General features: G+C 42.7%; 4 protein-coding genes and 1 long non-coding RNA gene across 15 annotated transcripts; 3 read left to right on the top strand and 2 right to left on the bottom strand.

The window, feature by feature from the left end:
- Nucleotides 1–62,391: 62,391 nt before the first annotated feature.
- GPC1 (glypican 1) lies at nt 62,392–270,544 on the top strand. The gene is made up of 9 exons (XM_079975886.1): nt 62,392–63,419; nt 164,815–164,973; nt 240,917–241,308; nt 256,144–256,309; nt 259,455–259,585; nt 262,044–262,163; nt 263,873–264,006; nt 264,968–265,143; nt 267,263–270,544. The coding sequence occupies exons 1-9, from the start codon at nt 63,254–63,256 to the stop codon at nt 267,481–267,483; spliced, it is 1,665 nt and encodes a 554-aa protein (XP_079832012.1). The 5' UTR covers nt 62,392–63,253; the 3' UTR covers nt 267,484–270,544.
- Nucleotides 270,545–275,187: 4,643 nt separating this feature from the next.
- On the bottom strand, nt 275,188–315,021 carry ANKMY1 (ankyrin repeat and MYND domain containing 1). Of its 7 annotated transcripts, none has more exons than XM_079975844.1 (19): nt 314,828–315,021; nt 312,837–312,963; nt 307,603–307,918; nt 305,798–305,944; nt 304,397–304,866; nt 302,925–303,141; nt 302,450–302,614; nt 299,964–300,352; nt 298,583–298,754; nt 296,138–296,290; nt 295,146–295,292; nt 291,628–291,735; nt 289,889–290,020; nt 289,077–289,190; nt 283,867–284,032; nt 282,475–282,520; nt 281,801–281,943; nt 278,429–278,482; nt 275,188–276,503 (listed from the first exon to the last, which is right to left on the bottom strand). In XM_079975844.1, the coding sequence occupies exons 2-19, from the start codon at nt 312,938–312,940 to the stop codon at nt 276,265–276,267; spliced, it is 3,282 nt and encodes a 1,093-aa protein (XP_079831970.1). In that variant the 5' UTR covers nt 312,941–312,963; nt 314,828–315,021; the 3' UTR covers nt 275,188–276,264. The 7 variants fall into 7 exon arrangements, with proteins under 7 accessions (XP_079831970.1, XP_079831972.1, XP_079831971.1 ...); XM_079975846.1 differs by having other exon boundaries at nt 312,635–312,963; nt 314,828–315,019; XM_079975845.1 differs by lacking the exon at nt 278,429–278,482 and having other exon boundaries at nt 314,828–315,013.
- LOC307216095 lies at nt 307,787–312,624 on the top strand. The gene is made up of 3 exons (XR_013838909.1): nt 307,787–307,910; nt 310,163–310,793; nt 311,734–312,624. It is a non-coding gene; the product is annotated as an uncharacterized lncRNA (long non-coding RNA).
- A 2,257-nt stretch (nt 315,022–317,278) lies between the features above and the next one.
- Nucleotides 317,279–337,423, bottom strand: MAB21L4 (mab-21 like 4). Its single transcript, XM_079978504.1, has 5 exons — nt 336,815–337,423; nt 331,093–331,315; nt 326,675–326,828; nt 321,928–322,284; nt 317,279–319,777 (listed from the first exon to the last, which is right to left on the bottom strand). The coding sequence occupies exons 1-5, from the start codon at nt 337,317–337,319 to the stop codon at nt 319,685–319,687; spliced, it is 1,332 nt and encodes a 443-aa protein (XP_079834630.1). The 5' UTR covers nt 337,320–337,423; the 3' UTR covers nt 317,279–319,684.
- A 5,834-nt stretch (nt 337,424–343,257) lies between these two features.
- On the top strand, nt 343,258–434,902 carry CROCC2 (ciliary rootlet coiled-coil, rootletin family member 2). Of its 5 annotated transcripts, none has more exons than XM_079977409.1 (35): nt 343,258–343,484; nt 351,518–351,671; nt 353,455–353,600; nt 356,803–356,955; nt 359,502–359,585; nt 360,691–360,797; nt 361,655–361,814; nt 365,153–365,259; nt 366,554–366,751; nt 368,807–368,903; nt 369,104–369,193; nt 369,790–370,005; nt 370,724–370,923; nt 372,372–372,554; nt 372,934–373,078; nt 376,049–376,195; nt 382,640–382,870; nt 384,893–385,086; nt 385,615–385,742; nt 386,628–386,797; nt 389,153–389,332; nt 389,920–390,054; nt 398,955–399,098; nt 406,534–406,772; nt 406,885–407,044; nt 408,385–408,552; nt 408,962–409,313; nt 410,702–410,886; nt 414,032–414,152; nt 415,554–415,717; nt 417,380–417,820; nt 420,293–420,442; nt 431,506–431,637; nt 432,131–432,251; nt 433,482–434,902. In XM_079977409.1, the coding sequence occupies exons 1-35, from the start codon at nt 343,431–343,433 to the stop codon at nt 433,574–433,576; spliced, it is 5,751 nt and encodes a 1,916-aa protein (XP_079833535.1). In that variant the 5' UTR covers nt 343,258–343,430; the 3' UTR covers nt 433,577–434,902. The 5 variants fall into 5 exon arrangements, with proteins under 5 accessions (XP_079833535.1, XP_079833534.1, XP_079833537.1 ...); XM_079977408.1 differs by having other exon boundaries at nt 432,131–432,310; XM_079977411.1 differs by having other exon boundaries at nt 343,259–343,488; nt 432,131–432,310.
- Nucleotides 434,903–438,678: the final 3,776 nt, after the last annotated feature.

Raw genomic sequence — 438,678 nt, 5'->3', positions numbered from 1 at the left:
ATATGACTATTTTCAACTAGAAGGTCAAAAGTGAAGACTACAGTACAGCCCTATTATGGACACACCGGCTCAGCCATTTCTTCCCCGATGGGGCTGCATACTGAGAAATTATCGGGCAGCACTGCATGGAACAATCTATTACTGTCAAAAACAGCCGTAAGTCTCATTCAAAGAAAAATCCAAAGATAAATGTTTGTAGCCTGGATGTTAGAAAAAAAAGTTCAAAATACTCTGTTAGCTATATCTTTCTGACTGACAGCACATGAATTAATGTCAAACAATCCATACCATGTCAGCATATATGACATCTCCATCCTGCATCTTAAAAAGCATTTAACAACTATAGAGTCTCTGCTGACATGACATTGAATTTCAGACAGTGTCTACAATGCAGTCTTCAAGACATTTTGATGATGATTAATCATTTAGGTCTCTTCTTCATTTGCTCTAGGAACTGGTGGTTACAAAGATATTTTTTTTTAATTCCTGGCAAGACAAACAGTCCAAACAGATGACCAGTTTGCCACAGCACTGTGTTCTCCCAACACAAGTAATTTGGTTGTCTTGCCAAGTAGCAAAGTTAATTTTAACATAGACCTCATATACATGTTTTGTTTTTGTTTTTTTGTTTTAAATGTGTTCTAAAATTGTTGGTGATAACCACTCAGGAATATAAGCAAATGTGAAAGAGTAGCCAATAAATTGATGTAAATTTAATACCCCCCTACAAAGTCTGGTTCTAGAATAATGTTTGAGGGCATCATGTACAGAATAATTGCATGTAAATGAGCTGTATCCTCAAATCAAGTCATTTTTCACAGTTCCTCCCTCTCGAATAGAGTAACTTTTTACATTTTTCATATGAGAGCTATTTCTTAGAAATATTTCACCAAACAAAACTGGCATAGTAAAACCACTATGTAACCATTGCTTAAAAAAAATAAAATAAACATGCAATCTAGGCCTTAATCTAGGTTTTGTGCTCAGAGAGTACTTTTCTCTTTAAAGTGTATCTCTCATGACTAAATTTATATTATAAATACATAGCAGAGCATTCCTAAGCAAAACCTTGGTGTGACAGGGATAAGGACTTCCAAGTGGAAGAATTATCTGTTCCAAGAAGAGGAGTAAACAGAGTAAAGAGAGGGTAGAAGGGATTAGGAGATGAGGTCAACAAAAACCATACAACTGACCTAGATGCTGGTTTGCTCAATTACTAGGGAAGACTTAGTTACAGATAGGTAGCCGTGTTGGTCTGCCATAGTCAAAACAAAAAAAATTCCTTCCAGTAGCACCTTAAAAACCAACTAAGTCAGTTCTTGGTATGAGCTTTCGTGTGCATGCACACGGGTATCTGAAGAAGTGTGCATGCACACGAAAGCTCATACCAAGAACTGACTTAGTTGGTCTTTAAGGTGCTACTGGAAGGAATTTTTTTTGTTTTGACTAGGGAAGGCTTAGTTTGTATTGCAAATGGCTCTTAACGTGTTCTGTGCTATTTGTGGACAGAGTAGCCCAGGAGGGGACAAAGTGGAGAGAACCATTTCAGTTAATTTCTCCCAAGAGGTGGGGCTCGCCAGTGGCGTAGCGTGGGGGGTGCAGGGGGGCCGGCCGCACCGGGCGCAACATCTGGGGGGGGGGCGCGCTCGCCGCCTCCGGAGTCACCGAAGAGCCTCGGGCGCAGGCTGTAGCAGAGCTCCATGTCTCGCGGAACCGACGAGCTGTGCGCGCGTCTGGGCTGAAGGCGTCCGGCAGGCAGCGGCTCTCAGCGCTCGCCGCGGAGGGCGCACCAGGCAGCCCCTCCTCACAGCCCCACCGCCGCCGCTGCAGCTGCAGCTGCTGGGCCATGTTGCATTTTCCTTGCCTCCTCCTCCGGGCAAGTGGCGTCGTTTGGGCGACAGCGCCAGCGGCAACTCGCCTCAGATCACCTGACACGGACCTGCCGCCCCCGCCGTGGCTACCTTATCGTAAATACCCCAGCCCAGGCAGCAGCAAGAAGAAGCTGGCAGCGGCGGCAGGTTAGGGGTTAGGGGCGCAAATTACTTGCCTTGCCTCGGGTTAGGGGGCGCAAATTACTTGCCTTGCCCCGGGTCCTGACAACCCACGCTACGCCGCTGGGGCTCGCCACTACCAATCAAAGTAGAACAGCTTCTTTCTTTTCCCCCAAAGCCCCCGCCACTGCCAACCTATGACAGCAGCAGCTGTGTTAAGTGCCTGTCCACCATTTCGCATCCTCCACAATTCCTGGGATCTAGCATCATCCCAAGGCAGGGTGGTAGGGAAGTAGCAACAAACACACAAAATGGTGGAGAATATTTGGTGAGTACCTCTGTGTTAATGCAATTCTGTTCTCATAAATGTTCAAAAGGTGAACTGGGTGTGGTGCCAGTGTGTCCTCAAGCTTTTATGAGGAAACAAAACTACACATGTATACTTGATACCTTTGAGGGACTGTGTTGAAAAGTGAGTAAATCTCCAGAGTTAAATTCTTTGTAAAGAAACAAAAACAACAATGCGCAAGGATGCTTCTGTTCTAGAATATGTTCTCTTAAGTGCCCGATTGTATAAATCTAAGTCAACAGTTGCTACTGGATCATTTCCTTAGCCAAAGTCTGTATAAAATGTATAGCTGCATTAAGAATTGCTTGTCGGTGTGTTTGTGGGATCAGTCTCTGAACTAAGAACCTGATTTGTGCCTCTGTACTAACTTGCAGATCTATTCAATGTTTCTCATTCCGTATGTTTACTAAGTTCCGGGCAAATCTGTTGCACTTTGCTACATGAAAGGACTTGCTGCAAATCAAAGGAACTTAAGTGGGGACAGCTCATAGCTAGTTTACCTAAGCCATATAAAATGCCATAAAACCATAACAGGATTATTATAGGCTTTATACTCCTTTCATCAAGCTAGGCTGTTGTTGTTTCAAATATTAAAAGCAGTCATATATTCATGTTACTTGAACATTCTTAGCATGGCAGCTTAATTTATTGCATTTAAACCTGCAGGGCAATTAGAGACAGATTTTTTTTAGGCACATCCAAGGACATTGGCTGCTGAAATCTCACTGATAATTTAGGGCAACTGGGCAGTTAGACCACCACATTTTCAGAATCCCCCCTATAATTTGGAGGACAGGCCTGTGTTCCAAATTGGTCACTACAACTTTGAGGGGGTACTCATTATGGATAGCTCTAGTATGCTTCTCCATGTCAGCGCTGCTGCTGCCTCCTCCTCCTCCTCTTCCTCATTTCTGCCCAAGCATGTGGGCAGGTGAGATGGCTTACTGTCAGAGGATCTGAAAAGGGAAGAATAAGGTGGCAGAGGTGGAAAGGGGGCTTCTCTTGTGATCGCCAGGTGGCTGCCCACACTGACATAGTGCCACTGTATAGGTATAGGGTATTTGGGGCATTTACTGCTGGGATGTGTCCAAGGGAACGGGGGCAATTTGAGGGCCCCCAGCTGGCTCCAGCCCACCAGCTGGCAGCCAGGCAAACTCTGGTCCTTGAAACAACATCAAAACAGTGGCAAACAGCTTCAGAAGCCTTCAGAAGCTTGAGCATGCCTCAATCAGCAGAGTGAATGGCATGCAACAGAAGTGGCAGACAGAGGCATATTTACAAGCAGTTTATTCAGCATAGTTCAGGACAAAGAAAAACATGTCTGCTTTCTTTCATGTCCAAGAGCAGGAAACACTAAGCAAAAGCTATACACAGACGGAAGTTCCCAGCAAGCTGTGCTGGAATGTAAACAGACATGTAACATACAACAATCCACATACCGTATTTTTCGCCCTATAGGACGCACTTTTTCCCCTCCAAAAATGAAGGGGAAATGTTTGTGCGTCCTATGGGGTGAATGCAAGCTTTTGCTGAAACCTGGAGAGCGAGAGGGGTCGGTGCGCACTGACCCCTCTCACTCTCCAAGCTTCAGGAAGCTCTCCACAAGCCGTGGGAGAGCTGCCTGTACCCAGAAGCCTGGGGCGCGCTGAGCTCAGCACGCCCCAGGCTTTGGGCTTCGCGCAGCTCTCCCACGGCTTGTGGATAGCAGCCTGTTCTGGGGGCTGGGGTCAGGCGAAGCTCGGGCCTGGGGGGGGGGGAATATTTTTTTTTCTTTATTTCCCCCCAAAAAAACCTAGGTGCGCCCTATGGGCCGGTGCGCCCTATGGGGCGAAAAATACAGTATCTGTTCCTCTTAGGGTGAAACGGAACATCAATATCCTAACACTTACAGCGGTTGCTCCTCAGTACTCTCCAAAGTGACAGAAAAGGGGTCTCAGGATAGTGTTGTCATGAGTGCTGGACTACAGCAGCTGCCTGAGGATAGTGCCTACTGCTGCTCTGTTTGCACTCTGGAGTGGGACCAAGGGCACCTTACTACTTCTGTCCCTATGGCATAATAGGGAACTGCTGCACAGATCTCTGCTGTGGTGCAGCACCACCTCTTTGGCTGAAACCCAGCAAGAATCAAGTGATACTAGGAGCTAAAAGGGTCCCATTTGGTCTTACAAGCTGCTCATACTGACTTGGCTTCTCAGTCTGAGCAATACCTTTTGGGTACAGGCTGAGTTGCTCATAGAATTGTTTCATTCCCTGTCAGGACCATCTGCCTTCCACCAGGCCATCAACCCTGACACCCACCACAAGATACCAACCCCATTAACTGAGAAATTAACTGCCTTAGAGAGTACTTAATGCCACCTACTAGGTGTGTCACCATCAGTGTGTGTATTCTTTTCTGAAGCAAGATAATGACATCTGGTACAGCTACACAAAATATGAGCTACCATTGTCTAGCTTCCTCTTTCCCTTTCAGCTGCTGCTTATAATAGCCCCCAAATTGCTTTTTTAAAAGTAGTTTTCATTAATGTAAAATCATGTGCAGACAAACAAAAAAGTAATCAAAGTTACAAAACATAGGAGCAGTACAGAAGCTGAATTTTCCAAATAAATAGAGAGCACACAATGCATAATGAAAGCCAAATTTCACTGTTTGGTAGAAGACAGCTTTGCTTATCTAAAATGTTCTGGGTCTTCCTCAGCTTTAGAAATATGGAGTTTGTGGATTCCTTTCTCTGGAGTTGCCAGAATCCACATATTTCAAATTTGCTTTTTAAACTCCTCTTGATTTAAAGGACTGAAATCTGGTTCATATACATGAAGCTCCCATCACTGGTCTATATAAGTCATGGTTCCATGTGCCCACCCTTCCTTCACACGTCTGACAGTGCTGCATGCTCCCAGAGATACCTGCAAGGGACTCACTGGAAATAAGAAGCAGTCCTGAGAGTATTTTGTTTTCAAAATACCTGCCTAGGGACATGAAAGATTGAAGCTCACACCAGGATTTCCCATTTCCATTAACAAGATTGAGTGCTTGTGACCCCCACCACAACGCCTGTGGAATATAAAGCTGGGATGTAGCTAATTGTGCCACTATGCATAGTTAATTATATTAGTGAATGGCAAAGATAATGGGCACCCTGCAACTTTTTATGGTGTAAACATTCTGCAAAGTCCACATTCAGTCTCCAGCAGTTTGCTTCATTGCTAATTAGAAGCTCTTCAAGCCTGTATTAAGAACCATTCCTTCGGGGGGGGGCCTGGAGAGAAATATGTGGGAAAGAGCACTATGCGTTAGTGATTTTGAAGGATTTGGTGATTAAACGAACATAAAATTTGAGGGGGCGGCAATAAGAAAATCCATGTTGATCCACGCAAGACAATTGTTGTGGCAGCTTCCTTCTGACGGATGATTTCTGCATCAACACATTGGATAGATTCTAGAACACATGGCTAGCAGCTGAACAGTTAATTGACATATGGAATATCTATCTAGGGACTATTATTGTGATCTGCTAAGCCAGCCACAGTCTTAGAGAGGCACAAGGGAGAATTCTGCAGCACAGATGCAGAAGGACGCATGGTAATTACAGTATGTTGTAGAGCAAAAGTTTAAAAGTTCAAAAAACCCAGCAGCAGACATGCTATGGAAATCCACTGGGAGCCAGTTCTTTCAAAATGTTTGGCTAGAGGTAGCCCAGAATGTGTAGTGCTACTAGAAAATTCTGTTGGCTCAAAATCTTAAGGACAGGTGCCTGGCTTGCTTGTGAAGTTGTTTGGAATGCTGTTGGTCTCAGGATGTTACAAACATTATCTCACATTACATTTATTTGAAGCAATTCTGCTCCCAGGTAAGAACTGTTTTAGGTTTCTAAACTCTTCCATCCACCAAGAACAGCCTTTCCTGACCTAGTACTTGCTGACCAAGAGTATAGAGGGGCTAACTTCTATTGTCTATGCTCTGGTAATCCTTAGATTATATTACTGCTATGTGCTATACATGGGGTTGCCTTTCAGGTCAGTTCAGAAATTGCAGTTGGTGCAGAATTTAGCAGCCAGGTTGCTCACTGAAGCAAGACAGTTTCAAGTTTCAACACATAACACCAATCCTGGCCTGATGGTGCTGGCTACCGATTAGTTTCAGAGCTCAGTGTAAGTACTGGTTTTGACCTATAAAGGATCAGGACCCCAGTATCTCATGGGCCACTTCTCACCACATAAATTGACCTGAATGTTATTTGAGGCCCTTACTCAGATACCCACTTCACAGGAAGTCCAGAAGGTGACAATATGATAACCTTTTCAGTTATCAGCCTTTTCAGTTGTGGCTCCCCCACGTGTGGAATCCTTTCCTCAGGGAGGATCAACTGTCACCATCTTTGTCTAGTTTTAGATACCAGGCAAATACTTTCCTCTTTATCTGGGCTTTTGGTCCTTAATCTGAAGGGTTTTGTGGCCTTCTTGGCCTGAGTTTTATTTGTATAGATGTGCTTGCTTGGCTTTTAGTTTTTTTATTGATTATGTTTGCTGTAATTGCTTTTAGCATTTCCATTGTGTTTGTTAAGTCACTTTGAGTCATTTCTGTGAGTAAAGCCACTAAGAAAAATAATAATAATCCACTCTAAATAATGAAAGAGCTGTGGCTTAGTCTTCCAAAGTGCTCTCCCATGAGTTGGATGGACTAATAATCTAACTCAGTTAAAATGTGCTTCCTATGTTCCAAAGTACAGTGGTACCTCGGGTTAAGTACTTAATTCGTTCCAGAGGTCCGTACTTAACCTGAAACTGTTCTTAACCTGAAGCACCACTTTAGCTAATGGGGCCTCCTGCTGCTGCCGCACCGCCAGAACCCAATTTCTGTTCTTATCCTGAAGCAAAGTTCTTAACCTGAAGCACTATCTCTAGGTTAGCTGAGTGTGTAACCTGAAGCGTATGTAACCTGAAGTGTATGTAACCTGAGGTACCACTGTATGTTTTCTCTAAATGGGACCTCTGCTGGTGAACCAACTGAAGCTGTTGAAAAGCACTCAGGCCACCAACACAATCTACACCTCCAAAGATAATCTGGACCTAATGCTATGCCCTTGGTTTCCAGAACCAGTAATCCACCTCTGTCCAGATCAGAAGATTTCACGACAGACAGGACTTAGAATCATAGAACCATAGAATTGTAGAATTGTAGATGGCCCTCAAGCTCTTGCCAACCTAGCAGTTCAAAAGCATGTCAAGTGCAAGTAGATAAATAGGTATGGCTCCGGCAGGAAGGTAAACGGCGTTTCTTTGAGCTGCTCTGGTTCGCCAGAAGTGGCGTAGTCATGCTGGCCACATGACCTGGAAAAACTGTCTGCGGACAAACGTCGGCTCCCTCGGCCAGTAAAGCAAGATGAGCATGCAACCCCAGAGTCGTCTGCAACTGTACCTAATGGTCAGGGGTACCTTTACCTTTTTTAGATGACCCTCAAGGGTCCCTTCCAAGACCCTGCAATGCAGGAATCTCACCTAAATCATCTGTGACAGATGGCCATCCAAACCCCGCCTAAAAACCTCCAAGGAAGGAGAGTCCACAACCTTCTAAGGGAGTCCATTTCACTGTTGAACAGCTCCTACCACCAGAAAGTTCTTCCTGATGTTCAGTCTGAATCTCCTTTCTGTTTATGCAGCCTAGAATAGCATTAGGTTTCTTTGTTGCAACATCACACTGTTGACTCAGGTTAAGCTTGTGGTCTACTAAGACTCCTAGATCCTTTTGTTCCTGGCAGACCAGGTGTCCTTCATCTTATATTTGTGCAGATGGTTCTTCCTGCCTAAGTACAGAACTTGACATTTGTCCCTATTGAAATTCATTTTGTTAATTTGGGCCCAGTTCTCCAATCTGTTAATCTTGAATCCTGTTTGTGCCTTCTGCAGCATTGGCTACCCTTCCCAGTTTGGTGCCATCTGCAAATTTGATGAGCATCTCCTCAATTCCTTCATCCAAGTTGTTTATAAAGGTGTTGAACAACAACAGGCCCAGGACAGAACCCTGTAGCACCCCACGTGTCACATTTTTTTCCAGAATTATGAGGAATCATTAGTAAGCACTCTTTGTGTTTGGGCAGTCAACCAGCTATTAATCCACCTAACAGTTACGTTGTCCAGCCCACATTTTACCAGTTTCTTCACAAGAATATCATGGAGGACTTTGCCAAAAGCCTTACTGAAATCCATTATGTCAGGATATTGTTTCAGCCTTTTGCCCTCATACAACCCAAGAGTGCTTCCAGACACCATCTATGGTCTTCCTGGGATCAGATGAAGGAAAAGAGAGAGTTGAGTGCAATCTGCATAGTGATGACATTGCACCCCAAATTGCCAGATGGCTTCTTCCACTAGTAGATTTCAAAGTACATGAAAGATAAGATGGAATCTTGTGGCACCCTAAAGGCCAACAGCTGAATGATGGAACAGTGGTCACAAAAGCACCACCAATCTCAGCAAGATGGTCCAGAATGATACTATGCTCAATTGTATCAAAAGGTATTGAGAGGTCCAAAATGGCTGTACTTCCCCAGTTGATTCCCTGATACAAGTCATTCACCAGAATAATGAGTTTGCTGCAAATCCAAACTGGAAGCAACACTTACACCAGCATAAAGGACTGATTGGTCAAACAGTGGATCCCATAGCTGATTTGAAGAAAACAGATAGTGAGCTGGAATGCTTTCTTTCTTTAAAGATTGTGCTGGTTTATTTGTAGCTGTTTCAGTTACTACTATAATTAGATTTCCTTCCATCTATTGCATTACATTGACTTTTCTTTTCCTCCTACCCAAAGGAGCATGTGAGTACTGAGTTACTTTGACTACACAGAGAATGCTTTCTCAAGCATCTTAAATCAAAAGGATGTTTTTCATGTTTTAGTGTTCATTTACTGGACTGCAAATGCTGCTGGTCCAAGTATGTAATGTACTGCCGCCTAAATTGGTAGTAGCAGGTAATCAAAAGAGGATGAAGAAGTACATTATTATCCTGGGTTTGTTTTCAGTCACTGATTGCTTTGAAAAGGTAGGACATAACAGAGGAGGCAATGTAGGTATTGTTTTATAGTTAAAACCCTGGGCCAAGGACTACACAACTTTAATTCAATTCTCAGCTACACCACAAATTCCTTTGTGACCCTGAGCAAACCTTGAATGTTCTCCATGCAGTGCCTCAGATGATTCCATCTTCAGCTTTTGTACTACATGATAATAAATGAATTCCACAGAAGTTGCTGCCTGCCTGGTTTTCAACTGGAACCAAAAACAAACCCCTGTGTTGCAATAAGAACCAATCACAACACGTAAGCTAATAGTTAGTAGAGAATATATAATAGAATAATGATATCATTCAAATTGTAGGAATAAGCCAATCAAAGTTCATATGTACAAAATAACAGAGTGGTAGCGAGGACCATCAAGCCGTGTGTTCAAAACAGATATCTAAGGACAGTCTCACAATAGTCTTTCAAAAGTTTCAGTGGAAGACGTCTCAAAAGCCTCAAAAGGACAGTGTCTCCGGAATGATACTACTGTTTTGTAATACAGTGGTACCTCGGGTTACAGACGCTTCAGGTTACAAACTCCGCTAACCCAGAAATAGTACCTTGGGTTAAGAACTTTGCTTCAGGATGAGAACCGAAATCACAGCGGCAGCAGCGGGAGGCCCCATTAGCTAAGGTGGTACCTCAGGTTAAGAACAGTTTCAGGTTAAGAATGGACCTCCAGAACGAATTAAGTTCTTAACCCAAAGTACCACTGTAGTCTTTCATCAGCCGATATTTTTCAACAGAATATGTAAGTAAGATTCATCAGTGCTCACTAGATAGTGGTGGAGGGGAACGGGACCCTCTGCTTGCCAGATTTCAGAAGGAAGTTGCTGCCACGGCCATTATGTAAATGTGCTTTTTGATGAACTGAATAGAAGACTGTGAGTCATGGGGGTGAGGAGAGAGCGTGTGTGAATTCAGCAGTGCTAACTTTGTTTTTGGTTGTTAGTTCATTAATGTTGTCAGTGTTGTTTTGTGGATTATGAGTGCTCTAACACTTTGTGAATTTTATAATACGACTTTTCTTGTGCTTATGCCATTTATTTTTTCAGCTGTCTTGTTAATAGGGTTTTATAGAAGGTAGTTGTTCTATTGATGATTTATTCCTTATTTTATATAATTTATGTTGCAATTGGGATGTTCTACTATGATATTATTTATTGTACGTAAACTGCTTTGTGACTCGTGTGAGCGAAATGTAGCATAGAAATACAGTATAATAAATGAAATATTGGACCGTCCACACATCACTCTGCTTTTACTAGTTGTTCTGCAACACTTCCCCAAAATTACCACAATATTGATTTCTGGAGGGGTACCACAAAAGCAGGGCAAGAAGAAAAATATCTAGATCATTTGCAGCATGAAAAGTTGCAGGATTTCAGCAAGATGTTACAGAACAAACACTGGTTGGAAATACCATATGAAAGTGAGATCACGTATAACCACCCTAAGACTATCATGAGCACAAATCATCATGAATGCATAATATTGTACAAGGAAGTCGGAGGGGTCCTTCATCTGCCATCTATTTTATATATAGACTTACCTAAGAACTAACACAGGACAACTGTCTGCTCCTGCCATGTTTGTCTATTGTGATATCATCACTGAAATGTTAACATTTGAGTGGATCATGCAAATCCTTATGAAAGATTTAGGCTTGTTGGGAGTTAGTAGCAAGAGGGTATTTTTAGAAAAGCCCAACATTTTGTGGGGAGGGAGGTGGGATCTGGGCTTAATAACCAATCGGAAATACACAGAATGATGTAAAAGGGGCCTGTTAATTATGTAGAAAAATAACATTTAAATTAGCTGCAGCCCTCCAGTTTGCTGCTTTGTAATCTAATCCTCTGTGCTAAACATATTTCCTGCTCCTGCATAGTTTAATTATCATTGCTTCTCCTTTATTTTTAGGCTGAGCATGCCGCACAGGCTGACAATGGAATTTTACCTAGGCCAAAAACACACTTCTTACCAAAAGAAAGAACACTTACTGCTTGAATACCATTTTTGCAAATCTCAATTTTAGCCCATTAAATCCATTGCTGGATTGTGTGTATGTGTGTGGAATTTAGCTCCTCATAGTCATCTTGGCTGTAAACCCTGCTTTCTGAGCTGCATCTGCTCAGAAAAAAAGAGGAAGAAGACTTCACATAAATTCATTTCCAGAGAGGAGCTGAGGAGTGTTCTCCCAAACCCATCGCTGTTGAACTGCCGGAGCAATATGGATCAATATTTGATTTTTTTTTCCTGTTTGGTTTTGCCATCAAAGTGGTGCTTTTCAATCGGCAAATAAATGTGGGAAACTGCTAGCTTGGCAGTTGAAGAAGAGACAAAAATTAAATACAGTTACAAATTTGGAAATTGAAGGAAGAAACATTCAGAACCCCACGGAGATTAGAAAGTGTTTCCAGAAATATTTTAAAAAATTATATACTCAAGGGCCGCAGGATGAGGCTGAGATTAAACAATTTTTGGAGAAAAATGGACTTAAAAAACTGTCACAAGAAAATAGATCACTCCTGAACGGTAAAATAACACGTCAAGAGATTGAAAATGCCATTCAGAACATGAAATTGGGCAAATCTCCAGGGCCAGGTGGGCTAACCTCCAAGTATTATAAGACACTAAAAGACTACTTGATACAACCACTGATGGAGGTTAGCAATGAAATTATGGAGGGGAGGAGGGCGCCGGATTCGTGGAAGGAAGCATTCATCACATTGATACCTAAATCGGATTCTGAAAAGACACAACTTAAGAACTACTGTCCCATCTCCCTGTTAAATGTGGATTACAAAATATTTGCAGATGTCCTGGCAAGTAGATTTTAAAAAGTTTTAAATGAAGTAATTCACAAAGACCAGGCAGGCTTTCTCCCAGGTAGACACATGTTTGCTAATACAAGGAACATTATTGACATCTTGGAACTTTTGCAAACAGACATAAATACAAAAGCAGTGCTAATCTTCATAGATGCGGAGAAAGCCTTTGATAATATCTCTTGGAAATTTATGAAGGGAAATTTAAAAGAAATGGGAGTGGGTCGGGGTTTTGAGAATGGGATTGATGCAATATATTCAGAACAAAAGGCTAAATTGATAGTAAACAATGTGGTTACAGAAGAGTTTAAAATTGAAAAAGGAACACGACAAGGCTGCCCGATTTCCCCTTTGTTATTTATTTCGGTTCTGGAGGTGCTCTTGAATATGATTAGAGGGGACCGGTTGGTGGAAGGGATTCAGGTCGGAGCGAAACAATACAAACTTAAAGCTTTTGCAGATGACCTGGTTCTGACCCTGCAGGAGCCAGAATCTAGTACAATAAGAGTATTACAATTGATTCAAGACTTTGGTCGGGTGGCGGGATTCAAATTAAATAAACAGAAAACTAAGGTGCTGGGAAAAAATCTGACAGATATAGAGTCGGAACAGTTTCAGAGAGAAACAGAATTAACTGTGGTTAAAAAAGTAAAGTACCTAGGGGTAAATATAACAGCAAAGAATCTGAGTCTATTTAAGGATAATTATGAAAAATGCTGGTCTGAAATTAAGAGAGACTTGGATAGTTGGACAAAATTGAAACTTTCTTTGTTAGGCCGAATTGCTGCTGTTAAGATGAATGTATTGCCAAAGATGTTGTTTTTGTTTCAAACATTGCAGATTGTGGACAAGACGGAGTGCTTCCGGAAGTGGCAGAGAGATATATCTAAATTTGTCTGGCAGGGCAAAAAGCCCAGAATTAAGTTTAAGATACTAACTGATGCAAAAGAAAGAGGGGGCTTTGCCCTGCCAGACTTAAAGCTGTATTATGAAGCCACAGCTTTCTGCTGGCTAAAAGACTGGCTACTTCTCGAAGACACTGATGTACTGGACTTGGAAGGTTTTAACAACGCTTTTGGTTGGCATGCATACTTATGGTATGATAAGGTTAAGATCAACAAGGTCTTCAAGAACCATATTGTCAGGAAAGCAGTATTTAATGTCTGGACAAAATACAAAGACTTATTGGAAAACAAAACTCCGAGGTGGCTTTCACCTCTGGAAGCTAACGCCCGAAAAAGACCCAATATGGAGGCCAAATGGCCAAAATATTGGGAAATACTAGAAAAAGATGGAGACAATTGGAAATTGCAGAGTTTGGAGAAAATGAAGGATAAAGTGCGAGACTGGTTACATTACGCTCAGATTAAAGAAGTCTTTAAAAATGATAAAAAGGTAGGGTTCCAGGTGGAGAAATCGAAGTTGGAAACAGAATTGTTAGAACCAAAGACTAAGGTATTATCAAGAATGTATAACTTGCTGTTAAAATGGAACACACAAGACGAAATGGTTAAATCGGTTATGATAAAGTGGGCTCAGGACATTGGGTATAATATTATGTTTGAAGACTGGGAAAGGTTGTGGACCACTGGGCTGAACTTCACTGCATGTAATGCTCTGAAGGAAAATGTAATGAAAATGATATATAGATGGTACATGACCGCAGTTAAACTTGCCAAAATATACCATTTGTCTGATAATAAATGTTGGAAATGTAAAGAACATGAAGGAACATTCTTTCACCTCTGGTGGACCTGCCCTAAAGTGAAGGCCTTCTGGGAAATGATATATAATGAGCTGAAAAAGGTATTTAAGTATACCTTCACTAAGAAACCAGAGGCCTTCCTTCTGGGTATTGTCGGCCAGAAGGTGTTAAAGAAGGATCTAACATTTTTTATGTATGCAACAACGGCAGCAAGGATACTCATCGCTAAGAGCTGGAAAACTCAAGATCTACCCACACTGGAAGAGTGGCAGATGCAGCTGATGGACTATATGCAACTGGCCGAGATGACTGGTAGAATCCGAGACCTGGGACAGGAGAGGGTTGAGGAAGACTGGAGGAAATTCAAGATTTATCTACAAAAGTATTGTAATTTGGTTGAATGTTAAGAAGGATGCTAGATCACAAATAACTGCCTACCACTGAATTAGATCTGAATTTGACGATAAGTGAGATTAAGGAAAATATAAATTTCTTGGAGAATTGTTAGATTTTATTTAAATGAGCGGAGATAAGATCGCAAACAAGTGGGTAATTTGCTTGGAAAATTTTTTCGTAACAATGTAAGTGGGAGTGGGAGATGTGAGGGAGTCCAAAGAAATGATGAAATTATGTTATGATATAAGTAATGTCGTTTATTTATGTATTTGTATTCAAAAAAACTTTAATAAATATGTATTAAAAAAAACAAAAAAACAAAAACAAAGTGGTGCTTTTCATGTCATTCCCTCAACACACCTCTTTTCTTTTCAGAAGTGTGTGTGTGTGTGTGACACACACACATGAAAAGGCTCCATGGTTATGAATTATTAAAGCTATCAAATGCCCTATATCCTTCTTCCTGCATTTATTAAAAGCCAAAGGTGCAGTTCACTCACAGTGAAGTCTCCCTCCACAAACCCCATTGAATTAACTGGACACAGGGGGGGACTGTTCACTTCTTTAGGGATTGTACACGAGAAATGTTTGGTGGGTTGTGCGTTGAAGAACTAAGCAACCTAGATTCCACTGTTCCCCCATTGGGTGTTTGCTCCTGAACCATTTCCTGTAATTAAAATGGAGCAGAATCTTTTTAAAAAAAGGATGCACTGTAATGTTTACAGCTAAAAGAATCATCACAGAACCATCCTTTCCAGTATGCATACCCTTCATAATGCAATGCAGGGTGTGTGTAAAGGTCACTGAAGACAAGTAAATGTTTCAGAAAAGTCTTGTTAAATACTGTTAATTTTTCAGTATTTTTATGCATTGATCAAAAGCTGTTACTAGTCATTGCATATCTACAAACAGTACAAACAGAAAGAACATACATCAGGGCTCGGGAACCTCCAGATGTTGCTGAAACCCAAGCCCCACAAGCCCCGAAAACTGGCCCTGCTGTCTGGGGCTGATGGGAGTTGTAGTTCAGCAACATGCAGAGGACTCCGGGTTTCCCTGCTTTGTTGTTGATGATTCCACAGGTAAGATAGTTTGGCAGTCTTCTTTGACATCAGGGAGGAAGCCAAACAAAATGGATCCTGCATTGCCTTTTTGGTTTTTGTTAGCTAAACATACCCTGCTTATTCTGGGGTCAGGATAAGACACCCTAAAACTGTGTGCAGACTATACATTTAAAACTGCCCCTCAAAGGACCTTGGGAGAAACAACTTACACCTCACAGAACTACCATCTTTAACAAATTACACAGGATATGGGGAGGGGGTTGTAAAATATGGTGTGCATGCAGCCTAGGTTTTGAAGGCCACAAAAAATGAAAGGATGCATATTTATGTTTACATCCATTAAAATTGCTTTGTCCGTGAATAATATAACATGCAAGAAAAGTAGTCTTTACCTGCATAGGCAATATCCTATTTCTTTTGCCTTAGCAGAGCCTGAGGCTCAACAGGAAATGGCTGTCATTATACATGAAAAGTCCAGCCATTTATGCCATTTTCTTACTCTCCCCTTGCCCCCGGATTTTTAATTTTTTTAAAAAAATATTAAGATTTTGGGGGGTTACAAAAGCATATACAGTATGAGTATATCACCTCTATTTTCAAATTATAAAGTCATTTCTACAGATCAGTCATATTCGATGTGAGACTTAAGGTTGTAGTCCCCAGATAATGCGTAGTACTGCAGGACTAAAAGAAAATTTGTGGACACTGCTGTCTGATGTGGCACTATATTATGCAGTGATGTCTAGGGGTTAGGGCTTGGATTAGGACCTGGACAGAGTTTAAAACTGGACTAAGCCATGAAGCCTATGGGATGACCTTGGGTCAGTTGCTGTCTCTCAGCCTAACCTACCTCACGGGGTCATTTTGAGAATAAAATGAGGAGGAGGAGATCCTCAAGTTCCTTGAGAAGAAAGGTGGGGTATAGATGTAATGATAAATAGTAAACCTTCCTCCCAGTTCAGAATATCCTGGTTTATATTTTATGATTTGGGAGCCAATAAAAGGACTATATTGCTTGTCCCAGTTGAACAAGCTTTTGCAGTAACTTAGTATAAATTTTAAAATAAGAACGTTTCCACACACAGTCACATCCACACCATATGCTGAAATCACATCTTAAACACATGGCTTTCCCCAAAAAATCCTGGGAGATGCAGCTTACCCCTCACAGAGCTAGAATTCCCAGCACCCTTAACAAACTACAGTTCCCAGGACCCTTTGGTGGAAGCCACGTGCTTTAAATGCATGGTGTTGGTTTAAGCAGACAATTTAAACTTAAACACACACACTTCCCTGTCAGCTTGCAGCAAAAGCATCCTTTATTTCAGAGGTGAGGAAGCTCTGCCTCTTGAGCCTAATTAGTCATCACATGAGCCCAATTTCGCCCATGAGGCCATGTCTCTCAAACTATGCCTAGCTGCCCCACACCTGACATTTCTGTGACATCAAGTGTGGGGCAGGTAGGGATGCAGCTAGAGAGGAACAAGCTCAGCAGAGCTCCCAATTACTCCTTTGCAAGTGGGGCTCCCTGTCAGCTGAATCCCACCTGGATTGGCCTCCATGCAGAATTCACCACCAGAAACTCCCTAGTGCAGCCAAGGAGGCTGAAGGAAGCAGTCTGGGTTCCAAGCAGTTTTTTAATATATATGTCGGTGGGTAAAGGAAGTAATGAGTGCAAACAAGATCAGTCTACTCCAGTGGTTTCCAACCAGTGTGCCATGGAATCCTGGGGCACCTTGAATGATGGTTGGGGGGGTGCCATGGGCAACACTGCCCTCTTTCCTTCCTTACCTCCATCCTCTTATGCCCTCCCATGTCTCTGCCTTGCAAAGACTTGCACAACTGTGTTAAGTTGTGGGTGAACATATCAGACGACACAACGATTCTTCAAACAGCTCTTGTTTATTCACAGGCCAGAACAGAACTGAACTGAAGGGTTCAGCCAGCCTGCTTATATAGAGCTCCACTAGAACGCAACAGTAATAATTTTCTGTAACTATCCAATCACTGAACGTCACTTTCAATTTCTTATTTGCATAAGTGGACCTAAGTGAAAACTATCTACAGTATCCCCCCTGCTGGCCCAGGGTGAGAACTTCAGTACATAACAAACTGTTTGTTGCAGAGGCCCTGGCTACAAGCTCTGCAGGTGAATGGTCCTCTGGGGCTGGCCAGGGCGTGCTGGTTGCCAGGAGCTGAGGCAGCCTCAGAGCAAACAAGCAAACAGGCAAGGGAGCCCAGCCAGCCATTCTGCCAGCCCTTGCTGTTGGGAATGGACAGACAAGTCCCAGGCCCCTGTGGGGCAGGGTGAGGAGGCACTCTTTGGGCTGGGGGGTGGGCAGCTCAGAGACCAGGGGCGGCGGCGGCTGCCTGGAGGGCTCCCAAGGAGAAGAGAGGAAGCTAAGGGAACACTCCACAAGGAAGGGTCTTCGAAAAAGGGCTAGAGGCTGCCAGCTCTGCAGGCAAGGGGTGACATAACTGAGCCCCACAGGGGTGCCGCAGAAAGACTGTAGTTGGTCAAGGGAACCGTGGGTGCAAAAAGCTTGCAAACCTCTGGTCTACTCCTTAAGTTTGGTGTGGATTTTAAATTCAGGAGTTAAAACATACACAAGATGGTGGGCCTGAAGCCGAAACTGAGGTAAAACCAAGATGACCCTTTCTTCGCCTATTAATCGTTCACGCAGTCAAGAAAGCAACCATGGGATATTTTGGCATATCCATTTGTTTTAAGATCCCCCTCCCTCCCTCTTACAGCAGCTTCAGTCAGCAAACTGACACGTTCCTGTGAGAGATGTCAGAGAGGGCAAGCACAGGATGCTTCATTTTAATGCAAAAGGACCCCATTGAATCAGGCTGCCCCTCCGACTGGAAGCTTGTCAAGCTGAGCAGACCCTCTGCCTATTAATCATTTATACAACCATCAGAAGGAATGCAAAGCAATGCTGTGCGTAGAAATGCACGACTTTCTATGAAACATTTAAGCTGTAGCCCAATAGCCTCTTACTTAGGAGAAAGCCCCTGTGAACTCCAGTCCCTCCAGATATAAGACTACAGAATTTCAGTCCCATTCTAAGTACACATACACAGGATTTATTTTATTCTATTCCAGTGCTTTTTTTAAAAAAAATCAAGAGCTAAGAAGAGCCCAAACCTTTGGGTACAAGATTTGGAATGGAGTGAACGGGTTCAATTTAATAATGACCATGGTTTGCCTGTCTTTTCCACTTACCCACAATAGATTCCTAATATTGGTCTTCACTAAGTATTTCTCCATTGGCCTGTTATAGCTATCCTTTGGACTTTGCCATTGCATTAACCATAACAATCCTGCTGCATCAAATCATTGGCTTGTTTCATGGGTGCCCAACGACCTTTCATTTTCCTTTACTTTCCCAACCTTTCTGGATGCTCTTGGCTTTTGGTCTTTGCATATAAATTTATCAATTATCTTTTGCCATTTTTCTACCACTGAATTCAATCTAGAGGCGAGGAGGTTATGTGATAAAAATAGGATCTTAGGAAGTATGCACATTTTTATTATGTTAATTCTTATCAATAGAGAACTACTTTCCTTTCCCCAATTCCTTGGGTGTTTAACATAGGTACCCTTTTTGTGTTAACACACTAACTAATATCTTTCCATTGTGGGCCCTGTGGTGTATACAATGATTGTCCCTTCTACCTGACATTCTCCTACAAACACATGCACCCAGCAATGTAATGCAACGCAATGCAATGTTACAGAAACATTTGGGTATATCAGATTATCCTCCACCAGGGCCAGGGCCTTCTCAGTGATGGCTCCAACCTGGTGGAATGCTCTGTCCCATGAGACCAGGGCCCTGCGGGATTTAACTTCCTTCTGCAGGGCCTGTAAGACAGAGCTATTCCGTCTGGCTTTCAGTTTGAACATAGCCTGATTATTCCCCTTCCCTTCCTTCCCTTCCCCTCCCCTTTTTATGAAGATTACCTGCTCTGGGATCCCACATCTAATTCTCCCCTGGTCTCCTCGCTGGTCCAAATAGGACTAATTTAGCCAGCTAGCCCTGGTGATCATCTAATATTTATTGGATGGATTTCCCCCCCTAAATTGATTCCGAATTCTGAATTTATTGTTATTCACGTTTTATACTGTATTTTATGCTGTTTTTTGTTGCATCGATTAAGTGTTTTAAATTTGTTGTTAGCCGCCCTGAGCCTGGTTTTTTGAACCGGGAAGGGCGGGGCATAAATAAATAAAATACTATTATTATTATTGTTGTTGTTGTCATTAGCTAAGGTACTGTTTATATCACATTTTAAACAGTGTTTCTACTTGCTTCGGATGTTTGGCATAATGGTTCCTTCTCTTCTGCTTGTGCAAAGCTATTCATAAATACAGAAGTAGTTTGCCTGCATATTAATTCTGGGATGTTTCTCTCGCCCACTCCTGGTCATTAGGTGTCTCCATTTCAATGCTCCTGGCACAGGCAATTCATAGCAGGAGCTGCTTACATTTATGGAAGGCGTTGGCTCTTCATGGAGCAAATTATGCAGCCTCACACTGGGTGGCAAAGGACTGGGCAAACCCCCCATTCAACTCCCACACCCCCCCACAGCCCACACACCCTGCTGTTAAGCACACCCATATGACCTTGCAGTTTTCCTCCTTGCTGTATCGTTAGCCGGGGCCACTAATGTTAGAGCAGTGCCATTAGAAAGCAACAAACAGTAATTGTGTTGAAGAATAATCTCTAAGTACTGTTTTCATGAGCAAACATCAAGAATCCAATGCTAAAACCTCAATTTACTTTGTTGTTGCAAGTCTTTACCTCAAGTACTTGAGTAGAGAAGAAATTAATCATTCAGGTATGTTGCAAGAGGAAATGGAATGATGAACTTTGGTTATCAGCTGCCCAAATTCAACAGAGTTGTCTTGGTCAAGCTTGGATATTCTGTGTGCATAGCTAATGTAGATAATGAAATTGACCACCATATTGTGGGGTTCATTTAAGCTTCATTAAACCAGTTCAGTGTTCATTTTGATACAAATGGAGGTGCTTACCCATCTCTATATGTATCAAACACAACATGTTACACATGACTACAAGTAGATTGGGCCCTAAAATAATCACCAGTATGTATGTTCAGATGTATACACAGTTGACACATTTGTGAACTGGAACAAAGGAAGACACCACAAGCAATACGCTGTGAAAGACAGGGAGAAAGAAACAGCTCACTTAACTCTTTAATGAGAATTTGAGATTAGGAGAAAAATTAAAAGGGAAGGGTTGTATAATCCTATTTCCTGGTTATATTTGGAAACCTGCAAGAACTTCTTGAAGGCCTGCAGCTTGTAAACACTGATTAACAAAAGTCATGCCATTCAGAAATGCTGATTTCCTTATACAGCTTTCACCTGCTAAAGAGACAGTCAATGAACATACAAAACAAAAAAGGAGAGAGATTATTTTGGAAATAGAATAACTACTTTTAAGCTCTGCTGTAATGTTCTGCTTGCTGCCATGTTGAAAAGAACAGAACAGACTTTTATAGACTCTGGCACTTATCAGGTTGCTTTCCTGGAATGCCCATGGGAGGACATCGTGAGATATTCCCAAACACTTCCCAAGAAAGACCAATTCCAAATTGCGCAAAAAGAGTTTACCCATCACTAGGATGGGTAATTAAACAACGTTCTTGGAGATGGCAGTCATCACTGAAAATATTTGTGTGCTGATGTCCCACAGTGTTCAAGGGTCATAAGAGGGAGCCTCGTGCACAAGACTGAGGAGCTGCCATGTTGTTTTTGTATCATGGGCAAAGTGTGTTTTCAATATAATACTAGGTTTTTATATGAGGCAGACAGAATAGCTGCCGTAATATCTTCCGCAGTAATATGAGAGGGTGGTGGAGGGAAAACCCTGAAAACAAATGCCACAGATCATATTTGGCATACCTGAATCATTTATCATTTTGGACACGCATGGGTTGCTTTGAAACCAGGGCAAATAACTATGCCTCAGAACATGCTTCTACAAAAGCCTCTTAAGTGTGGAATGTTTCAGTGTACTAAAGAAACATCTTTAATATGGATGCTTGCATGTTAGGTTGTTGCATTTCAGAGAAGAATGCCAATTCAGAACAGCTGTGGAGTCATTGCCAAAAGAAGACTTGACCATACTGTTCAACAACAGATAACAATTGTGTGTCACATTTTTTGCCCTGCTGGAATTCCAGTAGGATCAATCTGAACTCCAGGGCCAGCCCTGATATTAGGCGCAGTGAGGTAGTGGAGTGTCATGAAAGTGCAGCAAATTGCTGATTATTTAAGCTATCATCGTTATTATTTCAGAAATAGGAAGAAGCATTTGTGGGATTTTCTGCCTCAGGTGCCAAAATAACTTGGCCATAAGTTAGATACTATGCAGAGGGTTGGGCAAATTGGTCGGTCTTTGTTTTTCTCAATTTCTTATTTTTCCATTTTTAATTCTCCACATTTCTGCAGCAATTTGCACGTTTTAAAAAATCCTTAAGAAAAATTGCTCAGCATTTTAGTGCTGCTTTCTCATAACACATTTATTGCAAGCAATCTTTCCCAATAGAATGCTTTTTTGTATGTTGTTGTTTGTATGTTATTCTCACTAATATACGTATTTATATGCACATTTTCCCCTGTACACACTACTTGGCTGGAGAAGTGCATTGCAAAAGTATGAATTTTGAGGGATGGCTATTTCAGATTTGAATTTCTCATCGATCCCCAACCAGGCACCTTGACTTCTGTGGCGATTGAATGTGCTGCTCCACCTCAAGGAGCAAAATGTCTTGGAACAGCCCTCTTCACCATGCTCATTTTTTATCCTAAGAACATGAGCCTTTCAGCATCACACCATTTAGTTTGTTATGCTGTTTTTCACATTAGCATACCAGATGCATCTGAGAAGCCCAGGAGCAGGAAATGAAAGCAGCGTGCGTGAATGCACAAACACACAAACACCTCATCACGAGTACCTCATGACCAGTAGCATGTTAGGTTCTGTTTAATCATCATGACTTATAGCTGTCAATATGGTGTGCTCACAGAAACACCCAAAGAACTTATCGAAAGTAGCTTCAGGTATTTATGAGGCAGCAAATGTTTGTGCCATTTGAGCCTGATATGGACCTGATTTTGCTATGTCTAAAAGGGTCAGCCACCAATTCAGACTAATTGCCATGTCTCATAGTTTCTATCGTTTATCTCAAATTATGAGAGAAGGTGGCTCCATGGATCAGGAGAACGAGAGAGCGAAAGAGAAAGAGAGAGAGAGAGAGAGAGAGAGCGTTCAGCAGCACGGGCAATTTCTTTGTATTGGGTCCAGTAAAAGCCACACCCCACTGAAAACTTTTGGAAATATTTATTTCATATGTTTTCCTACTAATCCCCAATAAGCAATTACTGCGTCCCTTCATGCCTTCTTCCCGCCTAGAGTAGGCATATGTATTTCCTAGGGTGTCATCCCTCATTATGTTGAACATAAAACAGTTGGAGCAGACTGATACGGCCAAAATCCACAGTGCCATCCTTTTTCATCAATGAACCCTGCTGGCAAGACATGTTTTGATGTCTGTGTACTTTAATAAGAGCCCAGACTCTTTCTGTGTTACTGTTCACAGCATTATGCTAATACTGAGGAACTAATATTTCCATCATGAAGGTTTGCACTGCCATGAGCTAAAGTTCTGCCCGATGAGTGAACAATGGCAATTAATCAACTGAATGAAGGGCAACACAATGGAATGTTCTGACACCTGTAGGCCTGATGGGTCAGGGGCCAACGCCCTGATGCAGCAGCCATGTGCAAGGTAGGCAAGAGACTGCCTGGGAACCCTGCACACACTGCCTTGAGTTCCATCACTCATTTATTTGCCCCCAAAAAGCCCCTAGGCCACCAGCATTAAGGGAAAAAATCACGATGGCATACCTTCCAACTTTTTCCCATACAAAACCAGGACACACATCTTCTGGGTCATGCTCCCAGGCAAGTCACATGACCCGCGCCTTGCTCTGCTCTGAAAAAAATGAGCTTTTTCAGGGCAAGAGCACAGCACAAGATGGCCACCGAGATCTCTCAATAAAAAAGGGATGTCCCATCTTTTCCAGGGCACTTGGAAGACGTGCATTCAGTAGTGAACAGCATAAAATGAACAGTAAAATTAAATTAATAAAACAAGTGTAAAATGCTTCACAACTCAGTTAGGTTAGATGAATACATCAATGTAGCTGGATCACCCTCAGGGCAGGAGCCTAAATACTGATATGATTGGGTGCTGCCACACCAAAGGCCCTCTTTATAATGAATGTAAGACAAACCTTGAGAACATGTGGCACTACTAAGAACGTCTCTCCCAAGAACTGAGTGACTGGGTAAGGATATACATGGTAAGGCATTCTGAAGGTAAACTGGACCCATCAGTTTACACATCAATAGCCAAACCTTAAAATGTGCCCATCATCATATAGGCAGCCAACACAGCTCTTTCAGCCCAGGTGCTATGCACTGTCAATAATGCACACCCATCAACATCTCACAGTAGCATTCCAAACCAACCATAAGGTTGCAGTAATCCAATCTGGAGGTTACCAATGCCTGAACTACAGCGGCGAAACTATCAGAATTCAGGAATTGCTGGAGCTGTCGCTCTAGCTGATACAGAAGAAGGATGGATATAAATGAAATGGAAAGATTGACAAGATATAGAGTGATATATGACACCACCACCGTGAAACTACTTCTGACTGCTTTGACAGTGCTACCTCTATGGCAGTGGAGATGGGACAGGGTTAGGGCAGTGCAAACCCCACACATCAAGTTACACATTGCGCCCAAGAGAAACCTTTAATAGCAATATGGCTTCATTTGCACTGCACCCGATTCCCTCAGCATATTCTACATTGGAATGTCCAGGTATAAGTGTCAGCAAAACTATCAGGTTTCACAAATGTCCTAAACCCAAGCTACTAATTACATGTGCCAGGATGTTGAAGCACCCTTGAATCTCTTCATCTTCATATTCACATGGCAGCACTTCCTAACCTCAAATATGAATCCCTGGAATGAGACTTTCAAAACGATAATCATTTTGTCAGGTGGGGAGCACTGCTATTTTCATGCGAAAGTACAACCGTACTTTAAATGGCATTTGGTCTTCAATTTGCTTCCTCCATAATCTCACAGGAACTTCAACAAAGTGTCAGGTGTTTCTGTCAGAGGTGAATGCGGCCACAGGACTTCAAAGTATAGGTTTGCTTTTCACATGATTGAGAACTGGGCTTCAGTCCCCTGAAAAGAAGCCCATTAATTTGAAGAGGCTGAGTCAGGCTTCAAATGCTCATTTAAGCCTGTTATAGGAAGCATACCATAACTCTCTCTCTGACTATCATACACATATTTCCCCCCTTTTCTGTGTTACATATAGGTACATTTCAGTAGTTCCTACTTTTCCTGGCCTAGCTACATTCATACAGATAGGTCATTTGCATCCTTTGTTAAAGCTGTAAAACGTGGGAATGTTTACATGACTTTCAGCCCCCGTCAAAATCTATAACAATACTTTACTATCCACTGACCAGAGATAAAAGTTACAGAATTTTTAAAAAAGAGGGGGAAAGAAAAACAGACAGTAGTCATATTGTCTAAGTAAAACTGCAACATTTGGAAATGTTGCCACTTACTTGGTCATTTAAAAAGACCTGAAGCCTTCCAATAAATATTTGTGGCTCTATTTTTCTGTTGAACATGCTGTCACCATCCATACTACATGTACAAGTAATCCCATTGGTTTTTAGAGTGTCACTGCCCTATTGCCAGAAGTTATCCTGAGGTCCCACAGCACCAGCGACTTCATGGTCATACAAAAGTCCATCAACTGGAGTCCTGGAGCATCCTTTAGAAATTTAATGTGTGGCATCAGCTAACCAGAAATCCAGACGGCGTACCTCATTTTACTGTGTAACAGAAATGATGTAAAGAAGCCTCTCCTACAACAGTGAACTGGGCAAACTGCCTATGGAGTAGCCTTCACAGTCATCCTAGATAATTTAGTAGCGAGAGCGATTTGGCAGACTCCATTGAGATGCTCACTGACTGGGGGGGGGGGGAGAACCACAAAAGCACCCGTAGATAGATAGATCGTAGGTTTTATTGGCAAGGTAAAGCCCACAGCTTGAAATATGGGAAATAAATTGTGCCAGGGAAGTGACTGTGGAGCAAGCTTTGCATAAAGTCAACTGCGGCAGGTTGAGGAAGAACAATGAAAGAAAGGGAAATCACGGGCCCTAAATAACAGCAATTACTCTTAAGAGCACCAACTGCAGTGTTGCTGCTTTTTTATCTCTGTCACTTCCACGCAAGGAGAGGTGTCTTAAAATACAAATCCAAGATAGGAGTGGATTCTCTGACAGTGGTTTAAGTTTGATTCACTAATAGCTATTGACCTCATAAGAATTATCATAAGGAACTCCTATGGCAGTCTAGTAAATGGAATAAGCTCCACAGGGAAGTTAGGATAGCTCCTTCTTGGTAAGTTTCCAAAGAAGGATTTACAAGAAATCTATCTGGAATGCCTTTTGTACTGATACTCTCTCTTGAGGGTTAGACTAGATGAACCACTGGGTTTCCTCCATCTACGCTCTGTCTCCATGGGCAGAGGCAGTGATGCTTCTGGAAACCACTTACTGGAAACCATGGAGGGTGCTCTTGTGCTCGGTTCCTGCTTACCACAGATATCTGGACTAGAACCATTCCTTTAGACTATTCCAGCAGGCTCCTTACCACTATATGAGTCTCAACCATTTCCTTGCTATTAGATGCATAGACCACCTAAAAGAACTCTCATGAGATACTTCTGGTCCCTGGGAAACCTCCCATTTGCTCCCTACTTTAGCATAATCGCCTTGCCTTTGTGCTGAAGCAATTCATAGTCTTCTCTTCTTTCATGGTAGTAACATTTCTGATCTCTCACAGTTTGGCATTCCTGATGTCTTAATTTTCACAAATTCTCTCTCTCCACCCCCACCCCCTCCAACTGCTACGAAGAAGTACAAACGTTGCAGAGTTCTTCTGCCACTCTCTCTGTCAAATTATTCCATTTCTGATCTCTTTGTACAGGTTGCCAATTTCCTCCCCATTCTTTGGCACAGAATTGACAAGAAGCACAGCAGAGATGACAAGGAGAGGCGCAGGGATCATGCCTGAGTGGTGTGAAATTGACAAGTGGCAGGGGAACAAGTGTTAGTGACCAAGGTTTTCACCTCAAGACCCGATTTCACTTTTAATGGTCTGTCTGTGAGAAAGAATCTGAATAAGCAGGTATTTTTCATTTCTGTCTTTTGTGCCTGTATACAATAGGCATGCGAGCAAAGACACCACTGCTAAGGCTTCATTGAAATTGTTCACTGAGTTTTTCTCACTTTTGCTGTCCAAGTTCAGAACACACACACACAAAAACTGTTCTCAGGTTTTAATTGAATAGCTTCTAATGCATGAAAAGGTTCTCCAAACACTGATATTATCCCTTTAGAAAATTTGCCTCATTTCCTCATATTTTTAGGATGAATTCTTTCCTCCCAAATAATCATGTTTCCCAATTTAGCACTAAAGCCTGGAACAGACTTTCTTTTCTCCTAGCACAGAAAATGAACAAATGACCAAAATAGCTTACGCAGTCCTCCCAAGCCTGCTGGTAGCTCCTGCCAAGTCTCCCAATCTACTAACTGCCATGCTAATGAACTGAAAAAGATAGCAACAGCTTCCTACCCCGTATTAATGCCCCAGGGTTGTTTCTGTTTTTGCTTTTGCCTGTGGGACATTAATGTTTCCTGGTTCATTTCCCTGGGACTCCCAAGGTGCAGTGTTCTCAGATGATGAGGGCATCGATATACCAGCACCTCTCAAAACCGCTATTAGGAAGTGAATCTACAACTGCATCCATGGCTATGGGATTGCATCTGCTATCCACATGTCATGCTAACCTCGAAACAGTAAGTACTAGAAGCTAGTTTTGTATGCAAGTTGATGAACTAAGAGGCAGATATTGGACCACCATGTCCTATAGTCATAGGAAGCAGACAATAATGCAGTGAATGAAAGAACTTGTAAGCAATGAGTTTGCTGCCATTGCTGTATTTATATAGTGCTTTTCCTAAGAGGTTTGGCTTGGGGAGACTGGGAGAGTCAAGATTTGGAAAAGCCTGTGGGTTATTGGTTGGACATATGCATGCCAAACATCCTAGCTTCAACCCCTGGGGTCTCTAGGAACGGCTGGAATAAAAGTCCTTTTCAAAATGCTAAACAATCACAGCCAGTCTGTGTAGACGGAAAAAACTGAATGGAATTGATTTGTGGGGCGCAGGGAGGTGGGGGGAGATGCAGCGACACTTCTTTTCAGTTGATGTAAAACCATCCCGTAATGCTACATAGGGGAGTTTTAGATCAGCATTGTGAGATGTCACCTGATGCAGCCCAGAACTGGAAGAAGCAGACACTACTTACAAAGACACTTCTCAAACAGAGGCCCTGTGCCTCTGGAGCCTCAAATTTCAGCAGCACCCTGTGCAAGGCCAAAATTCTCCACCTCTCACGCGCCTCTCACGCTCCATTCTAAATAACAGTTGCAGCATCCTCCACAGCACCCCCACAGCTCCACACCCAGTGCACCTGAACCGGTTGTGCTCCCCTAAATCTGCCTCTGATGACCATTCCTGCTCATCACTTTGGAAGAAGTAAGGTAAAGGTAAAGGGACCCCTGACCATTAGGTCCAGTCTTGACCGACTCTGGGGTTGCGGCACTCATCTCGCTTTATTGGCTGAGGGAGCCAGAGTACAGCTTCTGGGTCATGCAGCCAGCATGACTAAGCCGCTTCTGGTGAACCAGAGCAGTACACGGAAATGCCATTTACCTTCCCGCCGGAGTGGTACTTATTTATCTACTTGCACTTTGACATGCTTTTGAACTGCTAGGTTGGCAGGAGCAGGGACCGAGCAACGGGAGCTCACCCCGTTGCGGGGATTCGAACCGCCAACCTTCTGATCGGCAAGTCCTAGGCTCTGTGGCTTAACCCAAAGCGCCATCCTTTTTGGAGGAAGTAGAAGCTCTCTATTCAAGCACCTGCCTTAGAAGATGTAGCTCTTCCAAATCTACCAGCAGCTCTAGCCTGGGTTAAGCAAGTTTTCGCAATGCTAATGTAAACTAAAGGTGCTCAATGGATAATTGACTTTAATCATTCACACTTTGAAATGTACGAATTCAAACTCGTTAGCAAATAGTTTTACAGAGTATGAAGTTGGTGAATGGACCCGCAGGCTAAATTGAATCTAGCCTATTCTGAAGTGAAACTATCCAAATTACTTCCTGCCTGCCTGCTACCCCACCCTTTGAGCACCAGTCCGAAATTTTTTAGTCCAGTTATGAAATCTGATGGAGACAGGATCAAGTATGTGAGAGAAATTTGTTCTGTTTGTTACAAAATCCACCCATCCCAAACCAATATGAAACCTGAAATGCAGCTATTATTTGAAGTTTGCTCCTCTGTGTTTTTTGGTGATGTTCTTCAACCAGACATGAGTACAAAAAAATGCATATAAGGAGAAAGGGCAGGGGTAAGTGCATATAAAAAGGTGAGTAGTGAAAATACCATTACAGTGGTACCTCGGGTTAAGTACTTAAATTTGTTCTGGAGGTCTGTTCTTAACCTGAAACTGTTCTTAACCTGAAGCACCACTTTAGCTAATGGGGCCTCCTGCTGCCGCTGCACTGCTGGAGCACGATTTCTGTTCTCATCCTGAAGCAAAGTTCTTAACCCGAGGTACTATTTCTGGGTTAGCAGAGTCAGTAACCTGAAGCATCTGTAACCCGAGGTACCACTGTATATATGTGGGGAAGACTAGCAAATAGGTGTATATCAGGCAAAATTACGTATCAAAATGCATATATTAGGATAAATGCACACAAAAATGCATATAAATTTTCACACTTTTTAAAAGTAGATCACAAATTGGTGCAAACTGAACAAAAGGTTGCAAAAATGAGAAACAGAAAAAAACAAAATAGATTCATCGATCTCTATCAGCACACTGCACTTGCCATTTTTATGGTACAGTAATTGTTTAATTCCTCGGTTTATTCCTATTTCTGTGTATATTGGGGAAAAGCACAACTATGTTTGTGTTTTTGTTTGTTTGTTTGTTTGTTTGTTTAAGTTTATGCTTTATTGTGCAAATTGACAAAAAAGAAAAAGAAAAACCACACATTTACAACACCTCAAATACAAAGTAAACAAAAAAGTAAATTCTTATGTTTTGTCAATAAATCTTCTCAAAGTACATCCAACTTCCCATCTTCTCCATATTTCTTTCAGTATTTACAATGTTTTTGCATAAATCTATATGTTCATTTTACAATAAAGTATTACTCTTCTGTGTCTTTATTTCTTATTTAATACCACTGCAGACGTTATTCGAAGGCAGCGACCGAGTTCATACTGCAACAGTTATTTTTAAGAGATGTTTTGAAAACTTCCCATTTTGCAATAAATATTTATTTTGACTTGTCTTTCATTTTTTCAGATAGCTGGGCCAGCTCTTCATACTCAGCTAGTTTTTGTAACCATTCTGAAGTGGAAGGAATTTTCCAGTCAGTCGTTATTAAGATTCTCACTATGACTGTGGCGTATAAAAAAACTTATTTTGCATTTTTAGGAATATCTGGTCCTGTAATTCCAAGTAGAAAGGCTTTGGGGGGGTTTTAAATGAAACCTTGAACATTTTCTTAAGTTCACCATAAATGTCATCCCAGAAGATCTTTTTTTTTTTTACATAACCACCACATATGAAACATGGTACCAATTTCTACTCCACATCTCCAGCAAGTATTAGGTATATTTTAATACATTTTTGAAAGCTTCCATGGGGTCAAATACCAGCAGTATTGCATTTTTTGAAAGTTGGGAAAGCACAGCTATGTTGAAGTGTTCCAAAATAGGGTTATTTTTGGACATCATTGAGGACAATCATACCGTCAATAGCGATCACAAGGTCCTGAACTATATTTATTGAACTTTTAAAAATCAATGATGCTTTTCCATAATTCATGTGTCATATACATTCTTATTATGACTTGAGGATTATACTGGCACAAGAGCTTGGGTGGGGAGGGGGGTCTTAATTAAACATAGCCTTGAAGAAATGAGTTATACCTTTAGGAGAGAGGAAAAGGATTCAGAAACCAGAAATTCACTGTGCTCAACTTTAATGACACCCGATTTATCACTACAAGCATAAACCTGTCTGCAGGGCACATTATCTCCACAGCATGGCTGACCAAAGCCTATTTGCAATCAGGTTATAGCCACAGCACAATGTTATTTACTATTAGGCCAACTCTCCATCACAAGTATGGCAGTGCTTGCAGAAATCAAGCTCTATTCACTACCGGTATCTGTGGATCCTCAAAATGGCTAAACATATTAAGAAACCCTTTCTAACATTTATTGCATAAACACAGCTTTCTTCATTGGGCTGCCTGTGGACTTAGAAAGAAGGTGTGTCCAGGCAATCGTGCTTCATACAAAGACAACCCTATCACAAGACAAAGGAATGCAGACACACCATGTGAAATATAACTGAAGCCAATACAGTCCTGCGGGATGGGTGAGGTTGCATTGAGAGAGGAGGCTGCCTGTTTGCCACTGCTTTTGTGACTTTATCGTGCATTTTGTTTTGTTTTATTTCATTTTGTTTTGTTTTGCATTGTTTTAGTTTATTTTTGCTGTTTGTGTATTTCCCATGGGGACCTTCAGCAGACAAGTGTGCTATAAATGCTTTTAACAAATAAAGAAAGAAAATTATGTGGCCCTGAAAGGCAGTATCGTTTTCTCTAGAGAGGTACACATTGAATCAAGGCTCTTCCTTCTCTTTACAAAACCAATCATCTCTCTGTTCAGCTTCTTTTCCCCCACTCCCTTTCTGTGGTTTTTCTTTTTTCTTTTTAAAGGAACGTGTTGGAGATGTTTTGAAATGCCTGTTATTTTGCTCCTTTTTTCTGCCTTTGTGACCACATAAGAAAGTAACATGCTGAATAAAGCATATTCTAGTTTTTTTGAGTTTTACTCCAATAAATCGACTGAATTGAGAGTTGGATTTTATTTTTCATTTATGATTGGTACTTAATTTTTCTTAACAACCAAGGGGAGATTTAAATTTTACCTCTAGGACAAAACTGTGTATATTTGTGGATTGCTAGGATTAAGTTATTCACCTTTCTTCATGAGCTTTCATCCTGTGACAGAGGGGGTACCAAACACTGTATAGCTCTGAAACATATTGAGAAATTAGCAGGATGACTGTGGTCAGGAAAAGTTTTGACTCTGGCTGCACTACAGTTAGAGAGAAGATGCATCCAATACTTTGTCCTTAATGCATGTATCTGCAGTGTGAGGGCAACTTCAAACATGAGATGTTCCTACAAAGAGATTAGGAAAAAGCAAGAGTCTCTGCTACAAAATGTTGCAGTGTGGAGTACTTCATTACATATCTGAGGGAACAAGGCAAAAACATTCCTCTCCTTCCAGGCCTTTGGCTATTTAAACAGTCGATGGCCTTTTAAACTGGGGGAGTTTAGTTTTTGGTTGTTATTATGGTATGCATTTTTGTGGTTTTAATATTGTAAACCACCCTGTGGTCTTCAGATGAAGGGCGGAAAATTTAATTAATCATAATCATAATGGTAGGTGATCCCTTAAGTGCTACTTGTGTTCAAGTAAGTGCAAGTAATAGTCCCTGCACATCTTCCCCATTCAACACAGAGGGGGTCAAGGCCAGTGGGTGGGGGCTGTATGGGCCGGGTTTGCATGTACAACCCTACCTCCCACTCAGATACAGTATTCTCAAGTTGAGACAAACACCCAAGCCTCAGAACTCCTGCATATTTTTTGCATTCTGTTACGTTACATTCTATCACATTCACACACTTCCATGTACAACACAATAAACAATTTAGCATTCGCTTTGAGCTTTAACTTCAGAAGACAGAAGTCAAACAAAAAAGACCATATAAACCACGGCAACTCATTCCAGGACAGCGTGTAATACTGTATTTTCACAGTACTCCTCTAATTAAATTAACTGATGACTGTAGCCTAAGGGCAGAATAATAGAACCTGCCATCAATTCTTGTATGAAATTGTTCATTCTGGAATTTGATGTTGTTATTCCGCTCAGTTTGGTTTCCAAAGATGTGATCATCCTCACCTGGCTATCTTTAGAATCATTTCCATTAGCTTCCCAACTCCTTTAAAATTTCATTTCAAAGAACTTGCACCCATAAATAAAGATACTATCAGTACTATAGTTGTTGGAGGGAGGGGTGGGTGGCAGTACTAAAGACCCTTAATTTAACCAGCAGTATTTTCTCACCCCAGTGTAAACTGTGCATCCCCAGTAGGCAAATATATTAGCACAAGCACAGAATTGAGTCTGATGTAAAAAGACAAAGCAAAAGGATTTTTACTTACTTTGCACAACAGAGAGAACGCACAAATCTTCTAAGGAACCACAAGGAGACATCCCTAGCACAAATTCTTCTGCACCCTTTAGTCTCTGCAAGAAAGCTTGGGAGTTCAAACCACAGGTGATAGTAATTTGTTTCTGACCAATATAGCCCACCCATTTTCCTTTCAGACTAAATCTTTCAAGTGCAGCCAATTAAACCCCTATCAAGCTACAGCTGTAACTAGCAGTACAACTCTATACCTAACAAAATGTGACTGACTCCCAAGTAAGTCTGCATAGAATTGCAGTCTTAGCCCCCCCCCCCATTTAAACTACAGTGGTACCTCGGGTTAAGAACTTAATTCATTCTGGAGGTCTGTTCTTAACCTGAAACTGTTCTTAACCTGAGGTACCACTTAAGCTAATGGGGCCTCCTGCTGTGCCGCCGCCATGCGATTTCTGTACTCATCCTGAGGTAAAGTCCTTAACCCAACGTACTATTTCTGGGTTAGCAGAGTCTGTAACATGAAGCATCTGTAACCTGAAGCGTCTGTAACCTGAGGTACCACTGTAGTCCCATTAAGTATCAACTTGTCAGTTCATTGAAATTGTTGTTTACTGGCATTTCTCCGAGTGCCCCAACCAGCCTTTTCTGTGGTGGCTCCTGACTTTTTGAATGCTCTCCCCAAGGACCTGGACACTCAGTTACTCCCTATGGTGGCCGGATGCAAAAGAAGAAAGCCCGCTTTTATTTTAACAAACAAGCAACAAACAATTAAAAGGTACAGGAGTCCCATCCTTTGCATTTGGCCACTCTAATTATTATTATTTTGGTGTCAAGCCAAAATATTTATGATTTCCCAAGCTCTTAAGAACTACTACTGTATGCATTTTAACTCTGACCAGTTTGGTTTCACTGTCTATTTAAATGGCCTGTTGTTGCTTTAGTTTGCTGTACAAGTCTGAATGATTTTATATTATTAGTGGCAATAGTAGCATAAAATTGAAACAAGTCAACAGGATTTCCTGTCATGGCTTGGCTACATTAGGACCTAAGAGGCAAGCCTTCCTATAAGGGTGGAAGCAGAGTAAAAGAATGTTTACATTACATTGTAGATGGGAAACTTTTAATCAGATGGGGCCAAAAGGAAGGAATTACTTCCCAAAGACACTCGTGTGTGTGTGTGTGTGTGTGTGTGTGATGTAGTGCATGTGGTGCTGTGGTCTAAACCACTGAGCATCTCCTGGGCTTGCTGATCAGAAGGTCGGCGGTTTGAGTCCCCATGATAGGGTGAGCTCCCATTGCTCTGTCCCAGCTCCTGCCAATCTAGCAGTTTGAAAGCATGCCAGTGCAGGTAGATAAATAGGTACCACTGCGGTGGGAAGGTAAACAGCGTTTCTGTGCGCTCTGGTTTCCATCATGGTGTCCCGTTGCACCAGAAGCGGCTTAGTCATGCTTGCCACATGACCCAGAAAGCTGTCTGCGGACAAACGCCAGCTCCCTCAGCCTGAAAGCGAGAAGAGCGCCGCAACCCCATAGTCACCTTTGACTGGACTTAACCATCCAGGAGTCCTTTACCTTTTACCTTTACCTTATTGTGTTGGACTAAGAATGGGAAAACCTGTTTCTCACCTTGCACCAGTCATTTCTCTCACCTATGCTACCTCACAGAGTTATGAGGATAACATGCAAGGCATTGGAAAACTGTATGCCCAGAGGTCCTTGGAGAAAGGGTAAGACATTTAAGACATCAATGTAATGAAGAAAATCATTGAAAGTCACCTTTTTTTTTTTTTTATTCAAACAGAAGTACTGAGTGGTAAGGCTAACCATTCCCATCTTCTTTATCACTGCTGAGAAATCTGCAGCCTTTAATCTCCTGTCATAAAGCTGGATGTAAAGACCACTGAAGACAATCAATAATAAAAGGCAGCATACAGCAAAATAGGGAGTATTGTACTTTAAGTTTTTAATACAGTGAGCAGATGAAAATCATTACTGAAAGCTTCAGCCTAAGCAGAGTCCCAGGGAGGTGATATTACAAGAACCAAATAAAATGAATGAAGAAGTAAATGTCATTGAAAAATGTTGGTAGTTCTGCTTCAGCGTTAAATGCAAGCTGGGCTGCTGAAGACCAATTTAACAAAAAGCAGCCCGTTATAGCAGGGGGGGCTGATAGCTATTTGCTTAGGGACAAATGTGGCATGATCTTGGTAAATTGCTATGGGAATTTGGTTGGAATGAGGAATGACAGCAGAGCATTGCAAATTTCACTCATAATAACCTCATGGCGTGTACTAGACTAGTTTGCAAAGAATACATAAAAATCCAAACCTTTTGTTAGTTATAAAAAGTACATATTTGAGAGCCTGCATCCGACACATTGCTTCTCACACCACTCTGATCCCAATGGAAATTCCTCCTACTTCGGCGGACTTGATGGATCATAAGAGACACACTCGTGACATTCACAGGCAGTGAAATTTATCCCTGGGGTAGAGTCACTGGAATTACAGCAGGGTAGAACTAGGTCCCAGTATATCTTCTGTGTCTAAGGAGGAAAGGGAGGGGGAGTTTCATTTGCCTTTGAGGGAGAAGCATCTCAACCGAGCAGAGTGATTTACTGACCCTGGAGCCCTAGGCTGATCTGGCTCTCACAGTAATGAAAAATGCATACCATGCCCGGGATTTTTGGCTGTCTTAAGAAACCCAAAAACTAATATAGTTTAATGCAGCCTGACTGAAAAAGTCTGTACAATGTAAGACCGTATCTTGCAAGAATGGGAGATTCTCTATATTCTGCTTACTCTTTCCCAGCCCTGCAATATTCTGAATCCTCCTTTCTAAAAGTGAAGAAAGGGTTCTAGAAGTGAAGATTTCTCCTTTTCCTTCTTTAGTGCATGCTTGTTCTGTTTCATTGTCCTTCGTCTAAGTGGTCTGTGTGCCATCTAATCTAAACTGAGTCCAAAGCTGTTTTAGTTTGAGCCTGTCTCCGATCACATCCACACCATTCATTTGAAGTACATGGCTTCTGCCAAAGAATCCCAGGAACTGTTGGGAGAGCTGGGAATTGTATCTGCATTCTCAGAGAGTGCGCTAGAGAGAGACTCCCATCCCACTCCAACTTTCATCTGCCCCTTTGGGTTATTTCCCCTTAGGTTTAATGCTTTAACCTTGTTCTTGTTGAGATTTACCCTGGTGCAATCTGTCCAGATCTTTGGTTTGTTCTGATAAACTTGAATTGAACTTATCCTCTGGGGTGTTCACAGGACAGTGTAATACTGCATCATTTGCAAATCTTTTGAGTGCCTACTGCCTCACCCATGGAGAAAACTATCAACCACAATTGGATCCAGAAAGCAGCCTGCCTTCCGTGGCTGTTATGAACTTGCTTAGAATGCAAACATTACTGAAAGTTATATTATTTCATGCATCTGAAGAAATTGACTTCAGTCCATGGAAGCTTATACCATTAAAAAAATGCTAGTCCTTAAGAGACTGCAAAGTTCTTCATTGCAACAGGCAAACAAAGTAGTTTACAGAGGTGGGGAGCAGCAGCACTTTCCCCCCCCCAAAAAAAAATTCCTTAATGGATACCCGCCTGTTGTGAAACAAAGGAATCTGACATTTCCAGAACAAATACAAGAGGAGTATCTTATAATAGTGCCAGAGTAAATAACCTTTCATTTTTCTAGATAAAAATCCTTCATCCTTCCATTATCTTCCTGACTCCTTGCTCTCTTCTCTCTCTTCTGCAAGATGTCATTAAGTTGGGAACAAGGATTCAAACCTGCCTGAGGTGCCCTTTCAATATCTACCCTGATGACAGCTCCCTGGGTACAAAGTAATGACACCGGTATTATCTGAAAACGACCCACTCCTAATAGATTATGGGCCATGTTTCAGAGCTTTGCCCTTTTATTTTTGGCTACCTCCCCAGCGATTGTTACTTACTCTTCACAGTGACAGTTGCCCTGCTGCCAGCTGTATTTTACTGTCATGTAGGAAGAATCCTTAAGGTTAAGTCCCCAAACTGATGACCACCAGCTGAATAAGGCTTGTAAGATCATATATACCCAAAACACAAGATTGCCAGTCCTCTGTTTTTGTAGTACTGGTGATATTTAGCCTGATCAATACAATTTTGTTTACCCCTACTAAATATGGTTATTCCTTTTTTAAAAAAATAATAATTAAAAAGTGTTCTCTTTTTCAACTAATCTAGCCCTCGTTGCTAATAAAACATTTATAGCAAATGGGTAACTTGGGGGTGTTTTTATCAACAATGTACCCCCCCCCCCGCCACAAGGCCTTGCATCCACACACATATAATACAGCAACTTCCTCCTGTTGCATTTGTTGAGTGCTTCTCCCTGCCAAGCGGTTGCTTGCAGCATGAAGAAGATTGAGACCACACAAACAGTCCTCCAGTGATCTTAAACCAGCACTGAATATTATTTTGCAATAGACTTACAATTACAGAAATGAGGTGGGAAAATCTCATTCCCCAGCCTTCCCCAATTCCTGTTTTCATAGAATCATAGAATCATAAAGTTGGAAGAGACCACAAGGGCCATCGAGTCCAACCCCCTGCCAAGCAGGAAACACCATCAGAGCACTCCTGACATATGGTTGTCAAGCCTCTGCTTAAAAACCTCCAAAGAAGGAGACTCCACCACACTCCTTGGCAGCAAATTCCACTGTCGAACAGCTCTTACTGTCAGGAAGTTTTTCCTAATGTTTAGGTGGAATCTTCTTTCTTGTAGTTTGGAACCATTGCTCCGTGTCCGCTTCTCTGGAGCAGCAGAAAACAACCTTTCTCCCTCCTCTATGTGACATCCTTTTATATATTTGAACATGGCTATCATATCACCCCTTAACCTCCTCTTCTCCAGGCTAAACATGCCCAGCTCCCTTAGCCGTTCCTCATAAGGCATCGTTTCCAGGCTGTTTTTCATGTTACTATTTAAAGGAAAGGCATACAAATCATAACTGAATTATAAACTGATGACTTCCGGGTTAGCACGATTGGATTAATGGCGGATTCCCTCCGAGCTCCGGAGGGAATCGGCTCTGCTGAGGACGGGTCTTACCGCGCCGGCGATGCAGGGACCCTTAGAAACCGCAGGCGCGGAAGCCTGCGGACTTGGTGACTCGGCGGGCACCTTTAAGCGCCTTCCCCGACCCACGAAGAGCCTTTTTAAAGGCTACGGAGAGGGTACGGGGAGCGGCGTGGTGCTGTGAGTAGACCGCTACTTCAGTGGAGCGTAGCCGCGAGCCATGGCCGGAGAGCGCTGACTTTTTTCCCAAAATTCGGACTGGAAAATAAACAACCCGTGAGTAGATTGGAATCTGGACTTTAAAATTTATACCTTTGAATTCGGTACAATTGGGGGATGTGCTAAAGGGAAGTCCGCACCCCCCGTACCTATAAACGATCTAAAGCAAGGATTGGAGAACTAAGGTGGAGAGTATTGTTTCTGGTGTCAGATAAAAGATACTTCAATGAATTTGACAGAAGAAGTTTTTGTGCTGGAGAGAAAGTGAGGAATTTTGGAAGCTTTTGTGTAACCCCCCCCCCCGAACCCGGGAGTGTCCTGTGCGTAAGCTGGAGGAAAAAGAATAAGGAGTTTGACAGCTGTCAAAGGAGCTGTCAAACGGGCGGTTAAAGTTAAGAACTTTGTTACTTAATAACTCTCTGAATTAAAAGTGTTGCATTTGAACTGAGGTGGTTGGAAACAACGTAGCTATAAACAATAAGTAACGGACTGTTGGAAAAGGACTATCAAGTAATTGGAATCCCCCTAGGGGGAACTAGAGACATTACAATGGCTGCAGAGGGAAAATTACTGGCAGAGATAGAAAAAATGTTTTTTCTCGTGGGAATCCTGCAAGAGCAGAGTACGGCTATGAACAAAGAACTTATGACCTTGAATTCTAAAACAAACAACTCTGCTGAATGCATAAAGGATTTGACTAATAAGAAATCTGCAGCTGAACCAGAAGAGACATTTTTGGAACAGGTGGAGAGGAAAGAAGGAGCGGAAAAGGAAAATACCAATCAGAAGTCTATATTGTCAGGAAATAAAGAAGAAGATCTTCGGATTACAAATCTGCGAAAGATGAGAAGGATGAAGGAGGAAGTCCCTGGAGTACCTGGAATACTGGAATTTAAAAGAATAAAGAAATATGATTGGGACTTCCTCTTTGAGTATGGGAGAGCAGTTGATCTTTTGCAGCAACTGCTTTTAAGTATTTTGGATGGAAGAAAACTTGGTGTGTGCGACTGAACTCCTTCGAGACCTGAGGACCAACAAAAAGAGTTACCAACAAAATCGGCGGAGAGAGACTGACAGAGACTTGAAGGCCTCGGATGTGAGGAATCCGGGCTAGGAACTGTTTCTGTGGACATAAGGGATGGAAACCGGGGTAGGGAGGGAGGGGAGAACAGAATTTTAAAATTTTATGATTTTTGTATTTGGCCATTATGACATATAATTAATTAAAATATAAAGGGAGAAATTCGTGGGAGAGAAATTAGGTCAACCTTAGAAAAAAGATTTAATGTTTATAAGAGAATTGGATAAGTTAAATGTGGATAAGTAAAAAGAGTTAAGTTTTAAAAATAATAAAAATATGTTAAAGATGAGAGATAAGAACTTGCTGAATTAATTATTGGAATTGGGATATATGAAGAGGGGGTGGGGGGAAGTCAAGGAAAGAGGGTAAAGAAAGTAAGAGTATGAAATTATATATGTTTTATTTTTGTTTTTGTTTTTGTTGTGTGTGTGTGTATAAAATGTGAAAACCTAATAAAATTTTTATAAAAAAAAAAAAGAATTATAAACTGATTACAATGGTACCTCGGGTTAAGAATTTAATTCGTTCTGGAGGTCTGTTCTTAACCTGAAACTGTTCTTAATCTGAAGCACCACTTTAGCTAATGGGGCCTCCCACTGCTGCCACACCACCACCGCGCAATTTACCTTCTCATCCTGGGGCAAAGTTCTTAACCCGAGGTAATATTTCTGGGTTAGTGGAGTCTGTAACCTGAAGCGTCTGTAACCTGAGCTACCACTGTAGTGTTAAAGAATAAGGTTGCACTCCAAAACATGCCTAGTTGAAAGTTAGCACCACTGAAATCAATGGGATGCTCTTCAAGGAAAGTATGATTAAAGGGGGAGTGTTAATGTAAAACATAACACCAATTAGTTATTTTTCAGCATCTGACTCGGGCCATTTTTCATTCTTCCTCCCACCAGCAATGTTTGTGTGTGTTCCACCGGTACAACTTTGACGAGGGGGATCAGTTGCAATCATGCCCTTGCTGGTGGATTTGAAGAAATGTCTGGTTGACCATCATATAAAACTGGATGTTGGGCCTGATGATCCTGTCTAAACCAGAAGGGCTTTTTTATGCTCCCCTTTGTTGGCAACAGCTGTCATTTTATCGCACTTGAGTTCAGTGATAGTGTATTAAGAATGGATACAGTTCTACCAATGTAAATTTCATTGCTTCCGTTTATATTGCTTCTGTACATTTGCAAGCTTTGGGATTTATAGTGAAATAGTTCCTGTAAATACATAGCAACCACCTATATTTTTAAGTAAGGTATTTATACTGGAATGTTTGCATCCACCCTCTGGCTTAAACCCAGTTACTCATATTGGTATAGATTGCTATAGAAACCAATAGATCTATCGGTGCACAGTTGTTAAGAATGAGCTTGTATAATCAGTGAAAATACACATAATGTATTACTTATGGCAATGGGAATCCATTTGTTTCTTCGGAGAGTCTGAGCTTTTTAAACAGAGCATTTTATTATTTGTCATATTTAAACATTTCCTCCTCTGCAACAAGTACTGTTTCGAGTGATTGGTTTTCAGTGAGGTGACTATAAAATACTTCACAGCCCTGGTATCTCTTAATTTTATGGATGGCAAAGATTAGCATGAGGAACGTCTAGTAAAATAACTACTGCTATTAGTGGATAAAAGTTGGCAGCGGAAGGCATTTTAAATAGCCCCATTTTTTCCTAAATAGAGACTGATTTAATTGAAATCTACTAATACCTTGAGACAGCTGCTTTTTTACAAGCTACTGTCAGCCCCATGGTCTGCAAGAAGAACAAACCTATCCATTCTTAAGGAAATCAGCCCTGAGTGCTCTCTGGAAGGGCAGATCCTGAAGCTGAGGCTCCAATACTTTGGTCACCTCATGAGAAGAGAAGATTCCCTAGAAAAGACCCTGGTGTTGGGAAAGATGGAGGGCACAAGGAGAAGGGACAACAGAGGATGAGATGGTTGGACAGTGTTCTCGAAGCCACAAACATGAGTCTGACCAAACTGCGGGAGGCAGTGAAAGACAGGAGTGCCTGGCGTGCTCTGGTCCATGGGGTCACAAAGAGTCAGACACGACTAAACGACTAAACAACAACAACTGTCAGCCGAGAGGGTGGGGGTGTTTAACAGCACGTGTTCAATTTGCTGATAGGGTGCTTTGATCAGGCCTACCCAGAGACATTTCACACCTGGGGAATACAATTTAAATTGTACCCCAACTTCTACTACTGTAAGTAGAATGGTGCATGATCCACAAGTTGCAGTGACAGCCACTAGTTTAGATGGCTTTACAATGGGATTACAGTCATGGAGAGTAAGTAGATCAATGGCTACTAGTCATTATGGATACGTGCAATCTCCAGTATCAGAAACAACATGTCTCTGAATATCAATCACCAGGGAATAACAGCAAGAGAGGGTTATTGTCTTCATGCCTTGCTTATGAGGCTTCCTAGAGACATCTGGTTGGGCATCGTGGAAAACAGAAAGGTGAGTTAGACAGGCAGGGCTCATAGGGATGGTAGCAAAAGCTGTTCACCTTCATCCAGAGTTGGAATGACTATAAAATTAACTTGTCCTACCTTTCTTTTCCCTCATGCATTAACAACCAAAGCTAGTAAACTCTTCCAGCTTCTAAAGAGAACCAGCAAAGGCTTACAGCAGAACAATTGTTAAGGCACATTGTTTGGACAGCTTCCAAAAGGAATCCTGATGTTCTCTCCATGCACTGAAGCGAATGGTCAGCTACGAAACCCCACACCCACACATCAGCACAGTGCTAATCCACAGCCCACCCTCTCCTCATCTCAGTGTTTCATTCTATTTGTGGGTGAAGCCATGTAGCTTCAAATGGGGCCAAGGATTAGAAATAGGACCTCTGCGTAAGTTCCATGTTAATTAAAAGGAGCTGTTCTCTTGCATACCTCCTGGTCATTTTCCAACAAGGCTTCTGCGTGTTGAGCCATGGTAGATTGTGCCCCATGGGTCAAATCTATCTGCCACACTTTGATTCTACAAATAGTGCCCCATCACACATCTGCTACCTGGGCAGTTCATCTCATGGTAAGGACCACCTCTGTCTCTGTCCTACTGAGACATGCTATGGGCTTCATCATAAGCTGCAATTTGTGAACTGGTTCATCCATGCTAAAATCCCCCAAGGGGCGCAATCCCATGGTTTTAGCCATTTAAAGTAACTAGGAGGTGGTAGCACACTGTCTTCCCAGCAGCAATTTGTGCAAGTGCAATGGGTAAAAAATGCTCACATGAATCTCCACCTGGAAGCTGCATGGCCCCATGGCCTTGTGTTCCTTCCTCCTCCCCATTCAGGCACATTCCCTGAGCTTTTACCACATTAGAGATCTTAGCAGAGACGAATCAAGCCAGAACTGCTGAATTCCTTTGGGATCGTAATGCTGTATCCTTCAACTATATGAACCTTCTTGTTGGTTAATATCACAGATTAATTCCCATGAGTGAACTGGTTTCCATCTGGGCCATGTATATCATTTCCCATGATGCCAGGAATGGCAATCCTTCAAACCAGTTCCAAAGCTGAAACTTTTCTACAGAGGATTAATCATCAGCTGGTTTGAACTCCTTGACTGACAACACCTATTGCACATACATTGCGGGCTTGTTTTTCTTTTCTCCCCTTTAAGTTTTAAGGCCCTATTTTCCAAAGAATAAACTTGGAATTGAGGGGGTTTCATTTCTAGTGGAAAAAAACTTGATAGGCGTAAAATATCTGGTACCATGAATTTATTCAACCTTTATTTTTGTAGCAGATCCAAATGGTCATAAAATGTCGCTAAAGCTTGGCTCCCAAGAATGCTGTTTTACTGCCCCAAACACTGAGACTTCAGGACTCCATACTCATTTTTGTGTAGGATTGCTGACCTACACTGCTCAAGGCTAAGTGACAGGATGTGACAGTAGCAAAACACATTCCTAATTCTCAGTGTTGTCCATAAGGTAGAATTGGCCATGCTGTACTTGGTTTCAAACTCCATCTCAAGTCATAGGCCAGCTAACGGACCTGAGCTAGTCACTATCTCTTGGCCTCTGTCCACTATCTGCAAAATGGGAATAATAATGGCTTGCTAACACACTTTGCATATTAAAATATACCTTGTTGATGATAAGAAGCTTCACATTGTTGTATCCCAGTTCTGCATTCCCATTTCCTAGTTTCACGTCCTTTCACTTGAATCCTGCATTTCCTTGGACTCTATGATGCTCCCCTTTTAAACCATCTTAGACTGCAGTCCTGTGCTCACATACCTGAGAATAAGCCCCATGGAATAAAATGTAATTTTGAGTAAACATGTAAAGGATTGCGTGGGTGCTATCACCTACTCCAGATGCAATCCTATGCTTGCTTAATAAGTAGGGGAGGCATTCTTCCGAGTAGAACCATATGGAATTACGGATGGCAACCTACATTTCATATTCTGGTTCCATCTATTTATCTATTTTCTTATTTAGACCTGAAACCCAGTAATTACACTTGCCTGGCTTCCAGTTTCTGTTTTTGCTGACAAAACCCATTTGGGTTTTGATATCTGCTTGGCAGCCTCATTGACCTGGTGCAAATTCAAACTTGTAGCTGCAGGATTCCTGTCTCTGGGACCTAAGCCAGAACGCACACAGAGGGATGTTGGTTTACTTCTGACTCCTTATTGAAAACAAATTTTCCTCTACACTATGACCAAATGTATTTAATTGCAAAATGAATACCAACTAAGCTAACGGAAAGGTCAGCTGTCATGCTGCTTTGCGTTGTTATTTAGCTGACCTGGGCTCACTTGCTCTAGTTGGTTTCTTGCTCCCTGAACTATGCGGGTCCACTGGGGAGGAGCGACCAGTTTGCCAGAGGAGGAAAAAGAGTGCCTTGCATCATTCAGCTGCAGTCCTCTACTTCATTAAAGAGCAGCAATGACAGACTGCCAGCACTGCTCTTTAATCAGGCAGGAGGAAGCCTAGATGAAGTATGAGAGCTAAATCAAAGCAAGGAGAGAGAAAAATCAGGCGTATCTCTGCATATGAGCAGAGAGATCAGGAGAAATCAGAATTATGTCCATCTTATCTCTTCGACAGCTTATAGCTTCAATTATAGAATAATTGTGAGTTTTGCACTTTTAGAAATTAGTTGTGTGCTTACTAACATCTCTGTACCCAGAACCTGGAACTGTGAACTCACCAAAATAGGTGCTGAATGTGTTTTGCGGCTGGGTACATTAATATAAGGGTTGTGCAAAACATTCAGGTAGCAAATATTTTCAGTGCAAAAGGGTTTCCACCCCGCCACCCCCCCCCCCGAGGTCAAAAATGTTCACCAAGCTCTTCCCACAGAGTTTAGCTTTATTACAACAAATTGAAGCTGCCAAGAAAGGCATCAGTTGGCTATTAAAAAAGAAAGAAAACAAACAGGACAAAAACAAAAGTGAGGTTTTCTGTTTTCAGCCAATTAGCGATCACATAGCTGGTGTGAGGATATCACAGCTCCTCACGGTTCCATCGTAATTCAGTGCAGGGCTTTCTGTGTGGTTGGCTTTGCTCTGTGGAACGGCATTCCTGTAAGGATATGTTTGGCACCCACTATCTACACTTTCCAGAAGCAGCTGAAGCCATTTTTGTTCTGACAAGCCTTCCCAGCTGAATGAACAGGTCTCTGCCATGAGGCAAAAGTCCTGGTATCGCTAAAGGTTAAAGCATGTACTATGTGCATAGCAAACAGGCAAAATCAGCTGTACTGGGGTGAGCAGGGGAACACCAAGGTGGATTGGACTTTCAGCTGCACAGAAAATTGACTGAGCCATCATCAGATTGCTCTCCCTAAGAATAGGGAGAAAAGGAAATGCATCCCTATTGCTAAAGCCAAAATACTCGCTACCTGTCTTATGACTCTACCATGATGGTTTCATTACCTGCCGGCAAAGCAAGGTGAGTCACAGAACATCAGCCTAATTGCCTTGTCAAGAGGAACACACTCCTTTTTCTCCCTGATGCCCCTACACAACGGGTGAACACGTTGCCTTCTGTAGTGCCCATCAAAAGACTGACAGAAGGGAAGCACTTCTCGCAAGGTCTTGTGAAAAGGTTTATGAAAGCCTGCCCCATTTTGGCTCATACTTAAGGATGAGCCCACTGCATCTCTCATTGTTTACAACTCAAGACTTACTCATCCGCACCCGATCTTTATTCCTCATATATTTAGCTGAATGTAAACCGTCCACCCACAATTATGTAGTGGTCACGATCAGAGGATACACACCTGGCTCATTCCAGAAAGTTTCACATAAACATAAGAAGAGTAATTTGTTGCCCGAGTTTGCGATGAGAGGTAATTTCACTTATGCCTACTTGAAATAGATCTTGTCTGGCCATAGGCACTGTCCACTCTGCCAAGCACATATAGAAACCCTGGCATTGTACGCAACCACTTATCCAAGAATAAGAGAATGAAGTCTTGCCCAGGATTGCTGACTCTTTTAAACACACTTCTTCCTCTAATTGCTCCCTTGATTAAGTCAGCAAGTTGGGGACTAAGGCTCCTTCCAGACTGTCACTGTCTTCTGGTGGGATTCAATCATTTACTGGCAAGTTTAGGTTGCACAGTTATAGATAATTGGAGGTCTTGTAAAAACAAACCCACTTCCCCCAAAGATCCGACTTTTGTAGTAAGTAAAATGGCAGAAAAATGTACTGAAAAGTGTGGAATAATACTTGCTTTGACAAAACATTGTCTAACCTCTTTGTAAACAAATCACAATGGCTGCTTATTAAATAGACAATGGTGTCTAATCTTCCTGCAAACAAATCAGGATGAACGCTGATTAAACCTGTTGTCTGGAAGTGCCTGAAAGTGAGTTCCGGAAATTTTATAACATACAGTGGTACCTCGGGTTAAGTACTTAATTCGTTCTGGAGGTCCGTTCTTAACCTGAAACTGTTCTTAACCTGAAGCACCACTTTAGCTAATGGGGCCTCCTGCTGCCGCTGTGCCGCCGGAGCACGATTTCTGTTCTTAACCTGAAGCACTATTTCTGGGTTAGCAGAGTCTGTAACCTGAAGCGTATGTAACCCGAGGTACCACTGTATAACTGATGGTATAAAAAGGTTCTCCTTAGCAATTCAAATGCCAGGGGTTTGTGAAAGTGGTCCACAAGTTCCATTCAGGTAATATGTAGTGGCGATTGTAATTTTTACAAAAACACTGTAGCATCTAACACAGTGCATTACAATAGCTAAACAACAGGCAGGCAAATCATTAAGTGGTCTTCTAAGACCCTCAGCACAAGATGCAATTAAAAATGAAGATTTTATTTAAGAAGTTCATTAATAGAGTTGTTCAAAATTACAAGAAAGCAAGAAGGAAAGAAGGATGTAGATGCAGCCAACTTTAATTAAGACTTAAATCTAATTAAACCTTAATGATATATTATTTTTGTTACTAGGGAGCCATTCAGCCTGACTCAACATTTGTCAAGGGTGAAAATGTTCAGACCTCAGAAAATTCAACACACACAAACATTTCAATTTCTGAGGAAGTCACCAATGAAAGCAGTGGAGCTGGGAGAGAGATTATGGAGCTAGGCCTTTTAGAGTTGAACACTGACTTGAACATTGTGGTTAACTTTTTAATGATTCGATGAGAGAAGGTTTATAATTTAAAGTGGTGGGAAGCACATGTGTGTATTTCTGACTCAAGTGAAATTTTGTCTGAAAAGAGATGAATTGTAGACAAGTTAGTCTGTTGCAAGAAAAACAACAACAGGTCTTGTAGTTCCTTAAACACTAGCAAATTTATAAATGGCATAAGAAGTTGAGGGACGCGGGTGGCGCTGTGGGATAAACCACAGTGCCTAGGACTTGCCAATCAGAAGGTCGGCGGTTCGAATCCCCGCGACGGGGTGAGCTCCCGTTGCTCAGTCCCTGCTGCTGCCAACCTAGCAGTTCGAAAGCATGTCAAAGTGCAAGTAGATAAATAGGTACCGCTCCGGCAGGAAGGTAAACAGCGTTTCTGTGTGCTGCTCTGGTTCGCAAGAAGCGGCTTAGTCATGTTGGCCACATGACCTTGAAGCTGTCTGCGGACAAACCCCGGCTCCCTCGGCCTATGGAGCGAGATGAGCACGCAACCCCAGAGTCGGTCATAACTCGGCCTAATGGTCAGGGGTCCCTTTACCTTTACCTAGGGCCTACCTCATCACATGCATGAAGCGTTATCCTCAGATAATGCTTATAATCTGAAAGACCAGAAGAGGAAGCCATGTGTACAAGTTCTCCCTGGCGCAGAGCCTCTGTATCTTCTCTCGTTTGTCTCGGAGCAACAGTTTAAAAGTAAAAGAAGGCAGCTAGAAGTTCTGTCAGGATCACGTGAACTGAATAGGTAATGGCATCTCAGCACAAGACCTGAATCAAGAAGCAGAGTACCAGTTTTTGTAGCTTATGCAACAGCTTATCCCAGGAGGAGAAAGCCATGCATTTATTATGGCATTCCTTGAAGAGATTTTTCCGTTTTTCAAATGAATGGTCTTGAACAGTTCATTTCACAAAACATTTGCAAAGAGAGATTTTGGAGAAATTCCATTGCTCTGCTTTAAAAATTGCAGCGTGGGCTCTGGGGTTCAGAAACTTATTTTTCATTTTGGAAGGAAATTAGAGAGTTGCAAGCCATGGGAACCAGCAGGTCGGTGGAGGAAACAATTTTAGCACATAAATTCTAACACAATGTTGGTAAATTATTCTTTTATTTATGTATTGACTTTTACATGTATCTCGAGGTGATTTGTATACACACCATGAAAGCAGCTAAAATAACCACTAACTGTAAATAACAATTAGCATTATCCTTATTGGCTAAAATGCATATGGTTGGCATCATTCAGGTTTTAGTTACAAAATGAATGGCATCATTAGGAGTTGGACGCAAATATATTTGCCTATTGGTTAAAATGATTCGATTTTTATAAAAGGTGGAATAGGATTGATTTCTTACCTTTTACAATAGCTTCAATTAGAACACCGGCTGCATTTGGCTGTAACACTAAGCCATGTTTTAGTGCAGCCTTCCTCAACCTGGTGCCCATCATTCCTGAACACTGGCCATTGCTAGTAATAATAATAAATAAATAAAAATAAAAATGTGCACCCCACCCTGAGACCATTCCATTGTAACTATCCAACCTCCCAAAATGTCAACACCTCTTGCGATGGTTTGACCCCTTTCCGGTTTAGCAGTACAAATTCTACAAATACTCTCCATATCTCCTCAAAATCATTTCTCCTGCATATTCCCTGTCTTACCTTAATAGCACGTTAATTTACCATTAATAGCTATATCCCACACCTCTTTATACCATTCTTCCATTTAATATTCACCTTGCCCCTTCCACTTCCTAGCTATAATAACTCGTGCAGCCATCAGTAAATTTGTGAGCATTTCCTTCATAGCCTGCGAACCTTCCATCCCATTGTAAATGGATAATAATGCTACCTCTAGACTTTTGGTCAGCTTTAACCCAATGATTTCTGTTATCACCTTAAACACCCTTTGCCAAAAAAAAAAAAAAAGTACATATTTACACCCCCACCACATGTGAACCTAAGTCCCACTTTCCTGGCATCCCCTCCAATGTAACACTTAGTGTTCCTTGTTTGTTCAAATCAAATCTTCAAATATCTTAAAGGCTGTCACATGGAAGATGGTGCAAGCTTGTTTTCTCCTGCTCTGGAGGGTAGAACCAGAACCAGTGGGTTCAAGTTACAAGAAAGGAGATTCCAACTAAACATCAGGAAGACCTTTCTGATGAAAAGAGCTGTTTGACAGTGGAACTAACTCCCTTGGGAGGTTGTGAACTCTCCTTCTTTTGAGGTTTTTAAGCAGAAGTTGGGTGGCCATCTTTCTTGGATGCTTCAGTTGAGATTCCTGCACTGCAAGGGGTTGGATTAGATGACCCTCGAGGTCCCTTCCAACTCTACAATTCCATGATTCCATGATTCACTGCTGTGCTAGAGAACGAGATGGTGACCCTCTTGTACCATGTGATATGAAACTATGGTTTTCCATTATGTCTAAAACAGGCCAGTGTTTCCTGAAGAACTACCCTTTAAAGCCCTAAACGGCCTCGATCCAGTAAACCTGAAGGAGCGTCTCCACCTCCATCATTCTGCTCGGACACTGTGGCCCAGCACTGAGGGCCTTCTGGCGGTTCCCTCACTGCTAGAAGCCAAGTTACAGGGAACCAGGCAGAGGGCCTTCTCTGAAGTGGCACCTGCCCTGTGGAACCCCCTTCCACCAGGTGTCAAAGAGAAAAATAACTACCAAACAGAAGACATCTGAAGGCAGCCCTGTTTAGGGAAGCTTTTAATGTTTGATGGGTTATTGTAGTATTTTAGTGTTTTGTTAGAAGCCGCCCAGAATGGCTGGGGAAACCCAGCCAGATGGGCGGGGTATAAATAAATAAATAAATTATTACTATTATTATTATTATTATTATTATTCCCTCTGAGCCTAATTTATACCCATGGGAAGATATCCATAGAGAAACTGTGGAAAAACCTCAGTCATTTCAACCCTGCTGTTAATTATGAAACAGTCCACATAAGTTCAATTTCTTGGATACTATAGTGCAAGTATGTGAACCAATGCAAAAAGCCACCTTTGGAACGGGCCTCATCATTAGGCAAATTGAGACTGCTTACTCCAGCAGTACATAATGGGAGCAGCCAAAGTAGCCTTGCCCCTTGCTTCCCAATCCCATGGCACTTCATTCGCTCTCACACAATAATGGCCAGATGCAGCAGCAGCAGCAGCAGGCAGCTTCTTTGTCAGTGGGATTCTGACCTCTGCACATTGGAGCATGTCAGAGACCACTGAGATTATGTTGGGCAGCCCCACTCCCACACCCCTCTCCTCAGCCTCCATAAACTGGGCCAAAGATGGGAATAGGATTTCTACGCTTGCAGATCCTTCCAGGCCTGGCATAGGCAAACTCGCCCCTCCAGATGTTTTGGGACTACAACTCCCATCATCCCTGATGACTGGTCCTGTTAGCTAGGGATGATGGGAATTGTAGTCCCAAAACATCTGGAGGGCTGAGTTTGCCTATGCCTGTTCCAGGCAATTGAGAACTCTGCAAGATGAGGGTTCCCAATTGTATGGGATGGTTTACAGGTAACTCCCAACTTGTCAGGGAATGGTCTGAAGAGGACTGGGGAATGCATTCTATGGCAGACCAGCTTCTCTCCGATGGGGAGCTGGAGGGGGAAGAGTCGCCCCCCCTTGTCCACAGAGCGTTCTGAAGCACAGAGACAGAAATTGAACAGCTTAGGGAGGAATTACCCAGTTACGAGATAATGACAAGAGAACCAGAAGGGAGGGGGCAGCTAGTTGACACGTCACTTGAGTTTGGGGGACCCCCCTCACCATGGACTTGGAGGTCTGAACATATCAGAGAGCAAAGGAGTCAGAGGGAGGGACTTCATGTTGGCACCTAAAATTCTGCGGAAGTCAGAAGGAAGGTTTAGAGTAGCCAACTGCCCTCCTTGCAGAGAGCTGTGTATCTGTGCTTGCAACATGATGCTGTAATAAAAAGACTGTAAATATATCAACTGCTTGTTAATTCTTATCCGTGAAGTTACCAAAGGGAGAGGAGGACTCTCCACGCCTGAGACACATTCAGCTTTACACATTTGGTAAAGTTTGTTGTGTTTTTAATTTAAAGGGGCCAGAAAGCAGAAAAGATACTTATGCAGTCCCACCTGTCATTGAACTCAATGTGTTTGACTATACACTATTTTGGCTTTACACGTGATCCCTGGAAAGTAACCCCAGCACAAGCTGAGAGTTGCATATACTTGCAGAGGTTGAGAGCAGGGGAGGTTCACACAGACACAGACACACACCCCACTACCTCATTTGCTCTGTATGGAGCTGAACATGAGAAGGAATTAATTACAAAACTTTAAGAGACAGGGAACAATCACTGCAATAGGCTCGTTATAATTATTGTATTCCCTGGAAGCCTGCCCTGAATGACAGAGATGGTTTATGAAATGCTACAAATCATCATTGTTCCAACTCCACATGGACTTAATGCAGGTTTAACAACAACAAAATTGGAGCAAAACAAAGTTGAGAGAAGAGGAAAAACAAAAGAATGAAGCCGAACTCAACAGCTACAAGCAGTCTATTATTTCGTAATTTAATTTCACACTCAATAGGAAGTTCAGGAATTGTAGATACGGAAGAGACTGCGCTTTGAAAAGATGGTGGCTGGCAGCATCAAGATCTGAAGTTAAAGGAGAAAAACTGCATTTTATATAGTTTTTCTCGGCTCATTCAGCCAATGACCCATGAAAGTAAACTCTAGATACATCCCTACCTGCACCCATTCGCCTTGTATCACAATGTTGGGCCTTCTGTGCCGTTTTCATTTCTGCCCAGCGGTACACAAGGGGGAGAGTTCAAATTAAATATCTCACCTTTCAGAAAGTTGGCCCTTTTTCTAAGGGTTTTCCAACCCCCCCCCCTCCCGGAGCTTGTATCTCTTTCATGGTCTCGTGATCTCATAAGTTCTGTGGCTGCCCTGTGACCTTCCGACCTTCAACTACACAATTCCTTTTTAAATTGCTCCGTGTTGAGACATCAATGGGAGAATATCAACTTTATTATAAAAGACAGCATTCTCTCCCAAAATGTCAGTCGGCGTGAGTCACTGCACCTGACTGCCAAGCTTTTATAAAACAGGAATAAGGATTTTGAAAAGTAGTGTGTCTTATTTTACCCACAGTCAAGTTTCTATGTAAAACACACACACAAACGATATTATATATATATATATATATATATATATATATATATATATATATTCTGGAATCCTCTGCAGCAGCGACTGTCATGTTAAACTCTACTTAGCCACGAGGGAGAAACTCTAGCCTTGAGCAAAAATTACAAGCAATTTAACATTAATGCCATGCTTGAAAGCTACCTTGTAAAGCTGAAGGTAACAATTTGAGATGTGCTAGTAAATTCGACCTACTCTTTTTCCTGGCTTCCCTGTGTTTCTCTCTGTTTTCATAATGCCTGTTCTTGGCAGAAGGGGAATTGGATGTCGACACTTGTTTTAATCTCAAGACTCGGAGGCACGTATCTTTCCGTCTATTGCAAAATCCACCCTTATAAAACATGTATGGTCCTGCTGGAGACATGTTTTGGGAAGGGAGAGGGGGAACAAGAATAAGGGGGAGGGATAATTATATGACACCTGTTCAGTGTCTGTTAGTTGACCATTACGAACATTTGCCTCAGAAAGCAGTTATTGGTCTGTGGGGGGAAATGGTCTATGGGCACCAGCAAAATGGAAAGTGAATTCAGGATCAGTAATAAGAGTTAGACAAGGGTTGCCCCCTCTGTCTTGCCACAGTTAAGCTTTTCATGCATCTACCTCTTCTTATGCCCAGGCCAAATCCCATCATGCCATCTTTGTAGATCCAAACCAAAAAGCAACCTAGAACACCCTAGGTCCCTCCCTTATGGCAGGACATCTCTAAAGTGCAAGTTATGGATGAAAAAGTTTCATTGATCTTCCTCTAAATATGAGACGGTAATTAGAGACAACCTGATGACCACGCATTATGGGACACTGCTTATTAGAGAAACTCCATGTGTCTTCTCGAAGAATGTCAGTGGAAATATGCTAAGCAGATGTCAGATAGCATTAGTATTGACTACTAGGCAATGTTACTAATAAGGCAGTACTGTTTGCAACAGGGGTAGCACGACTGTTCTCATTTCAGACTGCATATTTGCACCAGCTAAAGAAAAAACAAGGCGTGGAAAAGCTGTTGTGAAAATTTCTCTAACACTTTTCTCTGTATTTTGCAAGACTACAACTTTATGGACTCAGCTACATTAGTCAAAAAACAGTGCTTTGAATGTGTTCTGCACATGCAACACCAGGTGGTGCTGTAGAGCACAAAACCTTTCTATGCAATTTTACATAGTTGTTTTTTCTTTTGTTATAACGATTAAATATATGACTTATTTATAGCATTTCCCCATGTAATAATAATAATAATAATAATAATAATAATAAAATTTATACCCCGCCCATCTGGCTGGGTTTCTACAGCCACTCTGAGTAGCTCCCAACAGAATATTAAACAGAATAAAACATCAAACATTAAAAACTTCCCTAAACAGGGCTGTATGTAGATCCCCCCCCCTTTATTAAAGTTGTTCTGCCCCTTCTCTCACAAATAGAGTGGGGCAAATAAATCTAAATCCCTATTGCCTGGACATGTAGCATTATACCAACCACACCCGTACAACGTGAATTCTATATGCCACTATGACTGTATGTGGCATACCACACAGTGCAGCCTGGCTTAGTACATTATAAGCCCCCTTATTTTGATACCTCAAGTCAAACAGCACAGCCACAGATTTATTGATGACCTTGCAGGCTGCAATACAAGACCAGGTGGACTATAATACAGTGCCTTTGAAAAGAAAAGCTATTCCAGAGCTTTCCAAACTTTTCTTGTTGGTGACACACTTTTTAGACATGCATCATTTTGCGACACAGTAATTCAGTTTTACTAGCAAACCGGAGGTTAAACTAACCCCTCTCCAGCCTTGGGAGGAGCACAGGGAGTGTTGGTGCAAACACCTAGACACTGCAGCCGACACACTAATGTGTCGCGACACACAGTTTCAGAAGCTCTGGGCTATGCCCTTGTCCACCATGGCTTTCGGCCAACAATAGAACTATTCAGCATCTATTCATATGATGCTTTCCCTTTGAAAAGCCAGTTGTGCTACTGCCTGTACCATTGTGCACTGCCATAATTTGAAGCATTAATATAATTTGCATTATTATATCTAATAGTTTACATGAAATGCTGACAATCTTGTTTATGTTTCTGCCAGGCAACTGCCAAAGGGGAGCTGTATACACAATAAAGTGCTGTTTGTTCTTCCTTTGAAAAAAAATAATACCTGAGAAGGTATGTAATTGTGCAGGTTTGCTGTGTTCAGCGCGGGTTTATTGGCACTTGTTGCTGACATCTCTTGTCAGTAACAGGTAATTTTGCCAGTGTCAACAAAGTTTAATAAGTGTGAAAGTCCATTAGGATGAATCAAAGCCACTTAGAACATCTACTAACAATAATCAAAGCACTTGCTGGAAGCGTGTTTCATCATATGTAACAGTAAACATTTGACGAGGACCTAGGATAATTGCATTAGTTACTTTGTTGTGGACTGAAGTGTCATAAGCTGGGAGGAAGCCATGGAGTTTCACTTCCCTAGGCTGCTTAAATCTCATTGGCTTTAATGGAATTTAAGCAGCTAAACTACAAACAGGATTGCAACATTACTCTTCAGTGTTCGCCTTATCGAGTAATGCGGAGATTATGATGTGGCACAGCCCGATACATGTTTACTCTAAAGTAGGTTGTGCTATATTCAGTGAGGCTAGGGAGAGCGCTTAGGATTGCAAGCTAAATCACGTCAGATGCTGGGGATTATGACAATAATGAAATGGCAGAGTATAGGAATGAAGGTCCATGTCGGAGTTTGTGTCAGGTGTCAACAGGGTCTTGAGCTGCAGTTCACAGCAGTCACGATCCAGCACCAGACCCTTTGCTGAACCGTCATGTGATTTTCACTGGAAACCTGGCAGACTGAATGCTGTACTTTGAAGGCTGCAGTGCCAACCTGTCAGAGCATTCATTTAACTGACTCCAGTGTTTAGGGGCAGCCCCTCTTTACCAGGTCCTTAAAGCATCAGCCCCAGAGCTTGCTCCCAAGCGCATGCATACAAAAGAATGTTTGCAATTGTTCTCTCCCTCTAACAATTGGGATTGGGACCACGAGGAAAAGGAGGGATTCCTACCCTTTACCCTATGCCATGTTCCAACTGAAAATTGCCACATTACTTGTTTTGACCTGAAGCTGCTATTTGCATGGAACAGCAGCTTCAGGGGCAATTGTTTAACATGGGCTTAAGCGTTAACCTTCCCCTTGTCCTGCTGTTCCAGTCTATACTGAGGTGCCTGGCATCTGATTTTGCTAAAAAGAGAGAGACAGAGACAACTTCAGTTGTAAAATCACATTTTAAAAGAGCATGGGTAGCATAATGTGCAGTTTGACTCACAGACTGTGTACACACTATACATCAAAAGTGCATTTGAAGCACATTGCTTCCCTGGGAACTATACCCTCTCTCACATAGAACTACAATTCCCGGCACCCTGGAAAAACTATATTTCCCAAGATTCTTTGGGGAAGCCATGCTGTAAATGCAAGTTGTATACAGATAGCTCAACTAGCAGCTCAAGAATCTCACCCAACTCTGGTTCATCTCTGGTGCGAATATGCTGTCTATGCTACAGTCAGATCCAGTCCAAGATGTTTTGCTGTCTGAGGTGGAACAGCAAATGGTTATACACACACCCTGCCAAGATGTATCATACTCAAGTCTGGACAAAATATTTCTGACACCCGAAGCAGACAATTGCACCAGTACCGCCCCCTGGGAGTAAAAATACAACAATAATAAATTAAATAAACAATTTGCTGCCCTTGCATGACACCCAAAAACCACTGCCTCAGGCACCTGCCTTGTTCAATCTAACTAGCCAATGGGAGAGTGGCCCCAGTTCCCCTTGGTTGCTTGCTGCCTCGGAAGCTGTCCTTTGTCTGCTTTTGACTACACACCCACCTCTGGCTTCTCTGATCTTTGTCTGCTGCTCTGGAACATAACTCCAACTATTTTAGACCATGCGTCAGTTTCTGGGCACCTGAGTCAGATCTCCTTGGCCCTGGAAGCCAACTACATGGAGCCTGCTGAGGCCTGGCACTCAATTTCGGGGAGAGTATAGTCTCTGTATGAATAGGGGTTGGCCTTTGGAAGAAGGATGATAGATGCCTCATCCCTTGTCCTCATCACATTTTGAGGATTCCCGTTATAAAACCATCTCCCTTGCTATGACTTGTGCTTGAAGGTAGTGATGTGTCCTACTAAACAGAGGACTCCTCATTTGAAGGGCTATATGGCCCAATCCCAGTTTAAAGAGAAAGACCCCTAAGAAGGGAATGCAGGATCCTTGAAGTTGCCTATCAGCAGTTAAGCACATGGGCAGCAAGCTGAACATATATATTAGTCTCACCTGTGGCAATTAGTCTGCCCACCTGTGGCAAGGCTTATATTTATTTAAAACATACTAATTATTTCCAAATTTACTCTGAGTGGAACTTAGGTGGAATGTATACACCTATTTTAAAAAGCTGTGAAAATGCTTTTTTTAAAAAAACTTTTGAAAAAATTATTGAATTTGCCATAGCTCACTGTCGCCATCTAGTGTCTTATTTGTATACTGCACTTTACAACACACTTAACATGTTCTATTTGCAGCTGTATATCTCAGTCCTTAGTTTAGCACCACATTACAATTACATACGACTCAAGCCAAACTATGGTTTTACTATTCCTGTGAGTGATTCAGATTTGTGTTTGTTCAATTATTCGCTGTCTCAAATCCTTATCTGATCTAATCATTGTTATATTGTGAACTGCCCTGAGATCTTGTGATAAAGGGCTTTATATAAAGCACATAATTTTTTCATCCATATAAATGATGTTTCCTCTCTTGGTGGCATGCTTCCTCTTTTTGAAGGTGTTTAGTTAGCCATCCACCTCTAACTAGGCTATCAAAACCAACACTTTGAAAGCAAAGGTTGAAAACCAGTGGAAAGAAAATGGGATATATTGTTTGATAAGCAAAAACCCACTTAGATTTTTACAAGTGTTTGGGAATTCCAAACCACGCCCCCCAAATCACACTGAGACTGTTGAAATTCGTCTCCAATCATGAATACATGACTTGAAAGATTCATTGAAAACAGCAGGCTTTGCTTTTAACTCGGGGTTTTAGAAGTGTTGTGTAATGTACCTACATTTTTTGTAAGCATTTACCACTGTGACTGGCTCTTATACCTTGTAAATTAGGTACTGCTTTGAAAATGTAAAAACACTCCTACGCAGTTAATCATGGCTGTCTTTTCCAGATCTCTCAAGTTTGGTTTCAGAGAAATTGTTCCTTTAAAGATTTGATAGCAGCATTAAGTATATATAAATTTCCATGGTTGTCCCTTACAACAGTTTATCCAATAAACAAGAGAATCTGAAGGCCGTTTTTGTTGCTTTGATTATAATTACCATGGTACCATTTGGACAGACTGAAAGTTGCACCCAAGGCTATTGGAACAAACAAACCAAAAAAGCTATCTCCAGTCCCTTCCCACAGTTTTGTTTAACCTGTCAGATATATTGGGGCAAAATCCCATTTTATCCTGATAGCCCTGAATGTCCCTTGCAGGAAAGTGGGATAAAAATATCGCAACTAAGTCAATTAGATTCAAAATACAAATGTACCCAAATCACATAGTGATTCACATGGTATATACACCAAGTGCTGGAGCCCATATATATATATATGAAAAGTTGGAAGCATTAGAGAGTCAGTGTTATTGTAAACAATTGCACTGCCCTTTGCATCAATGTGGTGCAACATGGTGGTGTTGAACCTGGTTTGGATGCAACACCAAATGCAATACATTGACTTTACACGAATGAATCTTGGCTACAGCTTGAAGTTAGTAAAGAGAGAGCCAGGCTGGGACGACACAGAAAGCCAAACCTTGTGTTATCTCAGCATGATGCAGGAGTAGCAAAGCACAGCTGCTTTGCTGCTCCTGTATCATGCTGAGATAAGGGCCCACATACACACACCTTACTGGTAAACCATCATTTGGAATATTGTGACATGCGAACCAAGCTATAGATTGCACTAAACCACAGTGTGTCCTTTTCAGACGTAACAATAAACCATGGTTGGTGTTAAACAGGAAGCTGATATTTCCAATTTCCTTCTCACCGTCGCATCAAAAGTGGAGAGGGGCAGAGTAATGTGCACTCACAGGGCATGAGCAGGTTCACTTAGGTAATGCTAAACAGTGGTTTGTTTGGTATGACATTTGAAATGGACAACTGAGGGTTGTTGTCATCTGCATGCTGTGTGTGATAGCAGCGAGAGGGCGTTTTATGGAATAGGGAGTGGAAATGTGACACAAACACTAGTTTATTTTACATTCTTCCATATGAACCAAGGGTAAGGAGCTTCTGGCCCTCCAGATGTTGCTGAAGTGTGGCTATTATCCCTGACCATTAGCTGATAGGAGCTGGACTCCAACATCTGGAGGACCTCAGAGTCCTCACCCAATAGAAACCATACTTTTGTTTATTCCAAGCAGCTAATTATGATTTAAGAGAGGATCAGCAGAGCTTTTAGAAAGCATGTCCACCTCCTGATAATCAAGGTAGCTTCCATCATACACAACACAAACCCAGTTAGGAATGACCCTATGATTTCAGCAGTACCAATGCCTATGACTGCAGGATTGCAGCCTTATACTCAGTCCTAAATGCCTTTGCTTGGAAGTACTTGCTTCTGAGTAACCAAGCACAGAAGGCTCCGTTCAATCATTTGAACAATGCAATCACCCCGAAGTCCTCCCTGCCCCCCACCTAGACTTGGTATTAATGTTGTAGTTTCCCTTTGTGCATGTCTTTGCATACTAACTTTTTCTGCCCAGGCCTGCAGTTCCCCTTGCTTTTTAGACACCACAGATTGTTCTTTCAGTGATGCCTACTCTTACCTTGTGCCAAGTGCTATGGCCTCTGTTTATCACCCCATCACATTGTAATGCCTGAATCAGCTGTTCAGGAGACAGCGTTTTCCCTTAGTGACTGACTGAGCAGTGCTCTTTGTGGCCGGATGGATTTTCTGTCTCTCGCTCTGTGTCACTGTCTCTCTCTTTGTTGCTCTCTCTCTTTATACACCTCCTTGTTTCATGTGCTCTTTTGCCTCCTCCCTTTTTCTCCTCTAGGTCTCTTAAGGGACAATTACCGTTTCACTTAAGTGACTGTAGGTTGCTGAAATCTAGCATCTACGAGCCACTTCATTTCTATTTTTTTCACCTTGATTATCCAGTCCTGTCCTTTTATTCAAAACGCTGTATCGTCCCCCCCAGAAAAGGCTCTCTTAAAAATGAGCATCCTTCTCAGTGTGAAGGAGCAATATAATGCCTTGAAACACTTGTACCTCGGGTTACATACGCTTCAGGTTACATACACTTCAGGTTACAGACTCCGCTAACCCAGAAATAGTACCTTGGGTTATGAACTTTGCTTCAGGATGAGAACAGAAACTGTGTGGCGGATGTGCGGCGGGGGCGGGAGGCCCCATTAGCTAAAGTGGTACCTCAGGTTAAGAACAGTTTTAGGTTAAGAACAGACCTCCAGAACGAATTAAGTTCTTAACTTGAGGTACCACTGTAAACCCAAAAATAAACAAGGACAGCCACATGATTTTGTGTCCTGTATGCGTGTTTGTCAACAGAATGGACATATTTATAATTTGATTTATATAAATATTCATGTACCACCTACTGCACTAAGTCTCAAGGTGGGGTACATAGATATATAAGGAAAATTCAAACAAAATAATTGCAATACAGTTAAATAAAGTGCTGATAACCCAACAGGGCACATTGACCAAGCTCTAGCTTTCCCACTGGATGTTTAATTCCTCTAAGTATATTTTAAAGAAGAACTGAAACGTCTTCAGTTTTGCTGCTTGTCAGACCACAGAGGGGAGCTGGTTCTGTAAAAAGAGAGCCAGTGCAGAGAAGTTGCTCCCTTTCGGGATTATTCACAGCGGAATGGGTCAATAACAGTCCCAAGACACCCAAGCTGCAATGGTGACAGCCCAAAATGAAACAAAAGGCAATTGTTGGCCTTTTGTACCAGAAACAGTAAGGTGCCCACTTCCCTTCCTCCAGGAATGATGGAGAACCTGCTAGACATGCCACTTTTCTGTAAAATCCATGACTTGGCAGAGAGAGAAATGACTCTTTGGGGACCACTTCTTCTTTGGTCTCCTGTTTTGTAATTTACCTATATTTACCCTTTTCCTCTTGTAGGGCTGTGACTAGGTCTCCTCAAACTGGAGCAGCCAACAGCTTCTCTTCCCCTGAGCGTTGTCCGTTTTTGAGATGCTGCTAAGATTCTAAGGCTTGCTTTTAGAGCTTGAGCCCCTTGGCTCAGAGCTGAGATGTTTTGAGCAGCCACTGACATTTTGAATCTGTGGGGATTAGTTGCACTAATTAGCTGTGCTTCTAGGCCTCAGTGAACTCATTGCCTCTAGCTGAGCAATCCTGGGCATATTTGCTTAGAAGTGATATTCAGTGGGACTGACTCCCAGGTGAGTGTGCATAAGATTGCAGCTGTTTGTGCACAGGTGCAATGGCACAGATATAATTCTATTCTCCATCTACCATAACTAACCAACAATCCCCCTTGGTAAACTAGGAGTCCACTGCAGTTCCCCTGATATAAAGGTAAAGGTACCCCTGACCATTCGTTCCAGTCGCGGACGACTCGGGGATGTGGCGCTCATCTCGCTCTCTAGGCTGAGGGAGCCAGTGTTTGTCTGCAGACAGCTTCCGGGTCATGTGGCCAGCATGACTAAGCCGCTTCTGGTGAACCAGAACAGCGCACGGAAATGGCGTTTACCTTCCCGCCGGAGCGGTACCTATTTATCTACTTGCACTTTGACGTGCTTTTGAACTGCTAGGTTGGCAGGAGCTGGGACTGAGCAATGGGAGCTCACCCTGTCACAGGGATTCAAACCGCCGACCTTCTGATCGGCAAGTCCTATGCTCTGTGGTTTAAACCACAGTGCCACCCTCATCCCTTTCCCGATATAGTAAATGTCTTTTCTCTCTCCTTTGTTGGCAGAAACCTCACAGAAGTCGCACTGGTTCGCTGCCGCCTGCTCCCATGGCACTGTGGCAAATTGTGCACCCTGCAGGGCACAGGCTGCTCTTGTTCTGTATCTGGTGGTCTAACTTTTTAAACAATTGATACTGCAGCAAAGTACTGATATTGACACATTTGCTTACTTGGGGAACGAAGAACCTATTAGGAGACAACTCTAGATATGTCTGCCCTTGCTCACCTTCCCCTGCCTTCCTATTGTTTTGGATCTACAGAGACCTCTGACTCAGAACGAATGTCCCTGTCTGGAAACCACGACTATAAAAGTGCTGTGTCAATTCGAATACTGTATGTTTTTTTAGAGCAGCTCCTGATCGGAACCAACGCGTCGTAAGCCAGTCAATCACGATGCGGTGACGATGGAACAATAGCTGCTGCCCTCGAGCCTTTGGAGGCAGTTTATACAGCGAGAGCTTTTTGGAGTTACGTTGCACGCTCCCCAGATAGCGGAGGAGATCCAAGATCGATCTCCTCCTGCGTACGTAGCGGGGAGACTATTAGGGCCGATTACAGGCTGCATTTCATCCTGTACTGTTAAAAGCGCCCCCAGAAAACTCCGGAACTAATGCGGTTCCGTAAGGAGACCACTTACTGGAGTTGGAAGGGGGGGGGGGGACCGCGCTTCACCTACCAGCCACGCAATGCATGGGCCCGAAACCCACTGCCTTCCTCTTTCGCAGAAGCGCGCCGGCCACGTGAGCGAGTGGCTGCCGGCAAGCCTGACAATGGCTCTCTCGCCCTGTACCGCCCGATTCCCCCCTCCGCCTCCTTCCCTCCCCCTCGCGATACAGCCTTAATTCGCTTTGGCAAGACCCAACGCTTTCCGATGGGAAAGAGAAGCGGGGGGGGGGTGGAGGTGCGTTCCAGAAAGCGCTTCTTTCTTTCTTTCTTTCTTCCTCCCGTCCCGCAGTAAGAGAGAAAGTTGCAGCGGTGCTCCGGGTTTTGCTGCTGCGCATAAACGCGCCGGTTGCTTCTTTTGGGGGGGGGGGGCGCCTGCGACTCAAACAATGAGCAGCCGCGATTTCTGAAAGGAGACATCCCACGGCTGAGTATGTTGCTAAAGAGGGGGCGGAGCATAGGTTAGGGAGCGCATGAGGGGGGGGGAGCTATACCCTACTCTGATTGGCCGTCGGGAGGCGTGATGCCACGTCCGGCGGGGAAGCCCTGCCTTGCTGTGTGGAGCCTCCTCTTTCTGGGTCTGGCTTTCTTTGCAGGTGGTGCCGCTGCTACTGCTGTTACTGCTGCCGCCGCCGCCGCCGCCGCCGCCGCCGCCTCCTTGCAGCCACCGCTCGCCGGCCGAATCGGACGCGCACCGAGGCGCGTGCCTCGCGCAGTTGTTCGCCGCTGCCTGGGAACAATCGGCAGCAGCTCCTCCTCTTCTTTCCAGCCTCAAACTTTGCCCGTCGAGGCTTGCAGTCGTTTGCATTTCTCCTTGGCACCCCCAGCAACTCCCTCTCCACCTCGGGTCAAGAGATGCATCCTGTCGTTTAAGAACCATGCAGTAGTTTTGAGGATTTTTTTTAAATATATTCTACACACACACACAAAAAGGAGGGAAACCGGATCGGGTCTTCTGTGCAAACCTGCCCCTTATACACTCATCCTTCTTCTCTCCGTTTGTGTGTCTCTGTGCCGTGAGAGCAGCCGGCGCGCGGATTTAATTTCCTGGGATCTCCTTTTCGAGCGCTGCCTTCCAGCCGCCGCTCTCCTGAAGTGAAAACTCGGCCGCTTCTTCCCCCCTCGCGCCCCACCTCGGAAGCGACTTGACCCCGCGGCTTTTCTGGGCCACCTTGCGCCTCCGCCTGCGCCGTTTGCTTTGGCTGGGCATTGCATTGTTCCTTGCCCGCCCCTGGGGGTTTCCCCCTTGTGCTTGTTGGAAGCGGAGCTGGGAAGGCAGGCAGAGGGAGGAGATGGCCAAGGGAAGGTGGGACTGAGCGACCGCGTCTCCCTCACCTCTCCGCAACCCGCCGGATCCCTTGTCTGGAGAAGAGAGAGGCGGCAGCAGCAGCAGCAGCAGCCCAGCGAGGCCGCTTTGGGATCGCCCGCTGCAGGTTCTTCTCCCTTCCTTTTCGGGCTACGAGGGCAGGATGCGTTTCTTCCCGTGGGGATTTTGGCTGCTGTGGGTCGCCGCCGCGTCTTCCTCGTCGGCTCGGAGCGACGGCGGCAACAAGCCGAGGAGCTGCGCCGAGCTCCGGCAACTCTATGGGGCCAAAGGATTCAGCCCGAGTGGGGTCCCCCAAGCGGAGATCTCGGGTGAGTAGATGCGTCATTTGACTAGTTCTCTGCCATCGCCGCCGTTATCGGCTTTTCTGCCCCAGGAGCGCACGTTTTCTGCCCCAGGGCTCCTTCTTCAGTCCCTTTTGCCACATCTCCGAGCAATGTGGGTTGCCAGGATCCTCAGCGGGATGCATGACTCGGGCAGGCTTGGTAACTAATCCGATGGAGGACGGAGAGGCGCGGGAATAAACTGAGTCCTGTAATCCATATCTGAGCCTTGAGACGCGTGAGCCTATCCCTAAAGAAGACAACTGTCGAGCATGTGCAGAGTGCCACTCCTTTCCTATTGCATTTGTAGGCGAACTCAGTGTTGGGGCTCCGGAGCGAAGGTGGGACATGAAGAAGGCTTTGAGCTCCAGGATTTTCCATTCTAAAACATGTGCACCGGGTGCAGGAAAGAGGTGCTGTGTACAGATCCTGTAGGGCTTTGTGTTCTGAAAGGTAGCGGGGGTGGAGTGGGGAGATCTTACTGATGCAATTTCTGTAATTCATCCATCTAACAAACCATTTTGATGTAACTAGTTTAGGCGAAAGACCGGAGGCTCTTTGCCTTTCTTCTCAACCCCCACCTCCCTCTATTCAGCACCTTCCCATTTTTCCATTTCCTTTTGTCAGCTGCAACTTAACCACTGCAGTATTTCCTGGAACTTTGTGTTGAGTTTGTGTTGAGAGGGTTCTTGCAAAACCAGCATCTGCTGAAGATTCTGCTTTTGAAGGGAGGGTTGAGACATTTTCTCTGTGAGACATTTTCTTAAAACCAAGTAGCCACCACCAAAACACATCATTCCCGGTGTCACTGCTGCCTCAAAATGAGTTTCATTTGTGGTGTAGAGGGCTCTCTTGCCTTCTGCTTCCAACCTCTTCTGCTAAAGGCGATGTGATATTGGGGGGTGGTGTCATTTGCTGTTCTTGTAAATAAACAAATAAATCTGCCCTTAGCATAAGGCTGTAATGCAGTCTGGAGGATTTGAGCCAGACGTGTGGTGTGGATAATGAAAAACTATTGTGATTGGTTTCAAAGTTAGAGAATGCCACAAGGTAATAAGAGAAGAGATGGTGTGCTTCATCTTATTGAGAAGGAAGAGGCTTAAAGACCAGCTGGCAATTTTTAAAAAAGACACACGAATGCCCAGCTGTTCAAGGAAGTTAGCGGAAGGTGCAGATTGCGGTAACTCCTGAAAGTTCGTTCCAGAATTCAGTTTGATTATTTCCTTACTGCCTCTGTATGTATTGGAGGCTTTCCTTTTTAAAAAATGAGTACATTTAAAGGTATTTTCTTATTACCTGTATCGAAACATGCAAAATATGCAAAAATACAAAAGGTCTGGGGGACATGGTTCATTTTAGCTGACTTGTGTGAACTTTCTCATTGAAACACAGCAGTAAGGTAATCTTAGGGTAGGCATCAAAGCCAAACCACAGCGTTATTCCATTAATATTATTCTCTACAGTCAATTTCAGACAGTGGGTTGTATCCGCTACTAGGGATGCTCAGAGTAGACTCTTATAAATTGAAGCAGAACAGTAGCTTTGGCCCATTAATTTCAGTGGGTCTACTCTGAGTAGAATTTGGTTAGCTGGAACCTGTTGTTTGCTCAGATGTAAATCCCACTGGTTTAAATTGAACTTGCTTCCAGATAAGTTTAGTTAGGGTTGCTGTTCAGTAGTATGCCAGGCAGACCTAATAGTTTTACATTAATGTTGAGGAAGCAGTTATGTTAGTTGGTATTTTAAGTTTTGCTCAGAGTAAACCTATAGAAATGAGTGGACCTTAGTTAGTCATGCCCATTAATTTCAATGTATCTGAGTACGAGTACGAGGACGCAGGTGGCGCTGTGGGTTAAAGCCTCAGCGCCTAGGGCTTGCCGATCGAAAGGTCGGCGGTTCGAATCCCTGCGGCGGGGTGCGCTCCCGCTGCTCGGTCCCAGCGCCTGCCAACCTAGCAGTTCGAAAGCACCTCCGGGTGCAAGTAGATAAATAGGGACCGCTTACCAGCGGGAAGGTAAACGGCGTTTCCGTGTGCGGCTCTAGCTCTGGCTCTGGCCAGAGCAGCGATGTCACGCTGGCCACGTGACCCGGAAGTGTCTCCGGACAGCGCTGGCCCCTTGGCCTCTTAAGTGAGATGGGCGCACAACCCCAGAGTCTGTCAAGACTGGCCCGTACGGGCAGGGGTACCTTTACCTTTACCTTATCTGAGTACGAATGATGGTGGATACATACAGCTCATAGTTTCCTTCATTGAAATATGGTGAGCTTTGAAAGAATGCCCCCTACAGAATGGTTTCAGTTGTCTTGTTAGTTTGCAGTTATTCACAGTTCCTCCTGGCTCCTTTGCTTCTTCAGGGATGAAATATTTTTTTTACTTTGATAGTCAAGCATGATGTTCATAAGATTTGGACAAATACTGCTTTTTAACTTTCTGCAGGGTGAGATTAGTTGCTCCCTAAGGCTGTAATCCTGTGCATATAGTGTTTGGGAGTAAGTTCTCTGGAAGTCATTGAGACTTGCTTCCAATTAAACATGCATAGGATTGGCCTGTGTGTCTTGTATTTGCAGCTGCTCACATGGAGTAAGCAGATAGTTGAAGCGGGATTTTCCTTTTCTTGGCCATTTAAACCAGGGGTGGGGAACCTATGGTCCTCCAGATGTTGCTGGACTTCCTTCAGCCAGCAGGAATGATAGAATTGGAATCCAGCAACATCTGGCCACTGCTTCCTTATCCCCGATTTAAACAGAGGGCTTAGTTCAGACTTCAACAAAACCAGAAGGGAGTTTTATTCCTATAAATTATACCAAATGCAGACTGGAACTTTTTCTAGGTGTAGCTCAGCAGCATTAGGAGAAAACTGAAGAACTCAAGTCTATATGGGTGCAATGGAATAACAGCACCATAGCTTTTGGTGCAAGTTTACCTATTCAGGATCCCATTACTTGTACATATTTAATGCAACTGTTTAGGTACCTTGTTACTATGTTTCGTGTCCAATCGCTTGGCAGCCAAGTGGTTGGATTTAAATTGAGGTAGTTTAGACCACAGTTCTCTTAGAAATCTGTAAACATGCCTTAAACACACGTGCACTCCCAACTGCTTTAAAGCATATTGGTTTGTAATTTAATAGACTGCCTTTATACAAACTAGGAGCATAATCCAAGCCCTTTGATCATGTGTCTACATGTCCTTTGCGCTGCTGAATGTGATTTGTGAGCCCCTTCCTCCTCAGTCTGATTAAACAAAACTATTACTCCCCCGCCCCCCAAAAGGGAAATTATCCTTTGCCTATTTATGAATCTCAGCCAACCCATTTCACACACCCATTGACATCAGGAATAGCACGTGGACCAATCCCACTCCCAATCTCTTGAGGACCCCCTATCTCCAACATCTCCTCCATCTCCAACATCAGCTTATCTAATTGGGAGAGTGAAGGAACTGGGTTATTAGAATCTCAGCCAGAGAAGAAATTGGGCCATAATGCGTGCCCTCAAATGGAAAGAAGTTCATAGGTCTACCAGAGTTCATACACAATCCAAACTGGGCAACGACAAACTTCAGCAGTGTATACGTATATTACAGTGTGAGTGAGAGTTCTGTCTTTTCCATCTCTGTACAAATGAAAGGCTATGAATCAGGAGTCTTAAATTCTGTTTGGCTTTGGTAGCCATCCAGAATTTGTGTTTGACACCAACGGTGCCCCTCACCTGCGAGAGAGAGGGGTAGGATATTGATTGTGGCGCCATGCTGAATTTTGAAAGCCTTCCCAACTGGGCAGTCAAGACCCAGTGTGATTATGGGGGAAGTTCCTTATCTAGCAAATGGGAAGCTGGGGAGAATTCTAGGTGGGGAACCCATCCCTGTTGCATCGAGGCTTGACGTTACGTTGTTGGCACTTCCCAACAACAGTTTGAGAACTGAACCCTTTATAGCTTTTGGATAGTTAATAGAGCATAAATAGGAGTATGATTATCCATATGTTTTCAGCTAATGGTGTTGGTAAGACTGTATGCCTGTGATGACTTGTGGCTGCCTGGGTCCCATAGCATACCTACAATAACACAATACAATACATGGCTTTTTGTGTCATTCATAATGCTTAACCTCAGCAGTCCTCAGACATTTTTCTCCCCCTGGTTCTTTTTTACACAGAAAACAGCCTCTTAACTTGTTGCATGTGAGAGAAAAGGGACATGATTCATTTTTATGATGAAGTTATAATTTTAGTCTTTGACATGCTTGTATTATATTCAGATTTTATTTTAAATAAATATAATTTAAAAATACTTACAGAAATTCTAAAAATCAGAATGTGATTCATATACAGTGGTACCTCAGGTTAAGTACTTAATTCGTTCTGGAGGTCTGTTCTTAACCTGAAGCACCACTTTAGCTAATGGGGCCTTCTGCTGCCGCTGTGCCGCTAGAGCACAATTTCTGTTCTCATCCTGAAGCAAAGTTCTTAACCCAAGGTACTATTTCTGGGTTAGCGGAGTCTGTAACCTGAAGCGTATGTAACCTGAAGTGTATGTAACCCGAGGTACCACTGTAATCTTGCTTACTTAAAACAAACAAACAAACAAAAAACACAGCTTCTAAAGTTTGTACCTACCTTGCTTGCCACAAAAGGTTTATGCCTTCAGGATATGATCATGCAGTAACTGATTCTACACACACCGTGAATATTTTTTGCTCAGGTATGGCTTTTGTGTGTCTTAAATCCATTGTCTTATTCCAAGAATCTAGAATCAAAAACAGTTAGAAGTAATGGGTTGGGCTCATTATAAGAACCACTGTTGTGATGTCTGACGAATATATATGTAAATGACAAGGTGTTAAAATATACCTTTCGGTAGCAGGAGCAGTAATGTTACATACATACCATTATGAAAGCTGGTAGAGGAAGTGCACGGTGGAAAATGAGAGAATGAGAGTGTGCTGTCTTATGAGCCATCTGCTTCTAGCACTGCCAGCTGTGTACTTAAAAAGGAATTCTTCATGTTCCTAGTTGGTGGTTGCCATATGCACTTCAAATTGGTAAAAATTTAGAAAGTCACATCTGTGTTGTGCTAATATCCATCTAGTGACTGCTATATAAGAGTCAGTGTGTTTTGATAGAGCATGTGATTTGGACACTGGGAGCTGACATGCAGAAGATTTTATGGGGGGGGGGTGTTGGCGTTTCCAAATGCAAGAGTTGCACTCAAAGTGAAGAGCTGTAAACTACTTCACTGCCAGTCCTGTTTCCAAACATATCGCTTTACCAACTGCACGGCACTGCCTCCTATTGCTTTACTGTTTTTCGTATCCAGATCCCCTCTGCTTTCCTTCAAAACCTATTGGCAGTTTCTTCCCATCCCAATCAAGTCTCTGCAAATGCTTTATTCTGAATCCTAGACGTAGTGTTCCTCCTTCCTTTCGTCTCTGAGCTAGGCTCATGAGACTCCTCATTAGGTACCCTTTGGAGATTGCTGTTGCTAACTCCCTTTTTCCAGGCCCCCCCCAGCCCCACTATGTGGTTTGAAGAAGGAATTGGCATGGGGAGACGGCTCTCTAGAGTGCCTGAAAATATGCAAATGCATTGCTTATCAAGAGCTATTTCTGTATCTGTTCACTTTCCTGAGCTGTTCTTAGAGCTGTCTGAGAGTTCCATATGCTTCATAAACTACCCCAGTCCCTGTTTCATATGTTCTTTTTGTCTAGAAAGCTGCACACTGCTTTGCTTTTCTGCTGTGATGGCCCAGTAGGCATTGATGTAGTTGGGCTCATGAAAAACTTCTAAGGAAACCTAAGGCTGCTAAGAAAACGTAGCAGTCCTTGAACAAGCGGACAGATCATTTTATGGATTGCTTATTGGCAAGCTGAAGGTGCGGCCAGCCAGATGGAGAGCTTTCACAATGGAGAGAATTGAGCACTGATATCCCATAAGGATTTACATTGCAGGTGGTGGTAATTAATGATTTGCAGTCAGCAGTGTACAATGCGGTAATCACACTTGCTAATGATACCAAATTGCCCACCAGATGTTTTGCCTGCCAGCAGCCTGGACTTTGCACTAGTTGCAGCTTCTGAATAGTCTTCAAGGGCAGCCCCGCGCAGTGAACAGTAGTCCAACCAGCACAACAGTGGAGGGGATTCTTCAAATACCATCTCTGAGATATCCTCCATCAGCTCAGTCAGGGAGGCTGCTGGGCAGTGGGGTAGGTGGTATACCAGCAGCATCCCAGCTCAGGATTCTCACCTAATATAAGATACCAACCCTCACAATTGATCATAGAGTAGATTGGCTTCCTGGAGACTTCCTGGAATGGAGTCTCTATGGATGTTAGCAGCTCCCTTCATTGGTCTGGACTGGTGCTTCACTTAGTACCTAAGTGGACAGAGCTAAAACTCCTTGAGTCTCAGTGGTGCACACCATCATATTTAAATATATAACACATTTATTCTACTATTTACAATTGCCACATTTTGAAAAGAGATGATAGAGCTGGAAAAAGTGATTAGGGGTTTGTAACTCTTTCCATGTAAATAGACTTTTAAAAATTTCCTCTTTAAAAACTTTTCTCTGTTTTTTTTTTTTTAAAAAACTTGTTCTCAGAAGTAATGCCCTTTGATTTCTATGGGATATATTCCCTTTGTAAGCCAGCAATCCCATGCATGCCATATTGGGTCATTTTAATTTAGAAACGAAAAAAGACTCTATGATTAATACAGAACATAATGCCAACTTTGTGGATAGAGTATATAGAAAATTGCTAGAACTCAGGATCATCCCATAGAATTGACTGGATGTAGGATCAAGGCAAGCAAAAGAATATGTAAGTAACATATAGTATACATTGCCATGGAATAGTGTGCTGACGGGTGTATCCTTTATAATGATTTTTATTGCATTTTAGAGTTAACAATAATAACACAATTCTTTTGTCTCTTGTGTGCACCAAAATAAAATAACAAGTAAAGAAATTTTTTAATAATGGTTTTCATTTCATTTTAGAAGACAATTGCTTTTTAAAAAAAGTTTTAAAGGGGACAAATTCATGGTTTTATGACTTTTGCCTCTGAACAAAGATTCCATGTATATAGTCATATAGGGCCGTCAGATCACAAGCTGGGCATCCTGCATATTTTGTTCTTGAGAGAGAGCTGTAAAAGTTGTCCCTATGGCCACCTTCTTCCACAGGTCCCTTTGCTTGCTTTTCTCTATCTCCTACTTTTGTTACTCTAGGCAGAGGAAGAGGTTGGGCAAAGGAAGTGATGGACAGTGAGGAAGGGTTGGTCTGGCAGCTGCACCCTAATACAATAGAGCAGCAATCTGCTATGAGCTTCCTTCTGACAACTACCGGTAGCTGGCTGCCACTGCAGGCAAGATGGTGGAGTAGATGGATATTTGGTCTGATGTGACGCTGCTTAATTGATTTTAAAGCAGAACCTGTTCAAGATAATATATTTAAGAGGTAATATTTTTATCTCGCCCTCTTTGCTTATATATACTCTTTTGTATGAAAATGGTTACTTCCTATCTTTGTACTACATCAAACTCCGTAGGTGATTCCTAACCCCACCTGGAGACGCTAGGAAATTGAACCTAGGATCTTCTACATGCAAAGCAGAATATCTATCACAGATGTAAAGGAAAGTTTTATAAATATTTCAAGCAGTTGCTGAGATCCACATCAAGCCTGTTAGTATACAGTGGTACCTTGTAATGCGAACGGGATCCGTTCTGGAGCCCCGTTCGCATCCCGAATGGAACACAAGATGCGGAGCGCAACTCGAATGCGCTCAACCCGAAGAACATTCAATTCAAGGTGTGACTGTATAGGAGGTTTAAATTACTATTATTAATACCATTAATGGTTATATTTGCACTGGTAATGTTTAGGCAATACAGTCATAAAGGTAAAGGGACCCCTGACCATTAGGTCCAGTCGTTCCCGACTCTGGGGTTGCGGTGCTCATCTCGCTTTATTGGCCGAGGGAGCCAGCGTACAGCTTCCGGGTCATGTGGCCAGCATGACTAAGCTGCTTCTGGCGAACCAGAGCAGCACACGGAAACGCCGTTTACCTTCCCACCGGAGCAGTACCTATTTATCTACTTGCACTTTGACGTGCTTTCAAACTGCTAGGTTGGCAGGAGCAGGGACCGAGCAACAGGAGCTCACCCCATCGCGGGGATTCGAACCGCTGACCTTCTGATACCTCGGGATAAATGTGCTTCAAGTTAAGTATTTTCGGGTTGCGCTCCGCGGCGACCCGGAAGTAATGGAGCGTGTTACTTCCAGGTTTCGTCGCACGCGCATGTGCAGACAGTCAAAATGACGTCACGCGCATGCACGCGCAGACATGGGTTGCGTTCGCTTCAGGATGCGAACAGGGCTCTGGAACGGATTCCGTTCGCATCCCGAGGTACCACTGTATATTTTCTCCAGATGTTACAGTTTCTTTCGATGAGGTAGGTAGAAAACATGCTACGTACTCCTTATACCAGGACTTTGGACAATTCTTTTAAAAAAATCATTACCAGTTTTACATGGCAGGCAAAACATTCTCCAGTGCTGGTATATAATTCCTGCCTGAATTAAACCTGCCGGATTATAATCTTCTGGGCAATCCCAGTATTTTCACACAGTTGCAAAGTTCATCTCAGTGGGTTCCAATGAAGAGCTGACTTGCCCTAAAAACTGAGGGATTTTGTGATCGGGTCTGAAGAGTACTGATAGTGTTCAGAGAATGCAGACATGCTTATTCACAGGGGAGATTGTTTTTAAAAGCAAAATGTTTTACATTGATTTGCTTATAAATCATATTGTTTGAATTTTGCTAAACTCATGCACAAAACTCCCTTAGCTGTGTACCTCCCATTTGCATTTTCTATGGGCCATTGGGCATCCTCTATCTTCCATGGGCAATTGGCTTCCCTAGGGAGTTTGCAAGTCTAATTGTTCAAAACACTTTTTCTCATGACCCCTTTGAACAAAAGTGGAAGTTGCCAACCAAATTGCTTAACTTCATCTTTTAAAAAACAATTTGTCCTAGATGAATCCCTCAGAGTTTTGCCATGATAGTGTTGGAGAACCTTAGAGTTTGTGAATCCTCCCACTGAAATGAGTGGAAAGGACAAAATCACACAGATTTTAAGTCATGGGTAGGGAACCCTTTTCAGCCCGAGGGCCATATTCCTTTCTAGGGAATGTTCTGAGGGCCACACGTCAATGATAGACAGGATCAGAGTCAAAAGTGTGTGAAGGAACAATGGTAACATTTAAGGTAAAGGTAAAGGTACCCCTGCCCGTACGGGCCAGTCTTGACAGACTCTGGGGTTGTGCGCCCATCTCACTTAAGAGGCCAGGGGCCAGCGCTGTCCGGAGACACTTCCGGGTCACGTGGCCAGCGTGACATCGCTGCTCTGGCGAGCCAGAGCCGCACACGGAAACGCCGTTTACCTTCCCGCTGGTAAGCGGACCCTATTTATCTACTTGCACCCGGAGGTGCTTTCGAACTGCTAGGTTGGCAGGCGCTGGGACCGAGCAGCGGGAGCGCACCCCGCCGCAGGGATTCGAACCGCCGACCTTTCGATCGGCAAGTCCTAGGCGCTGAGGCTTTAACCCACAGCGCCACCTGCGTCCCTGACATGGTAACATTTACAGTAGCCTAATTTCTACACATGCACCTCTCTGTCTTCCCTGCAGATAAGTAAGAGCGATTATCAGAGCTCAATGACATATTTCAACTGGGCAAAATCCCTCAGGGCCAGTGATGTGTCCTGGAGACAGGACTGTGGGCTGGGGAGAGGTCTGTGGGCCAGATAGTGTGGACTGGAGGCCTAAAGTTTGCCGCTAGGCCTGAGGTTCCCCAGCCCGTTCTAGCATATGAATTCCTATCTAGTTCTATTACTCACCTTGGAGATTTCTCTTGCCTTCTTCAAACACAGCTTCTATTTTAGCATTCATTGCACCTGAATCCCTCCCCATTGCCACCTACAAAGTGCAAGTTTTTCTGTGCCTTTTGAGATTCAGAATGCAATCTCAGGCATACCTAGCTGTGAGTAAACCCTATTGAACACAGTGGGACGCAGTAAACAACCAAAGAATCTGGATGCACACCTCTTCTGTTTTAATGTGTGAGAATAAGGTAAAGGTAAAGGTACCCCTGCCCGTACGGGCCAGTCTTGACAGACTCTGGGGTTGTGCGCCCATCTCACTTAAGAGGCCAGGGGCCAGCGCTGTCCGGAGACACTTCCGGGTCACGTGGCCAGCGTGACATCGCTGCTCTGGCCAGAGCCAGAGCCAGAGCCGCACACGGAAACGCCGTTTACCTTCCCGCTGGTAAGCGGTCCCTATTTATCTACTTGCACCCGGAGGTGCTTTCGAACTGCTAGGTTGGCAGGCGCTGGGACCGAGCAGCGGGAGCGCACCCCGCCGCAGGGATTCGAACCGCCGACCTTTCGATCGGCAAGCCCTAGGCGCTGAGGCTTTAACCCACAGCGCCACCTGCGTCCCCTGTGTGAGAATATTATGCAGTATTATGATACGAGACAGCAGATAGAACTGTTTGGAAGCATCACAAGATCATTGCCAGAGGGACATTGCTGATTTGCAGGACTATGTGTAGTGATGGCTTCTGACCATTATGAAGCAGCAATATTGCTTTGTTCTACATGGTATTGACACTGAGCTCAGATATTAGATATACTTGTCCCTATCGTAGGGGAAAATGTGCTCTCTACTTTATGCAGCTGACAGTACACTTTCCCCTTTGCTCCCCATTGACTGCTGGCAGCCTTGAGTCGATTTTGTAAGAACGTTAATTGAGTTAAAACTGATAAGTCCCCTTTAAATCAGCTGTTCACACTTGTGGTTAGATTCCCGTATATTTCAACAAAGAAAACCATATTATCGAGCACTGAGAATTGTTAAAATCTCAGTTCTGCTGCAGTGAAAACTGAGAAGACAACAGTAGGAATTCTCAGATTCTGGAGAGTGTTTGGGAGCATGTAGCTGAAATAAATTTTAAAATTAAAAAAATTGTCCAGTAGCGCCTTAGAGAGCAACTACTGGACAATTTTTTATTATTATTATTATTATTATTATTATTATTATTATTATTATTATTTCAACTGAGTCAGACCAACACGACTACCTACCTGACTCTGAGAGCATGTTGGTTCTTCCAATTTAAAAAGCCTTATTAGGGCTGTCCAAGCAGTACCTGAATTTGGGGGCACCATAGAACATCTGATTGTAATTATTTTCAGAACAAACTTTTGTGAACTATATTAAGTGTGCCTTTATACACTCCTTCAGTCTTCTAAGGATTTGAAACTTAAAGTCTCCCAGGAGAAGTAAGAGTTCAGTTACACATTTTAAATTATCGTTTCAAGGTGTTGTCTCTGCCAGAGGAAAGATTATCAAAAATACGCTTGCTAGAACAAATTCAACCCAGCATGGCTAAACCAAATACCTGATACCATAGGATACTGCAGATGATTCATACATATGCCCCCCACCCCCCGAAAACTACTTTCACGGATGATGGATCTGGAAAGTGTGCTTCTAAGCAGGAATTCAGACTGATAGGTGTGGTGTACATGCAGAGTGATCTGTCTCTGGCTGCTGCTGCAGACTGTCCCTGGAATATTGTGCTTTGAAAATTATTTAATGGTTTTGAATAAATACGCTCTAGAAAGCTCTCACCCATCTCAGGTTTCAGTTAATGCCCTCCACAGTTTTAGATGGAAGATATTGCAATACTTCTTACCATCTGCAGACATGGGGAAATGGAGGATTTGTTCTGTTGCTCTTTAACAGAGAATGTGAGGATCAAATTCCTCCCTGAGCTGTTGAAGCGATGTGAGCATCGATCTTACTAAATAGGAGAGAAAGAGAGAAATGAAAAGATTATTTGCTTTCAAATAATGAGTTTAGTCAGAAAGTGCCGCCCTTTCTTTTTAGCTGTGGCCATCCTGTCTCCAATACTACACAGGCACTATGGCCGTTTCCTCCATGGAATTTGCATGTTGAGGACCCCCAAGACACCCCTGAATAAAAACACGTTCACACATCATTTTTGTTTTGGTTTTCGGCATAATTTTGGCCACAACTTTATTGAATTACAGTAAGTGAGTGGTTGCTTAGGCCTTAGTTAGTGACTATCTGTTCCCACTTGGAGGTAGGAACAGAACTGACAACCACACCCGTGTGGAAGTCCGTAAGGGTAAGCAATTTTGGGGAGAGGAAAAGCTGGGTGCCAGGCTCACACCTCTCCCCAAATGCTCCCTGGGGCTCTTGCATAACCCTAGCCCTTTGTCAGGGATACGGACAAAAGCATGGCGAGCCCCTGGATTCCTTTAACGGAATACCCTTGCAGCAGCAGCATTGAAGGGGCAGGCACAGCCAACCTCATCCCCTCCACCAACCAAAAAATTAACCAATGCCTAACCCTAGGGGACACGGGTGGCACTGTGGGTTAAACCACAGAGCCTAGGACTTGCTGGTTGGAAGGTCGCGGTTTGAATCCCCGCGGCGGGGTGAGCTCCCATTGCTCGGTCCCTGCTCCTGCCAACCTAGCAGTTTGAAAGCACCTCAAAATGCAAGTAGATAAATAGGTACTGCTCCGGCGGGAAGGTAAACGGTGTTTCCGTGCACTGCTCTGGTTCGCCAGAAGCTGCTTAGTCATGCTGGCCACATGACCCGAAAGCTGTACGCCAGCTCCCTCGGCCAATAAAGCGAGATGAGCGCCGCAACCGCAGAGTCGGTCACGACTGGGCCTAATGGTCAGGGGTCCCTTTACCTTTTAACCGCAACTTACAAGTTGTGACAATTTGCTACGCAGTAGGCAAAACCCAAATGGCACCAGCCAATCAGCCAAATGGTAAAATTCCTACCAGGCCCCTGCTCCAAAGCAAACGATCCCGTGACAAGCTTAGCAAGGTAAGCACAAACAAACCCTAAATAAAGGGAGGGAGGGTGGGCGGGTAATCCGATGTGCGCAGCGAAAAGAAGAAGCTCAACGCTGCACACAGGGATCTATATAGCCATCAATCAAATAAAATTGCAACAATCAGTTTTCCCCAACAACATTGGAGGTGCCCAGTCAAATCTGTGACCATCCAAACTAACCCGCCCAGCAACAGGGAATGGCATGGTTGCGCCCACCGCAACGCGTGCTCTCCATGAAGGAGAACCCGCTTTGTCTAACCCTAAAGCAGGCATAGGCAAACTCGGCCCTTGAGATGTTTTGGGACTACAACTCCCATCATCCCTAGCTAACAGGACCAGTGGTCAAGGATAATGGGAGTTGTAGTCCCAAAAACATCTGGAGGGCCGAGTTTGCCTATGCCTGCCCTAAAGCTATCCAAGTTTATGGCCGTTAATATGGCTTGTGCAAATTCCATAGATTATAATGATGTCTTGTGTGAAATGCCTCCTTTTGTTTTTTCCTGAACCTTTCCACATTCCAGGTTCTAGTATTATGAGAGCGGAAGGAAACTTCTGTTCAATTTCTTCACACCATTCCTAATTTTGTACACCTCTGTCATGTTCCTCATACTTCCTTTCTTCCCCCCAAAAAAACTTAAAAGCTCCAAATGCTTTAAAATTTCTTTTCATGTTCCATGATAATTTTAGTTGCCCTTTTCTGAATCTGTGCACCACACTTTTAATGTTCTAATTATACACAAATGTGTTACGAGTTGTGGCTCAAACAAATTTTGTCACTGGTTTTCTTGATGCAAAGTCGGAGGAGTTACTACTAATATATCATCGAATCTGCTCTTAAAAGTATCAGCTCGGTGTCCTGCGTTGTAAACGTTTCGAGGCATGTTGCAGTTTCTGCACATCTGTCACAACGTAGTGCAATCATTTAAATAATAATTCCATAATCTTTATTTCATTCTATTCATAAGTATACAGAAACAACTAGATTGCCCAGCTTTTCACAGTGTTAAGGTTTATTTTCTTCCTTTTCCCCATATGGGACATTCTTCTTATAATACATCTACACTGAAACAAAAATTTTAGAACGCTGTGTCAGTGATGGATGCAATAATGTCTCTAGCATTTCATTCCCATGGAGTCAGGTTACTTTGTCAGATTTAGTATTATGAGAAACAGGTGGAAGCTGCAACAAATTGGTGCAGTGTGGCGTGCTCCTGTTCAGGCAGCCAGCCAACCACTCCCCCTCCCAACAGATCCATCAGCACTCCATGCCCACTGGGTGTGCTCAGTTCTCACTGGACTGTTTTCAGTGGGTCTCCTTTGGGTTTGTTAATACTTCTGCAAACCTTGAGCTTCTCCTAAGCCTGCCAATACCTCTCTCATACCTTTATAAGGATCCATACTTGGATAATGGGTTTCGCATATAGGAATATGCCTCTTTAGAGAGCAGGCACTCAAATGCTTATCATTGCATGATGAGTGACCAAACTGCAAGCTAGGGCAGTGACTGCAGTTTTCAGTAATATGTAGTCAATAAACTTTTAAAATAAAGCAGCTGCTTACATAACAAGATACTTAAAATGCACCAGTTAAATTTTTTAAAAGACAGCGCATTAATCTCATTTGTACTACTTGCCTAAAGGCCATAGAATGCATTTCTTTGTTCCTTCTTGGTTTTTTTTTAATATGCTGAGGAGTAAAGGAGAACTTGTAAAAGTTCGGCTATGGCAGTGTATGTCAAAACCATGCTTTCAGGTGCAACACTGCTGACTTTTTAGAAGTAGATTTTACAGTAGTTACAATGGGACAATTTGATCGCAGTTATATACCCTATCAACCGTTTATTAGACTAAAACACAGATGCTTTATGGCAAGTGATGTTGGCTTGCAAAAATAGCGCTATTTTATAGAACTGTAAACTATGCTATATAATTGAGTCAGTATGCTTTAAAAAACATTATTTTATATTTTCGCCCTCATCCAGCTCCATTTCTGCCAGAATGGAAATCCCACCAACTGAAAGTAATTATCACCTCTTAGTGTACTGGCTAAAATCAAGTGTAATGTAAAAAGTATTTCAGTACTTACTGACTGCTGGGACGACTGGCTTTTGAAGGGTGGGCGTTGAGAAGTAATTTTATTCTGTTGATTCTATTCTGTTAAACATTTCAGAGGGGATCATTTTTAGGTAGGTGGCTGCTAGGAAGGCCTCTTCCTTGCAACGGAAACCCTACAACAATCTCATGAGCTTCTCTTTGTCTAGCATATTCATTGAGCGACCATTCAGAGTTTAGCATGAATTAGGGGCATGTTGGTACATGCTAGTGAATTGCTTGCACCTCTCTCATTCCTCCCTGCAGCTGGGAGCAACAAGCTGTGAGACGTGGCTTGCCATGACGTACCAGCAGTTCTTCATTGGGCTGAAATCCTATGTCCACCCTATCAGATCCTGTAGTTCTGGCTATGCAGTCTGAGGAGGGGAGTGGGAGAAGAAGTGAGGTTTCAGCTGCTGGGCTAATGAAAGCCTCTCATTGTTGGGAACAATTGGGGCATTTGGAAATCAGTTTCTGTCCTTATGCTGCCCAAGGGCAAAATGTCAGGGTTGTCATTGCCCTCCCTGTTGCCCAGACAGCAAAGAATTTAAGCAGATGGCAAAGAATTTTGTTCTGGAGGACTAATTGGAGATTTGCACCACTATCTTTATTAAAGAACTGCACAGCATGAGGGTGCCCAGTCTGGCCCCATCCTTTGGCCCACCATCACCAGAAAGAACACTACTGTAATGTTTGTTTTCTACCTATCTCCCCATTGCCTTTTTCTTTTTGTATTCTGTCTGTCAGGCTTTAAGCCTGTGGCTTACTTCTGAGTAGAAATGAGCAAGCCAGGGTGGTGGGGGAGGAAGAGATGTCTTGCATTTGGTTCCTCCTTTGAGATTTTAACTGGGGGTTTTTTCTTTGATAGCACCAGTTGTGTAAACTGTGCAGAGAAAGTTTGTCAGGGACAGTGCAGGCAGGGTGCTGAGGGAAGAGAAGGAGCAAGATCACATGGATTCTGTATGTAGCCCTGCAGGAAGTTGGAACCACGTGCTGTAAATTGAACAGATTGCTCTGAAAACTTTGGAGCCTAAGGCAGAAAACCTGAAAAGCATCACTCATCCACTGGTGCAAAATAAAAGCATTTATTTTATCATCTCTCTCTCTCTTTTTTTTAAATAGCTTATCAAAACCTGCTGAGTAGTAGGTCTGGCTTTGGAAAATTTCACATGATTGAGGCTTAAATCTTCTTTCCCTTCAAATGATGACAACTCTAGATAGCTGCCTCACCAAATAGATGTTTGTGAGTTTTCATTTATATGGATGGGAAATACAGTGAGTGGTCAAAATTGACAGCACAGTAAATGTCCAATACCATCCTCTTTGTGGTAATGGCTTGGTTATATGCAGTTACAAGAACAGTTGTATAACCCAAGTCTTTTGTTTAAAAAGCATTTGCTTCAGTAAACCACACCTTATGCCTTCCCCTCCCCACTCTAGTTTCTAGTGGGATTCCTTGCTTAGACAGCTTTTTTAATATTAAAAAAATTGGTAAGGCCAAAACACTGTTAGCAAGTGTAAGCAAGCAGTGATTTATGAGCACAGGGAAGTTTATTGTGAGATTAATTAATACTATTCATATCACTCTGCAGTGCTTGATGATTCGTGGATGTAGCTTCTTAAATATATAAAATTTATCATCCCTTTTCACTTATCCACATGCCCGGATCATATTTAACTTGAATCTTTTAATAGCTGAATGGCAGAGGCTGCAGTGCTCCCTTGCTCCCTCTGTCAGATTCATGTTCCACTCACTGTCTAGGTAACCCCAGCAAGGAAATCATCCACATTAGATTTCCTTCCAAGAAAATGTCAGCATACCATGTTTAACAGCATCCCAGCAACATGCTGTAACACTTACGTCGTTTCTGCTTCCATCCAGTAAGATAGGGGATTCTGCTACGTCCAGAAGTTAGAGTAGTGGACTGTCATATTGGTTACTTAGGAGTAAGAAGGACCTTTTTTGGCTTATGAGTAGGGATCGATGGGTGGAATAGCATTGGGCAAGATAACCTGTGTTACTTGCTGGGTGAGGTATCTGATCAGTTATGGTGACAATACAGCTATAGTTTTTGACAACCAGCACTTCCCAGCCATCGTTGACAAGCCTCCGGTTAACAATTTTGGCTGCTGCTTTGAAAAGTTGTCATTCTCAGCTTGATTCAGTTTCAGGTTAAAGTGAGCAACTTTATTTGCATAATAGGTTTACAGAGCCCCATTCAAGGAAGTGGATCGTGAGTACTTTATTTTATTCACATTTAGTGATGTTAGGTTGTAGCTTTGCTGGACATTCTTCATATTCTCAGAGGAACAAGTTAGAAATAAAAATAAATCAACTTTTGTGAGTGATCAGTAGGTGAAGGCTGCTGCTCTTAATCCCAAAGTGGAGAAATGTGCCTACTTCATTTCTGCCCAAAACAAGAGGATCCTTTGCTGTCAAACTGTATAATGTACTGTACATCTGTAAAGTAGATTTTTAATAATAAGTATATTCTCTCAGCACAGATTTTCTTTGTATTGATTGAGTTATACAGTTGTACCTTGGAAGTCGAACAGAATCCGTTCTGGAAGTCCGTTCAGCTTCCAAAACTGCAAGCCAAACGGAAGCCCCACCAGATGTTCAGCTTCCAAAAGTAGTTCACAAACCGGAAGTCACTTTCAGGTTTGCGGCGTTCAGGAGCCAAAACGTTCAACTTCCAAGGTACGACTGTATATGGGGGAACTTTTCCCCCTCAACCACTTGAGGTGACCATTTGAAAGTACAGAATGCTACTGAAATCCAGAATCCCCTCATCCCTATTGGGTGTTTTAGTGATGTAACTGCGGACTTCTTTCATGCATTTCGGAAGCTGGAGGTGTGTCTGCATTGCCTTTTCCCTCCATAGTGGTACTCATGTAAGTTAGCTGCTGGTCTCATCATGTGCTGCTGTAATTAACGATACAGCACAGTCTCAGCAGCCTTCGTGGTCAGGTATGTGAAGGTCATCATTTCATATGCTTGCTTCAGCTTGCCTGCTGTTGTTTGAAAACAATGTTCCATCTGAATTTTGAGTGGTGTTAACATAAATATCCAGAACAAAGGTTTAGGTTTGAATGATGGTGTCTTGTATTAACATTGGAAGCACGCTTACGGGAAAGTAAACAGTTCTGTATTAACCTTTTGGCTTGTACTTTTCCTTCTTTCTCATTTGGATTTTCCTGTTCAGCCATTTCATCCAAAGTTGTTGAAATTTGAATGATTAAGGCTGCATTCAGTCAGCACTTTATTCTGTCTTCTTGGTGTTTCCTTACCTGTTAATTTCCACAATGTGGAGGCTGCCTCTGGAAATCTAGCTGAATCTAGCAGAAGTTTAGAGCTCATTTCTGTGTTAATTGTTTCTATACAAAATCCTTTCCAAACTGGGAAACCCAGATTATTGTGGCAGTTTTGTGTGATATGTTTCCTGCAGTTTTCACGGATCATGCCCCCACAGGTCACACAATGAAATTTTGGGTGGCATTTTGTCACACCGCACCATATGGGAACAGACACATGCATGCGCAGAAAGGGGGGGTGACACATCCAGTGGTGTTCATTGTTGTGCCACACAACACTCACTGGTGTGAATTAAATTTAGTGCAGCATGGCAGTGGCAGTCGAAAAGACACAGTTCCATAATGCAGCAGGTACTGCAGAGTAAAAGAAACGTTAAAAATCAGGACAGAAGCATTAGTACTACAACCATTAAAACTAATTCAATAAACCCCACTTCTGAAGGCAGCCTTAGCCATGCACAAACAGCCATCACTGTTGACTATATGAGTTAGTGAGGCAACAGAAAATAGGTGTACATATTTGCATTTAAAAGTATGATAAATGCCTGATTCCCAAGTATGACATTAGAAATCTTTTTAATCTCTAACAAGGCCTATTCACCTTTCATTAAATGTCTGTTTCATTTATAGTTTATTAAATTTTCAAAAAGGATCCTTCAGGAACAGACTTTACCTCAGAAAAGTGAGATTGGTATGCTTTCTTAGAGGTGTGTGTGTGTAGCTTATTGATGTTCACCACTAAATGGACCAATCCCCTAATTTTGTTCAGGAAGGTGAGCAAGAGAAAAAAGAGTATTCTGACAAAATTTTAATCGGCTCTATGTTGTGTCAGCAAGTACTGAGCATTTTGATTGAAATAACTATGGTAAGTCAGGCACATGTGCCCAAACTTTTATGAGGGTCTCAGCTGACTATTATCTCTCAAAAACCACTTGCTAATGTTCCATTCCCTGCCCTATGACATGTCCAAGTTCTGAAGAATGGGTGGTTCTTTTTGTTCCCAGAGCTCTTAACATCTTCTAGCCCACTTCCCTATGTGTTATATTTCTGGGCCTTTTTAATTCAATTTAGGGAGCTCCTGGGAACAGTAGCTGGTCAGTGTTGCCCTTTCTGCCCATGTCACCCCAAAAGTGGATATGGGCATTACCTCTGAGCTTGCACTGAGCCTATGCCTGCTCCCTATAGACTTCCAAGTTCATGTTCTTCTCTCAGTCTGGGAAAAGTCCATCGAGTGATATGCCTCCTTACACATGATGTTAGTAGAAATAGGCAGAATGAAGGGAAAGCAGCCTGCTGCCTCTCCCTGAAAGAGATATTATTCTCTGTATTGATTAACAAAATGTAGGTTGTTTTTAGGTAAAGGGACCCCTGACCACTAGATCCAGTCGTGGACGACTCTGGGGTTGCGGTGCTCGTCTCGCTTTACTGGCCGAGGGAGCCGGCGTACAGCTTCCAGGTCATGTGGCCAGCATGACTAAGCTGCTTCTGGCGAACCAGAGCAGCGCACAGAAATGCCGTTTACCTTCCTGCCAGAGCGGTACCTATTTATCTGCTTGCACTTTTGATGTGCTTTCGAACTGCTAGGTTGGCAGGAGCAGGGACCAAGCAACGGGAGCTCACCCCATCGCGGGGATTCGAACCACCAACCTTCTGATCGGCAAGTCCTGTGGTTTAACCCACAGTGCCACCCGCATCCCAGGTTGTTTTTAGAAGTGTCTAATTATCACATTGGGACGCAGGTGGCGCTGTGGGTTAAAGCCTCAGCGCCTAGGGCTTGCCGATCGAAAGGTCGGCGGTTCGAATCCCTGCGGCGGGGTGCGCTCCCGCTGCTCGGTCCCAGCGCCTGCCAACCTAGCAGTTCGAAAGCACCTCCGGGTGCAAGTAGATAAATAGGGACCGCTTACCAGCGGGAAGGTAAACGGCGTTTCCGTGTGCAGCTCTGGCTCTGGCCAGAGCAGCGATGTCACGCTGGCCACGTGACCCGGAAGTGTCTCCGGACAGCGCTGGCCCCTGGCCTCTTAAGTGAGATGGACGCACAACCCCAGAGTCTGTCAAGACTGGCCCGTACGGGCAGGGGTACCTTTACCTTACCTTTAATTATCACATATTAAACTAGCTTCAATGGCTCTTGTTTACTTTCCTGAAACTTCTCTGTAATTTTTCTTCCAGGGAATATGTAATATTTTAGAATATGTCATTAGTACAACTGACTGTAGAAGCAAATATTTCATCTAAGTGTGTTTTATCTTGCAAGTAAATGGAAAGCTGCTAATGTGAGATTTCTTTCTTTTTTACCAATGAAATGTGCAGTGTACCATATTGCTTGTCACTGAATTCTGGGTCAGCTGTCTAGGGTGTTGAATTCTATCCTTATAAGTAACATTCCTTTTTGCATTGCAGTGAAGCAGTCTCATGTCATAGTCATAAATTAAATATTTTACTCTTGTTACTGATAATGTTTAAGAGAGCACTTAGGTCTGAAATTCCTAAATATAACTGCAACATAAGTCATGTGCCTGTATCCCACAGAAGTGATACCCAGCTTTATGATACAATTGCCAGCAGCTTTTCACACCTTGGCTTACTGAATTTGAATTGGCTCTTCAATTTCCATCTAGAAAACACCTATATAAAGCAGCCTTTTAGAGAGGAACCCAAAGTAGGATAACTTGGTGTGAAACTAAGGACATATGAAATTCATTGATTATAAACAGTAATGTTGCTGAATTCTGGTGGAAGATCAGAAACAACTATTTTACAATGAGTCAAAATCCCTTTGAATTTTGTCTAGGCCTCCAATTGTGCTTAGGTTACTCTCCTTCCCCAAATCTTACCTTCCAGGAGCAGGAACAAAAGGCAAAGTATTGAACGGTGATTGTATAAAGCCAGAAAGCCTTACAAATAGGAAGTTTCCAGTGAAAAGATCTATGACTGTTGTACTTTGCAGTGTCTTGTGGACACTTGACAAGGGAACCACTGCTCTGTCCTCTCTCTAGTGCAGGGAGTGAGCAAAATCTTATTTTGGCCAAGCATTGGAGGATGCAGAAACTTTTCTGTCTTGCCTGTAATTAATAACTTTCAAAGAACCTCAGGGAGGAATGTCTGTGTTCTTGGGCAGCCTTGCTCACAGTGAGTAGAAATTCCAGAAGTATGAGATTTGGAATACAACCACCCCTCACACAGACACACACTTTTGAAATCCTGCCCCATGATGACACCTTCAGAATTTGGACATGGCTTATAACCAGACTTCCATCCTTGCCAGTTTCCCAAGCAAACTTACTGTTGTGAGGTGGGGAGGTTCTCTGGAAGTAGGAAAGACATTGCAGCATGTACTCGCTTCTGCCAGCTCTCTTCTTCCCATCCCCAAATTGCAGGAAAAGCAAGGAATTCACCAAGAAAGCTGGCAGAAACAGGATTCATGAAAATGTGAGATGGAGTCAATTTGCCCATTTGTGAAGGGCTGGTGATTGTAACTCTCACATCTTAAAAATGCCATTGGTTCACATATAAGTATCTACCTGTAACTTCTATAAGGTTTGAAATCCCTGTCATTTCCTCATATGAAGGAGTGACGGTTCTACACTCCTGAGTCTAGGTGTTCAGCTATCTTCCAAACAGAGATGTTCAGCACAGTGATGGGTCCATCCTAGATGCCTTCTGCTGTAGGCACACAAAACCAGGATCTAATCTGAGCCAGGAAACCAGCTCTCTTGTCTGTCAGTTTCTTTCCTTTCTTACTCTCCCAGGTTTGTTGTATGACAAGGCAAGGGGAAGCAGAAAAGCCCACAACGAAGACACCTCCCTAAGTTCTTGGCAGTCTGCAGCAGGGATGGTTAACCTGAGTTCCTCTGAAGGTTATCCATCTCCTGTCAGCCCCAGCTAACCTGGTCAGTGGACAAAGATGATAGAGTTGTAGTCAAGCCACATCTGGCGGGCCACAGCTTCTCAACCCCTACTCTCCAATGAAAACTTCTGAGCTTGCTAGAAGCATTGGCAAGTGAACTCTGGGACGCATCATTTTTCTTAATTCTTCTTGGCTCATCGAACAGAAATATTAATATTTCTTAAAGTGCACTTCCCAGTGTTCAAATGGGTACTTTGCAGAAGGCAGAAAAAGCCCAAACTTTCTTTTTTCCCCCATGACAATGTTTGGAAAGACCCAGTTCATTCTGAATTTGAGGTGGACGGGTTTTGCTCACTGCTAATCTCTGCTATCCAAACTATTTGCTTGGTGGATAACACACACAAAAAAGTTCTTTTATAATCCACCCCCTCTTTAACTCCCCTCAATTACACTTACTTAATTACTGAGTTTAATTTGGTGACTAATGAGCTTTTCTTGCTGTGAGGCAGGCAGCATTTCAGCTGTTTCAGAGATTGCTACATGCAAAACTTCATCTTTCCTCTAGAGCAGGAGTGGGGAGCTTGTTACCATGTTAACTCCAGCTCCCTTCAGCCCCTGCCCTAAAGGCCAGGGGTCACTTGTGATCCAGCAACATCTGAAGGGCTACAGGTTCCCCTCTCCTGCCCGACAGGCTCTAATGAACTGATAAATAAATTCTGCAGTGTGCTCACATCATTTGAAAGTGTTGCAAAGTTGAAAAATACTTAACATCACTTAAAAGAGATCCAATTTTGATACCATTATGTTTCTTTACCTGTAAGCATTCAAAATATGCCAGGCACCAGGCTCATGTTGCACCTGGGTATTGGCCACTTGAAAGGGACGCGGGTGGTGTTGTGGGTTAAACCACTCAGTCTAGGGCTTGCCGATCAGAAGGTCGGCGGTTCGAATCCTCGCGACGGGGTGAGCTCCCATTGCTCTGTCCCTGCTCCTGCCAACCTAGCAGTTCAAAAGCACATCAAAATGCAAGTAGATAAATAGGTACCTCTCCGGTGGGAAGGTAAACGGCATCTTTGTGTGCTACTCTAGTTTGCCAGAAGCGGCTTAGTCATGCTGACCACATGACCTGGAAGCTGTACGCCGGCTCCCTCAGCCAATAAAGCAAGAGGAGCTCCGCAGCCCCAGAGTTGTCTGTGACTGGACCTAATGGTCAGGGGTCCCTTTACCTTTACTATTGGCCACTTGTGACCAAGTGAAGATGCCTGTGTGCCAGGATGGCGCCAGATGTCTCCACCATCTGAAGGTGCATGCCTGGGCATTCTTGGATCTTGACTTTTTTCACACGCTAGCAACACATCCTATAGAATTCTATCCGTTATATTCTATCTGCACAATCAGAATGAATTTCAGGAACCAAAAAGTTGTATTAAAAATACGACTTTTGAGTCGTTTGGCCCCAAAATGGCAACTAGGCATCCTGTTTTGGCAACTGTAACCCAGGTTTAAGGAGCCATTTGGCACCTAGTTTATATATCTGAGTTTCTAACACTTCCTGCAAGTTTCACTTGGTTAACATTTATTTAGAATGAGCTTTGGCATGGTAGAGGAGACAAAGAAAGGTACTTGACTTGCCCATGAGATCTCTTGAATTCTATTGATTTTCAAGATGTAGAAAATTTCAGACCTTGCCACTTGGTGTAAAATTCAGAATAATTTTTTATCAAGCAAAAAAGGGTGAGTTTAAAATAACAGCAGCATCTTCTAAGTGTGTGTGGGGGGGGAGTTGGCATGGTGCCCTTCACAAGCTGGATGGGACTGATGAGAGTTGTAGTCAACAACACCGGAAGGGGACCACATTTGCTATACAGTGGTACTTCGGGTTAAGAACTTAATTCGTTCTGGAGGTCCGTTCTTAACCCGAAACAGTTCTTCACCTGAGGTACCACTTTAGCTAATGGGGCCTCCCGCTGCACGATGTCTTTTCTTATCCTGAAGCAAAGTTCTTTACCAGAGGTACTATTTCTGGATTAACGTAGTCTGTAACCTGAAGCATCTGTAATCCGAGGGACCACTGTACCCCCTTTGAAGGCTTCTAAGTGAAGAGGTGTTGGGCTGCAAGCTTTTATCCCAATCCCATTTGTTGGTCTGTGGTTACTCAGTGGTGAAGGAAAGTTATCTCTGCTTATTCTCTATTAAGGTCTTTGAGCACTGGAATTGAATATTGGTTTCAGGATTAAGCTCTGCTGAAGAAGGAAGCCCTTGAACGGCTTTCAGGGCCCCTTCACATGTTGCAGTGTTAATGGGTGTTAAGCCACAGAGCTGGGTGTGTGTGTGTTCATCAAAGAAGGTACCTCTGATACACATGCCTATAGCTTTCACTTTTAGAATGCCATAGAAACATGCTGTGAACAGCAATTGACTCCAGCTACCCAGCATGAGCTGCCGCGATGTTTGCAAGGTGAAAGTTTGTGTGCGCATTTTCCAAAGGTTGCTGTTCTCTCAGGTACAGAATGTGAGCTTGTAATAGGTTATGTGTGAGGCCGCCCCGGCTGTGCAGTTAAAACTGCCTGGAGTTTTCAAATGGAAAAGAGAAGAATGGGGGGGGGGGGAATGCTTACTGTTGCTAGAGTGCTCGAAGTCATTTAAAGCATTTTAGCTTGTTGTGTGAACAAGCCCCTTGAGTCCTTCTACACATAAGTTGGGAACAGAGGCTAGAGTTTAGCCCTTGAGTGTCTGTCACCTACCTTCTTTGTAGGCCTCAGTGCATGCTGGCAGTTATTTTCATGGGTTGAAAAGATGCCTGGAGTTGTGTTACATTTGTTGCTTTATTTGAAGACTGTTTTCAAGCCTATGGGAACTAGGCCATCAGCTTATTCTTTTTTTTTTCCTTGACAGAAAAGATTGTTTAATAAAATTCAATAGTGCAGCTGAATTTAATTATTACAGACAACTTTGGGGACTGAAATGATAATGATATTTTCTGACAATTCTGCCCCCCCGTCCCATGAAGGAACTTAAATTGTGTATTCTGAAGCTCTCTTGACACAAGCAAAGCTCTGGGGAGTAAACACCCCTGGGCCTGTTCAGAAACTGCTTCCCCCGCAAATAGAGAATTACTGCAAAAGCAGCAGGAACAAACCTCTGACTTAGTCACACCTCCTGTCAACTCTTAGCATGTGTAGAATATGACATTCAGAATAAGTTGCCTGCAGCATCTTTCGATCTCTCTTCCCAATCAGTTATCTAAAATGTTTGTTGACTGCTTTAAAAGATTCTAGGGCAGCGGTTGAGAGGGAAGATGGTTCGCTGGATCAAGGATGCCTGTGTACAGCTGGATTCAAATGTTTTACATTCTATGGCAGCAGTGGACCTTCAACCTGTGGACCCACACACACACACACACATTTTGTCGACCAAGCCATTTTCATCTAGTCACGCCCATTTGCCAGTTGCAGTTGTGCCAAGAAAGGGTTTGCAGATTCCTTGAACCTGCAACTAACAGCTGATTGTTGGTGCTCCAAAGCACAGTTCAGGGCTACAAGAAAGTGTGGATCATCAGCTGATTATGGGCTCTGTGCAGCAGGTATGTGCTAGTGGGAAGTCTATAATGCAGCCAAGTGTTCTGGAGGAAACAACTTGGATTCAGATTAATTCCTGAAGTGCTGTTGATTTCAAACTGCTTCCTCTGGAAAGAATGACACCAACCCCCCAGGCAGATTCAGTTCTCCACCCCTGTTCTATCTGTGACTTGGGGCCAGTAGGTATGATTTTGCTCTCCTCAATAAATTAACTGAATGTATGAAAATATGTCCTGGGACAAGCATCTGATCTGGCTTCAGTCCCTCTCTTGTCTTAGGGCAGGAGTAGGCAACATGTCTTCCAGAAGTTGCTGGACTACAACTCCTATATTTCCATGGTGGCTGGGGCTGCTGGGAGTTGAACAACAGCATCTGGTAGGTACCACACTGGCTGCCTCTGCCTTAGGGCATGCCATGGTGGTGAAAATTATAGTCAAATACTTGAGTAGACGTGTATGTTCTCTTGTTTTTGTAATTCCTTTCTTTATTCTCTTTAAGTTTTCATACACATACTTTTATAAAATGTTCATTGTGCACTTTTTTATCCAGAAGTTGGAGTTTAAGAAGTAAGCCCTAAAAGTTAGCATTCAAGTAAAGCATTCAACTATAATGCTAGGCTGCTTATTACCAAATGTGCTCCAGTGACATCGCAAAGGAGTTGTTTGTCAAAATAGAATGTGTACAGGCACCCAGGGGCAAAAGCATCTTTATTTTTGAAGTGCCAAATCCCATTGGCCTTCATGCTTCATGTGTTTTGGAAAGTTAATAAAGTAGAAGCAATATATTTGGAAACATTAGGAGAGGTAATTAATGTAATAAAGCTAACCTCCTTCTACTATCAGGCAGAGGACTGGAGGAATTTATAAACAACAAAAGGAATAAGCTATGCATTAAACAGCTTGTATCTAGAGCATAAATGCAAGAAAAAGAAAACTGCAAAGAAAATTGCTAGGATAGGTAAACCTTGCTGAATGTATTCTGGTTATAAGACATTTTTGTAATGCCAACAATTTTTGAACTGTGAAGAAGCCATTGACCATTTTGAAGCAGGACAGACAAGTGTTCATATACAGTTTCAGTGAACGTGTGAACAATCCTGAATGTGCTAACTCCTGATTCCCCAAGGTTCTAAAATGCACCAGGGGCTTCCATGAATACTGGACAGTCACACTCCCATTTGTAGAGGGTGATGGGGTGGAACTAGTGTGGTCATTCCTGCCCCCACAGAAGTGAACCTTAATGAAAGCTCTGGAAAGGTCTGCATTCTGTTCATTAGTTTGAGATCAACTTGGACATATTGGTTAGAATACAGAACTGAAGAAGTTTTGGTGTCCATTTTGAAATTGTTGAGTTTAAGCACAGCATCTTCAAAGGAGAGTAATTCAAAGAGGCAACTGAGGGTAATTCAAAATGAAAATAGATACCATTTCTAGCTTCTGCTGTATGAATGGAGAGAGCTGGTATCTTCAACCTTTTCAGGCCCAAGACTCACTTTTAACCCAAACATGTGTATGGGAACCTATTCCTTAATCTTTTACAATACAGTAGTACCTCGGGTTACATACGCTTCAGGTTACAGACTCTGCTAACTCATAAATATTACCTTGGGTTAAGGACTTTGTTTTAGGATGAGAACAGAAATCATGCTCCAGTGGCGCAGTGGCAGCAGGAGGCCCCATTAGCTAAAGTGGTGCTTCAGGTTAAGAACAGTTTCAGGTTAAGAACAGACCTCCGGAACGAATTAAGTTTTTAACCTGAGGTACCACTGTACTTGCATGGTAGTAGTGCCCCACAACCGTCTAGTGGGTCCCATCTCACCCACTGAAGGCCAGTGGTATAGAGTAGTTGTCAAAGGTTTGAGCTATGAATGAAGTTCATAGTCACCATTAATTAATTATGTAGCTTAGGCAAGCCACTGTCTCTCAGCCCAATCTCCATCTGCAACATGGTGAAAATATCTCACTTAACAGGAGATTCTTAAGAGTTACTGACAATGGCCCATTTTGCACATGGGAGCAACCATGATTCCTGGCTTAGCTTTACATTTGAACTGGTAATTGTGGTTTGTTTCACTCCCAACAAACCACAGTCGGTAGCAAAGTTTTGTTCTTGGCTTACCAATCAGTGTTTGTTTAAGCAAAACCGTCCATGATCTCCGGTTTGTTTCTTCTGCGTACTAGCAGGGAGGAGCAAAACAGCCCATATTGGTTCATTCATGGTAAATCATTAGTTAGCGTTTGGCATGATGTGTGAACTGAGCCATTGTATATGAAATGTTTGGAACACTCAAAAGAATTTTATAGATGGGGGCTTTACTTTTACCCTCCATGCTGCCTAGCATCAGCCACTTGGGGAGGTATCTGGAGATGTGGACTGAGGTAGCCCCAGTGTGCATTGTGCAAAACGACAACAACCCGTTGCTGGGAATCTCAAGTAAGGAGAGTGCAATTGCATTCAGGTCCTGCTTGTGGAATTTCTGTAGAGATCTGGTTGGCCTCTGAGAGATCACAATGTTGGACTATATGGGCAATTGGCCTGATCCAGCATGGCTGATTTTATGTTCTGATCTTACAATATCCATATTCTTTTCCTTTTACTTTGGCTGCCTAACTTTTATATAGGAATGGCAGAGACCTGTGCATATGCTTTGTTTTGTCACAGGGTTTGGCATGTTTCTGACTATTCTTGCAGTATAGAGAGGTTTAAAACATTTACGCATGATGCATGGTGAAGGCCAGTCTCTGGAATACCTACTTCTTTTGCTTTTAGTATATAGAAATAAAGTTCCTAATACTTTTCTTTGCTAGAAAGGAGCATAAGCAGGTTTCAGAGTGCTGCAGAGTTAAAAGTTCAGTTAAGAAGGCAAGAGATGGTTTCAGTTTTTGTCATGTGTAACAAATATAATTTGGGGGGAAAACACCCTTTTTGTACAATTATCCTTTTATACCTCAGACAGGGCATTGACGTACAGTTTAGTTTTTCCAGAAACATGTCATTATTACAAGATGTTCAGGTTCAGAAAAGCAGAAGCTGGGACTGGTGCAATTAACTTGAAGTTTTGACAGTCAGCGCAGGGCCTTCAGTACAGAGGGTCCCGACACCCAGACCCTTGACAGGCAGTGGGTTTTGCTGATACTTCTCAGAAGATTTGCCAAGCTCTTTTTCATGCCTGTGTCATTCTTGTTTAACTACTTTCTGATGGGAAATTTCCTGTTCCCTCTACACAGCTGGCAAACAGGCCTCCACTGTAATGCTATGTAGAAAAACAGAAATCTGTGACTGTTGTGTTGGAAATCTTTTGAGTCATCATATCCCCGCGGATAGGTTCCTCCCACCTCCTTTACTGAGAACATAGGGCGCTTCTTAAACACAACTCCCATTTCAAACAACATTTCAAATTACTTTTAAGCTTGTACAGTGGTCCCTGCCTTATTTGCTTCCTCAGTGAAATTTTAGTTACAAGCTTCCCCAAACATCCTATAGGACAGTCTGCAACTATGTACAACCAGGAATGACTAACTGGCTTCAAAGAACATTTAATTAAAGGTTACATAATGTATTCTCTGTTTGGAATACAGTAATTGGATAAGTCCATAAGGATGTGAAGGATTTGTTATGTTCTTCAGCAAAAATGACAAATTCTGGGCCGTTGTCAAGCAAATTTCATATTTAGGAAAAACTGACTTCTGTGTTTTGTATAAAGGATGCTGCATTCTGTGACGTTTCTTCCTATTTATTGCCTATAGCCCACTTTTTGTTCTAAGGGAAGCCCAAAGAAAGCAACTCTGTTACCAAACTTATCTGGATAGTCAATATAGTAAATACACAGCACATATAAAAATATAAAACAAGTCAAAGTCACACCCTTGTCAAAACAATAATACAACAAATATTAATTCCATAAGAATTCATTTGATGATTAGAGCCTTCCTCCTGACCTGGATGGCGATGTTATGCCTCCACCGTCAGAGACTTTAAAGACTTTTTAGGGCTATAAAAGCAGAACCTTGAACTGCCCTAAGAAGGGAACCAGTCTGGACCATTGTGTGCTGCATTGACATCTGCAGCCACCCAGGTCGAGAGTGAATAGGACATAAAGGAAGATGCACATCTACTTGTAATTGTATCACTTGCCTATGTGGTACCCACCCAGTTAGGTAACAAGGGGAGCACAGAAATATAACCGGTCGTGTGTATTTCAGCCAGAGCTGTACTAAAAGTTCTAAAGTACCTTTCTGTCCAATCGATGCCCAAAGCAATTTGCGACGCAAACGTTTTGTTGAGGGAACAGTGGCATGCGATGCCAAGCTGTGCAAGTAAAGGGCTAGCATCCAGTGTTTCCAATTTCCAGTTCTTCCTTCCAAATGAATATTAGTCATTCTCGGGGAAGCGTTTTTGTCTCGTGACAAATGAGAGACAGCTTGCTGTGACTCAAGCAGAAATAGCTCTGCTGGACAGCTTGTGAGTCCAGGGTGGCAGGCATAACCTGGGGGGGGGGGCGGGGGGAGTGATGTAATATGCCTGTGTTTGCCTGTCTATCTAAACCACAGCAAACTTTATATGTCTGTGCATGATGGTGATGTGTATCGAAAGGGATAAATCAGCAGGATTTTTATTTGTTGTTTTTTTGGCTGGAACAAATCTTTATCAGCAGTAAATCAACACAGATTTGCAGAAGCAAAACAAACATTGCCGAATGATTCCCTGTCTGGGAGTTTAGTTGGTATGCACACTTGGCATGTCACAGGTATTTGTTCCTCATATCTCCATGCAGCCCTTTCTCTGTGGTTCACTTGGGCGATGGAAAGCAAAATGTGGAGACTCCACTGTGTGCTCATGCAGGTCCACAAAACGTGTTAAGTCTCAGGCGAGATGGCATCAGGACTCTGGCCAAGAGCAAATTCTGAACCTGGGACCTGCAGAAGTGTGTCAGTTCACCTGTAGGTCACCACCACGCTGTGGCCAAATAGGCAGGTCCTACCAATAAATCAGCCTTATAAAGAAAACTCACAACAGCATTGGGCCCAAGCTGCCCTTCCCTATTGGGAATGTACTCTGAATTGGTTATTTTTCACAAATACTACATGACTGCTTTTGTTGGTGTTGGTGAGGTTGGGTTAAGGCAGGCATAGGCAAACTCGGCCCTGCAGATGTTTTGGGACTACAACTCCCATGATCCTTAGCTAATAAGACCAGTGATCAGGGATGATGGGAATTGTAGTCCCAAAACATCTGGAGGGCCAAGTTTGCCTATGCCTGGGTTGAGATATCAGATTTTGTCTAAAATCTCACACTAACCACCTCTACAGGTGAGCTTCATCTTGGTTTTGCTACATTTGTCTAGATTACGTCCACCTCATTTATCAATGACTGGATAAAATGTTGTCTTGCTTAACTTCTGTGCCATTAGTAACTTGATTTTTTAAGCCCTGTATGGTGCGGAACTCTTGGAAGCTGCAGGGTCCTTCTTTTTCATGTGAGATTTCCTCCTCGTAACTATGTAAACTACGGAGGGTGACACACCTTACATTGAAGCTTACTTTTGATACTTACACTAGTCAATTATTTACCTGAAAGCATCTATGTGAAATTGTGGACTCTTGTCAAACAGGTTTCCAACTTGTGTGAGGCGGTCTATCTACATTCAGCTGAACCTGAGTAAGAGCCCTCTGTATATCTACCCTGCTCAACACCTAATGTTGCCTGCAGTCACACCAAAGCTCAAATATGTTGTAGGGCAAGGAGGAGCGTGTGTGTGTGTGTGTTTCTGTGGTCCTAACAGCAGCTCCCAGTGTTCGCTGCTGCTTTGCTTCCGACCTGGCCCCTTTCTGGGTTGGGGAGTTGTCAGTCAATTGTGGGCCTGACAGACCAGGAGCACTTACTGCAGCCCCATAGGGAAAATAGTCAAAATTCACTGGGCATGTGCATGTGGCAGAACTATCAGCTCCTGGTGTTTGCTTCCTTTTGCCAGCCTTTGCTTCCTCCTGCTCCTGGGCAGTCTGGACACAAGTGGAGAGGCAAGCACGTATCTGTAGCGCTAGCAATTGCTTGCCTTTCCCGCTGCTTTCAGAGCCTGCATGCACAATTTGACATGCTGGTGAGTGATGAGAGGCAGTTGGTGGCTCAGGCTGCAGCTGACGTGCTAAGAATGATTGGCATTGTGGTGGGGGTGGGGAATTTTGTTGTGTGTACCAGGGGAAGCAGGTGAACTGGGTTGACAGTGGGAGCCATAGGCTTCAGAGCGGAAGTCCACGGCTATTGGCACCTTTCAGCACAACGCCTGGCGCTGATGGGAGTTGTAGTCTAAAACTTCCATGTTGGGGAAGGCCGCAGGAGCCTGCAAAACAAAAGCAAAACTGCAGAACACTGTGGCTTCCCATGTCTCTTTGCCAGGGTATCGAAATTAGCAGGGCGCCAGGTACATTTTGCATCTAAAGATTCTCCATTTGCGAGCACCTCAAAAAGTCTGGGTGCCATTTTTTGTGCTGGCTGACGCTCAAGGATTACCGAAATGTTTGTGCTTTGAAGCCTCGAAATATATGTTAAAGATAGACAATATGTTAAGGAGTTTAGGGAAGTTTTTAATGACTGATGTTTTAATGTATTTTTATTCTTTTGTTGGAAGCCATCCAGAGTGGCTGGGGAAACCCAGGCAGATGGGCGGGGTATAAATAATAAATAATAATAATAATAATAATAATAATAATAATAATAATAATAATATTTATCAATAAAGAGTAGAGTGTTTTGAAAACTGAAGTATGGGGCCAGTATTTTTTATTGTAAACACCAAATTAAACATGTCTTAACAATTTCTGATAAAAATGTGATATCAACAATGTATTTCTTATGTGAATTGCCTCCCCCCAAATGGCGACGAGACATTCTGTTTTGGCGTGCGCAACCCAGGTCCCAGGAGCCATTTGACACCTAGCTTTTCTCTTCAGAGAAAAAAAAGCAGTCTGCTAAAGCTGTGGCTTTGCCCAGTTGCCTGCCATTATGATTTCTTCATTCATTTTCCTGCTACTGAGACTTGAGTTTCTTTGGCATTATTACCCTTCTAATGACTTTCATTGCTAATTTATTTTTAAGTGCTCCCAAGATGGTTGCAGCTTCAAAGGCTCATAGGTGGCTTGGCAGTTGGAGGAGTCTTCCCTGCAAAGGAGATGCTTTGTTAAACGTGCTTGGTTTCACTTTTAAAATAGACTGCTTTCTCTCTTTAGCCTTGGCAGTAAATTTAATATTTCAGTTACCATTCCTGTAATGCTAATTTCTTTAGATCTGAAGTACACAGTGTTTGGAATTAATTTGCTAGTGGCCTCTTATGCAACATATAGCAGTTTATCCGCTGCTAAACCATGTAGGAGCGACAAATGAGTTTTTTGACCTCCTAGCCCCTTAACCAGTTCTAGCTTGTACCTTTTTAAAGCTCATCCAAATCACTTGAAGTGTCAGGCAAGGGTTGAGGAAACACATTGCTGGTTGCATGGTTGCAAGGATCTTGTCCAGAACACATCAACTGAAACTGATCCCAGGAAATATAAAAATAAAATAAAATTGTCCAGTAGCACCTTAGAGACCAACTAAGTTTGTTCTTGGTATAAGCGTTTGTGTGCATGCACACTTCTTCAGATACAGTGAAACAGAAGTCACCAGACCCTTATATATAGTGGGAGGGTGGGATGGGGTTTTTCTCAGGAGGGTAATAGGAGATGGATGATTGACTCAATGGGTATGGTAAACCTGTTGATGACTGCTGCATATGGCTTTATACTTCTTCTGCCTTTATACTTGAGAGTGGAGTGGAGCCCAATGTTTTGCATTAAATCAAAGGTCAATTCATTGCCAAATCTGGAGAATTTTGTCTGAGCAGTTTCACGTAAAACTCTTTGACTATTTTATTTGCATGCCACTATTGCATGATATGAAATTGGGAATGGTAATTTTGCTTTGAATGATAGCCCCTAGAAATCTCTTCTCTTTGGCGATCAAAATGTGGTGCATTGACTCAGATAATATGGTAAGCGCACGTTTTTTCTTTTGCTTTAATCAGCTGCAATGTTAAAGGCACACAATATCATTTACCAATCGCCTTGTTGACCACAGGAAAACGGTAAGTTCTTGCAAGAGCATACATATGTTAACGTTTGAACATCAGTTGGTGTGCTGTCATTGGGCCATGATGTCATCGTTTGATAGCAGGAAACAATAAACCTGATTAAGACACTGTCTCTCTCATCAAAGCAGCCCAAACAGGAGGGAAGCAACAGAGAACTGCAAATAAAATGAAGTTAAAATGCATGCATAACATCTGTGCGGAAAGAAAGCAGATACGGGAGGCGTATTCTGAGAATATAATCCTCATTTCCACTAGCTTTAAAATTGCAGATGGAGGGGTAATATATCAAATATTTCTGAAGCGTGGGATAGGCTGATCCCACATCCATAAAAGTGCCAATTTGCACTGGAGCTTAACAACAGATCTTTTCCACTGCATTCACCAAGTTAGAAATATGTGATAGAAGCCTAAGGAACAAACTCAAATTTCTGTTTGATACCATATTGTTCTCCCCCACCCACCCCAAAGAGGTGAAGGAGGCAGGGATGGAGAGAAAAAACAAGGGCTATATCATTGGCATATATTTAATGATGAAGCCAAAAAGGGTGCAGTTTTTTGGACATTTCCTAAGAAAGGACTCCCTTTCAGAGTTTTTTAAGTAATGGTTTTCAATGGGGACAAAACAGTAAGAACAAAAGGAAGGGCAAAATGTGCTCTGCTGGATCAGACCATTAGCCCAGTATCCTGTTCTTACAGAGGCCACTTTGATGCCTGTGGGAAGCCTGCAAACAGGACCTGAGAGCAAGACCAGTCTCCTGCTGTTTCTGGCAACTTACCCAAGAGGCATACAGTGGTACCTCGAATTACAAATGCTTCAGGTTACAAACTCCTCTAACCTGGAAGAGTTACCTCGAGTTGAGAACTTTGCCCCAGGATGAGAATGGAAATCGTGTGCCGGCGGCACAGCAGTAGCAAGAGGCCCCATTAGCAAAAGCACGCCTCTAGTTAAGAACAGTTTTTAGGTTAAGAACGGACCTCCGGAACAAATTAAGTTCGTAACTAGAGGTACCACTGTACAACCACCAACTATACTCACCACAAGTAAACTGTAAATCTAAACAATGGCAGGCCAGCTATGGCAGATCTGCTGGAATGCAGCAAGTTTGATTAATCTTCGTGGCTGGAAATCGATCATAAAATTTTGCGTGATGCGCCAGCATTTGCTAATGCGTAATAATGGTGATGGGGATAGTAAGATGGGCATTGTGGATGGAGCAGTTGTGTACATGCAAACCCTGCCTCAGGCTTGCATGCTGCTCTTCAGATCTTGGAGCAACTGGCACAATGTTCGGTAGAGGATTTTTAAGCATGTTTAGTAGAGTACACTGAGAAACTCCCCACGATTGGGAACCTTGAGAAACCAAGGTTCGCACCTCATGGGAAAGTTTCAAGTGCATTTAACTGGAAGGCTGTACACATAAAAACTCTTCAGACGTTCACTCCAATCACACAAAGAACTGCAGAACAGCCCTGGGGCATTGCAGCTGGGACCAGCATGTGAACCCATGCCCAGACTACAGTTTAATTATTTGCCAGAACATGGCTATTGACAGTACTGTGTAATGTATACACCTATAGGCCCACTAATTCATAGAATCATAGAATTGTAGAGTTGGAAAGTAGCATGAGGGTCATCTAGTCCACTGCAAGGCAGGAATCTTTTTGCCCAACATGGGGCTCTACTAACTGAGCTATCCCAGGGATAATTCATTACAGCTTGCTTTCAGAAGTGGGGCAGGAAGGGGCAGGTATCGTTGTGTTACCCCCATCATGCGTCTTGTCCACACTTTTTATGCATAAGGCATCTTTGTAGAAATTAAACTCTGGCCTTCCTCTTCTTTTCCATGGACTTTGCTGCTGAAGTGGTACAAGTAGCTCTCCTGAGCTACCCGGGACCAAGGAAGGTATGGGTATTTCCGTGACACCATTACATTGCGATGCACATTTTCACTTTATTTCAAAATGATCACGAGACTGGAAACTTGCGAGGGATTCTATCAACAGATACCTGACCCCTCAGGTTACTGCAGCAAGGAAGTGGACTGTGAGCTGGCAGATGTTTCTGTTCGCTGCCAGCTTGCATTAATTTTAAGGGACTGGGAATACTTGTATCTGCTGAAACCACATCTTTATGCAAACTGGACCTGTCCTTGCTACTCAACTGAAACTTAGTGTCTTACTTGTTCTAGCCTTATGACATTTCTGGTTATAATCTCTGTTCTGAGCTAAATCTAGGCTATAGCTGGTGAAAACGCAATGCCAGCATGTTCGCCCATTGAATAGTTACTTTTGTACATGTGTTGCTTTTAGATTTTTTTGCCGCTAATATATTCCTCCTTTCTTCGTTGATTCCATGCTGCTTTTCAGAATATGAAGTGTTCACTTTTTTATTGATCCTTGCAGCAGCAAAGAGAAGAGTGTGTAACTTTCCTAAAGTGTACTAAAGTGGCATATAGAGTCTCTGCCTTGACTAATCCTCGTGACGGGGTGAGCTCCCGTTTCTCAGTCCCTGCTCCTGCCAACCTAGCAGTTCGAAAGCACGTCAAAGTGCAAGTAGATAAATAGGTACCGCGCCGGCGGGAAGGTAAAAGGCGTTTCCGTGCGCTGCTCTGGTTTGCCAGAAGCGGCTTAGTCATGCTGGCCACATGACCCAGAAATTGTCTGTGGACAAACGCCGGCTCCCTCAGCCAATAAAGCAAGATAAGTACGCAACCCCAGAGTCGGTCACGACTGGACCTAGTGGTCAGGGGTCCCTTTACCTTTACCTATCCTTTATGTAAGGGCCCAGATCTGAATCACCCTCCCTCCACTTGATATTTCTGAAAAACACAATTAATGGCATATGTAATTTGGCCCCAGGGGGCCCACCCATGATCTCCATTTCCTTTAAATACAGTTGCCATGTTTTATAGGTCTCCAATTATATCCTGCGTTATAGCTGAAGCCTCAGGCAGCTAACACTGATGTATATTAAGAACAAGGAGTATTAAAAGCAACTAAGAGCAGCAGATGAAATTCAATATAAAAGCACCAAACGTTTTTGAGGAGGCACTTTAATAATAATAAATGTGCCTGGCACACATGACTCTGGGGAGAGTTCACAGTTAGGATGCCACCAACAAAAAGGCCCTTTCTCCAATAAGCCACTCTCAAGCCTGTGGCTGTACCATAGATACTAAATTAAAAGACAGCGAAAGCTCAGAATGGCTTAGGAATTTGATGGTCAGAGAAGACAGTGCATGCTCATTTTTCTGCCACAATTAATAGTTTCATCTTTATCAAAGTGCCTGGAAATCAAGACTGCCTGTGATGGTTGTTTTCAGACTGTATACTGGGAAACCCTGAAATTCCTTGTAAGCATAAGGGTTGCTCAGTTTTAAAAATCATTAATGGATGGCAAGTGATCCTGAAAGAGAGCTTGCCCACCCCTTCCAATGTCGTCCTGCAGTTTGTAGCATTGGCCATTCCCTCACATGTACATTCAGAATATGGTATATTTCTGATTCCCCCCCCCCCCCCGCCCACCTCCAATACTATACTGAGCACAACTCTACAATGGAGACCTTAGATGATGCACCTCAGGTTAGAAACATAATGGTGTTGTACATAATTTCACATTAGACTATCCTGCATGGTGTATCTGACATAAAAACGAGCTATTCTCTTGTTCAGTACAGTGCTCACTTTGGGATTGCTTCTATTTTATCTCTGCCTAGGTACTGCAGTTTAATTCCACTTGCCTTGGACATATTAATGAAAGTCAATTTGGAGTTATTTGTCTGGCAGTTCCTGGCAGAGGAATACAAAGGTGTCTGAATGGTTTACTTCTTCCTAGACCGCTGGGGATTTCCGGGCTCAAAGGAGTTCATTCACTGAGCAGTAGTTGCATTGCTTCAAGTGATTTGGGTAGGAAGGAAAACTGATTCCAAGCTGCCCGAATGAGACTACAGGGCTGTTTTTTGCTGAATAGGCTACATTGACATCAGCAGGTAGACCGAGACCAGAGAGCTTGTTTTGTAACTATTAGCATGGCCCAATGGGGAACAGGGAGCAGAAGCAAGCAATTCAAGGTATCGGTTTCACCTTTTTACAGGAGGTCTTTTGCTTCCATTTAAAAGCCGATGTGCATCATTAAGCTGGCTACATTTCAGCAGTAAGGTAAGTGCTCCCTGTACAAATGGTTCATTTCATACTCTTTAGAATCTGCAAAATGACTCTGTGGGTTTTTGCTATGAGGAGCCATGATGGAGCCAGGGATGTGCTTGCTACCAACTGACTGTATTGAGTCCGTCAGAATGAAGAAAGGAAGTTCATGTTAAGCCCAGTGAGAGCATCCAAGACCCCCTGTATTTGCATAAAAACCTTTAGAGAGCGTGATATCAGTAGATTCCTTAATTATATCAGTAGATTCCTTGTGATATTGGCTGTATAGATTTCTCATTATACTGGCTGAAGAAAATTACCTTAACTTGCTTGTAAGTTTGCCTTGCGTTTGCTTAGGACACTTGGGCTGCAATAATGAACACACTTTCCTGGGAGTAACTTATTTCGAACTCAGGACATAGGAAGCTGCCTTCTGTCACACATTTGGCCAATCTATGTCAGTATTGTCTATGTTAATTGGCAGTGGCTCACTAAGGCTTCAGACAGGTGTTTCCCAGCCCAATCTGGAGATGCCATGAATTGAACCCTGGGACCTTATGCCTGCTGAATAGATGCTCTGTCACTACGAAGGCTTACTTCTGAGCAAGCATGCACAGGATTGTGCTGTCAATACCCCAGTTATCACAAAGACTGATGAGAGCTTTGAGTAAATCCCCGAAATACCGTATTTTTCACTCTATAGGACGCACCCAACCATAGCAGGCACCTTGTTTTAGAGGGGGAGAACAAGGGGGAAAAAATTCCCCCCTCTCTGCACAGCGCCCCTTCAGCGAAGTGGCAGGAGAAACGGAGACCCTTCCATTTCTCCTCCTGCTTAGCTGAAGGGGCGCTGCGCCTTAGCTGTAGGGGCACCTACCCTTCAGCGAAAGGGAGCTCCCGCTGTGCTCCGGAGGCTTGGGGTTCCTTTCACTGAAGCCTGGAGAGCAAGACTCCACTGGCTTCAGCGAAAGGAACCCCAAGCCTCCGGAGCGCAGTGGGAACTCCCACCGCGCTCCGGAGGCTTCAGGCGGCGAGCTTTGAAGCCTGGAGAGCGAGAGGGGTCGGTGCGCACCGACCCCTCTCGCTCTCCAGGCTTCAGTGAAGGCAACCCAAAGCCTCCGGAGCATGGCGGGAGCACTCCCACTGCGCTTCAGAGGCTTTGCGTTGCTATCGCTGAAGCCAAGGAACCTGCATTCGCTCCATAAGAAGCACACACATTTCCCCTTAATTTTTGGAGGGGAAAATGTGTGTCTTATAGAGCGATAAATATGGTACCTTTATTTTTTCTTTAACTTCTCATCTCTCCCACCTCCCTCTCATTTTACAATACATTAAGAAACTGCTGCCCTAGCAGACTTTGAACAAGCTTCTTCTATTTTCTTCTTGGCTGTAGTTTTTCAGCTGGCCCTGGCTGTGTTCATCCTAACCTAAAGCAGTCTAAGGAAGCATTTTTTCCTGCACTTTGGCTAAGATCCAAATTTGTGTTTTTCTTCCGTGGCAAGTGATACAATGGACGAACTTTTAAAACAAAGCAAAGCAAAGATTTGTTCAGATAGAAAGCCTCTTCACTTTAAGTTTGATATTTAGTTGGCAGACAAGCACTGAGCATACATTAAATGCAGAGCATGTAATGAAAGGGAAAGGGAGGGGAGGAACCAGAGCAGTATTATGAAGCAGCCTTTGAGAAAATTGCATTGATTTTCCTATCAGTTCTTATATCAGTTTAATATGCCCAAGTAGAATCCAAAACAATCTCTATGGCAAGTGTTGCTCCATTTTATGGGGAATGTGACTAATCCTCTTCTTGAGCTTGAAGCTAAGGAAGAAGGAAGGTGCTCTTCCTAGCTCTCATGATGCAGTTTTTCAGTGAGCCTCTGCTTGGACACCTCTGCAGCTTAAAGGCAAAGGGACCCCTGACCGTTAGGTCCAGTTGCAGACGACTCTGGGGTTGCGGCGCTCATCTCACTTTATTGACCGAGGGAGCTGGTATTTGTCCACAGACAGCTTCTGGGTCATGTGGCCAGCATGACTAAGCCACTTCTGGCAAAACAGAGCAGCGCATGGAAACGCCGTTTACCTTCCCGCCAGAGCGGTACTTATTTATCTACTTGCACTTTGACGTGCTTTTGAACTGCTAGGTTGGCAGGAGCAGGGACCGAGCAACAGGAGCTCACCCCGTTGCGGGGATTCAAACCGCCGACCTTCTGATCGGTAAGCCCTAGGCTCTGTGGTTAAAAGATGTGGGTTGCGATGATCACAAACTTTGACTAGGCACCAAGGCCAGCCGAGATTTGTGATCCACTGCACAGATATTAACACCATTTTGAATTCAGTTCATTTGAGTATGTTAATATTGGCAAAACATACTTTTGTATTAAATGATAACCCAGAAGACCATGTGTACTTAGCACAGAGCACTGCTTAGTGAGAAATTGCCTTATAGTTGTTATTTAAATAGGCACAACAACTGAAGTGATACATGGGAAACTGGAATGTGGAGATAAGTTGACACTATACCAAGGTCATATATGCAGCACAGCTGTAGCGTAAGATTGCTAAATATCACTTCTCTTCAAGTTATAGTGCCATCATCCAATCTTTCCATTCCCTTCAGAAATAATGGATGTTGCTTATAGGGTGATCCTTATTTTTGAAACTTTAATTTAGTGACTTAGTAGAATGGGGAGTTTTTTTTAATAAAAAAAATCTATTTCCATTTCAGTGCTTTTGAGCAGAAACCATGTATATCACCCATCATTCTAGCAACTTAGCCTAACCAGTCTCAGCAAAAACAACATCTCAGTTGATAATTTTGAGAACTTAATGCCTCTAATTTTCGTGTTACATGGCTTTACAGTGAAAGCTGGAATTTGCATTAGGCATAAACCAGAAATATGAATTCAGCCTGCTGAATCTGTCCTAATCCCACAGGTTTCAGTAAATTTGTGCCAAAGGCAGACCACAATATCTTGGTGTTATGCACGGCTGATCAGCTCTGTCCTTCAAATGCTATTAACTTCAGGCTGGTTAATCTATACTCCTGTACATCGAATACAGAATGCTGCTGGCTGAAGGATTAAAAGAGAATTAAGTATTTGTTCCCTAATCCTAAATGTTTATAAATCAGTATTAATTACTGTAGAGAGGGAAGCAGTCATATTTGGGTTCCTATAAAGGGCTTACATCTCAGTTTTTGCCAAATAATTTAGTGACGCAGCCATCTCATAAATACAATGCAATATAAAAGCAGCAGAAGAGAACTACTATTTCCTTTCCACGCAGTATGATCTGTGCATGCTTTCTTTGCTTAATTAGGACTAATTGCAGTCATTATGGAGCATTATAAATTAAAAGCAATTGAAGGGTTGGGTGCGTTCCACAGAGCTGAAGGTGAATAAGGATCACAAGAGAGCTGTTGGGGGAAAAAGGCCCGGAATAGAAAAGACATATGCAATGCACGCGTCTCTCCATTTCTAAGAGTTGGATTTATGTTTGTGCCCAACCTGCTCAGTCTACTGTGCAGGCTTAGAGAATTCAAGGACATAATTATTTCAGTCACATAGCAGATGAGATGTAGGGAAATCTATGGAAGATGAACACCATTGAAGTACTGCAATTTGTCACAATACTGCAGATGGCATCAGATGCATTACACTGTCACACAGTGGAGCCAAATGAAAAGTGGAGAGGGGTGTTTTTGTTTTACTTTCCCCCCATTGAGTAGAAAATATCACAGACTGTGTAAGGGACTGCTTCCAGCCCAGCCGAAAGGACTGGATATGCCACAAATGGAGGGCAGCGTCTCCTGTAGGTTTTGTCCTCAGTTGCAAAATATGCCTGAACCCTGTTAGTTGGCGCAGATGTGATGGGTGGATAATGGGCATGTAAATTTCCACTTTCTCCTTTTCAAAGACATGGGAGCAAGAATAAAATGAATGTTAATGTGATTGCAAGTGCAAATTGTGAATATGCCACTTTTGCAATTAATTACAGAAATTTTCAGTGTATGATGGGAAGCCGGTAGAATGGAATGCAGGGTAGAGCCGATGCAGAACAGGGAAAACAAGGCCACCCCAATACATACCCCCTTTCATGCATGACCTCTTGTGATACTTAACACAAATAGAGCACTCAGAACGGTGCTATTCATGTGCTAATTCTGAATGATGATAGCAGGTAGAAAACCAGCCAGGTGGAGCTGCCTGCAGCTGCTGAGTGACAGTGGAAGGCAAATTCCCACTCTTTCCTTTACGCAAGGTTTCTCTTTCTATGAAGGCTTGCAAAAACAAGCATAGGTGCAGAGGTGTCATTTGACAGCTAAACTTCTCTTGCCTCAACTGTCAACATAATTTTCTTAGAGTTGCAAAATACTCTGCATCTTTCTTTGGAACACGTCTCTTGCTGCACATTCCCAGATTTCATAATAATGTCTGCTGATGTTGCTCACTTGCCTTTTAAAGTACTCTACTTGACCCTTCTCTGCCATAATGCCATTCAAGAAAGGCATGGTGTTGTGGGTACAGGATCAGATAAACACTCCATTTGCAACCCTAATTCATTTGACCCATCAACACCCGTAAAAGAACTTTGCCCTTGTAATCAAGAGGTCTTCTGTACAAGTTTGTTTTTTGTTCTAAGCCATGAACTATGACTTTCGCATTATAAATGTTGGTTATATGAGATTGAGATTGAATGGGGGAAATCACAGTCGCTAAATCCTAAAATTAAGTATTTTTGGGTTTTTGACATTATTTTCATTTTATTTTAGTATTTTTGGTTTGGAGAGGGGCAAATGTCCCTCTATCTCAACATATGGTGATGTTCAACTTAGTTTCAGAAAACATCATATCATGGAGTGTTTGGTGCGTTTTAATCCAGAAGAAGGGTCTGAATGTTCTTTGGAAGACTGTGTCCTTGGAGGCAAGCAACATTCAAATTGATGGAAATAATACCAATGAAAATTCAAATCCAATTTTAAATGTTTCATAGGTTGGTTAATTCACTGTGCTGTGCTGAGCAATTAGCATGTATTACAAAATTTTACATCAGAATATTGCAGAAAATAATAGATTACCAAAAAAATAAAAATAAAAGCCCTAGTATAGATAAGTGCTATTCAGCAAGGTGGAAACCTAGGATTGGGTTTACACGATAAGATGTCTGGTGCAATTGCAAGCTAGAAACAACATATATATATATATGATTATGAGGATTCCGTGCATCTCTTATCACACATATAGCACCCTATGTGACACATAGTGTGAGTGAGTGTAGGAGTCGTGTTTATATTTACACTCCATGTAACACTGTAAACACATGGCACCTATTTTGTGTGCATAGCTTCTAATAGCAGTGTGGGAAAGAGCCCTTAGCTGTTGAAGGTGCTCTTGCACACACAGTTTCATTAGCACTGAAGTGGTACTGTATACCATAGCATGGTACTGTATACCATGTTGTATTCAATGAGCAGCCAGCACCAGTACTGTATTCAGTGTGGGGCAGTTGGTGGACTAGTACTGGCTTGAAGCGCTGGCATTCGTGGATTTGAAGGGCTCGGCTGTGTAGTGAATGAATGTGCAAATGCGCCATTCTTTTACAGATTCTATTGAAGTTAATTACTGTGCAAATCTACATCAACTGGTTAGCAATTGCCATAGTGAAGGGATACGAGAGCCTAGGAACCCTTACCTTTAATGAGCGCAGGAATGTTTAGCTTGAATGAGCCAAGCAGCAGAGAATTATATCCACCACTACCCCCAAATAAAATGTACAAGAAGCACAGACTGCACTTAGTAATGAAAACATTATGAAAAGCAGCCACTCTTGTGTGCTCTATCCGCTGTGTCTGTCACCTTATATGTCTGCTCATACTGTCTTATTCATGACACAGTCTAACAGCTTTCAGAGTTTGGTTGTTTAAAAAAACAAACTTGTTTTAGATGTCTTCAGTGTTCCTCTTCTAAAGCCCAGGAGACAAGAGAGCCTTAATCCTCTCAAATTTAAGATAAAAAGGTTTAAGAGTTTGTATTCTAATGAGTTTGGGGTCAGACTAAAATTGGTGTTTGAGATTTCTGATTCCCCTCCAAGCCTTTGATTTTAATCGTAAGATGAGATTTTGCAGAAACGGGAGACTGCTAAAATGGTCAAACCAGTTTCTTTGCTAGCTAGCCAGGTCAGTTAAATATATGTTTTGTAGTGTAAGCTTAGGGCAGTGAGTTGTCACAGAAACTAATTGGCTGAAGACCTGTCTGGATGATGAGTGGAAGGTGATGTCATCAAGGTATTAAAAAAAACCACACACACAGAGAATAAACTGAAAGTCTTGGAACTGAAGCTGAAAAGAGACACAGAGGCCGTACAAATTCCCTGGAAGAATCCAAAATTGTGGCACTGATGGCCCCAATAGAAAATTAATGATGGAGCAAATTCTGTTCAAGTGTTAATTCTAGTAATAAACCTTATATCACAGAAATGCCATAAGTCTCCAGAAACCTTCCTTGCAAAGAACCAATCCCAAGGTATGGGCTGGGACCTTTGAAACTTCTCACTGCAGTACCATTGTTGAAAATACTAGTATGTCCATCCATCCGTCTCAAGACAGTGGAGTGGTCTTCTGGGGGTGAAGTCAAACTGCTGCATTAACAGCACTGAAGTGACCTCCCCAGGGTGCAAACCAGGACAGTATGTCTGGGGGTACTGGGCTGCCAAATGAGAAGACCCACCTCTCGGCCTTGCTGATGTGAAAATACCATTGTAGAAAATCCAGTGTATCGTTTTTATTTAAAACATGACTGAAAGCAGCTGTTGCCAGCCTTAAAAAGCGACTTAAAGTAGCTGTCACCAACACTTAAATTGACTTCCAGGTTAGTTGAAAGCAGTGTGTAATAGTATATTTCCGTCTACTTAAAAAGAAGACAATACCCTCTTCCTTAAGTAAGTTTTTTTCTTCACTTGAATATTCAGAACATTTTCAGGAAGTCCCGTAGGTCCCATAGAATAGAGAAGGAGAACTTTGCTGGCCTTCTTTTCAACCTTTCTAACAGATGATTTATGAAAGTTCTGGATACTGCAAAACAGCCTATACCTGCTTGCACCAATGAAAAAGCATTATTGGATTGCTCTAAACCAGCCTTCCCCAACCCTGCTGTCTCTGCTATGACTTCAGTCATCCCCAGCCAACATGAACAGTGGTCTGGAATAATGGGAGTTGTAGTCCAAAACATCGGGACTACAAAACAGCTTGCAGAAGGCAGATACAAAGGAAAATAAAATATCTGCTCATATGTTAACTCGTGCTTTATAGAGATGGAGGTTTCCATCTTAGGAACTATTTCTGTGTTCTGCTTAGTACAAAAATGTGTGTCTGCTTCCAAAATGAAAGCTTAATTTCTTTTTCTGGCTAACTCAAAATTGCTGATATGGTGATCAATAACACTAGTTCTATTTCACTATTTACAGTATATGGGGCAAGTGCATTGTCGTTGCTACAAAACATTTATTCTACAGCATGCATAATTGCTGTCATTTTAAAAAAAGAAATATTGTGTATTTTAACCAACAACCACTTTCATGTTCCCCACCTCAAAATAAACTGATTTTGTAAGTTGTTCATATTTGGTTAATAAGCTAGTCAAATTCTGTGAGTTGGCTTCTTTGTGTTATCTGTTCACAGCAGCCGTGTGTTAGTATTTCCATCAACACACTTTCTGAACTAATGATGAAAATACACGATTAGGTGTCAATAAAAGAAGGAACACAAATTATGTAATTTCTGAACGACTGTGAAAGAAAAATGTGTGTATGAAAAAGCTGCAGGAGGTTGAGAGAGATTATGTATTGGAACCTTAAAAAAATGGATGCCTGATTTTCAAATCAAAATAAAATGTATGGCTGCATTTTGCTGAGTGTGTCCCAGATCACTCATGTATCAGGACATGACTACACAAAAAGTTCCTGAAATTCTGGTTTGATGTTATAGTGCTTAACTAGGAGCACAGTATCTTTTCACCTGGAGTATACTGAAGTACACAGTAGGAAGCCAACCACGCCAACCATAGAGTACCCGCTGGTTCTACAAGGGCCTCTGATGCTCTGAATTAGAGCCATGCACAAAAACTAAAATGTGGGCAGAAGAAAAGCTTACACAGTGGTACCTCAGGTTACATACGCTTCAGGTTACAGACTCCATTAACCCAGAAATATTACCTCGGGTTAAGAACTTTGCTTCAGGATGAGAACAGAAATCGTGTTCTGGCGGCGCGGCGGCAACAGAAGGCCCCATTAGCTAAAGTGGTGCTTCAGGTTAAGAACAGTTTCAGGTTAAGAACAGACCTCCGGAAGGAATTAAGTACTTAACCTGAAGTACCACTGTACTGTCTACTAGCAGGGACAATGCAAGTGTGCTGATGTTCCTGGTCTGGCTTTCATTTATTTGATTTATAGGCCTTTGCGGTTCCATGGCCTTTGCGGTCCCCTTGTGTTTCTGGCATAGACTATATATAAGCCTCTCCATGTAATGATGATTTAGACAGAGAAGTGACTTTCAGGAGCACTCTTATGATTGAAAATGTTTCATGGGAAGCAAGCAATCCTCTGGCAGTTTTTGAATGCATATGCAAGATGTAAGGCAATGGAACTCCTCTCAGGCATGGAAGACACTCAATACTATATACGATACCTATCTTTAGGATCCTTTCACACTACGATGTTTTATTGGTCTTCTGAATAAGAATTTAATAGAAATAACATTTTGGTCACCTGATATTTGTTCATTTGGAGTATTCTGATTATTTATTCCTCTTGTTGCAACATTAACCAGCACCTTAAGCTTGCAGTGATCTGATGTTTTTTGTTTTAATGGCTCTCTAAACCTTAGCAAATTGATTGATCTAGTGTGTGTTGCAGCATGTAAATAATATCATCATCATCATCATCATCATCATCATCATCATCGAGTGGATTCCCCAGAGTGGCCAGATGAGCAGCGTATCAACAACAACAACAACAACAACAACAACAACAACGTAGCAGAAGATAGCTCCAGGGGCACAACCTTCTAGCCCAAGCTGAGCATGTTTAAATGTCATTCATTTTCAATGGAGCAAGTTGTGGGACTGAAAAGCCCTTAAGTTTGACTGGATGATGTCCCAGCTGTCTAATTTAGAATTTGAATTGTTCATAAATAGCTCCAGAGTGGCATGGCAAATGTAGCAGGTACAGCTCTCTTTTTTTGGTTATTATTCTCTGTCTGAATTATAGCTATTATTAGGTTTGTGGGGACTCTTTATTTTCATCTTGGTTTTGTTCCTGGCTGTAGCCCAGCTTTTTCCTCTGTGAGAAAAGCCATTCTGCTGTCAGCTTACCTCACAGATCTAGTGAAGATGAAAAATCTGGAGGCTAAGCTTAAACAGTGCTCACTTCTGGTTTGTTCATTATGTTGCCAGATTTGATCTGCACCCCCTGGTGCTTTTCTTCCAGAACTCTGTTTCATTGTGAGATTTTGTCAGGGAAAAGTTTTCTCTTTTGGGAAAAGAAAGAAGAGGGAGGGGGAGGGCTGTTCAACTGAATGTGCTAATGCATGCCAGTAGAAAGCTATCCTTTCAGGGGCAGAATGTTTTCTAGTTTATTTACTATAAATGCAGCCTTGAATTTCAGCACTCCATCAGGATCTGGAGCTTTGACAAATCTGCCTATTTCCATTCCGTGTTATTTTCACATACTATCATAATCTGCATTTATTTTATTTATTTTTTTGCGGATTATAAAAAGCATGAAAAATTGCATTTAAACTGGATGCATGTTATGCACATACTTCCCCTATAATGCAGTTTCCCATGAAGCATGCTTCTTGTGTGCATTTTAAAAAACGAAACTACATAGTAAATTTCAGAGAAGTATGTAATCTAATGGACAGTTGAGTTCTAATCCACATATAAGTCAGGGACTGGGAAATTTGGTACACTGTAAAATATGGAGTAAGTAAGATTCAAATAGATGTCCCTTAAATTAAGTTGTAATTTGTTTGTGTCAGTGTTTTTGTGTTAGGTGTTGAACTTTATGCTACAAAACAGCTTGAGAAATCAAGGAAGCCATGAAGAAATTGCAGCAGGGCTTTTCCTTCACACACACACACACACACCCTCCGCACACACAAATACTCTTGAGTGCTCTATAGCAAAGGTTACGCTTAGCTGCTCAGTTGTCCCTTCTGAATTGTCAGCTTGTCGAGGGATCTTGGTTATGGGATTCCACTGCAATCTTTTTCAAAGCAAGCCTTGTTGCACTTTTTATAAGGAAAATGTTAGCTCCGCGACCTAGAAAATGGCAAAGGTTTGTAGCTGCCAAACTTGTGCTTGCTGTTATATACTTTGTGCTTCCTTCTCCACAAGTTCCAGTTGATAAAGAAGACTTTCCCCAGGCCTAACTAAGCATTTTGTATTGGGGTGGGGGGTATTATGGTAATTCATTCAAATTTTGGAAGTGCCTTAAAAGCAGTGATAGTTTGGCCGTGGTGATGCATGCTCAAGTGACCTCCCAGTTGGATTATTGTAATGGATTATATGTGGGGCTGCCCTTAAAGACAGCCTGGAAGCAACCAGCTAATCTAGGCTACAGATATTAGAATTTGACCTGGTTCATATGGGTTTGCTTACATTACACAAGAACTGCGCTAGTCATCTGTTTGCCCCCTGGCCCAATTCAAGGTGCTTCTATTTGCCGTTAAAGCCTTAAACAACTTGAATGTGAAACACCTAAAAGCATATCTCTTCCCGAAGCAGCGTGCCTGTGTCTTGAGATGTTCTGCTGAAGCTGTTCTCCAAATGCCTTCTTTATCAGAAGCATGCTGTGTGAACAACAAAGGAATGAACCTTTTTGGTGGTGGCATCCTGGTGCGTACACAATCCCTTTTTGGGCTCCATGTTAAGACATTTTATACTCTGTGGTGCCATAGTAGACTGTATGTTTTAATTCAGGTATGGGGAGCTGGAGCCTGCTGGTGGGCCAAATCCTTACCTTACCCACTGCAGGCCCAGTTTGACAGGATGGTGGGACTGGCTACCTGTCAATTGTGGTGTCATGTGACCCGTTCCCCTTTTCTCATGCAGATTGATTTCAAAGACGGAGCACTTTGCAAGCCTCCACTTATTAGCTGTGCACACAGACCCCACTTTTGGTACAAGCTATGTGTTTACCTGTCCCTCACCTGAGCACATAATGTGCAGGGCAGGTGGGCATAGTTCAGCTGAAATGGCCTCACCAGCTAAATGGGGGAGCTGGGTGGAGTAATTTGATCTGTGGGTCAGCGGTGTTCTCCACAGCTGCTTGAGCTGTTGCCCCATATCAGTGCTAATGCTCATATAATTGTTTTATTGTGTAATCTAGTCGTCTATGTTGTTCTGCACTGTGGGACGTGGGTGGCGCTGTGGTCTAAACCATTGAGCCTCTTGGGCTTGCCATTCGTAAGGTCGGCGGTTTGAATCCACATAACAGGGTGAGTTCCCGTTGCTCTGTCCCAACTTCCACCAACCTAGCAGTTCAAAAACATACCAGTGCAAGTAGATAAATCAGTACCACTGCAGCAGGAAGGTAAACAGCGTTTGGCCACCTGACCTGGAAAACTGTCTGTGAACAAACGGCCTGAAAAGCAAGATGAGTGCCACACCCCATAGTCACCTTTGACTGGACTTAACCATCCAGGGGTCATTTACCTTTTACCTGCCCTGTGGGAATATTGAATGAAGGGTGGTGTAATCCTGTTTAAAGTAATACTGTATAAAGAAATGATTGAATGGAGGGCTGGTGATGGTTGCTTTTCAGTATATACATTTGTGTGCCCATGTGCTTTGTACATGTTAGGTATATGTTTGTACCTTTTTCTACCTTTAATCAAAGAATAGCCACAGATAAATGGAGAGATTGAGGAGTGCAAATAATACATCACCTGTTGCATTTTCGCAGTTTGTTTACAGGAATAAGGTGTGTTGAAATAGGAAGGCTTCTAAGCATTTTAAAGTGTCATTTTGTTAGATAAGTGAAGACATTTCAGGTAGCATGAAATAAGGCATGCCATTTACGGTAAGTCTTCATACTCCTGAAATTCTGATAGAGAGGAAACAAAATATTGCAGATAGCTACCCTTTAACCAGTGTTAATGTGCACAGTATGCTAAGGGAAGTTGTGAAAAATTGAAATTATGTTATCTTAGAGGCTTAAGATTCTACATTAGATTAGCAAACTGGGAATGGAAGAAGTTGAGGATTGGTTAATAGTGATAAGATGGAGAGTTGACTGAAGTGGAGGAGCAGTTAAGGGAAAGCTGGAATGGATCGGGACCAGCAGCTGAAGCACCAGGGAAGCTGGGGAAGAAGACTTGCCCTCACTGCCCCCTCAACACTTCCTGCTTGCTGCTGCAGCCCTTCTCCGGAGAGAGGGATAAGTCAGCTGTGAAGCATCTAGTGTAGGAGAAGACCTTGCGGCCCCTGAACTGTGTTTAAACTGAGCTGCTCTGGCCCCCTGGAGTGCAGAAAAATGTAGGATGCTTCTAGCTTGGAGGGGGGGGTGTTGTGTGACCAGTGCAGCTCATGAACTCAATTTTTTTGCAGCATCCAAATGATTAAAGTGCCTGCCTGTATCTGTACCCCAAATTAATCAGGATATACTGTTTCCACGGAAAAGCCCCTCATTATTATTTTTTAACTGTTGTCCATGTTTCATTTTACAATATTTGGAAGCACTGCAGCATATAGTGCAGGTTAGTGCTATTTTTCTGTTAGCTTTGATCCCACTAAGTCCTTTTAAGTCCTAACAAGTCTTGCCCACTAAATACTAATATTTTTTAAATTTTATTTATTTATTATTATTACCCAGCCCATCTATTGAATTTGCCCTGTGTTTGATATAGTTAATTATTTTGCCTCTCTTCAATTTGATAGGGTTTGTATTTTGATAATAAACTGAAGTTTGTTGTGAGCAGCAGTACACTAACTCGCTAACTGAGCAAAACTGATGTATATTGCATTGCACAGAATCAAGTAATGTAACAAAGGTATGAACGCTCCTTTTACAACCAGAGGTTTTTTTTAAATGACTGATTCCTTCTAGGATGTGAATTCCTTTTTCTTCTTCTTTTTAGGTTCATCCCTTTTGCTGCTACAACTTCAGTTTAGAATTACCGTATTTTTCGCTCTATAAGACGCACCAGACCACAAGACGCACTTAGTTTTTGGAGGAGGAAAACAAGAAAAAAAATATTCTGAATCTCAGAAGCCAGAACAGCAAGAGGGATCGCTGCGCTGTGAAAGCAGCGACCCCTCTTGCTGTTCTGGCTTCTGGGATAGCTGCACAGCTTGCATTCGCTCCATAAGACGCACACATATTTCCCCTTACTTTTTAGGAGGGAAAAAGTGAGTCTTATAGAGCAAAAAATATGGTAGATTGGAGATAAGAACTAGTGTCACAGTCAGCTCTAAACACATCATGCTAAGCCAAACCATGACTTATCAGGCCCGCATGGCGTGTGGACTCTCAGAGAGAAGCTCACACCCACTTTGCTCCTCTGTTGTTGTTTTGGTCAGCACAGCAGCTGAGATGAAACACACTATATATTGGAAGCACGTTTTCCCTCTCAGAGGATTATGGGCACTGCAGTTATTGATGGCTTGCTGGGAACAGTGGCTCTGCAAGAGGTAAACCACAGTTCCCAGAATGCTTTGAGGGAAATAGTGTTTTGAATGTGCTTTTAAGGTATAGTGTGTACGCAGCCTCACTGTGTCGTCTGAACCTGGGGTCCTGAGTCACAATTTGTAGCCAAGAAACCGTTTTCCATTGCATATTACCTGCAGCTATCTTTTAAAACAGAATGCTAAGTGAAGATGAGCAGTCATCAAATGTTTGTGTGTTTTTAGGATGTAGACATGTTAGGACAAGTTGAGTATATTAAATTAAGCTTCAAACAGTGCTTTCTTGGGAAACCCACCTTGGATATAGATAAGCCTCTCTCCAAAGGAATCATTTGAAGAATAGCCCCTTTGTAATAAGTTGCTTGAAGGCAAGATAATTAATTTAATAGTTCAGGAACTGAAGGGTTAGCAGTGGCATCCTGTGTCATTGTGATTGCTTGCTGTGGGTGGAATATGCTATCTTCCAGGTTCATATACTTTTTTTAATGGAACAACGCCGTCTACCCTATGAAACCTGCTGAAAGAGTTATAAAAACAACTCACAGTTGAAAGAGTGCACTCAACTCAAGGACCACACCATGTTAACATAAAGCAGAACAGATTGAAGCCACCTTAAGGTGAGATAAAGCAGGACTGAATGGAAAGAACAGTGTGCTGTGATTTGTATTACTGAGTTCTCTATTCAGTAAAGGGGTGTTCTTAGCAGGTTGTACATATGGATCACTTTTGCTGTACAAAGCCAGGCGCAGAAAAGTGAAATCAGTGTCTTGTGGCTAGAGTGTTTGACTAGGACATGAGGGACCTGGATTCAAATCCCCTCTCAGCCATTAAACTTGTTGAGATGCGGAACTCACTATTTCTCAGCACTGTTGTGAAGATAAAACATTAGGTTGTAGGAAAAACCATGTATGTCATACAGAAGCAGGGCCATCAGGTTCCTTGCGTGGCGAGTTCCCGCCCCCCCACCAAGGATAAATAAAGACACAAGACACCAGAATTTAAGGTTAAATGGGCGAATTAGACCACAACTTTATTGAATTCAGGAATGAGAGGTATTGGCTTAGGCATTGGTCCTATCGACTATGCGGCTCCAGCCCATTTGCTGGAGACACGGGAAGGGTTAACACCATAGTGGGGGAGTCTCCTGCTGAGGCACGTCAACTTGGAGCTCCCCCAGGTCACCGCTCGGGGGCGTGCCTTAGGCCCACACCTCCATAGGCTTCAGACAAGGCCACACCCCCTGGAGTCCTTTACCGGACCACCTTACGTTCTCTGGGGGGAGGTGATGGCGTCCCCCCCCTTAACCCCTTCTTACCAATGCCTAACCGCCAATGCCGAAGAGTTGTGACGAGTTGCTATGAGGTAGGCGAAAAACCAAATGGCTGCAAATTGCCAATTGGGAAAAATTCCTACCATGCCCCTTGCGGTGACAGACCGAAGTCCATAGCAAAGTCAGAAACCTACCTAAAGGGAGGGAGGGTGGGAAAACGTGGGGGCTAGCCGGCAAAAGAGGGCAAGCTCCGGCCGCGCCGGCCCTAAATAGTGCAGGCCATGTCCCCCCAGCCACCTGATTGGCTGGCTGGGTGGACGACGCGGCCGGGATTCCCCTGCTCTTGTGGGGGCTGAAACCAGCCCCCGCTCACGTGGGGTGGGCGTGAAGCCCGCAACCCCACCTCCTGGGCCAGGTCCGGAAGTGGCTTTCCTAGAGAAGCTTACCAGTAAGGCCTTTGACAAAGTCCCCCATGATATTATTGCAGAGAAGCTGGTATTCTAGGCTGCATCATCAGAAGTATAGTATCTCGATCAAGGGAAGTAATAGTCATATTCTGCCTTGGTCAGACAGCACCTGGAGTACTGTGTGCTGTTCTGGGCACCACAATGGAAGAAGCTGGAACGTGTACAGAGGAGGGCAGCCAAGATGATCAAGGGTCAGGAAACCAAATGTTATGAGGAATAGTTGAGGGAGTTAGGTATGTTTAGCATGGAAAAGAGGAGACTGAGAGGAGATGTGATAGCCATCCTGTTTTCTCCTGCTCCTGAGAGTAGTACCTGAGCCAATGGCTGATGACGCCAAGGTCTGATCCCTGTATGGGACAGCTGTTTCTTCCTGCCTTGAAGGGGGTTGGTACTAGAAGATCCTCGGGATCCCTTCCAACTTTACAATTCTATGATTCTAAGTTACAAGAGGGGAAATTCCAACTAAATATCTGGAAAAACTTTCTGGTGGTAAGAGCTGTTAGATAATGGAACAGGCTCCCTTAGAGGGTGGTGTACTCTCCTCCTTTGAAGGTTTTAAGCAGCGTTTGGATAGCCATCTATCATGGATGCTTTTGTTGAGATTCCTGCATTGCAGGAGTTGGACTAGATGACTCTCGTGGTCCCTTCCATCTCTACAGTTATATGATTCTATGTCACTTGGAGCTCTTTAGGGGAAAGGTGGGATATAGGATGGGAAACCTGTCCTCCAGATGTTGCTGGACTACAACTCCCATCATTCCTGGCTGTTAACCATACTGACTGGAGCTGATGAAAGTCCAGCAATATATATATATATATATATATATATATATATATATATATATATATATGAGCCACATCTGTATACCCTATATACAGAGCCAGTGTGGTGTAGTGGTTAAGAGTGATAGACTTCTAATCTGGGGAACCGGGTTCGCGTCTCCGCTCCTCCACATGCAGCTGCTGGGTGACCTTGGGCTAGTCACACTTCTCTGAAGTCTCTCAGCCCCACTCACCTCAGAGAGTGCTTGTTGTGGGGGAGGAAGGGAAAGGAGAATGTTAGCCGCTTTGAGACTCCTTCTGGTAGTGATAAAGTGGGATATCAAATCCAAACTCTTCTTCTTCTTCTTCTACTACTACTACTACTATATAAGTGTATTTTATCACACATCTGACCCAGATGCATTGTAGGAGGTACAGTTCTCTCATTATGCCCAAGCATCCAGCTTGCAAAGGGCTATATGCACCCTTGTATCACATTATGATATACAGTCATACCTGGGGTTGAATATGCTTCATGTTGAGAGTGTTCGAGTTGCGCTCCGCAGCAACCCGGAAGTAACGGAGCGCATTACTTTCGGGTTTCGCCGCTTGCGCATGCGCAGACGCTCAAAATGACGTAATGTGCAGAAGCGTCGAAAAGCGGCGCACGCGGAGACGTGCCGTCGCTAGTTACGTTTGCTTCTGGATGTGAACGGGGCTCCGGAACGGATCCCGTTCGCATCCCAAGGTACCACTGTACGCTATCATAATGTATCACATTATAATCGTCAATGGTTGCAAGGGGAGAGCTTCTTCAGAACAAAATAACAAAAGCCCTCTTCAGTCTTGACCTTTCTCGGGCAGGAGGAGGATAGTAAACTCCCACCTCACAAGTTCAAATTTCAAAGGTCGACAAAAGTTCAGGGCGCTGTTTTGCCACACAGTTCTGTATGGTTATTGGAAAATAATAAGAAATAGTAGAAACAACAGGGGAAATGGCCATTTAATCACGGATGCTTAGTCTTTGTAATATATGGTTTTCCTCTAGGAGGCATCTATTGTTTGCTAAATGGCTCCGGTGGGTCCACCTCAGCAACTTTGCTTGATGCTGTGTTGCATGTACTAATTCATCTTCCTTTCTTTGCGCTTTTCACGGTGTTTTTTGTAGTTCCTTTCAGCATATAACACATGGATGTGTGTGTTTGGGGGTTTTTTCAGCTTGTTTATTATTGCCCTTAATTTGACCTGGTCCTGGCTTTTATGGCAAATGAGTTTCTTCATAATATCTCACCCCACCCCATCTCTTGCGATTCTCATGGGTGACATCTAAGCTAGAAGTGCCCGAGGCCGGGTGGTAAATACCTGTTTTCTGAAGAGGCAGCAGAAAATATTGCCCATATATATTGTATAGCATCCAATTATCCTGCTCCTCTTGGATCCCTTATTGAAAGTTCTCAGCTGCTCAGTTAAACGGGTGGTGGGGAACCTCTAACCCAGAAGTCTAATTAGATCTACCGGACCTTGGAGATTGTCCTCCCCAGCCAATTTGGGAAAATCATGCCCACCTTTCCTACACCTGACATAGGTAATCAAGTTGCAGGTAAAATAAAGAAGAAGAAAAGGTATATGCTTTTACATTTTCTGTACACTTTAGTGTCGCCTTGCATGGCAACACAAAAGGGCAAGGAATTTTTAAAAGTGCAGGATCTGGCTCTGCAGGAGTTGCTGCAAGTTTCAGATAGCCTATTGGTGCTTACAGCAAGAGCTCCTCTGCATCTTCTAACTGTTCTCTGAGGCATCTCATTACATCCAAAAACCAGCAACATTAATTTGTGTTTTTCCCATCTCCCATCAGCTGCCAAAGGCTGATCAGGAGCATCTAAAATTGCACACACCTCATATTAGTTCTGATTAATAAAGAGTTCAAGAAAACCATATATATATCTATATTCTGCGTGAAGGAAGCAGCTATTTCTTTGTTACCACCAAGGGCTGTGTGGATGTGGCTGCCTTGTCACAAGGCTGGAGATTCTTTTCTTTGCTTTATTTGAAACATTTCTTCACCTTTTGAGTGCAACAGAATTTCAAGGCGGCTTAAAAACTTACTTTTAAAACATATGAAAAGCTCAACAGCTCATCGAACAATAAATTAAAATAGAACAAATTGGTAGCAGTGTAAAAACAGCAGTTGCTGAATTGCCTGGGTAAGCTACATTTTTGTTTGCTGCCTAAACAACAGAAGGGAGTGTGCTTAATATAGAAGATTTGTGGAAAGGGCATTTAATCTGACTGCCACCACAGGTGAGATTCCTGTCCCAAATTACCACCCACCTAACCTGCATAGTTCTTGTATTTAGAGCCTAAAAAGATGGTCTAATGAAAGGGGAGCTCATATGGGCAGAATTTTAGAGAGATACTGATTTTTCGTATAGTGACACTGAAATGTACCTTTCATCCCCTCTCCCTGTGTGTATTAGGAGAAAATGCAGTAGCTATACATTATAATCTTCCTTTCTTTTCTGAACGGGTTCTGATGCTGAAACTGTCTGCTGATTGATTTAAAGCAAGGCGTTTAAAATTAATGGGTCTGCTCTTGAGAAGTCCCAAGGTCAAATGCAGACTTCATCTCCAGTTTGCTTTAATCTCTTCATTCCGCAAATGTCCACTCTCCCTGTGTATGTTTGCTGTTTAGCATAATGGGGTTGAAGCCCTGCTATAGGTGTAAATCCCTCACTCTTATTGCTGCTTTTAAAGAGAATCTTAACCTTTTCTTGCCTTTGTCCTCTCTTTTGACTCTTCTTTTATGGAAGATGATTGCAAGTCAGGTCACACAGCCCTTTCTTTCTTTTTGTGCTGCTGCCCCTGAATAAATCTCTTCCACTTCAAGAGGTTTAATGGTTGTGCACAACTTGCATATCACTGCTGCTTGCCTAACCCTGTAATCATGTGGGACGATAGTTCTCTGAACAAATATCGGGTGGTATTTGCCTATGATGATCCCTCTGCATATGCAGAGGGAGTAATTGCTTAACATTTCACATGACTGAATTCATATCTCATTTAGTCCCACAGCCTTCTCCTCCTAAATAGACTATTTGTTGTTTGTTTGCTTGCTTGCTTTTTTAGTTAGACGTATTTTAGGCTCATTCCATTTTTGTGTTTCTTGCTATATCTCCTCTTTTTAGCACACATTGGCTGGTGTATACAAAGCTCTGAGCCATCAGATACTCCTTCCTCGACATACGCAGAGCTATCACAAGGAATCCTGTACCTTCATATTTTCAAATATACATCTGAAAAATCATTCAAGTCCCCCCCCCCCAATTTATCTTAGAATCATGGAATTGTAGAGTTGGAAAGGGACCACAGGGGTCATCTATTCCAACCCCCTGCAGTGCAGGGATCTGTATGGGTCTTGAACCCACAACCCTCAGATTAAGAGTCTCATGCTCTACTGACTGAGCTATCCCGGCTTTCCTGTCGTTAACACCTGCAATTCTTCCCCCACTCTGTCTCTCCTCCCTCAACAACCCAGGACAGTTTTAAAATTCTGAATTTTACCTAGCTGTGCTTTTATTTAAGCTTGACTCCTCAGCACAACCATTGACTTTGGAGTGAATGCAAGTAGCCATTTTACTCTGAGGTAACATGGGGCTGTTGCGCAGTATTGAAGGTCCAAGGCCCACCTCCCTATGTTGGTGTTTGCAGAGCTGCCTGGTTCCAGAAGGGATGTGATGGGAGGGAGGTGTTTTCATGCATGCTCACAAGCTTACTAACCTTGCTCCTCCTGTTTAGTGCCTCTATGCAAGGCGGGACTGAGCAGTGGAAAGAGGAGTTATTGCTTTTTTAAAAAAACAAAAACAACCCACATTAAAATGATTAAATTTTGAGCCCTGTGTTTGCTTAGTAACTAAAACATGGGCTGGAAACTCCTAGGGTTATTTTATACGGTCCTCAATGAAAATGAAAATCTTGAGGCAATGTTAAAAATACAGCGTGTTAGCCAAATTTGCCTCAGGTTGTTACTGGCCAAAATCTGTTAATCCTGCTGCCTAATGTTGGGTTTGTAGTATTGTTTTCAAAATTGATTTTTATCCAGACAGTTGTCTGCATTGCACAAACTCCCAACTGTTCTTGTTATTTGAGGCTCATGAGTGCAAAATAATTGGCAGATGGAAATGGCCTCCTTCATGATTGACACGTTCTGGATATTGGACATAATTTGCTTCCATATCTACGAAATGTGGCTCCAGCTGACGTTTAGGGAGGGTGGAAAAAGGAAGGGGAAAAGCAATAGGTAGCATTTCAGGTCTCACATTTTTCCTTTTCTAGTATTGTTCATCTTCAGAAAACTGAGATTTTTGACATCTATTCCAATAATACAATTGAAGGTGTCCCCCCCCCCCGCCCCTCTGTGGATTCTTCTTGCCAAAGGAGAGCCTTTTATTAAATTCCCCCCTTTGTTCTGGCATTAACTGGCTCTGCAATGGCATTGTGAATGTGCAAATAAATGACTGGAGCTAGACTTACTTTATTAGTCTCTCAATGGGAGAGAATTCAACAGTCAAATAGGTTTGGTGCTGAATCTCTCATTGAAAAGCTTTTAAGTTTCCTAGACAGATTGTTTTCCCCCCTCCATACAACAGGCCACTGCCCTTCTGCTAAAAACAGGTATATCTGAAATCTGAACAGCTTTGTCTGTTCCCTTCCCTAGAGAGAGCATTTTCTTTCTTTCTTTCTTTCTTTCTTTCTTTCTTTCTTTCTCCTCGATTCATTGGGAAGCCTATTGAGTGCATTCAGGATCCATTCCCAAGTTGTCAATGAGTCTTTCTCTGTCTGCTTTGGAACACACAAATGACCTTTGAAAGGCAGCCCCGGGGTTATTAAGGACATTGCAGTGTGTTCCTTAAAGTTTTGACCCAAAGCTTCCTTAAAGTTCATTAAAATTTTGACCCAAAGCTTCCCAGTCCAAAAGTTAGGTTCGAAAGAAGGAGACAGATGCAAAGTACCTTCTCCACTTCATCCCTAATACAGATCCTGAATGGGATCCCTTTCTTCAGAGACTTGAGGCTGTGGACTGTTCAGGTGGGTTAGCGATGGAAGGGCAGGCTCTCCTTGCTCTGCTTTTCAGATGCTGCTGCTGGAGACGTGTGTTAGGGGAGAAACAGCACATGATGTGGGATGGAGGCATCTGGTGCTGTGGTGAACACGGCTCCTAAATTATGGGTGGCCATGTGTGCTACTTTACAGTGGACAATCCCCTGTCCAATTTGGACTGTCTGGTCCAAATACAATTTATGCTTTAAGAAAGGATAGCAGGGACCATGAAGTTGCCCATCAGCAGTTAACACCTGGTCAGCACTATGGCGAAACGTAAAAGGGGGGATGGGTTGGAGCTAGCTATGCTGTGTCCTTGTCAGGGCCTCTTCCTTTATGCCCCTCTTGGCCCCTGACAATGACCAAGGTCCCTGGCGAGAGGGGCATGCCGCGGCCACCTACCTCTTCTCATAAGCAGAACTTGGCTAGAACATATGGAGTCATCAAGCATGTGTTGTGGCCATGCCTCACCTGTTTCTTCTCTCTTTCACACCACATTGTCCATGGGACAGGATGCTGTTTGGACACCCCTCTAACCTGCTGCCTGGGGTATGTGCCTCCACTTACCTCCCCTTCGATCTGGATCTGCAGTCAGGTGACTGATGTAATAGAGAGCATTTTCTAAGGGCTTCAGCCTCAAGCACTCTCCATCTTGGAGGGTTCCAAAAGTCCTCGGCTGAAAGGAATGAGGGTTGAACTTGGAAGGACCCAGCTCTCTTTTCCTTCACAAGGGTTGATAGCAAACAAAGTGTTGCTAGAGCTGTCATGCGTGGTGGTGTGCCGTTATAAGGATAATGAATTTTGAGCTGTGGTTTTGCAGTCAGGTGGCATAACTCCAACCCCCCCCCCAATGGCACACTTGGGGCAAATTAATTACTTCTGTGGGAAACCTCAGAGGTCGGTGGGTGTGATGGGGAGCTCATATTCAACTCTGATTTTGAACTGAATTATTTGGAAGGAGGGCAGAGGGCAGAACGAAGAATGCAAAGGGCTGCCTTGAAGCCATTATTAGGTAAAACAAAACACTTCCAATTTTAGATCACTTTGAGAAGAAGATATCATTGGGGGTAGAGGAATACAGCAGGGCTATGTCTTGTGTTGGGGTGTGAATGTTTGCATGCAGAGGTTGGCTATGCCTACGCTGACCTTTTAACACATGTTACTAATCTAAAACTCTGGCAATGAGTCACAGAGTGCTTATCGCATATGCTTTATCTTAGGAATGAGATACAGCTGATCTGCAATGCTAACATGCCTGTGGCTATTATGTATGCAGAGAGCAAGATGTGGTGCTCCCTCCTATAGGCTCCCTTGAATGCTCCAATGTGTGTTCAGTGGTGTGAAGTTGTGTTGGCAGCCTTGCAGTGTTTTTCTTTGGCTTCTCACAAAACAAGTTGTGGGGGGCGGGGGGAGAATGGAGAGGGAAAGCCTTGCCAAAAAAAGAGCATTGCTGACTTCTAATTTTGTCTTTGCTTGCAAGTCTTAATGGCTGAGCTTTTTCAGACGGGTATGTGTATGTGTGTAGATGAGAGACGAGAGAGAGATGCAAGCTTTGAACCAACCGAACTCTTAATCACAAATTTGAATTTGCCCACTGATCAATGGGCGAGGCTGTGGAAGAGCACACCACTGCACACAGACACACTGACTCCCTCTTCCTTCTGCCAGATTTGATGAAAAATAATCTTTAAAGATGGCTTTCAGCTTGTAACCAAAAGCTTAAAAAAGACATTTCACATTTCAGGGTGAAACCACATTGATTTCCTTCTCCAGCGGTAAGAACCCACAGGCATTTTAGTTTGACAGCGCTCAGTTGAAATTGGTGGCCCTGGTCCAGAGAGATGCATTTAGTGCTGTGGACTGACTGTGAGGGCTCAGCTTTTCAACAGATAGCACCGTGGGCTTTGCCAGTACAGACTCCCCTTTCTGCCCCAACAGAAAGTGACAAGTGGGGACCTGCAACAAAAGGTTGCTGTCTGGAGTGTCAGCCAGCCAGCCAGCCAGCCAGCCAGCCAACCAACCAACCAACCAACCAGGATACTTCATTCCATACACAGACACAACCAACAGAGGTCTACAGTGTTCAGCTTCACTGGTCTGTTTTGGAGGGCTTCCTTCCTCTCTTAGGATGCTTTTTTAAAAGTACATTTGTAAACCCTGAGGCTTCCCCAAGCGTGCTGCTGTCTTGCTATTGTACATGGATGGCACCATTTTGGCTACAAAAGGACTGTAACTGATTGATTTCACTATTACTATATAGGATGGGGGTTGTGAGCCTATACAGTGGTACCTCAGGTTACATACACTTCAGGTTACATACGCTTCAGGTTACAGACTCCGCTAACCCAGAAATAGTGCTTCAGGTTAAGAACTTTGCTTCAGGATGAGAACAGAAATCGTGCTCTGGCGGCATGGCGGCAGCAGGAGGCCCCATTAGCTAAAGTGGTGCTTCAGGTTAAGAACAGTTTCAGGTTAAGTACGGACCTCCGGAACGAATTAAGTACTTAACCTGAGGTACCACTGTATTGACTTCCCGTGTCCCTTGCATACAAGCATTGGACGCTGTCAAGTCTGACAGTGTTGTGCGATTAGGAATCACACAAAACCCCTGCATGCTGGGTTCCCATCCCTGGAAACTTCATGTACATTGCCTATTTGCAGTTCCTGGTCCAGTGTGGGTGCATGTAGGGCAATACTTGTGGGATTGGATTGATGAACGATACAGCCCTTAAATGTGGATTTCCAGCAGAACAAAGCAGGATTTGAACTTTTGGCTCTGGTTTCTTGTTATGTATAGAATAGTTGGTATTTCCCAAAAGGATGACACAGAACTTATGAAATGTGGCTTTCGTGACTTAACAGTGAGTGGTTGCTCTTGTGCCACAAGCAATGAACTCTTGCTCAAAGGAAACTGTACTGTTCAATAACCTCAAGAGGCACCCATGTTGAGGTTTTGATGCTGTGTATGTTTATTTCGGCTTAATCAATTAACAGCTAAAATATTTTGTTGGTAAATAAGAGATCATTTGTGGAAGCAGTTTACCTGAGAGCAAACTTTATTGCACATAGTAAGACTTAATTTTGAGTAAACCTGTATAGGACCATGTTTCTTGGTGCTTCAAAACTGTTGAAGCCTGGAGAATTCTGTGTAATTCAGAATGTTGCTTCCAATATTTTAAAGTCTAATTTATCCAATAAAATACATTGTCTTGCTTGCTGTTGATTTGCTGTTTTGTCAGATGTCGTTATTTACCTTTCCTTTCATGTCAGTGAAACAAAATCTATATGTTTAGTGGGAAAGGTCACATCTTTCAATTAGTGGAGATCCAGATATTCATTTATTAAGGAAATCGTGCAACAAATCTAGTTCTTCCCCTTTTATAGATCAGCTGACAGGACCAAGATGGTGAGGAAAGAGACAGGCAGTCCTTTGTGATTTAGCTCTGAGATGGCTTTTATTCATGTATGAAATTTTAGAAACATTTCCCACAAATGGGTTATGATTGTGTATTTTCAGAAAAGTCATTTTAAACTGTCCTCTTTGGTGTGAATAGGTTACATTTTCCACAGGATTGCCCAGATAGAGTAACCATAAGTGTGCACACTAGATTCTGCTGTTTTATACCATCCTGTCTGGAAAGAAGCAGTTGTACCATAATGTAGTTTGTTGATTAGTCTGAAAGACACCAAAGAGAGTGAAGGAGTAGTCTTCCTTAACTGACCTGTTTCACACATAATGCTAAGCCATGGGTTGTTTAGTCTAAGTGTTGCTCATTTGAACATGTGAACTCATCCCAGAACACTTAACTGTAGTTTGTTTTCTGCCATCAAATCATAGCATGAAGCTGTGGTTTGTTCTTGGCTTACGAACCATGGTTTGTTTTAGGTATGGTTTAACATTTTGGGCCAGATTTAATCAAAAAATCCCTGCACAATGACTTCCACTAGCACAGCAGGGCTCCCCACCCCAAATTTGCTTGGGGGCTAGGCGAGCCCCCAGAGCAGAGGGGTGGGGTGGAAAGGGAGAATTGTTCTCTTTGACAAGCTGAAATGCTTGCACTGATGGAATGATTTCCATAGCACTATAGTGAAATCTTTGATAAGTCCAAACCCAACAGCTTTGTTAAACCACCGTTTCTTTGCTCACCCTATTCTAAGTTTTGAACAGGGAAAACATAAGTTATGTTGCTTTACTGTGGTTGGGATTGCCCTGAAGCACATTTATTATGCCTAAAGCATCTGCGGATTCAAGCCTGCTATGTCAGATACATAAAATAAAATGTTTGCTGGCAAGAATATAAAACAGAAAATTGTAAGGTGGACTTTAATGGCAATGAGATGCAAAATTTAGTAATAATTAGAGCTTAAATATATGTGATATATGGAAAAAAAATGAAAAATATGTAAAAGTCATACCTTTTACAGTAGCATATTGGTGAGATGATTGTTGATAGCACAGATATCCTGGCATTGGTAAGCTGGTTAATGTGTGTAGTGTGATTAAAAACCATTTGTTTTTATTTAACCCGCAAGCAATGCTCAGTGCCAGATTTCACTTCATGCATCTGACAAAATTGGGCTTATGCAAAAGTCATTAGCCTTTAAGGTGCCACAAGACTATTATTTCCTATGTCCCTTTAAATGTTCTCTTTGGGCATTTGCTTAAATTCATATGATCCAGCCAGTCAGCATCTTGCTGTTGGCTCCAGTAGGGGGAATAAGAATCTACTTTATTCAAAATAGTTAACAAAGAGCTTGGCAACAAGGGATACAGTAGGGCTTTGTAATATGAGAGAACGTAACACAGAAGGTTGGAGGGCAATTCCTCTTACTTCCCACAGATATGAAGACTGACTTCAAATCTGCAAGCAAAGGCTCCAGAAATAACACTTTAAATAAAGAATTTGGTTGTGAGCCAGGAAAAGGCACTTGTGTTCTGGCACTGGTGCTTCATATTAAACAGTGACAGGCAACATATTGTACTGCAGTTGTTAGAACAGCAGTAGGAAGCTAATCAATGTGCTAGGTGGAGTGGTTTAAAAGGAGGATTAGCAGGGAGAATGTTTTCCTTGTAGCCTTCCATGGTGGAACATAAACATGGGTCTCTTTTAAAAAAACACTGTCTTGGGAGTTTTAATGTTCAGGACCAACAGAATGGATTTGCTCTGCTTGCTCATGCAGTTACTGGCAATTGTTTAATTCTGCTCTTGAGAGTTAGCCTTCTTTTTCTGTGCCACTTGCCTCAGCCTTGTTGGTCTTCTGCAGTTGATCACGCCAACTTCTTTCTTTCTCTTGTCCCTGGCTTGGATTGAACTTTTCACTTTCCCTTCTGACCACAAGGCCTTACTTTTAGATGCCTGCCCCCTCAGCCCCCAATGTTGTTTGTGTTCGTTCCACCCTTTGTGCAAGAGAAATCATTGTTTTAACTATCAAGAATCTGCAAAGGCATTCCAAATTGTCAGGTGTCAATAATATTAAAGCTGTATCTTCCTTTCTTTTGGGGATGTTTCATAAATGCAGGGTGAACGTGAGCGTTGTCAATAAATTTCAATCTCTGCTTTGGATTTGCTTGCTGGAATTCTAACACAGCCAGTAATATTGCTTCAGTAAGTATTTGATTCCATTTTATTGACTAAGCAAAGTGAGATCTTTGGTATAACTCAACCATTCTGCATTCTGTCCGTCAGTTTTGTTGTCATGCTACACCTACATTGAGTGCCGAGTTATTGAAATGACACAATTCAGGACACCACTCTAAGCCTGAAGTCAAAATAGCAGCTCAGGACCTTCAAAAGGAGACGACTGTATGCAAAGTACGGTATGATATAATATCTCAAAGTTCCAAAAATTGGAACAAAAGGTGCCATGCACATTCAGGGCAACAGAACACACACCAGTGCCACCTTGACTCCCACACTCATTTTTGCGGGGGCTGTGAAAGATGTACAAAATAATGAGATAACTGCCCTGAAGACAAACAACATAATATTAATTTCTGAGAGATTAATTTTTCTCTTTGCGGATACAGGGAATAAAATTGGCTACTGAAAAGCAACTTGAGTCACTTTTTCTCTTTCCCAAGGTTCTGGGATATCATCTGCATGGTATCCTGAACCATGCCATACTTTGCATGAACATTTTGCCACTTACTGTCACATACCTGTGCTGGAATGTGCAGTAAAAGCCTGTTTGCTCCTTGACAGGATTATACAAGCAACTAAGCCACTGTGTCATTTGGAGTGAAAGGGCATATGGTTAAACGGTATGGGTTCAGATTCTGTTTTGAAACTCAAGCTTGCTCTAAAAGTGCAATGGAAAGAAAACCTTAGGCGATCTCGCTGGATTTGTAATTCTCAGAAATGGTAAACGTTGTTTCTGGCCTGTACAGCTTGCAAGTGTGGGCCTCACTTGATTGAGCATACTGAGTAAAAGGCTAGATCAGAAACATCATCTTGGGTAAGGTCAGAACTCTTTTCCCTGGCATCTAGTTTTTTTTTTACATTCAGCACTTTATTTTATTTTTGCAGAAAAGGAGCATTCACTTGTGTCAGCCCTCACTTGCAGGCCGAAACCAGTCTTATTGCCTGAACCATTGTCTGTGAGAACTTTGCCTTAGATCCACTTCAGTGGGCCATATTTGAGCATGTTGCATGGGCGACTTATTCCACTGAAATGTTTAATGAATGCATGTACACGAATCATTGCAAAAGCCACCCTGCAGATTGAAAATGTTATGCTTTCACCCTTTAGATAATATGAGGGATTTATGAAACGTTCTGCTATCAGTACAGTTGAGTAAGCTGATCCAATCTAAAGAGAGGTGCTGACCAGCTTCTCAGCAAGTACTATTATGTTGGATGAGTGAGGAGAGTCTTCTTCAAAGCAAAGTGGCATTATGCTTTGATGCCTCTTTACTTAAAAGGTAAAGGGACCCCTGACCTTTAGGTGCAGTCATGATCTACTCTGGGGTTGCGGCGCTCATCTCACTTTATTGGCCGAGGGAGCCGGTGTACAGCTTCCGGGTCATGTGGCCAGCATGACTAAGCTGCTTCTGGCGAACCAGAGCAGTGCACGGAAATGCCATTTACCTTCCCGCCGGAACAGTACCTATTTATCTACTTGTACTTTGACGTGCTTTCGAACTGCTAGGTGGGCAGGAGCAGGGACCGAGCAACAGGAACTCACCCCGTAGCGGGGATTCGAACCGCCGACCTTCTGATTGGCAAGTCCAAGGCTCTGTGGTTTAACCCACAGCGCCACCCGCCTCTTTACTTACACTGCTGTTTATCTGGCATATTCTGATTATTCCTCAAGATTCCTACCCAAGAATGGAAGGTTGCTGTGGTCATTGCTTATTGCTTTCTCTTGAAGCCATAAAGCACAATAACCTTTTCACTGACCATGAGAGTTCAGCAGTCAGAACAATTTCAGAACCGGTGTTATTTCTTTGTCAAAGTAACCACCTTGGTTTCATCCTGGGAAGGTTCACTTCACAACTGGCCAGCATTTGCTTCCCAGCTGCATGCAAGCAGACACATTTCTTTCTTTGCCGCCTCCTCTGAAATACGCCTGCCCAGCAGCACTTTTGATTGATGTATCCTGACCAGTAGCGGCTGAACCACTGAACTTCTTGCTTCTGTTGCTGCGGTCACTGATTGATAGCCTTTTTTCCCTTCAGGGTTGCCAGCATCCTTGTGCATAAGAGGGTCAAGCTCTCGTTTGACACGGCCCTCTGCAGCTGGTGCTTCCTAACGAATAGAGAGAAGGCAGAGGAGATTCTCCAGCGGCCCTTGTTGTTGCCATCGTCATCTCTGTTACTGCCTCTGCATCTCCTTGGCCGCTAACATCATTTTTACATATTCAACCTCAGTATGTGCGGCTGGGAGGGCACCTCAGTGTTTGTGTCACAGTCCTCTATGCTAAGCGGGGCTAATTCGTTTTGCACTTCACAGTCATTTGCAAGCACCCGTTGGAGGATGTGAAGGTTAAGCTGTATTACGAAGGATTGATTTCCAGCACATGCACCCTCATATGTTCGCCTGAGAGGCATGCTAATCTGTGCAGCCGAGCACTCTTGCAAACCTCAGGGCTCCTTCCAGGCAAGCACACCTTCATCAAGTGGTCACTTGAATGCAAGGCGCGCCTGCTGATGGGAAGCTGGCCTTTCAGAGATGCCCTTTGTTTAATTCCAATTGTCTGCTTAATTAGACATCTGAGAGTCCAGTTAATTGATTGATGAACAATTAAAGAAGCTTCAGCTTCTCTCTGAATAAGATGCATTCATCAGCTAAGCCCTGAAGTCGGTCCCTTGGGAAATTTCTTTGGCACTTAGTTATTACCTGGGTCTGTTTTGGTCTGTAGCCTTAGAAACATGCTACACAAACACATTAGTGGTGCCTCTGAATAAACCCAGCCTAATGTGTGGGGCTTGTTTGAAGCTGTCAGGATTGGTTAAAAACAGCAGTAAGAAAACTGGAGTAGAAGGGAAAGAGCCACTGTTCCAACTGTAGGACTTCCCAGCTTTGCTCGCAAGCTAAAGAGGATGGAAGGAGTTGTCATGAGACAAGTTTCACCTGCCCCTAATTAATGTTCTCTTGTTTTTCAGTCTTAATTAATTTAACCTTGGCTACGGCAGTTCATAGCAGTCAATTACCATCAGTGTAACAATTAGCTATGCAGATGAGTAACAATGAAAGATGTTAAAAAGTTAGGTAGCCTAATAACTTAAACAAACCCCCCCCCCCAAAAAAAATTGTGGCTGCTGTAGCAAAAGAGATGATACCTGGTAGGTGTGGGTCTCAGTCGGCTCTGCTGTCATAAGTTTTATGTGCAGCAGGGAACAGGAGGGAGCCTTGGACCACGCCAAACTGCATTTTGTGTAGCACCTTAAAGACCAACTAAGTCAGTTCTTGGTATGAGCTTTCGTGTGCATGCACACTTCTTCAGATACACGAAAGCACACAAAAGCTCATACCAAGAACTGACTTAGTTGGTCTTTAAGGTGCTACTGGAAGGAATTTTTTTGTTTTGACTATGGCAGACCAACACGGCTACCTATCTGTAACTGCATTTTGTGTGTGTTGGCCACCGTTGTGTGCTTTGGAACAGTCAACAGGTAATAAAATCCCCATTTTCTTCCTGAAGGAGCCGGCAGTCCCGGCCCATTTTTTTCTGCAGCACACTGTGTTTTTGTGGTGGCCCTCTTTCTGAAATAGCACAGCATGAACTTTCCTGTATGTACACAACAGAACCACATGGGAACCATAGCAATGCATGGAGCACAGCATGCCCCTAGAGGTTCATTTCAGGAAAGGAGGGTAGTGTGAATATAGCCTGTTTTGTGCATTGGCACAGCGCCCGAAAGTCTGACTAGCAATTTGTCCCTTTGACTGGCAGGTAGTGACACACACTCAGTTCAACGTGAGTTAGCAAATGTGCAGCTTCATGCCAAAATCTCTTTCCAGATTCAGCTCTCAGGAATAAACAAAGACCAGGCTTCCTTGCATGCAAATTTTTCCCAGCATCCATTAATAATAATTATGGGATGCTGAAAGAACGGCCAAGGCAGAACTGACATTTGACATTTTTTTTTGTCCCTACTGGTCAAGGGCCCCTCCAATGGAGCTACAACTCAATTTGACCAAAGGATATACTCAGCCCTAGAACCTATCCCGGCTGTCAACCTGTAGTTCTAAAACATGAGAATGAATTGGAGTGCCCATGTGCAGCAGCCACACAGGAAGCTGCCTCATACTGAGTCAGACCTTTATACAGAGGCAGATCAATATTGCCTACCTTGATTGGCAGCAGATCTCCAGAGTTTCATACAGAGAGCTGTCGCAGCCCTGCCCAGGGAGATGCCAGGGATTGAACCTGGAACCTTTTGCATGCAAAACAGTTCATAGAATCATAGAATCATAGAGTTGGAAGAGACCACAAGGGCCATCGAGTCCAACCCCCTGCCAAGCAGGAAACACCATCAGAGCACTCCTGACATATGGTTGTCAAGCCTCTGCTTAAAGACCTCCAAAGAAGGAGACTCCACCACACTCCTTGGCAGCAAATTCCACTGTCGAACAGCTCTTACTATCAGGAAGTTCTTCCTAATGTTTAGGTGGAATCTTCTTTCTTGTAGTTTGGAACCATTGCTCTGTGTCCGCTTCTCTGGAGCAGCAGAAAACAACCTTTCTCCCTCCTCTATGTGACATCCTTTTATATATTTGAACATGGCTATCATATCACCCCTTAACCTCCTCTTCTCCAGGCTAAACATGCCCAGCTCCCTTAGCCGTTCCTCATAAGGCATCGTTTCCAGGTCTTTGACCATTTTGGTTGCCCTCCTCTGGACACGTTCCAGTTTGTCAGTGTCCTTCTTGAACTGTGGTGCCCAGAACTGGACACAGTACTCCAGGTGAGGTCTGACCAGAGAAGAATACAGTGGCACTGTTACTTCCCTTGATCTAGATGCTATACTCCTATTGATGCAGCCCAGAATTGCATTGGCTTTTTTAGCTGCCGCGTCACACTGTTGGCTCATGTCAAGTTTGTGGTCAACCAAGACTCCTAGATCCTTTTCACATGTACTGCTCTCAAGCCAGATGTCACCCATCTTGTATTTGTGCCTCTCATTTTTTTTGCCCAAGTGCAATACTTTACATTTCTCCCTGTTAAAATTCATCTTGTTTGTTTTGGCCCAGTTCTCTAATCTGTCAAGGTTGTTCTGAAGTGTGATCCTGTCCTCTGGGGTGTTAGGCACCCCTCCCAGTTTGGTGTCATCTGCAAATTTGATCAGGATGCCCTTGAGTCCATCATCCAAGTCGTTGATAAAGATGTTGAATAAGACCGGGCCCAAGACAGAACCCTGTGGCACCCCACTAGTCACTCTTCTCCAGGATGAAGAGGAACCATTGATGAGCACCCTTTGGGTTCGGTCAGTCAGCCAGTTACAAATCCACTGAGTGGTAGCATAGTCAAGACCGCATTTTACCAGCTTCTTTACAAGAATATCATGGGGCAGCTTGTCAAATGCCTTGCTGAAATCAAGGTAGGCTACATCCACTGCGTTCCCTTCATCTACCAGGCTTGTAATTCTGTCAAAAAACAAGATCAGGTTAGTCTGACATGACTTATATTTCAGAAATCCATGCTGACTATTGGTGATCACAGTATTCCTTTCTAGGTGCTCACAGACTGTTTGCTTAATGATCTGCTCCAGAATCTTCCCTGGTATTGATGTCAGACTGACTGGGCGGTAATTATTATAGTTGTTCTACCACAGAGCTCTTCCCCCAAAGTGTTCCTCAGTAAGTAGATCACCACAGACACAACATCTGGAATTAGGGAAAAGGTGATTCCTAAGCAAGCTCAGGTCAAAGGGCATTTCTTTTTAAAACCTTAACAACTATATACGACTCCATCCCGGCTGCTTTCGGTCTCCTCCCTAATTCTTGTGGTGTGTGTATATATATTTCTTGAGACGAGAATCAACAGTTAGGGTTTTCTTTGCTAGAGTTTTCTGAATAAGAAAATATATTTGCCAGGGAAATGTGCTGAGAGGCATGCTAGGTACGTTTTATTCCACATCAATTTATTAACAGCCTGTGGTCAGAATACACAACGAGAACTGGCAACAGTCAGCAGGCTTTCCTAATGCGACTCTTTCTTTCTTTCCCAATTTACTTTATGTTTCTTTAACTGTAGGTGTTATTCACAGTAATGGAACTGTTTGTGGAACATTTCAGGAAGACTAATTTCTGTGGCTTTTTTTTTTTTGTTTCCTTTCCTTCAGCTTCCCATGGGTTTGTCTGGCTTCCATTGCTCGGTAGGCCTTCTGTCTCCTACAGCCATCCTAAGTGAACTCTTTGTTCTCTTTTGCCCAACGGCAAAAAAAGCCCCAGTCAACCAACGGCTTGTGCTTTGCAGTCTTTAGCCACAGATCTGGTCTAGCCTAATGTTCTGCAGCTATGGAGTGGAGCACTGGGCAGTTGTCAGGACTAGATGACCATTCCCTAGATCAGTTTCAAAAAGTTACGTTGACACAGACAGCAGTTCTCCATGAAGCCTCTGAGTTCTGTGACACAATTTCCCCTCAAGTGCTGCACAACTTGGAGTTGTTCCCTTCCCTGGACCAGCCGTCCAATTTGGTAGGTGAGGCAACCACTTCAGGTAACAATTGGCTGAAAAAGGAGGGTGCCCCTGAACCCCCACCCCAACCATTTCCGTTTGCTGTCACACAGCCTCTCCTGGGCTACCCATAATCTGCCCTGTTCACCTGAGATGTGGTGGGGGATGCTGTCCCCCAACCAGGGTTGACGTAAGATTCTACTGCTAGTCCAGTTCAGTATGTGAAGTGAGGAGAAGACATCTTGTCCTTCACCTGCCTAGTTTAGTAGTAGTAGTAGTATTTATGATTTATGATGTGTGCATGATTTCTGTACTTTTATAACAGTGCCATGTGTCTTCCTGCGCCTCTTGTGTAATTCAGTTTGCGAGAGGAAACATGAAAAAAAACCAGCTGTGGAAGGAGAGATGTAAAACAGATACCATGTGATGACAGTGGAAAGGGTTGACTGCTCAGTAAGCTATGGGAAATGTAGCCATAAACAGGCCACAAAAAATACCGAACAAGCAAAGCAAAAATACACGAACATCTTATTCACTATAAACTACTGCCTCCTTGCAAATGGATTCTTTTTCAAGCCCTGAAAGTTAAACCTGCATAAAAATGGCTGAACTCTACCAGGAAACCCTTTCATGTAAGTAATGTTGTATGTCTGAGGGTTTGGACATGAAAAGGTTAATGGGGCCAGAATTAGAAGAGCTGCTTAAGGATAGTCAGGCATGCTGGCCACTCTCTTTAGAGCGGGGCTTATTTCATTTCACTTCAGAGTTTAGGCCTTTTTTTCATTTTTTTTTAAGGAAGCTATTTTTCACAAAATACCCAAGTGTAATTAAGTGGAGGAGGCAAATCTTTTCAGGGCAGAGCCTGAAACCATTCAGAAGGAGGGCGCTTAAAATTGTTGTGGGGAGGACAGGACTTCTACCACCCTCCCTCCAAAAAGGGCTTTTGTACCCTTCCTTAAAGGCACTATTTTTGCCAACGTGGCAACAGCAGTGGATAAGAAAAACATGGGCCTCATTTGAATAGTAGAATGCCTGGCATTTGGTGGGCGGGGCATTTGTGTTTTGCTCCGGAATCGACCCCTCCCTTCGGGTGTTCAGTTAGAGAGACCAACTGCCATTCTTGCCTCATGATGTAGTTTTGGCTTCTCTCAGATAGTATGTTATTTTCTTTATTATTAAAGCTTTGTTTGACATATACATGAGCGCTTACTTTGCTGAAAGAAGAGAAACTCTGCTGAAGAATGGTGGAATGTCCTAAACTGGGTGAATGAGGGGATATTCCCAGTCTGACAGGAGGATTGATTTTTTTAATCACCCCCATCCTCCACAACATTTGTCCTCTTCCTTAAAGGCACTATTTTTTGCCAACCTGGCTGCCACTGCTGCTGTTGTCCTTTCGCAAAGGCCCTCTGACTGTGAGACTACCAGGCATGGACTCACTCATTAGTGTCCTCACAGGGCTTGGTGGCAGTAACCAGACCTCTGTTGATGCTGTCTGATTCCACCAAACTCATGGCTTTAAAGGTGTTTCCTAAAAATAAATGTGTTATGAGTGGGGTAGAGAAGAACAAAACAGGTGAAAACAGGGCGAGAATCCTCTCAGGAGGGTTTTTTTGGGGGGTTGTTAGGGAGATTACAGGTCTCAAAAGAGGACATACCTTTCTCTACCGCCTCCAGCAAATAATAATATAATTTAGGTCTGTGAAAAGCAGTGGGTCCTCTCCCCCCAGAGCGCCTGAGGTTAGAGGTCTAGTTCTGAGCTCTGGAAAAACAGCTTCTTTATTCATTTATTTCCATTTCCCACAAAAATCTCAAAGTGATTACACAATAAAAGCACTTACACAATTTAAGATATAAAACCATTATAATAATCAAAAACAAATTAAAACCCAATACAAACTGGGATCAAATTCTGCATTTAAAATGCTTGTTAAAGAAGCAATGTTGACCTCCAGTAGCCACCAAGAAGGCGATAGAAAACACAACAGAGTGGACCTCATGATATGATAGTTCTGCAGAGCATAAGGATCAGTTGGGAGTATAAGGCGTGAGATGATCTTTTAAGAGTGGGGAATCTCTGCCTCTTCCCTTGCTTCTTCTTTCTGTGACCTCTGTTGAAACCCCTTTATTCAAAACTGTCCATAGCCTTCATTGCTAAAGAGAATAAAACTGAATACATGGTGGTTTCCAATACGCTCCTCAATGCTGAGGACGCTTCTCCCCCCATCCCCGCAATCAATTATTTTTTTAGAGAGCAGATGCTTATGCACAGGGTTAAGTTTTTCAGTGGCCTCTTCTCTATTTCATGCACGTTGCACCCTTTCCCAAGCAATTGGTGTCTGGCTAACTGATTTAGATGGCTCTCTTCTCCTCCTTTCAGCTTTTAATTATAGTCTATGAGCACATACTAATAAAAACAGTTACAGAAGTCATTTCACTAATATAGGCCTGAGGCATCTAACTGTGAAAAATTAAGTCACACAGAGTTGCTCTTCCGATAGCCCCAGAGCTAGATGTGGTTGTTTGATATTGAACATGGTTCACAGTGTTGCGGTACAAATGAGAGGGAGGGCACAGAGAGGGGCAATTTGCATTATTTCAACCGTCATTGAGGGGGAGGACCCATAAAGTGACACATGAAACTGGCAATACAGTGGTACCTCGGGTTAAGAACTTAATTCGTTCCGGAGGTCTATTCTTAACCTGAAACTGTTCTTAACCTGAGGTACTACTTTAGCTAATGCAGCCTCCTGCCGCCGCCGCCGCCGCCGCCGCGTGATTTCGGTTCTTAACCCGAGGTACCACTGTATAGACATCGAGCATTTCCAAGTGAGCATTTCTTCCTCTCTCTAACAGTGTGTGTGTGTGTGTGTGTGTGTGTGCGTGTGTGTGTGTGTGTGTGTGTGTAGTCAAGCAGAGTCAATTTTATTACAGTGGAGAGAATGCTGCTGGACATAACTTTCATCTGGTGAAATGGATCTCTGCCCTTTTTAAGTAGAGCTAATGAAGCGCTTTAAAATTTTGCTTCTCAGATTTACAAAAATTCTTTACTCTCAAACTTTATCCCTTCTTACAACTTTGGAGGCTAGGTGGAAAAGTGTCCTGAGCCCTGGCCTACCTGGCAGCAAGCCAGTACATCATGTCCAAAGTCCGGGGACAAATTCACGCAAGCAAAGGTCAGGAAACGCAGGTCAGGGACAGTACAAGTAAGCCAAGTCTGTTGTCTAGCAGTCAGGATTCAGTCCAGCTCCTGCCTAGTGTTATGCCTTTGGGGTCTCGTCTTGCTGCACCCCATATTGTTTTATTGCTTAATTAAACAATTTAATTAACCTATCCATTAGAAACAAATTTCATGGTTTATTCACAATGACAAACCGTTCTTATATGGAGAAACTTTTTTAAAATAAGTACAGCTGAACAGTTCTCCTTGTGCAGTAAACAAAGGGCACAGAGTAAATGGCCAACATATTATTTTCCCTCAATTTATTAGAGCTGTCGAGTGATTATTGAGGGAGTATATATTTCTCCCCCTGCAGAATCTCAGCTCTGCAGTCGCAGGCAAAGAGCATCACCAGCAGCTTAATGCTTCTCATGAACCTTATTAGTTTGGTTGAATGCAACATCCTGCCGTCTTGGTGTTATCAAGGTTTCAGAAAGCTTAAACAACTTTCAGATTCACATTTGACCCTTAATTTACCTGCAGTATAGACAGTGCATCTAAGATAGTTTTTTTAAGCTTCCAGACAGCTTCTGTCTGAGACCCCTGTGTCATTATCGTATTCTCTCTCTCTCTCTCTCACACACACACACACACATTACTAAGCTGGCTTATTTGCAGAGCAAATGTTAATGACATATATTCACTTCCCTTTGTAGTTTTTTTTCTGGCATGTGCTAGATCTGCTACCATGCTTCAAAACTCTACTTGCTGCGCATATAAACTAGGATTTATAATGCAGTGTAACACTCTCCTCCTTCCAGAAGATTGTTGGGTCAGAGGACATTACTGTTTTATGGAATGGATAGCAGGCATATTGCACTTTTTTAGCACTGCTGGGAAATGTTAAAGTATTCATTTGCTATTATAACATAATTTAATGATGAACTGTGCTCCTTAGTTCCTTGCTGATTTTAAAAGGGAAACCGCTTTAACGAATGTACCTTGTGCTTGACCTTCTTATGTCTCAAGTTTGTTTTAAAGTATCCAAAAAGAATAAAAATTATCCTGTGCAAAAGAGAAACATTTGTTCATATAATACAGAAGTACTGCATTCTGAAGCTTTCCTTGAGAAGCGGACCTTTGAGTTTTCGCAGAGCTTCATGCAAACTGCAAGTGGCCTGAAAATTACTCCCCAATTTTGTGAGTCCATTTGTCACCTGTAAAATTGAGAATGAGTTTTCTCCAGCGCTTTTTTGGGGAGGGGACAGCTCTTTTTTTAAAAAAACTACAGATGTGAGGAACATGGGGGTGGATTTATTTGTATTTCTCTTGTTAACTTTTGGTTTTTATGGAAGCCGCCCAGAGTGGCTGGGAAGGCCCAGCCAGATGGGCGGGATATAAATAATAAATTATTATTATTATTATTATTATTATTATTATTATTATTAACTTCTTGGGGTGGTCAATGCTTTTTATTGTTTATAAAAACTTTTCCCCAGGTCCTGCTTATCTTCACAAAGGCCCAAGGTTCTCTGCACATGGATTCCACCCTGCTAAAACTTCCCAGAGCATCCATGTGACCAAGTGGTGCATCAATGTTAACTAGGAAGTGTTTCCAGGCTGAAAACATGTGTTCAGAGAGCCATGCACCACTGTGGGTGCATGTGGAGTTTTTGAAAAGTTTTTATGTTCAATTAAATTTTGGTGGGTGGTCTTTATTGGCAAAGTTCTCCCTCCCCATTTTAACATGCCCCCAGCCCCCTTTAAATGGCTAAAAAGGGGGCCACTGAAATGTTCAGCCCAGCGCTAATCCACACTCTGCAGTTGACAACTTCCTGTTGTTCAGTGAGTATCGTGAACAGCTCAGTGAACACAATCGAATTGCTGTGAGTGAGCAGCAGCTCCCACATGGCATGAGTCTTGGCTGAATAGAGCCCTCTGAGAGGACATGGTTTGTGCTAATGCCATCTTCATGGAATGTACAGTGGCAAGCCATGACTGGTATATTTCAGCACAGTGCCAGCTGCATTTAAGAGCTTCAGATACGCACATAATGTTTGCTGTAGAGAAAAACATTACTTTCTTAACTTACTGTAGCTCTAGTGGAAGTATAAAAATTCCTATCTTCTCTTCCTCACCCTCCCATAGCAGCCCCTCCAATAATTTATTTCTGAGAGTTTTGTCTTTCCACAACTTGCCTTTTTGCTTAGAATTTGTGTCCTAGGATATATGGGACAGAATGTTCCGGAAGTGCCAAATAGCTTCTGGTTGTGGAATCTGCAAGCATATTTTTGGGAGTTTTAAAAGCTGAAGAGTGACGTTTCTGTCCCCATTTTTCCTGGCGAAAACACTCTTCGTTCCCCTCTGCTGCTCCAAGTCTAACAAGAAGCCAGGTGCTGCAAGGAGCAGGGGTGGTACAGGGAGAAGGCTGTACATAAATGGTGGTAGCAGCAAAGGAAACGTTGAATTCATACAATCACTTTGGAGACTCTTTAAAACATAAAGCAGGGATGGCCCTCTAGTTGTTGTTGGACCTAAGCTGCTAAAGCTAGCATGACCAGTGGGCAAGGGATGATGGGAGTTGTAGTCCCAACAACATTGGGTGGTAGGGGGACACTGCTTCTCTATCCCTGATATATATCCTTGATCATGGGCTCTTGTAAGTTGATGCTTTTGAGGTATATCTATAAGATTCCTGCCTATTTGTGTTTTCTCTTTAGCATCCATAGTAGCCATGACTTGGGTGAGGCCATTTTGAATGCTTCATATTCTACAAATTCACCTGTGTGTGTATAACTGGTTCCCCCCTCCCACAGAAATCTATGACAGTTCATCCAGCACGGATTTTCCACAGTAAGGAAGGAGGGGTATTGATTGCTTTATATTTCATCTTCCTATGTGAAATGAGTGTTTCATTAAAAGGCGCAATGGATCCAGATAGACTCTATTTAAACCAAACAGAGGGGTGAATGCTGCACATCCAAAACACTGGAGATCTAAATGGGCCACTGCTTGTTAATGTAACTTCAAAGTACCTGGAGATTCTAGCCTTTTAGTATGTACATTCCATATCCAGGAGTAGGGAGTTTCTGTGAGACACTGGCCTCTGTGCTGTTTTACCCCTGTTTCTAAAAATCATTTGTAGTCATTTCATAGTTATAATGTACTGAATACATTTGTCAAATGCATCTCATTAATTGGTTTTTTCACCAAGATAAATTGTAGCTCCCTATGACCTATAGGGACGCGGGTGGCGCTGTGGGTTAAACCACAGAGCCTCAGAAGGTTGGCAGTTCGAATCCCTGCAACGGGGTGAGCTCCTGTTGCTTGGTCCCTGCTCCTGCCAACCTAGCAGTTCGAAAGCATGAAGTTCAAGTAGATAAATAGGTACCGCTCCGGCGGGAAGGTAAATGGCGTTTCCATGTGCTGCTCTGGTTCGCCAGAAGTGGCTTAGTCATGCTGGCCACATGACCCAGAAGCTGTATGCCGGCTCCCTTGGCCAATAAAGCGAGATGAGTGCCGCAACCCCAGAGTCGGTCACGACTGGACCTAATGGTCAGGGGTCCCTTTACCTTTACCTATGGCCCTAGTAATGGATAATAATTTTTTTCTGTGTTTAAAAAAGGTGCAAGATTATTGCACTGTATGATTTCAGGATTCCTGCGAAGGGTTTAATGAAATTACACCGAGTGTACTTGCAGCAGTAGGAATGCTGACAGAACAAGACAGAATGTAGAAAAACTAGTTATATCTACACACTGCCCCACATGAGAGAGAGAGAGAGAGTTGAATTGTGTATGTGAGATGCTTGTAGAATGGAAGTTTCATTTACTGTTGTATGTACACTCTGCACCCTTCACTGTATTCTTTTCAGCACCTGCTAAAAGCATTCCTGTTTAGACAAGCCTACCCAGATGCTTAGAAAGTTGAGGCAATTTTAATCGGTTTTAGTATTTTAACTTTTGTGTGCTTTAAAATAGGGTTGTAAATAAATAAATAGGAAATAAATAATTGCATTGGTTCAACTGGAAGTCTGTGCCTTCCCCCCCAAAATACCTCTAAAGAGGTATTTGCCCCCATACCTGGCTTTGTTAGAGCTGTGCTTGGGAATACTGGTCTGTATTTCGAAATATATTTTGTGCCTCAAGATTTGACATTTTTGTAAGCGATTAGCCTATTTTCAGGTTTTTGTCATAACCATGGTATCTCATACCACATGTGCACCAAAATCCAGGTCTCTGGTTCGTTGGAAATAACCAAATAATTCCAACACTCAAGTGAGTGAACATATAATGTATTTCAAATTTTAGAACTTCTAGCGAAAGGAGCAGTGTGATGTTGTTAAAAGCATGTGACTGTAAACACCTTTATTTAAAAGGAAGGAAGGAACAGCAGACTTAATGCTACGCAGAGCAGCTGGTTTTCTAAACTGCTGAGCCATAAGCTTGAGGGAATAGAACATGGCTCTTCTTGGATTTGTGCACATGAGTCCTGGAGTGCAAAAAACCCACTACTATAATAAGAGCTCATCAGTCATATTCTCTTGCATCCCTTAGCTGGGATACTGTGGCCCCTTGTGGTTTGCCCAGATTTCCCTGGTTTATTTCTGTTGCTCATAATCAAAATTAGAGTCCAGCATGCTTAGCTTACTGGTTAGTTAACAGGCATGTAATTCCCATTTCTTGTTACATCATTTATTTTGCTAAAACCCGTAAGGATGCTTTCAGCATTGGAAGTGATAGGTCAGATTATTATACAACCAAACTAGAGGCGATATGTACACTTTTGCACGTTCCAAGCTCAGGGGAGGTTGCTATTAAGGGCAATCTATAGAAAACATTAGTTATATGATCACATTTCTGCATATATTTTAAACTGCAGCTGTGGTGCTCTTGACTGGGGCTAGAGGAAGTGGCTTTAAACCTTTCCTCTTGTGACATTTTTTTCTGACAAAAATCACTGGGAAAATGGCATTGGGAAAAGGGGTTCAGCTACTCTCCCACTATGTCATAATCCTCTCTGATAGCTGATAAATGTGATCATGTTTTTAACATATAGTCTAGTTTGATCTTTAGACTCCCACTGCTACTAGAGTCTAGTGTAGATGCGAAATTCCCAATATTCTAATCATGGCTGGGTAATTGGGAATATCTGGTGTGCTTTTTTTGCCTTTCTGTTTCCAAAATTCTCCCCCTCTTTCGCCTATGGTTTCCTTTCTCCCTGGCGTGGTGTTACATTTGCATCAGTACTAACAAATGTAGCCAACATTGGACCGAAATGTATAAATAGTCTTTCCTTTTTACTGGAAAGAGATGCTTTCTAAACTGTTGTTTGTTTGTTTGTTTTTAAGACATGCTGCCCCCTGTCCAAAGCTTAGCTAGAATTACAACATGCAAGTTATCCTGCATGAAAAGTGTTTTTTGTTTTTGATTTTTTGCTGAGGATTCGATAGTACACAGATTGTAGATATATCCATTATAAGTTGATTTGGAATGCAAATAAAATATATATTTCCTTCTCCATTTACAAACTAGAGCATGCAGGAAACTGTTCTTAAAATCTTTACAAATGTTATGTGTATTTCTATTTTTCAATGTTTTCATGACGTTTTGAATTCTTAAATGTAGAGCTGGAACTGTAGTGGTACCGCAATGAATGTAAGCTTGGATTTCTAGAAGAATCTCATAAATAGCAGAGGAAATGGAACTTTGTTGTGACGATTTTATGTGCTGATAAGATAGAATCAAATTACACAGTTCTCCCCCTACTCAAAATTTGTATAGCTTGCTTTGTTTCACGAAAAACCGAAAGGAATAGAACACATCATCTCAAAACAGGGAGAGAGCATAAGCAGTGAATAATTCAGGTTGGTCCAACCTCACAGATTAAGTGGGCTACAAGAGTACATCTACACAGAACCCACGGGCCACACACCAAATTAAATTTCCATCTGGTTAATTAAAGTGCTCACAGTATAGTTAATATTACTTAATATACACAATTAATATATTTATATTGTTATTGAATCTTCTTTCAAATTTCTTAATTACTTCGTTATTTTTTTCATTGAATTAGGAATTAGGATAAGTGGTTTTGTATTGAAGAATACAAAGTTTGTTGGTATCACATATATTTGCTGGGTTGAAAAATACCCTCTGCAGAACTTCCTCTGTGAAAAAAAAAGAGCAAACAATGTCTTAAGCTAGAGACACCACATTCCCCACCTCCTGCACAGCATTTAGCTTTAAGCTACCTTTCTATTAGGGTTGCGGGTGGTGCTGTGGGTTAAACCACAGAGCATAGGACTTGCCGATCAGAAGCTCGGCGGTTCGAATCCCTGCAATGGGGTGAGCCCCTGTTGCTCGGTCCCTGCTCCTGCCAACCTAGCAGTTCGAAAGCATGTCAAAGTGCAAGTAGATAAATAGGTACCGCTCCAGCGGGAAGGTAAACGGCGTTTACATGTGCTGCTCCGGTTCGCCAGAAGCGGCTTAGTCATGCTGGCCACATGACCCGAAAGCTGTACGCCGGCTCCCTCGGCCAATAAAGCGAGATGAGCGCTGCAACCCCAGAGTCGGCCACGACTGGACCTAACGGTCAGGGGTCCCTTTACCTTTACTTTTCTACTGATGCTTAATTTTGAATATAAGATTCCTCATTTGCTGAAAGTTGCTTTCTATCCTATTCTCAAACCTGACTGCACTTCTTCCTGCTTTACATCTTTCCTAATGTGAATTTGAGTGTTTTTGAACTTGACATCTGATTGAAAGGTGGCTGTGATTGGTGTAACGGAGGAGATTATTCTAAATCTGGGAATTGGGGGTTGTGATTTGTAGCTCATTTCCTCTACCATTTCTTACCTAGTTTTCAGTTGTTCTTCACTGTCAGTAGTAAATTCGTTGACGAATGAACAACAGTCTTGTAGTTGGGGGCAGTTTCAAGTCCATTTTTCCCGATACCTAATACAGTGGTACCTCTGGTTATGTACTTAATTCGTTCCGGAGGTCCGTTCTTAACCTGAAATTGTTCTTAACCTGAAGCACCACTTTAGCTAATGGGGCCTCCTGCTGCTCCCGCGCCGCCGGAGCATGATTTCTGTTCTCATCCTGAAGCAAAGTTCTTAACCCAAGGTATTATTTCTGGGTTAGCGGAGTCTGTAACCTGAAGCGTATGTAACCTGAAGCATATGTAACCCGAAGTACCACTGTACTAGGGATTCAATGAGTATAACTTTCACAAGGTACAGAGTATTTTCCAGTTCCTTGATTTGCTTGAACACTGCATTTGTCTGCAGAGTGGTGATAGCGTCTTTACTTGCTACCAAGTCTGCTCATTTTGGTTGCACAGTTAGAACACTTAAGTGTCATTGGCCTTTGTTATGTGCGTTGTACAGAACTGACAAAGAAGGTTTTTGTTTCAGAAGTTGGGCTTTCAGCAGTGCTTTCCTTTTGCCTTTAGCATTTCCAAGGAATATGGATTGGAAACTGGCCAATGTTTGCCTTGGACAATGAACAACGCCAGCAGCTTGCTATTCTTTAAACGCTGGGATTCATGCTCTCATTTTCAGCCCGTTGTCTCTGTAGTTCTAGACTATCTGTGCTAAAAAGGCTAGCTGATAATCCGAAGCTGTGGTGTTGCAAAGAATTAACCCAGGAGGCCCAGGGCTGGCTGACTTCCAGTGGTGCTTGTTTCCTCCTGTAAATAGAAGCGTTTAAAAAAATGAGGCAACACATAATGTGCAAGATCAGTATCAATGAATTTTACCCAGCTTATTAAATGACGGAGCTAAATACATCATTAGCATGTTTTGCCTCTCTGCACAGTGGCTGCTGTGATCAGATATCGTGAAGGCAGTGACGGAATTCGCAGATCTCTGGACCTCCTACCAAGAAGCAGCTCTTTGGCAGATGGCTGCTTGGTAACAGTGTGTCCTACAATTATCACAGTTTCTTTGGTGCTCCCTGCACCCTTTCCAATTATGCTTTCAGCTCCAATATTGAATAAATGTAATATATGAAAATTTGCATCTATTTATTTTACATAATTTATAATGATCCTGCTGCCCACAAGGGGATTGAGATGGAGCACACCCAAAGACAGCAAATCTTGCTTCTCGTCATCTTTTGGCTTCTGAAGTCTTAACCATGCACTGCCAGCATGTTACCAAGAGGACTGGCAATTCATTGACTGCATTTTACATTTATTTCTTCTGCAGTGATGGATGTTGGCCTCTTTTGGACAGGCAGCAGCTGCACCGCTGTGCTCTGCCTACACCCCTGGTGGGGCCTTGAAATATACTCAGAGTCAAGAGTGGATTTCATGCTCTTTATTCAGCTCATAGTGGTGAGGAGGAATGGAAGTTCCCCCAGAATGTCTGCTTTATATACATTATTTACACAGTGGGCCCCACGTGATTGGCTAATTCCGGGATTCTCCTGTAAGCCAATCAGGTTGCGGATTCACTTCCACCTGGAGCTGGATTGGGTGGCTCCTGTGGACCAATGAGACTGCTGTATTTTGAATCCTATTGTTCTAGGACCAATCAGACTGCTGCATTTTGGATCCTATTCAACTCAGTACATAACAGGCCTTTCCCCTCTCATTTTGCTGCTGCTGTGTAGCAACCTCAAACCAGTTTCATCCTTCACCATTACCCTCCATTTAGAAGCAACACTACATTGGGGCAGAATTAAACCGGTGGCTCCCTGGCTTGCTGTAGCTGCTGAAAGCTCCTCTCCGCACTGAGCAGCAAGGCAGGAAACATTGCCCTGTGCAGGCAACTCCTATTAATGGGGAAAGATTAAAGCAATGGCTTCCTCCTTGCTTTGCACAGCATGCCTTTCAGTGCCATATCTACTCCTTGCCCCATCCCCAACATTACTGCTAGCTCCACCTTTGTCGCCCGGCAAGTTCTCCAGTTACAGGACAATTGGGATGCGGGTAAGCATAGAGGACAGCTTTCCTAGAACCTCTTCAGTCCGGAAGCCATCTTTGGACAAGCCCATGTGGAAAAGCTTTCCACATCACCAAACCTAACAGCAAGCAGCAGGTGGCAATATGAAAGTATTCAGGACTCAGAAACCACCCTTCTATCAAAATGCAGCAGCAGAAAGATGGATTGAGATTCACAAGCTGGATACCTCCCTCCTTTCAATTACCACTCCCATGATTATCTGGTCAGTTACAGAGAGGGAATAGAAAAGGGTGAATTGCTGTGCATCTGAAATTCTAGGGCTGGGACCTGAGAAACATAGGTTCCCTTTCTGTTCCCTTTAATTTTGGGATTACAACTTTGCTTCATTCCTATCCCTACGAAAGGCCCTGGTGAATTTTAAATACACATATCCATTTGTTTGAAATCCGGAGACACAACCACCATGCAAAACAGTGCTTATTTAGGGCAGCTGTTTGTGGATGCCATGGAAGTTCTTTCATTGGAATGTTCTCATTCCGGTGCAAAACCTTTGTACCATTGCATTCATCTTGTACCGTCCTTTTGTTCAGATTGTTTCCCAAAGTCTATGGACAAGGGACCTGTGACCCTCTACATGCTGCTGTACTCAAGCTCCCATCAGCACCAGCCAACCTGGCCAGTGGTCAGCGATGATGGGCAGTTGGGCTGCAAGCCTGGATGGCCACAGGTTCCACACACATGCCACAGTCCATGCAACATTCACCAATACACTGCATCCTACGGTGGCTTGTTTTCAATGTTCCACTGACTGCCTTGAGTACAGGCCTAGACTGTCATATGTGCTTCCATTAACGAAGACCTTCTAAATAAGTGCAGCCTTGTGCTACCTTTACAGTGCTCTTTAAATGCAGCTGAACATCAGAATAAAAGTGACGATGAACAGGACTGGGGAATAGCAGAGCTGAAGTAAGCGAGAAGGAGTTCTCTGCCCCTTGAAAGGCTTCAAGTAACGTTCAGCAATAGCATCATTAGTGCAAGCATGTTGCCTCTTGCAACCATCTTTGGTAGTTCAGATGGATAAAGCTATTCCAGCACCTCAACACCCTCCAAGATTTGAGTTATTTGAAACTGACAGTGTCTGTTGCTTCTGTTCCAAAATTGCCCTTCTGTACTGCATGCACATAACAGAAAGTTGCTACCAATTCTCCAGACACTTTAATGATTGCTGTTCCTGGACCAATCTGCTCTCTCAACTGCCACCTCCTCACAGCAGAGCAGATAGCATGATAAAGAAAAACTGTCAACTGCCAGTTGTCAGAAAGAGATCAAAAGCAGCAGCATTGTTATGAGAACATGGCACACTGTGACTTGCAGAGCACAGATTACTTACTCATCTCCCACACTCTGTCAGCGCAGGAGCAGATAAGAGGACACCACTATGCACTGCGGAGATTCGGGCCTCTTTCTCGCTGCAGTCGTAATCATGTGTCCAGGTTATTTGACTTCAGAATGCAGATTGAGGTTGACATGGCTGAACGCTTTTCTGTACACAAAACCCCCTCCACTTAGAAGACTAGCATATCATGGCAGCAGCTAAGCTAGGACCCTTCTCCCTGTCATCTAGTTTTATATGTGCATTGATTGATTGATTTAATGTATGGGGGAAGAGTCAGTCATGTCAGCTGTCTGAAGTGGTACAGCCCAGACCTTAGTTCATCTCTTCTTAGTGGTAGTTTGAGAAGTTTTTAAACAGCATCTGCATGATATGGCACTTTGGGCTGCAATAAATGTTGCAGGGGGAATAAGAAGTGGGAAACTTAGCTCTTGCAGCGCTACTAGACTGTCCATTGATAAAGTGCACCAATTTACTTTGATTCTCCAATTAGCTACACTTTGTGTTTTCTTTACACAAGAACAAACAAACAGCAAGTCTTTTGGGCGCAAGTGAATCATGGGAGCATCACTTGGAAATCGTTTAAACTATTTCAAGAGGGTTAGCCGTGTCAGTCTATTGTCGCACAAACAACAGAGAGCACTTTGTGGCTCTCTGAAGTGGACTGTAGCCCACAGAAGCTTATGCCATAATAAATGTATGTTTTAAGGTGCCGCAAGAGTTTGTTTTCACTTCATGCTGCTTATCTTGTACGTTCCATAAATTTTTGTAGTTCGGGGCCATTTTCAAAAGCAAAAAAGCTGCCAAAATACTTCTATGCCATTCAAGAACTGTAGCAATATTTGGGCCTCTAGAAATGAGCTAGCAATAATTGCCAATTTTTTAATGTAAGAGTTTTTACTTGTGCTTTATCACAATGGTTTCCAAACAGTTAAGCTGGCTCACTTTAAAAGACTGTTCTGTCCCAGGGGAGAACACTAGGTCCTGTCCTGGGGAAATGAAATTACGTATCATAGAAATTATATGGTCCCATTGTTCATTCATTTTTTATCCTTTTCACCTTTGCAGAATCCAAGGTTTCTGTGGGCTAGCTAGGATATGCCCAGTTCAAGGAGCTAGCTGTATTGCAGTTCAAAATAATTGCAACTGGAGCAAGTAGCTTTCATCTCCCTTTGTTACATTATTCTCACCCTGTTCAGTCACTGCTCATCAAATGAAGAAAACAGTTCAGTGGGGCTGTGGGGTCGCACTTTTAGCCCCACCCTTGAGGTCATGCAAACTCCTCACATCTTTAGAGTGAACATCTGCCACAGAGAGCATTTTTTAACTTTCAATCACTCAGGTGGTTTCAGCAGATACAAAAAGGCTCCTCACTACAGACATCCACTCTAAACATACAAAGGTCCAGGAAGAAACATGCATCTATTTTCTTCTTTTGATTACTATTGCCTGAATAGAGCTCATGTCAAAATGTATACAGTAGTGGTCTTTCAAATGACTTGTGTTTCACAATCCAGGTTTTCAGTTGTGTTTTACTTGCGCTTTCAGGATTATTTTTATTTTTAATAAATTTTTATTTATTTTATTTTTAAAGTTATACTCCTATTGTAGGGTGGGGAATGCTTTTGGCTTGGCAGGCCAGATCTTTATCTCTACCTGCCTGTCAGTCTTCAATAATGAAGCCATGATGCCATGATTGACAGGCCCATGGTTGACATAAGCCTGTCATCACTGGCCCATGGGGGTGTGGGAAGATCGCAACCAAGCTGGATTGAACTCCCCATGCCTTAGATGATCTGTGAGTTCATCCTGCTTTTTGCAGGATTCAGGGGCTCCAGCAAGTTCCCTGTGGGGAATTAATGCACCTGAGCCAAGGAGGATTGAATTCTCCACTCATCAGCTGATAAGTTGGAGTCTTATCCTGTTTTTTGCTAACCAGACATGTGGTGCCAGGTGTGTGGCAGGTGGGCATTAAAAAGGGGAAATGGCCTTATGGGTCAAATGGGGAAGCCCAATGGGCCAAACATGGACATCTCCCCAGCTTTATTATCCTATGCTATGTTTAATGCAGGCTTCTTCAATCTCGGCCCTCAAGATGTTTTGAGACTACAATTCCCATCATCCCTGACCACTGGTCCTGCTAGCTAGGGATTATGGGAGTTGAAGGCCAAAACATCTGGAGGGCCGAGGTTGAGGAAGTCTGTTTTAATGTTTTGCTTTGTGAGCCACCCAGAGCATATTTTTTTAATGGGACCACTAGATAGATAAGTAAGAATCTGCAGAACAAAATGCTTGCTCTGCATCTGCTTCCCCCCACCCCCACCCCCGTGCACACACACCATGGGATAGGAAAACACCATTCAATTATCTGTCACGAAGTATCTTAAGTTGTTGCAGCCAAGTAGTGTTTGTAGGTAGCAATGACAGACAGCTCCAAATTGTACTTTGTAGGCTTGAATAGAGCTGTTAAATGGCATCTGAAGGACTTTAGCAAGGGCGATTAGAAAATGATGCTATTGTCACGTCCCAGAAGACTACAGAAAATGTGTTTTGATGGCTGAATACTGAAACAGTTACATCCTGGAGTACGGTCAGTTTGTTCTAATGCCGAGGCTTTCCTTTTAAAGCAAGATTTCAAGTAAAATTTAATTATTTCAAGGAAACAGATTGTTGGGACTCTGCTTGGTGTCTTGGGGCCATTCACTTGGGGGCAGTAGTATGCACTAGGAAGCATAGTATGTACCTGTGAAAAGCACACTTGCCCTCGCCCCCCCCCCCATTGAATTAGCCCCAAGACACAAAATTGTAGAAATTGTTATGTGTATAAACATGAGTTTGTAAGCAGGTAGTAAGCATGCTCTTGAGGCCTGTAATAGGACACAGTTCTTTCATGTGTGTCCACCTCATGTTTAGACTCGCATCTCACCTTCACATTCCATAGCGCTGAGACAAAGACTTGCTGCAGACTCTTCTGCCTCCCTAAGTGTGAATTTGCCCTCAGGATCAAAACAAAAGAGGGCAGGTGTTTCTAAAACTGCTTGAGTTTACAGCAGTACATTGATTCCTTGGGGATGGTCTGTTTTTATACTAGTAGAAAAATATTAATTAATATTGTTGTGTACACCAGAATATAGTTTGTCATTGTGTTCTCTCTTTTTTTTTTTTTTTGGTAGCCCACCAGGGACTCTGATTTATTCCTTGTTTCTTTTTTTTTTATCATATAATTTTTATTAATCAACATCAGCAAACAAAACAAAACAAAATACATTGATTCACATCATTTTCATAACTTATTTCTCTTTTGGACTTCCCTCATCTGTCCCGTAAATCATCCATAGTCATGATTTTAATTACACATTTCTCAAATTTATATTGACATTATCTCTTTTTTTCCTATTCCCTTTAGACAATATTTCTTACTTATTTACAGAGCTTCTTTGAATCCCTTAAGCGTCATCTGTCCTTCACTTAAATATTCCAGATATTCCACAAATTTCCCCCAGTCCTCGATGAACTTTTGGTCTCTTGAGTATCTGATCTTCCCTGTCAATTGTGTTCTCTGATCGTCTTCAGAGTTTCTGTTTTAGTATGTTGCCTACAACTCTTTGGTCTTTTTCGTTGTCATTCTTGCCTGCTGTTATTGGCCTAATTTGCACATAAGCCATAGAATCATAGAATTGTAGAGTTGGAAGGAACACAAGTGTAATTCAGTCCAACCCCCTGCGATGCAGGAATCCTTTGTGCAACCTCAGGCTCGAACGCACGACCCTGAGATTTAGAATCTCATGCTCTACTGACTGAGCTGGTTTGAGCATCTGAAATCAGCCCAGGAGAATAACCATGGTTTGTTTTCTGGCCACAAACCACAGTGTGAAGGCACTGTTGGCTTTTGAAGCATTATTTGTTTTTAACTATGGCTTGGCATTGTATCTAAACCAAAAAGCTTTGCTTAGTCATAGTATGTTTGTACACCCAACTCCAGATGTTCACAAAGGCACAAGGCAAGAACAGGTGGAAAACAAGCTGGAGATACAAACCATGGCTTGTTTGGTCATCTGTGAGATGAATTGGGATTTGTTGAACAAACCATGGTGTGGCATTTGCCCATTCTTTGGGGATACATTTGTATTGGGGGGAGAAAGGCTTAATAAGTTGACCAGTAAGAAAGCCCAGAGATGGAGCCTACCTGATTTTGAGGCTCAGCCCAAAGGTTTTGACAGTTAGTTTGGTTGGTTTTTTGGGGGGAGGGGAGAGAAATAGAGGAGTCAGAGTGAGTTAGAGACAGGGACAAGACTGAGAGGGAATAGAGCGACAGCGTTTCGAATATATTTTAAAACTTGTGTGTGTTTGAAATAAACTTTAATCTTCGTTGTTAACTCTGCCTGACTGAGACTCAATACTTCACTGGGGAACCCTGGGTTTTTTCCACAAAATTGGTGGCAGTGGAAGGATAAAGTAGTGGTGTACAGTCAGTAGTCCGTGAAATGACTGGGGGCTCTGTATGAACGCCACACATGGTTATTTGTGAAGGCAGCCATCAGAACACAGCTTAAAACTATGTATGACTCATAGTTGCCACACTAAGATGAGGGGTTTGAACATAGTTGATTATTCATTCCTCCTTTTGGCCCTCATCTCTTCGAGGCAATCCTTCTTTCATCAGAATACATTTTTCATCACAAATAAAAAATCTATCTCAATCTTCCATCTTTCATCTAATAAAAAACAAAACAGAAAAGAAACAGCAGGAACAGAAAGTATGGAGGTTACCATAATCCAACTAAGCTTATGGGGCCATGATAGTATTATGGGAATTGTGTCAGAATGCGTGATCCATTTTCATTGCTGAGGAAATGCTTCCCTGTACCCTCAGGCATCTTCTCATGATTTATTTTAGTTCTTGCCTTATGATGCTATTAAGTCTAGAATAAAGGGTAAAATTAACATCTTATATTTTATAATTAAAAGATATACCCATTTTAAAAGAGAGTGAGTATTTAAATGAAACTACAGAGCAGCTGAAATAAGAACACACTATTTAAAATTTTAAGCTGTGCTACCATTAATTAAAAAAAAGAGTCTTTATAAGAAGGGCCTGGGAATGAGGTCAAGTTACTGAATCACATCCTCCTCAGTAGCAAAAATTGTTTATCAGCTAGGTACAGGTTCTGGAGATTGGAAAAGGGAAAAGGTGTTCTTATTCCTTTCCTCTCCTTCATCGTACCTTTTATAATGAGGAAGGAGATTTGGTAATTCCATGGCACCCATTTCTTCAACTACAATTCTCCCCATAAGAATACTCAACAATAAACTCTCAGGGATCTCTCATTCACCCTGTCTTTCCTTTTCCTTTTTTGCCTTTGCATTCAACTATCCCTCTTCACATTCTGTGTCTCACCTGCTCTCTACCACAGACATAAGTGATAGACTCGTCAGTGAAATTAACTCTTTACTCAAGCAAACCACATACAACTCAGCAACACTTCCCAGTAGGTCTTGCTCCTATGGAGCAGTTGCCAGGACTGAAGGTCTCTGCCTTCCACCTTTTCTAAGGCTTCTCCCCTGGATGTTTCCCAAGCAAAACTGTGTCCCCGCACCTCTGGCTTCTGTTTCCCTCTCCTCATTATCCTGCACTTTCTTGGAGACTGTGTGTGTGTGTGTGCGCGCACGCTTGTCGCAGTAAGAGAGGGAGACTCCCTGGATACTTCAACAGTTCCTTGATCCCCTTCCTCCACTTCAGCCTCAGAGTCTGAACTGCTCCCTGTCACCAGCTCTTCTTTCTCACTAAACCCTGTTGCTCCTTCAGCAACCAGCCCCTCCTCCCAATCTTCTCCCTCTGACCCCTCCTCAGTGTCCCACCACCAATCCCCTGGCTCTGAGCCTTCCTGTTCTAGGGTGTCCCTTGGGGATTCCCCAGCTGGTGTCTTTCACCACTTCTCTTTGTCCAGCCAGTCCCTGGTGAGCTTGAGCCAGTAATGCACTCTCGGCCACACCAACCTCACAAAGTTTTTGTGAGGATAGAATACGGTAGGGAACCATGTACACTGCCTTGAGCTGCTTGGAGGAAAGGCAGGGCATAAATGAAACTAGCTGCCCTGACATATATACATATATACATATACATACCCTGTTTCCCCGAAAATAAGACAGTGTCTTATATTAATTTTTGCTCCCAAAGATGTGCTAGGTCTTATTTTCTTGGGATGTCTTACTGTATTTTTCCATGAAGAAGAATACGGTACACATATTCCAGGGAGGCCTTATGTTCGGGGAGGTCTTATTTTCGGGGGATGTCTTAGTTTTGGGAAAACAGGGTACCTATATATACATATACGTATACATACACACACACTCCATGAGGACTCTGCCCAACTTGCCCCTCACCCTAGTTGTAGTAAGTGAAAATTTTACCACTAGAGATGTATTTAGGAAGGGCAATGGAGGGGGTGAGGGGCATGGAAAAGGAAGTTATTTCCAGATCTCTGCTTCTCTCACAGTGTACTGTACCTCTGTTCAGGCAGGAGATCTGTCCCCTCGTAACCTCTCTCTGAATGCTTGCTGGCAGGGGATGTTGAATTTACTGGGGATTAAAAGAAGTAAATCATGTGAACTTTGTGCAAATCAAGGCTGGTCCATGTGACTGAGCAGAAAGATACTTCAGATGGATTTCTGTTTGTTTTCAACCATTTCACGTAATTCTGTCTTCAGACAAATTCTTGGCAGCTTTCAATGTATCTGTTCTTTTGAGGAACCACATGTTTGGCATGAGCCAAGTTGCTTATGTAGATTACTGAGTTGCTTGACGGTGTTACGATTAAATTGGACCCTGGAATGGAGAAAGATTTGCAAGTGGAAGCTCTCAAAGAATTGAGGGAGCGCCTATGATGATGCCCTCCAATTTGTACACCTGTCTTTATTGCATTATTCTGTTGGTTATAAGCCACGGTTCTTTTGCGGCTCTATGGATTATTTTACAGATTTCAAAAATACGACACATGCTGCCTAGATCTGGATTTGGCCAGGTGGGATACAGAATAAATATAAGCACATGGTATCCTAAATTCAGAACAACCTGGTTTCAGCCAGTATTTTCTATAATGACAAAAGTGTTTAGCACGCCTAAATTGTATAGAATAGAAGCAGAGTTCAGAACTAGTCTGATAAAAATTGCTATCTAATTAACACTGCTGTTGAATGACATAAATATAGATACCATCAGAACCCATCCTGCTGTACAATCTATATTAGGTTCTCCATATCTCCATCACCAGCAGATCTATGTCTGAAATTAAAAGTAACCTCTGGAGCTTATAGCAGAAATTAATGAGATTTCATTTCTGCAGAAACAGATCTTAACTTGGGTGCGTACAAATATTACCAAGGAAAAGATTGGCTTGGGGTTTCTTTTTCCTTATGTACAGCCAAAGTGCAAAGTTCATTATTCCTTGCCAACTCATTAAACAGTGATAGTGAGGCTTTACTCCATCCTTCCTTCATCATTGGGGAGCAATTGAGAATTCATCATCCCAAATGAGCTTAGATTTTGCATTCTACTGTGCCTGAAATTGTATTCTATTCTATTGTATTGTATTCTAATGTGCCTGAAATTGGAGGAATGTTGTTCTATTTGTGACTCACGGTGTAAGTCGCTAACTGTAAAGCCAAGTTACAAAACTCTTAGAAACACAAGGAGATTGCATCCACCACCTTTTGAAACCAGCAGGGGGGTTTGCCGCTGACTTGCACGAGAGCTGGCTCCCTCCTTAGGTGAGCATCAAGTTTAAATTAAAGCAAATGCTTCCCATCATGTTGAAAAGGATCAGGATTTTTTTAAAAAGCATCTCCTCTGAAAGGAGATCAGATAAATTCCCGTTTGCTCGCCTCGTCAAATGCAGCTTTAGAAGTCTGTAATTTCAGCATCTCTTCTGCTTAAGGCAATTGCTGATCAAAGTGCAGCTTTTTTGGTTATTTATAAATATCTTATCAAGACAGATGTAGAGCTCCTCGAGGGCAGGGTGGGAGGGGCTGGGATTGACTTGTAAGGTGGAAAGCAATCCTGAAGGTGAAGTGTGAAGTTTAACTGTTTTCCAGGGCAGTAATTAAATCCAATTGAAATTCGTTGTAAGACGAAACCATTAGGTAGTTGGAAAACTATGGACCGTGCCAAGCTTATTCAACACCAGATTGCACATATATCATGATGACCTAGACCAGGGGGAGCACCAAGTTTCAGGGGACTCTGGGCATAGTGCACTCATTGGGCCCCTCTCCACAGTAGTGCCAGTCTTAGCTGACAGTACCTGGTGGGTAGGACTTGCCATTTCAGTTACCCCACAATGCAGTACCCACAACATGTACACCCAGTGAGTGAGCCCATCACTCCTTTTAACCCTGTTGGAAGGGTAGTAGCAACAACACAGCAGTGCCAAGCCTGCAGAGCTAAACTTGCTGCTGCCATTGAAATTTTCCCTCAATGAAGTGCTCACTGTGTACGTATTGTAGGCATTGCATTGTGGGGAAATCAAAATGGTTGCAGCACCAGTGAGTCCAAATATACAGAACTAGCACTCGTGTTGGTGATGAGAAACACAGAAAAGAGTGATGCAATGAAAATTAAGGAGCTGTAATAATAACTGTTATGATAGCTGTGTTTGTTTACCCCTTTAAGCTCTGCAATTTAGGAGTTACACCCTGTCCAATATTGAAAACAAGATCTTGAACCCCTTCCCCACCAACACTCCAGCTGTTTGCTCAGCTGTTTCCCCATTTATGTAGTAAACACAGCGTATTTATTTTATTTATTTAAGTTATTTATACTGTAACCTGCTTTCCAAACTGGCTGAAGGGTTGATGTAGTCACAGATGTTCTAAAGCTCCAATATCTAGTAGTTCCAACAGACACAGAAGCTCCAGAAAAGTTGGTATTACTTACCAGCTTGTAGGCGTTTTAGCAAATAGAAACTTCAGACTTTCAAAGTGTGTTTCAGCTGTGGGGAGAGCTATGGATAATTATGTCTGGATGCTGCAAGCACTCATTTTGGTTTGGCAAGATGCACTGCTAAATGTGGATGTAAGCCAGTGTTTTCTGGAGTAATAGAGGAGGAATAAACTGCGAAATTAAGCTTTCTGGCCTATGTAAAAAGTATGCATGAGGAATATGCATGTCAGATGGAAAGTGGCTTTCGAGCTTTTTTAAAAACACACACACAAAGAGGATATTATACTTTCTGCTTTCATGCCTAATCTTGAAACTTAAGCCCTGGAAAGCCATAAAATGGACAAGGGTTCCTATGATCATTCCTTGATAGTCCCTACTTATTTCCAGAAACCTATGGGGCAGACTATCGGAACTGTATTTCTTTTCACCGTGTTCTCTACCTCGCCCACCCCCTCAAACTATTTGGTTTGTTCTACAAAGAGAAAAGGCTTAGTAGTAGAGCCCATGCTTTGCAATTAAAAGGGGCCAGTTCAATCTTTGGCATCTCCATCTAAGACTTGGAAAAGACTTTTGTCTGAAACCCTGGAGATACGCTTCCAGACAACACTAAGTAGATGGGCCTAATGGTCTGATTTGGTATAAAACATATTCCTGTATTCCTAAAATACATCACATGGAAAATTACAAGGAATCCAGATAGCATTTTTGTCTTCATCAACAATGAAACCTAAGCAGCATAAAACTTTTCTCACATTTTTGGATGGAAGTCACCAGGGAGATGTTGGGAAGTTTGTACCAGAAACTCTGTGGTCTATGGAAGGAGTACTCCTTGAAAAGGGAAAATAGAGGCACTTTTGAGGTGGTAGGTGGTCCGTCTGTCTTAGAACCCCAGAAAATGCTGAACCTGACCACTCAGCCTTGAGGGGTCTCACATGTCTCTTGTGCAAAGTAAATTGCCTCTCTGAACTGTAAAAACTTAAACCCTGAAAGCACTCAGTAATGGCTGGGCAAAAAAGGATGAATTGATTCTTAATTTTTTAAAGAAATGCATTTAAAGCAAAATGGATATGTCACCAATAAAAATCAAAAATCTTGCTTGCACCAGAACCTTTCTTGCCAAGTTTCATGGGAGGGTAATTTTGCAGCTGAGCTATAAACTTTTCTAAGGGGGAAAAAACCATGTGTCCTTAAGTGGAAACCCTGACTAACTCTGTAACTACATGGTATTATGAACAGAGACACTATAATTACTCCCCACATGATTTTACTGAGACCTGTTCATGCTACAACTTGTGCATTCCCCCCCCCCAACCCGGTTTGATGGTTTGGAGAGCATGTTTTATTATGTGGTCTTCTTCTCTTTGTTCATTTGACTTCTGGCACACAGATTTCAATAAGTATTTTTCTGATGGGAGCAGTGCAGACTGCTATGATTAACCACAAAATGATTGTGCAAGTTGTTTGTCAAAGTTATATATAGGATCCCACAGAATCCCAGCACTAATTTTGCAAAACGACCAAAGCTAGTAAGATTTCCTGGTCATGTGTTGATGCTTTCCCATACAGAATAGCTAGCTCCTGCTCTGTCTTAAGACTCAGCACATTTTCATTAAGTTTGGAAATGGCTGTTCCTAAAATAACTTCTTTTTGGGGAGGAATGTAATCTTGAGTTTTAAATATTCTGCACTAGCTTCTAACTAAGCAGAAACCAATATAGAGGCCTATGCCTATGTTTTTGGAAACATAGTGAAATTGTGGTGTGTCCCTTTATTGGAGAAGCCTTCCTCCTCTTTAATGCCTTACTTGCGACCCTGCCTACTGTGTTTAGATTTAGGACACCTAAGGTTGCCGGGGGTTAGGACAAAACATCAAGTAGTGACAGTAACCCTACCAGAAATTGGCTATATTTCATTTAGTTCCTTAACATCAGAGAATCTCCTAAGTCATATGGAGGCATTACACTAGTGTGATTTGGGATCACTGTCTAGGAACTTTTACATATCCTGGGATAGTTCAGCAGTATGACCTACATGTTGAAAATACCTTGTGAAATCAATTTGACATGCCACTTCCCAACTTCCACCATGAACCCACGTGCAGTGAAATAACTAGTCAATGACTGAAAATATGTGTCTTGCTGCATAAGAGTCAGAGGAATGAACAGTATAGAAGAGATTTCCAAAATTTGTGTCTGTTTCTGACTTGGGGAGTACTTTGCTCGCCTTTGTTCTGAAGTTTCCTGCAGTTGTAGTTGTGCCATTACTCTGCAGTTACTGTTGCATTATGTTCTAAAAATATTATTTAAAAAAACGTTTATTCTACCATTTTCAAGAACTGGTACATTTGAAATGGGTACACAAATGCTAAATAAAGGCAAGTCTTTGTCCACATCGTGTCAACTTTTGTGACCCTTTGTCATGATGAGAATGATCCACAGGAGTTAGGTGATCAGGGCTTTCAATCTGTCACAGTTGTAGCTCTGCCCCAGTTAGATCTCTTAGCTGAAGCGACTATTCTTCATAGTAAGAGCTTGTAGTCCTCGTTCAATAGATGGTGACAGTTGCTGATTTATAGTGCATATTAGGTAATTTAGTCCAAGGGGTCCACAGTTGGGACTGTCAACCCCTCATTTCTCAGTCTCTTGCCCCACAGTCGCATTGGGCCCTGGAGGGGGTTGGAGTGTCTCCGAAAATCATCATGATAGCACAAGCAGAGCTCTGCTTCTTTCCTTCAGAGTAGGGGCAGGGTCACCAATGAGCATATACTTGGCTGGCTATGAAGGCTAGTCAAAGCTTGAGGATTCCTGATGTGGTCCTAGTGATAAATCCACTGTAATGGTCCTCCTTAAATAAATCCAGTTTCCCAATTAACTCTCGCATGCCAGAGTAAGGACTCTTTTGAGCCTTTTTCCTGCATGCATTTTCAAAGCCGGGCAGTGTTAACATTGACAACTTTTCGTATGTTCGAGGGAAGATGAGAACATTTAGTAAAAAAACAATTTGGTTTTAGGTGTGTTTGATTTTGCTCCATACTTGATGCAGCGCTTTACCTTGTTGTCCCAGTTCTATGAAGAACACATTCAGCATGCATCCGCTTGTAGGATACTCGCTGTTGCTGTCCTGCATTGCTCTTCACTTGTTACACATGCCTTGATGACTATGCAAGGAGCAGGATATGCCAGGGCTGAGAGTTCTCTTCCTGTGTCAGTGTCACCAGTTGCCTATCACTAAAGTTTAATGGGAGTTAAGAGCATGCAGGAGGATGATCTCTCAGTTCTAGACTAATGAAAGAAGTGAGCAGGATAGCCCCAGAAACCCTTGTCGGGCAGATCAAAATATTTTATGTCAAGCTTGATCTGTGAACTGAAATAAGCTTTCTTCTGATTCCTGCTCTCTCCCACCTAACCCTGGCCCAAATAGACTCCGCTAACCCAGAAATAGTACCTCGGGGTAAGAACTTTGCTTTAGGATGAGAACAGAAATCGGGCAGCGGTGGTGCAGCGGCAGTGGGAGGCCCCATTAGCTAAAGTGGTATCTCAGGTTAAGAACAGTTTCAGGTTAAGAACGGACCTCCAGAACGAATTAAGTTATTAACCCAAGGTACCACTGTATGCAGATTTTAGGTGTGCTGATGGTTTGGGTGCAGAAGTTTGTTCAGCTATAAGCAGCCAAAGCAATGATCAGCTAGACTTTCAGAAGCATTCATTGATCCATGCCCATTTCCCCCCAGGTCCTGTACAGCAAATCACTTCCTCCAAAGGTCTGCCCATTGGTAGCCAATTAGGTTGCTATTACGTTTCCTATTCATAGCAACCTCTCAGAACATGATCCATAAAAACACAGCACAAAAATGCTGGGGAGCTACTAAGTTGCTGTGAATCGAACATTGCACTTTGATACCCTGATGTAAACTAGGAGTGGCTAACCTGTGGCCCTCAAGAGGTTGTTTGATTCAGGCCTCCATAACCCCCTGCCAGCATGCCCAGTCATTGGGGATGATGGAAGTTGTAGTCCCAACAACATCTGGAAGGCCCTAGGTTCCTCACCCCCATCTAAAACTGCAGTAGTGCAGCTGGACAGCCACTGCTGCAGTTCAGATGCTCTTTGAAAATGCTGTGGTATTTTTCAAGAAAAAGAGGTGCTGGAACTCACCATGAATGCCTCCCTTGTTCTCTTATAATGGCAATGAAGCCCACCTGAGAGGTATCACAACTGAGTTCCAGTGAGTTCCAGCTGAAAAAATGCTGTGGAAAATGCTAGAATTTGAAATCAGCCTTCCTTCCCAAGATACATCAACTACTCCCTTCTTTTTAGGTGTGACTAGTACAGTCTCGGGGATGTGGGTGGCGCTGTGGGCAGTGGCGTAGCGTGGGGGGTGCAGGGGGGGCCGGCCGCACCGGGCGCAACATCTGGGCAAATCCACGGGTTAGGGGGCGCAAATCCACGGGTTAGGGGGCGCAAATCCACGGGTTAGGGGGCGCAAATTACTTGCCTTGCCCCGGGTGCTGACAACCCACGCTACGCCACTGGCTGTGGGTTAAACCACAGAGCCTAGGACTTGCCGATCAGAAGGTCGGCGGTTTGAGTCCCTGTGACGGGGTGAGCTCCCGTTGCTCGGTCCCTGCTCCTGCCAACCTAGCAGTTCAAAAGCACATCAAAAGTGTAAGTAGATAAATAGGTACCGCTCCGGTGGGAAGGTAAACGGCGTTTCCGTGCACTGCTCTGGTTCGCCAGAAGTGGCTTAGTCATGCTGGCCACATGACCCGGAAGCTGTACGCCGGCTCCCTCGGTCAATAAAGCAAGATGAGTGGGCAACCCCAGAGTCATCTGTGACTGGACCTAATGGTCAGGGGTCCCTTTAGTACAGTCTCAGGTGCAATTGGTACAGCCTTGCTTCAGCCTTATTGTGCTTTAATGAGTCAAATTTCTCTAAAGGCATGTCATGGGGGGGGGGAGTGTTACAAGTCTCCAACTGAAGTTGGCTGAAACAGAGGGTACAGTTTTGGGTGGCTGCCCAGTTTGCTGTCTGGGGGATTTTCTACCTTGCAGGAGTGCCTGTTCAATTTGATGGACTAGGCAAATGTAAAGCAGCTTGGGGGGTGTCGGGTGTCTGAGTTTTTCTATAAGCTACCTTTACAAAACGGCTTAGATTTTTGCAGAAAATTGTGTTCCAGCTCATCTTGAATTAATGGCTCCTTTTGGAATGCCATGTGTCAGATCATCTGCTTCTGGAGAAGAAAATGTGACCTTATTACTGATGGATTCTCTTTTTACTCTCCAGGGAAATGCAGGCGATGCGTTTCTATCCGAATTCACACCCCCAAATGCAAACCAAATGAACAAAATGTTACGTTATGTGGGCAGAAGAACCCTATGGCTAAAAGGGTTGCTCCCCCTCCAGTTCCTCTGATCCTTTTGCTTTAATCCTTTCATTTTACTGTTCTCAAAATATTTCATTGCAATTGGCATAGCTATTTTGCTTAGTCAGCTGTGGCCTTGGAGATGGAAATAGTTGCCCTGCCCCAAGGATCATTGACTGTTAATCATTGTGAGACTCTGGCTACAATCCCAGTGTGAAAGCCGCTACTAGTCTGGGCGATTGCATGCTTCTGAGCAGCGAAGGAAGACACCCCCTCCCCACCCTCCACCCCAGTTTCCTTATTAGAGTGCCTTTTCACAAAGGAGGAATGACAAAATAAAGCCAAATGATCTGAGAAAGCAGAACCAAGAGCGCAGTTAATATTTCGTCAGCCAGTTACGAAATGACAGGGGACCACCACCATTATGGGGTCAGATCAAAAACTAAAAGATGTCTTTGAAGACAATTTCCTCTCTATATTGTGCAATAAATTTGAATTGCAAAGAGAAAATGTGAAAACTTTGCTTTCCTCTCGAGTTGAAATGCTGCGATACCAAATGTCACAGATACCCTTGAATAAGTAGAATAAGTATTGAATTTTTTGAAAGAGTTGATGCTGTGATTCAGGCTGTCTGGAAATACTAGTTTGTAGATTGATTGCTAATCCAATTAATGGTAGCAACTAGCTGATGCATGAGTCCTTTTGTACCTGCAAGAGGGTGGAATGGGGCATGGTGTGAATGGTCACTGCCTGTACTCTTCAGCCTATATCATCACCACCACCATCCATATTCCCCACTCCCCAAGAAAAAAAATATTGTTTCAGTGTAGCCTTCCATATGTTGTTAGACTGGAACTCCCTTCAGCCTCAGCCAGCATGGCGAGTTGTATGGTATGATGAAAACTGGAGTCCAACAACATTTGGAGGGCCACGGGCCCCAAACCCCTGGCGTAGTTTAGCAGCTAAATTTACTGGATTGCTGATGTTACCTAGGGTGGGTAGAATTTGTCGAGTATTCATTGAAGGGTTTTGTGCATTATAATTACATAAATAGCTTCTCCTTCCTTTGATTGCAGGGGAGAATCTAGACTCTGAGGACAATATGTACTGTTACTGCTTTGTGTTTGGTGTTGTGGGGAGGGAAGGAGGGAGAGGAGGACAGAGCAAGAGCTTATGGTTCTCCAGTGGTTGCCTGCTGCTCTCAAAAGGGACTATATGCACCAGTGAGCCTTGCAGCCTGGTCTTCCTGCTGTGGATCAGAGAAAAGGGATTCAAGGCAGGTGTAAGCTATTACCTTGTAGCTGCCAAGTATTGAATGCTTATCTATCCAGCCAATCTGAAAGATCACTGGCAATATTTTCTCCAGCTCCGCAGTTTACACAGTGAGTTACAGACCAAGGCAGATTCATCACTTCCAAGAAAAAGAGCCCTAAAGGCACTTGGTTGTGAGAAGTATGCGCTTGGAGGAGCGTGTGCAGATTCCAATGGCAGCCTCCCCACTTGCAGGGCTGCCTGGGTTTCAAAACAGACAAGATGAGGCACGATTTTCCCAGCCGTTCTGTAAAAGCACCTGCAGGATTGTGGCCATCACAGCCAAATTACATTATGTGTGTTGACTTTTGTAATTGGATTATTTTAGTGCATGGTTAGACAAGATATGTTTTGGGTGCCTTTATTTTAACAGAGTGAATCCCTACAGTATCAGCAAGTAAAGAGGAGGAGGAGGAAACTGAGGTGTGTTTGCAGATGTACAGCTCTGGTTCCTGAATGTCTTTAAGGCTGCTCTGAAAGGAGTGGGTTGGCAATCCTTGAGATCTGGAATGTTTCCAAATTATTGTGGGATGGGTGCTCTTCAAGAAGCCATTTTTATTTTTATTTTTGCAGCACCAGCACAATGCCATTGGCATTGGCATAAAAATGCTTGCCTGTATCTCTTCCCCACCCCATTTAATCCAAATTTACTCTTTCCAGGGGAAATCTGGTAAACTGAGAAAAACCCTGTTGCCAACAACCCGTTTGCAATAACTGAACGACCTGTTTGCCATGCTAAGTCCCCATCTGGAAGCATCCACGGTTAAATTACTGTGCCATGTCCTCCCTTCCTCCCTCTCTCACACACACTCACACTTAGAAATGCCTTGTACATGAACTACTATAACAAGCTACATTTGTCTCTCTTGTTTTCAGGGGAACACTTGAGAATTTGTCCACAAGGCTACACTTGCTGCACCAGTGAGATGGAGGAGAACTTTGCCAACAAGAGTCGGCATGAGTTTGAAGGCATGTTGAAAGAGGCCACACGCTCGGTGCAAGTAATCTTAACAGCCCAGTACAAGAACTTTGATGGTAAGTAATGCAAAACATTTACCGGCTGGTCCAGTTTGGAAAACAAGGTGCACTTTGTGGTTTATACCCCTTGCTTGCTCCTGTTTCCCCTTTCCTCCTGCTTGCAGCTGGGCAGAGGACTTTGCCAGAGATAGTTTCACTTTCAAGGAATCCCCACTTAGTGCTGTGTTCAAATTGGATGTCCTGATTCAGACTCTGGCTTGTTTAATGGTTTTGAAACCAGCTTTTTATGGAACAATCAGAATTTGTTTTAAACCAGGATTCCTGCTTTGAAAATAATGCTAAACTAAGTTGTTGTTTTTAAGTAAAATTGAATCCAGACAAATTCCTCTCATCCACACAGTGGGAGGCAGGAGCTTTGCAAGCCTGGTTTGGGGATTGTACAGGCTCCTCCACATAGTGCTAAACCATGGTTTTCTGTTATCTTCTGATTTGTTGTTGTTATTTCACAGGTATGTCAAAAGAGTACTGGAAAGTGTATCTTTTGTTGAAAAACGGGCTTCAGCCACTGAAATCACTAGCTAATTCAGTATATTTGCTTGAACTGACTTTTTCCTGTATTTATAACGTACAGCCCTCAAACAGAGCCTGTCTCTTGTCTTTAATGTAATGAAAAGCAGAATTTACTATATAATAAACGGCAAGCCAACAGAGATCGCCTGATAGGGTTGTACATTGTTAGATAATTAACTCCCCACCCCCAAATGAAATACTTGCTTCTATCTTAAAACTACTGACTGGAGTTGCATGTTTTCCTTATCTGTGTTTTTGCCAGCAGCTTAGGAATATTATTTTTATTTCTCTAGGACGCATTTTATCTTGGTCCTGAAGCAATGTATGTGTTCAGTTAAACAAACACATTATCAAACTATAACATATAAATCTCTGCTTCTCTGTGGCAGCCATAACCTCAGTGGATGCTTTAGGCTTGGAAAGATGTTCCTTTCTCCCATCACATCTTTTTCAGTTTCCTTAAGTAGTGCCGCAATTAGTGTTTGGTATTTGATTTAAGTAAGATTATTTTGAAGTTACTCATGGTCTGATTTTTCTAGGACTAACTTGTTTAAAGTTGTACTTCTGCTTTTTCAATTTGCTAAATATTTCAGATGATACTGTTAGGTAAATTGTGGAACAGAAATCTGGGGTGTCAAGACAAACATGTGTATAACCTGTGGAATTCCCCACTGTCTTATGTTAAACACTACATTCAAACATGTCATCTGGGCTGTGTTCATGCATAACAAAAAGCCAGACTGGTTTGACACTGCCCATGCATACCTCTCCTGGAGTGATGGGCATAAACATACCAAGAAGCCCTGGTTTTATATCACACCTGAATCAGGGCCTGCACTTTGTTGCTTCCTACCAAGCCATGGTGAGCAAACCAACAAACCATGGCTTCGAGTTAGTTTGTTGGGCAGCAACAAACCACAATCCTTTGTTTGGACATAAAGCAGAACCAGGGCTTCTGACTGTTTATCCTACTTACTTCAGACTTCTGTCTGAACCATCAGTTCTTGGTTAAATTTTAAAGCAATAATTAAGAACCTAAAGCAATTTAACACCAAATTGTGATATTATTTAACAACATTTGACTTTGCTAAATCAACTGACAGGGCACACAATGAGAAAATACAGCATGGCATGAATTTGCTTTCTTTAAAAATACACATAGTTTGTCTCTTTCACTGATACTCCTATTAGTTCTCTGGTAAATGAACAAAGGAAGAAAACTATCAAGAAAATGAGTTGCTGTGCGCTCATATGAATGTGGCTTTAGTAAAATCAGTGTCAAAAGAAATTCTTTGCAAGTATCTTCTTAATTGGAAAAAAAATAACTACCATTCTATTTATATACATGGGAGACAGACAGAGTGGCTTGCTCTGATGTAGCTACAATTGTGTTTTATCTTGTTGTTGAGGTTACATTTACATTGCTGTGATTAAAAATGGTGAATTAAGAGCCTCTCATCTTAGAAGGACTTATTTGTTCATTCTCAATACACACACACACACACACACACACACACACAGCCTTTGATTCAACTCTTAAACGTATAAACAAATTGGAAGGCGAAATTGGATCAGGCCATTGTCATCCCAGAACAGTTGCTTGTATAAACAAGCCTTATGTAAGGATAGTTGGACAAAATGTTCAGCTGTTTCTTCCTTGCAATCCCATAGCAGCATCTTTAAAACAACTTACCAGATCATGTTTAGTGATTCTGATACAGAAGGTGCCATATTGGCCAAGAAGCCATTAGGTGGTTCCACATCTCCATTCCACCCATTTCTTGCTGCGTGGATCATGGCATCATTGATAGCATTAGAGACACAATCCCACAAAATGTTTCAAAGGGTTCATTGCCACCAGCATTCATATATACTGTAGGAGCCAGCATCAGTTTTGGGGCTTCTTGGGGAATAAATAAAAAAGAAGTCAAGGGTTAAAGGCCTTTCATATATCTGGTACCTCCCAAGCAGGGACACAGGTGGTGCTGTGGTCTCAATCACTGAGCCTCTTGGACTTGTTAACGGAAAAATCTAAGGGCTCCCTTGGACAAAAACAAAGACACCAACCAGGATTACTTGGAGCAAAACAGCAGGCTGTAGGCTTGGCCTTTATTGATCTGTTGCAACAGGGTGCTCCCCTCACTTGCAGGAGAGAGGAGGGACCCAGAAAAATGGTGTGCAAGGCCTTATAAAGACTTTTGAAATTGCCACCCTGTAGATCAAGACCACCCCCAGAAACATCATACATACATCACAGAAGGGGTGTAACCTAAGACCACCCATCAGATACATCATACTTACATCACAGAAAAGGCTGTCTAAACAGAAATTTTAATACTGTTTTTCTCCTGTTGTTGTTTACCTCCTGTCTGGCAGGTTACTTGATTGGATTTCCTGGGTAGCCTGGCCAGTCTTTTGTAATGATAAATACTTAGTTCCTGGGCCATGTCCCAGGCTCACACCCTATTCAAACACAGACATACCCTTAAGACAGGTTTTGTGAAGGAAAAGACAATGGGGAGGCTTTTCCAGTTTGACCTTGCAGAGAAAACATTTGCTCAGTTTAGGAATCAAAATGGTTCCAGGTTGGCCTTCCTGTGCTGATCTATGTATGTGCTTGGTTGGTACACTTATGAACATTACCATATATCTAAGACCATAAAATTCCTATCACAGACTTCCCGATCCGAAGGTTGTCGGTTTGGATCCCCATGAAGGAGTGAGCTCCCATTGCTCCGTCTCAGCTCCTGCCAACCTAGCAGTTCGAAAGCACGCTAGTGCAAGTAGATAAATAGGTACTGCTATGGCAGGAAGGTAAATAGTGTTTCCTTGCGCTCTAGTTTCTGTCACTGTGTTCTGTTGCACCAGAAGCAATTTAGTCATGCTGGCCACAGGACGGAAAGCTGTCTGTGGACAAACGCCGGCTCCCTCGGCCTGAAAGCGAGATGAGTGCCACAACCTCATAGTCACCTTTGACTGACTTAACCGTCCAGGGGTCCTTTACCTTTACCTTTTTTAGTTCCCAAACAGTCATCTCCAGGAGTACGCAGGGCTGCCAGTGGGATTGTAGGTTGGATAGAATCCTACAGATATACCGTATTTTTCCTTCTATAACACGCAGATTTTTTCTCCTAAAAAGGAAGGGGAAATGTCTGTGCGTGTTATTGAGCGAATGTGTGGTCCCTGGAGCCAAATAGTGCAAGGGGAGGCAAAAAAAAGCAGGCAAAAATCAAATTGCGCGTCTCCTAGAAGGGAAACTTGAAAAGAGGAAGCGGCTGCTTTCCGGGATTCTGCCTCAGGATCTTACTGCCCACCCACCTCTGTTTCCTTGCTGTGTTTGCTCAAACGGAACAAAGAGCAGGGAAAGCCCCTCCCCTCCAGGCAAGCAGAGGGGAAAGCAGAGTGAAAACATGCAGGAGGGAGAGAGAGAGAGAGAGCGCGAGCTGGCTGGCTTGGGTGGGTAGGTGAGGGAAAACTTTTGCCTTCCTTTCCTCCCTACCCCTCTCCTGCATTCTTAGCCAGCTGCTTCTCTGCACACCCCTCTCCTGCTCCTTGTCCCTTCTGTGTTTTTCCTTCCCTCCCCACTTAAAATGTGGTTAAAAAGCATGGATCCACATGGATCCTCAGGATCTTTGCATTGGGTCAGCCCAAATTCACCATCAGATCACATAGCATGTCCATGGCTACAGCCTGCCCCCCAAAATCACGCACCCACTGTTGCCTGGGGCTGCAATGGTGCAAAAACGTGGTTACAAAACATGGATCCACATGGATCCTCAGGATCTTTGCATTGGGTCAGCCCAAATTCACCACCAGAGCACATAGCATGTCCATGGCTACAGCCTGCCCCCAAAAAATCACGCACCCACTGTTGCCTGGGGCTGCAATGGTGCAAAAACGTGGTTACAAAGCATGGATCCACAGGGATTCTCAGGATTTTTGCATTGGGACACCCCAAATTCACCATCAGATCACATGTCTGTGGCCACAGCATGAAGCACAAAAATGATACATCCACTGTTTCATTCAGAATGTTTTTTCCCTTGTTTTCCTCCTCTAAAAACGATGTGCGTGTTATGGTCAGGTGCGTGTTATAGAGCGAAAAATACGGTACCTGTTTTTGGACTAGCCATTTCTCATTGTGGTTGGTCTAAAATCCTAAATGTTGCTCAAGTGGTATGGCCAGAGCAGAGCCTCACTGAGAGTTCAGTACCCTCCAGCTATCCAGTTAGATTGATTTTCTTCTTGGCCTAGCCACAGTTCTGTCTTAATCATACCTTCTACCGGCAATCTGAAATATTTAACTTATCTGCAATAGTGATACTGGGAATTCCCAGTGCTTTTAGTACTCGGTTTGATTGATTTACATCCTGCTCTTTCCCATTGGCTCCGAGCAGCTTACAGCAGTTTTTCTAAATGTTAATAGTTTTGTCCCCAAGGGGCTCTCAATCTAAGGAAATCAAATGGTTTGGAGGATAAAAGGAGCCAACTTGGGGGGGGGGGATGCCACTGTAAATATAAAAAACTGGGTGTGTGCTTTTAAACTTCAAATAACCACATCAAAAAGCCATTCAAAGAACAATGCTTTTTCAGGCAGTCATCTGCTAAATGTCTGTTCATTAAAGAGGTGAAAGAATAAAAAGACTGTAGCTCAGTGGGTAGATCATCTACTTTTGCTGAAAGTCTAGGTTTCTGAAATAAGCTAGAGGGACCAATGGCCTGAGTCAGTATAAGGAGGCTTCCTACGAGGAAGTGCTGTAGAGAGGGGATCTCAGCTGTTGTGGTGATGGTATTTCTGCCCAGGATGGTAGATATTCCCTCCCAGATCCTGGAATACTCATCTTCAGCAGCTGCGCAGTCTGGCAGTCTTGACTATTGGAAAAGTGTGACAGGTTGGGATGGAGTAGACAGGCAGCTGAACTCAGTTCCCCCTACAGAGTCATCATAAGTATTCTGGACCCCCCAAAAGTGGCAAAGCATCACTTTTTTCTCTCTCAGAGTGATTCTATAACTTATCAAAAAGTGATAGGGTGTGCCCTCTGCTGGTTGTTAGCCAGACTTTACTACTTTCAGCTGTGCCATCTGCAATTCAGTAGCCACAGAATTCTTAATTTTGCCTGCGGTTACTTGGAAGTAACTGTGCTTCCTTAAAAGAGTGCACAGAATTGTAACCCTAACTGCGGGTTGTCTTATATGGACCTTTGTCTGGGCACCTGTGTATAAGATGTATTTGAAACAGCTTAATATTTGCAACGTGTTCGTCAATAAAACTTTGTAATAGTTTGGTTTTGCTCCAAAATGTTAATGGAGCAAGTTAACAATATGACATATGCACAGAAGTGTAAAAAAAATTGAGATCAACACAGAAAGCTATTCACTAATGTCAACAGATAGTTCCTTCTCATTGCTATTAATCCTTAAGGCACTTTGAACATAACCCACAGGACTAAGGCTAAAATATTAAGCCCCTGATCTAAAAGGCATGGGCATAACACTAGGCACTGTTGACCTCTGGGGAATCCTAAATTGATCCATTTTCCAGTGGGGGGGGGCGGGTTGGGAGGGAGCTAATGAACTGTACCATTGAGTTAGGACAGCAAAAAATTACACACAGGCTGCACCCCCACTCTTCTGCCTTGGCTGACATAAGCTAACAGGGTTTCAGGTGCTGAAGTTGATCGACTGCACTGTTGCTTCCAGCCAGGGTTTAGGATTGCTCTTCCCCGCTGTGGTTATTCCAGCAGTAGCCCTAAGACTTGTACACCAAGGAGCTGTCGTACATGCTATGGTGGCGTAGCTGGTTAAAAGCAATGAATACAAAAGGAGTTTGTCAACAGGAAGTGACAACAGGGGGATCCACGCTGAACATAACAAGGCTGCCGTTATGACATTAATCAAAGCTCAGTTGTTGAGCTTCAGTATCTCCTCCCTCTGCCCCATTTCTCTCCAGCCATAATAATGTACTGTTTCTCTCTTCTCAAATACTTGGGTGCAGTTTAGTTACAGAGACCATATGACAGATGACCTTTATCCGAGAGTCAGGACATTTTCATTTTCAAAATTATTTGGTCCTTTAAAGGAAATGTTAGCATGCAGTTTAAAAAATAATAATCCTGTTTTGCTTAAAAGCCCGGATAGTTTATAGACTAACAGTTTAGTTTATTTGTGAGCTATTTCGTTGCGAATAAATGTGGTTCTGTATTTTTAGCACACTGTCTGCAAAGTCATTTGGTGTCATCTAAAAGCCTTATTAGCTTTAAAGTTCCGAATGAATGTGTTAATAAACAAGGGGAGGGGAGAACATCTGAAATCATGACTATGGCATTTTATGTGGACAGTTCCATATTCTCTTAAAACTGAATCACTACTTCCAGACATTAAGAGGGAGATTATGCTGGAAGTTGTCACGAACTGAAGACTAACCATCTGACTATTAATAAATTAACAGTGTTTTCCGCCGCTCTTGCATCAGATTTCAAATCCAAACAAATGCTGCTTTGTAAAAGGAATTCATTTACATTAGCATACCATTTTGGACACGCTACATTCTTTGCTGTAGCCCTTTTATGGAGGGATGCAGTGTAATTCCAGTAGTGTAGGCTTGAAGGATTTAGGAATGAAATGATCAGTACAAAAATAAATGACTGTTGAGCTGACATTTCAGTGGACTGGAAGATAGGAGAATGGTTATATTTTTTCACATATTTCTATTTAAAGCAGAAGATAAGTGCATGAAATGTTATCTGTTGGATCAGATTAGATTGGTTTGGGCCAAGCTTCATAGAACTTGCTAAAACTGGCCACCAGTGGCCTGTTACTTATGAGTGCTACGTACTCAGTACTCTTTGCTTTTAAATGAGCACATGAGCAGGAAAATCACATTGTGCCATGCAGTATACTTTCATGTATTGTCCAAAGTCACTGCCCTTTCATATCATAGGTACAACATCTATGTTGCTTTTTGTGCTTGTGAACACAAATCCTTTGACACTGTTTGGGCAAGATGGCGTGCACATTGCAGCTGCTAGTGGAACAACTCTGCTAATGTTTATAGAGAGGATGGGGAGACAAAGCAAGAAAGATTCAGAAGAAATCTTAAGGCCAGCCAGAACTGTGTGTTGTGGGAGAAGGAAGCTGGAAATTTGGAAGTGGGGCAGAACCTGTGACCCTCCAGATGTTGGTCATGCTGGCTGGGGCTGATGGGAGAACCACAGGTTAACTACCTTTATTCCAGAGCTCAGCCAAGGAATAAGCTGTAACAGGGATCTAAGGAATGGAGAGATTAAGTCAAAGAAAGAAGGAGCCAAGGAGAAAGTTGATCTGAGGCATGGGATCTTGGAGGCAGAGGGTCTACATCCCAGTAGTCGGAAGGCAGTATACATGCAGAAGAGAATCGGAGGGCCGGAACAAAGGGTAAAACAGAGCAGCTATAGAACTGCTGTTTTTGGCTCATTTTAATGTATTCATTATATTTTGTAGTATCCAACCTGATAATGTATTTGATGGGTGTGTAATGAATATACAGTCTAGGCTAGCCTTACCCAACCTTATACAGTCCAGAAGTTTTGACCTATGACTCTCATCCTTGGCTGGGACTGGTGGTAGTTCTGGTCCAAAATATCTGGATCACCTGATGTCATCACAACATCAAGTGATTGACTGGTGGGCGGGGCTTCCCACATGTCAAACTATCTTCACTGGTGTGCATAGAGATAAGGATCCAACCTACCGGCCAGATTCCATTCCCCATCCCTGCTTTAACAGGTGCATTTAAGCAGAATTCTGTTCACTGTAGTTTCTAGCGGGCAACAGGGCCATTAAGTAAGAAGTAAAAGCTGAATTTCACATACAGTACTTGTCCCAACTAGAAAATTAACTGGTAGTAGGCTTTCTAGTTCTGCTGTAGATGAGGCAGATTCTGCTTTGTTTTACAGTGCAGCCGCCTCATTGGCACAACAGCAACTGGAGCTGTTACAACACAAGTAAGCGGCAGCTTCCTATGATCCTGGCCATGCACTGCAAAGCACAGTTGGGAACAGAGCAAATGCAGCGACTTGCTCTCTGAAATATCCTCATACCCTTTGTAGAAAGTTTTGCCAATCCAAGCACATTGTGCATAGCCCATGTCAGCCCCCCATTAGCCTTGGGGATTAGTAGGGGGTTAATGTGGGTCAAGGGGGACGCAGGTGGCGCTGTGGGTTAAAGCATCAGCGCCTAAGGCTTGCCGATCGAAAGGTCGGCGGTTCGAATCCCTGCGGCGGGGTGCGCTCCCGCTGCTCGGTCCCAGCGCCTGCCAACCTAGCAGTTCGAAAGCACCTCCGGGTGCAAGTAGATAAATAGGGACCGCTTACCAGCGGGAAGGTAAACGGCGTTTCCGTGTGCGGCTCTGGCTCTGGCTCTGGCTCTGGCCAGAGCAGCGATGTCACGCTGGCCACGTGACCCGGAAGTGTCTCCGGACAGCGCTGGCCCCTGGCCTCTTAAGTGAGATGGGCGCACAACCCCAGAGTCTGTCAAGACTGGCCCGTACGGGCAGGGGTACCTTTACCTTTACCTTTAATGTGGGTCAAAGAACCACATAACCGAAGCTCTAAAGTAGCACAACCAACCCATTAAATTGGTCATACCCTCTTTTAGGGCTGCATCACATGCTTGTTCTAGAAGATTATGTTTTTCCCCAAAAAATTTTATTAATTTTCCAAATTTATAACAAACATGTCAACAAACATCAAAAGAAAACATCAAAAAACATACATACATCCTAACTGTCTTAATTCCATTTTTGTTAACATTGTTGGGTGACTTCCTCAAATCCCCCTGGCTGAGTTTCCATATATATCATTGTAGCACTTTTCCAAAACTATTTTCACATATAATTTACTTAGCCCATTAACATCTTTCTTTCTTTTCATTTTAGCTTTTAACATAGTATTCTACAGCATCAAATATTTAAATCCTAGGCCTATCTGATACTCACAAGTAATTCTATTTAACTTATTGTACTAGAAGATTATGAGCCCCGTGTAGAGGGGGGAAATGTGTGCATGGTGACTTGTGGAATGTTTATTCTGCAGTTCCGCAAACTGTGTATTTGTGTCAAAATGCGCACTTGCACAGGGTCGGGTACACTCCAGAGAGCTTTATGTCAGAAAAGTGTTACGTGAGAAGTGGCTCATTGCCTGAAACTCCCATGGAAGTCCTATTAACCAAAGTGTCCAGAATTGGTTCTGTAAATTCATCCCGCTTTCTTGTGTTGTGGCTGTTTGGCTGTTTTTGAACTTGACAAGCACAGTGTGTCATCCCACAAACTGGTAAGTCTGAGGCCTTATGTAGGAGAAGTAAACAAGGCTCAGAACAAAGGGAAATAAGACCCTTTATTCCTCTTGGAAGCTAGGCGATAGGAAGCCTTGAGCAGTCCTGCTGTTTTTATGGTGTGGAGAGTGTGGGGATATCTACCTTCAGAAAAACACAAACAACAGGAAGTGATTTATGTTGATCCTGCCGCTTTCAACAGGAATCAAGCCTTGGCAAAGAGGCAATTCCTTCTCATGCAGTGAGCAGCAGCTTCCCTCTCAGTGTTTAACTAAACATGGGGGCGAGATGTCTATCAAAAGCACATTCCAGAACTTGGGGAGATTAAACCTGACAGAGAGCTGCCTCAGGGAAGCAAGGGCTTCTATTCACCTGTAACAGCTTGAGCACCTGGAGGTTTTCTTTCCCCACACAGCCCCTTCTCCTCTCATTAAAGCTGCCAGCTCCCATTGTAGGCTTACGGGCATGGTTTAGTGTGCGCACAGCAGTTTGTTTTAAAGAATGACACGAGCACAATCTCTCTTTCTTAAAGTCTGCTGAGTGAATGAGAAGACAATGCTTCTGGGTTCACTGGACAAGGAATAACATACCTAAAACATAGAGCAGAAAGCTGACATCTATCGGACTTCCGGAGGCGGCACGAACGACAATGGCGGTCCTCCTTGCTTGCTGAGGAGGAAGCTCCGCAGAAACGGGTCGTCCGCTACGGCAAAGCGGAGACCCGCACCGAAAAACCTCAGGCAGCAAGAGCCTGAGGACGTGGGACTCGGCGGGTGCCAGAAGCGGCCCCCAAAAAGGAGAGGAGACCCCGTAAGGAGCCTCCGATCGTAGAGGGGGTTGCGGCGCTGTGAGTCAATCGCTATTCTGCGGAACGAAGCCGCGCAGCTGCTGTCGGTGAGCGCTGACCTTTCTTCCTGAAAAATTTTCGAATTAGAAGGCAACAACCCGTGAGTAAGAAAGGACCTTTACAATTTGAACCTAAAATTGAGGAAATTGGGCTAAAAGCGGAGCGAGGAGAACAGGAAGTCCGTCTTCCGCTGCTATTTAAACTTCAAAGCAAAAGAGCTGGAGGTGGAGTCGTTAAAGAGGCTTTTAAATAGACTGTTTTGAGCACCCATTGAAATTGTTTTTACGTAAAGAAAGGGCACAAGTTAACTACACGATTTACTCTTTATATGGACTGTGTTTATCCTCTTCTTTTGGATTACAATTTATTGACTGTGAAGCCCAGATACTTGGGCTGCCAGGAACAGAGCTGTCAGTTTGCAGACTTAGCTACTTTAAAACTGGACTTGCAACAATCTAGGGCATTTGAACTTGCTACTTTGAATCATCAGCCGGTACTTGTCAGAATCACTGTAACACTGTTAACACCAACTCTGCTAAATTTTAACTACAGAAGGTCTTTGGATAAACTGAACATTATTAGCCTGTTTATTTTTACTTTTGTTCCGGCTTCTCTCAATAAGAAATTTTAAGCCCCCCCTAGAGGATTTTGGGCTTACAGCAGTGACACTATTTTACTTTCTCTTTCCTTTCCTCCTATTCGACGGTGCTCTGGGGCTGCTGTATTCCCATGGGAACATCTGAATTTGACCTTGACTCAGAGATAAACTTGGAATGAGCGGTATAAGAAGAAGAGGACCAAGAACTAGACAAACAACCCTAACCTCAGCTTTACAGACACGTAGATCTTCTGTACCTACTTTGCCCTCAGCAGGGGGAGAAGAAAGTGTGCCTGTGCTGCCGTTGGAAGAAGGAACAGAGCAGCTACAATTGGAAGATATGGCCACAGGAGCAACTGCTGCAATTTTAGAGAAAATATATGAAAAATTGGAATCTTTGGACAAGAGAGTGGAATCTTTGGACAAGAAAGCTGATGAACAAACAGCTAAAATAGATCAAAACACAGCCTGTCTAAATAAAATAACTGGACAGGTAGCACAGAATGTACAAGCAATTGGAGAATTAACTGAGGCCACTATAGAAAATCGCAAATTAGCTGAGGCAACCAGCCAAAAAGTTGAAAATTTAGAACAAGAGGTAAAACCATTCTGCAAACAAGTCGAAGGGCACCAGACGTATCTGTCCATGCTAGAATTGCGGAATCGGGAAAGTAATTTAAGATTAAGGTCAATACCAGAGGTTGAAGAAGGTAACTTAGCTGAGTTCCTGACCAAAGAATTTACCAAGTTCTGGCCTATCCAAGAGGAAAAGGACTTTAGAATTATATCGGCTTTTAGACTTGGAAAATTTGCAAGGAAAGGCAAGCCCAGAGACTGCTTGATAATTTTGAGATCAAATGAGGAAGGGGACAAGATATTAGGCTTACACTACGAAAAGTCACTGGACATTTTGGATAAAAGGGCTGAAATTTACAAAGATATCCCGAAACAACTGTTGGATCTTAGATCCGCCTACCTTGAACTGGTTAGATTGCTAAGGAGTAATTCAATCATCTTTAGGTGGGAATTTCCCCAGGGATTATCTTTCACTTTCAGAGGGAAGAAGGTTAAAATCAAAACACTTGAGGACAGAGACAAATTTTTGATTGTTCACGGAGAGGACCTTCAGAAAGGAATTGAAACACCCTTTGGGCCTGGAGCATCGGTTGTACCTTCACCCCCAGAACCTGGAGACCCAGAAAAAAGACACCACCACCAGAACAATAACAGATTTATCCAGGATGTCTCTGCAACTTTTGAGCTGGAACATTCATGGTTGTAACTCCCCGGAAAAAAGGAGGAAGATATTTCATATATTAAAAAAGGAGCAATTGGACATTATCTGTTTGCAAGAAACACATGTGACCAGGCTCCATAGGTAAAGGTAAAGGTACCCCTGCCCGTACAGGCCAGTCTTGACAGACTCTGGGGTTGTGCGCCCATCTCACTTAAGAGGCCAGGGGCCAGCGCTGTCCGGAGACACTTCCGGGTCACGTGGCCAGCGTGACATCGCTGCTCTGGCGAGCCAGAGCCGCACACGGAAACGCCGTTTACCTTCCCGCTGGTAAGTGGTCCCTATTTATCTACTTGCACCCGGAGGTGCTTTCGAACTGCTAGGTTGGCAGGCGCTGGGACCGAGCAGCGGGAGCGCACCCCGCCGCAGGGATTCGAACCGCCGACCTTTCGATCGGCAAGCCCTAGGCGCTGAGGCTTTAACCCACAGCGCCACCTGCGTCCCTTACCAGGCTAGGAAAGTGTTAATTAACAAAAGACTAGGCCAAGAATTTATCTCTTCGGACAAAGTAAAGAAGAGAGGAGTGGTGATTTATGCAAAGGAGAGCCTGGCACCTAAACTCTTATTCAAAGATGAACAAGGAAGAATTGTGGCAATTGAGATACAACATCAAGGAGAGAAATTTTTGATATTAGGAATTTATGCACCGAATGAGGGGAAATCAGAATTTTACAAGAAGTTGCATGAGAGCGTCCTGGACTATCTGGACTATGATAACATCATCATGATGGGAGATATGAATGGAGTGGTATCAACCAACATGGATAAGTCACAAAATCAAAATATATCAAAAGATGGCAGACTACCTAAGACTTTTTTTGAACTGACTGACAATATGGACTTGATTGACATTTGGAGGACAAAAAACCCCTTGGGAAGAGAAGGAACATTCTTTTCTGAAGCCCAGCTGACATGGACAAGAATAGACCAAATATGGATATCTAGAGGCCTGGCACTGAAGACCAGAAAGGTGGAAATCTGCCCAAAAACCTGCTCCGACCACAATGCTGTAAAGATGGATATGACACTACTACCATCCGGCTCCTTTAGGTGGAAGATGAATGACAATTTGTTCAGAGATCAGGAGATTGTTAAAAAAGCCCAAAAAGTTTTGAAGGACTATTTCGAGATAAATTTGAACACTTCAGTGGAAAAAACAACTGTCTGGGACGCAAGTAAAGCGGTGTTGAGGGGGTTCTTGATACAACAGAATGCTGTAAAGAAAAGGGCACAAAATGAGAAAAAAGACAAGATTTTGGAGAAAATTAAAGAACTGGAGAAGAAATTAAGATCAAACCCGAAGTCACAGCCGATTCTGAGAGAAATTAAATTATACCAAGCACAATATTCTAAATTGATGAACCAGGAAATAGAATGGAGAATTAAATTAATGAAACAAAAAACATTTGAATTGGCAAATAAATGTGGGAAACTGCTAGCATGGCAGTTGAAAAGGAGACAGAAAATGAATACAGTTACCAATTTAGAGATTGAAGGGAAAAATGTTCAGAACCCCATGGAGATCAGAAAGTGCTTTCAGAGGTATTTTAAACAACTATATACTCAAGGTCCGCAAGATGAGGCACAGATAGAACAATTTCTGATAAAGAATGGGCTGCCAAAAGTGTCACAAGAAAATAGATCAATCCTGAATAGCAGAATAACACGACAAGAGATGGAACAAGCCATTCAGAACATGCAACTGGGCAAATCTCCAGGGCCAGATGGGCTGACCTCCAAGTACTATAAGACATTGAAAGATTATTTGATACAACCACTGATGGAGGTCAGCAATGAAATTATGGAGGGGAAGAAGGCGCCGGAAACGTGGAAAGAAGCTTTTATCACATTGATACCAAAATCAGAAACTGAAAAGACACAACTTAAAAACTACCGCCCCATCTCCCTTTTAAATGTGGATTACAAAATATTTGCAGACATATTAGCAACTAGATTTAAGAAAGTGTTAAATGAAGTAATTCATAAGGACCAAGCAGGCTTTCTCCCTGGCAGACATTTGTTTGCTAATACAAGGAATATTATTGACATTTTGGAACTTTTACAAACAAATATTAATACAAAAGCAGTTTTAATTTTTATAGATGCGGAGAAGGCCTTTGATAACATTTCTTGGAAATTTATGAAGAAAAATCTGTAAGGAATGGGAGTGGGACGGGGCTTTGAAAATGGGATAGAGGCAATCTATTCAGAACAAAAGGCTAAACTGATAGTTAACAATGTGATTACGGAAGAGTTTAAAATTGAAAAGGGAACACGACAAGGCTGCCCTATCTCCCCATTGTTATTCATTTCGGTCTTGGAGGTGCTCTTGAACATGATTAGGGGGGACCGGATGGTTGAAGGAATTCAGGTCGGAGAGAAACAATACAAATTGAAAGCGTTCGCAGATGACCTAGTTTTGACCCTACAGGAGCCAGAGCCAAGTACGAAAAAAGCATTACAATTGATCCAAGAATTTGGCCGGGTGGCGGGATTTAAATTAAACAAACAGAAAACTAAAGTATTGGGAAAGAACTTGACAGATACAGAGTCAGAATGGTTTCAGAAAGAGACAGAGTTAAATGTGGTTAAAAAAGTGAAATACCTAGGGGTAAATATAACATCAAAAAATCTAAATCTGTTTAAGGATAATTATGAGAAATGCTGGTCAGAAATTAAGAGAGATCTAGAAAGTTGGACAAGATTGAAACTTTCTTTGTTAGGCCGAATCGCCGCTGTAAAGATGAATGTATTGCCAAAAATGTTGTTTTTGTTTCAAACATTACAGATTGTGGATAAAACAGAATGCTTCCCGAAGTGGCAGAGAGATATTTCTAAATTTGTCTGGCAGGGCAAAAAGCCCAGAATCAAGTTTAAGATACTAACTGATGTGAAAGAAAGAGGGGGCTTTGCCCTGCCAGACTTAAGGCTGTATTATGAAGCAGCAGCTTTCTGCTGGCTAAAAGACTGGCTACTTCTGGAGGACACTGATGTATTGGATTTGGAAGGTTTCAACAATGCGTTTGGTTGGCATGCATATCTATGGTACGATTAGGCTAAGATTCATAAGGCTTTTAAGAACCATATTGTCAGAAAGGCAGTGTTTAATGTCTGGACAAAATATAAAGACTTATTGGAAAATAAAACTCCAAGGTGGCTTTCACCATTGGAAGCTAAGGCCCGAAAAAGACTCAATATGGAGGCCAAATGGCCAAAGTATTGGGAAATATTAGAAAAAGAAGGAGACAATTGGAAATTGCAGAGTCAGGAGAAAATGAAAAAGTGCGAGATTGGTTACACTACGCCCAGATTAAAGAAGTTTTTAAACTTGATAAAAAATTAGGATTCCAGGTGGAAAAATCGAAATTAGAAACGGAATTGCTAGAGCCTAAGACGAAGGTACTTTCAAGAATGTACAACTTGCTGTTAAAATGGAACACACAAGATGAAACGGTTAAATCGGCTATGATAAAGTGGGCACAGGACATAGGGTATAATATTATGTTTGAGGACTGGGAAAAGTTGTGGACTACTGGGTTGAATTTCACTGCATGTAATGCTTTGAAAGAAAATGTAATGAAAATGATATATAGATGGTACATGACCCCAGTCAAACTTGCAAAAATATACCACTTGTCTGATAATAAGTGTTGGAAATGTAAGGAAAATGAAGGAACGTTCTTTCACCTTTGGTGGACCTGTCCTAAGGTGAAGGTCTTCTGGGAAATGATATATAATGAGCTGAAAAAGGTATTTAAGTATACCTTCCTTAAGAAACCAGAGGCCTTCCTTTTGGGTATTGTCGGCCAAGGGGTGTTAAAGAAAGATCGAACTTTTTTCATGTACGCAACAACAGCAGCAAGGATACTTATTGCTAAACACTGGAAAACCCAAGATCTACCCACACTGGAAGAATGGCAGATGCAACTGATGAACTACATGGAACTGGCTGAGATGACTGGCAGAATCCGAGACCTGGGAGAAGAAATCGTTGAAGAGGACTGGAAAAAATTTAAGCTTTATCTGCAAAAATATTGTAAACTGTATGAATGTTAAGCAGGATGCTTGATTTTAGACAAATTGGCACCATCAAAATAGATGAAGTAAATCATGAAGATAATTTAAATATAAGATGAAAAACCTATTTTATTTTTTTAGATAATTATTAGGCTAAATTAAATTTTCTTTTGTAAGGATTGGAATAAACGTATCTAAAATTTGAAATATATTCGAAATTTGACAGTAAGGATGGAGATAAGGGAATAAATTGTTGTTTTAAGTGTATTAAACTAGAACGTAGGAGCGGGAGATGTGAGGAAGTCCAGAAGTGATAAGAAAATATGTGATATGCAATGTTATGTTCATTCTTTTTTTTACTGTAAATGAAAAATTCTTAATAAATATTTTTTTTAAAAAAAGAAAGAAAGCTGACATCTATCATGAGCTGCTGTGTTTAAAATAACTGAAATTTAGGTCAGAAGAGCAAAGTGTTTTTCTTCAGCTCTGTACACAGCAGGGAAGCAGATGTTACCATGTTGTGTCTCAGATGGATCTGTGGTGTTCAGAAAACAGTGGGATGACATCTGTTTTGGGACTTCAAATGTAGATCAAGCTTTTCTGTGATATGCGATTGAGCTTGCTAAGCTAATGAAGTACTGTCAGTTGTTTCAGAGGACAGCATTGGTGGAGTTCACTTTAATGTTCAGGGGGACTAATGTCTGAACCCCCTTTGAAACTGCCTGTATTATAGAGTATACAGTCAATCAGTCCAGCTTTGATTATAAAAATGTGATGTTACCATCAACCACTGAAGAGACGTGATGATGAATACGGTCACAGTCATCCAGCTGGCTTGAGTTCAGAACTGTAAAGTGAGATAGGATCAGCTAAATTCCTTCTGCAGCCTTCTTCCAAGAATCCTGTTACACCAGCCAAGGTCTGATGCACCAAAATTTGATTAGCAGTAATTAACACCAAGATAACAGCTTCTACCATTCTTCCCCACCCCCTTGCCCCCAAGTAATGCAGTTAAACGTTGTTCCTCAGGAGTGCTGCAATATAATTTATAGTAATACTGATACTGGGGTCTGGGTATGTGTGATTTATCTATTGTGCAAAACTGCTCTTAATATAGTATTATGCAGAGGTTGGTTGTGGGGGGGGGTTGGTGTCCCATTTTACAAATAAAAAAATGGAGGTGCCATTTGACAGTTTGCCCTTCCTCAGATGCATTGTAGGGGTGAAATTACCACTGATAACAATGGCTTTTAAAGTGAACCATTCACAGTGGGATCAGGTGTTAAACAGGGTTGTGTTATCACCCCAACTCTATTATTTTCATTGCCATGATCCTACACTTTGTTGAGGGGAAACTCCCCGCCGGAGTAGAAATCAGATATCGAACAGATGGAAAGCGCTCTAATCTGAGTGGGCTGAAAGCAAAGAGTAAAATTACTGTAACTTCTGCCATAGAGCTTTAGTATGCTGATGACAATGTAGTGTGTGCACACTCAGAGGACGATCTCCATGCCATCCTAAATATCTTCACAGAAAATTATGAAAAGCTTGGCCTATCGTCCAACATCCCAAAAACCAGAGTTCTGCACCAACAAGCACAAAACAACCCCTCTGCAGTGCCACAAATCCAACTCAATGGAGTAACATTGGAAAGTGTTGATCACTTCTCCTACCTGGGCAGTTATCTTTCCATAAGGGCTGACACTGATGCCGAAATTCAGCATTGCCTGAACTCTGGAAGTGCAGCTTTGTCCCAATTGAAGTGCAAAGTGTTTGAGGACATTCACGGGGAAACCAAAATGCTTGTTTACAAAGCTATTGTATTACCAACCTTACTGTATACTTGTGAAGCATGGACCACTTATAAATGCCATTGCCAACTCCTCAAAAAATTCCATCAGCAGTGTCTCAAAAACAATAATTACACATCACTTGGGAAGATAGGCGAACTAATTCCAGTGTACTGGAAGAAGCAAAGATCACCAGTTTCAAAGCAATGTTTTTTCAACATCAACTTTGTTAGACTAGTTTGGCAAACCCTCACCGTGATCAACTCCCACCCGGAAACCTATGTCCCCACTGTGGAGCCATATGTGGCTCCAGAATTGGCCTCCACAATCACTTATGGACTCACTGATAAGACTGTGTTCATGAAAGACAATCTTGCTCGGCTACAAGCAATCGCCAAAGAAGAAGATAGAGAAGGATGACTGCCTCCCTGGGAAAGTAGAAAGGGAAAACAAAAATGGTTAAAAAGAAGGTAGCTCTGGCCATTCTACTGCCCCTGACTGTTTAAAAATAAAAATGTAAATCCTCTGTCCCCGCAAGTGCTTCCCCATATCCATCAGAAGTTCTTCACCCTACTTCTTTCTTCCCCTCCACTTTGGCCTCCCTCTGCTCCTGTGAATGTGTCATAGCATTTGTCCTGAGAACCATGGCCCTGTGGCAGGGGCAGGAATTGAACCGGGGTGGCTCAGTTTTCAGGTGGAGCACCAAACCTATACAGGAAATATACTCCCAGTCTGACAGATTCTTCAGGTGGCAGGAATTGATGGGAGGCAATTGCAAACAAGGGAGAAAGGTAGTGGAAAAACTGACCAGGATCCAGGAGTGCTTGTGTTTAGAATCCAGATGGCCTGCTCCAATTAATCAGAGCTTCACTCTGAATATGTGAACAAGCCATTAAACTGTAATCACACTGCTTAATCAATTAATTCTTGCAACCCTAGTCTTTAATCATTGAAAAGCTTTGACTTAGCTGTTTTCTGGACTTCCGGGCATAAGGCAAAAGAGATATAGCATTGCCTTATCCTTGGTTTCCATGCAAAGATTCAACCTGAAACCGGTGCAAAAAATCTGGAATGTAGGGATATTTTTATTACCGTCTTTCAACACCGTTCTCTTTTGCTCCTTCATGAGAGTGAGGAAGAAAAAGAAGAAAGGCCTGTTGACCTTGGCTGAAGAAGTTAAGATATTTTTGCAAGGCTTACCAGCTTTAAGGAATTTCTCATACTTTGTGTTTACTGTTTGTTGTTGTTTAGTCGTGTCCGACTCTTCGTGACCTCATGGACCAGAGCACGCTAGGCACTCCTGTCTTCCACTGCCTCCCGCAGTTTGGTCAGACTCATGTTTGTAGCTTCGAGAACACTGTCCAACCATCTCATCCTCTGTCGTCCCCTTCAAGCATATTATAGTACAGGAACCCACATCATACCTTGAACCATGTGAACTACATCAATTCCACGCTGGTCACATACCATCTGTATTCCTGATCAGCAGAGGAAGTCATCACTAGCAGAAAACCTGGTTGAGTGGTGAGCAGACATTGAAGGTTTCCTGGACCGTTCCTTGTTAATACTCCCATGTCCTTGTTTGTGCCCATACAGTACCCAAGTGTGATGGGTGCTGTGTACCTAGTGAAAGTGTAACATCCTGAAGAGGCTATAACATCTGGACAGAAAAGGCTATGGGGAAATAGAAAAAGCAGAGGATGGAACCACTTATTCTTTATAGTACCTTCAGAGACATAATAGTAGGCTAGATGGACTTTGGTCTGATCCATCACAGTACTACTACTTCTTTTTTAATTACCATTTTGCCTAACTGCTCAGATACAAGCAAATGAACAATTGGTAACCACATGTTCCCCTAACTACATATTCTCTAGGTACTGCGTAAATTAGACGGTAAATGGCACTGTTTCAGGAAATACTGTAGCCTGAGAAAGGGAGAGAGTGTGTGCGCATGCTTTTCATGGAAAGGTCCGAATTCCAGTCCCTGACAGCTCCAGCTAAAAAGAGGTAGGAAGTTCTGAGTAAAGCCTCTGTTGAAGAGCCACTGCCAGTCAGAGTAGACAGTACTGGATTAGATGGACAAATAATGTGACCTAGTGTAAAATAGCTTCCTGTGTTTTTCAGAGTCCTTTGAAACATTTGTGAAAACGATGCCATGACTCCACCTGTGATCACATAAGAAACTGCTTGGCGTGCTCAGTTTTGCAACCAAGGCTACAGCAGCATTGTTCCTCTTTACTACTTTTTGTTCACCTCTAGTCTTTGATGACCTGGGCTATATATATAGCTAAGTTCTCCTCTCATTGTGGAGATGGGTAAAGGATTGGATATTCTTCCAATTCCCTCTCTACTCACGCAGGTGATTGCTGAATATGAATGACAGTGTCATGCAGAGCTTTTTTTCTAAAAAAATGTTTAGGGGTACTCTCATTTTCCTACTCATATTGAAATACTGCCCCTTAATGAGGCCAAATTTAGATTTACAAAATGTTTAGGGGTATGCGTACCCCTGCATCCCCCCAGGAAAAAAAGCACTGGTGTACTTGCTAGGTATTAGGGCATGCACTATAGCACGGCTGCTGAATCAGGGCCCTTAGAAGAAAATCATTCATCAAGTTTATATCTCTCTTAAAATGAATGTCATCAAGTTAGTATAAAGAAACAACAACTAAAGGTCATTTCCTCCATCGTGCAAGATGCTAGAAAATATTTGCTACAGTGTCTGGATTCAGGGTAGAAACTGCTGGAGCCAACTCAGCTGTTAAGATGGCCTCAAACAGCAGAGTGGTTTCCTTATAAAACATAAAGCCCTGTTTTAATGCCAGTAAAAATGAATAAATTGGTCCTTGAAGAGTAATAAATGGCAATAAACATATTGCTTTGCAGCATGTGGTAAACTTGCTATTGAGATTCACTTCTGTAGGGAATGGGCTGCTGTTTGGTTAACACGCACCTCTAAAGTAGTGGCATCAAGCTGTGTTATCCCATTGTCCTTTTGTCGTGATTCATTTTCAAAATAAACTTCAAAATGCCAGTATTTTAAATGATGCCAGCTAACATCAATTTCCAGGTGCCAATAGGTTTGAATTAACACTGTTCTCAACTTTTTCTGTGCCATTCTGCCTCCCCTGCCAGAGTGGTTTAAATGAAGAAGACTTTGAGAACAAAAGCTTGACTACAGCAGCCCTTTCCTTCCTGGCATGCCCTTCTCGTACCTCATTCCCCTTCCTTCCAACCAAAACATTTCTTGCCAAAATAATTAACTTCACTTGGTGTTCAACAAAAGGGGCACCCCCTCCTCTGTTGCCTTCCCTTAGGTTGGATCGCTGCCGGAAGCAGAATGAAGGGGAAACTCCTGATGTGCTTGGCTCATAAGGGAGTAGACTGTACCTCTCTAGAATACAACTTTTGCATGCTCTCACACTGTAAAAAGCAACAACCCCAAGTATTAGCATGTTAGGGAAAGAGGCTTTAGACCAGAGGCATGGTGGCCAAATTTAGGGGGGAGGGCCCAGCCTCTCCATCTGACCCATGGCTCCCTCCCCAAGCGAGAACCCCTTTCTTTTGCTTTTGTTGCTCAGTAAAGCAGGAGTAGAGAAACTGAGGCCATCCAAAGGTTGTTGGATTTCAACTTTCATCAGCCCCATCCAACATAACCAATGATCTGGAATTATGGGTGTTGCAGCCCAGCAACATCTGGAGGGACACAAGTGCTCCAGCCCTGCTATAAAGCACCATACACATTGATGCTGCACTGATGATGGAATCTTAGAGGTGGAAGGGACCCCAATGTTTGTCTAGTCTAACTCCATGTCAAGGCAAGAGTATGATAGGCAGAATGGATTTGTACCCTGCCTGCAGCCTGTATCAGACTTGCTGGAGGAGCCATGACTTGTGTATATATTGGAGCTGTCCTTCACCCTTTGGCCCAGCTATTTTGGCAATTTGTGCAGGAGGGTTGTAAGGGACCCACCTTTTTGATATTTTTTCAAACTACAAAGTTTATAGCTTCTTTCTTTCTTTTTTCTTAACTTTCAGTTGGGGAAACTGTATTTTTGCATTTTGTTTCTAAAAGTTTAGATAAGTGGCTCATTTTCCACTGGCTGCAAAAAAAAAGCTTAGAAGAAGAGAATTAGATAATATTGCTATGAATTGTTTTGGAGACTCAGGCTTAATCTTAACTAGAGTTAGCTGGTAGTACTTCTGATTTTTCTTTCTTTTATATTATTCGTGCTTGTTATATTATTACTATGTTTGAATTTTGTACATTATAATGCAATTGTCATGGCCTTTGGCTAGCAAAATAAACTTATAATGAATGAATGAACGGTAAGTGGTTCTGAAATGTTCAGCAGTTCCCCGGTTTCCTTTTGACTGAGTTTAAACTCTAGTCTTGTTCATTATCACATACATGCACACATATGTGCCTAGCTACACTTCATTGTGTATTATATTAGTTTCATATGAGTCCAGTCATTTCTTGTAGGCACTTAATGGCCTTAAAATACACAATTATTGTTATGTTCTTGCAATTAATAATAATAATAATTTATTATTTATACCCCCCCAACTGGCTGGGTTTCCCCAGCCACTCTGGGCGGCTTCCAACTGAATATTAAAAACAGTACAGCATCAAACATTAAAAACTTCCCTAAAGAGGGCTGCCTTCAGATGACTTTTAAAAGTAAAATTGTTGTTTATTGCTTTGACATCTGCTGGGAGGGCGTTCCACAGCCACTACCGAGAAGGCCCTCTGCCTGGTTCCCTGTAACCTTACTTCTCGCAATGAGGGAACCGCCAGAAGGCCCTCGGCGCTGGATCTCAGTGTCCGGGCTGAACGATGGGGGTGGAGACGCTCCTTCAGGTATACTGGACCGAGGTCGTTTAGGGCTTTAAAGGTCAGCACCAACACTTTGAATTGTGCTCGGAAACGTACTGGGAGCCAATGCAGATCTCTCAGAACCGGTGTTATGTGGTCCCGGCGGCCACTCCCAGTCACCAGTCTAGCTGCCGCATTCTGGATTAATTGCAATTTCCGGGTCACTTTCAAAGGCAGCCCCACGTAGAGCGCGTTGCAGTAGTCCAAGCGGGAGATAACTAGAGCATGCACCACTCTGGCAAGACAGTCCGCGGGCAGGTAGGGTCTTAGCCTGCGTACCAGGTGGAGCTGGTAGACAGCTGCCCTGGACACAGAATTAACCTGTGCCTCCATGGACAGCTGTGAGTCCAAAATGACTCCCAGGCTGCGCACCTGGTCCTTCAGGGGCACAGTTACCCCATTCAGGACCAGGGAATCCCCCACACCCGCCCGACCCCTGTCCCCCAAAAACAGCACTTCTGTCTTGTCAGGATTCAACCTCAATCTGTTAGCCGCCATCCATCCTCCAACCACCTCCAGGCACTCACACAGGACCTTCACTGCCTTCACTGGTTCCGATTTAAAGGAGAGGTAGAGCTGGGTGTCATCTGCATACTGATGAACACCCAGCCCAAACCCCCTGATGATCTCTCCCAGCGGCTTCATATAGATATTAAAAAGCATGGGGGAGAGGACGGAACCCTGAGGCACCCCACAAGTGATTGCCCAGGGGTCTGAACACTCATCCCCCACCACCACTTTCTGGACACAGCCCAGGAGAAAGGAGCGGAACCACCGTATAACAGTGCCCCCAGCTCCCAGCCCCTCTAGACGGTCCAGAAGGATGTTATGGTCGATGGTGACAAAGGCCGCTGAGAGATCCAGCAGAACTAGGAAACAGCTCTCACCTTTGTCCGTAGCCCGCCGGAGATCATCAACCAGCACGACCAAGGCAGTTTCAGTCCCATGGTGAGGCCTGAATCCCGATTGGAAGGGATCCAAATGGTCCGCATCCTCCAGGCGTGCTTGGAGTTGTCTGGCAACCACCCGCTCAATCACCTTGCCCAAGAATGGTAAATTTGAGACTGGGCGATAGTTGGCCAAATTGGCTGGATCTAAAGATGTTTTTTTAAGAAGCGGTTTAATGACCGCCTCTTTCAGCGGGTCTGGGAAGGCTCCCTCACAGAGGGAAGCATTCACCACCCCGCAGAGCCCATCGCCCAGCCCTTCCCGGCTCGCTTTTATCAGCCAGGATGGGCAAGGATCAAGGAGACAGGTGGTCGGTTTCACTTGTCCAAGCAGCCTGTCCACATCCTCGGAGGTAACAGATTGGAATTGATCCCATGTAACAGGACTAGACAGAACTCTAGCACTCTCCCACCCTGGCCCTGCTCCCACGGTGGAGTCTACCTCCTTCTGAATCTGAGCGACTTTATCTGCAAAAAACTTTGCAAAAGCATTGCAGGAGATCTTGGGGTCCCTACCAGGCCCCAGTGGTGCAGGTGGTTCCGATAGATTGCAAACCACCTGAAAAAGTCTCCTGCTGCTGTTTTCTGCAGGTGCAATGGAGGCGGTGAAGAAGGCCCTCTTCGCCGTCGCCATTGCCACTTGGTAGGCTTGACATTGAGCTCTAGCCCGTGTCCGGTCTGATTCAGAATGAGTTTTCCGCCACCGGCGCTCTAGCTGTCTCAACGATTGTTTCATCACCCTCAGCTCCGGGGAAAACCACGGGGCTGTCCGGGCTCCATGCAATCGGAGAGGGCGCTTCGGAGCCAGACAGTCAATAGCCCTGGTTAACTCCGCATTCCAGCGGGCCACCAGGGAATCAGCTGAAAGGCCATCAACTTGGGATAAAGCATCCCCTACCACTCTCTGGAAGCCAATTGGATCCATTAAGTGGCGGGGGCAGACCATCAGAATTGGTCCCACCTCCCTGCAGAGGGGAAAGGTCACGGAGAAGTCCAGTTGCACCAGGAAGTGATCTGACTATGGCACTTCTTTTGTTTCGCTTTTAGTTAATGTCAGATCACCAACATCCGTAGAGGTAAACACCAAGTCTAAGGCATGTCCGCAGCTATGAGTTGGGCCAAACTTATTCAGGGACAGCCCCATGGAGGCCATGCTTTCCACGAAGTCCCGAGCGGCCCCTTGTAAGGTCGTGTCGGCATGGATGTTAAAATCCCCCAGGACAACCAAGCTAGGTGTCTCCAGGAGCATATCCGCCACGACCTGAAGCAGCTCGGGCAGGGAATCCTTGGTGCAGCAGGGAGGTCGGTACACCAAAAGGAATCCTGTACTGCCCCTATTACCCAACTTCCAGAACATGCACTCAGAAAATTGGGTCTTCCCAATAGGATGCCTGGTGCAGACTAATGACTTCCTAAAAATCACTGCAACCCCCCCTCCCCGCCCACATGACCTGGGTTGCTGTGCATAAGAGAAACCTGGTGGGCAAGCAGCAGCAAGGACAGGCCCATCTGCCTCATCCAACCAGGTCTCTGTCACACATGCCAGGTCAAATCCTCCATCCACAATCAGGTCGTGGATGGCAGTGGTTTTATTCATCATTGACCTGGCATTGCACAGCAACACTTTCAGGTCATGTGGGTTTCCCTTGCTGATTCCAGTATCCTTCCAGTCAGGACCAGACCTGGAGGCAGGGATAGTCCTCAAACAATGACTAAACCTGCCTCCTCGGCAGAAGGTCATCAGCTGATTACCAGAGTCTCTGTGTTGATTACTTTTTTATTACGGAGAGATTAAGTCAGCTATATAAATATGTTTTATGTCTTTGAAATAAGTTCAGAAAACCATGGAATACAATTTAAACGATTCTAGCCTATGCAGCCACAGAAACAAAACATGGAATAAAATGTTTGACCTTTCTTGCCATTGGTGAATGGTAAGCGATTGCTTACTAGTCTTGACATTCGTTTTCTTACTCTTTGGCTTCATTTTAAGAACAACATATCAAGGCTGCAAACCAGTCAGATACAAATAATAAAATTGCTGTTGTTGTTCACACTTGCCTGGGAGTGAGCCCCACAAAACATAATCTGACTTTCTCCCAAGTAAACATACCTAGGATTGTGCTGCAAATCACCCATTTAGGCTCCAATCTTCAACACATCTTCAAGACTCATTGAATATGGTGGGACTTGCCTTTGAGTAAACATGCATAGGATTGCACTGCACAGCTCCCAAATGCTCCTTCATCTTGATTTTCTGAAATAACGAGACTTTTTTTGAACAAAAACCACCAACAACAACCTAGCTCTAAACTAGGCCTATGTTGTGTGAAATGACAGGTTGAGCACGGCAAGGTGCTTTAGTGTTCATGTGCATGCATTTATATATATTTGCACATCATTTTCCACTCAGGGATTTACATTCTGGAGGTTCTGGGGAAGGAGCTGAAGCCAGAACAATGGCAACGGCAGCAACTCACGTAAACAACATTTGTTGATTTATGGATGGGTACCAGAAAATATGGGAATGTCCCTGGTAAACAGGGACATATGTAACATATGGCATTCACTGGACCAGTTCAAACAAATCTAATGAAACTTTATTTCATTCCTTCTTTTTTGGAGGGATAGGGGAGTGGAAGCCCTTCATTACCTGTCACTTCCTCTGCCTGTGTTCTTGGTTAATCTGCTACGAACCTATTAATTTATATGTATTTTAACCCTTTGTTTGCTTGTGCACATGCCCTGTCCGTGGGCTTTCTCAAAGGCCAGGGCAATTTTTTTAGAGATGTGTTGGCCTGTACACACAGATGCTGCCAGACTGTGAATAAATATAAAGAACGTGCCAGATTGATTATTTCTAAAACAGATGAAGATATACAGCTAGAGAGAGATGGGAGGAAATAGTCTCAAACGGTGAAAAACATTTAAAGGAATAATGAGTTACAGCAGCATGTCAGTGGGCAATATTTTCCTCTCTTTTTTCAAAGGACGAGACGATTAATTTTCATTGGAAGGATTAAATAGATTGGAATCTGTGCTGTCATAAAAATGGCTGACTCCCTCATGTGCAATATATTTGAAAGGGACAACTGTTCCAAGATAACGGTTGGTATCTATGCAGACCACAAAGAGCAATGTGGCTGAAATGTTTCCTCACCGGAGCAGAGTGATTGGCTGTGGCTCATGGACTGAGCATTCTGTCATTCGAACTGGACTGTTTGATATTTTCTTGTGTGTGTGCACATGCAAAGGCTGGGTCCAACCGTCGCAAATTTATAACCTTGCCGATCCAGACAGTGTAGTTTAGTGTATACAAATTTTACAATAAATCTGTAAAGTGTTTTGCACAGTGAATTAGTCCAGAAATAAAGGATTCTCAGTGGAATGGTGAACTACCATGTATGCAAGTCCAGAAATAAAGCAGTTTCCTTAAATTTACATTGTGAACTGCCCTGAGATCTATGGACGAGGAGCAGTATACAATTGTTGTTGTTTTTGTTTTCTTTCTCAGATCAGATATCACTTGCCCCAAATTAAAAGCAGTTTCAGTGTAGTTCACAAACCACACTAACTTTGCAGAAAGTTAGGCAGCATTTATTCAAGGAATTGAGGAGAAAGTGTTGTTGTGTGTGCTTGCAGCAAAACTATTCTGTAATAGTTGTCCAATGAACTCATGTCTGAGAACTTGTAATTGCTTATTTGCAGATCTTTATACTTGAGGAGAGTCTAACATTCTAATGTACCAGAAAAGCCAGCACAGACCAAATCAATGTTTACAAACTCAATAGTACATTAGGAAATCTATAGGAAATCTTTTGAATATATATACACAAACCTTCTCCAAATTGCTTCAATTTCTATAGGTTAAATGAACAATTCACATTAATGTAAACAAGAACGTTTGCACTTGGATTCTAATCCTAAATTCAGTAATGAGGAAGGAAGGAAATCTCATTGGACTAGATGAGAATTCTAGTTGTCAGTTCACATGCTAAATTCAGATCACAGTTAGCTTTTGCCCATAGTTCCTTTCTGATTTATTTTAAATAGGAATGATTTCATGTCTGCTCTAGGACCCAGATCCAACAAAATTTAGTTGTGGATGAGGCTCTAATCCTAAACACTCTCGCTAGAGAATAAAGCCCCAATGAATTGATTGGGACTTACCGGTACTTCTGTGTAAGCATGCATAGAATTGCATTGTAAATACCATTGAAACCACTGAACTATGCCATTGAGACTTAGTTGTGATTAACTTTAGCTAGGTCAGCATAGAGATCTTCACAGGTTCATCATCTGCTTCATCATCTCACTTTGCTATGCATGGAAGACACTAGATAAACTATAGCTAATACAACTATGCATCTTTTTATTTTTTTGTATAACAATACTTGTAAGCCTTTCCCTTTCTAGAATGGAATCCACCTGCTTTCCATGTAGATACATACATCCACATGGATTCAGAAATGTACAAAATTAGTTTTCAGGCCCTTGGTCAAAACTGTTGTTGTTGGGAAATTACCCAATACACGAGGATCCCAACAAGTGGGAATGTTTGCTGCTCTTTTTTTCTATGATGTGCCTACAATGCCCGTGTGAACTATAGCTGTCAGGCATATTAAGTGCCCCAGGAAAACAAGTGAAGTTTAGGTCACACAAGAAATCCCATGTTGGTATTTCAGGGCAAGCACAAATGCCCATAAATGGACACTTCTTGATGATTCTCCCCTTTTACAGCACAAGTATTCTGGGGTGTTAGGTTTGTTGCCAAACACTGTTGGTATTGTTTTCCTATCACAATCCATCTTCGTTGTTATTGGGATCATCATAATCTTCTCCAATGTATTGTTTCTGGAGCCAGGGATTACATTTAGTCGACCCAATTGTTTGAAATTGCTATTTTTGCTTGCTGTTTTTTCCCACCCCAGCCCTGCATTCTCCATCTTATTTTACACATAATAGGCATTTTTTTCTATTTCTCTAGTTTAATGAAAGACCATGAGGCTTACTAGGTGATATTGTGCAGGTCAATTGCACTTTGCTTAATCCACGCCGCAAGGTTGTTGTGAAGATAACATATGGAAGATCTTTGTATGCTACCCTGAGTATACCTTGGAGGATAATTAATATGTCTAAAAGTTTACATGTAATTGCTGTTTATATTTCTAGAGACAGTGCTAAACGGCATGGTGATAAAATTGTTTTACTTGCAATTATTTATAGTTAATGATATTTTTAATTACAGAAAAATCAAAGTACAAAATACAATATTAAATTCTCATTTAAAAGTAGCTTCATTGTAATACTTACAATAAATCTTTTTAAAAGATTTGTTAAGTCAGAAGATTAATGTGCCTTATTTCCCCAAGAATTTGGAATGATTTTCATTTGTGTGAAGGACAGATTAAAGACTTATACATGAACAAAAGAAAATCTGAGTTTGAGATGCTTGAGGAATTATTTCATTGGCTGGAGGATGCCTTATATGCTACATCCCTATCCAACCTATCTTTTTGTTTGTTCTTTTCTCTGTTTATATTGATAGTTTAGTTGTCATTGGAGAGGTTTCTGTAAATTACAAATAAAAGTAGCATAATACAGAAAGAAGATGCACTGTTCATCTGATATATTATGAATGCTAAAGCCTTTTCTTCGAGTATGTGTGTGTGAGAGAGAGAGAGAGAAAGTGAATGTGAAAAAATGATGAAATATTAAAATGTACTTCGTAAGGTGATAGATACATATTTTGAGCCCCCCCCCAAAAAAAATTATTTCTGAAAGACTAAAATCTCCTCAATTTTAGTCTCACAACTTAGTTTCTTAATTTCAGCTACTGAGCTTTAACAAATGATATAGAATTGCAAGCTGTGTACAGCAGTGTTGCAGGGCAAAAGCTGAACATCTTGCAGGGTTTTTTTTAATAGCTGTAGATTACATTCAAAGTCACATTATTTTCCTGACCACATGGTCATATAACACAAGCAAGTGTACAGATCAAGGATACATTGGGTGGTATAACTTAGTTTGGAGGTTTAGTTATAATTCTATTTCCTCAGGTGCACAGGCCCATACTTTTCCAAGTTATTGGCTTTGTTTTTTTTAATCCTGATAAGGTGGTATTGAATTTTGACATAGTCTCTGAAGCATCTTCTCTCCTTTGGTTCCAGAGTTTAGTAATACAGTGCTGGGGACTAGGTATAAAATATGAGTTTTAGAAAGGCATCTTGATGTGGGTGTGCAGGGTTTTGATCTCCACAAAGCTCATTTTCAGACACATGCTTCCCAACAAAAGAAGGAATCCAAGGTGCATGTGTGAGTTCACTTGAAGAACAGCTCCGAGAAGGTCAAGAGGCCACACTCTTTCATCTAATTGAGTTTAGAAAAGGTTTTATCAAGCAAAGGAGAAGGTGAGGCAGAGTCATAACGGATGAAAATCATAGCCAGGCTGTACCTTTGTGCTGAAAAAAATCAAATTTTGCACCAAGAAATAAGAACAAACCTAAGAAGAGCCCTACTGGATCAGACCAAACTCATTCATCATCCCATTTCCCACAGTGGCCAATGAGTTGCCTGTGAGAAGTCCACAAGCAGAACATGAGAGCAATAGACCTCTCCCACTGTTGTTCTCCGGCAATTGGTATTCAGAGGCATGCTGTTCCATTTTCAGCAGGGTTGAAACAGAGTGCTAGACCAGAAGGAGTTCTAGCATGACCCTGCTGACAAGCACCAGAGTGCTGCACCAGAAGGGGCTCTGACACAACCCTACTGGTGTCCCAATTTGGGGGATGAAAATTAAAATAATGCTGACGCTTATTGAGACCTGTGCATGCACTGGACACATTGCTCTTCGCTGCAGATGATGGAGGGCAAATGCACATGCCTGGGCCGACATTTTTAGGAAGGGAGTCTAAAGAGCTGAAGCAAATAATGATGACAAGATAATTAAAAACCAGCAGATCACTAAGTCCAGATGACATCTTATCTAAGGGTGGGGGGGGTGCTGGGAGGGAGGAGGGGTGAAGGGAGGAGAAGAAAAGCCTGGGGGGGAGTTGGGGGGGAGGAGGGGGTAAAATGAACATGCCGGGCAAGGAAAAGTTTAGAAGAAAAGGAAAATAGCTGTCCTTTACAGTGAGCCAAAATGAAGTGGAAATATAAACCTGGACTTTTAAGTAAGGTTCTATAAGCCTCAACCTGTTTTGTTTTGTTTTGTTTTGTTTTGTTTTGTTTTGTTTTGTTTTGTTTTGTTTTGTTTTGTTTTGTTTTGTTTTGTTTAAAAGCGGTTTTCTTTAGGGACCCTGTACTGGCAAGTGAAGCCAATGACAAGAACCAGGCAAAGGTACACCTTCAAAGGTTCTAAACATATAAATGTACAATGCTGAGGAATGGTTCCCTGGTCAGAAATCCTGAATTGTCCCCCCCAAGCCCTGCCTTATTTCTTCCCCCAAACGCCAAGCGAAAAGGGGGGGTGGCTTAGAGAAAGTAAGAGGGGTGAGGTTTAAATGCACAGTCTATTCTAAGCCCCAGCATCATTTAAAATTTCAGAGGGGGCTCCCGATTTAAGTGGTACCAATGGATGGCAGGGTAAATCAAACCCACACTAAAAGAGTAATAAATCAACAAACAGCAGGCACAAACACACGCTGCCAGCACACACACACGACTTAAAATTAGAGAGGAACAGTCAAGGGCAAGGGAGGGGGGAAAACGTACAAGCACCCTGGCCAACAAATTAAAATGTAAGGCAAACCCAAAGGCAAACCCACTCAGTCACCCAGACCAGCCAGGCAATCGGACGGGCAAGGGCAATAGAGGGGAAAAAACATACATGCACACTGGCCAAAATTAAAATAAAATGCACAGCCACCAAGGCAGAGGCTAGGGAAGGAAAGTGAGGAGACAAGGGAGATAGTAAGATGGCATTCACACTCAGACCTCGCTGGTGGTGGAGTGACCATGTGCTGGGCAAAGGAACAAGCTGCAGCATAAGAAAGGTAATTCGCACTTAAAAACACCCAAACAAATCCAGCACCAGGAATGGGGGAAAATAAAAGGTTAAATGTAGGTTTTTACACAGAAAAGAGGACACAGCAAGACAGCAAGGCAAACTTGGGTGTGTAGGTTTTTAAAAGCAGTAAAGCAATGAGCGCACGCAAGCCTCCTAAATTTAAAAAGGCTAGCCAGGAACCAGACAGCCTCCACACACACAAACACCCCCCGACTCCAAAACTCGTGGCTGAGCTCTTCCCTACGATGACTCCTGACTCGCACAGGACGATGAAGAGAAATGAGGCCGGGGAGAGGCTGACGCTGCAGCATCAAGGCTGCTGGACACGCCCCCCCATGGCACCTGGTTGGACGGCCACCGGGGGGGGGCGTGAGCGCCAGCCAGGTGAGCTGGAGGCAGGGGGCTATGCCCCCTGCTAGGGGCGGGGTTCAGGCTCCCGCCCACAACCACTCCCCTCTCTTTCAGGGTGGAGAGTCTTTGCCGATCTTCTGACATGTACCTCACCCCTAAGATCGGCCTCTGTGCCTGAGGATAAGAAAATGGCCAGTTTAACATCAGTTCTGTAAAAGGAATACAGTGGTACCTTGGATTACATATGCTTCAGGTTACATACACTTCAGGTTACAGACTCAGCTAACCCAGAAATAGTACCTCAGGTTAAGAACTTTGCTTCAGAATGAGAACAGAAATCGTGCAGCAGCAGGAGGCCCCATTAGCTAAAGTGGTGCTTCAGGTTAAGAACAGTTTCAGGTTAAGAACGGACCTCCAGAACGAATTAAGTTCTTAACCCGAGGTACCGCTGTACAGGTTGAATGCAAAAAATTACAAGCCATTTCACTTACCATCTGTTCCCGATAAAATAGTTATAACCATTATTAAAGATTAAATGAACAAGCATATAGAAGGACAAATCGTCCTCAGGAAGAATCAGCATTGGTAAATCCTGTCTGTGAAATCTTTTAGAGCCAACAAGCATGTGGATAAGGGTGATCCAGTAGACATGGTGTACTTAAACTTTGAAAAAGCTGTGTACTGTACAGTGTCCGGGTTGCTTATGCATCAGCCAAAGAACTGGAAGCAAAGGGTAGGAATAAATTGATGGTTCTCACAGTGGAGGAATGTAAGAAGTGGGGTCCCCTAGAAGTCAGAATTGAAACCAGTGCTTATAAACTTGCTTATAAATGCTCTGGATTTGGGGGTAAACAGTGAGGTGAGCAAGTTTGCAAATGATACCAAAGCATTCATGTGGCGAATATGGATAGAGAGAAGTTCCTCCCCCCACCCTCGCCCCCCACTTCATAATACTGGAACATGGAGTCATCTGATAAAGCTGAAGTGTGGGAAATTGAGGACAAAGGGGAGTTATTTTTCACACAGCAAATAGTTGAGCTGTAGAATTTGCTTCCATGGGATGTGGGCATGACCACCAACTTAGATGGCTTTGAAAGAGGATTTAACAAATTCATGGACGATAGGGCTATCAGAGGCTACTAGTCACATTGCCTCTATATTTGCTTCTGGGAAACAGGATGTTGGATAAATTTGGCCTTTTGTTCTGTTCAAGCAAGGCTCGTCTTACATTCTGGCCAGCCACTGATCTTTCCAGAATTTCTCTTGGGAGCCTGGGATCCCTCAACCCCCAGATATTAATGTTTTCCCACATCTGCCTTACACACTGATGTATGTAATGGGAAAGCAGTGGTTTGGGGAACGTGAACAATGCAGACATTGGTCTGTTTCACAAGAGTCACTGAACTGCCTGGGAACTACCTTAGAAAAAGCAGAGAACCTGTTAAATGTCTCCGTTTGAACTGCTTACCACCAAGAATTATCTCCAGAACATAACATTTTTATGTAAACTGTCCCACTGTGTTGTAAGGAAACAGAGTTACCCCTGATGAATCTCTGACTTAGAGAGAAGCTGAAAATTGTTACTTTTCAAATGAAAGACTTGTAATGGCTCTAAATAGAGCTGGCCAGTATATTTGCTGTAACCTCCTTGGTCTAATTGTTAGTTGTTGCTTTAGAGCTGCCTCTGGGTTTTAATTTGTGCTGTGTATGAATACTGCCCCTTTACTGTAAAAACCACATGCCTCTTGCTGCAGATAAATTTCCTAGACCTTATCAGAGTTCTAAGAATGTTCTCATTCCCCACCCCACCCTTTCGCTTTAGACCCACCGATCTCTGAGGTTCCTTGCTCCCTACTGAGCATTTTTGTCACCCCGACCATAATGTTTCACTCCTAGAATGCCACACAATAGAAGCTCACTATTTCAGTGGTCATTTGTAATGAAATCTATTTTTATTCTTTCATGTGATGTCTTACATGTTTGGTGATACTTTAGATGATGGGGGGGGTGGAGCCTTGTTTTAGAAACCCATTTAATTTCATATATTTAGGCCTCCACTTTAAGTTACCTCCTTCCTCACCCACCCCCTTTTTAATAGCTTGGGCAGCATAACTAAATCCATGGTTCTTGGAACTAATGGAACTTTCCTTTTATATATATATATAAATGTTGTGCTAGTTGGTCTAATTTGTTTGCTTAAAACCAACAGCCTTCATAAAGAGGGTACATAAAAAATCATAAGGATGAAACATATCATCCAAATATAATTTCTCTTTGTAGCATAACACCATGTTCTGCAGCATATATATCTCATTTGTCTATGTGTGTGTGCCATGAGCACAGACAAGCTTATACATAACAAGCTTGTTGGTCTCATAAAAGAGAACCACTTTAGTCAGAATAATGTTTTTCAGCAAACCTTCCAAGAATTCCAGCTGAAAATCTAGGCACTCCCAACAAAGCTGTATAACACAATGCCTTCTGGGAACCACACATGCATCTATTTACGTATTTCCCTTTCAGATAAACTGTGGGCATAGCCTGGAACTGGAAGGCTGTAGAAGTCTTCCTCAGCTGGTAGAATATTGTATTAGAAAGATAAATTTCCGAGTATTTCAAGAAGTAAAAATAGCATATTAAAAATACACCTATTCATCAACCATTCTGACCTATAAACTGATTTGTTTCATGGCTGTACAGTATTATAAACAATGGGTAGGATTCATCTTGTCCCAACAGGGCAAGGATTTCTACTTGAGCAGTGGAACACCCCTCTGCTTCTCCTGTGTGTGCCCTGAGGCCTCCTCAGATCTGCTCCAGAGGGTTAGTGCAATCCCTAGAAGAGATTTAGGGAGAGCACGGATAGGGAAGGAAAGGGTGATAATGTTCCACTGTGGAAACAGAAATCTTTTCACTGATAGAACAAGAGACTTAGTGCCACATTGGATTACATCCGATGCTGCTCAGCTCATCATACGTTGACATCATTTTTTCACAGTTCTTGTTTCAGTTATTTTGGTTTGGGCACTGAGACAGCTTTGGTTGTCTTTTTCCTATAGATAAGGGGGCTCATGTTCCAATCTTGACCATGCTGCCCATTCAGTAGGCTTGAAGTTGGTGCCCATCACATGATGGGCTTGGCCTTAAACCTTACTTTCTTCGTGCACTGGCTGTGTGATTGAATTTCCCTCGAGGAACTCTGTCATGCATGCAGCCAGCCCAGCCATATCTCGAGCTCCCCCACACCTGACGTCATGTGGACTCATGCTGGGCCAGTTATGGCCTGTGTGCAAGTCCCACCCATGCCTTATAGGATGCAAAGGATGCTGTGGGAGTCATCCAGCCAAGGCAGAGGCTTGTAAAAACTGCAGGGTGCCCCCTGACATTCCTCTGGGCAATGATTACCTTATAGGGAGAGGGGAGTGTCAAGCCTTGACCGGATGAGGTAACAGGAGACTTTGGAAAACGGCCATGCGGCTGGGAGAACAAAGGAGATAATAAAAAGTTGCCGGAGGAGAAAGGCTGAAAGGAGCTGCCCTCCAGTATTATGAAAATACTCGCTGCCTCATTGTGTCTTTTTTCTATGCTATGCTAAACCACTTGACTGGCTGGCTCCGACAGGGTGCTGAGGTCATTCCATCAGCTATAAAGGGTCAGTAAACCAAGGTTTCGTGTTTCCGTAATGAAAAATATATACTTGTTAATATCACTCTTGTAAAAGGTCTGTTGAAAGGGTGGTTCTTACAGAGATGTGAGTATTTGTTTGAGAGTGATAGCTCTCAGAGTAAAGAAATTTTGAAGTTTTAGGATCTGCAGTCACCTTAGCCATGGTTTCTGAAACAAGGATAGCAGTGAAGTTTCAGGGGGAACAGTGGGATTCCAGTCAGGAATTTTCCAAACTGCTCACTGGAAATACCACATCTTATGAAAATGTACCAGCATGAAAAAATGTAGTAAAACCATTTTGTAATATTTTACAATAGTAACCCTTCAGAAGTCTACTCTGCATTGCACAACTGGGTGTTTTCCTTGTTCTTATTAATAGAAAGGAGGAGAAATATTAAATTCCTTTGAAAACTGAAAGTTTAGATTTCTTATACTTTCACTAATAAATTCAAGATGTTCATATTAGTAGGATTTGGTGTTATTCTGGTTTATGAGTTCCAAGCAATTTAACCTATAATTCACTAGTAATAATTTCAGAGGTCACTAAATTATGCTGGTATACTTTTATATAATTATATTTTTTATTACTTCTCAGAACTCATATTTAGCCCTCCCCAGAGCCCACCCATGTTCTGGAGGTGTAGTTTGCTCCCTTTGAGAGTGCGTAACATCTGTAAATTGTAGTCTAATTATACATAAATCAAGTATATATAGCTCAGATTGTCCATATACCCAACATTTTACAACACTGCTACATGAATGAAAGTCAGGAGCTCAGTCAAGGTGTGACTTGCTTTTGTGCTGCGATGCCCAATTTGCTGGGATCCAAAGTACCACACATACAATGTTACACTTTTGCACAAGAGCTTTCTGAGTCCCATTCTGGTAGCAACCCCCTGCAGTCCCCCAAAAGACCACACCTAAAGTAAGGGGCCTTCAAGAGTGGCAGTCCATCAAACCACCAGAAGGACTGTGTACACATCATCTTCAGGCAAAAGTACACATTGGAGGGAAGGAACTGAATCTTGTCTAATATGTAGTTAATAGAACTTGTGACAATGTTCATGCAAGTATTATTGGCAAATAAGGCTTTCATGTGATCTGTGAATCTGTGGGAAACTATCAACCTATGGATATCAAGAAAGGCATCAAGCGTTGTTTGTTTGCATTTTATATCTGCATCAGGCATCTACATAAACTTTTTGGTTGAAGGGAAACACCACAAGATGCACATTAGCATAGTTAATGGAAGGTTTTCACAGAATTGTAGAGACTACATTCTGTTCTTTTAATGCCAATGATACAGCAGATAATAATGAAAAGTCGTATCTGTAAGAACTTGCAATTTGTACATAATGTGCTGTAACCTAGTGAACAATTAATTCTAGAACAGAAGTTCAACAGAAGTTTTTAAGCAGCCCTGATTTGCCCTGGAAGATGCTCCAATTCAGCTTCTTTTCTTGAAAAACCAGAAAACTTATAATTTTCTGAATCGTGGTGGGTGGGTGATGCCACACTGTGGGTTTTGTATAACCAAACCAGCAGACGTCACCTAGTAACATGAATCATGATGATACCATAGTGTGCACAAGAGGCTGGGACAAAAACAGTCACTCAGCTCACATAAACAGATGACCTTTCTGGGTCATTTTCCTGACGTGCAGAATGGTGTCATTGTGATGCATGTTAAGTTTAGGATTGAATCAATGGCCTCATGGGGCAGAAGGAAGCTACTCACTCAGAATATATAGTGATATAATTTTTATTTTATGTTTTTGGTGGTTGATGGTATGTGTAAGAAGAATTGCTCAGATTATTCGGAATATAAAAACTTAATTAAATGCACAAATAAAATAATCAGCATACTGACATTAAGATCAAAAGTTGTGTCCAACACCCCAGCATTCTAGACTAGCAAGTCATCCAAGTGATTTATGTTTGGATATGACAAATACTTTAACAGGGTCTAATAAAAACTCATGTTTTGTTCAGAGCTAAGCCCTGTTTCTCTTAACTTTTTTAAAAGGTCATTTCCTTCAAGCATGGAAAAGAGTTAAGTTGTTTTCTCTACTTAGTTTTGACTCAACAGTAAGAATCTTACTTTCTTGATCTTTTAATCCAAACTCACTGCTTTTCATCAGTGTAGGAATGAATATGAAGCTGAAAACTCATAATCTTGCAAATCATAGTGGTTGGTTGGTACCACACCTTAAGCTTTGTAAAATCCAAGCATCTGCACCCAAGGCTGCACAGTTCAAACATATATACTACAAATTTAGACCTTAAATAGCATTAGGTTGCTTTTGTTTTATTACCCTGGAGGAAATCATACACACACATTGTCAGGGAACTGCCATCGGAGCCAGAGGCGGAGGGAAGGCTCCAGAGCGATGCCGGAGAGGGTCCCAGCAGGGAGAGAGGCAGCCCATCTGCTGGGGAAGGAAATCAGCGTAACACCAGGGGTGAAGGGGGGCAGATGGGGAAATCGGAGAGAAGGCTCCAAGACTCTTCACCAGAGACCAGTGGGGAGAGCACGGGTACTCCGCTGCCCAGAAGACTTCCGTGCAGGGAGAGTAGGAGGAGACTTGGCGTCAAAGAACTTCTTTGCTGGAAGAAGTTTAAGAAACGCCCACTGACGGATTCTGCCAGCGACTGAGACAGCCACGAGTGCAAGGCTGTCCAGAGAGAAAGGGTTCAACCAGGCAACCTAGCAAGGAGTGGCGGCAACTTACGCACGAGCAACCCCCTTAGAACCATTACACACATATTCCAGAAAATACAGAAACATTAATTGCATCTGTCATCTTGCATAATTTTCATTTAATATGGAAGGGAGGAGTGCAGGATGCAGTCTGCTAAAGTACACCATAAAACAGTTTGACTAGTGGAGGAGATCATGACAAATATTTAATATATAAACATTGATTTTTATATTTGTTGGAAGGTCATTTGAAAGCAGCATGATTTGTTTCAGTAAACATATTTCTACATAACACCTCTCACAGCTGTTAACATCCAGCTGTTTCTGGAATGTGATATTCCTTGTTCTGTGCTGTGACTTTTGAGGATAAATTATGACATATTTTCCAGACAGCTAATTAAGAACAAATAGGCTTGTGCCGACCAGTTATGTATTCTTCACTGCTGAGAGCTATACATAACTGCAGCCAAATTAAGTATCATACAAGCCAGTCCTACCATCATAGATTACCCATTTAGTCTTACTTGGATTAGGCAGCACTCAGCAGGGCTGTTGCTTGTTCTTATACAAGGAACCCACCCATGGCTGGAATGGTGAGAGACTTTGCCAATGGAATCCATCCCAGAAAAAAAGAACGAGGAGGAATAACAAAGGAACTATAAGTCTGTGCATAATCTTGAATTTTCTCAACACTCCCAAATAAGAGCTTATTGTAACATAGCAAAGTGCATTCTCATGCCATAAAAAAACATAGGAAGACAGATCTGCTGGAATGGACCCAAAGGCTTTTCTAATCCAGCATCTTGTTTCCCACAGTGGGCAACCAGATGCTTATGTGAAGCTCACACGTAGGACGTGACTACAGTAGTCCTCTCCCATTGCAACTGATAAGCAGAGGCATGCTGGCTCCGATTCTGGAGGTGGTATACAGGAGATAGTGTATCATAACTAGTAGCTATTGAAAGCTTTATCCCATTTTTAAGCCGACCAAGATGATCAAGGGTCTGGAAACCAAGCCTTTTGAGAGAGCTGAGTATGTTTAGTCTGGAAAAGAGGCGACTGAGAGGCGATATGATCGCCATCTTCATATAACACATTGAAGATGGAGAAAGCTTGTTTTTCTCCTGCTCCGAAGGGTAGGACCCAAACCAGTGGCTTCATGTTAAAAGAAAGGAGATTCCCACTAAACATCAGGAAGAACTTTCTGACAGTAAGAGCTGCTTGACAGTAGAAGGACGCTCCACTGGTAGGTGGTAGAGTCACCTTCCTTGGAGGTTTTTAAGCAGAGGCTGGATGGCCATCTGTCATGGATGCTTTAGTTGAGATTGCTGCATTGGAGGCAGTTGGACTAGATGACCCTCAGGGTCCCTTCCAACCCCACAATTCAACGCTGAATATGATGTACATTGGATTTTTGTGTAATGTGATATGAAGCAAGTAGTTAAGGCTATAAAATGCTTGGTGAATTAAAAATGTTGTATAATTGACCAATGCCTGCTGTAACTCTGGTGCAGAGGAAGTGAAACAAGCCACAGAAAAATTGGATGACACCTTTAATTCCTAGTCTGATGCATGTTTTTGCTCTCAGTTGGATGTTGGCAGTGTTCGTATAAAACCACAGTCAGCAGATTGCAAACTCAACAGAGCAGCTTTCACTGAGATGAAAACACTCTTTAAGGCCAGGTCTTAAAACAAGACCACACACATGCTGATTGCTTTGGGTGCGGCGAATTTATTTTGATGTTAAAATGTCACCAAACATTTTGAAATTATCTAATATCATCTTGTTGATTCCCAGTGTCATAATGAGTCGTACCTATAATGTTCTTTTCCTGATACTTCCTTCGTGAAATAAAAAAAGGAGGGTCTGTGCACCCAGTTAAGCACAACTGAGCACACTTTGTTTGCCAATATTCTCACCATGACTGAGAGAGCAACTGTCATTAATCCTAGATGAACACTGGTTGAGCATTCTCACCAGAATGTAATTCCTGAATGTACCAAGCACAACCAAACTGAGTAAAATAGGTAAGTGATTAGAATTTTACATTGGACTCAAGGGCAGGGCAATCCTACAAAGGTCTTCCATTCGACCTTCCTGGGAGCTTAGAATTGCTCTCTGATGATAGGAAATTAAATGCTTTAATAATTCTACCTTTTATTTTTGAAGATCTCAGTTCATTGTGGCCAAAGAATTGACAGGTTAAGTTGATACATATATGAAATTCAGCATCCTGCCCCATTACTTCTTCACCTGTTCACTGTCACTTTTCAAGAATTTCTCCTTTTTGTGCAATTCTTAAAGGCAAAGGAGGCAACAAAGAATCTGGACTGAGCAACCAGGTTCCTAGTCCACAGCTCCCAAGCCTATTCCTTAGGACTCTGTCTCTTCTACCTTCCCTTCATGTGGATTTCTGAATTGCACAGCACTGTCTGTCTTGCCCATTTGGGCTCTTTGCCCTTCATGTTGCCTGCTTTCTAGGGTTTTTTTCCTAGTTAGCATTCCTCCTTAGCCTTCTTCATGCATGACCTCCTTCCTTAGGACCTGTGTTAGGTGTGAAACCAAGCCACACTGACCACCACTTCAAAGACTGTGGGTTTATTACTGCTGACAGCTTTGTTCCCTGAGCAGTTGGTATCTTTATGAACCTTCTGTGAAAACACACCAACTCAACCAATTAGTGTTGGAAACTTTACTACCACAAGAACAATACTGTATAGAATTGGATAAGCAGCATCTACTCAAAAAAATTCCTTCCAGTAGCACCTTAAAGACCAACTAAGTCAGTTCTTGGTATGAGCTTTTGTGTGCATGCACACTTCTTCAGATACACTGAAACAGAAGTTTCCAGACCCTTCTATATAGTGAGAAGGTGGGGAGGGGTATTACTCAGAAGGGTGGTGGGAATGGATGATTGGCAGATAGCTGTGATGAGCCTGTTGTCGTCATTTGGAAGGAGGATGCTTTAGAGAACAGAGGTATTGATAAGATCTTTTTCAGTGCAGTTTTTCACTGCTTTTATCACTTCATATTTAGACACATTCATCGTCATGGGAGAGTCCTTTTTGGAACTTGGAAGAAGGGCTTTCGGCAGCTTTGTGTGGGAAAAGATTGGAATGAGAAAATATGCTTCCAGTTTTTGTAAGCGTTGTTCTTCATGCGAAAAAATGTTGCTAGTAAAATATTGTCTGCTTCCCCCCTTCCCTCTTTAAGAATGCATTCCAGAATATCCCATTGTACTAGAGAAATATCATATTCTCCCTTTGAGCAAACCAATATTGGCCGGATTAGCAGCTGAAGAGAGCAGTTTATTAAATGGATTCCTGAGACTATCCCACCCCAGCTGTATTGACAATAAATTATGACTTGGGTTTAAACAACATGCCTTTGTTTTCTGAGCATGATCTATAGCTACCATTGAAAATAACCAAGTGATATCATATTGTCGAACAAAATTCCCTTAGCAACTGATTCAATATTTATGGGAATGGGAGGCCAAACGATGAAAGCCAAACTTGCTGCCGCTGCATCAACTTTGTTACCATACCCTCATTTGGCTTGGGCTTATTTTGTGCATGAATTGCTGTAAAAGCTTTCACTATTCATGAGTTATTACTTTGTGCTGCTTGTAAAAGAGCAACTTATCCCATTTTCACTTAACAGGCCTTCATAGGGCTGTAGCTTGTCTGAGAAGATAAAGCACTTATGTTTGAAAGAGAAGGTACTTCAGGGGAAAGCATTCCATGTGGGTTTGGTGTACCTCCAATCACAATCATTTCCTTTGTAGGATAAGGAGGAGATAACGCTCCAAAATATGATTGTAAAGCTATATTTGGACTCTGTTAGTTGAAAATTAAAGTTGGTTAATTTACATTATTCTCTCTCTCTTTGTTTCCTGATTATTCTAGTAATTATTTGTGTTAATTGTGAGAGATTGCATTGCAGTATAACAAAATTGTCATCTTGTGGTTCACCTGGCCATTCCTGTATTCTGATATTCTTTTTCATCAATCAGTGGGGAGTTAAAGGCATTATTCAAAACCCCGCTATTTCCTTGACAGTGGAGGTTTGTGCCCAACAACTACATGACATGGGGAGAAATTCAATAGGGAGAAATTCACCCCTTACCACAGAGCTGCAGTGATGTGAAAGAAACACCTTCTGCACCACTTGAATTTCTTTCTACATTTCAGTTGTTAAAGGTTGTGGAACCACAGTCTGGAAAGGAGTTAGCAACCCTAATTTGATGGCTAAGCAGAGGGCTAGAGTAAATAAACGACCACTCAGGCCCCTAGCAGCTACACTGTTTCATATTTCTGTCAACGGTGTCTGGATGGTAATAGCTAGCATTATGGACAATCACAAGTAAAGCAATTACAGTCTGTGCCGTATATATTTGAAAAGGCACAATCAACCAGGATGTAGTTCCCATTCCTATCATTCCAGTGGAGCATCTTCAGTAGGACTCCCTATAGATCATACCCATAATCTATCTATTTCCAATAATACTATACAATTATAGAGGAAGTATATTATGATGTGGCTTCCCTTTAAGAAAATACTTGTTTGTTTCTTTTTAAAAAGGGCACCTCCCTCTGAAATGGGATATAAATGACCAGCTTCAAAGCCAGAAAAAAATAGTGATTTTCACATACTGACATTTCAGCTTTAGAAACCAGTGTTTTTATTGTATTTTTTTCATAATTTCTGCCTTGTCTATTTTGTGTAAAATTATAAGCATTGCAAAAGTTCCGCAAAAATCTCTTATGTTTTGGTAACTCTTCTCTTGTGCAGCGATTATGTGTTAAAGGATGTTTGGATTGTTATACTTGTATGGAAAAATTGCTGCAATCATCCACTTGTGGTGGCATGGTGTCAATAACCGGTGTTTATAGCTTGGGAAAACCAGAGTCAAATAAAGTTCTTTGGGCCCTGAGCCAGTAGGGATTAAGACACTTGATCCTTTGAAGCCACCCTAGGATTTCTAAAGCCACTTGCCTTAATCTGCTGCATTGGAAAGCAAACATGTAGCATCAAGAAACAAGGAGGCGACAAACATTACTAGACTTTGTCAAGTTATCATCCAGATAAAAGGATGTGATGCCACTTCTTTCGCCACATACAGACCTCCTCTTTCCATTTCTCCTAGAAGTGAGAGATCTAGGAATGGGACTACTGGTTTAGTTACACTTGAATGAGAGGAAGCATAGATACCTGTGACATTTGCTGTACTAACAGACCCTCAAACAAAGCATTTTTGAAGCAGACATCCTTGAAGTTGGCAGCATAGGTACTAATCCTGCATCAGATCTAGTTCACACATTTTTTTAACAGGCACATTAATTTTGAAATTGGATTTTTGCACATAACATCCTTGTGTTTGGAAATGATTTTGTTCTCTGCTGCAGGTTATTGAGAGAATTTGTATTTATATTTTGCACAAGTCAACTAATTATTTGCAGAACTTCTGGATTCTTCCTCAGGCAGCTGTTGTCTGTTAAGGTATAGCCTCCTGGGGTGTACAGCCTTGCCCAGAATACAGTGCACAGAGATGGCTCACCCTCCTTTGGGACAAGACAGCACAGTGTCTTTGATGCTTAGTAGAGCTGTACTGTTTTGTAACTGCCTAAGGACATGGCTCAAAGACTACCACTTATGTTGCCTTGTTTTGTATAGCTATCTGTAGTCATGAACACAGATGGAATAAAAACCTTGCAATTTCCTGTTGCAAACCCACTAAAGAATAGGAGAGCTTCTTGCAAAATGCCTGGTAATGTTTACACACACTGAGTGCATGAGGTGTTCCTTTATTACCAAGAAGTGTATGGAATAAGAAACCAAAGGAAAATTTCCCAAGCAATGGCTAATAAACCATGAATCGTTTATAGGAACCAAATTTATCCTGTCAAATAAATCCTTAATTACAATAGCTTCCATCCATATGTTATTTTAATTCATCTCACAACGTGAAAACATCCTCATCTTTATAGTACAGCTTTCCTCATCAGATTGAAGGAATGATCTAAATGAGTATTCTCTATCGTGTTTACTAAATTTGTCCCAATAAGTACAAATACTGCATAGTCAATTACATTCTTCCAAGCACTTCTTCAATTACAGTAGGTCAGGGGTTGCCATCCTGGCACCCAGAAGGTTCCATGAAGGCATCCAGTGGTGCATAAGGTTGTCAGGGCTAATTTTGTGCTATGCCATGCCCCATGACAGCCATTTAATGTTATGCCACACCTCTTTAATGGCAGCCATTTTGTGACTGGTGCCCTCAGCACCCTTTCAGAACTTGAAATGTGTTTTTGAGGTTCCTTAGTATGAGGGACCAAACACTGACATTCTATTGTGATTCAGATTTTATTTCCAGGACTGTCAAACACACTTCATGGGTGTATGTCCAGAATCCTTTGTGGATTCTGCTTCTTTTTTCAACAAGACTGGGAGACATACATCTAATCAAACCAAACACAGAGGAGACCCATTGATTTCAGAAGGTCTATTTTGATTATGACTAACATTGGACAGCACACAGTGGGTTGAATTTAACTAAGTCCTGTTCATAGTAGATCCATTGAAATGAGTAAACCTAAGTTAGTCATGTCCATTAACTTCACTGAGTTGGCTCTTTGTAGCACTAGTGTTGAATGTTTTTACCTGTTGCACACAAGCAAACTTTGGAGTGGGGAGCTTTGAAAGATGTGGGGGAAGCAAGAGCTTCATATAGTGTGCAGATATCAATAGCATGGTATGATTCAGTTGTAAACAAAAATGTAATTATTAGATCCATCCAAGTATATGAAGCTGCAGAATTACAGTGGCAAAGATGGGTTTTTTGTTGCTGTTCTTGAACAAGTTAAGTTTCCTGATTTTCCCACAGCACCCTCCAGACTTTAATTAAGGTTATTCTACCTAATCTACTTTCTCTTGCAATTACACATTTTCTTTCCATGACTCATATTCTGAATATGACCTTTGGCATGCAACAGTGCAAGTATCAGATAATCTGCCTAGAAAGAATGTTCTGCCCATCTGCATGTCATTTCAGTAATACAGGGGGGCTGTTTTATTGTCCATTAGCAATAAATTAATGACGTATGTACCAGTGTACATACCAGTGGTACCAGTGGTTCTCAGGGATTTTTTTTAAAGAGAGGGATAAATATGTTCATGCATAGATATAATCATCATTGCTCCCATTTTGAAGATAAGGGTCCAAAATCTAATAATACTGAAGACCACAGTCTTAGACAAGATACTGTATATTATTCCTCTGTTCCTCTGTATTTTTTCTATCTGTGCTGAATTTGCCTATAAAATTGAACTCGCATACACCAGTCAAATAAAGCAGGCTGTAAGCGCAAGATGGAAATAATCCCTACTCCAATATTTACTTAAATTTTGCTTTGAGTAAAAGGTGTCTCATCATCTCCAGCAAGTTTTAACTGTGGTCATGGATGATGTTTGGCAACATCTGGAGGTCCCAGTGTTCCCCATACCTCATGTGAACAGTGCCTAAGGCTGCAATCCTATACACATTTTTCTGACACTAAGCCCCATTGCATTCTGTGGGATTTGCTTCTGAGTAGACATGTGTAGGGTTGCTCTGGAAATCCCATTGTAATCAGCCACATTTAGTTCTAAGTAAATGCAGCTATCCTCACAAAGGCAGCTTTCAGCAACCTCAAGAGTTGGAGAGGCAGTCATAAGGACATGGGGACAACAGCATTTCACATTGTCATCAAAGACAATCACAGAAGGCCGCTTAATGAAAGTAAAAATTACAAATCCTGGTTCTGAGTGTGGCAGCATTGCTTTGGCCAGATTCCAGGTTTCCTGTTGGCAGGCCACTGTATCATTCCTACTTAAGAAATTTATTTCTATGCTCTGGACTGTTAGACACCATCTTTGGGGTGTGGTAGGTGAGGGTGAATTGAATTCATGTTCATAAATTTTTTCCAAGCCTTTCACAGATGGAGTGTAATTCTTCGCCCTCCTTTGCCTAGCATTGCCAGTTGGCATGTCTCTTAGATTATTCATTGTCAGTGCATTTGGTAAATCCTCCTCAGCAGGTGTTGAACATTAATATAAGCCAAAGGTATCTGAAGAGAGTTCCAAGCTCCCCCGCTGGTCTTTTCATCAATTTTCTGTGTCCCAGGTCACTTAGTATCACTATACGTGTTTGCAATTTTAATGAAGTTTCTAAAGTAATGCACATAGAATCCTAATGCACACATATTCAGAGGCAAACTGAAATTGCTACATCTTGCTTTCCAAGATGTTTGAGTATAAAGAAATAATTCTATACTCCCTGTATATGCATGGATCGCTGCAAATATATATATAACATGGGGCGGGTGACTCCTTACATATAGAAATAGCAGGTGAGACGTGTAACAAAATGGTACAGCGTTGAATGTTCTAGTTAATCAGCTGTCCATACCTTCTGTTAGAATACTCCATTTTATAGCAGTGGTTCCCAAACTTTCCTCCCTTCATGGACCATTTGAAATTTGCTGCGGGTCTTGGTGAATCACTTAATTCTTTTTCAGCCCATTGTGGCAATTGTGAAGCACTTGGCTAGATTCTGTATGATTTTTAATTGTATTTTTATTGCTTCTTTGGTTCTTTATATATTTGTATCCCACAGGGTTCAAATTGTAATGCAATAAAATACAATACAAGAAATAAAAAGAAGCAATAAAAATACAATTAAAAACCAATATGAATATTTAATGGAGCCATGCCACAAACCACCTGAGTGAAGCTGATGGACTACTTGTGGTCCATGAACCACAGTTTGGGAATCTCTGTTTTGTACCAAACGATGTGTCATTGCAAACAGCTGTTTTTCAGAGGGAAGGAACAAAAATTCTCTCATAATATTTTGAACCGTGTTATTGTATTAAAAGGGGCTATTTTTCTGGAGAGTTTATAACAGACTTGCATGGCAAATCAAAATAGCAATTAAGGACTGTTTGTGCTGTGTAGAGACTGCTAGTTGATATAAAGCTATATTCAAACATTCCTTCTGTCAATGGTGGGCCTGAGATCTACTAGGTTGCTGCTTTTTCCCATTTCCTTCAGCCTTACTTTTCAGTCAGGACATGGAGCATTGCATCCGTTAGAAAGCACGCTACGTCCAATCTCCTAGCACAAACCAGATGACAGGAATATAGCCATATATCTGATTACGCTTTGATTATGGAACTGTCATCAGTTTGGCAGTCTGTGATTTTGCAGATGTAGTTGTAATGACCATGGACAGTCTTGTCTGCAGTGCCAACAGGACCTGACGGGAGCAGTTCTGGAGAGGCAAAGGGGCACACACTGTTATTGAAAGATGACACTTTCCCACCCTCCAGCAAAATGAAATATAAATCTGTGAACACATTCATTGTGCAGAATTCAGTGTGACTATTCTTAAATTGCTTTAAATATGCCAAAAGCAAAAAAAAAAAAAAAAATGCAATGGAACAGGAAGGCATGTACCAGTAATAGTAGCTATTAGCACTAACATAGTAGAATATAGAAGTGATAAGGTATTCACCCATAAACTCATTTTTGGATATTCCCGTACTCAAATGGTTACTTGAAGACAGTATGTGTTAGGGACAGGTTCCAAAGAGAGGACAATTTTCATGCAGCTGTGCTGGCCTTTCTTCAAATGATGTGCACACTTTTCTTTGAAGGAAAAAGGAGTTTGCGTCCAGTAGTGTGCATCTGCGTAAAGTTTCCCCCCCTGCCCCCGTTTGTGCAAGAAAAATAGCAGAAGTCTGTTCCCACAGGCTGAAAACTTTCCCTGGATCCTAACCCAGGTGTCACATTTTAAATCTTCTTGTAAATACTATAAAGTAGAAGTATAAAGCAGTAGTGATGTATGTGGCTTTCCTAACTCTACCCCTGCGGGTTGTGTGTTCCCTTGGAGAAGTTGAAAGAATCTTTGTGTGAATAATTGTGTGTGTGTAAAATGACGCACACACGCACACACTTCCCCAGCCTATACTAACAAGTCATCAGACTATACAGAAAAAGCTATTTCTTCTAAAGCAGGCTTCTTCAACCTCGGCCCTCCAGATGTTTTTGGCCTGCAATTCCCGTGATCCCTAGCTAGGAGGACCAGTGGTCAGGGATGATGGGAATTGTAGTCTCAAAACATCTGGAGGGCCGAGTTTGAGGAAGCCTGACCTAAAGTAAAGGTGGGGAGATGGTACTTCAGCTGGGCATTCTCTAACAAGTTTGCGCTGTTCAGACTTCCAGTCTGAAGGTTTAATTTGGGTTGAGCATTCCTTGAGTTTCCTCTTCTCTTCCCCATAAAGGTCCCCTGAGACATTAGATGTTATTCAGTCTAGGGATGTTATTCAGTCTACTTACCATGGAGTAAATTTCATTGAATTCAATTAGGCTAACCTCTGAGTAGACATGTGTAAGGGAGTACTCTGTAAGAGAAATCAACGTGATTTGTCTTTTAAATGATGTTTCCCTAGTTCCATTGTTTGTATGGTTTGGATTGCCTAGGAAACCATAATAATCTTGTTACAATAAAGATTTAATCTCTCTGTGGTGCTAACGTTAGTTCAGAAAGTCAGGCTCAGATGTGCTGGTTGTCACAGTTGGAATATATTAGTTCAGAAATGCTCAGTTTATTGTGAGTGGGTTAGTTCCAGTTCCTTGTAGACAGACCTTACAGGGCCTGATGGAGGTAGGCTTAACACTTGCCTGAATACTGGGGAGAATGAACACCAAGAGGGACCAGCTGCACTGGGCAGCTGCGGTCAGTATGCAAAGCTAGATTATTATGATATGAACAGATGGAAGGAGCTTTGAAGAGCTCCAGGTTAGGACCAACACAGTTGCTTGCAAAAGGACCACAACCAAAGAAGCAAGGCCAGCTGTAGCAATCCAGTTGACAGCTGTCTGTCATAATCCCTTTTACTCTTAAAGAACAGACAACTGTGGCTGCATTCCTCTGCATGCTCCAAATTAAGGCTTGGTTGTTTGATCTTTTACCCAGGAATTCACTATTCATCTGTCATTTAAATTTATTCTGGTCTTTGTGTTTTCTGCAACTGAACAACAGCATTGCATATTTAACCAAAATGTGATAGTCACCTCCCTGCTTTGATTTTTGCTTTGTTTTATATTCTCTTTTGACACCTGTTTCGTAGTTGCTTATGTCTCCCTGCTTGTTTCAAGTAAGTGTCACAGATCTTGTTGCAAACTGGCCAGATTCAGATAAATATTGGACATGGAAATTAAGACTGCAATCCTGTGTATATATATTTGGGAGTAAGACATATTTTGAACTCCGTGGGACTTATTTCTTATGTGATGTGCATAGGCTGAAGCTGCACAGCTGCAATCCTGCACATGTTTACTTGGAAGTAAGCACGGTGGAACACAGTGGGACTTAATTTATGAGTGGTGCAATTTCTAAGTAATTATTCAAAGCACAGTGCTGCCCAAGATAAAAGCTACCTAGGGCATGATAACAGTTTTAAGTCCTATTGATTTAAACTGGAGAGATTTGAAGCATGATCTTAATTCTGTCATTGAAATCAGTGGGCTTCAAAAGTGCTTAATTTTGCTGGAATGTGCCCCTAATGTCTTTCAGTGAACTGATTCTATTGGAATAGTAAGCAACTTTCTCAGTTACACAACTCTCTTTCATACAGAATAGCTTAATTTTCAGCTCAAAATTACACATTATGTGGATTCTATTATCCTTTTCTCTACTTATTGGTTAGGGGGTTTTCTTTTGTTGAGGCAGAGGGAATTTAATCCTGAGCAGCCTGGGACATTTGAGCAGAAGGCTTCAGAGAAAGAGATTGCCTTCCCTTTTCTCCTTTTAATGGTTTCCAGTTCAAGCCACACCCCACCCAAGTTTCTTATTCACTTGTGAGCAGCAAGTGGAAGTCTATGGGATGCCTGTGTCTTCCGCTTATCACTCCCTAGTGAAAAAGCAACTTCCAAAGGGTTCTTTTTAGCTGAAAAACTGACAAAGAAAGGGTTAACCAGTGTTTTCTGTATTAATTCTTAAACAATCACTAAAAGCCTTTCTATGCCTCCAGGCTTATGCAGACCATTAAAGAAAAAAATCTTTTTGCTGCAGCTAGCCAGTGATCTACGATTTTTGCTTTGACATTATTTTTATTGTATTTATATCTGCTATATAGATCTCTGAAATTTTTCTTTTTGAAACGGCAGCATAGAAATATTTTTTAAATTAAATTTAAATAAATAGAGTAGTGGTCAATTCTTGTTGAAAGGGCACATTGTTAGGCTATTCAGATAGTGACAACCGTGAAGCTTCCAGCATTTGTTTGAACAGTGATCATTGTCTCAGTCAGGTAGAAGCCAAAGCAACCTAAATCTCTGCTTTAATATACTCGATTCATTCCTATGGCTACAATCACCCACTCCCTGCCCTGCACAGTGAATCAATCAGACTATAGTCCCATTGATTTAAGTAAATTGAAATTAGAGGTGAGGCAAAACTTATCAGAAATTTTTGAGATTGTTTCTCTGAGGAAGAATATCCCCCAGGAAAAGAAGTCCCTGCTCTATACCTTCCTTGGATATTTTGCTTGTCAGGAATGCATCCTTGAACTGTGGTACTCTTGCTTGTCTGGATGGGACAGGTGTGTGTAGAATCTTCTGAACTTTATGTGGATGTGATGTCTCCTGCTTTTCCTGTTGTCACACCCATTTTTGACTCTGACCATGGCATACCCTCCAACACAATGTGGCCCAAATCCGGGGGACCATCTTCCAGGTCTGAAATTCTGTGTGAATCACGTGACCCGCATGGAATTGCGGACCCAGAAAACTGCTTTGGGGGCATGGTACCCCAAAACACACATTTGGGGGCAACACGTGAGATCTTGGCCCAAAATCGTGAGATAGCATGGTACCCAAAATGGCTGTCATGCTCTCGCAGGGAAAACCCCCAAGATGTCCTGTTTTTTCTCAGGGCAGTGATGCCACGGCCATCACTGGCATCACACCCACCCACAAACCCCCACACCAGAAGGTTGCCTATGAGGCAGTGCATCCCTGGATCAGAAAAAGGGTTTCCATCCCATGCCCTAGAACAGTGGTGAAATGGTTTCTTTCGCTCATGCCCCAATTTGCAGCCCACAAACAGGTGGAGAATTTCAAGAGTTTTCTCCACAGCTTTAGCTGGAATACAACACACAAATGCTCAATTGTGATCATGACCATGAAATTTTTATGTCTCACTAATTTTCAACAGCACATAACCCATGCTTTTATGTTTTTCTGAACATATATATTATGTTCATATAACTTCATATATTAGTTTCACATGCCAGTGGATAATTGATATTTTTGTTATTTGAAAAAATAAAATCATATGTCTGTTTACCCTGAAACACTAAAATGTGGCTTCTTCATGGGTGATGTGCACTTTGACGGAAAGTTTAGAAAGAAATTGGTGGTTTTATTTTTGAAATGTAAATGCTTACATTGTAAACCATATCAAGAGAGACTCAACTGCAGTCAACAATAGAGAACTCAGCTCTATTCTATAGCTATGAATGACCCATGAGAGCATGCCTAGTATCCAGCTTATTGTTTTCAGAATGCTGATTATGTTTGTAGAATGGGTTTTAGAAAGCTTCACTATGTGCCCAGATCGAACTATTAGTGTGCATGTCACTTTTGCAGCATAAACAAAAGCAATTGGTTTCCAGCCCAAGGAGCTTACACTGTCTACAGGTTGACGGTGGAAAATGAGCAGAGAGAGGGGAGGGTTGGGAGAAACGGTCGTTTCAAAAAAGGTGAATGTAAGAATATACTTGCACTTTCTTTGCAACTGGGAAAGAAGATTGGGGGTGAGTGAGTCAAGGAAGTACTCGATAAGAAAGCACTGCAAAGACCCCTAAGCGGTGGGATGGTTGTTGGAAGACGTGAATGTCATTACTATAGAATGAAACATGGACAATACTTCTAAGTGAAAAGAAGTTTAAAAAGGAAATAATACTTATGCGTCCTATTCCATAGGGTAATGGGAAGTGTTAGACATCCTGTAAGGTAAATGGTTTCTGTGAGAATTTGCATGAAAATCATGGAATTGCCCCCACCCACCCAGCCAAAACAAGAACATGTGATCCTTACGGGAGTGGATAGCCGCTATCTGACCTCAGCACTTCCCATGCTGAGGAGAATCATAGAGCCTGGACTCATTTAAAACAAATATAGGGTTGTTTTCTTTTCATTTAGACAGAATAATGTAGAATAAGCTTTTCTCATGTTCTGGGTCTTTTAGGTTTTATTGTCTATTTGTTCTGCACAAATTAATTCAACATGTTTCTGAGCCAGAAGAGGCAACTGAGCTCCACCAAAAGTCAATATCCAATTCAGTAGCAGATTCATCCCCCCTCCCCTTTCCCTCTCCTCCACTAATAAAACATATTAAAGTGCAAGGCAAAGAGCCCCCATAGGGAGAATTTAATCTCTGGCCTCTGGGAGCGAGGTATGGAAAACCTTGGGGCAGACAGCCTTGAAGAAACAATGAGATTACATTATCTCTCACTGCTGCTATTCGCTCTTCCCATTATACTGAGAGCTGGGTTGGAATCCCCCCCTCGCCATTTCCTAGAGTAGTGGTTCCATACCATGCCTTGACTATATAAAATGGCTGGGGGTGAGAGTAAGGAACATTCTTTTTGCATTTCTCTTCCTCCTTCCAGCTGTTCTTCACATAATCAGAATCATAGAAATTTGGAGCTGGAAGGGTCCACAAAGGACATTTAGGCCAACCCCCTGCAATCTTTTGCCCAACATGGGGCTCAAGCCCACGACCCTTAGTTTAAGAAACTCCTGCTCTACCAACTGAGCCAGTAAATTGATATATTTTTATTTTCTCTCTTTTTTAAATAGATTTTATTAAAGTTTAAAAGGTTACAAAAGGAAAAATAGAAAAAGTTAAACAAACAGAACACAGAAACAAACAAAAAAAGAAGAAAAAAAGAACACACAAATCCAACCTTTACATAACTTTCTTTCCTTTGCTTATTTCCTTGACCTCCTCACACCTCCCTTTTTTGTATTCTAGTTCAATTAGATATTTCAGCAAATCCTTTCCATCCTTGTTATTATCCTAAAAAAAATTATCTTGATATACTATATTTTTACATTCTCCTCTTTCACTAATTACCAATCCATTTTTACTTAATCCTTTATAACATTTCTGCTGAAACCACATAGCTTCATTCCAACATCCTTCTAACATTCCTTAATTTTACAATGTTTCTGTAGATAAACTTTAAATTTCTTCCAATCTTCTTCCACCAACTCTTCTCCTTGGTCTCGGATTCTGCCAGTCATTTCCGCCAGTTCCACATAGTCCATCACCTTCATCTGCCATTCTTCCTGGGTGGGTAAATCTTGTGTCTTCCAGTACTTTACAATAAGTATTCTTGCTGCTGTTGTGGCATACATAAAGAAAGTTCTATCCTTCTTTGACACCAATTGGCCGACCATGCCCAGGAGAAAGGCCTCTGGTTTCTTCTGAAAGGTATATTTAAATACCTTTTTCATTTCATTATAAATCATCTCCCAGAAAGTCTTAATCCTTGGGCATGTCCACCAAAGGTGAAAGAATGTACCTTCAATCTCTTTACACTTCCAACATTTATTATCGGGCAAATGATAAATTTTTGCAAGCTTGACTGGTGTCATGTACCACCTGTAAATTGATATATTTTTAAGTGCTGCACTGCCTTAGGGTAATAAATATATTTCAGGGGCATGAGTTTGTTTATTAATACTGCATATTGAATGATATTTATCAAACCTTTCTGCTAAAAAAAACCCCTCATCAGTCTTCAGAGTTGCTTAAAAACAATTTAATGGCCAAAACACTACTTAAAGCTCTTAAGAAACCCCTATAAAATCAACAGAAAGCACACTGTCCAGCAAATGCATGAGAAAATAACATTGTTTAAGTCTGCTGCCTAAGAGACAATAAAGTCAATGCTCCACAGATGTGTCTGGGGAGCATGTTCCACAAACTGGGATCCACCACAGGAAATACCTTATACCCCAGTAAACACCTGCCTAACACCTGCCTTCAGGAGTGGGGAACTTCTTGCAAGAGAAGGCAATCATCCATATCTGTGTTCATAACTCCAAAGCAATTCAGATATTATTGCATCAACATACCACCATAGCAATTTTCATGACTAGCCTAGGAAGCTGCCAGAGCCAGACTATTGGTTCATCCAGTTCAATATTGTTGGCATTAACTGGCAGTGGTGTTTTGCATGCAGTCATGCTCTCTACCACTGAGCTATGGCCCTTTTGCGTTGCAAGACATGTCTCATTGTGAATGGTCCCTTGTGAGCCTTGTTTAACAGGCAGCCCTGTTTAGGGAAGTTTTTAATGATTGATGTTTTAATGTATTTTTAATCTCTGTTGGAAACTGCCCAGAGTGGCAGGAGAAACCCAGCCAGATGGGTGGGGTACAATTATTATTATTATTATTATTATTATTATTATTATTATTATTATGTCATATTCCTAGCTGCTCTTACTATTAGTTTCCCACCTTGTCAAAATTAGAAAATGGCAGCAGCTCCCATCCTGTCCCATGTTCCTCCCCACCTTCCCAGTCACAAGGTAAGTTTGGGAAAGGAGAAAAGACGTTTGAGTTATCGGGCTGTTAGTTGAGCTAATCACTATGTGGGTCAGATGTCAGAGAGGAGTTTGCTTCTGTACAATATTTTTCCAAACAGCAGGATTCAAGTTAGATCATCCTTGTAGTAAGAGCTTTTACCTTTGAGTCAAGGTTCTTCTCTGGATTGCAATAAGGGCTGCAATGCTTAATTGGTTTGATTAATTGTTTTTAAGATTTTTAATCAACTAAATTAAGAAGCATTTGTCAAACAGCCTGTGAGGGCTATCACTAATGGTGGCCTCTCTTCTGTGCTGCTTGCCATGTCGTTCTGTTGTGGAGCAACACAACAGAAAGCATTTTAACCAAGTCCCTGGCATCACTATGAAAAGGTTTACTTTAAAAAATAATAATACAGTGGACCCTCGAGTTATGTACTGCTCTGGATACGTAACTTTCGGGTTGCGAACGTGGCAAACCCGGAAGTGTATACTTCCAGGTTTTGCCATGCACGCATACATAGAAGCATTCTGCGCGCCATGTGCGTGTGCAGAAGCGGTGCCTCCAGTTACTGACTTTTCAGGTTAAGTACAGACCCCTGGAATGAATTTAATTCATATCCGGAGGGTCCATTGTAGTTGTCTCAAAAATTTACTATTATGCACAAAAGGTCCTATTTAATTTGGAACAGTGTGAGACTGATACCTGGCTGTCATGACATGGGATCCCAGTAAATGCCATGACCTAGGGCGGATGTCAAGCACAGCATGCACCTATGCTCACATCCTTTATCACTCTGATTACACAGTACATTTTTCTGATATCCGAGAGATATAAATCAGGAGTGCCATACCTGCGTGCTGTAATTCAGAAGTGCCATAACTCTGAAGCGATCGCATCACGTGCCCAGCTGACCTCAGCCAGCTTAGTGCTGAGTCTACAGAAACACTTTCTCACCGTCACAAGCACAATGTATCCACAGTTGCTTAGCCCCAAGATGTACTCACAGTTGCAACTACAAGGCCAGTTACGCCTAGCCTGGCCTGAGGTCAAGAAGTAACTGTCCTGTAGCCAAGAAGAGAATACCAGACTTTGTCCATGCACTTTGTCCATGCGCTTTCCTGGCCAAGATCATGTGTTTGTGTAGTTTATGTGTTTGCTACAATTCTATAAATGCTTTGTGCCTGCTTTGTTCAAGGCTCAGTTATTTCTGGAATTATCCTGTCGTTGCCTTCAAATGCTGCATCTTAGAAATAAACTTTTTTTTACCTTTCTACCCGTTGTCCCTTATCTTTACAACTTTATTATTGCATTAGCCGTGTGGCCATAGCATAATATAGATAAAAATAACAGCATAAAATAGGGGGGAGGTAAAGGTAGATATCGTCCAAGGCGAATACGAGGATAACAAAAGTGACAGGGGATTTAAAACATCGAGTGACAGAGAATGCAAAAACAGGTTCGATTGTGCGGCATATCGACTACGGCTGTGGTGTTAAAGAAGAAGTTGGTGCCGCTTTCCTCTTCATCACACTAAGCAGGAAGTTAGCTGTCATCTCGGTAATCCAACAGTCAGAATCCTGCAGAAGAAGGGACACTATCCAGGGCTGGATTGGGAGATGAAGCTTGTTCACGAGAGGAATTAGAAACCGAGTTGTCCCTTATCATTGGCCGGGACAGCGTTTTGGACTTTTGTTCTGGTAAGAAGACAAATGAAGAAATCACATATTGGAAGATGATATCGAAAGACCCCCTAAACCCAACAAATTAATGAATGCCAGAATCTTGTTAATATTTGTGGTATTAAAGGGAAGATTCCAGGGCAGTGGACAAATACAGGCTAAGCTTCCTTTCCAAGCCAGGGCCTCACCTGGGATAGAGTATACCGTCTAACTTTTTCCGATTGAAAACTGGGATGCTCTCTGGGCGAGTCATTGGACCCACACTTTGCTCTCCCCCCCCCCCCCCCCGTGCTTTTTTTTTTGTGCGGGAAAAGGGCTGCGTGAGAGAGCAGCACCCAAAATGGCTGCCAGTATCTCATGTGGGAAAATGGGATGTTCCAATCTTTTTCCCAGGGCACTTGGCAGGTATGATAGAGGTGTTAGCATGACAAAAGGAATCCTTGGGCCCGGGCTGACAGAGGTTGCCAAGCTGACAGGGTGTGTGTATGTGAGGCGTCAGAAGAAGGGTATCTTTAGCAAGATGTGTTGGAAACAAGAGGGGATAACAAAGGGAGATCTGTTTTTGGCAGGTTGGCTGAAGGGAGACTGGGAGAGATGCCTGGGGCTCCTGTGTTGCACTGTTGTCATCTTGAGATGACTATGCGGTTAAATCTGGACTCCATCCATCCAAACTCAGGTGTAAATGTGATATGAAATGTGAATAAATTCTATTTCTTAAAGCTGCTACAGTCTTCACTGTGTCTTGATTCTCAAAGGAACACAGACCCTGGGTGAGCGCCTGGAACCCCCCTGGAATCTTGCCCCAGCTTGGCATAGATTGGGGGTGGTGCCCAACCTTTGTATCAATATGGAGAATAAATAAGGAAGCCTAAGAGAAATTCCACCAGCTTGTGGCTACATGTCATGATGACTCTGCAGTGCTATAAACTGCTCATTAGGTAAACAAATGTAAGCTAAGCTTCAGTGTAGACCTCCCAGCATAAAAGTACATCTATATGTAGAAAATATATCTTAAATGAATGTTCATGAGAGATCAGGGAAAAGGTCTTTTCAGCTGTGGTCTCTTGCTTACAGATGCTGTTCTCAGGAGACTCTTAAAATGCTGAATTGCCTTTGCTGTTATGCTGCCATTTTTAGCTTCTGGTGTTATTATTGTATCCGCTCTTGCTATTTTTGTGTAATGTTAGTGCTGTCTTGTGGTTGCTTTAATATTTCTTGTAACTTGTAAACCAGCTTGCTAGTTGTTGATGTTGTTTTTTAAACTGAAAAGCAGAGTAAAGTTTTCATTTATTCCCAAATAATATTCTGGTGCTTCATCCAGAAAAGAAAATGGATGGGGAGGCTAGAGGAACAGCCAACAGCCAATCTCAGATCATCAAGAAGTGTGATTTATTTTTCTTTCCTTCACTTTCCTCCACCCTTTTGATTGATGAATAGTTTTAATAGACAGAAAATATGTTTACCACAGATACTGTTCACACTGTCCATCTTTTCACCACATCACATTACTAATTAGTATATATGTGAAATTAGGTTAGTTCTTCAGCCAGCTGGGGTTAGCTTCTTTGGCCCTGAGAACCACTTTGAAAATTTTCTAAATTTTGTTCACATCCACATCATGCATTTAAATCACTATTATACCACTTTAACAGTCATGGTGAATCATGGGAACTGTAAGATTGCTAAGGGAGGAGAGAATTGTAACTCAGACAGGTTAACTACAGTCCCCAAGATCATAACCATGACTGTTAAAGTGGTGTAAGAGTGCTTTAAATGTATGGGTGTGGTTATGACTAAAATGTACATCTTTTGTGAATAAGGAGGGCTCTGTGGCTTCAAGTAAATATGTTGCACTACTGTCGAGCAGTGAAAGGTTTCTAAAAGCTTTTTTTTTAAAAGGCAGATCAGTAGTTTTCTTGTAATTTCCTGGTTGTAATAATCTTTAATATTTTGAGAGTGATTTGGTATGTTTTAAAATCATACCCAGAAGCCTTTGGACATATTTAAAATAGTAATAAAAGAAGCAGAATACTGAAAATATACTTAATACAACACTCCCTTCTGCTCCCCTTCTCTTTGTCTTGGTCATTCCATCACAAAATCCTCTACAGCTTATGAGTCCTAGCAACTTTTTTTTTTGAAGAAGAAAAAACCACCATCAGCAAAACAGCATGTCATATTAATCTGTGTGTGCTTTGAAGGACAGTTGTCTTAACAGGTGTTCATTGTCTCAGCATACCAACATTACTATAGCATCTCCTAAGACTTTCAGAATTATGGATTAAATATTATAAGAATATTTAGGGGGGAAATATGCTATATTTGTGTTTAGGGAATACTCCCCTCAAGTTCTGTGCACTGGTTATTCTTAGGGTATACTGGATTTTTTGTGTGTGAATAAAATAGTATGAATTCATGGAGGGCGCAACTGTGGAGAAAGAGGGGCATTGAGTTGCATCGTTCTCTCTTTTTCTTCTTCCCTGCTGTTGAGTAGCTCTTAACCTATATTGCAGTTAGCACACCAAAACATATTTAAAAAACACCAAGTCTTGGAAATAACCATTTTCTGTGTGTTTATATTGGAACTGGAATCTATGCAGAGCACACAAAATACAGTGAAGGCTTCTGTGCATGCAAAATGCTTGGCTGCACATGTCAGCCAAGCATCCTCAGTTAGGAGACTCAAGTTGTTCACACAAAGCTGCCATTCAGAGTGTGATCTCACCATCCAATAGCTGCCTCTGCCCTCTTCCCCCGTCCCACGGTCTCTTTTCATCTGTGTGTTTTGATAATGATATACTCCCAAGAAACACTGTGTTCAAAAATCAGATCACTTCTCTTTTGGCAAGCGCATGTGATGTCATTAAGGGAACAAGCAGGGCCATTTTAAATACAAAAAGAAACCTTGTTGGAAGCACCAGATGAGGGTACAAGACCAAGAGTTTGCCCCTTGCCCCTTAGAGCAGCATTCCCCAACCTGGTGTCCTCCAGATGTTTGCTGGAGGCAGTATACTTCTGAATACCAAGTACTGGGGATTGCGAGTGGGAAGAGTGTTGTTACACTCTGGTTCTGTTTATGGGTTCCCACTTGTCATCTGGTTGGCCCCTGTGAATGAGGCCATCATCCATAATAGAAGTTGGGAGACACTGAACACCAGATCTCTTGACCAACACATTTACTTGTCTGATTTCAATTTTGTAAAGTCTGGACCTTACCTCAACCAGTATATTTCTGTCAACATGCACCTGCTCACTTGACTCATGTAATACATGTCTGTTTTCAGAATAATATTTATCTCTCAAGCACTGAATTCTGAAGTCTTTAATCTTGGTGGAAATGGACAAATGACTTCCTGAGGTGAACATGTGCTTGCTGGTTTTAATATATGTGTCAGGGAACTGCTATCGGAGCCAGGAGAGGAGATAAGGTGCAGCAGCGATGCAGGAGAAGGGCCCAGTAGGGAGAGAGAGCTCACTTCCTCTGAGGAAGGAAATCGGCGTGACACCAGGAAGAAAGGGGAGCCTGGGAGGACTTCGGAGAGAGGGCTCCAAGATTCTTCCACAGAGACCAGCGGGGAGAGCACAGGACCTCCGCTGGGCACGCCCACTCTGCGCAGAAAGCTTCCGCGCAGGCAGGCTAGGCGGAGACTTGGTGTCAAAGAGCTTTTATGCTGGGAAAAGTTCAGGAAACGCCCACTGACGGATTCTGTCAGTGACTGACACAGCCACGGAGTAAGGGCTGTGCAGCCAGGGAAAGGTTTAGCCAGACAACGTTGCCTAGAGCAGCAGCCACTTACGCACGAGCAACCCCTATTCCCATTACAATATGCAAAACATGTAACTTGAAATTATTGCTTCCAAAATTCACAGTCTTCCAGCACAAAAGGAAGGGCTAACTCACGATCGTTCTGTGAACCTCTTCTTTGTACGGTGCCAATTATTGTACCTGTTTTCCGCTTTCAAATGCTTAGAGGTAGAGGAATGCGAACTAAGTAACCCTTCTGAGCTCTCACGTCTTTAACTTGGTGGCAAAACAGCATAAACTATAATGTGAACAACTCTAGTGAATGGTGCTTTGTGCTTCTATGGAGTTGCTGCTCTTAAAAATAAATTTGTGATCCTGCCTCTGCCCTCAGAGCTTTGTGGTGAAATATTTGTGAGCAATATCCCATACAGATATTTTTTTTTAAAAAATCAGTTAGACATGTTTTCAAATTTTCATTTTGAAAGAGAGTGTTACATTTTGAAAACAAAAAATGCTTAACATTATTTAGGGATGAACATTTTAAAGGGAAGGGAAGTGCAGCATATATATCTAACTCACTTTGAGTCAATACATTTATTTTTAACTTTGAAAATGTGGGCCTCTGTAGTGTGTCATCTTCATAAAGGACTTTTATTCTGAGGAAGAGCACAACTTAGGATATTTAGCCTGATACTGTTCATGGAGGCAGCAAGTGCACTCAAAGAGACAAAAGAACTATAAATCCACTATGGGTTGTAAGTAGAATACAGTGACATGCTTATATTGCAAAAACAGCTGCTTGGAAACCAAAATCCAGATAATTGTCCCCAAAGTTTACCACCGCACAGACTTTTAACAGATTAATTTAAGCATTTTGTCATGCAGACATACTGAAAAATAAAGCTCCTAATGATTCTGCTTTTGAATAGCCTCTTGTCGTATCTTGTAAGGCTTAAAGTCCCTCCATCCCACATGCAGATGCAGAGGAGCAGGGGGATATTTTTGAGGATGAAAACTAATGGTTTTAATTATCAGCTTCTAATAGTAAAACTCTTCCGATTTTTTCAACTGGAAAATCCCCAGTGTGAAAGAGGAGAAACGTTTCTTGATTACTGGAATAGTTTAGCTAGGCAGCCAGGATATGTTAGCCTGTGGACAGAAGTGAACATTATCTGGTGGCTGCCCCTTTTCTGTGGAATAGCATTCCTCTTGAGATATGACACGAACCCACTGTCCGCACTTTGCGGAAACAATTGGAGATATATTTTATTTCGACAGGCTTTCCCAGCTGGATCAATGGGGTTTTACCACAAGTCTCCACTTGTTAGGGTTTTAGTTTTGTTTTAAATGTATGTTTTAATGTTTTTAACAGTTTTTAATTATATTAAGTGTAAATACCTTGCGGCAGTGGCTAGGAAGCTGGCTGATAAATGGCAGTTGATAATAATAATAATAATATCTCTATTTCAACAATCCAATTATTCTATGATTTCAGTACCAAACGCCAATGGGATACAAACTGTAGATGTGATTCTAGGGCTCCATAAATCTTTGACAGCTATCTGCTGGAAGTTGGGGAGCTGTATGATCCCTGAACTTGTCTGACTAGAGTTGAGAATGTTCTCCTATCCAGCTGAGCCAAAGCTTAGGCAGAGTCCCTGTATATACTATTCCAAACTTAAAAATGGAAAGCATAATGCTGGTGGTCAGAAAAAGAGGTTTAAAAACTGTCTCAAGGCAAATTTTTAAAAAATGTAGTATAAACACCAACAATTGGGAAACTTGCCTGTGAGTGCTTCAATTGGAGAACAGCCTTTACCAATGGTGTCATGGGCTTTGAAGACACTCGAACTCAGGACACAAGGGAGAAATGTGCTAAGAGGAAGGCATGCTTGACAAATCCACACCGTGATCAACTCCCACCCGGAAACCTATGTCTCCACTGTGGAAAGACATGTTGTCAGGGACTCAGCGGGAGCGCAGGGAGGAGAGGAGACGGAGAGCGAGGGGGAGCAATCTGAGGGCAGCGTAGGAGAATATGACAGCAGCCCGATAGATTCCATGAGCCTCTCCAGCGAATCGGAAGATTCACAGAAGGGGGCGCCGATGGGCAGGGCAAGGGGCGACCCAAGGGGGACACCCCAGAAGCAAGGGGCCAGCGGGGACTCCCAGAGCAGCAGTTGGAAATCAGGACCAGCTTCCCCACCAGAGCGTAGTGGGGGGGAGGAGTCCCAGGTGTCAGAGCCCACATATGCACCACCAGCGAGAGAAGATGAGTCAGGGTTGACCACGCCTCCATCGGAAAGCGAGTTAACGGTCAAGAGGAAAGTTGCAGGCTGGGCGCGCGCGCCAAGTTCAAAGGTACAGGCGAGCGGCACAGAAGGTAGCCCGGATAGGGAACCAGGTCCTAAAGCTCGCCGGAAGGAGGGGCAAGAATCGTCAGGGTCAGCGTCAGAGGAGTCCAGGAAGGATGAGACCCTAGCGGGCAGGAGGGCCCAGAGGAGAAAGGAACTTAGGAAGAGGTGGAGCAAGGCGAGGGTCTTAAACTGGTGTGGAAGGGGAGGAGACTCAGACGGGACTTCGCCGGTCTAAGGTCGAGACGTAGAGCTGCACGCTGCGGCTTTAAAATGGAAACTGAATCTCAATAAAGACTTTTGTACATAACTACAGCCTAGCGTTGGTCCTCTGTGAGCTGGGACCTGGAGGCAGCTCTGACACATGTGGATCCAGAATTAACCACCATAGTCACTTACGGACTCACTCTTAAAACCGTGTTTATGGAAGACAATCTTACTCAGCTATGAGTGATCGCCAAAGAAGAAAACTATCTAAAAGCTATTCTATGTGATTGCACACTTAACTGGAGGGGGCTGGTGCTAGGCCACATTCATACCATACATTTAAAGCACTTTAAACAGTCAATGCTTCTCCCATATAAAACTGGGAGATGTAATTTGTTAACAGTGATGAGAGACCGCCTCCCATTACCCTCTGAAAGCAACTATTTACGGAGTGGTTTAACAATCAATCCCCCTTCTCACAGAACTCTGGGAATTGTAGCTCTGGGAGGGAACTAGGAGACTCCTAACAACTCTCAGCACCCTTTACTACAGCTCCATGTTCTGTGAGGGAGTGCCATGACTGTTTAAAGTGGTATCATTGTACTTTTAATGTATGGTGTGAATGTGGCCCTAATCACATGGGCTAATGAAGGGCATGCAGAGAACACATATTCCACCTAAGCTTTAGGTTACTTCGGTTGGAGAAGTTCTCCCAGTTTGATAAGACATATTGAAGAGATTACTACAGCCACTCACATCCAAGGCCTGAGCTGTGTCTTGTACGCTAGCTCTGATCCATCCACAGTTTCTTGGGAGCCAGAAGAACCAACCTTCAGTGGATTTTGTACAGCTCTTTCTGCACAGTTGGAGGTGGCCAGAATAAAGAAGAAGAAGAAAATAGATGAAATTTTTAAGTGCACACAAAAAATCCATATATTCATTTTGACAACAACAAAATTGAAACAAAATGTGTTTCTGATTTACGATCAGCTTTAAAGCAAGTGGCAAGCTGTTGTCTGCATTGGCCCATAAATCATATCAATAATTGTCTCGGTAGAAACACAAACTTCCCCAGAGACACCCCCTACCAGCAAGGCTGGTGACGTTGTGTGGTTGAAGGTATCTGCTCAGTTAGCCCATGAACAGCTATGAGGGCAATCACCACATAGAGCAATTCAAGGTAAGTTTCAGGAGATGTTTCTGTCATGTAAACTGACATTGGATTACAAGTTGGAAGTCTCAGTTTGAAAATTCCTGATATGCATGATAATTATTATGGTGGCTGCTTCCCTCTGTATGCTACTACATTTTTTGACATAAGAATGCACAGAAGCATCAGTCATCTTAACTTATTAAGTGTACCTGACCTTGATGTTTCTTACTAAATCATCTTTGCACGTTTTAAAACTTTGAGAGAGTTGGAACATCCAGTGAAGGCAGCCATTTTGATAATACTTTCTGGAAACATCCTGGTTTCTAGTTCTTTCCAAATAAGAAAGAAAGTGTGCTTTGATAGCACGGACAGAGAGAGAAAAATTGTGTGAGACTATGGCAAGAACAGATAATACGGGGAATGGTGACTGAAACAGAAATGTTATTCCAGCGGCTGGTTTATCCTCTCTTTTTCTCTCTCTGGGGAGAGTCACTGTGTCAGAGACACTGTGCAGCACAAATCTCTCTTTAGCCTTTTTGAGATGTTGGATTGCTTAAAGGCCCTGCTTATTTCTCTTGCAATCCTCATGGCACAAGGAAAATGTGTCTTCTGTCCACCTTAAAGCATCAAGACAAGACAAGCATATTTTCATATCTCTTAAACTTGTGTTGTGAATTGCATATGGACAATGTTTCTGAGAATGGGAATGGATCATTCCAAGAAGAGAAGCTTAACTATTTTATTAAACTATTGTATCTTCTACTTAGTTTTTGAAACAAATATTGTATTGTAGAGCAGCTCACATCTATCAAAAAGTAACAATATTAACACAGACACAGAAACTACAATATATCCATATTTTCTTGACAGATTATTTTCTTACCTTCATTTGGTTTGATTTAGTTGAAATTCTTGTTGGATAACTATTTAAAAAAACCTTTTCTAACAGAGTTTGGGAAGTTTCATTGATTTTTTTGGACTAATTATTTAATCAGTCTTGTTTCCTTTCCTCCACCCCCATATCAAAACAAAATGTATCATTAGAATTTCCTCCCCATTTTCCTCAGTTCTTAAACCAGCCCTCCATTAACTTGAAGTTAGCCCAACCAAGCCACCTGTACACTCCAGACTAATCCCTGGTATTCTTTGGAGATATAATGATCCCAGGTACTTCGTATATTATAGTTACTTTTTAACACAATAAATTTTACCTGGTTTAACTTCGCTTTGCTTTGCTCCACTGCTGTGCTCCAGCAAACTGGCTGCTGGTTTCAATTTCTATGGGGAGGGTGCTGCTAGCACAATATCAGAGCCCTCTCCCAACAACATCAGGTGAACCGTTTTTGCTCACGCAGCTTGAAATCAAACTGGGTTGGTAGTGGTATATACTTTGCTGATCACTTCATCGTTGGTGTTTACGAAGCCACATGTTCATCACTCTGAAAGCTTTGCGAAAGAAAGAAAGAAAGAAAGACCTTTCAGCCCAGTCTCATCTTAGCCTGCCCCATAGCTGCCATCATGTATTATGTTAGGTGTCAGGCAAGAGGTGCTGCCTGGCTGCACCGGCCACATGGACAAAATAGGCCAGAGGTTCCCTTTCGCTTATGTGCAGAATTCACTGCAGTAAGTTGCTATGATGGCTATTAACTCAAGACGGCTTTAAAGGAGGATTAGACAAATTTGCCCTCCTAGCAGTACAAAAGCACATCAAAGTGCAAGTAGAGAAATAGGTAAACGGCGTTTCCATGTGCTGCTCTGGTTTCGCCAGAAGCGGCTTAGTCATGCTGGCCACATTACCCAGAAAAAACTGTCTGCGGACAAACGTCGGCTCCCTCGGCCTATAGAGCAAGATGAGCGCCGCAACCCCAGAGTCATCCGTGACTGGACCTAACGGACGGGTACCTTTACCTTTAGACAAATTTATAGGCTTTGAGCCATGACAACTGAATACCAGATGCTACTGTCCTTAGGTCCTGTGGCACAGCGCCTGTGATAAGAGGCTGTGGAAGTTGATGCCCTGGCACCAAGACCAAGATTTTGCTCCAGAAGTTATGGAGTAGACAGCACTCTGTTTTCACTATGGGAGTAACTTGTGTGGGGTGGCTGCCTCTCTTTGAGTGGACAAGTTCCGCAGGTCATGGAGCAGAGACTAACCGCTAAGTTGTGCTTTCGTATTATCGTTGGCATTTTGCTATTGTAGTTTTGCTGATGATGTCTTGTTTGTTTGTGACTATGTAATGACTTGTTGCAAGTGATGGGGCAATTCCGTTTTATTGCTGCTGATACTTTGTCAGTATTATCATACTATATGTAAAAAGGACAAGGCCAGCTCAAGACATTTTGCTGCACATCACACACATTCCCATCAAGGTGCATAGTGCCCAGGGCTGGCCAGGTTATTCACACACCTGAAGCATAAAATCCCCAAAGTGCGCCTCCTTACTTGACAATACATTAAATAATTAACTATTCACTGCCCTTTCGGGATACCTAGTCTGAGTTGCTTTAAAATGAAGTGTATGTCTCATTCTGCCTAATGGTAGTTCCTGCCTGGAAATGGATTTCTGAATGTTGTAAATTTGTTTTTAGTTTCATTTGAATTATTATAGATAGATTTAATGTGCTATAGAATGACAACATGATTCTTGTATATTTTGGCAGTTCTGTGGGTTGTAAAATGCCTCAGATACAGTGGCATAGAAAGGTGGTATAGCTATTGAAAAATGAAATGAATGCTTCTGGGTTTTATAGAAGCATCTGACTGACCGTTGTTGAAAATAAGGTCCTGGTGTGATCCAGCAGGGTTTGCTACATTTTCACTAAAAGTGAATGGCTGGTTGCCACACAAATGTACAAAAAAAGACAAAATTTTATTTTCAAAAGGCTTATGTTTATTTTTTATTTTTATTCTTTTGCCTCCATAATTTCTTCTGCTGTAGCATGAAAGCCTGTTATGAGAAATGTGTTGGACACAACAGGGCATTGAATTTAAGATGATAAACACTGACTTCAAATATGCTTCATGCTGATGTAGCTATCTTTCCAAGGGAGTTTTGAAAACTACAAAAAAGGGAGAGCTGCATGTTTCTTTCTGCTTTGTTAATATTATGTAGGGCACCTCACACTCTACTCTTCCTCCTCACATTCTTATAAACCAAAGATTATTGAGATATGATAGCAATACTGATGTGAAGTATATTTCACTCTTGTCTCTTTCACTGCGGTAGTCTTGGATAGAAAACCTTCCTTGGCATCCATCCATTTCTGAAAGAGTTCCATTCATTTTGAGCTGAGAAACAGTGATACAGCATTTGATATCTTTTTGCTCTGCTTTTCTTTGTAGACACTTCTTTTCAGAAATGAGCTCAATTCTGTATCGTATTTGCAGTTTGATGTTCTCTAGAGAGTTAGACCACTCTGACACAAACAGTCTTAAGACAAACTGACAAATAACTGTTACCAGTTCACAGTTTTTATTTTACTGAACTGTTAAAAGCAAGGTTAAAGGTAAAAAGGTAAAGGTACCCCTGCCCGTACGGGCCAGTCTTGACAGACTCCGGGGTTGTGCGCCCATCTCACTCAAGAGGCCAGGGGCCAGCGCTGTCCAGAGACACTTCCGGGTCACGTGGCCAGCATGACATCGCTGCTCTGGCGAGCCAGAGCCACACACGGAAACGCCGTTTACCTTCCCGCTGGTAAGCGGTCCCTATTTATCTACTTGCACCCGGAGGTGCTTTCGAACTGCTAGGTTGGCAGGCGCTGGGACCGAGCAGCGGGAGCGCACCCCGCCGCAGGGATTCGAACCGCCGACCTTTCGATCGGCAAGCCCTAGGCGCTGAGGCTTTAACCCACAGCGCCACCTGCGTCCCCCCCCCAAAAAAAAGCAAGGTTGGGCAATTTTAAATCTATGCCATCAGAATGAACATTTATAGCATTTTTATAAGGGGTCAGGGAATGCAGAATTCAGATAATATCCAGTGTTACTCATGAGTATGGTTATCATATTGTTGGGTATCACTTTCCATTTAGTTATTATTTAATAAATATTTATAGTATCCTTCAATAAATAATTGGAAGTGCAGTTCACAAAATAAAAGCAATAAAATAATAAAACCAGAGCAATCACTAAAATAGCAAACAATAAAGCAATCAAAACTCATCAGATGTGAAAAGCCTGGGACAATTTAAAGGTATTTGCCTGCCACCAAGAAGACATTTTGCAATTCAGATGAATGCAAAAACACTGAACTCCAAAGACAGCAAACCAATAATGAAACCATGTGATGTATATAAACAGAAGATCAAAAAATCAGAAGCTGATAGCATTAAATGGAATTCAGACTGTAACATCTAGCAATGAGAAGTACCTGCCATTGTGTAAAAAGGAAGTAGGCTTGTTTTGCTGAGTTAGCAGCCTTGGAAAATCCCACGCTGAGCTTTCTAGAGCAGAATTTGTTGCTAAGCTCCTAACATTTAAGAATGGCGCTGCCCATTTATAGAATGTGCTTAGAGCAGAATTGCTCAATATAACAACAGCTTTATGAGGAGCTTGAGAAATGGCTTTGAAAACCTTGTCTACAGTAAGTTCCTTGATCCAAATTAATTCCTCATAAACCAGTCAGAAAATCCAGTAATTTCATGTTTTAACTCTCACTCTTTCTTTTCTTGGTATAAGCAGGTGTCATGTGACCTGACATAATAAATACAAAAAGCTGTTAAGTAGGTAATCCTAAACTGCATCTATAACAAAATTAGTTAAAAATGCAAATATTCAAATTATTTTAAATAGTGAGCAAATAATGACCTTTCTGAACTGGCAAAGGTATATGCTATGACATAGTCAAAATTGGGACATTGATTGGCTTATTTCATTGTTTCAGTTTAATTTTAAATTTCTCTGTGTTTTCTTGGCTGCAGATTGTGGTTCAGGAAGAGAAAACTTAACTCACAATCCCAAATTCAGATGACACGCTGTGCCAAACTGTGGCTTAGCTGCCATGCCACACTAAGCGCAAAGGATTATGGAGGAGCAAAGTGGGTACGAGCTGCTCTCAAGGAGCCAGCCCATTTGCACAGCTTACCACGATGCACAAACCAACCATGAGGCCTTACCCAACAGTAACAGAGCCAATGACAGTCAACACTGATTTTAGGATTTTTCAGACCCATAGACGATGTAAAGGTTCTTTCAGCTAGCATCTATAATTCCCAATGGACGTAAACAAAATAGAAATAGCTTTTCTGTGGGACGCTTGTCTCAGGGATGCGCTATACAAAATAGAGAATCAGATGTATTTTATTGGACCAGCATATTCTAAGAACTGTGCAAGGTTCAAACCTGTAAAACGATACTGTTTTCAGTAGGCTAATAAAATGTGTGTTGAAGTATTGAACTCTGTGTTAACCTTGCCTACGTTAGGGCATCAACACCAAAGAAACAGATGTGTAAGTTATTTGTAAGGAAGTTCTTTGAAATAAAGTAATTTTGTTTAGTATGGGGATTGGGTGCCAATCAGATTCACTCATAGCAAGCTCTTTAGCCGAGAATACCATGGAGAAAGAGTTGATGAGTTATTTAATAGCAGCAGGCATGCCTGAAAAACCGTCTTTGGATAAACTACCAACTAGTGGTTCATGTGCATTCATTGCTCATTAAGCCAACAGATTCCGCTAAAGCATCCACTAATGCTTAAGCATCTGATTTTTCTCACTGTCAAGAACCCTCTATCGTATTTTTCTAGGAGGCTCAAATATTCCAAAGGACTTCTTGACATTATGAAGACGGCTATGCACACACACTTTCAATGGGGCTTTCAAGAGAGAAGCAAATAATTATCAGGAGAAAACAAACCACATTATTTAACAAAAACACATTTCTAAATAGAGATTCCAGAACTCGTATTCATTCTCCCAGTACTACAACTACTCTAAGCAACATTGGAGCTAGAGACCAAAATAGAAGCAGGGGTGCGGTTTGTACATCCATCCTTGTCAGTTCCTTTGCAAGTTCCATTTGGATGCTGCTTCCCAGCCTCCTGGACCTCTCTACTTAAGTTAGAAACTAGTGATTCCACAGGTGACACTTCACTTCAGGTGAATGGTGACCCATGCAGTGCATCTGCGTTTACCATAGCTTCTTTGTGTTAATATATAGAGGTCTTAAGAAACTTACACTTCAAAGGGAAACAAGAAGGAAAGCCACACATCCATCTAGATGGGTGGTGGAGCTGAACTAGCTGTCCACTCCCAAGTTCCCAAGGCCCCTACCTCTTTATGTTTGCCCTACTTTTATATCCTTTCCTCCCTGAATTGGTAGGGAATGGGTAGAACAAACTTTCTTTTTCCTGCTGAAAAGCACCTCCACCTAAATAACTTTTCACTGCAATCTACATATTTGTGGGTGACATCTAATTTGCTTCTATTTAATTTTCATGTTCAATTGTAATTTGCTCAAAACATGTTTAACTTGAGCTTCAGTTTCAGATTCTGTTTTCCCTATTGTATGCCACCAGCCCTGCAACCCACCAGCTGCAGTTTCTGGTGGGTTTGGGTTTTGTTTTTTGGCATGAATATTTATATTAAGGTTACCAGATTTTTATCAATTAATCCGGGGACACTTTTCAATGGATTTTGTATAGGGACTGATTTATAAATCCGGGGACTGTCCCCGGGAAAGAGGGACTTCTGGTAACCTTAATTTATATAGTTCATTAAGATTATTGGACTGTCAGGGCCACACTAAACGTAATGCTAAATATGTTTCTACCAATCACTTTTGATAGTAATCGTGTAGGGGGATCAGGACTGCAGTTGACAGGGATGGGAAGTGTAAGAACACAGCATTTGGGAGTACAGTACGTATATTGGCACAAATGGGAGTTGTTGTTTTTCCTGTCACTAACAGTAGTTGGGGGGGGTGATTTTCATGGAAATTATAGTTGGGGAGGCAAGGGTATGGTCTCTCCTCCCCATATACTACAGTCCCAATAAAAACCGGAGGAAAATGAGAACTTACTATTAACAACATGAGAATTGTTATACTAGTTTACATCAACGGTCCAAAGAGCTCAGTATTAACTCTGTCAACAGTAGACAGAAATATCTCTTGCAAACCAGGCGTGGTACCAATATGCAGCCATTTTCTCCTGTTATGGCATATGGAAAATAGGAATAAGAGTCACCAAAGCTAAACCTAAACAAAACTGAATTCAAATAGTTAGCAAATAACTTTAAGAAAAGGTGCTTTAATTCAGTAGCTTACTACTGGACAGAATGAAAGATAAACAGTGCTGCATATTTATCCTGCCATACAGGGCTATATGATACCATTTTTAATGTTTCAGTTAAAATACCTATAAGACACCTTTCCTTGTAAAAACCTCTGGAAGAATTCAGTATCACAGTATCTTATAAAGCAGTAAAGCCCAGGAGAACAATAAAATTAATCAAAAGCAGCAGTCAGATTGTTGTGCTGTTGAAAAGATCCCAAGGTTTTGCTGAAAGGGCTTCACAGCACACCTTTTTTGAACAACTCTGCTTGAGCTGATGCAAAGGAAAAGTGCCTTTAAGCAGAGAAACAGTCTATCACCTAACAGCAGGAGAAGGCGGCTAACTCAGAGTGGCGCTGTAAACTCTGAAATGTTCATGGTCTTGTGAAGGTTGCTTGAGGGAGGATATGACTCTAGGAATTAGTATCTGCATATTTAAAATTGGTCCCTTGGGTTAATAGAAGAATTTGCTCAGGAGACGTACATTAGAGTGCTCTTGGAGTTCTGAATTTACAGCCTGTACTTTGGTGACAACTGGAAATTAGCTTTCCTGTTTGCATCTGTAAGACTGCTTATTTTGCGGCTTCTTCCAATGTAAATAGAACATGTAAGTAGTTTTAAGTAGCACCAGGATTCTCAGTAAGATTATCCTTTTCAAAAATAAGCAATTTCCTTGTACACAGCATCATCAGATAGAACTTGCCTCTCCCAGGTTTCACCCCCTTTTGTAACAATTACAAATTGTCAGCGTTCACAAAAGTTCATTTTTAAAATATTGGCATTTTGATAAATATCTGGTACCTGCAAGAGGTACCAGAACTCTTGATGTTTTCAGAAAGGAGGAAATTTAATGCTGACCCAGCAGCTTACAAAGCTATTTCAGAATTAGAAAAATAATTTATGTAGAAAGTGCTTCAAGCACATTACGTTTTTAAATGTGAGTTCAATTTGTAAATTTTACTTACTCACACCTATGCTACTAATCTTCACTTGTTTGTTAAAGATGGAGGCAAGCTTCACCAAGACAGGATTTTCATACTGTATTTGAGAAGTCTACCATCTACTGGACCAGACTTTAGGATATATAGATGTGGTCGTGGTCTGAATTGTAATGATTCCCTTGCACATGGTAGTGACATTGCTAGGATCTGGAGATATTTATACCTGTTGCCATGTTCACAGTCAGAAAGAGGGTCCTTACCAATGATTTTCTTACAACACAAGATGCAGTTTGCATTCCCGTTGCTCCAAGCATTTCTGAACCACGCAGGGTTCATTCTCTTCTAGAAATTTCATTACTTGTAATGAATCTCCCCACACTCTGCCATTCTCCTCTTGCCTCCAGTAGGTATGGTTATGAGGTAGGGGTTTCAGAGACTGCCCCATGAGTGCTGTGGCAAGGACTGATGCCCCTAGACTCGACCAGATGCTGATGATGTCATTGTATGCCAGAGTAGCGGCTGATCCAAGCACAATTTTATTCAGTTTTCTGGATTTCAGAGGATGTCTCTGAAGTCAATGTGGTTACTTTGGATTAATGCCAAAGCGAATTTGTGTGGGTCCACCCATCCTTATTTATAACACATGCCATCTGCGCACTTGTGTTTTAAGCTGATATCATCGTGCATATTGTGAGTGTCTTCAGGCTTGATGACTGCAATACCAAGTGATGACTTGTGAATGGCTGCATGTAAAACAACCACCATAAATCAAACATCATAATACTTTCTTAATCACTTGATGTACCTGAAAACAACACTTTCCTGTAAAAATAATCCATGTGTTCAGCTGCAAGGCACTGAATGCTGAGATATGCATGCTTGAAATAGCCCTTTAAATCTTTCTGTCCTTTAGTCAATAAACCAGCTTGTGCTTCTTGGTTTTTTCAGTATGGAATAAACCCAAATTGCTGACTTCTTGCTTATTATCTTCACACATTTCTCCTGTTCTGTTTGCTCCTCATGTTTTTATTACAGGTAGTTTTATTTCCTTCCTGTGCTAACTTAGCTATTAGTCAGGTGCACTTTGGGGACCTAATTAAAAGGTTCTGTGAGTGCTCTGGACTCGGACATTTTTTCCCCAGTCAGAAACTACCATGTGTATTCCATTAGTGAATATAGGATAGCTACTAGCCTTGTGCCCCTAGGATTGAGTTACACAAATGAGTTTAGAATATTTTATTGTAACCTGTCTAGATAATATAGGCACCTCTGCACAAATGGCTTTTGATGCATTACTTTTAGGAAATATGTTATTTACACAGGTCTTGGGTTGTATATTTGCACAAAATTATAGAAGCTCTGAAACAGCTGGCTTGCAACACTATTAAATTGCTTGTAAGCAGGAGAAGGAAAGGAATAGGGAAAGAAAAATAGTAGGAGGCCAGTAATATACCAAAATATTGCCTCCTCTTCCACTTTCATGTTTATCCATGTAACAGGGCTTCACGTTTCCGTACTAATGAACATGTAGACCAGGGCTGGGCAATATCTGAGTTTTCGACATCACTTTGTATCAACATCGTGATATACTGATGTTTATACTGATGTCAGTATATCATGATGTCTGAAATAAGGATGGAACTATGTAGAGGCAAACAGTAGGACTGAGTGATATCTGGTTTTCAACTTTGTGATATATTACAATGTCTGAAGTAAGGTTGGAGATATGTAGAGGCATTTGCTGGCTTCACAGTTTTTCCCACAATGTGATTTTTGCAAAGCACACCAACACATATATCATGATTCTCAATATATTGCCAAGTCAAAAACTATGAAACTGGTATCACAATGTGGACTTCAAACTGGTTTTGGACAGTGTATTGATCTATTCCCCATCCCTAATGTAGGCATGGCTTTATATCACTGTGCAATCAGGGCACCAAAACTGGCGAGGACCCTCTTTTTCACTGGTGAAGTACATGGAATTTAGACAAATTATTGCATGGTTGTTTCCCTCTTATGTTTGAAGTACTGCACCATGATGTTCTAACAAGAGCATTTCATTGGACTTTTAATGACTTACTATTCCTTGCCACAATGTTCACTATTCCAGTGTGTTTTGAAAGGAAATACTGCCTCAGCCTAAATGTCAACAGCACCGTAGCAAAATACTCTGAAAAGATGTAACATTTGCTCTCTTTTGTTAATTATGAGATTGGCAATAATGCAGCAGTTAAATGTCTGCTGTGCCATTTTACTTGAAAGTGAATGTTTTGTAAGGTGTCAAGCACTTTTTCATGTCTTCTTAAAATTGAGAGCAAGTATTAAGATTTTAAGAACTGTTTGGACTATTTCCCCGTACGTGTTAATTTTTTTGTATATTCTCTTAAATAGGATTGTTAGCTTTTGCACATGAGTTCCTCTCAGGAGCAATGGCATGGAAAAGAAGCTTTTAGCATCTTTTAATCCTGTCAGCCTTTTGTCATACTGATTTACACAGTGATTTGCATATATTATCCTTAGGGATTAAACAGTCAGAAGAAGTGTGATTGCATTCAAATTTCACTGGTGCCTTTTGCCACCACCCTAAAATGTCCATGAAATATGTTTCACCACATTTCACATTGATGAATTTGTCCATCAGTTTTTGCCAAACCAGGATCTGTGGCTGGTTTCCAGCTGTACTTTAACCCAGAGAAAATATGGTGCTTTGATTTGCAGACGCACGGGAATGTTGTAGAAATGCATTTTGGACACTGGCCTTTTGGAAAATACTCTTTTGCAGATAGGAGCATTTGCATCTACATAGGGTTGGAAATAAGTGAGCAGATTACAATTAATGTTTCCTTTTCAGTGCCTGAAGAAAATACAGATACATTGGAGAATATCTACCATATGCTAATGGTGTAATAGGCTAATCCAAATATAATTTGAAGCATCCTATTTGAATGGCCCCTCTTTCAATCTTTCTGGAAATTTCCGATTTTCACACTGATTTGTTCCCCATACTTTTTCTGTTTGCAGGTTATTTCCAGGACTTGTTGAATAAGTCTGAGAAGGCCCTTTATGACACATTTCCCAGTATGTATGGAGATCTATACACCCAGAACTCAAAGGTTTTCAAAGACTTGTATAGTGAGCTGCGGCGCTATTACCGGGGTTCCAACATCAACCTAGAAGAGGCTCTCAATGAGTTTTGGATTCGCCTGCTAGAACGGCTCTTCAAGTTGATGAATCCTCAGTACTACCTTCCGGATGAGTATGTGGACTGCATGGTGAAGCACTCTGAGCAGCACAAGCCCTTTGGAGAGGTTCCAAGAGACCTGAAACTGAAGGCAACCAGGGCCTTCATTGCAGTCCGCTCCTTTGTACAGGGACTTGGTGTGGGGAATGACGTTGTCAGAAGGGTCTCTCAGGTAAGTCGTTGGCAAGAATTCCTGGGTGGTCACCTTGCCTGAGGCATTTTCAGGGCTCTGTCTTAATTAGCGCAGGTGATAATTATTTTTAACAGCTCATATGAGGCAGAGGGACATGGGTGGTGCTGTGGTTTAAACCACTGTGCCACTTGGATTTGCCAATTGGAAGGTTGGCGGTTCGAGGCCCCGCGACGGGGTGAGCTCCCATTGCTCAGTCCCTGCTCCTGCTAACCTAGCAGTTCAAAAGCACATAGTGCAAGTTGATAAATAGGTACCACTCCAGCAGGAAGGTAAACGGTGTTTCCGTGCTCTGCTCTGGCTTCGCCAGAAGCGGCTTAGTCATGCTGGCCACATGACCTGGATAAACTGTTTGGGGACAAATGTCGGCTCCCTCAGCCTGTAAAGCGTGATGAACACTGCAACCCCAGAGTCGTCTGCGACTGGACTTAAGTGCCAGAGGTCTCTTTACCTTTACCTATGAGACAGACAGCTGTTGATAACGGTCATATTCTAGTTTATTTTTTATTTTTTAAATGCTTCTGGAAGAGCCAGCTCCAGACTTGAGGGTGCCCTCAGCAAATTGAGCTTGATAGTCTCCCTCCTTAAGGTTTTCAGGAGGGTTATACTGCTGTGCAGCCACCTTTTAACTGCAAATGACTGCTAAAAACATTGGTAAAGGCCATAAGGCGACGTATTTGCTAAGAGAGCACCATGCTCTTTCCCCCTTTTGATGCTGAAACACATACACACATACTGCAGTTTATAAAACTAGGCGTTTTGTTGCTTTATCTCCCTATGAAAAGTTGCACACTTTCTGAGCAGAAATGCACTGTGCTGTGTCATTTGTTGGTTATTCTTATCAATTGATCTCATCAGACAGAATTGTTAGGAGAAAGGGAGTATTCTTCGGTGCTCTAAGTTCAAATTCAAGAGAAACATTGGGAAGTTGACAGTGGCTAAGTTTTTAATTTATAAATGTGGTATAAAATTGTTCAAAAGTGGTTGTACATCCTGTTCTCATGACCCTTCAAGTAGTTTTTTTTAAGATTTAAAAAAGCAGGAGACTGACATAATTCAAGTGAAAGTAAAGTAAAAAAAAGGCTTATTTGTTTTTGTTTTTTTTATTGATATCAGTTGTCTTGTTCTGGGCCTGAAGAAATGATCTGGCTGCTTTTAACTATATTCCCCTCCTTCCCTCCATTCTCCTGTGCCTCTAGATGTGTGAAGATAAAATGAATTAAAAGCCCCACTGTTGGAGAATTATGGGTGTGGGGTTCCAGGAACCACTGTTTGGGCATCCCAAGCAGGGGTGGGGGCATCATGACTTGACTTCTACAGACATCCTGTCTTTCTATCGATTTCTTAAAAGTTGAAGGTATTCAACCACCTTTCATTTCAGTAGTTGCAGGAGCATTCCTCATATGGAACATCTGCTTCCATTGACATTTAATCGAGCAGCTTGCACTTTCAAGAACTCCCATGTATGTATCTGGACTCTGGATTGCATTCATGTCTCATTTGCTCTCTGCTCTTGTGGTACAGAAGTTATAGACTTTATTACCTCCATAGATTCTTCTTCTTCCAAAGATTGACCTTCAGCCACCAAGTAAGAAGTCTACTTAAGCAGATGAGGTGAAGTGTCATCAAACAAGAGGCAAAACATAACATGCAGGAGGTTGAAGAATCACTCTGTGTGTCTTGTTGGCAATGCCATTGGCTATTAGTCTCTTATCCTAAAATATATTTGATGTCTAAGCCCAGGAAATCAATTTACATTTTGACCCATATCAGCAAACAAGGATATCAGCCTATACCACTCCTCCTCATTACAGCCATGATGATTCCCCTGTAAATTTAGTGCAAATAAAAGGAAGGGAAATGGGCTATCCGTAAAAGGGAATAATAATAATAATAATAATAATAATAATAATAATAAATTGTCCAGTAGCACCTTATAGACCAACTAAGTTTGTTCTGGTATAAGCTTTTGTGTGCATGCACACGAAGAATCTGAAGAAGTGTGCATGCACACAAAAGCTTATGCCAGAACAAACTTAGTTGGTCTCTAAGGTGCTACTGGACAATTTTTAATTTATTTATTTTTATTTCGACTGCATCAGACCAGCACAGCTACCTACCTGAATGTAAAAGGGTATGTGAGAGAGCCAGTAAATAATTGGAGAGCAGGAGTATGTCAGTGGCCACATGACAAGCAGGACTCTTGTGATTTACAGTGGTACCTTGGTTTACGAACTTAATCCGTTCCAGAAGTCCGTTCTTAAACCAAAACCGTTCTTAAACCAAGGCACACTTTCCCTAATTAGGCGTGCCACTTCCAGTGCCCTTCCACCAGTCGGATTCCGTTCTTAGACCGAGGTAAATTCCTCAAACCGGGACTGTATTTCCGGTTTTGTGGAGTTTGTAAACCGAATCGTTCTTAAACCGGACTGTTCTAAACCGAGGTACCACTGTATTTGTTTTTAATGACTTCTGCCTCCACGTTTTGCCTAAGTTGAAGTTCTTTCCTTGCCACCAGCTGCTGGGCCTCATATCATTCTAACATTTCAGCCATCACCCTTTTCAATTTGCACTTCAATAGGCTCTATATATTGCAGAAGCTCTTGCAGTGATTGAAAGGCATGTGTGCAGAGAGAGAAGTGAATAGAAGCTGCTCAAGGAATCACACATTGGAGGAGACCCAGCAACGCAAAAGTGCCCAGAGCCACAATTTCTCTTTTCCAGAAATGGCATTCAGAGTTAGTTCTCCTAATAGTCAGTGGAGGAAAAAGGCATCCTTGATGAAGGAAAAGCATCATGTTAGATTTGGAGCATTCATAATTGGGTCTGAAACTCTTCCTGATTATTTGTTGTAACAGAAGAGTGGGTGGGGAAATGATTGACAGAAGGGGAATATATTGGATTGGTGGCCTGTGACAGTGTGAGTGACAGATTGAAAAAGACAATGCAAGCGAGGCAGAGTTTCCCATCATACATTTAAAGTGCTAAGATACCAGTTTAAACAGTCATGACTAGTGGTGTGAGGTGATAATATTCTCCAGAATGAGAATATTCTCAAGAAAATTCTCCGGAGAATATTCTCTACAAACTGTAAATTCTAATGTTAAGAACCAGTTTTACAACCCACATTTTAAAAATTTAGTAAATAATAAGTCAAGCTGTGATATTGCCAGTGTAAGTAAGGAATAATGATCATTGTGTTTTATTTTCTGGAAATAATAGCATTTATTTTAAACTTTATATTGATTTTATTAGTGTCGCACTCAAATTACTGTACCATGTAGATATGCTTATTAAAGAACGTACTCAGGTAGCGGACCTGAGATTTTTTAATATTCCTTTTACTTTAAAAGCTACATTTCCTACATACACAACATAATTAGAATTCAAAGAGTTGATGGTAAATATACGGTTAGTGGCAGGCTTCGTGATTAACATGAATCATTCACGTTGAATTTTCAATTTAAAGTTTGGTGCAAAAAATCAAAGAATGTGAATTCACTGCATTTCCCCATTGAATAAAAGTATCTGTACAGTTTTTGGTTGCCATCTGAACACGTTTACCCATGAACAAACATGTATATTAACTAATAATATCATTTTCAATGCATTAAAATTATATCATTTTCAATGCATTAAAATGAATATTCTCCTATTTTAAATGAAAATTCTCTAATATGGTCATTAATCGAGAATATTCTCCAAAAGATTATTCTCTCAAATTTAACGCCACTAGTCATGACTTCCCCCCAATAATAATGAAAGCTGTAGTTCGTTAAAGATGCTGAGAGTTGATTGGAGACCCCTATTCCCCTCCCACAGTTACAATTCCCAGAGTTCCCTTTGATGGGAATCGATTGATCAACTACCCTAGGAAGTGTTTTTGCCAATATCTGGGTCCCAAACCATTTAGGGCTGTAAACATCAGAGTAAGCACCTTGAATTGGGCCTGGAAAACAGTTGGTAACCAGTATAGCTCTTTTAAGATAGAGGCAGGGTGCTCATGGTCTGCTTCCCTTCCAGCATTCAAGCCACAGCATTTTGCACTAGTTGTTATTTCCAGGTCATCTTCAGGGGCAACCCACATTACAGCTGTACAACTTGGAGAATACCAAAGCTGGGTTAACCATGGCTAGGCTATCCCTACCAAAAACGGCCATTGTAGTTTGGCAGAATTAAGTAAAACAGGCCAATACCACAGAAGAGGCAAGATGATTTTTTTGTCAGTCATTTCAAGTGAAAAACCCTGCATGCAGTGGTGCCCTCAGTCATTTACACACCTTTGTATGTACACTTGATTTTTTTAGGGTTAGAGTGATAATTTCCCCTTAGACTTCTATGTGTATTGATCTCTGGAGATCAGTTTGTCACCTTTTCAGAGGTCTGAATAGGCAAATGAAATGAACTGTGTATCCCCCCCCCCCAATTTCTAGCATATTTTTAGCTCAGGCAAAATGTGTGTGTCCCAGTGATAAACTGTCTAGGATGGAAGTGAGTTGGTCAAGCACCAGGCTTCTGTCGAAAGATATATGCTATTTAAAAAATGATGCTCCAGATTAACAGAAAAATATTACAGTCTGTTGCAGACTTTATATACTAAACCATTTTGTAGATTCATCTCCACTCATCACATCTAATTTGACTACAGCCCTATCGTGATACTTGGAGAGCCCTACACATTTTCTCCTTCGTGATAATCTTTTCATTTATCATTTGTCTTGCCTCTTGGTCCTGTTCTCTAAGGCCAAGTTTGCTTTCCCACAATAGATGACTATTCAAGGACAGTTTTGCAGAAAATGAAGGATGTAAATGGGCTATAATTAGGGCTGAGCCAATGTAACTTTTCCAATGCAATAATGGGTGCTGGGTTAGGAACATCCCCCTATACATTATTATCTCCATTTCTGGATGGCTATTCACAGCCACAGTATTCTCTGTTACTGTACCTCTTCTGGAATCATTTTCTGTTTTTTGCTCACTATGTAATCCTAGTCGATTGGAGATCACGTAGTGAACAAGATGATATCACACAATTTTATAGATTTCACATTGCTGTGCAGCCAGAGGAGGAGCACTGCCCATTTGCTTAAGGAGCTGGGTGGTGCTGCTCTCTTCCAGCAGTGAGAGCAGGTCACAAAACTTCTTAACACCTGGGAGTAAGCCCCCATTGAATTCATTATGACTTACTATGGTTAGGATTGTGCTGCTGGTATGTCCTCTTCAAGCCTGTCTCATAACAGCCACTTCTTAAGGCTATATTTACAAGCTCTTTCAAAAAGCTAAATAACTGCATCTAAAGCAGGAAACTTAAGATGATGATAAAGAAGATCTAAATGTATTTCTGCTATGCACACACATGCACGTTCATTTTATATCTTTGATTTGGATAAAGCAGGGTAGGCTGGGGGGGAAAATAAATCACTCTTCAAATGCAAAGGATTATGATGCTTTGCTGTTATTGCTATCTCCAGGTGCACCTCTCTTCCATAGAATATCTGCTGGCTTTTTCCTTTTTTTGCACGTTGATAATATCTGTCAGACAGAAAACCTTGGAGCATTAGTCCCTTTAAGTGATATATCATGAGTTCTCTGAAGTTTAAGATTCTGCCACCATGCTAGATGGGACATGCGTTTTTCTAAATGCCCTGAATTGCAACTGACCACTCAACAAGAAAACACACAGCCAATCAAGTTTTTGTGGTATTTAATGGGGGAAACCCAAATCTCTCCCTCCCTCTTTCACACCCACACACCTTTTTAGGCACGTCTCAGAGAGATGCTGAGTGCATCTCTCAGTACTGATTGTAACTGCACAATAATGGCTAGTGACAGCCTTCTTGAAATGTCAGTGTTTATCAGGAACAAGGTGCTATACCAAGGGGTTTGCTTCTGTCGCATTAGCCTCTGAAATCAACTTCATGTTGTATCAAATATCAGTATAACATCCTGACTCATTCTGTTTTGTGTACTCTTGTATATATGTCCCCTTGTATTGACAGACCATTAATTCACTAACAGGGCAATCCTATGCATGTATACTTGAGCATAAGTGTGCATAAGATTGCAGCTTTAAGGGTCTTAACTACACATCACCTTAAATGTGTTACCTGACTTGTCATCAGGGTGTTTAACTAAAATCAAGAGCGGGGAGGCTCATCAAGATTAGGACCACAGATTAGGACCATTAGGAGGGGAGGTTTAACCCTTCCCTCTCCTGCCACAATTCGAAAGAAATTATCCTTCTACCCCCATAGAGGAATGGGGGGAATCTCTCACTGGTGCCAACTCTCACTAGTTTCACTGTTTCTATGCAGAGGGATTCCCTCCCCCCCCCGAATGACAGCAGCTAAATATTCCCTCTCCATGTGCTGTAGCATCAGTCTAAATCCCATCCCAACTTGGTGTCACTTCAAGCAGTATAAAGTGATGTAGAGTACTAGTTAGTTCTCTAATTCGCTTTTGTGAAGTTTTAACAAAGGCTGAAGTGATTTGAAAGTGAGGAAAATGACCCTTGAGTCATTAAGAATTTCTGACTCATCTGTTTCGGTGGAAGCTGTTTTCATCATTACAGACCATGAACTGGCAACCCACAAGTGTTCTTGATGGTATAAACAATCCTTTAATGAGTTCCATCATAATATATTTATTGTTTAATGCAGGAACTAGTGAAATGGCCCATCCTTGTGATGGATAGGGGATATGTAGACATTGCAGACAGAGACCCCTATGTATTGGGGGGGGGGATTCCAGTGTAGAGAGAAGCACACGGGCCTGTGGTCTTTCCCCATCATTCCTCTTGAGTACTATCCATTGAGGAAAATATTATTTGTAAAGGCCCAACAAGAGGCATTTCAAAATTGGAGGAAGGACAGAGTGGGTCATAGGGAAAGAAAAAGATAAAAGAAAGTTGGAAACGGACAGCTGTCTTTGCTAGACAGAGTACAGTGGTACCTTGGTTCTTGAACTTCTTCTATTCTGGGAGCCTGTTCGACTCCTGAAACTGTTCAGAAACCAAGGCATGGCTTTTGATTGGTTGCAGGAGCTTCTTGCACTCAAGCAGAAGCCACGTCGGACATTCAGATTCCAAAAACTGGAACACTTACCGTATTTTTCGCTCCATAGGGCGCACCTGACCATAGGGCGCACCTAGTTTTTAGAGGAGGAAAATACGGAAAAAAATATTCTGAATAAAATGTTGCACTTAACTATTTAAAGCAGCAAAGCGGGTGGCACCTGTCCACTTTGCTGCTTTAAATCGAGCCTCAGAGGAGGGTAGGAAGGGGAACCATGGCTTATCTAAGTCCAGTTAATAATGCTGAGCCAGACTTATGGCCATCGAGATTAGCCTGGCCGTCTCAGTGGAAATCTGGGGAGGCTGGGGTGGACTTTAACTGGTCAAAGTGTGGTTGTGTCTTCCTGCCCGGCATCTATTTCCTGCCGTCTTTCCCCCCTGCACCCCCACACCCTGCTTCGAGGGAAGGAAGCGGAGCCATGGATCCTCTGCTTGCAACTGCAGTGGATTCCCTCCACTTTGAAGCAGGAAAGTGGGAGAGGAGCTGCTTACATGAGTGTAAGCTGCTCCCCTCCCACTTTGCTGCTTCAAAGGGAGCCCAGGAGGAGGGAATCTGCTGCAGCCGCAAGCAGTGGAGGATCCATGGTCCCTTTCCTTCCCTCCTCCGTGATTGCTTTGAAGCAGGAAAGTAGGAGAGGAGCTGCTTACACAAGTGTAAGCTGCTCCCCTCCCACATTGCTGCTTCAGAGGGAGCCTGGGAGGAGGGAATCCGCTGCAGCTTCTCCCACCTCCCACAGAAGCCGCACGCTCTTTAAAGGGGCTGCGTGGCTTCTCCTGGCTTTTCTGGGAGGTGGGGGAGAAAAGCCCGCAGGAGCCGCACAGCCTTTAAAGGTGGCACCGCTCTTGGGGGCTTTTCCCCGAGGAGGGAGAAGGGACTGATGCGGCCAGTCAGTCCCTTCTCCCTCCTGGGGAAAAGCCCGCAAGAGCGCACAAAGCTTGTGTGCGGCTCTTGGGGGCTTTTCCCGCCTGCCTCCCCCCTGCATTCGCTCCATAGGATGCACACACATTTTCCCTTGCTATTTAGGAGGGGGAAAGTGCGTCCTATGGTGCGAAAAATACGGTACTTCTGGGTTTGCTTCATTCAGGAGCTGATTTGTTCGACAACTAAGCCGTTTGAGAACCAGGGTACCACTGTATATATGTCTGTTAGTAAATACTTTTGGTTTATATTTTTAACCCAGATGGTAATTTATTCTTGGCAATAGATAACTGCAGCTTGCACAATGCCGGTTTTACACACCTGGCTAGGTCAACATGGTGCTGAGCTTGCACATCCAGTTTGACAGGCGACTGACAAACGGTAGATGCTCTTTGAGCATATGTTGAGTCTTTGTCAAAGTTAGACTGCCTGTAACTGCCCTTCTCCCTCCGAGTCCATTGTTCAAAAAGACAGGAAAGCAAAATATTGTTGTGCATTTGAAGTGAACAGCAAACCTCTGGTTGACTTCTTAGTTAGAATACCTTGGCATGAAAATAATGAAATGTGTATATTAAGAACATATCAGATTACATTTGCCTTGATCTGTTACTTATCTAAATTATTTATTCATTCCCAAAGGATTAATGTGCGTACGAACAAAGAAATTCTTCACTAGGAAATTTAGACAGGTCTGAACAAGTTTTTTTTAAAACACCGATCCCTCCCTAATATGACCCTTGGAAAATGCCTCTTTAATTCCCCTCAATTAAAAGGTAAAGACAGATTGCAAGCGTCTGGCAGAGATTTCCTCCACACCTGCTCAACGAAAGCATGTAGGAACACATCTCAGTGAGAGAGATGCCCACTTGCCAGATTTTATCTGCCGCGACTGCTGCTGAGTGAGACCATAAGGAAGAAATTTTAGGAGAACTGTGTTTGCATAAAGATTGCATTGTTGTTTCTCTTCACTGAGTTGTCAAGTGATATTAGAAAGGCCTTCACAGTCCTGAAGATTTGACCTGGTATGAACTGATCTTCATGAAATTCTTGTCTTAATGAAAGTAGCATTGACAGGAGTACACCCAGGTATTTCAGCAGATGCGGTTACAAGAACAGGATTGATGGTGCTTGGCAAAACCATTCGCTGTCATGTACTGCATTCACACTGCACCAGATTGTTTAAAAATGGAACAAATCTTGTTATCCTTTGCTTTGGCTACAGTCCTTGTGTTCTGATTTCCATGCACCCAGAAATGACAGGCTTTAATCTGATAATTGTTATGTTGATCATTGAGTGTTTTGGTTTAAGATAGTCCTCTCCACTCCCACCTACGTAACTTTTCATCAGTTTTGAATTAGTAAGAGAAATTTTACTTGGCAGTGATTTGAGTGAAAAGCTGCATTTTCAGAAATATTCCAGCTATTCAGAATGGGAGTCGGGTATGTTTTAAAAACAATTTATTGGATCAAAGCAGCACTTTCTGCATGTCATGAGGATGATCCAGCTAATCAGCCCATTTCAGTTCCACTGATTGCAGTAGGAAAGGCTTATGCATATGCTAAACTCTCATATTAGAAGCAATGAGATGTGTCTGTTCAACTTTGACTTCATTGTACCCCATATCGACATGTTTCCCATGTTTTTATTGATTGGTTGATTGAATTTATATACCGCCCTATAACCAGAGGCTCAGGACAGTTCACAGAATAAAATCAAAATATAAGACCACAAAATACATAATCAAAATAAAAATATCAACCCAATAACCCCTGTCCTCCATTTATGACCTTCCTTGTGTGGTTGCATGCTGGGGGTTGCTGCAACAGCTGGTGTGCACAGGAAATGTGTTTTGTGAATTAAAAAGAGAAATCAGTGGAGTCCATAAAGACTTAAGCCATTTCCACACACAGACAGCAAATGTGATGCCATCTTTTCCACCCATCCGCATGTGTTCATTGAATGCATGGAGAAGAATCCAATAATTACAAAAGGTCTTTAGCATGTCATCTTTGATTGGTAGACAAACTAGTGACAGATAGTCATCAAATAAATGAGGAGTCGGTGGGCTGACATTCTGTGGCATAATTTGGTGATGGAAGAGGTTACCTGCTATGTAAAAGTAAGCAGAGACTGAGCAAGACCAGCTGACTTCTTAAGGCTTCTGATCACCTCTCCTTGATTATAATGAGATTCCCAACATATTTTGTTCCAGCCCCAATATTTCCCCATGGAGGGACCATGCCCAGTGGCTGCTTGTTGGGAGAGTCAAAGAGTGTTGTGACTTGATTGACCCAGTTCTTACAACCATTTGGGGACTCTCCCTCTGCCTCCTAGCAATAGGCTGCGAGGACCAGCATGTCATCCTCCAAGCACTGTGTGCCTGAAAATGGGACCAGTGGTACTCCAGCGTGTGCTGTTTTTCCCCATTCACACAGTGCTGCTACAGGCTGCTGGAATCCTCTTCCTTGTTTATCCACATATGCACATAGAGGAAAGTGAACAACAGCCTGGACAGTTTGTGAAATACTGAACGGTCCAGTATGAGAAAGCAGGGTCAACTAAGAGTTGTATAAGGAACCATGAGGGAGCTATATTGCATTTATCAAATACTACCTGAGGAATACTAATGGCTGCAGTTGGAAACATTTCTCAGTACCAGTAGCAAATAATGACTTACACAGAGGAACATTGCATGTGAAGCATGGACTGATATGAATCTTAACTTCTTAAACAATGATGCCACAAAGCTTAGATAGGGGGTGTGGTTGGTTTAGGATCAGAATATTTCCCTAAGGTCCTGAAACCCTGATTTCAATCTTTGCTTTGTGGTTGCATCCATTGTAGGAACTTAATTAGGACTCTTTATTCAAGTAGATGAAATTACTGTTTGCCTGAGATCACTTTATGTCAGGACAAATGCAAGTTGCTATAGAAGCCCTCCACTCTACAGTCTCCATTTGACCTAAATCAAGAAAGTATTGGGATCCTTACCAGGGCTAGCCCAATACATTTTGCTGCCTAAGATGAAGGACAAGATGGAATCGCCAGCATTCCACAAACAGATGCCATCCTGACTGGTAATTGAACCTTCCTTCATCACTGCACATGAGGCATGAGGTCATTTTAGGGGATCCAAGACAGACCATGTGGCAACAGAGGAAAATGACTGGGGGGCTCAGGAGGAATTGTAGGGGGTTGATGTTGCTGCCACCTGAGGTGGTTACCTCGCCCTGTCTAATCATAGAGCCAGGAATTCTTAAAGAATACTGAAGGCTGCACAGATTGATGGGTTTGCCATACTATAACTATTCAGTTTATAAGTACACCAAGCATCAATGCACATTTCCAAAGACTGTGTTTCATATCTGTCTTCTCAAGGAACTTCAGTTTGAACCAGGAGTTTCACTTAATCCATGATACCTCCATGGTGGCTTTGTTTGTTTGAAAGCCTGATCTCGCAATTGTACTGCTTTTTCCCATGCACTTGCTCCAAACTTTGATGCCAGCTCAGAGTGCCTGGATAATTCTGTGGAATGCTCTGACCTGGACATTGTGTTCTGGGCTTTGATGTACAACTGAAAAAATAGCTTATTCTCCAGGAATCTGTTCTGTACACTAGTGCTGGATTACATTAGAAACCAGAACTGCCGTGGAACAATTCCAGCACTTGCCTTTCTGTATCTGGGATAGATCTGAAGATGATTCTGCATGATCCATGCACACAGAAATCCATTTCAGGTGGAACTGGTCTTTAGGCTGTTTGTACAGCTGCACACTGGGGGTATTTGTCAATCTTTCCCTCCCCTCTCCTTTCAGTCTTTAAGAATATTATAAATCTTCTTGGAATTCAGATGCAATTTACCCAAAACCCATTCTGGGAACTCATGTAAATCCTAGTTCCTTGTTCTGTTTTGTAGTCTGCTGGTGCACGCCATGATTTCATTTAGACTCTCAGGTCCCTGCTTTTACATTATGCTGGTGGTATGGGAGCTTTGAAGCATATTTCATTCCCATACCACTGAAGCAACATGGAATACCCACACTCCACCCCATACCAACATTGCCCCAGTTTACGAGAAAGGAGGTAAAGCACATGGTCGCCTGACATAGGGCCTTTTCACATGTGACTCTTGTGACTATAGAATGATCAGTGTGGTGTAGTGGTTAAGAGCAGTATTCTCGTAATCTGGGGAACCGGGTTCGCGTCTCCGCTCCTCCACATGCAGCTGCTGGGTGACCTTGGGCCAGTCACACTTCTTTGAAGTCTTTCAGCCCCACTCACCTCACAGAGTGTTTGTTGTGGGGGAGGAAGGGAAAGGAGAATGTTAGCCACTTTGAGACTCCTGAAGGGGAGTGAAAGGCGGGATATCAAATCCAAACTCCTCCTCCTCCATCTCCTCAGGGAGACTTGTCCTGTGTTGAGTTTGATGTATTTTTAGTGCTAGGTGAAAAACTTTAGTTTTGTAGGCCTTTTTCAATTTTAAAGTTTATTTAGATTGTTGTTTTAACCTGCTCTGGTACTAATATACTTTTTATTGCTCTTGTGCCGGTTGTTTTTACTTCTAAATCTTGCTTAGCCTCTCTGAAAACCCTTTGGCTGAAGATCAGGAATAAAAAAAGTCCCAAATAAATAAACAATAAATACGTGTGGGTTGCTTCCCTGCCAGAGGGTAGCCTGCTGGTCTCCACACCTGGTGATGGTCAAGCTGATCAAAAACCATGCCTAGAATACTTTCAGACATTCTTTCCATAGGAAATTCAGGTTTTGAGCATTTGGTTGTTTATTAAAAAAGAAAAGCCTTTTATCTTTGCAGCACCTTCAAGATTAACTTGTTTTATTTTAACTCTGTGAGCTTTTGTAGACTCCAGTCTGCTTCATCGGATTCTGAAATGGACATCTAGGGACAAAATGAAAGTGTATGACAGAGTGAACTGTCTATGAAAGCTCATGCTGGCAAAATAAAATAAGACCAAGCCTTTTCTTTTAAAATATCTCCATAATAATCATTCTTGGGAGCGAATTTGTAACTGAAAACTGTTAACATGGCAGTGTTAAGAAACCATAAATAAGCATTGGAAAGGCACAAGGAAGAGGAACAAACTAAAAGGCAAGTAGTTTCTTGCTACTGCTTTTTGTCATACACACAGAATGATTTTCACTACTTATACACAGTGATTTTGTAGGGCTGTGTGTTTCTCATGTGCCTGTGGTCATGTTCTCTTCCTAATGAGGTGGATCATAGCCGATGAAAGCATATGCCATAATAAATTTGTTAGACTTTAGGATGCCAAGAGATTCTTAACTGTTTTTGCTGCAAGAGATTAATGTTCCTACCCTTCTGGAAATGGGGTCTTGTTTTTGTTTTTCTCCATTAGGGCAAGCTTGGTGCAGGCCCGTTTCTAGAAGACTGGTTAGCTGGGAAAGGGAAGGAGCTCCTGCTCTGTAAACATTTCCTCTGAGCAGTCCCCACTTTTAAATCATTACTATTTTTGTTTCGCGCCCTTAACTTGACATCACAATAATGCCAAATGAAAATAATGAAAATCTTGCATGTCAACACTTTTAATAAATCTTGGTCTTTTAGATTTTTTTTAATCAGTGGGATTATTGTGTGTGTGTGTGTTGTTTTTCTCTGGTTGATTAATTTCTGTTCTTTGAAACTATTATCCTTTGATTACCTTGCTATTTACAGAAGGACTGAAGCGCCACCCAGTGATCACCAGAGGGGACTGAAATGATTCCGACAAATTTAATCCCAGGCATTAAGACTCATATGCCTCAATCCAGTGCCAATCCAGCTAGGAGCACTGCATGTGTGTGTCCCTAGCTGAATTTGGAAACCTATGTGGTCTGGGTGAATGCCTGACTGTGCCCCAGTAAGCAAACAGATGCCTCTGGGAGCCTGCAACAGGGCATGAAGGTTCTGCCGCAGCCTTGGTGTTCCTTAGCTTGCAGATTCTAAACATGGGGATTCCCTATCTAGCTGCCATAATGGGCCTCTCCTCCACTAATTTATCCAGGCCCCTTTTAAAGCCATTATTCACATGTTGCACTGAGCACAGGTATAAACTGTGGACAACTGTCTGTGTGAAGAACTGTGCACTTCTTGATTTGTGCAGCTCAGACTTTACACTCGTTCTTGTTAGTTCTTAACGTCGCACAAGGCTCTCAGTTGTTTTTGTTGCAGGCGTCTTAACATTGATATTTTATGTCACTGTTTGGCTTTTGACAGTATTTGATATTTAGGTTCAACAGTTTTGTGAGAGTTTGAGCCATTACCCGGAATGATATTTAACATTTTATCGTTGTTGTCATTCTTAACAGTATTTAGTAGCCGGCAGCTTTTGACACTTGCTTTTTCATACCTGGCAAAACCCTCAAGAGAGAAGTCTAGAGTGGCCGACCGGCCTAAGGGACTCAAAACGTTAATTTTCAAGGTCACATTTTAGTCAGATTCTACATTTAAGAATTTGAAACATTGTGAGGTTTTTTGTTCTGCTCAGCTCTAATGATAGACTTAAATTTGAGATAAATTTAGCCATACCCATGAATTTCAGATAGTAAACTATTTACTGGTATCCTTAATGAGCACAAGGATTTGTTTTCAAATTGTACAGATTGCTGTGTGTGTGTTTCTCCCCCCCCCCTTTCCCCCAAATCCCTTCTGCTTTCTTTGTGTGTCTGTTTGTTTATTCAGATTGTAAATTTGCAGGCAGGACTCTGTTCTCTTTTATCCTGCATTTTATATTGTACAGCTGCTGCTTCTGTCTTTCATTTTCTTTTTCTGGTGGCACTTAGGAAATAATGGCTGTGTTCTTTTAAAGGTCCCACTGAGCCAATATTGCACTCGGGCTATTATGAAGCTGATGTACTGTGCACACTGCCGGGGCATGTCCAACGTAAAGCCCTGCAACGGCTATTGCCGCAATGTCTTGAAAGGCTGCCTGGCCAATCAAGCAGACCTGGACCCTGAATGGAAGAACCTGATTGGTAAGAAGAGCAGGCAACTGCACATTATTTCACTTTGGCTGGTCTTTTGCATGTAATTTTCCCCCTCCCTTCCCCCCCCCCCAATCAATAGAGTGCAGTTTTGGAGACCAAACAGATCAATTGATAGAAGCATTCACAATCCCTTTGCACTAAATTCTAAACACTATCAATATGTGTAGATGTTTCTGAAGCACCACTTCATCCTGTAGACTAAGTGCATACCTGCATCTCGGCTTCTCATGCTCTGGGCCTGGATGCTTTTAACTGCTAAGGATTTGCAAAGTGACCTTGTAAAAAGCTATTTCATTCTAGAAGATCCCAGATTCAGCATTTAGCACTGGGTTACGCAAACTGTGTCTCTCTCGGCAGACCTGAACTTGCCTCTCTCTGTAGTGTGAGGAGGACAAACAGAAGCATGGGCTAAAGAGCCTGGAATACGTGTGCATGGTGATAGGAAAAAAATTTGGGTGACCATTGTGTGATCATTTGGCCATTCAAGATCCACCAATGTTTTGGTCAAATAACAAATTTCCTTTTGAGAAATTTGAATAAAATGAATCACAGATTGAGAGCAGCAACGTCTTTTTTCTCCTAAAAGCTCTGTGCATATCTGCAATTATACAAACATTTAGGAGGAGTGGCATTCATCAGCAGAATGAACACGACAATTGCTGGAATCACCAAAGGAGAAAAGACTAGGCTAGCTTTGCAGTATTTCCCCTTAATTAACTTGTGAGTCCTGTGGCAATAAGTATGTGCTTTAACACATGAGGGGATTAGTGGGTTGTCTTTGTTTTTGTTTTTATTATGTATTTTGTGTTTTTTATATTGTGGGTTTGTTTTTGTTGTGAACCACCCTGAGATCTGAGGTTGTATACAAATTTAATAAATAAATAATAATAAATAAATTGACAGAAGTCACCACCCTTTCTGTAAGATGTTAGAAGGCTTTTAAAAAGCAAGTTGCTGTTCCTCGTTTGCCCCATTGTTATAACCGGTTAATTTTAGTGCAAGTAGGAGGATGAAATGAAGTCTAATTCCTGATACTTGAACCTATGGGCTTGACATCTTTTGTTGGTTTAAGCTTGTTCTGGAGACCCACTGAATGAAGTTGTTTGTTTGAGAAATAGACACAGTACAGCTTATACTGCATGTAGTGCTGAGATGGTATTGAGAGCCAGTATGCTATAGTGGCTAAGTCTGGGGAGATCCGGGTTCAAATCCCTGCTCGGCCATCAAGGTCACTGAGTGACTCTGGGCCAGGCACACGCTTTCGTAGCCTGACCCTGCATCAAAGGGCTGTTGTAAGGATAAGATTGGAGGTGAGAACCATGCCTGTCACCCTGAACTCTTTGGAGGAAAGGTGGTGATATAGATGAAGAAGAAGAAGAAGAAGAAGAAGAAGAAGAAGAAGAAGAAGAAGAAGGAGAAGAAGAAGAAGAAGGAGAAGAAGAAGGAGAAGAAGAAGGAGAAGAAGAATCATAGAGTTGGAAGAAACCACAAGGGCCATCGAGTCCAACCCCCTGCCAAGCAGGAAACACCATCAGAGCACTCCTGACATATGGTTGTCAAGCCTCTGCTTAAAGACCTCCAAAGAAGGAGACTCCACCACACTCCTTGGCAGCAAATTCCACTGTCGAACAGCTCTTACTGTCAGGAAGTTCTTCCTAATGTTTAGGTGGAATCTTCTTTCTTGTAGTTTGGAGCCATTGCTCCGTGTCCGCTTCTCTGGAGCAGCAGAAAACAACCTTTCTCCCGCCTCTATGTGACATCCTTTTATATATTTGAACATGGCTATCATATCACCCCTTAACCTCCTCTTCTCCAGGCTAAACATGCCCAGCTCCCTTAGCCGTTCCTCATAAGGCATCGTTTCCAGGCCTTTGACCATTTTGGTTGCCCTCCTCTGGACACGTTCCAGTTTGTCAGTGTCATTCTTGAACTGTGGTGCCCAGAACTGGACACAGTACTCCAGACGAGGTCTGACCAGAGCAGAATACAGTGGCACTATTACTTCCCTTGATCTAGATGCTATACTCCTATTGATGCAGCCCAGAATTGCATTGGCTTTTTTAGCTGCCGCGTCACACTGTTGGCTCATGTCAAGTTTGTGGTCAACCAAGACTCCTAGATCCTTTTCACATGTACTGCTCTCAAGCCAGGTGTCATCCATCTTGTATTTGTGCCTCTCATTTTTTTTTGCCCAAGTGCAATACTTTACATTTCTCCCTGTTAAAATTCATCTTGTTTGTTTTGGCCCAGTTCTCTAATCTGTCAAGGTTGTTCTGAAGTGTGATCCTGTCCTCTGGGGTGTTAGCCACCCCTCCCAGTTTGGTGTCATCTGCAAATTTGATCAGGATGCCCTTGAGTCCTAGAAGGCTAGGAATAGTTTTTTAAAATAAAAATAAAAATTCCTAGTGCATATATGATACTGTAATCATAAGAATTACATAAAAAAGCAGAGACCGCACCTTGCCAACAAAGGTCCATATAGTTAAAGCCATGGTTTTCCCAGTAGTGATGTATGGAAGTGAGAGCTGGACCATAAAGAAGGCTGATCGCTGGAGAATTGATGCTTTTGAATTATGGTGCTGGAGGAGACTCTTGAGAGTCACATGGACTGCAAGAAAATCAAACCTATCCATTCTCAAGGAAATCAGGCCTGAGTGCTCACTGGAAGGACAGATCATGAAGCTGAGGCTCCAATACTTTGGCCACCTCATGAGAAGAGAGGGCTCCCTGGAAAAGATCCTGATGTTGGGAAAGATGGAGGGCACAAGGAGAAGGGGATGACAGAGGATGAGATGGTTGGACAGTGTTCTCGAAGCTACAAACATGAGTCTGACCAAACTGCGGGAGGCAGTGGAAGACAGGAGTGCCTGGCGTGCTCCGGTCCATGGGGTCACGAAGAGTCAGACACGACTAAACGACTAAACAACAACAACAATCATAAGAATGTGGGGATTTAGCTCCTTATAGGCTAAATTCCACATGACTCACAGTCTCCCTGGGAATAAATGAATATATAGAAGAACCCATTGAGATACCCTACATGTCCAGTGCTGGTATATAATGATTACCTAGGTTTTTGAAACATTATTTGCATGGTGCATTCTTAAATGGTGTCTGTTATTTACCCTGATAGATTCACTGCTGTTGGTGGCTGACCGCTTTGATGGACCATCCAATGTAGACATAGTCATTGGTACAATTCATACCAGGATTGCAGAAGCCATTTCAAATATGCAGGAGAACAGAGAATCTATAAAATCCAAGGTAAAAGCCAGACTGCAAAAGCTGAAAATGCAGTTTACTTAACAGCGATATTTCATTTATTGTATGTATTTATATCATGCCTTACCTCCATGTTACAAAGTTTGCCATTAAGACATGTATCAGCCCTGCTTAGCTTCAGCCTTCAGATCATGCCCTGGGAGCTTTTGGCCTCCGCCATTTTCATATCTGCCATCTCAGGCAAAGTAACGCCAAGAGAATTCCAACAATTTCTGCTGAATGACATTAGGTCCTGGGTTGTTCCTTTCATGAGTACTGGACAGGCAGAGATAGCCTGATTATCTTGCCTGTCTTCTTTACTTGCACATCTTTGCCAGAGCCTATCTCCCTTCCGCCATAGGAGCTGGCCGGCTTCCCCTGAGAATCCCACCTGTCTCTCCTTCATCCTCCTTGATTTCAGAAGATTTTCGCAGCTGCATTTCTGAGCAGAATGTGATACATTAGCCCTGCATGGAGGGAATTCGCTCCTTCATCAGTCCTAAAACTGTGCAGCTCCCCATCCAACTGAGTCAGATGTTAATAGCGGAATAATTTGTGCTCCTGAAGCCCAGCTGCTTTCCCCATGATTCCTAAGAACTGTAACTAACAGGTGCTGATGGAGAATGAATCGGGAACTAACTGGCAAGTAGATAAGTCACTGATAGGCCAGCAGGGATGGAGGAAACAGCAGTGCTGCACAAAATACAGTGTTAATTCAACACAGAAATAGAGCCATCAATTCAGGGAGGGAGGGAGGGGGGAGAGAGAGAGAGAGAGAGAGAGAGAGAGAGAGAGAGAGCGCACAGAGGGATGAATGAATCTATACCTCCCAGAAGGTATTTTTCATTGCTCTTGCATGTTTTTATGCCCCTAAAAGAATTGCTTTGTAATAACCGCAATAATAAACTATAACTACAGCTACAGTGATGAAGCTGGATTCATTTGTCTCTTTCATAAAACAAATTTGGGAATATTTTATATACAAGCATTAAAAAGAAATGGCTAGCAAGGCAGTAGGCTCACCTTGTAAATCACAGATATGGGCCAAAGTGCACCATAAATGACATCCACATTGTCTATCATTATGATGCAATTAATCTGAAACTCTGCTCCAGGGCAAGTTAGCCAGGTTGTTGTCTTCTGCAGTGTAAGCACCCAAAACCCAGTTGACCATTCAGCCAGCTAGAGTATTGGTAGCTGTCACACAGAATTATCACACAGAAATCAGATTCCATGTTGGTGGCAGCATCAGAATCCCAGATTTTAAAAGGATTGTTCTTCTACAATCCCTTTTTTCTGTTCTTAAAAGGAAGTTACAGCAGTGGAGGGGTTATTGTTCCCTTAAAAACAACAACCAATTATATATATCTCAGCAGTTTAAAACAACAGCACATACATAAAACCTGGGATAAAGATTTCTATTGAGAAAGCTTTTTGAAAGAGAAACATACCGTATTTTTCGCCCTATAGGACGCACTTTTTCCCCTCCAAAAATGAAGGGGAAATATGTGTGCGTCCTATGGGGCGAATGCAGGCTTTCGCTGAAGCCTAGAGAGCGAGGGGGGTCGGTGCTCACCGACCCCTCTCGCTCTCCAGGCTTTAGGAAGCTATCCGCTAGCCCTGGGAGACGCAGCTCTCCCACGGCTAGCGGAGAGCTTGCCGGCACCCAGAAGCTTGGGGCGCGCTGAGCTCAGCACGCCCCAAGCTTCGGGCTTTGCGCAGCACTCCGCTAGCCGTGGGAGAGCCGTGCGGCTCTCCCACGGCTAGCGGATAGCAGCCTGTTCTGGGGGCTGGGGTCGGGGGAAGCTCGGGCTTCCCCAGCCCCGCACCTGGGGGGGGAAATAATTTTTTTTTCTTTATTTTCCCCCAAAAAAACTAGGTGCGTGCTATGGGCCGGTGCGTCCGGGGGGGGGGATACGGTATTTAGCAAGCGCTGGAAGGGCAGTAGAGAAGGTGCCTGCCAGGTATATAATGGGAGAAGTTCCAAAGGGTAAGAACACTAAAGGCCCAATTCCAACATCATGCAGAATGGGTCTCCCTTTAGAACAGTATCTGCGGGATGCACTGCAGAACATAGTGATTGGTTGGAGAGGAATCCTTAATTCACTGGTTCAATTGCAGCTGAACTGAGATTTGATTTGGGTGAAGGGCCCTAGCCCAATGGCAGGGCATATGACTTGAATGCAAATGTACCAAACCTTTGGAAGAAATATGCACCTGAAATTGTGGAGATCTGCTGCCAGTTACTAAACTAGACAGATCCATGGTCTGAACTAGTACAAAGCAGCTTCCTATGTCCCCAAAGCAATGCGATATCTGAAAATTGGATTACTGTTGTGTTAAAATTGGTATGTGTGAGCAAATGTGAAGTTAGGAAGAAATATGATTAACAGGGGCATATTTTACAGCTGTGACTTATTAGATAAATGCTTTGCTATTAAGTTTCATTTATTTTCTCCAGACCTTTCAAGGTTGTGGAAATCCCAAACTCAACTCAAAAGCTTCCAGCGCTGAGGAAAAGAAGAGGCGAGGAAAGTATGTCAGTGAAGATAAACCTTCAGGGCTTAGTTCAGAGAAACTTGTGAGTATGGAATTTAGTTCTGACTTTTTTAGAAATGCTTCTGTATGGAAACAATCTGTGTGGCCCGTTGCTTAGAATAGCACTGGTTCAAGGTCACACGAAGAGCTTCCAGGTTGGCTGCTGGTTGGAAAGCCAGTCTTCCCAGTCACAGTCTGACACCCTAACACCAAGTCACCAGTGGTGGTCATCTTCCTGGTTTAATTATTCTTTTGATGACACCATTGGCATTTTTGAGATACTCCGCTGATAACAATTTCAGGAAATGTGGGCTGCCACTGCTTTGTTCCTTCCACTCAGGCACTCACAAGCACCGTTAGTATAACCCAGTCTGTCTCCTGAGTGAAAATACAGCCTCGCTGCAATGCTGTTGCAACTTAATATTTAAGAAACTAACATGAAAAATAAATGGGATAGTTCCGAGTACAGTTGTACCTTGGATCCCGAATGCAAGTCGAACATTTTGGGTTCCAAACACCACAATCCCAGAAGTGAGTGTTCTGGTTTACAAATGTTCTTTGGAACCCGAACGTCTGGCACAGCTTCCGATTGGCTGCAGGAAGTTGCGCCTTGGTTTCCAAACGTTTTGGAAGTCAAACGGACTTCCAGAATGGATTCCGTTCGACTTCTGACGTACGACTGTAGTGGCCTTTCCCTCCCTTTGATTTTGGGACCTCTCTCAGTAATGTCAATGAAGTTCTAACTCTTGTTCCAGCAATGCAGGTTTATCCAGTCATTACTCAGCCTTACCCAGTGCATAAAGGTAAAGGGACCCCTGACCATTAGGTCCAGTCGTGACCGACTCTGGGGTTGCGGCGCTCATCTTGCTTTATTGGCCGAGGGAGCCGGCGTTTGTCTGCAGACAGCTTCCGGGTCATGTGGCCAGCATGACCAAGCTGCTTCTGGCGAACCAGAGCAGCACATGGAAACGCTGTTTACCTTCCCACCGGAGCAGTACCTATTTATCTACTTGCACATTGATGTGCTTTCGAACTGCTAGGTTGGCAGGAGCAGGGACTGAGCAACGGGAGTTCACCCCGTCACGGGGATTCGAACCGCCGACCTTCTGATTGGCAAGTCCTAGACTCCGTGGTTTAACCCACAGCGCCACCCATGTCCCTTTTTTTACTGGCATACGTCAATGTTATTAGTCACCACTAGCCACCTTCTTGAAGAAAGTTGGTCTTCAACTTACTAATACATCCTGACAGTTACTCACCCACTCTCCTTCTTTGCCAAGCTCTTCTACCATTTTAGTGCTTCTGCTCCCAGGCCAGGCATTCTGGATGCTCTGGGTCCATTTATCCTTCATAAGTACATAGGAAGAGGCCTGTTGGATTAAACCAAAGGCCCATCTAGACCATCATCCTGTTCTCTCAGTGGCCAACTAGATGCCTGTGGAAAGCCCACAAGCAGGATAGGGGTTTGAGAGCTTTTCTCTTGATTTTTCTTGGGAGAACTTAAATAAATGTTGTGTTGATAGCTTTCTGCTGTATAAAATAGCAGCTTCGGTAAAGTAGCCTGTCTTGAATTGTGTACTAAAAAACAACTATGGAAATTGTAGCAGTCTTGCATTGTTGTAAGTGGATTAACAACTGCCCAGCGTTTGAACCCATAAGTTCTGGATCAGTTTATCATGACTGAGCTTGGAATTCAAAATGTCACTTTCAAACACCTTCCTCCTTCACCTTTGATTCTTCTCCATCTGGCAGGTTTCAGATGCCAAAGGGAAGCTGAGAGAAATAAGGGACTTCTGGGTTGCCCTCCCAAGCACACTTTGCAATGAAAAAGTTTCCTCGGGTTCTGTGAATGAGGACAGGTGCTGGAATGGAATGGCCAAAAGCGGGTAAGGCTGGTCAAAATGTGACGGAAGTTCAGCAGGGTGAAGTACACTCACACACCAGTTTCATGAAGCTTTGTAATCTGTAAATATGAGCCCCATTATGGGGTAGGTAAGAGAGAAAAGGCAGAGTTTGCCTAGTCGAGAGAGTCAACATTAGTAGTCATTGGGATCCTGTCCTTTTCCTTGCTTAGACTGAGCCCCACATAAACACACACATGCTTGGGCAAAAAGATGGCTGCTGGTGCTGTTATTCCCTGCACCTGGTTCAAACGTAATGCTGAGCCATAGTTTAAGAAGCCAGTCACAAGACAGAGAGATCTTTCATCCCACCCACCCCCAATCTCTGGTTAAGGGCCTCCCTAAACACCAATTTAGAACCAGTATTTCTTTTTAGAAGGGTTATTTAGCAGTGTTAGAATGCTTTTAACCAGGGTTAGGGGCAGACATAAAGCCAAGATATAGCAGGTGGAGGCAGAGGGCAAGTGGAATTTGTGCCCACAAGATCAATTCCTAAACCATGTTGTCAGAATTCTAGGTTTGATGTTATGATCAGAAGAGTGTTGAAGGCTGCAGTAATGTTGGTGAGTTGCAAAGACTTAGATGCAAGTTAAAGATAGTGACCTAATTCCAATGTAGCACTAAACAGTAATGATATTATGCGCATGAGTAGCAGCAGCCTTGGGTTTGCATCTTCCCTGCTCCCCTGATGTGACACCATGGAGATTTGAAACATCTGCTTCCTCTTCTAGACAACAGTTTGGTCCCAGCTTTTATTGAAACAAACCATAGTTTAAACTAACCAAAGTCTACCTAGTTCTGACATAATAAGAAACTTTTGGAAGCAGATGGTCCTCCTTGTGACCATGTCAGAATGCGCAAACCAGGTCAATGTCTTAAATCAATTGCGATAATGTTTGATACCCTAAAGTTGGCTTCTTGCATGAACACACATGGCTCTTTGCAGGTATCTTCCAGATGTGATGGGAGACGGACTAGCCAATCAAATCAATAACCCAGAAGTTGAGGTAGACATTACTAAACCAGACATGACTATTCGCCAGCAAATCATGCAGTTGAAGATTATGACAAATCGACTGCGCAATGCATATAATGGGAATGACGTGGATTTTCAGGATACAAGTAAGTACGGAGCTGAGAAAAGGCAACAGTGTTGTGCTGTGGAGGTGGCACAATCTATATCATGCATACTTATATGATATGATTTATATGATTAGCAGTTGAAATAAAGAGTTCTGCAGGATTCCATGTTCAGAAAGCAACAGAACATCAAAGAGGTTCAGTTCACAATTCTGTTACGCCATACTTAATGTAGAGCCAGTGCACGGAAGCAGTGGCAAGTTGGCTGCTGCAAGTATTGCCCTTATTTGCTGACACCCAAGAACTGGAGTGCAAGAGATCTAGTTAGTAACGCTTGGTGATTTTACTCCTCCCTCTCTGGAGTGCTGGCTGCTACATCCATATCTTTATACAGTGGTGCCTCGCAAGACGAACGCCTCGCAAAACGAAAAACTCGCAAGACGAAAGAGTTTTCCGTTTTTGAGTCGTTCCGCAAGACGAATTTCCCTATGGGCTTGCTTCGCAAGAAGAAAGCCCATAGGGAAATCTCCGGGGACCTCTTTTAAATGCTGGCGGTGGGGAGCAAAGCCTTTCGCCCCCCCTCCGGCCTTCAGAAGAGGTCCAGGAAGGCCGACGGGGGCCGAAAGGCTTTGCTCCCCACCGCCAGCATTTTAAAAGCGGTCCGGGATAGCAGGGAAGCGCGCTGCGCTTTCCCGCTATCCCGGACCGCGTTTAAAATGCTGGCCGTCGGGAGCAAAGACTTTCGCCCACCGCCGGCCTTCAGAAGAGGTCCTGGACCTCTTCTGAAGGCCGGCGGGGGGCGAAAGTCTTTGCCCCCCCCCGCCTGCCTTCCCGGGATAGCGGAGAAGTGCAGCGCGTTTCTCTGCTATCCCGGACGGCTTTTGAAGGCAGGCAGGGGGGAGCAAAGACTTTCACCCACCGCCTGCCTTCAGAAGACCTCCGCTGTCCCGGGGGCTTTTAAAATGCTGGGGGTCAGCAGCGAACGCTTCGCTGCCGCCCGCCAGCATTTTAAGATCGCCCCAGGACAGCGGAGAAGTCTCCGTTGTCCCAGGGGCTTTTAAAATGCTGGCGGTCGGCAGCAAAGCCCTCCTGTCCCCGGAGCTTGCGGGGCAGGAGGTGGGGAGAAGGGCTTTTTTTCCCACCGCCAGCCTTCAGAACAGCCTTCTGAAGGCTGGCGGTGGGAAGAAAAGCCTTGTTTCCCCCCCCCAGGCCTTCAGAAGAGGTCGGGGGACAGACTGTCCCCGGACCTGGTCTGAAGGCGGTTTCCATAGGAACGCATTGATTGATTTTCAATGCATTCCTATGGGAAACCGTGCTTCACAAGACGAAAAACTCGCAAGAAGAAAAAACTTGCGGAACGAATTAATTTCGTCTTGCGAGGCACCACTGTACAGGCATTGCCAAGACTTGTGCACCTGAGATTGCCCACTGTCTTCCCAGGGTTTCTTCTCCCTATCAGTCCCTAATGCCTCATTTCAATGGACAAGCTCCAGCTTTCCTCTGACTGCTCAGCAGCAGCAGGGGTTTCAAGCTTGGGAGGATGCTGTAGCTCAGGATGGTACAGTGGTACCTTGGGTTACAGACGCTTCAGGTTACAGTCGCTTCAGGTTAAAGACTATCTAACCCAGAAATAGTACCTCGGGTTAAGAACTTTGCTTCAGGATGAGAACAGAAATCGCATGGCAGCAGTGGGGCAGCAGTGGGAGGCCCCATTAGCTAAAATGGTACCTCAGGTTAAGAACAGTTTCAGGTTAAGAACGGACCTCCAGAACGAATTAAGTTCTTAACCCGAGGTACCACTGTAGTTCAAAATATTACTCCTTTCTGTAATTAGTCCTTAGGAGCCTGTGGGCTCAAGTCCCCTGGTAACTTCAGTAACAATGAGAACATGCCCAACTTTGGTTTGCTAAAAATGTGGATTGAAAGGCTCCGCACAGAATTTGGTCCACTCATCCCATTTTCCCCACCAGCTTTTGGGTGGTTTGTTAAATGTGGGCAACGTTTAACAAGGGTGAGGTGAGATATATACGCCTGCTACACTGCATTCCAAATTCTTCATTTGCTTTCCCTGGCTTTATGGCAACAGCAATGCACATGGTGTGGTTTAATTTGCAAGCTCTTTTGGAACTGCCATGCTTACTTGAACTTTTGTCTTGCCTAGGTGATGACATTAGTGGTTCTGGAAGCGGCGATAGTTGCATTGACGACATCTGTGGCAAAAAACTGTCCAAGAGCGCTAGCACCAGGCCGCCAGAGACACATCCAATGCCTAAGCAGTCTGGACAAGGTGTTGGTGGAAATAGCAGCAACATACTTTTGCCTTCTTCCTTCCTTTTATTACTTTCTCTGGCTGCTGTTGCAGCACAGTACCTGCGGCGGTAACTCATTTGTGCGGCCGTGAAAGAGACTGTGGGTGGTTGTGGTCTTAACTTTGCCAAAAATGTGGACTATATTTAATTCATCTTGGCAAAATGAGGGAGATAAAACGTTCTTGATTGTTTGTGATGACCTGGCAGTGCTAGAACTGGTCTTTTCCCCCTCCCCTTTCTTTTTTGGTCTTCTTTGAATGCTGGGGCCTTCTTTCTTTACCTCTTTTTATCATTAATTTGCCACAATGAGACACTTAGGAGCCTACAACAGATCTTGGCAGATATGGGTAAAAAGGACAAATGACCTTCAAGGCCACATCATTTTTATTGACCCCAATAAAACACACAAGTATCTCATATTCTTATTTAGCTGTAGCCAAAGATGTGCTACAATTGTTTAAAACAACACACCTTTTTTAATTTAAAAATCTTCCAGGTGCTGTAACAGTTCATTATTTTCCATTAAGCAAGTGGCAAATGGTCCTTCCTGTGTACCAGATTAGCAAAGGGATTATGGTGGAATTTGGAACAAAATTACTTTAATTGGCAAATACCTCTGTTAAAATGAGTGGTTGAAGCCACTTAATATTTCTCTCCTACATCTAAATGAATTAGAGTGAGATTCAAGTTTTGCATGATCCTTTGAAAGTAGCATTCAAAATTGATAAAATGCAATACAGAATTGTAATATGCAACATTATGCTAGAAATATGCATGGGGAGATTTCTGTCTGGGAAGCATTGTTTTCAGTTTGAGGCTGAAAAAATTCCCGTTATTAATAGTGACAACAGTTGACTTTTACCAAAGGGATGATGCAAAGAAACTGCTTTGTGTGTTATTACTGATCCTGTTAGCAAAGCCTGGAGGCGACTAATTGTTTGGCCCAGGGAACAATTATATACTGTCAAACACCCCAGGGAATTTCCATGGCTACGACCTGCCCAAAGTACCACCAATTATGCCAATGGAAAGCAGACCAAAGCCATAGTTTGAATCATCAAGTCAACCAGCTGCTACCTTATTTCATCTCACATCGGCATAGTTAACCTTATGTTCTCTAGTCCTTGTTTAGTAAAACTGCTTCACTTCAGCTAATTTCCTGATTGTTGCTACATATTTGCCAGGAGTATTGTCTGATATCAAGGTGGAAGGGGTTGGAGGAAAGAGGGGCTGTCCAACCACATATCTACAGCAATAGATTCTCCTATGTATTTCGCCGTTGAGACACAGTTCTCTGCTTTGGGTTCTTTTGGTACAGCCATAAACTTTTTTCACCCCCCTTTCAAAAATATCTAGCATAGAAAGGCCAGTCCTATTCATGTTGTTGAATGATAGGAAGCCTTCAACACAATCTTTGCTGTTAATTCACTTATATCATGACTTTCCTTTTAGGACACAGGGATTATGAAAGCATATTTTTTACATTTAATATATAGATATATGGGCTTTGCATAAATGCCGAAAACATTTCTCTTCTGCATCAAAGACAAATGCATTTCTTAACGACAGCATTCAAAAAGGCAGAATTACAGAATCAGTTATAAAACATGCAGAGTTAGCAGGGAAGCCATTCTAGTATTGTGGCACATGAATTAATGCAAGCAAATTAATTCAAATGAATTATCTTTCCCATTCCCGGCCCTATTTGTTTTTCTACAACACTGGGAGAAATTAATTTCCTAATCACTTCAATCGGTATTGGAGGCTGCCAAAAACATCACCAGAATGTTGAAAATACGCTACTGAAGTCTTGACGCCAGAACGAATTTGTTGCTCGAAAGAACACCTGCTTTTGCACACATTACTTTCAGTCCCTTGTTAAGTAGAACAATACACCACCCCACGTTCATTATTGATCTCGTCCATCTAATATATTTATTTTTGTTCTCAGTTTAGACCATTCTTAATAATTCTGAATACAAATGAGGCATGAAAAGCAAATATCCTGCCTCCTTTGAACGTTAAGTTCAAATGCCTGGGGGAAAATGGAGTGCCACATTCAAATAGCATTATATATGTAGCCTTCTGTTGGTAAAAAATAGAAATGAAATGCTATACACATTGAGGTAAAAATGAAACAGCTGCCATTTCCTCCCCCCTGAATGAAAATCTTCTGCCAAACTGCTGGAGAGCTGTAAACTCAACACAGTCCTGGGCTCAAACTATGAGAGAACTAGGGCCTGGTGCGTTTACTCTGTTGCTTTTAACTCGGCCTGCCACATCACATCTGAAACAGAAACTGGCTGTGTGAAAATATTTTTTTCTAAGAGGAATGTGCAAATAGGGACTGATGGCCCTCGCCCTCCACTTCCCTCCCCAAAGCTTCTCTCTCCCAGCCAACTTTACTTCCCGTATGAGAGCCCAATTGAGGAAAACATTACATTGGGGAGAGAGGCTATGCTACAAGGAAGCAGGCCGTGAGGGGGTGGAAGTTTTTAGGGCCCATTTGCTCAATCCTGATTTTTATACGCAGTTGGGCCATCCCGTATTTAAATAAATGAGTCTGCCACTCCTTTGAACCTCATTTGTCATTTGAGCCTCGGTCTCTTGATAATGCTAAATCTAATGCTCTTAGGATCTGAAGTTTTGTGATTTAAAAAGTTTCTCATATATATATATATATATATATATATATATATATATATGAATGACATTGCTCTGTTTTGATGTTTTAAAACACCTTATAAAACCCAAGCCCTTTGCAAAGCTGTCAGCCAGAAACCTGTCACGGTTTTTTTTTTCTTTTTGTGCCATAATGTCTTTTTCAGTGGAGGGCTGAGGGTCAATAGAGGCTTTAAGAGCACTGATATTTATCATTTACAAATGACAAACAACCTATAATTTTCTGGTGGGCTTGTTAGAGAGTTATGGTACAAATATATCCAGAGTACACCTTGGCTTTTTAAAAAAAAATGCAGTTCTATCTGCAAAATTAAGATTTATTTCACTTACTGGCATTCTTGGCCATTTATATATTTCTTTTGGTTACCAAGTTCCTGTAACTATCTTGCACTGTTGAACTATGTTCTTTGAATCCTTGTATAAATAAAATAAAAAAAGGCTGGAGACTTAAATCTATATGAATGTCCCTTGCAACAACATGCTGCTTTATTTGTTCTGTTTTTACTGATTTTCAGCAGGTGCCAGACTAGCATCATGAAAAAGTATTTGTCTTTTTTTTAATAATAATTTTTATTAGTTTTCCAATTTTAAAACAAAACAACAACAACAACATAAAAACACCAATACAAACAAACACACAAATATAAATTCTTAACCTCATTTTCATAAGCCTCCTTTCTCGGACTTCCCCATACCTCACCCTTTTTGCATCCTTATTTTACAGTTTTTCAGCAACCCTTTTAGCCAATTAAATTTAAGTTTGTTATCTTTCTCAATTTCACCTTAAATCCTCAAACATTTTCAGCTGCAATTCTGCATCTTCCTTCCCCTTGACATTTTAGCACTCATCAATATTGTGACAGTTCTTAAGATAAGCTTTGAACTTCTTCCAGTCTTCCTCCACCGTCTCCTTCTCTTGGTCACGGATTCTGCCAGTCATTTCTGCCAATCCCATAAAGTCAATCACTTTCGTCTGCCATTCTTCCAGTGTGGGGAGTTCTTGTGTCTTCCAATACTTTGCTAGAAGGATCCTTGCTGCTGTAGTGGCGTACATAAAAAAAAGTCCTATCCTTCCTTAACACCAATTGGCCGACCATGCCCAAGAGGAATGCCTCTGGTTTCTTGTGAAAAGTACATTTAAGTACCTTCTTAATTTCATTATAAATCATTTCCCAAAAGGCTTTAATCTTTGGGCAGGTCCACCAAAGGTGAAAGAAGGTACCTTCAGTCTCATTACATTTCCAACATTTATTATTGGGCAGATGATAAATCTTCGCAAGCTTAACTGGGGTCATGTACCACCTGTAAATCATTTTCATATTTTCTCTTAGAGCATTACGTGCCGTGAATTTAATACCGGTGGTCCATAACTGTTCCCAGTCAGCAAACATAATGTCATGTCCAACGTCCTGTGCCCATTTAATCATGGCTGATTTAACTGTCTCATCTATTGTATTCCACTTCAGCAACAAATTGTACATTCTTGATACATTCTTAGTATTGGGTTCTAGCAATTCTGTTTCCAATTTCGATTTCTCCACCTGGAAGCCAATTTTCCTGTCTTGTTTAAAAGTTTCCATTATTTGGTAATAATGAAGCCAATCTCGCACCTTGGGCTTTAATTTCTCAAAACTCTGTAGTTTAAATTCACCGCTTTCTTGTTCTAAAATTTCAGAGTATTTTGGCCATTTGGATTCCATATTAAGTTTCTTCACCTCCTTAGCCTCCATAGGTGATAACCACCTAGGAGTTTTATTTTCCAACAAATCCTTGTACCGAATCCAAACATTATATAATGCTTTCCTAACAATATGGTTTTTAAAACCCTTATGAACTTTAACCTTGTCGTACCATAAATATGCATGCCAACCAAGCCTATTATCAAATCCTTCCAAATCCAGAATATCTGCATTCTCAAGAAGTAGCCAATCTTTCAACCAGCAGAAAGCTGCCGATTCATAGTACAGTCTCAAATCCGGCAGGGCAAACCCCCCTCTTTCTTTTACATCAGTAAGTATCTTAAATTTTATTCTGGGCTTTTTGCCCTGCCAGATAAATTTAGATATATCTTTCTGCCACTTCTTGAAACAATCCAGTTTATCCACAATTTGTAATGTCTGAAACAAAAATAACATTCTAGGCAATACATTCATTTTAATCACTGCAATTCGGCCTAACAAGGAAAGCTTCAAATTCGACCATATTTCTAGATCTTTCTTTACCTCTGTCCAGCATTTGTCATAATTGTCTTTAAATAAGTTCACATTTTTAGATGTCATGTTAATCCCCAAATATTTTACTTTCTTTGCCACCATTAACCCAGTTTCATTTTGGAATCTCTCTCTTTCAACATTTGTTAAGTTTTTTTCCAGAACTTTAGTTTTTTGTTTGTTCAACTTGAATCCTGCCACCTGGCCAAAGAATTGAATTAACTCTAAAACTCTTTTTGTACTAGTGTCTGGCTCTTGTAACGTCAATACTAGGTCATCTGCAAATGCCTTCAATTTATAGTGTTTAGCTCCGACCTGAACTCCTTTTACCAGCTGGTCCCCCCTGATCATGTTCAACAAAACCTCCAGGACTGATATAAAAAGTAATGGGGATATCGGGCACCCCTGCCGTGTCCCTTTTTAACTTAGCCTTTTGTTCAGAATATATTGCACTTATACCATTTTCAAACCTTTGGCCTACCCCCATCCCATGGAGATTCTTCTTCATGAACTTCCAAGAGACATTATCAAAGGCCTTCTCCGCGTCCACAAAAATCAGGACTGCCTTCGTGTTAATATTTACAGTTAGCAGTTCCATAATATCAATTATGTTCCTTACATTATCTGATAAGTGTCTTCCTGGGAGAAAGCCTGCCTGGTCCTTATGAATCTCCTCCATTAACACCCTCTTCAGTCTTTTTGCTAAAATGTCAGCAAATATTTTGTAATCCACATTAAGTAATGATATAGGGCGGTAGTTCTTGATCTGGTTTTTTTCAGTTTCAGTCTTTGGTATAAGTGTGATAAAAGCTTCTTTCCACGATTCAGGTGCCTTTTTCCCCTCTAATATTTCATTACAAACCTCCTTAAGCGGCTGTATTAACCATTCTTTCAATGCTTTATAATATCTGGAGGTTAGTCCATCTGGTCCTGGAGATTTCCCTAGTTGCATGTTTTGAATGGCACCCTCCACTTCTTGGTCTGTTATTTTCTCATTTAAAATCAACATACTTTGTTGCGAAATTTTTTGTAATCCATATTTCTTAAGAAAATCTTCCATGTCTCCTTCATTTTCCGGCCCTTGTGAATATAATCTCCTGAAATAACTCTGAAAGCAATTACTAATCTCATTTGGTTTAAAAATGTTCTTTCCATCCACCTCCAAACTTGTGACTGTATTTAATTTCTGTCTCTTCTTCAATTGCCATGCTAGAAGTTTCCCACATTTATCCGCTGATTCAAATGTCCTCTGTCTCATTTGCTTAATTTTCCATTCTATCTCCTGGTTCATCAATTCCATGTATTGCATTTGATAGAACTTAATTTCTCTCAGAATTTCATGAGACTTTGGTTTAGACCTCAGTTTCTTTTCTCCTTCTTTTATTTTTTCCAGAATCTTATCCTTCCTTTCATTTTGTTTCTTTCTCTTTAAAGAGTTCTGTTGTATCAGAAAACCTCGCATCACGGTCTTACTTGCGTCCCAAATCACTCTTTTCTCGACTTCTGTCCTCAGATTTATCTCAAAGTAGTCCTTCAAACATGAAAAAGTATTTGTCAACTTGCTGATGATAATAATAGCATGAATAATGGTCTGCCATACCTGTATACTGTTAAAATAGCTACATCTTGATTAGTATTGCTATGCATTTACTCAGAAGCAAGTCTAAGTTTGATGGGCCTTAGTCCTTAGTAAGTGTATTTAGGATAGTGCCATTAATGCTAACACTTGAAGGCAATGAGCCACCTAGCTACTATGGCGCACCAATATGTGATGCCCTTCTAACTCCCTATAACTGAATGTTGTAATCGACAGACACCAAAATGTATTTTTATCCAGAATGGTGTGACCAGGACAGCAGCCACCTATATATGGGCTGGAGTACAGTTAAGAGCCTTTTATGCATTACATCCAACACATGGAGCTCCCACATGGTTTTTCAGTAGTCCCTCTCAGAGCAGCCGTTGTTTTGATCAGCCCTCCTTTCCAAGTCTGTGTACAGTATTAGGACTGGTGTTCAAATGTTAAAGCATGCTTAATGGTCCAGAGAACCAGAGGAGAGGCACTTCTAGATAAACAGTGCCTACTGAAGGAAAAATTGTACACCTGTCCCAGTCCATTATGTGGATGATCTGTGTTGGATTTAGTTGCCCAGATCTAGCAGCAGAGATGCAAGCGTGGAAAGAGGTTTATGCACATAAATCTGGTGTAGACAGGGGCATAACAGCCTCCTGCAGAGAAAAAATGCCTGCATCCAAAACCTGCTGGCTCCCAGCACAGCTACCAAGGGGTACTCCCTGATTTCTCAGCAGCCAGACCCTCTGTCTCCTGGCCCCCTCCTCTCCTGCCTCTGAGTCTGAGCTTCCCTCTGCCCCAGCCTCTTCCTGCTCACTAAGTCCTGTTGCCTCTTCAGCTTCTGACACCTCCCCCCCCCCATCTTCTCCCTCTGGCCACTCATCACCATCCCACCACCAATCCCCTGGCTCTGAGCCTTCTTCCTTTGGAAGGTTCCCCAGCTGGGGCCTCCCAACACTGCTCTATATCCAGCCAATCCATGCCACAAAGGCCTCAGCAACATGTTATATAAATTGTATATCCATCACTAATATATACACAAATAAACAACCAACCAGCAAACTGTCATCCTAAATGAGGATGAATTGCCAATCCATAATACCATTAAATAAACATATATATGGGTTTAAATTGTCTGAATGCTATCAAGCAAATGAAGCAGCCTGAATCATAGCAATCCGCTGTGTTCGCTGGGTTGAGCATGGGCTAGAACACAATTATTTCACATGAAACAGCACGCATATAGAACATTTGATATAAACATGCCTTGTAGTCCTTTTATTTAAATTCACTACAAAAATAAGGGGGGGAATGGTATTTCAGAATTATTTTTATTGTGCAATATTTAAAACCAGTTATGTCAGACACAAAAAAATCAGGTCAACAGATTCTTCCATTTAACAATGTAGTATAGGGACCACAAATCAGTGAAATCAGTGGTAAGCATAATAACTCTGTCCTCTACTGTGACTAACCTTTTCATGTCTGGTTGCAATCACTAACCCCTGCTGAGCCTTCCAGCCCACCTCTAAAAAAAATTCCACTGACTGCAATAGGATCTGTAACAATGCAGATCACTAATGCAGTTGCTGAGGTACCTCTCAAACAGAGTCCACAATTTCAAAACAATCACTTCAGCTAATACTACTGAATGGAATTGAGATCAATTCTATACTCTCCTATTAACATCAACAGATAATCTGGGCCAGATTCTTCCACTTTGTTCCCTCAGATCCCAAAGCTTGAGTCAGTAGATGTTCACTGGATTAAGGACTGGAACCTGAGTTTGCTTCCCCATTTATTGGACCAGCTGTATTTATCTCCCTACTAACTGTACACGTGCAAAAGATTTCATCCCACACATTTCCTACTGCTGCCAGTTCTTAGAACAAAAAGACTACCATAGGCAAAGGCCCTGGTCTGTGAAGCCTAAATTGCTTTGAAAAGACTACTTTCCACTGAGTACACACAATTAGCAGGCAAAAGTCCTATTGCCACCAGGTAGGAACAAACTAAAGCCCTTGATGTCTGGAACGACAAGGCACTAGCTGAAAAACAAGCAGATTTTTTGCCCTCTTGCCTACCAGCTCATCCCAAATCAAAGTGTTTTGAACTGTTTATATATTTTTGTATTCTTTAAATGTGAAAAACTTTGGTTTTATGTTTGTATAGAAGCGCTGACCTTGGAAAGATACAGATATTTCACTACTACGTCCACGTTACCCAACCTCACTTTAAATAATGTAAATGGGTTTCAGTACTGAAACAAGAATGCAAAGTTCCTTTGATTGTATCTTCTAGCGTCCTCCCCCCCCCCCCCCGTTCTCCCTTATGTAGTATTTTTCACATCAAATTACAGCTGAGCTGTACCAGTAAAAGGTAGAAGCATTTAAATGTAACTATAGTTCCCAGTATAAGGGAGATCTGCATGGCTGCTGCTCTTCTCAGGGTGTTTTGACACTGCCTCTTTCAGTTGTTTTGTCACATCTTTCAATTGCTTCTTCTTCCTTTTCTCCTCCTCCTCTTTTCTACGTCTGGCTCTTTCACTCTCTCCCTCTTTGCCTTCCTTCTTCTTTCTGGTTGGAGCCACTTTGCTCTTCTGAATACGACCAGACTTGGTTATCCGCACTGGCAGAAAAGGATAGATATATATATGTTACATTAATTTTATAACAAACCCATGCAAGAATGCAGTGGATTGCCAAAGGTGGAACTAAAATAATTATTCAATGTGTTTTTAGTCACTGCCCACTAGTGGGCTTTTAGATAGGTTACTCTGTGAAATTCCTGCTACAACTGTGTATTGAGCTCCTCTCCACTTTCAGTCACTCTCTCTCCTGCCCATGGTGGCAAAATGTTTCAGAGAAAGAGGGCAGGCAGGATCCATAAAGGTGTTCATCTATTTAGTCATCTGCATCTTTTTCTAACCTTCTTCCCTTTCTGCAGAAATTGAGCAGCTTAGAATAACAGGATTGGGGGGGGGGATACAAGAGGGCACAAGGCAAAATAGCATCACACATACATCTTCTGTCTTGGATTCATTTCTAGAAACAATTTCAGAAAATGGGAAGGAAAGGCGTGTAGCAATGGGGAAGGGAGGTGCTAACAATGCACAGAAAATGAGTTCTTGCCTAACAACTGACAGTTGCTAACAACTACACCGACATATTGACTGATCATTATTTGACTGTGTTTTCTCTGTTTTCAATACTGACAAAGCAGGAGCAACAGATACACGAGCTGAACAGCAAGAAATAGCTTTTGCAAACATTTGTATCACTACTGAACGGTGTCCCTCCTTTGGGTAATCTTTCAGAGAATGCTGGTAAAGGAACAAAAGTGTTCAGGAAACCCTGAATAGGTTTGATTGTCCTCATCTTCCCCATTGGCTGGGATCACCCAGGAGACAATTCCTGGAAGCAGTAGGTTCACTCTCAGTTTTGTTTGCCCTCAGAAATAAGTACACATAGCAAAATCTGACTAGTAACACAGCGCATTATGTTTACAAGTTCATTATGTGATTCTTGATTGGCTGAAATCCTCTAGTGGACGAGAATGAAGTCCTGGGCAAATAAAACAATGAACCTGAAGCAGCAGTTGATTAGAAGTTCCAAAACTACAAAACAGACATGAAAAATGGAGAAGGGTCTCACTGGCAGGGTTTTTTCTCATGCAATTTTCCTATTGCCTCCGAAAGCACTGGTTGTACACATAATTCCCCCCATAGAAAAGAGGAAACATTTGGCATCACCCTACTAGAAATGTATATTGTGACAAAGCATACATCCTAGCTCATTTTCCCCCCTCAAGCATAACAGCATTTGTCTGTCTTATGCTATCTAGGAAAATCTAGCTTCCCTCCCACCTAGTTTTAAAAAATACATTTGCATTGTCCATTCTAACCTAAAGAGTTGTATGGATTTAGAAAGCTGAGTTCCCTCACCCGACCGCACTCACATTCCCACCAATTCAATGTAAAGAAGACCATGCAAGCTCATGAATAACAGCAGTAACAGAGAGAAAATACACTGGAAGGATTGTAGGATTCTAATGTACTTTAGCTATAATGGCATTTTATTTATATATTTAGATACTGCTTATATGCCAAAATGGCTTCTAAGCAGTTTACAACTATAAAATCAATACATAGTTAAAATACACAAAAACAATTCTATTGGGGCATTAAAACATCCTTAATTTAAATTAAAATATTAACATATACAATAAAAAGCAACTAAAGAAGAAAATAATATATTTCATATTATAAATTATATTTACAATATACATGTATGCCCCAACCTATTCAAGCAATGTTCATGGCAGCTTACACTATAAAAAAAAAATCAATAAAAGTACCAACCAATTTTAAAAATAGTGAAAAGCAGGAACTAGGCTGCAGCAATTAAACCAATAAACAACAATAGTACTGTAAGTAGCCCCAGAATCTTAGCAAAAAAGAAAATCAGCAGCTGATGGTTACAATTACTGACCATGGAAAACAAAAGCAGAACCAAAATAACAAAATAACAGATTAATAGTGACTGCTTACTTACCCTCCAAAGTACTCTCTTCTTCTTCCTCACAAAAATCAGCTGTAGAGTTAGCATCTTTTGCAGCAATAAAACAAGGTGCAAAGACATTTCAGAATATTCAACATTAAGACAACATTATGAACGCCTCAAAAGAATTGTGCCTTCCGTGGAAGTGCTAGCTACAAGTAACTTCTATACAGTGTTAAAAATAAATGGTGAGATTTAATTTATTGCAATGATAGAATTAACAAAGGATTGTGTTCCATTTACATATATTCTTAAAGTGTACATGCTTCCACTTTAGCAATAACTTCAACATACATTGCATGCCAAACAGAAATGACATAGTTTTCTCTTTACATAAATGGTTTTCTTAAGACTACATTCACATGAACAGTCAGTTCAGTTCAATGCACCTTAACGTATCTAAACTCCAGCTGTGTTCTCTGAGAGGAAGTTAAAGTGAAGCAGGAGCAAGAATATTCTTCAAAAAGAGAAATGTGGAATTCCATCCCAGAATTGTTTGTGGAAATGTTTGTTTCTGACTCATCCCTCTCTAGAAACCAAAGCCAATTGAGAACTCGGGGGTGTCGCCTCTTGACTAATTGAACATGGGAATGTACACATGTAGATAATGTGGAAGCAGCATAGATATCCCTTGCTGCTAATAACTAATACTGTTCAACGGTTTTCATGTGAATGTACCCTCAGGTTTTCTGCAGTCGACATCAGTGATCACTGGAAATTCTACAAATGAAAATCAGCAGCTACAATTAAAAAAATCACTACCAATGATCTATTCATCTTCACTTAAACCACATCCTATTGGCTAGAAGAACTGAAGTGGAACTTTACATCCTATCCAATCAGTGATCTGTTCTGTGTGACAGATCTCACTGTATCATCCAGTCTGGTTCAACGGAGGAAATGCTGTTCACTGCAAAACTCTGTTCAAAAACTGCTCAGCCATGGAAGCCCCATTCTGTATCCCTATACTGAGAAGTAACACTGTAGGTGGTGTTTGTAGTGGATGTTCCCATGGAACACTTCATAAATAGTATTTATTTTCCAGCTTCCTTTGTTAAGTGGCCTGATACTGCATTTGTCTGAGGCTCATGGTTTCAAATGTAACTAAATCTGATATGAATCACATCCCTGATTTTCAAACTGTCTGATGGAAGTTTGGTCCAATTCTTTGTGGGCAAAAGATCCGCAACCATCTGACAAGTTTAGCATAAGCAAAGCAGTATTAGAATGCACAGTGTTGTCCAGCATGTGGAAGCCTTTATTGATATTGTCAATGGCATATATTTTTTCTGTAGAGAGCAAGAGGAAGTCAGTATCTTCGCAGTATTTCGCAGACTTTCTTTCCTACTAACTATAGACATGAAATTTCTGGTGTTTAAAATCAACATATCCCGAGTTCAGTCTCTAGTAGTTTGGGAAAATCTCAACCATGCTTGCTCCTTTCAAATGTGAAGTTTCTGTGCCAAGTTCTTAAAGGCCAGATCTCTTCATTGCATCGCCTGTCTTCAATCCTAAATAAGGATTTTATTTTATTTTTCATCACATCAGCAAAACGTAAACAAAAAAAGGAATTCCAAAAGACCTGAATTGTATCCTTTATGGGCGGGGAGGGGGGGGGTGTTAGACAATGGTTAGACTCACATCATATTCATCTATAGAATTATTTGCTTCTAGCATTCTTCACTGCACAAGATATATACGGTCCACTTTGCAGCAGCAAAAATCCTCTTCTTGCTCCAGTTCAAATGACTGAGTCTTCACCACCATTTGTGGCCATTCACTTACCAGTCTTCTACTTGATTTTCAAGTCCAAGTGTTCCAGGAGTTGAGCTATGATAAAGCCATCTGTCTTCACCACCTATGTGTTGTAGCCATGACTTTTTGTGCAGTACCTCAGTCAAAATGGCATGTCACTCTGCATACTATCGGTCTCTCTCTTCAGTCCTAGTCTAGACACTTGCACACCGTAATTTCCAAAATCCAGAACCATTCAGTCACATTTGAGTCAAACATAGGAAATAAAAGAATTCCCTTTTAACAGCCAAGTTGGCAATACTTCATGTTATTTCCAGTAGGACAGCAAAACGGGAGCTCAACAGTTCCAACACACACTGTAACATTCTCTTGAAGATCCCTACATTTTCCTGTACAAAAACACTGGGGGACGGTTTAAATAAATCTGGATTCTGATCTTGATCCAGTATCAGCACACCTGTACATACACACACAGGTATTTCTTTCACAGTAGAGATAAAACTCATACTTGCTGATCTTTGTATTTTGCCCATTGTGTCTCAAATAATAGGTTCACAATTCCAGGCAATTCTTCACTTGCCTTCCCAAATATAGAGTTGTTTCTTGCAAGGATGTGTACACGAGCTGATTTTTGAAGAAAAGAAATTACTTGAATAAAACCAGATTATTTTCTGCAGCATTTCAACTCCTGTTCAAAGAGAATTAGATATCCTTCCATTCCAGAATCAATCAATCAATTTTGGGAAGGGCTGTAGCTCTGTGGTACAGCATCTGCTTTGTATGAAGAAGACCCCAGGTTTGATACCTGGCATCTCCAGGTAGGAATGGGAATGTCCTCTGCCACAGACCCTGGAGAGCCACTGCCAGTCTGTGGAGACAGTCCTGAGGGAGATGGACCAATCGATCTGCTTCGACATTAGATAGCTACCTATATTCCTATGCATGACACAATTCAGAATGAGTTGCAGAGCCTATATTCTGCAGAAACTTATCTGGCAAAGTCAATGTCTACTGTTCTATGACACCCTAGAAGTACACTGTCAAAGAACACCATGTTGCAGGTGCATAATGAAGATCTTCAAGGGAACAGTACAGTCTGATCCTTTACAGTTATTGACAAATTGTATTGGTTACAAAACTTGTAAAGAGATGCATTGTGTTTCCGAATCAGTAAGCTAGAAAAAAAAAACCCACAAAAATGTACAGTGGTACCTCGGGTTACATACACTTCAGGTTACATACGCTTCAGGTTACAGACTCTGCTAACCCAGAAATATTACCTCGGGTTAAGAACTTTGCTTCAGGATGAGAACAGAAATCACGCGGCAGCGGCACGGCGGCAGCGGGAGGCCCCGTTAGCTAAAGTGGTGCTTCAGGTTAAGAACAGTTTCAGGTTAAGAACAGACCTCCAGAACGAATTAAGTTCTTAACCCAAGGTACCACTGTAATGCCAAAGTTCACTTTTCAAAACTCCACATGCACAGGTTGGGAATAAGTGTAAGGCTCTTTGTGGTAACAGCAGATCTTATGATGCTCCTATACTTACTACTTTCTTGTTTTTACTGTTGTGAATACACCTTGCTTTGCGCACAACCAGACAAATCAACCTACCTAGGACACATTCTCTCTTATGACGCTCATTCCAAGCCTTCACTTTACAAGTCTTGCTGCAGGTGTAGATCTCGAAACAGCGCGTGCATACTGAGAGGTTCACACCAACTGATCGTCCACATTGGTAGCAATATTTAAAGACTCTGCAAAAGAGAAATTATGTGGAAGTTAACGTCCGTGATATTTATCAATGTTACCTTGTAGGGATGGACATAGTAAGTAATTATGTGGCTACGAAAGGTGTCGTTGAGAATTTATTTACTTACATTTTGATTTCTAGTACTACTCTTATCACAAACATCTTAAACTCACTCTGCTGCAAACTCACACTCTCAATTAAGCACCTGCAAGTCTTGAAGAATTGTCTGTTTCTTCAACACATGCTGTCTATAGGCAACTGGCCCAAATGCCAATGTTCCAGTTTGCTGAATGTTTTCCCCCCCAACTGGTAGTTTCGCACCACTTTGGGAGTTGCCTGCAAAACTCTGTTAACAGGTAATCATAGTAAATTAACTGAGCGCTACATGTACAGGGCCGCAGAACAGGCCAATATGGTTAGGCTTATTCAAGTGGGTCCAATGGGGAGAGAGAAACATTACAAGACAGCGTGCCGTATAGACTTCTGTAACCTAATACGGACAGTGTGAATTTAAATTTTTATATGCTGATCTTACTTGGGTGCATCTGCTTCCATTGCTCCCGCTCCAGATTTCCTTCTTCCTGCACAACAACAGACATGCAAAAGGAGCTATTAAAGATTTTTTTACCTAAAGCCAGAGTATGTATACACTTGAAAACAATTACTAATGTTTCAAATATTCATTTCATCGATTGATTGATTGTTTCCTTCCTTGTTTATTTCCTTACCAAAATCATATATCTCTTGTTCATTTTTATATATATATATAGTTTAAAAAAAGTTAAAACAGGTATTTTAAAATATCCAAAATCATTGGATATTTGATTATTAAAATCAACGGTAGCTAAAAAGAAAATGCATGTAACTTGCACATTATCTGGACAGGCTTGCATAAAGAAAAATATTTTAAGCAGGTGCCAAAAAGAGTACAGGAAAAACGACCAAACAGAAAATGTGTAAAGGATAAGGATCATGACCACTGTGCAGCTCCTATAGTGTTGAGAGTATACCAACAATAGCAGGAAATGTTAGGAAGTACCCCTGAAATCAAGCTTTGGGTCTAAGAATAGCAGCCGACACCTGAGAAGGGAAGTTCTGCTTTGGCCTGGAGTGGCAAGGAGAGAACATCCATTACAGTAACTCAGACAGGGCATGCTCAGACAAGCTGAGTTGCAACACTTCCTACTAAAGGCACTGATTGCTATCTCCTTCACTATAAATATTGGCTGTCCTCTCTTATCACTTGTAAATTTAATTTAATTTAAAGTTAAACAAAAGAGAATCAGACTCCTGGAAATGTTAAACCAAGACATGATCACCTGTCACTCTTCCCTTCTACCCCATGCCCATATAACTAAGCCATGGTCTCCTACCAGGAAGAAGCAAAAAATATGTTAACCCCTTTTCTCCAACCCACCTGCACAGAATAAAGATGCATTTTTGAAGCTATTTTGGCAGAGATTTGGGACTCTGGTTGTGATTCTTGCATTTCAGGGGTTAGACTAGATGACCCACTGGGTCCCTTCCAACTCAGTTCTGTGATCCTACCACCTCCACTTTCCCTGCCCAAATTTACTGCATCCTTGCTTTTCTACATGTTTTCAGGCATGCTTTTAGAATGACATATATAGTTAGTTTTAACCATTCTATTAATTTCAAACTCTATTATTCAAACTATTCTTATTCTGCCGTCTTAACATCATTAGCAAATATGCCAATTCCATTTTAGTACAATAAAATTACTCTTGATTTAGCTTAAATGTCCTTGTTCATCCTTGGGGTGCAAAATTCTGGAGCGCATTCAAGTCTCAGTGTCAAAAGATTAAAAAAGGGGGGTGAGGATTGAATGTGAAAACTCAAAGCTTACAAGCAAACTGCAGATTCCTAAAAATATTGTTATACTTCCAAAGGTTTCGCTTGGCCTCACCATATTTGAGTCTTCGAATTTCCTCTCTATCCCACTGTTTTTCTCTCGACGTGACGCACTCTCGAAGCCGTTCACTGAGGTACTCCAACAACTTTTTACGGCTGGTGAAGGTTTCTCGCTCCGTTGGCGACAGGGCATGGTACGGTGTATGGAGCATTCTCTTATCCTGCAAAACACAAACACCCACAAGATGCCAGCGAGGAAGCAGATCTGTACCTTCCCAAAAATATACTTCCTTGTTATATTTGCAGGGAATGTGCAAGAACGCTGCACAGGAAAACCACTATGACACCAGTAAGATTAGCATTAGAACACCCTGTAAGATTGACAGTGTGGGATGCAGGTGGCGCTGTGGGTTAAACCACAGAGCCCAGGACTTGCCAATCAGAAGGTTGGCGGTTCGAATCCCCTCAACGGGGTGAGCTCCCGTTGCTCGGTCCCTGCTCCTGCCAACCTAGCAGTTTGAAAGCACGTCAAAGTGCAAGTAGATAAATAGGTACCGCTCCGGCGGGAAGGTAAACAGCGTTTCCATGCGCTGCTCTGGTTCGCCAGAAGCGGCTTAGTCATGCTGGCCACATGACCCAGAAGCTGTATGCTGGCTCCGTCGGCCAATAAAGCAAGATGAGCACCGCAACCCCAGAGTTGGCCACGACTGGACCTAATGGTCAGGGGTCCCTTTACCTTTAAGACTGAATGTGAAAGAGGCTGCCTTGGGAGGGTGGGGGGCTCTACTTCACTGGAGAGACCAGATGGCCATTTGTCAGGGATGCTAAAGTTGCATCATACATTGAACAGAGCACTGCTCCGGACGACCTCCAAGGTACCTTCCAACTCTACGACTCTATTATTTGTAAATTATCTCAAGTGTTACAAAAGCATCCTGGAGTCTCCTGTGATCCCTCCTTCCAAAGAAACTGAAGCTCGGAGAAGTTTCTGCTCCTGGAACTTCCATACTACTTGGGAAGCGGAGCACACTTAACAGAACTTAAAAGCCCCCAGCCAGACATCACCAAGTGCATGGGGCTCTGTAACTGCTGTGTCCTTATTGCTCAGTGGTGATGTCTAGATTACTTGCAGAGCAGGCAGGTCCGTTGAAGAAAAGAGGCTTCCAGCCTTTCGACCACTTTCTGGTGGATAGAGCGGTCCCCAAGAATACAGACACTGGCCAACCCTGCCCTATTCCCTAGCTCAGGAAACACAACAGCCAACTCAAATAAAAAGTAAAAAGTACAGACCAAAAAGCCCAATTAAATGCCCCAATAGAAAAAGAAGAAGTAAAAGAAGTGATAAAGGAGCTGAAGAGGGTCCAGATGGGTTTACATCTAGCTACTATAAAGAGATGAAAGATGTGCTGATGACCCCGTTGATTGAAGTCATGAACAATATTCTGAAAGGAAGAGACATTCCAGAAACATGGAAAGAAGCATATATTACACTAATCCCAAAACAAGATTCTGATTTAACCCAAGTGAAAAACTACAGGCCTATTTCATTATTGAATACAGACTATAAGATTTTTGCTGGAATTTTAGCGAAGAGATTGAAAAAGATACTAACAAGAATTATACATAAAGATCAAGCAGGCTTCCTACCAGGCAGACAAATGAGAGATAATATAAGAAATATAATCAATGTTATAGAATATCTGTCTGATAGGTGCGATAAACAAGCAATTTTAATGTTTGTGGATGCAGAAAAGGCATTTGATAATGTGATTTGGGAGTTTATGTTGAAAAATCTAGAATATATGGAGGTGGGACAAGAATTTTTCAATGGCATAAAGGCAATCTATACTGAGCAGAGAGCAAAATTGATAGTAAACAATGTGATTACCGAAGATATAAAAATATCTAAAGGAACAAGACAAGGCTGCCCATTATCGCCATTGTTATTTATAACGGTTCTGGAAGTCTTACTAAATGCAATTAGACTTAACAAGCAAATAAAAGGGGTAACAGTAGGGCTAAATGAGTATAAAGTTAAAGCCTTTGCCGATGATTTGGTAATGACTATGGAAGAGCCAACAGAAAGTATAAAGGAAGTATTGGAAGAGATGGAACAATTTGGAAAGGTGGCAGGATTCAGACTGAATAAGCAAAAGACGAAAATGATTGTAAAAAATATGGAACAAAATATGATTGAATTAATGCAGCAACAAACTGAGATAAAGGTGGTGAAAAAGGTTAAATATTTGGGAATTTGGTTATCACCTAAGAATATAGATTTGTATCAAAATAACTATACCCCGGTTTGGAAGGGAATAAAGAAAGATCTGGAGGTGTGGGCCAGAATGAAATTATCATTTTGGGGAAGAATATCCACGATAAAAATGACGGTGCTACCAAAGATGTTATTTTTGTTTCAGACTATACCCATGCTAAAGGGTATAGGAATTTTTAAAGAATGGCAAAAAGCGATCTTAAGGTATATCTGGCAGGGAAAGAAGCCTAGAATAAAATTTAAGTTATTGACAGATGTTAAAGAAAGAGGAGGCTTCGCCCTGCCAGATATGAAATTGTATTATGAGGCAGCATGTTTATGCTGGATAAAAGAATGGATAAAGTTAGAAAACAATGAATTACTTGATCTAGAAGGTTTTGATAACAGATTTGGCATGGCACGCGTATCTTTGGGGTGACAAAAAGAGGGTTCATAAAGGATTTGGAAATCACATCTTCAGGGGTTCTTTAATAGAGGTATGGGAAAGATACAAAAATATATTGGAACCAAAAGTTCCGTTCTGGTTGTCCCCGTTGGAGGTAATGAGTGTTAAGAAAATTAATATGAGGAAAAAATGGGGTACATATGGTGAATTGGTTATTAACGAAGGAGGGAAATGGAAATTGAAGCTATATGAACAAGTTAAAGAGCTTATGTATGACTGGCTGCATTATCGTCAGGTAAATGAAATATTTAAAAAAGATTTGAAGGAAAAAGGTTTTGTGGAAAAGGAATCGATTTTCCAAAAAGAAATAATAAACAATGAGTATAAAATTCTGTCAAAAATGTGTAAGATATTGCTGGAATGGCATACTAAGGATGAAGAGATTAAATCGGTAATGATATAATGGGCAAAGGATTTTGGGTATAATATTCAATTTGAGGAATGGGAAAAATTGTGGAAAGAGAATATAAAATTTACGGCATGCACGTTATTGAAAGAGAATGTAATGAAAATGTTTTATAGATGGTACATGACTCCTGTAAAATTAGCGAAGATGTATAAGGTTGATAACAAATGCTGGAAATGCAAAGATAAAGAAGGGACGTTCTTTCATCAGTGGTGGGAATGTAAGAAAGTTAAAAGTTTCTGGGAAATGATATATAATGAGATGAAAAAAATATTAAGATATACTTTTGTGAAAAAACCAGAAGCTTTTCTTTTAGGCATTGTAGGAAAGGACATAAGAAGAAAGGACTATAAGCTTTTCCAATATGCTCTAACGGCAGCCAGAATCCTGTTGGCCCAGAAGTGGAAACAAGAGGAGATACCGACGATAGAAGAATGGAGATTAAAATTGATAGACTATGCGGAACTGGACAAATTAACTGGGAAAATCAGATTTACTAAAGACCAAAAGTTCATCGAGGACTGGGGAAAATTGGTGGACTATCTGAAAAACATTTGTGGTATAAATACAACGTTAGTGGGATTTCAAGAGGCACTGTAAAAATACAAATAAGTATTGTTTATTAAAAAAAAAAAACGGGAGTAAGGAGGAATAATGGCAATATGAAAAAAGGGAATGTGTATCAAAGGTATAAATATGGATGATTGTCAGAGGCGCTGAAGGAAGTTCAAAACAGGTATAATATGTTGTATTCGATTTAAAATGTATAACTGGATGAAAATCAATAAATTTATTTACAAAAAAAAAAAGTAAAAAGTAAAAATCCAACACTTCCTCTTACCCTTACTTTACTATGTCATTTGAAAGCAGCAATGACTTATGAGGGCTCTTCTTTTCACAAGCAAATGCTTACTCTCATAACTCAGTAATAAGCAGTGAAATACACTGCACAAGTCATACATGCAACTTGGAAGCAAGTTTCAGAAACAGCAAATTATAAAGATAGACAAATATAACTTTTTATATAATTATAAATATTGAGAAATAAATACACACACATACAGAGAGAGAGGGAGAGAGATGTGTATATATATATATATATATATATACACACACACACATATATATATATGTGTATATATATGTGTATATATATATATATATACACATATATATATATGTGTGTATATAGATGTGTATATATATATATGGGACGCAGGTGGCGCTGTGGGTTAAAGCCTCAGCGCCTAGGGCTTGCCGATCAAAAGGTCGGCGGTTCGAATCCCTGCGGCGGGGTGCGCTCCCGCTGCTTGGTCCCAGCGCCTGCCAACCTAGCAGTTCGAAAGCACCTCCGGGTGCAAGTAGATAAATAGGGACCGCTTACCAGCGGGAAGGTAAACGGCGTTTCCGTGTGCGACTCTGGCTCGCCAGAGCAGCGATGTCACGCTGGCCACGTGACCCGGAAGTGTCTCCGGACAGCGCTGGCCCCTGGCCTCTTAAGTGAGATGGGCGCACAACCCCAGAGTCTGTCAAGACTGGCCCGTACGGGCAGGGGTACCTTTACCTTTATATTGACAGAGAACAAAAGACATGTTCACACATAGGAAAGAAATGTACATGCAGCTTGAGTTGCATTTGTTTTCCTCATAGCCATTTCCATCAGCACTGCTCTGCTAAATAAGTGGTACTCCTAATGCAAATAGGAACTCTAAAACAGTTAAACTCGCCCTCCATGCCTGCTATCATCCCCCAAGCCATCAGCCGTGATCTGCATTTTAAAGAACATGTACAGTAAAGGCAAGTATGTTCTTTATGTCACATTAAGTTGGTCCTGAAAATCACTTTTCACCACCCACAACCTCTGATCTTGTAAGGTGATTGCTACTAATAATAATTTAAAGGGAACCTTGCAATCAAGTGTGAATTCATTTTCTTTCCAAAGGCAATGTCTGATCAAAATCTCTGTAAATCTTTGTGGAAGTAAAAGGTCAATGGAAAGATAAATTTGAGTTCTAAGGAAAATGAGAACAGATGCTAGAGCAATCTGTGGCACTTGGCATTGATTTCTTTTGTCAACTATAGCAGCAAGGTTCACATATTTTTAACATGTTTCTATAGTTTGAGGCACTGAAAAGATACCTGATAGATTCTGAAATGTGCATAGTCCACCACTGTTCCCACTGCAGTTCTTGTCTCATCCCCAATAGTAATTGGCATCAACATGTCTGCACCTCCTGCTATTAGAGAATTAATCTGGGGAAACATGGGAAATAAAATAAATAAATAAATGCAGGCCATCAAGAAGCTCATGCGACCACTCCCTTAAGTACCGCATACAGCCCAAAACAGTGTTAAGAGTTATGGTCACAACACTTTCTTTACAAACAGCAGATATACAGTGACTAGACTCAGTAGTTGCCCAGTTATTTGGGTGGCAAGGCAGAACTCAAATCATTCAGAGGGCCACTTTTATTTTTCTTTTGTTTTTCACTAACTTAAAAGCACACTTCACTACATTAACCGCATGAAAGCATTTTTTAAAATAATAATTTCAACCTAAACCTTTTCATTTTCACCCATCATCAGGAATCTTCTTTCCTTTTGAGCCACATTGTATGCACACTTCTCTTTCTGTAACACTACAGATCTCTGAACCTCTGTCTTCGAATCCTCCCTCCTCCCTCTCTTCACTCGACAGCAGACTAGGTATATCAGCACACCCCATAACACATCATCTCGCTTCTTCACCATCAAATGTCTGCGCCCCCCTTTTTAGCCCCCCTTTTTCTGTTTCCACCTCCTCATATGTCTCTCTACAACTCCTTTTCTCAGTCACCTCCTCTCCTCTCTCTGTACCACTCAGCACTTCCACAGGTCCACTTGCACCTGCATCTCTGCTACCCCATTTTTCTCGCTGTCTCCCCACCCGCAGGTATCAACGCTTTTCTTACCAATGCAATCTTACTTGCTAGCATCCTCTTAAATTCATAGGTTGTGTTAGCGACAGCACACAGGGCACTTCCAACTGCTTGGCCTAGTGGGAGATTTGGTTCAGCTCCACCAGCCAGAAGCTCAGCCACTGCCTGAATAATGCAGCACAAAGAAAAATCTTGGAAACCATCTCAATATACACGTTACCACTTAATGTGACCTCAAGGATCCGCTAAATCAGAACAGCATTTAACAGAATTTACGGTCATTCTGTCTTAATCTCGCTGCTGGTGCAAGCATGGCTAAGAAACAGGGCAAGGCTAATTCGATGGATGAAGCAGGACTGGCTGCCCAGGTTCCTCCCTCCCCTTGTGAACAAGACCTCCATTGCCATCACCACACCACCTTCTGCAACAAAAGTAGCAGTCGAGGTCTGAGCATGTCCAGCAGATGGTGAGGAATCTGGTGAGAGGTTGAAATAAAAGGGAATGCTTAGCCTAAATAGAAGCAAAGGTTAAAGGGAGACATCAGAGTGGTCTACAAAAATTTGAAGAGCTCTCATGCAAGAGATGGAGACTTGATCTCTTTTGCTCCAGTGGGCAGGACTATACTGTAGGGTGGAAATTTCAGGGAAGCAGAATTCAGGTCAATATTAGGAGAAACCTCTTGGTAGGAGAGACTGGGAGCCTCAGAAGGTTGTGCGTTCTTCACTAGGTGTTTCTAGGGGTTCTAAGTAGAGACTGAATGGCGATCTGCTAAGATGCTGTAGATACAGGATTGCTGTACTGAGCATGAGGTTGGACTGGATACCTTCTTAAGCCTCTTCCATTTACAGTCATACCCTTGGAAGTCGAACAGAATCCGTTCCGGAAGTCCATTTGACTTCCAAAACATTCGGAAACCAAAGCGCCGCTTCTGATTGACTGCAGGAAGCTCCTGCAGCCAATCAGAAGCTGCGGAGGTCCCGTCGGACATTTGAGTTCCAAAGAACATTTGCAAACCGGAACACTCACTTCCAGGTTTGCGGCGTTTGGGAGGCAAAACGTCTGAGTACCGAGGCGTTCAGGATCCAAGGTACAACTGTATATGATTCTATGAGGCAGCTGTCCGCAGTGTGGTCAGAGTAGGGTGCTCTGCTAATTGAAGAATTTCTTCCCATTGTAAATAGCAGGCATGTTGTTTGGGGGGTGGGGGGTGGATTCTGAGTGGGACCCCAGTGGGAACAAAAGTCTCGCCACCCTGCAAAGCACATCCTGATGCGCGGCCTGTGGGGAGGGGCGCTTGTACCAGCCATGTGTTAAATAAATAAATAAATAAATCAGCCACACAAGGCCAAACCGTGTGAATAAAATGAAATGTACTTTGGCCTTAAGTCACAGCCCTTTACCATTGTCCTCATTCCTCCAACCCAAATCCGATAATGTTTTTAATGGTAATATTGAAGTCTGCATCAATATACTAGCAAAACTATGAAACTGGGCAGGTTATAAAAGTGATTTATCGTTTGTGCTATAGGGATTTGTAACCTCCTAGAGCCCTGCAAGATTCTGACAAAAGTTAGAACTATATATAACTCAGTTATATAATATGCACATTTTCCCTTTTACAAGCTTCAAATAAGATTGATTAAAACAGTCCACTTGCAACTGATTACTGTTTAAATAAGAACTGGAATCATCCATCTGATGTGGCAACAATGTCCGCAAATTTTCTCAAAGAATAAATATGGAGGGAGGGGAGGGGAGGGAAGATAGCATACCTGATCATTTCCACTAGCTATAGCCAGAGAAAGAGGGGAGTGGCCACTCCACAAGACATTTGGATTTGCGTTGTGTTCTAAAAGAAGACGAACAACTCTGCTTGCATTCTGGAAGAGGAAAATACAATTAAATATGATCAATAAAGAAGAAACTTTTTTTAACTTAAATAATGGATCGACTTTTTAAAACGTAAATTACGTATTTAAAATAAAATATGTTGAGACAAAGACATGCCTGCATCTCTAATTGTGAAGTTAAAAACTAAGCTAATTTGACTGGGTATTTACCAACATGCATACTGATAAGTTTCAGTTCAGAATTACATAACAGAAGTTATGGATTTGATGCAACGAATCCCAACAGTATAGAATTAAACCTACTCATATAGACATAAGAAAAAATGGACCAAACTGCTATAAACAAAGAATGCCCACAATTACAGATAGTTAATTAGAGGTAAAGTTGGGTTATTGACTTTTTATTTACGTAACCGATGGCAGTAATAAAAAACTGCCAAGTAAGAAATCTATGTCAATGAAGCAATCAGCTCCGAAATGTGGCAGCATATTGGGCACAACACAAATACAGCTGATTAAATAGGACCTTCCAGTTCTGTTAATCTACAGAAGACTCAATCATTAACTGTAATTAACAAATAAAAACCTTAATTGTTCAATGAGAAATCTCTAAATGCTTCAAATATGGTGCTCAAATGTATTTAACATTTCCCATTTTCTACCACATAACAATTATCACCTGCTATCCCTCCAGCTGGCCTGAGGTCACAATCCATGCCCATTTACCTGAAAATAAGTCCAGCTGAACTCACAAGGACTTGTCCTCTTGAACCTATAGAGTTTACTATCTATTGTAATTTCAATGAGATAATGATTTCCCATCATATCTCTTTTCAACCACCACTCTATTCAAGCTCTCCAAAAGTAGATAGAAAATAGGAATGGAAATTGAGAGGAAAAGAGTGAGACTTAAGAAGTGTCCAAGTTATTCACATTCATTCAGGTCTAAAATTGCAAACTAGAGTTTCCAAAAGCTTTCTCCCCAAATGTATAATTGCTTTCTGTACAGTTCTGGAACTGAGAGATCTTTGATTTGCTTTCATCTCAAAGGGAGTATTTTGCCCTTTAAAGTTGAAAATTCTATTAAAGCAGGCCATAAGACCCAGAGTTTTTGTTATACAACAGATCCTATACAATAGGTTTGGATAAAAACAAAGAGCTTCCTAAACCAAACAAACAAACATAACAGTGACCACCAGGTGACAGAGAAGGGATCCAGAACAGGACTTCAGTGCTGAAGGAAAGCAGAAACAACTCTTTCCCCCAGGCTGCTTTCTAGTTCATAAAATCATAGAATTGTAGTTGAAAGAGACTCCAAGGGTCATCTAGTCCAACCCCTTGCATTGCAGAAATAAAATAAAATTTGAATAAAAGTTCAAATTGCATTCTGCACCCAAACTGTTCGCCCCATGGGGAAGACATATAGGTCTCTCAGTATGTTTGCCCTTCTAGTACAAATAGCAGTTTTAGATATTTATTTAAATTAGGAAAATAGCCTGGGTGGAAAGGATTAACTGCTCTCGCTCTGTCAAACCTATTTGCCACAAACACATACACAAGTGCTATTAACTTTTTTAAAAAATCAACAGGAGAGCCACCATTATGTAACTTCTACGTTAAATCTAGCTTGGTCCTGTCTCAGTTGCGGTCAGAAGTCTAGACAAGTGTTGTAACCACAGCTAGATGATGCCTCCATTATAACAACATCATATTTGCACTTACTCTCTGTTCCAAGACTGGCTTAGATGGCTTAACCCTGCCATAGGTCCTGTCATTGTATGGCAATGCAGCAGAATGGGCAATGAGACCACCATTGAAGGAGAGTAAGGGCAAGAAGGACCTCTAAAGCTGTTGCATGCTTTCAGCCCAATCCTAGGATTGCCTCTCATGTTACATAGGAACAGCAGATGCAGAACTGTCTCACAAATTTGCTATGCAAACTTCTTGTGTAATGTGAAAACAGAGCAAATTGTATTTCTCCTTCTTCCTAAGAAAACCACTTATGTAAGCAGTTCTTAGACTGCAGGCAGCCAGTTAAAGAAACTGCCAGATTGGCTCTAGTTATATACGACAGCCCATTTGTAGCTGGCTGGATAAGAATTTAACCAGTAATCTTTCATATTAGCTGTGCTGGTCCCTCCAAACTACAAAATAAATGCTATTTGGTTCTTAATGTTGAACTTTTACTTAAAACAGTACTCAGGACTTTTCCCAAACTAGAAAGGGGATGCTGCATTTTAATTTAATGAACTGCTAAGGGCCTCTAGCGGTCAAAGTTTGTGACTGCTCCATTGTTGCCCTCACCATAGTTCTGATACACTGCCAAAAGCATAATATCCTGTCCCAATGTAATGAGTAGGAGAACTATCATTGCAGCAGAATGAATAGCAATCTGATGTTTATCTCTGTGGGAGGAGGGGTAAATTGGGGAGACATGCAATGGAGACAGAGTAAGCAGCATTCAAACAACCAAATCAAATATTTTTAAAAAGCAAAAAGGTCCTTGAAACAATGAGAATGCCTAAGGGACGTTTATAGCACATATTTTGATTTGTAAATAACTATCTGAGCTCTTCATTATTAAGTGTTCCAGCAAGGGACCATCCGGATTAAAAACTATCTAAAACAACAACAACTTTTCAAAGGGTTACAAAATGGTTAAGGCAATGGTTAAGGCTGTTCAGTCAAGTCAGCCTGTGTGTGTTTAGGCACATACACAAACACATATCACCATCATATTTATATCCTACCGTTCCACCAAGGAGCTCAAGGTACATGGTTCTCCTTCTCCCCATTTTATCCTCACAACAACCCTGTGAGGTAGATTAGGCTGAGAGACAGTGGCTGGACAAAGTTCAACCAGTGAGCTTCATGGCTTAGTGCGGATTTGAACCCTGGTCTCCCAGGTCATAGTCCAATACTACACTACAGTTGTAACTGAGTAATTACCATTCAAAATATGCAGATGCAAGCAAGCCTATTTGATCTGTGAGGTTTTGTTTCATGCTACAAAAGAAACCAGTATTTTATCATTTGAAAAGAACAAGTGGTATACTGAGTTGTATTTTCAGAATGTGCTTAATGATACATTTCTGTTATTTGAAACAATTTTAAAGTCTAACGAAAAGACAGTAAACGGTTTATGTGCTCACTTTGGGGCAACCAATTCAGACTCCTGGTCAGCCAACAGCGATTGCAGATCTTTGCCCATATATACATACTAAGGATTAGTTTTAATACAGCAGGAGGGGTGCATGAGATACTGGACTTCAGGCTTTATTATCAGACCCTTCATTTCCATATGTTTGAAGAAGCTGGAAATATGTGATTCCTTCTTTTAAAACATAAATTCCTTACTAATGTAACACCTGAAGACTTCACAAGTTAGTGAAGAAGAGCTTTCAGGTTGAAGAAGAAAGATTCCCACAGCTATCATTTACCTCATAATCATCTTCCCTCTCACATGCAATATGAAGTGGAGTCCTCCCACCTTCCTCTGGGATAATGGCACATTCTTTGTAGTAGTTTTTGGGTGGTCCCATTTCATTATTCAACTTAATCATTGATATATTTTCAGTAAGCTCGTTCTGCAAGTAGAAATGGGAAAGAAAATCACCAGCGTAGAAGGCTGCAGGCACCTTAAAGAGACACACAGTCTGCTCCCCGGAGTGAAACAGGAACTATCCTCCCTAAACTATGCCCAGTGGGAGTTCATAACCTGTTATGAAAAGTTCACTGCTTCTCTCAGAAATCTGCACTTCTTAATTATTCTGAAAACACAGTTAAAAGGCATTTCTACATACTCTCCAGTTGTGAGCTGTACAGTGCTTATTAACATAGGCCTTTTACTGAGTCAGACCACTGGTTCATATAGCCCCACATGGGAGAAATTTTGATTTTTAAGGGGGGCAATTCGAGAATGAGTTATTAATAGGCCTTTTAGGCTTCCTCCACATGAATAGGAGTTCACTTTTTGAGTAATAAGAATTATACGTCATGTGGGGGGCAATCAGGAGTTTAGATGCTTGGGTGGGGCATGGCCAAAAAAAAGTTTGGGAACCACTGATCTAACCCAATGCCACCAGTGGACCTAGAAGGTCTTGGGCTGAGATTTTTCCCAGCACAGCTGCCTGGGGTCCTTTTAGCTGCAGATGTTAGTAGGTTGCCTAAGAAGTTCAGGAAGAGAAAAGTAGAGCCAGTCAGACTCAAGGCATTCTGTATAAAGTATATTTGGAACTGTCCCTGCTCCCTGAATATATGTTGCTGTGACCGCATTTGCTACGATTTTTTTTTCTAAAAATACTGTTTCAGGATAAATAGCACAGTTCTTAGGATACAATGCTATTATTTTCCACAACACTTTTGCCAAAAACAAGTCAATTCCTTGCTCCTCTCCGGCACAAGTAACAAGGTTGGAATTAAACGGACATACCTTGTATGAAGTCCTATCAGGCCCATATATATCATTCTCATCCTCTGCCCTTACGTTAGGATCTGTAGCTGAATGAAGTAGTGAGCTTGTTATTTCAACCCCTTCTTCACCAGAAAGAGCAGCAGCAATATGAAGAGGAGCTGTGCCTCCAAGCTAAAAAAAAAAAAGCTGTATTTAATATTAAATCATAAGTTACAGAACATCTCACTACTGTGCATTCCTAGCATATTATGACAGTGAGCCATTCCAGCATTCAATGTCACCGTTAAAATTTCAGCTCAAATTGAAAGGTCGGCGGTTCGAATCCCTGCGGCGGGGTGCGCTCCCGCTGCTCGGTCCCAGCGCCTGCCAACCTAGCAGTTCGAAAGCACCTCCAGGTGCAAGTAGATAAATAGGGACCGCTTACCAGCGGGAAGGTAAACGGCGTTTCCGTGTGCGACTCTGGCTCGCCAGAGCAGCGATGTCACGCTGGCCACGTGACCCGGAAGTGTCTCCGGACAGCGCTGGCCCCTGGCCTCTTAAGTGAGATGGGCGCACAACCCCAGAGTCTGTCAAGACTGGCCCGTATGGGCAGGGGTACCTTTACCTTTACCTAATTCCCAGGTAGCATAAATATCTGAGGAGTGCATATCAAGAAGCAAAATGCAGTCAGAAATAACTGCTAACTGCAATCAGAAATACAATCACTCTCCACTGGATGGAATGGTTAGGCTGTATGAAATTTAAAACCAGTCCAGGCAAGATGGGTTCATAAGGAAATATCTCTGTCCCTTAGAGCCCATGTCAAAGCAGCAAATCCACTCCTCTAGCTGGGCCCTTTTTGGAGTGAAGTTCCTTGCTGAAGTTCTGAAAAAACAGAGATTTAGCACATGCCCAGCACATGGTGCATCATCCTAGCACCAAGATCAACTGAGGATACAGAGGACTTGGTCCAACTCAACTCATATACAAGACACCCCCAAATTCCAATTAAGTTTCCATTATTACCGACATTCATTGAATTCCTCTAAAATCTCTCTATTCTAATGTCTAGAGCAGTCTTTCCCAACCTTGGGTCTCCAGCTGATTTTGGACTACAACTCCCATCATCCCTAGCTAGCAAGGGCAGTGGTTAGGGATGATGGGAATTGTAGTTCAAATACAGCTGGAGACCCAAGGTTGGGAAACTCTGGTCTAGAGATAGGAGAGAATTGTTGCAAACTAGTTACAATCAGCAAAAAATACTTTTCTTCTACACTGATAAAACTAGAGGGTGGAACCCAATGCTGCCCTCCCGCTCGCAGAAAAGCTGAAGAACATCTTCTGATCCAGTGGAGGCATTTGCTAAGTAAGATGAGAGGAGGTAATCTTCTCCAATTTCCCCGCTTCCTGCTGCAATCCTATGAACCCCCTGAAAATGTGTTCCAGAGGGTTGTGGATCAATACAGAACAGCTGGAAGATGATGCAGGGGGCTACAGGGTTAATCGTGGTGTGTGTGAACGCCTCCCCACCTCTTCTGTTAGCAGATAACTCAAAAGGATTTAAAAAACCCACTCTGCAATGTTAAGATTAGCATTAGCTTTCACTCATTAAGAATAACAGACTCACAACACAGGCCTACTATACAGGTTTACTCTGAAGTAATCCCCAGTACTTGTAGGATTTCAGCTCAATAGATTTATCACATGAATCAGAGTAACAAGATAGTGTGCTGCAGCTGACAACGCAAAAGGGAAGGCATGCCTCCTGTGACTGGAGAAACAGAGATTTGACATTTATATCTGGCATATGATGCAGTGGGTCCCGAGTTCTGTACACTTGCATAAAGGTAAAAATAAAGGTACCCCTGTCCGTACGGGCCAGTCGTGTCCAACTCTAGGGTTGTGCGCCCATCTCACTTAAGAGGCCGGGGGCCAGCGCTGTCCAGGGACACTTCCGGGTCACATGGCCAGCGTGACGAAGCTGCTCTGGCGAGCCAGCACCAGCGCAGCACACAGAAATGCCGTTTACCTTCCCACTATAAAGCGGTACCTATTTATCTACTTGCACTTAGGGGTGCTTTCGAACTGCTAGGTGGACAGGAGCTGGGACCGAAAGACGGGAGCTCACCCCGCCGCGGGGATTCGAACCGCCGACCATACAATCGGCAAGTCCTAGGCACTGAGGTTTTACCCACAGCGCCAACCGTGACCCCAGCCGTACACTTGTATAAGACACCAAAACTCATACAAGAGCATTTATGCCAGGCATAGGCAAACTCTGGCCCTCCAGATGTTTGGGACTACAATTCCCATCATCCCTAGCTAACAGGACCAGTGGTCAGGGATGATGGGAATTGTAGTCCCAAATATCTGGAGGGCCAGAGTTTGCCTGTGCCTGATTTATGCCATCAGTCCAATCACTAACTTAAATTCTAGTCTCTCTTCTTTAATGAGAATGATCACACACAAATAAGGTTTCCCTACTCTGGTCGGAAGTCGTATATCAGTCCTTGCTCCAGCTTCTAAAAGAAATCTCACTGCATCTGGATCTGCAGCTTTAACAGCAAAGAAGAGGACATACATAGGGATTCTGCACATATTGGGATCTGCACCTCTCCTGAGCAACAGCTTGATAGTAGCCAGTCTCTTTGCGTGTCTAAAAACCAGCAGAAAACAGAACCCCATTAATTGTTGAAAACCTTGATAAATGCAGTGTTGCTAAACCTGAAGGTGAGGGTGGTAGAGCTGTAGCTGTTCTGCAAGTGATGCAAACAGCTACAAATATATCATTGCTGTAATCTATCCCAGCCTTGCATCATCTCTGGCCTTCTCTTACCATGCAAATCCGCTGCATATCCGCTCGCGCTCCATGGAGCAGACGCTGGTGCCACTCGTGGCACAGGTAGCAAGCAAATTGCAGTCGGTGGGTCTGTCTTTTCTGCCGGGGTCTGTCCTTTCTGCCAGAATCCCCTTTCCCTGCTTTTCTCCTCACCCATCCACCCCAGTCCTGATTTATAGGAATGCAATCCGGAGCCGCTCCGAATCAGGGCTGCCTCCCCCAGGGTGGGCTTTGTGCATGCAGAAGTCCCAGTTTCTACTTTCGCCCACTGCTTAGCCATCGCTTTCCCGGGTAGAGTTTTAAGGTGTTGGGGGTTTGGTGGTGGTGGTTTTTTGGAGGAAGGGTGTTTGCATAAGGCATGCTGAAGCCGCCGGGAGATGCATGCCTTGCCTGCAAAAACCCTCCCGATTTGATTATCTCGCCACCGCCACCTTCACCCGTTTCCCCTCCCAGCCAAGAAACTGCAAGGAGCGCAAGGGGAAAACCTTTTGGAATCCCAGCCTGGCCTTTGTTGTGCTTTGCTTTGTGTTTTCTGCTTTCCTGTGGCCCACTTTATACTGGGTAACAGATTGCACCCTGGTTTATTGCTTTCATTTTATGGATCAATGGTCTCATTAGATAGTAAAATTCATGTTAAATTGCTGCTTTAGGGGTTGTTTTTAAATGTCTAGAACGGATTAATCCAATTTGCATTACTTTCTATGGAAAAGCGTGCCTTGGTTTAAGAACGCTTTGGTTTAAGAATGGACTTCCGGAATGGATTAAGCTCATAAACCATGGTACCACTGTATACCATCACTCAATACCAATGCAGCAAGCAAACTGCACCATTTCAGATCATTTTTCAGAGGTACCATATGATGCCTTCTAACCTTCCTTCTGATAAACTCTTCACTGCAAAATCAGGGAAGTTATACACAGAAGCTATCCATACTGAGCAGAGCCCAACTGGGACCACCCTAGCAGCAATATTAGTGTGGTCATTGGCTTCAGCACGCTGCCCTGTGTTCTTCTATAGTCACTTACTCTGTTATTGATGCTGCCATTCTTCCCAGAGTGCCTTCCTGCTGAACGAGCCCTTCGCAGTCAGCGAAGTATGGCACTTTTAACATGTGTTCACTAAGAGCAGCTGCACCGCGCTGCATGGCTTCTACTGAAACCTGAATCTTGAAGTTGTAAATGCCACAATTTGTCTCAGAGCTCTTTTCTACAGCGCTGCTCTCCGATTCCTCAGATGACTTAACATATGTGCCACGTTCTGACTTTTCAGCAGAGCTCAACGGTGCTTCTGGTGATGCATGGCTGGCAGAAGAGGATCCTTTCAATTCTGTACTCGGCTGAGATGGTTGAGAGGACTCCGACTGCGAAAATGGCATAGATCCTGGAGATATTTCTTCTGGCATTTCTTCCATCGCCTATATCAAGCAAAAAAAAACAAAAACAAAAAAGCGGGGGGATGGGGGATATTATTTCCAAAACCAGATTGCTGCACCCCAACATAAAAAACTGCATTGTTAACATACACAGACAGATAAATTCATACCATTAGGTTGTCAAAGAAAATAGTGAAAAGTTGACGTATGTTACTCTTCTAAAGAATTTTACAGAAAGAAATTTGTCAAATACACAACATATCTCTTATTTGTTTCATTTATACACCAACTGTTAAGTTGTGGGTGAACATATCAGACAACACAGCGATTCTTCCAAAGCAGCTCTTTATTTGTAAGCTGGAACAGAACTAACTGAGGAGCTCAGTCAGCCTGCTTATATAGAGCTCCAGAACAATGTAACTGTTGCCATTTTCTAAAACTATCCAATCACTGAACATCACTTTTGATCCTTCATTTGCATACAAACTATCCAATCACTGAACGTCACTTTTGATCCTTCATTTGCATACAAACTATCCAATCACTGAACGTCACTTTTGATCCTTCATTTGCATAACTATCTACAGCATCCTGCTGGCCCAGGGTGAGAACTTCAGTACATAACACCAACTTTCTCCATGAAACTCAAAGTAGTATACAAATGCTCCAGCTCTACTCAGAACTGCCTAACTTCAGCAAGTCTGCTGCATTACATGCCTTTGGACTATGTTTTAGAGTTTAGACTCACTTCATTATGAATAGCTACTTGTAAGGGACAAATATATCCAGTTGTCGTAAGTGGAAAGGACTGCTATTCATAGAATCATAGAATCATAGAGTTGGAAGAGACCACAAGGGCCATCGAGTCCAACCCCCTAATTCAACTCTTTAACAGATACAAATGAGTTTGCTCCTATACACACAACATACAGGAGGGGCAAAATGTCCAATAAGAGAGATTTCAAACCTTATTTTTATCATTGTTAATAAATGTCAGGACTTCAAAATGTGTATTGGTTGTACTTGAATCCTCTTCATGAGCAACCCTACATAGTGCACATTACAATAGACTACTCTAGAAGCACAATGCCATACAAGGCATAGTTATCACATCATGACCCAACATCTTCTTTAAGATCACAACTCTGGAGCAATTCATTTCACTCCACCTCATCATCTCTGGACTGCAATGCAAAGAAGGCTTCAGGCCGCTCTGCCTTGCAGCTTTGAGAGAGTAGTTAGGTTATTTCTAGTAAATGAAATTACCGTATTTTTTGCACCATAACACTCACTTTTTTCCTCGTAGAAAGTAAGGGGAAATGTCTGTGCGTGTTATGGAGCGAATGCCTATGGGTGGTGGGGGGATCTGCTGCAGTCCGTGGATCGCTTTGAAACAGCAAAGCGGGAGAAGGAGCCACTGAGTGGGGAGGAGAGAGGGACAGAGAGCCTGCTTCTTTAAAGGAGCAAAGCAGGAGAGGAGTGTAAGCGGCTCCTGTCCAGTTGGCTCCTTTAAAGCAAGCAGGCTCTCTGTCCCTCTCTCCTCCCCACTCAGCTCGCTACATAGCAGCAAAGTTTTTCAGCTCGCTAAGCCGGGGATGAGCGGGGAGGAGGGAGAAAAGCAGAGCCTGCTTGCTTTAAAGGAGCAAAGTGGGAGAGGAGAGGAGCCTTCTCCTCTTGTACCTCTCTCCTGCATTATTAGCAGCATCCTTCTCCACCCACCCCACGCATGTTCCTTCTCCCCTTAAACCCCTCTTCTGCATTATTAGCAGCATCCTTCCCCACACACCCCACGCGTGCTCCTTGTCCCTTGAGTGCTTTTCCTTCCCTCCCCACTTAAAACGTGGTTACAAAGCACGGATCCACATGGATCCTCAGGATTTTTGCATTGGGCTACTCCAAACTCACTGTCAGATCACATGTCTGTGACCACAGCATGAACCACAAAAATCATACATCCACTGTTTCGTTTAGAATATTTTTTTTCTTGTTTTCCTCCTCTAAAAACTATATGTGTGTTATGGTCGGGTGCGCGTTATAGAGCGAAAAATACGGTAATTTGGATCAACAGTAAAAGAAGAAGAAACTATTAGGCATTTCACTGAACCGTATTTCAGACTTACAGATTTATGATGGACTGACCTCTCTTCGAGAGAAGTTCCTTTCAGCAATGTTGGGCTGAAATGATTCTTCTGGGAAATAATGAATAACACACATAGAAAGAGCTGATAATCCTTCATCACTACATTTATTCACATCAGCCCCATTATCAAGAAGAAGGTTGATGATGTCATCATGGTAATTCATCTGCACAAGAAAACTATTTAGGTTACTTTCATACAGAATTAATACAATTTTCAGAAGCCTACTTATTTTTACGTTGAAAAAATGGAGTTTGACATTGTGGGTTTGTTGGAGGTAGATATATACTACAGGTAAGGTTTCATATTCCTCAATTGGGGATTTTCCCTTAACTTTCTGTTCATGTTCACAACTGCTACTCATAGCTATTACAGTACATTAAAAAAGAGGAATTATGTCACAGCATGGAAGACAAAACAAAACCAAGCCTATTTTGCCTTAACAGAGTATAACATAGTAAGATATGCAGTCTCACAGCAGCAGCAGCAAGGGCAGTATATCCATGTACATCTGCTATATCTGGGGGGGCCAGGTTGTCCATCAGAATCTCATCAACTCTATTATAGTTTCCTTCGGCTGCCTTCTTAATCAGCTCTTCACCAGCAAGCTCTTTGGGACCTTTCTCTCCAAAGCCATTCCGGTAGCCTTCCAAAATGAAATTAACATCCCAGTCCACGTCCTTCTGATAATGCCTAAAAATGAACAAAAAAATTGAAAAAGCTAGATAGACCATTTAAGTTTTTCTATTCTCATCAGTTCTGACCTTCCTAAAAACTATTTGGAGTGATGGGATGGACAGTTTTCCCTTTCCTCACCTGTGTGTACATATCACTGGCCTAGCTTCTCACTGAGGTGATAAACCTGTATCTTGGCTGTACTACCTCAGACTGCCCATATATGTGCATGTGTGGTGAGTTATTGTAGGACCGAATGCTCTCCCATACAAAAATATTCCCTCTGTATACAAAACTAGGTTGTTGTTGTGACTGTTATTAGACAAGTAGGAGGGTTTTCAATTTAGCCTTCTCCCCAATATGATAGAAAACTATGCGGAGGTTGTTTTTTTTGTTGTTGTTTTTTTGTCTTATATGAAAAGCAATCAGTCACGTAAGCATCCATGTTTAGTCTGAAGTGGCATGACCCCGGCACAGGCTAACCCTCCCTGCAGTAGCTAGGCTTCTGCTCCTCCCTTCTTGCAACAGCTCCTTGGGCAGTTTGATAAACAGAGACAGGGTCACACCACACAAAGACCATGAATTCCATGCAGAGGGCCTTCTCGGTAGTGGCACCTGCCCAGTGGAAGACCCTCCCATCAGATGTCAAGGAAATAAACAACTATCTGACTTTTAGAAGACATCTGAAGGCAGTCCTATATCAGGAAATGTTTAATGTCTGATGTTTTACAATTTTTTATATGTACTGTAAGCCACCCAGAGTGGCTGGGGAAAGCCAGCCAGATGGGCAGGGTATAAATAATAAAATTTATTGTTGTTATTATTATTATTCCAACGATTTCCAACTTGCATATGTCTCTTTCCATGTCCCTCCTTTCAATCCCCCCCCCCAAGGAAATGGTGAAAGGACTATTGGGGGATGGAAGAGAAAGGTTTGATAAAGGGGAGACAAGATTGGCTCAAGGCCACCCCAACCAACTCCCACACTACTAAGAAAACTAGTAGTGCCCAACAAGCAGCACCACCAGTAATAACAAGGGAAAGGAAATGAATGCAACAGTGAATGTTCATGGACCTTTTGGCATGTGTTGGGGCTTCACTGCAATTCAGCAACGATTGACATAACTACAGCAAAAGTGGTATAAATTTTAAAAAGTCACACAAGCTGAACTGCATCTGGTTGAAAAGAAGAAACAGCAGTAAGAAATGGGACTTCAGCAGCACTATCAAATGTATAGCTATCATCTTGTCTTTTTCTCACATTACCACTTACCTATATCTATAGATGTGTTTCTGCATCTTGACCAAGAAAGGTGTTATATTGGTTATAGGCCATAGTTTTTCATAAGCCAACCGTTTCTTTTCCTTAAAATACTGGCAATCAAAGTCTTTCAGGAAGGTCTTAGTATGAGGAAGATTATCAGCATCAATTGAGTATATGTACAGGTTTTCAGGCAATGTGTAGCTATCATCATCTAAAAGAAGACGCTTGTAGTGGTAGAAAAATGGGTCCTTCTCCTCATTCAGATCCCAAAACTTATGTGTATCCTCTGAAATATACTCTCTGCTGGTCTCAGCATCAAAATAGACACTAAGTTCTGGGAAATCTGCAAGAGTGAAATATCCAGGTATTTCCGTACATAGTTTAATTATATGATTTCGATGCCACAATCCAATGTCTTGACTATCATCTGGATGGGTTTCAATTCCTGGTCCAAACCGCTCGTCCCCCTTGTAAAGCCCCTTTCGGCAGGAAAAAACGAGAACAGAAGAGGCAAGAGAGAACCACAAACAGAATTCACACAGTTTAATTCAACTTGCAATAATCTCATCTCACCAAAAGCAATTAGCGGCATGATCCTGTCAAGTGCCTAAAAACATTCTTACCCATTCTTTACCAGCAGGATTTGGATTAATTTTATTATTAGCACTGAATTTTTCTGAAAAGCAATGCTTGAAACAAAAAAGGTAGGATGCATGAAAAAGATGCAGAAATTAAGACTGTATCTGATTTTACATCATCATTATTGTTGCTTATTAAATTTGTATACTGCCCTTTGCCAACAGGTTTTATGCAATCTTGTGTAATTTGATTTATTAGACATATATTGCTTTATACTAAAAAAATCTTCAAGGGGTTATATATATTATATTTAACAATGCTCAATAAGAGTATAGAAACAGTTATAAACACACACTTTAATCAGAATTCAAGCACCAGATTTTTTAGTGAATTCCAAGAGCTGAAATTCTACATCCGCTCCTCTTACTAGGTATATCTGGCATAGACCCTTTAAGTATGCACAGGGGGGAATCTCCTTAGTAAACTGCTTCAGAGCGCTTTTTGAAATATACTTTTCCATTTTAGTTTGCTTTTATACACAAAAGTTTGCAAAATCCACACCTTATCCAGCTGCTATTACCTGGTATCTATCACTTCCTTACACATTTTCTAAATTCTGTGCAAACAGATAGAAGCAGTATGTCCTATGTTGCTTTTTTTGTTGCGCACAGGACACTAACTAGCTTTGAAGTGCATTCATTTTCTAATTTTAAAATGAGCAAATTTGTACTAACTCTGAAACATTCAAACACAGAAGTTTTCTGCAATTATTTGAACTTCAGATCATACCTATCAAACAGCACTATGATAATTAGAAGTACTTTTTATTACCTGAAATTTTCTTCCATCATTAAACTCCATGATACCGTAGCCTTCTTTACGGCTAAGATAAAATGACCCTATAAATTTGGAGCCATCAGGCCAGAAGTAAACCCCTTTGCCATGACGGTGATCTTTATAAAACTGCCCCACATATCTCTGCAATAAAACAGAAAGAAAGTTAGGGGAGAGCAGGTGAAGTACAGTGGCAGTTACAACCGACTGCAAGTATGTATCACAGAACTCTCATGAAGAATATTATGGAAAGAAATAAAAGAAGGATTTAACTAGTATTTTCAATACAGTTTAAGCATGGTAGCATTCATTTCCAAGTCAGGGAGGCTTATTCCACTTGGCTTCATCCTGAGGAAATGACTGCACAGAAACATATTGAGAATTACAACATTTAATAAAAATGGAATATATGGAGGATAAAAGTTCAAACAAAGTTAGTATCCCTGTTCAATCCAGGATTTACAGTCTTGGAAAATTTCATTAATATCAGATTTATTAGGGTGAATTACTTTCATTTCAAATCAGAAAAACTGGGTAAGAGTATACACTCAACTATGACAGAGATATACTTATTAAATTTTGCCTTAGCAAACATTACTGAGCGTAAACAAGGAAGTCAGAGTGATCTACTTGACAAAAGGAATAAACAGAACACATGACATTTTATTTGAAAGCAGCAGACCTGAACTATTTAGTAATCTACACATTTGTGACTATAGGAAGACCGCAACTTGCACACATTTAACTTGTGCGTATTCAGCTTTACGCGTACGGCAAAATAAATAAATAAATAGGAAGGGGGCAGAAAGGAGGTAGGGTTCCAGGAAACATGACTTTGGAAATTGCATCTGCCACTGATCCCAGTGGGTTTTGACTATACACAATTTTGGCTGTAGGCATGATCCCTGGAACGTAACCCCCGTGTAAGCTGTGGACCTACTGTATTCCATATCTATACCCTTGTAGCTGCAAGTAGCAGCAAGAACAAACCACTGTAACAGCTAGGTCATCTGGAAGCCAGGAGAATAACTTGTATTTTAAAAAATAACTATCTTCCCCTTGTGCTTTCTGTGCTGCCTTGCGATAGTACATACAGTATTTTAATTAAACAAACATGAATTACTCACAAAAATGATAACTGCATCTAAATACATTAGAAAGGGTCTGGAAACCAAGCCTTATGAGGAACAGTAGAGGGAACTGGGTATGTTTAGCCTGGAAAAGAGGAGACTGAGAAGAAATTATAACCATCTTCAAACTGTGCATAGCTTGGCATTAGATGCTGGTTGAACTATGTATCTTATTTATTGAACATTTACTGTTTAGACTTGAAACCCACACTAACATGACTAAACCTGCTTCCAATAGTACGTTTTGTGAACCACAGTTAAAATGTTAGACTATAGGCTGCAGTTGCACCTAATATCAAGTTTTAGTAATAAACAAGAAATTAATATTTTATTAAAGTTGTTATTTCCTATGGAAAAGAAGTCACACTGCCTTTCAAGGTGCATGCATGTTTTAGGCTGCAATCCTAACCTTGTCTATTTAGAAATAAATGCTATTGATTCCAATGAGGCTTACATCCAGATAAACAGAATAAGGTTTGCATAAACTAATGGGATTTACATCTACGTAAACATGCCTAGATCATGCTATTAAACAAACATTAAACAGATAGGATTCTGATATAAAAACTTACCTTGGCTAGTTTTGTTTATTATCATCATTATATATAAGAATAGCAACGTTTTTAGATGCAAGAACATACATTGCAACATATTAATATTAAGCCAGTTTACCTCACCATTGTCCCACGCAAATTCTCCATACCCAAGTTTTAGATCCAATGCAAATTCTCCTCTATAGCGAGAACCATCAGGCCACTCTTGTACACCAACTTTAGTTTCAATCTTGTTGTTGTTCATGTCTTCTTCACAATATAATAAATATTGCTGTTCGCTTTCTTCCTCATAATCTTCAGCCTCTTCTTCTTCCTCTTCTTCCTCTTCTTCATCACCATCATAATCAAGTGCAGATTCTGGCTCATGCTCAGTTTCATCTTCCAGTTCAACATCCCTTGACATGCCACGTCTTCTCTTTTTTTTTGGTTTCACTCTGAAATCATTATTAGAAAGAGTCGCTAATGTTAAATTACCAAACTGAGGACACAGAACATTAATCAACCAAAAACCTGGTGAAAGAGATACGTTTTCGCCCAGAGCCTAAAGATATGTAAAGGTGGTACCAGTTGAGCCTCCCTGCAGAGGCCCGCTCTCATGTTGCCATCCTCCACACCTCTTGATGATGAAGGAGGCACACAAAGGAGGGCCTCAGATGATGAACGCAGGGTCAATATTGCACCTCTGAAAGGTTTTTAGTCTGTCTGAGGCTTACAACAATTTTAAAAAGAAATAATGTTAAAATAATTTTAAGAAAGTGTGCATCCTAGTAATTTAACGAAATACGCGGGTGGCACTGTGGGTTAAACCACAGAGCCTAGGACTTGCCAATCAGAAGGTCAGCAGTTCAAATCCCCACAATGGGGTGAGCTCCCATTGCCCTGCTCCTGCCAACCTAGCAGCTCGAAAGCATGTCAAAGTGCAAATAGATAAATAGGTACAGCTCCGGCAGGAAGATAAATGGCATTTCTGTGCACTGCTCTGGTTCTCTAGAAGCAGCTTCGTCATGCTGGCCACATGACCCAGAAGCTGTACGCTGGCTCCCCCGGCCAATAAAGCAAGATGAGCACCGCAACCCCAGAGTCAGTCATGACTGGACCTAATGGTCAGGGGTCCCTTTACCTTTACCTATCTACAGGAATGTTTAATACAAACAGCCATACCACAGCAACCAAATGAAAAGAGCCAGCAGAATCTTAATGCAGAATCTAGTGGCTATATCTAGATGCCTGACTCTATAGAAAGATCATGTCTGCCCTTTGCCACCCATCAAACTCAAGTGGTACATAAGAGAGTTCACCCCGCAGAAGAAAATTCCCCATACCGATACCACCTTCACTATTTCATGGCACTTAAATCACGTAAAATATGTCAAGTATTTCCCATACAGAGAAACAAACACAAACATTCTCCGCCCCCACCCCATCTATCTACAATATGTTCCCCTAAAGAAATTGGCCGGGGCTGCCAGAGAAACCTGTTAATTACGAGAGACAGATAAATCAATGTGCTTGTATATGGGACACCACACTCCAGTGATTTTGGTTTTACCTGTCACAAGATTTTTTAAAAGTTTACAGTACATTAAGCATCACACTTCAAGCCGCAGGGGTAGTTCTGCATAAAACTTTTCAGTACCCCTTGCACAGGTGCATTCTTCATCTGCCATAGGCAACATTAGTATGCTCCTGATTCTGACTCTAAACAAACACTGAGGACACATTTTATGCACTGTGGGAAGCAACCGTCATAAATCAATGTACTTTATGGCACCCACGAAGCTGCTAGCTTTAAATACTCGATCAGTTGGTAGAGCATGAGACTCTTAATCTCAGGGTTGTGGGTTTGAGCCCCACGTTAATTATTCATTATTCTTATTATTACTATTATTTATACCTCGCCCATCAGTCTGGGTTTCCCCAGCCACTCTTGCTTCCTGCACTGCAGGGGATTAGACTAGAATCTAGATGATCCTTGTGGTTACTTCCAACTCTAGAATTCTGTAGACACAGATATGGCCAAATGGTACACACAGTGTTTTTTTCTGGGGGGGATGCAGGGGTACGCACACCCCTAAACATTTTGTGAATCTTTGTACTTTTGTCAATTTACTGTATTTATTTTTCCAGATTTGGACTATAAAATGGTGATTTTCTTGAGTCAAAATGAAAGTACCCCTAAATATTTTTTTTAGGGGGGAAAAGCATTGGGGACATATATACCCTTTGCTCCTGTCCAACCACATTACGTTTTTATGTGGTATTCACTCCCAACAGTAAGCTCATGTTTGGTTTTCCTAAAGTGGTTAACGAAATCTAAAATCAATAACTTGCGTCATTTTTAAATGCTTACACCTAAAAGTAAAACAATAAAAACACACCAAGGTAGGAGAGAAGAAAGCGTCACAAATTCCACCAGTTTTCACCCATCTATATGCACCCACCCACCACGTGCCAGAATGGCCGCGTGTCCGTTTATGCCTTCGCACACGCAGCCCAGCTCCACCGTTCACACGTAACTTTCCCCCCCGCGTGCACACCTGCAGCCACGCGGGGGGATTGTGACGCGCCTGGGCTTCCGCCAGAGGTCTCCCGAGGACAATAAACCTCTTTCCCCCCAACCCACCCACCCTCCAAGTAAGCAGAAGCCCCGGCTATGAGAAGCCCCCGAAGGCGGCCAGGGCACCCACCCAGGAGCCGCAGCGGCGCCCCCGGCAGCCTCCATTCGGCCTGGACGCCCAGAGAGAGGAGGCTCTAGCTCTGGCTGAACCCGCCGGATCCGCAGAAGAGCCGAGGGCGCAACGTAACAGACCCCCGGTGGCCGGAGAGCGGCTGCCCCTCAACGGAAAAGGCGACGCGCGTCTGGTCCGCTACGCAGGTGCCGACCGACTCCCGCCAACCCCTCTCTCGCGTTTGGGCAGCGCCGCCTCCCTGTTCCCATAGAAACCGAGGCGGGGGTTTGGCGCAGGCGCACGCGCGGCCTCCTTGGGCCCAACTGCCGCGGGCCCTTTGATCCCTGAGGTGACTTTCCTGCCCAGGTGTTGAATTGTCACGTGACGTCCCTGCCCTCCCACCACCACCACCCCACGCCAATTCTCCCTGATTCCTTTCCCTGGAGGAAAGCCTTCTTTGGTACTGTATTCCTATATCCCGTGTTTCTCACAACAGTGAACAAACTAAGAATAAAAATATTTATTCTATGCAATGAAGGATGGCAGGTACATGTGTCCTTCTTTGTTGCTTTCACCGCTCTTTGGTGATCAGGTTTCACCTTTAGCAGAAAATTAATCTACATTCAGTCACGCCTTGTTGGTTCACAATGGTATGTAATTATAATCGGATCTAGACTGAAATTTGAAAATATTGGGTGCATCTTTTTCTTTTCTGCAGCAGCGATAACAAAGATGCCCAGTCGAAACAAAAAAATAAATAAAAATCCTTCCAGTAGCACCTTAGAGACCAACTAAGTTTGTCATTGGTATGAGCTTTCGTGTGCATGCACACTTCTTCAGATACCCAGTGCTTTTCTACAATAAATGTTTAGGGGTACTCTCATTTTGACTCAAGAAAATCACCATTTTATAGTTCAAATCAGGGAAAATAAATACAATAAATGGACAAAAGGCTGTCATCAGGGGTAGCAACAGAACTGTCGATTCAGCATGCTAGAGAAGAAACTAAAAAGTTTTAAATTTGTAGTTTCTTCTCCCATTAGGTTCACAAAATGTTTAGGGGTATGCGTACCCCTGTGTCCCCCCCCCCCCAGAAAAAGCACTGAAGATGCCTACCAATAGAGAACTCATTCTCTGAATCCTTGGCATAAAAAGCCCAAGTCAAATTGATATGGCCCCTTTAGATAGATGATCCTTCATGTAATGCGTTCCTGCTTGCCATCATTTGTAACTGCTTGATAACCTAAGAAGAGCCATACTCTAGATCAGGCCAAAGGCCAGTCTAGTCCAGCCTAGTCACAGCGGCCAGCCAGATGCCGTTGAGAAGTCCACATGCAGGACTGAGTAATGTAATGGCAAGCTCGCCACTTGTGATTTCCAAGCAACTGGTATTCAGATATATTGCCTCTGATGCTGGCTATCATCATATTGCATTTGAGCCTTGTCATGTTATTGTTACTCTCTAATAGGCTGTGTGAGCTACCTTGCCAGGTGGTTTCTGTACTGTGACATACATCTATAGGCAAGTCATCCTGTCTTTTTGTTTTTTGTTCAGCAAGGCTGTCCCGTTCTTCCTGCAGCCATTTCCTGAAGCTGCTGGTTCTTTTTTTTCTTTCCAGAACGTATTTACACCTTCTGCACTGGAATACAGATAACTATTTCCCAACTTTCAGTCCAGCCAGTATATGAAAATGAAATATCAGAGTAACCAACTTGGAAGTGCCAATCAAAGGTGGGAAATGCTTCAGTTGATTGTGGAAATGCGAAAACAAATGATACAGAATAGGCATCAGAATGCACTAGTTGTTTCCAAATGGTCACAGATGGCAAGCTACTTGCATAGCTATATTCTGATGTTTGCAAGTCAGGATGCAAAATTAAAGCCCATTCCAATGGCCATTTGTGAACAAGCTTACAAATCACTATGTAAACTGCCAAAGAATCCTTGGTTTACCCAGAGTTGCCCCACCTCTTCCTTGACCTCAGAATCTGCCAAGGCCCCTATGAAATTTTGTTTTGGTGGGGTTGTTTGTTGGAGACATTGCTTATTTTGGAGGGAGATGTTCCTGCTTTTTTGTTAGCGTTTTGTTTACTTTGAGGAGTCTTGGATATTTTGCCTAATTTTTGGAGATTGGATGTGTGTCCGAACCTCACCAGTATTTGTTCTGTTAAATGGCTATTTTGTGGTGCCCATGAAAAATTTCTAAATTTGCTCCTGGCCCCTAACAGGTTGAGGACTTTTTTAATGCATTCAGCTGTATCTCAGTTAAAGAATATGCAGTAGCAATATATAAACAGATAATTTAAAACTCTATAAAGCAATCAGTAACAGAAAATTATTCAGCACCTTTAAACAAAAGCCCAGCATGACCACAAATCACAATAAAATAGTAGAAATCAGAACCACAAATTTCTACAGCCTGGTTAGTCATTATGTAATACAACAGTTAACAATTTCATTTAAAAGAGCTGCTTACGGACTTGTAGGGATACGGCCTGTCCAATCTCACTTGAAAGAGAATTCCACACATATCCTTTTTAAAGAAGCATGTTTGTCTTTAAAGCTGTAAATGTCAACTCGCACATCTCTGAGTCATTATATAATTTGAACGGTTATGAGTTCTGCTGTTATTCAAAGCGGAGAAAAGCCTCTCCCTTAAAATGGCTTGGTCCTTGCTCTTACTCAGTATCAGTGTTCAGTTTCTTCTTCATCATCATCATAACCAAGTGCAGATTCTGCCTCATTTTCAGTTTCATCTTCCCCTTCGTCTTCTCTTGGGATGCCATCTCCTACTTCCTCTTTGTTCACTCTGGAATCATGATCAGAGAGCGTCACTAATGTTAATTTACCAAACTGAGGTCATCTAACCCTAAACTCACATTTGGGAGTTCCACTGATTTCAAAGTTACTTACTTGGAAATAAGTATGCTTAGTGTGCCTATTGACCATTGCAAAAAATCCCTTTGTACTTCTTTGTGCAATGCTCTCCCAGCCCTCATTTGACAAGAGAGTAAAGTAACATCTGGATAAGCCCTCTGGGTTGCATTCTGGGGATCGCTCCTAAAGCCAAAATCACATATAGTCAAAACACATTGTGTGAAATGGCAGGTGGGATTGCCAGAGTCTTGTTTCTCTCTCTCTCTCTCTCTTTGCCAAGCACTTTCTACCTCAAGGATCTCCTCTCCCCCTCCCCCATATTAACCAATCCAGACCCTGCAAAATATTATCATCTGAGGCCCTTCTCTGTGAGCCTTCTCTGTGAGAGGTCCAGAGGGTAGCAAGACAAGAATGGCCTTTTCTGTAGTGGCTTCCCACTTGTGGAATGCTCTCTCCAATAACTAATAACCACTAACCCCCCCCCCCCCCCGGCTATGGCATTTTATTTAAAACACATAAAGGGTTTTATGATTAAGTGATATACAAATGCTGTCATATAAAGCAGTAAATCACTCAGCATCTACTAAAATAGCAGACAATGGTAATTGTAATGCATTGGTTCCTTCCAAACAGCCATAGGAATACATGGAGAATTCTGAATTGTCTCATTCATATATGATTATTTTAAATTAATGTACTTATTGAATACATTTATATGCCACATTTTAGGGAGGAGGTTCCACACAAGGGAACAAACACAAATGTATAAATTAAAGAATGTGCAGTACCAATATGTAAAGCACCTTTAAACAAATGCCCAATATGACCATAAATCACAAAAAAATAGTAGAAATCAGCACCACAGATTTGCACAGCCCAGTTAGTCGTTGTGTAAAACAGTTAACAAGGCCAGCTTACAGACTTGTGGGGATATTATGGCCTGTTAATCTCACTTGAAAGAGTGTTCCACATGCATCCTCTTTAAAGAAGCACGTGTGTCTTTAAAGCTGTAAATGTCAACTCACACATCTGAGTCATAATATAGTTGGAATTGTTATGAATTTTGGTCCTCTCAATCAGTATCAGTGGTCAAATAAATAAATAAATTCCTTTGGAGTGTTGGATGGACTTCCCCCAAAGATCAGCTTCAGAGCTTAAGAGTACTTCTAGATCCGAGCATCCATCTGATGTCCAGGTTAAGCAGCCAGAAACATTCATTCAGAAACATCCACTGTCAACCCTCTTGAATTAATCTGTCTTTGTATAATGTTTATTATTATTGCCATAATTGCATCAGGATTTTATTTTTCTAACCTGCTTTGAGACCAGTGGTTGAAAAGCAGTATATAAGATGCCAAATAAATGAATCAAATCACACTTGATCCCTTGTACTATGTCATGCTGAAGGACCAAAGGGTCTGAATATGACTTCTTTTCCCCTTGCATGAATACTGGCAAGAAATACCAAAAATCTACATTTGGTACAGAAGTTTGTAGGACAATGCTGGCCCAAATTATTTTACCATAAAATGTACCAATGCTTGGGTGTCTGGGAGTCCTTTCTGTGCTTGTATGAGAAGGTTCGCACTTTCCTTTCAGACAAGTTTTATACCCTGTGGTTCTTGCAGATAAATAATAACATGAAATGTGCCCTAAAAACAAGAAGGATCCAAATATGCCATTTGAAAAAAAATCACTATTTGAAGCCAAGCATTTGTGGGATGGATAGGGATTCAAGATAGATTCCTGATCTGGCAAGCTTGAACAACATTAACTTTAGGAACTCGTGCACTAACCTGTGTTTCTTGGGTAGAGGCTCAGTCTTGTTTTAATGTGTGTGTATGTGCAAGAGAGAGATACTTGAAAGAATCTACAGAACATGACTTCACAATGGCAGTTGGAGCTATTATTTACAGAATCAAGGAGTTACGTTTCCATGGTACTAGATTATTCCGTGGTACTAGATTAAAGCAAAGATTATGGCATAATGCAACCAGTGACTTGCGATCTCAATCACACGCAGTCTGTAGTCTGCTGGCAGTAGGATTACAGAATGGGCATGTCTTTAAGTTAACATCTTACATTAAAAACCTGACAGTACCAAACTATCAAAGGCTTTTCACCAAAGCCAGACTAAACGTCTTTCCTTCTGCAGTGTTGGATGGCAGGTTGAGAGGAGTTCCCTACCAGGACAGATTTTGCTTGTGTGCTCAAGACATCGATTCCATAAAACATATTTTGTTTTTGTTTTTTAAATAATATTTATTAAGAGTTTAAAGATTACAAAAAGAAAGAAAAAGAATTAAACAAATCAATATAATAAAATACAAAAACAAAAACACTACATGAAACATTGAATTAACAAAACAAAACAAAAACAATTAAAAACACTTCCAATATTTTCAATCTTAACTTTCATTCACTTGTTTCATTGACTTCCTCACGCCTCCCTTTTTGTATTCCACTTCAATTAACTGTTTCAGCAATTCCTTTCCATCTTCATCTATTTTCTGTCCTGTAATTAATCTTAACATATTCTAACCTTGTTTTTTTCCCTTTAATACATTAACAATCTATCTGTACCTAGTTCCTTATAACATTTCTGCCAAAGCCATATAACTTCATTCCACCATTTTTCTATAGCTCATTAATTTTACAATATTTCTGTAAATAATCTTTAAATTTTTCCCAATCTTCTTCCACTGACTCTTCTCCCTGGTCTCGGATTCTGCCAGTCATTTCCGCCAATTCCATATAGTCCATCAACTTCATCTGCCATTCTTCCCGGGTGGGTAAATCTTGTGTCTTCCAATACTTCGCGATGAGTATTCTTGCTGCTGTTGTTGCATACATAAAGAAAGTTCTGTCCTTCTTTAGCACCAATTGGCCGACCATGCCCAGGAGAAAGGCCTCTGGTTTCTTCAGAAAGGTATATTTAAATACCTTTTTCATTTCATTGTAAATCATCTCCCAGAATGTCTTAATCCTTGGGCATGTCCACCAAAGGTGAAAGAATGTACCTTCAGTCTCATTACATTTCCAACATTTATTTTCGGGCAAATGGTAAATTTTTGCAAGCTTGACTGGTGTCATGTACCACCTGTAAATCATTTTCATTAAATTCTCTCTTAGGGCATTACATGCCGTAAATTTCATACCTGTGGTCCATAACTGTTCCCAGTCAGCCATCATAATGTTATGTCCAACATCTTGTGCCCATTTAATCATAGCAGATTTCACCGTTTCATCCTGAGTGTTCCATTTCAACAGCAAATTACCGTATACATTCTTGACAAATTCTTAGTTTTGGGATCTAACAATTCTGTTTCCAATTTTGATTTTTCCACCTGGAAGCCAACTTTTTTATCCAAATTATATGCCTCCGTTATTTGGTAATAATGAAGCCAATCTCGCACTTTGTTTTTTAATTTTTCAAAACTCTTCCATTTTACCCTGTCTCCATCTTGTTCCAAAATTTCCCAATATTTCGGCCATTTGGCCTCCATATTGAGTTTTTTCTGTGCCTTCGCTTCCATTGGTGACAACCATCTTGGGGTTTTATTTTCTAACAAGTCCTTATATCTTATCCAAACATTAAACAATGCTTTCCTAACAATATGGTTTTTGAATGCTTTATGTGCTTTTACCTTATCATACATAAAACATATTTTGCTGCACTGTGCAAAATATGAGCAAGCCAGGGCTGAACTGATACTACCCTTGCTGGTACCTTTCCCGGGAAAATCAGAGACTCACTATGTCAGGTTCCTATTGGAAGACCAGACAAATGCTAGAACATTATCAGTGGTTGCAAGAACCAATGATCCCTATATTCTTAACAAAATGCTTGTTTAACCTGGAGGTAGGCTGTATGAATTGTGTATTGCTTTGTAACAATTTGTTGGATCTCTGGACCGTAATAAAGATCATTGTTGTTGTTGTAGATTATTCCATAGTTTCTTAGATGACAGTATGAAATGCTGTAGAGAAATGGGATTTTGGTGTGTGCTAAAGACTAAAGAAAATTGATTTGTGTAGGTGGTTCTGGACATACTGCATCTCTGGATTTTTAACTATTTAATATTTACAAATGTATTTACGGTGTGGTGGCAGACACATCACATATTTCATGAATGCAGCATACTGGCCTGGCATCCTAGTTATCACAGGTGATGTGAAAATTTATCTCACCAGTGTTTGTAAAAGTCTAGAGTAACATGTGTCCAGTAAAACTTTAGAGGCAGGAATTGGAAGGCAGGGATTAATTTAATGACCAGATATCAGGTCGCATAATTCATACAGAAGTATATCAGCACTGTGTGTTTTCCCACAATTAAGAATTTACATACATTAAATGGATCTTAAAAGTAACTAGGACTGTAAGGAAACACTCTTAAATACATGCAACGTTTGATACAAATATGCAAAAAGATATACAGTACTTTAAACCTATTACATGAATTCTTCATATGCCTGAAAGATAGATATATTCTGTGGCAATAACAAAGACTACAGTACATGGGTTGGTCCAGCAAGGCTTTTGTAAGGCTTTGCCTGCAACAAAGCACCACATTTTACAACTAAATGAAAAATAAAATAATTACACACTTTTGTAACTGCCAGAATTAAAGCTTCTCAGTATCCAAAACCTGTTTTTAAAGTATAGACACGCACAGGCAGAGCCTACAGCCAGTACAGTACCCTCAGCTGCACTGCACAGAGGGGTGGGCCCTACCATTAGTCAAAGTGTGATAGCTGCTTTGGGGAGACGTGAAAAGGCAACAAGTTATTACAAAATTTATTATTAATGTACTTTTGCTACAAGGGAGGGATGGAAGTGCTTGTTAGGTTTTCTGCCTCAGGTACCAAAATAACTTGTCTGGCCTTAATGGGTACTATGCACTTTGACTTGTTGGGGGAATAGGTGTTATTTGCTTCTCTGCCTCAGGCAACAAACTATATTGAGCCAACAGGCTGCAGGCTAGGCTTAGAACTGGAGAGCAGGGAGCAGATGGCTAGTTGCAGAACACCCTTCTGCAGCCGTAGATTCGTGCAAGTCCACCTTCTAGATTTGAATTTCCTCCTCACATATTGAGCTCTCACAGATGAGAAGAAGAAGATGTTTGCAGAGATGCCAGCAGATTGTTGCCCATATTTTCACGAGTCTTACAAAGGTGAGATAGGAGACCCACCACTGGACCAGTGTCTTGCCTCGGTATTGGATGAGAGCCAACAAACTGAAACTCAATCCAGATAATACTGAAGTACTGTTAGTGTGGTGGTTCCCTGGACCAGATGGGTGGGAGATTGCCTGCTCTTGATGGATTTGCACTCCCCCTGAAGGACCAGGTTTGTAGCAGATCCTTTGCTGTCACAGGTGGCCTCAGTGGCCCGGAATGCTTTCCATCAGCTTTGACTGGTAACCCAGCTATGCCCTGTCTGGACAGAGATAGCCTAACTACTATTGTCCACGCTCTGGTAACCTCAAGGTTAGATTACTGCAATGCGTTATACGTAGGGCTCCCTCTGAAGATGGTTTGAAAACTTCAGCTAGTGCAGAATTCTGTGGCCAGGTTGCTCACCAGAGCAAGACAGTTTGAGCATATTACACTGATCCTGGTCCAACTGCACTGGCTACCAATAAGTTTCTGGGCCCAATTCAAAGTGCCGGTTTTGACCTATAAAGCCTTAAACGGTTCCGGACCACGATACCTCAAGGACTGCATTTCCATATGAACCTTCCTGGATCCTATCATCTTCTGAGCCCCTCCTTCGTGTGCCTCTTCCTCGAGAGGTCCGGAGGGTGGCAACACAAGAACAGACCTTCTCTGCAGTGGCTCCCTGTCTGTGGAATGCTCTCCCCAGGGAAGTTCGCCTAGTGCCTTCATTACACACCTTTAGGCAGCAGTCAAAAACATTTACGGTATATATATTTTCTGTTTTACAGAATGAACCATGGAAAGAGAAGAAGGGAAGTCATTGATACTTTAAGGATGTAAAATGAGTATTTGAAATTGCAAAAACGTTCCTTTTTAACCAGGTCTTTGGTTGATTTGATTGATGTCCTATGCCCTTTTAAAATGTGGGGTTTTTTTGGGGGGGGGGTACTGGATTGTTGTTTTTATTCTGAGTATGTTATTTTGTGGTTTTATATTTTGATTTTATTCTGTGAACCACCCTGAGACCTTCAGGTATAGGGCAGTATATAAATTCAATAAATAAATAAAATAAAAAATACTCCTTTCAGAGGAGCCTTGCATCTCCCTCAGGCACAGGCTTCCCTGTTCTGCTTACACTCAGAAACTTTCACCTAGTTGTTATAGTATGTGAATATATTATTCCTTTCCCTTAATTGTTATAGAGCACCATATACATAAAATAACACTACTGTGGACATTCACTTCTTATATAAAAAACCGTGGATAGAAAATTGGACCCTCATTCCTAATGATGGAATTGCTGTCTGGTGATTTCCACCAGGTTACAATTACAAGTTGTCGTTTTGTGTGTGCTCTTCTTGTTGTTAAAGCAATTACCACAACAGCCAGAAATAAAAATAAGCCATTAACCACAACAGATAGGAATTTTGATCGCAGAAAACTTAAAGTGAAGTCCATTCAGGGAGGAAAGCTTGTGATCCCACAGTAATGTTTTCAACTCTGGTTCTTCACCATTTTCTTGATGCTAGACAAGAGTTGTGACATAGCAGAAATCCGCTGTGTGTCTTTGATATGGTACATCTGAAACTGAATAAAATATAGGTGTTAAGTGAAACAATGTAAACATTCTGAACTGTAGACACTTTGACATAAGGATAGGCAGACTTCAGGCATACAGGATTTGCATTCATATTTTGCTAAAAACCTGGAGAACCTAAAACTAAATGGAGCATATTGGAAGATACATGCACTTCGTTTGAAAGATTTTATTTTTATTTTTGAGTACAAGAACTGAACAGAGTTCACAGACATTCCACATAAAAACCTTCATTTCCATAGCATGCTTCTAGGGTAAGAGGAATGGAAGTCATTTTATTTTCCTGTCATTGTACTATTAGAAGTCAGAAATCGTTGCCAATCTACTGCAAATCATTCAGAAATCGACCCATAGATACAAATTGATTTGCTGCTTTAAGAAAGAAAGCTGCCAGCAGCTTCTGAACTCAGCTTAGTAACTTTGTACTGAATGATTACTACTACTATTGTTATTACTTGTATTGGACTGAATATAAGCCTCACTCCCCCCCCCCCCAAATTCCGACTGTGAAAAGTTAAAGTGCAGCTTAAATTCTTACCCTTATAAAGACTGGCTTTTACGATATCGCTGCTGAAACAGACAAACTGTAAAATGGAACGGGTGTGAGTGCCTTCGGATTTTTAAAGGAGTGGCTTATATTCTGGTATTGCCTTTTTTCTCTCTCCCCCCCTTGAATTTTAAAGGTGCAGCTTATATTCAGGTGTGGCTTATATTCAGGCCAATATGGTATTCATTTCATTTCTATACTGCTTTATATTTTTAAGGAAAATATTTGTCTCCACTACTTGTCCCCAGAGCACTCACAAAGATGCTTTTACCCCGTATGTGTTTGTGAGTTAGACATGGGCCAAGAAGACTACAGAACAGCTTGTGACATTCATTCCCCACTCATCCATTCTCCAGTACAGAGTTATTCCCTTCTGAAGGAGCTTTGCCAATGTAAAGGGGGTGTTGTGTTCATTGTGTATAGTCAGCTCACTGTAACATGTAATTTACCCATGTCAGACCTGTGAGTGGAGAGTATAAAGCAGATACCTATTAAAAATATCAAAGAACCTTGTGGTGGCTTAAAGGCTAACAAATTTATTATGGTATAAATTTAAGTCATGATAGCTTTAAAAAAAAAGGTTTCCTTCTGCTTTTATAAACTAAAGAGAGTGAAACAGCCTTCATGCAATAGCCTTGGGGAAAGGCTGCCTGCTGAGGCATGAAAGGGCTATTAGTTTAAATCTGACTTTTAATTGTGTATGTTTTCTCTTCAGTCCCATATATCAATAAGAGACACCCTCTTAGCTCTTCCCTGAAGCCTCAGGAGCAAGCTTGAATTACAGGTCCCAGGACGAAGCTAAACCAAGTTGATTAAGTCAGAGAGATATTTTAATAATTCAAATCAAAAAGTGTTATCAAGGCGTTGTGCACCTTTGGCTTCCAAGTTTTGATATGGGTTTGTTTTTCATAATATTTTTAATGCATTTTAAAAAAAACTTTAACCACAACGCTAGTCAAAGCTTGCAAAATTGAGATTGTGAAAATTATCAAAATCAAACAGTATTGATTCAAGGCTCAATCATGTTCACAGAGTTTGTTGTAACTTCAGGTGGTAGTCAGCGCTCGGGTAGAGTATCTCAACATGAGCATGTCATCATATTTGAAATGAATCGTGCCCTTACTTGTGTGACTTATAACCAGCCACTTGAACTAGCGCCATAAATGTTTTTGATTTTCCCAGGCTTTTACTCTTTTTTATTTGTGTGTTTTATCTTGTAAAACACTGATGAGAACCATATAAACCTTTTAAAACAAATAAACTAAAAAATCTGAATCACACTTTAGTGCAGCGGGATGAAGAACCTGCAGCCCTCCAGACGTTCATAGAATCGTAGAATTATAGAGCTGGAAGAGACCCCAAGGGCCATCTAGTCCAACGCCCTGCAACACAGGAATGTTGCTGGCAGCCAGCATAGCCTCTGGCCAGGGATCATGGAAATTGTAGTCTTAACGACATTTTGGAGGCCACAGGTTCCCCATCCCTTTGTTAGTGGTTGTACTTAGGAGTGCAAGAGTAAGCATGAAGGTCTCATAGACCGGAAGACAACCTCTCTGGTTCTCAACTATGAGCCTGTGTTTGTGAGCATATTACCTTATTAAGCAGCATATCAAAGAAGGCAGTGCTCCAATAGGCTTTATCCTCAGCTGGGAGATGAAGTAAGGCTTTGAGACCATTGTCCATGTGCTGGTGTGTTTTGCCTTCCCTTACAAAATTGAACTTCAGGAAATGCTCAGGTTCAATAGCAAAACTCTCCACTTTGGGATACAAAGAGCTCAATTCCAGGACATCATCACCCTGGAACATATTTTGCTCTGGATACAGGAAATGGGGGAGGTGTTTGGTCACTAAGCAACAAAGCAAGATCACCAGAAGACGATACACGGACCCTTCCAGATCCATCCAGTCTTCAGGGGAAGGGAAAAAGTGAGTGGCCCAGAGCAACACCATCTAGGAGGAAGTATTAACAGTTAGCAAAAGGTCAAAGGCAAAGGCAATGCGGGTGTGTGGAATGAAAATCAGCCTTTGGGTCATCATCATCATTTCATCATTTTTAATTTGTATACCGTCTTTCTATCTTACAATACTCAAGGCGGTTTACAAGCTGAAGAAACAAAAAATGTAATCAAATGCAATACAAAAATGTGATAATAAAACAAAACTTTAAAATAAGCAACCTACAACAAAAAAGTAACATTCAACAATAATTAAAATAGTATAAAAAATAATATCAACATATAAAGTCATTTACGAGAAGGAAAGGTGGCAGTCTTAGAGAATGGACCTGTGCTTTCTTTTTCTTTTTAACCATAAATTGTGTACTGCCTAGATATACTTTTATTAAAAATACAGATTATAAGTTAAGTGCTTCAATAAATATGTGTTGTCACATGTAAGAGATGAAAGGAGGCTGGATGGATTGTTTAAGCCACAGCCTTTGACTTCTGTGCATCATTTAAAGTGCTGCTAACTATAATGGCTTGAATAATATCTATTCCAATTCCATTTAAACTTTTTATTGCATTAGCCATAGGCCATGGCATTCAGAAGGAGAACAACAACAACAAAAAATAACCATAAAAATCATTGGGCACCACACATACAATAAAACCACGGTCACGGCTACTAAAATTATTTGTTGCATTAAATAGAATAGAGTAGCAGAAGATTCTCAGGTAAGATGTGCCAAATTAAATAGAATAATATCTAAGAACCAAGCAAGCTATATTTCTGGCCTCCCAAATTTGTTTCTCATGCAAAGGGTTATGATTATATTTACTCATTTCATTTCTATACTGCTTTATATTTTTAATTTTAAAAATCTCAAAGCAGCTTACAGCACAATACAAAACCAACTAAAACAACCCAGAACAAAGCATTACTGAAGAAAGTCAAATATAAAGTATACATTGAAAGCAACAGGAAATCAAAATATTACCTTTAAGATTTCAAAATAAAATATTACAAAGGAGGTCAACCACAGAATGTACATTTAACTTAGCAAAGCCAACTAAAAAACATTATCTTAGCCATTTCAAAAGAAAACATTACTAAAGGAAGTCAAATGTGAAATGCACATTTAAAATAGCATAAGAGAATAAAATACTGCCTTAAGTACAGAGCATAGATAGCCCAAATCTATGCAGTAAGTTCAGGAATTCCCTGTTCAGGTGCCCTTAACATTTTTGTCATTGTCCTCTGAGTGACTGTTCTGCCTCTGCTTCCTTATTGCCCTCAACCTATGGCAAGAGCGCCATACAGGAGGCACCATGTGTATGTGCTCTAAGCAGTTGCCATCTTGGCCCTTTCTTCACCCCTAGAATAAGCTGGAAGGGTTAGGGTTTGCTTATTCAGTACAAAATCTATCCCAATTTAATCAGCCCTAAATTACACTCAAATTGGTGGCCTAGCTGAGCTGGAACTTTATCCTTGTTGCTTGGGAAGTGTGTTGCTGCATTAATGTTTCCTAGGCACTTATTCTAATGATGAAGAGACGCACAAACAGCTTTTTATCAAACCAAAGCAACTCATGAAGTTAAGGCCAATCAGGTAAGCTTTGTAAACTCAAGACAATTAAATACACAATTTGCAAACAAAGCTGAACAAAAACAAGCTAAAATGTGTTTGTTCTGAAATTGGCCTGGTTCCTAGAACAATCTTGCATCTCGCTACAATAAAAAGTGCAACAACTCTGAGAAGATGCCCGTAAGCCACATGGCATGTATCCAGGATTTTGTAAAACATGTTCTGCCGCTTTGTGTTCTCTATCCTGAAGTGGTGAGAGATGAAGCACGTCCCAAAAAATGAAATGCAAACTAAACAGCAACGTAGGTGTCCTGCTATCGCCATGTTGCAGTGCTGTAAAAGCATCAAGTCTGAAGTTGCTTGCAACAATATAGAAAATGTGCAGCACAGCCTAAACTCAGACAGCATGTGGAACCTAACACTGGTGCTTCAGAACTAAAGTTCTCAAAGTGTGAAGTCAGCTAATAATGACATAAGCAGTATCCCAGTTCACCCATCATATAATCTCCCAGTCAAATCATGTGAAGCAGAAAGATGTTGCTCCCACCATTATTTTAAATAACAACAACAACAATTTATTATTTATACCTCGCCTATCTGGCTGAGTTTCCCCAGCCACTCTGGGCGGCTCCCAATCGAGTGTTAAAAACAATACAGCATTAAATATTAAAAACTTCCCTGAACAGGGCTGCCTTCAGATGTCTTTTTAAAATAAGCTGTTTATTTCCTTGACATCTGATGGGAGGGCGTTCCACAGGGCTGGCGCCACTACCGAGAAGGCCCTCTGCCTGGTTCCCTGTAACTTCTCCTCTTACACTGAGGGAACTGCCCGAAGGCCCTCGGCGCTGGATCTCAATGTCTGAGCTGAACGATGGGGGTGGAGACGCTCCTTCACGTATACAGGACTGAGGTCGTTTAGGGCTTTAAAGGTCAGCACCAACACTTTGAATTGTGCTCGGAAACGTACTGGGAGCCAATGCAGATCTCTCAGTACTGGTATTATGTAGTGCTGGCAGCCACCCCCAGTCACCAGCCTAGCTGCCGCATTCTGGATTAATTGCAGTTTCTGGGTCACCTTGAAAGGTAGTCCCACGTAGAGCACATTGCAGTAGTCCAAGCGGGATATAACTAGAGCATGCACCACTCTGGCAAGACAGTCCGCAGGCAGGTAGGGTCTTAGCCTGCGTACCAGGTGGAGCTGGTAGACAGCTGTCCTGGACACAGAATTAACCTGAGCCTCCATGAACAGCTGTGAGTCCAAAATGACTCCCAGGCTGCACACCTGGTCCTTCAAGCTGGAAGTCCACACCAGTCGGCCCCCTGTCCCCCAAAAACAGTACTTCTGTCTTGTCAGGATTCAACCTCAATCTTTTTCTTTCTCAAAAAGGAGCTATGGGGAGAACGGGCACAATTTGGAGCAGAGCTATGGTACATGGGGAAAGGAGATTTAAGCCTTAGCTCCATGCCTGATATACATTTTCCACCAAGGCAGGTATTCACAATGGAAAGGAAAATATAGACATATGTTTTGTGCTCCATGACTAACAGCAGCTTGGAGGGGGTAGGGTTGGGATCTGCACTGAAGAACCATCAGAGGAGCTTTAAAAAAAACCAAAATCCACCCCACCTGACCCCAACCATAGTTGCTTTGTTGAAACTCCCATATCATGTCTACTTTGGCCTTCATTGTAACAACAAGAATAACAAAATGTTTCCATGGCATTTGGGATTAAGCAAAACAAAGGAGAAGGGAAGAGAGATACTATATTAATTAGGAAAACAGCTGAGAATGGCTACCACGACAAGTCTCATAACACTTTCCCATTTTAAAATATTTAACCTGTTTGCCTTCACATTAGGGTCACTATTTGCAGGTTGGAATTCAACCACATCCCAGAAAATTCACTAAAGTGATGAACTAAAGTGAATTTGGATCTCTTGTGCAACCAAACCTGCTTCCCCTCCAAAATGTGACTTTTATTGAATTATTGAAAAACGCACTGGAATGTATAGGGTAACAATTACTTGACCCAACATCATATAACACTCCCACAAACAAATCAGAATTAATGCTTAATAAATAGCCAATATTGCATAACCACCAAACTGCCACCAAACTGTGGGAGGCAGTGGAAGACAGGAGTGCCTGGCATGCGCTGGTCCATGGGGTCATGAAGTGTCGGACACGACTAAACGACTAAACAACAACAACAATTGCATAACTTCCCCACAAACTGAATACTCAATAGCAGATACTCTGAAAGTGATGTAGATCTCCCTTATTCCCAATTTGCAAATGAGGTACAGGGCTGAGAGGCCAAAATCAAATGTATTTTAATATATGTGGGTAATTGACAAATCTCTGCTTTACTGCAGCTCATTCATATGAGCCACTGTGCAGAGAGAGCAACCAACAGCTTTGCACATAAAAGGTCACAGCATCCTTCTCACTGTGGCTCTGGACCAGTGCTTCCCCACCTTCACCTTCTTAGATGGCACACATATGCTGCCCTATGGGCTTTTCCACCTCTGTAGGAAACGGCGTCAGAGAGGGGGCAGCAATCATTACATAACATATTATAGGCTGTTTACAGATTCGGGTGTTAAAAACAGCAGCAGAACACTGCCCTGGTACTTCTTAGTACTGGGTGTGAGGATTTTAAAATAACAAATGAGGCAGAGCTGCTTGTTTTCCCCACATACTTGCCAGGGAGCATACGCTGCTGTTCTGCCTACCATTGCGCAAGCAACAGCTTGCTCCAAGGCAAATAAGCCACATCAAAAGGACTGAGATTAACAGTCCAGAAAAACCTACCTTCAAGTGGTGAAATGCAAGCCCACATTTCTTGCCTTCCTCTCTCCAGTTCTCATGGGCGACTTGATCAAGGAGGCGGAGGCTGTCCAAACGATACCCCTTTAGGGTGCTCACAATCTGAATGAGTTTCAGGATGGGACGGTTGGTGGAATATCTAACAAGAGAAACACATGGTTAGAAGTTGAAATATTTGAGGATTTTAGGGTAGAATTGACTACAGAGGGGAACCAATACACCAGAGGGGAACGCATTAAACTCACATTGTCATCCGTGATGTAGATTGTGTCAACAGATTAATATCCCACGCTGAGCCCCCTCTGAGGGGAGGACTAAGGGACCCCGACCATTAAGTCCAGTTGTGACCGATGCTGGGGTTGCGGCACTCATCTCGCTTTATTGGCCAAGGGAGCCGGCGTACAGCTTCCAGGTCATGTGGCCAGCATGACTAAGCCGCTTCTGGTGAACCAGAGCAGTGCACAGAAATGCCGTTTACCTTCCCGGTACCTATTTATCTACTTGCACTTTGACGTGCTTTCGAACTGCTAGGTTGGCAGGAGCAGGGACCGAGCAACGGGAGCTCACCCCATCGCAGGGATTCAAACCGCCGACCTTCTGATCGGCAAGTCCTAGGCTCTGTGATTTAACCCACAGCGCCACCCGCATCCCTGAGGGCAGGACTATATTGAAGCTATTGGGCCAATAGAGATGGTGATCTGGTCACTGCCAACTTTCATTTTTCCCCCTAAGGAAGGACGCATCGATTCCAAGCCCAGCAAATAAGCATAACGTGCAAAGCATCAGAAGAGAACTCAGCTACACAGACATATACAAGTCCCCCCAAATCCCCATATTCTTGAGTACACAGATTTGTCGAAAGGCAAGGTTATCTATCACCTTTGGCAGTCAAGTCACGATAGACAGGGCTATCATGCATTTGCTAATGTCTCTGTGGCACTCAACATACACAGAGTCCTATATGCATATGCACAGTAATGCAGGAACAATATCCCTCAATTATAAGGGATAACATTAGTGCATTATTAGGGGAATATACATATGATTCTGTGAATGTATATGCTATATAGACAGAGTAAGCAGGGGTTGGGTCAGAACAATTCAATAACATTTCCCCATCACATGTTGACTCTTCCCAGTGTTACAACCCTGTATGCTATTTTGGTTTTAGGTATGCAGATGTTTGAGCCACTCCTTTATCTGCAAATTCTTTCAAAGATGTAACATGAAAATCAGTCACAAGTGTGATGGCCAAACCCATAACTCTCCTTCATACTGCAATCATGTTCCTCACAGATGTGTGGTCTGGATTTTGGGCATGGCTATCCCGCCCACAGTCTTTCAAGTTTGTTCAGACAAAATAGCTCTTCTGCTTTGCCTCTAACCTCTGTGGGAGATGCATATCTTTCATAAACTGGGGAGAGTTACTGATTTGTGAGGTAAAGTTTGAAGGTGCCCAACACTGACAGCATAATTCACCTTAAATTCAACAGCCAAAAAAAGCAAAGGCTTAAAACTTGCTGCTCAAGAGTCAATGAGGGGCAAAATGTTCAGTTCTCATATCTGAACACATTGATTAAGTGAATGTATGCAAAATTAATTTGGGATTTGGTTTACCATCATGACAGATCTAAAAGATGGAGAAAGATGCTGTCAAACTGACCCCTTCCTACTGTGTAACCTTCCCATTGCATTGCTTCTGGCTAGATCTTTATACTGTAGTTAACTGTTCTCAACACGTCTCCTGGGTCAGTTGTTGACTTCAGCCAAGACAACTCTTCTTCCTCCTCCATCCACTCCTTCTATATTGGTCAATAGGAGACCTTATCATTAAGGAACAGCTATTTTGTATTCTAAGAAAACAGGCAGTGAGAGCAGGCTAGAAGAGAGAATGACCCTGACAAAGGCAGATGACACTGATCTGTCTCATTCTCATATTAGTTGAACTGACTTGGGGGTTATTCACACTTACCTTTCCTCCACTCTTTCCGGCATAGTTCATGCTGAAAGGCTCCATGTTTGAGTGTGTAAAAGCTTTCCCTGCAAAACCTGAGCTTTCCTTGCAAAACTCACTCTTTAAAGCTCAATCGGAGCAAACAGTAATCCGTGGAAAATCCAAATTGATGTTTGCTCCAACTGACTGCTAAAGAGCGGGTTTTCATGGTGAAAACTCAGGGCAAAAAACCCCAGATAAACTGCTTGGACATGGAGCTTCTAAGTGTGGACCTGTGTCTGGAAAGAGTAGGGCAAAACATAATTGTGAATAAGCCCTTATCTGCACAGGGACAAAACTGGTTACAGGTCATCCCAGGGTGGAAATAGCTTGTTTATGGGTTCATGACTTAGGGCATATGGGAAGACATACGAAAACATTCTAGAAACCTAGGGCAATTACCCGCAGTTAGTCAGGGCCAACTGCCCTCTGGACCACATAGATTATCAGAGGACCCAAACAACGAGGATTGCCTGTGCATCCACTGAAGACTCATTAGCTCATCTCACTGCCGGTTTATGGTACTCAGCAGCATAAATCCAATTTTAGCTGCATAAATGCACCTAGAACCATTTTTCAAATGCTTTGTCCCTAGAGCAGGAGTCAGCAACCTTTTTCAGCCGTGGGCCGGTCCACCGCCCCTCAGACCATGTGATGGGCCGAACTATATTTTTTGGGGGGAAATGAACGAATTCCTATGCCCCACAAATAACCCAGAGATGCATTTTAAATAAAAGGGCACATTCTACTCATGTAAAAACACGCTGATTCCCGGACCATCTGCGGGCCGGATTGAGAAGGCGATTAGGCCGCCTCCAGCCCACGGGCCTTAGGTTGCCTACCCCTGCCCTAGAGCATAGATGAAGGCAAATAAATACGCACGAAAGGGATTCATTTATAATGAAATATACAGGACTTTCTTGTAGTCCAGGGGTGGGGAACCTGTGGCCCACAGACAAATCTATATTTTATACCTATACTATATTTTATACCTTTCCACGCAGAAATTATTAGCTTCACAGTCCCGTGTGAAAAGCACAGCAATTAAGAATTTAAAATAACATCTGCTTCCTTTCTTAAAATACTCATGATCTACCCAGGTTGGCCTCCTCCTCGCTTCCCACCCTTCAAAGATTTTAGGAGGTGATAATGCTGGTGAATCTCATGCCTGAACAAGTTACCTAGGAAAGCTGCAGAGCCATCATCTCTGACAACTTTAAAGTAGAGGCTATCAAACATAGTGCACTGACTCTGTGACATTGTTTGGTCCAATATTCCTTGACATAAAATGTTCTTGCAGAAATATGGAGCCAATTAATTATCGATCTCATACTCTGTTCTAAGACAGGTTAAGCTACACTGAAAGCATCCTGGCATATATGTATCCAATGTTTATAATTAGGAGATAGGATGTAGCTTGCATTTCATGATGAAGCAGACCCAGAAGGGATAAGCATTTCCCTAAAAATAGAAAAAATCTTGCATTTTGCCAAAACTCCATGCTGCAGTATTTTAAAAAATTACAAGTTGCTAAGAATGTTCATTAGTCTGTAATGCACTGGTTGTGGATGTCATAGTGTGTATACACACAGTTCTCTAATTAAATGTATACCAATACAGGTTTTTAATTCAGTTTTGTAAACACCGGAAATGCAAAAACGGATTTTGCTTCATTGGTAAAAATGGCCTAATGCTGAATTGGCCAAGATATTACTTAAATGGTTGTTTAAAGTCACTTGTTTAGCAGTTTTCATTTTTTTTTAATTTTTTGTTGTTGCATCTGTCATTGCTTTTAGCTTGAATCATGCCCAAGGCAGCTAAAAGCAACGCTAGATACAAAAAGGGGCAATACACACCCACACTCACAAAGATGAGATGTAAATATTTATAATAAAATAAATAATGAATCCATTCCAAAGCAAAATCCACATTTTAGCATGAATATGCCTGAATATTTTGTTAGGCTAAGCTGGAGCCTGGACTGGAAAAAAAGGTTTCACTCTAGATAGAACTGATTATAATGTTAATGGCAGTACTGACAAAATAACTTTTGTGTTTGTTGCCCGACCTTGTCTTAGAACTCTTCAGATTCACAAAAAGAAAGGAAAATGATTGGTGGCGTTCATTTAATTCCTACCATAATGATGATGATGATGTCTGTAGACCTCATGACTGGAGAGAGGCACACAACAGTTTTGTGATAAAGGAGATGTATGGAGTTCATTGGTCATTGTATATGATTTCTGAAGTGTGTAGGATTTTGACCCTTCACTCTCCTCCACGCAACTCAAGAGAAATCTAGTTACACAACATGCATATCCTAGAGAAGACATGACAGCTGAGACACTCTAAAAGATGCTCCTTTCCCCTAAGGTAGCATTCATAGCAACAACACAGGATTGCACTTTACCTCCAGTGATAGTAACTGGCAGGGATGTAGTCAGCTTCCTGAGTGACTTTGGTCATGCTGCTTTGTGGGAAACCCTTTTCTCGCCAATTGTTGCTGAGTTTCAGAACATCCTGCTTTCTCCTTATTACAGGGACAACATTGAAGCAGATCATTTTCCATCCACCGGACACTAGCAAAGGCAGCTGCATGTCATCATCCTTCAGCCTCTCAGCACTGAGTTCACCTGGAGAGGGTCAAGGGAATAAATGCAATTAGAGATATGCACGCCAGTGCCTCTTCCCCAGGCTCCCACCGTGGTCTTGTTTATTTTGGAAACAACACTCCCATCAGAAATAACAGAAAAGGAACCAATGTAGATCCTGTGTATAACTGAGAAGTGGCACAATTAGCAACCTTCATCTACCCCCCCCCCAAAAAAAAACCCAGCAAAGCATTTTAAGGCCGATTGTGGAGAAGAAGAATTTGCTTGGGAGACAGTTTAGCAAAAGTAAATTTAAGTTAAGCCACACTGGAATCAGCAGAACAACTAGGACTAAACTATTACTAGATTGTGCCCCATTGTATACATATATAAATATATATATAGTCAAAGGAGTATGCATATATAACCCCTATATGTTCCTAGCTACAAGGTTACTCCCCACCCCCTTCATTAAATCAGTGGCAATATTCTCACTCAGTCTTTTTAAAAATTAAATTACTACATTTATATACCACTTCTCCCTCCAAAGAGCTCAAGGTGGTATACATGGTTCTGCCCTCCCCATTCTGTCTCCACAACAACTCTGTGAAGGTAAATTAGACTGAGAGACAGTGACTCACCCAAGGCCATAATTCAACACTCTAACAACTACACCTTCTTCTTTGGCGATCACTCGTAGCCAAGTAGGATTGTCTTTCATGAACACGGTCTTAACTGTGAGTCTGTAAGTGTGAGGGACTGGGCAGAGGAGGAATGGTGGAGACTGCCTCCCCATCCTGGCCCTTCCAGGGAGGAAGAATGCAGTATAGATTTACAACAGGGGTTTGAGGGAGGTCGTAGCTCAGAGGCAGATGAGAGGGAAAGTCGTGAAATCATGGGGAGAGCAAGAGCAGTAGCTGGTTGATACATTGTCATTAGAAAGCATTCTATACCCTCCATCTCACAGAACCTGGCGGGCCTTAAAAGTAGGAGAGCAAAGAGCTCGAAGACAGAGGGCACATAGAGGAGATGATGAGGATGACAAATGAGGAAGTGGGAGAGATGGAGAAGTGGAGATTCACTCAGGATAACGTCATTATCCAAGAGGCTGGTTTCTATAGCCTCTCTCTGTAAAGACTGAAATAAAAAAGGACTGTAAGAAAGTTTTCCTTGTCTTTATAATTTCCTGGGCAACCAGCTGGGGGCCGCTGATGACATCCTGACAGTTAGCAACTGTGGAGGCCAATTCTGGATCTATACATCCTTCCACAGTGGGGACATAGGTTTCCGAACAGAAGTTGATTATAGTGAGGGTTTGCCAAATGTGCCTTCCTCTTAGCACGTTTCTCCCTTTTGTCCTGAGTTTGAGCGTCCAAAGTTCATGACACCTTTGGTAAAGGCTGTTCTCCAATTGCAGTGCTCGCAGACCAGTGTTTCCCAAATGTCAGTTTTTATACTACATTTTTAAAGATTTGCCTTGAGAGAGTCTTTAAACCTCTTTTGTTGACCACCAGTATTTTTAAGTTTGGAATAGAGTAGTTGCTTTGGAAGACGATCATCAGGCATCCGAACAACATGACCATTCGAACAAAGTTGATGTTGAAGAATCATTGCTTCAACACTGGTGATATTTGCTTCTCCCAGTACACTGGCATTAGTTTGCCTCTCTTCCCAAGTGATGTGTAAAAAATTTTGGAGACACCATTGATGGAATCTTTTGAGGAGTTAGAGATGGCATTTATAAGTGGTCCATGTTTCACAACCATGCAGTAAGTTTGGTAGTGCAATAGCATTGTAAACAAGCATTTTGGTTTTCCTGCGAATGTCCCGGTCCTCAAACACTCTGAACCACTATACCACACTGGCTTTCAGTATGAGTTAGGGCCAAACCCCATGACTGAAATCATGATAGTTAATTTCTAACAAATAGTGCTTGTCCAACTTCTCTACACATTTAACGTTCATTCAGTGATCTACCAAACTGCATTTTGCACACAAACTTCTGAAGAAGTGATACCCTACCTCGTTTTTTTGTAGCCAGTTTAGATTCCTAGACAAAAAAGACTGTTTCTGTATATTTGTTGTCTTCTGAATTCCCTTCTTTTAATTTTTTTCCAAAAACTGCACCTCAAAGAGTTCCTTATATCATAACCAAACAAATGCAATTAGAGGGGAGAAAATAAATTTGTATGATGTTAAGATTAAGAGTTTAGGATTGGTTCTTGTTACCATTTGTCTCTCATTATTGCTGACTGGTTGCTAGGAAAGTTTGACTGACCTATTCATTTAGCATTATTGTGACAACTGCAAAGCTGTCCTCCTACAAGCTATTTGTGGAATAAATTGTAGGCACAAACTGAATGTATGCTACATACAGAACATAGCATTCTGAATCTCTGGCATGTGGAATCCCTAAGAGCCAGAATTTCCAGATACTGCTGTTAGAAGCATAAAAAGAGTCACATTTTCCAAAACGTTAGGATGCCAAAACTTCCCACCATTCATACCAATGAACCAGGTTCCAGAAATAGTCCGGCACATCCGAATCTAAACTGCTGAGAAAGCCTCTCTATGTATAGGAATTCTGGAAGTGGAAAGATGGATTCAAAGCCATCAGGCCTCTGTGCCAGTTCTGCTCTTCCTCGCCTTAGTTCTGCAGTAAAGAAATGACCTTCATCTGTCTCTCTGTAGCAGGGATAATGGATATGGCCTAAATTTGGATTTCTGCTCATCTAGCTTGTGGTAAATTCCAGCAGGCATTTTAAGGTCACGTTCGGTTTTGTGATCATTTTCTTATTGTTTCATTTTCTGCATGGTTTGTTTTTATGTATGCTGCTTAGAAAAGCTAATGATTAAATGGCATATAAATGTCTCAAACAAAAAATAGAAATAAACAATACCTCTAGGCTCCTTTCTGTGAAGCAAAAGACCACTTTAAAGATAAGATTAGAAGAACCAAGTAAATGACTTGAAAACAACATATAGGTATACTGTATATACGCCAGAGGTAGATAATGCCATGTATGGAAGCCTGGTGCAGCTTGCTTGCTTATTTATTTATTTATTTATTTATATTTTATTTTATTTATATACTGCCCTATACCCACAGGTCTCAGGGCGGTTCACAGAATAAACACAAAATATAAACCACGAAATGCATTTTCAAAATAAAAACAACTCAATAACCTCCAAAAAAAATTTTTTTTTAAAGGGCACATCAAAAAGCACATTTTTCTAGTCCTTGAAGGTCTCACCAAATCTGTCAGTGGCAGCAAAACATTTTTTTCAAAACTTATTCAAAGCACTGCAGCATCCTGATGAGAATGTGAATCACACCTTTCTAGTCAGCAGATCAATAATTTAATGAGCAGGAAAGGGTGATCACCTCCCTCCCAACTGATATTCATGGGTGGGGGGGGGGTGTGCAGGTGCGTAGAATGACCATACCTACCCTCTGGCTACCACCCCGATTGTTGGTGTACAGAGGATTGGGGTAGGGTGAATATGGCCAGTAAGCCAAAATCGGGTTAGCCACAGCCCTGATACGAGAGAGGAGGCTCATTCTGGTCATCAGCCACCTTACCCCAGATGGTAGGTAGCACCCAGAGAAAGGACTCTGAAAATAACTGCAGTACATGGGCAGGCTAATCTGTAAGCAGACATCTCTTTAAAAGTGTGTGCTGTTAGCGGTGGGGACATGGTCTGAACCCCCTATGGTATGGAACTCCTCCCATGGAAGTTTACTTCGAACCTGTTTTCATGTCTTTTGGGCCACAAGTGAAGATTGCTTTCTTAGCCTTTTCCTAGCATGTTTCTGCTTTTATTGATGCCCATATTTTGCTGATTCAGTAGCTGTTTTGTAGATTTTTTTAGTACACTTCTATTATTTATTTTTGAAAATTTCATGGATATTTTTTTTTACTGAAGTATGGTACAGAAAAATAATAAATAAGATCTAATGCTCCGAGGATGGAATTGCCAGGCAGCCTGTAGGGTCTTAGCCCCAATCCAGTATATTTCAGTCTCCATTCATGAATACCCAGTTTTATACAGAAAAAAATATGTGCTGTGAGTACTATGCTACCCAGCTCCCCGACAAGCATAGTTTACTGTGCAATCCTATGCATGATTACTCAGAAGTTCCACAGAGTTCAATAGTACTTATTCTCATTCCCAAGAATGCATGGACAGAATTGCAGCCTAAATAACTTTTACAATGTCAAGCTACCTCTACTGGGTGTTCTGTGAAAATTCTCCTCTTGCAAGAAGTTCTCTTGCTCCAGGCCAGCAAGTCTTCCCTCCTTGCCAAACCTGACTGAAAGGATCATGAAACCAGAGGTAGGAGGCTCAGAGATCCCTGAAGCTCTGAGTCAGGCCCTGAGACCCGGCAACCCCATGAAACCCTGATTCATTTTTCGGAATGGATTCTTTCCTAGTTTAACATAAGGCACCTGCAATGATGCGGTGAAACACAACTGTCATGGGGTGTAACGGCATGCACAAAACAGACTGAAAAATCAACAAACAGATCAACAGAAAAAAGCACTTGTCAAACAGCAAAGAGAAACCAAGTCTTTCCTGGAACATGAAACAGGCCAGGGCTAGCTGGGTGTTTGTTTCCATGCAGTGAAGACAGGGCAAAAGGTACTGCAGAATAATATATTGTGAGCTTCACTGTCATTATGGCTGTGAATGAGTGTCTAGGGATATTAATCAAAGAATCATAATGGTCCTGATAATGACAGAGTGGGACTTTCTTGATGGCCAGGGAACCAACCTTCAGCACATGACAACCCTTGGAGTTAGAGAAAGGGGCAGAGGTGCAGTCTGCAGTTTGATTTTTGGAAGAGAGAGCGGAGAGTTTCTAACTGGAACCACTGTGCAGACTGTCAGCAGGAAGAGGAGAAGTGCACAAGTTTCTCCCCAGGAATCAGATGCACAGTTAGCTTACCGTAATTGTATCTGCATGCTTCTACCATGTTTAGTGACAAATAAAGCCATCACTAAACAGCTGTGCCATAGGCAAGAGGAAAACCATCAGGGCAGAAGTACACTTAACTGGAACTGAAACAGGGATTCAGCATGCACTGTACAGAAAGAAATTCTCATGCCTACAGCTTTCCCTCCTTTCCATTACCATCATTGCACATAGGGGTGTGAGAGTGTGCAGTTTATTTAAACATTTATATGCCACCTTATATACTGTACAATTCAAGGTGTGTGAAAATACCCTTCAAGTATAAACATATCCTGGCACATCGATCCCAGTCACACTGGGGTGATATTGTATATGTGTTCTAGCTTAAGAACATGCTTACTTGAGAGTGACCACCTATATCTGGTCTCCTGCTGTATTATTCCTCCGATCTTCTCTCCTTTCCCTCTTGTTAAGTCTTATACTATGCATGTTGACTCAGAAGTTCCAAAGAATTAATTCCCAGCCCCTACTTGTCTGTCTTTTTCTTTCTGCCTGTCTCTTTTTCTCTCTCTTACACACCCACCCACAGACACACCTTGTTTGTTTCCGTTTCAGACAAATACCTGGTTTGATAAGGGACTGGTGCTTGCAATGCACAATGGCAGCAATGATCAATTCTTTCAGGAGATGAAGGACCTTGCCTGGCACAATGTGGCCACTGGATTCAGTACCACCCACCGCACTGAATACATCTTCTTTGGTCCAGTTTTCAGGGTGAGTACCTTCCTTAGGTACTCCTACATAGCAAGATCCTGGCATCTGGTAGTTCCCACGAGTAACCTTCTCGGAGTCGCTCTGTTCACCTGAACACTCCTGCATCAAGAGGGCATCCGCATCGATACACAAGGGAACCTCCATGCTTACTTCATCCTCAGCAGCAGAGAGGGCAAATTCCAAGGCTTCCAGGTTTCTTGAATAATCCACTATAAACCTGGGGTCCATCGCATTGACTCTCTCCAGTACAATAAGCAGAATGTTCTCTGCTTTCTGGAAACACTCAACTCTCCGGCTTTCACGGGACAGAATCACCTGGAGATAGCTATTCCAGTGAACAACCTTTGCGGCCATGGCTGAAGCGTGGCACAGAAGAAACCCCTCCCGAAAGTTCCTCTGCCGTTTCTGAAGCAGACAAAAACATTGATGCAGCTGCACACACAAAGATATGCCTGCAGGTGGGAGGAGACAGGCAAGGCAAAGTGGGCTGGAGCAGGGAGGAGTAGCATATAAAGAGGAATTCCACTGAAGCATGAATAAACCTTATGTTTTCCTGTTACATAGTTGATAGAGTGCCAAGCTATTTTAAAATAGTCATTGTGAAACTGGTACGTTCAGGTGAGCCAACTGAGACATCCGGTTGTCTGGCTACCTATTCTAATACCGCAAAATCATCCCACCCAGCAAGCCTGAAAAACTGGGCTAACTGGTATAAGTCCACATGACTCATTGATATTAAAGTAGACCTAACCCACGGCAGCTGGAGAAGTGACTCTATGAATTCATGTGATTTAAACTTGGTACGATTTGCGGCTTGCAACCATTAACAAACCCTCACAAACAGCTTCTAATACTGTAGGTTAAAAAGGATGGGAGAATGTGTAATTTTCCATCTCAGTTGCTTGTTATTCCAGTCTTAAGATCAGCTCTCCGCATCGCCACATCAGATTGCAATTTTAAAAATATAGATTATGAAAATTCGTATTTCTGAACGACTATTACACATTTTTGTATGCAATTGTGCCCAATATACGGTTTTTTCAAAGAATGTTTCCCTAATATTTTCTTTTCACAAGTATGTGGCTTTTGTGCATACTTTATATGGATGTCTGTTCACATTACTTGGCTGGTAATATTGTGAAATTGAGAAGCACAAATTTTGAAGGATTGCTCAATCTTGGTTCACATAAAAGCAAACTGAATTAAATTTCTCCCACATCCCTGCCATGAACCATACACTTAAATCCAATTGGCAGAGGGTGACATACGCAAGAAGGGACTCTGATAGCTAATGATGCTGATGGCCTATATAAATACGTTTCCAGCATCCCCCTCAAATTTAAAGGGAATGCACTTACTAGCATTTTTTAATTTGCTTTTTTATTTAGAATTTTAAATCCTCCTTTTCTTTATAAAATAAACTCAGGCCAGCTTACAACATAGAAATTCATATGAAAACACATCAAATGTAAACCAACCAACAACAAGACCAGTCAAAGTCATTTTCCCATCTGAGGCAAAGGACAAGTTGGTGCCTTCACGTTCTGAAGCTGACAAGCTGAATTTAACTTCAGCACTGGCAATCAGATAGCCTCCCCCACGGCACCTGAGGACAAGAGCAGACTTGTTTAGGGGGTGCACGGTAGGGGCACACACAGATCTGAAAGGGGAATGAAGAGGGTCTCAAAGTGAACAGCCAAATGCCAGATACCACTACCTTAACCAGCATCTGTCACCTGAGGCGAGTGCCTGCCTCTGCCTAATGGTAGAGCCCCGAAGGCAAATCAAAACTACTAAAATCAATTAAATACTGTAAAACCTGGAGCAGGATAAAAATTATATGCAGCTTGATTGTAGGAAAAACCTCAAAGCGGTTTACAAAAGATAAAACAGCAAAATTATAACTAAAAAACCTTTACAACCATAATTCCTAATATGCAGAAAGTTAAAACCACAATAAAATATATTAAAGCAAATTAAAACTGTCTAAACATCTGGGTAAGCGTATCCGGTGCTTTTTTTCTGAAAAAAAACGTTTAGGAGTATTCTCATTTTGACTCAAGAAAACCACCATTTTATAGTTCAAATCAGGGGAAAATACATACGCTTCAGGTTAAATACGCTTCAGGTTACAGACTCCACTAATCCAGAAATAGTACCTCGGGTACTATTTGCTTCAGGATGAGAACAGAAATCGTGCTCTGGTGGCGTGGCGCCAGCGGGAGGCCCCGTTAGCTAAAGTGGTGCTTCAGGTTAAGAACAGTTTAGGTTAAGAACGGACCTCCAGAATGAATTAAGTACGTAACTAGAGGTGCCACTGTAAATGGACAAAAGTACAAAGATTCACAAAATGTTTAGGGGTATGTGTACCCCTAGGGGACGCAGGTGGCACTGTGGGTTAAACCACAGAGCCTAGGACTTGCTGATCAGAAGGTCGGCGGTTCGAATCCCCACGATGGGATGAGCTCCTGTTGCTCAGCCCCAGCTCCTGCCAACCTAGCAGTTCGAAAGCTCGTCAAAGTGCAAGTAGATAAATAGGTACCACTCTGGTGGGAAGGTACATAAACGGCGTTTACATGTGCTGCTCTGGTTCGCCAGAAGTGGCTTAGTCATGCTGGCCACAGGACCTGGAAGCTGTACAGTGGCTCCCTTGGCCTATAGAGTGAGATGAGCACCGCAACCCCAGAGTCAGCCACGACTGGACCTAGTGGTCAGGGGTCCCTTTACCTTTACCTTATGTGTACCCCTGCATACTCCCAGAAAAAAACCACTGGGCATATCTAAATAGAATGTCTTCAGCAAGTGCCAAAAAGAATACAGTGAAGGCGCCAAACTGGTATCACTAGGCAGGGGGTTCTGAAGTGTTGGCGCTGCTACAATTATTTTCTACAATTCTGTCTTACCTCCAAGCAACTTGGGCAGACCCTGGGAAGTAGCTAGATCAGACTGAGAAGGAATGGCTTGGGCCAACTGTTAACTTCAAATGTTTAGCTTATTTTTTTATTTTCATCTGGTGGTATGAAAAGCTATGTTTGTGTAAGCCAGCACTAGCTACTAAGGAAGAGTAGCCACTCTCTTTTAGCTCTCTCATTGGCAACAGTTTCTCCTTACCCTGCCTTGAAAGTTGCACAAACACAAATCACTGGAGCAGGTATGGGTAACAAGGTGCATCATCCACAGATACTAGGAAGGGAATGTTCCAAAAATGCTGAAGGTATTTTGCTTTGCTCTCATTTTTCCATTAGACACAAGATTTGTAAACCTTTCCGGTAAAACTGATGTGCATTCCAGTGAAGGGTGTAAAATATCTTAAAGATTCATCATGATGTACACGTCTGTGTATGTAATCTAAGATTCCACCCACCCACCCAACGAAAATATATTTATGGATTACACCAAACAAATGCAAATAGAAGATAGAGACCTGTCCAGAAAAGGTATTCTTTGATTATACTATATGTATGCACTAAAGTGAAAAATGTTGCTAGGCAGGATGAGCTCATAGCAGAGGAAGAATGTGAACATTTGACAAGTAAGAAGGGTGCAATCAGGAACTTGATTAATTGCTTATTAGTAACACTGTTAAGAAATATGCAGCTCATGCATAAAATCTGACTGAGTCCATTGAAGCTTTAGTGAATGTGTCTAGGACTGCAGCCTTAATTACTAATAGCTGAGCTAGACCTCTAGCCTGAGGCTATGTATACATTACCAGTTTAAAATGCAGCAAGGATGTCTCCCCCTGCTGTGTTTCAAATTGCACTTGCCCATCGTTGTACGCAGGGGTGCCCACTTGAATACAATATCGGAGGGGGCAGGTAAGCCCCTCTTGCACAATGGATCACAAGGCACGGCACACACACACACCATTTGAATGGCAATGCCCATCAACCTTTTCTGGGGGGACTGGCCCCCTCAAATATTTTATGGAGAGGGAGGCTGAAGGGACATTGGCCCCTAGGAGTTGGCTCCTGTGGTTGTACATATCAGGACAGCTCAGTCGGTAGAGCATGGTACTCTTAATATCAGGTTCATGGGTCTGAGCCCCACATTGGGCAAAAGATTGGGTGTTCGACTAGATGACCCTCTTGGATCCTTCCAAGTCTATGATTCCAAGTCACCCTTTGTCTGTCCACACCAGTGGGAAGAAAGGGTGTGTAGATGTCTTTATATAGCTTGGGTTTCCAAATCATATTAAAACTGATTTGGGGGAAAACATGTCAAAATGCAGCATTTCTCAATGACGTACAGGATAGATGTGGGTCATGGCTAACATAATGTGCACATGGTTTCACAAACCAGTGGTGGGAGTGTGCTGCATGTAGAGTAAATGAGAGTGTGCACATAGCCTTAGTTTTGAATTCCAGGGGAAACAGGATAGCTTGTTGTAAGACTATGGTACCTTAAAGTCTGACAAATGTTTTGTAGCAAATTTATTGGACAATATTTTGTGTCCTGCTCATCAAACACAGGGAATCATATAAAACTGAGCTTTACTTGCACTGAGTTGCTGACCTGTGGATGACTCTCCTGCATTTATGGATTCAACCTTGCTTCCTGTCCATTTTTATGTGTGTCTCATATGCTGGTCAGATCCTAAAACACCAAAAGCAAATGATACGCTTTGCTACAGCTGCACTGGCTTCATAATGTGTCATATGTTTTGCATAGGAAGACAGGATGGAAATACACTAAATGTTCCTTAATTTATCCAAATGCAGTAGCACTTAATGTGATGAGAAATCAAACATGTTGCTTGCTGGGAATGTAAAAGCTGATATATAGTGATGACAACATTCTAGATCACTGCATGCATCTAACAAGGTGGACTCCAGATGACAAATGTTTATGCTGCAATAAACTCAGTCTTAATGTAGCGCAGAATTATTTATTGGGATTGCTAATTAGCAAGGACTGCATTAATTCTCTCTACCCACAGTTGTGTTTCAAGACGTAATAATAGTCCTGGAGATCAGAACTTAAATTATGTTGAATTATTTAACTGGTGTATCTTACTCTTAAACAAAATCCATACAGCCTTGAAATTTAAGTTGTTTCCAGACAAAGGGCTCCTAGCTCTCCTAAGTCACAGCTCTTCCACTGTAAGCAGAGCAGCAATTGACAGTCTACAGTAACAGGAATTATGTTACAGGGAACCAGGCAGAGGGCTTTCTCTGTAGTGGCACTTGCCCTGTTGAACACCCTCCCACCAGATTTCAAGGAAATAAACAACTACCTGGCTTTTAGAAGAGATCTGAAGGCAGCCCTGTTTAGGGAAGTTTTTAATGTTTGATGTTTTGGAAGCCACCCCAAATAGCTGAGGAGGCCCGGCCACATGGATGGGTATAAGTAATAAGTTGTTGTTGTTAACTTTTATTTCTGTGTCTACACCACTGTGTTTTGTCCAGACTAGTGGGTGTGGCAGAGCTGTGTGGGTTTGGAAAGGGCCATTCACTGAAGCAGAAAATTTTAAATAATTTTCATTCCCTCTTATCAAGCTTATTTTTAAAATCAATACCAGCCTATCCTGCAGCACAGAAGAAGGAGATTGGAATGGGGAGTTGAATATTTTTGGGCAAATTTAAATAAAACCAAAATGGGAGGAGGGGGTTGGAGAAGCTTCAGGAGCAAAAGGTTTCACTGAGAGGGCTGAATTAGTTAAATTAGTTGCAGCTGTGCAGCAATGGCATTCCAACACTTTCCATCTAGGGAAGGTGGAGAGCAAAAGCAAAAGGCTCTTACCAGTCACTAAATGGGCATTCCTGCCACTCCTTTCTATTTGTTTTCCATGATGAGTACCTGGCATATAGGAGAGACTCCTTTGCTTAACATAGGCAGAGAGAGGACCAAGTGGTAGAATGGGGGGTGGGGGGTGGAAGGCAAAATGGATTGATGTAGCCTATGGGCATGAGGGAAGTTACACTGCCCTGCATACTTATGTTGAGAGTCAGTTTAGAAATACTATTAAGCGAGAGAGACAGTATTCCGTAAAGTTCATCTCCCAACCCTAACTATGGAATATGTTTATTTGTACTGTCCTTATTTCCTAAGGCTGCAGTGTGCAATTAATTACATTATTATTACCATGGGACCAACCTTCCCGCCCAACAGTGGGGAGGGAAGTTCTCCCGCTTTCTCCTTCGCCGGGCCCGGTGAAACAGTTCGGCTTCCCGCGTCCCTTTGGTTTCCGCGGCAACCCCGGGCCGCGTTCTGTTTCCATGGCGACAAGAGGTACTCGGCGTCCCCGTTGTCTTAGCAACCGCGGCCGGGCCCCGCCGCGTGCGTCCTCCATTCCTGAAGGCAGCGGAGAAGGTTCCGCAGGGAGTCGCCGGCACTCCAGGCCTGCAAACTCTCTCTCCAGGGAGCGGGTTTCCGACCCGCGGGTGTACCGTTCCCTCTTACTTTGCAAGTCCCGAGAAGAGCCGCTCGGCCTCTCTGGCTGCTCCTTGCCCTGGTCTTTGAGCAATGAGCGAGAGCAGCGAGGAGAAGCCAAGTCTGAGGCTGGAAGCTGCAATCCAGGTTGGTGAGTGAGTGGCTCGCTTTCTCATACTTCTCCCGCGGCTAAGTTCAGAGCAAGTAATTAAAACGCACTGCCTCCGCCCCCTCGCACATGATGCTCCCGCTATGCAGCGCGGAACTGACGAGCCAGAAAAGGATAGAATTGCATTCCCTTCGAAGGGTGGGGGTTGGGGGGCAGAAGCCAGGTTTCCAACTTCGGAAGTAAAATGGCGAAATAAAAAATATTTCGCGTCTGCTTCCCTTTCATGTCGCGGATCTGGACAATATTTAGTTTCTGGATGTCTACAGAGAAGATGATATGGATTAAAACCTCTGTGATCTCTTGATACGATGTGCAAATATGGGTAGCAGTGTTGGGCAGCGGGGTTCAGGTCATATTGCCAACCCGTGAAACTCAGAACAGAAATCCCAGAATCAGAGTTGGAAGGAAGGGACCCTGAGGATCATCTAGTCCAACCCCCTGCAATACTCATTGAGTGACCTCGGGCCAGTCACTGTTTCTCAAACTAACCTAGTACCTGCCTCACAGTGTGGTTGTGAGAATAGTATCAGAGGAAAGGTCATTACAGTGTGTTACAGCTTCGCTTGCAAATGGTCGCGGGTTTGCTCTCCAACGTCTCCGCCTGGGGTGGGGGCAATACTGTCGTGAAAACCCAGAGACCTGCTGCTGGTCAGTACAGAGGGTACCAACTGGGATTGACTTGGTATGAGGCAGCATTCTGTGTTCATGGGAGTAGGTTGAGTACTTTATTACAACTGGGCTATAAAGTAATTGTGCCAGCAAAGTTTAAAGGTAAAGGTAAAGGGACCCCTGACCATTAGGTCCAGTCGTGGCCGACTCTGGGGTTGTGGCGCTCATCTCACTTTATTAGCCGAGGGAGCCAGCGTACAGCTTCCAGATCATGTGGCCAGCATGACTTAGCCGCTTCTGGCGAAACAGAGCAGCGCACGGAAACGCCGTTTACCTTCCCGCCGGAGCGGTACCTATTTATCTACTTGCACTTTGGCGTGCTTTCGAACTGCTAGGTTGGCAGGAGCAGGGACCGAGCAACGGGAGCGCACCCCGTCACGGGGATTCGAACCACTGACCTTCTGATCGGCAATCCTAGGCTCTGTGGTTTAACCCACAGCTCCACCTGCGTCCCTGCCAGCAAAGTTTATCAAGCATTAAATCAGACAGGACTTCTATAAACCGTGGAACCATACAGAGACTGGTTTTGCAGCACGACCCAGAAGCAGCCAGGTTAGCAGAGTAGCCTTTTTTGTCTCATCTCAATCCCTTAGCATTCTAAGGAGAGCTGTTATATGTTTGTTTGAGTGTACATTTTGCTGCAAGTAGAATTTCTCTTAAGATTTTGAAAATATGGCATATTAAAACCTATGTTTGAAGTTTTTCTGTGTTTGGTTTCTGCTCTGTTCTTCATGGCATCCGTGGATGACTGTGGCATCCAGGGCTAGTGGACTGTTGTCTTACCTGGGCTGAAGTTGTTTTGTGACAAATGTAGTTGTTGCCATTTTAAGTGACAGTAGAGGGCAGTAAGGTTTCAGAAATGAGAGTAAGGAACAAACAACTAGGATAGAGGATGTGTGAGCGTAACCCAACAGGAAAATAGATTTACAGCCCTATCCTACGCATTCACTCCGAAGTCTTGTTGAGTTTAATGAGACTTATTCCCAAGGAAGTAGTCATAGGGCTGCAGTGGTAAACTGGACTTAATTCTTTGCAAACATCTATTGATTTCAGAGCAGTTGTTCACTGGATTGAATTCCAATGGGGGAGCACAGAACTAGCCTACCATAAAACTTTCAATATTGTAATGTTTTGATGCTTCTGTACAGCCTTTTTCCACCCCAGCCATGCTCTCCTATCTGTCCCAGCTAGATGGGAGTTATAGTCCTAAACATCTGGAAGTCACCAGGTTGGCATAGGAAGGGCTGGCATAATCTTTCATGGGCCAGGGTCTACGTAGTTGTGTCTTTATGGTAATAAAGGTAAAGGGACCTCTTACCATTAGGTCCATTCGTGACCAACTCTGGGGTTGCGGTGCTCATCTCGCTTTATTGGCCGAGGGAGCTGGCTTACAGCTTCCGGGTCATGTGGCCAGCATGACTAAGCCGCTTCTGGCAAACCAGAGCAGCACACAGAAACGCCGTTTGCCTTCCCACTGGAATAGTACCTATTTATCTACTTGCACTTTCAAACTGCTAGGTTGGCAGGAGCAGGGTCCGAGCAATGGGAGCTCACCCCGTCATGGGGATTCGAACCGCCGACCTTCTGATCGGCAAGTCCTAGGCTCTGCGGTTTAACCCATAGCACCACCTGCGTCCCAGGGTCTACTTAGTTGTGTCTTTATGGTAGCATGATACTTTGTTGTTTTTGTTAAAACAGACTAACATGGCCACCCCTTCTATAAATCATAAGTGTAGAAAGTAGCCTGGCACAAACCACTCTAGGAGAGGGATGGTAAATTGCCATGAAGTAGGAACCAGGGAAAGAGATTGTGACTGGCTCAAGGGCTTCATGTGAGGTTGCACTGTCTTACAGAGTAAAGCCAATCATCTCATTCTCTTATACTTATCACTTCACGTCTGTAAATTGGAATAGTACAAGGATTTCCAACAAGAAGGCAATCTTCTTCGCATTTTCTTATTTAGCATGAAGTGGAAGAGGTCCAGTACCTGCTCTCCTGCATTTAGTGTTTTCATTCATTAAGTTTAAGTAGCTTTGTTTTGAGCCTTTCTTGTGCTGTGTGTGTTAACGTCTGTGTAATGTGAAAGGGCATTCTGCTCTTTGTGGGTTTTCCATTCACAATGCCCAACCTGGTTAGAGCAAGAGCTTCATGCCCCCAAATACCCTTCATATAGGAAAACGTGAACAGCTTTCCTACAGTTGGCTTTTCCACATTGCGCTTCATGGATTTTTGAGCATTGCTTGAAATGAGATGGAATTGATGCTGTTGAAATGATCACACTTGTCCTTTGCCCTGCGGCATGAGCTACAAGTGGATTGTCAACTTACTACAGGCCTTGACACCTTTCAGGAGACCATTTTGTACTTGCATTGCATGTTGGTGATTTGTGTTTCGCTACTCTTCTTTGTGAATGGGCAAAGTCAGCTAACATGCAGATGCCTCACCAATGGCTGCTCTTTCCACAGCTGCCACAGCTGTGCTGACATCACCAGCTGCAGAGGGAGTAGCTATCTCCATGGGTCCTATTCAGAGACTCCATGCTACAGCTGCAACTCATTACCCAGGCAAAGTGTTTTAATCAATGCCTTTGCTGATTGGTGGCCTGAATGTTACAACTCTGCTGAACTGGAATTTCTGCTAGTCTTGCAGTTTTCATACTCACATGTGACATCTGTTGTTTTAAAAAGGCCAAGATGCTTAAATTGTTTAGGGGAGAATGGATAAGTTGTTGAAGGGACAAGATCACTTTACAAAAGCATATTCCCCTCGGGTTTTTTTTTAACCCATTATTAGCAGTCCTAGGTATAGCATAAAACCTACATACCACCCAGTAGAACATTGGTGAGACATCTATGATCCTCCAAATGTGGTTAGACTACAAGCCCCAACTCCTCTGACCATTGTCCATGCTGGCTGGGACTGATGGGAACTGGAGTCCAACAGCTCAAAGGTTTCCCACCACTGTAGCAGAGCCTAATCTAACTGAAACGATCAGGGATTTGGCTCTTTGCTCCTAGTCTTCATCAGGCAGCATATGTTATGTCTGAGCAAATCTCGGTGTCTTTGTATGTTTCTCTGTGTGATTTCCATTTGCATTTGTCTGATATGCCATGTGTGGTCTGTGCAGTGATCTGATTTTTTTTAAATAGGAATTTGTTATTGCAAAATAGTATCATTTGTATTTGAGTTTTAGAAGTAGAATGTTTTCAATCTCTAAAAATGGTTGTAAAAGGTAAAGGGACCCCTGACCATTAGGTCCAGTCATGACCGACTCTGGGGTTGCGGCGCTCATCTTGCTTTATTGGCCAAGAGAGCCAGCGTACAGCTTCCGGGTCATGTGGCCAGCATGACGAAGCCACTTCTGGCGAACCAGAGCAGCGCACAGAAATGCAGTTTGCCTTCCCACTGGAGTGGTACCTATTTATCCACTTGCACTTTGATGTGCTTTCAAACTGCTAGGTTGGCAGGAGCAGGGTCCGAGCAATGGCAGCTCACCCCGTCACGGGGATTCAAACTGCCGACCTTCTGATTGGCAAGTCCTAGGCTCTGTGGCTCTTCTTGGACTTCATTGTGATTTAGTATGCCCAAGGTTAATTGCTTAAGTTGTAGCTGCGAGGGCCAGTTCTCATCTATTTTTGTGGATAGACATATTGCTTTAACTGCACACAACTGGTCCTTCAGATGCTTATGCAATATACTTGCTATTTTCTTTTCTTCCCTCTACAAACTAGGCTGCCCACCAAAATGCTTGGGTAATTATAGTGCTGTGCCAAAATAGTCTCTCATGTTTTTCCCCCAACCAAAATTATTGAAAAGGAGAGGTTTTTTTGGTAAAATTCTTGGGGGTGGGGTGCAGGTCTTTTTTTGCCATGCTTACTTTACTTTTGAGGTGGCTAATTTATGCTTGGTGGGTGACCTTTTTTCCCCATTCTACAAAACATCTCCTCAGTGGTCTGCCCTTTGCCCTCTGCCACTTATTCAATCAAAGCCCAGGGGAAGAAATCATGAGGTAACTCCTCCTATGGGATTTTTTCAAATAAGGAAGTGCAGCCAGCCAATGGGGTTGCAGAGATCCCTGAGGAAGGTTTACAGGAAAGAAAAGATCACATACTACCCTTGGCCACCTTGCAGAAATAATAATATGAGAGCTCCAAATCTCTCCTGCATCCACAGTGGTGCTTTGGTTCTCAAACTTAATCCATTCTGGAAGTCCGTCCCAAAACCAAAGTGTTCCAAAACCAAGGTGCACTTTCCCATAGAAAGTAATGCAAAATGGATCAATCCGTTCCATACTTAACATGAATTTAACATGAATTTTACTTTCTCACGAGACCATTAGTCCATAAAATGAAAGCAATAAGCAATGTACTGCAGTCACACAATCAATCAGTAGCTGAATTGGGTTCCACACAGTCACAAAAACAAAAAAGAGCCGCAAAACAAAAACGCAAAATAAATAGCAAAAACAGACAGACCTCAGCGCAACACTCAAAATGGAAGTGTGGCACTCAAAATGCAAGCGTAACACTCAAAACGGAGCACGTTCGACTTCCAAAAAGAAGTTCACAAACTTCGAGGTTTGCAGCGTTTGGGTCCAAGTTGTTTGAGTACTAAGGTGTTTGAGAACCAAGGTACCACTGTACTTGGTTATAGTAGTAGTACTCAGGGTACACCTGCCCCAGTATCCCTTGGTACATTTCTTTTTACTTCAGTTGGTTTTGGTATTAATGTTTATGTGTTTTCCACATGTATACACTTTCTCATCTTGTAGTCTTGAGTAGTTTAGGAAAAATATAATTTATGCAGTCTCAAGCATACAGGAACACATGTGCACGTACACACACACACACACACACATTTTCTGCAAGGGGAGACAGGAATTTAACTTTTGAGATACAGTACTAATTTTGATCTGGCTGAAGTTGTACATGATCCAAAAATCTCCCCCTACTGAGAGATCAACTGAAAATATTATGGAGATGTGCATGTGAGTGGCTTGCATTTAAAAAAAAGGGGGGGGGAGGAGGATCCAATATTGATGGAGGAGAAATTATGAAGAACTTTGTGAGACATTTGTCAAAATATAAGCAAGAGATTTTACAGGATGGTTTTGCTGGCTTTATCTTTATAACATTAAGTGTATGTGTTTTGTGGGGGGATTCTGGGAAGTGGAGCACCGTACTTTTCAGATACAATTGGAAACAAGATTTGGAATGAAGTGCAGATTGCAGCAGCCTCCTTATTTCAATGAGATTTGTTCGTAATTGATGAGGTACAGACGATAGAGGGCATTGTTGCTGTATTTTCTGTACAAAGTTTTAGCTCTGTTGGCATGGCAACAACTGTTTTTTTGTTTATTATTATGCTTCACATCTTCATGCAATATGTCTTTCTTGTTCTGTGAGCACAAGGGAGCCCCAGTAATGACTGGGCCCAGCAATAAAACATTGAGAAGATAAGCAGGCAAGCGAATTAGCCACCTGTGTGGGTTTGACAACAGGGTGAGAAGGACAAAAGAGTAAAGATGTTCCCACCCGACTCCAATTCAAAATCACCTCAGAATCAAACTTTACAACCACCTAATAGGCGTAAGCCCTGGTGGCTTCTAGCACAAATTAAGTTCAGATCTCAGATCTGCCCATTATTTACATGCACTGTACATTTGTGAATAGCATCAGCCATGAGAAAAAAATACCCTCCAACATTTTGCAGATGGAAATAGGGTGTCAGAATACCATTCTCAGTATCTTTAGTACTGTATTAGTTTTAAATGGTGCTAGCAGTTCTAGTAGCATCAGCAACAAAACATAAGATCCAAGAGTAGGGCTGTAATTCCTGATGTCATTTCACTTAGTTCATTTCCTACAAAATTATTATGCTCATCTTGCATCGTGGCTCTATCTCTTTCATAATTTTGATGCTCTTTTATCCTTGCGTGCTTCACCTGCATAAGATTTCATAATGTTTTTCAGAAACTTAGACATGAATTTCATAACATGAATTCTGGCCATGTAACCGACATCATTGGTTTATGTACCATATTTTTCGCTCCATAGGACGCACCAGCCCATAGGACGCACCAAGTTTTTTGGGGGGGAAATAAAGGGAAAAAAATTTATTTTCCCCCCAGGCGCTTGTGGGGCCAGCAGGCGCTTGTGGCCGCCCACCTGCAGACCAGGTCCGGGGACAGCGGGAAGACGCGCTGCATCTCCCAGCTGTCCCCGGAGCTTGCGGGTTTTTTTTGGGGGGGGGAATGAATAAAAAAAATTTATTCCCCCCCCAGCCGCGGCTGCCGCCCCAAGCCTTGCGCACACCTGCCCGAAGCACGGGGCACCCTCCGGAGGGCTCCACGTGCTTCAGGCTGCAGGCTGCCGTCCCAAGCCTCGCTCGCCCGGCGGGACCTCCCGCCAGGTGCGCAAGGCTTGCAGACACCCGCCCGAAGCACGGGGAGCCCTCCGGAGGGCTCCACGTGCTTCAGGCTGCAGCCTGCCGCCCCAAGCCTCGCGCGCCCAGCAGGACCTCCCGCCGGGCTTGCAAGGCTTGCGGATAGCTTCCTGAAGCCTGGAGAGCGAGAGGGGTTGGTGCGCACCGATGCCTCTCGCTCTCCAGGCTTCAGCGAAAGCCTGCATTCGCCCCATAGGACGCACACACATTTCCCCTTCATTTTTGGAGGGGGAAAAGTGTGTCCTATGGGGCAAAAAATACGGTAAGTTTACCACAGACATATGATAAAGTGAAGTTAATGTAGCAGGATTTATTATCACAAAAAAGCTTTTAGAAATATTTTGAAAACAACACAGTTCAGGGCCTTGTAATCCTGTGTACCCTTGCAGAATCTTAACTTGCACTCACCTAGGTGAGGACACAAAGTAGGGAATTGTATTATATTGCATAAGCAATTTTGAAAATGCTAACTTTGTACATGAAGAGTGAGTGAGGAGGGGGAAATAATTTGTGTTGATATTTGAATTCCTGGACCTTCATAAGTTTAAAAGATTGGTATCATTGTATTTTTGGTTTTAGCTGAAGCTGTGTACATAGGCCAGCCTTGTAGATATCCTTGCCTTTCTATTTTTACTGAGTTTATAACTTGTTGAAATGCGCTAAATGTCAATGAGATATAAAGAGATCACATTTTTTTACAGCAGTCTCTCTCTACACACCCCCACACACCTTCAAAGGTTTCTACCTATGTGACAGCCATTCTTAGGCCTAAGTTTAGTTTTATGCTGATCTCAGAAAGTCCATCATAAAGAGGTAATCGCTTCCCAGGGCCCAGCAATGGCTAAATAAAACCTTACAAGCTTGCCAGCCAATGCTTAACTTCTGTGTGTATTTTAGAAACTGGAGGATACGGTGCTGCATCCCAGAGCGAGCAAAGATGACAAAGCATTGACCGTGCAAGGGGAAGGAGAGAGAGCTGAACCCACAACTGTCCCAGCTAGGATCCGACAGATCATCACACAGAGTCTGGCTGAGCCATCATCATCCCAAGGTGCTGTCTGGGACTTTGGCAGAGACATAGAGCAGAGACATCCCGAGGGTGGGGTTTTCCTAATGCAGGAAATTAGGAGGTGGGGCTTTGAAGCTCCTAACATCCCCATATACCACACAGTGTTGGCTCGATGATGTTTCTGAAGACTTCCTCCTTGGAAGAAGTTGACAGAAAATTCAGTCCACTATCACCGTGCGTGTGGTAACAGCCTTTTCTCGCTTCCATTCCATGCAAAGCAGTCCATTGGACTCGTTCAGAGTACTGTGTAAAACTAGCAGCTTCTGTTCATGGTAAATGAATCCAATATTGTGTTTCTGACTGTGAGCAGGTAGCCTTTCCAGATGGAAGGGGGAAAAGAGCAATCACCAGGGCCAGTCCTAATATTGGGCAGAGTGAGGGGAATGCCTGAGGCAGCAGACATAGAAAGGGCAGAAAATGGTTTGCTCTTGGGTACATGCACCTTGACTTTGCAGCTGGGGAGCATTTACTGTTCTGCCTCAAGCAGCAAAATGTCCTTGGCCAACCCTAGCCTATAGCAAGGGGAGAACAATGGTCCTAAGTCCAAGGGACATCCTTTCTTTCAGATGGTTGCCCTTTTCTTTTATGTCCCCAAAAGACATTGTGGATTTCTCTCTCATTACAAAAATAAATAAATTACAGTTGGGAAGAGTTCCTGAACCTTAGAGATTCTCAGCCGTAGCCACCAAGCAAAGACTGAGGGAGATAGTTTAGCTCAGGCTTCCAGAAGACAGTATAAAGTTGTTTGCCGTCATGTTACATTTGAGGATCAGAAAGATTAAGCAACCTGCCAAGCAACACTCAACGTGCCTGGACACGAGCTGGAAAATTAGCCCAAGCTTCTCAGTCCCCATATGGAAGATCATCATTATCCCTGTAACGATTGGGCATGGCTATCTTGTGGCCTGTGATTAATAGGCCCTTTCAAGGCAGCTTTCCATACAGCTTTGTAAACCCATGGCCACACTTTTGGCTAGACATCATCTGGCCCCAGAACCCGTTTTCAACACTAGAAAGCAGCCCTGGAACATACAGAGGGAGATAATGAATGCAGGTGGCTCTTGCTAAAGAACAGTCTTTAGTCCCTGGAACTCTTTTGAAACATTGGTACTTCCTTTTCATAGGTTGGCTCAATGAATGGGCCCTGTCCCTTAAAAAGGGAGAAAGAATACTGTGCTTTGCCATGTTAAAACATTAAACTTTTATTGGAAGATGCTTTAGCAAAATAAATAAGGCAGATATCTTGTATCAAGTACTTGCTTGCAATCAGTTCTTAGTATTAATACATCCCTTTTGGACAACTTAAGTGCTTATGCTTTGAATCCCAAGGTTTTTGTACTAAGGGGTTAATCCATATACCTTGGTAGGGTGAACATCCTCAGTCTGTTCATAGGCTGCCTTTCCTGAAACTAGGAATGAAATTATCTGTCAATTTTAGTTCTCGCAGTTTCTAATTTTTCTAATCTTAAATTCATTTAGGCATCTGTGTGTGAATTCTCTTAATAAGCACATTTTTATAGGTAGTTTTGACTAATGTGCACATTTTTGCAAGCAATTTTTATACATGAATATGTTTTTGTAAAAACATCACTTGGTTGGAGAACTCTATTGCAAAATTCAGATAAGTGCAAATTTAGAATGGTTGTGTTCCCATAGTATTTCAAAAAGTGTGGATTTGGTAGATTCACCTTTCACTGTGAACTGAATTAAATATGTCCCTTCTTGCTACCTGCAGCCAACCTATTCCTTTTATTGCTGTTTCCAGATTTGTCAGAAACAGCCTCTGCAGTCAATATGCAAGAAGAAAACCGCTTGTTGCAGAAGGAGCTCTCACGCCTTGAGGACCTGTTGGCACAAACTCGTGCGGAGAAGGATGAGCTGGCTAGCAAATACCATGCCGTTAGTGAGAGGGTAAGATCAACATTTGAAGAAACCCATCTTAAAAAAAACAAGCTACTTTTTGTATGGAACAATCTTGCAAAAACACAAATCCAGCTGAGAGCTCCGTCACAAAACAATTATCCATCATTCTCTCTTGCAGCTGGTGTAGATTGGCAGCTGAGGACATATTGACTGGCAACACAGAGAGAATTAAGATGGAGGGCTTACTCATAAGTTCAGATAAACCTTACATTGCCATGACTCTTGGTCATGCACACTTCCCCATGTCCTGGGCAGGTCCTGTGACATGACAATATACAGCTTATGGACATTGGTTCCATTGTTTCATTTGGCTGCTCTCCCACAAAAACTTACATAGTAGGTTACAGTTTGCTTTACTCCTTGTAGTCCTGGCTGCCCTTCAATGCCATAAACATATCTTGAGACCTAGCAAGAGCAGTTTTAAAGAAGGAAGGGCATTCAGAATCTGTGGGCTACATCGCAAAAGTCAGGCTGTATAGGACTATTGAAGCACCTCGCCGTATTCTTCGCAAATGGTTATCAGTTTGGCTCCATTTTGAAGTCGCTGAGAGCTGCTTCCAAATCAAAACACACATAGATAGTCATACATGATGACCACATGAGAGAAGGATTAAAAAAATAAATAAAGTGGGTCTAATATTACAGTTTGGGGTGAAAGGTGAGACTTGGATCTGAAAAGATTGAAAAATATATCTATCATTGAGCATCTAGGCTTTGTGGTGTTTTGGGCTCATGTAAACCTTAGGAGCACCCAGGCAGAATTTCATAAGAAAGACATTCAATCAGGAAAAGATGAGCTTCTAGCAAAAGAACCTTATTTCTTTGCAGTGGTCTATGTTTTTTGAAGGCTGGAAGCACCCCTCCCATTTTCTATCAAGTTGCACACCCCTTTTATAAGATAGTGGCTCCTGAATTCAAGTCAGCCCAAGTACCATCTGGTTCAGCGTCATTCTCCAGCTGAAAGTAGAATACAGTACTGTAATAATATGTTATGTTGTAAGTAATTGAGGAGCACCTATGAAATAAATCAAAATAATGAGGAAGAGGCCTTTAATAGATAAACTAGACTGCTAGGTTGTCTTTCCCATACTACAGTAGCTTAAGCACACTATACCTAAGAATGAAAGGTTAACGTAAGCATAATGTTTGGCCAGCATGTCTTCATTACTCAGATGCAGCTAATATGTTTTCAAAGTGTTTATTTGTGTGAAAGTAGACTCGGAAACAGAATGGCAGAGCAGCTGCTTTTAAACCCAACCAACCATCTAGCATTCTGCTGCAGCAGCAACCCTTTGAAGGAAAATTGCCAGGAATCACATTCTAGTGTGCAAATGTTGGGGGGTTATGGTGCGCAGACACAGTCCATTGGTATCTCCTCAGGCGTGCTAGAGCAGACAGGATGTTGGCCCTGTTTTCACACACTGCTGCTTTCTGGAGTATGCAGTTGCAGGTGGTCATGGTGCTTAGCTGTTGTGGCCCCTTCCCCGGGAGAAACTGGTGCTTGGTTTGCTGCCTGGAGAACATAGGGCACATTCTTGGCTAGACAAAGGTTCCCATCCAGAGGAGCATAAATAATTATAAGTCCAAACAATCCCTGCCTCCAGTCCACATGACAGGCATGGAGATCCAGGCCTGACTCAGCATCAAGCCCTCCGAAAAGCTGTTCCAACAGACTGGGACCGCTGCCCTGCCCCCAGCTGCTTCTTTTTGCTGAATGGGAGCAATGGAATGAATGCTATTTGGGAGGCTGAAAGAAGCGGAATGAATGGGTGAGGTCTTGATTCATGTAGGGCAGGGATGGAGAACCTTTTTCTGACCAAGCGCCACATTTCCTCCTGAGTCGCCTTCTGTGGGCTGTGGGTCAGTGGTGGGTGGGTCCAGAGGAACAAGTGGGTGGAGAAACAAATGTAAATTTTACCTGTATATAGTAGGCTAGTCTTACGCAAACCCACACACCCTCCCTTCTCTGTCCTCCATCTAGGCAAGTAAGAGGCATTGTCGGAGTTCAAGAACACAATCCAGCCAAGCAAAAACAGTCAAGGGGGGTGCAGGGCAGGGCCAGTGAAGGATGTGCCATGAGAAATTGGGAGTCTACGAAGGGTGTGTGGCCTGGAAGAGTCCTGAGGGTCGCACAGAGTCCTGGAGGGTGACATGTCGCCCCCAGACCTGAGGTTCCCCACCCCTGCTGTAGTCGCCGTAAATTTTGCTAGGCAGAAGAATGAGCTGCATTTGAGTTCCATGAGGAAGCTTTTGCCACCATTTGCTTTGAGGTTCTAACTACCAACTCATAAATATATTCGAGCAGGTGTATTTCTGCATGTAGTGCAAAGTGCAGGATTGTGTGAGACCTAGTATCTAGGGCACTATTTGACCTGAATAATCCTATGCATGTTTATAATTTAGTTCCAGTGTGTCTAGTGGGACTTATTTATTTCTGTTTAGTGTTGCAGCTTAAGGCTGCTATCCTGTACACATTTACCTGGGCATAAGTCTCATTGAACTCAGTGAGACTGACTTTTCAGGAAATATGCATAGGATTGTGCTGTAATAGTCTCAAGTTTCATTTTTTTCAAAGCTTGTTTTATCGCCCTTTAGATGTCAAGAGACTCTACAAAATGAGCAGGCAGTGTCTACAGAAAGATTCTGTGCCCATCACCACTATATTTCCTTCCCTTAAGGCCTTTAGTAGTGTTCTTGTTAGGTACACTGACCTTTCAGCTTCTCCATAAGTCTCTTCCTCCTGTTCAACCTCCCCCTGCCAAAGATCTAAATTTGTAACGAGCCCTAGCCAATTTGAAACTGCAGGATTTCAGCCACATTACAGTCTGAAAGGAAGAGAGAAAGAAGATCATGCAAATTCAGTCATTCATATTTGCATGAATTCTCATTACATTTGCAAAATGTAGGCATGAATATTTTGAGTATTTGGGATGTTGAATGTGTATTTCAGAGAAAGGAAGTTTCTGTTGTCCAGAGGTCCAGGAACAGCTGGGAGCCATGCTGGAAACCCTGAATTCTGCAAAGCTAGAGCTCATTTTCAAACACAGATTTATTTATTTTCCATTCATTTGGTTGCATCCTGCCACATTGCTCTTGTATGACATCTAAGGAGCCAGGCATTGGTTCCTTGCTGTTCTGCTCCTGACCCTTGCTCTGCCATTTGGATCAGGGAGGGTGTTTACTTTTGTAGCTGGAGCTCCGAGGAGAGGAGGAAGGAAGCTCAATGTTCCTGCAGATGAGGCAGCAGTTCAAAGAGGATGAGAAGGCATACAAGCGCAAGCTGCAAGCCTACCAGGATGGGCAGCAGCGCCAGGCTCAGCTAGTGCAGAAGATGCAGAACAAGGTGGGTGGCATTACCTTGAACATTAATGGGAAGATGGTGGGGTCTCACAGACAGATTCCATAAAGACTCAGCAGTGGGGCTTGCTGCAGAAGTTCTCCATTAGGTTTGTTGCTCCTGTCTTTTTGATTTAGAAAGCATGCTCCTTGTACCTGCCTAGCATTTTCTGTTCCATGCGTTCTGTAGGGACCAGTACTCACAGGTGATGAGAACAGCACACCAGGCTTTTTTTATGAGACTACAAGAAGAAAGAAGCCCCCACCAACCAGCAGTTTCAGTTGTTTCCATGTGGATCCATTGGCAAACATAGCATTAGACAGCATCTTAGGTTCTTAAGAAGTCCTTCCCTTGATTTGTCCAAAGCTCTGGGGAGGAGCTTTGGGTATTTTTTAAACAGGGGTGCAGGCAGAATTCCAGGTCCCTCTGTTCAGCCCTTAAGACTCTTCCGAGGCCACACTCTCTCTATCCAGACTATACTCTTCACTGGCTCTGCTGCATGCCCTTCTGGAGTGCTTTTACTTAACAGGCGTGTGGCCTCTTGCTTGTCTGGACTAAGGTCAGAGAGGGTGGGGGCAGGAGGAGAAAACATCTGCATATGTATGACAAGAATGCAGACCACTGTAAAAAGGTAAGAGTCACATCTGTTGCTCCACCCATTTTGTGACTTGCCACGCCCATTTTTGCATGCCTACCACTGCCATGTGGCCCCAGAAGGTCTATCTCAAGGGGATGCAACCCTCGTACTCAAAAAAATCCCTACCTCTGGTTTAAAGGGCCCCTTTGGTCCTGATAATCAGGCAGACATATTGCCTCCCCGCCCCCAAGATGGTGCAGCTGGAATAGCCTTCTTTCTTTGGGCCCCTCTCTCCTCCTCATCCCTAGCTGCTTTGGCAACCACAGTCATTCCTTGCTTCTGGTTAGCAGCCATGCTTCCAGCCTTATTCAGGTGTTCACACAAGCTAGCCTCTTTCCCAGTGTCCCTTCCATCTATGTCCCTGCCAACCTTGGTTTCCCTCACCTGCGCTAGGTGCCTGTTGACAGCTTGCAGAAAGTGCATTTATTCATGGTATCTGTTTTAATGCTACCGTTCCCCTGACCCTTCCCCACAAGAGGAATTTACCTCAGGCTTATTTACTACAGCTTCCATTTCCTCAGATGCTCGTCCTCCATTTCCCAGCTGATACTCCTAAGAATCTGTATTCTGCTTCCTTCAAATTTACTTTAAGTACAGATGCTTCCTTCCTTGCTGACCACTGGGGTAGTCATGTATTTATTACATACAATGGCTGCTTCTCTCTCTCAAAAAATGTTCTGGTTATAGGTCTGGCCTGTCTTGACAGAGATTAAAATGGTGCCAGGACACACTCAAATTCTTCCTCCATCTTTATATATCAAGCTTCAGACAGAGAAAACGTCTTTAGTTACGAGATCCATGCTGTAAGCAGATCCCAGCTGAAGAGAAATAGGGTTTAGAACAACCACCTGTGTGGGATCCATTTTGCAAGTAGAATATGGCCCAAAGAATTATACTTTTGCCACCAGAACAAGCACATGGGGAGAAATGAACGTAGAACTTCTGAGTGGGCAACAGGTGACAGGAGGTTGTACATGGCACATCCCAAGGTAGTGAAGGTACATTTCCCCCATTTCAACTTTTATTTGTGCATGCAGTCTGAGGAGCTTGAATACATCAACTGTGTGATGCATGTTCCCTACAGTAAGTATCAGCTTCTGTCCTGGTGTAAAGTTTTATGGGTTTTTTTGTTTTGTTTTGTTTTTTAAAAAATACTTGATCTTCTGGTCAACAATGCCAGTCAATGGGGGCAGAACTTGTTACATTCTTTAACAATTGCTTGCATAGGATAAAGTTTGGGGGTGGTGTTAGACTACAGATTGGCAGAGTTGATATCTTGTGCATAGCTGTAGTGGAACTTAATACTGTATGTGACTGCATACTTCTGGTTCTCTTGGTCTGGCTCTTATCATAGTCTGTGTTTTATTACACTCACCAACCTCCATCAGATGTCATGGTAGTAGTCCAAGTAAGTTTTCAGAAGTCTCTTTAGAATTTGTTGAAGACCTGTTAAAGTTGTTGGATAAATTGGCCTCGTGGATCAAGCTTTCATTCTTCGTGCCTCTTTTATTCCTGGTAAGTAGCTTCACCTGGGCTGCTGGTTCCTTCCTTTGTTCTCTCTTGTCTTCTCTTTTAATTCTCTTTACCTAAGGCTTGTACCCAGTGCAGTGCTAAGGAACCATCCTGTCAGCACAAGGATAGACACTTAGAATCATGGCATTGCAGAATTGGAAGGGACCTCAAGGTTCATCTGCTCCAACCCCCTACAATCCAATGGGACTTTCCTCTTTTTCTTTTCTCCAACCTACACCCCCCTCTAAATCTATTTTGACAGTCCCCCACCCCTACCCCGTAACCCTCTGGTGCAAATTTGGGGAGGGGACACATGGGGGAAGTTCAATGGGGCAAGCATAAATCCTTGCGCTGATGTGATGGTTTCATAGCAGTGCCTTGCTGCTTCTATTCCCTGGCGTAGATGCTGCAGTACAAGAAAAGATGTGGGGAGCTGGAGCAACAACTGCTGGAGAAAACCTCCGAGTGTGAGCATCAGAAACAGATGGTGCGCATGGCTTTTCTCATGCTATAAATGATCGTGATGAAGCATGTGGCAGCCTGACTGTTAGCACTGTGGGCAATTTGTAGATCACTGTCCCCTCACGCCATGCACCTTTAATTGGAGCGAGCGCTTGGCAGACAGCCTAGCCTAATGACATACATGGTACAAGTAGTCTTTGTGTAGTTCATATCATTTAAAGACTCCCACTGGTTTTCTGAATGTCCAGTTTGGTGGGGTTTTGTGTGTGTAAAGTACGGGCCATATAGGCAACCAGTGGAGTACTTTTATGAAGGACGTTCTGGGTACAAAGCCTTTTTCACAACAGAGTAATAATATTATATAAGGCTAAAGCCTGTGGGGTTTAGAGGGGATTATAATTCACAGAGGGGAACCTATGCATGACTACAATTATATGTGAGAAGCCTAAACACGGAGCGGTTCTTAAAAGGCAATTATCACTGCGCTTTAACTAGAGATCCCTAGTGCCTCACAGTGCAATTTGAGCAGGAGAAGGTGCAGAAAGGGGCAACCAAGATGATCATGTAGTTGAAGCAACTTCCCTACAATGAAAGGCTACCACATTTGGGGCTTTTGTAGTTCAGGAAAAAGGTGACCAGGGCAGGGGAACATGACATGCTGGTGTGGAAAAAAGGATAGAAAGTCTTCCCATCCACATCTAGCCTGTTGCCATCATATTCTTTCACTTCACATTTTTTTTACTACCCATGAGAAGAGTTTAGCTGAAGGAACTAGGCTCTAGGAATTCTTATGACATGATAGTGTCATGTGAAGAAATACAGAGCTATGTGGGAAGAATACCTCTCCCACGTCTATGAAAAAATCCTGCCCAGAACCTGTTTTATTTCTGAGGGTTTAGGAAATGGCTGTCTTTAATGCTGCCTACCTTTTCTCCCAATCACAGACCTCCCAAATCCAAATATTTATTTTTAAAAAGCAGTTTCGGGATTCTGAGAAAGTCTCCTATTGCCTTAAACAGATTCTGTGCTGTACAACATATATGTAAGGACATGTGTATTTCTATAGCTCCTGCCAGCCAATCATTCTGTGCACTGCTTTAATATTGATGCACAATCCGTCATCTTTCTAGGCGCAGATGAGGTTAGACTCAACAGAGTCGCATTTACTCCGCTTTGAGCATGACCACAATACAGAGCTGGAGAGCACTCTCATCCACCTGGAAGAGGAGCAGCAGAGGTGAGGTTGCCATTTGCTTCAGGGGGTTTGTTTATATGGTACATTTGTATACTGGCAATACTGCTCTTCAGTGATCAGCTGATCAGTGGTTATGGTAGCCTCCTTTGAAGACACACTTTCATCACCAGTCAGCTGGTTGAGGCAGAGAGGTTTGCTGCAACTGCTCAGCGCCGGCAGAGATCCCTGCTTTTGAAAGCACTATCCTTTAAGCTCCTGATAGACAACTGTATCCTGCCCCACATCTGATGCCACAGGATGCCAGGTGTGGGGCAGGTGGCCATGGTTTGTAGGAAATGGCCTTGCCTCACCTGGGAGCCATGCTGGGCATAATTAGACTCGTATGCTAGAGGTCCCCCACTGGTGACTATTTTTTTAAATTGTGGTCATGGTATTTTATCCATAGGAATGGTATAAATTAATGTTCCATTTGAAGTGTACAACTGTATGTCATTGAACTTTAATTTGATGGTAGCAACATCCCTGAATCTATTACTGCAAATCATGAACAATATTTTAGGTGTGTCATATCCATATTCCATTCCTTTTATCCTAAGCTGGGGTGGGGAACCTCCAGCTCACTGGGCTTCCCCATTCGCCCATGAGGCCATTATGGGCAACCTTTACTTCCCTGCCCTATGCCTGATGTCATACAAATAAGGGCAGGTCTTGTCTCAAAGGGTGGGACTTGCTCAAAACCCACCATTTTTTTTATTATTTAGTACAAAGCCTTTGTTGTGACTAATGTGGTTTGATATACATAAAGACATAGAGGAATTCTTGGATTCAAAAGAACTAGTGTGCCATATTGTGATTGTGGAGGAAAACACTGTCCTTGGCTTTCTAATTTTTTGTCTTAGGAGCACCAGTCTTTCCCAGATGAATACTCTTCTTCGGGAACAGCTGGACCAGATGAACTCCTCAAAACAAAGACTAGCAGGGGAGTTGGAGAGGGCAACCGCTGAAGTGCACAGGCTGAGGAGTGAACAGAAGGAGTCCCAGTGGCACAAAAGCAGGGAGGTACAACATATCCTATTGGTTGCTTTTTGAAATGCCAGGCAACATAATGATTAGAAATCCATTTTCTTCATGTTGCACCATTGTACTATACACCTGTAGCAGATTTGGCACTGGGAGTTTTTTTGTACCAATTCTTTGCTCAACTCAGCATCTTGTTGGGTTGGCTGTCCATAGGATCAGCACTCCTGCCAAGACCAGAAAATTCAGAGTCAACTATCGCTGTTTCATCTTCAGTACCTTCACTGGTTCAGCTCACGGTCCCTCCAAGCTGCTGTTTTATTATTTTGATATTTTATTTTTTAAAAAACCCTCAAAGCGGTTTACAAAAAGATAAGAAAATCAAGAAAAATGTACAGCCCTATTTTAAAGCAGACAAAAGTTAAAATACTAAAACTGATTAAAATTACCTCCATTTTCTAAGCATCTAGGTAGGCTTGTGATTAAAATTACATCCATTCTCTAAGCTTCTAGGTAGGCTTGTCTAAACAGGAATGTTTTTAGCAGGCGCTAAAATTACTACACCCATGCCTTGGTTGACAAATGCCTTGCGACTCAAACGTTTTGGCTCCCGAACGCCACAAACCTGGAAGTTGGTGTTCCAGTTTGTGAATGTTCTTTGGAACCTCAAATGTCTAATGCGGCTTCCGATTGGCTGCAGGAGCTTCTGGCAGCCAATCGGAAGCCGTGCCTTGGTTTCCAAACATTTTGGAAGTCGAACAGACTTCTGGAATGGATTCCATTCGACTTCCGAGATACAACTGTGTTTCTCCAGTTCCAGTCCTTTGGGGAGTGCCATAGCCCGTATTCCCTCTTTCCTTGCGGTCCTGTTGTTGGCAGTGGGAGCTTTCCTCTGAATGCCTATATAACATGTTATGTATTGAAGGAGCAACTGATCTGGCTCAGGACTACAGTGTTGGCAAAGGGTTCAGTCCCACTCTCCCACCCACCACCCACATTGTCCTGTTCAAGCCCAGCCCCCAGCCCCCGCTGTTTACCTGAAAAACAAACAATGCTATTGCTAGTTGCTTGCATAAAAATCATTTATAGTTTTGCCCCTACTCCTTCTCTGGGGGGGGGGAGCTCCTTTTCCCTCTTCTCTTACTGTCCCCTCTTTTCTATCTCATAAAAAAAAAACCCAGATCAAAATAAACTCTCTAGAAAATAAATGTTGGTTGTGGACGCTGCATTTTTGAATTTATTATGCATTGTAAATCCAGCTTGGGTTTGGCAGAGTATTTGTATTTGGCAAAATGCAGAGTTCCTAGTTAGCAAAGGCAGTGTGTGTTTTGGTTCAATGAATAAGCATCTCTCCTCTCGAAGAGGACACAGGCCAACTGCTAAAGAGTTTTATCTACAAGACTGAGGGGCACCAAACATTGTACAGGGTTAGTGAATTCGGAATTGTTGTCATGTATCAACAGTTTTGCCTTGGGTTTGTTTCCGAATGCATAGAGTACAGTTTATTGTAACCTTGCCACACTGTTCACTATCTGGAATCTGCCCCAGCCATTGTTTTCAGGGATATGCGTGGGTCCATCGGTGAAGCCAGTCTGCTGGTCGCACCAATAGGCCCATGCTGGCTTGATGTCACCTTGCTCTCTCCTTCTGCATCCTCATCCAGATAAGCTGCAGCACACAGCTCATGCTCAGTATAGCTGACTCAACAAAACCTTATGCCTTAGCATCACTGCAAACACAAATAGCACCATTTCCTAATCCTTCTGTCTTATGCTAGCACCTTTGTGGTTTCCTTTTTCTTTGCCATCCTCCCTTGTTTGGCTCTTACTTAGGTTAATGGCACTGAAACTCCAGCACAGGAACAAATCCAGAATTTTTTCTTCCACCTGAAATTTCATGATATCTCCTATGCTGCTAGAAGGTTAATGCCACATCACTACACTGATGTTCCTGGCCACTAGAAAAAATGGGGAGTGTTGCAACACTCACAGTAAAACCCTCTTGGCCAAGTTGTCCTTGACTCTGCTGCTTCAGAGATAAATTATTCCCAATCTTCATAATTATCTTGCTTGTAAATGCCGGCTGTAAACAAGCTGTGTACCAAAATATGTAATACTTGGCCTTCGCCCATCACTTTTCTTGTTGGGTCAACATGGACTATTAGTGTTGAAGTGAGAATTGTTACACTGGAGTCAGTTGTACTTCTTGGCTCTCTGCTCTGTTGGCATTGTTTCATTCATCTTAGCAGCTTCATCCCGCTAACCTTGAATATTTTGCTACAATTCACTGATTCTCTGTCTATATATCTTTGGAGAGACTCCCCCTCCATTGGCCTGCTTTTTGTTCTTCTAGGTTCTCCCTGAATATTATCTGTCCTGATTGAGAAGCCATTTGTCTCTCTCTGGCTCTTTCTTTGACTGCCCCTCTCTCAGAACAAACAGAGTGATCTTGGCCATTCTGATTCCATAACGGGCTGTTGGCATTTTTAACCCAGTGACACTTCTATCATGTCATATTTGCCACTGCTTTAGTATTTCCATACCCTATTAACCAGATGTAGTAGTGCTCTAGTTAAAATTGCTGTTGGATTACCCTTCTATGGAGCGGAGACCACCAAGGCATTGCTGGAGCTCTTCCAGTATTATGAAAGAGCTCCTCTGTGAGAAGGAGTCTGGATCCAATAGGAAACCTTGAAAACTCCAGTTCTAAACAGCAAAGCCTTTGGTGGTGTTATTTATTTATTTATTTATTTATTTGGACTGCAGAACAATAATCTGTATGTATAGATTTCTTTTACAAGCACTGAGACATACTCATGTGTGCAGCAAAATATTAGCTCATATATACGTTGGCCAAGTTCTGAGCTCAGAGCTCTTATTTGCTCAGCCAGAGTTGATGCCAGCCTCACTACAACAAAGAGGAAGCATTTCGTCGAGTTCCTGGTTTGCATTTTAACAGTTTTGTTGTGTGTTTCGGGGATGACGCAGCAGTATCCCTGCCTGGCTTGAAAGTACTATTTATTAGAAACTGAAGGTTAGTTGCAAGTTATTTATTTAACATTTTCTGCCTTACTTTTCCAAACGTCCATCGCAGCTTGCAAAAGAAGAAGTGCCAGGAAAGCAATCTAGTGAGTTGTAGGTAAATTTAAATTGTATCTTCTGTAACCCTTCTACTTGCCTGCAGCAGGGGCAAAAACATTCTGTTTCCCATGCCTTACTCATATAGGACCTTGAACAGATTTTGGAAGATGGTTTAGTGTAGCGAGTAATACAAATGGGGGTCGGAGGGAGGTAACTTTCTGCAGCTCTCAGTTAATAAAATGTTGAAGTGTTGGGACCAGTGACATGTCCGTATCCTGTTCTCTCCGTCATCCTTTGCAGAGTTACAGTTCCTATTTAAGCAGCGAGCACAGTGGGATCCTGCTGCTGTGGCGTCAAGCCGCCACACTCCGTGGCAACTTTGCAGAGCTCCGCACAACCATGGAGAGGTGGGTTCTCCCTCAGTGTAGCAGCACTGCTACAAGAGGGACCCTGAGGGCTCTCTAGAAAATGCCTGAAAGATTTGCCTGTGCTGTTGATGCCCTCGTAGGGGGACCTTGTTGTTTAAAAATATTGAGTGTCATCAGCTCCAAAAACGCCAATGCGAAGCATTTGGGGAGGGGCAAAATATACCCCAGTTGCTGGAAACCATAGCAGAGTATTGCGTGGACAGGCGGAGCCCCCCCAACCCCAGGTGACCCCCACGTGGAATAATGACTCAAGACAATGTGCTATGAGATTAAAACTGGCCACAACTTTATTAAGTTTCAGGCTCAGGCATTGGGCGTTTGTCCTTCCCAGTCCCCAGCCGGGGATCTGGGAGACTTCAGGGTTATCCAGAATGTGTGGGGCTTGGACTGGCTCTGGAGAACTTATGTTCAAGCAGAGAGCCCGTCCCCCATTTCGCTGCCATTGGACGGGAGAGCAATGACAACCTCTCAGCGTATGGCCAATGCCTCCCCTCAAGACCCCTTTAACGGGGAACCCTGATATCACTGCCACAAGGGGGGCGTGGGTCACCACTTCAGGCCCCCCCTCCATTTAGGAAGATAGACCAAAGGATTCCGCCCAAGCCCTGAAACTGCCAAAGTTGTGACGTTCTGCTACGGGAAAGGCAAAACCTGCCAATGCAGGAAAATTCCTTTCCGACCAACAACGCCTGTATACCTGTGGAGAAGAGGTTAATCTGCAAAGAAGACTTAACTGAGGGAGGGGAGGGTGGGAGAAGCTCTGGAGCCAACTGCTGCTTCGCAGGTAGACTTCACCTTCTGTTGTGTGGGCAAGACACTCCTTACCTGGCCAATCCCCTGGCAACACCTCCCCAGGCAAGATTGGGCGATTGGCTGAGGTAGGCGGAGACCTCCAGGTATCCAGCCTGGGAGGATGAAGTCAGCCCAAACTACCAGGAGTCGCACTGAGATCCAGGGGGCTGCGCGCGACCACGCAAAAGGCGCCCCCATTTGATGTGGGAGCCGTCATTGTGCCTGGGTTCTGCTTGCAGGTTTCCTGCAGGCACCTGATTGGCCACTGCAAGAACAGGATGCTGGACTAGATGGAGCATTGACCTGATCCAGCAGGTTCTTCTTACGTTGTTATTATATCTGAAAACCATGCCTCTACGGCCTAACCCTAAATAGAACCCATCCTGGCTTTCAACTGGAACTTCTGGCTCTCAGCTGGCCTTGCCAGAGACAAAATGTGTGAATGCTGAATGAGAAAAGATTTTTACTCCCTCATTACCAGAGGTCTCGCTGAGGCAGGGACCGACATGGCAAGAGCTGCCCGCCGCCTCCAGACCGCCTGCCTCAACTTGGATTCCAACCTGCGCCTCTCGGAAAGCAGCTCCACCTGTTTGCTGGAGAAGCAGCTTCGGGAGAAAGTCCGGGAGATGATCCAGCTGCAGAGCCAGTGGGATGGAGAGAAAGCTGAATTGAACTCCAGGTTAGAAGAGCATTCGCAGGTGCCTCTGGTCTTTGGGGCACACGCTTTTAAAGTGGGGTAAAAGTTTGCCCGTTGCTATATCCAGCGTGGGTGGCGCTGTGGTGTAAACCACTGAGCCTTGGGCTTGCCAATCAGAAGGTCGGTGGTTTGAATCCCCACGATTGGGTGAGCTCCTCTTGCTCGGTCCCTGCTCCTGCCAACCTAGCAGTTTGAAAGCATGTCAAAGTGCAAGTAGATAAATAGGTACTGCTCCGGCAGGAAGGTAAACGGTGTTTCCGTGCGCTGCTCTGGTTTCACCAGAAGCGGCTTAGTCATGCTGGCCACATGACCCGGAAAAACTGTCTGTGGACAAATGTCGGCTCCCTCAGTCAGTAAAGCGAGATGAGTGCCGCAACCCCAGAATCATTCGATAATGGACTTAACTGTCAAGGGTCCTTTACCTTTACCTTTATATCCAGCAGAATCAACCGACTGATTGCAATGGGCTTGTTAGTCAAGTCAAGTCAATGGATTTCAGTGCGTCCACCCTGAGTATGACCTATTAGACACAGCCCATCTCTCTGGGTCCATGAATCATGGCACAATAATGTGTTGTTACTGCTGTTATCAAAGGTGCATTTATATTCCACCTTTCCTCCGAAAACCTCAAGGTGGCGTACACACTTGTCTCCCTCTCCGTTTTATCCTGACAACAACCACCCTGTGAAGTAGGTTAGGCTGAGAGACGGTGACTAGCCCAAGGTCGTCCAGTGCTCTTCATGGCTGAGTGGGGATTTGCACTTCCTTCACACGGCATGTACTTAAACTATGGAACTTGTGATGACCACCAACTTTAAAGGAGGATTGGACAAATTCACGGAGGACAAGGCTATTAACAGCTACTAAATCACAATGGCTGTGTTCTACCTCCACTGTTAGTTGCTGGGAATCGCAGGTGGGCAGAGTGCTGTTGCATTCCTGTCCTACGTACGGGCTTCGCATGGGCAACTGGTTGGCCACTGTGAGAACAGGATGCTGGACTGGATGTGCCATTGGTCTGATCCAGCAGGGCTCCTCTTATATTCTTAGTCCCTCAGGTCCTAATCCAACACTCTAACCACTACACCACACTGGCTCTCTTAGAATGGAAGGCACTTTTAATGGAGGGGGCACTCTCTGTGATGTCTATGCATACCCAGCGTTTGCTTCCGGTAACCCAGAGGTGGCATTGGGACAAAACAAAGAAACATATTTGCATGTCACAATCTCAACTGTGAGCAGTGACCAGGGCACTGATACAAAGGAAGAGCTGGCAGCCAGGTCAGGAGAGCCATTGATGCAAGCTGTCATGGTGGTGCCCAAGTTGAATAGCAAGGAGCATTTCGAGCCAGCATCCCCTGTAAGGTGGGTTCCTTGGAGATAGTAGTCCCCAAGCTGGATTCTCAAAGGGACTAGCTCCCTCAGGAACAAAGGCTTCACACTTCCCAGTTCTCAGTTGCAGTTCTCAGTTGCAACCAATTCCACTGGCAAGAAGTAATAGAGAGGCAATGGAGTGCTTGGTTCTAGCCCAGAGGACTACTCTTTGAGGCTTTCTGCTCCTCGGGGAGTGGGACAGAGCCTGTAAGGAATAGCTTGGTCCAGAGAGGATGTAAAGGCAAACTGGGACCTAGGAACTATTGGAAAACGATGTCTGCTCTCTGGGATATCTGGGGGGTACTATAGGACTGTAAATCTGACAGCTCTTGTTCTCCATTGGTTCTTGATCTTGAATTGGCTCCACACCATCTGGATTCTTATTGACTGTTCTCTCCATCAACCCAAGACCTCTTGCTGAATCTGCTTTCTCCCAGTCTTTGTGTGAACTTGTCCAGGACAATACATAGTGGGAAGGGAAGCCTTTCTGAAGCTACTTTCAGCTCTTAAAAACTGTTGTCAGCCTCTGACCATGTATCTTTTTAATGTGATGTGTGAATTGGTGGCCTAATGATCCCAAGAGTATGAAGAATTGAGTCTTTTGAGGTCATATGTTTTCACTCCTGATCAATCTGCCACCTATGTCTGGTTTGTGTCTTACAGGATTGCAGAGTTGACCACGTTAGGAGATAAACTTAAAGAACAGAATGCAAAGAAAGAGAAGACCATCTCTGCCCTAAAAATGGACATTCAGAAATTGGTATACGTACCCACAAACCCCCCTTTCTGTCATTCTCTCAGGCAAACACACATAGCCTTACCGACATATACATCCTCACAAAAATGCATGGCCTAATACATACACACTGACTTGCACTTCCACACACACCTGCCTTCTCATACTTTCTGTGCCCTTTCCCTATGTCCATTTCTGAGAAACTGCTTATCTTTGAACACTAGGAGGCCAGTAAGACTGGAGATCTAGAAGAGGTGAAGGACCTGAAAGAAGAAATTGAATATTTGCAACATAGCTTGAACAGCATCACAAAGGTGTGCGAAACTTTTACTTACCCTGTAATCCAGTTAAATTGCTATATATACATTCACAAGACGACTCTGACTCACTCTGTGTAATTTGATGGTAGACATCTAACTTGAGTGGAAATTGATGCTCGATTCACTAGGAAGTTCTTACACAAGCCCAGCTGAAATTAAAGGGTGCTATAGTGAGAGAGAAACCTATAGAACACCGTCTGCTTTCTCTCTCACCACCACTATTTGTTGGTGGTACTCACCATCCTCCATTGGGCTTCTGGCATGCATCAGTGGTAGGCAGTCTGCAGCCATTTTGAACTTGAGTAAGTTTGTTTTCCATCATTGGTGGCTGCCAGCAGTGTTAACTTACCCCAAATGTAAAGTCTCTATGCATAGACACAAACTTCTAGCCCGATCCAGACCCACTAAATCTCATAGACCTGTGATGGAATCTGCCAGGCCTCTTTAGCAGTCTCTTCTTACAACCATAGTCTCACAGAGTTAGGGTGGGGGATGTGGGGAACCCACTTAGTTCAACCCCAGTCTCATTACGGTATAATAACTTGTGATGGATTTGACTGGCATTCACTTCTTCTCAACCCTCCTCCTAGCTGGCTTTGTCTGAATCCAAGAGCACAGGACTCGGTTCCTTGGAAAGTACAAGAACCTCGTCAGAGGAAGACACCCTATGGCAGACCTCCCCTCTGCGCTCCAGCTCTCCCCACCGCCGACGGGTATCACCATCCCGGGCACACCCTTCATCACTTCAGAATGCAGCACTGCAAGCAGTTCGTGCTGCTATCCAGAAATCACAGCAGCATGAGCAGGTTTGGATAGCCTGAGTTTACAGTTACAAATCCTAGAGAGAGAGTACAGTGATACAGTCATCAAATGCTTCTACCTTACAGTTATTTCAAAATATGTATAAGACTGTAAATTTCACAGAGTATTGAAACCAGGAGGCGCTGCAACAATAGCCCCCCAGCTGCAGTGTCACTGCTGCTGCTTACTGGGAGGGGCGAGACAGTGAGGTTGGTGCTGTGCAGGTGCACCAAATCCGGCACTTTTGCTGCTTCACCCACACTGCCCCGACCTTGCTGGATTTCACCAAGAGAAATTGGTGGCTCTTTCCACCATCCCCTGGAGCTCTTAGTGCACCTGCTGCCACAGGAACCCCGCCCCCCCCCCCCCCCCCCACATCCTAGCCTTTGTCAGGGGAATAGCTGCAACACCCCTTTGCACTGACTCTTAGTGTCCATATCCCTCGTGCATGCAGGCAGCATAGCCAAATGATGGAGCTCGGGAAACCAGCTTTCAGAGATATGAATGCAATGCCTCTTCTGCACAATAAATACAGATTTCTGTATTTATTTACAAAATCCGGCTTCCCTGGCTATAGAGACTCAGCTCCTCAGCATCAGTGAAGGTGTTGATCACAGCACTTGCCCACCTGTTAAATGGGGTATCCCTCCCCCCTGTGCATATCGTGTTGTATGATGTGGAAGGGGTTTCCTGCTTGCTCCCTCTCTTTTTTTTAATGAACAGGAGTTGCGTGTGCAGCTGGGGTCTTGCCAGGATGCCCTGGGAACTGTCAAGAAGCAGCTCGCTGACTGCCAGCAGGAAGCGCAGGCAGCAAAACAGCGGCTGCAGGAAGAGAGGCAGGAATGTGAAGAGCTGACCCGGTCACTGGAGGATTGTAGGAGGGAACTGCAACGCTGGAAAGCCTCAGTGGAGGTGCTCGGAAGGTGAAAGAGGGAGCCTTCAGATCTGTTAATGCTTTTGAGCGACATGGCTCTGACTCAGTCCTTCAGGTGGTTAAGTAGATTGTGACCTTCAAATAAGCGTCTCAGAAAGGAAGCCATCGCCCTCTGTAGTGATGCGTCAGTGATTGGAAACTCCCTATGCCATGCATCCCTTCACATCTGAGGACGGTCCACAGCTCAGAGATAAGAGCATATGTGTTGCATTTAGCCCTTGGCATCTCCAGGCATGGCTGGGAAAGACTCCTAGAGAGCCACTGCCAGTCAGCGTAGACCAGCCTCTGCCAACCTGGGCCCCTTCAGATGTTTTGAATAGCAACTCCCATCAGCACCAGCCAGCACATCTGGAGGTGCCACAATGGCAAAAGCTGGTGTGTGTAGATTATACTGAACTAAATAGGCCAGCTGTTGAAGCCTCCTGTGCTTACCTAAGGGCAGCACATTCATGATACAGTTTGACTTGGATTGGTGGGTGGATAAGGAATATTGTACAACTCACTTTTCCATAGTAACAAAAAGGGGTCTCTTGTTTTGATGATGTGATTTCACACCTCTGCACCCATTTCTGTTGTGGTCGTCAGCCAAAGAGATGTAAAGTGATTCTTAAAGTGATGATGAAACAATGTCTTTGGGAATAACATGCATCAGCATTCGTTGCTGCCAAAGGTTATCAAATGCCTCTCCCTGCTAGCCCCAACAGTATTACAGCGGTGTTATTTACCTTGGACGCATATAAAAGGGTATCTGTGAAATTAATTTGTCCTAGGAAGGTCATTGGGTAGCATAGAATGGCACCTGCTCTATTGTTCCTTGTTGGGGATTTAAAAGAAGAACTTTTGCTGCATTTTGACAGGTTCCCCCTCCTTGCCCCTGTTTAAATTATTTGAAGGATTCACTAAATCAGCCTTCCCCTACCTAGTGCCCTCCAGATATTATTGGACTACAACTGGTTGGGGAAAGCTGCACTAAGTTGTATGAGAAGTGTACAAATACAATGGATGGATAGATGGAAAGACAGGCAGACAGGTAGGTTGATAGAGGCATTTTTGCTGCAGATACATTTCATGTTACAGCATATTTGAGTCTGTATTGCAGCATTCAGTACCCTGGCTTTTGGCAGAGGGTCTGAATAGATGGCTTTTAGTTGCTTTGCACTATGTTTCTATGATTTTGTTCCCTGCCTCTGGAAAACTTTTTTTTTTCTGTTCAAGGCCTTTGGTGGGGCAGGATTAATTGCCTTCCTCCTGCCTGCCCCTTCTCTGCAAGAAAGTAAGCCCACCTACTTGCAAAAGAGAAGTGGCAGTTGGTCACTAAAAGCAGGTGGAGGAAGCAGAGCATGTATTTCTACCCCAAGACAAACTGGGCCCTGTTTTCAGGGTGCATTATCTTGACCCCCAGGTTGCTCATATTTTGTCTGTTTTTTCACTCCCCAGAGAGAAGGAGGCCGCAGAAATGGCAGTGGAAAGCCTGAATCAGCAGCTCGATTCCTCCCATCTGGAGGTGGAGCGGCTGAAGACTATGAATGGAGAGCTGCAGAGACAGCGAAAACTCCTGGAAGAACAGAAGGAGGATGTCATTAAGGAAAGGGAGAGAACGAAGAAGGAGTTGGAGCGGGGGTGAGGTGCTGCAGTTGTGTCCCTAGTGCTTTGATGCACAAGGCAATCCTGCTCTCTGTGCTGGTCTTCAAAGACTTTTCCAGATTCTCACACTTGGGCAGATAGATAGCCTTTGCTAATAATGTTGGGCGTAGTTCGTGTGAATTATCAGCGCTGCAAGTCATGCTAGTTGTATTCTGCTTCAGAAGCAGTGAGCCTCTGAATGCCAGTTGCCGGGGAACAAGAAGGATGTGGTCATGAAAGATAGGTGTAATAATGGAAATAAAAAATTGAACCCCAACGACATTAATTGGCATCCCAAGGTGTATCGGCACAATGAGTTAAGCGTAATCTGGCTTGGTTGGTGCAAGGCATAGTTAGACCTTTTCTTCTTCCTCAGGAAAAGATCCCTGGAGCAGCTTGAGGAAAGGATGTCTGCCCTGAAGAAAGAGCTGGTGACAGTCAAGGAGTCTTTGAACCAAGCCATGCTGGAGAAGGATATGCTAGAGAGTGCGAAGGAAGGCTTGAGCGGAGCACTTTCCAAAGTAAGGGTGGCCAGAAGGCACATTCCATATGCCAAATAACTCTCCTTCTGTCTGTTGCCCTAACTGAGGATATTGTCCTCTCCCTTTATGTTTCTAACTATTGCTGACATGGCCCCCAACCCCCCAGCATCTATTTGCTTTTCTAGGAAGCCAAAATCTTGACTTTTCTATATGTGAAGTAATTACATATAGCATTGTAAAAGCTATAAAAGGATTTTATCACGCATAGTCTTGTGTAGTCAGATGGGAAAGGAAGCCAATTAAAGAAAAAAGGCGACAGCCTTAAGAACAAAGTATGGGATTGTCCAAAGTCAAGGATAGGAACAGGCAGCGGCTAAGTCCAGAGGTTGTGTAAAAGCAGGACTCGACTGGCAGCAAGTACAGAGACTTGGGAGGCAAAGGTACAAATCACAAGTTGTAAAACATTTACTGTTTTTGTATGTTTCTTGTTTAGCCACCTTGAACTTTTCAGGAAATGTGTTTTTAATCATCATTAATTCAGTTTATTAGCCACCCCATAATAAGAGTTACCTGGGCAACATGCAAAGTAATAATAACAGCAACTTAGTGCAACTGGTAGCCTGTCACTGTCCACTTCTAGCACTAGGGAGTCTGGAGGGAGAGGCTAGTATTGTCACACCAGGCTAAGGCCATAGATCTGTAATGGTTGGGTTCCAAGGTTTTATGGAAAAGCCCCTTGCCAAAAGTCTTGGGAGCTTGGTTTATTGCAAAGCCATGCCAGGCAGAAAGGCACAGTGCCCTTTTACTCTGGAAAATGTCACCGAATATTTGCTTTCCGTGTGGGCCTCTATTAGTGCCTGGTATGGAGGAAGGGGAAAGAGAATGAATGTAAAATCATAGCTGCTGTATCTTGATAGCCATAGCCGTCAACTTACAGATTTGAAAATAAGGGACCAGCAGCCTCGAAAATAAGGGATCAGCAGCCAAAATAAGGGATTTTAGTCAACCAGCAGCCAAACGAAGCCTCAAGCGGTGGTTCCCACAGCACAGCAACCCGGCAAAGGGGATACAGCAAGGAAAACCACCATCACCTCTCCGCTGAGAAGCGCTGAGCAAAGGCGAGTCCCCAGGCAACGCAGCCGATTTGATTGGCACAAGGCATGCAAGCTCCACCCCCCAGTCGTTCTTAGATTCCTTATTGGGTGACCAACACAGCCGGCAGGGAGGGAGGGAGGGGAGCTGCTTCCTTTGAAACCTGGGAAATTTAGGGACATCAACAATCCGGGACAGCAGCGGGAAACGGCGCTGGGATAAGGAAGTTTCCTGCCAAATAAGGGACGGTTGACAGCTATGCTTGATAGCCAGTGCTGACAGTTGACTGTGAATCCCAGAGACTTAACCAGGAGGGCAGCATTACTGAGTCTGAGACAGTCCAGCACTCTAGAAGAACCAAATTTCATTCCTGACAGCTTTGGTCCCTTATGTTTTAAGGGGAAAGCAGAACTGTGGGTGAGGTGCCATTGCATGCCATCACATCATCAGGACTTGATATTTGAAAACAGTAAACTGTGTGCTAAGTTTAATCTCTTTTCTTGGAAATAATGTGCCTGCCAAGGCCATGGTCCAATAAAGTGTTAGGGCAGGCCCTGAATGAGTAACTATTTTGGTAAAACACTCTTGTGAACACTGCCCTAGCAGCTCAGATTGGCTCTGCTGAAGTGAGTAGCAGATCTCTTTGCCACCCACACTTTGGCTAGAATGAACTTTCAGGGGGAAAACTATATTTTCCTAACATAATATTGCCTGGTTATGTAATGAACTTGATCTTAAAAAGAAAAATAGTGTTAACTTTTGTATGCACAAATGCTAAGGATTCCCTCTTCTCTTTCTTAGTTTCAGGGTGTGTTTCTTTGTGTGTGTTTTTAAAGGCACTGATTGGTATTAAATTGAATGTGGAATGGACAAATAGATCCTTTTTTAAAAGTGTGGCACAAGCCATATACAGATATAGATATATTTAACAAAGACAAAACCTCAAGGATAGATTTTTCAAATGTGGCAAAAGAGAGGAGGTCCTCAGACCACTACATAATGGATAGTGGGTATTTATTCTTTCAGGTTTGAAGTATAAGTCTCTTGGCCATAAAGGCTTAAAACATTCACTTTTGTTTTCCTGCTATTAATCCCCAAGCTGTAGTAATATAGTTTAAAAGTGCCTGAACATATGCAAATATCAAATATTTTGCCCATGCAAAATTTACATGGACAGCAACTTCAGACCAAAAATAATATATCTCACTGGACATGCCCACATCATATGCCTCAACAAGGCCCTTTTAGCATTACGCTTCCAGCATCTATCTGGATTGGACCGTGTCTTCCTGTACAACTGTTGTGGAGACTAGTATTCATGAAACACCTTTTTTTGGGGGGGGGGGGCAGGCTCAGTCTCAATTTCAAATCTAGAGAAACTTTCAGGACAGACCCTAAAGCAGTTTTCCATTATTTGGATTTTATAGCACATTCTAATGACCTATTCCACAACTCTCCCAAGTTTCTAAAATCTACTTTATAAAGGTCCAATAAGCAGTTTTAAGCAGCATTCGTGGATTTAGCTTTCTGGGAAGATCCAATAATTTTATCTAACCATTTAGGAGATTCTGAAGCACCCAAGCCACACAGTCCACAAATAGACACCAAAAGATACAATTGAAGATGCTGCCATTCAGCACTCAGTAAATGATATTTAAACAGCAATATAAAAGACGACAACCAAAATGCCGTCCAGCTGATTTAATGTATAAATTCCACAACCGACCCATTTCTTCCACGGAAAAGGCTGCCTATCTATCGTCAAATCTGGATTACCCCATAAAGTTAATTAGGCATGAGTTTATGGATCTCTGTTCCCTAAAGCATAGCTTCTCATCTGAGGCACCATTGCAATGCCTTGAAGGGGAAGCAGCCTGGAGTTGGAGGTGAAATTCAGTATCACAATTTCCTCCTCAGGTTAAAGCCACCAATGCTAACCTTGAGCTCTCCATACACAAGATGAAATCGGAAGAAGCTGTGCTGAGAGACTCGTTAGCCAAGATGGGTGCTCTGAACGAAGGGCTGGCTCATGACAAAGTCAGCCTCAACCGCATAATTCTACAGGTAACAAAGACAGCCAGGGTGTAGCAGAGGGTGTAGCTAAGTGTAGCCGCTGCTTATGTGAGCATGTAGGCACAGAGAGCCCTACTATTGGGCAAGTGGAGTCAACTACCTCTGGCAGAGGATTTGAGCCAGCTTTAATTGTGGTGGCGGGTGAGATAACAGATTGTACCCCTGGTATAACAATCACTTTAAGGGCTACAAACAGCATGCTGCAAATGATTTAGCAGAGCCCAAGATTTAAAATTTTCACTTCTAGTTGTGTTTGGAAGATGGCAGGAATCTGCTGTGAACCTTTGAGCAGTGCTGTCTCTGCCTTATGACAGAATGAGAGTTAAACTAAAGGAGAATATACCGTATTTTTCGCTCTATTGGACGCACCTAGTTTTTAGAGGGGGAAATCAAGGAAAAAAATATTATTCCCCCCCAGCCCCAAAGAGCAACGGACAGGCTGTGCGCAGCCTGTCCGCTTCTCCCAGAGCTTCTCGGGGTTGCGGGGGAAGCCCGGGTTCCCCCCCCCAGCCCCAAAGAGCAAAGAAGCCAAGACAGCGAGCGGGATCTATAGCTGCGCAACCTCTCCAGCCAGGAGCTAAACCTCTCCAGCGCGGCTAAAGAAGAAGACAAAGCAGCGAGCGCAATCCATCCCGCTCACTGCCTTGGCTTCCTCATTAGCCTTGCGCAGCATCTTTAGCCTTGCGCAACGGGATGAATCGCGCCCGCTGTCCACCGGGGCTGGACTAGATGACTCCTGGGGTTCCCTTCCAACCCTGCAATTCTATGACCTTGGAAGGTGTTGGGGGTCTCCACCACTGGAGGCTTTTAAGCAGCGGTTGGGGGACCATCTGCCTGGCGTTCTTTAGCTGTGATTCCTACATTGTGAGGGGGCTGGGCTAGATGACCCTCGGGTGGCCCTCCCAACTCTATACATTCCTACACTTCTGTGGCAGGAGATCCACAGCCACTTCACACAATACCCACTCACAATTTTCATCGGAGAGACATGTGGCTTCACTGTCTAGGTAGGTACCCCCCTACCTGCCTCACTTCCCCCACCCCACTTAAGCTGAGGGAATTCCTGCCCAGAGAAGCTCCTAGGTGAGGCAAGGGTTAAGATCTACCTCTGGTGGATCTCCCTCGCTGCCCTGGCTTCCTCTTTAGCCTTGTGCAGCCGCCAGGGCAGCGAACGGCTGGAGGTGCGCGCAAGGCTAAAGACGAAGCCAGGGCAGTGAACGGGATGGATCACGCTGGCTGCCCTGGCTTCCTCTTTAGCCTTGCGCAGCCTCCCCCCCCCCTTCCCCCCGGCTGGAAAGGTTGCACAAGGCTTTTCTAAAAGAGGGAGAAGGGACTGACTGGCAGTGTCAGTCCCTTCTCCCTCCTGGGGAAAAGCCCGCAAGAGCCGCGCGAAGCTTGTGTGGGGCTCTTGGGGGCTTTTCCTGCCTGTCTCCCCCCTGCATTCACTCCATAGGACGCACAGACTTTTCCCCTTAGTTTTTATGACGGAAAAAGTGTGTCCTATGGTGCGAAAAGTATGGTAATTGAATCTCTCATTAGTGTAAAATGTAAAAAACAGCTGCCTACAAGGTGTGAGGAGGAGTAGGGATCTTGAATTGGGACTTGGTTGCTGGGAGAGGGTCTGTTACCCTCTCACCCCCATTCACAATGCCAACATACCTGTGAAAACTCCCTGAAGCTATTGTTTATCCTGTTAGTATAGCATTTTTATATGATACTGTACGTTTTCCCTAATAGGGCAAACAGCAACTGGGGAAGGGGAGTGATTATCAGGAAAACAGTGTATGTGTTGGAGAGAGCTAATTCTCTCCTCCCTTAGTACCAGGGTCCCAGTCCAACACACAGACACACCACCATCACTTTCTACAAAAGTGTAAAAATATGGAAGATCCAATAATGGACTTCTGTTGTCTCATCTTCTTTGGCCCTGTCAGATGCAAATTCGAAAACAAAATACAACTGCCCTGAGTCCTAGTCTAAGCTTTTATTTATCCTAAAACTGTGGTGGCCATATCCTGGAAGAACATGCCCTGAATCCGGGTTTGCCTGTCAGTCCCTGAGTGTCCCTTGCTCAGAGCAAACAAAGCTCTCCTCAGTGGTTTCGCTGGCTGCCAAAATGCACACTTTCCTGTCAGCCTCTTTAAACCCATGGTGTGCCAGAAAGCTTTCGGCCTCATGAGCACCATCATCCCTGCAGGGCTTGTAACCGCCAAGAGCTTGTAACTTGCAGTGAGGCCTGAAATGGGGGGGACTCAAGAGTGCTCACACACTCCACAGCTTATGCCAACAGCATTTATAACTTCCGGAAGACTTCAAGCATGCGATTGCTGCCTAATGGAAGCTTGTAAGCTGCCTACAACAAGCACATGGGAAAATTCACCCAAGCGCTGCTATCGTAGCCTTCAAGACTGTGCCCTCATTGAAGTGCCTGCTCCATTTGGGGAGAAAGTAAAGCAAAACTTTTCCTGTCACCGTTGAATTGTGCAAGTGGGGGGGGGGGGGCGGCGGGGGGGGGGGAGGTAAGGAAGGGAAGCAAAAGAAAACCTAAGGAAAATCCGGAGTCCAGAATTACCCCCAAAGTTTCTGCACGGTTGAAACTGTGAATCAGAAACTGAGCTGGTTTAAGTGGATCTACTTTACTAGAAGGTCCTTTTGATTACAGTGCTTAAATATGTCCCCTGGAGTACAGTATTTGAGCGAAACCAGGCCCAAACAGAGGGAGCAGAATGAGAACTGATGGTAGGAGGTTTGGTTCAATCTAGATGTGCTTTTAATGGGCTGAATCCAATTAATGTGCATATTTTTAAAATTGTGAATAGCAACCAAAGACACACACACACACACACACACACACACACATACTGCAGAGAATGGGGAGGCATCCTTCCTTCTTCAAACAGCAGCTTGGGAAGCCAATTTTCATTTAGACTACAAGTGGAGAAGGATAAACCCTTCCCGTATCTTGTGGTCTCACTGCTGATTGGCCCTCTTCCCCTGCCCCGCGACTGTCGTTTAGGTTTTCTAAAATGTGTTAATTGCACTCACACAATTTATGTCACATTTAGGCCTCGTTTGCATGTCACCTCAAACAATAATTAAACTAAACGTATGGTTTAAAGGTGAATGCTGGTGCACACTGCTGAAACTGCAGCCATTTTGCTCCACTCCACGGACTTCCGGGTTAGCGCAATCCGGTTAATGGCGGATTCCCTCCGAGCTCCGGAGGGAATCGGCTCCATTGCAGACGGGTCTTACCGCGACGGCGACGCGGGGGACCCTTAGAAACCGCAGGCGCGGAAGCCTGCGGACCTGGTGACTCGGCGGGCACCTAAAGCGCCCCCCCGACCCACGAAGAGCCTTTTTAAAGGCTGCGGAGAGGGTACGGGGAGTGGCGTGGTGCTGTGAGTAGACCGCTACTGCAGTGGAGCGAAGCCGCGAGCCATGGCCGGAGACCGCTGACTTTCTTCCCTGAAATTCGGACTTTAACTAATCCGTGAGTAGATTGGAATTTGGACTTTAAAAATTTTATCCTTGAATTCGGCACGATCGGGGGATGTGCTAAAGGGAAGTCCGCACCCCCCTGCCTACAGAAAATTTAAAGCAAAGATCGGAGAACTAAGGTGGAGAGTTCTTTCTTTGGTGTTTTGTAAAAAGATAATATTTGCACGAATTTGACAGAAGAAGATTTGTGCTGGAGAGTAAGAGTGGAATTTTAGAAGTTTTTGTTTTTGTTTAAACCTCCCCAGACCCGGGGGTGTCCTCTGTGTGAGCTGGAGAAAAAGGAACGAGGAGTTTGACAGCTGTCAAAGGAGCTGTCAAACGGGCAGCGAAAGTCAAAAACTTTATTATTTAACACCTTTTTGGACTTAATTTGCTACATTTGAACTAAAGTGGTTGGAAATAAAGTAGGGAAAAAACAAGGTAAAGGACTATTGGGAAAAGACTATTAAGTAACTAGAATCCCCCTAGGGGAAACATTGAAACATTACAATGGCTGCAGATGGAAAATTACAGGCAGAGTTAGAAAGAATGTTTTTTCTTGTGGGAAAACTGCAGGAGCAGACTTCGGTCATGAGTAAACAACTTATAACCTTGAACTCTAAAATAAGTGACTCTGCTGAAGGCACAATGGACTTGACTGGGAAAAAATCTGCAGCTGAATCAGAAGAGATAACTTTGGAACAGGGGGAGAGTGAGCAAGGGCCAGTACAGATGGAGACTACCAACCACAAGCTTACATTGTTAGAATACAAAGAAGAAGACCCTTGGATTACAAATCTGCGAAAGATGCGAAAGAGGAGGGAGGAAGCCCCTGGAACATTTGGAATATTTGAATTTAAAAGAAATAAGAAATATGATTGGGGCTTCCTCTTTGAGTATGGATTGGTTGACCTTCTGCAGCAGCTGGTGTCAAGCACTTTGGATGGAAGAAATTCTGATGAGACCGAGCTGGAACTTCCTCGAAACCTGAGGACCAATGAGGAGGGCTACCAACAAGATCGGCAAAGAGAGACTGACAGGGACTTAAAGGCCTCAGATGTGAGGAATCCAGGCTAAAAACTGTTTTTGTGGACGTGGGGACATTTGGAAGGGACAGAAACCGGGCTGGGGGGGGGGGAAGGAGAATTTTTTTTAAAAAAAAAAATCTTTATGACTTTTGTGTTTGATTATTATGATTTATTTTTAAGATAAAAGGAAAATTCGTGGAAGGAACTTGAGTCGACCTTAGAAAAGGTTTTAATATTTATAAGAAAATTGGATAAGTAAAATCTGGCTAAGTAAAAGGTTTTTTAAAAATATATATATACAATAATAATATGTAAAGGATGAGAGATATGAATTTGCTGAGTTAATTTAATTGAACTAGGATGTATGAAGGGGGGGTGGGGGGAGGTCAGGAACTGGGGTTAGGAAAGTAAGGTTATGAAACTTCATATGTGTTGTCTTTGTTTATGTGTGTGTATGTTTGTCTTGATAAAAATGTGAAAATTTAATAAAAAAATTTATTAAAAAAAAAAAAACATTTTGCTCCACTCCACTCCTTCTGTTGTTGGCACACTGCTAGGAGTATATCTGAACTCATGAGTTGTTTCCCCCAAACAAACTAAGTAGGAGTGTTGGAAAATTCTGATGAAAACTGAAAAAGAGGCAGAAATTGATGCAGTCCACACATTTGTTTGTGGTCAGGGATGGAATTCTGTCAAGTGAGTCTGATCATTATTGGTTCGCATTGTGTTGCTTTTCTAACTCTGCAAATGGTATGCAGTGAATGACTTTTTTTAAAAAAAAAATGTTTTGACATTTCCTTTACTTTGAAATGAATGTACGTTCCATAAATACTTATGTAAATTTATATAACTTACGTTAAATACTGGTCAGCGAAACAAATAATTGCACTGAAAACGAAACAGCGCTGATTCTGACAAGCACAAGTTGGAATGGCAACCACTGCTTTCTTATAGCTCTACCCATGAGCTGTAAGCCAAGAGCAAACATCGTTTACAATTCATGCCTTGTTTGGAGAGAAATAAGCCACAAGCCTGGGTTTGGACATAATGCTAAGCCAGACCATGGGTTAGCTCCTGTCCACGCGGCAGGAGAAGGAGGAGAGAAGAGTTATAATGTCAGCGGTGTGTGTACGACTACACTGTGTGTTCTCCTTTAAATCAATGTTTAGTTTGAAGAGATGTGCAAAAAAGGTAAATGACCCCTGACAGTTAAGTTCAGTCACAGATGACTCTGGGGTTGCAGCGCTCATCTCGCTTTAGAGGCTGCGTTTGTCCGCACAGTTTTTCCAAGTCATGTGGCCAGCATGACTAAGCTGCTTCTGGCGCAACAGAACACCGAAACCAGAGCAGTGCACGGAAATGCCGTTTACCTTCCCTCCAGAGCTGTACCTATTTATCTACTTGCACTTTTTTGCATGCTTTCAAACTGCTAGGTTGGCAGGAGCAGGGACCAAGCAACAGGAGCTCACCCCGTTGTGGGGATTCGAACCATGACCTTCGGATCAGCAAGCCCAAGAGGCTCAGTGGTTTAGACTACAGCACCACCCATGTCCCAGCGATGTGCAAGCTAGACCATAATTTGGTCCTTAGAATCTCTGTGTTGGAGGGGAGAAATGGCAAAAAAGTAGCTATTGTTCTATTTTTACACTTGAAACGTAATCAGATTTTTCCCAAGTTGGTTTTTACCACAAATGCAAAAGCAAAATAACACACACACACACCCCACAATTGACCAGAATATACATTTGAATAACAGAAGGCGTCCCTCCCATTTTCTCTTCTGTGCTAATGATTGCACATTCAAATTGAACAATAAATCCAGGGGTCGTGTGTGAAAGTGCCATAAGGATGTATCCTCGTTCCCTTACCCCCCCCCCCCCGCCCCTTCTAGAGCCTGCAAACCCCAGTCTTTCCTCTTGTTGTGCAGCTTGAAGAAGAGAAGAGCAGGCTTTCAAGTAGGAAGCGGGAGCTGGAACAAGAGCAAGCCGGTTGGCGTGAGCAGCTGGCGCACTTGGAGCAAGAACTGATGCGCACGAGGGCAGAGAAGCAGGATCTGGAGCAGAACTGCAAGGCCTCAGAAGAGAAGCAGGAGAGACTGGAAGGGGAAGTGGCCTCCCTCCACAGGGAGAGAATCCAGTTTCAGGACCAAATAATGCAGGTATGAAACAGAGGGCAGAACACAGTGCCTTTTCATTGCCTCAGGATACAGTAAGGATGTGAATAAGAGAGGACTTTGGATAATTTTTGTCTTCCTGGTTGAGTACTCTGCTGGGGAGGGGACAAATGGGGCATGATAGATCACTAAGTCTTTCCTGTTGCAGCCAAACATGAGATTTGGAGTAAATTATGTGAATTACAAAAACTTGGCCCTTCAGTTGCTTTCCTGGTTGCAAAAGTTGTGGGAAGCAGGAGTGCATCACTTGGCATTCCCCACCCCCCACCCCGCAACCCCAATGATTGCTAACATATTTGTTTGGCAGGTTTGATCTGCTGGAAATGCGGAGGTTTGATGTGTTGAAAGCATTATACAGTATTGCATTTCAGTTGCCAATTTAGCTCTGATCACAGTAGAGATATAACTTGTGCTTGAGCGTTATTGTGCTTGGATCTGTTACTCCGATATAAAAAGACTTTTATAAATAAATATAAGAATATAATATGTGAAAGGTTCCAGTGAGAAACGCCACTTGTTGATTCAGATGGTTGCTCATAATAACTAGGTTGGCCCTGACACAAGAGCGCATCTTGGCGATACACTCGGCAAAGCTTCTGCAATACAGTTGATCCCAACAAACCATTTTGGGATTCCTGTCCAGAGGAACCACTGAGTTCAGAGGCTGTCCTAAGCACACTCAGCCCAAGGACGGCTGGTAGTTTAATTCTTTATTGACAAAGACGGCTGGTAGTTTAATTCTTTATTGACAAAGCACACACTTACGGTAGCTCCTAAGGTGCACAGAGAAAGCACACACACACACACACACACACTTCTGCCGACTTCAGTAGCTGGCTTCCCCTCCCCAGGCTGGTGTTCTGAGCTAGACTGGTGGAGCAACAGCATAACCACACCTCCACCTGACCTTAAGGACCGGCATCTGACGGGGCAAGCACAAGCAACCTGCAACTTCTCATACACTCCTGCCCTTACTCCAGCTCCAGTTCCTGACCTGTGTCATTCACCCTCTCTTCTCTTTCTGTGGTGGAGGGTGGGGTGATTAAAATAAAATAAAAAAATTAATCCTCCTGTCAGACTGGGAATATCCCCTCACTCACACAGTTTAGGATATTCCACCATTCTTCGGTAGAGTTTCTTTTCTTTCAGAAAAGTAAGTGGCTCACATATATGTCAAACAAAGCTTTAATAATAAAGAAAATAACATACTATCTGAGAGAAACTAAAACATCATGAGGCAAGAATGACAGTTGGCCTCTCTAACTCAACTAAACTGGACACCTGAAGGGAGGGGCCGATTCCGGAGCACAACACAAAAGCTCCGCCCACCAGATGGCAGGCATTCTACTATTCAAATTAGGCCCCTGTGTTTTTTTAACACAGTGTCCTTCTGCTCAGACTCTTCCCTCCCTCCAGCCCTGAGTGCTGCCACACAGGAGGCACCAAACCCCATAAATTGCTGTTCCCTTCCCCTGGGGCAGCCTCTGACCCTGTGGCATCTGCCACGCACTCCTCAGCACCCTGCCAGTCCCTGACAGAGGCACAGCTCTGCCAAACTACTGCCCTTAAGAGGAGTGGTTTATATCAGGGGTGGAAAGCTGGTGGTTCTCCATACATTGTTAGATGACAACTCCTCAGCCATCGTCTTTGACCACTGAGCGGAAGGACTGTAGCTCAGTGGTCCAGCTACTATGTTGCATGCAGAAGAACTCAGGTTCAGGCCCCAGCATCTCCAGGTCACTGTGGAAGAGAGAACACTCTCTGAAATCCTGAAAAGCTTCTGTCAGTCAGTGTAGGCAGGCCTGAGCCTGATGGATCAGTGTTCTGACTCAGTAGAAGGAGGTTTCCTATGTTCATGCTGCCCAGGGCTGATGGGAGCTGAAGTCTAACAACACTTGGAGAAGCCGCCCTGCCGCCCCAGTTTACAGGGTTGTGAAGCCAGGATCCTAATTAAGCTCTTAATTTCCTGCTCTTACTCTCTCACACACTTCCTCTGCTTTTTGCCAGCTGAACAGCCAGAAGCAAACTCTAGGTGAGCAGCTGGCCCAGAGCCACCGAGAGATGGAGATGCAAGCAGACACCTTGCTCCGTACGCTGCAGGAGAAGGAAGACATGGCTAAGGAAAAGGCACAGGTGGTTGTGGAGCTCACTGCGCTGGAGAGGCACAGGAAGTTGTTAACAGAGGAGGCAGATGCTCTCAGGTAATGCCCAGCGGCTATGAAACAACTGGTGGTCTCCTGAAGACTGGCTTGCAAATTAACTTAAGGGAGGGGTGGCATGAGGCAAAGTCATGCAACCTAAGCCAGTAAGCCTTGCTTCACCCCTGTTTTAAAGCGTAAGCCTGTGGATACCATACCATAGTTCATAACAGGCTCAGTGTCTTGGTTTCAGCCTTGCTCTTTGTTTCAGTCAAATATATATTTTTCCTTTTCCCTTCCGGCCTGTCCAGGCAGCAGCTGCCTATGCCCCTCTGTTCAGTGCTTCTGCGCTAAATGAGAAGCACAGGAAGCTAGCTAAGTGTAAACCTGCAGGCAGGTGCCCTTTTATTTGTTGCACATTTCCTGGTCTCTGGACTTCCTGTGGATGAGCAGGGCTGGCAGAGTACCTGTGATGGATGGGGATCATTGGTGCCAACAAGCTTTCTGAGGTAGTGGATAAATAGATGCCTGTAGAATCCAAACATTGACAGCTTAATTGACTAGGCTTGATTATTTCCTGATGTACTTTAGAGTGGAGAAGGAGTCCCTGGAAACCAGCCTTTTTGAGGCACAAGAACTGGCAGCACAGCTGGAAGCTCGCAAGGAACAACTAGAAGGAGAGAACCAAGGCATCAAGCTTGCCAGAAAGGCTCTTCAAGGTATAGTACACACATTATTCAGTCTGATTCAAAACTCCATGGAATCTTCCCTTTAAATTATTAAGGTGTGCACAAACCATACATTGAAAGCACATGGCTTCCCCCAAAGAATTCTGGGAACTACTTTGTTAAGAGTGTTGGGAAGCATAGCTCTGTAAAAGGTAAAATACAGTTCCTAGGAGTCTTTGACAGAAGACATGTGCTTTAAACGTATGGTATGTATACAGCCATTGTTAAGTGGTTGCGATACCACTGAAAGTGCCCAATAAATTTTTTTAGAAAACCACCTCACCTGTTATCTGACTATACCTGACTATACAGGCAGCCCTGTTCAGGGAAGTTTTTAATGGGTGAAATTTTAATGTATTCTTAATCTTTGTTTGAAGCCTCCCAGAGTGCCTGGGGAAACCCAGCCAGATGGGTAGGGTACAAATAATAAATTATTATTAGTATTAGTATTAGTATTAGTATTAGTATTAGTATTAGTATTAGTATTAGTATTATAACTGGTTATTGGTGACACACATTCAAATTACCATTTAACATAATTTTGCATCAAGATCAGCCAATGAACAGGATTCCAGACTTACTTGTTTTATCCTATCTTTTTGTGATGGCTTACAAGTTGGTTAAAACCACATATATAAAGCCAGATGCAGTAAAACATATCAGTGCAAAAATACAATTTATAAAAATGATGTTTTATAAAAAGCAGTGTGGGTGCAAGAGACTTTTAAAGCCGCTTTCTTAAAAAATGACAGCAATGAAGCTGAAAGAACTGCTTGCTGAATTGTGCCCTCTGTTAAAGAAACAGTTTGTTGTCACAGCCTATACTGAAGAGTCGCCCAAGGATCTGTCCTGGATGGTGTTTGTTTTCCTTCATAGTGGAATTGGGAAAAGCCCAGCATGAGCTTGAGCTTCGGGAAACCACACTGAGGCGAGAAATAGAGATGTTGAAGCTCCAGATAACTGAGGAGCAACAAGGGTTCCAACAGGTCATAAAGAACCAGAAGCTGGGTTTTGAGGAGGACCTTGAGCGCCTCAGAAAAGAGAAGGTCAGTGCTGAAGACTCCTAACCCATATGCAGCCAAATTCTTCAGTCCACTGTCAGTGATGGCTGAAATGATTGAAAGCTGGGTACTAGAAAATTGCCATGTCCACTAACCAAATCCAGTTCTAGTGTTCAATAGTAAGTCACTTTCATTGTCATTAGAGCAATAAGAGGGTTCTGGGTGACTCCAGACTGTTATTATTTTGTGGGAGGGACTTGAGTTCATACTGGATATTTAGGTATGCAAAATTCAAGTAGATTAAAGTGCTTTGTCAACCTGTCTGATGATTGCTGTTTGCCCACTCCAGTCTAGTTGTCTAGCAGCTCCCAACATGCCAATGTTAATAATAATAATAATAATAATAATAATAATAATAATAATATGGTAGTGGTGAAGCTAGCAACCATTGGTGCTAAGAGAGACTGTATAACTGTTCTTTCTTCTCTATACTGTGAGTTGTTGTGGTATCAAGACTACTTGAGATGATAGGAACTGATTTCCAAGCACATCACAAGTTGTATACGTATATTGAATGAGTTGTGAAGAACACTCATGTGGTATAAATTTGAATGCTTCCTTCATAATACCCGTTAATAAGGAGTAGCTCTTTTCCTAGTAATAACAGTGTTGAGCAGTGGTGTAGTATAATGGCTGGTACTTGAATAGGGAAACATGGTTTCAAATCTCTCCTCAGCCATGACAATGCGCTAGTCATTGTATCTCAGCCTAAACTACCTGAAAGGGTTCTTGTGAGAATATAAAGGGAAGGGAAACTGCATGTACATTGCCCCAAGGTCCTTGAAGAAATGAGGAAATAAAAGTGCATATTACTGAATGTGTTAATAATAATACTTAACATTTATAAGGGAGACGTAGGTGGCGCTGTGGTTTGAACCACTGAGCCTCTTGGACTTGCCAATCGGAAGGTCGGCGGTTTGAATCCGCACAATGGAGTGAGCTCTCGTTGCTCTTTCCCAGCTTCTGCCAACCTAGCAGTTTGAAAGCGCACTAGTGCAAGTAGATAAATAGGTACCACTGTGGCGGGATGGTAAACGGCATTTCTGTGCACTCTGGCACTTTTCATGGTGTCCCATTGTGCCAGAAGCGGTTTAGTCATGCTGGCCACATGACACGGAAAGCTGTCTGTAGACAAACACTGGCTCCCTCGGTCTGAAAGTGAGATGAGCTCTGCACTCTGTTGTTGCCTTTGACTGGACTTAACCATCCAGGGGTCCTTTACCTTTATCTTACATTTATATGCAGCACTCTGTGTACCTGTATATAGGCAGCTGTGATTTCTACACATGAATGGCCTTTATACCTGTCAAATATACACATGTATTAAATGATTCAAACTGGATTTTAATTACAGGATGTACCACATTTGGGTGGTTTCCTTTTCACTGGAGTCCTGTTAGTCTCTGTCATGGTTTCTTTGAACTGCTTTGAATATGTTTGAGACTGGAAATCTGAGGCAGGCACTGGAGATAGGGATTTGGTTGCCTGGAACTTGCTTGTGTTCAACACCAATAGGAGCATTGCTAGGTACTTAAAAGACTCAGGGCAAAAGACTACAGACACAACTCTGCATAACATGTGAATATTCTAATATATATGTACAGATGCAAATGTAGAATTTAAATGTCACAGTAGGAAAGCCAACAAATTTCCAATCAAAATAAGCCCAGATAAATTATTCCATTAATTTGCATCCTAGCCCAAATCACCCCAAATTAGTTCCTCTTCATTTCTCCCAATTAATTTCCCAGCACATCCTGCTCCAAATTAATTCAATTCCCATTCAATTCCCCCCTTCTCTAGATAATGTATTCCCTCAAAATTAAATAATATCCTGCTCAGTTAACCAAGATCACTCCTGTTCAATTTCTCCCAAATTCACTATCTACCAGAAACACTCAGTACACTTAGAAAAAAGTTTTTTGGGGGGGTCTGTGCCCCGTGATCCCATTCTTGCAACACCCCTGGATACTAGTGTTATGTACTGAGTTGAATAGGATCCAAAATGCAGCAGTCTGATTGGTCCTAGAACAATAGGATCCAAAATGCAGCAGTCTGATTGGTCCTAGAACAATGCAGCAGTATGATTGGTCTGCAGGAGCCACCCAATCCAGCTCCAGATGGAAGTGAATCCACAACCTGATTGGCCTACAGGAGAATTCCGGAATTAGCCAATCACGTGCAGCCCATTGTGTAAATAATGTATATAAAGCAGATACTTTGGGGGAACTTTCTTTCCTCCTCACCACTATGAGCTGAATAAAGAGCATGAAACCCACTCTCGACTCCAAGTATATTTCAACTAGTTTACCTGATAACTTCTTGCTCTGCTGACACCAGGAGGCCCTGCATCTGGCATTGATTGAGCAGAAAGATGAGGCTGTGCATCATCTTCAGCAAGAGAGGGAAGAACTGGCATCCAAGCATGAAGCTGAAAAAAGGGAGTTCATGGAGGAGATCCTCTCTCTGCAGCAGAACAGGGATGAAAGCCTCCTCCTGCTAGAGAATGAAAAACAGAAGGTGAGGAGAGAGTAACATTAGTCGGAAGGAAGCTACATGCTTTCAAGCCATGGTTTAGCGTGAGGTATGAACCAGGCCACTGTCTGTGTAACACTACTGCCACAGCTCTAACCATTGCGCCCAGCCAGCATGAATCGTTAGGGTTGTTGGAGTTGGGAACAGGACCCTAAAGGATCACATGTGTTTCCCTCTTGACCCATGTACAGTGGTACCTCGGGTTAAGTACTTAATTCATTCTGGAGGTCCGTTCTTAACCTGAAACTGTTCTTAACCTGAAGCACCACTTTAGCTAATGGGGCCTCCTGCTGCTGCCGCGCGACCGGAACACAATTTCTGTTCTCATCCTGAAGCAAAGTTCTTAACCTGAAGCAATATTTATGGGTTAACGGAGTCTGTAACCTGAAGCGTATGTAACCTGAAGCGTATGTAACCCGAGGTACCGCTGTATTTTATTTTTTGCTATGAGTCATCCTTAGGACTCGTGTTATAGGGTGCCCAACAAATGCTAATAATAAATAATAAAAATGTAATTTCCAGGGCATTATGAATATTGTTTACATATGTGAGGGTTTCCTTTCTACCTCCAGGCTTTGTCCAAGAAGGAAGCAGAGAAGAATATCCTTTTAGAAAAGCTCAGTGAGTCACAACGCGAACTCACAGTTGCCAGGTCAGAGTTTGACCGGGTGAAGCTGGAAGCTCTGAACCGCCAGGAGCAAGACAAGGTGAACTCTGGGCTTTGTGATTTTTTCCCATGGCAGGGAATGCAAATATTGAAATGCTTAGCAAGATAGTGCTAGGGTATTGCCATCTCCTGAAGCTCCTAACTCAGCCTATGATCAACTGACAATTAAGAGAAGGGATAAAACATACCTGTGGGGGGAAGAAAAAAAAACATGTTTACTTCTAACAGAAATATAAACAGAAAAGGGGAAGTGGAACTTTATGGGGTCATAAGCAACACTTTGTGCTTTAACATGCAGCACTTCAAGGAACCCAGAAATAGATTACCACATCTCTTTTCCCTCAGCTGCAGCTCTGTTGTTATTAGGGATGTTGGAGAAAGTTGATGAAAACAGATGCAGGATTAACATTACTGATGTTTGCTCATTTACCCCATGCCTGGAACAGAAATCAGCCCCACAAATACGATCAGTATTCACTGTTGTTGCTTTCAGTCTACAAATGATATGTAATTAATTATGTCAAACCTTCCCCACCCCATTCTCATTCTGTTTCCTTTGCATTGGAGTGTGGTACACTAACATAATTACAATGTAATTTACATCATTGGCATAATTATTTTCTGTAAATTATGTAGGTTACATTATTTTGCCACAGTGAACAGTGAGACAAGTAACATAGTTTTTGGCAGAAGGCAAACTGTAGTGGAGTGGAAAAAGTGCTACATGTAATGGATTCAGGGTGGAACAGAAGACGAGGCCTTATTCCATCCCTAATTATCATATTCCTCCAAGGTCTCAACTCTGAAACACCCGTTAGCTTATGCGAGACCCCTCTGTTTATGCTTTGGTTTGCTAAAGGAATGCTCTACCCCATTTCCGCAGTGGTTAAACACTTTATTATACAGTGGAACCTTGATTCTTGAATGGCTTAGTTGATGAACAAATCAGCTCCTGAATGCCAACAACCTGGAAGTAAGTGTTCTGGTTTTCAAACATTTTTTGGAAGCCAAACATCCAATGCGGCTGTTGGCTATTGTTTCCGGGGCACCTGCACCAATCAGAGCCACGCCTTTGTTTTCAAACATTTCAGGAGTCGAATGGACTTCTGAAACGGATTAAGTTCGAGAACCAAGGTTCCACTGTATATGGTCCTTCTGTGGTCAGAGGGTCCACCTTTTTATTACCATTTATGTATAGCAGGGATGTCCAACACGTCGATCGCGATCTACTGGTCGATCCATGTGAGGATTTGGTAGATCGCGGTTAATCGCCGGCCTTCCAACCCCGCCCCCTCTCCCTGCGCCGGCCTCTATTGTTGTAGCAGGGAAGCCGGAGTTTAGAAATGGAGGCTGTTATCTGGCCAGCAATTGTAAGGTTAGTGGCTGCTTCTGTTCCTCCCTCCCTCAGAAGAGCTGCCAAAAAGTCCCTGACTGCCTAAAGAACATGTCATCTCCCCTAAAAAGCTCAGCAACTTTGACCTGAACCCCTAAAAAACAGGGGTAGATCAGTGCCAGATTTTAATTTTGAAAGTAGATCTCTCAGGAGTTGGGCACCTCTGATGTACAGGGTAGGCAACATCAGTGAGGATGAGCAAAGGAAACTACACACACACACACACACACACACACACACACCAATCCATCTGTGGGGTTACTAGGAATGAAAACTCCCACTATGCATCTCCCAGTAAAGAGCTGTGAATGTTTTTTGCAGTGCTGAGAAGCCAGGTTGGCCTGTTCTGCTGTGCTGGCCACTACTGGTAGTGTCTACCTTCTTTGTCCGAATCTCATGAGAAGCCTTTTAGGGGAAGTGGATCTCCCTCCATATCAGGCTAGAACAGGACAGCAGGATTGTTCTGTGGGTGTTAATAAGGGGCAGAATAGTTTCTTGGGCACGCTGTAGAATAAGGGGGAGGCTAAGCCTTGAGAAGGGGCCACTTTGACCAGAAAAACAGCACGAGCAAAAATATTTTTTCACCCCCTTCCTAATCCCATTCAGAGGCATCCACAGCTGCTTTTAACATTAGGGCTTTTTTAATGTGGGAAATCTGATCATAGATATCCCACCATCTCATCTAGTTGTGCCCTCATTTTCCTTCCTTAAAAAAAAAAAAAAAATCTACAAGAGGAGATAGTTTTGAAGATGTGATGCTATCTGCCCCAGTTGTTTCTGAGAAATTTGCAAAATAAAACAGCTGGTGCAGACTACCCCTGTTGTTGAGGGACATAGGAGCATCAGATTACGGCTGCATCTAACTCAGTATATTGTCTGTGATGACCAACTCCAGTTCTTCAGGGTTTCAGACAAGAGCCTTTCCCAGTCCTACCTGGAGATGCTGAGGTTTGAACCTGGAGCGTTCTGCCTGAATGGCATGTGCTCTGTGCCTGAGCTGCAGCCTTTCTTTCATGTACTGAAACTCTGTATGCGAGTTTCTCTGGAAGGAGTGGGTGACCACTGGAGTTGCTGTATAGAGCACAAGGACCCTGCTTGCCCACGATTTGCTTGACTCTGGCTTGCCCTGTCTCTCTCCACAATTTGTTTCCATAATGCACCACAAGGTTTTCCCCTCCCCCTTTTCTTTTTTTTAAATAGCTCAACGTGGGATTGTTTGGTTCTGCCTTTAAATAAAAAACACATTGGCAATATTAGCCGGGGCCCTATCGTATCTCTGGAGAGATCAGTTCACAAGCTCACAAGGCACAGCCTCCTAAGACCGAGCAAACAAATACCACAACAAGGGTGAGAAACCCCCACCAGAACAAATTTGAAAAGCATTTCAGCTGGAAAGATTGACTGGGAACCAAAGGGAAGCCAGCTTTAAAACAAATAATTTCCCCGAAGGACTGTAAACAATAGCCCCACCCCAAACTTGTAGAGCAGCACAGAATGACAGGAATGGATGTGACCTGCCCTATCGCTGGGATTTATTGGCAATCTCTACCGTTCTGGTCCACCATCTCTAACCCGCCCTCGCGTCTGCTCACTCAACGGAACAGCTCTGAGCTGCACCGATGACTGTGATCCCTCTAAGACAGTGAGATTATGACTGATACAGTAAGCTGTTTTCTGGAGGGTCGTGCATGACAGGGAGATTCTTCCAAGCTGGGACAGAGTAGGGCGAGGCAGTGAATCCAAGCCAGACCCTCCTCCCTAGGGGCAGGGGATGTTGCAATTCATAGCTGGAAGCTGCATGGCTGTGTTCCATGCATGGTCCGATCTCTCTCCTCCTTGGAGAAGCTTGTGTGTGGCTTGCAACGCAGTGAGCAAGTTCCTGGCACCAGAAGAAAAGATCTTGCCCAAGAGCTTCTCATTTCCTGGAGCTCCCCCTCCCTGAATCCCCATCGGAGTTCCCTTCGGCCTAGATGGCAAAACAGAGCCTCACAAACTCAGCAAGGGAAGCAGGAATATCCTTGTTTCACTCTGGGAACGGCAGTCCCTGCCAGTGGCTTTTTCCCCCCTCACAAGACAAGAGTGTAGGGATTTTGTCTTATTATTTCTACTTTTGCCAATTCTGTAGTAATCCTCTACTTCCCTGTCGCCTGAATCCCATTTTTAGAAAGAAGAGTGGACAATCACACTTTGGTCGGCCCAAAAGGTAGGCAGGTTTAGGAAGGAAGGAAGGAAGGAAGGAAGGAAGGAAGGAAGGAAGGAAATAGAAAGAAAGAACTTCCCTGTTGTAGATGGATATTACGTTCATTTGGGACTGTATGCTCCTCATCTAGTCTGAATACTAATAGTAAAAGAAAATAAAAATAAAGGAGACTAACCAGTCTTGGTCATTCAGTTCCATCTGGAGTCCAGAAGTCTCTGTGTTGGGCTACCAAACTCACCCCTCTGATTGTTTAACAGCTGTGTCAGTGAAGTACAGAAACCTAACCTTTTGTTGTTTAATTTCATTGTACACAGGTTGTACATTGACAATGAAGGTATTATTGGTATTGATGCTCCTATGTGCCTCATGCCTTATAATTACATCAGAAGTATTCTTATGAGCATCATCGTCAATGACTTCTAGACTGATGTCCTTTTGTCTCTTTCCAGCTCCACTTGTCCCATGATATACTATGCCTTTTATGATTTAATCAACAAAGACCCTTGTAGCTCCATGGAGACTAGCCCATTTATTGTGGCTTATGCCAGGACACACTTTAGCTGAAACAATAAAATAAACCTGCTAGTCTTTAAGGTGCCCCAAGGCACTCTGCTGTGTTTCCTGTAACAACTGACATGGCTTCCTAGCTAGAGTTTGTCCTTTCCAATTAGTTACTAGAAGAGGTCCCAAGTCTAGAAACAGTTCATTTCATTGCCTACCATATACACAGTATCAGAATCAGGATGAGCAGTGGCATTTTCTTATGCCTTCTCACAACAAATACTGTGGTAGAGTTGGCAAGCTGCACCCATTTTATAAATCGGATAAGTGAGCTTGAGAAAGTGTGGCTTGCCTAAAAATGTCAGGTAAGGACATGGTGCTTACCTGGAATTTGAACCCCCAAATACCCATGGCCTATATGAAGTGGGTTTGTTTTTGGTTTAACTCTATTGTATATTATGGAGTTTTTATGTTAGGCAGATTGGTTTGCCTTGGAAATGGCTTAACTGAAGGGTCCAGAGTAGAGTCTTACCTTTGTAACCTATATCCTGCAGCCAGGATTGGGCCAAAGTTTTGGAGTACTGCTGCTGTGGTAGCACTAGAGGGCACTCAGTATCCATAAGTCAATCCCCTACCTATTCAGAAAAACCCAATATGAGAATAGATATAAAAATATGAAAAATGTATAAGTGTAAGCCCACTGCACTATGATCCAGGAAACCATTGTAACAATTCATGTGATCAAGGAAGCAGAGAACATGGACAATATTTAACCAGGGGTATAGACAGGCCGAAGGTCCAGATTGGTCAGGGTTTTTTCTTTAATCTGCAGAGCAAGAGCAATTTTTTTTTTGCTAGGTATGTTTGAATAATGAAAGCATTTTGCAAGAAACTGAGGTGAGAGTAAGGAGATAGCCTTTGTAAAGTCCAGTAAACATTTAGAGAAGGAAAACACTGTGGCTCGTGCATTAAGCAATGTTAAAATATTTGAACAATAGTTGTAATAGAAGATTCCTATTCATTGAATGAACAGAACAAGTCATTAGATGCAAGGCCAGCATCAGTCACTGGGCATTTTAGCTTCACAGGAAGGTCTATAGCTCTGTGTTGCAGCACACACTTTTGCATGGAGAAGATCCCAGATTCAGTTCCAGAGAACTGTAGCCAGAAACATCCTAGTAACCTACTACAACTCAGAGTATGAAATACTGGGCTACAGTAGCAGGGATGAAACTAGAGGTGTCCCTAGGATCCCTCATGCCCCTGGCAAGCAGCTGTTTCGGTGCCCCCCTCCTGAAGAAAATAACCTTCCTGCTTGCCTTTGTGCCATGATGCGAGAGGGATGGGAAGCTTCTGCGTTTGATCTTGCTGTGACAGCAGCGGCGCATCGCCATGCGTATTTACGTCATACGTTCCATAGTCTGATAGGTGATTTTTGTGGGGGGAGGCAGGCCTGCGCACCTGGCATGGGCCAGTTTCACCAACCCCTAGGTACACCTCTGGACAAAGCACAGCCGCTTATTCCACAGCACTAATCTCCTGGGGTGCTATTTGTCAATCCGCTGCATGTCAAATAAATAGGCTATTCTCAGGCAGGGGTGGGGCAAGAGACTCCACCAAATCAGTTAAACAGAAGAAGCAATTGTTGGCATCAGCCTGCATAACTAAGGGTTAAACTGCCTGTTTCATTTTGAAAAAAATGGCAAAGTCCCTTGACCAATCCTAATGCTACAGAATAGTGAGTGAATGTTAAACAAAGCAGAAGGGGGTAAGAAAAAGATGTCTTGATATTGAAGCCATAATGTCTTTATTTGTCAAAAGACTCTCTCTCTCTCTCTCTCTCATCTTAGAATACCTGCACTTCAGAATTAATCACTATGATACTGCACTGAAAAATAATTTCTGACCTGCACATAACACACTTCCTTTTGAGGGGAGATTCATTCACACTTTTTCTTAGCTGGTTTGTGGCAGCAACACATTGTGGGGAATGCATCTCTGGTGCTCCTCAGGAATAAGCAAGAAAGCATCTCTCCTAATGTTCGTAACTAATGCTTAGATGTGCAGCTACTGCTCTAAACCAAGAGCTGACATGACTCTTCTGGAGCCTGAATGGGAGAAAAAGAAGAGAAGTGGGTACAGTATTTTAATTGGCAACCAAGTTCCAGATTGTCCAGTATCAGTCCCACTTAGATGTGGTCAACAGCTATAGCATTGCCTTTAATCCGGAAGGGTTCCATGTAAGTTGCAGGTGCCACCTCTGCCTCCATCCAAGGGATTTGAAACAAGGCCGCTTTTAGCTGAAATGGGAGTCAGGCCTTACTGTTCATATACATCAATTGTGGCTCACAGTTGAGTGCATAGGGTGGTATTCAATGAAGGACTTGTCCAGGCTTCTTTTTTGTGTTGTGTTTCTAGGCACAGATCCACTCTTTAAAGCGCTCAAGACCTGCACCTAGAAAGAGCAAGACAAAAGGTGTGTGGCTGAGCCCTTAGCTTTACTCAGAGTAAACCCATTGAAATAAATGGACCTGACATAGTCATGCTCAATATTTCAGTGGGTCTACTCTGAGTAAAACTTAGTTGAATACTATCCATAATCCATCCCTCGACACCCCATTTATCATCCTAGAAATACTTTCTTACCTGATATTTGAGAGTAGCTCTATTGAATCTTCCTTTGAACACATCTCTTGGGCAAAGTCATTGTTTACACAAGCCATGCCTTAAGTTAATTTTCTGCTGCTCATTATGTCATGACGTGCTGTATCTTTTTCAACTTCCACCTTCACAGGCTGCTGAATGATACAGCCTATCAGCTGAGTTCCAAAGATTCCCAGAAAAAGCATGACTGGTTTCAGCCCAGGGAGGAGCCATAGCTCATTGATAAAGTAGATGCTTTGAATGCAGAAGGTTTTAGGTTCAGACCCTGACATATTCAGTTAAAAGGGATCAGGCTGCAAGTGGTGGGAAAGTTCTCTGCTGGAGATCCAAGAGCCACTGCCACTTGGAGTAGATACTAGGCCAGAATGAACAAATGGGTCAGACTACATTCCTCTCTCTTTCTCGTTTCCACTAAAACTGATCTGAGATTGTACACCATTTCCTTAAAGCTCAGCTTATTTCTTACCGTAAGGTTGCAACAGCAAAAGATTGGTCTCCTGCTGCTGACCATTTCCTAACTTCCATGAAATGGTTTGGCTGTGCTTTCCTGTATCTTCTCTCTCTCTCATGCCAAGGAGGTCATTTCCCATAAAGGAGACAAATGTTCCAATTAACAGTCTTTTACTAGATGACTAATTTTCATGTCACAGTTGCTGTTGGTTTTGTGTGTGGCACTGGGAAGGAAGAAATACACAAACCATGAATTATAGCAGGCAGGGTGTTTTTGCATTTCCCTGTTATTGACCCCCTACCTACTCCAGTCCACTCACTACACCTTAAATTCATGAAGTGAGTTCTGCCTATTGAAGTCTTAAATGTTTCTCCTATCTTTTTAATTTTGTTATTTCAAAATAATTTATTCATTATTATTTCAATGGGTATAGTTTTACAGATACAGAGTTGGGGCTGTAGACCCTTGGTTGTTCTGCCAAAGAGAGATAAGGGCCTATTCACAAATCCTTCTGCTGGAGCTGAATCTGCTCAAATGCTGCTTGTTTTCAGTTTGGCATCAAAACATACTCAGGTCCTACCATAGTCCTGTTGAGACCCAAAGCTATTGCTAGTATCCATAATTTTGTCCAGGGAGTTTCTTGTATTAAGGCAGGGTGGCCTGGATGATTTAATAGGTCACTTTCCATCTTGGCATGCTATGAGTCTATAAAACTTGTAGAATCATTGACTGTCACAGGCAGGGGAGGAAAAACCCTAAAAGAATATTAAACTTAGGGAGGACACCTTACAGCGTCTTGCAGCATTATATGGGTGAAGATATTGGCAAGTGTTTTTTGGCTTAGAGTGAAGAACAAGATCAACTCTGTTCTTGTTGCTCAGGGAAGAACCAGTTGTACCTACCAGTGATGGGTGCTGCACTAAAGCTGCTTTTTAAAAATGTCTTTGTAAAGATAGTTGCATGGGCTGGTAAACTTTGCAAACAGTGTTGTTGTCAGCCCAAAAGTTCTGGTACAATTTCGGTCTAGCTATTTCTAGATAAAGAATCAGAGAATTGTAGAATTGGAAGGGACCCCAAGGGTGATCCAGTCCAACTCCCCGCAATGCAGGAATCTCAGCTAAAGCATCCATGATTTTTCTACATTTGGCCAACTTTCTCTTTGATTAATTTGAATGCTTTGTTTTGTGTGATCAACTGGATTTCCTATTCACTTACATTGGGGTTGGGATTACATTTCCTCCTGTGCAGAAAAACTGCCCTTAGAAACTTAGAATGGTCTCAGCCCCATGAGAGAGAACAGGCTTTGCAAGCAGAAGATCCCAGGTTAAACACCTGCCATCTTCATGTAGAGCTGGAAAAGACTGTTGCCTAAAACCCTCAAGAACTGCTTGTCAGTCAGGGTACACAATACTAAACTAGGTGGATCAGCGGTTTGACTCGACATAAGGCAGCTTCCAATGTTCCTAAATGACTTTCCACTGGGGTTTTGAATCAGTCCTGTACTTCAGATATGAAAAGCAAGTACCTTGTCGCCCTGTAAAGGCATCAAACTTGCTCCCGGCTAGCAAATTTCAGCTAACCTGCAGTGCTACCCTAGAACTCAGCTTTATGAGGAAACGGTTGTGAGAGCCAGTCCTTCGACTGCCGGTGTCTCCATATTCTGGAACTTTACAGAACACATAGAACAAAGTGGCACATACCATGCTTGATTCTGTGATTTCTTCATTACAGAACACAGTTGCCAGCATCACCAGTGAGCTACGGACCTTCCAGGCACAGTTTGAGGACGCAATGGCTGCCCACCAGAAGGAGGCAAAGCGCTTAAATGAACACATAAAGGAACTGGCAAGAGAGAAGGAGCTTGTTGGGAGGGAGGTATGTTCGGGTTCTTGGCTGGGTCTTCTTTCTGTGGAAGGATTCTCTGTCCCTGTTCAGTATGGTCCTATAAGTGCTCTATGTATCTCTTTGTCAACAGATAGGTGTTTGCCCCAGTTCAAGCCATCTGTGAATAAGTTGGTCACAATGGAAGCATTTCCCCTCTCTGCTGAAAGAGGCAGTAGCTTTGAAATCTGAGGTCTTCTGCTCCTATGGAAATCAGTAGTGCTAAATTACGGCAGAATCGGCCAGACTTAATACTTGAGCAGGGCTTCAGTGTTGAAGGCAGTATGACTGAAGGAAAGCTGCCTGTTGGGTACAAACTCATAGCACTTCCATCCCTAGAAAGACACGTTTTGTTAGCTTTGGAAACCTGCAAAACCTATTTGGCCTGTGAAGACCATGGGACAGAATGAAGGAGAAGCATTGGTGCTTGTACTCTGTCACTTTCCATTCTCTACTTAGCAACCCTCCTTTTGTAACCTAGAATTGGATTGGATAGGTGTGAAATAGGAAGAACAGGCCCTGACTCCAGCCAGTCAGGGCCCTTTCTAATAATGGCGTGCTATAGGTTAAATTGCAAGCAGGGATCCCTGCCCACCCCGTTGCACCCCCTTTTTCCTAACACACATCTCCGGGTGGTGACTCTTGGGGGTGGAACAATATCTGCAGCTCTGGAAAACATCCCCAGGTGGAATCCCTCACCCACTGCCAGATGCTTTCTGAGCTCTTGTTCTCTACAAACACAGTACATCAGAACAAGAGAATGACCCCCAGCCCGAAAAGACTGGGGTGGGGTGAAGGGGGGGAAATAGAAAATTAAAGGACATAAAAGAGGAAGAGAGAGTAATTTAACATGACAGGCTGTTTATTTTGGCAAAAAAATGGCCTCCTTTCAACAGATTTCAAAGTCCAGCCCCAGGAGGGACCACACAAGCAAGCAGAAGAGGGTTGTTTCAGAGGGCAGGGAGGGCAGAAGGAATGGGGATGGGGCGAGAGGGGGTGCATATGTTCCTAGATGGATGTAGGATGGGCAGAGAAAGAGTAACACAGCATGGGAAGGGAGACAGCAGCAGATGAGAGAAAGAGAGGTGGGGGGAGTGGGAGAGGACAGTTGTGGGACTAATATAACAAGCTGAGGGCAAAGAAACACAGAGTGAAATCCTCACAGGCGCCAGCATTGACCTACTTATCACCATGGGAACCATAACATTTTCACAGCCTTTTAACTTGAGGAAGTCAGGCTCGTTGAGCAGCCCTGCCTTCCCTTAAGTGCACACCACGCTCACATAGTCAACATACATACACACAAGCCCACAACTATACAAGGCACATCTGCCACATTCGTGTTTTCTCATGAGTACATGCATCATCAAGTGTACATGTATGCGCATACATGTGTGTGTGTTTGTGTGTGTGAGTGTATACACACACACACACACACACACACACACACAAATGTAGTGTTGCACCCCACCCCAGTCTTTGAGCTGTGTGAGATTCCAGGGCTTCCCCAGGCTTCATGTTCGTTTCTGGAAATGAGGCACAGTGGAGACAGTAGTGTCTTTATGAAATATGGTTTATTCACACATATATAGAACCTGGAAGGTTTCACAGCATTAACACCCCAAAAGGGTCCTGTTTCTTCCATAGCTGCAGCCTTGGTTTCTAACAGACATCAAGCACTGCACTCTTGACTCTCTCTCTCTCTCAGGCTTGCTGCTTTTTCCTCTAGGTCATATCACTGCAAATGCTCAGCTGTGGCTTTTGCCCACACAGAGTTCATTTCCTTTGTTTCTCTTAGTGGCCCATCACCCAGGCACCCCCCCCCCCAAAACAATGTTCTTCAGTGGTGCCAACTTGAATAAAATATTGGGGGGCTCATCCCACGTAACTAATCACATGATGCTGTGCACACACACCATTTGAATGGCAATGCACGTCAACTTTGGGGGCAGACCTCTCAGATATTTTATTGGGCGGGCTGAAGGGACCTCAGCCCCCTTGGAGTTGGCTCCTACAATGTTCTTACTGTGTGGAAATAGTTGCATGAATTCACACACATGTGCATGTAAATATATTCCCACATCATTCTGTGAACTTCAATGCACAACCACTCCCGCCTCCACACACACACCCGCCCTGTCTCTCACACGCATGCACATTTCCTCTCCCACCATGAAATACCCTGTTCCATGTGTCCAGGGCTCAGCTGGAGACTTGGCTGCCCAGGCATGATTTCAAAAGAGACTGTTTATAAAAAGTTCTAGTCAAGATATAATTATAATAATCACATTAAGAGCTTTGCTACAGTGTTCCTGTAAATGAGGAAAGCTCTGCCCTTACACAGAGAGTGAGCGAGCCAGGAAGGAGGGTGTGTGTGTGTGTGTGTGTGTGTGTCTGTGTGTGTGTGTGTGTGTTTGAGTTGGGGGGTGGTTCATGTGCAATGTTTTCTTTTCAATCTCACCCCCTGCTAGCCCCCCTTCCTTTATCCTAGGGAATAAAAACAGTTTATTTTATGATGGATCGCCCCTCTCTTTGGTCACTGACCTTTCTTCGTGAATTTCTGCTGAGCTCAGCAGAAAACCGCTGACTGCGTTTGTGGATCCCATATGTAGGTGGGGGTTGGGAGAGAAAGGGGCTCACCCCAATCCTTCTCAAAAACAAAACAACAATAACAGAGAGCTGGTCGGAATGAGACAGGCCAACAGGGAGGATCTGGACAATGTTAAGAGCTTTCCAGAGTAAAAGCGTTAGGAAAGAAAGTTGGGAAGGAAAGAAAGGGGGTTCATATTGGAATTGTTTGCCCGTCCCCGATTCCAGTAATATAACGGACCGAGGGAGCAAGAGCAGTTGTGTGTAGCCTCAGCTTGTCCAGAGAGGCAGAATTAAAACACAGAGAACCCTATTTTCTCCTGCGTCTGATGTACCCTGTGCTGCTATCCCAGGAAATAGCTTATCATACCTAGTAATTCACTGTGCAGCCTCTGGAACACATTGCATTGTACTAGAATGCAGGCTTGCTTGTACCGGTGTGGCTGAAGAACTGATGAGCACACATGTGCTACTCTGTGGGTCTGGGCAAGTTCTGGCCCTCTGCACTGGCAGTTCACCCTCATTCAGAAAGGATGAAGGTGGCTCTGCTTTTTAAGATGCTGTTACTTCTAGCCTACTGCTGCTGAGGATTTTTCTTTTCTGCCTCCACACCACACTATGGACCAAGTGGAATGCGCAAAGGCATCAGAAAAGAGCAGTGTTCCAAGGACAGATCAGCTTGGCACAATGGCCACGCACAAATTTAATTCAGATTTCCTTCTCTTTCTTTTTCTTTTCTTTTTTAATGCATTTTTCCAGTTGTTAGCAGAAATATTAATCCTTCTCAAATGAGTACAGCTTGGCCTGCAAAGCACCATTTTTAGTGCCTGTACAGGTTTCCACATATTTTCAGCAAGGATGCAGCATGCTTAAATGCAACACTCCTAATGCAAACAGGCGTCCTCAGGACAGGTAGTTTTCCTCATTGTATCTGTTGTTGTTGTTGTTTAGTCGTTTAATCGTGTCTGACTCTTTGTGACCCCATGGACCAGAGCACGCCAGGCACTTCTGTCCTCCACTGCCTCCCGCAGTTTGATCAAACTCATGCTGGTAGCTTCAAGAACACCATCCAACCATCTCATCCTCTGTCGTCCCCTTCGCCTTGTGCCCTCCATCTTTCCCAACATCAGGGTCTTTTCCAGGGAGTCTTCTCTTCTCATGAGGTGGCCAAAGTATTGGAGCCTCAGCTTCAGGATCTGTCCTTCCAGTGAGCACTCAGGTCTGATTTCCTTAAGAATGGAGAGGTTTGATCTTCTTGCAGTCCATGGGACTCTCAAGAGTCTCCTCCAGCACCATAATTCAAAAGCATCAATTCTTCAGCGATCAGCCTTCTTTATGGTCCAGCTCTCACTTCCATACATCACTACTGGGAAAACCATGGCTTTAATTATACGAACCTTTGTTGGCAAGGTGATGTCTCTACTTTTTAAGATGCTGTCTAGGTTTGTCATTGCTTTTCTCCCAAGAAGCAGGCGTCTTTTAATTTCGTGACTGCTGTCACCATCTGCAGTGATCATGGAGCCCAAGAAAGTAAAATCTCTTACTGCCTCCATTTCTTCCCCTTCTATTTGCCAGGAGGTGATGGGACCAGTGGCCATGATCTTCGTTTTTTTGATGTTGAGCTTCAGACCATATTTTGCGCTCTCCTCTTTCACCCTCAATTAAAGGTTCTTTAATTCCTCCTCACTTTCTGCCATCAAGGTTGTGTCATCTGCATATCTGAGGTTGTTGATATTTCTTCCGGCAATCTTAATTCCGGCTTTGGATTCATCCAGCCCAGCCTTTCGCATGATGAATTCTGCATATAAGTTAAATAAGCAGAGAGACAATATACAGCCTTGTCGTACTCCTTTCCCAATTTTGAACCAATCAGTTGTTCCATATCCAGTTCTAACTGTAGCTTCTTGTCCCACATAGAGATTTCTCAGGAGACAGATGAGGTGACCAGGCACTCCCATTTCTTTAAGAACTTGCCATAGTTTGCTGTGGTCGACACAGTCAAAGGCTTTTGCATAGTCAATGAAGCAGAAGTAGGTGTCTTTGTATCTGTAGAGTGCATGAAATGGAACAGCCTTGAGATCACCTAAGGCCACGAGTTGTTGCTGTCGTTTATCTTTAGCAACTGAGCTCTTCCAGTTGTAGCTTGCTTTTTTCCCCCTTCCTTGCATTCCAAACATAATCTTCCTCCTCTGCTCCTACTCAGTTTGGCACTCAAATCTAACAGCATGCTGATAGCTCCAATTACGCATTCCCACCACCTGATAAATGCCTACTATCTCACACATGAATCACAACACCTCTCACTCCTGCTCCTGTTGAGATGCAGCCACAATCTGAAACATTCCTATATCCTCCATTCAGACATGCTTGCATGCTTTCCTTTGCTGAAGTGAGAAATTCTGCTTTGAAGCCACATGGCTCCAAGAGAAAAAGATTTATGATGGGTTCAAAGTTATACAAGTTATTTATTCTTCTCCCCACTTCCTCTAGTGGCAAGAAGTTCCATGGGTAGCATTTACCCATGAGTAGCACTTCCCCAGGGAATTGATTCTCTTAGGAAGAAGAGGTCACTTGGGAATTATGGCCTCCTTATAACATTTTGCCCCATTGGTACCCCAAAAGGCAGTAAAACACCACAAGAGAGGTTTAGCCATATTTCCCTAACCTGGAGTCCTTCTGCTGATGTTGGACAATGTATTGACCATGGTAAAAAAAGGTAAAAGTAAAGGACCCCTGCCAGTTAATCCAGTCGCAGACAACTCTGGGGTTGCGACACTCATCTCACTTTACTGGCCGAGGGAGCCGACTTTTTTCCACAGACAGGTTTTCTGGGTAATGTGGCCAGCATGACTAAGCCACTTCTGGCGAAACCAGAGCAGTGCACGGTAATGCCATTTACCTTCCCGCCAGAGCTGTACCTATTTATCTACTTGCACTTTGATGTGCTTTCAAACTGCTAGGTTGGCAGGAGCAGGGACCAAGCAAGAGGAGCCCCACCGTTGCATAGATTTGAATCACCGACCTTCTGATCGGCAAGCCCTAGGCTCAGTCCCTTATTGGTACCATGGTACATATGACCATAGTAGCTGGTGCCTAAGGGAGATGGAGTCCAAAACTTCTGAAGAGCACCAGATTGGAAAAGGCTGATTTTAACTTTTCAGCGTTAGAGTTCTCTGTGTCTGTTTCACACTTAGGGTGCCTCCATACCGTCACCGTTTTGTGGGAGGAATTCAATCACATACTTCAGATATGTGCAGATAAAGTGGATTAAAGTGTTCTGTTACCCTAGCGCAACATTTGCACTTTTAAAAAAGAATTTGGCTTTTTGCCATTAGGAAATGAATGGGAAAATGCATGGTAAAGTGTTTGGTGAATGAACAACATATAAACAGCTCACAAGCAAATCAGGATAAATGCAGGATGAATGCTTATGTTCGTATAACTGCCCCGTAAACAAATCAGAGGGAAAGCTGAGAAAAAGCCTGGATGTAATCTAAGCTCCTTGTAGGTTTTGTGCAAGCAAGTCAGGCTGAATGTTTAAAAAAACTGGTCCTCCAGAGGAACTCTGACACTGCGGGTATTTCTCCTCTCACTGTTCCAAAGCTTGTTTCTGTTGTTCTTTTTGCAGCCAGCTCTAGCTTTCAGCATCCTAGCTGGGGTTGTGGGGAAGGGATGGCAGCGGCAAAGACGTGTCCCTTCAGAGACAACTCTTTATCAGTAAACCATTTTGTATAGTCAGCTCTGATAAAGAGATGGCCATTGGTCATTAAGGAAAACCAACTAGTCATTAAACAAATGATGTAGTCGCTCATGGCTGGCACAGATTGGCTAGTATTCAAGACAATATATATCCACTAAGAAGAGGTAGGTCTCTCTTTGAAAGTACCTTTTCTTTTTGCTAACAACCTGGATTTTGAAATAGCATACTGCGATCGATCCAGACTCCAGCTAGCTTTGCTTTCTGCCCAAATGGGGTGTGCAGGACAATTCTTTATCTACTGAGAAGTATGCCCTGTTGAGTTCAGTTGGACTGATTTATGGGTAGACATGCCGCTGCATTGCCTTTGTAATTAAGATTTATTCCCTGCCATACAGTGAGCTCTAGATTAGGACTATACAGTGGTACCTTGGTTTTCGAACGTCTCCGTTGACTAACATTTTGGTTTTCAAACACTGTAAATCCAGAAGTAAATGCTTCGGTTTTCGAACACACCTCGGAAGTCAAACATGCCACGTGGCTTCCGCTGCATGCAAGATCCTGAGGCCTAGCTGTTGGGTGGTGAGTTTTTGGTTTTCAAATGTTTCAGAACCTGAACAGTCTTCTGGGGCTGATTATGTTCAAACTCTGAGGTACCACTGTACTTTCCAAATGCCTATGTTTCAAATACAGTAGTACCTTGGGTTAAGAACTTAATTCGTTCTGGAGTTCCGTTCTTAACCTGAAACCGTTCTTAACCTGAGGTACCACTTTAGCTAATGGGGCCTCCCACCACCGCCATGCTGCCGCCGCGCAATTTCTGTTCTCATCCTGAAGAAAAGTTCATAACCCGAGGTACTATTTCTGGGTTAGCGGAGTCTGTAACCTGAAGCGTCTGTAACCTGAAGTGTCTGTAACCCGAGATACCACTGTAAATGCTCGTTTTGCTTAGGCATCAGCATCACCCTCCAAGGGACAGTGCAAGCATCATTTTAACCATGCACGCCTATTTGCTGCAATCCTAAGTGTGCTTATGAGGGAGTAAGTCCCAGTCAAGTCAATGGGCTTATTTCTGAGTAAGCCTTAGGATTGTGCTGCGGGTTTCAGGTTCCTGGCTTAGCCATGTATGCTTTTTTCTTCAAGGCAGAACAGCTAAAAGCACAGCTGCGGCTGGCAGAGGATACCCACGCAGAAATTCGCAAGGAGCTGGTTGAGCTTCACCATAGGCTGCAGGAGACTGAAGAGGCTCGTGACCACCAGCAAAAGGAGCTGCTGGAAATTCGGAGGGCTGTGGCAGACGAGAGCAGAGAAAAAGAAGCACTACAGAAATCCAACAGTGAGCTCAGAGCAGCTGTCAAGAGAGCAGAGAACGAGAGGCTCAGGTAGGTAGCCTTGGTGCTGGACAGGCGTGTTGCTGGCATAGTGGCTATCGGCTCACAGCACTTTTAGAGGTTACCAGCAATGAGAGATTATGAACCTGTGCATCTGCTGCAGCTTGCAGAGATCCAAAGAAGAGAAGGAGCAGAAGATTGCTGTGCTGGAGGAAGCAAAAGCAGCCGTTGAGGGAGAGGTGGGGGAGGTCCGAGCAAATCTACGAGAAGTGGAGAAGTCTCGCATGGAAGCGCGAAGGGAGCTGCAGGAGCTGCGCAGGCAGGTATAACTGTGTCTTAGAACTCTCTCCCCCCACACCCTTCTCATCACAACCCTAAGGATATAATAATTGCAACAAGAGATCCTTGACGTCGCCCGATATTGGATTCTTTATTCAAAGCCACTTGTAGCTGCTACGGACACTGTCAAAACACAAGGTTGTAGGTACAGTATCTAAGCAGGGGACAAGAGAAGCATCATCATCGCCACCCAAAATGTCTTTCTGGCTTGTTTAATTTGCGCCTGAAAATTCCTATGAAAGAGCCCTGAGACCTCGATCCTCCGTCATAATTCCTACCCATAAGGGCTCTCTTTTTTAATATTCCCACCTGTATCTCCCTCCCACTAGGACTGTCGGTGCTACTCCCGCCCCCTTTGGGGTTCCTTACATCCAATTGAGTGAGTGAGACACTGCCCCACCAGCCTTGGTCTGCCCTCAGCTAGCACCACCCCACTTGCCTGCCTGTTTTCTACAGAGGAGCTGCTCTGCTTGTCATTGGCTCTGGCTTCGCCTGCTGTTAGGGTCCCTCCAGACTGCTTTAGGTTCTGCAATACTTCTGCAATGCTACCACATTGTTGCTGTCCAGAGGGGCAGTCCTGAGTGGGACAAAAATAAACCAGGACATTTGTGGTACAAAAAGTTGCAGGATTTAAACAGGAAGTTGCGGGATATGCACTGATTTGGAAAGGAAGCAGTGTGGCCACCCCAAAATGTTTGCAGGTGCAAATAGTATTGAAAGTGGAGTAATGTGTGATCCCCACCCCCCCCACCCCCGTAATATCACAAGCAGAAATAAGAATGATTGTGCAATAAAAATGATGTCTGGAGGGGGAGCCCTTGGCTTCTTTGTCTTCTGTCGTACTAGCCCTATATAGTCAATCATTTCACTCTAACACCAATTGCCAAATGTGACAGTAGGGATCCCCTCCCAGTGTGGTGTAGTGGTTAAGAGCGGTAGTCTCGTAATCTGGGGAACCGGGTTCGCGTCTCCGCTCCTCCACATGCAGCTGCTGGGTGACCTTGGACTAGTCACACTTCTGTGAAGTCTCTCAGCCCCATTGACCTCACAGAGTGTTTGTTGTGGGGGAGGAAGGGAAAGGAGAATGTTAGCCGCTTTGAGACTCCTTCGGGTAGTGATAAAGCGGGATATCAAATCCAAACTACTCCTCCTCCTCCTCCTCCTCCTCTTCTTCTTCTTCTTCTCTTCTTCTTCTTCTTCTTCTTCTTCTTCTTCTTCTTCTTCTTCTCCTCCTCCCCCACAGAAGCTTTTCATGTGAGCTGGGCTTCTGAGCATAGAGCCCATACAATAGATAATACCCAGAGTTCTGGCATACCTTTTGCAGGTGAAGGCCTTAGAGAGTGAGAACAGCAAAAAAGCCCAAGAAATCAGTGAACTTCAGCATCGGTTGATCGAGGAGGAGCAGCAGGAGCAGCAGAACAGCAAAGAGGCTCTGGAACTGAAGCAGAAAATAGCCGGATTGGAGATCAGCTGTGAATCTGCTCACAAGGAGGTAACGTGGTGGTGGGTGGTGGAGGACAAGATGCAGGAGATGGAAGAAGAATTGAAAAGTAAGCTGGGAGAGTTGAGGAGGGCAGCTTACTCTTCTTCCATCTCCTGTGTCTTGTCCTCCAAGAGGTGGTAGTGGAGATAAGTTGCATGGAGGGATGCATACAGAGGGGAGAAGACAGGGTATCTATGTGGACCGGGTTTCCTGCAGCCTCACCTACTTTAGCTCTGAGTGTGCAGCAGGATAGTGGTAGCTGGCTGGATATAAATCACTTTCATAAATGTAGGTGAAGAACCATGAGTGCAAGCTACATTTATAGCTGTGCTTGGCTTCCCTGTGTCCTGAGAAGGTGGTGGTGTGGACGGTGGTAGTGCCCGTACATTGCCATGGCCTGCCAACCTTGTTCTTTCAGGTGCTGAGCTTGCGGAAGAAGCTGTCTGCCATGGAGGCAGAAAGCCGGCTTCAGGAGCAAGACCTTGCGCAGAGCCTTGCCGAGAGCCGTGCAAAGGAGAAGAAGCTGAAGGACGATCTTCATCACCTGGAGATGAAGCTGCAGGAAGCCAGCAGGGCAGGCGAGAGCCTCCAGATGCGCCTCAGCACCTGTGAGGGGCGTTCCCAAGGCTTGGGAATAGAACTAGCCAAAGCGGAGGCAGCCAAGAGGGAGGTGGAGCTGAAGCTCGTGGCACTGCATTCGGCTCTGCGCCGCACGCTGGGGCTTGGCAGCCGGAGTCCATCGCCACAAAGATCCTGCTCTCCAGTCAAAGGTCAGAAGGCTCCTAACCAGGATATCCTTCATATGCTGTGCATTAAATTTCAGCTAAGCAATAACTGCAGTAGACATCAACCTCTAATTGTGGTAATGAAATATGCTCATAGCTAAGGAAATTACTCTATTGGGGTTGGACAACCTTCTGTTGAACGCCACATTCCCTTGAGGGAATCTGTTGGAGGCCACACATCATTGTGGTCAAAAGTTGATAGGGCCACCAAACATTTCTCTTTTTCTTTTTCTTTCTCTGCTTTCTGCCACCCTTTTTCCTTTAGTCTCTGCCAACTCCTTCCTTCCTTCCTTCCTTCTTCTCTCTCTCTCTCTCTCTCTCTCCATATACAGTGGTACCTCAGTTTAAGAACTTAATTGATTATGGAGGTCCGTTCTTAACCTGAAACTGTTCTTTACCTGAGGTACCACTTTAGCTAATGGGGCCTCCTGCCCCCGCCGCACAATTTCTGTTCTCATCCTGAAGCAAAGTTCTTAATCCGAGGTATTATTTCTGGGTTAGTGGAGTCTGTAACCTGAAGCATCTGTAACCCGAGGTACCACTGTATATTTATGCTACCCCCTGCGTACCACCCACTGGAATAGATTGAGGGCTGCAGGTTGCTCACCCCTGATTTATACCAATGCACCTGGTGCAGCTATGAGGAGTAGGAAATGTGCTTCTTTTCTTAAATTAAGGTTGTTTGCCACCACTTAAGCAGTGGTCTTGGTGAGCAACCAGGGAGCGCTGTCATAGCTCAGTGGTAAAGCAAGTGATTTGTGTGTAGAAGCACTTGCTTTCCAGATTCAGTTTCTGGCTTCTCCAGTTCAAAAGATACCAAATAACAGGGCTGAGGAAGACTGAGCTAGGTGGTCCATTGGTCTCCCTCTGTATAAGCAAGCTGCATGTGTTCACTGCTGTGCTCAGGATTCCGTTTTCAGTTTGTAAGACTGCTATTGAAAGCCAAGTCCTGCCTCTGGCAGTGGTTGACTCATGCCCTGACTGCTACCGCCCGAAGGACATTTTTCATCATCACATCATGTATCTGATGGTTGTGTATCTAACAGGTCTCTCAGTCCTGGGAAGAGGTCATAGTTCAGTGGAAGAGCACCTGACATAGTTCAGTCATTAGCACATCCAATTAAAAAGGATTAGGTATCAGACGATGGGAAAGATCTCTACCTGAGACCCTGGGGAGTTGTTGATAGTCAGAGTAGACAATGCTGGGCTAAGTATCTAGAGAACATAAGCTTTGTTTAAGGTGTTTCCTATATTTAAAGACCCCTTTAAAACGTTTTGCTGAGTTGTGCAGAATTTCCCTTTACCCATCTTGAAATCCTGATCAGAGTCTCCCTCTTTGACTTCTGAGACGTTAAGAATTTATGTTTCCACAGGAAGCAGTGGCCGGCAGACACCTGCCTCCCGCACTGGGTCTCCTGAGAGGAGCCGCTCACGTTCCCCATTTCACCAACGTTCTCCTCTCAGAGGTGACCAAGTCACAAGTGAAATTGACCCAGATGTAGTTCGAGATGCTTTGAGGGACTTCCTTCAGGAGCTGCGGGACACTCAGAGAGAGAGGGTGAGTAATGTCATCTCTTTCATTTACCGTTTTTCTCGTATGTATGTATGTATGTATGTATGTATCCCATGAAGCTCTGGAAAGCATGAGGTTAGGGTAATGAGGTTGAGACCAATTGTGACCTTATGCCCACCAGCTCTTGACTTCTATAATCCCTCCATCTGTAAGAATTTGTGCGCACACAATCATAGTGTCAGCAATGCAATATATGACACATTACCTCACATTACTGAAAGACATGCGTACTGTTTGTGGTAAAGTAAAGGTAAAGGTACCCCTGCCCGTACGGGCCAGTCTTGACAGACTCTGGGGTTGTGCACCCATCTCACTTAAGAGGCCAGGGGCCAGCGCTTTCCGGAGACACTTCCGGGTCACGTGGCCAGCGTGACATCTCTGCTCTGGCGAGCCAGAGCCGCACACGAAAACGCCGTTTACCTTCCCGCTGGTAAGCGGTCCCTATTTATCTACTTGCACCCGGAGGTGCTTTCGAACTGCTAGGTTGGCAGGCGCTGGGACCGAGCAGCGGGAGCGCACCCCGCCGCAGGGATTCGAACCGCCGACCTTTCGATCAGCAAGCCCTAGGCGCTGAGGCTTTAACCCACAGCGCCACCTGCGTCCCATTGTTTGTGGGGCTGCACATAATTAGACCCATGTTAAGGACTCACTATGCTATAGGTAGGGGAGCCTTCTGCAGTCTGAGGGCCACATTCTCCTCTAGGCAACCTTCTTGGGGCCACATGCCAATGGTGGGCAGGGCTAGAGGCAAAAGTGAGTAGGAAAATGGATGTAAATTTTACCTTAGTACAGTAGGCTAGTTTCTATGCACACACATACACACACACGTCTCTATCCTTTATCCAGACAAGCAAGAGGCACTTTTAGACAAAAAAACGGATGCGGGTGGTGCTGTGGTCTAATCCACTGAGCCTCTTGGGCTTGCTGATCAGAAGGTTGACGGTTCATGAAGCTCCTGTTGCTCTGTCCCAGCTCCTGCCAACCTAGCAGTTTTGAAAGGACATCAGTGCAAGTAGATAAATAGGTACCACTGTGGTGGGAAGGTAAATAGTGTTTCCTCCATGCGCCAGAAGTAGTTTAGTCATGCTGGCCACATGGCCCGGAAAGCTGTCTGTTGAAAAACACTGCCTCCGTCGGCCTAAGATGATGAGTGCCACAACCCCATAGTCGCCTTTGACTGGACTTAGATGACCAGGGGTCCTTTACCTTTTTTTTTTTCTATTAGACAAAATGCCAGAACATTTTCCAGACAGGCAGGGCCAGTGAGAGTGTGGCTTGGGGAGTGTTTTGAATCCCGATGGAGAGGCCTTCATTGCAGCTGTGAACTCACTGACTAGCTTTGGACAAATCACCATCTCAGCCTCAGTTCTCCAAATGTATAATGGGTACAGATTAGCAATGTAAAGATTACAAAGTGGTTTAGAAAACATTAAACAAGCACGACCAATAAATATAACTGAAATGATCAATGTGAGATCACACTGCTCCAAGCCTCTCCCTGTGGCTTGAGCCTCTGCCTACTTGCCTTTTCCTTTCCTCCCAGTATTTTGCTGTAAAAGTCTCAGCCTTTCTTCCCCATGCCCAGTCCTGACACTCAGACCACCCCCTGCCAAAAACAAGGCATTAAAAAAAGTCCGTATTTTTGCAGAAAACTTTTTGTAACTAGAGCAAAAGCATGCAAATCAAGTAAATATGTGTAAAAAATGTGTGATTTATTACAGCCATGTAATGTAATTATTTTTTAGCACAGAACTTTAGACCTTTTGAAAGCATGTTGTTCCATGCTTTTCTGAGCCCAGGCCAGAGAAAGGAAGAGGAGATTCCACTCCCGGAAGGGCGCAGGATCAGGACCACTAGTTTGCTTAGGTTGTGCAAGGACCCACTTCATTTGCCCTGCCTTCCAATCCATTAGGCTATCCCAGTTCTCTTTAGCAGGAGCCAACCTAGCTCAGCTTGACCCTAAGTTGACTTCGAAGACATATGTTTAGCAACATTCAAGGGCAGTTCAGCCCTTTCTCTGTCATGTGCTATTTATTGTTCAAAAGCATGCCTCTTATAAAAATGCATAAATATTTATACTGTACCAGAATAATTAAAAAAACATGGTCTGTCACAATAATCATAGCATCAGATCATCCAGTGGCCTTTCTGACAAATGGAGAAACGGAGAAATTTTTTAATTCTTTTGGGCTGCATAAAATCTAAGGCATTCCTTTCTTTGTTGTCTTGTCACACCAGGATCCTAGAGTTCAGTGTTAACATGCAGTAACCAAAAAGAATGTCTACAATCAATAACATCTTTCAGTTAGCAGTTTTGTAGCCCTGGCCTATTCTCCTTTGCTCAAAATTAAATCCCATTGAGTTCAATGGGTCATGCAGAATACAACCTTAACTGTTTGTGTTTACTCAGTGTTCACTGTGACTTATCCCTGAGTAAGTCTACATAGATGTGCATAAAGGAAAGTAGTGTGCCCTGGAAATACTTTGGTGAGGCCTGTTGTTTTCAAATTATTATTGCCTCAGGCCCCGGTCTCAGGGAAGACTACTCAATGTAACGCTTAATTGGTAAAATAATAGCATGCTTTCCAACATTTCATAGATGAAAAACAGGACATGCTTCTTATGCCCCTGTTCTCAGACTAAGAGATTGCTGCTTTAGCACTCCCCACCTCTGATACATATTGCTGATGACTGCACTCTGCATGCTATATTCATTTATTCTGCAGGAACCTATCATCTACTGATTTAAAAGGCGAGAGGATAATTGTTCTTTGACACTAGAAATCTTAATTGTCAAAAAAATATGTTACCAGCAACTGAAAGCATGCCACAGCAACTGTGTGAAATGGCAGGCTGCCAACTGCTTGGGACCTTAGTATTCCAACAAGAAGGTGGTTTTTTAAAAAACTATATTAGTAGCTGGGGAGGCAGTTAGACCCTTGGTTGACAAGGTCAAAGGAGTTGTAAAGGAAGATAAAGAAACTGCAGAGAAGCCAAATGATGGGACAGAAATAGCAAAATGGATGCATTAAAATAACAAAATGCAGTTTCATATCCCAGGTTTACTTCTTGGTCTTCTCTGGTGAGAAGCTAAGGATATCAAGAGAATGTCTATATATCTTGTTTCCAGGATGACCTGAGGATTCAGGTTATGAATATGAGCCGTCAGCTGAATGAAATGGAATCTGATCGTGACCGGACAAAAAGTCGCACCCTGCAACTCCAGAAGCTCCTAGCCGACTGTGAGGAAGGCATGTTCTCCTTTCTGCCCATCCTTTATCCCTTTCTGCGTATAATTTTCTATACCTCTCTGTGGATGCCTCCTTTCTTTATCATGCTGGTGCGACTCTTTGCTGGCTTGCTGTGGCAGAGCTCACAGCTCCTCTGGAGAGCTTCTGCCAGTCACATCAGATGATCTGTCTCAATAGAAGGCAGCTTCCTATGCCCCTATGTAGGCATGTGTAATGAAGCTTTAACATTAAAAAAAAAATGAAAAGTGCAGTCTAGAGCAGGATGGCCCAAGCTTTCCTACCAGGAATATGTCACCATGGAACCTGCAGGCCACAGACTGCCTTGTCGTGTGGGGTGTGTGCAAAACTTGACACACACACTTCAGCCCTCACACTGCCTTCCCAAAGCAGGGTAAGCAAGGTGCTGGGGTTTGGGAAGGAGGGATGAGGCTCCAGCAGGGTCCTAGAGCCCTTTCATCTCCTTCCCAAAGCTGGGAAAGCACCAACTAGGCTTTGGGAAGGAGGTGGGAGAACGTCAGAGCCTTCCCAGCTCCTTGCCAAAGCGCAGTGCATCTCTTACCTGGCTTTGGGAAGGCATCAAACATGGCCAAGGGCTACCAAAAAAGGCCTCAAGGACCACATGCATGTTGGAGCACCCTAGTCTAGAGGCTACCTTAACCCTTTTGCTACAGAGCATTGGTCTTTTCAGAATCGTTACCCCAAGCAGCTCACTTGGGAAGGTTCCACAAATGCATCTGGAACACTGGAGGGCAGAAAACAGCTTGGTAAGGCTGGGGAAAAGGATAAAGCATTCATCTCACTTGCTGTTTATTTGCTCAGAATGGCAACCTCCCAAAGCTGTCTTTCATTTTTGTAAAAAGTGGGGGGACTTTCTTAGATGGATTTGCATATCATGTATACTTTGAACAACAATCAATTGAACATTTGTAAAAATTTGTTCTAAAGAGCAAATGCCATGTGGGTCTGTGCTCTCAGACAGGCAGGTGCTCCTGAGCCAATTCCCGGGGCGAAACCTTAATCAACCATACAACTTTACCCATGTAAAATACTAATCTGATTTCCTTCATATAATTGGATATCAGAGGAGTTGGGAGAAAACAAGAAAGATGCCAGCAGGCTGTCTTTCCCTATTGGTTTGTTCCCCACCTCCTGACATACCCCCTTTGTACAAATAGATCCTTCTTTAGGTTTGACAGCTTCTTCCCTTCTGGAGGGATGGCCATTTGTAAGTGTGGCTTTTATCTGGAAGAACATTCAGTGTCCTCCCTAAAGCACAGGTTCAGCTTAGCCAGGCAGGCAAAGCAATGCAAGAGTGCATGGATGAATGGTGGTTTTTAAGTACACACCCCATTTTGCAGCCATCCTTTCCTTTAAAAAGCAACCTTTTGTTTTCACTTGCAGGCAAGCGGGGAGCAGACGGGCGCCTAAGCAGCGCACAGGCAGCACTGATGCTGCAAGAGGAGACGGCTAGGAAAGCGGAAAGAGCGCAGCAGGCCCTTGCAGATCAGGTGGCAGCCCTGGAGCGCAACTTGCACATTTGTCAGGAAAAGAACAGGGAACTGCAGGTGGGCAGAACCCCTCTCCCTGGAGGGGAAAGGCATTCAGTGACATGTCATGGGGCTGCTCCCTCCTAAAGGCCATTTCATATGTTGTGTGTCCATAAACTTAGGTTTGCCATGGAGTGTACACTGTTGCAGGCAGCCCTTGCGTACCTGTATGAGCGTACCTGTATGATACACATTTCCGAATGCTTTCTTCTCATCCACACTTTGCAGTTTTAGGTGTACACTTTAAAATATCTTGTGTGTGTAGACAGATATGCTCAAAGCAGTCCTAACAGTAATTGATGGCAAAATGCCCTACAGGGTGGGGGAAGAGAAGTTAATATTATTGCCACCAAAGATGCTAATCTTAAAATGTAGATGCTGGGCCTTCCTTTTTGGTAGATATACATGGAGTTGAGCTACAAGGCACTTTAACTGCATGAATGGGCAAACTGGTTTGTGAAGCTTATTAAAAAGCAGTCCAAAAAATATTTTAAATACAGATATCTCAAAGATCTATAAATACAAATACCTTTTTAAAAAGTCAAGAGCTAAAGAGGGTTTGTAAAGAGTTAAGCAGTGAGTAGGGGTGGGTATAAGGGTATAACTTGCTTTAATGCACACACAAATTACCTACTCTGGTTCTTAAAATAGAGGTGTGAGCAAATTAGTGCTAGAGAAACCCCAGTGGAAGAATTGCTGCTTTTTCTTCTTCTGAAGGGACTTTACCCAGCTGTTTAAAGAGCACTTTTTATTCCAACTGGCACCCTCAAGCAAGGGTCTGGCTGTGTTGACTGCTTGGGCTAACATGGACTGTTTGGGTGGAGCTTCATCCTGTGTACATTATCACCTGTCTCCATAAAAAATATTGATTCTTTCCATTTCTCTCTGTAATGCTACCATAAGGCTGTGTGATGTGGTAAGTTTCCATGTAAACGGGGTCTGTAATTCACATTGTGATCTTGGCAATATGCTGAGGGGTGGCACTTTTATCCAGATGGTGGCTAGAGGCTAACAGTGCACGAGGTGGGTGTTGGGACCATGCTGAATACTGCAGCTTAGTCCTGGGTCCTGGGCTGGTAAATAAACGAGCTTGGGAGTGTTGCTCACCCTTTCAACACTCCCAACCAGTAATGGCAGCACACATCACTAATGTGCAGCCTGAAGTCCCCTTCTTTCCCTCTCCCCTTCTTTCATTTTACACCTCTCTTTGAAGCTCAGATATTTTATCAGTAGGCTGACTCACTCAGGGCACACCATTAGGTAGGGTGAAGCATCTGTCTCAGGCAGCACATGCCGACGGTGGGGGTGGAGGCCCATCTACATAGCCCTTGAGCACACCCTAAGCTAGCCTGCCCTGCAGCTCCCAAAATATGTGGCCCTCAGGTTAATGGATGTTCATGGATTGAGGGAGGGTGCCATATTATCCTTTGCACCAGGCAGCAGAATATATTGAATCAGACCTGCACTCATTTCTCATTGCTTTATAAAGGGGTGCACATTCACACATACAGTTGCTTTTGCTCCATATCAGGCCTAGCGCTGGTTCTTGCACCTGCACAGCAAGGCTGCAATAGCATCCAGTCTTGTTCATAAAGGACTTTCTCCTTTTCCTCTGCAAGTATAGGCCAAAACAAAAGTGACCAGTGGTGTTCATGCTGGGGGTTTTTATTATTATTCTAGGAAAAAGTCAACAAGTTGAAAACCAAGGAAGCCAAGCTAGAGACAGAGAAGTGGAAGCTGAAGGAAGTCCTGGAGGCGGCAGAGAGTAGGGCCACCAAGTTGGATCTGAGCCGCAGGGCTGCTGAAGGAGAACTGCAGCGGGCCCAGCTCAGCCTCACTGAGAAGGATGTAGAGATCCAGTCCTTACAGGAGCAGTCCCAGGCGCTCCGCTGCCAGTTGGGAGACAAAGAGAGCAAAACCACCCAGCTGCAGCAGGAGCTAGACCACTTGACCCATTCTCTGGCCAGGACTGAGGGCACGGAAAACCACCTAAAGGACCGCGTGCAAAGCCTGTCTCAAGCTCTGTCTGATGCTACCGCTGGCTCCTCCTCCCTCCAGGAGAACATCTCCCAACTGCAAAGGGCCCTGACTGCTGCAGAGCAAGACCGTCGGCTACTCCAGGTAGTAGGAATCAGCTGCTTCAAATGTTCAGCCACTGCCTGTTTGTGTGCGAAGAGATAGCATCTCTCCTGAGCCAAATAGTATGTGCCCTCCTGTAAAACATGTTGTGTAGACCAGTCCCACCCCAATGCTGAGCACCTGCTACACCCAGTGGCCACCTACTCCCCAAATGACCTATCCCTATTTCCTTAAGATACCGCAAATTGAAGGGGTAGCACATTCAGAATAATATATGTAAGCAAAAAATGAAGGGCCTAATGGTTTTATGTTGTGCATGTGTGCACAAGTACAATATCTTAGGGTAACATAGTGTGTGTTGGGTAGGAATAGATGAATCTGTCAATTTTTGGTTCACTCAATTTCTTTTTTCTAGCCTTCAGTACTCCAAATTTCTGCAGGAATTTTTGTTTTATTTAATAAAACAACCCTTATGACAATTCATCAGCATTTTAGTGCTCCTAATAAATACATTTTTGCTTGCAGTTTTGACAAATATACACATTTTTGCAAGCACATTTCCCTGATATGATGCCTTTTTGTATGGTATTTTTACTAATACAGTGGTACCTCAGGTTACAAACGCTTCAGGTTACAGATGCTTCAGGTTACAGACTCCACTAAGCCAGAAATAGTACCTTGAGTTAAGAACTTTACCTCAGGATGAGAACAGAAATTGTGCTGCGGCCTCAGCAGGAGACTCCATTAGCTAAAGTGGTACCTCAGGTTAAGAACAATTTCAACTTAAGAATGGACCTCTAGAACGAATTCAGTTCTTAACCTGAGGTACCACTGTATATGCTTTTTTATGCACACTTTACCCAACACATTGCTTGGCTGGAGAACTTCACTGCAAAATTCAGAGAAGTGCAAATTTTGAATGATGGCTGTGTTTCAGTTTGCATATTGTTCTGGAAAGTGTGCATTTGGTAAATTCACCTTTACTGTGAACAGAGTCAAATTTCTCCCCTGACTCTAGTGTTGGGTGACTCCAGGAAAGTTCATGCTTTGGCTTGGATCCGCTGTAGTTTCTACAGGCCCTATTGTTTTGTACAAAATACTCTCTCCACCCATTTCTCCCAAGGAACATATGAAATTGCAAACTAACTGAAAGAGTTGAGTTTTTGTCTGGTTCAAAAGCCCTGTGGAAGTTGGGAATAGCCATAGGCTGTCTCCAGGAGTATCTGAGACAGAGGCTGAGGTTAAAATTATTGGAGCCAATGAAGTGAAAAGGCTGGCCTAAGTGTCTATATCTATAGTGGTACCTCTGGTTATGTACATAATTCGTTCTGGAGGTCTTTTCTTAACCTAAAACTTAAGCACCACTTTAGCTAATGGGGCCTCTTGCTTCTGCCCCGCCGCGCGATTTCTGTTCTCATCCTAAAGCAAAGTTCTTAACCTGAGGTATTATTTCTGGGTTAGCAGAGTCTGTAACCTGAACCGTATGTAACCTGAAGCGTATGCAACCCAAGGTACCACTGTACTTGCTTACTAATTCCCTTCAATGCAATGCAAATACTCAACATTCTGATCAGACAGCACGAAATCTTAACGTATGTTGGAAAGATTCCTTACGCTGGGTTGTATCATGTCTGTGCCTTTCTAACAACTCAAAACAAAATTCCAAAACACAGGTCCTTTTTGCCATACCTCCATGATTAAACCAACACTTAGCAATCACCTAGATGTAAATAATCTGGATGGGCCATAGCTCAGTGGCAGATGGCATGCTTCTCATGCATAATGTCCCTGGAACTTCTGTGTGAGACTGAGAGAAAGTCCTGCCTGAAAGAATGGAGAGCAGCTGCCATTTTGTACAGCAGCACTGAGTTAGATGGTCCAATGGTCTGACTTGATATAAGGCAGCGTCTTGCGTTCCTTATACTTTTCTGGAGGGATGTCCATACAGAGAGTAAAACACTTTCCAGCACGGCAACTAGTTCCTTTCTGCTGGCTTGAACTGACAAGAGACTAGAAGCAGCATGATGATTTGGCTGTGTATGTACGAATCACAAAAAAAATGGTATTTGACCAATAAATCTCACCACAAACAGTACATATCAATTCAACCAAGTGGTTTTGGCCCATTCTGTTTCTTTCTTTCCCCCCAGTAGATTATATTAAAGTTTGAAAGAAAATATTCAAAGATTAATATCAAATATCCAATACCTTTTTAATGAAAGATAAAACACTAATCTAAATAAAAACACAAAGGAAATGAAAAGAAAAGAGTAAAGGAAGCTAAAAGAAAAAAGAGAGAGCTTCCAGTTCTTCGTCTGTCAGCTGCATATAGAAAATTGTTTAAAACAACCACTCCAAGATAACATCCAACAATTCCATTTTCTATAAACCACTATTTTCTTCAGTCCTCAAACCCAGGTATCATAAGTTCACTTTCTTTTTCACATGAAAAGTCTATAAGGAGTTTGCAATCTTTAGTAGGCCCATTCTGGATTTCTTTTTCCCCTGCTTCAGGATCGCTTGGACTCGATGCGGCATGCATTGTCAGAGAGCAAGAGGCAGAACCATAGCTTGACGGATACAGTACATTTGCTGCAAGATCAGCTGGGTGAGATGGAGCTGCGATGCAGAAACCTGGAAGGGCAGTTGGAACATTTCCAAGAAGTGAGTAATGATGAGGAGAGAAGGACGAAGCAAGAGACAGTGGTCTTGTGGATGTAGCTATCTCACACTCGTGATTATATGGATAGCAGGCCACATCTCACAAGCATCTATTGGAGAGTGCCCATGCTTTCACTGGTGATGAGTAACAAAGCTTCCTTTGCTTGTTGTTGTTGTTGTTTAGTCGTGTCCGACTCTTTGTGACCCCGTGGACCAGAGAACGCCAGGCACTCCTGTCTTCCACTGCCTCCCGCAGTTTGGTCAAACTCATGCTGGTAGCTTCGAAAACACCATCCAACCATCTCGTCCTCTGTCGTCCCCTTCTCCTTGTGCCTTCCATCTTTCCCAACATCAGGGTCTTTTCCAGGGAGTCTTCTCTTCTCATGAGGTGGCCAAAGTATTGGAGCCTCAGCTTCACAATGTGTCCTTCCAGTGAGCACTCAGGCCTGATTTCCTTAAGAATGGATAGGTTTGATCTTCTTGCAGTCCATGGGACTCTCAAGAGTCTCCTCCAGCACCATAATTCAAAAGCATCAATTCTTCAGCGATCAGCCTTCTTTATGGTCCAGCTCTCACTTCCGTACATCACTACTGGGAAAACCATAGCTTTTACTATACGGACCTTTGTTGGCAAGGTGATGTCTCTACTTTTTAAGATGCTGTCTAGGTTTGTCATTGCTTTTCTCCCAAGAAGCAGGCGTCTTTTAATTTCGTGACTGCTGTCACCATCTGCAGTGATCATGGAGCCCAAGAAAGTAAAATCTCTCACTGCCTCCATTTCTTCCCCTTCTATTTGCCAGGAGGTGATGGGACCAGTGGCCATGATCTTCATTTTTTTGATGTTGGGCTTCTGACCATATTTTGCGCTCTCCTCTTTCACCCTCAATTAAAGGTTCTTTAATTCCTCCTCACTTTCTGCCTTCAAGGTTGTGTCATCTGCATATCTGAGGTTGTTGAGGTTCCGGCAATCTTAATTCCGGCTAGGGATTCATCCAGCCCAGCCTTTCGCATGATGAATTCTGCATATATGTTAAATAAGCAGGGAGACAATATACAGCCTTGTCGTACTCCTTTCCCAATTTTGAACCAATCAGTTGTTCCATATCCAGTTCTAACTGTAGCTTCTTGTCCCACATAGAGATTTCTCAGGAGACAGATGAGGTGATCAGGCACTCCCATTTCTTTAAGAACTTGCCATAGTTTGCTGTGGTCGACACAGTCAAAGGCTTTTGCATAGTCAATGAAGCAGAAGTAGATGTCTTTCTGGAACTCTCTAGCTTTCTCCATAATCCAGCACATGTTTGCAATTTGGTCTCTGGTTCCTCTGCCTCTTCTAAATCCAGCTTGCACTCCTGGGAGTTCTCGATCCACATACTGCTTGAGCCTGCCTTGTAGAATTTTAAGCATAACCTTGCTAGCATGTGAAATGAGTGCAATTGTGCGGTAGTTGGAGCATTCTTTGCAACTGCCCTTCTTTGGGATTGGGATGTAGACTGATCTTCTCCAATCCTCTGGCCACTGCTGAGTTTTCCAAACTTGCTGGCCCCATTTCCAACCCCGTGCAAATTTAGAAATTCCATAGCACAGCTAATCCATGCCAGTTTTCTGTAAATGCTGGTCCACTGTTTGGTTCCTCCAGGAAGCCCACTGGGACTTCTACAGGCTTATTGTCAGCAGATCAGCACTGACATTAAGGCTCACAATTGTTTCTTGGCAGCTGCATTTCCAACTGCTTCACACCTGATGTTGCATCTGACAACAGTTGTGAGACAGGTGGCTTTGGTTTGGGGGAAATGGCCTCACAGGTCAAATTGGAACCTAATTTGGCCAGTGTACTGAAGGTTCCTCACTGCTGATCTCAAGCTAAAAGCTTGTTACTCACCTTTGCAGAACCTCTTGTTCCATCTCATCTTTCAAGTGCACAGTTTTGTTGAAGAAGGGAATTATACCCACCTGAGCATTCGGGAATATTATCAACTGCCTTCTTCTGCCTTCTTCTGTGGCAGCCAAGAAACAGAAATGATAAAAAAATTTACCAAACAATTGATTCAATGATTCACAGAGAGTGACAAATGAATGCAGCCTTCCCTAAATAATGGTGCTGTTCCAAGTAAAATCCCACCCACCTACATCGTCCCTATTCTATGTCACCCCTGCATTGGCTAATCTGAGCTTTCTACCTCTGAGCTCTCTGTTCTACTACCCGCAATGCACACCTAGTCCTGGGAGGGGGGTGGTCAGGAATGCTTTCCAAGGACACTGAGTCTGTCAGCTGTCTCTCCCCTGGTGCTTCTTCTCCCTGCCCTCTGCAGCCTCTGAACTGTGCCCTTCTGCAAACCATTGTTCTAAATCTATACTGTCCTGTTCTGAGGAAGGTTCAGGAGAAGGTCCTCACCATTCCTCCTCACTCCAGCCTCTGACATCATCTGAGGCCTAGCAATAGGTTAAGGCTGAAGCAGATTCTAAGAGCATTATGCACCTCCCATGGGGCCTGAACCCAGGACTTGTTTAGCTAGGATGAAACTTTAGTTAAGAGATTTTGAGCTGAAGGAGTCTATTGGAGACACTTTTGATGCAGATCTAATTACTTATTATAATTCCCTTCCTATTCTAGAGCAATCGTGACAGAATTGGATTTGTTAAGATACAGATTTCTAAAAATAGGAGAACAATTTCCTTTCTTGGTAACTCCAGGAAGTGTTTCATGGATTATGTATTGGTATCTCCCTCAATAGAACCTCAGCCAGCTTGGTCAAAATCTTCGCAAAAATGATAGATTCTGACAAAAACCTTCTCCCTGCAAAAAAATATAATTTTATGCAGTTAACTAGCAACCTCTAATCATCAGAAGATGGGAGGCACACAAAGAAGGTTGAACAACCTTTTTAAAATGTTCTAACAATTCCCCAATTCTTGTTCAGCCTTTTCTATCTAGTGACAGAAGTGTATTTGAAAATGCTTAAGGGGTCCTTGATAAAATAATTGCTTTGGACTGACATTTAAAGTTTCTCTCCTGGAACCTTGTGGGCTAGAGTAACGAATTATATTATTATTTGGCTTTTATTACTCCCCCCCCCCCCAAAAAAAATTTGATATTCTGTGCTGGCAAAAGCGTAGTCCCTAGAGTCAAATCCTCCTTCACTACAGGGATATTATTCACATATTATTCCTTTAGTTAAAACACATTTGAAAGGGAGGCTATTGGACGCTTAGTTACTTCCGTTTCAGTTTACCTAGATGTTAACATTCAAACGTTGAATAGTATTTATCAGCAAAATTTTCAAGTACCTTTGTTTCAGGGTAAGCAGATGGATACTCTGCTTTGTATGAATGATTGTTGATGCATCTTGAATTTCAGTTTCCTAAAGCTAAATTTGTACTATGTGAAGATTTTTAACTCACAAATTGGCTCTGGCCTATGTGGGTGAGCAGAAAACACTCTACTACTAGTAAGGCAAGCCTTTAACTGTATTGTCTTCGTGGTATTAAATATGATAGGAAACCATGCCTTTTACTCCAATTGAGGTCCTAGTGAGGGCCTCATGTTGTCATTTTCTTTTTTTTAAATCTGAGGTTCATAAGTTTAGTAGTAGGGTTGAAATTGATCATTATTTGTCAATTCTGCTATATAATACAAAGGTGTGATCTCAGGTATGGGGCCCGTGGACAAGACTGGGGGGAAACAGCCTGGTGAGCCTAATCTTACCTGTGGGATGAATGTTCCCTTTGCCTGCCTTAGAGCTATCTGTGCTGTTGGCCATGATTATTGACAGATATTAGACTTTTCTTAAGAGTAGCTGCTGGACTAGACGATGTTCCACATTCAGTCTTATTTTGTCCTTTCTACTTAAGTTTCCTATTTTATTGGGATTACACTCTGAAACCAGCAAGGGAAAGATATGGTATTTGTTGCCAGAGACTGACCTTTCTGCAATGTACGGTATATGGTGTCTCCTTTTGCACTTGGTGATAGAAGGATAAATGGGAAAATGCTTTTGGAGATAGCTAAAAATTGTCATGATGATGCCCTTATTTGAGAGAGAGAGAGAGAGAGAGAGATTGCTTGTTTTTCTTATCCCTTGTTTTTTATCCTTGAGTCTGGCTTTTATTTACTATATTTTACATTTTTCTTACATGGCTGTGTGGATGAAACTTCAGTACCAAGTGTTAATAAGAGTGGCTGTGAGCAGGATTGACACCTGCATTTGTCTACTCTTGTGTAATGTAGTGTAGTGTAATGTAATAGTGTAATGTAAACAAATAGCATTATGTATGCTTTTCCTAATTCATACGCATTTCATATTAACTTTAGTATAGAATAATAATGAAGAAAGATGAGAAATTTAAAAAATACAATGCTTATTCTGACCTAGTTATATCCCTTCACAAGAATGCATGTTTGTAGCTCATGGCACTCTGCATCTTTAGGTTTCAAAGGATAGATATCAGTAATAAACTTCCATTAATTTGCCTTTATGTGTAAATACATCTGCTATTCAGTGGTTTACACTATAGGGTATGGACCTTTCACGTGGCTGTTTTGAAAAATGTAGAGATGAAAAGAGAACCTTGCTCAGTCCCTTTCTGTCCCTTCGGGCACGGAACTTCAGTCACTTTCTGCAAGTGGGGAGAGAGTGTTTGTTGGGTATAACTTTTGTTTCGCGGCCCCTGTCCAATGACTTCCCAGTACACACAAAATTACTGCTCTCAGATTCTTTGAATGCAGTCCAAACAATTCATTCAGAACTCTTCATTAAAGTAAAATCTCAGCTCTCACAAGCGCACATTTATGCATGCACATCCCCAGGCTACCTGCTTTCCTCTCCTCTTCAGAGAAGCAACCAACAACACTCAGCTCCAAGGAGCTGGTTCAAGTTCACAGAAATAATTTGTCACACATGTGTTTGGTATCAGCAGGGGCACTCTTCGATCAGCCTAATTAGCTGTAGTGATGGAGAAACAAAATCCAAACCATGTGGCAGATCTTTCTCCTAAAGTTCATGTAAGCCTCTTCGAGGCAACCTTTGTCCCTTCTAACCCCCCACCCCCCCAAAAAAAAATCTATATGTAAAAGTTTCCACATCGTTAGTCAATCCTTATCCCTTCTCCCTACTTTGTCAACAAACTTGCACTCTCTGCTGCATTTTTAGCAGGGAGTGGGCTTGCTACAGTTCCCAACCAGCTTGATACAACTGGAATGTATAGATTGCTGCCTCCAGATGTAATCTGAAGTGAGTGGGAACAGCAAGAAATATTCAGGGCAGCCTCCTAGGCAACTCCCCACTTTGAGGTGCATTTGCCTGTTTTAAGAGGCCATGTCATTAAAGCTTAGCCTAACACGATAGTGCCAGAAATCCTTCCATTTTAGCTACACTTTTGATACTGAGTTGTACTGTGTCACAGTTGTCTATACTGCATTTGAAAGATTAGAGGAGAGTTTGGGCATGGAATACCATGCCATGGCCAAGCTTGTGAGTATCCAAACCAGAGATTGCTGGAGGGGGCCTCAAAAACATCCTTTCTCATCTCCTGAATATGCAATTAGACTTTAGGCTACAAACTTTGCCTTGGTACCTAAATCTGGTTCCTTTTCAGCAGCTCTACTCTATTAATCAGCCTCTGATTTGCAGACCAACTTACTCAGTGAATAATTCACCCCTGAAACTGGGCATCTTCGTAGCGCTAAGGACTAAAATAGACAGTATACTCCATGCGTGAAGACATTTAATGTGCCTGGATGATTGCTATTTAAATAGCAGCTATAAGGATAGGGAGAATTGGGACTATGGGTGTTTAACCCTCCCTGAACTGTAGTCAAGATGAAAATTGCTCTCCCCCAAACTGTTATTCACCTCCTGGGGCAAACAAGAGCTTGGGGTGATTTCCAGTGGAGATTACGCAGCACAAAGGGAAATGTAAGGATGACAGATGGTTGGTTCTTTAATCATATATCTTTATCACACGAGGGGAGAGAGGCAACTTGTTTTGCTCAGTCTCCAAAATACCCAGTGGTTTCCACATTTCCAAATAATGGATACCACCAATGAGGTTTTTCTTTGTTTAAAGCTTATCTCTGAAATACACCCTTCCACTTTGCTGTAACACGAAGTTGTCCACATCTCTGTTAGTCTTGCATTACGTTATTCATTCATAAGTGCTGAGCACCAGGTGCTGCCATCCGTCGGTGACTCATAGGCCAGATATAAATAACAAGAACCTCCAGAACAGCACAGAGGGTAAGGAGAGGGAAGATTGTTCCCGTGAAGTGCTTGTTCTGATGGAACAATTGCCCTAGCACAGGCATGTTCAGCTCCCAAGAGACTGCAATCTACTCCCACTATAAAAACACTGGCAGTGATCTACCCATTGGATTGACCAAAGTTGATGAGCTTTTTTTGGGGAGTCAGACCCAAAGTTGTTGAGCTTTTTTGGGGGGGGCACAGCTTTAGTTGTTGAGCTTTTTTGGGGGGGGCACAGCTTTGGCTTGTTGTTATTTAATGTTGGAGCAAGTGTGGTCCAATAGAATAGAAGGTTGAGCTGTCATCCTGTGTGCTTGGATTTAAAATCTGTCAGCTGCAACTATGTTGTGTGACTTTGGGCAAGTTTTTATCTTTCAGCACCAGAAGTGCCTTCTGTGTGGTATAAAGTTTCATGTTTGCAACTGTGCCTGTTTATTTGCCCAATTCCTCATCCTGAACTGCCTTCCTATCTTTTCTTTCTTTCTTTTTCCTTTTCTTTTTTGGAAACCCAATTTTCTAGTACTTTATTTGCCCATAATAAAATACAATGGGTATCCCTTATTGCCATTCTTAAAATAGTGTAAGGATAAAAAGAAAAAAGATATCCAAGGTACAGTCATACCCCATGTTACGGACGCTTCAGGTTACATGAAGTACTGGAACAGGTTACTTCCTGGTTTTGCTACTTGTGCATGTGCAGAAGCATTAAATCTTGCTTTGCGCATGCGCAGAAGTGCCAAATAGCGATGGCACCTGTGCAGATGTGGCACTTTAGGATGCGAACGCTGCGGGTTGCAGGCGTACCTCCGTCACGGTTTACGTCCACCACCCGTGGTTCCACTGTATTGCTTATTCAAGTTAATATTTTGATCCGCCAGCTGTGAGATACTATACTACATTGCTGACCATTCCAGATATCTGTCGCTTATTATATAACCCCTGGATATGTGTATGGTCTGTATTAAAATTGTACTGCAATGCCTCAGCTAATGGGGATGTGCCATCTCCAGCAGATGTCATCTTCCCTAGGAAGGGTTAACACTTGCCAGGCCCAAGTGTTAGGAAAGGCCAGGCTTGGCATTTTCTAGAAGTTATTTATTGTTCATCTTTACTGGATTTTTCTAGCTGTAGAAATGAAGAGGGTGATGAATATGATGTTTTTCTGTTATGGCAAAACAGCATTACAAGCATTTATCTCTGCAAGCATAAAATAGCCTTGTGTGCCGTGCCCCTGAATTCCCCCATGCACAACCCCTTTCCCTGGGTTGGAGGAAGGGGAGAAGCCAGTTAATGAGTTCCAGAAGATCAGCTGTAAATGGCCAGGGAGGGTAATTCATATCAAGCTCATAAAACTCTTTATTGATGTCTCCAGAGGGGAAATCCGGATGTGGCCGTTTATTTATTCTGGATTTTGCTTCTCTCTCTCTCTCTCTCTCTCTCTCTCCAACCTCCCCCCCCCCCCCCCATTTAATGTTTTCTTCTGGTAAGTTTTGCGTGGCGTTTTAAAGGAACAGAATATCCCATCACTCCAACAGCTATTGGGAAGCTTTCTCCCTCTACACAGCACAATGCCACTAACTCTCCCCACCCTCAATTCAATTCTGCCCCTCTCTTTCCCCTCCCCATAGGAGAGCCTTGCTTCTTCCGGCATTATAGTTTGCTCTTTTTGGATCTGGATCTCAATTCTATCCAAGATGGCTAGACAGCTAAAGAAATGTGGTGGAGTAGGACAGGCTGGATTTGCCATGCTTTTCCTTAACCCATATTTTTTTTAAAGGTAGAGGTGACACCTTCAGATCCGGTGGTGGTTTACTTAAGGCCAGCTAGCATGTAAAGACACTCGAACTCAGGACGCAAGGGAGAAACATGCTAAGAGGAAGGCACGCTTGGCAAATCCACACCGTGATCAACTCCCACTCGGAAACCAATGTCCCCACTGTGGAAGGACGTGTGGATCCAGAATTGGCCTCCACAGTCACTTACAGACTCATTGTTAAAACCATGTTTATGGAAGACAATCTTACTCAGCTACGAGTGATCGCCAAAGAAGAAGAAGAAAAAAAAAGATCATAGAAGCTGGCAAAGAAGTATAACTGACATTTGGTGTTACCTTCCTCCATTTGTGTTAAACTTTTGGAAAGCACCCACAGTTAAAATCTATGAGCTTCTTAAGCCTTCAGCAAAGTGTCTAGCTTAGGTGGTTTTTAAAACAATTAGGCAAATTCCTGCAGGATGGGTCCAGCAGTGTCTATGGACCATAGCAGCTGTAAATGCAACCACGCGATTCCGCCGCAAAGTATCTCTGATTAACAGGTGCTGCAGGAAGCCCACAGAGAATGGAAGACTCTCTACTGGACTCTGTGAGTTTTGCGGTATTCTGTTGGAGGCAGAATGTTGGACTATATGGATACTTTGCCTGACCCATCAATTGTAATGTTTCAGGCTAGACAGTTCTGTCATCATCCTTGAAGAAGTACAAGGATGTGGGCTTAAACCCGATGTTCACATGTTTCTGCTTTCTTTCATAAAATGCTGTAGCCTCCCAACATTTCAAACAGGTCCCCTGATAAGGGTTGGAAGGATCCATCAAGTCTGGTTCCCTCAGTTTCTCATTTTTCCAGTCTTAAATTTCGTTTTCCACATTTCTGCAATGAGTCATGAATTTTCTTTGTAAAATCCACATGAAAATTTTAGTGAGGTTGTCTTTTAGGAAGCACTTTTTCATATGCAGTTTTGACTGTTGTGCTGATTTTTGGAAGCAGTTTCTCCTAATACAGTGGAACCTCTGTTTTCGAACGTAATCCATTCCAGAAGACCATTCGACTTCCAAGGCAATTTCAAAAATGGAAGCAATTACGGTACTTCCAGGTATTCGGTGTTCGGGTTCCAAATTGTTCGGATTCCGAGATGCTCAAAAACTGAGGTTCCACTGTATGTACATTTTCACAATCTTTTTTGGGGGGTGGGGGGATACCTGCCTCACAAAATTTGGATAAGTGCAAATTTTGAAGGATGGTTATGTTTTGGTTCCCGTAGAGTTTTAAAAGGTGTGAATCTGATAAATACAGCTTTAAGTGTGAACTGAATCAGATTTCTCCCCCATCCTACATTTCTTTTGTATATAATAACCTTGGGATTTATATGGGCCACTTCCATGGGGTTAATAGGATGAATAGACCACTGTTCCTTCAGCCCCAGCCAGTATGGTCAGGCATTGTTGGAGCTGCAGTCTCAAACATCCAGGCAGGGGCAGTGGGTTTGTAGAAGGCTAATGTATCCTTTTTTATCCATGTACCACCAGCATCTCTATCTTTGCATAGGACGTTTCTTTTTTGTGCTGCTTTCCTTCACCAAACTTGAATTATTAATCATTTTGGTATCTTGCCTGTTCACTTCAGTAGATCATCTCTTCAATCATACCTGTATCCAGTTATCCATCCCATTCACACCCACAGATAGGCTGACCCTGTGTATGTTTACTCATGCAAGAGGCAAGTATTCTTGCATTCAGTGTGGCAGGAAGGTTTTCACAGGACTACAGACTGAATGTGCCTTCCATTAATCTTTCTGACAATGACTCTTCCTGGCCTGGCCATTATTCACAGTGATGTGGGCACCTCAGGCAGCAGATACTGGGAGAAGTGACGTGGTGGAGGACAATACTCTGCCCTGATCCATCACTGATACTGAAGTAAGATTCAACTGTCAGCCCACTTGGCTTCTGTACATAGAGCAGGATGGCCATCTTGTCCTTTGCCTCGGGCAGCAAAATATATAAGGCCGGCCTTATTCTCTTTCTCCCTTTTTTAACCCTACAGTCCAGAATAACCATTTCACAGCCGCCCCCCCCCCCCGTATCCGTTCCTAATGAAGTTGGTGAAGGCATCTTCGCCATCATTAAATTCTCCCTCATCCTCATTCTTTCTCATTTCTGGCTGTTCTTTTGGCATTTTCCTGGGAAGTCATTCTTCCTTGACTATATCTGATATCTGAAGAAGTGTGCATGCACACGAAAGCTCATACCTAGAACTAACTTAGTTGGTCTTTAAGGTGCTACTGGAAGGAATTTTTTTATTTTGTTTTTCCTTGACTATAATTAGTTTTATCTGGAGATGACTGCCCAGTGTTGAATTTGCAGTGTCCCAAGCACAGCGGAATGATGAGGAGTACGTGCCACATACTCTATAGTACTTTATTTACACTTCAAAGCTGGTAGATTACAGAAAAACATCTTGCCTCTGCCAGAGCAGAGAAAGCATCCTCTCTCCTCTGAAGCACGGAGAGAACTCTAGTGAAAAACAGGAAACCAGTGTACGTCACATCCAGTCTCCTTTCCCGTGGGAAAACCCAACAGCACAGACTGTGGAATGTAAACACCTGTCTCGTGACAAGCACTTCGCTGCACAGTGAAGAGAGCAGAAACCAACACCCAGCACTCTCCACATTAACACCAAATTTGCAGCGTCAAGTGCGACTTTTAAGCTCACAGGACAAATTCAAGGTGTTGTGTATTGGGGACTAATTTTAGAAAGAAAGAGAAGACAAAACATGATTCTGCAGTTGTGTCTGACCTGGAGCTAACTGTGCTGTTTTTTGCAAGTGCCAAACTGAATAAGTATTGTGGCACTTAATTACATCCCCGTCTCTTCAAGGAAGTTTAATGGTTTCAGCCCAGTGGTTGCCCTCTTCTTCACAAACCTTAGCACCTTCAAACTTGTCAGGATTTCCCCCAGATTTTCCCCAGGTATGTGGAGAAAAAAAGCATGTAATGGCAGTATCTGAGCTGTGCCAGGTACTGGATAAGGGATTGTGGTGTCTCCTCTGCAGGCAGAGCATGAGAAATTTAGGAAGGAAGATGACACATTTAGGCTGAGTCATATGAGGGAACAACTGGACCGGTCCCTGAACAGCCTGCAACAGGAATTGGAGGATACCCTGAGGCAAAACGAACACCTGCAGGTCAGCAAGGACTTACTGAACCTGGAAGGGGAAAGGCAGGAGGACATGAAAGGATCTGGTCTGAAGGGACGTGAAGCGGTAGAAGGCACATGCTGAGGCTGAGCAGGGTGATATGGAAACATGAAAGAGTGTGGGTGCTGTGGATGCTACCTGGTGAAAGGTTACACATATTGTGGAGACTAAAGGGATGGGGAGAGGAGGGCAGCTGAGCAGGTTCTTAATTGTGCCCCTTCACCCTAACAGCAGTTTTCCACCTGAGCTTAAAATACACTGGGGACCATAGGCCTGAGAGCATGTTCCAGCATCTACCTCTGTACTGGACTGATCCTCAAAGGGCCGATTATGTTGGTCTCCTTGTATGGGCTTCCTAGTCTTGCAATGAGAGGAAACATGCCTAAGAGCTCCAGGGGATCATTTGACTAAAGCAAAAGTATTCAGCAGGTATCAGGATCACAACCTCATGAGCTGGACCCAATTTGTGTGCTCATTCTAGGCCAAGATTGCAGAGCTGGAACGAACACATGCTCAACAACTGATGGCTCTAACATCCCGTCATCAGCTAGACATGGAGTTGGAAACAGAGAGGCTTCACAGTGCACAGCTCCAGTCCGAACGTAAGCTGGAGTCACGAGAGAGAACTCACCGGCAGAGAGTGAAGAGCTTGGAGGAGCAGGTAGAGTGGAGAACTAGACTGGATATTTCTGTTCATGTCCAAATTCCCCAGTGATGCCCAGCTTCTGTGACCAGAATTTATTGTGCAAATCAAAAGGGTTTTGCAAAATTTTGTAATGGTATTTGGAGTTTTGAGGCGAGAACTGGGGTGATGGTTGGAAGAAGAGGGAAGAACTGGGAGTATGGGCATTTTTGAAGTCAAAAGGGCGAGGACAGTGAGGAAAGAGAAGAATGCACCACTGTTTATGGATTCCTCCTCCCAAATGCTTCCTGGCTCTCTAGCGCAGAATGCACTAGAGTCCAAGAGGTAATTTCTAGTGTTGAACAGCAAAAATCCATAGAGCACAAGCTAACCTGTGAGGACTAAACAGCTCCATGGTTTTCTTGTACCAACAGCTTATACTGCTTGTGAATCTGGGATATGATGCAGTGGTGTATTGCTTTCTCTGCCCTGGAGAAAGAGAAGCTGGCTGGTTGCTTAACCCCTAAACCAGATAAGGGGTACCATTATGAAACCATTTCACACACTGCTTTTCTAAATTATGAAAGAATCAACTTGGCAAATGTGTGTTCAGCTACCTGCATCATGCAAGTGCCAGAGAGGTTGGGATTGATGGGCTGCGTAAATGATACCAAATGCTGTCATACAGTGTGTAAACTAGCCCTTCAGATTTGACAGCGTAACAGTTAGAGGAGGGAGGTTAAGTAGGACTGCAAGAGAAGTAGGGGAGGTGGGGAGAGATCCGATTTAATCTACTGTTCAACACAAGGCCTTCTCATCATGAGGACAATAAGAGCACCAGACTCTTCTCCTGCTTCAATTTAATAATCCTTGGTAATAATAATTGTGGATATTTTTCTCAGTCATGCTGCTGCCCTAAGAAAAAGAATATGAGTATGAACTTTCCTCTCTTGAGGTCAAAACTACATGTTTATACTAGCTTTATGCTAGCTTCCTAGCACCCAGAAAGAGAAGGCCAGCAAGTGGACAGAGGTGAACAGGCTTCTGCTATCTCTCTAGGCAGCGCCATATGCTCTGGACACCATAAGCAGTTTGCCAGGGTGCCCACACAGTGTGAGCCAGAGAGAAGAATAGTGGTTTAAATAGTGGAACAGAACAGAATAGTGGTTTATATGAATGTAGCCCTATTTGTTGACATGTGTTTCCCCAGGTGAATGCTCTGAAAGAGCAGCTGGATCAAGAAGTGAGAAGACGACAAGCCTATATGAGCCAGAAACTTCACACTGCGAAATGATTCAGAAATGAACATTGTGCCCTGATCCCCGACAACCAAACACAGAACCAGCCTTCGGCAGAATCCTCGCAGCTCAACGATTGGATTTATCAATCTCCTGCGTAAGGGTGCTCATCTGATTCATGGTCTGAGAAACCAGAGCTCCTGGACTAACAGTGCTAGGAAGTAATGTCTCCCCCACCCAAGGAGCAAATACCCTGAAGACTTGGAAGGCACAGTCAAGACAGCAAATGACTAGGCAGCCTGCAGCCAAGAGGAAACCCTGCTGTGGGGGCAGCTGTTCTCTCTAAGATGCTTGAAACCCAGGGCACTGATGCTTAACTAATTAATTTAGGACATTTGACGAGAGCATTCTCTGTTGTTTGGTTTTCTGGGTAGAGTATCCCTGCGTGATCCCCGTAAGGTTTTATATTCAGGCTGTACAAATTGGAAAATTCCACAGCCCAGATAGGAGCATTTATTATTGAAATACCTCTGCATTTCCATCACTGACCAGGTTATTTTATTCTCCCTCAGGGTTTGAAAGTTGCTGTCAAGTCCTTCCTGGTGCCTCGTACTGTAGCCATACCTGTTTAGTCAGTGGTATCCATGGTGGTGGCGGCTGTCTGCCAATGATGTCACCGATCCATCTATCACATGCCCTTCTGCAAATGAAGGAGGCAGGTATTTCTGCTGCCATCCAGATCACACTGTGCTATAAAGAGAAGTTTTGAAGCAGAGGGTGAACCACACCCAGGGATTGATCAAATCCTTTGCTGTGTCTATGAACATCAAGCCATTTTCATGGTGGCAGGTGGCTGAGATTAGCTCAAAGCCAAGCCATCTTATGACTTGCTGGCCCCAAGACATGTCAGAGTGTTAACATTCAACATTCCACCCACTCTGCCGGCTGACAGGCTCCAAGGAAATCCCTTTAGGAATCAAACTTTGGTTTCCTTGGTGATGACAGGGAACCATCTTGGAGCTGCTGCGAGTGTCACCTGTTAGCATTGTTCCACATTTTTTCCTCATGAATGTTTGTTTTTCCAAATGTGGTACTGCGAATTATTAAAAATAAAGAACCACTTCCTAAAGAAACCGAGGAGAGCAATTTCCACTGTGCTAATATATAAATACTGCACATTCTGTACTGGCTTATTTAATATTTGTCATGTAGCCCTGAAACTTACCGTTTTAAACAACAACAAAAGAGTTTTGTGGCACCTTTTAAGAGTAACAGATTTACTGCAGCATAAGCTTTCATGCCAGCTCCAGTGGACGGTAATTCACAAAAACATAGGCTACAATTAATCTGTTAGTCTTTCAGGGGCCATAAGATTAACCCCATCCACTACAGTTCCCCATGGCTGCTCTTCTGAAAGCTGTATAAAATAATTGTCCTCCTTATCATAGAGTTGGAAAGGACCCCAAGTCATCTGGTCCAAACCCAAGGCAGGAATCTCAACTAAAGCATCCGAGACAGACAGGTGGCCACCCAACCTCTGCTTTAAAAACTCCAGGGAAGGAGAGTCTACAACCTCCCAAGGGAATCCATTCCACTGTCAAACACCTCTTACTGTCAGAAAGTTCTTCCTCATGTTTCATCAGAATCTTCTTTCTCCAACCTACCAGTGTTGCATATATTTGGGGGGGAAGTGTTCCAAAAATGAATAGCTTCATAAAGAATAGCGTACAAAAATGCATAGCGTTGTTTTCAAAAATGTGCCTATTAATCATTTTTGGGGAGAAATTCTACTAAAATGCTGGTGAATTTTTATGAGGTTTCCTTAAACAACAAAAATCACAAATCACTGCAGAAATGTGGGAAACTGAATTTAAGATGGGGAAAATTAGTAACTGAAAGAACCAACACTGACAGATCCTTCCATCCCTAGTTGCAGTAAATTATTTGGGCTGAACTTCTGAAGTAAGATGCTCGCTCCTTAGGACTAGTTCTGATCCTGAGCTGGTGTTAAATCACAATTCTGTTCACTTCTGCGGGGAAACACACACATGCACGCAAAAAGTGCTGTTTAAATGCATGTAAATTAGGATTAATTTAGTTGAACTGCCACAAGCCTTATATTGAGTGACTAACAATGGCAGATGACTTTTCAACTTTTTGATAACTCGAGCATAATATATCAAACTGTGGTCCACTGGTAGCCCTTTCATGAATCCACAGAGAGGTTGCAGAACAATCAGAATATCTGCATGTGGTCCTGAATTTGTTTAATTTTTTTTCTGAGCAGAGATTGAGGCCATTCTGATCAGGGCCAAATTTATTGAGCAGCTAACAAGGCATTACCCTGGGCCCCATGTTTGTCATGATATGCTACTTATGCAGTCCATTGATCTTTCCCTAAAACTTTGCCAGTTAAAGGGACACCACTCAGTCACCTGGCTCAGGGCCCTTGACTTCCATAATATGTCACTGGTTCTGACAATGGTGCTGGGAGTTCATGAAGGAGTCCACTGAGATCCCCAGCAGTTTGCAAGTGGTCTATGAAAAAAAGGAGTTTGGGAACGCTGGCCTGGACCATTAAGTGCCAGATAGCAAAGGGGATGGTATGCCAGCCTTTGTTGCCATATGTATTAGGAGAAGTTGAACACTGCCCAGTTTCCACCACCAGGTTTTGAGCTATCCATAGGCACAGAGCTGGGAATCCCAGAAAATGTCTATCCATTGCTGGCACAATCAGGCTTCAGTGAGGGAAACTTTCCATGGGGGAATTTAGCTAATCTGCTGCTGTTCCTTCTGAGCCCTGCTGTTCTTTTCTGCTCAGTTTCAGTTCTTACACAGGAATCTGTTCCTTGGCCTCAGTTCAGCATTGAAATGGACCTTGCAATAATTACTACGGCGGATATTTCTATTGCCTTTTTATTGAATACAATCACAGTTTCAAAGCATGTTCCCAGTGGGAAAGAGTTTTATCTTCAGAATGTTGGAAGCTAAACACTCGGTTGCAGCTACTAACAAACCACTACGCATAGGACCACTTTTTGCTACAGATACTCAAAGTATAATAGCAGTTGCAATGGTGTGGTTTTAAGAAAAGAAGAATGCAAAGGGATTAAACATGTCAGCTTTGTTCTGCCACTTCTCTCTCTCTCTCTCCCGCCCCCCCCCCCCCCCCCGGGATCACAAGCTTTGCAGAAGAATTTAGAGCTCAGGCTAGTAGGACTGAAGCTGAGAAACCGAAGCCTTGAATGTAGTGCATTAAAGTAAGTCCTCCCAAAAGCCAATGGGACTAATTTAAATGTACTGGCCACAAATCCTGCAAAACCTAGCTAAGGCTAATACGATTGAATTGTATCCAGTTCCATTCCAAACTCTGCCCAGGGAACAGCAGGGCTTTTACTGGAGCAGCAGAGCCACTGCTGTACGTGCACCCTGCAGCTCATGCCATGTTGGGAGGAGGCAAAATGCCAGTGTGGTGTAGTGGTTAAGAGCGGTAGACTCGTAATCTGGTGAACCGGGTTCATGTCCCTGCTCCTCCACATGCAGCTGCTGGGTGACCTTGGGCTAGTCACACTTCTGTGAAGTCTCTCAGCCCCACTCAACTCACAGAGTGCTTGTTGTGGGGGAGGAAGGGAAAGGAGAATGTTAGGCGCTTTGAGACTCCTTCGGGTAGTGATAAAGCAGGATATCAAATCCAAACTCTTCTTCTTCTACTACTCTTTGGGACCCTTTAACTGGCACAGCAGCTGGGCTCAGATTGGGACCAATGTCACTGTGAGATGGCAGTGGGACAGGACCCAGAGCTTGGGCTGCCCTTTGAAATCCCTGTGCCCATGGCCGGCGCACCAGTGAGGCGACCTGAAGTGGCCCGTCTCAGGCAGCATGCTCCACAGGGGGTGGGAAATCCCGATTCCCCCACTATCACCACTGCTTATCCTCTTTTCTTCCAGCAGCCACCCCTCTCCAGCTTCTGCGGTGGCAGCTTCCACGTGTACTTTGGGTAAGCTGAAGACACAGCTGAAAGCCAAAGCTGTGGAGAGCAGCAACAGCACCTCACGGAACACCCCCATTTCACCAAGATTCATCCCAAAGGCATTCCCACAGAGCGGCTGTGTTGTTGCTGGTCTTCCACTCCTAGAGCAGTGGGGAGATTGGCACCAATGCCTCACAGAAAACCCTCTTTTTGCCAAGACTCTCGGTGGAATGCCCCCATTCCTTCAGAGCGTCTGAGTTGCCACTAGTTTCACACCATGCCGGGGCCTGGTTTGGGGGTGGGTGTTGACAGTGTGTCTTGCCTGAGGCACCAAAAGGTCTCTGCCCTTGCCTGAGGTAATGGAGTGGCTTTGGTGTTCCACAAATGGTGGCCAGCAGAGGCTGGTAGGATTCAAACTCCTTCCAGCCTGGTGCAAAGAGGGTTTGTATCGCAGTGCCTGTTAGTTGAGCTTCACTCGCTTTTATAGCAATGGGACTCGTTGCATTGAGTTTTGTGGAAGTGAAGTTCAGCGAACAGTCTGGATCCAACTCATCGTCTTATACATACCGTACTTACTTGGGATTAGGGCCAAATGCATAAGGCCTTTTGGTAAATGGACATAGGAATGGCCTGGATGTTCCATTCAAGGCAACAGAGTGGGACATGCCAGCCCAATCCTATTCATTTTCATTCAGAAATAAGTCCTGCTGATCTCAGGCTGGTTTTTAGGTAAGTAGACGTAATATTGCAGCATTAGTTATTAATTACATAAATGGAACGTAATTGTAGTAACTTTTGTTGGGTTGTATTAGGTGTGATAAGTGAAAGAACTCAGCTCCATCATTAGAACATGAGACTCTTAATCTCAGGGTTGTGGGTTGGAGTCCCAATCTGGGCAAAATTCCCTGCATTGCAGGGGGTTGAGCTACATGATCCTTAAGGTCCCTTCCAACTCTACAATTCTATGGTTTTATGATTCTGTTTTAAGTGCTATTTATCATGACCATACTGACAGCTTGAAAAATGAGGGTTGCGAATAGGATGACCAAGACCACACTTCCTGCAGCCTAACTTCACAATGTTTCAGTTATTTTGCAAGATAAACACCCCCACTACTGTCTTCTAAACTGGAATCATGCATGACATAGTTAAGAACATAGCACAGCAAGCACACTGCTTTAATGCTTATTTAATTTGTT

This window comes from Podarcis cretensis (assembly GCF_951804945.1).
Source record: "Podarcis cretensis genome assembly, chromosome: 5".
NCBI lineage: Eukaryota > Metazoa > Chordata > Lepidosauria > Squamata > Lacertidae > Podarcis > Podarcis cretensis.
This window is presented reverse-complemented; position numbering and strand designations above follow the sequence as displayed.

Excerpts from the sequence above, each read along its gene's own strand:
- GPC1 (XM_079975886.1), top strand. The coding sequence starts at position 63,254 with ATGCGTTTCTTCCCGTGGGGATTTTGGCTGCTGTGGGTCGCCGCCGCG. Across the intron at positions 63,420-164,814 it reads CCCCCAAGCGGAGATCTCGG|GGGAACACTTGAGAATTTGT; the intron begins GTGAGTAGATGC and ends TCTTGTTTTCAG. Across the intron at positions 265,144-267,262 it reads CGTGGATTTTCAGGATACAA|GTGATGACATTAGTGGTTCT; the intron begins GTAAGTACGGAG and ends TGTCTTGCCTAG.
- ANKMY1 (XM_079975844.1), bottom strand. The coding sequence starts at position 312,940 with ATGGCATCCCAAGAGAAGACGAAGGGGAAGATGAAACTGAAAATGAGG. Across the intron at positions 307,919-312,836 it reads AAACTGAACACTGATACTGA|AGTGAAACCAAAAAAAAAGA; the intron begins GTAAGAGCAAGG and ends TAATGATTTCAG. Across the intron at positions 298,755-299,963 it reads ATGGCAGCATCAATAACAGA|ACACGCAAAGAGACTGGCTA; the intron begins GTAAGTGACTAT and ends GCTGGTTTTTAG.
- MAB21L4 (XM_079978504.1), bottom strand. The coding sequence starts at position 337,319 with ATGGCCGCAAAGGTTGTTCACTGGAATAGCTATCTCCAGGTGATTCTG. Across the intron at positions 331,316-336,814 it reads CCAGTCCCTTATCAAACCAG|GTGAACTCAGTGCTGAGAGG; the intron begins GTATTTGTCTGA and ends GACCCTCTCCAG. Across the intron at positions 322,285-326,674 it reads TTGCATTTCACCACTTGAAG|ATGGTGTTGCTCTGGGCCAC; the intron begins GTAGGTTTTTCT and ends ACTTCCTCCTAG.
- CROCC2 (XM_079977408.1), top strand. The coding sequence starts at position 343,431 with ATGAGCGAGAGCAGCGAGGAGAAGCCAAGTCTGAGGCTGGAAGCTGCA. Across the intron at positions 353,601-356,802 it reads ACCATGCCGTTAGTGAGAGG|CTGGAGCTCCGAGGAGAGGA; the intron begins GTAAGATCAACA and ends TTACTTTTGTAG. Across the intron at positions 370,924-372,371 it reads TCAGTGGAGGTGCTCGGAAG|AGAGAAGGAGGCCGCAGAAA; the intron begins GTGAAAGAGGGA and ends TTCACTCCCCAG.